The 511,226-nt window shown below is 44.5% G+C and overlaps 6 protein-coding genes, 1 non-coding gene and 2 pseudogenes across 25 annotated transcripts; 4 read left to right on the top strand and 5 right to left on the bottom strand.

Annotated features, from left to right (window-relative positions):
* Positions 1–29,013: 29,013 nt before the first annotated feature.
* On the bottom strand, positions 29,014–294,514 carry TYW1B (tRNA-yW synthesizing protein 1 homolog B). Its single transcript, XM_054687593.2, is given in 16 exon segments — positions 29,014–30,222; positions 72,871–73,038; positions 84,939–85,049; positions 150,665–150,800; positions 169,515–169,692; positions 184,720–184,829; positions 200,348–200,415; positions 200,417–200,466; positions 233,103–233,220; positions 258,148–258,270; positions 268,382–268,672; positions 271,778–271,972; positions 276,690–276,791; positions 292,425–292,525; positions 293,186–293,316; positions 294,404–294,514. Coding segments are annotated over 14 exon segments (1,962 nt in total). The 5' UTR covers positions 292,515–292,525; positions 293,186–293,316; positions 294,404–294,514; the 3' UTR covers positions 29,014–30,000.
* On the top strand, positions 224,517–225,799 carry LOC104007287 (DGAT1/2-independent enzyme synthesizing storage lipids-like; annotated as a pseudogene).
* Positions 294,515–295,816: 1,302 nt separating the features above from the next.
* On the top strand, positions 295,817–303,725 carry LOC741794 (ribosome maturation protein SBDS-like; annotated as a pseudogene).
* Positions 303,726–334,508: 30,783 nt separating this feature from the next.
* On the bottom strand, positions 334,509–344,627 carry LOC100610703 (speedy protein E18). The gene is made up of 8 exons (XM_054687594.1): positions 343,865–344,627; positions 342,701–342,919; positions 341,167–341,397; positions 340,076–340,134; positions 338,767–338,852; positions 336,487–336,730; positions 336,260–336,364; positions 334,509–335,406 (listed from the first exon to the last, which is right to left on the bottom strand). Exons 1-7 carry the CDS (start codon positions 344,022–344,024, stop codon positions 336,305–336,307), a joined length of 1,059 nt encoding a protein of 352 aa, XP_054543569.1. The 5' UTR covers positions 344,025–344,627; the 3' UTR covers positions 334,509–335,406; positions 336,260–336,304.
* Positions 344,628–361,369: 16,742 nt separating this feature from the next.
* Positions 361,370–418,414, top strand: POM121 (POM121 transmembrane nucleoporin). Of its 6 annotated transcripts, none has more exons than XM_063814533.1 (15): positions 361,370–361,496; positions 361,676–361,854; positions 371,379–371,476; positions 396,335–396,550; positions 396,878–397,036; positions 398,463–398,543; positions 400,019–400,190; positions 408,672–408,763; positions 409,417–409,490; positions 409,928–410,049; positions 410,496–410,598; positions 410,899–411,075; positions 411,932–413,626; positions 415,702–415,824; positions 416,253–418,414. In XM_063814533.1, exons 2-15 carry the CDS (start codon positions 361,780–361,782, stop codon positions 416,348–416,350), a joined length of 3,285 nt encoding a protein of 1,094 aa, XP_063670603.1. In that variant the 5' UTR covers positions 361,370–361,496; positions 361,676–361,779; the 3' UTR covers positions 416,351–418,414. The 6 variants fall into 6 exon arrangements, with proteins under 6 accessions (XP_063670603.1, XP_054511785.1, XP_054511783.2 ...); XM_054655810.2 differs by having other exon boundaries at positions 400,019–400,196; XM_054655808.2 differs by lacking the exons at positions 361,370–361,496; positions 361,676–361,854; positions 371,379–371,476 and adding an exon at positions 394,527–395,838 and having other exon boundaries at positions 417,563–418,414.
* NSUN5 (NOP2/Sun RNA methyltransferase 5) lies at positions 411,882–423,902 on the bottom strand. Of its 5 annotated transcripts, none has more exons than XR_010158538.1 (10): positions 423,736–423,900; positions 423,468–423,590; positions 422,616–422,790; positions 422,427–422,535; positions 420,142–420,280; positions 419,930–420,045; positions 419,414–419,588; positions 419,010–419,220; positions 418,784–418,924; positions 411,882–414,494 (listed from the first exon to the last, which is right to left on the bottom strand). XR_010158538.1 is itself a non-coding variant. In XM_016957627.4 (10 exons), exons 1-10 carry the CDS (start codon positions 423,826–423,828, stop codon positions 414,386–414,388), a joined length of 1,395 nt encoding a protein of 464 aa, XP_016813116.1. In that variant the 5' UTR covers positions 423,829–423,900; the 3' UTR covers positions 411,882–414,385. The 5 variants fall into 5 exon arrangements, 3 of the variants coding, with proteins under 3 accessions (XP_016813116.1, XP_009451610.1, XP_063670604.1); XM_016957627.4 differs by having other exon boundaries at positions 419,414–419,592; XR_010158537.1 differs by lacking the exon at positions 411,882–414,494 and adding an exon at positions 418,413–418,713.
* A 3,673-nt stretch (positions 423,903–427,575) lies between these two features.
* Positions 427,576–443,109, bottom strand: TRIM50 (tripartite motif containing 50). 3 transcript variants are annotated; one of them, XM_001144726.4, is made up of 7 exons: positions 442,909–443,109; positions 439,409–439,825; positions 435,179–435,274; positions 433,855–434,085; positions 433,720–433,742; positions 431,598–431,722; positions 427,576–428,550 (listed from the first exon to the last, which is right to left on the bottom strand). In XM_001144726.4, the coding sequence occupies exons 2-7, from the start codon at positions 439,805–439,807 to the stop codon at positions 427,961–427,963; spliced, it is 1,464 nt and encodes a 487-aa protein (XP_001144726.1). In that variant the 5' UTR covers positions 439,808–439,825; positions 442,909–443,109; the 3' UTR covers positions 427,576–427,960. The 3 variants fall into 3 exon arrangements, with proteins under 3 accessions (XP_001144726.1, XP_009451606.1, XP_527777.2); XM_009453331.4 differs by having other exon boundaries at positions 433,720–433,739; positions 442,909–443,083; XM_527777.7 differs by lacking the exon at positions 442,909–443,109 and adding an exon at positions 440,475–440,585.
* FKBP6 (FKBP prolyl isomerase family member 6 (inactive)) lies at positions 443,050–473,675 on the top strand. 8 transcript variants are annotated; one of them, XM_527778.7, is made up of 9 exons: positions 443,132–443,315; positions 443,576–443,693; positions 444,360–444,449; positions 445,151–445,353; positions 446,658–446,777; positions 455,646–455,840; positions 456,285–456,394; positions 457,812–457,904; positions 473,231–473,675. In XM_527778.7, the coding sequence occupies exons 1-8, from the start codon at positions 443,274–443,276 to the stop codon at positions 457,900–457,902; spliced, it is 969 nt and encodes a 322-aa protein (XP_527778.4). In that variant the 5' UTR covers positions 443,132–443,273; the 3' UTR covers positions 457,903–457,904; positions 473,231–473,675. The 8 variants fall into 8 exon arrangements, 6 of the variants coding, with proteins under 6 accessions (XP_054511788.1, XP_527778.4, XP_009451581.2 ...); XR_010158540.1 differs by having other exon boundaries at positions 443,135–443,486; positions 456,268–456,394; XR_010158541.1 differs by lacking the exon at positions 473,231–473,675 and adding an exon at positions 458,385–458,759 and having other exon boundaries at positions 443,135–443,486; positions 456,268–456,394.
* Positions 454,096–454,202, bottom strand: LOC112209864 (U6 spliceosomal RNA). Its single transcript, XR_002944862.1, has one exon. It is a non-coding gene; the product is annotated as a U6 spliceosomal RNA (small nuclear RNA).
* Positions 473,676–511,226: the final 37,551 nt, after the last annotated feature.

Genomic DNA, 511,226 nt, shown 5'->3' with positions numbered 1-511,226 from the left:
CCTGGAATCCCAGCACTTTGGGAGGCCAAGGCAGGTGGATCACCTGAGGTCCAGAGTTCAAGACCAGCCTGGCCAACATGGTGAAACCCCATCTCTACTAAAAATACAAAAATTAACTGGGCATGGTAATCCCAGCGGGTGCCTGTAATCCCAGCTACTCAGGAGGCTGAGGCAGGAGAATTGCTTGAACCTGGGAGGCAGAGGTTGCAGTGAGCCAAGATAGCACCATTGCACTCCAGCCTCGGCAACAGAGCAAGATTCTATCTCAAAAAAAAAAAAAAAACACATGCAAATTTCCCCCAAAAAACAACTTTGCAAGGTCCCCACATCTCCCCCGACAACCTTTTTTAGAGACAGGGTCTTGCTGTGTTGCCCAGGCTCCAGTGCTGTGGCACAACGATCATTCGCTGCAGCCTCAAACTCCCGGGCTCAAGCGACCCTCCCACCTCAGCCTTCCAAGTAGCTGGGACCACAGGCATGTGATTCCACACCCAGCTAATTTTTTAATTTTCTTTTTTAATAGAGATGGGATCTCACTTTTTGTCCAGGCTGATGTTGAACTCCTGGCCTCAAATGATCCTCCCACCTTGGCCTCCCAAAGTGCTGGGATTACAAGTGACAGCCACTGTGCCCAGCCCGAGGCTACTTCTGTTTACTAGCCAAACAGCAGCCATTTCAAAATATGTGAAAAATATATATTTTGGGGTAAAATATGTTCATTTCCTTCACTGTTAAAAGCTCTGAAAAGCCCCAGCTGGGGTTGGCTGCCTGGGGAAGGAAACTCATCAATCCCACAGAAGTGGGAGAGGCGCTGATTTTGCCCGGCCTCGGTGCTCTGGCTCTGAGTCAGCTACTTAATGAGCTCCCTCGAGCTAACCCCGACCACAGCAGGAAGGTGTGAACACTCCCTCCCAAGAGAGTGAAAAGGTGGAGGGAGTTTTGTCACCTGCTGCAGGCTCCAGCTGCTCCCAGGGGTAATGGCCTGGGCGGCATTCACACCCCCACTTAGCTGTGGGCAGGAAACTCACAGCCAGGCTGCTGGGACGAGAAGAGCCATGTGACGGCTTGAAGTGAAAGGGAGTCAGAGGGATGTCTTTGGGGAGATGAGAAGAGACTCACTAAAGCAGAATTCGCAAGGAATTATTTTCTTCCTCCTTCCAGACTCAGCAGGATGGAGGGAAAGTCTCACTGCAGACAGGGACACAGTCAGATGACGTGGCAGCCAGGCAGCAGACAGCTTTTGCTGATGATGAGCTATTACATTAGTCAAGACTTTACTGCAGGTGATAAAACCCACTTCCAATACACCCAAGTGAAAAAGAAAGTGATTTGTGTTTCCCATGACTGGGGTGTATAGGGGCAAAGCTGTGCTCTGGAATGATTGAGACCTGACGGGATATGGGCTCCATCTCCAGATCAGCTTCTGCACACAGTCAGTGTGGACAAAAAGAGTCACACTGTAAAATATTTGAAGAGATTTATTATGAGCCAAATATGAGTGACCATGGCCCATGATACAGCCTCAGGAGATTCTGAGACAAGTGCCCAAGGTGTTAGGCAACAGCTTGGCTTTATACATGTTAGGGAGACACAAGACATCAGTCAATACATGCAAGGTGTACATTGGTTCAACCTGGAAACGTGGGACAGCCTGAAGCCGGGGAGGGGGGTGGGGGGATTTGAGGTCATAGGTGGATTCAAAGATTTTCTGATGGGCAATTGGTTGAAAGAGTTAAGTTATTATCAGGCCGGGCACGGTGGCTCACGCCTGTAATCCCAGCACTTTGGGAGGCCGAGGCGGGCGGATCACAAGGTCAGGAGATCGAGACCATCCTGGCTAACACGGTGAAACCCCGTCTCTACTAAAAATACAAAAAATTAGCGGGGCACCGTGGCGGGCGCCTGTAGTCCCAGCTACTCGGGATGCTGAGGCAGGAGAATGGCGTGAACCCGGGAGGCAGAGCTTGCAATGAGCCGAAATAGCGCCACTGCACTCTGGCCTGGGTGAAAGAGTGAGACTCCATATGTAAAGACCTGGAATCAATAGAAGGGAGATCTTTGATTTTTCCCAATATTGAACCCAGACAAGGGGCTGTAGAGACCAAGGATCTTACTATGTACATGAAGCCTCCCGGTAGCAGGCCTCAGAGAGAATGGATTGTAAATGTTTCTTATCAGACTTAATAAGGTGCCAGAGGCCAGGTGCAGTGGCTTGTGCCTGTAATCCCAGCACTTTGGGAGGAAGAGGCGGGCGGATCATGAGGTCAAGAGATAGAGGCCATCCTGGCCAACATGGTGAAAACTCATCCCTACTAAAAATACAAAACTGAGCTGGGCATGACGGCACGCACCTGTAGTCCCAGCTACTCAGGAGGCTGAGGCAGGAGAATCGCTTGAACCCAGGAGGCGGAGGTTGCAGTGAGCCAAAATCGCACCACTGCACTCTAGCCTGGCGACAGAGCCAGACTCCATCTCAAAAAAAAAAAAAAAAAAAATGGTGCCAGACTCTTAGTTAATTCTCTCCTGGATCAGGGAAAAGACCTGGAAAGGGAAGGGGATTCTGTACAGAATGTAGATTTTCCCCACAAGAGACAGCTTTGCAGGGCCGTTTCAAAATATGTCAAAGAAATATATTTTACAGTAAAATACTTCAATTTCTTTTGGGGCCTGCTATCTGTCATGTGACGCTATACTAGAGTCATGTTGGAATGTGATATCTTACTGCTCCAAAAAGTCTGTTTTGTCAGTCTTAAGATCTGTTTTAATGGTTAATGCAGGTCAGCTGTGTTGGAATTTCAAAGGGCTGAGAGTATAATGAGGTATGCCCACTTCCATCAAGATCTGAACTAGATTTTCAGGTTTACTTTGGAAAGCCTTTTGCCAAGGGCTGGTGGGGGAGGGTGGTCCATCAGTCAGTTGGGGGGCTTAGAATTTTATTTTTGGTTTATACCAGGGATAAGGGAATGGGCAGTTCTGACCTTTCATCCTTACGTTGTGTGTCCAAAGAGGAAATAAAGCCCCTTTTTTCAGCGTGATTTGCAGAAATCCAGGTAGGTCCTCCAGTTGGTGCAGCGTGGGTCCTGCACACATCCAGACCATTGCCATCTCCAGGGGGCAGCTATAGCAGCTGACCCAAGTCACAGTGATGTGGCCAATCTCAGGGCCACGAAGGTTAGGGAGGCTGAGCCCCCCAGCTTCAGTGAGTGAGTGTACCCCACAAAAGGGGATGCCATTGTAGGCTGAACAAAACAAATGCCCCGCACAGCACCCCATCCCTCCCACTGTAATTCTGAAGGACATGACTGCCCTCCAAATGAAGAATCCGCAAGTGGAATGAGCACATCTCCACTACTCTAAGAACAGCCAAAATAGGCAGTGAAGCTCAGCTTTCAGGAAGCGTTGCTTTCATTCAGAGTGGGTGTGCTGATGGAGACGGGAGAAAACTCAAAAGGGGGTGGTGGTTATTGTCAAAAACAAAAGGCATTTTAAAAACTCTGGATATGCTCTTTCTACCCCTAGGCCTTAAATGGCCTTTCCTGTCTTCTTCATCTGGGAATCTCCTATGCGTCTGTTAAAACACTGCTCAAGGCCTGGTGCAGTGGCTCACACCTGTAATCCCAGCACTCTGGGAGGCCAAGGTGGGCAGATCACCTGAGGTCAGGAGTTCAAGACCAGCCTGGCCAACATGGTGAAACCCCACCTCTACTAAAATATACAAAAATTAGCTGGGTGTGGTGGTGGGCACCTGTAATCCCAGCTACTCGGGAGACTGAGGCAGGAGAATCACTTGAGCCTGGAATGTCAAGGTTGCAGTGAGCCAAGATTGCACCACTGCACTCCAGCGTGGGTGATAGAGCAAGACTCCATCTCAAAAAAAAAAAAAAAAAGACATTGCTCAACCATTGCCTCCTCCGTGAAGCCTGCCTTGGTTCTCCAGGACAAAGTTGGTGTCTCATTGCTGCTCCAGATTCCAAGAGTAGTTTGCATTTACTTCACTGGTGTTTGTTTTTTGTTTGTTTGTTTGTTTGTTTGAGACAGGGTCTCACTCTGTAAGTGAGGCTGGAATGCAGTGGCACCATCTCAGCTCACTGCAACCTCCACCTCCTGGATTCAAGCAATCCTCATGCCTCAGCCTCCTAAGTAGTTGGGGTTACAGGCACACACCACCACACCCGACTAATTTTTGTATTTTTAGTAGAGATGGAGTTTCGCCATGTTGGCCAGGCTGGTCTCGAACACCTGACTTCAAGTGATCTGCCCATCTCAGCCTCCCACAGTGCTGGGATTACAGGTAGAGCCGCCACGCCTGGCCTCTTCACTGGTTTTTAATCTCTGGTTCATGGGTACTGCCTCTCTCCTGGGTACTTCACTATGTGAAGTTTTTCTTCTAGCACCCCAAGCAGAAACCTAACCCTCAGCAGATGTTCCTGACCGGTTTGGTGGGTGGTTAAACTACACAGCAAGATGTATATTTCCTGTGACAGATGGTGTTATTTACCACGTGGTTTTCTCCTAATAGAACCCACCTCCCATAATAGAGGCTGTAAATTCCACCAACTTCTGCTCCCAGCCTCCCTTGCAAATGGAGGTTGACAAGGGACTCATTTATGGTGAATAAGACTTAAGAAGTCTCCAAGGGGCTTTTCCCCCTCCTTGATATAAAGAGCACCTCAAAAGAGAGAAACTCTCTTGCCTGTCCTCTTCCTTCCTGTCTCTGAACACAACTGTGAGAGGATGTGATGCCTGGAGCTGCAGCAGTGATCTCGAGATGATGAGGCAACAGCTGTGGTGGCCATCTTGAGACCATGGGGCAACAGCTGTGGTGGCCATCTTGAGACCATGAGGCAACAGCTGTGGTGGCCATCTTGAGACCATGAGGCAACAGCTGTGGTGGCCATCTTGAGACCATGAGGCAACAGCCTGGAGACAAAAGCCAACATGTTCAAAATGATGCAGTAGAAAGGTTGGAAGTGTGTCTTTGATTATTCATCCTTAGATTCAAGGTGGGTAACATACTTCCGTATTGCTTCAAAGAGAAAATAGAAACCTCTATTGTTTAAAGGCATTTTTAGTTAGTGATTCCATTACTGGAACCAGAGAGCATGCTAACTGACATATGCTTTCTTACTCATGGCAGCAGTTAGAGACTCCACAGTACAAACATCTTTTCCCATCTAGCACCAGTTTAGAAAAAGGAGGGCCAAAAACCACCTCAAAAATTAAAATTATGGCCAGGAGCACTGGCTCATGCCTGTAATCCCAGTACTTTGGGAGGCCGAGTCAGGTGGATAACTTCTGATCAGGAGTTCAAGACCAGCCTGGCCAACATGGTGAAACCTTGTCTTTACTAAAAATACAAAAATTAACCGGGCACAGTGGTGTACGTCTGTAATCCCAGCTACTCAGGAGGTTGAGGTAGAAGAATTGCTTGAACCCAGGAGATGGAGATTGCAGTGAGCTGAGATCACACCATTGCACTCCAGCCTGGGCAACAAAGTGAGCTATGATCATGTCTCAAAAAACGTATATATATATATTAAAATTATGGGTCATGTATTATGGCTCATACCTGTAATCCCAATGCTTTTGGAGGTTGAGGCAGGAAGATTGCTTGAGGCTAGGAATTTGAGACCAGCCTGGGCAACATAAGACCCTATCTCTACCAAAAAATATTTAATAATTTAAAAAATTAAAATTATGAAGGTACTGTCCTTGTTTTGTTTCCAACTATCAATTTATTTGAAGTTAAACACTAAGTGAATAATAATGTTCTGTGGCTTGAGCATAAACTCAAAGATCGGACCTCCTGGTTGGTCACCTGAGTACATGTCTAAGTCACCTATCTATTCAGTCTTTCCCCTCATGTTTTTGTTTTGCTTTGTTTTGTTTTGTTTTTGAGATGGGGTCTCGCTCTGTTGCCCAGGCTGGAGTGCAGTGGCATGATCTCAGCTCACTGCAACCTCCACCTCCCAGGTTCAAGTGATTCTCCTGCCTCAGCCTCCCGAGTAGCTGGGATTACAGGTGCCTGCCACCATGCCTAGCTAATTTTTGTATTTTTAGTAGAGATGGGGTTTCGCCATGTTGGCCAGGCTGGTCTCGAACTCCCAAGCTCAAGCGATCTGCCCGCCTCGGCCTCCCAAAGTGCTGGGATTACAGGCATGAGCCACACAACCTCCCCTCATGTTTGTGAAGCATCATGTCCCTCCCCAACCCTCTGACCCTGAAGATGGCACCATGAATAAGGATGCTGTGCCACAAGGGTAATATTTCACTCAGTAATTTACTCAAAGGCTATGAATTATGCAAATATGCTGAAAAGCTATGTGCTGAGTTGCCTTAGGTGAAAAAAAAAATCAGGCAAATATGTACTTTAACCATCAAGCCAATGCAATAATCTGAATGTTAACTGCAAATCACAACTCAAAAGTTTGAGTTCAGAAGCTAAGCAGGAGCTGGTCAGGTGGATGGAGGTAGGGATGGGTATTATAGACTGAAACAGTGAGCGGTGGGGAACAGCCAAATGTCCTCAGGCTGATAAGCTATTCCACAGAACTCAGGAGTGAAATGTGTCAGAGCAAGAGGTCGGAGCATGTGGAGCCAGCCGACATGCTGAGGAGTTTGCACTTGCCCATGGGCTTGAAGGAGACATTGGAGGGTTTAGGTGGAAGAGACATGGTCAAGTACACATTTTAAAAGCCAGGTGCAGTGGTGCACACCTTTAATACTAGCACTGTGGGAGGCCAAGGCAGGAGGACCGCTTGAGGCAGGACTTCAAGACCAGCCTGGACAACACAGAGAGACCCCATTTCTACAAAAAAATTTGGCTCATGTCTGTAATCCCAGCACTCTGGGAGGCCAAGGTGGGCGGATCATGAGGTCAGGAGTTCGAGACCAGCCTGACCAACATGGTGAACCTGTTTCTACTAAAAATACAAAAATTAGCCAGGCCTGGTGGCACATGCCTGTAATTCCAGCTACTCGGGAGGCTGAGGCAGGAGAATCGCTTGAACCTGGGAGGTGGAGGTTGCAGTGAGCTGAGATCACCCCACTGCACTCCACCCTGGGCAACAAAGCAAGACTCCGTCTCAAAACAAACAAAATATTAGTCAAGCGTGGTGGCATGTGCCTGTAGTCCTTGTTATTCTGGAGGCTGAGGTGGGAGGATCACTTGAGGTCACGAGTTTGAGGCTACAGTGAGCTATGATCATGCTTCTGAACTCCAGACTGGGTGGCAGACCCAGTTTCTTAAGAAACAAAACAAAACAAAACAAAAACAACATACACATTTATGCATTCTAGGATCATCACTCTGGAAGCTATCTGGTGACTGGATAGAAAAGAGGGAGATGGAATTTGGGTTTAGTCATAGAGTTATAGTTTGTTTTGGGATTTGTTGTTGTTGTGTGTTTGTTTTTTGAAACAGGATCTTGCTCTGTCACCCAGGCTGGAGTGCAGTGACACAATCACAGCTCACTGTAGCCTCAAATTCCTGGGCTCAAGTGATCCTCCCACCTCTGCCTCCTGAGTGTCTAGGACTACAGGCATGTGCCACCATGCCTTGCTAACTTTTTAACTTTTTGTAGAGACAGGGTTTTGCCATGTTGCCCAGGCTGGTCTCAAACTCCTGGCCTCTAGCAATCCTCCTGCCTTGGCCCCCCAAAGTGCTTGGATTACAGGCATGAGCCACTGCGCCTGGCTAAGTTATAGTTCTCACCAGTGTCTGCCATTTAAACCCTGAATCTAAAGCATGTGGGTCATGCACAGTGCCCGACATATAGGAAGGAGGAAGGGCTCAATAAGTAGCCACCATTATTATTTCTATGATTATGTGTCCACCACCACCATCTGCAGAATGATGGCTAGATAAAACATATCAGCTAGAGGAGTAACTCAGCTGATACTGCAACCTCCACCTCCTGGGTTCAAGTGATTCTCCTGCCTCAGCCTCCTGAGTAGCTGGGATTACAGGCACCTGTCACGATGCCCAGTTAATTTTTTGTATTTTTGTAGAGACAGGGTTTCACCATGTTGGCCAAGTTGGTCTCGAACTCCTGACAAGTAATCCACCCACCTCAGCCTCCCAAAGTACTGGGATTACAGGCGTGAGCCACTGCACCACTGGCTGATACTGTTTCTATCAGCAACACCTAACACCACCAACCCCAGTGACATGCCACACACACTTGCTGACGACCTGCTATGGCAGCCTTTCAACTGCACCTTCATGCTCCATGTAGGCCCCTGTCTTTCACCACTCCACATTCTACCTGATTCACTAGGGCCTCACTTTTCATACTGAACCCCAGCTCTCCCCATCCTAACACTGGCAGTCAGAAGCTGGCTGTGTTATAGAGGAAGTGCTGTCTTCTTGTCCCTTGGGTAGGGTCTAGGTCAGAGATAAGTCACAGTATCCCAAGTCCCTAGGAAGAAATGTTTCAGGGGCCATGGGAGCCTTTCACCAGGAATTACCATTCTGTGTGTGGCAAACAAAAGGTGAGAGTTCCCAGACCATCCTGTGCCCCTGCAGACATCACAAATCGATCACTGCACTCTTTCCTGCTAAACCAGATGTGCCTGAATGTCCTCCTCAACATGGTGCCCAGGCAATCATTAGTAACAGGTCTAAGCGAGCACATGCTTCACTAGGGGCCTTAGTCTGTTTATGCTGCCATAACAGGATACTTGAGACTGAGTGATTTATAATGAACAGAAATTTATTTTCTCATTCTACAGGCTGGGAAGTCCAAGATCAAGGTGCTGGCATTTTGCCAGGGCCTTCTTGCTGTGTCACCACATCCATGGCTGAAGGTAGAAGGGTCAAGAGAGGGTGAGAAGCTGGGCACGGTGGTTCACGCCTGTAATCCCAGCACTTTGGTTCACGCCTGTAATCCCAGCACTTTGGGAGGCCAAGGTGGGTGGATTACTTGAGCTCAGGAGTTCAAGACCAGCCTGGACAATATGGTGAAACCCTGTCTCCACCAAAAATACAAAAAAAAATTAGCCAGGCATGGTGGTGTGCAACTGTAGTCCCAGCTACTCAGGAGGCTGAGGTGGGAGGATTACTTGAGCCCAAGAGGAGGAGGCTGCAGTGAGTCAACATTGCACCACTGCACTCCAGCCTGGGCAACAGAGTGTGACCCCATCTCAAAAAAAAAAAAAAAAAAGAGAGAGAGAAGGAGAGAGGGCGAGAGAGAAAGTAAAAGAGAGCTGAACTTGCCCTTTTATAACAAACCCACTCTAGCGATAACAACATTAATCCATTCACTGCACCCTCATGGCCTAATTGTCACAAGACAGACTCCAAAATTGGGGTTCATCTTGGAAGGCCACACGGATTTTTGGCTTTGTGCAGGAAGGAATTCAAGAGCAAGCCGACAGAGTGAAGTGAAAGCAAGTTTATTAAGAAAATAAAGGAAGAAAAGGGTGGCTACTCCATAGGCAGAGCAGCCCTGAGGGCTTCTGGTTGGCTATTTTTATGGTTATTTCTTGATCATATGCTAAACAAGGGGTGGACTATTCATGAGTTTTCCAGGAAAAGAGGCAGGGAATTCCCAGAACTGAGAGTTCCTCTCACTTTCAGACCATATAAGATAACTTTTGGATGCTCCCATGGCATTTGTAAATTGTCATGGCACTGGTGGGGCTTTCCTTTGGTATGCTAATGTATTATAATCAGGGTGTAAAGAGCAGCGAGGATGACCAGAAGTTGCTATCATCGCCATCTTGGTTTTGGTTGGCTTTTTTTTTTTTTTTTTTTCTGAGACGAGCTCTTGCTTGCTCTGTCGCCCAGGCTGGAGTGTAGTGACGTAACTATAGATCACTGCAGCCTAGACCACCCGGGCTCAAGCAATCCTCCTGCCTCGGCCTCCCAAGTAGCTGGGACTACAGGCACATGCCACCACACCCAGCTATTTTTTTGTATTTTTAATAGAGGTGAGGTCTTGCTATGTTGCCCAGGCTGGGCTTGAACTTCTGAGCTCAAGCAATCCTCCAAGTTTGGCCTCCCAAAGTGCTGGGATTACAGGCATGAGCCACCGTACCTGGTCTTGGCAAGCTTCTTTACTGCACCCTGTTTTATCGGCAGTCTTTGTGATCTGTGTCTTGTGAAACCAGTCCTGGTGAACTCCTATCTCATAATCACGTCTCATTAGGCCCACCTACCAATACTGTTGCATTGGGGATTAAGTTCCCATCACATGCTCTTTGGGGGATACTTTTTTTTTTTTTGAGACGGAGTCTTGCTGTGACATCCAGGCTGGAGTGCAATGGCACAACCTCGGATCACTGCAAACTCTGCCTCCCGTTTTCAAGTGATTCTCCTGCCTCAGCCTCCTGAGTAGCTGGGACTACAGACATGCACCACCAAGCCCAGCTAGTTTTTGTATTTTTAATAGAGACGGGGTTTCACCATGTTGGCCAGGCTGGTCTCGAACTCCTGAGTTCAGGTGATCCGCCTGCTTTGGCCTCCCACAGTGCTTGGATTCCAGGCATGAACTGCCGTGCCCGGCCTAGGGGATGCTTTCAAACCATAGCAGGGCTCTTATCTCCTATGCTCATGTTTTCCCGCTCCACTGCTCTGGAGTGAATTAGATTATGCTGACACTCCTGGGCCCTCCTCTCTATCCCCTCCTTAAGGGAGGAAGATGCTTCGTAGTGGTGAGAATGGCATTTCCTAATCCCCACCTGATATGGTTTGAATATGTGTCTCCACCCAAATCTCATGTTGAAATGTAATCCCTGATGCTGGAGGTGGGTCTTGGTGGGAGGTGATTGGACCATGCGGGTGGTTTCTCATGGTTTAGTACCATCCCCCCTTGGTACTATACAGTAAGTTAGTTCTCATAAAACATGGTTGTTTAAAAGTGTGAGGCACCTCCCCTGTCTCTCTTCCTCCTGCTCCTGCCATGTAAGACGTGCCTCTCCTTTCTCTTCACCTTCTGCCACGATCGTAAGTTTCCCGAGGCCTCCTCAGCCATGCTTCCTATACAGTCTGCAGAACCAGGAGACAATTAAACCTCTTCCCTTTAAAAATTACCCAGTCTCAGGTATTTCTTTATAGCAATGTGAGAACAGACTAATACACTTACCTGAGCAAGGGTTAATGTGTTGGCAGACAGCCCAAGCCCTCTGATTTACTGAGTCACAGCACAAAGGAACTGCAGGCTCCTCCCTGCAGGTGCGTAGAGGGACCCTCTCTCTCCCATCAGCATGCACACAAATCTTGCAGGGGAAGGGAGGCCCCAGTTGATTGAAAAAACTATTTTGACTTTTCAACAGTCCAGGTTATTTCATCCAACTTCTCCTAAGCCAATAATCAGAGTATAAATTTCTAGTAGTCCTCAGTAAGAGACAATTAATTAGCTACCCAGTTAATTAGCTTCCTCAATAAGGGGGGAGGCAAAGACATTAACAGAGGCTTCAGTGTCTTTGATAAGTGTTTGCAAGTAGAAGAAGCCCAGAGAATTGCAGAACGTTTGCCTGCTGCGAATTTTTTTTCTTTTTCTTTTTTTTCAGACAGAGTCTCGCGCTGTCGCCCAGGCTGGAGTGCAGTGGCGCAATCTCAGCTCACTGCAAGCTCCGCCTCCCAAGTTCACGCCATTCTCCTGCCTCAGCCTCCCAAGTAGCTGGGACTACAGGGCCTGCCACCATGCCCGGCTAATTTTTTGTATTTTTAGTAGAGGCGGGGTTTCACTGTGTTAGCCAGGATGGTCTCGATCTCCTGACCTCGTGATCCGCCCACCTCGGCCACCTAAAGTGCTGGGATTACAGGCCTGAGCCACCGCGCCTGGCCTGTGATTTTTTTTTTTTACAAAGATGCGCTGTCTTTGTTCCCCCAGAAATGTGTTGTTGCCCTGACAGTCAGATGCATCCCTGCCTGCCTTAAACAAAGGTCTATGATCACTTTCTTTAACATTCAGAGTTCCTGAAATCAATGAGAAATTCTAAACATACCAGGATGGCTTCCAAACAGGTGGGCTTTTTGTTCTCCAGAAAATGCAATGAATTTAAAACACTGTACCAAACATCTTCAAAACCTAGTCATGAAAGTAACATGCTTTATTACATTAAATGAAATTAAATCAGTAGAGGACAAATGCACTAAGGAGGCTAATGGCCAACATGATTAGTCACTGCTAACTTGCATGAAATCAATAGTAACCAAGAGGAGTTCATCAGTTTGCACTGAAACAAAACGTGAGAGAAGAATCCAGCATACTGGAAGAACAACGAAAAAGATTAAATAATCTTTTAGCTGGGAAAAATATGTTGTTTTGAATATTTTGAGTATATTTTAACTTCAACGATAAGCTTAATTCCAATTTCAGGATATTATTTAAGGAAAAGCTTAGAAGTGTACTCCACAAAGAATTAAGAAACACAAGTCCTCATAACTTTTATTATGTTCTTTTGATTAAAATAATACATATTCATTCCTATATGCTCCTTCATATTACAAATGATTTTTACATCATGAAGATGATGCTATTCTGTGTTCTGTATTCTGTTTCGAACTTAGAATTATACTTCATAAACATCTTCTGTGACTAAAACTTCTCCAAAAACTTTCACTGGCTGCTGGCGTTCCACTAAAAGTGTCATCAATGACCCCATCAAAGGATATTTTTCTGTCATCCTCCCAGAATTCACTTCTCATTGGCATCTGGTCCTGTCAATTCTTCTTTTTTTTTTTTTTTTTTTTGAGATGGAGTCTTGCTCTGTCACCCAGGCTTGGAGTGCAGTGGTGTGATCTCACCTCACTGCAACCTCTGCCTCCCAGGCTTAAGCAATTCTCCTTCCTCAGCCTCCCAAGTAGCTGGGACTAGAGGTGTGTGCCACCACCTCCAGCTAATTTTTTGTATTCTTAGCAGAGACAAGGTTTCACCATGTTAGCTAGGCCAGGCTCAAACTCCTGGCCTCAAGTGATCTGCCTGCCTCGGCCTCTCAATGTGCTGGGATAACAGATATGAGCCACCGTGCCTGGCTGATTAGTCTTTTCTTGATCCACTCTTCCCACTGGATTTCTGTGACTCCACGGCCTGATGTCTCTCCTAAAACTGTCTTTGCAAAAAATTATAACAGTAAGGAAATGACGACAGTGAAAGATTGGGTCTCACCAATCCCCATCTTGCCTTCAACATCCAAACTGCCTTTAATCATATCTGGGCTTGGGCCAAGCAAACTTTGGGAGACATTTATTTTATAGTTTAAATGATAATATCCCTTCTCCAAAACTCAACCGCCTTCGTAAAGCTAATGAGAGACCACCAGGCGAGGAGGATGAGAAGAGCCTGAATTCTGCTGAGATGTAGACATAAACGATTACCAGCCATTATTCCAGAGGTCACAAGATTTGCAACCCCCCAATAACTCCTACAGATTATGTCACTATTACAGAAACTAAGATTGGCCTTTTGAGATAAGGTTTCAGGTTTGTGCATTTCTGACAACCAACGGCTCCACTTGGACCCGCCAAACTCCCTCTGGCCCCACCCAGAAGTGAACTCGGCAGACAAGGACCATTTTTCACACCCCTATGATTGCATCCCCAACCAGTTAGCAGCACCCCTACCCTAGCCCCCTGCCCACCAAATTATCATTACCTCTGAATTTTCAGGGAGATCAAGTTGAGTAATAATAAAACTCCAGTCTCTCATTCAGCTGGCTGTATGTGAAGTAAGCTCTTTCTCTATTGCAATTGCCCTGTCTTGGTAAGTCAGCTCTCTCTGGACAGCCAGCAAAATGAACTCATTGCACACGGTTACAGTCTCATCTCTACCTGCTGTAGACTCATCTCCTCTGTTGGAGCTCATCAAGGCTGGGTCTTTCCTGTTCTCATTTTATTCTCTCTCCTTAGGTGATCTCAGCCCTCCTCCAGGCTTTGATTATAACTTACAGGATTGTGATTCACACATTTCAGTTTCCACCACAGGCCCCTCCAGACATGTCCATCTGCCTGCTATGTTGACTTTTCCCTTGGGAGTCTTGAGGCAGCTACAAGCTTACTGACCAGAAATGAACTCAAGCTCTCCCCGAAGCCTGGTCCTCTTCCAGGATCAGCCAGCCTGGAAGATGGCACTGTCATTCACCCTGTTCTCAGGCCTGCCACCCAGGAGTCAACCTTAGCCCCATCTAATTGTCAGAGGCATCTGAACCAGAGCAAACTCCATCTTGAGTAGGGGATGGGTAAAATGAGGCTGAGACCTGCTGGGCTGCATTCCCAGACAGCCAAGGCATTAGCCACAGGATAAGATAGGAGGTCGGTACAAGACACAGGTCATAAAGACCTTGCTGATAAAACAGTTTGCAGTAAAGAAGCCAGCCAAAACCCACTAAAACCAAGATGGCAACCAGAGTGACCTCTGGTCGTCCTCACTGCTACCCTCCCACCAGCACCATGACAGTTTACAAATGCCATGGCAATGTCAGAAAGTTACCCTATAGGGTCTAAAAAGGGGAGGCATGAATAATCTACCCCTTGTTTAGCATATCATCAAGAAATAACCATAAAAATAGGCAACCAGCAGCCCTCAGGGATGCTCTGTCTATGGAGTAGCCATTCTTTTGTTCCTTTACTCTCTTAATAAACTTGCTTTCACTTTACTCTATGGACTCGCCCTGAATTCTCTCTTGTGCAAGATCCAAGAACCCTCTCTTGGGTTCTGGATCGGGACCCCTTTCCTGTAACATAATCAATTTGGTGCCAAATGCATGAAGTGTTATCTTCTAGGTCTCTCAAATCCATCCACTGTTCTCCATCCAGGAGAGTGTCACCAGGGCTGGCACAGATGGTTGCATACTGCAGAAAGGTCACCACCCAAGCCATTACCTCTCACCTGTTCCATGAAAATACCAACTCATCTCCTTCCCTTTTGGCCTCTCCAAGCCATATTCCAATCCACAGCTAAAATGATTTCATTAAAATGCAAATCTAATCATGTTGTTCCTTTGCATAATTGCTCTGAGGGAGAGGTCTGGCCTCTGTCTCCCTGAGTCATCACCCATTATGTGTCCCTGGTGTCCCCGTGTGGCCTGGCTCTTTCCTTCACTTTCCACATCATCCTTCAGCTCCAGCCACTGTGGCCTTCCTGCAGCTGCCCAGGTGTGTCACGCTCCAGTATTTGTCCATTTTCATGCTGCTGATAAAGACATACCCGAGACTGGGTAATTTATAAAGAAAAAGAGGTTTAATGGACTCACAGTTCCATGTGGCTGGAGAGGCCTCACAATCGTGGTGGAAGGTGAAAGCCATGTCTTACATGGCGGCAGACAAGAGAGAGAGTGAGAGCCAAGCAAAAGGAGAAATCCCTTTTAAAACCATCAGATCTCATGAGACTTATTCACTACCATGAAGACAGTATGGGAGAAAGAGCCCCCATGATTCAATTACCTCCCACCAGGTCCCTCCCTAAACATGTGGGAATTATGGGAGCTATCATTCAAGATGAGATTTGGGTGGGGACACAGCCAAATCATATCCGCCCCAACCCCTACCCCAGGAATTGGAAGAATTCTTCTCTTAGGCACCAGCACAATCAGTGCACGCCTCCTCCCACATCTCTGACTCCATCTCTCCAATGACACAATCACCCAGAGACTGTCCTTCTCTTTTGTGGCTCTTACCATCACTTGTGTTTGATGTATAATATTTATTTCTGTGGATCTTTGTCTTTGATGAATGTCTGGCACATCATAATGATAAGAAATATCCTTTCTTTTTCCTATCCTCCTTTCTTTTACTTATCAATAAATCCCCTGTAACTAGAACAAAATTGGTATTCAGTAAACATCTGTTGAATGACTTGAATTATCTAGACAATAGGGTGTACTGTAATGATTTTGCCATGCTTTCCAGAAATATTAAATGCCTCCTGTATTTTATTTCATTATTTATTTATTTATTTATTTGAGATGGCGTTTCGCTCTTGTTGCCCAGGCTGGAGTGCAGTGGTGTGATCTCGGCTCACTGCAACCTCCAGGTCCCAGGATAAAGTGATTCTCCTGCCTTGGCCTCCCAAGTAGCTGGGATTACAGACATGTGCCACCATATCTGGTTAATTTCATATTTTTAGTAGAGACAGGGTTTCACCATGTTGGCCAAGCTGATCTTGAACTACTGACCTCAGGTGATCCACCCGCCTTGACTTCCCAAAGTGCTGGGATTACAGTCATGGGCCACCATGCCCAGTGGCCTACTGCATTTTACTTTAAGGTTTCCTGGGTTTTGCTATTATTAAATGCTTTAATAATTGTAAGATACAATGAATTTCTCTTCAAAAGTTCAGCCTGTTAACTTCCTTGTTCTTTGTTCTCAAACCTAACTTTCTTGTTCTCCATGCCTCCTTGCCGCTAGTTACTGTAAACAACTTTTCTGTCAGCTCTAATCAATAACTCACATCTGTTCCCTTGGTTACTCCCTCTGCACCCATTCCACCCTTTGAAACCACACCTCCCACACATCCCACCATTGTAACTCACATCCCCCTTCCCCCTTCCTTATTTGGGAAAACTATTCAAAAATACCCAGTTGGGTCACTTTAGATTGTGTGGTCAAACCCCAGCCCATGGGGGAGTAACACAGAGGTAGGGATTGCGTTAAGAACAAAAACCCCCATTTTCCTTTGTTCCCTGTGCTCCTGCAATCATGATTGACACAGACAGCACCCTTCTGCAGAAGTAAATTGCCTTGCTGAGAAAACTTTTGCCTGAGTGAGAGTACTGGTTTCACTTTGTGGCACCAAGCATTTACTTCTAACATAAATATATTTAAATATATATATATATATTTTTTTTTTTGGCCAGGCATGGTGGCTCACACCTGTAATCCCAGCACTTTGGAAGGCCGAGGCAGGCGGATCATGAGGTCAAGAAATCAAGACCATTCTGGCCTACATGGTGAAACCTCATCTCTACTAAAAATACAAAAATTAGCTGGATGTGGTAGCGTGCACCTGTAGTTCCAGCTACTCAGGAGGCTGAGGCAGGAGAACGGCTTGAACCTGGGAGGTGGAGGTTGCAGTGAGCTAAGATCATGCCACTGCACTCCAGCCTGGCAACACAGCAAGACTCCGTCTCAAAAAAAATATATATATATATATATATATATGTGTGTGTGTGTGTATGTGTGTGTGTATACATATATATATATATAATTTTTTTATTTAAATCATTTAACCCAAAGGTAACGATAAAAGTTCTCGGTATGTATTGCCAAACTGCTTTTGAAAAATCTGTATCTGGGCAAGTGCGGTGGCTCATACCTATAATCCCAGCACTTTGGAAGGCCAAGGTGGTTGAATTGCTTGAGCCCAGGAGTTTGAGACCAGCCTGAGCAACAAAGTGAAACCCTGTCTTTACAAAAAAAATACAAAAATTAGCCAGGTGTTGTGGTGTGCACCTGTAATCCCAGCTACTTGAGAGGCTGAGGTGGGAGCATAGCTTGAGCCTGGGAGGTCAGCGTTGCAGTGAGCCATGCTCATGCCACTGTACTGGAGCCTGGGCAACAGAGTGAGACCATGTCTCAAAAAGGAAGTCTATATTTTATTGTAATATAATAATTTTTAAAACTTTTGCTAATTTTGTAACTGCCGGATAGGTTCTTTCTGCCCACTGCACAAACAAAATAGACCATGGCATTGCAATAAAGAAAAACTTTAACTGACACGCCAGCCACACCACGTAGGAGACAAATTTACTACTCAAACCTATCTCCGTGAAGGCTCAGAGGTTAGGGATTTTTCAAGGATGGTTTGGTGGAGGCAGGGCGCAGTGCCTCACGCCTGTAATCCCAGCACTTTGGAAGTCAAGGCAAGCAGATCACTTGAGGCCAGGAGTTTGAGACTAGCCTGGCCAACATGGTGAAACTCTGTCTCTACTGAAAACACAAAGATTAGCTGGGCGTGGTGGTGCAAGCCTGTAATCCCAGCTACTTGGGAGGCTGAGGCAGGAGAATTGCTTAAACCCAGGAGGTGGAGGTTGCAGTGAGCCAAGATCATGCCACTGCACTCCAGCCTGGGCGACAGAGACTGCAACTCAAAAAAAAAAAAAAAAAAATGGTTTGGTGAGCTAGGGATAAGGGTGGCTAGGCAGTGGGTGCTTGCTGCCGATTGGTGGGTGAGAGAGAAAATCCTAGGGAGCTTGGCCAGACATGGTGGCTCACCCCTGTAATCCCAGCACTGTGGGAGGCCGAGGCAGATGGATCATGAGGTCAGGAGATCGAGACCATCCTGGCTAACACGGTGAAACCCTGCCTCTACTAAAACTACAAAAATTAGCTGGGCGTGGTGGCGGGCGCCTGTAGTCCCAGCTACTCGGGAGGCTGAGGCAGGAGAATGGCATGAACCCGGGAGGCAGAGCTTGCAGTGAGTGGAGATCGCACCACTGCACTGTAGCCTGGGCGACAGAGCAAAACTCTGTCTCGAAGAAAAAAAAAAAAAAAAATCCTAGGGAGCTGAAGCTATCTTCTTGTGCTGAGTCAATTCTGGGTGTGGCCACAGGAGCAGCTGGCAGGTCCAGGCAGAGCCAGGTGTGGAAAAGATATCTCAAAAGGTCAATCTTAGGTTCTACGATAATGATGTTACCTGCAGGAGTAATTGGAGAAATTGCATATCTTGTGACCTCCAGAATAATGGCTGGCAATTGTTTATATTTACAGATAGTACAAATCAGGCTTCTCTGTCCTCCTCGCCTGATGGTCTCTCATTAGCTTTACGAAGGCAGTTGAGTTTGGGGAAGAGCTATTACCATTTAAACTATAAACTAAATGTCTCCCAAAGTCGGCCCAGTCTAATCCCAAGAATAATTAAGGCAGCTTGAAGGCTAAAGTCAAGACGGGGGTTGGCTAGATCAGATCTCCCCTGCTGCCATAATTTTCTTACTGATATAATTTTTGCAAAGGTGGTTTCAATTTGATGAATAAAATATTCTTTTAATTTGCATTTCCCTGGAGAAAGTGAACAGTTCATATTTTGTAGCCATCTGTATGTCCTCACTGATAACACTTTATGTCCCATGTCCTTTGTTCATTCAGCCAGCCAAGTCTTAACATTTTTAAAATTCAACTATATGAGGTTTTTGAGGATTCGTCTATCACACTTCATACAAATTATTTCTCCCAATCTTTGCCTTTTGAGTTTATGTGATGTTTGATATATCAGACGCTTAAACATATTCTACAGTCAAGGATTTTTCGACCTTTCCTTTATGAGTTCTTACACTGGCTTTAGACCAACAATGGTTCTGAAAGTGTGGTCTCTGGGCTAGCAGCATTAGCAGCATCTAATGAAACCACCTTTGCAAAATTATGACTGAGACAGTGAAAGAGATCTAACTTCACTGACTCCATCTTGCTGTCCTTATTCATTCCTGGGCATAGGCTGAACTAACTTTGGGAGAAACTTGGTTTATAGCTTAAACAAAGACGGTAACAGCCCTTTCCCAAAGCAAAACCCTTCTTGCCTGGGGACTAGAATGCCTTTGTAGGACTAACATTAACCACAACATTAGATATTATGGTTTAGGAGTCATGCTGCTGGAGGCTACAAGATTCTGACCCTCCCTAAATTGCTCCTAAGATCAGTGCTCCAGATATTTTGCAGATGCTGCACTTGATGGATCAGCTGGTGCCACCCAGATTGATAAACTGGCTCATCTGATCTTGTGGTTCCCACCCAGGAACTGACTGAGCACAAGAAGACAGCTCCGACTCCCTGTGATTTCATCTCTGACCAATCAGCATTCCTGGCTCACTGGCTTCCCCCAACCCATCAAGTTGTCCTTAAAAACTCTGCTCCCCAAATGCTCTGGGAGACTGATTTAATAATAAAACTCCAGTCCCCCCGCACAGCCGGCTCTGTGTGAATTACTCTTTCTCTGTTGCAATTCCCCCATCTTGATGAATTGGCTCTGTCTAGGCAGGGGGCAAAGTGAACCCCTTAGGCGGTTACACTAGGAGCCTTTTAGAAATGCAAATTCTACTCACTGAAGACCTATGATATCAGGATATCAGATACTCTGGGGCTGACCCCAGTAATCTGTATTAACAAATTCTCCAGGAGATTTCTGATGCAAAGGAAAGTTGTGGAAGCCACTAGTCAAGAAACAGCTTCCTTACGTAAGCTTTCTTCTGAGCATTTTGTTTCTCCTGATTCCTTTTGGTATATAATAGCACTAAATGTTTTTCTCCCAAACCCCCACCGATTTAGGATGCTTCCTTTATCTTAAGTTTTATAAACATTCAGATTTGCCTCTGTGCTTTCATTCTTTTTTAACAGCTTTATGAGATAAAATTCGCATACCATAAGATTCACCCATTTAAAGTATACTACAGTAAGGGGAGCCAGGCATGGTGGCTGCCTGTGAATCCCAGCACTTTGGGAAGCTGAGGAGGGTGGATCACTTGAGTTCAGGAGTTCAAGACCAGTCTGGCCAACATGGTGAAACCCTGCCTCTACCAAAAATACAAAAACCAGCCAGGTGTGGTGGCGCACGCCTATAGTCCCAGCTACTCAGGAGGCTGAGTCATGAGAATCGTTTGAACCCGGGAGGTGGAGGTTGTAGTGAGCCAGATCTCACCACTGCACTCCAGCCTGGGTGACAGAGCCAGACTCCATCTCAAAAAAAAAAAAAAAAAAAAAGTGTACACAACAATTTGGGGACTTTCAGTATATTCAGACTCGTGCCAACATCACAGTGTTCCCACATTCTGATTTTAGTCATTTGTATCTTCTCTTTTGTTCCTGGTGAGTCTAACTAAAGGGTTGCCAATTTTGTTGATCTTTTCAAAGAACTACCTTACTATTTCACAGATTTTTCTCCACCGTTTCCTTTTCTGTATTTCATTTATTTCCACTCTAATGTTTATTATTTTCTTCATTCTGTTTGCTTTGAGTTTCATTTGCTCTTCTTTTTCTAGTTTCTTAAGGTAGAATGTTAGATTATTGATTTGAGATATATCTTCTTTTCAATGTAAGCGTTAACTATAAATGTCCCTCTAAGCATTGATTTAGTAGTATTCCATAAATTTTGGTGTTTTTATTTTCATCCATCTCAAAGTTATTTCCTACTTTCCCTGGATGATCTCTTTTTTTGACCTGTCGATTCTTTAGGATTTTTTAAAATGTTTACATATTTGTGAATTTCTTAAATTTTTTTCTGTGGTTGGTTTCTAATTTCCTCCCATTGGTTGCAGAACATAACTTGTATATTTTCAGTCTTTTTTAATTTACTGAGACTTATTTTATGGTCTAACATATAGTCTATCCTGGAATGTTCCATGTGCCCTTGAGAATAATGTATTGCTAAATGGAGTGTTCTGTCATGTCTATTAGGTGGAGTTAGTTTATAGTGTCACCCAAATCTTCCATTTCTTGCTAGTCTTCTGACTAATCCTTCTATCTATTATTGGAAGTGGGGTATGTAAGTCTCTATTATTGTGGTCTTTCTCATATACATTCTGTCAGGTTTCGCTTTATATATTTTGGGGCTCTATTGTTAGGTGCATGTATGTTTATAATCATTATATCTTTCTAGTAAATTGGTCTTCTTATCATTATAAAATGTTCTTTGTTTTTAGTAGCAATTTTATCTTAAAGTCTCTACATATTTTTTTCACGCCTGTAATCCCAGCACTTTGGGAGCCCAAGGCAGGTAGATCACAAGGTCAGGAGTAATGGTGACCAAGATGGTGGTCACCATCTGACCAAGATGGTGAAACCCTGTCTCTACTAAAAATACAAAAATTGGCTGGGTGTGGTGGCGTGCACCTGTAATCCCAGCTACTTGGGAGGCTAAGGCAGGAGAATTGCTTGACCCAGGAGGTGGTGTTTGCAGTGAGCCAAGATCGTGCCACTGCACTCTAGCCTGGGTGACAGAATGAGACTCCATCTCAAAAAAAAAAAAAGTCTCTACATATTTTTAATATTTCTGTAGCCACTCCAGCTCTCTTTTGGTTACTGCTTTCATGGGATATCTTTTTCCTTCCTTTAACTTTCCACCTATTTGCCTTTGAATCTAAAGTATGTCTCTTATAGACAGCATATAGTTGGATTTTTAAATAATTTTATCATCTTTTTAAAATTTTAGATTCAGTGGGTACATGTGCAGGTTTGTTACAGGGATATACAGCATGATGCTCAGGTTTGAGGTATGATTAAACCCATCACCCAAGTAGTGAGCATAGTACTCAACAGGTTTTTCTCAACCCTTGCTTCCCTTCCTCCCTCCCCAATTTTGTAGTCCCCAGGGTCTATTGTCCCCATATTTATGTCCATTTGTACCAGTGAAAACAATGTAGTTATTGGTTTTCTGTCTCTGCATCATTTCACTGAGTAATGGCCTCCAGCTTCATTCATGTTGCTGCAAAGGACATGATTCCATTCTTTTTTTATGGCTATGGGGTATTCCATGGTATATATGTGCCACATTTTATTTTCTTTTTTTTTTTTTTTTTTTGAGACTGACTTTTGCTCTTGTCAGCCAGGCTGCAGTGCAGTGGCATGATCTCAGCCCACTGCAATCTCCCACTCCCGGGTTCAAGCGATTTTCCGCCTTAGCTTCCTGAGTAGCTGGGATTACAGATGCCTACCACCACGCCTGGTGAATTTTTGTATTTTTAGTAGAGATGCGGTTTTACCATGTTGGCCAGGTGGTCTTGAACTCCTGACCTCAGGTGATCCACCTGCCTCAGCCTCCCAAAGTGCTGGGATTACAGACATGAGCTACCATGCGTGGCCACCACATTTTCTTTATCCAATCCACTGTTGATGGGCATCTAGGCTAATTCCATGTGGTTTGCTATGGCAAATAGTGCTGCAATGAACATAGTTAATCCATTCTTCCATCTCTGTCTTTTGATTGGGGTGTTTAATCCATCCACATAGTACAGTTACCTATAAGGTAGAAGTAATGTCTGTAATTTTTGCTACTTCTTTTTTTAATGTCTTATGATTATGCTGTTCTATTCCTCCATTACTGTCATCTTTTGTATTCAAAAGATATTTTCCATTGTATCTTTTAAAATTCCTTTGTTATTTCCTTTACCGTATGTATTTTAAATGTATTCTCTTAGTGGTTAGCCTGGGGATTACAATTAACATCTTGAAACAATCTCTTTTGGATTCATATCCACTTAATTTCAATAGTGGCAGTCAAGAGTCACTCCAATATACCTTTATTCTCTCCTCACTCCCTTGTGCTATTATTATCATACAAATTACATCTCCATATATTATAAGCCCATCAACACAGTTTTGTAATTATTGCTTTAGGCAGCTGTCCTTTAAAACAGAAAAGTTACAAACAAAACTGTTTATATTGTCTTTCACCATACCTACATAGTTACCCTTACCTCTGCTCTTTATTTCTTCATCTGGATGCAAGTTAATGTCTGGCGTTCTGGTCGGGCGCAGTGGCTTATGCCTGTAATCCCAGCACTTGGGGAAGCCGAGTCAGGTGGGTCACCTGAGGTCAGCAGTTTGAGACCAGCCTGGCCAACATGCTGAAACCCTGTCTGTACTAAAAATACAAAAATTAGCCAGGCGTGGTGGTGCGTGCCTGTAATCCCAGCTACTCGGGAGGTTGAGGCAGGAGAATCGCTTGAACCCGGTAGGCAGAGGTTGCAGTGAGCCGAGGTCGCACCATTGCACTGCAGCCTGGGTGACAGAGCGAGACTCTGTAAAAAAAAAAAAAAAAAAAAAAAAAAAAATCTGGTGTCCTTTCATTAAAGCCTGAAAAAACTCCCTTTAGTACTTCTTTTGGGAAGGTTTGCTAATGACAAATTCTTTGTTTATCCGGCAATGTCTTCATTTCTCCATTAATTCTGAAAAAGGGTTTAACTAGATAGAACATTTTTGGCTAACCATCTATTTCATCCTCTCTTCCGGCCTCCATGTTTTCTGCTGAGAAGTCAACTGCTAATTTTACTGAAGTTCATTCGATAGATGATTTTCAGTTTGTGGTGAAATTCCGGTTTATTATCAGAATTCTAAAATTGGTTTATTTTAGTTGTATTGCGCATATTTTCATTGTTTTAGAGGGAGACAGAGTTCACTGAGGCCTCCACTCTGCCATTTTGGAACTGATTTCATTTCATTTTAATTATTTAGGTAGCATATTTTAACATCTTATAAACCAACTTTCACTTAATAGTTATTTTTTCTAAAATTTCTTAACTATTGTCTGCTTGGCTAATTTTTCAGTTAGAATCATTTTCTTAAGCTCCAAAAAGAAATTCTGATAGAACTTGGGATGTTATTTTGCAAACAGATCACCTTCTTAGAACATTCAGGTTTCCCATTCTCTCCCACTTTTATACTGTTCAGCAAACTTAATGAATGTTTTCATGTAGATTGCACTGTATTTTCCTTAGACATTTCAAATGTTCTGTTGTGACTGTGAACTGGGCTTAAAGTGCTGTTATTTTAAATATGAATCAATACATCAATATTTTCTGGGATGAAAGAAAAACACTCATCTATCGATGAGTGTCAGGAGATTGAGATCACGAGGTCAGGAGATTGAGACCATCCTGGCTAACACGGTGAAACCCTGTCTCTACTAAAAATACAAAAAATTAGCCAGGCGTGGTGGCGGGCGCCTGTGGTCCCAGCTACTGGGGAGGCTGAGGCAGGACAATGGCGTGAACCTGGGAGGCAGAGCTTGCAGTGAGCTGAGATCGTGCCACTGCACTCCAGCCTGGGTGACAGAGCGAGACTCTGTCTCAAAAAAAAAAAAAAAAAAAAAAGTTAATGGAATCAGGAGGGTTCATTCTGTAGGTAAGAGGTTTGCTTTTTTTTTCTTTGAAACAATAAAATATCTTTGTTCAATTTAAATCTTGAGGCCATGCATGGTGGCTCACACTTGTAATCATAGCACTTTGGGAGGCTGAGTTGGGCGGATCACTTGAGGTCAGGAGTTCGAGACTAGCCTGGCCAACATGGTGAGACACCCCCCCCCCCCCATCTCTACTAAAAATACAAAAATTCACCAGGCATGGTGACTTGTGCCTGAAATCCCAGCTAATCAGGAGGCTGAGGCAGAGAATCACTTGAACCCGGGATGCAGAGGTTGCAGTGAGCTGAGATCACACCACTGCACTCCAGCCTGGGTGGCAGAGCAAGACTGTCTCAAAAAAAAAATCTTAAGCAGCACACCAATTCATAAAAAAGAAAAGCAGACCTGTGTGGTTGAAAAGAGGTTGAGGAATAGCACAAAGTCCTGCATGCTCTGCCTCCTTCCTCGCTCCTTAGGGCAGCCTCCGAGGTGCTTTCCAACAACTGGATGCTTTGTTAACTCTCCTGTATAAGAGCCCATCTGTGGGCTCCTTAGCATAAGCTCTTACTTTCTAACATTTCATCCTACTTGAAAGACTTTTTCCATCTCTCTTCAATGACCACTAACACATCTGTGTCTCAGTGAGACCCTGCTTCACTGACTTGGACCACCTGGCCCTGTCTGTTGCATTAAATCAGCAGAACAGGGGACTGAACAGAAGCTGAAAGATGTGGCAGGGACCAGGCATGGTGGTTCACACCTATAGTCCCAGTGCTTTGGGAGTCTAAGATGGTAGAATTGTTTGAGGCCAGGAGTTCAAGACCAGATTGGGTAACACAGCAAGACCCCATCTCTACAAAAAATTGAAAATTAGACAGGCGTGGTGGCATGTGCTGGTGGTCCCAGCTACTCAAGAGACTGAGGTGGGAGGATTGCTTGAGCCCAGGAGTTTGAGGCTGTGGTGAGCAGTGATTGCACTGCTGCACTCCAGCCTGGGTGACAGAGTGAGACCCCATCTGTTAAATTTAAATTAAATTTAAAAACAAAAAATGTTCTTAAAGACCTGGTGACTTGGGCCAATCGCAGTGGCTCACACCTGTAATCCCAGCACTCTGGGAGGTTGAGGCGGGTGGATCACTTGAGGTCAGGAGTTCGAGGCCAGCCTGGCCAACATGGTGAAACCCCATCTCTACTAAAAATACAAAAATTAGCCAGGCGTTCGTGGCACATGCCTATAGTCCCAGCTACTCAGGAGGCTGAGGCAGGAGAATCACTTGAACCTGAAGGCAGAGGTTGCAGTGAGCCAAGATCTCACCACTACACTCCAGCCTGGGCAACAGAGTGAATGAAACTCCATCTCAAAAAAAAGACCCAGTGACTTCAAGAAAGATAACACTTCTGTGCTACTTTGTCACTATCCCATCTGTGACATAATTTTATATATTTGATATTTAGTCTCTGTCCTTGGTACCTGGCACAGAGCTCTTGAAACCCTTGTAATCTCCTGAGTGCACCCAGCACGGGTGCAGCTTTTATCCTCATATTTGCTTTTTGACCCAGCTCCTGCCATTGAGCTCCAAATCTCTTGGAATGTCCTGGGTTACAGGAGCATCTTTTGTTCTAATGAAGTGGGCTTGCTTTTGGTGGGCTCCTGGATGGAGGCTGGCCACCAGAAGGACCGACATGATTAGAAGATTGGAACTTTCAGCCCCACCCCCGATCTGCTGGGGTGCCTACATGATGAAGCTTCCGTAACAACCACTAACTATGGCACATAGGGAGCTTCCAGACTGGTAAATACATCAACATGCTGGGAGGGTGGCACAGCTCAACTCCCCAGGGACAGAAGCTTCTCTGCCCAGGATCTTCCCAGACCTTGCCCTCTGTATCTTTTCATCTGCCTGTTCATTTGTATCCTTTGAAATATCCTAATAAGTTGGGCGCGGTGGCTCAAGCCTATAATCCCAGCACTTTGGAAGGCTGAGGCAGGCGGATCACTTGAGGTCAGGAGTTCAAGACCAGCCTGACCAACATGGTGAACTCCTGTCTGTACTAAAAATACAAAAATTAGCCAGGCGTGGTGGTTCCTGCCTGTAATCCCAGCTACTTGGGAGGCTGAGGCACAAGAATCCCTTGAACCCATGAGGCAGAGGTTGTACTGAGCTGAGATTTTACCACTGCACTCCTGCATGGGCAATGGAGCAAGACTGTTTCAAAAAAAAAAAAAAATCCTAATAAATCCGCAATAGTAAGTGAATTGTTTTCTTGGGTTCTGTGGGCTACTCTAGCAAATTATTGAACCTAAGAATGGGGTTCCTCTGATTTACAGACGAAGAACCTCTGATTTATGGCCATGTCAAACAAGCTGTGGGTAACCTGGGGACCTCCTACCTGCAACTAGTGTCTGAAGTGAGGGGCAGTCTTGTGGGACTGAGCTATTTTTTTTTTTTTTTTTTTTTTTTTTTGAGACGGAGTCTTGCTTTGTCACCCAGGCTGGAGTGCAGCGGTGCGATCTCAGTTCACTGCAACCTCCGCCTCTTGGGTTCAAGCCATTCTCCTGCCTCAGCCTCCTGAGTAGCTGGGATTATAGGCGCACACCACAACGTCCGGCTAATTTTGGTAATTTTAGTAGAGATGGGGTTTCACCATGTTGGTCAGGCTGGTCTTGAACTCCTGACCTCAGGTAATCCGCCTGCCTCAGCCTCCCAAAGTGCTGGGATTACAAGCGTGAGCCAGGGTGCCCGGCGTTGGGACTGAGCTCTTAACTCAGGGAGTCTTTGTTAATTCATTAGCATCAGAATTGAACTGAACAGTAGGATGCCCGGCTGGTGTCAGAGAATTGATTGGTATAGCAAAAAGCCCCACAAATTTGGTGTCAGAAGTGAAGGATTGAGTGGTGTGAGTACAGAGAGAAAAACGATTGGTCTTTCCTGTATTCACTGATCCATGTAACAATACAGAAAAGTATTTTGATTCTACCATTTAGAAATAAGTATGGTGGGGGTGGGTGCAGTGGCTCCCGGCTGTAATCCCAGCACTTTGGGAGGCCGAGGCGGGTGAATCACAAGGTCAGGAGTTTGAGACCAGCCTGGCCAATATGGTGAAACCCCGTCTCTACTAAAAATACAAAAATTAGCCAGGCGTGGTGGCGGGCGCCTGTAGTCCCAGCTACTAGGGAGGCTGAGGCAGGAGAATCGCTTGAACCTAGGAGGTGGAGGTTGCAGTGAGCCGCAATCACGCCACTGCACTCCAGCCTGGGCGACAGAGCAAGACTCCATCTCAAAAAAAAAAAAAAAAAAAAAAGAGAAATAAGTACAGTGGCCAGGTGTAGTGGCTCATGCCTGTAATCCTAGTCACTATGGGAGGTTGAGGCAGGAGGATCTCCCAAGTTCAGGAGCTCAAGACCAGCCTGGGCAACATAGTGAGACCCTGTGTCTACAAAAAACATCAAAAAAATTTAGCTGAGCTTGGTGGTGTATGCCTGCAGTCCCAGCTATGCAGGAGGCTGAGGTGGGAGGACTGCTTGGGCCCAGGAGATTGAGGCTGCAGTGAGCCGTGATTGTGCTACTGCACTCCGGCTTCAGCAACACAGCGAGACCCTGTTGCCAAAAAAAAAAAGAAAAAAAAAAGGTGTCCAGTTTTCAACTGGGTAGGTAGATTATATATCTATGAATTTTATTTTGGCACAGAATAGAGGATAGAGTTACAAAAGGTGGGTCTAAGAGGGTTTAGGACTGCAGGATTGGCCGGGCGTGGTGGCTCATGCCTGTAATCCTAGCACTTTGGGAAGTTGAGGCAGGAGGATCACCTGAGGTCAGGAGTTCGAGACCAGCCTGGCCAACATGGTGAAATCCCATCTCTACTAAAAATGCAAAAATTAGCCAGGCGTGGTGGTGCATGCCTGTAATCCCAGCTATTCGGGAGGCTGAGGCAGGAGAATCAGTTGAACCCGAGAGGCAGAGGTGACAGTGAGCCAAGATTACACCACTGCACTCCAGCCTGGGTGACAGTGAGACTCTGTCCCAAAATAAATAAATAAATAAAAATAAAAAATAACTAAAAGAGTATAATTGGATTGGTTTTAGCACAAAGGATAAATGCTTGTGGGGATGGAGACCCCATTCTCCATGATGTGATTATTACGCATTGCATGCTTGTATGAAAACAACCCATGTACCCCATATATACACCTAATATGTACCCACAATAATTAGAATAAAAATTTAAAAAAACTCATGCTGCAAGTCTTTACAAAATATTATTTTATTAATTCAATTTTTGCATAAAAGACTGTTAAAAGAATTTGCTAACTTGAAAACAATTTTCAGTACTTATGATCTTTCCAACTTGAAAACACCTGAACCTTAAAGAGCAGATTGTGTAAAGCAGCCAGGGCCACAGGAGTGAAAGAAGATGGAGACCCGCCATCTGGTCGTGATATGAGAGGCCCGGACAGTGACCTCCTGAACAAAAAGAAATGATCCTCTTCAGTCCAAAGTGTGTTTGTGAGACTAATGACTCCATGCCCTCACATGGCCACTCCTCTTACAGCAGACAGCTTCACTCCGCTCCAGCCCCGGTACTGCGGTCTGTGGTAATTTATATGGGAATGGGATGAGATCTAGTACAGTTTTAGATCCAATGCAATTTTGGGAAGGGTTAGTAATAAACCAAAACTCAATCTATGCAGTATTTAAAAAATAACTGAGAGTTGTGACAACTTCGATTCTTTTCAGGAGGTGCTGTCTTAAGATAGAAGAAAGAGATCAAGCTCTTATCTTAGAAAGCACAGACACGTTTAGCTCAGGGTAGTGCAATTCAATGCTAAGTGGCTGCTCCATGAAATCCAAGGGCCGGGTAAGGGGAAGAGGCCCAGGGATTTCTTCCTTGTCTGACACTCTCAGGACTAGCATTCTGGCAGGTCTTAGAAGTTATAATACAAAACCATCAGTTAAATTCTAATCACGACTGTGTAGTTCCTCCCCAAAATAATTTTCCTCTTAGAAGTAAAATCAGGAAAGGGGCTGAGTTCTGAAAAGAAACATCGGGGCTGTGGCCCAGGCCCTCTGAGTGTGGACGCTGTCCCCCGTGTCTCCATGTTTACTGCCTTATCGTCTCCTTTGTATGAAAGTATAATTTACGTAATTCGTCCTTGGAGAATCACAGTGGTGTTCAAGAACCTTTTGAGGCCATCCAAGTTTTTGTCCTTCAGTACCTTGAAATCAGATAATCTCAACATCCAGAAATAGCCTTTGATTTGTTCTTTCTCTGATGTCTTGTGTCCTTGGGATCAAAGCTTCTTTCATTGGCACCAAATAATGCCCAGTGAGGAGTTCTGGCCATATAATCCTTTGCGCTGAACGTTTTTGATCCACCACTATCTTCATATTCCTGGATGAGCTCCTGGAAGCAGTTATAATCGATCCATGTCCACCATTCACCACCAATTTTAAACTGGAAAGAAAAAAAAGTGTCAAGTCAGAAGTAAAAACATCCCTAGAAAAAAAAATATGAATGTTTTTAAAAATCATGAACAAGTCTGATCTTTTCTCCCTATCACGTCAAGAAAACAAAAACAAAAACAAACACAAAAAAACCTCTTCCATGTTCCAGACATGACTTCCTATCAAAGCAAGATGCGCTACAATCACAGGAGAGCTTCCTTTCCCTTGGGCCTGCAGTTTTGCTGGGCCCGGAAGACAAGTCAAGTTTATCTCAAGTAGTCCCGCTGACACAGGGTTAAATGTTTCCGTGTTACCATGTGACTAATTCAAACTCATTCTAATTCCTGCTGTTGCCGCTTTTGATCGGTTACAAATTTTCAAGGCTGTGTTAACAGCACCTCGTGGAATCCTTTTTAGACTCAACTTGGCTTGAGTTATTAGTGAAGGTTTCATCAATAACTTCTAATTCAAACATGCTAACTAAATGACTCAAACTAGCTTTTCTGGCCTAACATGGATACAATATCTCATTAGTGGAAAGCCTGAACAATTTCAATTCAGTAAGAGGGGATAATCCAATTTGTACTCTCTTAAGAAAATTGCTTCTCAAAAGTCACGGTGGAATAATGACCTGGAATGAGAAAACAGAAAGAAAGTTGAAGAGGCTCAGAAGGAAATACTAATTGAACTGTGAAGGCTTTTAATTCAAAGCATTTGTTTGGCATTCATTTGTGTAAATGTATTAACTAATACGCTGATACCTGACTCATAAACAGACAAGTACTTGTCATGCCACTGTCTTTTTTTTTTTTTTTTTTTGAGACGGAGTCTCGCTCTGTAGCCCAGGCTGGCCTGATCTTGGCTCACTGCAAGTTCCGCCTCCTGCGCTCATACCATTCTCCTGCCTCAGCCTCCTGAGTAGCTGGGACTACTGGCTCCCGCTAGCACACCTGGCTAATTTTTTGTATTTTTAGTAGAGACGGGGTTTCACCGTGTTAGCCAGGATGGTCTCGATCTCCTAACCTCGTGATCCGCCGGCCTCGGCCTCCCAAAGTGCTGGGATTACAGGCGTGAGCCACCACGCCCGGCCCATGCCACTGTCTTTTAAAAAACTTCAACTAATGGCCGGGCATGGTGGCTCACGCCTGTCATCCCAGCACTTTCAAAGGCCGAGGCAGGTGGATCACCTGAGGTCGGGAGTTCAAGACTAGCCTGGCCAACATGGTAAAACCCCATCACTACTAAAAATACAAAAATTAGCCAGGCGTGGTGGTGCGTGCATGTAATCCCAGCTACTTGGGAGGCTGAGGCAGGAGAATCACTTGAACCTGGGAGGTGGAGGTTGCAGTGAGCCAAGACCATGCCACTGCACTCTAGCCTCAGTGATGAGAGTGAAACTCCGTCTCAAAAATAAAAATAAGAAAACTCCGACTAACTAAATGAACTAAGGAAAAATTTCCTGTTCTAGCCACAAAAAAAAAGAAAAGAAAATACATAGGTTCCTGAATTTAGAATATTAAAATATGTTGAATTTAAATGACATCTGATTTTTTACCCACTAGCTAAGAGCTTTCTAGGGGGAAAATGCTGAATATGTGGAAAAGTTTAATTACTCTATGAATTAGAAGAAATTTTCTTGTAATAAGACCATTCTTGGAAATGGTGCCTCAAGGGCCCTGTGAACTCTACAACCCAAGATGTAAAATTTATATCTCACCATCATTCTCTCTCCCAAGACAGACTGTCCCTGAAGTGTTGTCTACTGTTGTGGAGGCAATCACTGTCATTCCCAGGCACTGAGCCTCGAAACTGCAGAGTCAAAGGTGACCTCCTTTTCCCTGGCCCCTCACACCTCCATCGATTCTCCCTGGGCAGCACTTCTGCCGCCGGTGGCGTGACTTGGTCACGCAGGCCCTTCCTCTGGGCCGCAGCCACTGTCTTCCAGCCAATTGACCTTCTGATTCCAGCTGTGGCTTCTCTCAACTTCCCACAGACGGCCTGAGACTGTGCCAACAGCAGAATTGATTCCTACGATCCTGAATGTAAAGTCTGAGTATCAAATCTGCATCTCTTGGTGAGCTGTGGTCCTCTCACGTGACGCCCAAGCTGTTCCTTCTGTCTAACTCACATGTCCTTCATCCTTTGCTCTGGGAAGTCTTCCTAAATCCTGTTAGTTCGGTTGCAGTGAGACAGTTCCCGTGTTAGACAGTTTCTGTCAGTTTTCTGGCCACAGGACCTCACTGTCCTGAACTTCCACAGACACTATAATGGCCCCTGCAGTTTCCTCCTGCATTCCACCCCACCAAGCCTGCTGGCTCTGTGAATATATGAACTTAACAACATATGCCGTCACCCAGGACAGGCGAGGGCCCAGCCTTTCTTCCTCACCATTTTTTTTTTTTTGGGACGGAGTCTCGCTCTGTCACCCAGGCTGGAGTGCAGTGGCGCAATCTCGGCTCACTGCAAGCTCTGCCTCCCGAGTTCTTGCCATTCTCCTGCCTCAGCCTCCCGAGTAGCTGGGACTACAGGCGACCACCACCACGCCTGGCTAATCTTTTTTGTATTTTTAATAGAGACGGGGTTTCACCGTGTTAGCCAGGATGGTCTCGATCTCCTGACCTCGTGATCCGCCTGTCTCGGCCTCCCAAAGTGCTGGGATAACAGGCATGAGCCACTGCACCCAGCCCTTCCTCACCTCTTAACAAAGCTAGAAGACCATACAAAGAATCAAAATTCCACCTGTTCTACTGACATCTTGAGACACGATGGGATTTTGCTGCTACTGGCTCCACAGAATAGAAGGGACTGCCTTCACTGTGTATTCATGACAGAGGCATGACACTCACCCTTGACTGAGTCTGGGGTGACTGACATGACATTAACATGTAATTTAACATGCATGACAGTCAAATGAGGCCAAAAATCATGATCCATCCATCAACATGGGCCAACTATGGACTTGGCCCAGTTACATACATTTAGAAAATAATTATAATACAACATAGCGTGTATAGTGGGTGAGGTTATGTACAAGGCACTTGGGGAGTACAGGGACAGGTGTGATAAATCACAGAAGCTTGGCCCCGTAGAGGAGTCTTTTTCGGGATCCCAGTGTTGCTTGCTGAAAGACAGAGATGACCATACTCTCTTCTTCCCTATTTGTGTCCCTTTGGTGTTTCGATTTCTAGGTCTGAAGTCTGACCCCTCTGGTTCATAATCCTGATGCTCCTTCACCCTCAAACTCTAACATGATCATTTACCATGGGTGTTCTAAGAGAGAGTAAAGGATTGGTTTGAGCAATACAATGGACTTAATTTTTTTTTTTTTTTTTACCATACTTACAGTCAAAAATATACTTTATATCTCAATCTAGTACACGCAAATATACACACACAAGCTGGGAATACAACTTTCACAAAACTGCAGGCAATGCACTTCATAAGAGAACTGCTGGCTGCAACTCACAAAACCAACTTCCTCACTTCTAATGCAGTGTGAAAGCTTCTGCACTAAAAGATCTGGTTTCTTTTGACTCTAAAACTCTGCTCTGGTTTAAAATGGAAGAAATTTCCGTTGCACAGGTAGGACAACTGTAAGCTAAAATCTGATAACTGACTGCTCTGATTCCCAAAGTCTAAAAAAACTAACTGGAAGACCAAGTAAATGCAGGACAAAGTAGGATTATTAGCTCAGGCTGCCGTAACAAAATGCCATAGTGTGGGGGACTGAAACAACAGAAAATTCTTTTCTCACAGTTCTGGAGGCTGGAATTCCAAGGTTCTGGCTCAGTTTCTGGTGAGGGCTCTCTTCCTGTCTTGCAGGCGGCTGCCTTCTTGCTTTGTCCCACATGGCCTTTTCTTGGTACATGTACACGGAAAGTGAGTGAGCAAGTGACTTGGGCCCTCTCATGTCTCTTCTTCTTCCTTTTTTTTAAGAGACAGGTTCTCACTCTGTCACCCAGGCTGGAGTGCAGCGGTGCAACTATTGCACATTGCAGCCTCAATCTTGTGGGCTCAAGCCATCCTCCCACCTCAGCCTCCTGCGTAGCTGAGACTACAGGTACATGTCACCATGCCCAACTAATTTTTAAATTTTCTGTAGAGAAAGGGTCTAGCTATTTTGCCCAGGCTGCTCTTGAACTCCTGGCCTCAAGTGATCCTCCCACCTTGATCTCCCAAAATGCTAAGATCATAGGCATGAGCCACCGCACCCAGCCCTGATGTCTCTTCTTATAAAGACACTGATCCTATTAGATCAGGGCTTACCCTTATAACCTCATTTAATCCCAGTTGCTTCCTTTGAAACCCCATCTCCAAATATAGCCACACTGGGAATTAGGACCTCAACCTATGAACTTGGGAGGGGAGGGGGGCCACAAACATTCAGTCCTTAAGAGTAAGTTATTCTGAAATGAACAGAGCCACTAGACCCAAAAGACAAAACTGAACCACATGTGCCGCCTCTCAGGGCAATCGGAGACGAATCATACCGAATAATCACAGCTCAGAAAAAATCAAAGTGTTCCATGTAAAAGGCAGAAGCTGAAAGAGCAAAATTTGGTATGACTGACACACAAACAGCGCTGAGAGACAGCTGCATAAACAGAGGCATGAAACCCCAAATCGTAAAATCTGAGGTTAAGTATCCTGAGACACGAGGTCACCCTGCTAAAAGAATCCCTCGAATCCAACAGTAAGGGAAGAACGGAATCTATGCAGAATTACAAATAAACTCAAAAGGTCATAAATGATCTTAAAAACACACAAGCGCAATAAGATACAGCCTGACTTAAAAAAGCCAGGCTGCTAAGGGTCTGTGGCCTTGCTGGCTAGATGAGGCAATGCAGGCTCCCACTCTCTGCAAGAATCAAACTGCTGTACAAAGGGCCTTGTTCTCCTTATGTTCTCCTCTTTCACACAGGGAGAATTTCACTAAACAATAATAATGGCATAGGTTCTCTGTTAGTGTAAATGTTTAAAAAGATTCTATTAAAGATGGTAGATTAAACGCATGCATTTACTATTACTTCCTCTTGAAACCCCACTAAAATGACAGTAAGAACATTTAAAAAAGATATATAACATAAAAACAAAGCTACCAGGAGAGGAGAAAACAGTATTGGACTTTTAGAAGCTGAAAAGATGATGGGTGAGCAAACTGGTTTAGCAGACCCAAGAGAGCTGAATCCTAAGCTAGCAAATAGAGAAATCCAAGATTCAGCCCAAATTATGCTTTAGAATTCCTCAAAGGCTCAGAAACTGGCTGCACTAGTTCCCCCGACAGGAAGCATGGATTGAGGAGGTACCAAACCCACTCCCCACCAAAAACCCAAAGGCAGGTTTATATTCTCTTTAAGACATGATTAGAATCTCAAGTTCCTGAGCCCCCTGCATATATTCACAGCTGAGCACCTGCCCACTCCATGCCCTGAGAGATGCTTAGAGGTTTCTTCTCAGAAGACAATTCAGAAAGGATCTATGGTCTGTGGGACAGCAGGTATAGCTGAGAGCAGGGCTGCCATAATAAAACTATTTCCTTTCCTGTTTCTGGACCACCAGGGACCATTGCAAGCTGCAGAAAATGAGAAGACCCTACTGACCAGCCCAAGAAGACAGATGACAAGATACTGAGGTTGGGATTCCCTAAGGAAATGATCCAGCAGATCACTCCAAGATAGAGTCAACCCCATACCATAAGGGTGCTCTTTATTTTTTATTATCATTTTTATTTATTTATTTTTGAGACGGAGTCATGCTCTGTTGCCCAGGCTGGAGTGCAGTGGCGCAATCTCGGCTTCACTGCAACCTCCACCTCTCGGGTTCAAGTGATTCTCCTGCCTCAGCCTCCCGAGTAGCTGGGATTACAGGCGTGCACCACCATACCCAGCTAATTTTTGTATTTTTTGAAGAGATGGGGTTGCACCATGTTGGCCAGGCTGTCTTTAGTCTCCCACTCTCAAATACAAGCATATAACCAATGACCATCAGCCACCTCAGAAAAACTTCTAACATGATAGAGGGATAAAAATAAAAAGAGGCTGGGGGCAGTGGCCGGGCGCAGACACTCTGTCACCCAGGCTGGAGTGCAATGGCATGATCTCAGCTCACTGCAACCTCTACATCCCAGGTATAAGAGATTCTCCTGCCTCAGCCTCCAGGGTAGCTGGGACTACAGGCACACGCCACCACGCCCGGCTAATTTTTTGTATTTTTAGTAGAGATGGGGTTTCACCATGTTAGCCAGGCTGGTCTTGAACTCCTGACCTCAGATGATTCACCCGCCTTGGCCTCCCAAAGTGCTGGGATAACAGGTGTGAGCCACTGCACCTGGCAAAAAAGATTTTTTTTTTTTAAATATTAAAGAACTAGTCAATAAGACCCAATTTAAAACTTTTCTTTTTAGTAGTTCTAGACAGAAAGGAGAAAAAAAAATAGAAGAGAGGATATATTCATTGAAATAATTCTGGAAATGTTAAGAAGTGAAGGACATGAGTTTCCACATTAAAGGTGTCTACAATGGATAAAACCAGACACACCGTCTGAGGCACATTATAGTGAAATTTCAAAACAATGGAGACAAAGAGAAAATCGAATGAGAAAAACATGGTCATACACAGAGGATTAAGAATCTGAATGCCTTTTGAGTTCTCAATTACTGCAAGGAAAGCTGAAAGACAGTAGGTCCAACCTCAAAGGGGGAATAGTTTCCAGCCAAGAATTCTATATCCAAATCAAATGCGTAGGGAGAATGAAAACACGTTTGGACATTAAAGGTCTCAAAAAGTTGTACTTTTTACATGCCAGTTTCTTAGGAATCTCCTAGAAGTTGTGTTTCCTGTGAATGAAGGAGTAATTTTAGGAAACACGGGATCCCAGAGACATGTCACTCAAGACAGAGCTGGTGATCTCAGGATAACAGCTGTGAACTAGGTGGTAGAGAGTGAACTGTCCAAGGTAGGTGGGTAAGTAAGTGTCCTGCAGAGACTTCTTCAAAAAGATGAACCTGACAGCAAATCCAACGCATCTGAAAGTCTGAGAGGCAATATATTTGAGATGGCAGAGAGTTTGAGAGTTGTTAACAAAAGAACACAGAAATCTAGATGAAGAAAATACTAAAAGTTAACCAAAGGTGGCACTGGAAACAAATAGCAATTGCAGGAGATGGCATGGCTTGACTGTGAACAGTGTTCACGTGGTTATAATAATGCAAAAAAAATCATCTAAACAAAAATCTGGTATGTGTATGTTAGGAGGGTGGGGGAATGGGAAAGGATGTTCCAGGAGAAGGTAGAAGCAAGCTCGAGCCTCATCTTCCATGGTACACAATAAAGAGATAATAAGCGGCCAAGCATGGTGGCTCACACCTGTAATCCCAGCACTTTGGGAGGCCAAGGTGGGTGGATCATTTGAGGTCAGGAGTTCAAGACCAGCCTGGCCAACAAGGTGAAACCCCGCCTCTACTAAAAATACAAAAACTGGCAGCCTCCTGCAGTCCCAGCTACTCGGGAGGCTGAAGCAGGAGAACTGGTTGAACCCGGGAGGTGGAGGTTGCAGTGAGCCGAGATCGCGCCACTGCACTCCAGCCTGGGGGACAGAGCAAGACTCCGCCTCAAAATAAGAAAGATAATTAGCAAAATGGCGGGTTGGGGGTGCAGGGGCGAGCAGCAATATAAGTATGCTATTTAGAGATACGGAGATAAATACCAAATGAATCACCTAGAAAATCTGAAAGTGGTTGTTGCTTGAGAGGGGGAAATGGAGGTGTGTTTGTGTTTGAAGAGGGTACAAGGAACTGCTGTTTTTTGTTTTTGTTTTGTTTTTTAATAAACTTGGACTTTTTAACTGTCCATGTAGAATTTTGACAAAACTAAAAATAAGGTTTAAAATAGTGGTGACTGTATCCATCCAAGAAAGGAAAAAGCACATCAACAACCTCAGCCAAAAAATGTAGGGCAGAGGAAAGGAGAGGACTGGCAGGCAAACAGTAGTGACAAATCCTTGTGAAGTGTCCTACTGGGTACTAGGTGCTATGTTTGGTTCTCTATCTTGTGTAATCCACATAATAAACATGTTGTAGTCACATTCCTATCTTTAGAATGAGAGCAAAAGTCCAAAAAAAGCTAAGTGATAGATGTGCTTAGGCCATATCCTCAGGAAGTAGAAGGGCCAAGATTCAAATTGGAGGGTGTTAAAGAGACCGTGGCCATTACATGATCCCATGCTACTGGTAGCTTTCAAACTGGAAAATGACAGAACTAATAGTCATGTCTTTCAAATATTTCTCAAGGAAACTGCAAAGAGAGGCTTTTTGTTTTGTTTTGTTTTAGAGACAGGGTCTTCCTCTGTCGTCCAGACTGGAGTGCAGTTGTGCAATCATAGCTCACTGCAGCCTCAATTTCTTCGGCTCAAGGATCCTCCCTCCTCAGTCTCTGGAAGAGCTGGGACTACAGTGCATGCCACCATATCCAGCTAATGTTTTAATGTTTTGTAGAGAGACAGTCTTGCTATGCAGCCCAGGATGGTCTTGAATTCCAGGGCTCATGCAATTCTCCCATTTCAGCCTCTTAAAATGCTGGGAATATGGGTGTGAGCCACCTCACCTGGCCAGAGCATTGTTTTTTGTTTTTTGTTTGTTTGTTTGTTTTACCCCTTATTTGTGTGCAATATCCCTAAGTTAACTCCCTTTGTTTAACTTATCTAAAACTTACAGAAAACAGTGTATATTCCAATTTTTTTTTTTTTTGAGATGGAGTCTCACTCTGTTGCCCAGGCTAGAGTGCAGTGGCACAATCTTGGCTCACTGAAACCTCTGCCTCCCAGGTTCAAGAGATTCTCCTGTCTCAGCCTCCCGAGTAGCTGGGATTACAGGCATGCCCAACCATGCCCAGCTAATTCTTGCATTTTTAGTAGAGATGGGGTTTCGCCACGTTGGCCTGGCTGGTCTCAAACTCCTGACCTCAGGTGATCTGCCTGCCTCAGCCTCCTGAAGTGCTAGGATTACAGGCATGAGCCACCGCACCCGGCCTATATTCCAAATTCTTAAGGTACTTCAACTTCTCTTGGCATTCAGTCTACACAATGAATGCACTAAAAAGCCTACTGTCTGTTAATTATTTCTCTACTCAAGTACAGCACAAGAGGCCTTAGGCAAACGAGGGGAGCCGAAAGCTTTTTATGCAGACCTCTAAAGTCAGTGTGCTCTGCCTTTGATTTGTTTGATTTTATTTACAAGCTTCCATCCCTTCTCAGAAAATAATAACCAAAAAAATAAAACTGCCACAGTGAAGTATATTCTCCTCCCATTACATGAACTAGTTCCTAACAGTTACAGGCAAGAGGTTGCAGATGAAGAACTGACTTCCCATCAGTTTCCCTTGTAACTTCTCCATAGAGTCATCTATATGGGAGATCCAGTCACCTCAAACTCAAAATGTCACAAAGAAAAAACTTGTATCATTCGGCTGGCCCCCAGCCACTGTCTCAAACCAGGTTCTGCTAAAAGTTGTTCCAGCTTTTGTTACAAATACTGCAGAGTCACTGAAAAAAGTTCTAATCATACAAAGGTCTCATAGTTCTACACATTCAAGAGTTGAAATAAGAAGGAAATCTTATATATGAGCTGAAAAAAGAGTATCCCACAAGCTATTTATTAGCATCAACATTGGAGGTGGTTTGTATGACTATTCCTCCACGTAACACTATACATTCTTTATTTAAAAAGCAAATGGTCAGAACCTTTAGGAAAAAGCCTTTATTAAGAAACTGCTTGATACAGTTTGGCTGTGTCTCCACCCAAATCTCATCTTGAATTATAGTTCCCACAATTCCCATGTGTTGTGGGAGGGACCAGGTGGGAGGTAATTGAATCATGGAGGAGGGCCTTTCCTGTGCTATTCTGGAGATAGTGAATAAATCTCACAAGATCTGATGGTTTTACGAAGGGGGGTTTCCCTGCACAAGTTCTCTTCTCTTGTCTGCCTCCATGTGAGACATGCCTTTCAGCTTCCGCCATGATTGTGATGCCACCCCAGCCACGTGAACTGTGAGTCCATTAAACCTCTTTTTTCTTATAAATTACCCAATCTCAGGTATGTCTTTATCAGCAGTGTGAGAAAAGACTAATACACTGCTATAGGCAAGGCACAATTCTAGATGCTTTTTATACTTCACTTCATTTAGCCATCACAATCACCCCAGAAAACAGAGCTACTCCCATATTGCAGTTAAGAATGAGAAATTGTGAAACGAGGATGGGAAAACACATTCACCAGTGCAAAGTTCAGGGGCCCCCAAGACCACCTCCAGATTTAACAGTTCACTAGAAGGACCCACAGAACTCTCTGAAAGCTGTTATATTCATGTATGTTTTATTATAGCATGAGGACACACATTAACGCTAACCGAGGGAACAGGCCTGTGGGACCGAGTCTAGGAGAATTCCACGCTTGGAGCTTCCAGTTGTCCTATCGCAGAGGGGTTATAGACAGAGCTAACTTCTCCCAGCAGGGATGTGTGATGATATGCACAGAGTGCTGCCAACCTTGGAAATGCACCTGAGTCTTGGTGTCCAAAGATTTTACTGCAGCTCAGTCACCTAGACACAGTTGACTGCTACATGTCTGACCTTAATTTCCAGCCCCTCCAGAGGTTGAGCCAATAACTGCACGGCCCAAAGCCCCAACCATATGAAATCATTTGGTTGGCAGAGAATATCTGGTGTGGGGGCTGGATTTGGTGGCTCACGCCTGTAATCCCAGCACTTTAGGCAGCTGAGGTGGGAGGATCACCTGAGGTCAGGAGTTTGAGACCAGCCTGGCCAACATGGTGAAACCCCGTCTCTACTAAAAATACAAAAATTAGCCAGGTGTGGTGGTGCATGCCCGTAATCCCAGCTACGCAGGAGGCTGAGGCAGGAGAATCACTTGAACCTGGGAGGCGGAGGTTGCTGTGAGCAGAGATCATGCCACTGCATTCCAGCATGGGTGACAGAGTGAGATGCCCATCTCAAAATAATAATAATAATAATAATAATAATAATAGAATAGCTGGTGTGGCCTAAGGCCTACAAATAAAGAAAGGTACTCTATCAGGCAGGACATTCCAAGGGCTTAGAGGTCACCTCCTAGAAGCTGAGGGCAAAGGTCAGCCCTTTGTTTGGGTAAAATTCATCTATCTGCACAATCAGCATTTCAAAGGCCATATATAATAGACAAAACGGAATAAAACAAAAATAAAAAAGAACACTAATGCAAAACGAATCATTCATATTATTTTCATTTCTACACTCAAGGGCTTTTATGTAATCTTAGTGTCAATTATTATTTTCTAAATGGGTCTTCCAAACATACAATCATACTTAAAAGCCACAGAGCAGGGGGAGTACTGATGAAAGAAGAGAGGCTACCGGACCTTCTCACAACTCAAAATTAATGTTAACTGCGTGGGAGTAAAGGAAGTCCAGGGGTCGTCTGAGGGAGAAGTGATTTTGGAATACTGACGGGTGATTTTTAGACTACAAAAAAGAGTGTTACTGAAACCACCCAGTGGGTTCACCTTGCCCACTGCCTAGACAGAGCCAATTAATCAAGACAGGGGAACTGCAATGGAGAAAGAGTAATTCACACAGAGCCAGCTGTGCAGGAGACCGGAGTTTTATGATTACTCAAATCGGTGTCCCTGAGCATTCAGGGAGCAGAGTTTTTAAGGACAACTTGGTGGGTGGGGGGGAAGCCAGTGAGCCAGGAGTGCTGATTGGTCAGAGATGACATCATTGGGAACTGAAGATGTCCTCTTGAGCTGAGTCAGTTCCTGGGTGGTGGCCACAAGATCAGATGAGCCAGTTTATCGAGCTGGGTGGTGCCAGCTGATCCATCAAGTGCAAGGTCTGCAAAATTTCTCAAGCACTCATCCTAGGGGCAGTTTAGGGAGGGTCAGAATCTTGTAGCCTCCAGCTGCATGACTCCTAAACACTAATTTCTAATCGTTTGGCTAATTTCTTAGTCCTACAAAGGCCACCGGGTCCCTAGCAAGAAGGAGGTTTGTTTTAGGGAAGGGCTATTATCATCTTTGTTTTAAATTATAAACTATAAACTAAATTCCTCCCAAAGTTAGTTCAGTCTACACCCAAGAATGAAGAAGGACAGCTTGGAGGTTAGAAGCAAGATGCAGTCGGTTAGGTGAGATCTCTTTCATTGTCTCAGTCATAATTTTGCAATGGTGGTTTCATTACAGTGGTATCTTTTGAACTTCCCAGATTTACCAAAATTTGTTCTTGCCGGTTGTAGCTACAACTGTATAGTTTCTTCTTTGGGTAAGAAGAGGCAGAGATCACAAGGGCAGACTTGTGATTGCCTGCAATAGTGGAATGCTGAGAGCTGTTGCCACCTTCTTCTGAGTTTACTGGTAATAAGTAGGATTCACATGGTAACAGTTGCCCGTGGAACCATTTTCACAGACAAAACTATAACCATAAGATTACATTCTTGACATAGCCAAGTGCAATTCTAAAAGTTTATCTGGAAACTCATTTTCTGAAGTTTCAACTTTAATCTCCAATTTTGTTGGAGTGGAGCTAAATCCTCTGAGCAGCGTTACCAAAATGCCAATTTCCTCTGATACTTCTCTAAAAGCAACTGCTGCTGGGAGCAATCAGGCCTCTGATGAGGGTGAGTTCCACATGTACCACAGTCACTAGGTTTTGCTAAGAGAATACTGTGCAAAACCTAAATGGAGATACACAAGTCCCTTCTTATTCCAACATGGGAGGGTGTGGGGGTGGTGATAGCTCTTCTTCCCCTCCCTTCACAGACTACAAGTTTTATTATCTCCAAGAAGGAGGTCCCTGTGATCAGTGCCTAATTATCTACAGGGTCTTAATTATGGCCAGACTCTCAGAGCTAATGATCATGGAGATCAAGGAGACTGGTGTTGGCTGTGCTGGGACAGGGACTCTGTCTCCTGTTTCCAAAGGACATTTCACCTTCCCTACCTTGTCTGTACAATGTACTTGTTCAAAGTAGACTTTGTATTTGGAAAGACTTGGGATTGAATTCTAGTCGTGTCCTATTTGCCCTTGGACAAGACTTGTACTTTTTTTTTTTTGAGACGGAGTCTTGCTCTGTCATCCAGCCTGGAGTACAGTGGTGCAATCTTGGCTCACTGCAACCTCTGCCTCCTGGGTTCAAGTGATTTTCCTGCCTCAGCCTCCCAAGTAGCTAGGATTACAGGCAAGTGCCACCATGCCCACCTAATTTTTATATTTTCAGTAAAGATGGGGTTTTGCCATGTTGGCCAGGCTGGTCTTGAACCCCTGACCTCAGGTGATCCACCCGCCTCAGCCTCCCAAAGTGCTGGGATTACAGGCATGAGCCACTGCACCCGGCTAGACTTGTACTCGTTTAAGCCTCAGTTTCCTCCTTTGGAGTATGAGAAAAAATAGTATCTATGATCCAATAGACTTTTGTAAGGATTAAATGAGTTATGGCATGTGTAGTGCTCACCATGGTAACCTTAATAAATGTTACTGGTTGCTGAATTTATCAGCAGACTCCAAAACTAAGGAATGACACCAGACATTTTCTTCGTGGTGATGAAAGACACTAGAAGATAATGAAATAATTTTGTGGGAAGGCAATAGAGGAATATCTTCAAAGTGCTAATAGGAAAGACCTCGATTTAGAATTTCTACTCTGGTGATCTATTATTCAAGAAAGTGAAATAAAGATGTTTTGGGGAGAAAAAAGAAGGCTAAGTTTACCACTGAGTTCAGTAAGAAGTAAACTGTGCCAGCAGGAACAGCTGGGAGTGCCAGAAATAAAGGTGAACTGAGAAAGTGGTATGTACGAGGACACATCTAAACAAGTATCGGCCGGGCATGGTGGCTCACGCCTGTAATCCCAGCATGTTGGGAGGCCAAGGCAGGCGGATCACTTGAGGTCAGGAGTTCAAGACCGGCCTGACCAACATGGTGAAACCCCATCTCTACTAAAAATGCAAAATCAGTCAGGTGTGGTGGTGTACACTTGTAATCTCGGCTACTTGGGAAGCTGAGGCAGGAGAATCACTTGAACCCGGGAGGCGGAGGTTGCAGTGAGCTGAGATCGTGCCATTGCACTCCAGCCTGGGCAACCAGAGCGAAACTCTGTCTCAAAAATAAACAAACAAACAAACAAACAAGTATCAACTTGTTTAAAAGGAAACTTGTAGGAAAAAGCACAGGAAAGTCCTTGTGTTGTGCTGAAGGAGAATAGCAAAGTTAATTTACTTCAGAATTCAACTAAGTATAAATTTTAAAAATATCCAGGTAGAGGATTCTGGGAAGATGCTGGAGTAGAAAGCACTAGGAATACTTTACCCCACCCAGACAAAAATTACACTGGCAGAATTTGTCTGATGTAACTATTTTGGAACTCTCGAGTCTATTGAAGGCTTGTAACATTCAGGGGAAGGCTTGACAGTAAATTGCAGTTATTTTCAGTCAATCTCCGCTCTTAGCTCCAAAGCCGCTACCAGTCCCCAACTACTCAGCCCCATGGCAGGCAGCTGTGTACATGTTATGGGAGCAGCTTGCATGTAGCTTCTAAGAGCCAGGATAGGCAATAAGAACACTGTCTTCAAAATATTAAGGATCTGTGTTCTTGTCATGGAAAGGCGGAATAGAGGCAGCCAGTCAGGGTGCCAAGCCCCTCCCCATCTAGCTTAAGTGACTCCCTGGGGACTTCAAGGGCCAGTGCTTCCCCCATCCCTACTCTTTCACTTTTCTCTTTCCCACCTTCGGGAGGTGTACATTAAAGACTAAGACATTAAAAAATAAACATATTTATAGGGAAATTATAGTTACCATGGATGCCCAGGGAAAGGTACAGTCTTCAAAGAGAACTGAAAAGACTAAGTTCATACCTCGGGCTGATCCTTGGCACAGAGACAGCCTTCAATAATCAAACAAAACAAAACAAAGCAAAACAAAACTCCAGAAAACACTGAGAGGCAAAGAATCTGATTCCCACGGTGGCCACATGATAGGATACAAATGTCCAGTTTTCAACAAGAAAATCACAAGGCACACAAAGAAACAGTGAAGTATGGCCCATCCAAAAGAAAACTACAAATCCAACAGAAACTGACCCTGAGAAAGGGTAGATGGCAGATCCACTAGAAACAGACTTTAAAACAGCGATCTTAAAGATGCTCTAAAAACTACAGGAATATGTGGGAAAAGTCAAGAAAAGGATATATGAACAAAACAGAAATATCAATAGGCATAGAAAACCTAAAAAGAAACCAAAAAGAAATTCTGGAACTAAAAAGTATAATAACTGAAATGAAAAATTCATTAGAAGAATTCAAAGGCATATTTCTACAGGCAGAAGGATTAGTGAACCTGAAAACAGGACAATGGAAATGATCACGTCTGAATAGCAAAAGAAAAGAAAAAAAGTGAACAGAGATTAAGGGACCATGAACACCATCAAGTGAACTGACGTTTGCACGTGGCAATCTCAGAAGGAGAGAGACAGAAGACGACAGAGAGAATGCTTGAAGAAATAATGGTCAAAATTTTCCCTAAATTTAATGAAAGACATAAATATAAACATTGAAGAAGTTCAAGGAACTCCAAGGATAATGAACTAAAAAAGACACACACCAAGACACATTATAATCAAACTGTCAAAAGTCAAAGACAGAGAATCTTGAAAGCAGCAAGAGAGCAGTGACTTGTCACACACACAGGGGATACTTAATATGGTCATAGAAGATTTCTAATCAGACATTTTGGAGCTCAGAAGGCTAATAATGTTTAAAGTGCTAAAAGAAAAAAAATGTCAACCAGGAATCCTATACTGGCAAAACACGAGGAAGGAAATAAGACATTTCCAAATAAACAAAAGCTGAGGGAGTTCATCACTCTACTAGATCTTCCCTGTAAGAAATGCTAAATGGAGTCCTGCAGGTTGAAATGAAAGGGCACTAGACAGTAATTTGAAGCTGCATGAAGAAGTAAAGATCATAGTAAAGGTAAATATATGGGCAAATATAAAATTGATTGTTATAGCTTTGTTTCGTAACTCTGTATATTTTTTCTTTTCTTTTTATTTTTTTGAGATGGAGTCTCACTCTGTTGCCCAGACTAGAGTGTAGTGGTGTGATCTCAGCTCACTGCAACTTCCATCTCCCAGGTTCAAGGAATTCTCGTGCCTCAGCCTCCCGAGTAGCTGGGAATACAGGCGCCCACCACAATGCCTGGACAATTTTTGTATTTTTAGTAGAGATGGGGTTTTGCCATTTAGCCAGGCTGGTCTCGAACTCCTGACCTCAGATGATCTGCCCACCTCGGCCTCCCAAAGTGCTGGGATTACAGGCGTCAGCCACCACACCCAGCCTCTATGTTTTGTTTTCTATGTTAACACACTAACGTGTTAATAAAAAAAAAAAAGACAAGTATTAGTTTATGTTTTGGGGCGCACAATGTATCAAAAAGGTGTTATTCTGTGACATCAACAACTGAAATGGGTGGGGACAGAGCTGTAAAGGAACATAGTTTTGTATGCTGTTGAAGTTAAGCTGGTATAAATTAAAATTAGAGTATTAAAACTTTAGAATGTTAAATGCAATGTCCATTGTAAGCACAAGGAGAATAGCTACAGCATCTACAAAAAAGGAAATGAAAAGGTAATTTAAATGTTTCACTGCAAAGAATCAACTCAACACAAAGAAGACAATATTCAGAAAATGAGACAAAAAAGCTGTAAGGCATATGAGAAATAACAAAATGACAGAAGTAAATCCCTCCATATCAGTCATTACTTTCGATGCCTATTAATTAAACCCTCCCATCCAAAGACAGAGATTGGTAGAATAAACAAAAAGATATGATCCCATTCTATGCTATCTACAATAGATTCGCTTTGAACCCAAAGATACAAGTGGATTGAAAGGGAAAGGATGGAAAAAGGTATTCCATGCAAACAGTAACCCAAAGACAGCAGGAGCGGCTCTACTAATATCAAAGAAAATACGACTTTGAATTAAAAAGGTTATGAAACAAAGAAAAATATTACATATTGATAAAAGGTTCAACAGAGCAAGAACATGTAACTATTATAAACATTTAGGCACCTCATAACAGATAATCAACATATACAAAACAGATATTGATATAATTGAAAGGAGAAATGACAATTCTACAACAATACTCAGAGACTTCAATACCTCATTCTTTTTCATAGATACAACAACCAGAGAAAGATAAGCAAGAAAATAAAGCACTTGGATGGGCACGGTGGCTCACACCTGTAATCCCAGCACTTTGGGAGGCCAAGGCAGGTGGATCACCTGAGGTCCCGAGTTCAAGACTGACCAGCCTGACCAACCCCATCTCTACTAAAAATACAAAATTAGCTGGCCATGGTGGCACATGCCTGTAATCCCAGCTACTCGGGGGGCTGAGGCAGGAGAATTGCTTGAACCTGGGAGGTGGAGGTTGTGGCGAGCCGAGATCGCGCCATTGCACTCCAGCCTGGGCAACAAGAGCAAAACTCCGTTTCAAGAAAAAAAAGAAAAAGAAAGAAAGAAAATAAAGCACTTGAAGGGCACGATAAGCCAACTTGATTTAACAGGCACACAGAACACTGTACCTAACAACAACAGAATACACATCCTTCCCAAGTACACATGGGACATTTTCCAGGAAAGGCGGTAAGTTAGGCTACCAATTAGGCCTAGATTCAAAAACATAGATATCATACAAAGCATATTCTCCAAGAACAATGGGATGAAGTTAAAAATCAATAAACGAGGCCAGGCGTGGTGGCTCAGGCCTGTAATCCCAGCACTTTGGGAAGCCAAGGCGGGCGGATCACGAGGTCAGGAGATCGAGACCATCCTGGCTAACACAGTGAAACCCCGTCTTTACTAAAAATACAAAAAATTAGCAGGGCATGGTGGCGGGCGCCTGTAGTCCCAGCTACTCGGGAGGCTGAGGCAGGAGAATGGCGTGAACCCGGGAGGCGGAGCTTGCAGTGAGCTGAGATCGCACCACTGCACTCCAGCCTGGGTGACAGAGCCAGACTCTGTCTCAAAAAAAAAAAAAAAATCAATAGATGAATGAAACTAAAAAATTCACAAATTTGTAGAGATTAAGCAACACACCCCTAAATATTACCAATGGATCACAGAAGAAATCACAAGGGAAATTAGAAAATGCTTACAGACTAATGAAAATGAAACCACCACATATCAAAACGTATGGGACACAGTGAAAGCAATGCTAAGGTAAAAACTTATAGCTATAAACACTGATTTTTAAAAAAGAAGACCTCAAATCAACAACCTAACTTCAAAACTTCAGGAACTAAAAACAGGACAAACTGAACCAAAAGTTAGCAGAAGGAAATAATAAAGATTACAGCAGAGATTAACAAAATAGAGAATAGAAAAAAAACAAAACAAAACCCACAAAACCCAAAGTTGGTTCTTTTAAAAGATCAACAAAATTGACAAACCTTTAGCTGGATGAATTTTTAAAAAGAGAGAAATAAGACTCGAATTACCAAAATCAGAAATGATTTTGCTACCAATTCTGCATTAAAAAAAAAAAAAACTGTAAGAGTGTACTATAAACAATGGTACGCCAACAAATGGATAACCTAGATGAAATAGACAAATTCCTAGAAACATGAAATCTACCAAGACTAACTCACAAAGAAATAGAAAATCTGATTAGACTCATAACTATTACGGAGATTAAATCAGTAATTTAAGATCTCCCTACGAAGAAAAGCCCTGGACCTGATGGCTTCACTTGTGAATTCTACAAAACATTTAAAAGAGAACTAACACCAATCTTTCTCAAACTTTTCCAAAACACTGAAGAGGAGGGAATACTTTCAACTCATTCAGTGAGGTCAGCATTATCCTGATACCAAAGCCAGACAAAGATCGTACTGGAAGAAAACTGTATATGAATATCACTTTTGAATACTGACACAAAAATCCTCAAAACACCAGCAAGCCAAATTCAGCAGCATATTAAAAGAATTATATGCCCTGGACAAGTGGGATTTATCCCTGGAATGCAAGGATGGATCCATGTAATATACCACATTAATAGAATGAAGGACAAAAACCACATGATCATCTCAATTAATGCAGGAAAGGCATCTGATAAAACAACACCCTTTCGCGTTTTTCGTGATAAAAATACTCAACAAAGAAGGAATAGCTGGAAACTATCTTAACGTAATAAAAGCCACATATGAAAAAACCTACAGTGAGTATCATACTCAATAGTAAAACACTGAAAGCTTTTCCTCTAAAATAGAGCAAGGCAAGGATGACCATCTTCACTACTTTCCTTCAAAATAATAATGGAAGTTCTCACCACAGCAATTAGGTAAGAAGAAGAAATACAAGGTATCCAAATTGGAGAGGAAAAAGTAAAATAATTTTTGTTTTTAAATGATATGATGTTATATGTAGAAAATTATAAAGATTCAACCAAAAAACTGTTTAAACTAATAAAGGAATTCAGCAAAGTGGCAGGATACAAAGTTAACATGCAAAAATCAGCTGCATTTCCACATACTAATAATGAACAATCTGAAAAGAAAAAACAAAAACAAAAACAGGTTCATCAACAATAGCCACCATAGTGAGTGGTGGCTCATGCCTGTAATCCCAACACTTTGGAAGGCTGAGGTGGGCAGATTGCTTGAGCTCAGGAGTTTGAGGCAAGTCTGGTCAACATGGTAAAATCCTGTCTCTAAAAAAATACAAAAATTAGCCAGGTGTGATGGCATGCACTTGTAGTCCCAGCTACTCAGGAGGCTGAGGTGGGAGGATCTCTTGAGTCTCAGAGGTGGAAGTAGCACCAAGTTGAGACCGTGCCACTGCACTAGAGCCTGAGCAACAGGGCGAGACTCCATCTCAAAAAAAAAATAAATAAATATAAATAAAACAAAATTAAAAATACAATAGCATCAAAAATAATAAAACACTTCAAATTAAATTTAACCAAAGAGATGAAAGACTTGTACAATGAAAAGTATAAAACATTACTGAAAGTAAAGAACACATAAATAAATAGAAATACATCCCATGTTCATGGATTGAAAGATTTAATATTAAGATGTCAACACTGGCCGGGCACGGTGGCTCACACCCGTAATCCCAGCATTTTGGGAGGCCAAGGCAGGGAGATCACCTAAGGTCAGGAGTTTGAGACCAGCCTGGCCAACATGGTGAAATCCCATCTCTACTAAAAACACAAAAATTAGATGGGCATGGTGGCAGGTGCCTGTAATCCCAGCTACTTGGGAGGCTGAGGAAGGAGAATCACTTGAACCCAGGAGGCAGAGGTTGCAGTGAGCCAAGATCACGTCATTGCACTCCAGCCTGGGCGACAAGAGTGAAAAACTCTGTCTCAAAAAAAAAAAAAAAAAAAGACATCAACACTACCCAAAGTTACCTACATATTCAATACAGTATCTATCAAAATAACAAAAACATTTTTTGTAGAAATAGAAATCTATCCTAAAATTCATATGGATTCTCATGGGACCCTTAATAGCCAAAACAATCTTGAGAAAGAACACAAAACTGGAGGACTCACACTCCCTGATTTCAAAACTTACAGCAAAGCTATAATAATCAAAACAGTGTGATACTGGCATAAAGACAGATATGTAGGACAATAGAATAGAGAGCCCAGAAATAAATCCTAACAAATATAGTCAAATTATCTTTGACAAGGGTGCCAAGACTACTCAATGGGGAAAGGACAGCGTCCTTAACAAATGGTGTTGGAAAAACACTACATGCAAAGCAATGAAGCTGGACCCTTATCTAACACCATATGCAAAAATTAACTCAAAATGGATCAAAGACCTAAACATAAGACTTAAAACTATAAGACTCTTAGAAGGAAACATACGGCAAAGCTTCATGACATTGAACATAGCAGTGATTTCGTGGGTATGGAGAATAGGCAAGAAAAGAAAGAATAGACAAACTGGACCTTATGAAAAATTTTAAAAGGCATGCATCAAAAGGCAGTATCAACAGAGTAAAAAGGCAACTCAGAAAATGGGGAAAAAAATTGCAAATGATGTATCTGGTAAGGAATACTACCCAAAATATATAGAGAATGCCTAAAACTCAACAACAACAACAACAACAAAATCCCAATTCTTTTCCAAAGAAGATATAGAAATGGACAATAAGCACAGAAAAAAAGTGCTCAGCATCACTTATTAGGCAAATATGTCAAAACTACAATAAGAACTCAGAGTATTGATAAAATTATCTGCACACCAAGCCACATAACCAGTCTCAAAAAATACTCCAGATAAATATAAGGCAGACCACTACACATGAATAAAATGCAATAAAATTCAAATCAAAATAATGAAAAATATTCATATGACAGATTTAAAAAAACTACTAAATAATTCATAGATTGAATAAGAAATCATGATGGAAATTGTAACAAACTTAGATCTCAATGACAAGAAAAGTTCTATAGGGCAAAATTTGTGGGATGCAGCTAAAGTAGTACCTAAAGGGAAAGTTATGGCCCCAAATGCCCATGTTAGCTTAGAAAAAAAGAGGTAGAGTAAAATATTATGAGCAACGTAATCAACTCAAGATAGAAAAATAACAGAGTCATTTCAAAGAAAGTAGGAAGGAAAGAAACAATAAAAATAAAAAGCATTCTAGTGAAATAGCAAACAAGAGAAATAAGCAAAAATTCCAAATGCTGGTTCTTTGTAAACACACTGAAATAGACACACCTCGTCTATGGCGGTACCACCCTGAACGCACGCGATCTCGGCTGAACTAGACGCACCTCTGGGCAAGACAATTAAGAAAAGATGAGATGAGACCAATAGTGACAATGATAGGATTATAGATTTGAAATTTTTTATCATAGAGAAAATCATAAGTAACTTTTGCCAAAATTTTGAGAACTTAGATGAAATGCACAATATTCTAGAAAAATACACATTACAAAAAATGATTCAAGGAGAAAAACTTGCATCATATTATATCCATTAAAGAAAAAAATTATCTATAGAAGGCAGCAGCCCTAGATGACTTCAAAGAACAAGCAACTTCAGGGAAAAGAAAGAAAACACTCCCTATCTCCTATTATGAGCTGAATATTACCTTAAGTCCAATGTAGATAAGGACAGTACAGAAAGGAAAAAGAACAGATTAATCTCATGAGGACAGATTCGAACATGATGGTTAATACTGAGTGTCAACTTTGACTGTATTGAAGGACACGAAGTATTAATCCTGGGTGTGTCTGTATGGGTGTTGCCAAAAGAGATTAACATTTGAGTCAGTGGGCTGGGGAAGGCAGACCCACCCTTAATGTGGTGGGCACAATTTAATCAGTTTCCAGTGAATATAAAGCAGGCAGAAAAACATGAAAAGGAGAGACGGGCCTAGCCTCCCAGCCTACATCTCTCTCCCATGCTGGATACTTCCTGCCCTAGAACATCGGACTCCAAGTTCTTCAGGTTTGGGACTCATACTGGCTCTCCTTGCTCCTCAGCCTGCAGACAGCTTATTGTGGTACCTTGTGATCATGTAAGTTAATACTTAATAAACTCCCCTATTAGTTCTATCCCTCTAAGAGAACCCTGACTAATACACATACCAAGTAAAATATTACACAACAAAATCCAAAATATGCAGGAAAAGTTGTACAGAAAAGGGAGAGATGACAGGAAGAGTGGAGGTGTCTTGAGGCCAGAGCTCTCAATGAGGCTGAAAAGCAGGTTTATGTAGAAGAACTTTTAAAAAGTAAATGAACTGGAAGAAACGTGAAGAAAAATTCATTTTGTCCAGTAATGGCTTTAGTAAGTTTAATAGCCTGAGGAGTTATTACAAGTAAGAGTGGGCTACTCAACTGGATCAAAGGGAATGGGTTAATTTTGTCTTGAGAATTTGGGACTTGTGACTGAGTCAAGTCGGGGTGGGTGCTTGAGCTAATCTGGGGCTACAGCAGGTGATTTGAAAAATTAAAATGCAAAAAGAGCCCAGAGAGGAAGGAGGAAGGGATAAACAGGTGGAGGAAGACAGACAGACAGGTGGAGGCGAAGAGTGGCCTGATAGTTTCCCAGTTCCTTGTCCTAGGTGGGTTCACTGGTGAATCCTACCAAACATTTAAGAAAGGAATAACATCCATTCTCTGCAGTATCTTCATGAAAACAGAAGCAGAGGAAACACTTCCTAACCCATTCTATGAGACTGGCATTACCCTGATACCAAAATGAGATAAAGATACTACAAGAAAGGGAAACCACAGAACAATAATTGCCATAAACACAGATGTAAAATCAATAAAATGTTAGCAAATCAAATCCAACAATGTATCAAAAGAATTATATGCCATGACCAAGTGGGACTTATTCCAGGTATGGAAGACTGGTTCAACATTCAAAAATCAATTAATGTAATCCATCATATCAATAGGCTAAAGAAAAAAAAATCACATGATCTTATCAATAGTTGAAGAAAATCAATTTGACAAAATTGTAACTGATTTATGATTAAAAACCCTCAGCAAACTAGAAACAGAAGGGAACTTTCTCAACCTAATAAACAATATATACCAAAAAGCCTTCCGCTAACATCATACTTAATGGTGAGAAGCTAGATATTCCCCCATTAAGATCTTAATAAGGCAAGGATGTCCCCTCTCACCATTCCTATTCAAGATTATACTGGAAGTCCTAGCTAATACAATAAGACAAGAAAAGGAAATAAAAGATATACAGATTAGGAAGGAGGAAATAAAACTCTCTGTGTACAGGTGACGTGATTATACATGTAGAAGATCCCAAAGAATCAATGAAAAACAAAACCCTCTAGGAACTAACAAGTGATTATAGCAAGGTTGTAAGACACAAAGTTAACATATATATAAAATTAATTGCTTTCTTATATACTAGCAAGGAACAACTGGAATTTGAAATTCAAAACAATCATGTTTACATTAGCATCGAAAAATTGAAATATAAATCTAACAAAACATATACACGATATATATATGTAGAAAACAAAGTCTGATTAAAAAAAAATCAGGCATATTTCGGTAAATGGCAGGATATTCCATGTTCACGGATTAGAAGACTCAATACAGTTGTCAGTTTTTCCCAACTGTGTTTGTAGATTCAGGGCAATCCCAATCAAAATCCTAGAGAGCGATTTTGTAGACATTGACAAACTGATTCTGAGGTTTATATGGAAAGGGAAAGGATGTAGAATAGCCAACATAATAGTGAAGAAGAACAAGTTAGAAGAGTGACACTACTCAGCTTCAAAACTTACTATAAAGTTACAGAAATCAAGACTGCATGGTATTGGGGAAAGAACAGACACATAGATCAATGCAGTGGAATAGAAAGGCCAGAAATAGATTCACACAAATACGGTCAACTCATCTTTGACAAAGGAGCAAAGGTAATTTAATGAAGAAATGATAACCTTTTCAACAAATGGTACTTTAACAATTGGATGTCCACATGCAAGAAAGATAAATCTAGATACAGATCTAATTTATCTCTTTCAAAATGGATCACAGACTTAACCATAAAACATAAAACTTCTAGAAAATAGCACGGGAGGAAATCTAGGTGACCTTGAATGTGGCAATGAATTTTTAGATACACCATCAAAAGTGGGATCCATGAAAAAAAATTAGTCAGTTGGACTTTATTAAAATTGAAAACATTTGCTCTGAGAAGGGCATAATTAAGAGAATGAAGAGTCAAACCACAGACTAAGAGAAAATATTTTCAAAATACATATCTGCTAAACAATTTGCATCCAAAATATATAAAGAACTCTTAAACTCGGCCATAAGAAAATAACCAACTACCAGCCTAGGCAACAAAATGAAACCCCGTCTCAACTAAAAATAAGCCAGGCACAGTGGCATGAACCTGTAGTCCCAGCTACTTAAGAGACTGAGGTGGGAGGATCCCCTGAGCCCAGGAATTAGAGGCTGCAGTGAGCCATGACTGTGTCATGGCACTCCAGCCTGGGCGACAGAGAGAGACCTTGTCTCTTAAAAAAAAAAAAGGGCCGGGCGTGGTGGCTCACAACTGTAATCCCAGCACTTTGGAGGCTGAGGAGGGCGAATCACCTGAGGTCAGGAGTTCGAGACCAGCCTGGCTAACATGGCGAAGCCCTGTTTCTACTAAAAATACAAAAAATTAGCTGGGTGTGGTGGCAGGCACCTGTAATCCCAGCTACTTGGGAGGCTGAGGCAGAAGAATCGTTTGAACCTGGGGGGCAGAGGTTGCAGTGAGCTGAGATCTCGCCATTGCACTCCAGCTTGGGCAACAAGAGTGAAACTCTGTCTCAAAATATAAAAAATAAAAATAAAAATAAACCAACCTAATTAAAAAATGGGCACAAGATCTGAGCAGACACATCATAACACAAAATACGCAGATGGCAAATAAGCATATGAAAAGATGCTCATCATTATTTGTCATCAGGAAATTTCAAATTAAAGCAACAGCGATATGCCACTACAAATCTATTAGAATAGCTAAACCTCAAAAAAAAAAAAAAAAAACCTGATATACACCAAATTCTGGCAAGGACGTATAGCAACAGGAACAGCCATTCATCAATGGTGGGAATGCAAAATGGCACAGCTACTTTGGAAGACAGTTTTTTACAACACTTAACATAATCCTACCATATGATCCAGCAATTGCACTTAGATATTTACCCAACTAATTTGAAAACATATTCACACAAAAACCTGTGCATTAATGTTTATAGCAGCTTTGTTCATAATTGTCCCAAATTGGAAGCAACCAAGATGTCCTTCAATAGGTGAATGAATAAACCAACTGTGGTACATCCACACAATGGGAGTTTTATTTGCCAATAAAAAAAAAAATGAGCTATCAAGCCAGGAAAATGTACGAAAGAATCTTAAATGCATATTGCTAAGTTAAAAAAAAAGGTTAAAAAAAAAAAAGAAAGAAGCCAGTTTGATAAAACTACATAGTATATACTTCCCATTATACGGCCTTTGGAAAAGGCACAACTATAAATATAGAACAATAATCAGTGGCTGCCAGTAGTTCCAAGTTTGGCAGGAGGGACAAAAAGAGGAAGTGCAGGGGCATTTTTAGGGCAGAAAATTCTTCTAAGTGATACTGTCATGGTAAATGTATGACATTATGCACTTGTCAAAATCTATAGCATTTTATAGCTGAAATGCTGAATCTTAATGTATGCAAATTTTTTTAAATGCAGAAGTTAGGAGATCCCAGGAAGGAGTGAAGACTGATAAGAGAATGGAATTCTATTACAAATGTATGAAATAATCTCGCTGAAGGGCACAGAGGGGGAAAGACACTGACCTAAGTCATTTTGGAAACGGGTGGAGTCTGCAAGACTAGAGGCAAAAGGAAGTGCACATAGCGCTGTGCTCCAGGGTTAACAACTCCAACGCCGCTATATACACTGCAGTCGAATAGTGAAGTAAATGGATGGCTGAGGGTGGGAGCCAGGTCTCTCACTGTTGGGTTGGGAATTTACAGATGAGCAAGGGGAGGAGGCTAGAATGATCCATGGGGGGATGGATTAGAGACATCGGTGTGTTCACTTGAATATAGGTATAGACAGAAATATAGAAATGTGGATACACACATGTATTTCTCTGCTCTGTCAGCTGAGAGGGCCTAAAAAGACAGCCCAACAATGAGCATACCTTCCCCAGAGCTTGATTTCTAACACCATTCTCCAATAAACCATGGCTGAGGCAGAAAATACAGATGCTCCTCAACTTACAATGGGGTTATGTCCTGATAAACCCATAATAAGTCAAAAACACGTGGCTGACTGAGAGCTGCGGCTTACTGCCAGTGCCCAGCATGGCAGCATACGTATGGTTTCCACTGAATTTGTATCGCTTTCACACTATCATAAAGTCAAAAGACTGTAAGTTGAACCACTGTAAGTTGGGACCATCTGTGTGTGACATAATCCTGGAGAATCTTGTAGTGCCAGAAAGAAAGTGCTCAAAACACACACACACACACACACACACACACACACACACACACACAATGTTGATGGGGGTATGGCAAAGTAACACAGGAGCCAACTGAAAGAGATCCGAATGGCCAAAGCTGGGACAATTTGAGCATCAAAAGAAATAAGGTAGTACTGGATTATAACCCTAGGTAAAAAATAAATATTCATGCATTCACACTGATATAGACACATAAACAGACAGGCAGGCAGGCAGACACAGAAAGACAGACAGACAGATGATGGATGGATGGATGGATGGATGGATGGACAGATGGATAGATGATAGAAGGTGGATGGATGGATGGATAGATGGATGAACAGACAGACAGAGATTAGCTGGACAGATAGACACAGACAGATGATGGACGGACGGATGGATGGATGGATGGATGGACAGACAGACGACAGACAAACAGATGACAGATGATTGATGGATGGACAGATAGATGATGGATGGATGGACGAATGGACGGATAGACAGATGACGGATGGATGGATGCACAGAAGGATGGAAAGACAGAGATGGTGATACAGATATATAACTGAATACATTAATAAATTAGGAGAAGGGACAAACCTTCGGTATGGAAGAATTCCAAATAACTTACATAGATACTCTGCCCTCAAGGACGGGGAGCCTAACACTGCGCCCCTTGGATATGGACCACACACGGTGATTTCCTCCCAAAGAGCACAGTATGAAAAGCAGGAGCAGAGGCAGTAATTTGACAGTGGAGAAACCTGACAAATACTGCCTCAGTTGGCAGATCGAGGTCAGCATTGTTAGTCATAAGCCATGCTGGCAGTAGGTGCGTGCCCTTGACATGATGTGATGAAAACGGCACTTCACGTCAGTGATCTTCCTCCTAAAAATTCATAACCCAAGTCTCATGAGAAAAACATCAGACAAATTTCAATAATAGGGCATTTCACAAAATCCCTCGAGTACCCCTCAAAGCTATCAAGGTCATCAAAAATAAGGAAAGTCTGAGAACTGCCACGCCAAGAGGAGCCTAAAGAGAACTGACAACTAAATGTAATGGGATCCTAGAACAGAAAAAGGACATTAGGTAAAACCTAAGGAAATCTAAATAAACTGTAGACTTCAGTTAACAATCACAAATCAATATTGGCTCACCAATTGTAACACACGTACCACACCAACATAAGATGCTAATAGGACAAATCTAGGGTATATGGGAACTCTCTATAATACAGTCTCAATTTTTCTGTAAGTCAAAAACTTCTGTAAAACATAAAGTCTATTGAAAAAAATAATAATAATTGGCCAGGTGCAGTGCTCATGCCTGTGATCCCAGCAATTTGAGAGGCCAAGGCGGGTGGATCACTTGAGGTCAGGAGTTCAAGGCCAGACTAGCCAACATGGTGAAACCCTGTCTCTATTAAAAATACAAAAGTAGCCGGGCGTGGTGGCGTGCGCTTGTAATCCCAGCTACTCAGGAGGCTGAGGCAGGAGAATTGCTTGAACCTGGGAGATGGAGGTTGCAGCGAGCTGAGATCACGCCACTGCACTCCAATCTGGGCGACAGAGTGAGACTCTGTCTCAAAAAATAAAAAAATTTAAAAAAATTTTACAGGAAGAATGAAGTTTTGAAACACTGCTATGTGGATTCCGCAAGCCATATATATCACTTATCACTCAGCTTCCACTGGCTGTGACCCGCTGTACTAGGATATTGCCAATATGTGGAGGGAATTTCAGTGTTTCTGCACTAAAATTATCAAAGCTTGTTGGATTCTCATGGTCTAATTAATTTCTAGACTGATAGGACCAAGGTTACATTTAAGCTGCTAGGCTGAAAGCCCACAAACAGCTGACTGTACCACCTTGTGCCAGCCACCCCCTCCAAAGCACAGAGGCCCACCCTCCCCTGTAGGCAACTGTGGTCATCTCCTTGTCCCTCTAGCTTAACCCTGAAACTAAAACATGCAGGCTCATTTACCTGAATGTGAGTGGGATTTGTCTTTCCGCTGCTCAAAGCCAAGGTCATTGAGCTTTCTGCACCCTTCTATTACGTTGGTGCAAAAGTAATTGCGGTCTTTGCCACTGAAAGTCATACTTACTATCCTAGCCACTAAGTAGCCTGCCTCTTATCAAATGCAGAAGCTCCACTCTCTAGACTCTGACATTGTATCTACATGACAAAACTCAGAAGGATATTTAAATAAATCATCCATTTTCAAAAACATTTCACTACAATTAAGAAATGATTTGCATGTGGCATAGAATATGACAATGACAGTATCACTGCACTGCCAACGACCACGAAGTATTCCAGGTATGAATAGGGTGATACAGATCATAAGACACTCTCCAGAGGCTCTATCATGTTGTGAAAATCTTACAAATTTAATGCAGGATCTTTAAAGGTCATGTAAATGTAAATATTCAACTGATGTCTGGAATCCCTCTGGAATGTTGTGGGGTTTTTTTTTTTTTTTTTTTTTTTTGAGACAGCGTCTCACTCTGTTGCCCCAGCTAGAGTGCAGTGGCACAATCTCGGCTCACTGCAATCTCTGCCTCCCGGGTTGAAGCGATTCTCCTGCCTCAGCCTTCTGAATAGCTGGGACTACAGGCACGTGCCACCACGCCTGGCTAATTTTTGTATTTATAGTAGAGATGGGGTTTCACCATATTGGCCAGGCTGGTCTCGAACTTCTGACCTCATGATCCGCCCACTTCGGCCTCCCAAAGTGCTGGGATTACAGGTGTGAGCCCCCACGCCCGGTGGCTGTGGGTCTTTTTTTTAAAGAATCACTTTACATTTTGGATTATATGGTATCATGAATCAGATGGTATGTTTTGTTATTTTATTTTATTTAGACAAGGTCTGGCTCTGTTCCCCAGGCTGGGGTGCAGTGGCACAATCTCTGCTCACTGCAACCTCTGCCTCCCAGGCTCAAGCGATCCTCTTGCCTCAGCGTCCCAAGCAGTTGGGACTATATGGGCACATGCCACCACGTCTGGCTAAGTTTTGTAGAGATGGGGTTTCATTACGTTGCCCAGGCTAGTCTCAAACTCCTGGCCTCAAGTGATCCTCCCACCTCCACCTCCCAAAGTGCTGGGGGGAGGCTGAGGCAGGAGAATCACTTGAACCTGGGAGGCAGAGGTTGCAGTGAGCCAAGATTGTGCCATTGTACTCCAGCCTGGGAGACAGAATAAGACTCCATCTCCAAAAAAAAAAAAAAAAAAAAAAAAAGGCAAACAAAATTTGTGAAGTGGATAAAGAAATGTCACAACTGGGGAATTTTCAATGTTCTACTTTGTAACAGTATTCTTATTTCTGCTAGCCAATTTTACTATAATCAAAAAAGTACAGTACAGTAGATAGGGATGACTTTCACCAAGCATGGATGGCATCAGTTTCCTGCTGCAGAAAAAGGAAGGTATGGTGAATGAGAAAAGGTCACTGGATTTAACAATTAGCAGGTCACTGATGACATATAAAATAGCAAACTCAGCCCAGTAAATATTTACTGAATAAATGGAGTGAGTGAATGAATGATAAGGAAGAAGGTCGGTAGGTACCAAAACTAGCAAAGAAGATGGAACAAAGTTTCTGATTCCAGAAGGGAAGACAATGAGAAAGGAAAGCAGATGAAGGAAAGGGGGCTATTGATCCACTAAGCACACTGAGAATCTGATATGTACCAGGTACTCTAGAAAGTACTGGGAATAACAGTCCTGGTGTTGTAGTAACCCACAGCTTCCTAGAGGAGGCATCCTTGTTATATGTGCATATAGATCTGACAGAAGTAGTCTCAGAGGAAGAGAAGTTTGTTTTACAATCTTAAAGAGTGGAACTACACAAGGTGAATTGGGGTGGATAGGGAAAGGAGGGCATTTCTGGCCGAAGAAATACCTTGAGCAAATAAATGCACAGAAGAAAGAAGGAATATGGCAGTACCATTTAAAAGCCCAGGGAGGGAGCATGAAATGAAGTGAAAAAGGACCCGATTGTGAAGGCCATTACAAATCCAATAAAATGATTAGGTGTTTCTCTTGCATGTTATGTGATATGTCACATGTTCCAAAATGTAGAGAAACAGTAAGCTTGGAATTAGCGGCATAAACAAGGAAGATGTTGAATAGTTGATATCTGCTCTCGGTTATGTATGGATTGTATGATTATTTTAGTGGATTCTTCTAGTCTTTAGGGTTTGTTTTGCTCCTTTTCTGCTTCTTTCCTTTGTCTTTTAGTTACATCTCTGCTTCATTTTATTTATTTATTTATTTTATTTATTTATTTTTGAGACAGAGTCTCACTTTGTCGCCTAGTGGCACGATCTTGGCTCACTGCAACCTCCGCCTCCCAGGTTCAAGCAATTCTTCTGCCTCCGCCTCCCAAGTAGTTGTGATTACAGGCGCCAGGCACCACACCCAGCTAAGTTTTGTATTTTTAGTAAAGATGGGGTTTCACCATGTTGGCCAGGCTAGTCTCGAACTCCTGACCTTAGGTGATCCACCTGCCTTGGCCTCCCAAAGTGCTGAGATTACAGGTGTGAGCCACCGTGCCTGGCCACATCTCTGCTTTTCAACACTAGTACCCTTAGAGTAAATTGCTAGCCATTTATTAAATGAGATCTGATTAGGATTAGGAAAAGATGTTTTCATGTAAGTGTCAGGAAATTCTTTCCAGTAACACTGCAACAGCAGCCATACAACCTTAACTGGACGACACCTTTCAATTAAATAAAGAAAATGAGTTCACCTGGAAATAATCTACCAATATCAAATAGTCCCATCTGGATTGGCATTACTGTTCACTAGGAGATGCGAACCCCAACTCTACAGTGGTATAATGTCTGGTTCTGGACAAGATGGAGTAGACGTACCTCTCCCTATTCTGCCTGCTAAGTACAGCTAAAAATAGAGGATATTACATATAAGGCAAGCAAAAAGATTCTCAAAGGTAGAGATAAGAAGGCACACTGGCTAGGGGCCTTGGGATCTGAGGAACAACATGGTGGTGAGTTTCTTGAGTTTTATTTTTGGCTCAGATATCCCGGACTTGGCTGCAAGCCAGAAACACCAATGGCTGCAGACAATTATTGGATAAAAAAAAAAAAAGAGTCCCAAGTAAAGGCTGTTCTCTTAGGACAGCAGGAACAGGGCAGCCTAGCAAGACAGAAAACTTTTAGACAATAACCAACCTAGGCCATGAGAAAAACGGGCCTCATTCCCATCCAGTCAGCAAACACTGAGTGGGGAACCTAGACTCCCACCTTCACCTGGTTATAACGAGGCACCCCTTTTGACTCCTACTACCAGGGAGGTATCAGAGAAGGTGACTGGGGAATCCTGCCCTCCTCCTCCCCTCCAGCTGTAATGTCATACAGACTACACAGAGAGCCTGGACTTTCACTCCACCTAGCAGTAACAAGGCACCTCTCCCCCATACACTCGAGTGGTGTCAGAAGAAGCTTAGTGGAGAACCAGGACTTCTACCACCACCCAGCAGCAATAAGGCCCCCCCCACCGCCTCCATCCTATAATGTCAGTGGAGTCCAAGGGGGGATCAATCACAAGATGGCTCTCCCTTCTTCATCAGAATGGTATCACAGGAGGCTGACGGGAGCCAGAATTTCTGCCCCTACTTGGCAGTAACAAGGCACCCTTCCTACAGTAGGTCAATAGAAGCTGAGAGGGGAACTGGACTTTTACCTCTCCCTGGAAGTAAGGAGGTAACACCCTCTCATGCCCTCCCCACAGTGCAGTGTCAAAGGATGCCGGCTAAGACAGAAGATTTATTAATAAATAAGATCCAGAGTCTCCTAACATAACACCTAAAATGTCTGGGAAACAACTGAAAATCACTTATCACACCTAGAAACAGGAAAATCTCAACTTGAATTAGAAAAGACAATCAAAAGATGCCAACGTGGTATGTGTGTTGGAATCATCTGATTAAGATTTTAAAGTAGCCATCACAAATGTGCTTCAATGGGCTATTAAAAACGGACACAATAAATAGAAAGTTGGCTGGGTGTGGTGGCTCATGCCTGTAATCCCAGGGAGGTGGAGATGGGTGGATCACTGGAAGCCAAGAGTTCAAGACCAGCCTGGCCAACATGGTGAAACCCCATCTCTAATAAAAATGAAAAAATTAGCTGGGTGTGGTGGTACACGCCTGTAATCCCAGCTACTCAGGAGGCTGAGGCAGGAGAATCACTTGAACTCAGAGATGGAGGTTGCAGTGAGCCGAGATTGTGCCACTGGATTCCAGCCTGGATGACAGAGTGAGATACTGTCTCTCAAAAAAAAAAAAAAAAAAAAAAAAAAACGAAAAGAAGAAGAAAGAAGAAAGAGGAAGAAGAAGAAGAAGAGGAAGAGGAAGAAGAAGAACAAGAACAAGAACAAGAAGAAAGAAAAGAGAAGAAGGAAGAGAGGGAGAGAGGGAGGAAGGAAGGAAGGAGAAATAGTTAAATAGAAATAGGAAAATAATCAAATGGAAATTTTAGAACTGAAAAATACAATAACTAAAATAATAAATGGTTCAACAGAATGGAAGAGTAAAAAGACAGAATGAATCAATCTAAAGTTAGGACAAGAGTCTAAAAAACAGAGAGACTAAAAGAGAAACAAACAAAGCCTCAGATACCTGTGGGACCATAACAAAAAAAAAAATCTAACATTTATGTCATCAGAGATCTAAAAAGAGAAGAGAAATAAGATGAGGCTGAAAAAAGTATCTGGAGAACAACTAGAAATTTCCCCAATTTGTAAAGGGCATATACCTGCAGATTCAGGAAGAGCATGCCTCCAAAACAACAGACCCAAAGAAATCCAGGCCAAGGCAACCTGTAATCAAACTTCTGAAAACTCAAGACCTGAATATTTTTAAAAATCTTGAAAGCAGGGAGAGAGAAATGTCTTACCTAAAGGAGAAAAACAATCAAATGACAAAGGATTTTTCATCAGATACCAGAGAAGTCAGAAAGAAAGAAAAGAGCTGTCAATCCAGAATACTTTACCTACCAAAAATATCCTTCAGGAACGGAGAGGAAACCAAGACAGTGGCAGATGAAGGAAAACTAAGAGGACTGGTTGCTATCACACTGGCTCTAAGAGAATTGCTAAAGGAAGTTCTTCAAACAGATGGGGAAGATTCCAAAGGAAACTTGGACCATCTGGAAGAAAGAAAGAACAACAGAAGGAGTAAGAATATGAGTAAATACAATAAACTCTTCTTCTGAGTTTTCTAAGTTACCTTTGATAGTTGAAGCAAAAATTGTAATATGATGCCATGTGATTTTCACTGTGGGTGCAGGAAACACCTAAGACATTCTAAGTAAGGGAGGGAAAAGAGATTTAAGAGGGGTAAAGTTTCCACATTTCACTCAAACTGCTAACATGTTGACACCAGTAGACTGTGATATATTATATATGCATAATGTAATATGTAAATCAACCACTAAAAAGTCTATATGAAGAGACGCACTCAACAACAGTGCAGAAAAATAAAAATGGAATTCTAAAATAGATTGGCAGAGTAGGCTAAAAAAGTATGACAACTGTATGTTGCCTATAAGAAACTCACTTCGAATATAATGATACACGCAGGTTGAAGGGCAAAGGACAGAAAAACATATACCATGCAAACACTGATCAAAAGAAAGCCGAAGTGGCTCTATTATTGTCAGATAGAGTAAACTTCTGTTTATATATCCTTCCTGCAATGAGAAAATTACAGAGATAGAGGAGATTCGCGGTTGCCAGAGGCTAGGGATAGTTGGTATCGGACTACAAAGGAATAGCATGAGAAAGATCTTTGTGGTGATAGAACAGTTTTCTATCTGGGTCGTGGTGATGGCTACATAAATCTACACACAAAACGGCACAGAACTAAACACACACATGTGAGTGCATTTAAAATTGGTGAAATCTGAATAAGGTCTATGGGTTGTACCAACGTCTATTTCCTGATTTTGATAACGTACTATGATCACGTAAGACGTTATCACTGGGGGAAACTACATGAAGGGTACCTGAGACCTTTCTGTACCATTTTGCGGCTTCCTGTGAATCTATAATTGTTTTAAAGTAAAGACTTGGTATTCAGTTTTCTTTTGTGGCTGTCTTGGTATAACAATAGGAAAGTAGTCCTTCATTCAACATGACTGCAGCAGCTTGCACTCTCTGTCAGAAGTCCCAGGATTATTAGTAGAAATTGAGGCTGGGCTTACGGTGGCTCATGTCTGTAATCCCAGCACTTCGGGAGGCCGAGGTGGGAGGGCTGCTTGAGCCCAGGAGTTTGACAGCAGCCTGGCCAACACAGTGGGACCCCATCTCAATAACAAATTTTAAAATTAGCTGGGCATGGTGGCTCATGCCTATAGTCCCAGCTACTCAAGAGGCTTAAGCAGGAGGACTGCTTGAGCCTGGGAGGTTGAGGTTGCAATGAGCCATGTTCACGCCACTGCACTCCAGCCTGGGTGACAGAGTGAGATGAGACCCTGTCTCCAAAATAAAAATAAATAAATAAATAAATTGAGCAATCTCCTGAGAAAGCTGAGAATGATAAACAGGTATTTGATGATTCGGACCTCTCTGGTTTCAGGTCACCTGACCCAGCTCAGGAGCTTGAAGAAAGGGCCAATGGACCAGGCCTGAGAAGTGACTACTTCCTAAGAAATGGTACCATATTTTCATTTCTTTCACTAGACACTAGTATAAGAATAGAGAGGCCATGACTGGAAAATGACAAGATCTGCATACTCCGAGATCAACAACAAAAAGGAAAAGACGCGCCAGAAAACACATAATTGGAAGGAATCTAAATGAGCCTTGTTTCACTTTTTGGATGGGTTTCTGTATTATTTCCTCATGGCTGTGGTTCCCAAGCAGTGGGAACAGAGTACTCACTGGGACACTGCAGGGTATCTTGAATTTTAAAGAGGAACGCAGTGACACTGGACATCTGTTGGGCATTTCAACAACTGCTAGCTTGAGATAGTTCCCAGTTTCAACGTTAGGCTGTGTCACACTTCTTTCAATGATGTCATAACAAATAGAACTGCTAGGTATCTCTTTTGACCTACAGGTCTTGTGAAAAAGCTATTGAGGCACTAGAGCACTATGAATGTGCAAGTTGGAAACCTCCACGTTAGGGTATATCCGGTGTTTAAGTAATTAATTTCAATCATTTTGGATGCTTGACCATCTGTCTCACTCTGGGCATTCTAAGGACAACTTATAATCTGGACTCCATAATTTGATATCTATATCTTTGCTGGAATTTCTTCCTGACGTCACCGAGTCAACCCATTCACTCTCTACCTACATGAAAAATAAATATGCAAGTAACATCATCTCCATGGACGACACCATCACAATCACCCATTTCCCAGGTTAGAGGCCAGGGAGTCATGCCTGAACCTGCACACTCGTTAATAGTCCTCATTTAATACTTTGCCAGGTCTACCACTCACCACTCTCATTCATCACAGCCTTTGTCTCAGACCCCCATTTCACCCTCAGATTGCTAGACCTGAGGGTGAAACAGTTGCTGGACCTGAGGGTTATAACAGGTTTGTTGTTGTTGTTGTTTTAGAAATGGAGGAGGGTCTCACTCTGTTGTCCAGGCTGAGCTAGAATTCCTGGACTCAAGTGAGTCTCCCGCCTCAGCCTCCCGAGTAGCCAAGACTACAGGCACACAACACCACAGCTGGCTATCGCAACAGTGTTTTAACTGGTTTCTCTGTCTTGCAGCTTTTCAATCCATCCCCTGTAATGCTGCCAGACAATTTTTTCTGAAACACAAATCTTCACTGTGGCACTCCCCTACCTAAAGCTCTTCAGTGCCTCCCCATGCCCTTTAGGGAAATAGGGAAAATGACATTTAGGATGCCATTCAATGCTATCTGTGATCTTAACCCTGCCTAATAATCTCCTTTCCCTGCAACCCTTCTCTTGACCTTCAGCCATCCCAAACTACTTGTGGTTCTCAATGTGCCATGTCTCCGTGCTTCTCCTTGGACCTCTGCTTGTACTGTTTCTGCTTAAATGTATTTCCTACTTCAGCCATCATTTAAGATCCAGTTAAATGGCGCCTCCTCTGTGAAGCCTCTCCTGATGGGACCAAGTAGTCCTCAGAATGCACCCATTGAGCTCCATTCCATTCTTCCATCATAGCTCTGATTACACTTCTCAGCACTTTTTTTGTTGAGATATTTGTCTTTTTCTGTTAGCCCATTCTTGAAGGCAGGAACTGATATGGTTTGACTGTGTCCCCACCCAAATCTCACCTTGAATGGCAGTTCCCATAATTCCCATGTATTGTGGGAAGGACCTGGTGGGAGATAACTGAATCATGGGGTGGTTTCCCCCATACTGTTCTTGTGGTAGTGAATAAGGCTCATGAGATCCGATGGTTTTATAAGGAGTTTCCTCTTTCGCTTGGCCCTCTTTTCTCTCATCTAACACCATGTAAGAGGTGCCTTCCACCATGATTGTGAGGCCTCCCCAGCCATGTGGAACTGTGAGTCCATTAAACCTCTTTTCCTTTATAAATTACCCAGTCTCGGGTACGTCTTTATCAGCAGCGTGAAAACGGACAAATACAGGGACCACTGTTTACTCATCTTTGTATTCTCAGAGTACCCAGCCCTCTGTATTCTCAGAATACCCATGTGCCTGACACACATGGGTATTCAACAAACATTATAGAGAATAATGAGGGTCTATCTCAGATTCTCTCCTTTGTCCTGGCGCACACTTGGTGCCATGTCTGGTTTTGCACTGATCACACTGATTTTCAGTCGTTTTCCCCACTAAACCGCGAGCTCCTTGTGGGTGGGGGAAGACCAATAAAAGCAGCAGTAACAACTATTTATTAACTGCCTACTTCACTTCAGGTTCCCTTCTAAGTTCTTTCTTTCTTCTTTTTCCTTCCTTCTTTCCTTCCATCCTCCCTCCCTCTCTTCTCTTCTTCTTTCTCTCTCTCTCTCTTTCTTTCTCGATGGGTTCTCGCTCTGTCGCCCAGGCTGGAATCCTTCTAGGTACTTTAAATATGTTACTTTTAATCTTGATAATGGCCTTGAAAGCAATACTATTAGTATCAATTTTGAATAAGGATAGGAGGGATTTAATTAGAGAGAATGGAGAGACAGAGAGAGAGGAACAGGGAGTCTAGAAGAGTGGTTTAAAATCAGTACAGTAATGAAGAATGACCCACTGGGACAAAGAGTAGAATTCCTGAGTCCATACTGATAAATAAATATATAAATGGGAGGAAAGGGAGGGCTTTTGTTTACAACAGAATGCTGAAGGCAAATGTGGAAGGAGTGGTACACTTACAAAAATCACTATTTTACAATCAATAAAACATTTTATCAGGCAGGAACCATCAATAAGTGCTAAGTCAATGGGGAAACTTTGGTAAGAAGCGAGATACTGCATTGTCTTAAGGTACCTTTTCATAGATAGCTTATCAGGTGCAAAGGAGAGAAACAGAAGAACTGGGTCAAAGTAGTTGGCTGAACAAAATCATCACCACTAACGAGGGAGATGTGGACACCAGGTACCAAGTGTGACACTCTGAAAAGGACACATCGCCAACACAGTATTCCATCTGAGGATATACAACCTCAATCTAGCCACAAGGAAAAATCAGGCAAATATAAAACAAAAACCATTTCTTTTATTTATTTATTTATTTTTTTGAGATGGTCTCACTCTGTTGCCCAGAATAAAGCGCAATGGCATAATCACGGGTCACTGCAGCCTTGACCTCCTGGGCTCAGATGATCCTTCCACCTTAGCCCCCTAAGTAGCTGGGACTACAGGTTCGTGCCATCACGCCCAGGAAATTTTTCTATTTTTAAATAGTGATGGAGTCTCACTATGTTGCCCAGAGTGGTCTTGAACTCCTGGGGTCAAGGGATCCACCTGCCTCGGTCTCCCAAAGTTCTAGGATTACAGGTGTAAGCCACTGCACCTCACCAAGAAACATTTCTATTAAAAGAAAGGGAAGGGGGGAACTGTATTCTTTTAAAATAGCAACATCATAAAAGACAAAGGAAGACTGTGGAAATGTTCCAAATTGAAGGTGACTACAGAGACTTGAGAAGAAAATATAGTATCTGCCTAGATTAGGGGTTGGGTAACTGTGGCTGGTAGGCCCAATCTGGCCACATTTAGCTCACAAACCTGTTTTAAGGACAGTCTTTGCATTTTTAAAAGGTTGTAAAATGAGTAAACAAGCAAAGAAGAATATCTGACAGAGGCTGTATGTGCCTTGCAAACCTCAAATATTTACTTTATATAAAAATTAAAATATTTACTTTATATCTTCTTTTTTTTTTTTTTTTTTTTTGAGATGGAGTCTCACCCTTTCGCCCAGGCTGGAGTGCAGTCGTCCAGGCTCGACTCACTGCAACCTCCACCTCCCGGGTTCAAGAGATTCTCCTGCCTCAGCTTCCTGAGTACCTGAGATTACAGGCCCCCGCCACCACACCCAGCTAATTTTAGTATTTTTATTAGAGATGGAGTTTCACTATGTTGGCCAGGTTGGTCTCGAACTCCTGACCTCAAGTGATCTGCCCACCTCAGCCTTCCTCCCAAAGTGCTGGGATTACAGGCATGAGCCACCGCGCCGGGCCCATATTTTCTTTATAAACAAAGTTGGCTGACTCCTATAGAGTAGATCCTGAACTGGAGGGGGAAATGCTATAAAGGACATTACAAGCTGATCTGACAAAATTTGAATATGGATGGTAGATTAAAGTCATGTATCAGTTTACAATTTTGAAGTTGATAACTGTATCGTGGTTGTAAGAGAAAATATTCCTAGTTTTAAGAAATTCACACTGAAACATTTAGGGCAAAGGACCATGACCAATGCAACATTTCCTCAAATGGTTCAGAAAAGACAATGTGTGCACATGTATGCTGGGGGGCAGGGGGCGGGGGTGGGGAAGGGAGGGAGAGAGAACAAGAGAGAACGGGAGCAAAAGAGAGAGAGCAAGAGAACAAGCAAATGGCAGAAAAATGGTAACAGGTGATTTTGCAAATCTGTGTCCTTTGTTCTATTTTTATCATTGCACTTTTTTGTAAATTTGAAATAATTTCCAAATTTAAAACAAAAGAAAAAGAAAGAAGGAAGGAAAGAAGGGAATACAGGCTCTGGAGTCAGATGCCAGGGCTTAAATCCCATTTCTACTCCTTACTGGCTGTTTCATCTTGAACAAGTTACTGAACCCTTTGATGTGTCAATTTCTCATCCATAAGACAGAGGTCAGACTGGGCATGGTGGCCCATGCCTGTAATCCCAGCACTTTGGGAGACTGAGACAGGCGTATCGCTTGGGGTCAGGAGGTCGAAACCAGCCTGGCTAACGTGGTGAAACCCCGTCTCTACTAAAAACACAAAAATTAGATGGGTGTGGTGGCTCACGCCTGTAGTCCCAGCTACTCAGGAGGCTAAGGCAGGAGAATCGCTTGAAGGGAGGAGGCAGAGGTTGCAGTGAGCCGAGGTTGCGTCACCGCACTCCAGCCTGTGCAACAGAGCAAGACTCCATCTTAAAAAAAAAAAAAAAAAAAAAAAACACAGAGGTCTTGATAGTACCTACCTTGTAGGGATGCTGTGAGGATTTAAAAATACACTTGGCAGTGTCTGTCACATATTAAGCATTCACCAAATCAGGTGGTTTTATAAAAATAAAAATAACTGAAGCAGCAATAACTGAATCATGCTATGAGCCAGGTGCTGTGTTAACAATGTATTAACAAAGCTATGTTAACAAAGTGTTTCATAACAATGGCCTCGGCTAGCAATATACCCATTTTCCAGATGAAAAGCTAGACAGGGGCCAAGATTAAAGCCCTCTAATCAATCTGACTCCACGCATAATCTCTTCTCATTCATTACACTACAGAAAGATGAAAGAACTTGCACAAAGTCACCTAGTCAACAAGTGGCAGTGTAAGATTTGTGCCAAGTCTACTTTTCAATTAACCCTGTGGCTTTCCATTCTTCATGTCTGAGCACTGTGTCCCTTGCTGCACAGCCTGGTGTCCAGAACTCAGCAGGCATTCAATAAACACTTGAAGAACTGAATTGGCTTGAATGAGATGGTTTGCTATCTATTTCCTCTATCCTCATGGGAAAAGAGAAGAAATCTTACAGACTGAAGTAAAGGATTAGACTAAAATTAAATTGTCCTGTTTTAAATGTTCCTTTGAACACTGCCAATGGTTTTGAAAGATGCCTTGTAGTATAAAAAAGATCAATGGACTAGAGGGAGAGAAGGCTGTGATTCCAGTTTGACACAGCCATTTAAGCCAGTTTCTTCACCGTTCAGACCTCAGATTCCATACGGAAAAAGTGAGAGGGTTAAATCACATATCTAAAACACCTCAGAAGAGATCTTCTGATCCTAGGCTTGACTTGATTTCTAGAAATAATCTTCTAAATACAATGTACAGAATGCAATCACAGGTAACAAGGCACTGGAGAAGACAAGGCAACATGAATGAGAACCTGCAGAAATGACAGACAACAGACACACGCCCACAGGAACTTTAGTCATTGGAATTATCAGATACAAACCATAAAACAACTCACTTCCAGTACTCAAGAAGATAAAACCCAAGCTTGAAAACTTCGGCAGGGAAATAGAAATTATACAAAATAGCATTTTTGAAATAAACCAAGCAGAAATTATACAATTAAAAAAACATAAAATACAAAATTAAGAAATTAATGGTTGAATTTAATAGCACAGGAGACACAGCTGAAGCAAGACTTAGTGAACTGGAAGATGAATCAATAGAAACTACCCAAAATGAAATATGGAGAGATGGAGAGACAAAAAGCACAAAAAATACAAATGAGAAGGCAAGAGATATAAAAAAATAAATATAATGACGTCTAACATATGTTTAATTGGAGTCCTAGAGGAGAACATATAATGAGAAAGAATAAGTATTTAAAGAAATAAAGACTAAGAAATTTTCCAGAACTTCTCCAGAAAATTAGCAAATTATTTTAGTGGCCCACCTCTATCAAGAACTGGATTTTTCCTTTGCTAGGAGTTATTTACTTAAGAAAGATACTAGATTCATATACTTGTTCTATGTAATAAAAGGACTAAAGGGGGAAAAATGGAAATAGTGTTATAAACTAAAATCCCAAACAAAATTCTCCAGATGCCAAGATTCAAGCAATCTAAAATTTGATAGATACCTCAATATTGCTTCTGACAGCTAGAAACCTATATGGGGACTATTTACTATTTTAGCTTTTCCCTGTCATTCCAGGAAAGGACTAGAGGTTATTACAAGGGCATTTTGCTTTTGTTTTGTTAGCATGCACCTTCTAAAAATTGCAAACCAGAAAGTACTTCAAGATGTCCAGAGGAGGGCTAAACAAGAAGCAATTTCACATGGAAAAGAGTTTATGAGCCCAGCAGACAGAATTTAGTGCTTTCTTATTTTTGTTTTGGGAAAGGTAGCAAGCAAGCAGATAATCCCTATAACAATGTAAGAGGAAAATAAAGAGAGAAGAGAAGGAAAGAACGGCAGGGTCAGGGAACAGAAGAATCCATGTTTGAGTTATTCTTACCTTTCTGTGTGCTATCAGGAGGCAATTAGAGTGTTCGTGTTCACATGCAATTTCATAGTCGGGGATCAGATCCACCAACTCGCGGACAAACTGTACCACTTCCTCATGCCAGGGCACGTGGGCCATGGTAAGACTGCTTGCTGAACTTTCTCCACAGTAGGTAACACCCTGTGGAAACAGTATAACCATCAGAGATGACTACAGACCTACCTGCATGTCATAGAAGAAGACTTTCAGAGCCGGAAAGCCTTCTTGAGGTCAACCAATGCAATCCAGTCCGTATTTTACAGTGAAGGAAGTGAATATAGAGATGATAAAATCTGCCTAGGAGACCATACAAGTAGCTACTGACAAAGACAGCAGGCTGATGCTCTTGCTACTCTATGACATTGCTGGGGCTTAAGTACCTGCGCTTTCTACCGTTGTCACAATCTAGGCTGTCTGGTAACAATAATGTATTTGAATCAATAGCATGTCTTTTGATTCAGATTCATCTGTGCACTATAATTGAGGAATTATGAAGGGGTTATCACCCCTTAGGACAATAATGGGGGCATAGTGGACACTCATAAAAATTCACTGACCAAGTAATTGATTCACTGGGAAAATAAGCTGAGCTTCCATTTTCTAGTATAATTGAGATTGAAACTGGCAAACTTTTTCCTTAAAGTGACAGATAAGGATCCCTTTAAAATTATTATTATTATCGTTATTTTTGAGACAGAGTCTTGCTCTGTCGCCCAGGCTGGAGTGCAGTGGCACAATCGCGGCTCACCACAACCTCCACTTCCTGGTTCAAGAGAGTCTCGTGCCTCAGCCTTCTGAGTGGCTGGGATTACAGGCGCCTGCCACCACGCCTGGCTAATTTTTGTATTTTTAGTAGAGATGGGGTTTCGCCATGTTGACCAGGCTGGTCTTGAATTCCTGGCCTCAAGCAATCTACCTGCCCCGGCCTCCCAAAGTGCTGGGATCACAGGTGTGAGCCACTACACCTGGCCTAAAATTATTCTTTAAGGAGTTCATTTTGTAATGCACTTTGAATGTGGTTACATAAACAATCATGCCAAAAGGGAAATATATTTGTGCATGTACCTATATACCTTTACACACAACTACATATACACATGTATTTCACCAACACAGAAATTCTTAAGTACAACTGCAGAAAGTTAAATTATCTAACTCTTTTGGACTCTACCTAATAGCCAAGGCACACAAGACCCCAGAATTTCATAACTAAGTTCTTTATTTGGTAAATTACATAATGGTAAAATGATTAATTTTCTAATACTAAAAGATTTATTTCTTGAAATAAATCTTAACTCTGTGGGCTCTTCAAATACCCACAAATCAAACTTTTCTCAACAACTTGTTGAGAAAATCCCAGAAATGATTCCGCTAAGTGGGGAATAACTGGGAGGGAGTGGGGAGAAAGGCATGTGCACCCCTTATACACATTCACTCACACACACACACAAACACACACAAATACATATAAAGACAGGACACACACACACACCACAGACAAATTGGAGAATGCAGAATGACAATTTTTTTTTTTTTTTTTTTTTTTTGTTGCCCAGGCTGGAGTGCAGTGGCCTGATCTCGGCTCACTGCAGCCTCCGCCTCCTGGGTTGAAGCGATTCTCCTGCCTTAGCCTCCCAAGTAGCTGGGAATATAGGCATGTGCCACCATGCCCAGCTAATTTTTGTATTTTTAGTAGAGATGGAGTTTTGCCATGTTGGCCAGGCTGGTCTTGAACTCCTGACCTCAAATGATCTGCCCATCTCGGCCTCCCATGTGCTGGGATTACAGGTGTGAGCCAACACGCCTGGCCAACACTTAATTTTTAAAAACCAACAAATGAGCAGAGTGACCCTGACCCTGATGACAGAGCTGGGACTTGGATGAAGACTCACATGAGCTTTGCCAAACACTCGACTCAAGACAGCTGTTCAAACAGATGACTGGTGCACTAAACTGTGATGGCCTTTGTGGAATATAAACCACAGCCACCCAGCTTAATTACAATAAACAAGAGAATCTTCTCAGTTTGCCCAGTGATTTAGAGAATTCATTAAACGGAGTTGGAGCTGAAACTGTGCCCCACAGAGTTAAAGAAACCAACGACTAACAGAAATCCTTGTGTTTGCAGGATGGCAGTGTAAGAAAATAAACAACTTGCTAAAACTGCTGAAACTCCCTCTGCTTGTGAGATTTAAAAAAAATGGATGAAATTGGTTGGAACCAACATGGCCAATGGAGTCTGAGTAGAAAGAGCTTGCTGACGTCACAGCCCGAATTTCCACCACATTTCATACTAACTCCCCCTAAATTTGCATATGCAAACCACGAGCAAGCATGATCAAACAGACAACTGCGCGTGTCCGAGGACTTTCCAGATCTCCCTTTCCTTCCACCAATCACTTACTAATCTGAGAATCCATCCCCTAATAAAATCACTGCCTTAAAACCTGCACAGGAAGACAAATTTGAGCTGGACTTAGTGTCTCTTTATTAGTCGACTTGCAATAAAAAAGCTTTCTTTTCCCCCCTCAAAAACCCTATGTCAATTAGTATTGGCTTCCAGAGCATCAGGCAGTGAGCCCCTTTTGCTCAGTAACAGAGCTTAAGGTGAATAAAAAAGGAAAATAATGATATGGTTCAAGAAATCATTACGAAAGCATGGCTGAAAAACTGCTAGCCTTACCAAGTGCATAAAAAACATGAAAATTATTTATTGATAAGCATTAGTCATAAAAGTGTACTCTATCTCAATTTAAATACTGCTTATGTGTGGATTACACAAACAACCATGTATGCAGTAGCTACTTCAAAGGACTTTCTTTTTAATATTTAAAAAGTTAGTTCACTGAATCAGAGTTGTTAGATAAGATCTTGTCTTCGTGAGAACAGCTTTTGAAAATATTTTAATATTTTATTACTCAGCAAAAATAGCCATGAAACACTGAGGGGAGATTTAGTTTGGGAATGGAATGAGAGAATGCCTGCTGCGGTTCATTATCATGACTCCACCCATTCCTTACGACTCTATGATGCTTTATGGTATTTTCACATAAAAGTTCTCATTTTTGCCAGATAAAACCCTTTGAGGAGGCTACGCACGGTGACTCATGCCTGTAATCCCAGCTCTTTGGGAGGCTGAGGCGGGCAGATCACTTGAGGTCAGGAATTCGAGACCAGCCTTGCCGACATGGTGAAACCCTGTCTCTATTAAAAATACAAAAGTTGGCTGGGCGTGGTGGTGCCCACCTGTAATCCCAGCTACTTGGGAGGCTGAGGCAGGAGAATCGCTCGAACCCGGTAGGCGGAGATTGCAGCAAGCTGAGATAGTGCCTCTCCACTCCAGCCTGGGCAACAGAGCAAGACTCTGTCTCAAAACAAAACAAAACAAAAACCAAACAACAACAACAAAACCCCCTGAGGGAAGCAGTCCTGGGTAACTTCCTGAGTCAACCGCAAAGCCAGAGGCTGCACCGTGACAGAAATGCTCTGGGCAGAAAATGTTCTTGGTGACTTAGACTGGGGGTCACCTCAGGGACCCCGAGCTCTCACTCAGAGCCCAATGGCTCTGTCTGGTTTTCTCTCTGCTGCGACTGCCCCACTTCATCCTACCCTCTAGTCTACTGATGGCTTGCCCTGACTTTATTCCTGAGCACAGAATTATCTAAAACTTTCCCTTCATATCACAGCTGTCTGCCACCTTCTCACCCACTCTCACCCTCACCCTCACCCTCACCCCCAACTCCATTTATCAGAAGCAGCAAGTTCTTCACCCAAAACTCTGAATAAAGAACAGTCTGAAGAAAATAGATGGGTACAGCGTGGTGATGGAAAAGCCAAGTCACTCACATCAGAATCTGCAGGCTGAGGAGTAACAAGCAGACCCCAAGAATGTTCGTGAAGAACAGGATCATTTATGCATCCTTGAGTTTGCAGTGAAAAGCATAACCCACACTTTTATAACCTGTGGCTTTTGGACCCACCCCACTGCCCTAGGAGATGGGGGCTGCTATACTGTGGCTATCTGAGTGTTCAAACCTCATGCTGAAATGTGATCCCCAGTGTTGGGGGTGGAGCCCAGTGGGAGGTGTTTGGGTCACAAGGGCAGTGTCCATCTGTCTGTCTCTCTGTCCGTCCGTCTGTCTCTCTTTCTCTGTCTTCTGCCATGACTGAAAGCAGCCTGTGGCCCTCACCACAAGCAGCTGTTGGCACCATGCTTCTTGTAGAGCCTGCAGAACCATGAGCCAAACAAACCTCCTTTCTTTACAAATTACACAGCCTCAGGTATTCCTTTATAGTGATGCAAACAGACTAAGAAGGGGCCATAAAGTCTTCCTCACTGGCTGCTTGGAGAGTCTGCCTTGGGATTCATGGTCTGTGGGAAAAGCAGTATTTTGCTGGTTTGACTATTTGATATTCTAATTAAACCAACTGGGTGTCAAAAGACTCCTAATACTGTTTTTGTCACCTATAGTTTGATGAGAAAATAAATAATGACTTTATGATTTTTTTTCCCCCACAATATACCCCAAATACTTCATTCCTTTATCCTAAAAATGCTTCAATAACTCCCCTTTAAACCAGCCTGAGCTTCTCACCACGGCACGAGGCCTTCCTCACCTGCCTCCGTAGCTTGCGCTAACAATGGACCATCAGCCATTCAAGCCCCTGTCTTTGGCCATATGCACAAGTAACTCTAGAGCTGGACTGCCCACTCAGCATCCTGTCTGCACCTGGCTAAACCGACCCATCATTTCTTTAACCTCCATTCAGGAACCTCTGCGCTATCTGACCCTGATCTTATCACATCCTGTGTAGTTATCTGTTACCAGGTAACTGGTATAAAGAAGCGTCAAAACTCTGAGCCCTTTGAGGGCAGGGGCTGTGCCTTGCTCTTCTTGGCACCCCAAATCAATCTATGCTAAATGATCAAAAAATCAAGTCAGACATTCTCCTACGACATTAAACTCCACAACTCTTTTCTAATCCAATACAAAATTTCATTCACATGACTCAGGAGTTTTCTACTCTGTAACAGGTATGAACCAGCTGATAAACGCTGGTTAGGGACTGCTACGTATAAGAAAAACTGACAGTATTCCTCACCTTTGTGGGAGAGAGTGAGGCTATGCTAAGACAATCATTTTGCAGGGTGCATTCTGCAAGGATTGAGCACTAACACACAGCTAGGGTGCCAACAGTAAGTAGTTTTAAATCATTTGACAACAAATAATTACTGAGCACGTCCTATTCTCAAGGTGTAATGCTAGGCAGAGAACACACAGACAGTATTTCATTTACAAATGGATTGTGTTACAAAAGTTTTCAGCAAGACAGATGGTTGTAACATGAAACCTTTTCACAAGCAAGCAAGCAAATAATGACAAGGAAGATTCTCAGGCTAGCAAATAAAGGCCTCTTTAAGCCTAATGAAGCTAAGATACATGCTAATTTACAAGGAATACAGCAGAAAAATATTTTACAAGACTGGTAAGGAAAGAAAAGAGGAAATCGATATGATAAAGCAATAGCCTCTATTGATTTCGTTTAAATAAATGTGCTTAATGGAAAGTGATCTAAAAACTTACTGAATCTGGGCATACATTACCCCATTGAATTCTCAAAACAAACTTATTAAAGAGATATTCTTATGCTAATTTTAATATTGACAGAATTTAGGCTCAAGGAGGATGAATAACCTGTCCTAGGCTACATTGGCACATTTTACGTAGGTATCAAAACTGGGCACTGCCTCTCACCCCACATGAGACTCTAGTAAGTGCAGACTATGGGAGACCCCAGATCTGACACACACACACGGACACACACAAACACAAACACACACACATACATACACATACCACACACACACGCACATACACACAACACATACACATGCACACAACACACACACATGCACACACACAGCACACATACGTGCACACATACAACACACACAAGTGCACACACCACACACATGCACAACACACACAACACACATGCACACACACTACACAAACACACCACACAAACACACCACGCACTCACACATGTCAGGGAGAAAAGATGCCGAGGGCATGCCTGGCCATGACGCCACTCCCGCATTTACAGTCGCCCTTCCTGACCCAAGGGTTGTTCATGCTACCACTTCTATGACCAAAGTTAAGATGATTTTTCCTTTGACTCACAAAAGAGAAACTGCACACAGGGTAGATAGAAAAAGGAAGGAAGAGTTTCCTAAATCCAATTAGGTTAGTGCTACAAGCAAAATGAGAAAAAGAAGTTGAATGGGGTGATACATACATGTTAGAAACCTTCCTCAAACTGGATTTAGAAATTTGTCAACAATTCAGTACAGTACTCTGAATGCACACACATACACATACGTGTGTGTTTCCCTTTTAAAATCAAAGAACTTAATAACAAAAAGATAAGCAACTCAATTGAAATACAAAGGGTATGAACAGCATTGTGTCTGCATCTGCAGGGAGCTCCAGGCATATCTGTGAATCTAGGGCCAATTTGTATTATTGATTTCACATCTTGGGGGCATTTATATGACCTTGAGGTACCATAATACTAAATTTGAATTCCAAGGCCATTTGAGAGTAAGGCCCTGGAGAGACTTTCCCTTTTTACCAAGCGCACGGGTAGGGAACAAGCCTTCCAAGTGTTACCGTGTCCGTGGGTAAGTTTTTCCCTAATCCATCCTTTCATTGAAGGTGAAAGGGCCTAGTCTTCTGTCCTTTAAACCCGAGTCCTGTCTACTAGGACCATGGAGTACTTCCAGAATGGTCTCTTTTCTTCCAGCTCCAAGAGTGTCTCCCTTACAGCCCTGACAGATATGCACCTTCCCAAACGTATGGTTTTCATAACAGATTCACTTCTAAGTGTTAATCCTTAGAGAGGTTTGAGGTTATAGCCTGCCATATTGCTAGTTCTTATCAAATGTTTTATGGAGAGGTCTTATTATTATTGTTGTTGTTGTTATTTATTAATTTTTTTTTGAGATAGAGTCTTGCTCTTTTGACCAGGCTGGAGTACAGTGGCACGATCTCAGCTCACTGCAGCCTCTGCCTCCTGGATTCAAGTGATTCTCATGCCTCAGCCTCCCGAGTAGCTGGGATTATAGGCACCTGCCACCACGCCCAGCTAATTTTTGTATTTTTAGTAGAGACAGGGTTTCACCATGTGGCCAGGCTGGTCTCGAACTCCTGACCTCAAGTGATCTGCCTGACTCGGCCTCCCAAAGTGCTGGGATTACAGGCATGAGCCACCAGGCCCAGCCAATGATTTTTAAAACTCCTCTATTTTAGAAATTTTTAACTTTAATTAATAAGACAACAATGACAAAAAGATGTATTTTCAGACATTCTGTAGTTTAATCCTATTGAACAGGAAAAGCATGCCTTCTCCATTTACTGATTTCATTTGTATTTTGAAATACAAACCAATGCATGCTCGTTGTAATAATCCACACACTACATAATTACAAAAAGTAAAATTAATAAACATTTCCCTCCCCTTCTCCCAAATAGGTCACTGTAAACAATCTGACAGATATCCTTCCATACTTTTCTTACATAAATACATCTGAACATACAACATTGAAAATGTAATCAAGGATGTAAAATGCAAACTAAAATTTAAAAAATGGAACTGCATAATAAATATTATGCTAGAATTTGTTTTGCCTCTTAGTAGCAGTATGCTATATTCTGTAAATATCCCTTTTGCGACTACAGCATCCAAGGAAGAATCTCATTAACTTGCTGGACAAATGACAGGTAAGTTAACAAAGCATGAGACTGACCTCCAGTGACCAGGCATTTGACATTCATTGCAGGACATTTCTCCCTGGGGTCTTTTATCAAAGATATGACATGACTGAATGTGCCTCCCTCTGAAGTAACATGAACTGTTATTTATTACATTATATTTTATCATCAAAATATTTATTTTAAGCCAGGCGTGGTGGCTCACGCCTGTAATCCCAACACTTTGGGAGGCCAAGGCGGGTGGATCACCTGAGCTCAGGAGTTCAAGACCAGCCTGGGCAACATGGCAAGACCCTGTCTCTACAAAAAGTACAAAAATTGGCCAAGCGTGGTGGTGTACACCTGTAATCCCAGCTATTTGGGTGGCGGAGGCATGAGAATTGCTTGAACCCAGGAGGCGGAGGTTGCAGTGAATCGAGATTGTGCCACTGCACTCCAGCCTGGGAGACAGAGTAAGACCCTGTCTCAAAAAAAAAAAAAAATTTAATTGTGGTTATACATTTCTCCAAGAGTTTTCAATTATAAAATCTCTCAGAGTAGGTCATTTTACTTTTATAGATTTTTGCCTATTTTCAATAAAACATTCATTTCCCAAATAGCACATTCACATAAAATGTTTCATCTCCAGAGCTTTAACAAGGCCTATCACATGGAGAGAGCTCAAAAATATTGTTGAATGCAAGGACAAAACAGTAAAATGGAAATTTGGAAAGAAAACTCTGTTGTTAATAGCATCTTAGCTAGGCCAGGTGCAGTGGCTCATGTCTGTAATCCCAGCACTTTGGGAGGCTAACGTAGAAGGACTGCTTGAGGCCAAGAGTTCAAGACCAGCCTGGGCAACATAGTGAGACCCCATTTCTATAAATACAAAAATGTTTTAAATTAGCCAGGTGTGGTGGTGTGCGTCTGTCGTCAAGCTACTTGGGAGGCTGAGGTGGGAGGATCACTTGAGCCCAGGAGCGGGAGGCTGAGGTGGGAGGATCACTTGAGCCCAGGAGCTGGAGGCTGCTGTGAGCCATGATTGCACCACTGCACTCCAGTCTGGGCAACCGAGCAAGACTGTCTCAGAAAAACAAAACAAAACAAAACATCTCAGCTATAGACAGAAGGCTTTATCTATTTCCTAGTGATGTTCATAGTTTGGTGAACCAAATAATACCCATCAGAGAAGTATACTGTTTACCAAGTAGCTGTCTTTCTTTAAAAAATAATGTTGACTGATTTTTTTCAGATTTAAAATACCTGTTCTTTATAGAAAAACATGACTGCGAAAGTAAGAAAGGAGGGGGGAGAGGTGGGGCGGGGGGGAAGAAAGGAAGGAAATGAAAAAAGGGGAGATCCAGCCAAGCTGCTTTATTATAATAGAGGTTTTACTGCAACATAATTTGAGGCAGCATTCTTTAATAGCTAAATCATAAATTAAAACACCACTAATCTCTGATGTTGGCAAGGTTTGCTTAAGCTGATCCATATATTTTCAGCTGCAGTTTGTATCTTTGCATCATTAGAGCTCCTGCCAAGAGTAGCCTTTTGAAATTAAGTGCAATTTCAAGAGTGTCTTCAGCCTGACCAGAGATAAAATGTTACGTACTCAGACAGCAGATTTCATCTGTTCCCACCTCCCCACCCCTCTAGAGTAACACCAAAAGCTAAACTCACCAAAAGACAGCTGTAAAACCTCTGATATGACACAGACAGGGTTCAGTTTCAAAGCCATAAACGGAAATGAGCAGAGTTGGCTTTCCCAGACAGGGTACATTTTCTCAACACTTCTCTTGTCTTGTGGACTCTTAGTTGCCCAAAAAAGCCATTACTTCCAATCATTATTTCTAGCCCTATCTTATCCCTGAAACTTCGAGCTTATAAAACCTATTATCTATTTAAACTTCTACTTGGATATTTAAAAGATATCTCAAATTTAATGTGGCCAAAAGGGAGCTCAACATTTCTCCCCAAATATGTCCCCTTTTCCCTCCTGGTTTCCTGTATCTCAGCAAACAGTTTCGCCATCCACGCAATGGCTTAAGCCAAAAACCCAGGTGCTATTCTTGATTCTTTTTTTGTTCAGCCTGTACCTATAATCTAGCAAAACGTTTTATTGGTTCTACTTCCAAAAGGAATCCTAAATGCACCCACTGCTCTCCAGCCCTAGTCCCACTGACCTTCCCCAAACCATCTCTTGCTTGGACTAACCACTCACTTTGTGACTGTTGTGCCTACTCTACTGCCCTCTATAACCAAGCCATGCTGCAGCAGTGGGGTGATCTTTTAAAATCACAAATCAGACTGCATCTCTCCCCAGCTTCACGCCCTTTCCTAGTGCACCTATATTTACAAAGCTTACCATCAAACTTAGTTTAAAATCCAATCCCCTTATCTTTGCTTGAAAGGCCTCATAAAAGCTGCCCCAGCCCACTGCTCTGATTCATCCTACGCCACTGCCAACCTCAGCCACTCCACTAGGATAGCACAGGACCTCCATGCACTAGCACCACCTGCCTGGAACGCCCTTACCCCAGGTTTCTGCTTACCATTTACGTATCAGTTTTTAAAATGTCATCTCAGGCCCGGCGCGGTAGTTCTAACCCTGTAATCTCAGCACTTTGGGAGGCTGAGGTGGGTGGATCACTCAAGGTCAGGAGTTCGAGACCAGCCTGGCCAACATGGTGAAACCCTGTCTCTACTAAAAATAGAAAAATTAGCCAGGTGCGGTAGTGGGCAGCTATAGCACCAGCTACTTGGGAGGCTGAGGGAGGAGAATCGCTTGAACCCGGGAGGCAGAGGTTTCAGTGAGCCGAGATCACGCCACTGTACTCCAGCCTGGGTGACAGAGTGAGACTTCATCTCAAAAAACAATAACATAACATAACATAACATAACATAACATAACATAACTAAAATAAAATAAAATAAAATGTCATCTCAGAAAAGCTTCCCTAAAATAGTCAACCACCATATCTAGTAAAATAATATATGCATTTACCCTTTGACCCAGCAATACACTCATCGGAATCTATCCCAAAGAAACACTTGCAAAAATGTGAGAGGCAAGCAGACATTATGTGACTCCTGATTGGAGTATACAGGACCACCAGTGAAATATTCCTGAAATACAAACAAACCCATACACACATGCACCCCTGAATTTAATCAATCTTCTCTTGATCTAACTATAGGCACCAATCCACAGGATGCAAAGAAACATGCAATCAACAAAATCTAAAATATAAACATAGGGCATCAGCCAAGATGCATGATCCATTTTCTACAGCAAAGTGATTTCTAAGAGGAAAAACAAAACACATGGAAGACGAAATTAAAATTTTTAGTTGAAAATTTTTAGGTATGAGCCCAGTACTCTGAATAACTGTTTCGAAAGAATACACATCAGCTGGGCACAGTAGCTCACACCTATAATCCCAGCACTCTGAGAGGCCGAGGCAGGACGGTCGCTTGAGGCCAGGAGTTTGAGACCAGCCTGGGCAAAACAGTGAGACCTTCTCTCTACAAAAAATAGCCAGGCATAGTGGTGTGCACCTCTAGTCCCAGCTACTCAGGAGGCTGAGGCAGGAGGACTGCTGGAGCCCAAGAGTTGGAGGCTGCAGTAAGCTACGATCACAGCACTGCACTCCAACCTGGGTGACAAAGTGAGTCTTTGTCTCAAAATAAAATAAAATAAAATATGAAATAAAGTAAATAAAATAAGAGTAGATATCTTTTAGGAATATATGCTGAAATAATTCTGGGTAAATGATATAATTTTGGTGGTTTGCTTTAAAATAATCTGGGCTAAGAGCAGAGAAAATGGGTAAAGGTATAATTGAAACAACTCTGGGTCATGAGTTGATCATTTTTGAAGGTGAGTGATGGGTGGATGGGAGTTCATTAGACCAATCTCTCTATTTCCGTATATGTCTGAAATAAAGGTTTATGTAAAAGTCAACCAATTACTCACCACCACACTATTTTATTTCTCAGCATATTCATGTCACTACATGGTTTTTAATGACTCACTTTGTGTGGACTGTCCATCCTCCCACTAAAGTACTAGCTTTATAAGAGCAAGAGCTTGGTCTTCTTGACTGCTATTATCCCCAAGGCCTAGAACAATTCCAGGTTCTTGATGAATATTGATCATGAAATGAATACATCAATAAAATTCCTGGGACCTCTAGAGTTTTACAAGGTTTTAACTCCACGATGGCCAACGAAGCACCACGATTCTTTGTCACTCCACCACGGCCACCAGAGTCAGCAGGGGCTCACCTTCACTTCAATGAAGTCAGGATTCCCCAGGGACACGAGCTGCACGTAGGCCTGGAGCTCGTCCATGTTCCATGCTTTCACGAGCGTCGGTCTGTAGACAGTTTGTTGTTGCTAAAACAAAGGAAAAGCCAACTTCGTTGTTATCTTGGTGGACGTCACCTCTTAACCTAGAGGGTTTCTCAAGCTTTTTCAACCCAGAGAACCCAGGGCAGGCAAAACTCATCATGAACTTTTGTAAACTGAAGCTATATTTTGAGGAAAGATGAAACAAAAATAAACACTATGATTCTAACGTGCCTTATGGAAGGCACATGAGATACTGACATATTTCTTTTCTCTGCCCCACAACATTTAACACTATGCTAGGCACCCAGAGGTTTCTTGACACAGACACACTGAATTACATTTAGTAAGGAATGATAAACTGACCAAACAGTGTTAGGCTATAAAAAATTAATTGAAATGCCCTCTAGGCTTTCAGGTAATAATCACCCAAGTTGTTAGTGACAAGAATTGTTAGCAAGTCCTGTCTTCTTTCCTACTCCCTCATTATTTAATGATCTCTTGGCATTTCTTGCTGGCAGAAAAGGTACATGGATGGATTATCAATGTTGCCATTTGTGTGCCACATAACCACAAGAGGGACTGGCTTTCTTTCTTTTCTTCTTTATTTTTTTAGAGACAGAGTCTCGCTCTGTTGTCCAGGCTGGAGTGCAGTGGTGCAATCATAACTCACCACAGCCTCTATCTCCTGGACTCAAGTGATCCTCCTGCCTCAGCTTCCCAAGTAGCTGGGACTACAGGCACATATCATCATGTCCGGCTAAGTTTAAAAATTTTTTTAGAGATGGGGTCCTTGCTATGTTATTCAGGCTGGTCTCGAACTCTGGGCCTTAAGTGACCCTCATGCCTGAGGCTTCCAAAGGGCTGGGATTATAGGCGCACACCACTGAGCCAAGCTAGATTTCTGAAAATGTAATTAGACAATAGGCATTAAAGCCTTTAAAAAGCTTACACTCTGACTTTGTAGCTCCCTTTTAGAACCCAAAACAAATGATTAAACATTCAAAAACACTAAAAAATCTCAGGACAACATTATTAATAATGGCTTAAGGCCGGGTGTGGTGGCTCATGCCTGTAATCCCAGCACTTTGGGAGGCCGAGGCGGGGGGATCACCTGAGGTAAGGAGTTTGAGACCAGCCTGGCCAACATGGTGAAACCCCACCTCTACTAAAAATACAAAAATGAGCCAGGCGTGGCGGCGTGCACCTGTAATCCCAGCTACTTGGGAGGCTGAGGCAGGAGAATCATTTGAACCTGGGAGGTGAAGGTTGCAGTGAGCTGAGATCACGCCACTGCACTGAGACAGAGCAAGACTGTCTCAAAATAAATAAATAAATAAAAATAATAAGAAGAATGGCTTAAAATCTAAAGTGAGACCCACCCCTTGAGTAGGTGCAGGACCTGTGACTTGCCTATAACCAACAGACTATGGCAAAGGTGATGGGATGTATGTGGTTCTAGGTACATGATTACATGCATCTGTAGCAAATGCCCAGGTAACACTCAGGCTGCCCACCCTCAAACCACACCTTAAGTAGCAATGCTCAAAATACTCAAGAAAAAAAAAACAGTAAAGTGAAAGGGATGCACAAAATGATACCAATCTTATTACTTTAGTCTATGTTTGAAGACTTCCAACATTAATAAAAAAGAAGAAACACTTGAAATCTTCATTGAAGGAAACTAAGAGGTCGTTAATAAGGAATATTAGGCAGCCACACCAGAAATTAATGTTTTCCAAGCATATTTACTCATGTGTACTCAAAAGTTCCTTCTAAAATGCAGTATATCATGCAAGGAAAGACAGAAATCTTCCAGATTCCCTTTACATACTTATAATTCAGAAATCTTCCAGATTCCCTTTACATACTTATAATTCTTCCAATGCCAAAAGCTAACAAAAATAGTAGAAAACTGCAGACCTATCTCACTCATACTTATATATGTAAAATTCTTATAGAAATTTTGGCAAGTAAAATTCAGCATTTTGTTAAAAATTCCGGGATTGCAAAAACAATTCAATATTAGGCTATACAGTAATACAATTCATTATACTAGTAGTTCAACACAGAAAAACCACAAGATCATCTTCATAGATACCCAAAGGTATCTGATATTGTTTAAAAGCCATCCCTGCTTTTAAAACAAAACAGAATGAGCAAATCAAACGCCATTTGTTAAATTCAGTTAATTAAACACATCCTTAACATTAAAAAAAAAAATCCACATTCTCCAGTCAATAGTCAACACTATTCTTACTGGCTAAAAAAATAGAGGGGCCGGACGCGGTGGCTCATGCCTGTAATCCCAGCACTTTGGGAGGCCGAAGTGGGTCGCTCACTTGAGGTCAGGAGCTCGAGGCCAGCCTGGTCAACGTGGTGAAACCCCGTCTCCACTAAAAAATACAAAAATTAGCCAGGCATGGTGGCAGGCACCTGTAATCCCAGCTACTTGGGAAGCTGAGGCAAGAGAATTGCTTTAACCTGGGAAGCAGAGGTTGCAATGAGCCAAGATTGCACCACTGCACTCCAGCCTGGGCAACAGAGTGAGACTCTGTCTCAAATAAATAAATGAATAAATAAATAAATAAATGCATTTCTATTTAGTTGGACTAACAGAAGAATTCCTACTCTTTCTTAAAAAACACTTTTCTACAAGTTATAATCAAAGCAAGAAGGCCAGGATAAGAATTACTGGAGAATATACGAAAAATAATTAATTGTAAATAATATGACTGGTTTCTTGGAAACCTAAGAGAATCAACTAAAAATGAGATTAGGCCAGTTACCAAAAAATATATATATATAAAAACGAACAGCTTTCCAAGGATACAGTAGTGAGTTAAATGTGGACACTGGGGCCAGAATGAATCCCAACCCATGTACTAGGTATCATTACCTCTCTGTTCTTAGTTTCTACCTGAATGTAGCATTTAGCATGTGGAATCTAGAACCAAGCTTGGCAGCAGCGTATCATACCAAGTATTAGCTATTATATGCCAGCAATCAGCAATTACAAAATTCAAGAGAAAGCATATTCTACTTATAATTATGAAATGCCTAGTGTTTCAGCTGGGTGCACTGGCCCATGCCTGTAATCTTAGCACATTGGAAGGCCAAGATGGGAGGATTACTTGAGGCCAGGAATTCGAGACCAGCCTGGGCAACATAAAGAGACCCCATCACTACAAAAAATACAATAGCCGGGCATGGCTGAAGCAGGAGGATTGCTTGAGCTTGGGAGGTGGAGGCTGCAGTGAGCCATGATCGCACCAACGCACTCCAGCCTGGGTGACAGAGCAAGACCCTGTCTCCAAAAAAAAAATATATATATATATATACGTATATATATAATATATATATACGTATATATATATTATATATATACGTATATATATATTATATATATACGTATATATATATATAATATATATATATTCCTAATGATTAAATTATGAAATAGCATGCAGGACAGTGAGTAAAATAAACTTTTCTAAGAGACCTAAACAAAAACCCATCTACATGGAGAGCCATGATGGATTTATAAATATAATGTAATTCCAATGAGAGTTTACAATTCATCTGAACAAATAAACTGGCAACAGTAACCATAAAAATAATAGCAGGAGTTTGCAATTACTCAGCCCTTACTATGTGGCAGCTGTTGTTATAAAGTGCTTTGTAGCTTGGCAAAGATTCCAATATTTGTCTAATCTTTACAACAAATCTCACAAAATAGATTGGATTATTATCTTCACTTTACAGATATGAAGGTGAGGCTGACAGCTGTTAAGTAAATTGCCTGAAGTTACACAGCTGGAGAGCAGCAAAGCTGGGGTGTGAACCCAAGCAGTAGTGAGGTGGGAGACTCGCAGGACTTGTTTTCTGGTCACAACCCTGCTGACCAAAACAGGTCCAGACAGGATGAAGTGAAGAAACCAGCAGGAACCAGCAGATGGCCACTAAGGTGATCCCAAGATAGCCTTCTTGTTCATTAGCATAAGACACTCCCACCAGGGCCATGACAGTTTACAAATGCCATGCAACAACCCAGAAGTTACTGCCCCTTTCCTAGAAAGTTCTAAATAACACACCCCTTTATTTGCATTGGCCTGCCCCTTAATTTGCATGTAAATATGTGCATAAATACAGTTGCCAGGAGCCCATACAATGCCCATTCTGGGTGCGCTGCCTATGAGTTAGCCCTGCTCTGCAAGGAGCTGTACCCTTCGATAAAAGATTCCCGTCTAACACCACCGGCTTGCCCTTGAATTCTTTACTGGACAAAGCCAAAAACCCTCCCAAGCTAAGCCCCGGTTTTGGGGCTCAACTGTCATGCAACAGTAGGAACCAGAATAGGCTCTCTCTCACTTTGCTAAATCTTCTAAAACTGTGAGATGAAACACAAAGAGAAATGTACACAAAACACGAATGTATAACTCCAGGGATTATCACAAAATGCCCATCACCCAGACACCCTTCTGCTCCTCCCAGTGAATATCCACTCCCTTCACCTGACTAATATCTAATATCCTGACTTTAACATAATGGTCTAGTTTTTGCCTGTGTTTGGAATTTATGTCAGTGGAATCATACATTATTTTGTGTTTGGTGTCTATCACTCAACACTGTGTTTATAAAATTCACCTATGTTGCTCCATGTTTAGGTTTGTTCATTTTCATTATCCAGTATTGGGTTGCATGAATATACAACAAGTTATTCAACCATTCCCTAAACATTTGGATTATGTCCAGGTTTTAGCTATTATAAAACAATGTGGTTATTTCTTTGAACACCAGAGTTTAGTTTTGCCTGTTTAAGGAAATTTTATAAAATGCTACTGGGACATATGTTCTTTTGTGTCTGGCTTCTTTCAGTGAATTTGATGTTTGCAAGATTCATTCATGCTGTTGATGTAACTGGAGCTCCAGTGGCCCAGTAGAGTGCATGGTACTTATGTGTCACCATAAATACATCTTTATGGCCACATTGTATGAACACACTACTAGTGAACGATTTTAACCCCCTACTTTGGGTTTCTTAGAAAATACTGCTGCCATGAGTGCTACTGTACTCATCTCTCTCTCCCTCTCCCCCACCTCCTTTTTTTTTTCTGGCTTGAGATAGGGTCTGGCTCCACCACTCAGGCTGGAGTGCAGTGGCATAAGCACGGCCCACTACAGCCTCAACCTCCCAGTCTCAAGGGATCCTCCTGTCTCAGCTTCCTGAGTAGCTGGGACTACAGGCACATGCTGCCACTCCTAGCTTTTTTATTTTTTCTTTTTTTTTTTTCTGTAGAGACAGGCTCTCACTTTGTTGCCCAGGCTGGTCTCGAACTCTTGGGCTCAAGCAATCCTCTTGCCTTGGCCTCCCAAAGTGCTAGGATTACAGGCATGAGCCAACGTGCCCAGCTGTACTTGTCTCTTGATGCACAAGAACACACATTTTCTAAGATCTACCTAAATATGGACATGCTGGGTCATGGGGGATATGTATACATTCGACCTTAGCAGATATTGGCAATCTGATTGCCAAAGTCATTTTGCCACACTTTCACCCACGTTGTATCAGAGTTTTGGTTGGTTGTTATCTTCAACAACACTTAGTGTTGCTAGTTTTCACCACTTTTGCATTGTTTTGGTTTTGCATCTGCCTGCAGATGTAAGCAAGCTGAGTTCATATGTTTTCTGGCTATCTGTATCTCTGTTTTTGTGAAGTACTGGTTCAAATGTCTTGAATATGTCTCTGTTGGAATATTTGTCTTTTTTCCAACTGATTTTCAATAAATTATCTGCATTTGCTGGAAAGAAAAGCTCTGTTATAAACATATTAGAAATAATTTCATCCACTTTATGGCTTCCTTTTTTTCACAATGTCTTCTGATCAATAAGAATTCCTAACTTTCATACATTTCCACTTTCTTTCCTTATTAGCGTTTCTTTCATATTAGTGTTTCTTATGTCTCTTTAAAGGATCATTCCATGCTATCAAGAGCATGAAGATAAGCTCTTACATTTTTTTCTAAAGTTTTATCATATTGCCACTCACATTTGTGTCAAAAATCCACCAAAACTGACTTTTGCGTGTGGTGTTGAGAAGTTAAACTTATTTAACATATGGATAGTCCACTGTAATAAATATGATAGAATCATTGTCTATGCATGTGAGGGTCTGCTTCTGGTTTTTTCTATTCTGTTCCACTGATCTAATTGTTTCTCATTGTCTCAATATCACACTTTTAATTACTGTTGCTTTACACTAAGACTTGATATCCAATAGAGACGGTTCTCAACCAGGAGCGATTCTGCACCGCAGGGGACAATTAGCAACATCTTGTGAAAATTTTTTGGTTTTCACAAATGGGGGCTGCTACTGACATCTAGTGGGTAAAGGCCAGGGCTGCTGCTGAATATCCTACAATGCACGGGACAGTCTCCCCAACCCTTTTCCTAAAAAGAACTATCCAGTCTAAAATGTCGATGGTGCCAACGTTGAAAAATCCTACAGTGGAGCAAGTTCTCTTATGTCGTCCTTCTGAAAGAGTATGGTGGCTATTCTTGGCCCTTTGCATATCCATGTACATTTTAGAATCAGCTTATTAATTTCCACAAACATATACAACCCTTTATGATTCTGCCTGATATGGCATTGAATCTATAAGCCAGTGTTGCTCAATAGAAATATAAGTTCACAGGTGAAATTTTTTAAAATGTATTTTAACTTAACATATCCTCAAAATTATCAACTCAAGAAGAAATCAATATTTAAATATTGGGATACCTGACATTCTTTTTACCAGACTAAGTCTTTGAATTCCATCGCTTCTTGGCCTTTTGGCTAAGATCAAGTGTAGTCTTTGAATTCCAATGCACAGCACGGCTCAATTCAGGGCAGCCACGTTTCAAGTACTCAGTGGTCACATGTAGCTTGTGGCTACCATAAATAAATATAATCAGTGTATGGAGAAATGATACTTTTACAACCCTGAATCTGCCAAAATAATTACCTTTATTTAGATCCTTTAAAATTTCTCTCAATAATATTTTATAGTTTTCAATATAAAGGTCAAAAACATCTATCCATAGATTTATTCCAAGGTAATATACTTTTGATGCTTTGTTATGGTAATATCTTTTCTATTTTTCCTCTTTTAACTAATATTTAACTGATATTTTAATAGCTGGTATACAGAAATATAACTGATTTTTGTAAGCTGACTGTGTATCTATATAGCAGTCTTGCAAAATACATTTATTAAAGCGAATAATTACAAATTTTGGAAAGGATTGTTTATGTACACATTTGTTTACTAAAAATGACATCTTCCTTTCCAATCATAACTTTTTCCCCTTTTTCTTGTCTTTTAGCACCAGCCAGAACTTTGATTCCATGTTAAATGGAAGTGGTGATAAATATAGTGGGTATGCTTGTCTTATTCTGCACAGTAAGCTTTTAAACATTTACTCAAGAAGTATGACTTTTATGGGTAAATATCTTTATCAGATTAGGAAGTTTCCTTCTAATCCTAATTGGCTACAAGATTTTAATCATAAATAAATATTGATTTCTGTCAAATTCTTTTTATGCATCTATTAACCTTATCCTACCAGCTTTCTTTTTATTATGACATCATAAATAGGTTGATTTTTACACATTAAACAAAACTCGCATTCTTAGAATAAAGCCAGTTTTCCATGGTTTTATAGACTGCTGCATTTAGTTTGTTGACCTTTTCTTTAAAATGGTTGCTTCTATGCTTATGAGTAAAAATCGCTTTTGTCTTATTCTTCTTAGAATTTGGTATAAATATTCTGAACTTGCTGGACGCAGTGGCTTATGCCTGTAATCCCAGCACTTTGGGAGGCTGAGGCAGGTGGATCACCTGAGGTTGGGAGTTCGAGACTAGCCTCACCAACATGGAGAAACCCCATCTCTACTAAAAATACAAAATTAGCTGGGCGTGATTGAGCCCAGGAGGTGGAGGTTGCAGTGAGCTGAGATCACGCCATCGCACTCCAGCCTGGGCAATAAGAGCAAAACTCCATCTCAAAAAAAAATTATTCTGAACTAATGAAGTGAGATGGAAAGTGCTACTATTCCTCTCTGGAATAGTTGTGTAGGGTTGGTGTTAGTTCTGCTGATGACTGGTATCATCAAGAATTGGTATAATTCAACGATGAAATCATCTGGGCCTGGAGTTTCCTTTGGACAAGGTTTTAAATTTAAAAAAGCAATTTATTTAACAATTATAAGTCCATGTAGATCATTTCATCTAGTATTAATTTTCTTAAGCTTCATTTTCTAGGAATTTGTGTATTTCATCTAAATTCCCAAATTAATTGGCATAAAGTAATTCAAAATATCCTCCTCTCTTTTTAATGTCTATAGGATCTATAGTGATGTTTCATTTTCATTTCTAACATTACTTATTTGTACCATCTCTCATTTTATTGATTAAACTTGCCACGTAATCATCAGTTTTGTAAGATTTTTTGAATAACCAACTTTCGCTTTTTTATAATCCTATTTTATGGATGTTTTTTATTTCCTTAATTTCTGCTCTTTTTATATCCTTCCAAGTACTTACTCTATGTTTAATTTACTGCTCTTTTCTTTTTTAAAAAAAAAAAACATTGTGGGTACCAATTAACTTCTTAATATATGCATTTAGCTTATTGATTTTTAACCTATTTCCTTTACTAAGTAGGCATTTTGTCTTCTTCAAAACTTTTTTTTCTCCTTCACTCTTGAAAAATATTTTCATTGGGAACAGACTTCTAGATTGGCAGCTCTTGGCAAATTTCAGCCCTTTGAGGCTCCATGGTTTGTGCTCTCATTTCTGTTGTACAATCAAGTACTGGCCTATTGTTGCTCTTTTGAAAGTAATCTCTCTTTATCTCTGCCTGCTTTTAAAAATTTCATAAAATGTTTTTATTTATCCCGTTTGGGTTTATGTTTTCCTGTATTGCCCCAAATTTCTACAGTAAATGAGTAAAACTTTTGTAATGGGGGAAAAAAGCACATGCAGAAATGTTAATCTGATAAGCAGCATAATGGTAAATTCAGAACATCCCAAGAGCATGGGGGAAGGGGGTCCTAATGTGACAAATGTCCCAAACAGTCTAACTACAGACATCTTGGTTATCAAACAAAAGACCAGCACTATGCAATAGAGCATCTCACAGTTCTCCACTAAAATACTCCCAGGAAAACCATTTGCCATTTGTAGGTAAGCAAACAAAATGGGTTGTTTGTCTGCAACCCATCTGTAGGTAAGGCTGATTCAACATTTGAAAATCAGTTAATGTAATCCATCACATCAACAAGATAAAGAAGGAAAATCACGTGATTATATCAATAGATGCCAAAAAGCATATGACACCATTCACCACCCATTCATAATAAAAACTCTCAGCAAACTAGGAAAATTTTCTCAACTTAATAAGGATATCTACAAAAAACCTACAGCTAACATCATACTTAATGGCAAGAACCTGGAAGCTTTCCCATTAATATCAGGAACAAAGCAAGGATGTCTTCTCTCACCTCTGCTTTTCAACATGGTACTGGAAGTCCTAATCAATGCAGTAAGACAAGACAGGGGAATACAAAGAAAACAGATTTGGAAGAAAGAAATAAAACGGTCTCTGTTTAGAGATAGCATGATTATCTATGTAGAAAATCCACTAATCAATCTTAACAACCAGATGTTGTGTGCCACTTGATTGATGCACCAGGAAACAGTACAGCAACAATTATTAAGTATTCTTGCCAAAAACTGAATATATCGTCAATCGAGCCTTTAGTTGTAACTACCATTTTACAGGAATTACAAAGAAACACAGACTATATTAAAAGATACCAAAAGGACTCAATCAGCCAAATTTGGGATGTTGCAAATTCTAACGACAAATGACCCACCTTCTTCCACAAATAAGTAGCACACAAGTAAGGGAAACAGGATTGGAGCAATCACATTACAAGAAGTATAAACAAAGTACAATGTGAGAATCTTGTTTAGATATTACTCTGAGAAAAAAAGTTATAAAAACACATTCTTTTGGAAACTACCAGAGAAAATGAGATACATTTGAATTTTCAGGAAATGCATTAAAATGCATTGTTAATTGTATTAGGAGTGATAATGGTATTGTGTTTATTTTTTTTTTAATTTTTTTTAATTTTTTGTTTTTTTGAGACAGGGTTTCACTCTGTCACTCAGGCTGGAGTGCACTGGTGCATCACCATATCCAGTTAATTTTTTTACTTTTTGTAGAGACAGGGTCTCATTATGTTGCCCAGGCTGGTCTTGAACCCCTGGACTCAAGTGATCCTCCTACCTTGAACTCCCAAAGTGCTGGGATTACAGGTGTGAGCCACCACATCCAGCTTGTTTGTTTTTTAAAAAGTCCTTCAGCTGGAAGAAGAGACATAGGAAAGACTGAAGAGAAAATTTGTGGTTAAATCATGAATACTGACTGTATGAAACAAGAATGGTAAGGTCTTAGCTGGGCACAGTGGCTCATGCCTGTAACCCCAGCACTCTGGGAGGCCGAGGTGAGCAGATCCCCTGAGGTCAGGAGTTCAAGACCAGCCTGGCCAACATGGTGAAATGCAGTTTCTACTAAAAATACAAAAAAAATAGCCAGACGTGGTGGCACGCACCTGTAATCCCAGCTACTCGGGAGGCTCAGGCAGGAGAATCACTTGAACTCAGGAGGCAGAGGCTGCAGTGAGCTGAGATTGGGCTGCTGCACTCCAGCCTGGGCAACAGAGTGAGACTCCATCTCAAAAAAAAAAAAAAAAGAATGGTAAGGTCATGTGAGGTTCAAACAATATGCAAAAGTAAAATGCACAACAAAAACAGCATAAAAGTTGGGATGGAGTTAATGGAGTTAAGTATTCTAAGTACTATTGCTTATAAAATGATATAAACGTTAATTTACATTGACTTTAATAAGTCAAGCATGCCTGCGTCAATCACGAGGGCAACAACTAAAAGAACAATAATAAAAAAATAAATATTAAAAACCAACAGAATGGAAAACTTATAATAAAATTCCTTAGTTAAAAACAAAAGAAAGCAAAAAATAGAGAAAAAGACAGCTGAAAAGGGGAGGAAAATAATGCAAATAATTAGATGCTAAATTTAAATTCAAATATATCAATTATCGTATTTCATGCAAACAGATAAACACTCCAAAAGATGAAGATTTTCCAAATGTTTAAGAAAACAAACCCAATTACATGTTATTAAAAAGTCCTTCAGATGGAAGCAGAGACACACGAAAGACTAAAGAGAAAATTTTGGGGTAAATCATGAATACTGACTGCATGACACAAAAATGGTAATGTCTTGTGGAGATATAACTTAAATATAAAGATACAAAAAAGGCTGAAAATAAAAACAAAAAGAAAAAAGTTGTACTATGCAAACATTGACCTAAAAAAAAAAAAACTAGTGTTGCTTTACTAGTATTAGACAGACTTTAAGATGAGAAGGTGAGAAGGGCATTATAAAAAGGCCGATTCACCAAAAATATGTAACAATTCTTAACTAGTATAAACAATATACTAGTACCTAACAATATAGCATCAATATGAAGTAACAATTGACATAACTAAAATGAGAAATTAACATAGCCATAGTCACAATGGAACATTTGTACACATCTCTCTCAGTAACCAATAATATAAGACAAAAGAACTTTCTCTGTAACTAACAATTAAAGACAAAGGAGTAAAAGCACAGAACATATGAACGACATATGATTAACTTAACTCTCCTCCAAGACCTAGCAAAAGAAGAGTCAATTAAACCAACAGGGTTAGGAAAGAGAAACAAAGACTAGAACAGAGGTAAAAGAAATAGAGAACAGAAAAACAACTCGGGAGAACAAAGAAACCAAAAGTCTGTTCTATGAAAAAAATCAACTAAACGGACCCTTAGCTAGACTAAGAAAAAGAAGACACAGATAACTAAAATCAGAAATGAAAGTGGAGATACTACTACTAACCTCACACAAATAAAAGGAATTATAAGAAAATACTATGAACAACTATATACCAAAAAAAGTGGATAACCTAAATTAAATGGACAAATTCTTAGAAATATGTAAATTACCAAAAATGACTCAAGGAGAAATGGACAATCGGAACAGACCTACAAGTCAAGAGATTGAACAATCAAAAACTCCCAACAAATAAAAGCTTAAGAGCAGATGGCTTCATTGCCAAACATTTCAAGAAGAATATTCTCAAACTCTTCCAAAAAAAATAGCAGAGGAAACACTTCACACCTCCTTCTCCGAGGCCAGCATTATCTTCATAACAAACCAAAAAAAGACATCACCAGAAAACTATAATCCAATCCCTTATGATGTAGAAATTCTCAGCAGAATACTACCAAACCAAATACAACATCATATTAAAATATTTTACATTATTACCAAATGGGATTTATTCCAGGAATGAAAGCAAGTCACATAATACATGAATCCATTTATATGAAATTTCCAGAACAGCTATATCCATAGTAACAGAAAACAGATTGGTGGTTATAAGGGACTGGTTTACGACGTATGGGGAGTAACTGCTTAATGGGTACAGGATTTATGTTGGAGTAATAAAAATGTTTAGGAACTAGATAAAGGTGATAATTACACAAGACTGTAAATGTATGAAATGCCACTTCGTTGTTCATGTTAAAACAGTTCATTTTATGTTACGTGAATGCTACCTCAATACAAAATTTTAAATCCCTGTTAAAGTTCCAGCTGCCTGTTTTGCAGGCTTTAAAAGCTGATCCCAAAATGCATATGGAAATGCATAGGAACCCAAAGACCCAAAATAATTTGAAAAAGAAGAAAATTCAAACACTGTGATTTCAAAATGTACTCAAAGCTATGTTAATCAAGATTATGTGGTACCACCATAAGGATAAAAGTGAAGATCAAAAGAACAGAACTGGACAGTCCACAAATAAAACCCATACACTTAGCGGCCAATTGATTTTGACAAGGGTACAAAGACAATTCAATGGGGAAAAAATAGTCTTTTCAACACATGGTACTGAGACAACTAGTTATTCACAGGCAAATGAACCTCTCACATTGTCCACCAAAATTAACTCAAAACTGCTCAAAGAGCTAAAACAATAAAACTCTTGGATGAAAACATAAGGTAAATCTCTGTCACCTTGCATTAGGCAATTAGATATGACACCAAAAACAAAAGCAACAGAAGGAGGAAAAAAAGATACAATGCACTTTTCAAAGTTAAAACTTTTTGTGCTTCAAGTTGGCAGCTCCTGAAAAAGTTAAATATAGAATTACTATATGACCCAGCAATTTTACTCATAAGTGTGAACTGAAACATATACTCACACTAAAACCTGTGCATGAATATTCCCAGCAGTATTACTCATAACAGCCAAAAGCTGGAAACAATGCCAACGTCCATCAGCTGAAGAACGGACAAAGAAAATATAGTACATATCCATCCCAAGAGAATAGTATTCAGCAAAAAAGATGAAGTTCTAGGCTGGGCGCAGTGGCTCACGCCTGTCATCCCAGCACTTTGGGAGGCAAAAGGCAGGTGGATCACAAGGTCAGGAGTTCGAGACCAGCCTGGCCAATATGGTGAAACTCCATCTCTACTAAAAATACAAAAATTAGCTCGGTGTGGTGGAGGGTGCCTGTAGTCCCAGCTACTCAGGAGGCTGAGGCAGGAGAATCATTTGGACCCGGGAGACAGAAGTTGCAGTGAGCCAAGATCACACCACTGCACTCCAGCCTGGGGAATAGAGCGAGACTCCACCTCAAAAAAAAAGATGAAGTTCTGATTCATGCTATAACACGCGCTAACTTGGAAAACATTATACTAACTGTAAGAAGACAGACACTATTGGAAGTTCTGAAATTAAATAATCCACATGGTCACACTGTTTTGTAAATAAACTAAAAGCCACTAAATTATATACTTTAAAAAGTCATTTTTATGCAAAGTAAATTATTTCTTAATTTTAAAATGGAAAGGATGAGCATCTACAATTTACTATGTACAAGATGTTAAAAAGTAAACAATAATATAAATATAAGAAAAAAGGAAATAAAAGAACAGGAATTAATAGAAGAAATGCCATAAAATAATGATGGCAAGTATTCCAAAAATTACTTGTAAAAAAATTTAACAAGAGTTACAAATTAATGGAAAGAATAAGAAACAGGCCGGCCACAGTGCTCACGCCTGTAATCCCAGCAGTTTGGGAGGCCGATGTGGGCGGATCACCTAAGGTCAGGAGTTCGAGACCAGCCTGATCAACACTGTGAAACCTCGTCTTTACTAAAAATTCAAAAATTAGTCAGGCATGGTGTTGCATGCCTGTAGTCCCAGCTACTCGGGAGGCTGAGGCAGGAGAACCGCTTGAACCTAGGAGGCGGAGGTGGCAGTCGGCCAAGATCGCAACACTGCACTCCAGCCTGGGCAACAGAGCCAGACTCCATCTTAAAAGAAAAAAAGAAAAAAAAAAGAATAAGAAATAAAAATATGCATACTATTATTAGGAATGAGGTACTATTTGGGCTTATCAAATTGGCATTTGATATTTGATATTTGGCATTTGAATATTACAGGCAGTTACACAAAGTCATTTTGAAAATTTAAATGAAATGTACAAAGTCCTAAAGAAAACACAACTTAATAAAATTGATAAACAGAAAATCTAAATGGTCCTATAATTATTTATGGTGTTTGATTTGAAATACTAAACTCTTCCAGAGAACAGAAAAAGAGGGCCTATTCTCCTTACTCATTTTATGAGGTCACCATAATACTGATATTAAAACTTAAAGTCATTAAAAGAAAGAAAATGACAGTTCAGCATCTCTCATGAACAGAAATGGAAACATCTTTTAAATAATAGTATACAAAAGAATCCCAAGATACACAAAAAAGATAATACATAGTAACCAAGATGAGTTTACTGCATGAATAGAATTTGGTTTGTTATTTGAAAATCAATGCAATTCACCACATTAGCAGAATAAAGGAAATCATATAATCTCAATAGACGCAAAAAAATGATATGATAAAAACCCAATAGCCATTGATAATAGATAGTCACATAAAGCTAGGAATAAAAGGAAATTTCTTCAGTATGGTGGAGTATTTATAAAAAATCAACAGTAGGTAGGGGGCTGGGGCTCACACCTATAATCCCAACACTTTGGGAGGTCGAGGTGGGCGGATCACAAGGTCAGGAGTTCGAGACCAGCCTGGCCAAGATGGTGAAGCCCTGTCTCTACTAAAAATACAAAAATGAGCTGGGCGTGGTGGTGGGCACCTATAATCCCAGCTACTTGGGAGGCTGAGGCAGGAGAATCGCTTGAACTCAGGAGGCAGAGGTTGCAGTAAACTGAGATCGTGCTACTGCACTCCAGCCCGGGCGACAGAGTGAGACTCCGTCTCAATCAATCAATAAATATAAATAAATAAAAACAAATAAAAACAGACCCAAACATGTAAGGATACTTAATTTATGACAAAACTGACACTGCAGAACAGGGCAGGAAAGGATTGTTTTTTAAAAAAATAAACAGCATTGAATCAAATGGATACCCATTGCAGTGGGAAAAAAAATCCCCACTTTAATGACTTTAAAAAAATTATAGACTTCAAAATGCGAAAGGAAGGAAAAACAACACAATGTCTAGAAAATTACATAAGAAACTCTCTTCATGACTTTCCTTTTTTTTTTGAGACAGAGTCTCTCTCTGTTACCCAGGCTGGAGTGCAGTGCCGCGATCTCGGCTCACTGCAACCTCTGCCTCCTGGGTTCAAGCGATTCTCCTGCCTCAGCCTCCCAAGTAGCTGGGACTACAGGCATGTGCCACCAGGCCCGGCTAATTTTTTGTATTTTTAGTAGAGATGTGGTTTCACCGTGTTAGCCAGGATGGTCTTGATCTCCTGACCTCATGATCCACCCACCTCGGCCTCCCAAAGAGCTGGGATTACAGGCGTGAGCGCCCGGCCATGACTTTCTTAAACAGGATAAAATGCACTCACCAGATAAAGACACCTGATAAACTGACTACATTGAAATTGGCTACTTCTTATCAAAAGTCATGAGGCAATGGAGAGAGAAGATATAGAGCAGAAAGGGACATTTACTCCTATCTAGAATACATTTAAAAATCCTATAAACCAATAAGAAAAAGACAATGCAAAAGAAACATTGACCAAAGCCTTGAATGTTCTTATATGGCCTTGCGATTGTCTGGCACTATCTACTAATGATGACTGAATGCAGAACACCCAATGAGGCGGCAATTCCACTTCCAAATACACAGTGAACATCAGTTAGTCCATGTGTATATCAAAAAACATGTACAGAAAGGTTATTAGTGCAATTATTCATCATAGCCCCAACCAGGATGCAATGTGAATATCCCTCAATAGTGGAAGGAATAAATCGTGGCATACTCATATACTGACATATAGCAATGAAAATGGGTGAATTACAGCTGCACACATCATGGATGAATCTAACATACATAAAGAAAAAACACATATATTCACAAAAGAATTTAAATTGTTAGGATTCCACAATGTTCAAAACCAGGCAAATCTACCTTACAGTGTTAGCAATCAAAATAGCAATTATTTTTAGAGAGGGGAGGGGCTGATGACCAGGAAAGAACTCTGAAGGTGCTATTAACATTCTATTTCTTGAGCTATTTGCTGGCTGTGTTCATTTTGTAATAATTCATCCAGCAGTTCATGTAAGATCTGTGCCCTTTTCTGTGTGTATGGTATACTCCAATTAAAAAACTTATTAAAAATCATGTATATATGTATTATATATAATTATATATTATATATATTACATATGTTATATATTATATATATTATATATATTATATATATAAAGTACTGGGAGGAGGCATCCAAATTTTAAAAGTCTTTTCGTTTGTTTTTTGTTGAGAGGTTCACGCTCTGTTACACAGGCTGGAGAGCAGTGGCACAATCATAGCTCACTGTACCTGGAATTCAAACTCCTGGGCTCCTCAAAAGATTCTCCTACCTCAGCCTCCTGAGTAGCTGGGACTACAGGTGCACACCACCATGTCCAGCTTATTTTTTTATTTTTAATTTTTTTGTAGAGATGGGGTGTCGCTATATTGCCAGGCTGGTCTCAAACTCCTGGCCTCAAGTGATCCGCACACCTTGGCCTCCCAAAGTGTTGGGATTACAGGCATAAGCCACTGTGCCTGGCCTAAAAAGTCTTTATTTTATTTTATTTTTGAGACAGGGTCTCATTCTGTTGTGCAGGCTGGAGTGCAGTGGCACGATCTTGGCTCACTGCAGCCTTCACCTCCCTGGCTCAAATGATCCTCCTGCCTCAGCCCCCCAAGCAGCTGGGACTACAGGTGTGTGCCACCGCACCTGGCTAATTTTTGTAATTTTTCTGTAGAGACGAGGTTTTGCTATGTTGCCCAGGCTGGTCTCAAATACCTGAGCTCAAGCGATCTGCCTGCCTCGGCCTCCCAGAGTGCTGGGATTACAGGTGTGAGCCACCACGCCTGGCCCTAAAAAGTCTTTATATGTTGTATACGGAAGTATTCACGGATAAAATGATATTATGTCTGTTATTAGATTTGAAATATTCCAATGCCTTCCCTACTGCAAAAACTGGGAAGATAGACAAAATCAGAACTGTAGAATGCTGATGGTTGTCCAAGCTAAGATGATGGCTACAAGGAATTGGTTATATTATTCTCTCTCCTCTTGAGTATTATAAAAATCCACAATAAAAAGTTTAAAAATATATAGTCATGAGTTAGAGTTCTGTTGCTTCTAATTAGGCAGCTTTCAGTGCTACATAGACTGGATGAGGTTATTATAACCCAGGACTACAGCTTTTAATTTCAATGATTTATCTTGACAGTTGCAATTCAAGACATACTGTAGTTGAGGCTGTGTCAAAACAAGATAAAATGGTCTCCTAAAATATGGTACTGACTTACTGGTAATCAAAGAAATGCAAATTGAAGCAGTAATGAGGTACTATTTGGGCTTATCAAATTGGCAAAGATTTTTTTTTAAACAGCAATATTCAGTGCTGCCTAGAGTTTAGCACGACAGGCATATTTGTTCATTGACGGTGGGAGTGTAATTCAGTACCAACGTTTAGAAAAGTAACATGGCAAGATGATTAAAGAATCTGAAAAATATTCAAATCTGTTGACCTAGTAATTGCATTTCTAAAAATGTAGCCTATGGACATGATGAAAATTATGAACAAAGACTGATGAATAAGCATGTTTATTCTAGCTTTATAATAATGAGACATTACAAACTCAAGATGATGACAAGATGTTCAATCCCAAGGAATGGCTAGATGATTTATGATATCACCCTTTAGCTAACACTAAAGATGTTATTTCAGAAGAATGGTCACGAACCCCAACATATCTGAGGAACATCCTCCTAACAATAGCAGGGTCAATCTAGATGTGACTCTCAGAAAGAGAGGGAGACTTATGTTTTTGTACCTCGTTCCCATTGAGAATAACTGTTTTAGAGGAGTATATGTTGACAAGGGGTAACTTTTTTTTTTTTTTTTTTTTGAGACAGTTTTGCTGTGTCGCCCAGGCTGGAATGTAATGGTGCCATCATAGCTCACTGCAGCCTCGACTTCCCAGGCTCAAACCATCCTCCCACCTCAGCCTCCTGAGTAGCTGGAACTACAGGCACATGCCATCACATCCAGCCAATTTTTTTTTGTATTTTTTAGTAGAGATGTTTCGCTATGTTGCCCAGGCTTGTCTCGAACTCCTGACCTCAAGTGATCCACCCACCTCGGCCTCCCAAAATGCTGGGATTACAGGCCTTAGCTACAACACCTGGCTGCAAGGGGTAATTTTTATGTTACAATGATGAATTTTTTAAAAGCTGAAAACAAACTTATACATGCAGCATGGCATTAATAATATAAATATATCTACACCAAAAAAATTAAGGTTTAGAAAGAAATACAACAAAAGTTTTGGGATCAGAAAACATGTATACATACACACTTTTTAATAGTATTGATACTTAAGATGAGATTGATTGGGTTTAACAGTCTCTTGATATGCCTGATCTCCGCTATCCATTACAGTAGATACTTAAAACTCTCCTGCTCTGCCAGGCGTGGTGGTTTACGCTTGTAATCCCAGCACTCTGGGGGACCAAGGTGGGCGGATCATCTGAGGTCAGGAGTTTGAGACCAGCCTGGCCAACATGGTGAAACCCCATCTCTACTAAAAATACAAAAATTAGCTGGACTTGGTAGCGCACGCCTGTAAACTCAGCTACTCGGAAGGCTGAGGCATGAGAATCACTTGAACCCAGGAGGCGGAGGTTGCAGAGAGCTGAGATCACACCACTGTACTCCAGCCTGAGCGACAGAGCAAGACTCTGTCTCAGGAAAAAAAAAAAAAAAAAAAAAAAAAAATTCTCCTGCTTAAAGATCAGAAATTTGGTAGAGAGTAGACAAGACATGCCTTGAGTTCAGTAGAACCTAAGAAGATCATGCACATCAACTGAATCGTAGGACAGTGTGGCCAGAGTTTGAAGAGTCATGTACTCTACAGGTTACTTACAACAGGAAAGAGAAAAACAGAGCTTGACATCCACCCGGCAACTTGGTTAGTGTGCAGGAAGATATCACCTGTGTGAAGGAGTAAGCGGAGGGTGAAACCACAAGAAGAGATGAGTGCAAGAAAGCTGAGAGGCGCAAGATGCACACAGAAGAGGCTCAGAGCACTGGCAGCAGAATGTGAAAAAGAGGTACTGTAAGCAAAGTAACCATGTAATGGCAGAAATAAAATTCCCACTGGAATTTTAGTGTAAATACTACTGTGGTATTTACACTTTGGGAAAATCAAATGAGTAGTATGGAGCAATGTTTCCTCATCCTTTGGAGGTTGGGAGAAATTAGGTGAGGGTGCTTACTGACATTTTGAACAAGACAGTCCATAGTATGAAAATGACATGTGCCCTGAGAAGCAGAACGCAGAAATTTACAACATGGGAATTGTATGGAAAAGGACAAAGAAATGAGAATACTCAAAGAACGAATGACTAGTAAGGAATACAAAATGTAAACAGCTGAAGACAAAATAGCTGAAAGAGAATAAATAAGTGGTAAGGTTTCTAGAGAAAGAAAGATGCAACTATAAAATCCTAAGGGCTACTCTATATACTTTCCATCTGAGAGAAGAGCTTTCTGAAAAATCTAAAACCACCACCACAAGATGAACAAGAGAGGTGCCCTATCTACAGAATACTAAACAGAAATAAGAGAAACAATGTCATAAAAATCAATCAGCAGAAGATCATGTTATTGCCTAAACCAGGATGTCATCTCAGACTCCCATGACTTCAAGCAACGTACTGACTTGGATGTCCGAGGATACTGACAAAAGTAAAATCTCTGGCAATGTTCCTGCACACAAAATCTATCCATCACTCCTGCATCAAATACAAATGAATAGAAGTAATTGGACTCCATGTGTGCAGAAGACAGGGTATGAGAAGGATATTTAAGACAGCCAAATTATGCTTCACAAAACGACTGAGACAAAGTAAATTTTAAAGGAATATAGGGCAGCCCAAACTATACATCTCTAAAATCAATAAGCTCTAGAGCAGGTCTATTTCTCCAGAAATATTACTTGTACCAATCTACAAGTTCCCAAAGTCCCAAATATTACAGCAAATACTCCCTCCCTGGAAAATTAATCATTCAAATGCAAAAACTCTACAGTCCAGGGATGTTCAGAATTTTTTTTTTTTTTTGAGACAGAGTCTTGCTCTGTTGCCCAGGCTGGAGTGCAGCGGTGCAATCTTGGCTCAGTGCAAGCTCTGCCTGCCGGGTTCATGCCATTCTCCTGCCTCAGCCTCATGAGTAGCTGGGACTACAGGCACCCGCCACCACGCCTGGCCAATTTTTTTTGTTGGGTTTTTTTTTTTTTTTTTTGTATTTTTAATAGAGACGGGGTTTCACCGTGTTAGCCAGGATGGTCTCGATCTCCTGAATTCGTGATCCACCCACCTTGGCCTCCCAAAGTGCTGGGATTACAGGAGTGAGCCACCGCGCCCAGTCCAGAATGTTTTTAACCCATCAATTAACCTCCCTGTGCCGAAGCTTGGTCTTGCAAAACAACAAAAACAAAAACCAGACTCATTAGAAGGTGACTCAGTCCGTGAAGTAAGCCTATAAAGTTTCCTCCCTGGAAAGCTTATTAGTGACAAGATGTGCCTGCGGGTACAGCACTCTACTTTATGTCTGACACATAAGAAAGTGAATCTGGAATGATAGGAAGATGAGCCCAGAAAGAAGAGTAGACCACACTTACACTAACATTAGGATGCCAAAAATTAAGCCTTCCATGCAAAATCCTTCTTTATCTAATGTGCATTATTTACTAAATAATATATATATAATGGACACATGGTCAAATAAGTGCTATAAATTCATCTCCTGAGACATCCCCACTGCAACACAGATAAAATGAAAATCAAATAAAGCTGGTTAAAACATACAATGAAACAAGCTCCTGGCCAGGAATTGGACCTAGCTGCCTGTTACAGCACACATGCATGCAAAAATAACACCTACTCAAGATGAGCCTGCAAACCAAAATTCCAAAAGATACGTGGTAATCTAACATTTCAGAAAGAGAGCCAACCTAATCTACAATTAGAACATAGGCTTTAGTGAAAGAAAATTAAAGTGACAGGACAGGCAATTTTAAAATAAATGGAAGACATGGCTTCATAAAGATGGCAACTTTTCCATATTAACCTACAAATTCAATGCATTCTAATCAATATCTCAAAGTTGTATGTGTGTGAAAACAAAAAACTGATTCTAAAATAAATATGAAAATGTAATTAAAGGCTAAGCACAGGCAAGACCATTTTGGAAAAAAACAATTTTGAAGAACATAACATGTCTTTTATGCTAGAAAACAAGGCTTACTATAAAGCTATGCTAACTTAGTGAGGTAATGTGACAAGAGAGAAAAACTAACCGATATAACACAGTAGAAAGCTCAGAAATAGATTCATGCATATACGGAAACTTAATTATGAGAGGAGGCAACCATTACAAAACATGGAAGTACAGAATGAATTATCCAACAAATGATGCTGGTTCAATCATTTATCCACTTGGGGAGGGTGAAATATCCCTGTGTCTTATCACACCTTAAAAAAGAAATAGAGAGGCCAGGCACAGTGGATCACGCCTGTAATCCCAGCACTCTGGGAGGCCGAGGTGGGCAGATCACTTGAGGTCAGGAGTTCGAAATCAGCCTGGCCAACATGGTGAAACCCCATCTCTACTAAAAGTACAAAAATTAGCTGGGCGTGGTGGCGGGCACCTATAATCCCAGCTACACAGGAGACTGAGGCAGGAGAACTGCTTGAACCCGGGAGGCAGAGGTGGCAGTGAGCCGAAATCGCATGACTGCACTCCAGCCTGGCCAACAGAGTGAGACTCCAACTCAAAAAAGTTAAAAAATTTAAAAATATTTAGATAAATGTGTGTACATGTATACGTATATGTATATACATACCTTAAGTCCTTAAGTCCTTATAACACGTTTGCAAGTCATAAAAAAATCACAAACATCTCAAAAGAAAAAACTGGCAAGGAACCAAAACAGATACTTCAAAAAGAATAGAAATTGTTAACAAAAATATAAATTATTTCAATATCACAAATAATTAAACACATATTACAATAGACACATGTAATAAAAATATTCAGAGTTGCAATGTTCATAATAGACACAAATTGGAAACAATTTTAATTAATTAATTAAGAGATAGGGTCTTGCTCTGTGGCTCAGGCTGGAGTGCAGTGGTGCAATCACAGCTCACTGCAGCCTCAACCTCCTGGGCTCAAGAGATTCGCCCACCTCAGCCTCCCGGTAAGACTACAGGCACCAGCCACCACCTCTGGCACAACTTAAAAATGTTTGGGGCCGGGCGTGGTGGCTCATGCCTGTAATCCCAGCACTTTGGGAGGCTGAGGCGGGCGGATCACAAGGTCAGGAGATCGAGACCATCTGGCTAACACAGTGAAACCCCGTCTCTACTAAAAAAATACAAAACATTAGCTGGGTGTGGTGGCGGGCGCCTGTAGTCCCAGCTACTTGGGAGGCTGAGGCAGGAGAATGGCGTGAACCCGGGAGGCAGAGCTTGCAGTGAGCCGAGATTGCACCACTGCACTCCAGCCTGGGCGACAGAGCGAGACTCTGTCTCAAAAAAAAAAAAAAAAAAAAAAAAAAAAAAAAAAAAAAAAAAAAAAAAAAATTTGTGACATTGTTACAATGGAATTCTTCAAAGCAATGAAAAAAATTAACTATTACTACATACAACATGGCTAAATGATAGACATAATGCTACTAAAGAAGCTAGTCAAAATAAAAGACTATATTGAATGATTGGGAATAGTGGCTACCTTTGGAGGTGGGGGATGACAGGGAAGAAACAGGAAAAATGCTTTTGGAGTGCTAGTTATACTGGTGAATTGAACTTACAGAAAGTCAGCTGTACACTTTTTATACACCTTAGTGAAGTCAGCTGTACACTTTCTATACACCTTAGTGATATAGTATACTGTAAAACATTAACATTAAAAATCAGACTTATATATGTTATTGTTTATAAAGCTGATAATGATGAAATATTAACATGTGGAGTTGTACTTCATCATGTAAGAATGTGCAAAAATGACAAGACCATGAGATATAACCTTACTAAAGGGCAAATTCGGAAATATCTGTTAAACTTTACAACTGTAGCCTCCTATCCCTGGAATTTGCCTTCCAGAATTTAAGTAAATGATCAGAAATATGTGCAAAGGTGTACGTAAATTTTTGCAGTGCTATTTAATAGTAGATGGGTTAAGAAAATCATGACAAACCCAACTAATGAATATGCAGCAATTTAAACTTGAGGTAATATAATACTTAGACAAAGGATCATGATATATTACTAAGTGAAAAAAATCAGTAATCAAAGCCTTCATTTTAGGAAAGTAGAAAAACAAGAGCAATTTAAGCTAAAGCGAGCAGAGGAAAAGAAATTATAAAAGTCAGAGCAGAAATCAATAAAATAGGTAAGAGAAAACCAAAAGAGAATAATCAACAAAACAAAAATTTGGCTCTGGAAAAATAAAATTACATTAAATAACTTCTAGCCGGGCTAATCAAGAAAAATGGAGAGAAGACACAAATTACCAATATCAAAAATGAAAAGAGGGCGGGCGCAGTGGCTCACGCCTGTAATCCCAGCACTTTGGGAGGCCGAGGCGGGCGGATCACGAGGTCAGGAGATCGAGACCATCCTGGCTAACACAGTGAAACCCCCGTCTCTTCTAAAAATACAAAAAATTAGCCAGGCGTGGTGGCGAGCACCTGTAGTCCCAGCTACACGGGAGGCTGAGGCAGGAGAATGGTGTGAACCTGGGAGGCGGAGATTGCAGTGAGCCAAGATCATGCCACTGCACTCCAGCCTGGGCGACAGAGCGAGACTCCGTCTCAAAAAATAATAATAATAATATACCTGCTAACCAGCTGGGATTTATTCCAGGTATGCAAGGCTGGTTCAACATTCAAAATTCATTCAACATCACACATTGGCAGGCTAGTACAGAAAAATAATATGATCATATCAATTGACGATGAAAAGCATTTGACAAAAGCCAACGTCTATTCATGATAAAATCCTTAGCAGGCCAGGCGTGGTGGCTCACACCTGTGATCCCAGCACTTTGGGAGGCCGAAGCGGGTGGATCACAAGGTCAGGAGTTTGAGACCAGCCCGACCAACATAGCTGAACCCTGTCTCTATTAAAAATACAAAAATTAGCCACATGTGGTGGCACACACCTGCAATCTCAGCTACTCAGGAGGCAGGGGCAGGAGAATCACATGAACCCAGGAGGCGGAGGCTGCAGTGAGCTAAGAGCGTGCCACTGCACTCCAGCCTGGGCGACAGAGCAAGGCTCCATCACAAAAAAAAAAAAAAAAAAAAAAAAAAAAAAAAATCCTCAGCAAACAAGGAATTAAAGGGAACTTCCCCAACATAATAAAGAATATCTACAGCAAACCTACAGCTAATAGCAAACTTAACAGTAAGAAACTGCATACTTTCCCCCTAAAACATAAGTCTTTACTAATCAAAATCACAGAACTTTATAGCACAAAGAATGAGCCTTAATATATACAAATTCTATTACAGCTCTCTGGTCTTCTCCCCAAAACACATAAGCACAATTTAATCATAAGAAAAGTATCAGAAAAATCCTAATCAAGGGACATTCTACAAAATACCTGACCAGTCCTGCTCAAAACTGTCAAGGTATCAAAGACAAGGGAAGTCTGAGAAACTGTCCAGCCTAGAGAAGCCTAAGGAAGTAAGTCCGTTAAATGTAAGGTGCTATCCTGAATGGGATCCTGGAATATAAAAGGGGCATCCCTTCAGCCAAACCTAAAGAAATCTAAATAAAAGTATGAATTTTATGTATTAATACTGGTTATAGGCCGGGCACGGTGGCTCACGCCTGTAATCCCAGTACTTTGGGAGGTTGAGGTGAGTGGATCACCTGAGGTCAGGAGTTCAAGACCAGCCTGGCCAATACAGTGGAACCCCATCTCTACTGAAAATACAAACATTAGCCAGGCGTGGTGGTTGACACCTGCAATCCCAGCTACTTGGGAGGCTGAGGCAGGAGAATTGCTTGAACCCAGGAGGCAGAGGTTGCAGTGAGCCGAGATTGTGCCATTGCACTCCAGCCTGGGTGACAGAGAGAGACTCCATCTCAAAAAATAAACAACAAAAAATATTGGTTCATAAATTGTAACAAATGAACCGTAGTAATGTAAGACCTTAACAATAACAGAAACGGTGTGTGCTGGGAAAGGGGGTGTGCATGGGAATTCTGTACTATCTTTGTAATTTTTCTGTAAATCTAAAACTGTCATAGGAGATGTCATCAAGATGGTTGACTAGAGGCGCTTGGTACTCACCTCCTCCACAAAGAAGGACCAGAATAGCAAGTAGATAACCACACCTCGAAAAGAGCATCTAAGAGACAATATGGGATTTTTGGCAGGGAAGTGACTGGGAATGTCTAAGATACAGAAGGAGAGGGGAAAGGTAAGTGAGAGGTCCCCAGTGGCCCACATCCCCACCACTGACACCTGCAACCCTACCCCCAGAAGAGTCCCTCAGCTCTCACAAGCCCTAAGCCTGGTACAGGAGGCTTTCTGGAATCCATATGACTAACCGTTCCAGAGAGAGAATTCACACTGGGTCCCACTCACACCAGGAGCCCCAAGCAACTACATCACAGCACCGTATTGAGCTCAACCCCCACCAGACTGCATCCTGCCCTGGAGCCCAAGAGCCCCTGCATCTCCACATCCCTGGAGCCCTGCTGGCATCCCCCATGTTCTTCCAGAAGGCTGTAGCAGCACAACGCCAGCCAGACCCAGTGATGTGGCCAGGTCCCCAGCACTCTAGTCCACCCCATTTACTATACCTTGGGAAACAGATGGCCAACACACCAAGATGACTACTCCCAGGACAAAAAGAGCCAAAACATGTGTTCTCCAAAGCCTGGGAGCTACCTGCCTAGGGCCATAGTCACCAGTAGCAAACCGTGGCAGGGCTGCCAATGTACCTGCACACACCTTCAGGTGCCCTGAAAATGTGGTTTCTCTGGGCATGAAGATGTGTCTGCCCATCTGCACACACTGTCCAGGAGCCTGGGGATCAACCCACTCCACCTGTCACCGCCCACTGTCACCAACTGCATGTCTCCCAGGGGCCTGAGGATTGGTCCGCTGCCACTACTGCTAGAGCCAGCGCCATGGCACACTGCCTGGGGCCTAAGAACCCACAGGCCCAGCCCATGACTGCCACCACTATTGCATGAGCATGCCACCTGGAGGCCCAAAGACTGGCCCGACCAGGACCCCACAGCCACCACTGGCATCTTTGTCTGCCATCCAGGGCCATGCTGCCACCACCACTGACTGGCGCCTTACAAATGATCGGGCTGATATCCCCTTCCCAGCAAAGCCCTACCACAGCCTCCACTAACAACCACAGCCTATGCCACTGAGAGGAACTCTCACACACCACTGACATTGATTACAATCCAAAAAGTCATAAAAAGACTACACTGCTGCACCCACCCAGAACTACTACCCAACCAACAGTATAAATACATCTACAGGAAAAAGTCTTTGCCTCTGAAAGCTAATCCATAAAATTGGAAGAAGGGACCATTAAACCAGGTGTAAGATATCAATGATAAGGACACAAGAATGATGAGGAAGCAAGAAAGCATGATACCTCTTGTGTTAGTCCATTTGCACCACTATAAAAGAATACTTAGCCGGGCTCAGTGGCTCATGCCTATAATCCCAGCACTTTGGGAAGCTGAGGCATGAGAATCGCTTGAACCTGGGAGGTGGAGTTTGCAGTGAGCTGAGATCGAGATCGCGACACTGCACTCCAGCCTGGGTGACAGAGCAACTCTGTCTCAAAAAAAAAAAAAAAAAAAAAAGAGAATACCTAAAGCTGGGTAATTTATGAAGAAAAGAGGTTTAATTAGCTCACAGTTTTGCAGAGTGTACAGGAAGCATGGTGCTGCGACCTGCTTCTGGTGAGGCCTCAGGAGGCATACACTCATGGTGGAAGGTGAAGGGGGAGCAGGTGCATCACATGGTGAGAGTGGGAGCAAGAGCGAAGGAGGAGAAAGGTGCCACACACTTTTACACAACCAGGTCTTGCAAGAACTCACTCACTATCACAAGGACAGCACCAACTCATTCCTGAGGGATCTGTCTCCATGACCTAAACACCTTCCACCAGGCCCTACCTCCAACATTGGGGATCACATTTCAACGTGAGATTTGGAGGGGACAAACAACCAAACAATATCTCCTCCAAAGGAAAATCGTAATTCTCCAGTAAAAGATCTCAAAGAAAAGGAAATTTATGAAATGCCTGAAAAGAACTCAAAATAATGATCTTGGGGAAACTCAGTGGATTATAACACAGATTAACAATACAAAGATACAGATATCCTAAAATAGAACCAAATCAGAAATCTTGGAACAGAAGAATTCAATGAATGAAATAAAAAATAAAATCAAGAGCTTCAACAAGAGATTAGAGTGGAAGAAAGAACTTCTGAACTTGAAGACAAGGCTTTTGAAACAACTCAGATTTTTTTAAAAAAGATAATTTAAAAGTATATAGAAAGCCTATGTGACATGCAGGACACCATAAAGCAAACATATATTTGAATTTCAGGAGTTCCAGAAAGAGAAGAAATGGACAAAGGTATAAAAAACCTATTTAATAAAATAATAGTTTAAAATTTCTCCAAGTCTTGAAAGAGAGATATAGATAACCAGATACAGTAGGCTCAAAGATCCCCACATATATTCAATCCAAAAAGGTCTTCTCTAAGGCACACTACAGTCAAGCTGTCAAAAGTGAAAGAGAATTCTAAAAACAGCAAGTGTCAAGTCATATATAAGGGAATCTCCATTAGACTAAGAGCAAATTTCTTAGCAGAACCCTTATAGAACAGGAGAGAATGGGATGATACAATCAAAGTACTGAAAGAAAAAAACCGCTTATCAAAAATACTACATCCAGCAAAACTATCCTTCAGAAATGAAGGAGAAATAAAGTCGTTCCCAGACTAGTAAAAACAGATAATTCTTCACCACTAGACTGACTGTACAAGAAATGTTTAAGGGAGTCCTATATCTGGAAGTGAAAGAATATCTACCATCATAAAACTGTTGCAAAATACAAGTTTATTGAAAAATAAAAGTATGCTCAACTGTGTATAATCACAGACAAATGGAAGTAACCATCAGAAAGTCGTTAAATGGGCCAGGCGTGGTGGCTCACAACTGTAATCCCAGCACTTTGGGAGGCCAAGGCAGGTGGATCATGAGGTCAGGAGATCAAGACCATCCTGGCTAACACGGTGAAACCCCGTCTCTACTAAAAAAATACAAAAAAATTAGCCAGGTGTGGTGGCGGGCGCCTGTAGTCCCAGCTACTTGGGAGGCTGAGAATGGTGTGAACCCACGAGGTGGAACTTGCAGTAAGCTGAGATCGCGTCACTGTGCTCCAGCCTGGGTGGCAGAGTGAGACTCCATCTCAATAAAAAAAAAAAAAAAAAGAAAGTCATTAAAATGAATGACATATCCATGGAATAAAATGCAACTAATTAAACACTGAGGTAAAACTGCTTGTATACAAAGAGGTAAAACACATTAAATATATTGTTAAACAAACAAAAAAAGCAACTTGTAGGCAGTATGCAAAGCATGATCCAATTTGTACTTTAAAAATTCAAGTATAGTTAGTATAAACTAAACACGTCAATAAAGATGGTTTCTAAATTATAAATAGATACTCCTTCTAGGAAATGAAACTTAAGTGGGAAGGAAATGGGGGTCCAACCAGGGTGGTTTTCATTTTTATATTTCTGTATATTTTATGAGAGCAAATTTGATAAAGTAATTATTTTCCTTAAAAAGAAACTACATTATACATAGCATGATACATTAAAACAATATGGACATGTATGTACAAATATACATCTACATATATAAACATAAGACTATTTTGTATTGTTTTGTTTTTTGAGACTGTGTCTTGCTTTGTCACCCAGGCTGGAGTGCAGTGGCACAATCTCGGCTCAATGCAACCTCCACCTCCCGTGTTCAAGCGATTCTCCTGTCTCGGCCTCCCAAGCAGCTGGGATTATAAACGTGCACCACAACACCCAGCTAATTTTTGTATTTTTAGTAGAGATGGGGCTTTGCCATGTTGGCCAGGCTGGTCTTGAACTCCTGACCTCAAGTGATCTGCCCACCTTGGCCTCCCAAAGTGCCGGGATTACAGGCATGAGCCACCACACCCACCCATAAACATAAGATTTAAAAAGCATGCATTCAGCATGTATTACCTTAATCATTAGGAAGAAAGCCCAAGAAACCTAATATAAACATCATCTAGCAACTGTGAAGGCTGGGGCTAAATGTTACAAGAATAGAAAAATGACCTCCCCCTGGTGTGGTGTGACTGGAGAACTACACAGCTGGAGCTAGCAAGGAGGAAGGCAGGCTTGAGAACAGAGACAATAAGCTCAGTTGTGTTCCTTTAGATTCCAAGGCGCCAGCAAAAAACTGGGGAATATGGCAGGGCGTGGTGGCTCACGCCTGCAATCCCAGCACTTTGGGAGGCCCAGGCAGGCGGATCACCAGAGGTCAGGAGTTCAACACCAAACTGGCTAACATGGTGAAACCTGTCTCTACTAAAAATACAAAAATGAGCCAGGCGTGGTGGCCCACACCTGTAGTCCCAGCTACTCGGGAGGCTGAGGCAGGAGAATCACTTGAACCCGGGAGGCTGAGAGTACAGTGAGCCGAGATCATGCCACTGCACTCTAGCCTCGGTGACCGAAGGAGACTCTGTCTCAAAGAAAAGAAAAGAAAAAAACAAAAAACTGGTGAATATGTGTAAGAGGCAAGTTGAGTTCAAAATACGGAAACAGAACCTAGGTGTGCAAACAGGGTGGCGGGGTGAGGGAGGATACAATGATAAGCTCAAGCAAGATTGTCAAAAGACGAGGGGAAGATGCCAGCAAAGAAGAAAAAAACAATGAGAGCAAAATCTTCTAAAACCCCCAAAGGAGAGAGTTTCAAGAGGAAACTGATGGTGAGCAAGGTGAAATAGCACTGCATTCAGGAGGATGAACGAGGAAGCCGTTATAGATATGGCAATTCATGAGTAAAGTCTTAGCAGAGCAGTTTCCGAGTATCCTAATGGTGAGTCTAATCCAGGGGTCAGTTAACTTTTTCTATAAATAACATGTGAACATAGTAAATATTTTAGGCTTTGAGAACCAAATGGTCTCTGTGGCAGCTACCCCACTCTGCCAGTGTGGCAGGAAAGCACCACAGACAATATGTAAACAAGAATCATGGCGACCAGGTGTGGCAACTCACACCTACAATCCCAGCACTTTAAGAGGCCAAGGTGAGAAGATCACATGAGCCAGGAGTTTGAGACCTACCTGCACAACATAGCAAGACCTCATCTCTACTAAAATTAAATTTTAAAAATTAGCCAGGTGTGATGGTGCATGCCTGTGGTCCCAGCTACTGGGGAGGCTGAGGTGGGAGGATCGCTTGAGCCCAGGAGATCGAGGCTGCAGTGAGCTGTGATTGGGCCACTGCACTCCAGCCTGGTCAAAAGAGCAAGTCCCTGTCTCCAAACAAACAAACAAACAAACAAAAAAGGAGCAGCAGCATGGCTGTTCCAATAAAACTTTATTTATAAAAACAAGTCACGCCAGATCTGGGCCCTGAGCTGCAGTTTCCCAACCCCTCACACCAGTCTCTACCATTTCTGTTGAGAAAGAACTACTTTCAGATTCTGCCATCCGACACAATGATTCTTGTTTGAACACCAGTTTCCTGTTTGCAAAATCCTGCTACTGCTTATAGATATATTCCTCTATGTATTTTCCTTAACTGTGAAGATTTAAATGAAAATATATAAGAATTCTGAATCACTCCTAAAGGAGACATTAGGAAAAAGAAAGACCTAGGTATTGGTAAGAGAGAAAGGGATATAAAATAAAAGGCAGAGCAGTAGAAGGTTCTGGATTACAGTCACAAGTAAGAATTAAAAGACAAAACAAACCCAGGCCTTAAAAATGCACTTTAGAATTAGGTTCTAATGGTGAGCCAGGCACAGTGGCTCATACCTATAATCCCAACACTTTGGGAGGCTGAGGCGGGTGGATCACCTGAGATCAGGAGTTCAAGACCAGCCTGGCCAACATGAAACCTCATCTCTACTAAAAACACAAAAGATTAGCCAGGCGTGGTGGCACGCACCTTTAATCCCAGCTATTCGGGAGGCTGAGGCAGGAGAATCGCTTGAACCCAGGAGGCGGAGGTTGCAGTGAGCCAAGATCTCGCCACTACACTTCAGTCTGGACATCAGAGTAAGACTCCGTCTCCAAAAAAAAAAAAAAAAAAAAAAAAAGAAGAAGAAGAAGAATATAATGGGAGGAAAAGAATCAGCTGAATAATTGGAGCAGCTCTGCTGAATTCTAGGGAGGTCTGGTGTAAAGTTACCATGGGTGGGCGGGGCTGGGGGGGCACTATAGGTAACTAATGTGTTAGAAACTAAGTTTCAAATAGGATATGTTAAATGGATTAAATAAAATTTACCCACAGGTTTTTAATTTCAAGCATGAAATTCTCTGGGTTTCTTGAGCCCAGTGGACCCTGAAAGTCAACAGCTCAGTCATGGGTCAGACAGGGGGGAAAAAAAGACAAGGCCTGTATTTACTATGCACAAATACAGGACAAAACAAATTTATAATTATCACGTGGATGCTGTAGGAGAATCTGAAATTTTAGTTGCAAGAAAGAAACAGAAAAGTAGAAATTCACTGAATAGTACTCATTACTAATTAAAGGTGTATAAAATGTTACTAATATTCTCTATTCAACATTATTTCCTTGGTCCTTTTACTAAATGAACATAATATTTAGAAGGGTTTTCACTGATTGCTACAATTCCCAACTTTGATTTAAATTTTGCTTTAAAGAGCTTAATTCTTCAAACTTGACTTCTCCTATCACACAGATGTTGTAGGATATAATCTTTGTGTTTGATAATGAAATGACTGTATTCAAACTGCACCTCCACTAAGAGATGGGCAGGTGGTAGCTTTTTTGTTTTGGGTTTTGTTTTGTTTTCCTGATCTGAGAATGACACCAAAGGTGGTAGGTTTGTGTTAGTTGTGGACTCTGCTTCTCTACTTCCCTATTTCCCTTTCAGAGATTATGAGGAAGTTCTAGAAAACTAGGCAGTCTCTAGCTTTCCTCTAATCCCTGTCCTCAGTCCTACCACACCCAGAAAATGGCAACCAGGAGTCCAAAAAGAATCACTGCCTTTACGCTAGGAGGAATGGTGAAGACATGGTCATGTCATAATGGGTTTATAAACAGACAAATGGACCCACAACCTGGGAATTCTCCAGTGTTTTTCAGGGTCTACCAGATATTTTCAAAGAACATAAAGGCAAAAGATGGTAATTTGCTTTCATAAGCCAGGAGAAGAAAAGAAGGGAAATGTGCTTTCTGGTGATATAAATCTTTAAATAGTTACCTTTGAAAGTCAATGGAGTCAACAGATAACAGTGAACAAAAATAAAATGAAGTGTTCCTTCAGCCACTGGACAAGGTCAGGGTCTCCCCACATCTCGTGATGTGGTTCACGTGTTAGGAGAAGAAATGAATGATGATATATCCCTTCAGGTTTTTAACATAGATAGATAGATAGATTAGATAGATAGATAGATAATTTTTTTCCTTTTTTCACAAGCTCCAAAGCTAGAAAAATATCACATCAGAAAGATTCTAAAACTGGTAGAGAAAAAGCTAACAAACTCTAAGAGCTGCTCAAATTTTATTTACATGATTTTTAACATTTCTAACAGGCAAAACACATTTTTTTCCCCCAGTGTGTGGAAGGGAAGGTGCAAATGGCTGAATATAAATGGTATTTATTTCAATCCAATATCTCAGACAATGAAGGAACTAATGGCATAATTTTTTTTATTCCTATGAAAGTGGCAAATGAGTTTTTGCCATGTATATGAGTTTCTTATGGACCCACATCAGAAGAGCAAGCCATCTTCACGCTGCCATAAATCAAATAGAACCCATATAGTTTCTATTATCTTCATTTCCCAAATGCACTAATAAAGGTTTTCAAATGTCAACTTGAGAAAGTGCTTCCTTCTTTCTAGTTTCAATGAGCAAAAGAAATTAGCTTCTGATCATTCTTTTTTATTTCCCTTTCCTGTAAATTCTTTTTTTCATAAATCAAACATGATGATTCTCATAAAAAGGTTCAACTCTAATCTCCAAAATGGCAATAGCCAGGCTAAAAATTTTTAAACAAGTGGTGAGGTGAATGGCCGTGAATGATTCCATTTAGAAGAAATTAAGGAGGATGAAATCTACTTGGTAACGGGGTAAAATGCCACTGGTCTCTTAGTCAAGGCGGGGGGTTGTGGAGGGGAGGCGGCACGATGACTTCTTTGTTATCTGTTTGTGGCAATGGGTCACAATCATTTTAAATCCCAAACCACTTTTGATAAACATGAAAATGTTCCTTCAATGCTATTTGAAATTTCAAAGTAAATATCATTAAAAACAAATTGAAAGCAATGGTTATTTTTTAAAATGTCAGTTAAAACCACCTGGGTGCTCTTGGAGTGCCCCCTCCCCCAGTTCTCTGCTAGGTGAAAATCCATTATCTGTGTGACCTAGAACAAATAAAAATCACTTTCAAAAGCCGGGCACGGTGGCTCCCGCCTGTAATCCCAGCACTTTGGGAGGCCAAAGCAGGCAGATCACGAGGTCAGGAGATCGAGACCATCCTGGCTAACACAGTGAAACCCCATCTCTACTAAAAATATATATATAAAATTAGCCGGGCGTGGTGGCAGGCGCCTGTAGTCCCAGCTACTCGGGAGGCTGAGGCAGGAGAATGGCGTGAACCCGGGGGGCGGAGCTTGCAGTGAGCCGAGATCACGCCACTGCACTCCAGCCTGGGAGACAGCAAGACTCCATCTCAAAAAAAAAAAAAAAAAAAAAAAAAATCACTTTCAAGTAAACCTTGTTAAGTGACCTTAGTTCCAACTTGGAGTCTCGGACTCATGTTAATTTTTTTTTTAATCTTACGACACTCTGTTGAACGAGTACAAACCATTTACACATATATCACAATAACTCAAGAATCCTGAGAAACAGGTGAAACCATTATTCTAGATATTAGAAACAAAACATATCTCTACTGAGATATATAAACATCAACTCTCTTACATCTTCTTCTCTACCTACGTGTCCATGTTCAAGTCTCCCCACTTCAAACCAACAGACCAACAACCCTCCCCTCAAAGCACCCCCACAAACCCCAAAGCCTTCTGTGACCCTTCCTCCCAAGATGACCATCTATTCTCTTTCTTGCCAAACATTATGACAATCTGCTGTCCATCTCCACCAAACCATTGAGATTACTTTGGTAACAGGCATCAATAATCTCCGATTTGTCAAATATTTGGGTTTATTTTTTTTTCCAAATTAATTTATTTTTTCTTTTACCTTGATTCTTTCCTTCTTCCTAATTTCCACAGGCTTATTTTGCTGTTTCTTAGATTTAATGCTTAGCTTACTGAGGTAACTAGTAGATGACTAGTTGCCCACCAATCCCTATTCTCCCCTTTGTCCTTAGAAGCAGAGTACCTTGCAAACATAAAAAAGAACAAGATCATGTCCTCTGCAGGGCCATTATCCTTAGCAAACTAACACAGGAATGGAAAACCAAATACCACATGCTCTCACTTATAAGTGGGAGCTAAATGATGAGAACACATGGACACATAGAGAGGAACAACACACACTGGGGCCTATCACAGAGTGGAGAATGGGAGGAAGGAGAGGATCAGGAAAAAAACAAATGGGTAGCAGGCTTAATACCTGGATGATGAGATAATCTGTACAACGAACTCCCATGACACAAGTTTATCTATGTAACCAATGTGCACATATACCTTTGAACTTAAGAGTTTAAAAAAAAAAAATACAGAGCATGCTTGAGCTACTTGGTCACAGCAATATATGATCTATGGGGGATTGGTTCCAGGAACCTCATGGACGGCAAAATCCATGGATGCTCCAGTTTCTTACATAAAATGATGTCATATTTGCATTTAATCTATGCACATTCTCCAATATACTTTAAATAATCTCTAGATTACTTACAATAGCTAATACAATGTAAACGCTAGGTAGTCTTTACACTGTATTTTTTTATTGTTGTATTGTTATTTTTTTCTGAATATTTTCAATGTGTGGTTGGTTGAATCTGCAAGGACACAGCCTGTGGATACAGAGGGCCGACTCTGCTCTGCTAAAAGAACCTATTTCCCAGTCTCCCTCTAGCAAGGGGTGGCTAAGACACCTAGTTCTGGCTAACAAGATGTAAATGGAAGAGTTATACAAATAATTTTAAAAGAAGACGTGCCCTTCTTGTACACATCTTTGTACTGTCTACTCAAAATGAAGGCTGGAATGCCAACATGATGGCTGGAGCTCTAGCAACCATTATGAACCATGAAGTAAACTGCAGAATGAAAGTCATTTGTTCAATGTCAAAGAAGACAGGAATCTGAGTCTCTGATGACACTGTGAAGCCACTGTATCAACCTCTGGTTCACCTACAATCAGGCTTCTGTGACATTAGGAGAAAAGATATTTCTAATTTGATTAACCCACTCACTATCTGGGGATGTTATATGCAGCTGATCTGAATCCCAAGTGATATAATTCATGTTTGGTCCAATTCTGAATATTGTTATATAATATTCTTACTTTCACTATCTTACAAGTACCTGTAATTGTAGTTTTGAATTCCCTTTCACTTAATGAAAATTAAAAGTGACTCTTCTGAATTACCAAGTGGTTGGGCTTTGTTTACACTTTTGTTGGTCTTGCTCCATTGTGTTCAGTGGCAGTAGCCTATGTTATATTTTTATTTTTTGTCTCTCCTATCAGAAAACAGGGGCCTTATCTGCCTATTTGCTTGTCCTCAGAAGTTAGAAGAATCTTTACCAGATATTAAGCACTCAATAAATATTTGTTGAGTGAATGAATACAGTTTGGACAGTTCAGATCTTCTTTAACATTTGTTTATGGTCTAGTATATTAAATGTTATGCAAACATAAGAAGGCATCATAAAAATAAAAATACAAGGGAAAATGGGTAAGTACTGGAGGAAGGCAATCTATCACTATGAAGAAATAGAGCAAGATTCTATCACAGGATGGAAAACTACTTATGTTACAAAGGAGATAAAGTTATGCACATAGTATGATTATAACTATGAACCCCAAACTTAAACTTATATCTAAATAAGTACCATAAAAATAATAAAAAAGAACAAAGGCCAGGCATGGTGGCTCATGCCTATAATCCCAGTACTTTGAGAGGTCCAGGTGGGCAGATTGCTTGAGCCCAGGAGTTCAAGACCAGCCTGGGCAACGTGGCAAAACTCTGTCTCTAAAAAAAATAAATAAATAAAATAAAAATTTAGCTGAGCATGGTGGCACGCACCTGTAGTCCCAACTATTTGGGAGGCTGAGGTGGGAAGATTGCTTAAGCCCAGGAGGCGGAGGCTGCAGTGAGCTGTGATTGTGCAACTATGCTCCAGCCTGGGCGACAGAGCAAAACCCTGTCTCAAAAAAACCCCAAAGAAACAAAACATAAAAATGATAAGCTAAATACTATAAATTTGAAAAATGCTATTGAAATACAGTGGGCAGCAGGAAGGCATTCAGAAAAAAATGACCATAGGAAATATATACCCAATACATTTAAAGAACCACCATATCACTGGCTGATCTATGATGAAACAATAGTAACACAGGAATCTCCTAGTTGAGAGCACCAACCTGTTCCTGAAAATGCTAAATGAAGCATATTTCACACTATTTTAATTGGGAAAAATTAAAATGTGTTATACATCAACTCAAAATCTCCAGTTTTTAAAAATGAAACCAGTCGGGCGCGGTGGCTCACACCTGTAACCCCAGCACTTTGGGAGACCGAGGTGGGTGGATCATGAGGTCAGGAGATCAAGACCATCCTGGCTAACACAGTGAAACCCCATCTCTACTAAAAATACAAAAAAATTAGCCAGGCGTGGTGGCAGGCGCCTGTAGTCCCAGCTACTCGGGAGGCTGAGGCAGGAGAATGGCATGAACCTGGGAGGCGGAGCTTGCAGTGAGCCGAGACCACGCCACTGCACTCCAGACTGGGAGAGAGAGCGAGACTCCGTCTCAAAAAAAAAAAAAGAAACTAAAACAGGGTAAAATGCCCATATGTACAATAACCATTGTATTGGTCTGTAAAATATGTAGAAGACTGCTAACAACTGAAAACAAAAAAACAAGATTCACATCAACTGCTCAGGATGGGAAAGTGGCCTCTCTCAGTGCCAGCACCAGCAAGAAGCAAATTAGTAGGCCTTTCAAATCACCCACATCTGACTCTCATCATTGACTGATTATATTTGGAGCTGGCATTCTGGATTTTTCCTGCATATGTTTTTGTTTAAAATGCTGTATTAGTTTTTGGAAATAAATATAAATGTTGCCTTTGTAAGTATCAATTAAAAGCGTTGTATTGAAAGACTGCTGTGCTGTAGGAAGTTTGGATATTAAAAACAAAGAGGAGGCCAGGCGCGGTGGCTCATGCCTGCAATCTCAGCACTTTGGGAGGCCAACCCGGGCAGATACCTTCAGCTCAGAGTTCTAGAAGAGGCTGAGCAACACGGCAAAACCCTGTCTCTATAAAAAATACAAAAATTATCCAGGTGTGGTGACACAGGCCTGTAGTCCCAGCTACTCGGAAGGCTGAGGCAGGAGGATCGCTTGAGCCGGGAGGTGGAGGCTGCAGTGAGCTGAGATCATGCCACTGCACTCCAGCCTGGGTGACAGAGCAAGACTCCAGCTCAAAAAAACAAAACAAAACAAAGAGATGTTGTAGTGGAAAACCAGCAACACAAAGAGGTGACCTGTAGGGTATGCCTGTATTTGGAAGAGATGTCTGTTCCTATACTCTTCAGGCAATCTGATGATATATGAAGCAAAAGTCAAAGGGTAGAGAAAATTCTATTCCCTTGTGGCTAGCCAGATCTTTAAAACCATTTTTCTTATTTTTTAGGTAGTTGTGTGTCACTACTATTCAAGCCATAATTTACTCAAGGTTGACCTTAATACACAGCTAGCGTCACATAAAAGATACTTTCTCAAATGAAAAAAGTCTTTAAGTCACCCTCCCATGACACACACTACCCATGTATTTGGTCATCTAGGCCTTGGAGTCCTAGAAATGTCTACTGAATTAATGATCCACTGCTACATTAATGACCTATATAAAATTTCATTAAACTTTTAAAGATAAAATACAAACTTTTTCTGTAATGTTATCATAGATTTTGTTTGTTTTCAGTGGAAACTGGAAAACAGGAGAAAATGTCATCCGTGACTCAATACTTATACACTATTATAGATGTTTTTGTTCAACCGTTTTTAAGTCAAAAAATTAGCTAATTAGCATATATATCAAAAACGCTTTCTCAGCTTCTGTCAAATGATTACTTGAATGTTTTTAGAATCACAGAATTATTTAAACAGCCTTTTAAAAGCTCTCTCAGTGTGCTAGCCACTATCAGCTTGTGGACAGCTAGATCGTTAAGACCATTTCCCATTTTTGGAGTAGTGTAGATTTGTTTTTTAACATGAAGGCTGAGAAAACTCCTTCTCAACACCCCAGCTTATCCACTGTCATTCCACTCCCCATCCGACCCCATGCTCTTGGACTCTGGTGGAACTGAACTGCTCCACAAGCCACACGTGCTTTCCCAAATCGCCAAACTCTGCCTGCTTCCGCAAACAGGAAGGCTCTTTAGTAATCAGTGGTGGCTCTTAAGGAACACAGAGCAGCTGGAGGTCAGAGTGGAGGGAAAGCTTACTTCTAACTCCCTATCAGTCTGTGACATTTTAAGTTTATGCCAGATGAATAAAGTGTGCATTAAATAACACTAGGTTTTAAGTCTCAGTTCCGCTATCACTTCTTGCAGAATGCCTTTTCTGATGTCAATGTCAGCATCTCTCCTCATGCTCCTTGTAGCCCAGCACTTGTCACCAAGTCCTGAAACTATCTGTCTCCCACACAAACAATTCCTCTAAGGCAAAGACCACATCCCAGTTGTAACCATATCCCCCTGCCTAGCACAGAACTTGAAATATACTACACACAAAGCAAGAGTTGGTGGAAATGATTATAGTATAAACAAAGTCTCCAAAATATTGACAGTCATTTACACACAAAAATTATTCTAAGAGGCAAACAACCACTATTTAATTTTAAACTTTTTTTTTTTTTTTTTGAGATGGAGTTTTGCTCCTGTTGTTCCAGGCTGGAATGCAATGGCGCTATCTCGGCTCATTCCAACTTCCGCCTCCCGGGTTCAAGAGATTCTCCTGCCTCAGCCTCCCAAGTAGCTCAGATTACAGGCGCCTGCCACCACGCCCGGCTAATTTTTTGTGTTTTTAGTAGAGATGGGGTTTCACCATGTTGGCCAGGCTGCTCTTGAATTCCTGACCTCAGGTGATCCACCCACCTCAGCCTCCCAAAAATGTTGGGATTACAGGCATAAGCCACTGCACCTGGCCTAATTCTGAACTAATTTTATTAATAATATCACTGGCTGGCCAGGCGCAGTGGCTCATGCCTATAATCCCAGCACTTTGGGAGGCCTAGGTGGGCAGATCATTTGAGGCCAGTTGTTCAAGACTAGCCTGGCCAACATGGCGAAACCCTGCCTCTTAAAAAAAAAAAAATCAGCCAGGCATGGTGGCATGGTGGCTTGTGCCTGTAGTCCCAGCTACTTGGGAAGCTGAGGCAGGAGAATTTCTTGAACCCGGGAGGCAGAGACTTCAGTGAGCTGAGATCACGCCACTGCACTCCAGACTGGGTGATAAAGCGAGGCTCTGTCTCAGAAAAAAAAAATAATAATAAATAAATAACAATAATAATAGCACTGGCTGATGTGGTGATTCACATCTATAATCCCAGTGCCTTGGGAGGCCAAGGTAGGAAAACCACTTGAGGCCAGGAGCTGAAGACCAGCCTATGCAACACAATGAGACCCCATTTCTACAAAATAAATAAATAAATAAATAAATAAATAAATAAATAAAGATTAGCTGGCTGTGGTGGCACATGCCTGTAGTCTCAGCTGCTCCGGCAGCTGAGGTGGGAGGATTGTTTGAGCCCAGGGGTTCAAGGCTGCTGCGAACCATGATTGTGCCACTGCACTCCAGCCTGGGTGACAGAATGAATCCCTGTCTCTAAATAGTAATAGCACTGACATTATTGAGCCCAGGTGCCAAGCAATGTATTCAGAGTTTTCATGTGTTATCTTTTTCTGAGACTGAGTTTCACTCTTGTTGCCCAGGCTGGAATGCAATGGCATGATCTTGGCTCACTGCAACCTCCGCCTCCAAGGTTCAAGCGATTCTCCTGCCTCAGCCTCCCGAGTAGCTGGGATTACAGGCGCCTACCACCACGCCCAACTAATTCTGTATTTTTAGTAGAGAGGGGGTTTCCCCATGTTGGTCAGGCTGGTCTCGAACTCTTGAACTCAAGTGATCCACCCGCCTTGGCCTCCCAAAGTGCCAGGATTACAGGTGTGAGCCACCACGTCTGGCCTCATGTGTTATCATTTAATTCCAATTAGGAAGTACTCTTAACCCCACTTTACAGTGAGGAAGCAAAGACTTCACAGAGGTTCAGTGGTTTGGCCAAGGTTGCAGAGCTATTATAGTATGGTGCCCTGGGAGTCAAACACTCGCATTCTGCTCGCTTTCTGAGGAGTAGAAAGACCCCCATGGGCTTCCAGTGAAATATTTTGGCTAGACAAACACGAACTCTAAAAATGTCTGAACACTTCCAAAAGGCAAGGGAATAAATGGAGTATGAAAGGAAACACTCAGTGCTTTTCAGTAGCCACTATACCAAATGGTGCTCAAACAACATATTCAAGTTGAGCAATTACTAGTCTAAGACTTGGAAAATTATTTTGCGTGTTGGTTAGAATATTTAGGGAAAATAAATATACATGATGTATTTTTATTTTTATGATGGCCTCTTAGGTTTGCATAAAGCTTAATATTCTGGTCTGTAAATAAATGTTAAAAAGAACTAAACTGCACAAACTGTATTGATTCACTCAGCAAATATTTATTGAACGTTTAATATCTGGTAAAAATTCTTCTAGTTTCTGGGGACCAGTGACTAAGGCTGACAAGGGCCCTGTTCTCTGGTCAGAGAGACAGAAAATAAATGAACAAAGATAAACACTTACAGGCTATTTTTCCCCAGAAAAATAACCTACAAAATAGAAAATACTAGCTTTCTAGGTTATTATTCCTTAGAAAAATGATCTTCTTAGGGGTGGCTTCTGACAGTTGTCCTTTTTAAAAATAAGTAACACTCAGAAAAGGTACAAGGAAGAATACAGCCAAAGGTCTCCCTCCACCCCCAGACACTTGGGTCAAAACCAATTCAATGTGTGGTTGAACCGTAACTTATTTTAACTGGCTCCTGACTGATAGATAGTTTGCTTCTAATTTTCTGCTATTATAAATAATGTCACAATGAATAATCTTGTATATATTTTTCTTCACATGAATGTATGTCTCAGGGGAAATTACTAGATATGAACTGTTGACTCAAAGTGCACATTTTTATTTTAACAGCTACCATAAAAGTGACCTTCAAAGATGAAGCGGAAGCAATTTATAGTCTCACCAGGTGTATGAGAGTACTTACTTCCTCACTAATATTTTTATCTATATTTAAGGGCTGTGTGGATTTCATTAAAGGATTTCTTTTCCTTATTTTTCTATTTTCTTATTTTCTATTGGCTTATAGGTCTTTATTTAATGATTGGCAGTAGTATTTTCAGTATGTTTAGGACATTTTAGTACCAACTTTAAACTTTTTTTAAAAGTGTACCAACTTTATTCACTTTATTAACTTTAATTTCTTTTAAAATTGTATTTAAAAAGTCTTTTTTTTTTCAGAACTATTCAATCTCAAAACACACCATTATGTAAGTAAGAAAAATTCAAGGAAAGAATAGGAGGCTGGATAAATATTTTATAAAGTCTAAAGGCAAAGAACAAGGTGATATGGTTTGGCTGGGTCCCCACCCAAATCTCATCTTGAATTCCCACATGTTGTGGGGGGACCTGGTAGGAGGTAACTGAATCATGGGGCAAGTGTTTCCCATGCTGTTCTCGTGATAGTGAATAAGTCTCACGAGAGCTGATGGTTTGAAAAAGTGGGGTTCCCCTGCACAAGTTCTCTCATTTTTTTGCCTGCCACCATCCACGTAATAAGACGTGACTTGCTCCTCCTTGCCTTCCATCATGATTGGGAGGCTTCTCCAGCCGTGTGGAACTGTAAGTCCCATTAAACCTCTTTGTTTTGTGAATTGCTCAGTCTCGGGTGTGTCTTTATCAGCAGCATGAAAATGGACTAATACCCAAGGGATTCTGTTCCTCTTACATTAACAGAGCATGAAGCAAAATGATGATTCACAAAAAAAGATAATTTTAAGAGGGAAATCTTTTTTAAATATGGTGATCATTACAGTTTGAGGACCTGAATTTATTTGGGCATACACACACAAACACACACACACACACACACACACACCTGTATACACAGGTATGTAATATGCAGTTAGCCTTCTGTATTTCTGGGTTCCTTCAGCATCTGCAGATTCAACCAACTGCAAATAGAAAGGGCAGTACTCGAGGGATGTAGGAACCTCGAATAGAGAAGGCCAACTTTTCATATCTGTGGGTTCTGCAGGGTGAACTGCAGGACGGTAACTGTAGATTTTGGTATCCACGGGGGTCCTGGAACCAATCCTCTGCAGATACTGAGAGACAACAGTATATATGTACATATATACACATATGTGTGCATGCATATGTATGTGTGCATACACGTGTGTACATTTTGTTTCAAAGATTACAAATACTTGCTCTATTTTAGAAACTCAAGATTTCAAAAGATCCACAAATAGGCCGGGCATGGTGGCTCATGCCTGTAATCCCAGCACTTTGGGAGGCCAAGGCGGGTGGATCACTTGAGGTCAGGAGTTGGAGACCAGCCTGGTCAACATAGTGAAACCCCATCTCTACTAAAAATACAAAAATTAGCCGGGTGTGGCGGCGTGCACCTGTAGTCCCAGTTACTTGGAGGCTGAGGCAGGAGAATTGCTTGAACCCAGGAGGTGGAGGCTGCAGTGAGCCGAGATTGGCCACTGCACTCCAGCCTGGGCGACACAGCAAGACTCCGTCTCAATAAAATAAAAAGATCCACAAATAACTACAGGTTTTGAAGTAAGGCATTAGAGAAGTTTATATACTACATATATTTGTATCAAAACTCTTTTCAGATCAGTATATCGAACATGGAAGAGACATCTGCACTCCCATGTTTATTGCAACACTAGTCACAATGGCCAAGATTTGGAAGCAACCTAAGTATCCAATGGCAGATGAATGGATAAAGAAAATGTGGTATTTATATACAATGGAGTACTATTCACCCATAAAAAAAGAATGAGGTCCTGTCATCTCCAACATGGATGGAACTGGAGGTCATTATGCTAAGTGATATTAGCCAGGCACAGAAAGGCAAACATCACGTGTTCTCACTTAATTGTGGGATCGAAAAATCAAAACAATTCAACTCATGGAGACAGACAGTAGAAGGATGGTTACCAGAGGCTGGGAAGGGTAGTGGGGGTGTTGGGAGGAAGGTGGGATGGTTAATGGGTACAAAAAATAGAAAAAGTGAATAAGACCTAGTCTTTGATAGCACAACAGGTTGACTATATAGTCAAACTTAATTTAATTGTACATTTAAAAGTGACTAAAGGAGTATAATCGGATTGTTTGTAACACAAAGGATAAATGCTGGAGAGGATAGATACCACATTTCCTATCACGTAATGATTACATATTATATGCCTGTATCAAAGTATCTCAGGTACCTTATAAATATATACACCTACTACGTACCCACAAAACTTAAATTTAAAAACAAAACTCTTTTTAGAACCCTCCTCCTTCATAGAGTTATTATTATTTTTTTTTTAAAAGGTAATTTCTGGTCTAGAGAATAAACACCTGAAGCAGAGAAACCAGGAGGACTACCAGTTCAATACCCACCATTCCCTGTGGGCATCACACAGATGGCTTGCTAGGACACTGCCTAGGCTTCATAGGGGATGATACAACCCCACTCCTCTCCGTGAAGTGTGGAGTGTCAGCAAAGCAAGCCCTTAGCCACAAGGAGGTAGCTGGCCAGCCCATTCTCAGAAAGTCACTTTAAGCATTAACAAGAGCACAAGGCCTAGTCCAGATTGGCAGCAACCTCCCAGGTTTCTTAGTCCAAAAGTCTTTTTCGGTACCCTAGGATCAAGAGGAAGAAGTGCATGGTGTGAGAGTGTGGGCCTCTCTCTGCTGCTAAGATGAGGTTGTTTTCGGCAGTGGCTGTGATGTCTCCTTAGAGAAACACTTACTAAGCACCACAGAGATGAGAAAACCAGGCCCTTCGGACAGGATGTCTGATGCAGGGTGTCTTCATAGATTCCTCCTATAGGTTCCATTCCAACTCAAAGATTTTTTTTTTAATTAGGTCTTAATCCACACCTCCATACACACCAATCTTTCCATATAGAGAAGCTGTAATGCTCAGCCACGCAGACCAAGTCACCCAACCACGCCTCCCAGAGCCTTGTTTAAACTGGCCACATAGTGTTGAATCATTCCACTCCAACTAAGGTTGATTCCTGTGCTTAAAAGCATTTTACCCCATGGAATTGTTTCCTGTTAGGTAGGCTATCAAATATAATCTTTCAAAAAGCACGGTTTCAAATTTTCCTTTTCTCTCTTTTTTTTTTTTTTTTTTTAAAGAGATGGGGTCTTGCCATGTTGCCCAGGCTAGTCTCAAACTCCTGGGCTCAAGAGTTCCTTCTACCTCGGCCTCCCAAAGTGCTGAGATTATAGGTGTGAGCCACCATGGCTGGCTTAAAATTTTCTATACTTGTCCTTAGAAACGGATTTCTAGCCTTAGAATAAAAAGAGTACCAAAAAATAAGGGATGACTTGCAAATAAGTGGGAATTCCAAGGACCTGCTTAGAATAACTTTTAGTTCTAGCATCTTTCTTTCTAGAAAGTGCTGGAGGAAGGAGTTTGCTTGAAACAACCGATTCCCAATGAAAAACCTGTAGGAAAATGACAAAACAAAGGCCAGGTGCGGTGGCTCACACCTGTAATCCCAGAACTTTGGGAGGCCGGGGTGGGTGGATCACCTGAGATCAGGAGTTTGAGACCAGCCTGGCCAACATGGTGAAACCCCGTCTCTACTAAAAACACAAAAATTAGCCGGGTGTGGTGGCAGGCACCTGTAATCCCAGCTACTCAGGAGGCTGAGGCAGGAGAATTGCTTGAACCCAGGAGGTGAAGGTTGCAGTGAGCCGAGACTGTGCCACTGTACTCCAGCCTGGGCGACAGAGTGAAATTCTGTCTCAAAAAAATTAAAAAAAGAAAATGGGAAAATTTGCAATTTTTTCCAATCACTAAGTCAACTGGAAAAGGACAACTACACATTATTAGTTTTGACAGTCAATAGTTTTAGTATTTTTATGTTGCCCTAATACAGTGATGTCAGTATATATATATATATATACACACACATATATATACACACATATATATATACACACACACGCACGCACTGTATATACACACACACATACTAATATATGGTATGTGGATCTACGCTTCATCAAATTACAAACACTACTCCACAGTCATCATAGTTCATCAGCTAACACTTTAAATGTCACATTATTAATTACAATGATTAAATACAAAACAATTTTCTTCTCATGTAAAAAAAAGCCAATTTATAATAGAAGAGATTATTCAGATCAGATGAAATCTTCCTCTAGTACTAATAATACCTTGGCAACAGATCATTACAGAATAATGTAATAGTTTCATAACTATTACATAATATTTCATAACTGTAATAGTTTCATATGCTAACCCATGAAAATCTTAACATCACACTACATAACATGGAAACAAACTATGCTGTTCTGGTTCAAAGAATAAATAAGAGAAGGAAAAATGATAACTTTAGGTAGCAGGACTAACTTCTGTGTTCTGGAAACGGTTATGGTTAACAAACTGAAGCTCTTTGGGGCTAAACAGGGATTCAAATACCAGTTTGATTTTAGTGGCTGGTATTCAGGTTCCCAGAAACGATCACCTCCACTTTGGGCTATGTCAAATAAACAAGTGCTAAAAGATAATAAAAGTATACCATGAAGCCAAACAGCTCTGTGACCTTCAATTTCCTCATCTGTAAAACAAGGTGAACAATATCTACAACTCATATAAAAGGTATGAAGATAAGATGATACGTACTCAGGATTAGCAGTACCAGAATTTAGTAAGAGGTTGTTTAACAGATGTTAGCTATTAGAGCTATGATTATTAAATAAAAGAACTTATGATAAGAATGTTCTCTGCAGGACCCAATGTCTGCTGTACACTATATTTAGTTCAATAATGAAACACAACAGAGTCTCAACAGCAAACCCTGAGTGGTACAGTGACTGGCTTCCCAGGGCAGACACCAGGAACTGGTGGGGCTGCCATACCTGGGCAGGGTGGATTTGCTGGCCAGGTGCTGGAAGAGCAGCAGCCCTGGGAGTGAGCACATGCTTTATTTACAGAGAAACCCAGTTAGTTGGATGCTTCAGCATAAACCATAAAGGCTTTAAAAAAAAAAACTTTTGGCTGGACGTGGTGGCTCATGCCTATAATCTCAGCACTTTGGGAGGCCGAGGCGGTGGATTGCTTGAGGCCAGGAGTTCAAGACCAGCCTGGCCAATATGGGGAAACTCCATCTCTACTAAAATACAAAAAAATAGCCAGTGTGGTGGCATGTGCCTGTAATCTCAGATACTTGGGAAGCTGAGGTGGGAGGATCGCTTGAACCCAGGAGGCGGAGGTTGCAGTGTGCTAAGATCACGCCACTGTACTCCAGCCTGGGTGACAGAGCGAGAGACTGTCTCAAAAAAAAAACCAAACAAACCAAAAAACTGTTTTAACATCATATTCAAAAAGAAACTTGGTTGGGGTGATGACAATGTTCTCGAGTTAGGTAGTGATGATTTCACAAGCTTGTGAATATAATAAAAATCATACTTTAGAAGGGTGAACTTCTTCTTTCTCTCTCTCTGTATGTATGTATGCATGTATTCATTGATTCATTCATTCATTCGAGACAGGGTGTCACTCTGTCACCTAGGCTGGAGGGCAGTGACACAATCATAGCTCACTGCAGCCTCGGCCTCTTGAGCTCAACTGATCCTCCACCTCAGCCTCCTGAGTAGGTGGGACTACAAGAATGCCTTAGCACACCTGGTTGATTTTTTTTTTTTTTTTGGTAGAGAAAGAGTCTTGCTATGTTGCTCAGGCTGGTCTCAAACTCCTGGGCTGAAGCAATCCTCCCACCTTGGCCTCCCAAAGTGCTGGGATTACAGGCGTGAGCCACCACATCCTGAACTTTATGATATGTAAATTATACCTCAATTATAAAAAAACACATGGGCATGGAACATTTGTCTCCTGATTTTCAGGATTCTGAGTTTTTATACAGTTGAGGGAGGTTGGGAGCCCTTGGCGGAATGAAAAATGGCTACCTGTATCTTTGACAGCTTCCGCTTCCTGGCCTAGCAGAAACTTTTTCTGCTTTTCCCTGGGTTCTCCGACATGCACCCTGCTAAGGTTCACAGAGTTGTTTGGATATATGGTATCCTTTTATTTATCTTTTTTTTTTGAGATGAAGTCTTGCTCTATCACCAGGCTGGAGTGCAGTAGCGTGATCTTGGCTCACTGCAACCTCCATCTCCCGGGTTCAAGTGATTCTCCTGCCTCAGCCTCCCGAGTAGCTGGAATTACAGGCGCCTGCCACCATGCCCGGCTAATTTTTGTATTTTTAGTACTGACAGGGTTTCACCATGTTGTCCAGGCTGGTCTTGAACTCCTGACCTCGAGTGATCCACCCACCTCAGTCTCCAAAAGTGCTGAGATTACAGGCGTGAGCCACCGCACCCAGCCCCTTTTATTTATCTATTAGCACTTGTTTACTCCACCTAGCCCAAGGTGAAGGTAATCATTTCTGGGAACCTGAATACTAGGATGCATGAATTATTATATTAATTCTATTTTTATTAAATGCATACTACAGGCAAAGCACTATCCGGGGCACTGAGGATACTGCAGGGAATAAGAGAATGTCTCTGCTTTCACAGTTGAAAGGAAATAAAAACCAATAACATGCAAGTCTGGTGCTGATGCTGCTATGGAAAAAACAATCAAAGAGGGATGGGCAGTGCTGCTGAGGAGGGATATTATTTTCCACAGGATGAGGAGGGGCTAACTCTCTGATAAGGTGATATTTGAGTGGAGTCCTGAAGGAAATGAGAAAACAAACCATATCAACATAGAGAAGCCCATTACAGGCAGAAAGAATGAATTCTAAGAGTCTAGACAAAGGCAAACAGCCAATGGAGAAATGGGCAAGGTATGGAAAGGCTATTAAAGACATGGCCAAACACAACAAAATGCTCACCCACTCCTGGGAGGATTATAAAATAAAACCTCAAATCAGACTGGCAAAACCTAAAACCTTGACAATGGCCAGGCATGGTGGCTCACACCTGTAATTCCAGCAATTTTTTTTTTCTTTTTTTTTTGAGATGGAAACTTGCTCAGCCGCCAAGTAGCTGGGACAACAGGCGCGCATCATCACGCCCAGCTAATTTTTGTATTTTTAGTAGAGACGGGGTTTCACCATGTTGGTCAGGATGGTCTCGATCTCTTGACTTCATGATCCGCCTGCCTCAGCCTCCCAAAGTGCTGGGGATTACAGGTATAAGCCAACGTGCCCGGACAATCCCAGCACTTTTGAAAGCCAAGGTAGGAGGATCACTTGAGGCCAGGAGTTTAAGACAAGCTGGGCAACATAGTGAGACTCCATCTGTACAAGTTAAAGAATCAAAAAAATTAGCCAGGCATGGTGGTGCATGGCTGTAGTCCGAGCTTCTTGGGGGACTGAGGTGGGAACATCACTTGAGCCCAGGAGGTTGAGACTGCAGTGAGCCATGATGGCACCACTGCATCCAGTCTGCCAATAGAGCAAGATCCTGTCTCAAAAAATAAATAAAATAGAATCAACAACTAACAAGACCAAGTATTCGTGAGGATAGAAAATAGAAATTTAATGCAGTAGTCTCCTAAGTATAATCATGTAGGACAGGGTACGGCGACAAAAATCTAATCAAGTTCAAGTTTAAGATGTACATATCCTATGATCCAGCAACTTCCAACCACAGGTTAGTTCCGAAAGAAATTATTGCACATGTGCACAAAGAGACACTCTCAATAATGTTCACTGCAGAGTTAGAAACTGTGAAACAATCCAAATGCCCATCTGTAGGAGGATGAATTTCTCCTACATCAGGGAATATTTACAGGATAGAAGGCTACATAGCAGTTACAAAGTCTCAAAGGCTAAATATAACAATATGAATACGTCACGAGCATAATATCAAACAAAAGAAAAACAGGTTGCAGGGAGGAAGAAATGAGGGAGGCTACTATTTAATGGGTATGAAGTTTCATAGTTTGGGGGAAAGAATGGGGAGATGAAACAGCTCTGGAGATGGATGGTGGTAATAGTTGCATATAATATGAATGTACATGATACCACTGAACTGAATACTTTAAAATGGTAAAAATGTAATTTTTTATTTTTAAAAAAATGGTCAAAAATTAAATCAAGTTGCATAAGGATACATACAGGGTTACATTATTATATAAAGTTTTAAAATATGGAAAACACTATGCTCTGTTACTTATGGAGTTATACATAAGAGTGAAGTATAAATATGGAATGATAGGCCAGGAGCAGTAGATCACGTCTGTAATCCCAGCACTTTGGGAGGCCAAAGCGAGAGGATCACTTGACGCCAGGAGTTCGAGACCAACCTGAGCAACACAGTGAGACCGTATCTCTACAAAATGCAAAAATTAGCCGGGCGCAGTGGCGGACACCTATTGTCTCTAGCTACTTGGGAGGCTGAAGTGGGAGGACTGCTTGAGTCCAGGAGTTCAAGGCTGTGGTGACCCATGATCATACTGTGGCACTCCAGCCTGGGCAACAGAGCAAGACCCTGTGTGATGGTTAACACTGAGTGTCAACTTGATTGTATTAAAGGATGCAAAGTATTGCTTCTAGGTGTGTCTGTGAGGGTGTTGCCAAAGGAGATTAACATTTGAGTCAGTGGACTGGGAAAGGCAGATCCACCCCTCAATCTGGGTGGGCACCATCTAATCCACCCCTCAATCTGGGTGGGCACCATCTAATCAGCTGCCAGTGCAGCCGGAATAAAAGCAGGCAGAAGAACGTGGAAAAACTAGACTGGCTGAGTCTTCTGGCCTTCATCTTTCTCCCGTGCTGGATGCTTCCTGCCCTCAAACATCAAACTCCAAGTTCTTCAGCTTTGGGACTCTTGGACTTACACCAGTGGTTTGCCAGGGGCTCTCAGGCCTTTTGGCCACAGACTGAAGGCTGCACTGTCAGCTTCCCTACTTCTGAGGTTTTGGGACTTGGAACGGCTTCCTGGCACCTCAGCTTGCAGATGACCTATTTGGGACTTCACCTTGTGATAGTGCGAGTCAATTCTCCAGTAAACTCCCCTTCATATGTACATCTATCCTATTAGTTCTGTCCCTCTAGAGAACCCTCATTAATACAATATGGAATGATAAACACCAAACATGAAATACTGAAGACAATATGGAACGATAAACACCAATTACAGGATACTGATTCCCTCTGAAAGAAAGAGAAGGAAAAAGAAGTATGATAGAAATGAGGTCCACAGAGACTGCAAATGAATTTGTAATATTTATTTCTTAAGCTAGACTATAGTTATAGTGGTACTGACTATCTTATTCACTGTATCTTTTCATATGTATAAAATATTTAATCATATACACAAAAATGATAGTAGAGGGCATCATTTTGTAAAATTCAAACAAAATTACCCTCTGTAATGTTTCTAGGTGTTTTTGTCTAGACCCTATAAGGTAGGCACTGTTATTTACCCCATTTCACAGGTGAGAAAAGTGAGTCCCTTGCCCAAAATTACACACACAATAGGTGGCAGAGCCAGTATCCAAACCTTGGTAGCCTTGTTTCAGAGACCCAAGCTTTCAATTACTAAACCAAGCAGGTTGTTGGGAAATAACAGAATATACACCAAGAGGAGATCGGATAAATGCAATTTGCTCATTCACCAAATACTTACGTGGCAATCATGTGTCAGTCACCGTGTTAAGGGCTTTGAATACCACAGTGAACAAAAAGGCATAACACACATCTTGCCTTCCCTAGGGGACCTTACAATTCAGAGCAAGGACAATTAAATAAGCAGTCACACCAACCCCTGCTGTCCTGGGTGGTAAAAGAAAGCACAAGTACCCTTCACCCAGAAGTGCCAAATGCAGACTCTGGGAGGAGGGAAGGAGTTAGGGAAGGCTGCCAAAGATAAGACTTGTGAGGCTATTTGTTAAATCCATATTAAAAAATATTATCCAGACAGTAAGAAGAGTGTTGGAGTGTTATATTTACTTTTTTTTTTTTTTTTTTTAGTTAGAGTCTCGCTCTGTCGCCCAGGCTGGAGTGCAGGGGCACGATCCCCACTCACTGCAAGCTCCACCTCCCAGGTTCACATCATTCTCCTGCCTCAGCCTCCCGAGTAGCTGGGACCCACCACTATGCTCAGCTAATTTTTTGTATTTTTAGTAGAGACAGGGTTTCACCGTGTTAGCCAGGATGGTCTCGACCTCCTGAACTCGTGATCCACCCACCTCAGTCTCCCAAAGTGCCGGGATTCCAGAAGTGAGCCACCGCACCCGGCCGTCTGTTTTTTTAGATGGAGTCTCTCTCTGTCTCCCAAGCTGAAGTGCAGTGACGCAATCTCGGCTCACTGCAACCTCCGCCTCCCGGGTTCAGGTGATTCTCCTGCCTCAGCCTCCCGAGTAGCTGGGATTACAGGTACCCACCACCACACCCACCTGATTTTTGTATTTGTAGTAGAGATGGGGTTTCACTGTGTTGGCCAGGCTGGTCTCAAACTCCTGACCTCAGGTGATCCACCCGCCTCAGCCTCCCAAAGTGCTGGAGTTAAAGGCATGAGCCACCACGCATGGCCTATAATTACTTATATAGAAAGATATGACACTCTGTTAACAAAAAAAAAAAGTAGAAATCAACACACAGGGCATCTTCTGGGAATGGAACAGCACATATATCAAGTTTCAATACGTAGTAATGGTAGCTTATCAAATCTGTACTTTAAAGATGGTTCATCAATAAATGGTACTTGGGAACGACATAAAAATGAATGCTAAGTTATATCCCAACTGGATTAAAGAGTTGAGATTTAAACAACCGGGCTAGGAAAGAACCAGAAAATATACATAAGTATTTTTATATCCTAAGGGTCTAAGCATGACACTAAAAGGAGAATTCACAAAGACAAAAATTACTAGGTCTTAAAGAAAAAGGCTGTGAGCCTTATACTATCAGATTTTAAAACTTAAAATTAACCCCTACGAGCCTTCTAGTTTCCAATGCAGCAAGAAAGTTGCTTGGAAGTCATCACTGTGTCTTAACAAGTAAAAAGCTGAACAAATTGAAAAATCAACAACTGTTCTTAGATCCATCAGAGAAGTGAGGTCACAGGGCAAACCTGCTGTCCCCATAATTGGAGGGAAAAACAGGCAGGCACAGAGAATCACAACTTAACAGGAGCAGAAACCTCCACAGAGACCAGCGCCAACACAGGGAAACTGAACTGTAATTGACGAAGTGCTGGAGGCTCAGTGTGGACAAGTCTGACACATAAAAATTCCAGACAGACCCAGCCATTAGGGGCCCTACACTTTTGTGAGTTTTACCTACTGGAGCTCTGCCAGATTCTCACAGTGAATACACAGGGGGAAATCCCTTGTGCTTCTGGTAAGGGGAGGGAAACAGGAACCATTTGACATGTGTCAGAGCATTGTGTTGATAACAAGGTCTGCTCTCAGGAGAACCGATTTAACCAGAACCTAACTTGCTTGGTTTTATCAGAGCCTAACTAACCAAGTGGAAGAGAAATATCCAACTCCAGCCAGCACCGGCCTTCCATGTAAGAAAAGGGAAATAGCCAACTGCAGCACACTCTAGCCAACCTGTCCCAAGGGGGAAGAAAAAACTGAGAAGTATTTGTGAAGTTCACAGTCCAGGGGTACAGCCTCACTAAAAGACTGAGACCTAGACTGGGCGCAGTGGCTCACACCTGTAATCCCAGCACTTTGGGAGGCCAAGGATCATTTGAGGTTAGGAGTTCAAGACTAGCCTGCCCAACATGGTAAAACCCCGTCTCTAGTAAAAATACAAAAATTAGTGGAGCATGGTGGCAGGTGCCTATAATCCTAGCTACTTGGAAGGCTGAGGCAGGAGAATTGCTTGAACCTGGGAGGCAGAAGTTGCAGTGAGCCGAGATCTTGCCACTGCACTCCAGCCTGAGTGACAGAGCAAGACTCCGACTCAAAACAAAACCAAACAAAACAAAACACTGAGACCTAATCATAAGACTACAGAATGCTTCCCTTCCCCATATACCATACCATCACATTATTAAAGGTCTAGTGAGAGCAGTTCCTTTTACCCAGGATATCACATTCAGTAACAAGAAGTTACAAGGCACACTAAAAGGCAAAAAGCAAAGTTTAAAGAGATAGCACAAGCATCCAAACCAGGCTCTGACACGGCAGGGATGTTGGGATAACCCGACCAGATGCAAAGGGCTCCAGTGGATAAAGTACACAGCACACAAGAACAGATGGACAATGTAAACAGAGATCGAAATCCTAAGAAAGAACAAAACCGAAATGCTGGAGCTCTAAAACACTCTAACTTTGGAAATGAAGAATGGCCTTGAGACTAGACATGGCTGAGGACGAAATCTCTGAGTTTAAGGATTCTCAACAGAAACCTCTAAAACTGAAAAGCAAAATGAAAAAAGACTGAAATAAACCAGAATGGAATATTCAGGAGCTGTGGGATAACTACAAAGGGTGTAATGTATGTGTAACAGGAATGCCAAGAGGAAAACAAAGAGAGAAAAAAACAAAAGTAGTATTTGAACAAATAATGACTCAGGATTTCCCCATGTTAATGTCAGGCCCCAAACCACAGTCAGGAGGCTCCCACAACACCAAGTAGGATAAATGCCAGAAAAACTATAGATAAGCATGTAAGTTTCAAACCACAGAAAATCAAATATTTAACAAAATCCAGAAAGAAGACAGAGGGAAAAAAGCCTTATCTATAGAAGAGGAAAGAATGATTTCAACTTCTACCCAGAAACCATGCAAGCAAGGAGACGGCAGGGTGAAATAATTAAGTACTGAAAGAAAAAATCACCACCTAGAATCTGCACCCTATGAAAATGTCCTTCAACACTGAGGGAGAAATACTTTTTCAGACAACCGGAAACTGGGGGAATTTGTTGCCAGTAGATCTTCCTTGAAAGAAATGTTAAAAGAAGCTCTTCAGAGAAAAGGAAAATGATATAGGTCAGAAACTCAGATCTAAGAAAAGAAAGGAAGAACATCAGAGAAGGAGTAAAATAAAAATGTTTATTTTTCTTATTCTTAATTCATCTAACAGATAGCAATTTGGCCAAAATAATAAGTTAGCAACAATATATTGATTATGCATGCCTATGTATAAGTAAAATGAGTGATGGCAATGATACAAGGACAGGAGGGAAGAATCAGGATTATTTTGTTATTGTAAGGAGGCCGGGCACAGTGGGTCAAGCCTATAATCCCAGCACTTTGGGAGGCCGAGGAAGGCGGATCACTTGAGATCAGGAGTTCAATACCAGCCTGGCCAACATGGTAAAACCCTGTCTCTAATAAAAATTTAAAAAATTAGCCAAGTGTAATGGCGAGCGCCTGTAATCCCTGCTACTTGGGAGGCTGAGATAGGCAAATTGCTTGAACCTGGGAGGCAGAGGTTGCAGTGCGCCAAGATCAGGCCACTGAACTCCAGCCTGGATGACAGAGTGAGACTTGATCTCGAAAAAAAAAAAAAAGAAAAAAGATTATTTTGTTATCATAAAGTACTTGTCCTACTCAGGAAGAAATATAGTGTTCTTTGAAAATGGACTTCAATTACTGGTAGACCCATATTACAAACTCTAGGGAAAACACTAAAAAAATAACAAGTGAAGTATGATTAATATGCTAAGAAAAGAGAGAAAATGGAATCATATTTAACATACTCAAAACCACAAAAGAAAAAATGTGGAATACAAAAATAGAAACAAAGAACAAGACCAACAAATAGAAAACATTAACAAATACAGTAGATGTTAATCCAACTATATCAGATCCCCTGAAATGTATGTGATATTGTTGCAAGAACAGACAAATAGACCAAAGCAACAGAATACAGTCCAGGAAAAGAGTCACACAAATGTAGTCAACTGATCTTTAGCAAAAGAGAAAAAAGTAATACAATGCGGAGAAGATAATTTTTTTCAACAAATAGTGCTGGAACTAGAAATCCACATGCAAAAAAAAGAATCTAGACGAACACCTTATACCTCTCCCAAAAATTAACTCTAACTGGATTACAAAATTAAATGTAAAAGGCAAAACTGTAAGAGTTCTAGAAGATAACACAGGAGAAAGTCTAGATGACCCTGGATTTGGAAATAACTTTTTAGATAGCAAACCAAAGGCATGACCCATGAGAGAAAAAATTAGTAAGTATTAAACATTTTTGCTCTGCAGAAGACACTGCCAAGAGATGAAAAGACAAGCTACAGACTGGGAGAAAATATTTGCAAAAGACGTATCTCATAAAGAACTCCAAAATATACAAAGAACTCTTAAATCTCAACAATAAGAAAATGAACAACCCAATTAAAAATGGGCCAAAGACCATAACAGACATCTCATCAAAGATATATGAATGGCAAATAAGCATATGAAAAAATGTTCCACATCACCTGTCATCAGGGGAATGCAAAATAAAGCAACAGTGACAGAACTCTCATCCATTGCTCATGGGAATACAAAATGGTACAGCCACTTTGGAAGACAGTTTGGCAGTTTCTTAAAAAACTAAACAATACTCTTATGAAACTACCCAGCAACTACACTCTTTGGTGTTTACTCCAAGGAGTTGAAAATTTATATTCAAACACAAACTTGCACACAGATGTTTATAGCAGCTGTGTTCAAAAATTGCCAAAACTTGGAAGAAACCAGGATGTCCTTCAGTAGGTGAATAAACTGTGGTACATCCAGACAATGGAATATTGTTTAGCTCTAAAAAAATATGAGCTATCCATGTGAAAACACATGGAAGGAACCTTAAATGCATATTGCTAAGTGAAAGAAGCAAATCTGAAAAGGCTACATATGGTATGATTCCAACTATATGACATTCTGGAAAAGGCAAAGCTACGCAGACAGTAAAAGATCCATCCATGGTTGCCAGGGATGAGGGAGGGAGAGATAAACAGGCAGAGTACAGGAGATTCTTAGGGCAGTGAAACTACCCCATATGACACTGTAATGGTGGATACATGTCACTATACATTTGTCCACACCCACAGAATGTACAACCACAACAATGAACCCTAATGTAAAATACAGACTGTGACTGATAATGATGGATCCATGTAGGTTCATCAGTTATAATAAATGTGCCACTCTTGTGGGTGATGTTGATAAGGAGGTAATGTATGCATGCATGGAATAGGGGGGATATGGAAAATCTCTGGACCCTCTGCTCAATTTTGTTTTGAGTCTAAAACTGCTCTAAAATATAAAGTCCATTAAAAAAATATCCAGACCCCCTACCTTATGCAATACCCCCAAATTAATCTCAGATGATTCACAGACCAAATTGAAAAATAATAATAACAACATTTCTGAAAGAGGAAAACATAAGAAACTATCTTCATGACCTTGGGGTGGGCAAAGATTTCACAAATAGGACAGGAAAAGCACTAAACATATACTTTTTTAAAAGTGATAAACTAGACTTTGTTAAAATGAGGAGCTCTGTTTATCAAGCAATATTAAGAGTTTAAACTGGCAAAGACAGGCCAGGCACAGTGGCTCACGCCTGTAATCCCAGAACTTTGGGAGGGTAAGGTGGGTGGATTACTTGAAATCACGAGTTCGAGATCAGCCTGACCAAACTGGTGAAACCCCATCTCTACTAAAAATACAAAATTAGCTGGGCATGGTGGTGCATGCCTGTAATTCCAGCTACTTGGGAGCTGAGGCAGGAGAATCACTTGAAGCCAGGAGGCAGAGGGTGCAGTGAGCAAAGATCACACCATTGCACTCCAGCCTGGGCAACAAGAGTGAAACTCCACCTCAAAAAAATAAAATAAAATAAAATAAATAAATAAACTGGTAAAGACAGACTGGGAGAAGATATATTCAGTACCTGTATCTGGACTTGTATTCAGAACCACTATTACTTGCAAAATCATGGAGGAATCTCTGAACACTATGTTGAATGTTATTATAATATTATAATTGAGTTATTATATTATAATGTTGAGAAATCAGACACAAAGGCATAAACAATCATTTCATTTATATAAAGTTCAAAAACAAGCAAAACAAAAATAAATTCAAAAGTTCAATAATAGGCAAAATTAATCTACGATAAAAGTTGGCATAATTGTTCATAATATATAAACTATATAAAAATATAGTTGAAGGCCAGGCACAGTGGCTCATGCCTGTAATCCCAGCATTTTGGGAGGCCAAGGTAGGAGGATCACTTGAAACCAGGAATTCAAGACCAGCCTGGGCAACAAACAAGACCCCATCTCTCAAAAAAAAAATTTTTAGCCAGGTGTGGTGGAGCACATCTCTATCCCAATTACTAGGGAGGCTGAGGCAGGAGGATTGCTTGAGTCCAGGAGTTCAAGACCAGCTTGGGCAACAAAATGAAACCACCATCTCCACAAAAATAATAATAATAACATATATATAGTTGCAAAAATATGTACAACATGATTTCAATTTTATAAGTGAAATATAGACACATATGTATGAACATGCATAAAAACTGTAGAAGATGTAATACAATATAGTAACTGTTTACCTTTGAATTCTGGTAAAGTATGAGTCATTTTCTTCAATATTTATTTTCTAAATGTAAAGTTTTTAGCAGATATGCTATGCAATTCTTTAAGCTGATGAAAGGAAATGCCTTTGACTTCTTTATTATTGGTACTCTTGGTTCAAAAGGTCAGTATTCATTACATTCAGATCTATTATTTGCTCTCCCCATTTCCATCTTTCCCATTCATCCCTCCATACAATGGCTTCCACACAAAACACTGCACCATACTTTCTTTTTGACATAGTAATTAAAGACCAACTGGTAAAGCTGTTTTCTTTTTTGTCGTACCTTTACTTGGTAATCTTTCTGGAAACTCACTGTTTCCTTGAGTTGCATGGAATTGAACCAATATCTTTATCAAATTCTTCCCAGACTCACTCTCTATGTGCTTCACGTTGAAAGCTTCAACACTTTTGTTCCCGCAGGCTCCCTCTTTGCCTTCTTTAGGCACTTCTTGGGTCATCCCATCTGCTTACTTGCCTTTAACTACAATCCGTTGCTAAAGAGATGACTTTCCGATCTACCCCGGTATTCCTTCCCCAATGTTCTCCTGAGTCTCCAAACCCATAGAAGCTATTATCCACTAGACATTACCTGATGCCTCAACACGAACTTAAGATGCAATACACTTACATTTCTCTAAAACGATATTAGGTAAAAGGTCTGGAGGGAACCAGTTTACTAAGGAGTTAGCCAGCTTGCAGACACTGACTTTAGACAACACATTTGCACAAATCAAGCACAGCAGTCTTGTCTGATTTCAGAAGTGGCTGAAAGCAGGGTAACATTTTAGCTAAGCAGAGCAGGGTAAAATGGCATTAAATCCAAGCTGAATGGAATCAGCCCTGGGGGATCTATGCCTGTGGATAGGGGTCCCACGGTTTACATGAAAGTTAAAGCCTTCAAAAAAGTGGTAGGAAACAGATATCCAGATTAGCCAGATGGGTTAAGGCTCAAGAATAGACTTTGGCACCGATGATGAGAGGTGGAAATAAACCAAATAGGTCAATAAGAAGGGAAACTTGTCAGAACCATGAAACGGAGACGAGCTCATCCTAAAGCAAAGGAAAGAAGAAGATATATTTCATCGACTACAAGAAACTCTAGGATAAAGGCCATGCCATGATTTAATGTGTCATTATCTTATTTTTCTCCTTTGTGAAAGTCTCAATGCCACCAATTAAATGTAACATGTCATTTCTGGCTGCATTCAATTTTCAAAATGTTCAAAAGTGACAAAATGTGCATGCTGCAACTTGGGAGTAGCTGAGACTTTGTCCTCAGTGTGCTAAGGACAGAAAATGTGACTGTCAGGCCTCTAGGATGGGAAGAAGGATGCTGGGACATCACACACTCCTGCTGCTCCCTACTACTGGCCAACAAGCAGGAAACTGAGCAGGATGAATGACTACACTGTCTTTAACATGACCATCACAGAGAAGTGTAATGACAAGGAAAAATACTTATGACACGATGTTAAACAAAAACGAAAGTAACATATAAGATGGAATTAAATTTGCAAAAAAGCATGCCCTCCCCCAGTGGATTAAGTAGAAGTACTTCAAATGTTAATTACTGTGTTAAGGTCCTGGAATTATAGGTAATTTCTTTCCTTGCTCCTTTGTATTTCTCTTTACTTCCCCCAAATTTCCATAAGCAGCACATAATATTTTTATAATCTGATATAAGGTCAAATGTGAAATGTTTGTTTTTTAATTTGCAAATTGTGGGCCACACACATAAATTGGTTTATTTAAATATTAGATAGAGGGCTATCTCATTAATGTACAATAAGCCCCTCGTAGCAATGGAACAACCATTATTTAGATAATGATGTCAGGTCAGAGTATCCTAACATCTGTAGAGAGAGGGCCAATGGTCATTGTTAACGTGCAATGCAAGAAATTATGTTGGTCATTTTTCTTTTTTAAATATGAGGTTTCAAGAATGTTAATGCTATTACTTAAACAGAGAAAAGAATTAAATAGTTCAGTTTACTACTGGATCTTGACCTTGGCATAATCATAGTTCAGCAGAAACACATCTGGTCACATTGCTGATAAAAGTTTACTGCTAAAAGCTGGCAGCGTTTTCTTGTATAAGATATATTTCTCTTTTTTTAAAAAAAGGACTGTTTGACAAGTAGCTATCGTGGACGGAAATTGAAGCTAACACATTTTTTACTCTGGTATCTTGATGGAATTGGTTTTTAGCCCACATACTCAAGTACCAATATATTTCTCTCCTCATATTGAAAAGGAACATTTTGACAAAGGATAAAGATCTGGAAATGTAAACACTGTACTTGCCAAGAGTTAAAAACAAAATATGCTACCTTCTTTGGGTAGTACTAGATCAGAAATAGGCTGAAAATCTTGGGACAAATCAAAATTTTTTGTTTATAAAGTTTAAGAAATTCTCTTCAAATGCCTTTCCTTGCTCAGGCATAGTAAAAGTCTAATCAAATAACAGAAGATAACAGTATGGATGTTCTAATTAAAATATCTGAAATAACACTCTTATTTATAGTAATCTGGTATCATTTGAGTTTTTATTTTTTATTGTAATATATTTATTTTGAGACAGTCTCACTCTTGTTGACCAGACTGGAGTTCAATGGTGTGATCTCGGCTCGCTACAACCTCCGCCTCCCGGGTTGAAGCAATTCTCCTGCCTCAGCCTCCCGAGTAGCTGGGATTACAGGTACCTGCCACCACTCCTGGCTAATTGTTTTTTTGTATCTGTAGTAGAGACGGGGTTTCACCATATTGGCCAGGCTGGTCTTCAACTCCTGACCTCAAGTGATCTGCCCGCCTCAGCCTCCCAAAGTGCTGGGAATACCGGCGTGAGCCACTGCGCCCAGCCAGCATTTGAGTTTTTATATGTTTGACCCTAGCTAACACATATAACTACAAAATATATGTTTTAAGTGCTAAACAACAGTAAAACAAATCTTTCTTAATAGCATCTACTATGTCTTATAAGATCAGACATTCAGAAGGAAGTAACAGCTTGAGTCAATTTAAAGGAAAATTTTTAAGAGCAGCATCCTGCCACAGATCTTCTCTTACAAGGCAACAAAAACAATGCCAAGAACAAGAAACAACAACTCTAATTGCTACAAAATGCTCAGAAAGTCATTGCCCTAATGTGTGGGCAGTTTAAATTGCCCAAAGAAACATTCCAACAAGAATTACATAGAGACAATAATGACTTCTATTTAAGATGCTCCTGGGTTGAAATTATTTTCTAACTTTAAGTTACTGCATTACTGTCATGAGCAAACCCAAAGTAATTACAATTGAATTCATCACCCAAAGGCCAGTGACTTCAAGGTAAGAATTCAGTTTTTGGAACATTTTGACCAAAGACAGGAAGTAAACTATTAAGCTATTGTGTTAATGTTTCCTTGTCATCTTCCATACTCAAAGAACACAGCCTAGATAACAATGTCAGATGGGCCTGACTTTGCCAGCTCCTGCTGTTTACTCCCATTTAAATCCATTCTAATTTTTATGCTATGTAAATCCAAGACCGCTTAGAAACTAAAGTAAAGAGGCCTTTTTGCATTTCTTAAATAACATCAGTATTAATAACCAAAGAAGGCATGGATTTAACTTCCCGGGCATAAAACAGCAAAAGAAACCCACAAAGATTTAATCAGCTGGACAACTGGTAAAACACATATAGTACTTTACAAATCTCTGTTGAGTTTCCACCCATTCATTCTTTTAAGAAACAGGCTGGGTGCAGTGGCTCACACCTGTAATCCCAGCACTTTGGGAGGTTGAGGCAGGCGGATCACTTGAGGTCAGGAGTTTGAGACCAGCCTGGCCAACATGGTGAAACCCCATCTCTACTAAAAATACAAAAACTAGCCGGGCATGGTGGTACGCACCTGTAATCCTAGCTACTGGGGAGTGTGAGGCATGAGAATCACTTGAACCCGGGAGGCGGACGTTGCAGTGAGCCAAGATCACGCCACCACACACCAGCCTAGGCAACAGAAAGAGACTCCATCTCAAAAAAAAAAAAAAAAAAAAAAAAGAAGAAAGAAATAAAAAAAGAAACATTTATCAGGACTGGAGCAGCGGCTCATGCCTATAATCCCAACACTTCCAAGGCAGGAAGATTGCCTGAGGCCAGGAGTTTGAGACTGTCTCTACAAAAAAAAAAAATCAAAAAATTAATTAGGCATGGCAGTATGTGCCTGTGGTCCCAGTACTTGGAAGGCTGAGGCAGGAGGACTGTTTGGGCCCAGGAGTTGGAGGCTCCAGTGAGCTATGGTGGTGCCACTGTGTTCTAGCTTTGGTGACAGAGCAAGACCCAGTCTCCGAGAAAAAAATGGAAGCATTTATCAAATACCTTCAAGTGTACTATGCTAGACATTGTGCAGAATTCAGACATAAGGAAGGAATCCAGCTCCGGAGAGAGCAGCTAAGACAAAATAGAAGAAAAACAGTGTTTTTTAATAGATATAAAACTTAGGAAGGGAAAAAGGGGCAGCTAATTGTAATCAGAAAAGACTTTGCAGTAGTGGTAATCACAAAACTGGGTCTAGGAGGTGCATAGAATTTCTACAAGTCAAAGAATGGAAAGAAAGAACATTCCTTCCAAAATCTGGGGAGACAGTAACCGAAGACTCAGAAGGGAGAAGGTGGTGGGCACATGTGCAGAAATGGCATCGTAAGCAAGGAAGCATGGCCCTCCTGGGGAATAAGGTGAAAAATGAGCCAGGAAATGTACATCGAGGCCAGACAGTGATGGGTTAGGAATGTCAAAGTAAGCGCTGGGCACAGGAGAGAAAGGCAAGTTTTCTGGGACAGTGACTCCCATATCTGGCTGCATACCAAATGACGCCTGGGATGTCTAACAAGCAGATCTCAGATGCCATGAGGACCAGGAAACTGTCATTTTTTTAAGCTCCTGGGGTGATTCTCATTATCAGTCAGATGTCAAGAAGGCACAAAGAACGCTTAGAAAAGTGACAGAAAGGAAGCAAGGAAGGAAGGAAGGAGGATTAATGGAAAAGCAGAACCAGATGGTTACTTTAGGTGAAAAAGAAAAGGAAGGTAAGTATGCCATATGAAAACACACAAGAAAGGCCAAATGTTTGCAGAAAATGACATTCAATGTGAACATTCTGAGGCTATTGATGGCTTAGGATATGTGGTTCTAGAAATTCAGGAAAATTAACTTTATATTTAAATGTATACTATTTGCAGACACCTTTTTTTTTTTTTTTTTTAAGATAGGGGTCTCACTGTCACCCACGCTGGAGTGCAGTGGCGCAATCTCGGCTCACTACAACCTCTGCCTCCCAGGCTCAAGTGATTCTCCCACCTTAGCCTCCTGAGTAGCTAGGACCACAGGTAATTTTTGTATTTTGTTTTTTGGTAGAGACGGGGTTTTGCCATGTTGCCCAGGCTGGTCTTGAACTCCTGACCTCAAGCGATCTGCCCACCTTGGCCTCTCAAAGTGCTAGGATTACAGGTGTGAGCTACCACACCTGGCCTGCAGACACCTCTTTTAAGGTGGTTACGTACAGTCGGTCCTCCATATCTGTGGGCTCCATTTCCACACATTCAACCAACCATGGATGAAAAATATTTGGAAAAAATAAAACAATTAAAAATCACACAAATATTTAAAATGCAGTATAACAACCACTTACATGGCATTTACGTTGTACTACATATTATAAGTAATGTAGAGATGATTTAAAGTATACAGGAAGATAAGTGTAGATTATGTGCAAATACTATGCCATTTTATTTTTATTATTTATTTATTGTTTTTGAGACAGAGTCTCACTCTGTCACCCAGGCTGCAGTGCAGTGGCAGGATCTTGGCTTACTGTGGCCTCCACCTCCCAGGTTCAAGTGATTCTCCTGCCTTAGCCTCCCAAATAGCTGGGATAACAGGTGCATGCCATCACAACTGGCTAATTTTTTGGTATTTCTAGTAGAGATGGGGTCTGACCATGTTGGCCAGGCTGGTCTTGAACTCCTGACCTCAAGTGATCCGCCTGCCTCGCCCTCCCAAAGTCCTGGGTTTGCAGGCAGGCGTGAACCACCATGCTTGGCCTATGCCATTTTATATAAACTTGAGCATCTGTGGATTTTGGTACCCATGGGGAGTCCTACAACCAATCTTCCATAGATTCCGGGTTGGGTATCTATGGGGAATTGGTTCCAGGACCAATTGTTATTAATTAACTTTGGGAGTATATATACCTCTCTCCTTAAATGAATGAAAGGCAAATGATACATACAAAGCATTGTGCTACAAACTTAAGAGGAACTCAATAATTATTTAACAAATAGTAAATGTTCAAAATTCCTTGAAGAAGGAAGTCTCTAAAAAGTTGAACGCTATATTTCATCTTTTTTTATTTTAAAGAGAAAAGAGGAAAAAGTACCTCTGTTCTTTTCTTCCATCTTTCTTTCTTCTTAACTTCAGTACACACCTGAGGGTTGTTTATTTATTTTTAAGATGTCATAATTCTTACCTTGACTGCCAAGGCTTTTAAACTGTCAAGGAATCGCTGCCAGAAATCCTTGAAGAGTGGGCGGTCGATTTTCTTCAGGCTGTCTTTGGTACTGGCATCCACACTGACATACAGCTGAGTAACCGGCTCGAGGTTCCTTAGTAATTTTTTTTTTTTAAAGGAAGAAAGAAAAATTATTCCTCTATCAGGCTTTCCATGATATAAAACCTGTAATAGACATGGGGATTAAACACTTCACTGGGTCTAGAGACTTCCACTTCCCCCAAAAGACTGAACTAATGATTTTAATCATGTGACAAAATGGGACGGCCTCTGGTTATTTTTTAAATGACTGGAAACCATCCCTAATACATTGAAAATATTGAATTACTTAAAATTGGTCCTTCTTCAAATACTAAGTTTGAATGGAAAATAAACAAAATGTGATCTAACTTCAGGTATGACAGCATCAGCCCAGCACAATTAGAGGGGCTCTCTGATCTAACTTCCCCCCACCCACACACTCTGCCAACCACATGGGGTCTGTGCTGCTGGGCCACCTCCCTCCATCAATCACTGACGGAAGTCTTCTAAGGAACAAGAAACAATCCCAAAAGCTCAGGCCTTATTCAAAGAACGCAGAGTCACACCTATGCTTCCAAAAGCGGGACTGGGTTTCATGTCAAGCCTTGGGTGGGCAAACAATGATCCATTTGGGGAACTTTAAGTAGTGCAGACCTAAAACAGTAGAAACCTCATACTTACACAGGAGCACAGCCCAGAAGAAAAAAATGAATTCTTATTTTCCTTGCCTTTACAATCAGTTTCCATGAATACCACTCATTCTCCGCTTCTCTCAAATTCACTTCCTCATTTCATAATTTCATTCCTACCTACTAGATTTCTAGTAGGTCCTTCTCCTAGTAGGTCTTTTCCCCCGGCCCAGTCCCCAGACAGGATCTCATTCTCATCCAGGCTGGAGTGCAGTGGCGCAATCACAGCTCACCGCAGTCTCAACCTCCCAGGTTCAAGTGACCCTCTTATCTCAGTGTCTCAAGTAGCTGGGACCACATGCATGTGCCACCACGCCCGGCTAATTTTTAAAATTTTTTTGTAGAGACAGGGGTCCCACTACATTACCTAGGCTGGTCTGGAACTCCTGGGCTCAAGCGATCCACCCACCTCAGCCTCCCAAACTGTTAGAATTAGAGGCGTGAGCCACTGCACCCGACCCTACTAGATTTCTTGCAAGTTATACATTAAACGTAGACTATACTTTTTCTTTTCTTTTCTTTTCTTTTTTTGAGATGGAGTCTCCCTCTGCCACCCAGGCTAGAGTACAGTGGTGCAATCTCAGCTCACTGCAACCTCTGCCTCCGGGTTCAACTGACTCTCCTGCCTCAGTCTCCTAAGTAGCTGGGATTACAGGTGTACCCTGCCACATCCGGCTAATTTTTGTATTTTTAGTAGAGAAGGGGTTTCACTATGTTGGTCAGGCTGGTCTTGAACTCCTGACCTCAGGTGATCCACGCACCTTGGCCTCCCAAAGTGCTGGGATTACAGGCATGAGCCACTGTGCCTGGCCTAGACTGTACTTTTTCTAAAGCCTCTCCCCTTCTCTCTTCAAATAGGTCTCATAATTCAATCTCTTCAGTAAATTTAGAACTAGAAAAAACAAATTCCCCCTTAATCATCTTCTGATCAAATTTTCCCAATATTCTTTTTCTATAAGGATTCCACAATTTATTCCACATTTCCACCTAGAAGTTTTATGCATTTTTTGTTTCAAAGTCCATGCATTTTTAAAAAATGAAAATATCATTCACATTCCATACAATTCACCACTTTAAAATGGTTTATGTGCTTTATATACATATCAGTAGCAGCCTTATCAATCTTTGAGTGCAAGATCTTGAAGAGCAAGAATCCTGTTTTTCTTTTTATCCAGCCACACAGGCAGATATTAAAGCTACTTTTTAGGAGATATTGTTGATTTCAGCAGACAGAATTTTTAAGGGAATATAGGCCAAACAGATGCTTGCAATGATGTGGCTTAGTGATATATAGAAAAATCACAAGTGTCTAGACTTCTGTTCACTTCTGTTAAAAGTGGAGAGGCTCTGACCAAATGTAGGACAGAGGTGATTAAGATCCTGGCAGGCTCTCATTGCTTTAATGCCTCTGCAATACTGATGTACTAAGGGGATCCTTCAAAGTTCAGGTAATGTGTCACTACTGAGCAAAGCACGTTAATTACTGAAAATGTAAAACAAAAGCATCAGTAATAACAGCATTCTGTCTCATCACCCCTTTGCTGAGTGCCTCTTTAATAAAAGACAAGCTATGCTTCCTTAACTGGACTTCTATTTAAAAAAAAAAAAAAAAAAAAAGGACTGTCTTAATGGTTACTGCTGGCTATCATCATCTGATAACTAACAGGACTTTGTCAAAAGCTTCCTGATGCAAAATGAGAACTGCCCTGACCTTTTCACTATGCTTCCATAACTACTTAAGATTATGAACAGTACATTCCAAAGGCCATACTCCTTTTACAAACCTCTATCATTTACAAAATAGGAAGCCCTGGACACTGACACTACTACTAAGGAATTCTAGCCAATACTAGATGTCTGAGATGCTACACCCAAGGAAGTCCAATAAGGAATTCTAGTCAATACCAGATGTCTGAGATGCTGCACTCAAGGAAGTCTACAGATCTCTCGTCAAGGAGCAGAGGAAGAATGGAGAAGAGGAAAAGGTCCCCAGGAATTACAGAGCTCATTTCTAAGGGGCTCAAAATTAGTAAAGAGACTTTTGGAGATATTTTCTGAGCTTTAGGGATCTTATTTCTGCCTCACACTGGTCTCTATTCACCCAGAAGAGATAATGAGGCTCCCAGTAGAGTCACTTATCTGTCTCTATTCTATACAGGATAACAAATGTTCCCAAATAGCAAAAAAGTCTTACATCATCAAAATCACCATAATAATTCCTGTATCTGAGAATCTCACAGCACTGCTGGGAGTAATTAAAAAGGATATCCTCTGCTCTCCCAAAAAAAAGACAATATTTAAGATAGACAACCTTAAGCCCAATCCTCTGTACAAATGCCCCAGGATTCTTGATGTGAGTACTGTAAGGACCCTTCATCTTAATTTTAAATCTCTGAGTGCAGAATTATCATATATAAAAATGTGCTGATGAACATAAAAATCCCTCTCCCATGTTGCCTTTCTGTAGAGATTATCAGGCCTCTTTCTACCTTCCAAGGCTCAGAAGGTAGAATGAGGCCTGACATATCTGCAGGAAAAAAAAGGAGAGAGATTTATGTTTGTAAGAAATTCAAGTAAACAGTGACTTTGAAGCTCCTCCTTGGGATAAAAAAAATAAGCAGAGGGACCCAAACAAGCAATGATATTAAAACCTAAATCTCTAAGACCATCTGGGGCTGTCAGAACAAGCCAAATAGCTCAGGAGGAAGAGAGGAGGAGGGTGAAAGAGAAGGAGAGAATTATTTACCACTCACCGAGCTGGCACACTCTGCCGTGTGCTTTACCCTTCTTGATCAGTTCACTGAATCCTCACAATAAAACGACCACGTAGTTGCTACTTATGCCCATTTTAGAGACGATGAAGCTGAGGTTCAAAAGGTTAAGTAACATGTGCAAGGATCTATAAAGAATAAGCATCAGGCCGGGCACAGTGGCTCATGCCTGTAATCCCAACACTTTGGGAGGCTGAGGCAGGAGGATCACCTGAGGTCAGGAGTTCGAGACCAGCCTGGCCAACATGGTGAAACCCCATCTCTACTAAAAAATACAAAAATTAGCCAGGCATGGTGGCGCACGCCTGTAATCCCAGCTACTCAGGAGGCTGAGGCACAAAAATCACTTAAACTCAGGAGGCGGAGGCTGCAGTGAGCCGAGATCACACCACTGTACTCCAGCCTGGGCAACAGAGCAAGACTCCATCTCAAAAAAAAAAAAAAGAAAGAAAGAAAAGAAAAACAGTAAGTGTCAAGGAGATTCAAGTCCAGAGATGAACCCAGAGCCTTTCTCCTAACCCTGCACCATGATGGCAAAATCCACAGTGTGGCTCAGTGTTCAAGTCACAGCGGTTACATGTAACAAACAGTATTCCATAAATGAAAAATCCAAGAGAATACGGATGATCTGTGAAATGCAGATTCTGACTGCAAAGTCCTAAGAGAAGCCAAAACAACAAGTCCTCAGGAAGAAATTCTGAACTTAATTCTCTTCAGGGGCTTATGCACTTCATTCAACATTTATTCAGGGATTACTACAAACTGGACACTGAGGCCAAGAGGCTCAGCCCTCAATATTTACATTCTGGAGGGAACAGAAGATGGATGAGAGTCCCACCACGCAGCACCATGACTAAGGTGGGGAAAATGTAATGGGTATAAATGGAGGAGTGAGTTGATTTTGCTTGGCAAAATCATACAAAAGACGTAACAAGGTCAAAGTCAAAGCTGATCTCTGAAGGACACAGAGTTCATCAGGAAGAGAATGAGATCATTTCCAGGGATGTCCAAAGAAGAAATGCAAAGGCCCACAGCTGTGAGATGCAGCAGGATAAAGGAAACACAAACTATCCCCCATGGCTCTAACATGGCAAATGGAATTGGGGGATGCCTGCAGCCAGGTCTCATGTCCTGCCAGGGTTAGGTTTGTCTTACTGAAGTTTTATGTAGCCAGTGACACAGTCAGATAAGTGCTGATGAAAGTCACGTGGCTCCAGTGTGATGGACGGATTAAAAAGCCAGCACAGTGCACCGTTCTGCATCTGGCTCCCCTGTGCCTCCCACTTATCACCAATCCAACAACCTCTTAACCACAATTTAAAAATCCAAAAAGCTCTAATAACCGAAAGGTTGCTTTTCTAAGTTTGGAGACATATTTACCTTGAAGTAGAATCTGACTTACAAAGCTGTTTGTATTCTTAATTTTTCTTTTCTTTTCTTTTTTTTAAAGACAGAGTCTTGCTCTGTCACCCAGGCTGGAGTGCAGGGGCGTGATCTCGGCTCACCACAACCTCCACCTCCCGGGTTCAAGCAACTCTCCTACCTCAGCCTCCCAAGAAGCTGGTTCTACAGGCACGCACCACCACACCTGCCTAATTTTTGTATTTTTAGTGGAGATGGGGTTTCGCCATGTTGGCCAGGCTGGTCTTAAACTCTTGGCCTCAGGTGATCTGCCTGCCTCGGCCTCCCAAAGTACTGGGATTACAGGCATGAGCCACTGTGCCTGGCCAAATTTTTCCATTTCTGTGACTAAGCATACTTTATTGTAGAACTAATTACATGTGTGTGGCTCTAGGGTGGTGGAGATATTCCATAAAATACAGTGGATAAACTGTATTGTCTTTCTAAAATTCTGAAATACTTTTGGGCACATGGGATAAGAGATTGTTAACTTGTAGAAATCATTTCATATCAATACATAAAGAGCTTTTACACTTTTTTTTTTTTTTTTTTTGTGAGACAGAGTCTCGCTCTGTCACCCAGGCTGGAGTGCAATGGCACAATCTTGGCCCACTGCAACCTCTGCCTCCCAGGTTCAACCGATTCTCCTGCCTCAGCCTCTGGAGTAGCTGGGATTATAGGCACCCACCACCATGCCCAGCTAATTTTTTGTATTTTTAGTAAAGACAGCGTTTCGCCACGTTGGCCAGGCTGTTCTTGAACTGACTGTAGGTGATCCACCTGCCTCAGCCTCCCAAAGTGCTGGGATTACGGGTGTAAGCCACCACGCCTGGACCTTTCTTTGATTTTCTAACAACTACAAAGAATGCACTTTGTGATTTCTCTTTGATATCCTGGTTATTTAACAGTGTGTTGTTTAATTTCCACATATTTGTGAGTTTCCCAAATTCTAGTTTGTGAAGTTCTTGGTTAGGATTTGTTCAAATATTCTTTCTTCTCATTTCTCTCTCTCCTGTCCTTCTGGAATTCCCTTTATAAATATGTTGGCACGCCTGAAGGTGCCCCATGGGTCTCTGAGAGACTTCAGTGATAGTCTATTTGATGAGTCATCATTTTCATACTTTTGTTTCTTTGAAAATGTTTTTCTGGCCAGGTGTGGTGGCTCATGCCTGTAATCCCACCACTTTGGGAGGGCGAGGGGGGCAGATCACTTGAGGTCAGGAGTTCAAGACCATCCTGGCCAACAAGATGAAATCCTGTCTTTTCTAAAAATACAAAAATTAGCCAGGTGTGCCACATGCCTGTAATCCCAGCTGCTCAGGAGGCTGAGGCAGGAGAATTGCTTGAACCGGGGAGGCGGAGGTTGCAGTTAGCTGAGATTGTGCCACTGCACTCTAGCCTGGGTGACAGAGCAAGATTCCGTCTCGGAAAAAAAAAAAAAGAAAAGAAAATGCTTTCCTGTAGTTCTTTGAACACATTTAAAATAGCCAATGTCAAATCTTTGTCTAGTAAGTCCAACATCTAGGCTTCCTTGTAGATGGATTCTATTCTGTTTCCTTTCAACTGTATAGGCCACATTCTTATTTCTTTGTATATCTTGTCGGTTTCTTTAAACACTAGACATTTTCTTTTTATTTATTTTTTGCGACAAGGTCTCACTCTGTCCCCCAGGCTGGAGTGCAGTGGCATGATCATGGCTCACTGCAATCTTGAACTCCTGAGCTCAAGCAACCCTCCCAACTCAGCATCCTCAGTAGCTGGGACTACAGGCATGCACCAAAACACTTGGCTAATGTTTTAATTTTTTGTAGAGACAGGGTCTCACTATGTTGCCCAGGCCAGTCTCAAACTCCTGGCCTCAAACAACCCTCCCGTCCCAGCCTCCCGAAGTGCTGGGATGACAGACATGAGCCACCATGCCTGGCTATTGTTTTAAATATCATTAGTGGCAACTCCAGAAATCAGATACCTCTCAACCCAGGTTTGTTTGGTTTGGTTGGTTACTTTGGTTTTGGGCATATTGTTTCATTCATTTCTTGGTTTTCTTTTTTGCTGTTTGTTGTGTTTATTTTTGCTGAAATAATCTGGTAAATTCGATATTCATTGTTGTGTTTAGCCACTGAAGTCTCTGTTTGGTTAGCTTAGTGGTCAGCTCATTAATGGACAGAGATATCCTTAAATGCTTCCAACTGGTAAGCCTCCCAGCGTTTGTCAAGGGGCTCTTGTTTTTGTTAGGGGATGCCTTCATCACCCAGACAGGCAGTTTGCAACTCTGCCTTGGTTTTCGCTGCCTGCTTACTCAGTAAGAACCAAGAGCACAGGGCCTTCTCAAGTCTTCTCTGGCATGCCCACAGCCCTGATCGTGTGAGTGGGGTTGGAGATTCCCAGGAATACGATGGAGCTTTTCAAAGTCCCCTATGACATCTCATGGCCCAGCTTTTCCTTTTCCATTTATTGGTGAGCTTCTTGTTTGCCCTAGCTGTTAATGCCACTTGAGGCAGCTTTGTGAAGCTAAACAATCGTCTATAATTGTTTAGGAGAAATATCCAAAGGCTTTTTGCACCAGACAAACTTGAGTCACTTCAAATAAACACAACCCCTGTGAGAGAAAGTTTCCAGGTTTGCCATACAAGTCATATATAATGACAATTTCCCAGGAATGAGACTTTGAAGGAGTTCCCACTCTGTTTTGCCCCCTCCCACAGCTGCCGGGCTGCTGGTTTTTACCGTGGTTGTGAGCTACTCGTTTTCTTTTTTATTTTCTTTTGAAAGGGAATCTTGCTCTATCCCCCAGGCTGGGGTGGAATGGTGTGATTACAGCTCACTGTAACCTCTGCCTCCTGGGTTCAAGCGATTCTCTTGCCTCAGCCTCCTGAGTAGCTGGGATTACAGGTGCCCGCCACCACACCTGGCTAATTTTTATATTTCAGTTGAGATGGGGTTTCACTATGTAGGTCAAGCTGGTCTTGAACTCCTGACCTCAAATGATCCGCCCGCCTCAGCCTCCCAAAGTGCTGGGATTACAGGCATGAGCCACTGCTCCCAGCCGAGATACTGGTTTTCAAGGCTAGGGAAAGTGAGAAAGGAATAGAACAAGTTAACATCACAAAGCTCTTTTTTCTTACTGAGATGCAACCATTTTTTCGTGAATATATGCTCCTCACATTGTTGCATGCCTTTGGTTAATTTCCACAGGTAAAAAAAAGTCGCTTGTGATCATTTTTGCCAGTATTCTCATTGTTTTCACAGAGAAACAAGATTTTTAAGGTCTGTGCTCTGCTATTTCTGCTGACATCCAACCCACATATTTTGTTTTCTTATCTATCATCATTCATCTATATATATATATATATATATATATTTTTTTTTTTTTTTTTTTTTTTTTGAGATGGAGTCTCGCTCTTTCTCCCAGGCCAGAGTGCAGTGGCACTATCTCGGCTCACTGCAAGCTCTGCCTCCCGGGTTCACGCCATACTCCTGCCTCAGCCTCCCGTGTAGCTGGGACTACAGGCGCCCACCACTGCACCTGGCTAATTTTTTGTATTTTTAGTAGAGACAGGGTATCACCGTGTTAGCCAGGATAGTCTCGATCTCCTGACCTCGTGATCCGCCCACCTCGGCCTCCCAAAGTGCTGGGATTACAGGCGTGAGCCACCGCACCTGGCTTATCAGTATATTTTCTATTTCCACTGTAACTTCTTTTTGACCCACAAGTAAATAAGAAGTGTGTTGCTTAAATTCCAGAATATTCTAATTATCTCTTGGTATTGGTTTCCAGTTTAATTCCATTGTGTTCAGATATCATGCTCTATACAATTTCGACCCTGTTTTGAAATGTCTATAATGTTCAGCAAATGGCCATTTGGTAATTTTTCTGTGAACAAGTTCTGTGCTCTTGAAAAGAATTTGTATTCAGACCAGACGCGGTGGCTCATGCCTGTAATCCCAGCACTTTGGGAGGCCAAGGCGGGCATATCAGCTGAGGTCAGGAGTTCGAGACCAGCCTGGCCAACATGGTGAAACCATGTTTCTCTCAGAAAATAAAAAAATTAGCTGGTGTGGTGGCGCGCACCGGTAGTCCTAGCTACTGGGGATGGTGAGGTGGGAGAATCACTTGAATTCGAAAGGCAGAGGCTGCAGTGAGCCAAGATCTCACCACTGCACTCCAGGCTGGGTGACAGGGTGAGACCCTGTCTCAAAAAAAAAAAAAAAGAAAAGAAAAAGAAAAAATCTGTATTCCAAAGTTTCTGGTTGGAATGCTCTATTTCTGTGATATAGGTTAAATTTGTTAATTCCATTGTTCAAATCTTCAATACTCCTACTAATTTTATCAGTTTGAGAGAAATCAGTTAAAAATCTACTACTGTTCCTCCCCCTTTGTAGTCTGTCATTCTTGAGACTGTATTATTCAGTGTTAAAAATTTTGAGTTGTTATATGATTTTATGTTTCTGGTGGGCTTAACGTTTTATTATTAAGAAATGTCCATCTTGTCTGGGCGCAGTAGCTCATTCCTGTAATCCCAGCACTCTGGGAGGCCAAGGCAGGCAAATCACTTGAAGTCAGGCATTTGAGACCAGCCTGGCCAACATGGTGAAACCCTGTCTCTACTATAAATACAAAAATTATCTGGGCATGGTGGTGCATGCCTGTAATCCCAGATACTCGGGAGGCTGAGGCACGAGAATTGCTTGAACCTGGGAGGTGGAGGTTGTAGTGAGCCCAGATCGCACCACTGCACTCCAGCATATGAGACAGAATGAGATTCTATCTTAAAAAAAAAAAAAAAAAAAAAAAAAAAGTCCATCTTGGCCAGGCATGGTGGCTCCCACCTGTAATCCCAGCACTTTGGGAGGCCAGGGTGGGAGGATCACTTGAGCACAGGAGTTCAAGACCAGCCTGGCCAATATAATGGGACCCTGTCTCTGAAGAAAAAAAAAAAAAAAGTCAATCTTATCTCAAGTAATGGGTTTTGCCTTAAAGTATATTTTGACCAACATTACTTAGCCTGCCTTGCCAAAGGTGAAACTTCCGTGTTTCATGTCTTATCTCACATACTCGCAATGCCACCATAAGGTAGTCATTATTATTATTATGATTTTACAAATGAGGAAAGTGGGCACTGAAAAGTTATCCTCCAACGTCAGAAAGACACCAGGAGATCCAGTCAAGATTCAAACCTAGATCTTTTCTAGCCCAGAGCCCAAGCTTTTTGCCACCTCTCTGCACTTTCTCTCTCTCTCTTTAGCCCAACCAGACATGCATGTTTCAGAAAAATATTCCATGAATTCAAAGACAGGAGAGAAAATTAGATTTTAAACTTCATATGTTTAGTGCAAACAAGATAGGCCGGGGGGCGGGGAACTTCTATTGAAAGAATCAGGCCGTATTTACTTCTATTGAAAGAAACTTCTATTGAAAGGCTCAGGCAGTATTTACTTCTATTGAAAGAAACTTCTATTGAAAGAATCAGGCAGTATTCAATCTTCGTTTCATTGTAGCTGTTTTCTGGAACCATTTTGAGCTAACTCATACAAGAAAACTGCATGTTTATTAAACTTCACTCATCTCTTCAAACATATACTATGCACCTAATACGTAAAGAGACATCCAGTTTATAGAGGTTCTCTAAAAGATGGGGTGAATGTCTCAGCAAAAACTAGAGAAAAAACACAAAGCAAACAAAACAGAAATACAGAAGTAGCAGAGGAAAGAGAATAAAGTTCCTACATAGTTTCAATGAAAAGGTGTTCGAAAGTAAATGTACACAGGGATGAAATTTGGGAGCAGGAGGTGAGTCTGAGAAGTTAATCATGTCATAGTTAAATGCTGAACACAGCTCTGTCTTCTTATGATAAACCTGCTGGCAGCTAAAAAGCTTTAGATTTATAGTACTCACCAAAAAAGAGCTATGAGATTCTAAATGTAAATTTTAAAATAATGTAAAATAGATGATTATGATACATAACAGTTAACGTGGACTAAATATGAAGATAAGAGTTTGTGAGTCTACAAATGACTACAAATTTGACTCTGAACTCTGGCACACTCATGAAGTGGGAGATGCTGTTACAGGATTCAAATGTCCACAAGATCAGAACAAACCAGTTCTCTGAGGTTCCTCAGAGGGAAGAAGCTATTCAGTGTTGGGAAACATCCTCCTCAACAACTTCCTTGCCTTACAACACGATGCCATACAGAGATCTGCTTTTACAAGGTGTCGTCAGCATTACAGCGTGGAGCTATGTATAAGAAATGACTCCATGGAGTCTTCCATCGCAGCAATAACATCAGCTATGATGCACCTCTCTAGGACTGCAAAGCTGAATGCACAGATGGTACAGTGTTCTGGAACAAAGTTCTAAACTCACATGTCTACAGGGACCAGGAAATAATGTGAGTCAAGTAAGCCACTTTTAAGAGGGAAAAGAATTCTTTGTGTATCAAAATGCGGATTGCATATGAAACACACATGAATATTCTCTCCGGCCAGGCACAGTGGCTCACGCCTGTAATCCCAGCACTTTAGGAGGCCGAGGTGGGGAGATCACCTGAGGTCAGGAGTTTGATACCAGTCTGACCAACATGGAGAAACCCGTCTCTACTAAAAATACAAAATTAGCCAGGCGTGGTGGCAAATGCCTGTAATCCCAGCTACCTGGGAGACTGAGGCAGGAGAATCACTTGAACCCAGGAAGTGGAGGTTGTGGTGAGCCGAGATCGCACCATTGTACTCCAGCCTGGGTAACAAGAGCGAAACTCCTCCATCTCCAAAAAAAAAAAAAAGAATATTCTCTCCTCTCTCAAAAGTTCTTTGGGCACCAAAATGGAGACTGCATATGAAACACACAAGAATATTCTCTCCTTACTCAAAGTGATATGCTTTCTTCCATTTTTCTGGGACTATGTGGCTTCTCAGTCTACCTTTCATTATTTCACTTTTTTAGAAATGGTGACAGGAATTTCTCTGCTATAAGAAAATCAACCGTGCAATTCCTCTGACAAGTGGCAGATGACACTCAGCCTCAGGGCTGAAGAAACAGCAAGACGGGAGGAGTGTGGGAAACTGAAAACCACAGGGCTTCCTGGAAAAAATAACTACTCCTTGGCTCTTGACAACTTTTGCCAGATCATCTTTTCAAAGTCAAAAGTCCAGATTTTATGTAAAACCTCTTGGTTTTTCAATGTTGGCTCCAAAAAAAAGTGATAAACAGGCTGTAGGAAAAGCAAAACCTACTTCTTACCAACTGAGGGTTTGAGACCTCTGGGCTTAAGGAGAAAATGGATTGCATATCATCTGGGCTATTCACATAATTATAATCATCAACTGAGTTTCTGAAGAATACTGAGCCCCAGTAGGTTCAAGGTTATACTCCTTGACAAGTGTGGTCTGTTGTGCTGTATGTAGACTGTAAATGTGGCCATCGACTCCTCCTGTCCCAGTACCCAAGTGTCCCTGCCCTGTAGATCTGAGTGCCTTCTCATTGACTTGAAGCTCCACTGTGTGACTTGCTTTGGTCCATGGGAAGTGAGCAAAGGTGATACAAGCAAAGGCTTGAAAGATGCTCGTGCATTGGGGCTTGCCCCCATCGCTGCTCTTTGAAACCCTGCCACCCTGTGATAAAGTGCAGCATAGCTGCTGGGGGATGAGAGGTCATGTGAATAGAGGCCCCTGGGCCCCAGCCCAGCCCATCATCAACCAGCAAAGTCGCCCAAGACCAAAAGACTTCCAGGCTGATCTGAAGAATTATGAGCTAAATAAATGATTGCTAGTTAGTTTGAGGTGGGTGGTTGCAGCAAAAGAGAACTGACACATATTAAAATATATCAGTACCTTCCTTTCAAGAAATGGTTTTTTTCTTGTCTAATCACCACCAGGCCTATTAACATGAAGTGTGTTACACATTCTTGTCACTTTTATTAACCTCTGTTTTGACAAAAGCATACAGCTACTCAGAGAGCAAAAGCTTTCTCATTTGCCTAAGGTGTTTGCTTCTACACAGCATCCACAACAAATACCTGGCTCTCCCAAAAGTCCTGGTGGACCACTCACTGTGAAAACTCCTCTAAGGGGCAGAACTGTCAGTAAAGAGTCTGATATAATTTGGCTCTGTCCCCACCCAAATCTCATGTTGAATTCGTAATCCTCAATGTTGGAGGAGGGGCCTGGTGGGAGATGGCTGGGTGATGGGGACTTCCCCCTTGCTGTTCTCGTGACAATGAGTAAGTTCTCACGAGATCTGGTTGTTTAAAAGTGTGCAACATTTCCCTTCCCCCTTCATTCTCTTCCTCCTGCTGTGTGAAGATGTGCCTGCTTTCCCCTTTGCCTTCCGCCATGATTTTAAGTTTCCTGAGGCCTCCCCTGCCGTGCTTCCTCTACAACCTGCAGAACTGTGAGCCAATTAAACCTCTTTTCTTCACAAATTACCCAGTCTCAGTTAGTTCTTTATGGCAATGCGAGAACAGACTAATACACAGTTACATGCTTTGGAGCTGGAGGGAAGACTGAAACCCTTTTAGGGAAAGGTTTAGTACCCTGAAAAAGCCACTAGCCTGAATATAATACAGACTATTGACAAAGTCTAGATTCCCCTGAAAAGATACCAGAGTACAGGTGGTATTGCAGTTACTTAGAAAAAAAATTCTAATTAAAAAACTAAAAAATAAATAAGCCACCCAACCACAAGAGAACATTATTACTTCCTAGTGTATGTGTAAGGTCAAAAGCCCCTCCCAGGTTTAAAATAAACCTATTGACTGTCAAGCTGCCCTTCTTGTTTCTCTCTTCTTTAATTCTTACAGTGTGCTCAAAGATGAAATGGCTGCAAGAGGCTCAGCAAATAGCTGAACTTGCTGACTTGCTGTATGAGCTGACTTGCTGTATAGAATTAGCATTATCAACATTAAAGGAAACTTCCAAAATACATGGCCTCTGTGTTCTATTAGTTAATCTACAGCCTTATTTTTCTGAAAGAAACTGAGACACCAGAGACAGCTGGTATTTTGATTCCTCCTATCCACAGAAATAAGTAAGATTATCTCCTCTTAGAAAACTTTTTCTTTCTGTTTTCTCTTGGGATATCAGGGTTGGCAGGGAGCGTCCTTAGTTTAATTCGGAGAGGCCTCAAGTCCTGAAAGAATTAGTTTAAAAGTAAAGGCTGTCTGAAGACCATCTTGTTTCACTACTCTATAGCCCAGAGTGTTTGAAACTTGTGGTTTTATGACACGTCATAATATCTAGCATGGCAATCCTAATCATTTTGTTTTTGAAATTTTTTCTAGATAATTCACATCTTTCATTGGAAAAATGTGGGGCTAGGAGGGTTGTCTTATACTTAGGACTTCCTAACATTTGGACACACATTATTCCCAAGCCAGGAGGACTGCTCTGTTTCAGAAAAAGGTAAGCTGAAAGACTATGTCCTCAACCCATGTCTACCAGACTTCCATTATCAGAAATTCTTCCCATATCCTAGCAGTAATCTGCAGATCTCAGACTTGCTTTTGTTCTTCTCTTTCTAGATAGGTATTTCAATGGATAACAAAGACGTGCCCACTTTTTGAGATCTAAATCTAGAATGGCTACTTTCTACATATTCTGTCTTGTTCCAGGGAAGGACATACCCTAAAAAAATGCAACACAATTTGCCTGCTTATTCCCTGAAGCACAGCACCCTTCATATTAGGAGCTTCAAGGATGCTTTAAAAATCCAAAAGCGTGGCCGAGCGTGGTGGCTCACTCCTGTAATCCCAGCACTTTGGGAGGCCAAGGCGGGCGGATCACGAGGTCAGGAGATCAAGACCATCCTGGCTAACACGGTGAAACCCCGTCTCTACTAAAAATACAAAACATTAGCTGGGGGTGGTGGTGGGTGCCTGTAGTCCCAGCTACTTGGGAGGCTGAGGCAGGAGAATCACTTGAACCCTGGAGGTGGAGCTTGTAGTGAGCCGAGATGGCGCCATTGCACTCTAGCCTGGGTGACAGAGCGAGACTCCGTCTCAAAAAAAAAAAAAAAAATTCCAAAAGTGTAACCTCTATTTCCTAAGCATTCCTTCTTTCTTGATGATTCCTGATAAAGTAAACCCATCCACTTTTTAAACTCTCATTTTCAGGATCGGAGAAATTTGCTAATCTTCCTAATAGCCCAATCCTGCCACCTTACTTCTTCCTTTTTGTCTCCCTCCTCATTTCCCAGTCAGGTTTAGTAAATGAAGAATTATTTCTTTGGAATCATATGCCATCCTATCTCATTTGTTTGTTGACGATGGCAATCAAGGCTAGTACGAACATCTTGTCGTATTCCACGATCCCTCTGCAGGCCTGAGAAGACTCACCAGCAAGAGAGGGAAAGAGAGACTCGATAACATCTAACAAATGTGCCTGGCATTTTGCTGGACGTTTTCGGGTAAATATCTTATATCATACTCTATAATTTTCCTCAATCCATGATGGCATTCCCAGACAATTCCATTCATGATCAAACAATGAATCATCTTCTCTGGTTATCATTTTGCAAAAAATTACTATATCCTACTACTAACAGATTCCATTCTTTTTGGGGATATATGCCTTTAATTTAAAACAGACTCCCTTTCTTTATGCATATACCCCAAACACCACTCTATCCCAATGTCCCCCACATCAGCCATGTGAAAATTCAGGAATTTAAAACCCAACTAAAGTTTAAAAACAGAAATGGCAATCCTATGTAAAATAGACACATTGACTTTTAAAAAACATTTTAACTTCACCTTTTTATACAACTTCAAAAAGTAATAGCTTAGTTATCTTTATGACAATACACTGATTTTCATATTATTGCCTGGTAGCTAATAATTTTAATCAACTCTTCGACTTCCTATGACATTAAATTTCAGGCTGGGCTCGGTGGTTCACGCCTGTAATCCCAGCACTTTGGGAGGCCGAGGCGGGTGTATCACTTGAGGTCAGGAGTTTGAAACCAGCCTAACCAACATGGTGAAACCCTGTCTTTTAGCTGGTGTGGTGGCGTGCGCCTGTAGTCCCAGCTACTGGGGAGACTGAGGCAGGAGAATCGCTTGAATCTGGGAGGCAGAGGTTGCAGTGAGCCAAGATTGTGCCACTGCACTCCAGCCTGGGCGACAAAGCTAGACTTTGTCTCAAAAATAAATAAATAAATATTTCAAGCTGACTCTGTGTGTGTGAATGTATGTGATCAATCTTTCTAGAAATAACCGTGGTCTTAATTTTTTGCAAATATTTTCACCTTTTTTCACATCTTTGACAGAGCAGGAGCACTGTCATCTCGGACAAACCCCACCACTTTAAGTTCCACCTCCCTTTCTAGCTTCATGCATTTCAAGGAAATCACTTCCAACTACAAGCAGCCAGAAACAGCAGACAGTAAAACACAGATAAGACCCCTGGGGCACAGAGGGAGGTGAGGGAAAAGTCTCTTGGGTAACTGCCAAACTTCACCCTCATACACTGGGCCCCAGTAAAACAGTGGGCCTTAATAAGCACATTCCTTTCCGTTCAGGTGCACTAAGATAGGGAGGCTAAAAGCAGACTCGGGGCTATGCCTGCCGCGCAGAAAGATGTATGGGAACAGACACACACCTCTCCCTCCCAGATAAGCACAACAAAGAGACACAGAAGCAGTACAGGCTTCTGATAAACTCTCCCGCCCTGAATCCTTGAAAACTCTTAGTCTGTAACAGAGTGTGGCTTCTGACCTAACTCAGTCAGAAGTCCCTCCCAGGTTCAGAATAAACCTGTTAACTGTTAAGCAGCGCTTCGTGTTTCTCTCCTCTTTCTTTAATTCTTTTTTTTTTTTTCTCTGTAGCCCAGGCTGGAGTGCAGTGGCGTGATCTTGGCTCACTCCAAGCTCCGCCTCCCAGGTTCTCGCCATTCTCCTGCCTCAGCCTCCCGACTAGCTGGGACTACAGACAACTGCCACCATGCCTGGCTTATTATTATTATTATTATTTGTTTTTGTATTTTTAGTAGAGACGGGGTTTCACCATGTTAGCCAGGATGGTCTCAATCTCGTGACCTGGTGATCCGCCTGTCTTGGCCTCCCAAAGTGCTGGGATTACAGGCGTGAGTCACTGCGCCCTGCCCCTTTAATTCTTACAATCTTATACTTTCTTGGCCAGTGTTTATGAAAGAAACTTGAATTCAAAAAGATCTTTTTTTTTTTCCTATTTCCCCAATATTTCACTACCCATGTACTGAGCACCTTTAGTGCACCAGGCAAAAAATGCACCGAGATAAATAAGCAGAGGTCTTGACCTCAAGGAACTTGCAGTCTAATCAGGGAAAACACCAATACATAACAGATGAGTAAATGTAATAATACTTTTGGTGTTACAGCATGTGCCTAGTCCCAGTATGACACAAAAACAGATCATTTCCCCAGAGGCCCCAGGAGATGCCTTTGATCATCCCTATAAGGAGAGCCCTCCCTTAAGTCATCCAACCCAACCTCATCATCCTACCACCTAAACCTGACCCTTCCTTACAAGAGCCCTCTGCTGTTATGGGGCCCCATAATCCTAGCAATCAACATGGCTGGAACCCTCAGTGTAATTACCTAGTCCTCTTCTCCGCTAGCCTCTCAGAGCCATACAAGCAGTTTGACAATCATACCTAGCAATCCTTCAATAGCATCTTTTTTTTTGAGTCAGAGTTTCACTCTTGTTGCCCAGGCTGGAGTGCAATGGTGCGATCTCGGCTCACTGAAACCTCCACCTCCCAGGTTCAAGCGATTCTCCTGCCTCAGCCTCCCGAGTAGCTGGGATTACAGGCATGCACCATCATGCCCAGCTAATTTTGTATTTTTAGTAGAGATGGGGTTTCCCCATGTTGGTCAGGCTGGTCTGGAACTCTCAACCTCAGGTGATCCACCGGCTTCAGTCTCCCAAAGTGCTGGGATGACAGGCATGAGCCACCGCGCCTGGCTTAACAGCATCTTTTTTAAGACTCCCTCATTCACATTGACTTGCTTCCACCCTTATAACTCTGACCTAAGCAAACATCATAATCTCCTATCTAGGTTCCTGCTGCTTCTTGTCTCCCCAATTGCATACCATGCCAGCAGACTGCTCTGCAGGAAGCAAGATCTTTCCACAGGACCGCATTTGAAGTCCTAGACCATCTAATCCCAACCTTTCTAACTTGACTTCCACCTGCCACTCTCACACATTCTGTGGTCTAAATAAACTACACTTACATAATGGTTATCACAAATACCCCAACTCCACGTCTTTCTCAGGAAGTTCCTTATTAACAACAATATAGTTTCCAACCTTCTCAAGTACCAATCCCAGACATAAAGATAAAAATTAGGCCAGGCGCAGTGGCTCACACCTGTAATGCCAGCACTTTCAGAGGCTGAGGCGGGAGGATCTCTTGAGGCCAGGAGTTCAAGACCAGTTTGGCCAACATGGTGAAAGCCCATCTCTATTAAAAAAAAAAAAAAAAATTAGCTGGGCATGGTGCCAGGCGCCTGTAGACCCAGCTACTCAGGAGGCTGAGACAGGAGAATCACTTGAACCTAGGAGGCGGAGGTAGCAGTGAGCCATGATCACGCCACTGCACTCAAGCCGGGGAGACAGAGTGAGACTCCGACTCAAAAAAAAAAAAAAAAAATTAAATGACAGCTTCTCTGGTAAGTTTTACCCTGCCTCTCCCATTTGGAAAAAAAAAATTCATTCTCTTTTGAACTCCCCTAGCGACGTATCTGTGCCTCTAGTCTTTTTACTAATGCTGTTGTGCCTAATAGAACAGATTTTGAAGAGCAGGACCATCTTCACCTCCCAAAGCCCAACATTTGTATGTAGTAAGTAATCAATAAATCCTATTTGATTGCATTAATGCCTATTAGTTTTACTTTGCAGTGAAACATAGATTCAAGCAGCATCTCTCCATAGGCTGGAGAACTCACCTTATTTCCGCAGGAAATTGTGCGTTTGTGACCAGGAAACTGGAGATTTTACACTAGTGGAGTAGCTTCAAAAACCTGTTGATCTCTGGGTACATTATTGGTTCTCCCACGAGAGACAATGCACAGTGCTTTACCATCATTCCTTCTTCAAAGCGTTCTGCTTTGACGCCCGGTACTCCTGGAGAATACAGTGAGAAGGACCCAGCTACATAAGGCACAGATAGAGGATGTCACGTTTTTCTTAATGATGCTTTGATTTTATAGAGCAAATTCATTTTTGATACCAAAGAATACAAAACAAAGGCTAAAGGGCAGGGCAGGACTAGAATTATTAAATCAGAAAAATCAGTCAGTAACCTCATTCTTAGTTTTGGTACCAGTTAAACTACATCAATACAAGCAGGCAAAACTAGCTTTGTTAGCTAATTATTTGGAATGCAGAATAAGTCCGTTTGCATAATTTGCTTAGCTTTGCATTCTTTCATGTTGATCTAAGAAAATGAAGTCAGTATATCTGCATAAGAACAAGCTTCTTCTAGACCAATCATTCCTCAAGTATCCTGAACTGGGAAAGTAAATGTAGTTGGTCCAAAGCTGTATAGGAGAGAAAAAGAAGAGACCTAATCGTTCTTATCTTTGGCTTCATACTGGAATACTTCATAATTCATACTTCATACTGGAATCACCTGAGGAGCTGCAAAAAATACTTCTACAGGCCAGGTGCAGTAGCTCACACCTGTAATCCCAGCACTTTGGGAGGCCAAGGCAGGAGGATTGCTTGAGCCAAGGAGTTCAAAACTAGCCTGGGCAATATAGTGAGACCTTGCCACTACTAAAAATTAAAAAAAAAAAAATAGCTGGGCATGGTGGCACATGTCTGTGGTCCCAACTACTTGGGAGGCTGAGGTGGGAAGATCACTTGAGTCTGGGAGATTGAGGCTGCAGTGAACCACTATCATGCCACTGCACTCCAGCCTGGATGACAGAGCAAGGCCTGTCTCAAAAAAAAAAAAATAGGCTGGGCGCAGTGGCTCACACCTGTAATCCCAGCACTTTGGGAGGCCAAGGTGGGCAGATCACTTGAGGTCAGGAGTTCAACACCAGCCTGGCAACATGGTGAAACCCTGTCTCTACTAAAAATGCAAAAATTAGCTGGGCGTGGTGGCGGATGCCAGTAATCCCAGCTACTCGGGAGGCTGAGGCAGGAGAAATCGCTTGAACCCAGGAGGCACAGATTGCAGTGAGAGGAGACGGTGCCACCGCACTCCAGCCTGGGCAACAGAGTGAGACTCCGTCTCCAAAAAAAAAAAATACTGCCACCTAGGTCCACCTCTAAAGAGTCTGTTTCATCAGAGTGGGTGCAAGGCTGGGCAATAAGTTTTGTTAAAGCTTCTCAGATGGTTGTTACATATAGCCAAGGCTAAAAGCCACTGCATGAAACCAGAGGGGCCCAACCTGTCTGCACATTGGAATCACCTTGGAATCTTAAAATTCCCACAATCCAGGCCACAGCTCAGATCAACTAAACGCCAATCTCTGGCGGAGGGGTGCAGGCAATTCGCGGTTTCTGAAGCCCTCCAGGTGATTCCAATGTGTAGACAAGTTTAGTAGCCACTAGCACACACCACTCGTTCTGAATCCTAGCTGGACACTGGAATTACCCAAAAAACATTTAAGAATCCCAATGTCCAGCCCATATCCCAAACATATTAAATCACGGTCTCTGGGGAGGGGCCTCGTGCATCAGGATTTCTAAAGGGCTCTCCGTGTGATTCCAGCATGCAGCTTGGTTTGTCAGGTACTCCTCTTGACTCAATGTAGAAGGCATTAAGAGATATGCTGTCCTAAAAGTCCTTCAGTCTAACAGAGAATGTGAAAGACTCGGAAAGAGTGTAAACAGGCAAAAATATGTATCCTAAGAACACATGAACACATAGAGGGGAATGACACACACTGGGGCCTATCAGAGGGTGGAGGGTGGGAGAAGGGAGAGGATCAGGAAAAACAACTAATGGGTACTGGGCTTAATACCTGGGTGATGAAATAATCTGTACAACAAACCCCCATGACACAAGTTTACCTATGTAACAAACCTGCACTTGTACCCCTGAACTTGAGTTAAAAAAAAAAACAAAGAAAAAGTATATATCACCTTGACTCCTGATAGTTCTAAATCAATGATTTCTAGGTTCCTTTTGAAGAATATATTCTCTCTGCAGGACAGGGGTTCCTCATGGAGCTTGGGCCTAGGGGAGAAGCGTGTTCATGTGTCTTCTCCGACTCCTATTGGACATCTTTGTTTTGTTTGTTTGTTTGTTTGTTTTTGAGATGGAGTTGTGCTCCATCACCCAGGCTGGATTGCAGTGGCACAATCTCAGCTCACTGCAAGCTCCACCTCCTCAGTTCAAGCCATTCTCCTGCCTCAGCCTCCCGAGTAGCTGGGACTACACCGGGCTGGTGCCCACCACCATGCCCGGCTAATTTTTTGTATTTTTAGTAGAGATGGGGTTTCACCATGTTGGCCAGGATGGTCTCGATCTCCTGACCTCGTGATCTGCCCGCCTCGGCCTCCCAAAGTGCTGGGATTACAGGCGTGAGCCACCATGCCCAGCCATTATTGGCCATCTTTGAAACATAACTTTCTTAGCTGTGAATGGTAAGTACCTTGAAGAATTTTTGTTGGAATTAAATGAGATAATGCATGTAAAGGCCTTAGCGGAGTGTCTGGCACACAAGAAATGTTCATTAACGATTTGCTATTACCACCTTTATCCTAGTTTATGAAACTGATTCGATCCCAGTCACTGTCACCTTAACAACAGTAACAAAGAACGTGGGCGAAATAAAGTTAAATTTCACTGCTCAGTTGTGCCTCAGTTTTCAGAAAGTGATTTTATTTTAGACACACTGTTCCGCCAGACCCTCATTGACTTCAGTAGGGATAGCACCATGTGTGAGGGGCTGGCAAAGAGATTCAGAGCCAGTGAACGAGACTTAGGGGCTGTGGCTGTTGTTGTTGCTGTTGTTGTTGTTGTTGTTGTTGTTGTTGTTGAGACAGAGTCTCGCCCCGTTACCCAGGCAGGAGTGCAATGGCGTGATCTCAGCTCACTGCAACCTCTGCCTCCCGGGTTCAAGCAATTCTCCTGCCTCAGCCTCCTCAGTATCTGGGATTACAGGCGCACACCACCACGTCTGGCTAATTTTTTTTTTTTTTTTGTATTTTTAGTAGAGATGGGGTTTCACTATGTTGGCCTGTCTCAGCCTCCCAAAGTGCTGGGATTACAGGCGTGAGCCACCATGCCCAGCCAAGACATAGGGTTTATTGAAGGGACTCACAAACTCACAAACAGGGCAGTCCAGTGGCAGTGGGCTGGGCAGGAGAACCACAGTTGCTTGTAAAAAGCATGCAGTTCGGCTGGGCACGGCAGCTCATGCCTGTAATCCCAGCACTTAGTGAGGCCGAGATGGGTGCATCAATTGAGGTCAGGAGTTCAAGACCAGCTCGGCCAACAAGGCAAAACCTCATCTCTACTAAAAATACAAAAATTAGCCAGGCGTGGTGGTGCATGCTTGTAGGCCCAGCTACTCAGGAGGCTGAGGCAGAAGAATCACTTGAACCCGGGAGGCGGAGGTTGCAGTGAGCTGAGACTGCGCCACTGCACTCTAGCCTGGGCAACAGGGCAAGAACCTGTCTGGGAAAAAAAAAAAATCATGCAGTTTATACAGCATTTTCACTTAGTACCCCCCCACCAGCAATCTCCACCAGGCAACACTTTATTTAACCCAAAACAACGGGCCTTGATCCCCTGTACAACCTGCATTCCACAGGAAGCGCTAGGGATTCAGATGTTCCTCATAGATAGAGAATGATCTGTCCAAAATAAAGCCTTCACAGAAAAAAACAAAGAGAATGAATCCCCGGGTTGGCCACTCCTGGATCTCCTAGTTCAGAGCTCAGAACACACATTCTTCTTAGAACATACAGTCATTCTCCGGGTATGTTTAAGTTAAGGTATTGGTGTCAGCTGTGCTTGACACACACACACACACACACACACACACACACACACACTCTAATTCTCTCTCTCTCTTCCTCCCACACCTTAGAAATACGAAAGTGTAAGTTACGTGAAAAAAACACTCAGCATTACTAATAATCATTTGCAGAGAAATGCAAATTAAAATTACAATGGGATATCATCTTATACTAGTCAGAATGGCTATTATTAAAGCAAAACAACAGAATTGGCGTGGATTACACACTGTTGGTGGGGATGTAAATTAGTTCAACCTCTATAGAGAGATTTCTCAAAGAACTAAAAATAGAACTACCATCCAACCTAGCAATCCCATTACCGGGTATCTAACCAAAGGAAAAGAAATCATTATATTAAAAAAAACCTGTACCCACTCATATGTTCATCGCAGCACTATTCACAATAGCTAAAAGTCATGAAACCATGACCTAAGTGTCCATCAACGGTTGACTGGATAAAGAAAATATGGTACATATGCACCATGGAATACTATGCAGCCATAAAAATGAACAAAATCATGTCCTTTACAGGAACATGGATGAAGCTGGAGGCCATCATCCTAGGTGAACTAAAAAACAGAACATCAAATATCACACGTTCTCACTTTTAAGTGGGAACTAACCAATGGGTACACATGGACCTAAAGATGGAAATAATAGAGACTAGAGACTCCAAAAGAGGATGGGACGGGGTGAGAGTTGAAAAATTGCCTATCAGGTACAATGTTCACTATTTGAGTAATGGGTATGCAAGAAGCCTAATTCCCATGGTACACAATATACCGATGTAAATAACATGCACATGTACCCCTAATACAAAATAATAAATAAAATAAAACACAAAGTGCAAGTAAATCCCCAAGAGATCAAAGCAACAGAGTACAGACCAAAATGAGAACAATCTAAGCATGACAGGTGATGTCTTCTTTTATGACTATGTAACTGCAATTGTAAGAATGTATTTCGTGTCAGTATTTTTGGATGGATGAATAATTTTTTAGGTTACTGAAATCTAAGATCTTAACTCAAGTAAAACAAGGTTTTTAAATAAAATTTGATCCTTAAGCTCATTCTATGTTGCCAAGACAACTCAGCATTAAGCATAACATTTGCTTTTCAAAAAGCATATCACTAACTATAATCCCCACCATGAGCAGCTGAGTAGAAAGGCAGGTTGAACCTGAACTCCAAAACCAACCTAAAACTCAGGAAGTGGAAGGAGCATCGGCTAGGCCCTGGCCACTGGGATTCAGATGCACCAGGTTCACACTCTAGCTCCACCGCGAAGGTAGTTTTATATCCTTGGTCAAGCCTCTCTCACCCTCTCCAAGCCCATTCCCCGATCTTTAAAATGGATTTTACACACACACATACAGCTATTATAACAATTAAATGAAATAAGCTACATGAAATACTTAATGGGGTGCCAGGCCCAGCACATACACATTCAAAACGTGCTAGCTGCAAATGTTTTTATTCTGTGAACTGAAAAATAAATTCAATTATTATTATTTATTTTTTTTAGACAAGGTCTGCCTCTGTCACCCAGGCTGGAGTGCAGTGATGTGATCAAGCTGACTGCAGCCTCAATCTCCTGGGCTCAGGTGACCCTCCCACCTCTGCCTCCTCAGGTGCTAGGACCACAGGCATATGCCACCACACTTGGCTAATTTTTTTTAAATTTTTGGTAAAGACGAAGTTTTGGGCTGGGCGTGGTGGCTCACGCCTGTAATCTCAGCATTTTGGGAGGCTGAGGCGGGTGGATCATGAGGTTAGGGGTTCGAGACCAGCCTGACCAACATGGTGAAACCCCATCTCTACCAAAAATATAAAAACATTAGCCGGGCATGGTGGCAGGTGCCTGTAATCCCAGCTATTCGGGAGGCTGAGCCAGGAGAATTGCTTGAACCCAGGAGGCGGAGGTTGCAGTGAGCCGAGATCTCACCACTGCACTCCAGCCTTGGCAGCAGGGTGAGATTCCGTCTCAAAAAAAAAAAAAAAAAAAAAGAAGAAGGTGATAGGCACGTGGAGAAGAAAAGAAAGAGCAGGGCAATGAAGATGTGGGGTGCCAAGAGGAAAAAGAGGCAGGCTGACCTGTCAATCAGGCTGGTCAGGATAAGTCTTGCTGAAAAGGGGAGTGTAGCTGGAGGAGGTGAGGGAGTAGGCCAAGAGGGCAAAGACGGAAGAGCATTCCAGTCGGAGGAAAGACCCCAAGGTGGGAGCCTGCCTGATTATGTCTAGGGAACCTGAGTCACATGGGTAGCCAATGCAGGATTTTGAGAAGAGGGTGGCATAAACTAATTTTTGTTTTAAGTAGATCACATCGGGTTCTCCGTTGAGAACAGAGGGGCAAGGAGAGAGGGTAATCTGCCGACAGACTATAATATAATACAAAAAGGAAATGGTGGCTTGGACCAAGGTGGTGACACTGGAGGTGGCACGATACTGGAGGTGGCAAAGTCAATCAGCTGGCTCTACTTTCAAGGTATCATCAAGAGGGATTTTCAAATGGATTGGATGTAGGCTATGAGAGAGCGAGAGGGCTCAATGATTTCTACAAAGTGTTTGGCTCCAGCAGCATGGCTGCCATCAACTCAGACAAAGCAAGCATTGGGGCTAACAGGACAGGGAGGAGGACCACGGACTGACTCCTACAGCACTCACAGTTCTGGGGAGAGGAAGAGGGATCAACAAAGGGTACCACCACGGAGCAGCCAGGGAGGACAGGAGGAAACCTAGAAGCAAAGACACCAAAGCCATCCTTTCCAGAAAGCTACAAATAAAAATATCATAATCATATTCCCCCATTTAGACAATCACAAAAACAAACAAAATACAAGACAAAAAAAATTCTTGATGATCAACTTTTTAAAGTAATGGATTCTTAGATTTTAAAGTTATCCTGATTCTCTCACAAGTAAGATATTGAGAAGCTTATGTAAAACCTTGGTTCTCTCCTTCATAAGAGCATGTTTCTATTTCTTGCTCTCTGCCAGAGTCTGTTACACTGGTCCTCCCAAAAACAAAGCCTCAAGGACTCCACTTCATGTCTTCTTGCACTGGCCTCAAGGAAATATGACAGAAATTGAAACAGCCTCTAAATTTCTTTTTTATTATTATTATACTTTAAGTTCTAGGGTACATGTGAGCAATGTGCAGGTTTGTTACATATGTAAACATGTGCCATGTTGGCGTGCTGCACCCGTTAACTCGTCATTTACATTAGGTGTATCTCCTAATGCTATCCCTCCCCCCTCCCCCCAACCCATGACAGGCCCCGATGTGTGATGTTCCCCTTCCTATGTCTAAGTGTTCTCATTGTTCAAATTCTCACCTATGAGTGAGAACATGCGGTGTTTGGTTTTCTGTCCTTGCGATAGTTTGCTCAGAATGATGGTTTCCAGCTTCATCCATGTCCCTTAAAAAAACATGAATTCATCCTTTTTTATGGCTGCATAGTATTCCATGGTGTATATGTGCCACATTTTCTTAATCCAGTCTATCATTGATGGACATTTGGGTTGGTTCCAAGTCTTTGCTATTGTGAATAGTGCTGCAATAAACATACGTGTACATGTGTCTTTATAACAGCATGATTTATAATCCTTTGGGTATACACCCAGTAATGGGATGGCTGGGTCAAATGGTATTTCTAGTTCTAGATCCTTGAGGAATCGCCACACTGTCTTCCACAATGGTTGAACTAGTTTACAGTCCCATCAACAGTGTAAAAGTGTTCCTATTTCTCCACATCCTCTCCAGCACCTGTTGTTTCCTGACTTTTTAATGATCACCATTCCAACTGGTGTGAGATGGTATCTTATTGTGGTTTTGATTTGCATTTCTCTGGTAATAGCCTCTAAATTTCTAATGGAAAGGATTCCTGGAGAAGAAAGAAAGAGTCCACATGAGACACAGGACATTTCAACAGCAAATCGATAGTGCTGTTTCCCATTATCTCACACTCACACACACACACACATGCACACACACACACGCACACACACACAGGCACACATACACGCACATGCACACACACGATCTGTTCTCTTCATGGTGCCCAAATCTTAACCCTTTCACAACTAAACTCTGCTTTGTTATTCTAATTCTTTGGGTTTTTTGGTTAAGCAAGTTTTCTGACATTTTTCTTATTCTGAACACCTTTCTGATCTTGGATAATCACAATTACAGTCAGCAGAGTAACTAACAAGCGGACTTCATCTCATTGAAAGATGACAAAGCCAGAACTTAAGATCGTAAAATTTTCATTCTAATGTCATAGCGATAAACCAAATAACACACAAATAAACATGATGTAATGCTCAGTATATTCCTATTTCTAAAGTTTGGGCTGATCAGAAATAAAACATTCTCTTCTTTCTTCTCATAACAATGCAGTTCCGGGCCAAAAATCTTCCCAACAACCTGTCCTGACTAAAAGTCATAAATAATACCTGTTTGATATAGATACTCCACTTGAGGTTTTTCATAAATTAGTTTCTGAAAACAATTAACAGGTGGTGTTCTCTTCCCCACCTTCACATTTTCTTTATGATGTATATGTTAGCATACCTAGCTTGTGAAAACCATCTGTTGGAGATCTTTTATTTCTTGCAGTACTTTGCTTCTAGCCTAAAGCATAGGTAAAAACACCTAGCAATAAATGATGTCTTTTTCATCTTTGCAGCTTTAGTACCGAGGACGTTCCTGACAAAGACGGTGCAATCACTTGATGTTTGCTGAACGGGTGGAAAACTGAGCTAAAGAAACCTCAGCCCCATTTTCTGGGAACTATTTCTCCCTGCCATGGTAGTACTTAGAAGGAGGCAGGCAGCATTTTGAATAGACGCTGAGTGGCACTGAAATTCTGACCCACTTTTAATCAATGCAAAGTTAATTTTGTATGTATATAAGAGGAAAGCTAATAAAGGTCAGGAAAAGAAAGATTTTTTATAACTCAGTGAAATAACTGAAAAGACAATGATTACCCTCAGAATTAAGAACACAAAAGACAAGCATTGAAAACATCAGGAATTATCTTCCAAAGCTACTCAAGACTGGCCACTTAGCTCCAGTTGGGGAACTCAGACAATAAGCAACAATCCCCACGGCCAGTTCCACCTTTCACACAACTGAACCAGACCCAGGACAGACGGCAGGCATTCTTTGTCATGGGGTGGGAACTCACACTAGAAAGCAAAGGACTCTCCAAGCCAGAGTGAGGTAAATAATTAATGAGCATTCCTGTCTCAAGGCCACGCCTTCCACCTGCAGTGGAGTCTTCCGCACCCAGCGCTTCGACCTTTACCAGCAGGCCTCCCCACCAGATGCCCTGCACTGGATACCTAAGCCTTGGGAATGGACACGGCCGCCACCTCGAGAAGGGCCCTCCCAAAAGGCAGAGGAGCCTGGGTCCCGAGGGGACAAGGAGCCTGGTTTGCCCCCACCCCACTGAGGGAGTTCCTCTTGCCCCCTACCCCCAGGGCTTGTATATAGATTATAAATATATAAGGGGGAAAGGGGTGGCGAGGGAGGGGTTGTGGGGCTGGGGCCTCACTTCCCCTCCTTCCCTTTCCCCTGGTCCCCTGTCCCTGGGGCTATTTGTTAAAAAAAGAGTAATAAAAGGATTTAAAAAAAATAATAATTAATGAGCTAAGAGTGGACCTCCAAAAAGAGGCCAAAGTGGAGATACCAGGAATATCACAAACTACGAAGGAAATGCCTTCAAGCCTTTGAAATTGACTATAATTGCCATTTATACAAGAAATCTGTTCGTAAGCATTTCTGTTTAAGCCTGAAATTTGTATTCCCATAGATACAATATTATTAAAATGAAAATTAAGGCCAGGTGCAGTGGTTCACACCTATAATCCCAGCACTTTGGGAGACTGAGGCTGAAGGATTGCTTGAGCCCAGGAGTTCGAGATCAGACTGGGCAACGTAGTGAGACACCCCATATCTACAAAAATGTTTTTTAAAATATTAGCTGAGTTTGGTAGCATGTGCCTGTAATCCCAGATATTTGAGAGGCTGAGACAGGAGGACCGCTTGAGCCCAGGAGGTTGAGGCTGCAGTGAGCTATGATCATGCCATTGCATTCCAGCCTGGGCAACAGAACAAGACCCTATCCCTTTATGGTCTTTTTCAGTTGAAATTACTTGCTGCCAAGAGAACAGAAAATATAATCAATATTCTGAAGTACTAAAATTCTATAATGCTGTCAAAGTTATCATTTTAAAAGAAATCACATAACATTTTTTTCTTTGAAGTGTTACAGACTACCACCAGTTTTCCAGAAGGGCTCTGGATTCTTACAAATTATGCACTTTACCCTTTACTAATTAGGGTTTTTTTTTTTCTTTTCTATTATCATAATTTTACAGCAAGATTTACTATGACTATTATAGCAATAAGATGGATTTTCAAAAATAATGGCTTGTTTAACCTAACTTAGAACACAGAAAAAAGCATTAAACAAATAGTCACCAGGGCTCCAAAATTACAAATTAAGGGATCTCTCATTCATTGTGAAAATGTAAAACAAATGAGAGCCAGGCACGGTGGCTCATGCCTGTAATCCCAGTACTTTGAGAGGCCCAGGCAGAAGGATCATTTGAGCCCAGGAGTTCAAGACCAGCCTGGGCAATATAGGGAGAACCCATCTCTATTAAAAATTTTTAAATTAGCTGAAGCGCGGTAGCATGCATCTGTAGTTCCGGCTACTTGGAAGGCTGAGGTGGGAGGATCACTTGAGCCCAGGAGGCAGAGGTTGCAGTGAGCCAAGATCGTGCCACTGCACTCCAGCCTGGGCAACAGAGTGAGACCCTGTCTCCAAGCAAATAAATAAAGTAAAATAAAATAAAAATAAAACAAATGAGGCTCCCTTATGCCTACGTGCTGACCCGTCTACACCCTCCACACCTTCAAACATGCACCTGTTTTCTACTAGCTTCAAGAAAAACTGCTTTGCTAACCTGAAGAGCATCAATGCACAAATATCAACCAGTTCCACTCTGAAAACCCTTCCAACAAATTTGTTGCTGATTAAATACACTGATGTTTTCCTGACATGGTAACATGTTATCAAGTCAATCCATTCAGATATGAAAAAAAAATCCATTGTAGGAATTACCAGGGTAAAACAGATACTGTATAAATACCATTTTTAAGAATGAAATTGGTGGCAGTTGCTGAATTTCTGGGGATCATTCCTTCTGTCTTACGCATTCTAATGCCTACTCAGGATTCATGCATCCATAGACGTGCTCTATTCTTTCTCTCTGCTATCCTGCATCCTATCATCACTCAAGAGAATCTAAATTTTAAAACTCTTTTGTTTTCCTCACATCGTAAGAACCCATAGACAAACCATTTGAGATGCCTGCTGATTAACGTTAAGCCTAAGGTCACTACTGGACACCCCTTTCTGCACAGGACAGGACCCTCAACAGGCCCAGCAGACAATGAAAAACACGTGCTCACGGAACTCACCTAACACATTTTATTAACATCAACAAAGTCTACCTCATGGTTTATTCATTACATATTTCCATCTAAAGTGCATTTGCAAAAACGCTCCTGTCAGAAAAATTACTATCCAAACTCAGATCATCATTCTGTAGGAAGGACATTTCAGCATAAAGAAATGAAGGTGCCTATTCTTCAGGGCAGAGCTGATTCCTCCTCACACAAACTGCCCGAGACACAGTTCATTCAGGGAGACTCCAGGATGTCCAGGAAACACACATCCTCAGTCATCGTCCCATTAGCTCCTTAAGCACTAACTCAAAAATCAACTTCACATAAAAATAAAAGTACTGGCATTTCCTGCTTCTGATATTACTATCTGTGATGGTTAATTTTATGTGTCAACCTGTCTGGGTCACGGCGTCCAGATATTTGTTCAGCCATTATTCTGGATGTTTCTGTGGAGGTGTTTTGGATGAGATTAACATTTAAATTGCTGGGCTTTCAGTAATGTAGATTGCCCGTCATAATGTGGATGGACCTCATCCAATCATTTGAAGGCTTTAATATAAAAAGATTGACCTGTTCCAAGCAAGAAGGAATTCTGCCAGGAGAATGCCTTTGAACTTGAACTCCCACTCTTCCCTGAGTCTCCAACCTGCCAGTCAACTCAAGAGATGTTGAACTCACCAAGCCTCCACAAATACATGAGCCAACTCCTAAAAATGAACAAATGAATCTCAATCTCAGTCTCTCTGTCTCTCTCTCTCTCCCCTCACACACGCACACACATACACATACACATCACACGTACATACACACATACCCATTGGTTCTGTTTTTCTGGAGAACCCTAACACACTCTCCAAAGGAAAATACGACTTTGCCTTGAAATTAAAAAGACACATAGCTTACTTGAAGATCAACAATCAATTATTAACTAAACCAACAATGAGTCTAGGAAAAGCCAGTCAAATTCCAGATGTGGAGCTTACTAGTTCTTTACCAACAGTTTCATTTAATTTTCCAAAACACTGGTAAGAGACACTGCTTTATCCAAGTATAAGAATGTAATTTGTACCCCTACCTCCCACCATCGAAAAATGCTTGAAACTAAAAATCAAGAAGAGAAATTAAAATAATCATTAGCATCTTTGTAAATGTACAAAAAAAAGTCAGCCTACCTACAGATATACACAAATATGTACAGGTCAACTTTCCCTAGAAAATTCATAAAGAATGAAAGTATAATTATTGACTAATTTTTTTTTTTTTGAGATGGAGTCTCACTTTGTCACCCAGGTTGGAGTCCAGTGGCGTGTGAACTCAGCTCACTGCAACCTCTGCCTCCCGGGTTCAAGCGATTCTCCTGCCTCAGCCCCCCGAGTAGCTGGGATTAAAAGGCACACACCACCATGCCTGGCTAATTTTTGTATTTTTAGTAGAGATGGGGTTTCACCATGTTGGCCAGGCTGGTCTCAAACTCCTGACCTCAGGTGATCCGCCTACCTCAGCCTCTCAAAGTCCTGGGATTACAAGCGTGAGGCACCGTGCCGAGCCTACTGAATAATTATCTTTTATAAATTACTACTGATCTTGAACCATTATTTGCATGACTTTTCTCCATTTCTCATAAGAATGAGAAATAAGTATGAGCCCATTTTCATACTGCTATAAAGAACTGCCGGAGACGGGGTAATTTATAAAGGAAAAGAGGTTTGATTGACTCGCAGTTCAGCATGGCTGGGGAGGCCACAGGAAATTTACTATCACAGCGGAATGCAAAGGGGAAGCAAGGCACCTCCTTCACAAGGCAGCAGGAAGGAGAAGTGCAGAGCAAAGGGGGAAGAGCCCCTCATAAAACCATCAGATCTCGTGAGAACTCACTCACTATCACGAGAACACCATGGGGGAAATGGCCCCCACGTTTCAATTACCTCCACCGGTCTCTCTCGACGCATAGGAATTATGGGGATTATGGAGATAACAATTCAAGATGAGATTTGGGTGAGGGGGACAAAGCCTAACCATATCAAGTGGTAAGGAGTATTATAATATTATGAATGAGTGGCCAGAACAGAACAAATTTCCTTACGTGAAAGAATCACCTGATCTTCAGAATGCTAATTACTGAGGTTTCTAAAGACTCCCATATGTGCTATTAATACCTTAAGAGTGTCTATATTAAAACAGTCTTGGCTGGGACTATTTTTTAATGGTTGCATATGACGGAAAAGAAGAATACAGGAGAGAAGGAGTCACCAGTGGTAGGTAGAGACCAGAGCATACAGATTCAACAGGGAACCTAACAAATTCCAATTCATCACCTACAGCTGTTGCTTTATGAAGCCATCACATGTACAGTAGTGGTTCTCAAAGCGTGGTCCCCAGTTGAATAACATCAACACCAACCAGAAACCTGTTAGAAATGCACATTCTCAGGTGGCTCACACCTGTAATCCCAGCACTTTGGGAGGCCAAAGCGGGCAGATGGCTTGAGTCTAAGAGTTTGAGACCAGCCTGAGCAACATGGCTAGACCCCATCTTCACAAAAAATTAGCCAGGCGTGGTGGCCAGCGCCTGTAGCCCCAGCTACTCAGGAGGTAAGGCTGAGGTGGGAGGATCATCTGAGCCTGGGAAGTGAAGGTTGCAGTGAGCCAAGATAGCACCACATACTCCAGCCTGGGTGACAGAGTCAGATCCGGTCCAAAAAAAAAGAAAGACAAAAAAGCATACTCTTGGGCTTACTGACCCAATCTCTGGGAAAGGAAACCAACAATCTGTGTTTTAACAAGCTCTCCAGATGATTCCGATGCATGATAAAGTTTGAGAACCAGTAACCTCCAGTGAAGTCAATATTTGTTAATATGAGACAGAATTAAATCAGGAAATTCAAAAAAATGGAGTGGCTGAATTTTTACCACATTACTGTGCATTAGATGGAAGAAACTGTTATTTATATTATCCCTCCTTTTTTTTAAATAAGGAATTCATTCAAAACCGTTTTCCCATCACTAACTAACATTATTTAAGACTTTCCACTAACCTAAAACTTCCAATCCATTCAAAAGGCTGCTCAGCTCAACGAGACAGAACAATAGCAAATGTTTCTAGGAAGATTGATGGTACATTCCCAGGTAAATCTTTCAAGTTGAATGCAGCATATTATAAGTTGCTAAACTTTTTATTTATTTATTTATTTCTGAGATGGAGTTTCGCTCTTTTTGCCCAGGTTGGAGTGGAGTGGAGAGATCTCGGCTCACTGCAACCTCTGCCTCCCAGGTTCAAGCAATTCTCCTGCCTCAGCCTCCCAAGTAGCTGGGATTACAGGCAACCACCATCATGCCCAGTTAATTTTTGCATATTTAGTAGAGACGGGGTTTCACCATGTTAGCCAGGCTCATCTCGAACTCCTGACCTCAGGTGATCCGCCTGCCTCGGCCTCCCAAAGTGCTGGGATTAGACAGGCGTGAGCCATCACACCTGGCCAAGTTGCTACATTTTAAATTTTTAGTTCTTCCATCATATGGGAAGTAAAAGCTAAAAAGGCAAAATATATATAATATTCCTACAAAGTTTTCACTTCCTCAGAGGAAAATTTGCCAGTGGGGACAAAATCCTACCAAAGAGGCAATTCTTCTGCCAGTCTGATTCAGACTATTAACAGGTATTAGCATTCCTCTGTAGAGGGAAGATAAATACCTTTAAACTGCTTAATCATGTTCTGATGGTTTTCAATGGCTTCCTTCAAGATCATTTCAGGCTGGTCCATCTTCCACCGCCATTCAGTGCCCACGGGGTTGTTGTGGTGCCTAGGAACAAGACGCAAAGTTCTAAAAGACCCTTCTGTAATAAGATCTGGGCTAGTCATTTATGATGAAGTCGTCCATTTTTAAAAATCACAAAATCAGGACTGGTTTCCTCCTAAGAGTTCAACCACGTATAGTGGTATTTTCCAACTTATTTTAAATCGTGACACCCAACAGAGAGGGGTGAATAGAGAAATCATTCAACTCTTCCCAGAGATGTTGGGCACCTAATTCACTCAATTCCAGTTACAGGTTGACAGAACACTCTCTGCTGCTTTAACCATGTTAACTATGAATGTACACAAACAAGGCAAACTGTCATCACCATGTTACTGTCATCTACGTCGACACTTCATAAAGTGAGTGAGGACAGCTGGAACACTTGCTTGGAAATCACACTGACAGGGCCTGAGAATGAGTTTCTCCTGATGCAGGCCTGGGGAAAGGACAAGAACCTCCACCTGGGACCCAAGCAGCTACAACACAATGTCATTTTGAGAGCAAAACCACTGCTAGAGTGTATCCTGCCCTGGGAGCCAAAGCCCCTGTATCTCCATATTCCTGAGGTTCTACTGCCATCACTCCATGGCCATATAAAAGATTACAATGCCATAACCCAAGCTATACCTAGCAGTACAACCATATCCAAGCACCTGAGCCCATGCAGAACCTTGTAATCCAAAAAAACAGGCAGCACAGTACAGCAAGGAGACCACCCCCAAGACAGACACAATGCCAGAGCCCAAGGACCAGCTCCCCAGTGTCCACCACTGCCAACCATCTCACCCTCCCGACAGGCAGAACTACCGTGTGCCCTACAGGCCCCTCAAGGCCCAAGGATCATTCTGCCCAGAAACCAGCACCACTGAAGACACTACCCCCATAAGCAGCAGAGCTGCCAGAAATAGTACAAGCTCCCCTAGGGTCTAAGAACCAGCAAGCCCAGCAACACCGACCCTAGCAAAGCCATGCCACTGCCTCCACAAACACCCACAGTCCAGGCCAGTGAGGCACTCACAGGAACCACAGGCACCGATTATGGCCAAAGAAATCACATGTACACTACTATACTACTACACTACTGTACCCGTCTAGAGGACAAGTCAAAGCACCCCATTCAACCAACACTATAAAATACTTCTCCAGGAAAGTCTTTCCCTATGAAAACTACTCCATAAAAATGGAAAGGGTGACTGTTATACCAGATGTGCAGATACCAATGTAGTAAAAAACAAAAACATGAACTAGCAAGAAAACATGACACTCCCAAAGAAACATGATAATTCTCCAGTAACAGACCTGAAAGAAAGGAAAATCAAGGCCTATAACAGAATTTAAAATAATGATCTTAAGGAAACTCAAGAGAGATACAAGAGAATACACATAGACAATTCAATGAAATCAGGAAAAGAATTCATGATCTAAATGAGAAATTCAACAGAGATAGATATCACAAAAAAGAGCCAAACAGAAAACTTGAAGGTGAAGAATTCGATGAATGAAATAAATACAACTGAGAGTTTCAACAACATATTAGATCAAGGAGAACAAACAATGTCTGAATTTGAAGATAGGACTTTTGAAATGACCCAGTCAGACCAAAAAAAAAGGAAGGAAGAAGAAAGAAGAAAAGGCAAAAAGAAAAAGAAAAGGAAAAGAAGGAGGAGGAGGAAGAGGAGAAGAAGAGGAGAAAAAGAAAGAAGAAAAGAAGAAGAAGGGAGAAGGGAGAAGGGAGAAAGGATAGAGGAGAGAGGAGGAGGAAGAGCAGGAGGAGGAGCAGCAGCAGGAGGCGTAGGAAAAAAAGCCTGCAGGAATGATGGGACACCATTACATGAACAAATGTTTGCATTTAGGAATTCCAGAAGGAGAACAGGTGGGAAAAGGCATGGAAAAGTTAACAGGTTTTAATGAAATAAAAGCTGAAAACTTCCCACATTTTGGAAGAGATATGGACATTCAGATCAAGCAAGCTAAAAATTCCTAAAATGGATTAAATGCCAAAAAAAAAAAAAAAAAAGCCTCCTTGAGACACATTATAGTCAAACTGTCAAAAGACAATGACAAAGCGAATTCTAAAAACAGCAATTGAAAAGCATCACGTCACATGTAAGGAAACCTCCATAAGAATAACAGCAGATTTCTCAGCAGAAACCTCACAGGCCAGGAGAGAATGGGATGATATATTCTAAGGGCTGGAAAAAAAAAAAAAAAAGACCACCAAGCAAAACTGTCCTCTGGAAATGAAGGAGAAATAAAGCCTGTCCCAGACAAGTAAAAATTGAGGGAATTCATCACACTAGACTGGCCTTAAAAGAAAAGCTTAGGGAATCCTACATCAGGAAGTGATTATTACCATCATGAAAATACGCAAAAGTATAAACTCACTGGTAGGGCGGATATACAAATGAGATTTTAAAAAGTATTCAAATGTTACCACTATGGAAGACCACCAAACTGCAAAAAAAAAAAAACAAGAGAGTAAGAAAGCAAAAACAATATACAAAACAACATGAGTAAGTTATCATCTACCATGAATAACCTTGAATGTAAATGGATTAAAGTCCCTTGTTAAAAGATATAAACTGGCTGAATGAATTTTTAAAAAACACCCAACTATTTGTTGCCTACAAGAAACTCACTTCACCTGTAAAGATATACACAGACTGAAAGTGAATGGGATGGAAAAATACATACCACACAAACCAAAACCAAAAGCAGCTGGGTGTGGTGGCTCACACCTGTAATCCCATCACTTTGGGAGGCTGAGGCGGGGAGAATCACGAGGTCAGGAGTTCGAGACCAGCCTGGCCAACATGGTGAAACCGCATCTCTACTAAAAATACAAAAATTAGCCAGGCGTGGTGGTGGGCACCTGTAATCCCAGCTACTTAGGAGGATGAGGCAGGAGAATTGCTTGAACCTGAGGCGGAAGTTGCAGTGAACCGGGATTATGCCACTGCACTCCAGCCTGGGCAACAGAGCAGGACTCCATCTCAAATAAAAAAATTAAAAAATTTAAAAAAACCAAGCACGAGTAGCTATCCTTGTATAAGATAAAATAGACTTTAAGTCAGAAACTGTAAAATGACACCAAGGAAAAGGTCATTGTGTAACGATAAAGGAATCACTGCAGCAAGAGGATCTAACAACTGTAAATATTTATGTACCTAACACTGGAGCACTGAGATATAAAGCAAACATTATGAGATCTAATGGGAAACATAGACTCTACTACCATAATAGTCGGGGGCATCAACATCACACTCTCTCAGAATTGGACAGATCACCTAGACAGAAAATCAGTAAAGAAACACCAGATTTAAACCATAGGCCAAACTGACCTAATAGACACTGACAAAATATTTCATACTACACCTGCAGAATACACAATCTTCTTATCCATACATAAAATATTCTCCAGGGCAGACCATATTTTAGTCTCAAAAAATGTTAAAAAATCAAAATCCTATCAAGTATGTTTTTGGACAATGGAATAAAACAAGAAATCAGTCATAAAAGGAACTTTGGAACCTATACAAAGTAATGGAAACCAAATAGCACACTCTTGAACAGCCTATGAGTCAATGAAGAAAGCAAGAAGAAAATTTAAATATGTACTAAAACAAATGAAAGTAGAAGCAAATGTCAAAACTTAAGGGACAGAGCAAAAGCAGTACTAACAGGGAAGTTTATAATAATAAACAACTATATCAAAAATGTAGAATGATTTCAAATATCAATCTAACAATGCACTTCAGGGAACTAGAAAAGCAAAAACAAACCAAACCCAAAATTACTACAACAGAAAAAAATAATAATCAGAGCAAAAATAAATGAAGTTGAGACTAAAAGAACACAAAAATCAACAAAACAGAAAGTTCATTTTTTAAAAAGATAAACATCGACAAACCATTAAACTAACCAAGAAAAAAAAAGATCCAAATAAATATATCAGAAACAAAAAAGAGACATTACTACTGATACGATAGAAATACAAAGAATCATTAAAGACTGTTATAACCAACTGTACACCAACAAATTGGAAAACCTAGAGGAAATGTAGAAATTCCTGTACACACACAACCTACCAAGAATAAACCAGGAAGAAAGAGAAAACCTGAACAGATCATCAACAAGATTAAATCAATTATAAACTCTTCCAACAAAGAAAAGTACACGGCCAGATGGCTTCCCTGGTAAATTCCACCAAACCTAAAACACACACACACACCTCTCACACTAATACTTTTCAAACTATTTCAAAAAATTAAGGGGGAAGAAATTCTTAGAAACTCAGTATTATATGAGGCCAGTATTACCCTGAAAACAAAACAGGACAAAAACACAACAAAAAAGAAAAGGAAAATAGCATGCCAATATCCCCGATGAACAAAGGTATAAAAATCCTCGGCCGGGCCCGGTGGCTCACGCCTGTAATCCCAGCACTTTGGGAGGCCAAGGCGGGCGGATCATGAATTCAGGAGATCAAGACCATCCTGGCTAATACGGTGAAACCCTGTCTCTACTAAAAAAATACAAAAAATTAGCCTGGCGTGGTGGCAGGCACCTGTAATCCCAGCTACTCAGAAGGCTGAGGCAGGGAAATCGCTTGAACCCAGGAGGTGGAGGTTGCAGTGAACTGAGATTGTGCCATTGCACTCCAGCCTGGGGGACAGAGCGAGACTCCGTCTCAAAGAAATAAGAAAGAAAAAAAAGAAAATTGCATATCACTGAGGAAAGAAATTGAAGAGAGCACACACACAAAAATGGAAAGACATCCCATGTCCATGGGTTGGAAAAATAAATATAGTTAAAGTTATCATACCACCCAAAGCAATTTACAGATTTGATGCAATCCCTACCAAACCACCAAAGACATTTTTCACAGAAATAGAAAACAATTCTAAAAATCACATGGAACCACTAAAATCCCCAAATAGCCAAAGAAATCCTATGCAGAATGAACACAGCTCAAGGCATCACAGTACATGACTTCAAAATATACTATAGCCAGATGCGGTGGCTCACACCTGTAATCCCAGCACTTTGGGAGGCCGAGGCAGGCAGATCACAAAGTCAGGAGTTCAAGACCAGCCTGGCCAACATAGTGAAACCCCATCTCTAATAAAAATACAAAAACTTGGCCAGGAGTGGTGGCAGGCGCCTGTAATCCCTGCTACTCGGGAGGCTGAGGCAGGAGAATCCCTTGAACCAGGCAGGTGGAGGTTGCAGTGAGCTGAGATCACATCATTGCGCTCCAGCCCAAGCAACAGTTTAAAACTCCATCTCAAAAAAAAAAAAAAAAACACAACAAAAAAAACTATAAACCTATTGTAACCAAAGCAGCATGGTATTGATATAAGAACAGACACATAGACTCACAGAACAAAATAGAGAACCCAGAAATAAATCCAAATATTTATAGGAAACCAATTTTCGACAAAGGTGCCAAGGTCATGCAGTGGGGAAAGACAATATACAAAAATCAACTCAAAACAGATTAATGACATACACGTAAAACCTGAAACTGTGAAATTACATATCGTGAAAACACAGAGGAAACACTTTAGGACATTGGTCTGGGCAATGATTTTATGAATAAAACTTCAAAATTACAGGCAACAAAAGTAAAAACAAATAAATAGGATGATATCAAACTAAAAAGCTGCTGCACTGCAAAGGAAACAATCAACAGGGTGAAGAGACAACCTGCAGAATGACAGAAAATATTTCCAAACCATTCATCAAACAAGGGATTAATATCCAGAATATACAAAAAATTCAAACAACCCAACAGCAAAAAAACCCACAAATAATCTGATTTTTAAAAGGTCGAATGATGTAAATAGACATTTCTCAAAAGAACGTATACAAGTAGCAAACAAATACATTTTTAAATGCTCAACATCACTAATCATCAGAGAAATGCAAATCAAAACCGCAATGAGATTCCATCTTACCCAAGTTAAAATGACTATTATCAAATAATAACAAATGCTGACAAGGACGTGGAGAAAGGGAACTCTTATACACTGTTGCTGGCAATGTAAACTACCACAGTCATTATGGAAAACAATATGCAGATTCCTCAAAAAACTAAAGCTAGAACTACCATATGATCCAGCAACCCCACTACTGAATATACATCCAAAGGAAAGGAAATCAGTATGTTGAAGAGACAGCTGCATTCTCATGCTTATTGCAGCACTATTCACAATCACCAAGATACAGAACCAACCTAAGTGTCCATCAGCAGATAAATGGATAAAGGAAATGTGATATATATTCACAATGGAATATTATTTAGCCCTATAAAAAAGAATGAGGCTGGGCATAGTGGGTCACGCCTGTAATCCCAGCACTTTGGGAGGCTGAGGCCAGTGGATCACTTGAGGTCAGGAGTTTGAAGCCAGCCTGGCCAACTTGGTGAAATCCCGTCTCTACTAAAAATATAAAAAATTAAGCCAGGCGTGGTGGCACGAGCCTGTAATCCCACTTATTCAGGAGGCTGAGGCAAGAGAATCACTTGAACCTGGGAGGTGGAGGTTGCAGTGGGCCAAGATTGTGTCACTGCACTCCAGCCTGGGCAACAGCAAGACTCTGCCTTAAAAAAAAAAAAAAAAAAAAAAAAAGGCCAAGTGCAGTGGCTCAAGCCTGTAATCCCAGGACTTTGGAAGGCCAAGGGAGGCAGATCACCTGAGGTCAGGAGTTCAAGATCAGTCTGGCCAACTTGGCAAAACTCCACCTCTACTAAAAATACAAAAATTATCTGGGCTTGGTGGCATGTGCCTGTAATCCCAGCTACTTGGGAGGCTGAGGGACAAGAATCGCTTGAACCTGGGAGGCAGAGATTGCAGTGAGCTGAGATCAGGCCACTGCACTCCAGCCTGGGCAAAAGAGCGAGACTCTGTCTAAAAAAAAAAAAAAAAAATTCACATACCATAACATTATCCTATTTAAGGTTTATAAATCATTGGCTTTTGCTATACTCACAGAGTTGTGCATTGTTAGAAATGCTTGCTCCCCAGTGCTACAAAGAAATAGCAACTGAACATAAATTTAATTTTCTCAGCAAGGCCATTTTTTTACTTTCTGCAGAAAGGGTACACTCGCCAGCACTTCTGCCACGAGAATACACTGAACAAAGGAGACAGGGACATTTATAACCTGACACATTCACCCTACTGCTGTTACCAGTTTCCATTGGCTGGAATGGGACCTCACATTCTGTATTTGTCCCAATTGGCTAGCAACTTAGAACTTTTCAAAAGAGGCAAAGGCAGAGAACAAAGGAAGGAGGAAGTAACTTGTGGAATGCTCAGAAAGGTAAAAACACCTCCAAAAAAGAAAGAGGAATAGGCTACGACCTAATGCTTGCTTGGACCAGTATAAGCATGCCAGGGCAAATATTTAGGCTAAATTGTGGGAGCTAAGAATACAAAGTACATTGATTTCTTTATTACGGCTAGCAGATATCTAAGAATGTTAGCACAGGTCTTTGAATAAATTTTGCTTCTAAGAGAAGTGACTATTTATTCTTAATTAGATGGGGAGGAAAATCTCTTTGAAGAGGAGCCTCTACTTCACTTTTTACATGCATCCATGACCAAAATCCATTTTAAACGTTTTGTCATTCCCAAAAAGAAACCCCATCCCCTCGGGTATTGCTCCTCAACTCCCATATTCCCTCCGGCCCTAGGCAACCACTAATCTACTTTCTGTCTCTACAGATTTGTCTATTCTAGGCAATGCACAGAAATGCAATCTTACTATAGATGCAGCCTGTTGTGATCGGCTTCTTTCACTTAGTATAATATTTTCAACATTAATCCATGCTGTAGCATGTATCAGTACTTAATTTCTTTTTATTGACAGATGACATTCCTTGGAATGGATACACCACATGTTGTTTCTCTGTTCATCAGTTAACGGACATCTGGAGTATATCTACTTTTTGGATATTATGAATATCTTTTTGAGGCACAAGAATCGCTTGAACCCAGGAAACAGAGGTTACAGTGAGCCAAGATCACACCACTGCGCTCCAGCCTGGGTGACAGCGAGACTCCGTCTCAAAAGAATAAAAAAAAACCCACTGTCATATACAGAACCTCACTCAAGCAATTAAGCCTTACAGCAACCCTGTAAGGAAGGTATGTTGTTTTATTCTACAGTTGAGAAACTGAGGCTCAGAGGCTATTTTAAGAATCCACTGCAAGAAAAGGACAATAATAAAAGCATTTATGTAACATTTAAATCAATTTTCAATGAACCTTTTCTGAAATTCTTGTTATATATTTCATGGAAACAGATGGCAAATTCTAATTTTAAAAGCTCATATATTAGTCCTTCTTTACCAGAAGCCATGGTAAATGAAATATCTCCATTTAATTCGACCTTTCTAAAAATCGCATTAAGGAATGTGTTAATCATACTGTTTGTTTTCCAAAACTCTGGGTAAATGTACTGCTCAAGAAACTGAAAGACTGCATTGTTGGCTATGAACAGGAAATTAAGATTGAGGAGCACTACCCATTAGATCCTGTTATTTCTTTTGAATTTTGACCTGTAAAAAAACCAACTACTTATGCCAACAATCTTAAGAAGAGATTAGGATTTATACTTAGTGTAAACTGTGAAACAAGAAAAACTAGAACACAAAATACTTGATTATTTGTCCTACAACCTCAGTATGATGTGATCCCAATACTTCAGTCTACATAATCATATGGCTAACATACTTTTGTCTTGCAAGCGCTCACCTTATAATATCTCAAACTCTGTAAGCACATACTCTATTCCTAAAAAGTGGTTTTTTGGTCACATTTTACTTCTCTTTTTTTTTTTTTTGAGATGGAGTAGCCCAGGTTGGAATGCAGTGGCGTGATCTCGGCTCACTGCAAGCTCCACCTCCTGGGTTCACACCATTCTCCTGCCTCAGCCTCCTGAGTAGGTGGGACTACAGGCGCCCGCCACCACGCCCAGCTAATTTTTTCTATTTTTAGTGGAGACGGAGTTTCACCCTGTTAGCCAGGATGGTCTCGATCTCCTGACCTTGTGATCTGCCTGCCTCAGCCTCCCAAAGTGCTGGGATTACAGGCGTGAGCCACCGCACCTGGCCATATTTCTTTCTTTTTTTTTTTTTTGAGGAGTCTCGCACAGTCACCCAGCCTGGAGTGCAGTGGCGTGATCTCAGCTCACTGCAACCTCCACCTCCTGGGTTCAAGCAGTTCTCCTGCCTCAGCCTCCCAAGTAGCTGGGATTATAGGCGCCTGCCACCAAGCCCAGCTAATTTTTTGTATTTTTTTAAGTAGAGACGGGGTTTCCCTCTGTTGGCCAGGCTGGTCTTGAACTCCTGACCTCGTGATCCGCCTGCCTCAGCCTCCCAAAGTGCTGGGATTACAGGCATGAGCCACTGCGCCCGGCCTCGTCACATTCTGTTTCAATGCTGCCATGTTCCAGCAATACCATTCACTGAAATAGTGACTGTAGACCATGGCGCACAGGTTATTTCAACCTCAGCACAATTGCCATTTTGGACTAGATAATCCTTTGTTGCGGAGCACTGTCCTATGCATTAGGGAATGCTTAGCAACATCCCCAGCCTCTACCCACCAGATACCAGCAGCACTCTCCTTGGTTCTAACAATAAAAAATATCTCGAGACATTGTCAAATGTTCCAAATCTCTGTGTGGGACAAGAAATAGCAATTTTGCCCCCAGTTGAGAACCACCGATTTAACAGGATGACCTAAGAGATACTTTTAGTGTTTTGTTTTTTGTTTGTTTTTACCACATCTCTAGATAACTAAAAGAGGAAATACATGTAAAAGAATATGGTATAGTAGCCCACGCCTATAATCTCAGCACTTTGGGGGGCTAAGAGGGGAGGATTGCTTCAGGCCAAGAGTTCGAGACCAGCTTGAGAAACATAGCGAGACCCTGTCTCTATCAAAAAATAATAATAATAGTAATAAACTGGATAGGCATTGTGGCACAAGCCTGTAGCTGGAGTTACTCAAGTGGCTGAGGCAGGAGGATCACGTGAGCCCATGGGTTCAAGGTACCAGTGAGCTATGATTGCACCACTGTACTCTAGCCTAGGTGACAGGGCTTAATATGGGATGATAGTATTGTGGCTACATTATTTTTTAACAGATCTTATTATTTACATTTTACATGATCTGTCAATTGAAGTATGTACAGATAAAACAATATGATGGCAAGGATTTGTATTAAAATAGGTAAATGGAATATGATTATCCATATGATGATAAACGTTCACCAAGGTTTAATATACTATTCTCTCTCTGCTTACGTTAAAAAAACTCTATAATAAGAATTTTTTTAAAGTGGGTAGAGAGGGGTCAGGCGCAGTGGCTCACTCCTGTAATCTCAGCACTTTGGGAGGCCAAGGAGGGCAGATCACGAGGTGAGGAGTTCAAGACCAGCCTGGCCAACATGGTGAAACCCTGTCTCTGGTAAAAGATACAAAAAATTAGCAGGGCATGGTGGCATGCACCTGTAATCCCAGCTATTCAGGAGGCTGAGGCAGGAGAATGGCGTGAACCCGGGAGGCAGAGGTTGCAGTGAGCCAAGATCGTGCCATTGCACTCCAGCCTAGGTGACAGAGTGAGACTCCATCTCAAAAAACAAAAAAAAAGTGGGTAGAGGGGTTAACAAAGGTCTCAGTAGGTACATGAACAATTTGCTGTTAAGAAAAAAATTATAGTTGAGGTAAACAATACATAGCTGAATGCCTGGGAAGAAGAGCTAGGCACCAAGGCTAATGTGGTGAACTGGAGCACTGAAAAGCACCTGCATGCTCCTGGGATTTAGAAAGGCACACTGGACAGGAGACATGCTAAGAAGCGGCCTAGGAAGAGTCTAAACTTTCACCTCTGCCCGATCTTTAGGCTCAGCACAAGCAGGAAGCAAAGGCTAAGGCAGAGTTGTAAATCGCCTGGCTAAACATTAAAAGAGTGTTCCAGGCCGGGTATGGTGGCTCAAGTCTGTAATCCCGGCACTTTGGAAGGCCAGGGCAGGTGGATCACTTGAGGCCAGGAGTTCGAGACCAGTCTGGCTAACACAGTGAAACCCCGTCTCTACTAAAAATACAAAAAATTAGCCGGGTGTGGTGGCGGGCGCCTGCAATCCCAGCTACTCAGGAGGCTGAGGCAGGAGAATGGCATGAACCTGGGAGGTGGAGCTTGCAGTGAGCCGAGATTGCGCCACTGCACTCCAGCCTGGGTGACAGAGCGAGACTCTGTCTCAAAAAAAAGAAAAAAAAATTAGCCAGGTATAGTAGCACACACCTGTAATCCTAGCTACTCAGGAGGCTGAGGCATGAGAATTGCTTGAACCCAGGAAGTGGAGGTTGCAGTGGGCCAAGATTCCACCACTGTACTACAGCCTGGGTGACAGAGCAAGACCCTGTCTCAAAAGGAAAAAAAAAAAAGCGAAAGAAATGTTCCAAGACAGAGTCAATCTGCAAAGACTGGGAGAAGCTTTTTTTTTTTTTTTTCCCCAATTTTTTTCCTTTGGCTCCATGAGCTCAAGGAAATCTCTGTCAAATCATTAGCTGACCCCTGAGCTTAAGATACAGACTTCAGAGATAATATAAAACAAAGAATAAAATCTTTACAAGTATAGTTTAGAAAACTCACTAAACAAACAAAACCCAGAGCAAGCAATAAAAAACAAACCCTGAAGAGTGAGAAAAATCTGACTTCCAGAGTTAACACATTCTAATAATTAAAATATGCAGTTTTCTTTTTTTTTTTTTTGAGACAGAGTCTTGCTGTGTTGCCCAGGCTGGAGTGCAGTGGCGTGATCTCGGCTCACTGCAAGCTCCACCTCCCGAGCTCACGCCATTCTCCTGCCTCAGCCTCCCGAGTAGCTGGGACTACAGGTGCCCACCACCACGCCCAGCTAATTTTTTGTATTTTTAGTAGAGACAGGGTTTCACTGTGTTAGCCAGGATGGTCTCAATCTCCTGATCTCGTGAGCTGCCCACCTCGGCCTCCCAAAGTGCTGGAATTACAGGCATGAATCACCATGCCAGGCCAAAATATGCAGTTTTCAACAAAACATTTCTTTGCATACAAACCATGCAAAGAAACAAGTGTGGCCCATTCCCAGCATGTATTAGCAAAAACTCTCCCTGAGGAAGCATAGACATTAGACCAACTAAAAAAATACTTTAAGCCAACTATCTTAAACATGCTCAAAGAGCTAATGGAAACCATGTACAAAGAGATGAAGGAAACCAAGAAAACAATGTCTAAACAAATCCAGAATATCAATGAAGAGATACAAATGATAAGAAGGAACCAAACAGAAGATGTGAAAGAATAATAACTGAAATGAAGACTTCACTAGAGGGTTTCAACAGAAGATTTGAACAGGCCAAAGAAAAACCTCAGTGAAGTGGAAGACAAATCCATTTGGAATTATCTTGCCTAAGTAGAAAAAAAAAGTGTGAAGAAAATTGAACAGAGCCTTAGCACACCATCAAATTGAAAAGAGCTGGGGGACACCATCAAGCATACCAACATATGCATAATAAAAGTTCCAGAAGGAGATAAGAAGGAACAGAAAGAATATGTGAAGAAATAATTATTGAAAAAATCCCCAAATTTGGTAGAAGACTTGAATTCACAGAACTAAGAAGCTCAACAAACTCTAAGTAGTACAAACACAAAGAGATCCATACCAAGATATGTTATAATCAAACTGCTGGAAGAATAAGACAAAGAAAGTAACTTGAAAGAAGCGAGAGAGAAAGCACTCATCACGTATAAGGGATCCTTAGTAAAATTAAAAGCCAATTGCTCAGCAGAAACCATGGAGGCCAGAAGGCAGTGGGAGAGTATATTTAAAATGTTACAAGAAAAAAACTGTCAGTCTAGATTTCTATATCTAGCAAAACAATTCTTCAGAACTGAAGGAGACATTAAGACACTGACAAATAAAGGCTGAGGGAGTTCACTGCTAACAGACCTGCCCTACGATAAATGCTAAAGGGAGTCCTTCAGACAAAAATGAAAGGACACTAAACAGACCCATATCATACAAATATACAAAGAACAACATAAAGGTAAAATACATAGGTAAATACAAAAGTCACCACGGTTGTATTTTTGGATTTTTATTTGTTTGTGTTTGTTTTTCATTTGTTTGTTTTGAGACAGGGTCTTGCTCTGCCACCCAGGCTGGAGTGCAGTGGCACAATCAAGGCTCATTGCAACCTCCACCTCCCAGGCTTATGATCACCCCCACCTCAGCCTTCTGGAGTAGCTGGGACCTCAGACATGCACCACCATGCCCAGCTAATTTTTGCATGTTTCGTAGAGACAAGGTTTCATCATGTTACCCAGACAGATCTTGAACCCCTGGGCTCAAGTGCTCCACCCACCTTGGCGTCCCAAGGTGCTAGTATTACAGGCATAAGCCACTGCACCCGGCCAGTATTTTTGGATTGTAACTCCTCTATTTTTTCTCTTGATGACGTAAAAGACAAATGTATAAAACAGCAATTATAAATCTATGTTAATGGGCATACAGTATATAAAGTTGTAATTTGTGACAATGACATAAAGGAGGCGGGACAGAGCTGTTTATGGGCAAAGTTTTTGACTATTATTGAGTCAAATAATATCAATTCAAAATAGTGTTACTAATTCAAAATAGTCAATCCCATTAATAACTGATTTCATATTTGTAACATTGTCTACTTGCTAAAATTTATTTGTAATCCCCAATAATCATAACAAAATAACCCCCAAATCAAGTTATTATAAGCATTTATAATAATCAAAACAATATTTTTAATAACTGGAAAAAAAAGAATTATAACTCTTGTGCCAATATGGAGATAAATTAAGAGATGACATTGACTAGAAAGTATTAAATCATTTTGGTTGCTAAAGGGAGAAATAATGAGAATCTGAAACATAATCAATAGAATTAGATAAGCAAATGGATATAGTGGGTTTGAGAAAAAGAGAAGAAATGTCTAGTCTGGGCCATCAGATGGCTAATAGTGCCATTACCCAAAACAGAACAAGTTAACACAAGCCTAATAAATTCCATGATAAATACATTAAGCTTGAAATGACTGTGGATGATCCAAGAGAAGACATGCAACAGGAAATTGGAAATGGAGAAGGAAAACTCAGAAAAGAGACTGAGACTGGAGATAAAGTATTTAAAGGTGTCAAACTACAGGTAAATGAAGCCACGGAAATGGTTTACTTCTCCTACCATCATAACACAGAGTCATAAAAGACAGCTGAAGGACAGAAGCAGAAAGAAGAGCTAACAGGGGAAACTGAAAAGAAACTGACAAGGGTGGGTGGGGTACTAGAAGAGACTGGTATCTCTGAATCCAACAGAAGGAGTGGTATCCCCCTTCTTTCCTAGCATGCCTCACTGGAGTTCAACTAAGATAAGAATTAAGTAGCTTCTATTAGATCTGATAGTAAGGAAGTCATTAGTGACCACAACAAAATGAGCTGCTATGAAGACATGAGTTGGCATAGAGAACTAGGAGTTGAAGAGTAAGCAGTTGTAAGTGAAGGAAAGAAATGGGTTAGTAGGCTGGGTGCAGTGGCTCATACCTGTAATCCCAGCACTTTGGGAGGCCGAGGTGGGCGGATCACCTGAGGTCAGGAGTTCAAAACCAGCCTGGCCAACATGGTGAAACCCCATCTCTACTAAAAATACAAAAATTAGCTGGGCATGGTGATGCGCACCTGTAGTCCCAGCTACTTGGGAGGCTGAGGCAGGAGAATCACTTGAACCTGGGAGGCAGAGGTTGCAGTGAGCCGAGATGACGCCACTGCCCTCCACCCTGGGCAACAAGAGCGAAACTCCATCTCAAAAAAAAAAGAAAGAAAAGAAAAGAAAAAGAAATGGGTTAGTAGCAAGCACCACCACCCCCAAAAAGAGAGAGGCAGAATTGTGCAATTTAGCCATTTTCTTTCACTTAAACTATTCCCAATTGCTGTAAAGACTCAATTCTGCATACAATGGGCTGTAACCAGCTGAAACACAACATTCACTGTTTGTATTTCCAGCAAGATAAACTGAAAAGCCTCCAATAACAAGACACCCAAGCTGATACCTTAGCATAAAACTAGTCGTAGATAGAAAAAAAAGAAAACAATGTAGGAGAGCAAGATAAACAGAAAGCACAAAAGGATAGAATAAAAATAAATTTTTATCACTAATGTATCACTATTTATCGATAATCACTATAAATAAGACAAACTAAACTCACCAGTTAAAAAAGACAAACTGTCCAAATGGATGTTTACAAATCCAGCAATTCCTCACAGTGTTTGTCCAAGAGAAACAAAAATATTTGTCTACAAAATTTTTATACACTAACATTCACAGTGAAAAAGATTAATCACCAAGACAGCAGAGCTCTTGGGTAAGTCTGAGTGTGAGCTGGGCAGATTGATTACCACAGCTCATTACATATTCGATCACCATGACCTTTCATTTTTACTTACCGCCAACAGAAGACACATTTATTAGCACACGCCAAGCTCGGGGTGGTTTCCATGCAGTGATGGCTCTCAATTCCATAGAATGTGTGTTTGTAACAAGCTCCTCTCCCTCGGAGCATCGACTATGACAAGTAAACAAATCACAATTTGAATAAAATCGTCAAAGAACAGAAACAAACCACCAAGGCATCATTTTTAAGAGAAACCATGTGTTTCGTAACCATGAACACTCCTACTAGTATCTGCATGACGCAGGAAATTCGCATCAGAGCATTTTAGTGTTTTGGCAGTGCTTTGGGTTTTTACTAAAGCCCAATGAAATAAACCTATGATTCATTAACTCTGAAAACTCTACAGGGAGAACCACTAATGCTTTCATTTTCAAATCCATCAGACTCCTTCAAATAATATTAGTACAATAGTATATAATGCTAGGAAACAGATAAAACAGACTCCTAAAAAATGGGGGCTGTCTGGCTATGCAAGCATATCCCTGCTCTGAATAAAGAAGGATGGATAAGGGAATGCATCCTGGAGTGTCATTCTTTTGTTTGTTTTGTTTTGAGACAGGGTCTTGCTCTGTTCCTCAGGCTGCAGTGCAGTGGTGCAATCATAGCTCACTGCAACCTCCAACTCCTGGGTTCAAGCAATCCTCCTGCCTCAGACTCTCAAGTAGCTGGGACTATGGGTGTGAGCCACCATGCCTGGTTATTTTTTAATTTTTTGTAGAGATGAGGTCTCACTATGTTGCCCAGGCTGGTCTTGAACTCCTGGTCTCAAGCGATCCTCCCACCTCAGCCTCTCCAAATGCTAAGATTACAGCTGTGAGCAAGCCACTGTGCCCAGCCCTGGAGCATACATATTTGAGACATTGTGGAAGCAAGCAGCAGGTATACAAGAAATACATTATTCCCATTTCCAAAAAGATCACTATTTGATGATGCAAGGGATAAAAACAAATATCACGAGTCATATAAGTTGGTACATGTAGTAAGTAGGTAATCTAAAGAAATATCTAGATCAACTAGGGATGGAATCAAGATAATATCAAGCTTTAAAAGGTAAAACCAGATCTGTCCAGAGCTCTGGGTAAGATGAGCTTGATTTCAGTACAAGTGAAAGCAGTGAAGCCTGGGAGGAGGTTATGTCAGACAGGTAATGATGACTTTCTCCTAAGATCAGTGGAACGGGTAGGTTACTAAAGAAGTGAAATCAATGTCATTCCCCACTGAGGGGCAAAACAGAGGAAGTCATCCAAAATAACTGATTTTGAGGCCAAGTGACTGAAATAATATGGAATTAACAATACCAACAACGAACAAGCAGAAGGAAAGCGGAGACACGAATGAGTAGCCTTTACACATGTATGGGGGGGGGGGTGTTGTGTGTGTATGTGTGTACTACTTTTTTTTTTTTTTTTTGAGACAGAGTCTCACTCTGTCACCTAGGCTGGAGTGCAGTAGTGTGATCTTGACTCACTGCACCCTCTGCCTCACAGTTCAAGTGATTCTCCTGCCTCAGCCTACCAAGTAGCTGGGATTATAGGCATGTGGCACCACGCCTGGCTAGTATTTGTATTTTTTGTAGATACAGGGTTTTGCCATATTGGTCAGGCTGGTCTTGAACTCCTGACCTCAAGTGATCTGCCCGCCTCGACCTCCCAAGGTACTGTTATTAATATAAGCCTGTCCACAGTGAAAGAACATTACATAAAAGTCTACTAGCTTATTTACTGTCAGTTGACCATGATGCCTTTTAACTATTTTTTGTTCTAATTTTAAAAAAAAAAAGTTTCCCTGTCTATCTTAGTACTGCATTTGAAAAAAAGGAGTGAAGGGAAAACCTGTGCCTACAAACCTCTTCCAAGTTCCTAATAAAATGTACAAGGCAGCAAACAAAACATTCAAATCTTGTAAATAGCACTGAAAACCGAAATGTCCAACAAATGCTAGTCACAGAGTAATTTCCACAAAATCTCATGCCACTAGAGAAACAAAGTTGAAGAAATGTCCACTTCAATCACTATTGATTAAGAAGTTAATACGCTTTGTTCTGAACTGCCCTATGCTCCCCTGTCCCATTCAGGTTGAAGTCCTAAACCTCAATGCAATGCAATGGCATGTGGATACAGGCTCTTTAATGAGGTATTTAAGGTTAAGTGAGGTCAGGTGAGTAGGACCCGAATCTAACAGAACTACTGTCCTTATAAGAACAGGAAGAGAGACCAGAGATCTCTCTGCACGTGCACAGAGGACAGATCATGTAAGAACTAGAGCCCATAAGATGGAAGAGCAACTAAGGTAGCTTCGCGAAAGGACCAGTGAGAGCTTCCCAGAGGTGTGCGGTCCAAATCCAATACTGAAGGACTAAAAGGATTTTTCAAAAGGACTCTCTAACACACAGGCATAGAAGCATGTGAGAAGAGGACAGAATGTTTTTCGTTTTAAAAAATGATGTCTCCAAATGTTTAAGTCTGTGATCCATTTTGAATTAATTTTTATATAAGGTGTGAGGTTTAAGACACTCTTTTTTGTAATTTGTTGGGAGGAGCAGTATTTGGGTCTTTTATTTTTTTCTGTTGGTTTTGGCCTATGGATATCTAATTGCTCCACCAGCATTTGTTGAAAATTTCAACATGGAACTTGATATGGTTTGGCTGTGTCCCCACTCAAATCTCAACTTGAATTGTAGCTCCCAGAATTCCCACGTGTTGTGGGAGAGACCTGGGGAGGAACTGAATCACAGGTGCCGGTCTTTCCTGTACTATTCTTGTGATAGTGAGTAAGTCTCACAAGATCCGATGGGTTTATCAGGGGTTTCCACTTTTGCTTCTTCATTTTCTCTTGCCACCACCATGTAAAAAGTACCTTTTGCCTCCTGCCATGATTCTGAGGCCTCCCCAGCCATGTGAAACTGTAAGTCCAACTGAACCTCTTTTTCTTCCCAGTCTTGGGTATGTCTTTATCAGCAGCATGAAAACGGACTAATACAGAATTGCTTTTGCATTTTTGTAAAAAAAACAGTTAAACATATTTTGTGAGTCTATTTCTGGGATCTCTAGTCTCTCCCTTGATTTATGTCTATCTCTCTACCAGTAGTACCACACTGTCTTGAAAACTGTGACAGCATAGTAAGCTACAAGATCAGAGTGAACTATTCCTCCCAGTTCTTTCTTCTTTGTCAACATTGTTTAAGCTATTCTAGGGCCTGTGTCTTTCAAGTCTTGAGTAAGTTTGCCTATTTCTACAAAAGTCTTATTGGTATTTTTGTAAGAACTGCATTCAACCTACAGAATCAATTTGGGGAGAAATGACAGTTTATTATACTGAGTTTTCTAATCCATGAACATGCTATGTCTATTTGTTTAGATTTTCATTTATTTTTTTATCAGCATTTTTAAAATTTTCAGCATCCAGTCCTGTGTATGTTTTGTTAAATGTAAATCGAAGCATATTACTTTCGTTGGAGTCACTGTAAATGAAATTTTTAATTTTGGTTTTCACATGTTCATTGTTAATATGTAGAATACAGCCGGGCACAGTGGCTCACGCCTGTAATCCCAGCACTTTGGGAGGCCGAGGCGGGTGGATCACAAGGTCAGGAGATCGAGACCGTCCTGGCTAACATGGTGAAACCCCGTCTCTACTAAAAATACAAAAATTAGCCGGGCTTGGTGGCGGGCGCCTGTAGTCCCAGCTGCTCGGGAGGCTCAGGCAGGAGAATGGCGGGAACCTGGAAGGCAGAGCTTGCAGTGAGCCGAGATCGCGCCACTGCACTCCAGCCTGGGTGACAGAGCGAGACTCTGCCTCAAAAAAAAAAAATACAGAATACAATTGATTTTTGTGCTTTGCTATGGTATCCTGTGACCTTGCTGAACTCAGGTTCTAGGAAATTTGTCATTTCCTTGAGATTTTCTACATAACAATCACGTCACCTGCAAAACAAGACAGCTTTATTTCTGCCTTTGCAACCTGTATGCATTTTCTTTTTCTTGACTTATTCCAGTGGCTAGAATTTACAATACTATGTAAAACAGGAGTGGTGAACACAGACATACTTGTCTTGTTCCCAATCTAATGGGAAAAGCATTTACTCTTTCAAATTAGGTATGATGTTAGCTGTAGGAATTTTGTAGATACTCTTTATTAAGTTAATATTCGTCTATTTCTAACTTGCTAAGAGTTTTTAATGATGAAGGGTTAGACTCTGCCAAATGCTTTTTCAGAATCAATTGATATGACTGACTGATATTTTTCTTCTTAGCATGTTTGATATGGTGGATTGCTTTGGTTTTTAAATGTTGAAGCTGCCTTGCATACCTGGGAAAAATTCCACTTGGTTATGGCATATAATTCTTCCTATACTTGGCTGAATTCTATTTGCTCATATCTTGTTGAGGATTTCTACATCTAAATTCCTGAGAGATTAGTCTTTAGTCCTCTTTTAGTGCATTGTCTTTGTCAGGTTTTATCGGGTTAATATTGGCCTCATAAAATGAGTTCAGAAATGTTCCCCACCTCTTGTATTTTGGGGAAGATATTAAGTAAAACTGGCATTAATTCTTCATTAAATATTTGGTAGAATTCTTCAGGAAAACCACTGAAAACTAAGATTTCACTTTGGGGAGGCTTTTAATTACAAAATCAGTTTCTTCAATGATTACAGGATTATTCCTATTATATATTTTGGTTGAGTTTTGATAAGTTACAGTTTTTGAGGAATAGATGTATTTCACCTAAGTTGCCAAATTTATCAACATAAAATTGTTTGCAGCACTCCCTTATCATCTTTTCAATGGCTGCAGGACCTGTAATAATATTGTTTCATTCCTGATATTGATGACTTGAGTTTTCTTTTTTTCGAGATGGTGTCTCGCTCTGTCACCCAGGCTGGAGTGCAGTGGCACGATCTCGGCTCACTGCAAGCTCTGCCTCTTGGGTTCACGCCATTCTCCTGCCTCAGCCTCCTGAGTAGCTGGGACTACAGGCACCCACCACCAAGCCCGGCTAATTTTTTGTATTTTTAGTAGAGACGGGGTTCACTGTATTAGCCAGGATGGTCTCTATCTCCCAACCTCGTGATCTGCCCACCCCGGCCTCCCAAAGTGCTGGGATTACAGGCGTGAGCTGCCGCACCCATCCTCTTTCAAGTCTTAACTAAAGATTTATCAATTTTATTGATATTTTCAAAGAACTAGCTTTTTGTTTTATAGTGATTTTTTATTACACTATTTTCAGTTTCATTGATTTCTATTCTTCACTTCCTTCCATTTTCGTTTTTTTTTTACTTGGCTCTTCTTTTCTGTTTCTTGAGGTAGGAACTTAGATTGCTGATTTGAGACCTTTCCTCATTTCTAATGTAAGAATTTAATGTTGTAAATTTTCTTCTGAGAACTGCTTGAGCTGCATCCTACAGATACGTTTAATTTTCATTTTCATTAATTCTATGTTGGTTTTTTTTTTTTTTTTGAGACAAGGTCTCACTTTGTCACCCATCATAGCTCACTGTAGCCTCAAACTCCTGGACTCAAATGATCCTCCCACCACAGCCTCCCAAGTAGCTGGGACTACAAGACACGTGTCTGAACACCTGGTGGGGGGGTGGGTATGTGTATAATTTTTTTTTGAGATGGGGTCTTGCTATATTGCCCAGGCTGGTCTCAAACTCCTGACCTCAAGTAATTGGCCCACCTCAGCCTCCCAAAGTGCTGGGATTACAGGCGTGAGCCACTGCACCCAGCCCTGAATTCAGCTTGAAGAACTTTCTTTAGCCAATATTTAAGGGCATGTCTGCTAGCAACAAATTCTTTCCATTTTCCTTCATCTGATAATGCCATTATTCATCCTTCATCCTTAAACAATATTTTGCTGCATATGAAACTCAAAGTTCATCGTTCTTTTCTTTCAACACTTGAAATCCTATTGTGCTACTCCCTTCTTGCTTCCATGGTTTCAGATGAGAAACGTGCTGTCATTCAAATTGGTGCTACCTTATAGGTAATAGATTGTTTCTCTCAAGGTGCTTTACATATTTTTTCCTTTTTCAGTTTTTAGATGATTAGTTATATAAAGTATTGGTATGGATTCTTTTGGTTTTATCCTGTTTGGGGTTCCCTCAAATTCATGAAGCTGTAGGTTGATGTCTTTCATCAAATTTGGGCCACTTTCAACCAATTATTTCTTCAAATACTCTTTCAGCACCACTCATGAAATTTCACTCTCCTTCTGCAACTCTGATGACATAAATATTGGATCTCTTACCACAAATTAAGCATCCCTTATCCAAAATGCTTGGGACCAGTAGTGTTTCAGATTTCAAATTTTTTCAGATATTCGAATATTTGCAATATACTTACTGGTTGTGCATCTTTAATCCAAAAATCCGACATCCAAAACATTCCAATGAGTATTTCCTTTGATCATCATGTCAGTGCTCAAAACATTTTGAATTTTGAAGCATTTCTAACTTCAGATGTTTAAATTAGGGATACTCAGCCTAAACTGCCACGCAATCTCTAAGGCTGTACTTAATGTTCTTTTCAAGTCTACTTTTGTCTATGTTGTTCAGATTGGGTAAATTCCCTTTTTTTTTTTTTTTTTGAAACAGAGTCTAGCTCTGTCACCCAGGCTGAAGTGCGGTGGTATGATCTTGGCTCACTGCAACCTCCACCTCCTGGTTCAAGCAATTCTCCTACCTCAGCCTCCCAAGTAGCTGGGATCACAGGCGTGCGTCAGCACACCCAGCTGATTTTTGTATTTTTAGTGGAGATGGGGTTTCACCATGTTGGCCAGGCTCGTCTTGAACTCCTCACCTCAGGTGATCCACCCACCTCGGCCTCCTAAAGTGTTAGGACTACATGCGTGAGCCATCACACTCGGCACAGATTGGGTAAATTCTCTTGTTCTGTCCTATTCACCAATCGTGCTATTGATCTGTTAAGGTCACTGATTCTATCTTGTCATCTCCACTTGACTACTGAGCCAATCAATCAGAGATACCTTTATTTCTCTTACTGTACATCTCAATTTTAAAATTCCCTCGTTTCTTTTATAACTTCTTTGTCTTTGCTGATATTTCTTTTTCATTTGTTTCAAGACAATTTGTAACTGATGGCTGAAGCATTTTTATGACAGCTACTTTAAAATCCTTGTCAGTTAATTCCATCATTTGATTTATCTGGTGTTGCTGTCAGTTGATTATTCTTATTCAAGGTATGATTTTCTTGTTCCTTGGTATGGCAAGAGATGTTTTCTTGTGTCCTAGACATTCTGTCTATTATGTTGGAAATTCTAGACCCTGGTTCATTCATTCTTTTATTTTAGTACATTATTTCAATTTAGCATGCAGGTCCTGGCCTACTTCTATGTGCTATGGTTCCAATGGCAGTTTAATTTTCAGAACCTTTGCAGTGTAATTTTTCTTAGATTCCCACTGGTCCCTGCTGGAGCTATCTGAGGGGGAGGGAGGGGCTCCTCCAGACTGGCCCACTGGGAGTCTCTCAGTGGAGAAGGAGAATGTCAGGCCAGCTGACTTCCAAGGCCAGGCTGCTTTTGTGGCAGCTTGTCTGGCCTATGCCCTCTGGCAGCCCCAGTATCTCTGGGTAGAGAGGGAAGTCTCAGACCCACAAGGACAAAGAGGGTCCCCCAGCTGGGCCACTTGTGGTGGTGGGGTCCCTCTTGCTAGTGCCACCCAGCCAACATCGTAACTCTTGGTGGGGAAGAGAGTCTCAGGCCCAGCAGGGATCGACAGCATTTCACAGGCCAGGCCACTTGAGGGGGCTGCAGGCTGGGGAGAAGGATCGTGTCTCTCTAATTAATATACAGTGACAGAAAGCAAATCAGTGGTTTCCAGGAAGTAAAGAGAAATTTGGATTATAAACTAAGAACAAGGAAATTTTTGTATTTTGGAAATACAAAACATTCTGTATTAAGGAAATATTATCTTAACTATGGTGATAGTTTCACAGGCATATACCTGTATAAAAACTTATCAGGCAGAGCAGGGTGGCTCAAGCCTGTAATCCCAACACTTTGGGAGCCCGAGGCAGGTGGATCACTTGAGGTGAAGAGTTCGAGACCACTCTGGCCAACATGGTGAAACCCTGTCTCTAATAAAAATTAAAAAATTAGCCGGGCATGGTGGCAGGAGCGTGCAATCCCAGCTACTCGGGAGGCTGAGGCAGGAGAATCTCTTGAACCTAGGAGACAAAGGTAGCAGTGAGCCAAGATTGCACCACCGCACTCCAGCCTGGGGGACAGAATGAGACTCCGTCTCAAAAAAAAAAAAAAAAAAAAAAACTCATCAACTTGTACACTTTAAATATGTTCAATTTCTCATATGTCAATTATACAGCAATAAAACTGAAAACATTTTAAAATTTAAAAATAAGACACAGGAATCCGCTGAAAAATGTCCCACCAGCCAAAGTGTGAAAATTTGATGATCAAAACAGAAAATAACTGTAATGGATGGAGTTGATGAAAATGCATCATTACATTCAAAAACAAGGGAAAAAGTCACCATTTGAAGCTTCAAGTAAAACAACTCCTACTTTGAAAATTGGTAATTTAAGAGAAAACAAATCAGGCATTTATCATGCCATATCAATAGGAACTGTATTTCAGAGTAACTAAATATTCTTGGTTGATTAAAAAAAAAAAAGAAAGAAGAGCTCACCTTTACAGAATAATGCTAGCTAGTAAATGCAGAATAAATGACAGAATTAAAAATATGATTTTACAAACTCTAATTAGATATTATTTCAGGGAAGTATTAGTATTATCAACTGGTGGGATTTTTTTTAAGACAAACATTCGCTTAATGGTTGACAGAAAACTAGATGTTATAATAATTCCATAATAAAGTTCTAAAGACATAGAAGAAAGCATAACTGAACAAAGGAAGCAGTAGAGTATCATTACCGTGTTTCAACTGTCAATATTAGCATCGCAAATGGTGGGCTGACCAGCAAAAAGACTATGACTCGCTGAAGGGTCAGATGATCATTAGCAATTTTTTTTTTTTTTTGAGACAGAGTCTTGCTCTGTTGCCCAGCCTGGAGTGCAGTGGCACAATCTTGGCTCACTGCAACCTCTGCCACCCGGGTTCAAGCGATTCTCCTGCCTCAGCCTCCAGAGTAGCTGGGATTACAGGTGTGTGCCACCACGCCTGGCTAATTTTTGTATTTTTAGTAGAGACGGGGTTTCAGCACTTTGGCCAGGCTGGTCTTGAACTCCTGACCTCGTGATCCACCCATCTCAGCCTCCCAAAGTGCTGAGATTACAGGCGTGAGCCACTGCATCCGGCCCAATCATTAGCAATTTTAGAAATAAAGTATATTTTAATTAATTATGATTTTTTAAATTACTTTTTTTTTTAGACATAATGCTATTGCATACTTAACAGACATGGTATAGTGTAAACATGACTTTTATAGGCAATGGGAAACCAAAACATTTGTGTGGCTCACTTTACTGTGATATTTGCTTCATTGCAGTGGTCTGGAACGAAACCTGAAATATCTCCAAGGTACGCCTGTCATTTGTTGGCATGCTAGCCCTACTTCAACAAGGGTTATTTCCCTCTCTTATCACATATAAACAAGCCTGTCTTGATATTCTTGTAAAAAAATAATAACAATAACCACTAGTCCCTCTACTTCTGTTGTTTGTTTTTTTGTTTGTTTTTTGTTTTGGTTTTGAGATGGAGTCTTGCTCTGTTGCCCAGGCTGGAGTGTGGTGGCACGATCTCGGCTCACTGCAACCTCCGCCTCCCGGGTTCAAGCAATTCTTCTGCCTCAGCCTCCTGAGTGGCTGGGACTACAGGTGCCCGCTGCCACCACGTCTGGCTAATTCTTCTATTTTTAATAGAGACGGGGTTTTACCATATTGGCCAGGCTGGTCTCCAACTCCTGACTTCGGGATCTGCCCACCTCGGCCTCCCACAGTGCTGGGATTACAGGCGTGAGCCACTGCACTAGGCCTGTTTTTTTTGTTTGAGACAGAATCTTGCTCTGTCGCCCAGGCTGGAATGCAGTGATGCAATCTTAGCTCACTGCTACCTCCGTCTCCCAGGTTCAAGCAATTCTCATGCCTCAGCCCCAACAAGTAGCCGAGACTACAAGCACATCCCACCATGTCTGGCTAATTTTTATATTTTTTGAAGAGATGGGGTTTCATCATGTTTGCCAGGCTGGTCTCCAACTCCTGACCTCATGTAATCCACTTGCCTCGGCCTCCCCAAGTGCTGGGACTACAGGTGTGAGCCACTGCAGTCAGCCACTTTACCTCTGTTAAAGCTAAACTTACCCATTATAAGATGGTGCAAATAGCTAACTGCTTCTTGACACCTTCTAATGTAGTAATGCCAGACTATGTTTGTACAGAAATATATAATATTTAATATAAAGGACTTCCCTTTTTCTCTCATTATCTTATAGTTTGGGCAAAACACAAATTTTGTAAAATTATGTATGTGATATTATATTATCCGTAAATTTACTTTAACAATAGTATAGAGTATGGTATAAACAAAAGGCACTGAGTCTGATATTACTGAAAATCACTATATTGGAAAGAAGAAACTTGGGATATGCGAAGTATTAAAAATAAATAAAATAAAGTGACAGGGTTTAGCACATTGCTATCAAGAGTAGATGGAATAACAGAAGTGTCATCTGGCGGGGCACGGTGGCTCACACCTGTAATCTCAGCATTTAGAGAGGCCAAGGCAGGTGGATCACTTCAGTGGAGGAGTTCAAGACCAGCCTGGGCAACATAAGGAGACCCTGTCTCTACAGAAAAATTTAAAAATTAGCCAAGCATCGTGGTGCACACCTATAGTCCCAGCTACTCAGGAGGCTGAGTTGGGAGGATCACTTGAGCCAGGGAAGTCAAGGCTGCAGTGAGCCATGACTGCATTACTGCACTCCAGCCTGGCCGGGCATGATGGCTCATGCCTGTAATCCCAGCACTTTGGGAGGCGAAGGTGGGCAGATCATGAGAGTCCAGGAGTTCAAGACCAGCCTGGGAGACATGGTGAAACCCCATCTCTATAAAAAATACAAATGTTAGCCAGGCGTGGTGGTGCATGCCTATAATCGCAGCTACTCCAGGTGGATCACTTAAGCCTGGGAGGCTGAGGCTGCAGTGAGCCGAGATCGTGCCACTGCACTCCGGCCTGGGCGACACAGTGAGCCTGTCTCAAACTGAAAAAGAAGGGAAGTGTCGTCTGTCAGAATATTCCTGCCCCATAGGATAAAGCCAGAGGAAAAGGAGTGAAAAACCGGAAGAAGAGTTTCTCAAATATCCACAAATAATAGCAACAGGCCTGTGGAGCAGATTGTACTAAAAAGATTCAACAGAGAAATCTGGAGAATGTTATTTTGACAATGGCAGAGGCTAAGAATCGGGTTCTTTATTAGGAAGGACCACCAAGGTAAATGAAGTATCAAGCAAAGATCAGGTGTGGATTGTGAAAACGGGCAGGGGCAGTCCCAGAGAAAAATAAAGACAAAGGGATGTTTCCTGCAAAGCCCAAGACGGCACAATGGAAAAGGCTGGCACAGGGAGAGACAGGGCTCACACTGGAAGGAGCATGTAGAAATGGAGAGTGAAACATAGTCAGCAGAAGGGAACATAAGTATGAACCCAGGATAGAAATGTTTAAGAACAGTAATAAAGAATGTAAAAAGTCAAGCATGGTTGGAGAAGAAAAGTTGGCTTAATTAGAACTGCCACTTTATTATTTTTTTATTTTATTTTATTTTACTTTATTTTATTTTTTGAGAAGGATCCTGGCTCTGTCACCCAGTCTGGAATGCAGTGGCACAATCTCAGCTCACTGCAACCTCCGCCTCCCGGGTTCAAGCGATTCTCCTGCCTCAGCCTCCCAAGTAGCTGGGATTACAGGCATGCGCCACCATGCCCAGTTAATTTTTTTTTTTTAGTAGAGACGGGATTTCACCACATTGGTCAGGCTGGTCTCGAACTCCTGACCTCAGGTGATCTGCCTGCCTCGGCCTCCCAAAGTGCTGGAATTACAGGTGTGAGCCACGACACCCGGCCTAGTACCGTCAGATTTGAGCTAACCAGTAACAGTAAAGAGACTGAGTTTTGTATGGGGAATCTTGCTAGGGCAGAACAGGCTGAGAAAAGGTCTGGCAGACAGGACTGGAGGTGCTTCGTCACCAGGAACTGAGTTACTGGTAGCCTGCGGTCACTCAGCTCCTGGAGATACAGCCACAAACAGTGACAAGAGATGCAAATCAGGTACCTGATAAAGAGCCCTTAGCCAGAATATATAAAGAACTTTTACAATCCAACAACAGACACATAATCCAATGTAAAAATGGGCCAAGGATTTGAAGAGACGTTTCTCTAAGGAAGATATACAAACATCCAATTTGCAAGTGAAAAGATGCTCAACATCACTGGTTGTTAGGAAGATGCAAACCTCTAAGAGATACCATCTGACATGCCCTAGGATGGCAATAATCAAAAAAATGAACAATAACAAATGCTGACAAGGCGGAGGAGAAATCGGAACCCTCATACACACAGGTAGGAAATGAATGAAAACGTATCTCCATGCGAAAATATGTACATATAACAATGTCGGCCACGCATGGTGGCTCATGCCTGTAATCCTAGCACTTTGGGAGGTTCAGGTGGGCAGATCACCTGAGGTCAGGAGTTCGAGACCAGCCTGACCAACATGGTGAAACCCTGTCTCTACTAAAAATACAAAAATTAGCCAGGCATGGTAGCGCGCGCCTGTAATCCTAGCTACTCAGGAGGCTGAGGCAGGAGAATCGCTTGAACCTGGGAGGCGGAGGTTGCAGTGAGCCGAGATCGCACCACTGCACTACAGCCTGGGTGACACAGCGAGACTCCGTCTATGGAAAAAAAAAAAAAAAAAACAGAAATGCAAAGAATTAAGAAGAGTGGAAGTAATCTTGGCTATAAAAAAAAACAACGGAGAACTTATACTACATAATTTCAGACTGACTACAAAAGCTCACATAATCAAGACAATGTGGTATTGGCACAGGATAGACAAATACATCAGTGGCACAGAATTTGGAGAGACCAGAAATAGGCCTGCCCATATGATGGACTGACTGTCTACAATGGCCTAGAAAGCAATTCGATGGAGAAAGGAAAGTATGAAGTTATCAGAATCAATATGGAGTTACTGATGTTAAGAAAGCCCTGACAAACAGAGCTGGGGAAGGGCATGAAGAGAGGGCTATCATGCTTGTATGCCTGATAACAAAAAAAGATTCTACAAAAGCCACAACCTTGAACAAAGGCCATCACAACCTTACACAGAAATACTTCTGTAAGGACATCAGCCCAGCAACTGCCTGTCCAACCTTCAACAGCATCACCCTTGTTATTGATCTTTGTAGCTAAGAATAATGACTTCAAAACAATTCTGTAACACTCCTCATTTTTTCCTTTATAGCTGGGTGTAGGCCGGGCGTGGTGGCTCATGCCAGCACTTTGGGCAGCCGAGGTGGGCAGATCAGTTGAGGTCAGGAGTTCAAGACCAGCCTGGCCAACATGGCGAAACCACATCTCTACTAAAAATACAAAAAAATTAGCCAGTCGTGGTGGCGTGCGCCTGTAATCGCAGCTACTAGGGAGGCCGAGGCAGGAGAATCCCTTAAACCCGGGAGGCAGAGGTTGCAGTGAGCCAAGATTGCGCCACTGCACTCCAGCCTGGGTGACAGAGGAAGACTCTCTAACAACAACAACAAAAAAGCTGGGTGTAGTAGGTACAATAGTTCCAGCTATTTGAGGGGACAAGGCAGGAGGATCACTTGAACTCAGGAGTTCAAGTGCAGCGTAACAAGACCTGTCTCTTAAAAAACAAACAAACAAACAAAACCCATTGTCTTCCTGAAAGTGGACCTAATTTATTATGTTCCCATTGCTATGTTCTATTCCCAAATAAACATTTTTTTCTCTCTCTGTTTGTTATCTGGTTCACATAATTGGTGTCAGAAATGGGACCTGAAAGAGAGCACTAAGAATTGCTGATTCTTGGCACCACTGCAGTACTCACTTGAGCCCTTGAGCTCTCCACCACCATGATTCACCTTTCCTGCCCTGGTATGTCTTCTCTCAGTCTGAACCTCCTTCCTTTTAGTAGAGGCTTTTTTACTTTATTTGGAATGTGGTTTGGATAAGGCCACCTTAATAATGAATCACACATCCCTCTTGGGATGATAGACTTTTTACCTTTTCTGGAAAGTATTTTCTAGTATACAGAAAAGTGTCTTTCTGGATTAAGTACTCTTGGTTTCTACAAAATCGACATTCTGTCTGGGAGGCATGACTTCTCTGGTTTGTGTGCCTCATTTAATATCTCATTTGATCTGCATGCCTAGGTTAAAATGTTTTTGAACACTCTTATCTTGGGTTATTTTCATTTGGTTTGACTCTTTTCCCATGCTTCTTTCGGAAAACTTTCTGAGACCAAAATAAATGTTCTGGATAATGGGCACAGAATGGCTAATTAAAAGCCACTAGGTGGCCAGGTGCGGTAGCTCATGCCTGTAATCCCAGCACCGTGCGAGGCCGAGGCAGGCAGATGACTTGAGCTCAGGAGTTCGAGACCAGCCTGAGCAACATGGCGAAACCTCGTATCTACCAAAAAATACAAACAATTAGCCAGGCGTGGTGGCACACACACCTGTAGTCCCAACTACTCAGGAGGCTCAGGTGGGAAGATCACTTGAGCCCGGGAGGTGGAGGCTGCAGTGAGGTGAGATTGCACCACCGTAATCCAGCCTGGGTGACAGAATGAGACTCCATCTCAAAATTTTAAAAAAGCTACTAGGGTGGTTGCCACCATCTAAAACAACAGTCTGAATTCCTCATGGAATTTACAGAATTTTCTTTGCTCTCGAGAGATTAATAAGAAATGGAATAAGATTCTCAAACATTTAGGCATGCCAGGTTTCCCGGGACTATAGAAGGCTATATATTATGGCCCATTCTTCTGCACATTTTTCAATTGATGGGCAAATTACAAGGAAAATTCAGAGCACTAAGGATCATTATTCAAAAAGACCTGCAACTATGGAGTTAACATGTTGAGTCTTCTAACTCACTATCTCTCTATTTGTTTTTCTGCCTACTTTAAATCTGCTGACTTTTCTATTGGTGTTGAGATGAAACTCACTGCTTATGGCATTCCAGCCAAGATATTTTTAAAAAGAGAGAGAGAAGTCTTTTAAAGGGCTTTCAAATTAATGCCTTTACGAATTACAACAGCTCCATGGTAACCAACAACTTTGACACCTTTTAGAAATATAAATTTAGGTTTGCCTAACTAGCAACTGTGTATGGTGATGAAACACTTAATTGAAAAATTAATCTCTAAAAGAAAAAGAACTAGATAGATGTTTATAATGCTAGACACTCAAGTCAAACAGGTCAAAATCTTGAGCTCAGAGCAATAATAAAAGGTATGTCTGTCCAGCATATACACACACAAAAAATCTTGCTTTTTCCGGCACACAGAGGCAAAAAGAAAAAGCCAAAACAAAAAAACCCTGCTAAAGTTCTTCCCTGCCTATATTTGCTAATTAAGCAAACCAGACAGGCAAACAAAAGATAGATCTGTTACTAATCCAAGGCTACCTGGAGATTTTATTTTACTTATACAATTCAACCAGTCCTAGCTATTATGTAAATGTTGAAAATTTAAGCCTAAATTCATCTGAAACTACAAAAAAGTGGCAGGGGTTGGGGGATGGTATAAAAGATGTTTTAAAAATCAAAGTGCATGAAAACTGCTGTACCCAAAATTTTGGCCCATGGCCTTCATTAGATTAGCTATTGAGGCAAATAAAGTTTAGCCATATGAACAGGTTCCAGTTTTGCCAGAAATATAATTTGGATCCAACCGTCTTATAAACCAGTGAGTTTGTATTATAATCTCATGATGAAAATTCAAAAATGAAAACTATAAGATCTTTATTTGTGTGCATATTTATGTGTTTATACATATGCACATGTATTGTATGTTGTGTCTACATTGTATAACTTGGCATAGTTAGTTGGCAAGAAGTCCCTTAAAGAGAAAGGAGTGCTCACATAAAATATATACTAATTAACCCAAATGCCTTTCAGTTCACATGACTTATGTAAACCTTTAATCAATAAGCTGGTTTTAAAGTTATTGGTAAAATAAAAATTAAAATATCTTCAAATTTGTCAGCAGGCATCTTTGCCTAGGTTTACTGCTCAGACAGTTTATATTTGTCTCTACTAGACATTTTAAGACATCAGGGTTTCACAACAAGGTTATAAAACTATAAACCCAGCCTACAACAGAATGATCTTCGTTTGTGTAATGTTTTGATACATAGGACTAATTTATCACTGTTGGTTGAAAAAAAAAAAAAAACAGGTGTATATCCTGAGTTATTGGACACCGGATATTCACAGGCTATAAAAATGATTAATAGAGAAATAACTTGAAATGACAACTAGCTTTGTCTAATATCTCAATTCTCATAAGAAATCTAGGTAAATTGTTAAAAAATAAATTACACCAATGTAAATGGGATAAATGCTTATAAATAAAATTTTCAAGTAATTTGAAATCTTAAAGTTATGTTCAATTAAATAATAAATACTCATTAAATGTATGGGTTATTTCCAACTAAGCTTTTTAAAATTATGTTACAGGGAAAGAAACTTCTAAAAATTATAAAATGGTTCTCATCTATAAAACAGTTATAAGTGAAAAACAATTCAAGATCTTGCTTTCTAGGTTTTCACTAAAAGTAAAGGTTACGAACAGTTAAAAATTCTAATGAATATGTATAATTCTATATATAAAATGTGCCTAAAATATATAAGGTATGTTTTTAATAGGAAAAAAGTATAAGATGGGCATAAAAATGTGTTCCTTATTGAGAAAAGAATGATTTTGAGTCAGACACAGTGGCTCATACGAGGGAGGCTGAGGTAGAAGGATCACTTGAGGCCAGGAGTTTGAGGCTGCAGTGAGCTATGATTGTGCCACTGCACTCCAGTCTGGCTGACAGAGTGAGACCCTGTCTCAAAAAAAAAAAAATTAAAGTTTTTTTTAATTTAAAAATTTTTTAAAGAATAATTTTGTCTAACGTAGAGGTTATTTAAAGGCTATTTCAAAATATGGATATGGAAAGAAATAGAATACCGAAAGGGAGAGAGAGAGATGTGAAAAAAGTTATGGATATGAAGATATATTTTTTAAGAAAGGTTACAAAGAAAAGAATAACTTTGTATGAGAAAGAATCTCGTATGATACATTTTTGTTCTAAACTAAAATGACTGCTTATTTAAGTTAAGGAAGTGTAGGATAAAGCAGAAAGTCCCAGCACATCAACAATGATCTGAGAAAAGTCATGATAAGGTTCATGAAAACACAATTCATAAAAGGAATTTTGCACGTGATTAAGTTGGCTATAATTAAAAGAGATTGTTTATATTTAGTCTTTCTAAAAACTGATCTATTATGCTAAAAATACACTAATACAAAAATTTTAAAATTTGGTTACCTATATTAAAACAACATGGTTTACCTAAAGTATTTGCTTTTAATAAAATTGCAAGAGGTTTTGATTTTTAATTCTGAAATCTGTTTCTTTAACACTCATCTTCTAAACTATTTCTATTTCTTCCTGAGATGTAATTAATTTTCCTACTCTCAGGTTGGAGATGTAGTGTTTTTCATTTCACTTTGTGAGGAAAAGTTCTTTCTTTTTGAAATTTCTCAAATTTATATCAGAAGTTCAACCTTTGCTGTACCCTCACTGCAAATGATTTGCAGGTCACACATCATTGCCTTCTGTTCTTTCTCCTCTTAAAAAGGTATATACCTTTTTGCTTGGCTGGGGTGATAACTCTCTCCTTCAACCTTTTTGTCAACTCCTGTAACTTCTGTTTTTCCTAGTTCTAACTCTGCTGTTAGGGCCTGAAACTAACATGTTTATCTTAAAAGCCTAGAAAGCAATGTTTTCCTTCAGTATAATTTGATTCTGTACTCTTGGCTTTTCTTGATATGTCTGAATTGTTCCCTGTAATGAGGAAACTTCCCATGTTGTTACTAAGAGTCATGTATTCCTCTACTCAAGGTACTAGGGTGTTTTATGTTTTGTTTTTCTTTTTAGACAGTGTCTCACTCTGTCACCCAGGCTGGAGTGCAGTGGCATGATCTTGGCTCACTGCAACCTCCGCCTCCCTGGTTCAAGCAATTCTCCTGCCTCAGCCTCCTGAGTAGCTGGGACTACAGGCGCACCCCACCATGCCCGGCTAATTTTTGTATTTTTAGTAGAGATGGCATTTCACCATGTCGGCCAGGCTGGTCTTGAACTCTTGACCTCAAGTGATCCAGCTGCCATGGCCTCCCAAAGTGCTGAGATTACAGGCGTGAGCCACCACACCCAGCCACAAGGTACTAGTTTTCTTTTACATTTCTCTATAATATAGTATACACTCATGACCCTCGATATGCTCTTTCTGTTTCTGATTAAATTCAAGTACACTTTTAATCAGGTTTGTCTTCCAGGTTACCTAAATGGGTTTCCCATAAAGAGAGGCAAACACACCACAAAAAGTTTTCTTTGCATTTTTGGTAACTGGCCTTTAAAAAAAAAACCAAAAGATTTTATGTTTTATCAAGATAATTTCCTATGCTATCTTTATTAGATTTTCGATTACTTGGGAAAACTGAGCTTTAGAGGGTTAAGGTTTTGTTTTTTCTTTTTTTTTTTTTTTTTTTTTTTGAGATGGAGTCTTGCTCTTGTCGCCTAGGCTGGAGTGCAGTGGCGTAATCTCGGCTCACTGCAACCTCCGCCTCCTGGGTTCAAGCGATTCTCCTGCCTCAGCCTCCTGAGTAGCTGGGATTACAGGCGCCCACCACCACACTCGGCTAATTTTTTGTATTTTTAGTAGAGATGAGGTTTCACCATGTTGGCCAGGCTGGTCTCAAATTCCTGACCTTGTGATCCACCTGCCTCGGCCTCCCAAAGCGCTGGGATTACAGGCGTAAGCCACCGCACCCTGCCAGATTAAGGTTTTTCTATCTATGTAAATTTCCATATTGCTTTTGACGTATTTTAATTATCACTCTGATTAAATGAGTAACTACTATTTATGAGTGACCTATGATTCTGTTTTGATCAAGTGTTTTGAACCTTTTGGCATCTCTGGCAGGTTTCCACAGAATCAAAATCCAAAATTGTTTCTGACCTAAAATTAACTTTGGCATTGTCCAGTTAGGCCCCTGAAAAGCTTCAAAGAATGTATGTCACATCTTATAGAGATATTAAATTATTTGTCTTACTTGGAAAATTATATGGAATGCATTGACAAATGGTAAGTGATATTAGATCTTCTTTCAGTTATTTTTGTGGGTATGTTATTGATATAAATATTCTAAAAAGTATATAAATTCATTAAAATATGTTATCAGTCATAATTGATTCTTTTTTAAAGTTATATTTGTATGGGGATATGTTATTAATGTGAATATTCAAAAGATTATATGAAATTTATAGAAGTCTGATGGCCCTATGATCCTGGTTGTTATCTTAAAATACTGCATGTAAGAAATAACTAAATTCCTTGTCATCTGGGAAATTTCATCGGATCTTAACCATGGCTTTCCTAAGTTGTTGTTGTGAACCACTGTTACTGTTCTGAATTATTCTCTGAAAACAACTGCAATCAGCTACATTCCAAAACTGCTTTTTATGGAAATGACTTCAACAAGCACTTTTTTTTCTTTTAAGACAGAGTCTCTGTCGCCCAGACTGGAGTGCAGTGGGGCGATCTCGGCTCACTGCAACCTCTGCCTCCCGGGTTTGAGCGATTCTTCTGCCTCAGCCTCCTGAGTAGCTGGGACTACAGGCGCCCGCCACCATGCCCAGCTAATTTTTGTATTTTTAGTACAGACAGGGTTTCACCATATTGGCCGGGCTGGTCTCAAACTCCTAACCTCGTCATCCGCCCACCTCGGCCTCCCAAAGTGCTGGAATTACAGGAGTGAGCCACCGCACCCGGCCCAACAAGTACTCTTGAACACATTTCTGATAATTTTAAGATCAATGGACTAAATGACAACTTCCAGGACTCTAATATGTTAAAAAAACTGATTGGTGCATAAAACTGTTAATGGCCAACCTCACAGTACAACGGTACTGCGTCTGACTCCATAAAACTGCTAATCAAGATCAAGCAAAACTAAAATTTAATGACTTCAAATTAAGTAATTAATGACGATGATGTGTTTGTGACTTTTCATTTTTGGTTCTTTACTTAAATATTTTGTCTTACAGATTTAAGACACTTTTCTCACATAAGCTATCTATAGTATACAACAATTTGGTAAAGTATACTTTTGTGAACAAAGATGGAACCATTTGCTTTTCCTTCCTATTGGATTCCTCCCAAAATTCACAAACATTACTATTCTTATTTTTATTTATATAAATTCAATAAAAATCTGCTCTCAAGTAGGATACAATTGGAAATATAAACATCGGTTATATACCACCAAGGCTTTGGCTGAAATGTCTTATTTGAAAATGTGCATTGAATGCCTGGCTTCCAGAGTTCCCAGACCTCCAGTGAGTCAGTAAAAATGGTCACTTCCTGGAAGGCTCACGATCCTTAAGATTGTACGTGAGATCTAAAATCTGCCCTGGTTTGGCTTCCTAGCTCAGGAGGTTTTTAAATGTGAGATTCCTGTGTGATCAATGTGGGAAGAAAAAGTTATGTCTCTATAGAAAAACTATAATATACCTATTCTTATTATAGATTGTAGCCCCATGCACTGTTTTAAAGTTCTTGTTATCTACGTGTAGACTGGACTAGATTCTGAATTCTTCTAATTTCCTCCAATACTTGGTCACGGTTCTCCAGCTGGCTTAAAAAGCTTTATTAGCTGAAACTAGATAATTTTTTTTGAGATGGAGTCTCACTCTGTCGACCAGGCTGGAGTGCAGTGGTGCGATCATGATTCACTGCAACCTCTACCTCCTAGGTTCAAATGATTCTCGTGCCTCAGCCTCTCGAGTAGCTGAGACTACAGGCACACACCACCACACCCATCTAACTTTTTTCTTTTTAGTAGAGACGGGGTTTCACAATGTTGGCCAGGCTAGTCTTGAACTCCTGACCTCAAGTGATCTGCCAGCCTTGGCAGATTGGTACCAGTGTGACCAACTGGTACCTGGCTGAAACTGGATAAATTTTAAGAAACAAGCCTCATGTCTGATTTATGAACCACAAAAAAGGTTCACTCAACTGCCCAATGTCATGACCAAAGATATTCAAACTACAAACCGGAAGAAAAAGTTGCTATTTTCACACTGTAAACAACTTTCTCCAAGAGGCTGGAATAAGACTTCATATCATAATGAGACTTTTACTCCTCTTAATGCTACTTTTCTCACTTGGCAGACTTGTAATTGAAATTTTACAATCAACAGCCTCTGCTGGTAACTTAACAAAACCTAACTTAAGAAATACTTTTGTATGGATTAATTAAATAAGAAAATGTCTGTGCTATTTCTAATATTACAAGCTGTACCTGGATAAATTCCTCTGGGAAAGCTGAAACCCATATACACAAAACAAAACAGCTCATAACGTTACAGCAGGTCTCACGTAATTCCCTGTGGTGATTTAACTTATTCAATTGGTTCTTTAAGCCTAGATTCACGACTCAAAGCCATTATGCAAACTGACATTGTCATATTAAGTTTACCTTTTATTTTCCCTTTTTAAACTTTGAATCTGGGCCAGGCGCGGTGGCTCACGCCTATAATCCCACCTTTGGGAGGCCAAGGCGGGCGGATCACTTGAGGTCAGGAGTTCGAGACCAGCCTGGCCAACGTGGCAAAACCCTGTCTCTACTGAAAATATAAAAATTAGTTGGGAGTGGTGGCACTTGCCTGTAATCCCAGCTACTCCGGAGGCTGAGGCAGGAGAATCACTTGAACGCAGAAGGCAGAGGTTGCCGTGAGCCAAGATCACGCCACTGTACACCAGCCTGGGCAACAGAGTGAGATTCAGTCTCAAAAAAAAAAAAAAAAAAAAACATAACTACAGGGCCGGGCGCAGTGGCTCACACCTGTAATCCCAGAACTTTGGGAGGTCAAGGCAGGTGGATCACTTGAGATCAAGAGTTCAAGACCAGCCTGGCCAACAAGGTGAAACCCTGTCTCTACTAAAAATACAAAAATTACCCAGGCGTGGTGGTGCATACCTGTAATCCCAGCTACTCAGGAGGCTGAGGCAGGAGAATTCCTTGAACCCAGGAGGTGGAGGTTGCAGAGAGCTGAGATCACACTGCTGCACTCCAGCCTGGGTGACAGAACAAGACTTTGTCTCAAAAAAATAAATAAATAAAAATAACTACAGGATGAATGATCAGTCATGCTTTCTGAAAAAGATCTTGATCAAAAGGAAGAAATGTAAAAGTTGTCAAAATCAAAATGGAGTCACTAATGTTAAGAAAAACAGAAGCAGGGAAGACCATGAGGAGAGTTATCTTGTGTGCCTGAAGACTCTACAAAATGAAAAAGACTCTACAAAAACCACAACCTTGCACAAAGGCTACCACAACCTTACACAAAAAAATGCTTCTCTGCCAACGTCATCTGCCCAGCAACTGCCAGCCTACCCTCAGACTGCCGTCACCCCTGTTATTGATCTTTGCAGCCAAGGATAATTATTTCAAAACAATTACATAATCCTCCTCAATTTTTCCTTTAAAAATCTTTGTCTTTGGCCAGGCACGATGGCTCACATCTGTAATCCCAGCACTTTGGGAGACCAAGGTAGGTGGATCACGAGGTCAGGAGATCGAGACCATCCTGGCTAACATGGTGAAACCCATCTCTACTAAAAATACAAAAAAAAAAATTAGCCGGGTGTGGTGGCGGGCGCCTGTAGTCCCAGCTACTCAGGAGGCTGAGGCAGGAGAATGGTGTGAACCTGGGAGGCGGAGCCTGCAGTAAGCTGAGATCACACCACTGCACTCCAGCCTGGGTGACAGAGCAAGACCCCGTCTCAAAAATAAAAAATAAAAAAATAAAAAAATAAAAAAATTTAAAAAATCTTTGTCTTCACTGACTTATAGTAACTCATAAAAAATTAAAAAGTAAACTTTGTCTTCCTGTACCTCCCCAAAAACACAGTTTACTGTGGCTATCCATATTGGCAGAGGTGGGATAAATCTTAACCTTTACCTCACACCATTCATAAAAATTAATTCAAGATGAATCACAGGCCCAAACATAAAAGTTAAAACTACATATGGGGCCAGGCACAGTGGCTCATGCCTATAATCCCAGCACTTTCAGAGGCCAAGGCAGGCAGATCACTTGAGTCCAAGAGTTCAAAACCAGCATGGGCAACATGATGAAACCCTGTCTCTACAAAAAACACAAAAAAAACTTTTGCCAGGCATGGTGGCACACTACTTGGGAGGCTGAGGAGAGAGGATCGCTTCAGCCCAGGAGGTGGGAGGCTGCAGTGAGCCGAAATTGCACCACTACACTATAGCCTGGATGACAGGGCAAGACCCTACCTCAAAAAAATAAACAATTTTTAAAAATGGCTTCTTCCACACAGGTTGCTTAGGAGGAATCCGCCCAAGCAACTCTGTCCGCCCCCTCGGCCACTGACCCCCTGAAGAGCTCCTGCCACCGCTCTAGGAATACAGACATTGAAGTTTGGGGACAATATGTTTATCTAATTTCTGTATCAAAACTAAAGACCTGCTATGGCAGTGAAAAAAGAAACTGAATTTGTCATTTTCACCTAAAGAAAAACGACAGACAAAAATCAAACCTGTAGGCCAGGCGCAGTGGCTCACGCCTGTAATCCCAGCACTTTGGGAGGCCGAGGCGGGTGGATCACGAGGTCAGGAGATCGAGACCATCCTGGCTAATATGGTGAAACCCCATCTCTACTAAAAATACAAAAAATTAGCCAGGCATGGTGGCCTGTAGTCCCAGCTACTTGGGAGGCTGAGGCAGAAGAATGGCGTGAACCCAGGAGGCGGAGATTGCAGTGAGCCGAGATTGCGCCACTGCATTCCAGCCTGGGCAACAGAGCGAGACTCCATCTCAAAAAAAAAAAAAAAAAAAAAAAATCAAACCTGTGGTGCAGGACAGGATCCTGTGCCCTATATGATTTCTCTGATTCACAAACTCTAAGAATGGTTTACTGTGGAGCAGTTGGAAGACTATTTGAATTTTGCAAACTATCTCTTGTGGGTTTTTACACCATTAACATTTCTAATACTTCCTTACTTTACTATCTTTCTTCTCTACCTTACTATTATTTTCCTACACATTTATAAGAGAAAGAATGTATTAAAAGAAGCCTACTCTCATAATTTATGGGATGGTGCAAGGAACACGGAGGCAAGTCTGTGGGATGGGCATGCAGCAGTTTGGCATGGTAAGCGAGGATGCTTTCATCTCTGTGTTGCCGTTCATGTGTGCTGCATTGGAACTGTGTTACCATGCCATTTTATTGACTGAGAAGATACTGAAAAATATAACAGAAGTGATATTTACTATTCCCTGTTATCTGTTTGCATGCATCGTGCATATGTATGTGTCTTCCTTAAAATGAGTTTTCCCACAGAGATTAGTTTCCATTAAACAGAGAACCACGCAGCACTGTAGACTATAAGCTGACATGTGAAAATGTATATTTAGCACATCTAAAAGAGTAAGAGACTGATTAATTAAAACTATAGAAAACTGCTTTAAAAAATTAAAACTACATACAAAGCTTCTAGAAGAAAATCTAGAATATCTTTGTGACCTTGTGGTTGGCAGAATTCCTGTCCTGCACCACAGAAATACAAAAAACACTAACCATAAAAGAAAAATATGATATAGTGAACTGTATCCAAATTAAAATTTTCAAAAGATACCTTTATGGAAATAGAAAAGCCACAGTCTAGAGAAATATTCACAATGCACATTCAACAAAAGATTCACATCCACAACATATAAAGAACTTCTAGAAATCAATAATATAGAGTCAAACAACTGAGTCTGAACAAAGATGTGAACAGACATTTCACAAGTATAAACAGCCAATACGCACAACACAAGATGTTCTTGGCTGGGCATGGTGGCTCACGCCTATAATCCCAGCACTTTGGGAGGCTGAGGCGCGTGGATCACTTGAGGTCAGGAGTTTGAGACCAGCCTGGCCAACATAGTGAAACCCTGTCTCTACTAAAAATACACTAATTCAAAACTTAGCTGGGCGTGTTGGCACATGCTTGTAATCCCACTTACTCAGGAGACTGAGACATGATAATCACTTGAACCCAGGAGGTGCAGTGATCTAAGACTGCACCACTGCACTCCAGCCTGGGTGACAGAGCAAGACTCTGTCTCAAAAAAAAAAAAAAAAAAAAGTTCCCAATCATCAACCATCACCAGCAAAATGTAAATTAAAACCACCATGAGGGCCAGGCACGGTGGCTCAAACCTGTAATCCCAGCACTTTGGGAGGCCGAGGTGGGCAGATCACGAGGTCAAGAGATCAAGACCATCCTGGCTAACATGGTGAAACCCCATCTCTACTAAAAATAGAAAAATTAGCTGGGCGTGGTGGTGCACACCTGTAGTCCCAGCTACTCGGGAGGCTGAGGCAGGAGAATCACTTGAACCCAGGAGGCAGAGGTTGCAGTGAGCCAAGATTATGCCACTGCACTCCAGACTGGGTGAAAGAGACTCTGTCTCAAAAAAAAAAAAAAAGAAAAAAGAAAAAACACAATGAGGTACCACTTCACAACCATTTCACAACCATAAAAATGCCTAAAAGACAATACCACATGATGGTGAGAATGTGTAACAAATGAAACTTTCATAAATTGCTGAGCAAGTATAAAGTAGTACAACCACACTGACAACAGTTTGGGAGTTTCTTCTAAAGTTAAATATATACCTACTCTATGACTTAACAATTGCACTTCTAGGCATTTACCCAAGGAAAACTGAAATGTACATTCACAAAGTCTTGTGAAGAATGCACATAGTACTTTTTTTCATAATAGCCAAAAATTAAAAGCAGACCAAATGTCTATTTACAGCTCTTTAAAAACTGGTATATTCATACAATGGCATACTACTGAGCAATAAAAGTGAATGAACTACTATGAACTACTGATGCATGTTACATGATACGACACGGATGCATCTCAAAAATATGTTGAGTTTAAGAAGCCAGTTGCAAAAGACTGCACATTACATGATTCCACTCATATGAAATTCTTTTTTTTTTTTTTTTTTTTTTTTGAGATGGAGTCTCACTCTTATCACCCAGGCTGGAGTGCAGTGGCACGATCTGGGCTCATTGAAACCTCTGCCTCCTGGGTTCAAGTGATTCTCCTGCCTCAGCCTCTCGAATAGCTGGGATTACAGACGCCCACCACCACACCTGGCTAATTTTGATATTTTTAGTAGAAACGGGGTTTCACCATTTTGGCCAGGCTGGTCTCGAACTCCTGACCTCAAATGATCCGCCCACCTGGCCTCCCAAAGTGCTAGGATTACAGGCGTGAGCCACTGCATCTGGCCACTCATATAAAATTCTAAAAAGGCAAAACTAAGTAACAGTAATAGCAATTAGAACAAGAATTCCCTAGGGAAAAGGAGCTATTGACTAGAAATGGGCACAATAAATTCATTGGGGTGGGGATAATAACTTACATCTTAATTGGAGTTGGTGAATATAGGTTCTACATCTATCAAAATTTGCTGAACTCATTTTAAAGAATCATTTAAAATTCTGTGCATATTAAATGTAAATTATACCTCTAAATAGTAAATTTATTGACAGTGTATAATAATAGCTATTTAAAAGTTGCATGTAATAGACATACTGAATAAAAAAAAAAAAAAACCTGCAAAGCTTCACCCCTGAGTGGCTCCCAATCAACTGATAACCTGAGTGGAAAAGCAGGGAACACAAAGTTGGACTGATCCAAAGCGTCATATCAAAAAGTAACATTAAAATTTAGCAAAATTTTTTTTTTTTTTGCTAAATTATTGCAGTCAACCAACCCATGGCTGGAAACATTAAAGATTTAATTCAGCAAGATGAGAAAACAATTTAAAATCTACATGTATCTAATAATATAGACTCAAAATACATAAAGAAATGATTTTTTGTTTGTTTGTTTTTAAAGACAGTCCCGCTCTGTCACCTAGGCTGGAGTGCAGTGTCTTGATCTCAGCTCACTGCAACCTCTGCCTCCCGGGTTTAATCGATTCTCATGCCTCAGACTCCCGCGTAATTGGGACTACAGTTGTGCTTCACCCTGCCAGGCTGATTTTTTTGTATTTTCAGTAGGAATGGGGTTTCACCATGTTGGCCAGGCTGGTCTCGAACTCCTGTCCTCAAGTGATCCATCTACCTCCACCTCCCAAAGTGCTGGGATTACAAGCGTGAGCCACCACACCCAATCATGAAACAATAAATTAATCCAAAAATTATACGAGGAGATTTTAACCTGTCTCTAACAGATCTCATAGGTAAAAACTCGGTAAAGCTCTAAAAGATGTAAGCAACACAACACATAAACTTGACCAAAAACACACAGAGCCCTGCACTCATCAACTACAGAATTTACATTCTTTTCATGGACCAGTGAAACATTTATAAAAATGAACGGTATGCTGGACCATAAAACAAAAGTAATGATATATTTCAAATGAATGAATGGGGAGCTATCATCAGTAATCTTTGAAAGAAGATGAAGAACCAGATGTCAGTGGGAGATTAAAACAAAGTAATGTTGACCCAAAGAGAGAAAAATCAAATTCTAGGAACTACATCTTAAACGTGAATTCTCAGTAGCACTATAACCTGTCATTTCAAATTTTTGAGCTACATAGGACATGAAAAGCATGGAAAAAGCCAGGCCAAAGTAATCTCATTTCCTTTTTAAACAAACTAGTAGTACAAACAAGTAGTACATTCTGATTTCAGAAAGCATTCAATACCATTTCTCATGAGGCTTCAGGTAATAAGCCACAATTATCATGAGTCACTCTCACAAAAAGACTCTTGCAGGCAAATAAGGCAAATGGAGAAATACAGTCTGGATGACGGCATAAGTGGATCAGTGGCTGGTTAAACATCCATATTCACACTGTGATGATTATTGGAGCAATGTCAATTTGGATTACAAGTCTCCAGAGGTAACATTTACAGGGCTTTGTCTTGTATCCTCTTCTGTATTTATGTAAACATCTTGCATATAAATAAACAAAGGACTGCTTATGTATTCGAAGGTGGAACTGAGTCCAACTGAATAACTCATCTCTGATACCAAATATGCATTTAAAAGATCCCCAGAGGAAATTCTAGTTCCTCTCTTGGAATTCCATATTATACTGTTCATACTATCATAGAAATCATCCTCTATTAACTCTTTATATTTTTCTCTCCCAAGATACACAGGTTTCTATAAATTTTGCATTTAGGTAAAGAAAAAAACTGTACATTACAGAATGGAGAGATCTGTAGTTGACCACAGCACAAATATAAGCCAACAGTGTACAGTTGCTGAAAATCATAGTGTGGAATTCTACTTCTAGCCAAGATGGAGTAACAGAGAGGATTTACAATCCTACTTGAAATACCAAAAAATGGACAAAATATATGAAACAACAGATTTCAGAACATGAGACATCAGGCAACAAAAGATGGTGATCCCATAGAGATAGGAAACACTTAAGGTGAGCCCTCCCATTACCTCGGCTTACTGTCTTGAAACCTTCCAGGCCATGTAGCAAAGAGAGACTACCCAAGTGAAGCCCAGTGGACTCTTGAGTTTGGAAAATGCAACAGAGCCTGGGGAGACAAAGGTGGCTACAGTTTGCAGGATTGAAAGCTAGAGAGATGAAACCTACAAAGAGACTCCAAGAGTCTACAGGGGATTTCTCTCAAGTATTTGCCCAAGTACTGTTCAGCACATTCACAAGAGAAACACTACCCAAGGATGGGAAAGAACCATTTTTGGAAGACTAGACATTTAGAGAAGAAACAATTACTGAACTTGAAGACACAGTGATAGAAACTATCCCAAATGGGACGGGCATGGTGGCTCACACCTGTAAATCCCAGCACTTTGGGAGGCCAAGGCGGGTGGATCACCTGAGGTCAGGAGTTCGAGAACAGTCTGACCAACATGGTGAAACCCTGTCTGTACTAAAAATACAAAAATTAGCCAGGCGTGGTGGCGCATGCGTGTAATCCCAGCTACTCGGGAGGCTGAGGCAGGAGAATCGCTTGAACTCAGGAGGAGGAGGTGGTGAGCCAAGACCACACCACTGCACCCCAGACTGGGCAACAAGAGTGAAACTCCATCTCAAAAAAAAAAAAAAAAAGAAAGAAACAAAGAAACTATCCCAAATGAAAAGAGGGAGAGAGGAAGGGAAGGACTGGGGGTAATGCCTGATGCTTACAGCAGGCTGAGAATTGTACCTGTTTCTGCCAGTCAGACTAGAAATCTAAAGATGCACAAGGCATTAGGTAGACTACATAGAAGTGTTTTGCCTCAACAGTGAAGAATAATTAGCCCTATACTGAGCCGGCTCTTGTCTCATCTAAGAAGCCATAAAAGTGAGATATAAAGCTCATATTATTTCAAAGTAACTTAACCTTGTCCCAGGGGAAAAAAAAAAAAAAAGCTTAAAACTGTTTATAAGAGTGTTTATATAAAAATATTCAGGCCAGGCACCGTGGCTCAAGCCTGTAATCCCAGCACTTTGGGAGGCCAAGGTGGGCAGATCAGGAGGTCAGGAGATAGAGACCATTCTGGCTAACACGGTAAAACCCTGTCTCTACTAAAAATACAAAAAATTAGCCAGGCGTGGTAGTGGCACCCAGTTACTCAGGAGGCTGAGGCAGGTGAATCACTTGAGGCAGGAGAATCGCTTGAACCCGGGAGGCAGAGGTTGCAGTGAGCCAAGATCACGCCACTGCGCTCCGGCCTGGGCAACAGAGTGAGACTCCGTCTCAAAATAAATAAATAAATAATAAAAATAAAAATACCCAGTACCTAATAAGGTAAAATTAGGTCTGACATCCAATCAAAGATATGAAGCATGCAAACAGACAGGAAAACATGATGAATGAGGGAAAAAATCCATCAATCCAAGCTGATCCAAAAATGACAAAGACATTAGCAGATTAGGACATTAAAACAGTTATAACTGTATTCTATAGGCTCAAAAAGGTAATAGATGTGGAAAATATAAAAAGACCCAAACTGAACTTCTAGAAATGAAAACTACAATGTCTAAGTTGAAAAACATATTATATAGGATTAATGGAAGATGAGACATTACAGAAGAAAAGATAACTGAACTTGAAAACATAGCAATAGAAACTATCCAAAATGAAAAGTGAGACAGAAGAAAGAACTTTTTTTAAATGAATAGAACATGAGTGAGTTGTGGGTCAAATTCAAGCAGATTATTACATATATAACTGTAGTCTTCTAGGAAGCAAGTGGGTGGGTGGGGAGGAGAATATTTGAAGAAATAATGGCCAAAATTTGTCCGAATTTCATGAAGACCATAAATCCACAAAACCAAGACACTCGACAAAACCCAAATAAAAGAAACATGAAGAAAACTAAACTGAGGCACATTATAATTAAATTGCTCAAAATCAGCATTAAGAGAAAATCTTCCAAGTAGCAGGAAGGTTGGGAAAAGGAGGATCCTATTTAAAGGAACAAACAAAAGGATAACTGATTGCTGAACTCTAATCAGAAGCAATGTGAGCAAGAGGACAGTGCAGTAACATCTGTAAAGTACTGAAAGAAAAAACAGTTGTCAACCTACAATTCTATATCCAGCAAAAAATTACTGAACTTGAAGACACAGTGATAGAAAATGAAGGCAAAGTAAAGCCATTTTCAGATATATGAAAGCTGAAAGAATTCATCACCAACAAACCTGCACTATGAGAGATCTTCAAAAAGTCCTTGGAGTCGCCACAGGTAAGTTTAAATTAGAAAAAAAAAACACAAAAAACAAGTAGTCCTTCAGGCAGATGCAAAAGGATACCAGACGAACGCAGACCTACATGAATAGAACATGGTAACTACATGAGTACTGAAAATGGTAACTACATAAGTAAATATGTGAGATTCTAAGATTCTAAGTATATAAATCTTTAGTACATAATTAAATAGATGTTTTGATTGAGTTAGATATAAAAATAGATATTTTTGTTGAAGAAAAAATAATAAAGTGTAGGCTTTAGAGCATACGTAAAACACTCAGTGTGGTGGCTTACACCTGTAGTCTCAGCTATTCAGGGGGCTGAGGCAGGAGGATTCCTTGAGCCCAGGAGTTCAAGGCTACAGTGAGCCATGATCATACCACTGCACTCCAGCCTAGGCAAAAGAGCAAGACCCGACTCAACCAAAAAACAAAAGTAAAAGTAAAATGTGTGATAAAAATTACATACAGGTTAAGAAAGAAATAATGGAAGTATCGTACTGTACGGTTCTTCTACACATTAAGTGAGATAACATCACTCAAAGATATACTATGAAATGATAAAGTAGTATGGTGTAGGCCAGGTGCAGTGGCTCACACCTGTAATCCCAGCACTTTGGGAGGCTGAGGTGGCAGATCACTTGAGGCCAGGAGTTCAAGACCAGCATGGCCAACATGGCAAAAAAATTAGCTGAGCATGGTGACATATGTCTCTAGTCCCAGCTGCTCAGGAGGCTGAGGCAGGAGAATCACTTGAACCCAGGAGGCAGAGGTTACAGTGAGCCAAGATTATGCCACTGCACTCCAGACTGGGTGAGAGAGACTCTGTCTCAAAAAAAAAAAAAAAAAAAAAAGGAGGTATAGTGTAAAACCTTGGGCAACTATTAACAAAAATGTTATTGCTAGTAAGCAAACAAAATATAAAATAGAGTCATTTTTAAAAAATGAATTAATTCGAAAGAACACAGAAAAACAGGAAAAGGGAAATCAAAAAGCAGATGAAATAGAAAATAGCAAGATAAATTTAAATCTATAATGAAATCACATTAATATAATCTACCCTAATTAAAATATAGACATAGATATTAAAATACAAATATATATATATTTCTCTAGCGTACCAGACCGACAGTTTCTTGAAGCAGATATAGTTTCCTGTGTTTCTCTGCATTGCCAGAACTGTCACATAAAAGGCCTCTCATAAATATAGAGGGGAAGTGGGGAGGGGGAAGAAGGAAAGGAGGTCGGTCTACTGATTCCCATTTTACTACTCTTTCCTCCACAGGAAACTAATATTATTAATCATTCATGCAACTATAACCTCCTTAATAAGGTAAGACCACAAAAATCCAGATATGATACCTCTACATAAACACTTCTAATTAACCCAGTCTCATATCATATAAGCTTTTCTATGCATTTTTAATAGCTTTCCCAATGACAGCACTTTTGATCTGTGAACTTGACCCACACTGATAGTAATATCCCAATAAACCAAGAAAAAAGGTAACTCATTGGTGCAGGCAGCCAACAGAAGCGATCCACAGAAGTAAGAAGGTAAATCTTTAGACTGTTATATCTGCCACTATGAACAGCTGCTGAGCTAATTAGAGAGAGACTTCATTCTAGGTATCAAATGAGAATGCCTAAGACTATAGTCATATAACAACAATTCTTGAAGATTTTCACCTTGTTTAGTAAGGGCTTCTCGGAGAGCAGGAGTTATCATAGCTCTTCTTTCACCATCTTCATTCCTCCCCATGTTCCTGAACAAACCAGACTTCTCTTCCTGCTGTTCCTTTTCTCTCTGCATTAAAATAAAAGAATGAAATCCAGAATTGGCAATGTGCAATGTAAATAACAGCACAATCATGAACACCTAGCATCAATAAAAAGGTCCATTATGAGGCCGGGCATGGTGGCTCACGCCTGTAATCCCAGCATTTTAGAAGGCCAGGGTAGGCGGATCACCTGAGGTCAGGAGATCGAGACCAGCCCGGCCAACATGGCGAAACCTCATCTCTACTAAAAATACAAAAATTAGCCGGGGATGGTGGCTCACACCTGTAATCCCAGCTACTCAGGAGGCTGAGGCAGGAGAATCACTTGAACCCGGAAGGCGAAAGTTGCAGTGAGCCAAGATCACACCACCATACTCCAGCCTGGGCAACAGAGAAAGACTCTGTCTCAAAAAATAAATAATCATAAATAATTTTTAAAAATTGTTTTAAAAAAGGGCTGTTATGAACCATGGCCCACAAAACCCATCCTCTCCAAAGTGAACACAATCCCAATGAGACAACAATCTAAAGACATGCCAGGATGCTCTTTTGTTAAGTAACTATATACTCAAACATACACATCCAAAAACCATAAATCTACAATTCACTTAACTAAGTGTCAAACATTTTCAGCAATCTGAGTACAGATAGCTGCCTAACTTTAGCAAGTTGTTTATTTTCTCTGAATTTCAATTTCCTCACCTGAAAAGGGGGAAAAATAATAATAGCAATAGAGAAGAAATATGTTGAAGGTTAAATGAAATAAAATCACAGCACAACCCCTGATGTACAATAGGCGTTCAACAAATTATAGCTGCTGCTGGTATTACATCTCTAAACCCCAAAAACAAATAAAAAAAGTAATCTAAGCCACGCTGAGAGCCATCAGCTCAGAGACCAAGTTACCCCACTACCACCAACAGCCATTCCAATGGTTCCCTGTCCCTTATTTTATTTTTTGAAACAGAGTCTTGCTTTGTCGCCCAGGCCAGAGTGCAGTGGCACGATCTTGGCTCACTGCAAACACCACCTCCCGGGTTCAAGCAATTCTCATGCCTCAGCCTCCCAAGTAGCTGGGACTACAGGCGTGCACCACCATGCCTGGCTAATTTTTTTTGTATTTTTAGTAGAGACAGGGTTTCTCCATGTTGGCCAGGCTGGTCTGAAACTCCTGGCCAATGTCTACTTCTAGAAGATCCTATGCAGGATATTTTTCTTCAGTGATAGAAAAAGAAACACTTAAGAAATCCAAAGGATAATATAAAAATAATTGTGTTTTCTGTTGACTTTGGCCACCAGGAAATTTCACCAGCACACCTTTAATTACTGTTACAAAACCTTGCAGCATGCTGGTCTTCTATTCATTGTAACTGGCTTGATATGACAAGATGACCCTCATTCACTCTTTCCACTGATTTCTTCTTCTCTTTTTAAAAGTTTATTTGTGTATATTTTTAAGGATATCTCCCTATCTTTTTGGGAATGGCAGAGTGCTGAGTAATAATTTCAGAGACAACACACAAGATCTGTGTTACACTTTAGGGGAGATACTCATCAAATCTTACTGACAGCTGCAGAAATTCACAATAACTCATCTTGGCAGTGGCCCTACCACCAAGCCCCAGACCACCCTTGGTCCCTGTCTATTTTAAATGTCCAGCCATCCAGCCCCCAGGTGAATAAGTGAATGGACTCACTGTAACACCATTTCTACTTTAACATGAGAATATCTCACAGATGAGGTCTGACATTTGCTTCAAACTAAAACAGAAAGGGGTATACAAAGGGTACCTAGGGGAGGATGGCCCATAAGTTGCTGGTTGATGAGGCCAGGCAATAGGTAATAAGAATTCACTATATCACTCTGTGTACTTTTGAGAACATTCGATGTCCCCCATATATAAAACAGATTAAAAATTTTAACACATGGCCGGGCACGTTGGCTCATGCCTGCAATCCGAGCACTATGGGAGGCCGAGGCAACTGGATCACCTGAGGTCAGGAGTTTGAGACCAGCCTGGCTAACATGGTGAAACCCTGTCTCTACTAAAAATACAAAAATTAGCCAGGCATGGTGGCAGGCACCTATAATCCCAGCTACCAGGGAGGCTGAGGCAGGAAAATCGCTTGAACCCGGGAGGCAGAGGTTACGGTGAGCCAAGATTGTGCCACTGCACTCCAGCCTGGGTGACAGAGACTCTGCCTCAAAAAAAAAAAAAAAAAAAAAAATTAACACTCACAGAAACTAAGTGAAATTTGGAGTCAATATCTCTACATTCTCTGTTACTTCAGGGACTTGCTCTGAAATAGGAGATCAGTGAAAAAAGTACTTTAGAGAATCAAATGTACCAAATGAGAAAAAAAAAAAAGCCGCATTAAGTCCTATCTGTCCTAAAAGTCAGCATTCCAAATTACTAAATATAATCAAAATGCAAGGCAAATGAACATTTTTGCTTCCAGTAATAGGGTTCTTAATTACACATTACTGGATGGAGCTGAAAAAATTCATAAACAAACATCAATCATGTGTTCTTATAATAAATGTAATTAGCTTAATGCTAGGCCTTTTATACAAATAAAAAGGCTCCAGTTATTATTTTGTTAAGATAGTTTAAAATAGAAGGAATCCTTTGCCTTTTGTTTTCTGAGATGAGGTCTCGCTATGTTGCCCACGCTGGTCTCAAACTCCTGGGCTCAAGCAATCCTCCCGCCTCAGCTACCCAAGTAGTTTGCTTTGTTTTTTTTAATCTAAAAGCAAAGGTGTGAGCTTGATAAAGAAGTCTTGTGGTGAAGCAAAATGAACAAATCTCAACCTTGAAAGCATTTGAATTCTCTGAAGCAATTCTATAGCGAGTCTCTATAATTCCTCTACAAATCATGTAAAAAATTGATAAGACATGGCAGTATTTGCCCTCAAAAGCCTTGTCACCACAAAACATCACAAGCTTATTTGCTTAACCCAAAGGCCAGATAAATCCAAAACTGGACCGAGGTCCATGACACTGGCCTCTGACCACTATGCCCAAAGCTCCACAGACACCCTCTTGGGGTTTTAAACAGAGACTTCTGGCCCCTACAAAATGAACAGACTCCAAAGGACGGCCATGGAATACTGTCTCTGTCCCTTCACTAGAGAAAGTATAAAATGTGAGTGTTGCAACCCCAGAGTCAGTCATAAGGGCTATGATTAAAGGTCTTGAGCACTCAGGACAAACAAAATTCATCACTCCTTCCCACTAAGGCAGCTCACTCCTAACCTCCATATGCAGTAGTAATTTCGTTTCTGAAAAGAAATGTAATGGTTTATAACACTCCGCAAGGGAGTTTAATGCACCATTCAAATTCTAACTCTAATCTGCTAGGTGCAGACATTGTTTACTCTCTGCCCAGAATGTAACAATATAACAACCATGTAAGATCCATATATTTTTGTGTATTTATTCATTTATAGCTGTTACATGGCCTAAACAGAAATAAATAAGATCCCAGAATCAGCCAACCTTGATTTCTTCCTCTCCTGTACCATCCCATTTAAAGATGAGTGGCCAAGTTCTGTAACCACATAACTAGCCCAATCTGGTTCAATTATGTGCAGTAAACTAGTAAGTTGTATTTCAGTTGCCATGAACCCCCAGGTTGTAGGTCAGGTAACTCGAGCACAGATGAACCCAGTGTGCCCAACGCGTGATACCAGAGGCAATCAGAACTAAAAAGTCAACCACAAGCAGAACCAAAGGGCTCCGATCAGGGAAAAGAAAGAATTAAGAAGCAAGCCTCGGCATCACCTCAGGGCATGAGCCAATCAGATCATGTCTTGGCATCACCCCACGGCATGCTCCAATCAAATCACACCTCCTGGCGTCACTTTGTTGCAAGATCCAATCAGATCACGCTTCACTAATTATATTGCCTCATGGTAATCCCTCTGCCTATAAAACCTGCCCCAGCCTCCAGCTCAGGGAGACAGATTTGAGTGTTTCTTCCTATCTCCTTGCCAGTCGACTCCCAATAAAGCCTTTCTTTTTTCAAAAGCCAGTGCCACAGTATTGGCTTCTATATACATCCAGCAGTGAGCCCATTGCCCAGTAAAACAGTTCTAGGGTTTCATTTCCCAACATAACTGTTCTCTCCACCTACAATGCCACCGTTCTTGTCCACGGTCTTGCTTTCTCCTAAGGGACGACGGCAAAAGCCAAACTAAATGGCCTCCCTGTCTCCAACCTCTACTTCCACTCCTCCCATCTCCCATACCCATCACACTTGCCTTGAAAGAAAACTCATGTCCTCGCCAAGCTGCAGTGGTCTGACATGCAAACAGGAAAGTCAATTATGAGCTAACTTCCTAAGCACTTATGAAAATGGCAATGAATACACAAAACATTCTTTATAAACTGACAGGACTACATGAGTCTTATACAATAACAGGTATAAAGCAGTGTTACTAATGTTTTTTATTTGTTTTTGTTTTAAATATCATATATTACTGGTTGGGTGCAGTGGCTCATGCCTGTAAACCCAGGACTTTGGGAGGCCAAGGCAGGAAGACTGGTTGAGCTGAGGAGTTGGAAACCAGCCTGGGCAACATAGTGAGATCCCAGCTCTACAAAAAAAAATTTTTTTTAATTAGCCAGGTGTGGTGGCACGTGCCTGTCATCCGAGCCACTTGGGAGGCTGAGGTGGCAGAATCACTTGAGCCCAGGAATTCAAGGCTGTGGTGAGCTATGATCACACCACTGCACTCTAGCCTGGGTTACAAAGCAAGACCCTGTCTCTAAAAATAAAAAAATTTTTAAAAATCATACAATACCACTTAATTCATTTTGATACCATCATCCCAGAAACCACAGTACCATCCAATTTTGCCTAGGATAAAAACAAGGCCGAAAACTGATTTGCTGAAGACTTTAAGGTAAAATGCTATACAGTCGGAAACTGATAAACAGGAGTTTTACAACCAACAAGCTTTTTCTTACCAAAACATACATTTCTCCTGGGAAAGAGTCTTTCTGATTGTTTGATCCTTTTTTACCATCAGGTGATTCCTTTTCTTATCAATTCCTATAGAAAAGGTTGGCTTGGCCGGGTGTGGTGGCTCACGTCTGTAATCCTAGCACTTTGGGAGGTGGAGGTGGGTGGATCACCTGAGGTCAGGAGTTTGAGACCAGTCTGGCCAACATGGCGAAACCCCATTTCTACTAAAAATACAAAAATTAGCCAGGCATGGTGGCAAAGGCCTATAATTTCAGCTACTGGGGAGGCTGAGGCACGAGAATCACTTGAATCCAGGAGGCAGAGGTTGCAGTGAGCCGACATGGTGCCACTGCACTCCAGCCTGGGCAACAGACTCTGTCTCAAAGAAAAGAAAAAGAGAAGATTGGCTATAGAATGCCCAAATTCTCTAGAGGTCATTTTTCTAGACAGTTAACCTGGCTAGACCTGGAGCCATGCCAGCACAGGATGGGCATTCAGTAAATGTTGGCTGAATAAATGAAGAAATGCCTCAAAACTATCAGACAGCTATTTCTAGACCCAGACATTTAGACCACATTTCTTTCAGTAACTAATTCTAAACCTGGTAACTTTCAATATTAAAAACTCAGGTCGGACGTGGTGGCTCACGCCTGTAATCCCAGCACTTTGGGAGGCTGAGGCGGGCAGATCACTTGAGGTCAGGAGTTCGAGAACAGCCTGGCCAACATGATGAAACCCATCTCTTCTGAAAATACAAAAATTAGCTGGGCGTGGTGGCATGCGCTTGTGGTCCCAGCTATTCAGGAGGCTGAGGCAGAAGAATCACTTGAACCTAGCAGGCGGAGGTTGCAATGAGCCAAGATCACACCTGGGCAACAAAGCAAGACTTCATCTCAAAAAAAAAAAAGAAAAAGAAAGAAACTTTTATTCATGTTTAATTATACATGAAGTAGAGTTTTAATATTAATCTAAACTAACAAAAATTATATCACTGAAAAGGAGTCACGGTAAAAAAGTTAAGTAAATTATTAATATTTAATAACTTTTGCTGCAATTTAACCCCACATTTAGATTCCTATTTCTTTAATAAATGAATCTCTAAGATATCACTCACTGGTCACGGTTCAGTTTTAAAATGACCAATTTTCACCATTACTCAAAGCTTTTGTATATACTGAGTTCTAAAAATGCCTTTTGAACTGGTGGAAAAGCAGCGTGCCCAAGCACGTCAAGAGCTTTACTCTGACACCGTAATTCTATTTTGGATAACCTACCTTAACAAGACAACATGGGGACTCATTGTTAAGTGCTCCTAGCTACAGAGACCATGGTGAGTCAAGATGGTTTAAGGGCAGCGTATTGGGGTTGAAAGGATATCACCTCTTGTTTCTAGGTGAAGTAAACACTCCAAAGCCTTAAAAATAATTCTGAAACTAGCTTCCTGTTATTCCACTGCAATACCAACAGAACTTTATAATCAGAACTGGACATACTGAGATCCTTCTGCAATTTAAATAGCTGGCAAATGGAAATGTTTCTCCAGTGAGTAACTGTCAAGCATTTGCCATTTATTTCCAAAATTAATGATGCTGATGTTAGTGTTTGTCTGCTTAGCCAGAACATTGCTGTGGGGAGTATTTAGCAACATTTATTTACTGCAGAAAAAAAAAAAAAAAAGTAGCAATAGGCTTTACATTTACAAATCACAACATAAGAGAAAGAGAAAATAAACAATATAAAAATTATCAGGCTCCTCCTGACTCATGGTTCTCTAAACACTACAGCTTCTCTTCTGAGAACCACTCCTCCCTGGGGAAGCAGCCAAGAGGAGTGACACAGACAGATGGAGTCCAGGCTTGAGGCTGTCAACTTACCAGCCATCTGATGATGGACAAATTGCTTAAACTAAGCCTCAGTTGCTATCTGTTAAATGGTAAATAGCAGATGATTATAGTTTGATCATCTCAAGGTCACTGTGAGGATTGAGTGAGATAATCTAGTTATGTATTTTGATTTCTCCTTTTTTCCTTTATTCTTTGAGACAGGGTTGTCTCAGGCTGTTGCCTAGGCTGGAGTACAGAGGCGCAATCTCGGCTCACTGAAACCTCCATCTCTCAGGCTCAAGCGATTCTCCTGCCTCAGTCTCCCGAGTAGCTGGGATTACAGGCATGTGCCACCACATCCCGCTAACTTCTGTATTTTTAGTAGAAATAAGGTTTCACCATGTTTGCCAGGCTGATCTTTAACTCCAGACCTCAGGTGATCCACCAGCCTCAGCCTCCCAAAGCACTGGGATTACAGGCATAAGCCACTGCGCCCGGCCTCCTAATATTTTAAACCTACACTGGAACTCTCCTCTCTCCCCACACCCCCTAACCCATTCTCCAATTCAATCAAATCACATTGCCTCCCACTGCCTTCAGGAGAAAGCTCAGCCCCCTCCACTGCAGGACTTGAGAAGCCTCTAGGATCCTACCCCATCTTCCTTCTCTATGTCACAGCTCCAAATATCCCTACCCCCCAGTCAACTCTAGGCACACCAAACTGTTTACGGTTCCCCAAACATGCCACCCCTAACACCCCATTCCCCCCATATCTCCATCTGTCTCCCTAACATTCCAGTGTTTCAAACTTTAGTGCTCTAGTTCTTAGAAACCACTCTCATACTTCAAATTATCTTCAGTCCTAGAAGAAGTCTTAGATAGTACTACAGAGAGAGGGAGGTAGAATACCAAGGTGGTGTTTTGGTAGGACCAAATCTATCCTATTTGAAGACATATTCTTATATAAGTTAATTATTAATTATTATAGTTAATATATTCTAATTCTAATTATATTGGAATAGTTAATATATATTCTAATTCTAATTATATATATATTAATATATAATTATATTAATTAAAGTTATATTCTAATTCTAATTATATAATTCTAATATAATAATTATATAATTAATCCTAATATAATTATATATTAATTCTAATATAATTAGAATTAGAATATACTATTATTATATTAAAAATATATTAACTACTATACAAGAAAATACAGTGTGGCTGGATTAACTTCTTTAATCTACATAAGAACTTTATAAGGCAGATACTGTTATCTCTCACATTCCAAATGAGAAAACAGAAGCACAGAGGGGTAAAATAATTTGTCCAGATACACAAGCTGAGATGTATGACTCCATGAAAGTTAGTGAATATTACTCAAAAACCAGTCTTACAATGACAGTGCTTCGGCCCAACTCTTAAGCACTGGCACATACTACTTCCCTCGACAGTAACAACTAAGGCAATTTCATGTGGTGTGTCATGGATGATCATTCGGAAAGCACTCAGGGAATGTGTGAGCCAGCCCCAAAGAAAATGCCAGAAAAAGCCAGGCTTAGTGGCTCGCACCTGTAATCCCAGCACTTCGGGAGGCTGAGGCAGGTGGATCACCTGAGGTCAGGAGTTCAAGACCAGCCTGGCCAACATGGCGAGGCGCTGTCTCTACTAAAAATACAAAAATTAGCCGGGCGTGGTGGCGGGCGCTATAATCCCACCTACTGGGGAGGCTGAGGCAGAACTGCATGAACCCGGGAGGCAGGGGCTGCCATGAGATGATATTGTGCCACTGCACTCCAGCCTGGGCGACACAGCAAGACTGTCTAAAAAAAAAGAAAAGAAAAAACAAAATGCCAGAAAAAGAAAAAGAAAAGCCAAGCAGTAAAAACCTTCATTGCCAAGTTTAGTATCCCATATCCCCTAGAAATTGAAAACAAGATCTATTTGAACACTCTGCTGTAACCTAACAATCATGAAAAACGAAAACTGGTAGCTTATTTTTGTGTCATACTAAAATTGGGAAAAAAATAGGTATCTTTCCCAAAGATCTGATGATTTTATGAGAGATTTTTATGAGAAAGCTGAAATATCATAAACCAGCTGCTTAAAGCTCATAAAGCCCAAAATCATTTCATTTCAAAAAAATAATGTACATGGATGTCTGAAATCTTCATTAGTGTTTTCTCCAGTGCCCTCTAATGGCCATAAGATGAAAAAGCAAAGAAAAATACATACCCACAAATTATCGCAAACTCTTCACCCACTATAAACAAAGTTTTTAAATTCTTTTTTTTTTTTTTTTTTTTTTTTTTGAGATAGGGTCTCGCTCTGTCACCCAGGCTGGAGTACAGTGGCGTGATCTCGGCTCACTACAACCTCCGTCTCCCGGGGTCAAGCAATCCTCCCACCTCAGCCTCCTAGCAGCTGGGATTATAGGCACGCACCATCACGCCCAGCTAATTTTTGTATTTTTTGTAGAGACAGGGTTTCGTCATGTTGCCCAGGCTGGTCTCGAACTCCTGAGCTCAAGCGATCCACCTGCCTAGGCTTCCCAAAGTGCTGGGATTACAGGCATGAGCCACTGCGCCCTGCCAAACAAAGCTTTTAAATAAAGCTTAACCTGGTAGAAAATACAAAAATCTCTCAATCAGCTATCACATGCATCATTTTCAGACAATTTCACCAAAGAAAATTACTCAGATTTTTAATTAAGAGTCATAACATTACACATTCACGTTGACCCAGTATATCAATATGGGGAATGTGTAAATGTAGGAAAACATTCATACATTTTTCAAAAGTAAGAAAGGTCTCAGACCAGTGTTAATTATAAGAGCAGAAAACTTGAAAGCACATCAAATGACCAACTCTAAGAAAATGTATAAGCAAATTTAAAATGTCTAAGCAAGACCAGGCCCGGTGGCTATCCTAGCACTTTGGGAGGCCAAGGTGGGTGGATCACTTGAGATCAGGAGTTCAAAATCACCCTGGCCAACATGGTAAAAACCCCGTCTCTACAAAAAATACAAAAATTAGGCAGGCATGGTAGCACATGCCTGTAATCCTAACTACTCGGGAGGCTGGGATGGGAGAACTGCTTGAACCCAGGAGGCAGAGGTTGCAGTGAGCCAAGATTGCACCACTGCTCTCCAGCCTGGGCGACAGAGTGAGACTCCATCTCAAAAAAAAAAATAGGCCAGGCATGGTGGCTCACGTTTGTAATCCCAGGACTTTGGGAGGCCAAGGCAGGTGGATCACAAGGTCGGTGGATCACAAGGTCAATGGATCAAGACCATCCTGGCCAACACGGTGAAACCCTGTCTATACTAAAAATACAAAACTTAGCTGGTCATGGTGGCGCATACCTGCAGTCCCAGCTACTCGGGAGGCTGAGGCAGAACAATCACTTGAAAGAGGGAGGTAGAGGCTTCAGTGAGCCAAGATCGTGCCACTGCACCCCAGCCTGATGACAGAGTGAGACTCCATCTCAAAAAAAAAAAAAAAGTAATTAAAAAATAATAAAATGCTCATTTCAATGTCTGTCGGGCTTTTCAAGATTATAAAGCACTTTCATATACAACAACTCTATGTTCCTCAGGAAAGGAGATTAAAGCTAGGGAAGGTTAAACTGTACCTTTAGATCACCAAGTTATAATCTCGCTGGACCAGACCTTGTACCCATATTCCATCTACTTGTCATTCTTTTTTTTTTTTGAGATGGAGTCTCACACTGTCGCCCAGGCTGGAGTGCAGTGGCACGATCTCGGCTCACTGCAAGCTCCACCTCCTGGGTTCACGCCATTCTTCTGCCTCAGCCTCCCGAGTAGCTGGGACTATAGGCGCCTGCCACCACACCTGGCTAATATTTTTGTATTTTTTAGTAGAGATGGGGTTTCATTGTGTTAGCCAGGATGGTCTCGATCTCCTGACCTCATGATCTGCCCATCTCAGCCTCCCAAAGGATTGGGATTACAGGAGTGAGCCACTGCGCCTGGCCTCCTTGTCATTCTTAATAGCTCCTCTTCCCGGGCTTCAAAATACAAAAGCTACTGAAAATGACAAAGACCACATGGCCACATGGAAGTACAAGTTGCGTAGCTTTAGCTGAAATGCTTAGGGGATCAGAAGTTTTTCAGATTTCAGAATTTTTTTTTAGATTTTCAAATACTTGCATTATGCTTACCAGTTGAGCATCCCAAATCTTCGAAGCCAAAATCTGAACTGCTCCAATGAGTATTTCCTTTGTTTTGTTTGTTTTGTTTTGTTTTTGAGATGGAGTCTTGCTGTGTTGCCCAGGCTGGAGTGCAGTGGCACAATCTTGGCTCACTGCAACCTCCGCTTCCGGGGTTCAAGCGATTCTCCTGTCTCAACCTCCCAAGTGACTGCGACTACAGGCATGCGCCACCATACCCGGCTAATTTTTGTATTTTTAGTAGAGACGGGGTTTCGCCATGTTGGCCAGGTTGGTTTCGAACTCCTGACCTCAGGTGATCTGCCTGCCTCAGCCTCCCAAAGTGCTGGGATTACAGGCGTGAGCCATCATGCCCGGCCACATGTTTGTATTTTTGAGACAAGGTTTTACTCTGTTGCCCAGGCTGGAGTGCAGTGGTGTGATCATAGCTCACTGCAGCCTTGACCTCCCAGGCTCAAACAATCCTCCCACCTCAGCCTCCCAAGTAGCTGGGACCACAGGTACCAGCCACCACGCCCAGCTAACTTTTTATGTTTTGTAGAGACAAGGGTCTCACTATGTTGCCCAGGCTGGTCTCAAACTCCAGGGGTCAAGAGATCCACCCACCTCAGCCTCCCAAAGTGCTGGGATTACAGGAATGAGCCACCAAGCCCGGCCTGGTGCGGACGTGAATTTATTTTGAGACAGTCTCACTCTGTCACCCAGGCTGGAGTGCAGTGGCGTAATCTAGGCTCACTGCAACCTCCGCCTCCCAAGTTCAAGCAATTCTCCTGTCTCAGCCTCCTGAGTAGTTGGGACTACATGCATGTGCCACCACGCCAGGCTAATTTTTATATTTTTTTAGTAGAGACAGGGTTTCACCATGTTAGCCAGGCTGGTCTCGAACTCCTGACCTCAGGTGATCTGCCCCCCTCGGCCTCCCAAAGTACTGGGATGATAGGCATGAGCCACCAAGCCCGGCCCAAGTATTTCCTTTGAATGTCATATCAGGACTCAAAAAGTTTCATATTTTGAAGCATTTTGGATTTCAGACTTTTGGATTAAGGACACATGACATGTATTAGGAAGTAAGTAACAAAATGCTAAAACAAGAGAAAGATGCTAATTTTAAATTTAGAAAATAACTATAATGTTATAGTTAGAGTATTATATTCATCACAGTATTTTTTAAATTTTTTTTATTAATAGAGACAGAGTGTTGCTATGTTGCCGAGGCTGGTCTCAAATTCCCGGGCTCAAGCAGTCCTCCCACCTCAGGCTCCCAAAGTGCTGGGATTACAGGCAGAGCCACCACACCCAGCCTGGAATATTTTTTTATGATAAGCTTTACAAAAGAAACCAAATAATCCAATATAAAAATAGATGAAACACAGTGTACAATAAAGAATAAGATGTCTAGCCTTTGTCCCCAGCTCCTGGAAAATTAACCTCTAAATCCTTGAACATTCTCAAGTGATAGGATTATCTTTTTTTTTTTTTTTTTTTTTGAGACAGAGTTTCACTCTTGTTGGCCAGGCTGGAGTGCAATGGTGCAATCTTGGCTCACTGCAACCTCCACCTTCTGGGTTCAAGGGATTCTCCTGCCTTAGTCTCCCAAGTAGCTGGGATTACAGGCATGCACCACCACGCCTGGCTAATTTTTTTTTTTTTAATTTAGTAGAAACGGGGTTTCACCATGGTGGTCAGGCTGGTCTCCTGACCTCAGGTGATCCACCTGCCTCGGCCTCCCAAAATGCTGGGATGACAGGTGTGAGCCACTGTGCCCGGCCAGGAGTATCTTTGTTACTCATGGTGAGCCCTTCAGACTACATCTGATATTTTATGTTAATTAGGTGTCTCATGGCGGACCCCTAGGGCAATGTGGTATCAGCCCAAAATTCAGGAGGAAGAGGGGGTGCTCAAGACTGAGCCCTACCACAGAGGCAATCAATTAATCAATCATGCCTAGCTAATGATAGCTCAATAAAAACTGGGCCAGGCACAGTGGCTGACGTCTGTCACCAGCTGCTGGTCTGCCCCACTGGGTCTGGCAGCCCTCCCAGGATGGGCCCACACCCTCCTCCTCCAGTCCCTGCCCAGCAGCTGCACTTGATCCCTCTGTAGTCTCTTTGCTTCTGGCTGGTAAATGATGTCAACCTGCTGCCTTGGCTGCCAGACCCTGTACACAACTCAACTTCTGTTGTGTGACCAGTTCATGGTTTATTCTCTATTTGTCTCTCATGTCTTCCTTTTCCCCTGAAGAATCCTGTCTTCTCTTTGGCCATCTCAAATTGAAATCCTAAACTATTCCTGCAGAACTGCCTGGCTGGCACCCACAAGCAATACCTCTTGTTCCAGCACGACCAAGGGAGCCAGCCTCCAGTGAGTGACTCCAGCAAGTGCGGTCACCTCTCCCTTGAGGGTCTGGGAGCCTGGCCCCAGCAAGGGGCCCTCCTGACATCTGGCTCTAGTGAAGCTGAATGTCCTCACTTTATGGGTCACACTCTTTCCATTTCTGTAAAGAATCTTGGCACACCTGGGGCTTACCAGTGGCCCAGGTAATTTTTGTTTCATGGACTATGGACTGTTTCAAAGGGATCTGATCCTTTTGAATTTTGCACAGCCCTAGATATAATCTCTTTTGATAAAAGGGTCTTTGCTTCTGATTAGAGGAGCGCTATGGAACGTCTGTAAACATGTTTTTTATAATCCCATGTATAATTGGTATGCACTCACATAATACCAGTCCCCAGCAGCCGCTCTTCTCTGTATAGGGCCATAATAGGATTCCAAAGAAACCTTGGGGAGGGAGGGGGAGTTGGAACAAATGTCTATTCCCTGGAGCCCAGTCTGGTGCTCAGACCTTTAGACTTATTATAAGTTGCCACTGCCAACATGACACCAAAGTGTGTGAGTTGTCAATGCAGCGCGACAGCATTAAAGACTGATGCTAAACCTCAAAAAAAAAAAAAAGGAAATATCAAAACTATTCTGAACTGAGGACAATGGGAGCCTTGGACTTAAGAACAATAGAACAGGACGGGCACAGTGGCTCACGCCTGTAATCCCAGTACTTTGGGAGGCCAAGGTGGGCGGATCATAAGATCAGGAAATCGGGACCATCCTGGCTAACACGGTGAAACCTCGTCTCTACTAAAAACACAAAAAATTAGCTGGGCATGGTGGCATGCACCTGTAGTCCCAGCTACTCGGGAGGCTAAAGCAGGAGAATCGCTTGAACCTGGAAGGTGGAGGTTGCAGTGAGCGAGATGGCGCCACTGCACTCTGGCCTGGGCAACAGAGAAAGACTCCGTCTCAAACAAACAAACAAAAAGAACAATGGAACTTCCCAGGCATTGCCTTGTGCATGTCTTCCCTTAGCTGATTTTCTGTATCCTTTCCTCACAATGAACTATACCCTTGAGTATAAAAGCTTTCAGGGAGCTCTGTGTGTTTCTCTAGCAAATTATCAACCTGAGGATGGTCTAAGGACCGCAACAAATCTGTAGCTGGTGTCAAAAATGGGAGCAGTCTTGGAGACTGTGGTCTCAGACCTTGCAGTTTGTCTAATTTCAGGCAGACAGAAAGAAATGATTCAGGCCAGGCGCAGTGGCTCACGCTTGTAATCCCAACACTTTGGGAGACCGAGGCGGGTGATCATTTGAGGCCAGGAGTTTGAGATCAACCTGGCCAACATGGTGAAACCCCATCTCTATAAAAAATACAAATTAGTTGCGCATGGTGGCATGCATCTGTAATCCCAGCTACTCGGGAGGATGAGGCAGGAGAATCACTTGAAACTGGGAGGCGGAAGTTGCAGTGAGCCGAGATCACACTACTACACTCCAGCCTGGGCAACAGAGCAAGACTCCATCTCAAAAAAAAAAAGAAAGAAATGTTTCACAGGAAAAGAAAAAAGAAAGAAAAAATGCAAATGAACAATAAACACAAAATGCATCCAATCTCACTCAAAATTTTAAAAATGCAAATTAACACAAAGCTACTATTTTTCAGATTGACAAGATTTGAAAGATTGATAACATCTCAGATGTAGAGAACAGGTACTCTCATTTCTCTTCTACAATGGAAACAGAAGAGAAACTTTTTGCAACTTTTACAAGGCGATTTGGAAATATCAAAACTACAAACTCCCTTTGATGCCGGAATTTCAATTTTAGGAATTTATTCTTCAGATAAGTTTATATCAGCCACAAAAAATATGAGCAAGAGTATCCATTACAAAAATGAGAAAACACCTGAATGTTAATGAACAAGAGCCAAATAAATTGTGGGCCATCATTACGAACTACCTTAAAATGAACCTTACATTGAATTCATCTAATATGACAGGACCAGAAAGCTGTCATGTTAAAGCGAAAGAAAAGCAGTCTGTAGACCAGGAGTACAAAATGATCCCATTTGTGTAGCCAAAAAACAAAATTATACCAAAACAAATGTGTTTATAAAAGGCAATAAAATACCTGCAAGAATATTGTCAAACTGAAAACTGTGGTTACTATGAAAAGCGGATCCAGGAAAAACAGGAACAGAGGACTGCTGTCTGTGAAATTTTAAAACACATGTCAACAGGGTTTTAAATTAAAGGAGGCCGGGCACGGTGGCTCTCAACTGTAATCCCAGCACTTTGGGAAGCCAAGGCAGGTGGATATCTTGAGGCCAGGAATTTGACATCAGCCCAGCCAACATGGCAAAACCCCGTCTATAGTAAAAAAATACAAAAAATAGCCAGGTGTGGTGGCACACGTCTGTAATCCCAGCTACTCGGGAGGCTGAGGCAGGAGAATTGCTTGAACCCAGAAGGAGGAGGCTGCAGTGAGCTGAGATCGCATCACTGCACTCCAGCCTGGGCAACAGAGCAAGACTCCATCTCAAAAAAAAATAAAAAATAAAAAAAAATAAATTAATTAAATGAAACTACAAAGAGAAGATCAGATCAAGTTAAAAATTTTCGAAGAAATATCTGAGAAACAGTTTTACAACATTAAAAATGGCTCCCCTGGCCAGGAACGGTGGCTCACGCCTGTAATCCCAGCACTTTGGGAGGCCGAGGTGGGCAGATCACAAGGTCAGGAGTTCAAGACCAGCCTGGCCAAGATGGTGAAACCCCGTCTCTACTAAATCTCTACTAAACATACAAAAATTAGCCAGGCATGGTTGCAGGCGCCTGTAATCCCAGCTACTCGGGAGGCTGAGGCAGAGAATTGCTTGAATCCCAGAGACGGAGGTCGTATTGAGCCAAGATCACACCACTGCACTCCAGCCTTGGCGACAGAACGAGACTCCGTCTCAAAAAAAAAAAAAAAAAATGCTCCCGCAGATCACAGAGATGAAAGAGTAGAGAGCATGGAGGTAATGAGAGAGGGTTTTTGAAGATTTCTCTAGAGAATGTTGGTAAGGTACTTTAAGTTCTCTCCACTCCCTCAAAAAGAGAGAGGCTAGAGGGAGCTGTCAGCCTCTTACCTCTAGCCCCACAAAACTGCCAATCCAGCCTCTCAAAGAAGTTGCGCTGTATCCCCCGCCCTCAGAGGATTACAGATTGACGTACGGCTGCTGCCTAGGAAATTCAGAAGCAAACGGATCAGCTACTTGCATTAGCAAGTGAGCACTGCTGCTGGGTAGGAATTGGCCTGTCCCCTCCAAATAAAGAACTCAGGAGTGTTCCCCTGACAGCAGGATGGGGGCAAGGGAGATCTCAGATCTTGACCCATTGGTCAAGTAGAGCAGAGAGCAGGTGACAGACTTCAAAAGAGAAGCCAGAGGGACAGGGCACAGAGGAGGAACTAAGCAGCCATCAGTATACTTCTTGGCCAGGTGCAGTGGCTCACGCCTGGAATCCCAACACTTTGGGAGGCTCAGGCAGGAGGATCGCCTGAGGTAAGGAGTTCAAGACCAGCCTGGCCAACATGGTGAAACCCCATCTCTACTAAAATTACAAAAATTAGCCGGGCGTGGTGGTACGCACCTGTAATCGCAGCTACTCAGGAGGCTTACACAGGAGAATCGCTTGAACCTGGGAGGCAGAGGTTGCAATGAGCTGAGATTGTGCCACTGCACCCCAGCCTGGATGAGACAGCGAGATTCTGTCTCAAAAAAAAAAAAGGTATACTTCTCTGCTGCCGGAAAATGGGCTCAAAAAAGAAGGAAAAAGAAAGACAAAGTACACTTCTCAGCTTCTCAGAGTACATTTTGCTCAGCGCAAGGGACTTGCCAGGGAGATGGTCATGGAAGATATCTCCAAAGAAGCCATGAAAACATTCCCTGGAAAGAGAGTCAACTCAAAACACATGACTAGGAGAGTGAGCACAAAGACCTCTATGACAGCAGTGATCAAGTAAGAACTTCCCCACTTTTCTTTTTCTTTTTTTTTTTTTTTTTTTGAGACAGGGTCTAACTCCCGTCGCCCAGACTAGAGTGCAGTGACACGATCTCGGCTCACTGCAACCTCTGAATCCCAGGCTCAAGCGATTCTCCTACCTCAGCCTCCCGAGTAGCTGGGATTACAGGCGCCATCACACCTGGCTAATTTTTGTTTTTGTATTTTTGGTAGAGACAGGGTTTTGCCATGTTGCCCAGGCTGGTCTCAAACTCCTGGGCTTAAGTGATCCATCCGTCTCGGCCTCCCAAAGTGCTGGGATTACATGTGCAATTCAGCACGCCCGGCCTCCTACTTCTGTTTATCTGTCCTGCCTCCCCCCAGCTGCTCCCAAACCCTACGGAGATCCAAAACAGCAGCTAACAAATAGGCTGGGTGACAGAGTGAGACCCTGTCTCCAAAAAAAATAAAATAAAAATAAAACAAAAAAATCCACTGCAAATTTCCCAAAATGTCCAGACAATGGTCTTTTCTCTTTGATCCAAGACTAAAATTTACAAAATGCTTTTGGGGTTTTTTTCATTGTCTCTTTTAATCCTAGAACGGTTATCGCCTCGCCATGTTTTTTTGTTATTGTTTATGATATTGACATTTACAAAGTCTAAAAGGCTTGTGGCAAATACTGGATTTGTCTCATTGTTTCCCCATGATGAGATTCAAGCTAAACATTTTTTGACGCGAAACTACAGAGATGATCATGTGTGTGTATCTTGCTACACATCATATCGGGAGGAACATGGGTGAAATTTTACTAGAAATGATGATGCTAAATTTAGTTGCTTGGTATAGGTGGGAATCACCTGATCTCTCCATTTGTAAAGGCACATTGTTCCCTCTGTAATTAGAAACTAGTATGTGGGGGGTTTTCCCCACTCATTCCTCATTTCTAGTTGGTTTCGTTTGTGGGATGATATTTTGAGACACTGAATATCTATTCCCCAAAGACATTTCACACAATCCTTGCTTAAATCAATTTGTTCTGTTTTGTTTTGTTTTTGAGAAGGAATCTTGCTCTGTTGCCTACGGTGGAGTGCAATGGTGCAATCTCAGCTCACTGCACCCTCCGCCTTCCAGGTTCAAGTGACTCTCCTGCCTCAGCCTCCCCAGTAGCTGGGACTACAGGTGTGTGCCAACACGCCTGGCTAATTTTTGTATTTTTAGTAGAGACGGGGTTTCACTATGTTGGCCAGACTGGTCTCAAACTCCTGACCACAGGTGATCCGCCCACCTCAGCCTCCCAAGGTACTGGGATTACAGGCGTGAGCCACCACACCCGGCTGAATCCTTGCTTAAATCAATTATTACACTAGGAATTGCAAACAGCTGATTTTCTAATTCTCTCATGCCTTACATAGTTAGTATCTAGAAGCCTTCTCCTACACAACACGCCTCCTGTTTGAGCAGCACACAGACTGATTTTTTTTTTTTTTTTTTTGAGATGGAGTCTAGCTCTGTCGCCTAGGCTGGAGTGCAATGGCGCAATCTCAGCTCACTGCAAGCTCCGCCTCCCGGGTTCAAGTGATTCTCCTGCCTCAGCCTCCCGAGTAGCTGGGATTACAGGTATGCACCACCACGCCCAGCTAATTTTTAGTCAAGACAGGGTTTCACCATGTTGGCCAGGTTGGTCTTGAACTCCTGACCTCAGGTGATCCACCCACCTCAGTCTCCCAAAGTGCTGGGATTACAGGCATGAGCCACTGCGCCCGGCCAACTAATTTTTTTTTTTAATTTGATGTAATATAATCTATTACATTCATTAATCTTTTTGAAGCTCAAATTGTTCCAAGTTTGGCCTGTAAGAAACCCTTCGAGTTGGTTCCTATGTCTTTTTGGCAGGTCTCCATAAGTCTCTGAGGCCCCACTTGTTCAATAAGATGTCCCAGGGCTCATCTGTTAACCCTTCTTTCACCAGTCCTGAAACCAGCCATTTATCATAAGGAATGCTATTCAGAAAAACAAGATCTGAGTGCTTAGTACATTGATTATTTCTGGGTCTGCGGCACAATAAAGAATATATCTGGGCCAGTCATGGTACAATGGTGCAATCTCAGCTCACTGCAACCTCCACCTCCCAGGGGTCAAGCGATTCTCCTGCCTCAGCCTCCTGAGTAGCTGGGATTACAGGCACGTACCACTATGCCCAGCTAATTTTTGTATTTTTTTAATAGAGATGGGGTTTCATCATGTTGGTTAGGCTGGTCTCGAACTCCTGACTTCAGGTGATCCGCCTGCCTCAGCCTCCCAAAGTGCTGGGATTACAGGCATGAGCCACCACACCCAGCCATATATATCTGGTCTTTGACCCTGGTTCTTGGTACACAGCTTCAAAAAACCTTGGCATTTCATAAGTAATAGATTCAGGATGAAAGCTGATCACCAGAAAGAAACCATGTGATTAGAGGATTAGAATTTAGGGCCAGCCTGACCTTTGAGGAAAAGAAGTATACTGGAGATTGAGCTTAATCAACTGCCCAATGATTTAACCAATCATGCTTGCATGATGGGATACCAATAAAAACCCTGGACACTGAAGCTCAGTGGGGCTTCCTGGTTGAGGAACACACTGATGTGCCTGGATTCCAAGAGGACAGGACACAGAAGTTCTGTGTCTCTCCCTCATGCCCACTCCCCAGAGTATCTCTTCCTTGCCCGAGAGTATCTCTTCCATTTGACCGTTGCTGATCTGTGGCCTTTATAATAAAACTGCAACCTAGATCGGCCTGGGCAACATGGTGAGACCTTGTCTCTAGAAAGAAATTTAAAATGACCTTTGCATGGTGGTGTATGTCCATAGTCCCAGCTACTCAGGAGGCCAAGATGGGAGGATCCCTTGAGCCCAGGAGTTCAAGGTTGCAGTGAGCCGTGATCACACCACTGCACTTCAGTCTGGATGAAGGAGTGAGACCCTGTCTCAAAAACATCAAAAAACAAAAAACAAACCTGCAATCTTAACTATAGTGCTTTCAGGGAGTTCTGTGAGTCATTCCGGCAGAAAAGTAGGTAGCCGTGAGACTTCCAGCAGGTATCTGAAGTCAGGGCAGTCTTCTATAGGACTCTGCCCTAAACCTGTCCAGTCAGACACTAACTCTGGGTAGGACATATCAGAATTGAATTGAACTACAGGATACCCATTTGGTGCCACAGATCGATGTCAGAACATGCAAAGTCTTTCAGTGAACCCAGCTAGAAAATACTATTTATATATATACACACACACACACACGCACACACACATATATACATGCATATTTAAACTAAGTTTGCAAATATAAATGCACATTTTTTTAAATCTTAAGTCCGTCTCAGCCGGCCAGGTGCGGTGGCTCATGCCTGTAATCCCAGTACTTTGGGAGGCCGAGGCGGGCAGATCACGAGGTCAGGAGATCGAGACCACGGTGAAACCCCGTCTCTACCAAAAATACAAAAAATTAGCTGGGCGCAGTGGCAGGCGCCTGTAGTCCCAGCTACTCGGGAGGCTGAGGCAGGAGAACAGCGTGAACCCAGGAGGCAGAGCTTGCAGTGAGCCGAGATCGCGCCACTGCACTCCAGCCTGGGCGACAGAGCAAGACTCCGTCTCAAAAAAAAAAAAAAAAGTTGATATCAGCCTCCAAATAAAATCCAACACCACTTGGAAATCACATTAATGCATATCAATCCACCATAGTATTATTCAGAGCCACACAACAATATTCCATTGTGTGGATATACCATGCTTTTTACAACCAGTATTCGACAGAGTTGTTTGCTATGTATGCTGCAATGCATAAGCCTGTGGAAATGCTGTTTTGCATTAATGAAGCCGTATCTTTAAGGCAAATTCATACAACTGGGCCTGCTGGATCATGGATAAATGCATATGTGATTTTGGTAAAAACTGTCAAAAGCCCTTCCACACAGGCTAGACCATCCTGGACTCCCACCTGCAAGGTATGAGTGCCTGTTTACTCACAGCCTCGCCTAACTGAGTATGTCATCCAGCTTTGGAGTTTAGTTATTATATTCTGAAAGGTGAGAAATGTTTATCAGTGTAGTTTTCATTTGTATTTCTCTTATTATGAGTAAAGTTAAGCATCTTTTCATGTTTAAATCTCTCTGTAGAGCCATTTCTGAGAAATTCTTATTCATGTGTTTTGCCAACTTTTTCTACTAGGTTTTTGGTCAGCTGGAATTACAGGCACGCACCACCACACCCAGCTAATTTTGCATTTTCAGAAAAGACAGGGTTTCACCATGTTGGTCAGGCTGGTCTCGAACTCCTGACCTCAAGTGATCCACCTGCCTTGGCCTCTCAAAGGGTTGGGATTACAGGCATGAGCCACGGCACCTGGCCGGGTCTGCCTTTTTTTTTTTTTTTTTTTTTTTTTGAGACAGAGTCTTGCTCTGTTGCCCAGGCTTGAATGCAGCGGCATGATCTTGGCTGACTGCAACCTCTGCCGCCAGGGTTCAAAAGATTCTCGTGCCTCAGCCTCCCAAGTAGCTGGGACTACAGGTTTGCGCCACTATGCCCGGCTAATTTTTTTTGTATTTTTTAGTAGAGATGGGGTTTCACCATGTTGGCCAGGCTGGTCTCGAGCTCCTGACCTCAAGCGATCCACCCACCTCGGCCTCCCAAAGTGCTGGGATTACAAGCATGAGCCACCACACCCAGTCAGGTCTGCCTTTTTTTTTTTTTTTGAGACGGAGTCTCGCTCTGTCACCCAGGCTGGAGTGCAGTCGCGCGATCTCGGCTCACTACAAGCTCTGCCTCCCAGGTTCACGCCATTCTCTTGCCTCAGCCTCCCAAGTAGCTGGGACTACAGACGCCCACCACCACACCTGGCTAATTTTTTGTATTTTTAGTAGAGACGGGGTTTCACCGTGTTAGCCAGGATGATCTTGATCACCTGACCTCGTGATCTGCCTGCCTCGACCTCCCAAAGTGCTGGGATTACAGGCATGAGCCACCACACCTGCAGGTCTGCCTTTTTTTAAAAGAGTTCATTGTATAGTAAAAAGATTAACACCTTGTCTGAGATATAAGGGGCAAATAGTTCCTCCTGTTTTGCCTTTTGATTTTCCTTATGGCCATGTAAAACACTTTAAAGTCATTCATAAATTTAATTTTTTTTATTGCTTCTAGATTTTGAATCATACAGAAAAGCTTTCTCCAGGTTATACAATAATCCATCTGATTCTACTATGGCCACGTAAAACACTTTAAAATCATTCATAAATTTAATATTTTTTATTGCTTCTAGATTTTGAATCATATAGAAAAGCTTTCTCCAGGTTATACAATAATCCATCTGATTCTACTATCTATATAATTTTTTCAACATTCAGCATTTAGCTCGCTCATCCATTTGGAAATTATTCTGACATATATACAAGCTAACAGATGTTTCACATCTTTTTTTTTTTTTTTTTGAAACAAGGTCTCCCAATGTCATGCAGGCCGGGGTGCCGTGACATAATCACAGCTCACTGCAGCCTCAAACTCCCAGGTCCAAGCAATCCTTCCACCTCAGCCTCCCAAGCAGTTGTGACTACGGGCACATGCCACTACATCTAGCTAATTTTTTTTATTTCTTGTAGAGATGGGGTTTCACTATGTTGCTGAGCCTGGTCCCAAACTTCTGGCCTCAAGAAATCCTCCCATCACGTCAGCCTCCCAAAGTGCTGGGATTACAGGGTGAGCCACCGCACTCAGCCAACATAATTTATTTTTAGAGTCCCTTTTAAACTCCAGGTCTTCAGAGTCCACCTTTAATATATATGAAATTCCTACATATTCTTAGAATTTTATTCTGTTGCAAGGGTCTTTGTCTCATCATGAGCCAGTACTACAGTTTTAATTAGAGATACCTTGTGGTATGTTTCAATATGTGGGAGTCTTGACAGAGCAAGACTCGAAAAGTCTCAAAAAAAAAAAAGGCAGACCTGGCTGGGTGTGGTGGCTTATCCTTCTCATCACTACTTCCACCAGGGTTTTCATAACTATTATTCCATGTTTATTTTTTCCACATGACTAGATCAATCTAGATCTAGGAGGCTAGAGGACCTACTAGAATTTTTATTGGGATTCCATCAAACTTATATATTAAGAGAACTGACATGTTTACCATTGAGTCACTCTACCTAAAACAAGGAATGTCTTTCCATTTGTTCGAGTCCACTTTGATATCATTCAGGAATGTTTTAAAGTTTTCCAACGTAGGTTTAAGACATTTCTTTTTAAATTAATCTGTAGGTAGGCCAGGTGTGGTAACTCATGTGTGTAATCCCAGCACCACAGGAGGCCAAGGCGGGCAGATCACCTGAGGTCAGGAGTTCGAGACCAGCCTGGCCAACATGGTGAAATCCCGTCTCTACTAAAAATACAAAAATTAGCTCAGCGTGGTGGTGTGCACCTGTAGTCCCGGCTACTCGGGAGGCTGAGGCAGGAGAATCACTTGAACCCAGGAGGCAGAGGTTGCAGTGAGCCGAGATCCCACCACTGCACTCCAGCCTGGGTGACAGAATGAGACTCCATTTCAAAAAAATAAAAAATAAATTAATCGGTAGGTAATTATTGATCCTTTATGTAGCTAGTCCAAATGAGGTATTCTCTTTTACTATAGCTTCTAACTGGTTATTGTTTGGAAATATAAAGTCTATTGACTTTCTACATTGTGATATCCTGCTAACCTTACTGAGTTCATTTGAATTTGTATAGGTTTTAGCATTGATTTTCTTGGATTTTCTAGTAGCTTTTTTTTTTTTAAGGCTTATGGACTACATATAATTTTAATTTAGGGGAGTCTCATTTTCCAAAACTCACAGTTAAATTGAGGCTGTTATTTTTATAGTATAGTATGTACAATACTACTTCAATTTTAGATCACTGGAATCTGCATGAAATCCTACTGCATCGTACAGTCTCACATTCATCTAGTCACTGAAACAGTCACATCCCAGATTGGTATTTCCTGGATTCCTAGGGGCCCCACTCATGCTGATCTCCACACCCACAGACCAGGCTGCCATCCTTAAGCCCCAACACCACTTAGTCTATACAGCAGAGAAGCAAATTTACACTGGAGTTTCACTTGGAATCTCAACCATAAGTCCTATCATGCTGTTCATCTTCAAATAGCCCTGAATAAAATCTTTCTAACCATCTACAACAAGCTTGTCCAACCCACAGCCCACTGGCCCAACACAAATTTGTAAGCTTTCTTAAAACATTATGAGATTTATTGTGCAATTTTTTTTTTTTTTTAGCTCATCAGCTATCATTAGTGTATTTTATGTGCGGCCCAAGACATTTTTTCTACCAATGTGGCCCACGAAAGCCAAAAGATTGGACACCCCCGATCTACAATGTCCTCAGTCCTTGTTCTCAAATCTCCTGCTTATCCTCTGATGAGCTGACTTTCACAGGCCTGAGAGGGGAGATGCTCACCACGCTCATGAAAAATGGCAAAAAAATTATAAAACTCTCAAGACAGAAGCTAGAGAAATGAAACTCCTCTTGTGAGCTCAGATGGACTACACAGTAATAAAGAAATACTAAATGTTAACCAACTGCGGGAGCCAAGTGCAACATTTCCCAAAGTAATGGTACCTTTTCTTTCTTCACATGATCCATAATTTTGCCCAAATCTTCAACATCAACAATGGAATTTAGGCTCTGACGGTCCTCACCACCAAACTCTTCTTCACTGGAGCTCTCGAAGGGTTCTTCCTCCTGGCAGAGAAATGCTTCAGAAATACATTGTTCAAAGGGGCAAAGGCAAAGTTCTCTTACCCTCCCTCCCACACTGAGAATTCACTATGTCTCTAAATTCTTTTTTTTTTTCTTTGAGACAGGGTCTCGCTCTGTCGCCCAGGCTGGAGCGCAGTGGCGTCATCTCGGCTCACTGCAACCTCCACCTCTCAGGTTCAAGCGATTCTCCTGCCTCAGCCTCCCAAGTAGCTAGGATCACAGGCGCCTACCACCACGCCTGGCTAATTTTTGTAGTTTTAGTAGAGACAGGGTTTCACCATGTTGGCCAGTCTGGTCTCGAACCCCTGACCTCAGGTAATCCACCCACCTCAGCCTCCCAAAGTGATGAGATTACAGGCGTGAACAACAGCGCTCGGCTGTCTATAAATTCTTACTTTAAAAATAAAATCTAGGCTGGGCATGGTGGCTCACACCCATAATCCCAGCACTTTGTGAAGCCAAGATGGGAGGACTTTGAAACCTCAGGAGTTTGAAACCAGCCTGGGGAACATAGCAAGACCACATTGCTACAAAAAATGTATACAATTAGCCAGATGTGGTAGCACATGCCTATAATCCCAACTACTTAGGAGGCTGACGCAGGAGTGTCACTTGAAGCCAGGAGTTCAAGACCAGCCTGGGCAACATAGTGAAACTCTCATCTCTACAAAAACAACAACAACAATGAAGAAATAAATCTTAAGTCTTTAGCATCAGAGTAACAACTGTGAAAGTGCATGACGGAGTGGGAACAACTAACACTTCACCTGCCCTCTCACGTCACAGTGACATGAGCTGGGCTCAGGGGAACGAGACACATGCCAAGCAGAAGTAGAGGAAATGTGACATCACTGGGAAGACACATTTGCTGAGTATCTACTACGTACCCCAACACAATGTTCATATACCCATTCATTTCATCCTTAACTACTTATGATGTAGACAGGTTCAACATCATCTCATAGATGAGGAAATTAAAGGTAGAGAAGTTAAGAAATCACGGCTAATACGTGGCAGCCTTCATCCCTTTCTCCAATGAAGGATAAGGCAGAATCAAACGTTAGAGAGATTTTTTTGTTTGTTCTTTGTTGTTGTTGAGTCTCGTTCTGTCACCCAGGCTGGAGTGCAGTGGTGTGATCTTGGCTCACTGCAACCTCCACCTCCTTGGTTCAAGCAATTCTCATGCCTCAGCCTCCAGAGTAGCTGGGACTACAGGCATGCACCATCACACTCGGCTAATTTTTGTACTTTTAGTAGAGACAGGGTTTCACCATGTCAGCCAGGCTGGTCTCAGACTCCTGACCTCAGGTGATCCGCCTGCCTCAGCCTCCCAAATTGCTGGGGTTACAAATGTGAGCCACCGTGCCCAGCTGATAAAGAGATTTTTAAGAGGTGAAGTAGTTGTTTGTTTTCAACAGCAGGTACTTTCTCAGTAACTCAAGGGTCACTTTAAAAGAAACAGGCTGGACACAGTGGCTCACTCCTGTAATCCCAGCACTTTGGGAGGCCGAGGCAGATGGATCACCTGAGGTCAAGAGTTCGAGACCAGCCTGACCAACATGGTGAAACTCTGTCTCTACTAAAAATACAAAAATTAACTGGGTGTGGTGGCGTGCGCCTGTAGTCCCAGCTACTCCAAAGGCTGAGACAGGAGAATTGCTTGAACCCAGGAGGTGGAGGTTGCAGTGAGCTGAGATCGTGACCCTGCACTCCAGCCTTGGCAACAGAGCAAGACTCCATCTCAAAAAAAAAAAAAAGAAAAAAATTAAATTAAAACAAACAAAGTGTCAATAACCATATGCTGGCCAATATGCCCCACAGTATAGCAGAGAGATGTCATATAATCAGATGCTGCTGATCAAGTGTTCAATACAAAATAAAACAGCCCCTCTTAGGCGAGGTCACGCCTGTCCTGCGCCAGATGATAGGATTATCACGGACAGCTATGACAATACATAAATGAATGAGCATGGCTATGCTCCCAAAACTTTTATTTTAAAAAATTAAAAAACAAGCTGGGTGCAGTGGCTCACATTTATAATCCCAACACTTTGGGAGGCCAAGGCAGGAGGATCGCTTGAGCTCAGGAGTTTGAGACCAGCCTGGGCAACACAGTGGGACCTCATCTCTACAAAAAATTAAAAAAACTTAGCTGGGCATGATGGTGCATGCCTGTAGGCCCAGCTACTCAGGAGGCTGAGATAGGAGGATCACTTGAGCCCAGGAGTTAGAGGCTGCAGTGAGCTATGCACTACTGCACTCCAGCCTGGGGGACAGACTAGCCCGTCTCAAAAAAAACAGGCAATAAGCTGGATCTGGCCAGTGAGCCTGTTTGCTGATCCCTGTCCTAGACTCTCCTTGATAACTTCTCCTTAGACTCAAGTTTCTAATGGAAAGACTCATGTCGAGAATTTACTTTTTCCAAAAGGAACCTATTTCGTCTTCACATCAAATCAAATCAAAACTGCTAACTTGGTTCTGCGACCTTGGGAAACTTCAAAAGTTATCTTGAACACTGCATATACTCATGGTAGCCAGTAGTGCTTGAAAATTAATTCGACACATTCCCCTGGTCCTCACAAAGATTCCAATCCAGTAAGAGACACACAGATACTACATCAAAAGGGGCAATGCTTTAATGAAAGGGTTTAGGAATATGAAAAGGAGCCATGCAGTGGGCTCCAAATCCACGGGTGGCTGCCTGAATGAGACGATACCTGAGTCAAATGTGAAGGGTAAGTAAACAGGCCTGGCCAGGGAAAGACATGTGGGAACGCTGTTGGAAGGGGATGGGCAAAGTCACTTAGGCAAGCACCAGGAGGCATGCAGCTACTATCAGTCACTCAGAAAGTTCCAGCAGATGGAGAATAAAGCACACGACATGGGGAGAAAATGTAGCAGAGAAAGATGTGGGCCGGACTGCAAAGGATCTTGCCTGTCCTGGAAAGAGAGAAGGAGAAGTGTCTAACATGGTCTGAACAGAGAAATAACACAGACCTGCATTTCAATAGCTCACTCAACTGGGAAGACAGAAGGTAATTTAAGGGAAACAAGACTATAGACAAGGATAAATCTGAACAACGTACGACAATCCCCTAGGGAAGAAAAGATGTTGGCCTGAACTAAAGAGTAACAGGTGAGCAGAAGGTTGGATATTCAAACTCATTTGACAAATTTGTTTTTTATTTTTTTTGGAGACAGCGTCTCGCTCTGTCACCCAGGCTGGAGTGCAGTGGCGCAATCTCGGCTCACTGCAACCTCCACCTCCCAGGTTCAAGCGATTCTCCTGCTTCAGCCTCCTGAGTAGCTGGGATTACAGGTGCCTGCCACCATGCCCAGCTAATTTTTGTATTTTTAATAGAGACAGGGTTTCACCATGTTGGTCAGGCTGGTCTCGAACTCCCGACCTCATGATCCGCCCGCCTTGGACTCCCAAAGTGCTGGGATTACAGGCATGAGCCACCGCGCCCAGCCTTGACAAATATTTTTAGAACCAAGGAGACCACATGGCTAGAGGCTGGAGAGGAAGAGAGAGAATAATAGGATGACGATGGAGAAATTCAAGAGTCAGATTAGGTGCTAAGGTCACACTAAGCAATGAAGTTTTTATGAAAGCAGCAATGAAAAATCACTTTTAAACAGGAGGGTAACATGGTCTGATTTGTACTTTTAAGATTACTTGGCCGGACACAATGGCTCACGTCTGTAATCCCAGCACTTTGGGAGGCCGAGGCGGGTGGATCACGAGGTCAGGAGATCGAGACCATCCTGGCTAATGTGGTGAAAGCCGGTATCTACTAAAAATATAAAAAATTAGCTGGGCATGGTGGTGGGCGTCTGTAGTCTCAGCTACTCGGGAGGCTGAGGCAGGAGAATGGTGTGAACCTGGAAGGCGGAGCTTGCAGTGAGCCGAGATCGCGCAACTGCACTCCAGCCTGGGAGACAGAGCGAGACTGTCTCAAAAAAAAAAAAAAAAAAGATTGCTCTGAGGCCGGGTGTGGCGGGTCACCACTGTAATCCCAGCACTTTGGAAAGCCAAGGCAGGTAGATTGCTTAAGCCCAGGAGTTTGAGATCAGCCTGGGCAACAGAGTGAAACCCAGTCTCTACAAAATATACAAAAATTAGCCAGGCACAGTGGTGCACACCTGTAGTCCCAGCTACTCAGAAGGCTGATGCAGGAGGATCGCTTGAGCCCAGGAGGCTGCTGCAGTGAGCCAACAGTGTGCCACTATATTCTAGCCTGGGAAAGACTCTGTTCCCCACCCCTCGCCCCCAAAAAAGACTACTCTGAATGATAGATGGAGAAGAGATAGAAGGACAAGATAGGTGGCTGCTGCAGTAGTCTGGTCAAGCAATATGGCTTGAACTTGCAGGTTAGCAGTAGAGATGGAGGGAATTGGACAGATGTGAAATATTTTAAGCCAGAGGTCTGCAAACTATGGCCAAATCCAAGCAGCCTCAGGCCAGATCTCAACATGACAATTCATTTACATGTCGCCTATGGCTGTTGTCTTGACACAATGGCAGACTTGATAGTTTCAACAAAAACCATGTGGCCCACAATGCTGAAAATATTGACTAACTGGCCCTTCATAGAAAGTTTGTTTACCTCTGTTTTAGACAAAGAAGGAACCAGACTTACTTAGGAATTCAATGCAGGAATGAGGAAAAGGAAAGAATCAAGTACAGGTCTTAGGTTTCTTTTTAAGCCACTGAGATGGTGGGAGTGTTTCTTGAGATGGGAAACACGACAGCGGAACAGAACAGAAGGGTGGAGATAAAGAGCTCCATTTTGGATTTGTGAAGCATCAGATATACAAGAATAAATTATAAAAAGGCAGCTGCATATATGAGAAGAGAATTCAGGGTTGACCCTGCATCTGGAAATACAAATGTGGGAATAACTGGCACATGGACAATGTTTAAAGTCGTGAAACTGGATGAGATCACCCAGGAAGAAAGTGTCAATGCATAATCCAGCACCAAACCTGAATCACTCCAACATGCAGAGGCTAAACAAAGAAAAGGAAAAGACCCCAAGTAAAAAAGGAGAAACTCCATGACAATGACGTCATGAAAGTCAGGAGGATAGATTCAAAGAAGGAATCAACTATGACAAATGCTGTTGAGAAGTCAAGTAAAATAAAAACAAATATCCATGAGACTTGTAGATCTAAAAGGAAGAAGGTGAGACACAAAACATTATTTTCTTTTTAATTTTTTTTTTTTTTGAGATGCGGTTTTTGCTCTTGTTACCCAGGCTATAGTGCAGTGCCACAATCTCGGCTCACTGCAATCTCCACCTTCCAGGTTCAAGCAATTATCCTGCCTCAGCCTCCCCAGTAGCTGGGATTACAGGCACCCGCCACCACACCCAGCTAATTTTTTTTGTATTTTCAGTAGAGACAGGGTTTCACCATGTTGGCCAGGCTGGTCTCGAACTCCTGACCTCAGGTGACCTGCCCGCCTCGGCCTCCCAAAGTGCTGGGATTACAGGCATGAGCCACCATGCCCAAACCCTTTTTTAAATTAGAGACAGTGTCTCACTATGTTGCCCAGGCTAGTCTCTAACTCCTGGCCTCGAGCAATCCTCCCATCTTGGCCGCGGACAGCACTGGGATTGGGATCACAGGGGTGAGCCACTGCACCTAGCGAAAATATGATTTAAAGGGTTTATTTGAGCCAAAATGAGGGCAGCTGCCTCAGACACACTTTGCAGCTGAAGGGACTGCTCCATTAGCTTTTCTTACAAGCAGGTTTTTAAAAGCAAAGGGAACAAGGAGAGGTCGATACCAAGTTGTTGGACAGAAATTCTCATTGCTTTATAGCGATAATATTGATTAGTGATTAGCTATGCACTGTTGAATGACAGGATATGAGGTATGGTGTGCAATGCAAATAGCATTTTATGGCTACCTGGAGTCAGTCAGTCTGAGTCAAGCCCACAGAGCAGATGGCTTCAAGAGATAATTATTTAGCTCAACGGGAAGTGATATGACAGATGTTTCATTCCAATTTCATTTCAGTCCAAGCTATGACTGCAATGAAATTGGAATGAAACATCAATTTCAATTCAGATTATGGGTCCCATAACTTAAAGAGCTTGCAGCCAGTGTGGAGGCTCATGCCTCTAATCCCAACACTTTGGGAGGCCAAGGTGGGTGGGAGGATCGCTGGAGGCTAGGAGTTCAAGATCAGCCTGGGCAAAATAGTGAGACCCTGTCTCTACAAAAACAAAAATTAAAAGTAGACAGGATGGTGGCTCAGGCCTGTAAATCCCTGCTACTCAGGAGGCCAAGGCAGGAGGATCACTTGAGCTCAGGAGTTCAAAGCTGCAGTGAGCTATGATCACTCCATGACACTCTGGCCTGGGCAACAAAGTAAGACCCTGTATAAAATAACATAATAAAATACAAATAAGAAGCTTTCATCTCTTAAATAAAATCTATTTTCCTTTGTAAATCCCCCTCAGGCTTGATGACATGAAGTCCCGTGGGTGTAGAAAAGAGCAGTTCAGGGGGAGAGAAAGCCAAACTGGAGTAGCTGAGAGTTGACAGAGACTTCTGTTCCCAGCCATATAATAGACTGCACACTTTCAACAACTCTCCTGCAGAAAACAACACAAACTAAATAAGGGTTGTTTGTTTGTTTTTTTCCTGAGACAGAGTCTCGCTCTGTTGCCCAGGCTGGAGTGCAGTGATGCAATCTTGGCTCACTGCAACCTCTGCCTCCCCGGTTCAAGGATTCTCCTGTCTCAGCCTCTGGAGTAGCTGGGACTACAGGCGCGTGCCACCACACCTGGGTAATTTTTGTACTTTTAGTAGAGACAGGGTTTCACCATATTGGCCAGGTTAGTGTCGAACTCCTGACCTCAAGCGATCCGCCCACCTCGGCCTCCCAAAGTGCTGGGATTACAGGCGTGAGCCACTGCACCCAGTCTGATTTTTTTTTTTTTTTTTTTTTGGATACAGAATCTCACTGTCACCCAGGCTTGCAGTGCAGTGGTGAGATCATTGCTCACTGCAACCTTGACCACCTGGGCTCAAGCAATCCTCTCACTTCAGCCTCCCAAAGTGCCGGGATTACAGCTGTGAGCGACTGCACCCAACTTGTTTTTTGTTTTTTTTTTAAGTTTGTTTAAACACATATAATTCCAGGGCGTGTTTATAAATTTATGGAAACAATCTAGTAGAGAGAAGAAATGAATGATACAGGAGAAGAGAAGCAATCAATGAAGGAACCCAGTCCTTGATTCCACAGCATAGACAGATGTAGTCTGGGACAGGAACCAAATACTTGGTCTTCTGAGCCAGGAGAGGTAGTAAAGATCTGGAGATGGGCTGGGGAGACACTGAGAGAGCTCCCCTCTGATGGCTTCAGATGGGAGCTGGGGGAAGGGGTGGGGAGGAAATGAGTATGAAACAGTCAACTTGGAGAGTAAGAAGGGGAATCTGCAAGGGAAGTTGTGAGCCTGTAGAGCACTTCTGCCTGTGGTCATGAATCTGTAATCAAACAATCAGCAGCAGACACAGGGAAGGCTGATGTGAAGGGGATGGTTTCAGCCTGGCTTGGGGTTTGGCCAATCGGGTTACAAGAGTGAGTGAGAGGTAAAGCAACTGAAAAGGTTAAGGCTGGGCACGGTGGCTCACGCCTGTAATCCCAGTACTTTGGGAGGCCGAGGTAGGTGGATCACCTGAGGTCAGGAGTTTGAGACCAGCCTGGCCAACGTGGCAAAACCCCATCTCTACTAAAAATACAAAAATTAGCCGGGCATGGTGGCACACACCTGTAATCCCAGTTATTCAGGAGGCTGAAGCAGGAGAATCCTTGAACCCAGAAAGCAGAGGTTGCAGTAAGCCAAGATTGCGCCACTTGACTCCAGCCTGGGCAACAAAGCAAGACTCCATCTCAAACAAAAGAAAAAAAAATTGAAGAGATTTATAACAGAGTGCGGATAAAACTCAAAATGGAGTTTAAGGAGGGAAATAAAGTAAGTAGTTTCTACTACTCAATAAAAAAGGTATAGGTTCAGATGGGATCAAAAGCTTTTTTTTTTTTTTTTGAGATGGAGTCTTGCTCTGTCGCCCAGGCTAGAGTGCAGTGGCGCAATCTGGGCTTACTGCAGACTCCACCTCTTGGGTTCAAGAGATTCTCCTGCCTCAGCCTCCCGAGTAGCTAGGATTACAGGTGCCCGCCACCACGCCCAGCTAATTTTTGTATTTTCAGTAGAGACGGGGTTTACCATTGTTGGCCAGGCTGGTCTAGAATTCCTGACCTGGTGATCTACCCGCCTCAGCCTCCCAAAGTGCTGGGATTACAGGCGTGAGCCACCACGCCCGGCCAGATCAAAAGAATTTTAAAGGCCAGGCACAGTTGCTCATGCCTATGATCCCAGCATTTTGGGAGGCCGGGCCAGGTGGATCGCTTGAGCCCAAGTGTTCAAAACCAGCCTGGGCAACATGGTGAAACTCCATCTCTGCAAAAAATAGACAAATTAGCTAGGCATGGTGGCACATGCCTATAATCCCAGCTACTTGGGAGGCTGAAGTGGGAGGATCACCACTGCCTGGGGAGGTTGAGGCTGCAGTGAGCCATGATCATACCGTTGTACTCCGACTGGGGGTGACAGAATGAGACCCTTTCTCAAAAAAAAAAAAGGAATGTTGTTAAAGTAGAGGCCACAGAATGAGGTCATAGTAAGCATGAGAGGAACTTGAATTTCAGATGTGCCTATGTAAGGGAGAGACCAAGGTCAGTGGAGAAATGGTTGCTGGAGGTGTGAAGGCCAAGAAACTGCAGGCCAGGGTGCTAGACAGATCATCCGCAAGGATGCCACAGCCTCAAAGAATAATGATAGGAACAGGGATGGAGAGAGAAACAATGAGTCAGAATGTAAAGTTGCTGCTGAATTATGCAACTGACCAGGTGGCCAAAAGATAACAGCTGTGAAGATGACAGGAGTGTTACAGCCTGAAGACAGGAGCTTCAAAGGAATTGGGGTATTTAAAGAAGGAAGCAAGAGAAATGCTCAGAATGTGAGGGAAAAAGCGGAATCTAGGATGACTTGCAGCCTTCAGTTTCAGTGACTAATGGAGTCACTGAAGTCAGGAGGTATGTGTGATCTCAGGATAATGAGACGTGAGCTCAGGCTGGGACAAATTTAACTTCTCTGTGGCTCCGTTTCGCAACTTGCAAAATGTGGTAAAAATCTACTTGACTCTAACAATGCAAGGATTAAAGAAGAGATTTTGGTTGTGTGTGGTTTTTTTTTTTTTTTTTTGAGACTGAGTCTCACTCTGTCACCCAGGCTGGAGTGCAGTCGCGTGATCTCAGATCACTGTAACCTCCACCTCCCAGGTTCAAGCGATTCTCATGCCTCAGCCTCCCGAGTAGCTGGGATTACAGGTGCCCGCCACCACACCTGGCTAATTTTTGTATTTTTAGTAGAGGTGGGGTTTCGCCATGTTGGCCAGAATGGTCTCGAACTCTTGACTTCAAGTGATCCACCCACCTTGGCCTCCCAAAAGTGCTGGGATTACAAGTGTGAGCCACCATGCCCGGCCTAAAGAAGAGATTCTGGAAAGCATCTAGCACGATATGGCTTAATTTCTAAGGCCTCTCTCTCTCTCTGAAACACCACCACATGAGTTTCACATCTTCCTTCTTTTTTTGTTATTTTTTCTGTCTTTGTTTTTGGGGCAGGGTCTCACTCTGTTGCCCAGGCTGGAGGGCAGTGGCATGATCACAGCTCACTGCAGTCTCAAATTCCTGGGCTCAAGCAATCCTCCCAACTCCACCTCCTACGTAGCTGAGACAACAGGCATGCACCACCATGCCTTGCTAAATTTAAAATTATTGTGGTAAAGATAGGGTATTGCTATGTTGCCCAGGCTGGTCTTGAACTCCTGGACTCAAGCAATACCCCCACCTTGGCCTCCCTAAGTGTGGGGATTACAAGTGCGAGCCACTGCACTCAGCCAGATCTTCCTTCTAACCAGAAGCCAACGAGATGGTTTATTAAGGAAGAGCTCAAGCTCGAGATCTCCAAGCAGAGGGGGAAAGCCTCAAGAGATGAACACACAGGCGGTATACCTTGGTGTCCCTGTGATGCAATTCGTCCTGCTCTTGAGATCCTTCCTCCCTCTCCTCTGAGCCATGTTGGTGAGATTCACATTTGCCTTTCTTGCAGTGGCCGCCACAGGACTTCTTTCTCTCCCCTTTCTGAAGTGCCTGCAGCTGGGAGATGAACTTGGTCTTCCATGCTCTGAAGTTGGCCTCAATGCTGCCGTGCTTGCTTTTAACCACGTCGCAGTCGCCCTCCCCTCGACTCATCACACGATGCGCACCAAGCATCCAGAGCCACTTGTCAACATTTTTGCCAACCTGCGAGGAAAAGATAGATAGGCTAAAAGCACGGTTCTCTAAATCAGGGTTTTCCAGACTGCTCTGCAAAAGCCCAAAGTCTTTCTGGGGCCCCTGGTCATGGGCTGCCACTAAGAAAGAGGAAATTGCTTGGCAAAATGACCTTCAAGCCTTCAAGCTCCAGCCTTGACCCAGAAGAGCTGCATTTAACGTATTCTACTTTTCTGCCTTAGATTTATTTTTTTAAACAAAAGGACAAACAAACCCCCTTTATCAAATGAAGGGTTAATGACTAAAAAAAAATTTGAAACTTACCATTCTATATCATGATAAGAACAAAACACGAGTTAACAAAATAAATGAGTTCCAAAAATGTAACAAAGCCTATGGGGCCTAAGCCTATTCCGTTATAAAATGAAAATGTAATCAATTTGGCAAGATTCGTAATTTCCTAAACTCAGTAATTTATTTCACTGTGATATGAAGCAATTAAGCTGAGGAACAGGGGTTATCAGAGGCATAGTTAAGAGTTCAAAAACTTAATAAGCTTCCTGAGCGGCAAGGCATTAAACAAAATATTTACATATCTACGCCAGGCGAAGTGTCTCACGTCTGTAATCCCAGCACTTTGGGAGGCTGAGGCAGGCAGATTGTTTGACGCCAGGAGTTCAAGAGAATTCCTTGAACCCTGGAGGCAGAAGTTGCAATGAGCCGAGATTGTGCCATTGCACTCCAGCCTAGGCAAGAGAGTGACTCTGTCTCAAAAAAAAAAAAAAAAAAAAATTTACATATCTGAATTTTCCCAATCATAGTCTAATTTATTTGAAAATATGGGGAGAGGCCAGATGCAGTGGCTCACGCCTATAATTCCAGCACCTTGGGAGACCGGAGTGAGAAGAATGCTCAAGCCCAAGTTCAACACCAGCCTGGGCACCAAAGTAAAACCCCATCTCTACAAAAAATACAAAAACTAGCTGGATGTGTGGTGGGCGCCTGTGGTCCCAGCTACTCAGTAGGCTAAGGTGGGAGGATCACCTGAGCCCAGGGAGGTCGAGGCTGCAGCAAGCCACTGAACTCCAACCTAGGCAACATGGTGAGACCCTGTCTCAAAAAACACATAATCAAAAATGTTTTTAATGAAAATATGGAGCAAAATCTACATAACAATAGAATGAAAACAGCTTTTATTTTACTTTTTTTTTTTTTTTGAGACGGAGTTTCACTCTTGTTACCCAGGCTGGAGTGCAATGGCACGACCTCGGCTCACTGCAACCTCTACCTCCCGGGTTCAAGTGATTCTCCTGCCTCAGCCTCCCAAGTAGTTCGGACTACAGGCATGCGCCACCATGCCCGGCTAATTTTGTATTTTTAGTACAGACAGGGTTTCTCCATGTTGGTCAGGCTGGGGTCGAACTCCCGACCTCAGGTGATCCGCCCGCCTCTGCCTCCCAAAGTGCTGGCATTACAGGCGTGTGCCACTGCGCCCGGCCGTAAACAGCTTTTAAAGAAAACTCCCCACCTCCACCGTCACTCACACTCCACCAGAGACAGACAGCTAGGCAGGGCCCATCCCTAGGAAGAGGTACACAATGCAAATGACCAAGAAACTGAGAGGCTCCATCGTTTCATTTTTTCAAGTGTAGAGAACAGGATGAAAAAGGAGCCAAGTTAATTTTTTCCTCCATTTCCCTTGAAAAATTCATGATTTTTTTTTTTTTTTTGAGATGGAGTCTCACTCTGTCGCCCAGGCTAGAGTGCAGTGGTGAGATCTCGGCTCACTGCAATCTCCGCCTCCCAAGTTCACGCCATTCTCCTGCCTCAGCCTCCCGAGTAGCTGGGACTACAGGCGCCCGTCACCACAGCTGGCTAATTTTTTTGTATTTTTAGTAGAGACAGGGTTTCACCATGTTAGCCACGATGGTCTCGATCTCCTGACCTCGTGATCTGCCTGCCTCGGCCTCCCAAAGTGCTGGGATTACAGGCGTGAGCCACCAGGCCCAGCCGAAAAATTCATTTTTTAAAACTGAGCTCAGGCTGGACACATTCATGCCTGTAATCCCAGAAATTTGGGAGGCTGAGGTGGGTAGGACTGCTTGAGGCCAGGAGTTTGAACCAAGCCTGGGCAACACAGTGAGACCCTCATCTCTAAAAAAATTGAAAGATTAGCCAGGGGTAGTGGTGCACGCCTATAGTTCCAGCTACTAGGGAGGCTGACTTGGGAGGATCCCTTCAGCCTAGGACTTCAAGGTTCAGAGAATGCTGATCAGGTCACTGCATTCCAGCCTGGATGACAAAGCAAGACCCTGTCCTGAAAAAAATAAACATAATTTTAAAAAAAAATTTTTTTAAGAGTTCACCTGCATAAAGAGCTTGGGCAGGCTGGGCATGGTGGCTCACACCTGTAATCCCAGCACTCTGGGAGGCCAAGGTGGGTGGATCACCTGAGGTCAGGAGTTCAAACAGCTTGGCCAACATGGTGAAACCCTGTCTCTACTAAAAATACAAAAAAATTAGCCAGGCATGGTGGTGGGTGCCTGTAATCCCAGCTACTCAGGAGGCTGATAAATGAGAATCACTTGAACGCGGGAGGCGGAGGTTGCAGTCAGCTGAGATCACGCCACTGCACTCCAGCTGGGGGATAGAGCAAGACTCTGTTTCCAAAAAAAAAAAAAAACACAGAAGAGGCCGGGCACAGTGGCTCACTTTGGGCAGATCACATGAGGCCAGGAGTTCACAACTAGCCTGGCCGGCATGGTGAAACCCCGTCTCTAGTAAAAATACGAAAATTGGCCAAGCGTGGTGGCACATGCCTGTAATCCCAGCTACTCGGGAGGTTGAGGCAGGAGAATCACTTGAACCCGGGAGCTAGAAGTTGCAGTGAGCTGAGATGGTGCCACTGCACTCCAGCCTGGGCGACAGAGCAAAACTCTATCTCAATCAATCAATAAATAAAATAATAGAAGAAATGTATTTATTACTAGCTACCAAAGTTTGTGGATTATTTCACATACATGTGTTTATGTGTGTGTACGTGTGTGCACGTGTGTGTGTTTGTGTGTACGTGTGTGTGCGTGTGTGTGTGTGTTTATGGGGAGAATTTATTCCTATAATTCAATATAGACCTACCTTGTGGAAGTGGCTAGCATAGGCAGAATTTCCCAGGCCAAATACCGCATCTCTCATACCCTTCAGGTAAGTTTTGCCAAATCGAAAATCAATGGATGCTTCCTCTAACCATTTGCAGAACCACTCTGCACTTTCGGTTGGTAGGCCGTCAGTGTATGTCACAACCAGGAAGACACAGACATTTTTACTAGTCACCTAACCAAGAAAGTAATTGTTTCAGTGGAACATACAAGGCATAAATTATCTCAATGAAGAAAATCCTTTGAAAAAAAGCATACTCATCTCAAAGAACAAAGGGCACCTTCATAAACATGGCTCATTTTCGAAAGTGAAGGGCATGACTAAGAAACACAGCAAGAACAGCTTGCACAGGGGAGAAAACCCAGTCCCTTGCTCCTGCCAATATACCTCCTGGTATATTTCATCATATACGCCATTCCATTATCCAGACTATACATTCTCATCATTGCTGATTTGCCACAGTGGAAACAAAATCCAAATCAATCAAGAAAAAATACAGGCCGGGTGCGGTGGCTCAAGCCTGCAATCCCAGCACTTTGGGAGGCCGAGGCGGGCGGATCACAAGGTCAGGAGATCGAGACCATCCTGGCTAACACGGTGAAACCCGGTCTTTACTAAAAATACAAAAAATTAGACAGGCGTGGTGGTGGGCGCCTGTAGTCCCAGCTACTCAGGAGGCTGAGGCAAGAGAATGGCGTGAACCCAGGAGGCAGAGCTTGTAGTGAGCCGAGATCGCGCCACTGCACTCCAGACTGGGCGACAGAGCAAGACTCCATCTCAAAAAAAAAAAAAAAAAAGAAAAAAGAGAAGAAAAAATGCAGAGAGATGGCCAGGCACGGTGGCTACTAATGGAAGAACACACCTGGGGAAAATAAGGCACCTGAGTTTCAAACCTGAACAGAAAACAACAGCTCATGTTCCTGCTTCCTTAGAGTGGAAGCTGCTCTGTGGTGTCAGAAAGACGAGGAATGTGGTGACCTTGCTTATCCAATAAGAGTTGTATTTGGTGTTTGAGATTGTTTTAAATCTCTGAAATCTCCAAAGAATAGGGGAACCATGTTCTCGGTTCATTACCATCTCCTCAGGCAGGAAGCTGTGAATATCCATATCAAGGCAGTGGATGTTGGCTGGGCCCAGTGGCTCATACCTGTAATCCCAGGACTTTGGGAGGCTGAGGCGGGTGGATCGCTTGAGGTCAGGAGTTCAAGACCAGCCTAAGCAACAGAGTGAAACCCCGTCTCTACTAAAAATACAAAAACTAGGCAGGCGTGGTAGTGGGTGCCTGTAGTTCCAGCTACTCGGGAGGCTGAGGCAGGAAAACTGCTTTAGCCCATGAGGCAGAGGCTGCAGTGGGCCACCATCACACCACTGCACACTGCACTCCAGCCTGGGCAACGAAGCGAAGACTCCATCTCAAAAAAAAAAAAAAAAAGGAAAAGAAAAGAAAAAATACAGAGAGATCTCTAAAAAATTATCTAATAAATTAAAGCAATAAAAATTTTTAAACATTAAGTAATTTAACACTTGGCACCATTATATAAACAGAACTGTTGCAAATTCCAGGGAAACAAAATACAGGCTGGGTATCCGTTATCCAGAATGTTTGGGATGGGAAGTGTTTTGGATTTTAGAGGTGTTTTTTTTTTTTTTTTAAATCTGCATATACATAATGATGTACCTTGGGGATGTATCAAGTCTAAACACAGAATTCCTTTGTTTCATATACACCTTACACACATAGCCTGTAGATAACTTTATACAATATTTTTGACAATTTCATATATGAAACAAAGTTTCGACTGCGTTTTGACCTTGACCCATCACAGGAGGTCAGGTGCGAAATTTTCCACTTGTGGCCTCCTGTCAGTGTTCCAGAAGTCTAGATTTTAAAGCATTTCCAATTTGCAGTTCAGGGATTCTCAACCTGTGTATCCTTAGTCTTGATAGCCTGGTGTTTGAATTCATCTTAAGAGTTCCAAGTCATGAGGTAAGTTACAAGTAATCTCTTAGTTACAAGTATCAAAGTTTGCTAATAATTTTTCACAAATAATTTAGAGCACATTCAAGCTCACTCATGTGCACACCAATACGTTTTCTTGGGGGACAAAGAAATGCACAGAGTTAAAGCTAGATATTTAACCACTAAGACGGGGCCGGTAAACTACAATCCACGAGCCACATCTTGCTTGCTGCCTTTTTGGGTTTTTTTTTTTTTTTTGAGACAGAGTCTCACTCTGTCACCCAGGCTGGAGTGCAGTGGCATGATCTCAGCTCACTGCAACCTCCACCTCCCGAGTTTAAGCAATTCTCATGCCTCAGCCTCCCAAGTAGCTGGGACTACAGGCGTGCACCACCATGGCTAATTTTTCTATTTTTAATAGAGACAGGGTTTCACCACATTGCCCAGGCTGCTCTCATATGCCTGAGCTCAAGCGATCCACCAGCCTTGACCTCTCAACTTGCTGGGATTATATAGGCAAGAGCCACCCCGCCTGGCCTCTGTTTTTTTAAAGAAAGTTTTAGTGGAACACAGCCATATTCATTCATTTACATATTATCTATGGCTGTTTTGTGCCTCAGTGGCAAAACTGAGTAGCTGCCCAGCCCACAAAGGTGAAGATACTACCTGGCCCTTTACGTGAAAGTTTGTCAACCCCAGCTCTACATACTTCTTCTTTTTTTTTTTTTTTTTTTTTTTGAGACAGAGATTTGCTTTTGTCGCCCAGGCTAGAGGGCAATGGCGCAATCTCGGCTCACTGCGACCTCCACCTCCCAGGTTCAAGCAATTCTCCTGCCTCAGCCTCCCGAGTAGTTGGGATTACAGGCACCCACCACCAAGCCCAGCTAATTTTTGTATTTTTAGTAAAGACGTGGTTTCACCATGTTGGCCAGGCTGGTCTCGAACTCCTGACCACAGGTGATCCACCTACCTTGGACTCCCAAAGTGCTGGGATTACAGGCGTGAGCCACCACGCCCAGCCTCTAACTGCTTCTCTAACTCTACCTGCGTCAGCATCACCAGGAGCATTGTTTAAGCTCTACAGTGCAGCTAGGCTAAGACCTGAGATTCTGCATTTCTAGCAAGTTCACAGGAGATGCTGATGCTGCTGGCTCAGGGGCCACACTTTGAGAACCACTGCTGTAGGGTGAAATCCCCTAACTGGGCATGACTGGAGAAAAAAGGGGAGGAATATTTTTCAGATGAAGAAATTAAATCTTCATAGACATTAAGTAATGCGCCCAGGCACAGTGGCTCATGCCTGTAATCCCAGCACTATGGGAGGCCGAGGCAAATAAATCACCTGATGTCAGGAGTTCGACACAAGCCTGGCCAACATAATGAAACCCCATGTCTATTAAAAATACAAAAATTAGCCAGGTGTGGTGGTGGGCACCTGTAATCCCAGCTACTCAGGAGGCTGAGGCAGGAGAATCACTTAAACCCTGGAGCTGGAGGTTGCAGTGAGCCAAGATCACACCATTGCACTCCAGCCTGGGCAACAAGAGCAAAACTCCATTAAAAAAAAAAAAAAAGATATTAACCAATGCACTGAGGTCACACAGCTAATAAGAGATTTCTCTGATTCCGAAACCCATACTCTCTGCTCTTGACCTTTTGGTTGGATCGCCCATCGTCTACCAGCATAGCACACTGCCATCAATAACAACCCTTCCTTGATTAAGAGATTCGAAATACGGGGGAAGGCTGGGCATATCTGTAATCCTAGTACTTTGGGAGACTGAGGCCAGGAGTTCCAGACCCGCCTGGGCAACACAGTGAGACCATATCTCTATAAAAAATCTTTTGGCCGGGCGCGGTGGCTCATGCCTATAATCCTAGCACTTTGGGAGGCCGAGGCGGGCGGATCACGAGGTCAAGAGATCGAGACCATCCTGGCTAACACGGTGAAACCCCATCTCTACTAAAACTACAAAAAATTAGCCGGGCGTGGTGGCGTGTGCCTGTAGTCCCAGCTACTCAGGAGACTGAAGCAGGAGAATGGTGTGAACCCGGGAGGCGGAGCTTGCAGTGAGCCGAGATCGCGCCACTGCACTCCAGCCTGGGTGACAGAGCGAGACTCCGTCTCAAAAAAAAAAAAAAAAAAAATCTTTTAAAATTAGCAGGGCATGGCAGCACATGCCTATAGTCTCAGCTACTTTAGGAGGCTGAGGAAAGAGGATCACTTGAGCCCGGGAGGTTGAAATTGCACCACTGCACTCCAGAGCCTGGGTGAGAGAATGAGAGCCTGTCTCAATAAAATAAATTTAAAAAAAATAAAAATAGTAGGGATCAGGCACAGTCGCTCACGCCTATAATCCCAGCACTTTGGGAGGCCAAGGCAGGTGGATCACTTGAGGCCAGGAATTTGAGACCAGCCTGGCCAACGTGGTGAAACCTCAACTCTAGCAAAAAAAAAAAAAAAAAAAAAAAAATTAGCTGGGCATGGTGGCGCATGCCTGTAAATCCCAGCTACTTGGGAGGCTGAGGCAGGAGAATCACTTGAACCTGGAGACAGACACTGCACTGAACTGAGATTGCACGACTACACTCCAGCCTGGGTGACACAGTGAGACTCCATCTCAAAAAAAAAAAAAAGAAAAGAAAATTGTGGGAAGGAGTGAACTTCCAACCACCCAAGCTTTCTCACCTCTAGCCCTGCCCCAGGAGAATTTAACACACCTGAAGAACAAGCCCCACACCACGTGAGAATCAGTGAACCTCACCCCACATTCAGTTCTCTGATTCACACTGGAATTCAACTAACTGAAATCCCTTAGCACGAAAATTAAATTTATTCTGAAGATTCTAGTTATCTAATTAAATTTACTGTGAAGATTGCAGATCAGTTAAATTTGAGAGTTTTGATTGAAGAAAAAGACAATTACCAACCTCTTCTATCAGATGATCATCTGGATCATATTCTTTTAGATTAATAATGGCCACAGGCAGATCCAGGGACGTAACTGCTTCAGCAAGAACTGTTGCAAATCCCTAATAGGACAAAAAAAAAACATCAAATAAAGTCTTCAATGAGCCAAATATAGCCCTCATTTACCCCTGTTGGCACAAGAATGTGGCATTCCTCATGAAAAATGTTTTCAGTGACTGATATGAACCCAAATTCTATCCGCACTCTTACCATTTTCTTGGGCACCATTACCGAGATCATTCAATTGTGTTGTTCTCACCCGATCAGGGTTTACATAGGACTGAATCTAATTTGGCTTTGGATGATCAATCTGCCTTGCCCTACTAGAATAAACATATCAGCCAGGCAAGATGGCTCATGCCTGTAATCCCAGCACTTTGGGAGGCTGAAGTGGGAGGATCACTTGAGGCCAAGCCTGGGCAACAAAGTGAGACCTCATCTTTATAAAAAAATTTAAAAATTAGCCAGGTGTGATGGTACACACCTGTAGTCCCAGCTACTCAAGAGGCTGAGACGGAAGGATCCCCTGAGCCCAGGGGTTAGAGGATACAGTGAGCTATGATCACACCAATGCACTCCAGCCTGGGCCACAGACTGAGATCCTGTCTCATAAAGAAAATAACATATTAAAAAACAATAAACACAAAGAAGTGCAAAAAGAAATAGTGAAGAATGGGCTGGGCACAGTGGCTCACACCTGTAATCCCAGTACCTTGGGAGGCCGATGCGGTTGGATCACTTGAGGTCAGGAATTCGAGACCAGCCTGACCAACATGGTAAAACCCCATCTCTACTAAAAATACAAAATTAGCCAAGCGTGGTGGCACACACCTATAATCCCAGCCACTCGGGAGGCTGAGGCAGGAGAATCACTTGAATCCAGGAGGCAGAGGTTGCAGTGAGCCAAGATTGCACCATTGCACTCCAGCCTGGGCAACAAAACTCCATCTCCAAAATAAATAAATAAAGAAAAGAAAAGAAAGAGTGAAGAGTGAAAAGAATGGGAAACATGAAAAGAAGCCAGTTGACAGACAGGAAAAAGCCCTAGGGAAGAGTTCACAGGGCTGTCAGAACCCCAGAGAAGCTCTGGGTTGGGAGCAGCCACTACAACAAAAGATGGAATGAATATCTTTTGTACGCTAATGAGATGACTTACTGGGGCGAGGCCTCAGGTAGCTTCAGGACAGAGGCTCATTGCCAGAGAAACTGATGAGAGGTTAAACTCAGCACCTCCTACCCCAGCCCCAACAGGGAACACTAAGGAAAGAAGAGGGGCTGGAGATTGAGCTTAATCACCAGGGCCAATAATTTAATCAATCGTGCCTATGTAATGGAGCCTCCAAGAAAAACCCCTGAACAATGGAGACTGTTGACTTGGTGAACATACCAACGTGCTGGGGAGAAGACACGGCCAGAAACGGCCTGGAAGCCCTGCTCAACCCCCACCCCTCCATAGCTGGCCCTGTGCAGCTCTTCCATTCGGCCGTTCCTGAGTTGCATCCTTTATAATAAACCAGTAAACATAAGTCAAGCAACTTCCTGAGGTCTGTGAGTCATCCTATAGAACCTGAGGAGGCAGTGGTGTGGAACCCTAAATTTAAAGCTGGGACTTGTGACTGGTGTCTGAAGTGGGGGCAGTCTTGTGGGCTAATGATAACTCCCAATAGTAAGCATGAGAACTGGTATAGAAAAAGGACAGGTTGGCCGGGCGTGGTGGCTCACACCTGTAATCCCAACACTTTGGGAAGCCGAGGCGGACAGATCACCTGAGGTCAGGAGTTCGAGACCGGCCTGACCAACATGGTGAAACCCCATCTCTACTAAAAATACAAAAATTAGCCGGGAGTGGTGGTGGGCACCTGTAATCCCAGCTACCTACCTGGGAGGCTGAGGGAGGAGAACTGCTCGAACCCAGGAGGCGGAGGTTGCAGTGAGCCGAGATCGTGCCACTGCACTCCAGCCTAGACAACAGAGCGAGACTCCATTTCAAAAAAAAAGAAAAAAGGTATTTGGGGGTCAGAAAACAGTACTGCAGCAGGCCTCAAGGACTGATATGGTTTGGATATTCGTCCCCTCCAAATATCATTAACACGTAATCTCCAGTGTTGGAAGTGAGCTCGAATAGGAGGTGTTTGGGTCATGGGGGTGGGTCCCTCATGAGTGGCTTTGTTACCAGTGGAGGGTCTTGACTAGGAGCTGTCCAGGTTCTTCACATGTTGAACAAAGAATTGAAAAAAATGCACAAGTGAAGCAACAAAAACACAGATTTATTGATGGGAAGGTACACTCTACAGAGAGGAGGCAGGCTTGAGCAAGTGGCTCAAGAGCTCCAGTTGTAATGTTCCTTGGGTTTTTATTAAGCTAGAAGTATTTGGTAACACCCCCAGGTACCCTTTGGAGGCTTCCAATTGGTTACACCCTATGCAAATGAAGAATTGGCTCATGGCCAATCACAGGCTGCAGTGGAGTTACACCCTCTGCAAATAAAGAATTAGCCCACAGCCAATCAGAGGCTAAAGCTTTCCTTTCAGTTTAATTCAAGGAAGTCAGCCACAGGTTGGCCTTAGGCTCTGTCTCCAGACTCTACTTTCCTACCTCAGCTTGCCGCCCTCCCCTTGGTGTTGAGTTCTTGCCCTATTAGTTCATAGCTGGCTGTTTAAAAAAAAAAAAAGCCTCACATCTCTCCCTACTCCTTTGCTCCCTCTCTCACCATGTGGTACCTATTCCTCCATGGGTGGAAGCTTCCTGAAGCTTCGCCAGAAGCCAAGTGGATGTTGGCACCATGCTTGTACAGTCTGCAGAACCATGAACCAAATAAACCTCTTTTCTTTATAAATCACAGTATTAGTCCATTCTTGCATTGCTATAAAAAAATACCCGGCCGGGCATGGTGGCTCATGCCTGTAATCCCAGCACTTTGGGAGGCTGAGGCGGGTGGATCACTTGAGGTCAGGAGTTCGAGACCAGCCTGGGCAACATGGTGAAACCCCATCTCTACCCAAAATACAAAAAATTAGCTGGGCGTGGTGGCATATACCTGTGGTCCAGCTACTTGGGAGGCTGAGGTGGAAGGATCGCTTGAGCCTGGGAGGCAGAGGCTGCAGTGAGCCGAGACCACACCACTGCACTCCAGCCTGGGCAACTGAGCGAGACTCCATCTCAAAAAAAAAAAGGAAAAAAGAAATACTTGAGACTGGGCAATTTATTAAAAAAAGACGTTTAATTGGCTCACAGTTCTGCAGACTATACAGGAAGTGTAACGACATCTGCTTCTGAGGAGGCCTCAGGGAGCTTCCAATCTTGGTGGAAGGCAAAGGAGGAGCAGGCACATGACATGGCAGGAACAAGAGAGAGAAGGAGGAGGTGCCACACACTTTTCAACAGCCAGATCTCATGAGAACTCACTCACTGTCACGAGGACGGTACAAGGGAGATGGTGCTAAAACACTCATGCGAAATCTGCCCTCAAGATCTAAGCACCTCCCGCCAAGCCCCACCTCCAACACTGGGGACTACGATTCGACATCAGATTTGGTGGGGACACAGATCCAAACCATATCAATTACCCAGCTGCAGGTATTCCTTTATGGCAATGCAAAAGAGACTAACACAAGGATAAAGTGAGATTTGAGCCAAAGCTGAAGGAACTGGGAGAACCATGAGGTTATCCCAGGTGGCAGGAACAGTGAACTGCAAAGGCCCAGTGGAGGTTATTAAGACTGAAAAAAAGGGAACCAAGGAGATGGGGTAAGAGAGTTAACAAAGAGCCACACGTGTAGGATCTCTGGGCCACTGTGAGGACTCAAGCATTGACTCTTGAATGAAGGGGTCAGCGCAGGGTTTTAAGCAGAGGGATGACATGATTTCACCTAAGTTTTCAAACAGTCATGGAGGTTGCTGAGTTGAGAGTATACTAGAGTCAGAAGAGGGCCGAGTGGTACTGAATCAGAAAGACTGTCTTAGTCCATTTTGCTATAAAGGAGTACCTGAGACTGGGTAATCTATGTCTTTTATTTTTTTGAGAGAAGGTCTCATTCTGTCGCCCAGGCTGAAGTGCAGTGGCACAGTCACGGCTTACTGCAGCCTTGACCTCCTGGGCTCAAGCAATCCTCCCACTTCAGCCGCCCGAGTAGCTAGGACTACAGGCACACGCCACCATGCCTGACTAAATTTTGAATTTTTTGTAGAGATAGAGTTTTGCCATGTTGCACAGGTTGGTCTCGAACTCCTGGGCTCAAGTGATCCACCTGCCTTGGCCTCCCAAAGTGCTGGGATTATAGGCGTGAGCCACTGTGCCTAGCCCAATCTATGTTTTAAAAAGGTTTATTTAATGCAGAGAACCCCAGTGAGATATTACATAAGATGGCCATCCCCAAGACACAAAATCATCAGATTCTCCAAAGTCGAAATGAAAGACAAAATGTTAAAGGCAGCTAGAGAGAAGGGGCAGGTCAGCTACATAGGGAATCCCATCAGGGTAACAGTGGACCTGTCAGCAGAAACCCTACAATCCAGAAGAGATTGGGGCCTATATTGAGCATTCTTAAAGAAAAGAAATTTCAAGCAGGGCATGGTGGCTCACATCTGTAATCCCAGCACTTCGGGAGGCCAAGATGGGTGGATTACCTGAGGTCAGGAGTTAGAGACCAGCCTGACCAACATGGTGAAACCCCATCTCTACTAAAAATGCAAAAATTAGCCAGATGTGGTGGCGCACACCTGTAGTCCCAGCTACTCGGGAGGCTGAGGCAGGAGAATCACTTGAACCCGGGAGGCAAAGGTTGCAGTGAGCTGAGATCGCACCACTGCACTCCAGCCTGGGTGACAGAGAAAGACTCTGTCTCAAAAAAGAAAACAAGAAATTTCAACCAAGAATTTCATATCCAGCCAAATTAAGCTTCATAAGCGAAGGAGAAACAAGATCCTTTCAGGCAAACAAATGCTAAGGGAATTTATTACAACCAGACCTGCCTTACAAGAGGTCCTTAAGGAAGTGCTAACTATGTAAAGGAAAAACTGTTATGGGCCACCATAAAAAGGTTTATTTGGTTCACAATTCTGATATCTGAAAAAGTTCAAGATTGGACATCTACATCTGGTGAGGGCTCCAGGCTGCTTCTACTCCTGGCAGAGTAGAAGTGAAAGGGAGCTGGCAAGCACAAAGATCACACAGCAAGAGAAGAAACAAGAGTGCAGGAGAGGTTCCAGGCTCTTCTTATCAACAAGCTCTCTTGGGAACTAAGACAGCAAGAACTCACTCACCCCTCCCCCAGGGATTCATCTATTCAGGAGGGATCTGCCCCCAGGACCCAAACACCTCCCATTAGGCCCATCACCAATGCGAGGGATCAAATTTCAACATCAGTTTTGGGGGAACAAACAACAAATTATAGCAGAAGTCAATGGTGAGATGACTGTCCGAATCCAGACAAAATATCATGGCAGTGTCAAAGCTGTGAGAATCAACAACATGGAGTTACTTATGCGAAAATATCCCTGACAGTAAGAGCTACGGAAGACAAAGAATTAGCACACTTAGATTGTTTTTTTTTTTTTTTTTTGAGACAAGGTTTCACTCTGTCCCCCAGGCTGGAGTGCAGTGGCGCCATCTTGGCTCACTGCAACCTCTGCCTCCCGGGTTCAAGTGATTCTCGCGCCTTAGCCTCCCATGTAGCTGGGATTACAGGCATGTGCCAGCACACCAGGCTAATTTTTGTATTTTTTAGTACAAATGGGGTTTTGCCATGTTGGCCAGGCTAATCTCAAACTCCTGACCTCAAGTGACCCACCTGCCTCAGCCTCCTAAACTGCTGGGATTACAGGCGTGAGCCATCACACCTGGCCTCACACTCAAATTCCTGATAATGAGAAAGATTCTACAAAAAATACAACCTTGCACAAAGACCACTGCAACCTTACACAAAAAATACTACTGCAAGGACATCTGCCCAGCAACTTCATGTCCAACCTTGGATTGTGTCACCTTTGTTATTAACCTTTGTAGGCAAGAATAATTATTTCAAAACAATTCTGTAATCCTCATTTTTTCCCTTAAAAATCTTTGCCTTCCTTTACTTCCCTGAATACATGCAGTTTACTATGGCAATTGTATCCCCATTGCAATGTACGTGCTATTCCCAAACAAACATCTTTTCTTTTGGAGAGCCTCTCTATGGTATTTAGGTTGACAATGGCATGGACCAGGGGAGTAGCAGTGAAGGTGGTAAGAAGTGATTGGAAACTGAATCTATTCTTAAAGTAGAACAAACAGAATCTGCTGACAAACTGGACATGGGTTGTATAAAAAGAAGTCAAAAGGTGTTTTGGACCAAGCAATTGGAAGGATAAAGTTGTCATTTACTGAAATTGTAAGGATTACAAGTAGAGCAGGCTTGGGCAGAAAATTGGGAGTTCAGTTTTGAGCAAACTGATGTTAAGATGCTTACTAGACATTCATATGATGCTCTAAGAAAGGTAACTCGATATGAAAGTCTGGAGTTGAGAGAAACAGTTAAGATTAGAAACAGAAATTTAGGGCCAGGCACGTGGCTCAAGCCTGTAATCCTAACACTTTCAGTGGCCGAGGCGGGTGAATCACTTGAGGCTAGGAGTTTGAGACCAGCCTGGCCAACATGCAGAAACCCCGTCTCCCCTAAAAATACAAAAATCCCAGCACTTTGGGAGGCCAACACCACTGCACTCCAGCCTGGGTGACAGAGTAAGACCCTGTCTCAAAAAAAAAGAAAAAAAAAAAGAAGAAGAAGAAAAAAGAAGAAGAAAAAGAAAAAGTTACAAAAATATAAGAGAAAAGATCTGAGACACAGAAGACGATCCAAAAGGTAGAACATCCCACAGGAATCCCAGAAAAAAAGAAAAGGGAAAAAAAATTCATCCAAGAAATATTAACAGAACTAATGCACACAAATCGTCAAAATGCATACAAATTGTCAAAACAAAAAAAATCAAGTATACAGAACAATAGCTGAAAAAGATCCAAATAGTCACCTTCCCATAAAATTTCCAGAAATCAAGGACAAAGAAATGATCCGAAAATCTTCCAGAAACAAAATAATCAAGTCATCTACAAATTTGCCTTCTCATTAGCAATACTAACATGCTGGAAGACAATGAAGTTATGCCTTCTGAGGCAAAAGTTTTTAATAGTCTTCTATACACGACCAAATCCGAATCAATCAAATCCAACAGCAGAATGAAGAAATATTGAGATGGGCTGGGCACAGTGGCTCACACCTGTAATCCTATCCTGTAATCCTAGCCCAATATTGAGATGGGCTGGGCATGGTGATTCATGCCTCTAACCCTAGACAGAAGGATCGCTTGAGGCCAGGAGTCAAGACCAGCCTGGGCAACATAAGGAGACCCCATCTCTACAAAAAAAAAATTTTTAATTAGCCCAGCATGGTGGCACAAGCCCATATTCTCATCTACCCAGGAGGGTGAGGCAGGAGAATTGCTGAAGCCCAAGAGGTCGAGGCTGCAGTGAACTAAAATCATGCCACTGCACTCCAGCTTGGGTGACAGAGCAAGACCCTATCTCTTTTTTTCTTCTTTCCTTTTTTTTTTTGTTTGAGACAGGTTCTCACTCTGCCACCCAGGCTGGAGTGCAGTGGTGCAATCTAGGCTCACTGCAACCTCCACCTCCCAGATTCAAGCAATTCTCCTGCCTCAGCCTCCCAAGTAGCTGGAATTACAGGCGTGCACCACCACGCCCAGCTAATTTTTTGTATTTTTAGTAGAAATGGCGTTTTGCTTTGTTGCCGAGGCTGGTCTTGAACTCCTGGCCTCAAGTGGTCTGCCTACCTCGGCCTCCCAAAGTGCTGAGATTACAGGCGTGAGCCACCACGCCGGGCCAAGACCTCGTCTCTTAAAAAATAAAAATAAAGGCCGGGCACGGTGGCTCACGCCTGTAATCCCAACACTTTGGGAGGCCAAGGCAGGCAGATCACGAGGTCAGGAGTTCGAGACCAGTCAGACCACCATGGTGAAACCCCACCTCTACTAAAAATACAAAAACTAGCTGGGCGTAGTGGTGGGCGCCTATAGTCCCAGCTACTCAGGAGGCTGAGGCAGAAGAATCGCTTGAACCCGGGAAGCAGAGGTTGCAGTGAGCCGAGATCGCGCCACTGCACTCCAGCCTGGCGACACAGCGAGACTCCATCTCAAAAAAATAAATAAATAAAAAATAAATGAAATAAAATAAATAAAAATAAATTCAGATGGCGCAGCTTTAAGATGGAAGATGGCTATCTACCCCAAAATCAACTATGATATGGACAGCAACATTAAGCCACTGAGACTTGAGGGCTGTTTGTATAAACTAATTAATATAGTCAATAACTTTTGTGTAATGTTGATAAATCTAGAAACGCAGCATAAGCATCAGAGGAACTAAAAATAGAAATAGTTAAAAGGTTTCTGGAGAGTACATTTCATTATTAACTTTCTGTACACCTGGATTTGTTACCATCTGCAAGTATTCGTTTGATCTTTTTGATCATTTTTTTAAAAAACGTAAAAACATGCATAAAGAGGCTCTGAAAAAGGTTTTTTATGAGTAACATTAAAAGGACTTTGCTTTGGCTGCTCAGACACCTTTTTGCTTTTTTTCAGGTTTCCCACCTCCATTGCTTAAGGTTTAACTTAACAAGTGACCTTCGACTGTAAAATGAAGCAAAGTATCTGCACTCAAGTAGTGAAAACCTAAGAAGTACTATTCTGCGCAATTTCCACAAGAGGGCAGTAGAACCCTCTGAAGTAGTCCACAAAAATAACAGACCTTGATTTTTCCCCTAATTTATTTTCATGCTAGCCTTCCTTAAAATCTTTTCCTAGAAAGCACTAACTACCTGTGACCTGGCTAGGCCTGGTGGCTCATGCCTATCATCTCAGCACTTTGAGGGCCAAGGTGGGTGAATATCTTGAAGCCAGGAATTCAAGACCAGCCTGGACAAGATTGCAAGATCTTGTCTCTACAAAAAAATAAAATAAATTTTTTGGCTGGGAGCGGTGCCTCACGCCTGTAATCCCAGCACTTTAGGAGGCTGAGGCGGGTGACTCATCTGAGGTCAGGAGTTCGAGAGCAGCCTGGCCAATATGGTGAAACCTCGTCTCTACTAAAAATACAAAAATTAACCAGATGTGATGGCAGGCACCTGTAATCCCAGCTACTAGGGAGGCTGAGGCAGGAGAATTGCTCGAACCCAGGAGGCGGAGGTTGTGGTGAGCCGAGATCACACCACTGCACTCCAGGCTGGGGGACAGAGTGAGATACCATCTCAAAAATAAAATAATTTTTTTTAAATAGCTGTGACCTTGTAACACAGAAACAGGTAGCATCTAGATATAATTAGAGAATGGGACTGGGCACGGTGGCTCACGACTGTAATCCCAACACTTTAGGAGGCCAGGTGGGCAGATTGCTTGAGCCCAAGAGTTTAAGACCAGCCTGGGCAACATGGCAAAACCCCATCTCTACAAAAAATACAAAAATTAGCTGGGTATGGTGGCATGCACCTATAGTCCCAGATAGGAGGCTGAGGTGGGAGGATGCCTTGAGCCCGAGAGGCAGAGGTTGCAGTGAGTGAAGATGGCACAACTGCACTCCAGCCTGGGCAACAGAGAGAGACCCTGTCTCCAAAAAAAAAAAAAAAAAAAAAAGCAAAAAGGAGAAATCAAAGTACATACCAGATAATCTCACTAAATCCTCACTAAGACCTACTTGCGCTGCATGTGCCATTAAGATATACGGGGTTTAACCTGTAATTTAACTTTGACAAAGTTATGAAATGGTTTTTCTAATATCTTTTTGAAAAAGTCATGGAGGCCATGGGGTTGGCTTGAAACCAGCTTTAGGGGGTTCGATTCCTTCCTTTTATGTCTAGATTTTATGTATACGGGTTCTTCAAATGTATGGTAGGGTGGGGGGCATCCATACAGTCATTCCAGGTTTGTGGAGGGTTCTTCTACTATTAGGACTTTTCGTTTTGAAGCGAAGGCTTCTCAAATCATGAAAATTATTAATATTACTGCTGTTAGGGAAATGAATGAGCCTAAGGATGATAGGACATTTCATGTGGTGTATGCATCGGGGTAGTCCGAGTAACGTCGGGGCATTCCAGATAGGCCAAGGAAGTGTTGTGGGAAGAAGGTTAGGTTTACGCCAATGAACATGATAGCAAATTGGATTTTGGCATAGGTTTGGTCTAGGGTGTAGCCTGAGAATAGGGGAAATCAGTGAATGAAACCTCCTATGATGGCGAATACAGCTCCTATTGATAGGACGTAATGGAAGTGGGCTACGACGTAGTATGTGTCGTGTAGTACGATGTCTAATGATGAGTTTGCTAGCACAATGCCGGTTAGGCCACCTACGGTGAAGAGAAAAATGAACCCTAGGGCTCAGAGTACTGCAGCAGATCACTTCATATTGCTTCCGTGGAGTGCAGCGAGTCAGCTAAATACTTTGACGCCAGTGGGAATAGCGATGATTATGGTAGCGGAGGTGAAATAGGCTCGTGTGTCTACGTCTATTCCTATTGTAAATATATGGTGTGCTCACACAATAAACCCTAGGAAACCAATTGATATTATAGCTCAAACCATGCCTATATATCCGAATGGTTCTTTTTTTCCGGAGTAGTAAGTTACAATATGGGAAATTATTCCGAAGCCTGGCAGGATAAGAATATAAACTTCGGGGTGGCCAAAAAATCAGAATAAGTGTTGATATAGAATAGGGTCCCCTCCCCCGGCTGGGTCGAAGAAGGTGGTGTTGAGGTTACGGTCTGTTAATAGTATGGTGATGCCAGCAGCTAGGACTGGGAGGGATAGAAGTAAGACTGCTGTGATTAGGACGGATCAGACGAAAAGGGGTGTTTGGTATTGGGTTATGGCAGGGGGTTTTATATTAATGATTATTGTAATGAAGTTAATGGCTCCTAGGATAGAGGAAATGCCTGCCAGATGCAAGGAGAAGATGGTTAGATCTACGGAAGCTCCAGGGTGGGAGTAGTTTCCTGCTAAGGGAGGGTAGACTGTCCAACCTGTTCCGGCGCCGGCTTCTACTATGGCAGATGCAAGCAGAAGTAGGAGAGAAGGGGGTAGGAGTCAGAAGCTTATGTTGTTTATGCGGGGGAATGCCATATCGGGGGCACCGATTATCAAGGGAACTAGCCAGTTGCCAAAGCCTCCGATTATGATAGGCATTACTATGAAGAAGATTATTACAAACGCATGGGCTGTGACGATGACATTGTAGATGTGGTCATTACCTAGAAGGTTGCCTGGTTGGCCTAGTTCAGCCCGAATAAGGAGACTTAGAGCTGTGCCCAGGACTCCAGCTCATGCGCCGAATAGTAGATATAGTGTTCCAATATCTTTGTGGTTTGTAGAGAATAATCAGCGGTCGGCGAACATCAGTAGGATAGGGTAAAATGGCTGAGTGAAGCATTGGACTGTAAATCTAAAGACAGGGGCTAAGCCCCTTTTTACCAGCTCTGAGGTGATTTTCATATTGAATTGCAAATTCGAAGAAGCAGCTTCAAACCTGCCGGGGCTTCTCCCGCCTTTTTTTCCTGCGGCAGGAGAAGTAGATTGAAGCCAGTTGATTAGGGTGTTTAGCTGTTAACTAAGTGTTTGTGGGTTTAAGTCCCATTAATCTAGTAAGGGCTTAGCTTAATTAAAGTGGCTGATTTGCATTCAGTTGATGCAGAGTGGGGTTTTGCAGTCCTTAGCTGTTGCAGAAATTAAGTATTGTAACTTACTGAGGGCTTTGAAGGCTCTTGGTCTGTGTTTAACCTAAATTTCTATAAAATCATTAGTATGAAAGGGGAGATGGGTAGAAGCAGTGTGGTAAGGGTAATGAGTGTAGGGAGGAAGGGGGTAGGTTTTGTATGTTCAAATTGTCATTTTATTTTTACGTTGTTGGATATAGGAAGTAGTGTAATTGAGGTGGAATAGATTAGGCGTAGGTAGAAATAGAGGTTGAGGAGAGTGATGATGGCCATGATGGTGGGGATAATGAGGCTATTGTTTTTTGTGAATTCTTCGATGATAACTCATTTGGGCAAGAAGCCGGTTAGTGGGGGTAGGCCTCCTAGGGAGAGGAGGGTGGATGGAATTAGAGGAGTTAATCATGTTAGCTTGTTTCAGGTGCGAGATAGTAGTAAGGTTGTGGTGCTGGAGTTTAAGTTGAGTAACAGAAATGCGGTAGTAGTTAGGATGACGTAAATAGTTAAATTAAGAATGGTTATGTTGGGGTTGTATGGTAGAACTGCTATTATTCAGCCTATGTGGGTGATTGAGGAGTATGCTAGGATTTTGCGCAGCTGGGTTTGGTTTAGTCCACCTCAGCTGCCTGCTATAATGGATAAGATTGAAAGAGTGAGGAGGTGGTTTACGTTCAGTGATGAAGAAATTTGGTATATAATTGAGATGGGGGCTAATTTTTGTCATGTGAGGAGGAGTAGGCCGGATATTAGGGGGGTGCCTTGGGTAACTTCTGGAACTCAGAAGTGAAAGGGGGCTATTCCTAGTTTTATTGCCATGGCTATTATAATTATTAATGATGAGCACTGATTAGTAGTATTGGTCATGGTTCATTGTCCGGAGAATATGTTGTTGGAGAGGATAGCTATCAGGAGAATTATGGACGTGGTTGCTTGTGTGAGAAAATACTTGATGGCAGCTTCTGTGGAGCGAGGGCTTATTTTTTTGGTTAGAACTGGGATAAAAGCTAGCATGTTTATTTCTAGGCCTACTCAGGTAAAAAATCAGTGTGAGCTTAGCGCTGTAATGAGTGTGCCTGCAAAGATGGTAGAGTAGATGATGGGTTGGGCTAGGGGATTAATTAGTACGGGAAGGGTGTAACCAACATTTTCGGGGTATGGGCCCGATAGCTTATTTAGCTGACCTTACTTTAGGATGAGGTGTGATAGGTGGCACGGAGAATTGTGGATTCTCAGGGATGGGTTCGATTCTCATAGTCCTAGAAATAAGGGGATTTGAACTCCTATTATTTACTCTATCAAAGTAATTCTTTTATCAGACATATTTCTTAGGTTTGAGGGGGAATGCTGGAGATTGTAGTGGGTATGGAGACATATCACATGAGTGATGCTAGGGTGAGTGGTAGGAAGTTTTTTCATAGGAGGTGTATGAGTTGGTCGTAGCGAAATCGGGGATATGCTGTTTGAATTCATAGGAACAGGGAGGTTAGAAGTAGAGCTTTGGTGACAAAATATGTCGTGTAGAGTTCAGGGGAGTGTGCATTGTATGTTGTTCCTAGGAAGATTGTAGTGGTGAGGGTATTTATTATAATAATGTTTATGTATTCGGCTATGAAAAATAGGGCAAAGGGGCCTGCGGCATATTCGATGTTAAAGCCTGAGACTAATTCAGATTCTCCTTCAGTAAGGTCGAAGGGGGTTCGGTTGGTTTCTGCTAGTGTAGAGATAAATCATATTATGGCCAAGGGTCATGATGGCAGGATTAGTCAGAGGTGCTCTTGTGTTGTGATAAGGGTAGAGAGGTTGAAGGAACCACTTATTAGTAGTGTTGATAATAGAATAATGGCTAGAGTGACTTCGTATGAGATTGTTTGGGCTACTGCTCGTAATGCGCCGATCAAGGCGTAGTTCGAGTTTGATGCTCACCCTGATCAGAGGATTGAGTAAACGGCTAGGCTAGAGGTGGCTAGGATAAATAGGAGGCCTAAGTTAAGGTTGACTAGGGGGTTGGGCATGGGAAGGGGGGTTCATAATAGGAGGGCGATGGTGAGGGCTAAGGTTGGGGCGGTGATGTAGAGGGTGATGGTTGAAGTGGAGGGTTTTAGGGGTTCTTTAGTGAAGAGTTTTATGGCGTCAGCAAAAGGCTGTAGTAGTCCGTAGGGACCTACAATGTTGGGGCCTTTGCGTAGTTGTATGTAGCCTAGAATTTTTCGTTCGGTTAGCATTAGGAATGCTATTGCGATTAGGATAGGTACAATGAGGAGTAGGAGGTTGGTCATGGGTATATTGTTAAGAAGAGGAATTGAACCTCTGATTATAAAGTTTTAAGTTTTATGCGATTACCGGGCTCTGCCATCTTAACAAACCCTGTTCTTGGGTGGGTATTGGTGTGGTATTAAATTGAGATGATATCATTTATGGGGGAAGGCGCTTTGTGAAGTAGGCCTTATTTCTCTTGTCCTTTCGTACAGGGAGAAATCTAGAACAGATAGAAACCGACCTGGATTACTCCGGTCTGAACTCAGATCATGTAGGACTTTAATCGTTGAACAAACGAACCTTTAATAGCGGCTGCACCATCGGGATGTCCTGATCCAACATCGAGGTCGTAAACCCTATTGTTGATATGGACTCTGGAATAGAATTGCGCTGTTATCCCTAGGGTAACTTGTTCCGTTGGTCAAGTTATTGGATCAATTGAATGTGGTAATTCGCTTTAACTGGTGAGGTCTTAGCATGTATTGCTCGGAGGTTGGGTTATGCTCGGAGGTCGCCACAACCGAAATTTTTAATGCAGGTTTAATAGTTTAGGACCTGTGGGTTTGTTAAGTATTGTTTGCATTAATGAATTAAAGCTCCATAGGGTCTTCTCATCTTGCTATGTTATGCCCGCCTCTTCACGGGTAGGTCAATTTCACTGGTTGAAAGTAAGAGACAGCTGAACCCTCGTGGAGCCATTCATACAAGTCCCTATTTAAGGAACAAGTGATTATGCTACCTTTGCACGGTTAACCATGCTATTACCATCTGAGATAACCATACTATTACCATCTGCAATTTACCATTTCACAGATAAGCAACTGAAGCTTAGATGGCACTACAGCCAGACACTGTTCCCCCCCAAAAAAGAGAGAGAATGGGAAGCATCTTTCAACTAGATATCAGCTGTATTTACTTTAGTGTCTACCTTTAACACTTTTAGCACTATTAGAAATCAAAACAAGTTTCATTACATAGATGTGTGACGTGAGGCCAGGTGCAGTGGCTCACGCCTGTAATCCCAGCACTTTGGGAGGCCGAGGCAGGCGGATCACCTGAGCCCAGGAGTTTGAGAGCAGCCTAGCCAACGTGGCAAAAAACCATCTCTACTAAAAATACAAAAATTAGCCAGGCGTGGTAGCAGGTACCTATAATCCCAGCTACTCGGGAGGCTGAGGCAGGAGAATCGCTTGAGGTGGAGGTGGAGGTTGCAGTGAGCCGAGATCGTGCCACTGCACTCCAGCCTGGGTGACAGAGTGAGACTCTGTCTCAAAAAACAAAATAAAAAATAAACATAGATGTGTGATGTGAAAGTCAGGCCCATATTGGAACTATTGGTGCCATCCTTTTTTCCCTATTCCCTACTTCCATACCCATGGGCATCGATAATGGACTCACAACTTTCTCTAGCCTGCTGAGGCAGAAGCAAGCTTCAGAACAAAGGCCCCCTCAAGACAGTGACCACCAGACACCACCAGTCAGCTCTAACTGGGCACGGGAGATGAAACCCGCCTACCATCGCAGAAAGGAAAAATATTTGAGAGGAAAAGGCTGGGAGAAAGAATAAAGAAGGTTAGATGACCAATTCAGTTCACTGCTAAAGGACAGTTCACTGCTAAAGTTCACTGCTAAAGGGATTTTCTTAAAGTGTCAGGAAACCAAAGGAAAAGCATCATATAAAGTTCTTACCTTTGCTGTTCCAGTCTGAGAATCATAAAAAATCTTCACTCCAGACACAAAAATGTCTTTCTCTCGAAGGGAGACATAACCATTTGTCATCAAATCCTGAGCTGCTTTTGGAACAGATTTTTCCTGTTAAGTTCCTGCCCTTGAAGACAAATAATTACACAAAATCCATCAAGTCTAAATCGTTTCCCAACTTCAGCAGGGATGAAAGTTAGCACAGATACTGACACACTTTATTTTTCTCTTAATCTGACACACCTGTATTTTTCTCTTAAATCTTTCTGGTTGTATTCCTCAAATATTAGCCCCTTGGTATAATAAGGTCCTTTAATAGGCAGGACCCACATTTTTAAGGCTCATGATTTCCTTTCCCTCCAAGAAAAAACTTTACATACTTTTATCCTATAAGGTATTTTAGTAGAATAATAGTAGGAACTTATTTTCTGATCCTTAATGGAAAGGAAAGAGAGGACTACTGACCCTTAAAGGTATAAAACAAATTTGTTTTTCATATAAAAGGTTCACTTTTCATTACAAAAATCTTCCTGTATCTTAAAAATGAGACACACCTATCAAAGAAAAAGTAAATAACTTAATCCAAGATAACTTAGTCTCCAAAAACTTAGAGAAGAAATTTATTTTAGGCATTTCATTAAAATGTCTAAAGACCAAACACAAAAGTAATTAAAGGTTCCTTTTAGTGTTTAAATCCTCTATAAAATCTGATGCCTAAATACTCTATTAAAAAAAATAACTCCACTTACCTGCATCTTGATGACAATCTGGACACAAATCCAAAGGCTAATGCTAACAGCAAAGCCCAAATAAATGTAAAACCTGTTTATCCACAATGATATTAAAGGTGAGGAGAGGTCCCATGTATCCGCAGAAGGATCTAAATTTAAAATGACACACACAGATAATTTCATTTAAAGCTACATATACAAAGATATCCTTCCCGATTTTAAGAAGAAAATAAAACCAACCTTACATTCAACAACCCAGCTAAGAAATCTAATTTAAAAATCAACTGTTGGCCGGGCACAGTGGCTCATGCCTGTAATCCCAGCACTTTGGGTGGCTGAGGCGGGCAGATCACCTGAGGTCAGGAGTTCGAGACCAGTCTGGCCAACATGGTGAAACCCTGCCTCTACTAAAAATACAAAAATTAGCCGGGCATGGTGGCGCGCGCCTGTAATCCCAGCTACTCGGGAGGCTGAGGCAGGAGAACTGCTTGCACCTGGGAGGCAGAGGTTGCAGTGAGCCAAGATTGCGCCACCGCACTCCAGCCTGGGCGACAGAGCAAGGCTCCATCTCGGGGGGGGGGGGGGGGGAATCAACTGTAATAAAAATAACACACTATGTAGTAACGTAATAAAATTATCATACTGTTAACACTAACTCAAAGAAAAAACAGAATATAAAATTGTATCTTCACTTCGAAATGAGCATTTAGAAGCAAGAGAAGGAACATAAAGTAAAAATACTTAATGTGAAATTAAGTTAATTGTTTTGTTGTGCTTGCTCCTTAAAAAAAGCTTAAATAGTAAAAGTACTCTTTTTACTAACTGTACTTTCAAAGGCTCACGGTTAAACTTGTAAAAGATTCTCAAGTAACTGACCTTACGCCTCATTTTTTTTTTAAGAGAGATATGGAAGGACCTGGCTTCAAACGTTCAACCTGGGAGCAATTTCAAAAGTCGAAGCCTGAAATTTAGGCTTTACAGGTGCAAAAGTCCTAATACACGTGGGTAAAGTGGGAGGGGTAGTTTTCTGTCTAACCCCCTAGCCTCAAAAGGCAAAAAGCCAGGTCAAAAGTAGGGATCAGTCCTCCTTGCTCTCAGCGGCGGCTAGCCGGTGCTGTCAAGTGCAACAGTCTCCGAAGGAAGGGGACCGAGGACGCCACTCCGCCCGGAGAGGGTCTCAGTAAAACGTTTACCTCCCCTGCCGCCCCAGGGTCCTTGCCCGCCGAGTGCCCTTACCCATCCTCCTCAGAGCCGACAGGAGACTACGATCTCGGACCTGGAGAGCCCGAAGGTTCGCATTGGTACTGCGAGACGCACCGAGCTACCTCGCCGCGTTAGCGGCGTACCGAGTGCCTGCAGAACTGTGGGCAGCTATGACGCTGCCAGGCCGGTCCTGATTGGTTCAGAGGACGAAGAGGTGGGCCCAGAGGAAAGCCCGGAGCTCCGGGAAAGGAAGCCAGTGCACGGTGCGCTCTCGACCCTGCTCCGATTGGCTCAGAGGGGAAAGGGGGCGTGTCCAGAAATAAGCACCGCCCGGAGTTCCGGGCGATGAAGGCGGAGCGCTTCCGCCTCCGTTTGGATTGGCTCAGACTGGGAAAAGGCGGGTCCAGAGAGAAATGATTGGCATGGGAAAATTAAAAGAGGAAAGGAGTGGGGAGCGGGGGAAATGCTATGTGGGCCTGTTTGGATCTTAATTGAAATAAACAGACTGTAGAAAGGCATTATTTTTGGGAAACCCGAGGATGGACTTGCTATTAGATGATATTAAGGAATTGTAGTTAATCTCGTCGCGTGTATCTGTTAAGGGCTATAGGCTGAAGTATTTAATGCTGAAACCATATGATGCTTTCTTTAAAATACCCCCAACCGGCCGGGCGCTGTGACTCAAACCTGTAATCCCAGCACTTTGGGAAGCCGAAGCGGGAGGATCGCTTGAGCCCAGGAGTTCGAGACCAGCCTGAGCAACATAGTGAGACCTCGTCTGTACAAAAAAATTTTTTTAATTATTTATTTAATTAAATTAGCTTGGCGTGGCCGCTCACACCTGTAGTCCCAGCTACTTGGGAAGCTAACGCTGGAAGATCGCTCGAACCCAGGAGGTCGAAGCTGCAGTGGGGCCATGACCCTGCCACTGCACTCCAGCCTGGGTGACAGAGTGAGACTGACTTTAAAAAAAAAAAAGTAAATAAAAAAGCAACAAAAAAATGAAAAAAGAATAAAACAAGGATGGCAAAATGTTGATAGCGCGGTGATGGGTACATGGAAGGTTCATTACACTTTTTTGTCTACATTTTATGTTAAAATATTTCTATTATAAAAGGGTGAGTAAATAAAAATATTTATCATAAAATAATTCTATTATTAAAAAATTTCTATTATAAAGTGGGTCTGGCCCTTGAATTCCGCGGAACGAGGTGGTGCCAACGCTGTGTTTCAACCCGGTCACTAAACATCCGCGAGCATCCTGTCAGAGCTCTCAGCTCATTGGCGAAAGTAAAACGCCAAGGAAAAGCACCTCCCTTTTTGGGCGTGGAAAGATGGCATAAAAAGCCACAATGCGCAGGCGTCATCGCTCACTTTTCCCCTCCCGGCTTCTGCTCCACCTGACGCCTGCGCAGTAAGTAAGCCTGCCAGACACGCTGTGGCGGCTGCCTGAAGCTAGTGAGTCGCGGCACCGCGCACTTGTGGTTGGGTCAGTGCCGCGCGCCGCTCGGTCGTTACCGCGAGGCGCTGGTGGCCTTCAGGCTGGGCAGCGCGGGTCAGCCCTGGTTCGCCGGCTTCTGGGTCTTTGAACAGCCGCGATGTCGATCTTCACCCCCACCAACCAGATCCGCCTAACCAACGTGGCCGTGGTACGGATGAAGCGCGCCGGGAAGCGCTTCGAAATCGCCTGCTACAAAAACAAGGTCGTCGGCTGGCGGAGCGGCGTGTGAGTAGCCCCCTCCCTCGGGCCTGGGCCTGGGCCTGAGCCGTCACCTCCGAGGCGGCCTGTCTCTGCCCAAGTCGAGTGAATGGGCCAGGCTGGGGTGTTTGTTGGCCGGGGAGGAAATGGAACATTCCGGCTGTGAGCATGAGACGTCGCTGTCCGAGCTTGGCGCCTAAGCCAAGGGTTTCTTTATTTGGTTGGTTCCGATTGGGTTGTTGGTTTGGGGTTTTGTTTTGTTGGTGTCATAAAAGCTGCAGCCAAGAAATCTCATAATTGTGGTCCTTTTCCTAGAATAATGATGGCTGAGAACCTAGTGTTCCGAATACTGTCATAGATCTCAGTAGCCCTAGCAGTTTAAAGTGCGTAGTGTCTTCACTGCTGCCATCTAGGGACTGGCATTCCGTGGCAGCAGCTGTCTGCACCCCACCCTTGTGTTTCTTACGTCCTCCCATGACATTTTTCTCCAGTGAGCAAATGGTAGGGCAAATACAGTTCTGAGTTTTGAAAATGTTCCCTCAGGCCGATGCGGGCAGATCACTTGAGGCCAGGAGTTCGAGGCCAGCCTGGCCAACATGAAACACCATCTCTACTAAAAATACAAAATTAGCCGGGTGTGGTGGCGCATGCCTGTAATCCCAGCTACTCAGGAGGCTGAGGCAGGAGAATCACTTGAACCCGGGAGGCGGACGTTGCAGTGAGCCGAGATCGCGCCATTGCACTCCAGCCTAGGCAAAAACAGTGAAATTCCATCTAGGGGCGGGGGTTGGGGGGGAAGAAAAAGAAAACTGCCCTCTACACTAAAGGTCATCAGGGGGATTTGTTGTGTCTTGCCGTTCATGTTGTTGCCATCTCGTATTTAAATGTAAATGCATGTCCAAGTTTCAAGTATATTCACATAGGACTTTCTCTCCTGCCCTCACAAGGGAAAAAGACCTTGATGAAGTTCTGCAGACCCACTCAGTGTTTGTAAATGTTTCCTAAGGTCAGGTTGCCAAGAAGGAAGATCTCATCAGCGCGTTTGGAACAGATGACCAAACTGAAATCTGTAAGCAGGCGGGTAACAGCTGCAGCATAGCTAACCCTAATAACCATTTATAACGTATTTGTAGATATATTAAACATTAAAGGCTGTTTTTCTGGAGGAAAGACTAACCAAGCAATAATGTGAACTGCACAATATCACTTCTAATAATAAAGAACTTGGTGGTTTTGTTTTTTTGTGTTTTTTTTTTTTTTTTTTTTGCCAAAACCTCCTGAAATCAGATTTTCTACTAAATTACCTCATTTTTCTATAAATTACCTCATTTATAGAATGTGGTATACCTGAAAACTGAATTTGTTTTCAAGTATTTCATCTTTCAGACCCTTTTATTTTTTTGGCGGGGGACAGAGTCTTGCTCTGTTGCCCTTGGCTGGAGTGCAGTGCACTTCACTGCACTCAGCTCACTGCAACCTCTGCCTCCTGGGTTCAAGCGATTCTCTTGCCTCAGCTTCCAGGGTAGCTGGGATTACAGGTGCCCACCACCCTGCCCGGCTAATTTTTGGATTTTTAGTAGAGATGGGGTTTCACCATGTTGGCCAGGTTGGTCTCAAACTCCTGACCTTGGGTGATATGCCCACCTTAGCCACCCAAAGTGCTGGGATTACAGATGTGAGCCACTGCGCCCAGCCAAAAGATTCTTGCATCTTTTGGGCAAAGCTCAAACCATTACTTACATATTAATAGCTGGAGAGGATGAAATTTAATTTTCTCCCCAGTTACTCATTTTTTGTCGTCAGTTAATAAATAGTGTGTGATAAAGAAAGATAGTGATTTCTTAACTGTGTTGGCATTTTTTTAGATTTTGACTAAAGGAGAAGTTCAAGTATCAGATAAAGACACACACAACTGGAGCAGATGTTTAGGGACATTGCAACTATTGTGGCAGACAAATGTGTGACTCCTGAAACAAAGAGACCATACACCGTGATCCTTATTGAGAGAGCCATGAAGGACATCCACTATTCGGTGAAAACCAACAGGAGTACAAAACAGCAGGTGAGTGGTCTCTCATGTCATCAAAATATAGCCATGGAAATCAGTTTTCTCTGAAGAAATCATTAAAATAGTGGGTCTGGGGCCAGGCACAATGGTTCATACCCGTAATCCTAGCACTTTGGGAGCCAAGATGGGAGGATTGCTTGAGGCCTGGAAACAGCCTGGGAAACATAGGGACGCCCCATCTCTAAATTTTTTTATTTATTTATTGTTTTTTTTTTTTTTTGAGACAGAGTCTCACTGTGTTGCCCAGGCTGGAGTGCAGTGGCACGATCTCGGCTCACTACAATCTCCACCTCCCGCATTCAAGCAAGTCTCCTGCCTCAGCCTCCCAAGTAGCTGGGATTATAGGCACGTGCCACCACACCCAGCTAATTTTGTTATTTTTAGTAGAGTTGAGGTTTCACCATGTTGGCCAGGCTGGTCTTGAACTCCTGACCTCAGGTGATCCGTCCACCTTGGCCTCCCAAAGTGCTGGGATTACAGGCGTCAGCTACCGTACCCTACCTCTAATTTTTTTAATATAAAAAATTAAATTTAAAAAAATGGGTTTGCATGGAAGCAAGTGGGTAGAAGTTTTGTGGAAGAGATGGAGGAAAAGGATGGGGTTGTAAAGATAAGTAGTTTTTTTTTTCAAGTAAACACAAATATGTATATAGGACTTTCTTCTTCCTATCCAAATCAAACTTTTAAAGACAAAACTTGAGTTTTTAAAGGGTCATTTTAACACCTCTTTTTGAATTTTTTAATTTACATATAATTCACATACAATAAATTTCACACTCATAAAGTGTGTACACTTTAAGTGGTATATTAACAAAGTTTGGGAACCTTCCCTGCTACCTGGTTTGAGAACATTTTCATCACCACAAAAAGAAAGTCAGTGTCCATTAGTAGCCATCCCCCATTTTCCCCCCACAGGCCCCTCCCAACCACTAATCTCCTGTCGTTATGGACTTGTCAATTCTGGACATTTCATATAAATGGAATCATACAATATATGGCCTTTTCAGGGTTCATACATGTTGTAACCTGCATCAGCATGTCATTTCTTTTTTATGCCGGAATAATAGCCCACTGTATGGAAAAAAACATATTTTGTTCATTCATTTATCAGTTGATAGACATTGGGTTGCTTTCACTTTTGAGCTATGATGAGCAATGCTGCTATAAAATTTCTTGTATGTTTTTGTGTAGACATATGTTTTCATTTCTGTATACCTGGGGACTACCAAACCTATTTCTAAAACAGCTGCACCATTTTACATTACCACCAACAGCGTTTAAGAGTTCAGTTTCTCCGCATCCTCAGTAATACTTGTCATTGTCTGCCTTTTTGATGATGGCCATCCTGGTGGTATCTTGTCGTCGTTTTGATTTGCATTTCCTTAATAATGATTTGAGCATATTTCCATGTGCTTATTGGTGCCTCGTCTGTCTGCTTTTGAGAAATCTCTGTTCAGGTTCTTTGCTCCCTTTTTTTTCTTGCTCTGTCACCCAGACTAGAGTGCAGTGGCGCGATCTTGGCTCATTGCAAACTCTGCCTCCCGGATTCAAGCAATTCTCCTGCCTCAGCCTCTTGAGTAGCTGGTACTACAGGCGTGTGCTACCACACCCGGCTAATTTTTCTTTTTTTGTATTTTTAGTAGAGACGGGGTTTCACCATGTTGGCCAGGCTGGTCTCGAATTCCTGACCTTGTGATGCACCCACCTCGGCCTCCCAAAGTGCTGGGATTACAGGCATGAGCCACCACACCTGGCCTTCACTTTCTTCATAATTTTTTTCTTCTTGATAAGTCCAATTTTTCTATTTTTTTTTAACGGTCACTTATGTTCTTAATGTTATACCTAAGAAACCATTACCTAATCCAACTACATGGAAACTACTTTGTTTTTGAAAACCTTATGAAATAATATAGTAGAAGAAATTGCATTCTCGATTTTGTCTTGGTAGGCTTTGGAAGTGATAAAGCAGTTAAAAGAGAAAATGAAGATAGAACGTGCTCACATGAGGCTTCGGTTCATCCTTCCAGTGAATGAAGGCAAGAAGCTGAAAGAAAAGCTCAAGCCGCTGATCAAGGTCATAGAAAGTAAAGATTATGGCCAACAGTTAGAAATCGTAAGAGTCAAATATTTTCTTTGCTTCATGTTACCTAAATATTGTATTCTCTAGTAATAAATTTGTAGCAAACATTCAGACGTTGTAAACAGTCAGATATTTTCTTTTTTTTTTCTTTTTTTTTTTTTTTTTTTTTTTTTGAGATGGAGTCTTGCTCTGTTGCCCAGGCTGGAGTGCAGTGGCGCAATCTCGGCTCACTGCAAGCTTCGCTTCCCGGGTTCATGCCATTCTCCTGCCTCAGCCTCCCGTGTAGCTGGGACTACAGGCGCCCGCCACCACGCCTGGCTAATTTTTCGTACTTTTTAGTAGAGATGGGGTTTCACCGTGTTAGCCAGGATGGTCTTGATCTCCTGACCTCATGATCCACCTGCCTCGGCCTCCCAAAGTGCAGGGATTACGGGCGTGAGCCACTGTGCCCAGCCAGATATTCTCTTAAGACTAAAGGTTGGTCAGCCTTGTTTACCACAAATCCTTTTATTTTTTTCCCAGCATTTATTTTTGTCATATATTATGCATAGTGTTTTAGATACATGATTTTAGCAAATTTAGCAACTATTTTAAAATAAGCCACTTAAAAATTGCTATTTTAGTGGAAGATTGATAATTCCAATTACCTGAAAAATTTTGCAAAAATTAGTACAAAGCACACTATGGGAATTTATATTGAGTTTTCAGAGATAGCTCAATTGCGTGCTTTACTCCAGTGCTGATCATAATCCTAAAAGGCAATCCCAAATACCACAATCCCAATGTTGAAATCATAAAAAAATCAAAATCTCTAAAGTCCAAAGCCTGAACTTCTAATATCTTGAAAATCACAGTTCCAAAAGATTGAATCCTGGCTCGGCGCAGTGGCTCACGCCTGTAATCCCAGCACTTTGGGAGGCTGAGGCAGGCGGATCACCTGAGTTCGGGAATTCGAGACCAGCCTGACCAACATGGAGAAACCCTGTCTCTACTAAAAATACAAAATGGTCAGGCGTGGTGGCACATCCCTGTAATCCCAGCTACTTGGGAGGCTGAGTCAGAAGAATCACTTGAACATGGGAGGCAGAGGTTGCGGTGAGCCAAGATTGCACCATTGCACTCCAGCCTGGGCAACAAGAGCGAAACTCCATCTCAAAAAAAAAAAAAAAAAAGATTGAATCCTGAATGATGAAATTCTGAAAGCTGAATTCTGGCAAAAGGATTAGCACTCTTTGAGTTGTATGCAGGATAGTCGCGTCTGGTTAATTGCATCATGTGAGGAAAAGCTAGGACCTTGTTATTGTCTTCATTTGAAAATTAAAAATGGTTTAAAGAGATGAGTCTGGGTGCCAAGTTGATAAGGGGTGGAATTGTGGATGTAATTTTAGGTGTCAACTTGACTGGAAAGGAATCCCTAGAAGCCTGATAAAGCATTATTTGGGGTATGTCTGTGAGGGTGTTTCCAGAGGATATTAGTGTGTGAACCTGGTGACACTAAACACAGAACATTTTAAAGAAGCAGCGAAACCATTATGTCCTTATGACCTCACCCCACAGCTTCAAACACAGTGTAAATTCAGCTGTCTACAAATTCATGTTTTCAAGGCTTTGCAGCTTATTCATTTATTTATTTATTTATTTATTTATTTATTTATTTTTGAGACAGAGTTTCACTCTCATTGCCCAGGCTAGAGTGCAATGGTGTGATCTCAGCTCACTGCAACCTCTGCCTCCTGGGTTCAAGCGATTCTCCTGCCTCAGCCTCCCGAGTAGCTGGGATTACAGGCATGTGCCACCTCGCCCAGCTAATTTTGTATTTTTGGTAGAGACAGGGTTTCTCAATGTTGGTCAGGCTGGTCTCGAACTCTTGACCTCAGGTGATCCACCAGCCTCGGCCTCCCAAAGTGCTGGGATTACAAGCGTGAGCCACCGCGCCCTATCTGCAGCTTCTTTTTAAAAGTAAATGACCTGTAGAGAAGTGTTGAGTATGTGAGTATCCACTGTAGATGTGAACTAACCCATCTGACACTACTTGAAGTTCTAAAATCTTTGCAAAACTGTACACGTGGGCCAGGCACAGTGGCTCATACCTGTAATCCCAGCACTTTGGGAGGCCGAGGCGAGCAGATAACACGGTGAAACCCTGTCTCTACTAAAAATACAAAAAATAAGCCAGGTGTGGTGGTGGGCGTCTGTAATCCCAGTGTCTTGGGAGGCCGAGGCAGGAGAATCACTTGAACCTGGGAGGCGGAGGCTGCAGTGAGCCGAGATCACACCACTGCACTCTATCTCAAAAAAAATTTTAAAAAAACATACACATGGTGTCTACATAAGTCTTCACATTGCTTTTTCTCCTTCATACGTGGAGGTGACTTTACTGAGCTATAAAATGTAATGTTAAATTTTAGTATGAGAAGAATCAGAGTTTTCTAGTTTGTCCCTTCCATTTACAGCTGAAGAATCAGAATAAGTGTTTAAACATAGGGATTAATGCCTTGTCACAGGGGGCTACATGGATACTTGAGGGCAGAGGCTGAACTGGAACCCAGTGTGCTGCCCTACCCATTGTCTTATCTATTGCACCATAGAACTGTGGTATTATTAGAGATCTGGACAGCATTGTGCTTGCCTCAAAGGAAGTTAAGGCTGAGTTTATTCTGTGTCTTGCTCATCCTCATGTGGTGAACTGCTACGTTAAATGTTTCAGGTATGTCTGATTGACCTGGGCTGCTTCCGAGAAATTGATGAGCTAATAAAAAAGGAAACCAAAGGCAAAGGTTCTTTGGAAGTACTCAATCTGAAAGATTTGGAAGAAGGAGATGAGAAATTTGAATGACACCCATCAGTCTCTTCACCTCTAAAACACTAAAGTGTTTTCGTTTCCGACGGCACTGTTTCATGTCTGTGGTCTGCCAAATACTTGCTCAAACTATTTGACATTTTCTATCTTTGTGTTAACAGTGGACACAGCAAGGCCTACCTACATAAGTATAATAATGTGGGAATGAGTTGGTTTTCATTATAAACTGGGGTCTAAATCCTAAAGCAAAATTGAAACTCCAGGATGCAAAGTCCAGAGTGGCATTTTGCTACTCTGTCTCATGCCTTGATAGCTTTCCAAAATGAAAGTTACTTGAGGCAGCTCTTGTGGGTGAAAAGTTATTTGTACAGTAGAGTAAGATTATTAGGGGTATGTCTATATGACAAAAGGGGGGTCTTTCCTAAAAAGGAAAACATGATGCTTCATCTCTACTTAATGGAACTTGTGTTCTGAGGGTCATTATGGTATCGCAATATAAAGCTTGGATGATGTTCCTGATTATCTGAGAAACAGATATAGAAAAATTGTGCCGGACTTAAATAATTTTCGTTGAACATGCTGCCATAACTTAGATTATTCTTGGTTAAAAAATAAAAGTCACTTATTTCTAATTCTTAAAGTTTATAATATATATTAATATAGCTAAAATTGTATGTAATCAATAAAACCACTCTTATGTTTATTAAACTATGGCTTGTGTTTCTAGACAACTTCCTAACTCCCTTTCTTTTCTCTGCCTGTGTCTGTGGTAGGGTTAGGGAGTTGTTAGGAGAACTAAATAAGTCCATATGAAGAGTGCTTAGAACAGGGCCTGTACTTGTAAACGCCTGAAAAATTTTTGCTAACACTTGGGATGTAACTGAAGTATTATTTTAGTATTTAAACACGTAAATGGACAAGGTGCAAGCTTTTAAAAATCTACTTCAAGGCCAGGGAGGTGACTCACACCTGTAATCCCAGCACTTTGGGAGGCTGAGGCAGGCGGATCACCTGAGGTCAGAAGTTCGAGACCAGCCTAGGCAACACAGTGAAACCCCGTCTCTACTAAAAATACAAAAATTAGCCAGGCATAGTGGTGCATGCCTGTAGTCCCAGCTACTCGGGAGGCTGAAGCAGGAGAATCGCTTGAACCCAGGAGGCAGAGGTTGCAATGAGCTGAGAACGTGCCGCTGCACTCCAGCCTGGGTGACAGAGTGAAATTTGGCTCCAAAAAAAAAAAAAAAAATCTATTTCAAAAGAGATACATTCTAGAATATAAATCAAATTCACTCAAAATAAATATACAGATGTATTTCTGGACAGCAGTTTTTATTTTAACTGAAAACAGGCTTCTGGACTTGAAAAGGTACTGATTGGTTTATAAGTCAAGAAGCCTGTTGACTTATAAGCACACAGAACTCCCTGCTAATACAAGCTCTCAGAAATGTTCCCTTAGTTTAAAATAATTGAGATTATAAAGTCAAAATTTTTTCTTACAGTGTTAAAATATATTCTTGTTTGATAACATGGGAATGAACTCTTTTTCTGTTAATGCTAAAGCTAGGCTGCTGTTTTGATACAGCTATTTGTTTAATATATCAATAGCTCTATCTATCTTAGTAAGAAAATATAAACATTTAATGAAACATTTCCTTAAGATTTTCTGGGGCCAGGCGCAGTGGCTCACACTGGTAATCCCAGCACTTAGGGAGGCCAAGGCGGGTGAATCACTTGAGCTCAGGAGTTCAAGACCAGCCTGGGCAACACAGTGAAACCCCATCTCTACCAAAAATACAAAAAATTAGGCACGGTGGTGTGCACCTATGGTCCCAACTACTTGGGAGGCTGAGGCAGGAGGACCACTTGAGCCCGGGAGGCGGAGGTTGCAGTGAGCTAAAATCACCCCACTGCACTCCAACCTGGGCAACAGAGCCAGACCCCATCTCAAAACAAAGATTTTCTGATTCTGAATATTCATTTTTTTCTAAAAAGCTGGAACTTCAAGAAATGTCAAATGTAGATCACATCTGAGGCATCATCTAAACTTATTTTTTTAATTTTATACTAATTTCATTATCAAAGAACTTAACATTTTTGGTTCATGATCATCTTCCCAGTACCACAGCCATAATGGATTATTTTAACGATTGATTGATTTGACTTTTTCAGTGCAAGCTGATGGTGTGTGCATTTGGTCACAATGACATTTCAGACTTAGGCCTCTTCTTTTACCACAGTTCTTTTCTCTGAAGCTTCCCTTGTACCCCATACAGAAGTATTTGCTCCAGTTGCTGGAACCCAGTACTCTACTTAAATTCCTTCATGGGTCTAGATTTATTCAAACTTGTATTAGAGCTGCTTAATTATCTGCCTTCAGGCTAGACTGTGAGCTCCTTAAGGGAAAGGGAGTTAGCAATGTGTGTGTATATCCCACCATGCTTTGGACCTAGTAGATGTGGAGTAAATGTCTGAAATAATAAACATGTGGGCCAGGCACAGTGGCTTATGCCTGTAATCCCAGCACTTTGGGAGGCCAAAGCTGGTGGATCACTTTAAGTCAGGAGTTCAATACCAGCCTGGGCAACATGGTAAAACCCTGTCTTTACTAAAAATACAAAAAAAAAAAAAAATTATCTGAGCATGGTGGTACGCGCCTGTAATCCCAGCTACTCGGGAAGCTGAGGCAGGAGAATCTCTTGAGCCCAGGAAGCGGAGGATGCAGTGAGCTGAGATTGTGCCATTGCACTCCAGCCTATGCAACAGAGAATAGACTGTCTCAAAAAAAAAAAAAAAAAAAAAAAAATGGCTAGGAGAAAATATGTGCGACAGGTAAGACAGGTAAAATGCCAATAACTTATGACCAACCAAGAAAAAGGTCTAATATTCACCCCTGAGCATGGGGAAAATTGGTACATTAATTTAAAATTAAATGCAAAATAGGATATTCAACTTCCCTTAGAAATGCTAAACAATGAGAAATCATTTTCTACCCATCATATTGAAGAAAAGGCAAAAGATTAATTGTGATATTGGCAAGTAAGTGAAGGAACAGGCACTTTCATGCATTTACTGATAGAAGTATAACTGGCTCTAACCTTTCAGGAAAGTAATTTGGTGGTATCTTTTTTTTTTTTTTTTTTTTTTGTGATGGAGTTTCCCTTTGTTGCCTAAGCTGGAGTACAGTGGCACGTTCTTGGCTCACTGCAAACTCTGCCTCCTGGGTTCAAGCGATTCTCCTGCCTCAGCCTCCCCAAGTAGCTGGGATTACAGGCGGGTGCCACCACGCCCAGATAATTTTTTTTTTTTTTTTTTTTTTTTTTGTATTTTTAGTAGAGACGAGGTTTCACCATATTGGCCAGGCTGGTCTCAAACTCTGTTTTTTTTTGTGGTTTTTTTTTTTTTTTTTGAAATGGAGTCTAGCTCTGTCACCCAGGCTGGAGTGCAATGGTGTGATCTCGGCTCATTGCAACCTCCACACAGTGGCACGTTCTTGGCTCACTGCAAACTCTGCCTCCTGGGTTCAAGCAATTCTCATGCCTCAGCCTCCCCAGTAGCTGGGATTACAGGCACTCGCCTCCATGCCCAGCTAATTTTTGTATTTTTAGTAGAGACGGGGTTTCACTGTGTTGACCAGGCTGGTCTCAAACTCCTGACCTCATGATCCGCCTGCCTCAGCCTCCCAAAGTGCTGGGATTACAAGCATGAGCCACCATGCCCGGCCAGGTCTCAAACTCTTGACCTCAGGAGATCCACCTGCCTCAGCCTCCCAAAGTGCTGGGGTTAAGGCATGAGCCACTGCACCTGGCCTGGTGGTATCTTAAAATTTTTAAATATGTGCACTTTTTTTTTTTTTTTTTTTTTTTTGAGGAGGAGGGTCTTGCTCTGCCGCCCAGGCTGGAGTGCAGTAGCAAGATCACTGCTCACTACAAGCCTCAACCTCCTGGGCTCAAGTGATCCTCCCACCTCAGCCTCCTGAGTACCTGGGACTACAGGCAGTCACCACCATGCCCGGCTAATTTTTTTTTTTCGTACATGCAGAGCCTTGCTATGTTGCTCAGGCTGGTCTGGAACTCCTGGCCTCAAACAATCCTACCACACCGACCTCCCAAAGCACTGAGATTACAGGCATGAACCACTGTACCTGGCCATGTGCACTATTTGATACAGCAATTGATTGCTCTTTAGGCATCTGTCTGCCAGAAATAAAATTACCTAAATTCTAAGGATATGTGTACAATGTTATTTTCTGCTTGTATTAGTAAAAACTGAAAATGGCCATCAACAGCAAATACAGGCTGAGTATCACTTCATTCCAAATGCTTGGGAAAGAAGTATTTAAAATTTCAGATATTTTTTCAGATTTTGGCATATTTTCATGCCTAATTCAAAAACTCAAAAATCGGCCGGGCGCGGTGGCTCACACCTGTAATCCCAGCACTTTGAGAGGCCGAGGCGGGTGGATCACGAGGTCAGGAGATCGAGACCATCCTGGCTAACACGGTGAAACCCCGTCTCCACTAAAAATACAAAAAATTAGCTAGCCTGGTGGCGGGTGCCTGTAGTCCCAGCTACTCCGGAGGCTGAGGCAGGAGAATGGCGTGAGCCCGGGAGGCGGAGCTTGCAGTGAGCGGAGATGGCGCCACTGCACTCCAGCCTGGGCGACAGAGCGAGACTCCGTCTCAAAAAAAAAAAAAAAAATTCAAAAATCAAAATGCTCAGGGACCATTTCCTTTGAGCATTATGTTTCTAATTTGGGGGTTTTTCGGATTAAGGATACTCAACCTGTAGTTAAATGAATTGTAACATCTCCTTATTGTGGATTTTTCTTTTTTTTGAGATGGAGTCTTGCCCTGTTGCCCAGGTTGGAGTGCAGTGGTGCAATCTTAGCTCACTGCAACCTCCAACTCCCGAATTCAAGCGATTTTCGTGCCTCAGCCTCCTGAATAGTAGGGACTACAGGTGCGCACCACCATGCCTGGCTAATTTTTGTATTTTTAGTAAAGACAGGGTTTCCCTATTTGGGCCAGGCCAGTTTTGAACTCCTGACCTCAGGTGATCCGCCTGTCTCAGCCTCCCAAAAGTGCTGGGATTACAGGTGTGGGCAACTGCACCCAGCCTATTGTGGAATATTAAGTATATTTTAACAAATGAGACATCTTCCCGTATGTCCTATAGGGATGTCCATGGTAATAAGTGGAGGAGGGGTAGAGATGGAAGAGGGAATAAAACTACGGAGGAACGTATTATGGTGTGATCCCATTTTTGTCACTTTTTTGGAGGAAAAACCCTAAATATGTGTGTACAGGTTTATATACGGTTGAAAGAGCATAGAAAAATCTGTGGAAAAATACACATGTAACCTACACAAGCATATTACAACCAGCATGATTAGTTTTGAAATAAAGTTTTCAGCCAGTCACGGTGGCTCACACCTGCAATCCCAGCACTTTGGGAGGCAGAGGTAGGCAGATCACCTGAGGTCAGGAGTTCGAGACCAGCCTGGCCAAAGTGGTGAAACCCCATCTCTACTGAAAATATAAAAATTAGGCCAGGCGCAGTGCCTCATGCCTATAATCCCATCCTTCTGGGATGCCAAGGCTGGTGGATCACTTGAGGACAGGAGTTCAAGACCAGCCTGGCCAACATGATGAAGCCCCACATCCACTAAAACACAAAAAATCAGCTGGATGTGGTGGCGGGCACCTATAATCCCAGGTACTTGGGAGGCTGAGGCAGGAGAATCACTTGAACCAGGGAGGTGGAGGTTGCAGTGAGCCAAGATTGCGCCATCGCACTCCAGCCTGGGCAACAAGAGCGAAACTAGCGAAATCTGTCTCAAAAAAAAAAAAATACAAAAATTAGCTGGGCATGGTGGTGGTGCCACCTGTAATCCCAGCTACTCAGGAGGCTGAGGCAGGAGAATCGCTTGAGCCTGAAAGGCAGAGGTTGCAGTGAGTCGAGAGCACGCCACTGCACTCCAACCTGGGTGACAGAGTGAGACTCTGTCTCTAAATAAATAAATAAATAAAGTTTTCAAAAGCATATGAAAATACTAATTTAATAAGCTTTTTGGAAAATTCAAAGTGAAACTGCACTTTTATTCTCATTCAGATTCACTTTCAAAGATCTCTTCTGCCCTGCCCTTTAAAAATTGTGAGAGGCTTCCCTGGGTCTTGGAAGTTGAGATCTTGAACTTTTTCCCTAGCATGACCAGTGCTGTTGCCAAAATGCCGGGGGTTTGGTGTAGGTCCTGCCGCTTGCTGCACAGAAAGCCAATCAGTAGTGCCAGGGAAGAAGGCTTTAATTGGGTGCTCCAGCCAAGGAGATGGGAGATCAGTTTCAAATTCGTCTCCCTGACCAACTAAAATTAGAGGTTTATACAGGAAGGAAGAAATGTAACTACATGCAGTAAAACAGGAATTAGGGAGGGGTAAGGAAGAGGAGTTGATCAACAGGCAGCAGGTGGTCTGTTAGGCCATTATGACAGATGAGGGGTCCCGCATCTCCTTGTCCAAATGCAGTGATCTGGTAAGTTTCAGTTCCTTGATACCATCTGGGAGGCCTGATGGTTGATTTCCTGAGAAAGGAACTCAAATAAGGCAAATGTCACTTTCTCAAATTTCAAGACTGGAAAGGTCAATTTGTTTCTCTTTTTGCTTTTGCTTTTGCTTTTGTTTTGTTTTGAGACAGGGTCTCACTATGTTGCCCAGGCTGAAGTGCAGTGGCTGTTCACAGGCGTGATGCCACTGCTCATGAGCATGGGAGTTTTGACCTGCTCAGTCTCTGACCTGAACTGGTTAACCCCTCCTTAAGCAACCTGGTGGTCCCCCACTCCCAGGAAGTGGATGCTAAACTTAGTGCAGACACCTGATTGGCATAGCGCACTACAGCCCAGAACTCCTGGGCTCAAGGGATCCTCCCACCTCAGCCTCCCAAGTAGCTGGGAATACAGGCACACTCCACCACACCAGGCTAGAAGGATCAATTTCTATGTTTATTCAAAAGAAACCATAAACATCTGCTCTATGAAAGAACTGAGTCAGTTTCAGTACCTTAGCAGGTGACACAGACTCTGTTGTGAGAACGGAAAGCCCAGGAAAGAATTGCAGATTACTGGTTTCAAGCTGTCTTATACCTACCTCAGGCACTAGGAGGCATGGAGAGTTTGCAAGGAAGTGATGAGGAGATTTAAAAAGAAAAGGCAGAAGAGATGGAGAGTGGATGGAAAGCTCCCAATAAAGAGAGGCTGGCCGGGCATGGTGGCTCATGCCTGTAATCCCAGCATTTTCGAAGGCTGAGGCAGGCGGATCACCCAAGGTCAGGAGTTCGAGGCCAGCCTGGCCAAAACGGTGAAATCCCTTCTCTACTAAAAATACAAAAAATTAGCTGGGAGTGGTGGTAGGTACCTGTAATCCCAACTACTAGGGAGACTGAGGCAGGAGAATCACATGAACCCAGGAGGCACAGGTTGCAGGGAGCCGAGATCGCACCACTGCACTGCAGCCTGAGCGACAGAGTGAGATGAGAGAGAGAGAGAGAGAATAGGAATGTTTTGAGCAGAGCAGTTACTTCTTGCTGCAGTTCCTTTTCCCCAGAACAGTCAAAATGTGCTGGCCCTTACTTTTCTTCATGTCCCTCTCCTCCTAGGCTGGGATCCAGCAGCCCCAGGACTTCGTGCCACTAAAATAACTGCCACATTTTTTTTTTGTCCTTGAGTTTCATGGCATGGATCGCAGATTTCAGCTTTGAATCTTTGAATGTTTTGAATGTTTCAGCTTTCAAATGTTTTGCTTTTCTCCAATAGCCTAGGCTATAGTGAACCATAGAAGGGCAAATGAGCAAGCCATCATCCCCAAACATTTCTAAATCAATCCATTTTCCATCATGACTCAGTACATGTATACATCTGTAACAGAGTGCAGTGGCGCAATCATAGCTCTCTGCAGCCTAGAACTCTTAGGTTCAATCAATCCTCCTGCCTCAGCCTCCAGAGTTGCTGGAACTACAGGCTTGTGCCACCACGCCTAGCTAATTATTTTAATTTTTTGTAGGGACAGGGTCTTGCTATGTTGCCCAAACTTAATCTACTATTTTCTTTGTTTGTTTGTTTGTTTGAGACAGAGTCTCACTCTGTTGCCCAGGCTGGAGTGCAGTGGGGCGATCTCTCCTCACTGCAATCTCCGCCTCCTGGGTTCAAGCGATTCTCCTGCCTCAGCCTCCCAAGGTAACTGAGATTACAGGCGACCCCTGCCATGCCCGGCTAATTTTTTTTTTTTTTTTTTTTTTTTTTTTTTTTTTTTTTTTTTTTAGTAGAGACGGGGTTTCACCACAGTGGCCACGCTGGTCTCGAACCCTTGAACCCAGGTGATCCACCCCCCTCAGCCTCCCAAAGTGCTAGGATTACAGGCGTGAGCCACTGTGCACGGCCTTAATCTACTATTTTTTGTGGCAATAATTAGATGCTTAATTCTCTAAGTAAAAATTAAATTCAATTCCAAGGTTTGCAAAGCATGCTAAGTATACCCAAACATCTTCAGAGAAACTATGCTGAGCAATTTCTTTACCGTATTTTGCCCAAACACAGTAATGAATACAGCTGAATATTCCCTGCATGTTTTGCTAATTTCATACTTTCCGTCAGTACACAGAACATGGCAACTGTGTGTCTCAAGTGTTTTTCAGACATCATCTGACTTACCGTAACTGTCTGCAAAGTAGACCTGGTATTATGCATCTTACACAGATGGAGAATTTGAAGTTAAATACAGGCCCAGGTGCACAATTACATTTCAGGGCCCAGAATTTAGGTATAAATGTTGGACTTAAAGAGTGCTGTTTTATTTTTAGAACACTAATTCAGTAAATAAAGCAGCAGACATGGGCTTATGATTCATTCACCTTATTTGTGAAAAGAAAAACCTAATAACCTCAGCTTCTTTGTCAAGTGGTTTAGCAAGTCACATAAAGAGAAAAGGAAAGCACTGGGTGCGGTGGCTCATGCCTGTAATCTCAGCACTTGGGAGGCTGAGGCAGGCATATCACTTGAGGTCAGGAGTTCGAGACCAGCCTTGCCAACATGGTGAAATGTCGTCTTACTAAAAATTCAAAAATTAGCCAGGCGTGCTGACAGGCGCCTGTAATCCCAGCTACTTGGGAGGCTGAGGCAAGAGAATCGCTTGAACCTGAGAGGTGGAGGTTGGAGTGAGCCAAGATTTTATCACTGCACTCCAGCCTCGGTAACAAAGCAAGACTCGGTCTCAATTTAAAAAAAAAAATTTAAAAATAATTTTTTTTAAAAAAAGAAAAGAAGCAGGGAAAAAATTAAATGAGACCGTAAAAGTTACTAAAAATTAGCCCAAACCTTTTAACAAAAGAAGCTTTGAGGCCAGGCGGTGGCTCAGGCCTGTAATCCCAGCAAGTTGGGAGGCCAAGGCAGGCGGATCACCTGAGGTCAGGAGTTCGAGACCAGCCTGACCAACATGGAGAAACCCTGTCTCTACCAAAAATACAAAATTAGCTGGGCATGGTGGCGCATGCCTGTAATTCCAGCTATTCGGGAGGCTGAGGCAGGAGAATTGCTTGAACCCGGGAGACGGAGGTTGCGGTGAGCTGAGATCATGCCATTGCACTCCAGCCTGGGCCACAAGAGTGAAACTCCATCTCAAAAGAAAAAAAAAAGCTTTGAAAAGCAGGGAGGGAGAGAAATATTTCATTACTATTTATTGCAGAGAAGCTCTCCAACAGGCTGCCACATGTGGTTGCACAGGCTGAGCACTGCACAACTTCCACGGCTGCCATACAACAGCTACTCCTGAAGTGCAATGGCCCAGCTATCAAGATAGCTCTTTATGGCAATAACAGGCATTTTCTGCATTGAAATCATTTTTAAAAATAAAGATGGGGTCTCGCAATGTTTCCCAGGTTAGTCTCAACCTCCTGGGCTCGAGCGATCCTCCTGACTTAGCCTCCCAAAGTGCTGGGATTACAGGCGTGAGGACCACATCCACCCGATTGAAACACTTAATTTTTTTAAATTAAGTGTTAAAGTACTTTGCATTAGAAAGAAAGAAGAACTAAAATAAATCTTATTTATAAAGGCAAACGTGGGGCCAGGTGCAGTGGCTCATGCCTGTAATTCCAGCACTTTGGGAGGCCAAGGTGGATGGATCACCTGAGGTCAGGAGTTCGAGACCAGCCTGGCTAACACGGTGATGAGAGAAGAGAGAGATCCTCTCATATTGTTTTATATTGTTTTATACTCAGTACCTGTTTTAAGAAAAAACAACAAGGAAGTAAAACCAAAGACAGGCAGCCCAGCGCCATGCCCAAAACCACGCCTGGGCCTGCCTGGTCTAAACCCAGTAGTTAAAAATCAAATCATAACTTAGAAACCGATGTTATTCATAGATTCCAGACATTGTATAGAAGAACATTGTGACACTCCCTGCCCTGTTCTGTTTCTCTCTGACCACCGGTGCATGCAGCCCCATCACGTACCACTGCTTGCTCAAATCAATCACGACCCTTTCATTGAAATCTTTAGTGATGTGAGCCCTTAAAAGGGACAGAAACTGTGCATTCGGGGAGCTCGGATTTTAAGGCAGTAGCTTGCCAATGCTCCCAGCTGAATAAAGCCCTTCCTTCTACAACTCGGTGTCTGAGAGGTTTTGTCTGTGGCTCGTCCTGTTACAGTGAAACCCTGTCTCTACTAAAAATACAAAAATTAGCTAGGCATGGTGGAACATGCATGTAATCCCCGCTACTCAGGAGGCTGAGGCAGAAGAATCGCTTGAACCCCTGAGGCGAAGGTTGCAGTGAGCCAGGATCAGGCCACTGCACTCCAGCCTGGGTGACAGAGAGAGACTCCGTCCTGAAAATAAATAAATACATAAATAATAAAGGCAAACAGAACTTTTTATTACAATTATTCCCCCCCCCCCCCGCCCCAATTCTAAAATGTTTTGGACAAAGACCCCAATCTTTTTTTTTTTTTTTTTGAGACGGAGTTTCGCTCTTGTTGCCCAGGCTGGAGTGCAATGGTGTGATCTCAGCTCACCGCAACCTCCGCCTCCCAGGTTCAAGCGATTCTCCTGCCTCGGCCTCCGGAGTAGCTGGAATTACAGGCATGTACCACCATGCCCGGCAAATTTTGTATTTTTAATAGAGATGGGGGTTTCTCCATGTTGGTCAGGCTGGTCTCGAACTCCTGACCTCAGGTGATCCCCCTGCCTCAGCCCCCCGATGTGCTGGGATTACAGGCGTGAGCCACCGTGCCCGGCTGACAAAGACTCCAATCTAAGTAATTAAATCAACGTGAAGAAATAGAGAAAAATTGGACTCTCTGCTTTAGGAAGTTTATACAATAAGCATGTATTGATCACCTGCTAGTTGTGAGGCTTTGCGTTAGGGGATGTATTCGTGACTTTGGCTTCTTCTAGTTAAGTAGTTCTCAAAGTGGGGATACACCATTAGGATCGCCTGCCTCCGCCTCCCAAAGTGCTGGGATTACAGGCGTGAGCCACCGCGCCTGTAGCTGCACTAGACCAATCTGGTTCAACTTTTTTTTTTCTTTTTTTTTTTTTTGAGACAGAATCTCGCTCTGTTGCCCAGGCTGGAGTGCAGTGGCTCAATCTCCGCTCACTGCAAGCTTCGCCTCCTGGGTTCACGCCATTCTCCTGCCTCAGCCTTCTGAGTAGCTGGGACTACAGGCGCCCGCCACCAGGCCGGCTAATTTTTTGTATTTTTAGTAGAGACGGGGTTTCACCGTGTTAGCCAGGATGGTCTCGATCTCCTGACCTCGTGATCCGCCCGTCTCGGCCTCCCAAAGTGCTGGGATTACAGGCATGAGCCACCGCGCCCTGCCTGGTTCAACTTTTATGTAACAAAGTTGTTAGTTTATCAGTTGCCTGGAACCCTCAGATTATGTAACCTGAGCATGCCCAGACGAACCAAGCCTGCACCCACAGGGGGAACCTAAGTGCTAGGATCAGGGCATGCGGACTAAATTAAGAAGCAGACACAGCCCACCAGGATCCAGGATCCAATCAGATTGAGCCCTGGCATCACCCCATTGCAGCATCCAGTCAGATCACACCTCCTGGCCATCACCTGACTACAAGATCCAATCATATCATGACTCATTAGCCTAGGCTTATAAAAGCCAACCCAGCCCCCACTCTCCAAGTGGCAATGTTTTGGGAGCTGTCTGTAATCCACCAAGCGACTGAACTCATCCACTGCGTAGGTAACAAGAACTTGTTACAAATGCAAAGTCTTGGCCAGGCGTGCTGGCTCACGCCTGTAATCCCAGCACTTTGGGAGGCCGAGGCAGGCAGATAACCTGAAGTCAGGAGTTCGAGACCAGCCTGGCCAAAATGGCGAAACCCCATCTCTACTATAAATACAAAAATTAGCTGGGTGTGGTGGCTCACGCCAGCAATCACAGCTACTCATGAGGCTGAGGCAGGAGAATTGGTTGAACCTGGGAGGCGGGGGTTGCAGTGAGCCGAGATCGCACCATTGCACTCCAGCCTGGGTGACAGAGCGGGACTCCGTCTCAAAAAAAAAAAAAAAAAAAAGAAAAATCTTAAACCTCATTCTAAACCTAATCAATCAGAGACAGGGCCCAGCAATTTTTAAACTCAATAAACTGTAAATCTATAAGTCAGTAAACTCTCCAAATGACTCTGATGCGTGCTAAAGTTTCAGAACCACTATTCTAGTTTGTAGATCAATATTTTAAGGTAAGAACAGGCATTTAGACAGTTCAGAGCTGGGGGCGTAGGGAGGAACACAACAGAAATGCCGAGAGATCAAACGTACGTAAGACTTCAGCCCAGCAAGATCTGCCGCAGATTTTCTCAAACCCTGGTGGTCCTTTTGGTGAGATGGGATGTTTCAGAGGGATATGGCTATAGATGTGATGGCCCTCTTGAGAGGCTGACAGAGACTTAAAGTATCAGGCCAGGCGCGATGGCTCACGCCTGTAATCCCAGCACTTTGGGAGGCCGAGGCGAGTGGATCACGAGGTCAGGAGATCAAGACCATCCTGGCTAACATGGTGAAACCACGTCTCTACCAAAAATACAAAAATTAGCTGGGCGTGGTGGCGGGCGCCTGTAGTCCCAGCTACTCGGGAGGCTGAGGCAGGAGAATGGCGTGAACCTGGGAGGAAGAGCTCGCAGTGAGCCGAGATTGCCCCACTGCCCTCCAGCCTGGGTGACAGAGCGAGATTCCATCTGGGGAAGAAAAAAAAGTATCAGATTTGTTTTAAAATATTATGGAAGTGGGAATAGCCCAGCCAGAGGTGTTTGTTCGTTCATTTGTTTGTTTCTTTGTTTGTTTTTGAGACAGAGTTTCACTCTTGTTGCCCAGGCTAGAGTGCAATGGGGCGATCTCAGCTCAATACAACCTCCGCCTCCCAGGTTCAAATGATTCTCCTGCCTCAGCCTCCCGAGTAGCTGGGATTACAGGCATGCACCACAATGCCTGGCTAATTTTCTGTTTTCAGTAGAGATGGGGTTTCTCCATTTTAGTCAGGCTAGTCTCAAACTCCTGACCTCAGGTGATCCGCCCCCTTCAGCCTCCCAAAGTGCTGGGATTACAGGCGGGAGCCACCTCGCTTGGCCTGTTATAGTGGTTTTTTTTGTTTTTTTTTTTTTTGAGACGGAGTCTTGCCCTATTGCCCAGGCTGGGGTAGTCTCGCTCTGTCACCCAGGCTGGAATGCAGTGATGTGACCTCTGCCCACTGCAACCTCTGCCTCCCGGGTTCAAGTGATTCTCCCTCCTTAGCCTCCTGAGTAGCTGGGATTACAGGCGCCTGCCACCACGCCCGGCTAATTTTTGTGTGTTTAGTAGAGACCGTGTTTCGCCCTGTTGCACAGGCTGGTCTTGAACTCCTGACCTCAAGTGATCTGCCTGCCTCAGCCTCCCAAAGTGCTACAATTGCAGGTGTGAGCCACTGCGGCTGACCAGTCCAGAGTCTATTTGAAACAGAGTTGGAAAGACAGGAATTTAAACCTTACTAGTTGTGTAAAGTTGGTATGCAGCAGGCACATTTTAGGGTATCTGCCCAGCCCACGATTCTTCCATTTCTTCTCTAGAATCTCTGTCTCTCAACACAAGGGGGAAGAAAGAGAGAGAGAGAGAGAGACAGACACTTATGCAACCACATAAAATGAATAACCTTTGCTAAGAAGATACAATTGTCTAAGGAGTTTAGCATATGGACAGAACAATAATCATGGATTTTCGCAGATGGCTGAACCTGTCTTCTGTGACTCCAGGAGTTGTGGGGCAGCCATGCTTCGCTACAAGGATACAGATGCCAAAAGAACCCATTCTGCACGTGGAGAAAAAGAGGACTCTGGGGTCTGTCACCTGAGTTTCCAGCTCTCTCCTGAGCCAGGTTCAGCACCTTCCTCTGTCTCATAGCAAATCAGCCCCTGGATTCAGCGAGATATCCTGAGAGCCTACAACTACCTTTGGCTGCCCACCTGTATTCTTTTTCTTATTTGTTATTATTATTTTAATTTATTTTGAGACAGAGTCTTGCTCTGTCGCCCAGGCTGGGGTGCAATGGCGTGATCTCGGCTCACTGCAGTCTCCACGTACCCGGTTCAAGCAATTCTCCTGCCTCAGCTTCCTGAGTAGCTGGGACTACAGGGGCCCGTCACCACGCCTGGCTAATTTTTGTATTTTTAGTAGAGACAGGGTTTCACCATGTTGGCCTGGTTGGTCTCAAACTCCTGACTTCAGGTGACCCACCTGCCTTAGCCTTCCAAAGTGCTGGGATTACAGGCGTGAGCCACTGCGTCCAGCCTAATTTTAGTATTTTTAGTAGAGATGGGGTTTTGCCATGTTTCCCAGGCTGGTCTCAAACTCCTGACCTCAAGCAATCCACCCACCTTGGCCTCCCAAAGTACTAGGATTACAGGTGTGAGCCACTGTGTCCAGCCCCACCTAACAAATCATAAAAGCAAGGATCAAAATGTTTCCAAGTTACTTAGCTGTATTCCACAAGAAATGTCATGAATATAGGATTACAAAAAATCTGGCATTTAGGCCGGGCGCGGTGGCTCACGCTTGTAATCCCAGCACTTTGGGAGGCCCAGGCGAGTGGATCACGAGGTCAGGAGATCGAGACCATCCTGGCTAACACGGTGAAACCCCGTCTCTACTAAAAATACAAGAAATTAGCCGGGCGTGGTGGTGGGCACCTGTAGTCCCAGCTACTCGGGAGGCTGAGGCAGGAGAATGGTGTGAACCTGGGAGGCGGAGCTTACAGTGAGCCGAGATCGTGCCATTGCACTCCAGCCTGGGCAACAGAGCAAGACACCGTCTCGAAAAAAACAAACCCGGCATTCAATAAGATAAAATGTACAATGTCTTGCAGCCAATCAAAGAATAGAAAGCTTGCAAAGAAGCAGGAAAACAGAACCCATCATGAGAAGAAAAGCCAGTCAATTGAAAATGACCCAGAACTGACAAATATATTCAAATTAGCAGATGGGGACATTAAAATATTTATTATAATTATATTCTTTTTATTGTTGTTGTTGTTGTTGTTGCCCTTTCTGAGACAGACTCTTGCTCTGTCTCCTAGGCTGGAGTGCAGTGGCACGATCTCAGCTCCCTGCAGCCTTCACTTCTCAGATTCAAGCAATTCTCCTGCCTCAGCCTCCTAAATAGCTGGGACTACAGGCGCCCCACCACACCCAGTTAATTTTTTCTATTTTCAGAAGAGAAGGGGTTTTGCCATGTTGGCCAGGCTGCTCTCAAACTCCTGGTCCCAAGTGATCCACCTACTTCGGTCTCCCAAAGTGCTGAGATTACAGACGAGAGCCACCACGCCTGGCATTTTTTCCTTTTCTCCTTTTTTTGAGACAGGGTCTCACTCTGTTACCCAGGCTGGAGTGCAGTGGCATGATCATGGCTCACTGCAACCTCCACTTCCCTGGGCTCAAGCAATCCTCCCACCTCAGCCCCACAAGGGACTACAGTGGGACTACAGGTACATGCCACCATGCCTGGTTATTTTTTGTATTATTTTGTAGACACGCAGTCTTGCCCCGTTACCCAGGCTGGTCTTGAACTCCTGGCCTCAAGTGATCCACCTGCCTGAGCCTCCCAAACTGCTGGGATTACAGACATGAGCCACCATGCCCGACCTATATTCTTTAAGTTCAAAATGTTAAGTAGAGACATGGGAGATATTTTTTTAAGACTCTAGAGATGAAAACTACAATGTTTAAGATGAAAAATACAATGGATGAGATTAATGGCAGATTAAACATGGCAGAAGAAAAGAGCAATACATACACTTGAAGATTTAGCAAGAGAAATTATCCAAAATAAAACACACAGATTAAAAAAAAGAATTTTAAAAAGCTAAGAGGCCGGGCATGGTGGCTCACGCTTGTAATCCCAGTACTTTGGGTGGCCAAGGCAGGTGGATCACCTGAGGTCAGGAGATTGAGATCAGCCTGGCCAACATGGTGAAACCCCATCTCTACTAAAAGTACAAAAATTAGCCGGGTGTGGTGGTGTGTGCCTGTAATCCCAGCTACCTGGGAGGCTGAGGCAGGAGAATTGCTCGAACCCGGGAGGCAGAGGTTGCAGTGAGCCGAGATTGCACCATTGCACTCCAGCCTGGGTGACAGAGCGAAACTCCATCTCAAAAAAACAAACACGAGGCCGGGCGCGGTGGCTCACGCCTGTAATCCCAGCACTTTGGGAGCCCGAGGTGGGCAGATCACGAGGTCAGGAGATTGAGACCATCCTGGCTAACACGGTGAAACCCCATCTCTACTAAAAATACAAAAAAAATTAGCCAGGCATGGTGGCAGGTGCCTGTAGTCCCAGCTACTTGGGAGGCTGAGGCAGGAGAATTGCTTGAACCCGGGAGGCAGAGCTTGCAATGAACCGAGATCTTATCACTGCACTCCAGCCTGGGCGACAGAGTGAAACTCTGTCTCAAAAAAACAAAACCAAAAACAAAAAAACACCTGAAAACAATGTATTGTGAAGTTTATAGCATATGTAAAAGTAAAATATAGGGCAGCAATCACATCAAAGTTGAGGGAGGAGAAATGAAAGTACACTATTGAAAGGTTCTTATCCTCTATGTGAAGTTGTATAATGTCGCTTGATGTATTCAATAAACCCTGAAGCAACCACTAGAACTTTTTTAAAGTTTTAGAGCTAATGAGTCAATGAAGGAGGCTGAAATAGGATTATTCAAAAATACTCATTAGGCCAAAAGAAGGCAGAAAAAATGAAAAAAAAAAATAAAGGAACAAAGAGTGGATAAGACAGCTAGACAACACATAGCAATAGTACAGATATAAACCTAACTAAATTATCACATTAAATGTAAATTGCTCTAAGCCAGGTTTGGTGGCTCAGGCCTGTAATTCCAGCATTTTGGGAGGCCAAGGCGGGCAGATCACTTGAGGTCAGGAGTCCAAGACCAGCCTGGGAAACATGGTGAAACCCTGTCTTTACTAAAAATACAAAAATTAGCTGGGTGTGGTTGTGCACGCCTGTAATCCCAGCTACTCAGGTGGCTGAGGTGGGAGAATAGCTTGAACCAGGAAGGCAAAGTTTGCAGTGAGCCAAGATTGCACCACTGTACTCTAGCCTGAGCCACAGAGCAAGACTACATCTCAAAAAAAAAAAGTGAATTGCTCTAAATATCTCAAAAGGCAGAAGTAGTTAGAATGGTTAAAAAGAAATCAAAACCTAAAAAAAAAAAAAAAGACCTAATGATATGCTGCTATTAAATTGTACTTAAATATGAATAAATGAAGACATATACATTTTTTAAATAAGCAATTTGAAAATGTTGTATCATATAACAGTAGCAAAAAAAAATCTAAAATGGCTCTATTAATATTGGCAAAGTAGATTTCAGAGTGAAGATTACCAAGAAGGTCTCATTATGATACAAAGATCAATTAAGCAAGAGGACATAGCAATTCTTTTTTTTTTTTTTTTTTTTTTTTTTTTGAGACAGAGTCTCACTCTGGAGTGCAGTGGCGCAATCTCGGCTCACTGCAACCTCCACCTCCTGGGTTCAAGTGATTCTTCTGCCTCAGCCTTCCAAGTAGCTGAGACTACAGGCGCATGTTACCATGCCCAGCTTATTTTTGTATTTTTAGTAGAGACGGAGTTTCACCACATTGGCCAGACTGGTCTCAAACTCCTGACCCTGTGATCCACCTGCCTCAGCCTCCCAAAATGCTACGATTACAGTTGTGAGCCACTGTGCCCCGTCAACATAGAAATTCTTAAATGAGAATATACCTAATCATAGAGCTTTAAAATACATGAGCAAAAACTGAGAGATCACTAAGAGAAATCAGCAAATCCACAATTACAGTCAGAAAATTCCATGCCCTTTCTCTTAGTAACTGATAGAATAAGTAGACAGAAAATCAACAAAGACATAGTAGAGTTGAACAATATTAATTTAATCTGATTGGCATTTGTAGACCACATCATCCAACAATAGCAGACTGCATATTATTTTCAGGGGCACAGAGAACATTTATTGAGATAGATCATATTATGGGCCATAAAAACACATCACAATAAATTAAAGGGACTGAAGTCATGAGGAGAAGATATCAGAAATAAGTGAGGTTATATTACTACATATTCAACAGATATTACAAAGATAAAAAAGAAATATTAACAACTTCATGCTTATAAATGCAATTGCCTAGATCAAATGGACAAATTCCTTGAAAATCACAAAGCTTACTCAGGAAAAATTGAGAACCTGAACTGTTTATATCAAAAAAATTAAATTTGTAGTTCAAAAACTTTACACAAAGAAACTGCTAGGCCCAGGTGGCTTTTCTGTTGAATTCTACAGAAATTTAATGAAGAAATAAAACCAATTCTACTCAATCTCAACCAGAAAATTTAACAAGAGGGAATAATTGTCAACTCATTCTATGAATTCAGCATTACTTTAATATCAAAACTAGACAAAGACACTAAAAGAAAATAAAATACAGCTCAGTATTTCTCATGAATATAGATGCAAAATTTTTTAACAAAGTTTAGAAAATTGTGTGACATAAAAAGGATATATCATGACCAAGTGAAGTTTAGCCCAGGAATGCAGGGTTGGTTTAACATTTGAAAGCCAATCATGGAAATCACCATATTTACAGACTAAAAAAGAAAAAACATACCATCATCCCAACAGATGCAGAAAAGCATGTGAACAATTCTAACTTGATAAAAAGTCACAGCAAATTAGGACTAGAGGGAAACTTCCTCAACCTGACCAAGAGTATCTACAAAATACATGTAGTATTTTGCCTCTAGTATTGTATTTAAGAAATCTTTGTCTAACTCAAGGTCACAGAGGTTTTTCTCCTTGTTTTCTCTTAGAGGTTTTGTAGTTTTGGGTTTTATATTTAGGTCTCTGATCCATTTTGAATTAATTTTTACATATAGAGCTAGGTATGGATCAAACTCCACTTTCCTTTCTCTTTCTCTCTTTCCCTCATCACCTCTGCATATAAATATCCAATTGTTCCAGCATCATTTGTTGAAGAAGCCAGGCCCCTGCCCCCTGGCAAAACAAACAAACAAAAAACAAGAGTACATACTGTATGATTGATTCCATTTATGTAAAACTCCAGAAGATGCAAACTAATCTTTAGTGAAAGAAAGCAGATCACTGGATAGGGCAGGGGAGGGGGAATGAAAGGAGGAATTATAAAGGAACACAAAGAAATTTCACTGGTGGGGGTGATGCACCTGTCCACTATCTTGATTAGGGTGATAGTTTCATGAGTGTATACATATGTCAAATGTATCACTTTGTATTTTAAATATGTGCAATTTATTATAGGCCAGTTATATCTCAATAAATTCATTGGTAACAACAACAAAGTTCTCACTCCAAAGTCTGGGGTCCTCTCCTGGAGTCTGAAGTACTCAGCAAGCCACTTGGCTATTAGCAAGTGGCTTCTTTCTGCCTTGAGACATGAGAGAAGTTGTTGCTTGATTGGTGCAGAGTTCTGTGGCTTCCAAATAGGTTGCCCATCATGTTCTCAAAGTGGAGGGAGTGACAGACCTGTTCAGAAAACCTAGGCTCCTGGTTTTGCCTTAGACCTGATAAGCAGAATGTGCCAGAAATCCGAGGGATTTGAGCCTTTGTCACACAGATAATGATGGAAGTAACTGGTATATGGGTTTGGAGAAGAGGGAACAGAAGCTCAGTAAGCAGTTTTAACTGACTCTATGCTCCCCATACCAGGACCAGGACATGCCGTAACCACCAAAACAGCCCAATTCAATTCAACTTTGTGTAATAAAATGGAGAGTTTTCAGTTGCCATGTACCTCCAGGTTAAAGGTCACATAATCTGAGCATGCCCAGACGAACCAACTGTGCAACCATGAGCAGAACCTAAGTGTCTGGCCCAAGTAATGAGGACTGAATTAAGAAATGGACATCACATGTCAGGATCCAATCAGATGAATCCCTGGCATCACCCCATGGCAGGATCCAGTCAGATCACGCCTCCCGGTATCACCTTATCACCTCATTTCAAGATCCAATCTGATCACACCTCATTACCCTATGCTTATAAAACCTATCCCAGCTCTCAGCTCAGGGAGGCAGATCTGAACGTTTCTTCCTATGTCCTTACCAGTCCTTACTTGCTTTCCTTTCCTCAAAAGCTTGTCCCGTGGCATTGGCCACTCTGCACATCGAGAAACAAACCCATTCATTGCCTAGTAATGATGGAAACTACTGGAAAAGATTTATTTCAAATCTTCAGTGATTTCATCTCTGTAAAGGTGTGCTCCCCTGAGTGTGGTAAGGTCCTCATCACTAGAAGTATTCAGTTATGAACTGGACAACCATCCGGTTAGGATTCTTTAGAAATAATTGAAACACTGGTTGGGTATTTCTGGGATTTTGAAAATCTTTTCAACCCATTGAAGTCTTTACTTTTCTACTTAAAACCTCTACATGTTTGTGTGCGTGTGGCTACTCACATGGAGGAAGGAGAATTTGCCTCTGAATTAATCCTCCCTTGAGCCTGATCCATATCAGATTTTTTTTTTTTTTTTTTTTTTTTTTTGAGTTGGAGTCTTGCTCTGTCACCCAGGCTGGAGTGCAGTGGTACAATCTCAGCTCACTGCAACCTCTGCCTTCCGGGTTCAAGTGATTCTCCTGCCTCATCCTCCTGAGTAGCTGGGATTACAGGTGTGCACCACCACACCTGGCTAATTTTTGTATTTTTAGTAGAGACGGGGTTTTACCATGTTGGCCAGGCTGGTCTCGATCCCCTAACCTTAGGTGATCCACTTGCCTCGGCCTCCCAGAGTGCTGGGATTACAGGCATGAGCCACCTCACCCGGCCCCATATCTGATTTAGAGGAGAGATGAGATTTTAGACTTCAGACATTTGAGTTGATGCTAGAATGAGTTATTAGGTTGGTGCAAAAGTAATTGAGGTTTTTGCCATTGAAAATAATAGCAAAATCTGCAATTATTTTTGCATCAACCTATAAGACTTTTGGGGCTATTAGGACGGAAGGAATGTATCTTGTAAACCTATTCCCTAATATGATAGTGGGCCTTTGGGAGACAATCACTGATTCACCAGAGAAACTTCCAGTCCTGCAAGCTCCATTCATGACAAGTGCCCTAGACAGGTGTACCATTTTAATCTTTTTTTCTTTCTTTCTTTTTTGAGAGCAGGTCTCACTCTGTCACCCAGGCTGAGTACAGTGGCATAATCATGGCTCACTGCAGCCTCAGCCTCCCAGGTTCAAGTGATCCTCCCACCTCGGCCTCCTCAGTAGCTGGGACTACAGGTATGCACAAACACGACCAGCTAATTTTTTTTGATTTTTTTTGTAGAAACAAGGTCTCACTGTGTTGCCTAGGCTGGTCTCAAACTCCTGGGTATCTCAAAGTGCTGGGATTACAAGCGTGAGCCACCATGCCCGGCCCATTTTAATCTTTTATACCAAATTTTTACTGGACATTTTCTACGTTTTGTTTTTTGTTTTGTTTGTTTTGTTTTGGTTTGGTTTGGTTTTTGTTTTTTGAGACAGTTTTGCTCTTATTGCCCAGGCTGGTGTGCAATGGTGTGATCTCAGCTCACTGCAACCTCCGCCTCCCCAGTCCAAGTGATTCTCCTGCCTCAGCCTCCTGAGTAGCTGAGACTAGAGGCGTGCACCACCACATCCGGCTAATTTTGTATTTTTAATAGAGACGGGGTTTCACCATGTTGGTCAGGCTGGTCTCAAATTCCTGACCTCAAGTGATCCACCCACCTTGCCTCCCAAAGTGTTGGGATTACAGGCGTGAGCCACCACGCCTGGACAACATTTTCTATGTTTAGATATGTTTAAATACACAAATATTTACCATTGTGTACAATTGCTTCCAGTGTTTAGTACAGTAACATGCTGTACAGGTTTGTAGCCTAGGAGCAGGAGGCTGTACCAAGCAGCCTGGGTGTGTAGTGTGCCATACATATGATCTAGGTTTGTGTAAGTACACCCTGTGATGTTTGCACAATGATGAAATTACCTAACGACCCATTTCTCAGAACATAATCCGGTTGTTAAGTGATGCATGACCCTACTCAATGTGCTGAATACCTCACTCCAAACCATTTCAGAAAATTCAGATATTATCAACCCTCATTGCACTGCCTTCCATTAGAAACATGGGAAGTTGTTTTGGAAAAGATGTACCTGCCCCTCAACCAGGCCCAGGCACCTGCTGAGCCTACGACAGAAGTTGCTACCCCTACCCCAGGTGAAAGTACAGCAGGACACTCTTTCCAAGTTTATCATGAGAAACTAAGCAAACCACCATCCGATACCCAACCCAGGCCCCTGTTCTACATAGAAGACAGATAGGAATATTCACTCAGATTGATAAGAAAAGCATCCTGCACATCTCAGGATGGTCAAACCTCCATGATTGCTATAACTCTTGAATGACACCTTCCCCCGGAGAAACAGACAAGAGGAAATGGATTGAAATTGATGATAGGCCGGGCATGGTGGCTCACGCCTGTAATCCCAGCACTTTGGGAGGCAGAGGCAGGAGGAGGATCACTTGAGGTCAGGAGTTCAAGATCACCCTGGCCAACATTGCAAAACCCCATCTCTACTAAAAATACAAAAATTAGCTGGGCGTGGTGGTGGGCACCTGTAATCCCAGCTACTCAGGAGGCTGAGGCAGGAGAACCGATTGAACCCAGGAGGTGGAGGTTGCAGTGAGCCCAGATGGAGTCACTGCACCCCAGCCTGGATGACAGAGCGAGACTGTCTCCAAAAAAAAAAAAGAAAAGAAAAGTTGATCATAAAAAGGAACACAATTCTCTTGGTTTTCCTTTAGAAATAACTCAATGCCTTTCAATGAATTTATAGAATCCATCTATTTATGACAAAATAGAGGAGACTCTCTCTCAAGGATGTGCTTCGGTTTCTGTGCAGAAAGGAAAGAGACCAAATCCCTCATTAATGTTTTCACATTTTGTTCTGTGGCAATGATGAGACGATGAGATTGAGAGGCTGTCGGGACTCAAATCAGAAAAACATGAACTAATTCTAGGGCATGTTATTCCATCTAATTTCCATTTGTACCTGAACAAACATGGAACATTTTATCAGCCTGAGAGAGTGAAACCATCAGAGGAAGTTTCCAGAATCAGAGAGAGAAGTGAGTGGCTGCCCAAATCTAAGGGTGGCCTTGGAAGGGCCCTCCTAGGCTGAGGGCTTCTCCTCCCACGGTCCACAAGGACCTCATGACAGCTGGGGCAGCGAGCTGGCTGGCCACTGGCGAGGCTGGAATAGGCATGTTGTACCAACAGCTCTGTGCATGGACTTCTCGGGTGCCCCCTAAAGCTCAGTCAAAGGACTCTCCCCTCAGCATTGCCTAGCATGACAGTTCAGTGCAAATCTGCCATGCAAGTTTGACTTGTATGTGTTTTGAAGGTTTTTTGTTTGTTTGTTTTTTGTTTCTTTTTGAGATGGAATCTTGCTCTGTCACCCAGGCTGGAGTGCAGCAGCACGATCATGGCTCACTGAAGCCTCAGCCTCCCAAACACAAGTGACCCTCCCACTGCATCCTCCCTAGTAGCTTGGACCACAAGAAAGTGCCACCATGCCTGGCTTATTATTTCTTTCTTTTAGGAGATGGGGTCTCACTATGTTTCCCAATATGGTCTCAAATTCCTGAGCTCAAGTAATCCTTCCTCCTTGGCCTTCCACTGAGATTACAGATGTGAGCCACTGCACCAGGCTGAGAATTCTGCCTTGCAGAAGAGTACTCCAGGCAGGTGCGATGGAAGTTCAGCCCTGCCTGCTAGAATGGGACCTCCCCTGCCTACCTCCTGGCACCCATTTCCCCTTTTTTTTCTTTCTTTCTTTCTTTTTTTTTTTTTTTGAGGCAGAGTCTCCCTCTGTTTCCCAGGCTGGAGTGCAGTTGTGTGATCTTGGCTCACTGCAACCTCCGCCTCCCAGGTTCAAGCAATTATTCCTGCCTCAGCCTCCCAAGTAGTTGGGATTACAGGCACCTGCCATCACCCCCAGCTAATTTTTGTATTCTTAGTAGAGATGGGGTTTCACCGTGTTGGCCAAGCTGGTCTCAAACTCCTGACCTCTGATGATCTGCCTGCCTCAGCCTCCCAAAGTGCTGGGATTACAGGCGTAAGCCACCGTGCCTGGCCTAGGCACCCACTTTCTTTGGGATTTGTTTTCCAACCCTCTCCTCCTGCTCCAGCTGCTGGTGAGAGTCTGGCTGAAAATGCATGACCCTCAGTGCACAACATCCAGTCCTCTGTCCTCTGAGGCTTCCGTCCTCAGCTGTGTGTGCCCCTGCCTCATGGGGCCTGCTCCGATGCTAGGGAGTGGCCCAGCTCTGGCACTGCCATGCCTGCAGACTCCTGGGGGCCAGCCTTGGGTCTGCTTCTGGCTTCTCTCCCCAGCTGCAGGCCCATGTCACGGAGTCCCTCCTGTGGTGCCTCAAAGCCAAGCTTGCAAGAATAGGGTACGTGTGCAATGGCACAGGCACAAGTCACTTCAACCATCAGAATCAGGTGCAAGCATGGAAAGTTATAAGGCCGTTGATTTCCACAGCCCAGGATTGAAACTTCTTTCTTATTTATTTGTTTTTGAGAGGAAGTCTCACTCTGTTGCCCAGGCTGAAGTGCAGTGACACGATCTCAGCTCACAGCAACCTGCACCTCCCGGGTTCAAGCGACTCTCCTGCCTCAGCCTCCTGAGTAGCTGGGATTACAGGTGCCCACCACCACGCCCAGCTAATTTTTGTATTTTTAGTAGAGATGGGGTTTCACCATGTTGGCCAGGCTGGTCTCAAACTCCCGACCTCAGGTGATCCACCTGCCTCGGACTCCCAAAGCGCTGGGATTACAGACGTGAGCCACCACACCCGGCCTGAATCTTCTCTTTTAAAATATCCAGGTATATCTCTTTAGTGAAACAAAAGCAATAACCAAAACCAAGTCTTCCACGTAAGAAGGGAAGAATGATTGATGCCAGCCCCTGGCAGAGACGTGGACTGTTTGCACTGGTTTTAATTTAACAACCTCAGAGCACACATGATTCATCAGAATGCTGGGGGCTGGCCAGGTGCCGTGGCTGATACCTGTAATCCCAACACTTTGGGAGGCCCAGGTGGGAGGACCATTTGAGGCCAGGAGTTCAAGGCCAGCCTGGGTTAACAAAAAAAGACCCCATGTCTACAAAAAATATATAAAATAAAACATAAATTAGCCAGAGGTAGTGGCGTGCATCTGTAGTCCCAGCTTCTTGGAAGGCTGGAGGCAGGAGGATTGCTTGAGCCCAGGAGTTGGAGGTTGCAGTTAACCATGATTGTGCCATGGCACTCCAGCCTGGGTGACAGAGTGAGACCTTGTCTTTAAAAAATTTTAAAAATAGACGGGCACAGTGGCTCACGCCTGTAGTCCCAGCACTTTGGGAGGCCGAGGCAGGTGGATCACCAGGTCAGGAGATCGAGACCATCCTGGCTAACACAGTGAAACCCCATCTCTACTAAAAATACAAAAAATTAGCCGGGTGTGGTGGTGGGCGCCTGTAGTCCCAGCTACTCAGGAGGCTGAGGCAGGAGAATAGCATGAACCCGGAAGGCCGGAGCTTGCAGTGATCCGAGATTGCACCACTGCACTCCAGCCTGGGCGACAGAGTGAGACTCCATCTCAAAAAAAAAATTTTTTTTTAAATAACTTTTGCTGGGTTATGATGTCTGTCATGTCGCCTCACGTGCCATTGGCCATTGGCAAGTCAAAAAGCCATCCCTTACACCAATGGGATGAGAAGAAAGTACACCACATTCTAGGGGAGGCAGCAGGGATGGCACAAGTGATTAGTCCAGAGAGGGGCAGTGAATATTTGGGACAAATTATCTAAACTACACTACTGCAGGCCAGGCACAGTGGCTCACACCTGTAATCCCAGCCCTTTGGGAGGCCGAGGCAGGAGGCTCACCTGAGGTCAGGAGTTCGAGACCAGCCTGGCCAACATGGCAAAACCTCGTCTCTACTACAAATACAAAAATTAGCTGGGTGTGGTGGTGAGTGCCTATAAACCCAGCTACCCGGGAGGCTGAGGCAGGAGAATTGCTGCAACCTGGGAGGCAAAGGCTGCAATGAGCCAAGATTGCACCACTCCACTCCAGCTTGGGCAACAGAGCGAGACTCCATCTCAAAAAATAAATAAATAAATAGCCAGATACGGTGGTGCACCCCTGTAATCCCAGCTACTCAGGAGGCTGAGGCAAGAAAATCACTTGAATCAGGAGGCGGAGGTTGCAATGAGGTGAGATCACACCACTGCACTCCGGCCTGGGTGACAGAGTGAGACCCTGTCTCAAAAAAATAAAAATAAAAATAAAAATAAGCTACACTACTGCAGATCCTGGGGAACCTTAGACATCTGAAAGGGGGGCCCTGGTCTGCTGACATCACATCACAGACAAAAATATCAAAGATACAAAAATAATTTGAATCCGCTGGAAGAAAGCTGTGATATAGATATTATGACTCATTCCAAAATGTTCTCGTGGCAGATTAGTATACCTTAAAAGGATAAATCAATCCTGCTCAAACTCAGAAAACCATTTAGGGCCTTTCAAAACCAAAGGAGGTGCCAAGGCATTTTGAAAGGGACCATTAGTGAGAGACATGGCAAGTTACCTCTGACTTATTAAAAAAGCAAATGATTTTATAAATGAGCCCATTACAAAGTATTCATGAGATATTAGAGCTCTGAGAACTGGCTGAATAGGAGGGAATGGAGGACAATTAGGGCAGTTAGAAATCTGTTATTTTGGGAGTTTGCCAAAGGAAATAATTCCTACATTTGTTCTTGGGCAGATAGTTATGATGGCTTTGCAGAGGGCCTGAGTGACAAATCTGGCACTGAAAGAAAAAAAAAGTGGTGATGACACTGTCCCTGACTCAGGGACTCACATCTGGGTTGGGGAGGGGAAGCAAATATTTACAGCAGTAAACCGCAATACCATGTGCTATGGTAATACTAGAAATATGGGCCAGGTGCAGTGGCTCATGCCTGGAATCTCAGCTCTTTTGGGAGGCCAAGACCAGCCTGGGCAACATAACAAGGCCCCCATCTCTACAAAAGCCTACAAAAGTTAGCTGGGCGTGGTGGTGTTCACCTGCAGTCCCAGTTACTGAGGAGGCTGAGGTGGGAGGATTGCTTGAGCCCAGGAATTGGAGGCCTCAGTGAGCTATGATCGCGCCACTGCACTCCAGCCTGGGTGACAGAGTGACACCCTTTCTCTATTAAAAAAAAAAAAAAAAAACGGCCAGGCGTGGTGGCTCATGCCTGTAACACCTGTAATCCCAGCACTTTGGGAGGCCAAGGCAGGCGGATCAAGAGGTCGGGAGATCGAGACCATCCTGGCCAACATGGTGAAACCCTGTCTCTACTAAAAATACAAAAAATTAGCCGGGCATAGTGGTATGCACCTATAATCTCAGCTACTCGAGAGGCTGAGGCACGATAATCGCTTGAACCTGGGAGGAGGAGGTGGCAGTGAGCTGAGATCGTGCCATTGCACTCCACCGTGGGTAACAAGAGCGAAACATCATCTTGAAAAATAAAGAAGTCCGGGCGTGATGGCTCACACCTGTAATCCCAGCACTCTGGGAGGCCAAGATGAGTGGATCACGAGGTCAGGAGTTCAAGACCAGCCTGGCCTAGATGGTGAAACCCTGTCTCTACTAAAAATACAAATATTAGCTGGGCATGGTGGCACGCACCTGTAATCTCAGCTACTCAGAAGTCTGATGCAGGAGAATTGCTAAAACCCAGGAGGGAGAGGTTGCAGTGAGGTGAGATCACGCCACTGCACTCTAGCCTGGGTGACAGAGCAAGACTCCGTCTCAAAAGAAAGAAAGAGAAAGTAAATTCCCCAGGGAAGTACCTTGGCTTATTTCATGAAGAGGTACTGAAGGAAGCAGAGGCATGTAGAGGACTTCCCCACCTTGTGCAGCTATTTGGGCCATGGCATCTGAAATTTATTATTTCAGAGTCACCTCTTTGATGACCTTGGCAGTGGACTGCAGTCATCTGTTTAGGCCTTTCCATGGCCCACGTCAATGCCAGTATTTCTGTCTGTTGCACATTTGATTTCCTTGTTGTTGGCATTTAGAAGGCCCCCTGTTTCCCAGATCACACCACAGGCATGGACCGCAGAGATTGCATCTTGGGAGTCTGTAGAAACGGTCAAGTCCTTGTCCTGTCTTAGGTCCAGAGCTCAGGTTAATGCAGATTTTCCCGGCCTTCTGTGCTGAAGTCCCTGCAGGGAGGCTCTTGGCTGGTTTCCCATAGGTAGACAGCTACACATCCTTGCCCTTCATTGGCGTCTTTTCATGAAGCTCCTGCCGTCTACAAAACATGTCTCCCTTTTCTTCTTGAATCACATCTCTGTTATTGAAACTCTAGAAGTCGACTGGGCATGGTGGCTATGCCTATAATCCCAGCACTTTGGGATGCCAAGGCAGGCGGATCACCTGAGGTCAGGAGTTCTAGACCAGCCTGGCCAACATGGCGAAAACCCGTCTCTTATACAAATACAAAAATGAGCCAAGCATGGTGGCCACTGTACTCCAGCCTGGGCAACAGAGCAAGACTCCGTCTCAGAAAAAAAAGAAAGAAAGAAAGAAAGAAAGAAAGAAAGAAAGAAAGAAAGAATCATGCTTTTATGAGTTCTGTGAGTTGTTTTAGTGAATTATCAAACTTGAGGGCACGGTGGGAACCTCCAAATTTGCAGCCAGTTGGTGAGAAGTACTTGTGGTCTGAGGACACCCAAGCCTGCAGCTGTGTCTAAAGCGAGGGCAGCCTAGTGGGGGCTGGTGGCCTTGACCTGTGGCATTTGAGGTAACATCAGGGAGTTGACATCAGAATTGCATCACACAGGCTGGGCGTGGTGGCTCACGCCTGTAATCCTAGCACTTTGGGAGGCCGAGGCGGGCAGATCACGAGGTCAGTAGATCGAGACCATCCTGGCTAACACAGTGAAACCCCGTCTCTACTAAAAATACAAAAAATTAGCTGGGCATGGTGACGGGCGCCTGTAGTCCCACTCGGGAGTCTGAGGCAGGAGAATGGCGTGAACCCAGGAGGCGGAGCTTGCAGTGAGCCAAGATCGCGCCACCGCACTCCAGCCTGGGTGACAGAGCGAGACTCCATCCCCCCCCCCCAAAAAAAAGACAAAAAACAGAATTGTGTCACACAGGCCAGATGCAGTGGCTCATGCTTGTAATCCCAGCAATTTGAAAGGCAAGGTAAGAGGATCGCTTGAGCTTGAGTCTGAGGCCGCAGTGAGCTATGACCACACCACTGCACCCCAGTCTGGGTGACAGCACAAGACCCCAACTCCAAAAATAAAAAAGAAAAATCACAAAGAATTGCATGGCAGAGTGCCTGTCTTTCACAGCTTTAACTGCTGCAGGAACTTTCTTTTTTTTTTTGAGAGGGGGTGAGGAGACACAATCTCTGCTAGTGATTCTCCTGCCTCAGCCTCCCAAATAGCTGGGATTATAGGCGTGCACCACCACGCCTGCCTAATTTTTGTATTTTTAGTAGAGACAGGGTTTCACCATGTTGGCCAGGCTGGTCTCAAACTCCTGCTGGGATCATAGGCGTGAGCTACCACACCCGGCCACCTTTAGAGTTTTCTTACCGCCTGGTTTTCCTCTCTCAATATCTTTCTGTCATTTCCTGGCTTAAAACTCTAGCTTGGCATCTGGGCGCGGTAGCTCATGCCTGTAATCCCAGCACTTTGGGAGGCCGAGGTGGGTGGATCACTTGAAGTCAGGAGTTCGAGACCAGCCTGGCCAACATGGTGAAACCTTGTCTCTACTATTTTTACAAGTTAGTCGGACATACAGACTGGTGCCTGTAGTCCCAGCTACTTGGGAGGCTGAGGCAGGAGAATTTGTTTGAACCCAGAGGTGAAAGTTGCAGGGAGCCGAGGTTGTGCCACTGCACTCCAGCCTGGGAGACAGAGGAAGACTCTATCTCCAAAACAAACAAACAAACAAAAAAACCCTGTAGCTTGGGATCAGCCTTCTCTTCTATTGTTTTTCTTTAAAAAATAAAAATTAAAAATAGATGTAGATGCTATGTTGCTGAGGCTGGCCTCAAACTCCTGGCCTCAGGTGATCCTCCTGCCATGACCTCCAAAACTGCAGGGATTGTAGGTGTGAGCACTGCACCCAGCCTTATGTTTTTTTCTACATAAAAAACAGCACAGGATTATCTTCCAGAGCTAATAAATATGTTCAAATAACCACAACCCGATTAAGGAAAAATATCACTGGGCAGAAAATAATCAATCCAGACCAATATGATCACAATTGCTGTGAAGGTGAGAAAAGTTCATTTTTATTACGTTTCCCCAAGAGACGCACTCTATTGTTCTCTTGAAAACACACAGCTCATGTCCTCCTTTAGAACACACATCCTCTTTAAAGTAACATACAAACATGCCAAAACAAGGTAAAAAATTACATCTAAATTATCACATTTCAAATATACACGAAATATCAAATAAAAATTTATTTTTACAAGAATTTAGGGGAACTACTACATAGCTATAAATGTAATATATATGTTAACTAAGTATCATAGATAAAAACCATGCTCTCTTCAGCAGCACGTGTAATAATAGATACAAAGATTGAAAGGTAAAAGATTTAGGATGAAAATAATCCTCTCTTAAAAAGGAAAACAAAATTATATGTATGTGTATACAACAGTTATAACACCCATCACACAGCTTTATAGAAACAGCATCTATTCAAAAATACCAGTATTTCCAAAATATTTAAAATAATATTTAAAGTAATAATATTTAAATAAAGAAATATATTTAATAAATATTTAAATAAATAAAATAATATTTAAATAATTCTATGCCCATGTTTTTCAAAATAAACCAATAAAATAGATAGTATATATTAGACATGTTAGTGTATATATCTGAGACATGTTAAAAATCACAACTGAATTCTCACAATTCAGTCACAAACCTAAACAGCAAATAAAAATTTCTATGAGCAGAATTTGGGGGAACTACCAATAGCTATAAATAGAAGAGATTATTATGGAAGTATCATAGATAAAAAGAGTGCTTGCTTCAGGAGCACATATAATAATACAGAAACAAATTTAAAGATAATAAAATATTTAGGATAAAAACAATCGTCTCTTAAAAATGAAAAGAAAATTATGTATATATAACAGCTATAACTCTCATCAAAAAACTACAGGAACAGCATGTTTTCAAAAGTACAACAATTTCCAAACTATTTGAAATAAATCTATGAATAATTCAATGGCCAACATTTTCCAAACAAACCAATAAAATGCAGAGTGTGCATGAAACTATCTGTTACAATCTGTGGCACTGATATTTCGCAAAGAATTCTGTGCCAATCTGAGCCCCTGCCCTGTGCCTTCAAATGCTCCTGGACTGTGGCAACCAAGTCCGTAAGAAAGAGGACCTCCAGGTTCTGCCCCAAGGAGGTGGGCATTCAGCAATATAAAAAGGGTGGTGGTGCTGCCGCAGGAAAGGGTGGAACTGGAAATACTCCTGGTTTCTTGCTTTTCTCCAAGGACTCCTAGAAGGACCCCACCCCCTTCCCCCTACCCCTGCTCCTAGGAGGACAACATGATCACTGTATTCAGCTCCATCAAGAATGGTCCAGGTTCTTCTAGATGATCTGCACAAATGGTTCCTCTCCTCCTTCCTGGTGTCTGCCATTAGCATTGGAATAAAGTTCCTGCTGAAAATCCACATCTCCCCTGGGTCCGGTGTTCTGCAAGTGAGAGAGACGATGTCACACTTCAAGGAGGCAGCTCTCTAGACAGGAAGGTTATTCACATCCCATGTCAAGTCTAGAGTTCAGAGCAATTGAGAAATGCAATTTTATCTCCTGCCTTTCATTCTATACCCTGCTTCTGAACCATCGTGTTCAACTGTGAAACTCACACTTTGGTGACCATGACTCCAAAACTCACTTAATACACCCAAGGTCAGCCCCAGTGATCTGCTTCATAGCAAGGACTTTGGGTGGGTCTGCCCAGGGAGTAGGGCACCCTCAGAGAATGTGGCTTTGGACTTCATCACAGCTGGGGCCTTTTGTGTCACTTAAGATCTAAACTTGTAACCATGCTAGATGTGTTTCTAATGTGATAACATCACAAACCACAAGTCCAGAAGCCTAATCCTTAATCCTACCTCCTCATGATGAAGTCTCATGCTCTGTGCTCACCGTGGTTAGCCACACAAGATGTAAACCAAAGCTTCACTGAACCCTCGACCCAAATCGGTAACTCAAGTGCATCAATCATAATGAACCTCCCCAATCTCAGTATTTATGATTATTTTTGAGGCAGGGTCTCACTCTGTCACCCAGACTGGAGTGCAGTGGCAGGATCAGGGCTCCGTGCAGCCCTGACCTTCCAGGCTCCAGCGATCCTCCCGCCTCAGCCTCCTGAGTAGTTGGGAGTAGAGATGCGTCCCACATCGCCTGGCTAATTTTTGTATTTTTGTGGAGAGGGGATCTCGCCATGTTGCCCAGGCTTGAAGCCGGATCAAGCAATTGGGTTCCTCGGATTTCCAAAATAGACCCCAATATTCTGCCTTTACCCCGGAGGATGCAGATGTACCTTCTCTCAGGCCGATGACCTCAGGCCTCCACGGTCCCTGGAGCTCTAGGAAAGGTGAGCGCGATCTCGCGCCCACACCCAGTGCTCTGGGTCATAAGCCTGGATCTGGAAAAACAAACGCCCTTTGAGAAGACGGGGACTCGCCAGGATACCCCTGTCTCCCCTCATCCAGCCTCCAGCCCACCCAATTCCTCCCCACCTCCTCCACCTCCCCAGGCCCCACTCACCTCCTCCAACTCCTCCGGGGAAACCCAAGCCCTGCCGCTCATGGAACAGAAGAACTGGAACCGAAGTTTCTGGAACAGGGCTATCTGAGAGCGGTTCTTCCTGGCCCTCGGGTTCATGCAACGGCATAACTGGAACCGACGCTTACGGAGCAAGGGTATGCGAGAGCGGGTCTTCCCATACAGGAAGTAGAAGATGTTTTGTTTGGGGTCCTCGTCGTCTTCCTCCATGTCATTGGCCAGGTAGCTGAGGACAGAAATCAGGTTGCTGCTCAGAGGCACCACCAGGAGAGACCTCCGGCTGAGGTCAGCTTCCCAGAGAGGAAGGTAAGGGACCGTCCCTAGCTCAGGACTGGCACCCACCATGCAGAGAGCCACGCCTTCCTCAGGAGGGCTCTGCTGGACAGAGACCTGATCAAGGGCGTCTCCCACTCCTTCAGGATGGAGACAAAAACCCAACTGGTGGCCGAGAGTGGTGGCTTACGCCTGGAATCCCAGCACATTGGGAGGCCAAAGCAGGAGGATCACTTGAGGCCAGGAGTTTGAGACAGGCCTGGGCAACATAGCAAGACCCTCGTCTCCATTAAAAATATAAGAAATATGCCAGACGCGGTGGCTCATGCCTGTAATCCCAGCACTTTAGAAGGCTGAAGCAGGTGGATCGCTTGAGACCAGGAGTTGGAGACCAGCCTGGTCAACACAGAGAAACCCCATCTCTACTAAAAATACAAAAATCAGCCTGGTGCAGTGGCACACCCGTTAGGCCTAGCTACTCAGGAGGCTGAAGCATAAGAATTGTGTGAACCCAGGAGGCGGAGGTTGCAGTGAGTCGAGATTGGGCCACTCCATTCCAGCCTGAGAGGCAGAGCAAGACTCTGTCTCAATAAACAGACAAACAAACAAACTGTCCAGGTGTGGTGGCACAGCCCTGTAGTCGGAGCTAATAAAGAAGCTGAGGTGGGAGGATCGCTTGAGCCCAGGATATGGAGGCTGCGGTGAGCTATGATCTCACCACTGCACTCCAGCTTGGGGGACAGGGCAAGTCTGTCTCAAAAAAATAAAAGAAATTGAATACATTGATATTTTGCCAGGACCCTGCCTTCTACAGGCATCTAGTCTAATGGGACTGGGAGTAATCAAGGCAGATGACCTAATCCCAGTGTCCAGGATGTAACTAGAGAGCTACGGGCATGCAGAAGTTGGAAGATGAGGGAAGGCATCACAGAGGCTGTGGGGTGAACTGACTTCAAGGAATGGGTCCTTCCCTTCAGAGCCACATGTGTGCGGGACACCCAGACAGAAAACACAAACACAAAGTCGAGTGGAGGGCATTTGGAAGGAGCAGTGAAGCCGAGCCAGGAAATACCAAGATGGTGAGCCAATGTGCTTGTAGACATTGTAGAGAGGGTAGAATTGACACTGTGGACCCTGGCCTCGATAGAGAAAGGCATCAGCTAAGGAAGTTGTTCAGGTGGGCAGTGAGGTTGTCGTGCTTTGGAAAGATGTTCAGGCTGCACTAGGAAGCCCCCTGGCTTGGGGAGAGACTCCAGGAGACCCCAGCAGGGAGCATTTGACAGTGGATTCGAGTGATGCGAGGGGGACCTGAACTGTGGCCTCTGTCATGGGAACCCAGAGGAGGTCGATGGCGTTTGTGGTTGATGTGGGAAGGAGAGAGAGAGAAGAACCAGAAATGTCTGCTTGCTGGAGGATGCGGCATGTCCGCTCCTCCACTCCTTTTCTTTTCCCCTTAGGAGCGGTTTATGGTTCCTTTTGTTTTATTCTTTTATTTGTACACTGGCATTGGAGTTTGTTTTTTGGCTTTTTTTTTTTTTTGAGAAAAAGTCTCACTCTGTCACCAAGGCTGGAGTGCAGTGGCTCGACCTTAGCTTACTGCAACCTCCACCTCCTGGGTTCAAAGGGTTCTCTTGCCTCAGCCTCCCGAGTAGCTGGGATTACAGGTGCACACCACCACGCCCAGCTAATTTTTCTAGTTTTAGTAGAGACGGGGTTTGGCCATGTTGGCCAGGCTGGTCTCGAACTGCTGACCTCAGGTGATCCGCCTGCCTCAGCCTCCCAAAGTGCTGGGATTACAGGCATATGCCACTGTGCCCAGCCTGAGTTTCTTTTTAGAAACACCAGTCTATGATAGTATAATCCTCTCTTTTTTGTACACAGAGTAAAGAGGACAAATAGGTGAAAGAATAAATGAAAGGCTGGAATCCCACTTCCTCCGCTGTCCCAGGGCATTGGATATTGATGGATAGGAGGCAGCAAACCACTCACAGAGCCAGGAAGAAATGAATGCGTTGGTATTGCCAGGAGGGGAGGCCGGCCCAGCTGAAATACGCTATGACCATAGCCAGGAGATACTGATGGAGAGAAAGGAACACAGAGAGGGAGAGGTCACATCTTGGAAGAGGAAGATTGTGGAGAGGGGGAATGAGGGTCTGGGGAGGGGCTGCCCATCAGAGAAGGGACCTCAGTGTTGGGGTGACTGTACTCATTTGGAAATTGCGGGATGGAGGGGTATTCGAAGGTCAGATGCAAATCCGAGAAGCCAGAGGAAGGGTTTTGGGTGATGCTCCCAGGATGGTGGGCTCCGATGGGATCTTTGGAGGGGGTGTGTCTAGGTCGGCTGGTGTCAGGAGGGTCTTTTGTGTGCCAGGCAGAGAACTGTCCGAAGAGCTGAGAGTAGAGGGGCCAGGAGCTTCAAGGCTGCGGCCAGACTGTGGCCCAGAGCTCAGATCCCAAAGGACCCATAGGAGAGGCAGGGGCCACTCATTCACTCTGCAAGAGACCAGCAGAATCCTGAGGGAGATGCTGGCAAATCATAAAAAGACCAAGAATAGCTCGGAGTGGTGGCTCAAGCCTGTGATCCCATTACTTTGAGAGGTGGAGACAGGAGGATCACGTGAGCCCAACAGTTTGAGAACAACCTGGGCAACTAGTGAGACCCTGTTTCTACAAACATTTCAAAAATTAGTTGAGCATGGTGGCATGTGCCTAGTCCCAGCTCCTCAGGAGGCTGAGGAAAGAAGATTGCTTGAGCCCAGGAATTAGAGGCTGCAATGAGCTATGATCATTCCACTGCAGGCCATCCTGGGGAACAGAGCTAGACTCTGTCTCAGAAAAAAAATTTGTGGGTGCCAAGACTCAAGACCATGGGAGCTGGTCGGGCACAGTGGCTGACGTCTATAATCTCAGCATTCTGGGAGGCCAAGGCGGGTGGATCGTCTGAGGTCAGGTGTTCAGGACCAACCTGGCCAGCATGGCAAAACCCCGTTTCTACTAAAAACACAAAAATTAGCCAGGCGTGGTTGTTCATGTCTGTAATCCCAGCTGCTTGGAGGCTGAGGCAGGAGAATCACTTGAACCCGGGAGGCATCGGCTGCAGTGAGTCAAGATCGAGACACTGCCCTCCAGCCTGGGCAACAGAGCAAGACTCTGTCTCACAAAAAAAAAAAAAAAAAAAAAAAAAGACTGTAGGAGCATCTGGTGGGAGGTGGTGGAGGGAGAACTGTGGGTTTGGAAGCTGCGCCCTCCCCCCAGCCATGCGTTGGAACAGGAACAGTTACATGGAGAACAACCTTACCTTGTCCGACACCCTCAGATCTTTGTCCCAGGCCAGGAATCTTTTAATGACAGGATCCTCTGTGATTAGAGAGCAGATGTCAGTGTGAGAAGGACAGGGTTTCCATGGGAGCAGCAGGGCAGCGAGGAGAAGTGTGCCTCCCGGGGGGAAGTCTCAGGATTGTGGCCGAGGTTAAGGTGGATGGGAGAGGGGAGAATGACTTTCACTGGGCAAGGGAGAGAGGCTCCTGCTCTGAGACTCCCCTGAGAAGAGGCCGAAGGAGGCCCTGGGTGTGAGAATCTACAGGATGTAGAGCTGGGAATCAGCCAGGACCCCCTCCAGCAGACACGGAGGGACCGCTGCAGAGTCATAAAGGAATTCCCATCATTTCCTCATGAGACAGTCACACATCAGGGTGTGACCATGGCCTTGGGATCCCCCACTATGGATGGAGACACTTAGGTTTAGAAAAGTCGGTAAGAGACATTAAGTTCCAGAGGGCACAGCTGAAACCACTTTCTTTGTTTATTGGTTTTGTTTTTCTTTATTTGATTTTTATTTTTATTTATTTATTAATTTATTTTGAGACAGAGTCTTGCTCTGTGGGCCAGGCTGGAATGCAGTGGCCTGATCTTGGCTCACTGCAACCTCTGCCTCCCGGGTTTAAGCGATTCTCCTGTCTCAGCCTCCCGAGTAGCTGGGATTACATGCATGAGCTACTGTGCCCAGCCTTGGTTTTTCTTTTGAGATAGGGTTTTGCTCTGTCACCCAGGCTGGAGTGCAGTGATGTAGTCATAGCTCACTGCAGCCTCAAAGTCCTGAGTTCAAGCAATCGTCTTGCCTCAGCCTCCCAATGTGCTGGGATCTCAGGCGGGAGCCACCGCGCCTGGCCCGAAACCAAGCTTTCTTATCCCAAGCGCTGACCTTTATCAAGTTGACCTAATCCTTTATCATCTCCTAAGTGTCCCTCATGAGTGATCACTTCACATTCCTCCCACATGGAGAGCTCACCCACTGGGGCATATTTTTCCCATTGGAAAAGTGTGGTTATTGGAAGTTTCCTGTTTTTGGAAAGAACAGGATTGGAGGTGCTCTCTGGGGTGTCCTCCTACCAAGCAGCCTGTTGAAGGCCTCGTGGTGCTCAGGGAGCACGAGCGACACTCGCCGTCGCTTCAGCTTCATCTTGAGGCCACACAGCATCTCCGCCACCCAGATCTCCTCAGGCTCAGGGGCGAGCACCTTCTGTGGCTCCTCCTCCAACGACTCCTCAGATTCGTCCCACCACTCCATCTTCCTTTTCCAGCAAAAGGACCTATGCGGGGGGCTGGGATCTACCCCAGGGGCTGAGTAAAGAAACCAGGCCACGGTGTAATGCTTCTGCAGTTGATCACACTAGAGCCCGACCCAAAACCCCAAACCACTCTCCATCCTCCCCAGCCTCGCAGACTGCTGGCTTCTCCAAGCCATCTTTCCTTCTGTCTGTCTCCTCTGCTGAGCTCCATGTGCCGCTCCTTCTCCCCATTCTCCCGTTTCTCTGTCCTCAGAACACTTCCTCATACCCTTCCCTGGTCCCTGGCTCTCTGAGTCCCTTTTTTTTGTTGTTGTTGTTGTTGTTGTTGTTGAGAAACAGTCTTGCTTTGTGGCCTAGGCTGGAGTGTAGTGGTGCGATCTTGGCTCACTGCAACCTCTGCCTCCTGGGTTCCAGTGATTCTCCTGCCTAAGCCTCCCAAGTAGCTGGGATTACAGGTGCCCACCAGAACGCCCAGCTCATTTTTGTGCTTCTAGAAGAGACAGGGTTTCACCATGTTGGCCAGGCTGGTCTCCAACTCCTGGCCTCAAGTGATCTGCCTGCCTGGCCTCCCAAAGTGCTGGGATTACAGGTGTGAGCCACTGCACCCTGCCTCAGTACCTCCATTCTTCCCACACACCCTCCTCACGTGCTCCTTCCTGACTTCTGGGCCCTTCCTTCCTTCTTTTTTTTTTTTTTTTTTGAGACAGCGTCTCACTCTCTCACCCAGAATGGAATGCAGTGGCGCTATCTTGGCTCAAAGCAGCCTCTTCCACCTGGGTTCAAGCGATTATCCTGTCTCAGCCTCCCGAGTAGCTGGGATAACAGGCATGCCTGGCTAATTTTTGTATTGTTAGTATAAATGAGGTTTCGCTATATTGGTCTGGTTGGTCTCAAACAACTGACCTCAAGTGATCCACCCATCTCAGCCTCCCAAAGTAACGGGATTACAGGCATGAGCTACCACACCCGGCCTTCGTTTTTCTTTTGACACAGGGTTTTGCTCTGTCACCCAGGCTGGAGTGCAGTGGTGCAGTCATAGCTCACTGCAGCCTCAAAGTCCTGAGTTCAAGCAATCCTCTTGCCTCAGCCTCCCAACGTGCTAGGATCTCAGGCGTGAGCCACTGCACCTGGCCCGAAACCAAGCTTTCTCATCCCAAGCGCCAACCTTTATCAAGTCTAGCCTAGTCCTCTATCGTCTCCTAAGTGTCTCTCATGAGTGATCACTTCTGAGTCCTCCTGCGTGGAGAGCTCACCCACTGGGGGCGTATCTTTCCCATTGGAAAAGTGTGGTTATTGGAAGTTTCCTCTTTTTAGAAAGAACAGGATTGGAGGTGCTCTCTGGGGTGTCCTCCTACCAAGCTGACTGTTGAAGTCCTTGTGGTGCTCAGGGAGGATGGGTGACACTCGCTGTTGCTTCAGCTTCATCTTGAGCCCACACAGCGTCTCCAGTACCCAGGTCTCCTCAGGCTCAGGGGCGAGCTCCTTCTCCGGCTCCTCCGCAGATTCATCTGACCACTCTCTCTTCCTTTTCCAGCCAAGGGACCTACATGGGGGGCTGGGATCTACCCCAGGGGCTGAGTAAAGAAACCAGGCCACCGTGTAATGCTTCTGCATCTGATCACCTTAGACCCCGACCCAAAACCCCAAACCACTCTCCACCCTCCCCAGACTCGCAGACTGCTGGCTTCTCTAAGCCATCTTTCTGATTTTCTCCTCTGCTCAACCCCATGTGCCACTCCTTCCCCTCCCCATTCTTCTCTCTCTCTGTCCTCTGAACACTGCTTCATGTCCTTCCCTGGTCCCTGGCTCTCTGAGTCCCTCCTTTTTTGTTTTGTTTTGACACAGAATCTTGCTTTGTCACCCAGGCTGGAGTGTAGTGGTGCAATCTCAGCTCACTGCAACATCCATCTCCAGGATTCCATTTATTCTTCTGCCTCAGCCTCTCAGGTAGCTGGGATTACAGGTGCCTGCCATAATGCCCAGCTCAATTTTGTACTTTTAGTAGAGACAGGGTTTCACCATGTTGGCCAGGCTGGTCTCAAACTCCTGACCTCAAGTGATCCACCTGCCTTGGCTTCCCAAAGTTCTGGGATTACAGGTGTGAGCCACTGCACCCAGCCTGAATTTCTCCATTCTTCCCACACACCCTCCTCAGGTTCTCCTTCCTGACCGCTGACCCTTCTTTTCTTTTCTTTTTTCTTTTTTTTTTTGGAGTGCAGTAGCGTGATCTCAGCTCACTGCAACCTCTTCCTCCCAGTCTCAAGTGATTCTCCTGTCTCAGCCTCCTGAGTAGCTGGGATTACAGGTGTGCACCACTACCACTTGGCTAATTTTTATACTTTTAGTAGAGATGGGGTTTCACTATATTGGCCAGGCTGGCCTTGAACTCCTGACCTCAGGTGATCCGCCCGCCTCGGCCTCCCAAAGTGCTGGGGTTACAGGCGTGAGCCACCGCACCCGGCCCCCTTCCTTCGTCTTAGTCAATCCTATCCCACCTCTTCTTCCACCAGTCCCCTCACCTGATGGTCCCAACACTTCATCATCCACCACCTCCTGGAGGGGGTACCCCGAGGTGCTCCGCTGGGGACTCTGCTCATTCTGGGGGTGCGGTTGACGGCTGGTCGTGATCTTTCCCGTAATCTGTCCCCTCTTACGGAACCTAGTCTCCGTTCTGTCCATGGCCTTCTTCTGGACACTGCTAGGATCCAGAAGACTATGTTATCAATTCTCAAGCCTAGGAGAAGTCAGGAGTGGAGAATAGCTCTGAGAAGATACTGTTGTCCAACTGATCTCCAGGCACCACGGAGTCCGGTCCCTCCAATCAGGAAGGTCGGAATCTCTGATGTCATGGCTCATGCCAACCTGGCAACCAGTTTGAAAAAAAACACATGTAACTGCCAGGCTGATCTCTTGTCCTGGAGATCCTGGGTGAATGGTATCTCCTGCCACTGTCCCAACCTCAGACCATTGTCCAAAAGCATCTTCAGGGACTCCACATCCCTCTGTTCCCTGTCCCAGCAGAGGCTGTGTCCTCTCCACTCAAAGCCTGAAGCATGTTGGGGTCTCTTCGTCTCTGTACATGCCCATTTCAGAGTCCAGTCTGGTGGGAGAGGGAACAGAGTGGGAAAGAAAACTAGGGTAAGCAGAAACGATGAAACCTTATAAGAGTGAGATTATCATGTACAAGAGTGAGATTATCATGTACAAGAGTGAGATTATCATGTACAAGAGATCCCAGGAATACTGACTTGATGAAAAAGTCACATCAGAGCACTCAGTTTGGCAGAGGTTTTCTGCCGAATGTTTACTCACATTCACTGTCCGAGATTCTATACTGGGGGTACACACGTCCTCTGCCCTAAGGCAATTTTGAGTCCAAGAGACATTTTGAGGCCTAAAAATCATAGGAAACTGCCCCTGAGCTCACACATATTTCCAATGGTGTCCCCAATTTCAGGGAATCCATGGATTACCTAAGCCAGCCCCTCCAGTTCGGCTAAGAAACTCTAGTCTATATATCAAGTTTTGTATCATATGTATTGCTCTGAACTCAGAAATTTCCCTTCCATTTATGGATTCTATGAATAAAATATCACATGTACAAAAAGACTAAGTCAAAAAATTTCAGCTGTGCACAGTGGCTCATGCTTGTAACCCCAGCACTTTGGGTGGCCAAGGGAGGAAGATTGCCTGAGGCCAGCAGTTCAAGACCAGTATAGGCAACATAGCAAGAGCCCATCTCTAAAAAAACAAAACCAAACCAAATTAGCCAGGTGTGGTGGCTGGCACCTGTGTTCCAACTACTTGGGAGACTCATGTGACAGGAAGATCACTTGAGCCCAGGAGTTAGAAGCTGCAGTGAGCCATGATCTTGCCACTGCACTCCAGTCTGGGCAACACAGCAAGATATTGTGTCAAAAAAATTTTTTTTGATAAAAAATGAAAGAGTTACATGACATTCAGAGACCATCCAAAAAACCTGTGGGTTCCCGGCTGGGCTCAGTGGCTCATGCCTGTAATCCCAGCACTTTGGGAGGCCAAAGTGGGTGGATCACTTGAGGTCAGGAGTTTGAGACCAGCCTGGACAACATGGTGAAACTCCATCTCTACTAAAAATACAAAAAATTAGCCAGGCATGGTGGTGGATGCCTGTAATCGCAGCTACTCAGGAGAGGGCGCTGGAGAATCATTTGAACTCATGGTGCGCAGGTTGCAGGGAGCCAAGATCGCACCATTGTGCTCCAGCCTGGGCAACAAGAGCAAAACTCCATCTCAAAAAAAATAAAGAACCTGCGAGTGAGTTCCCACACATTTTCCTAATGGGCTGCTGCTTTCCTAGGAGTCTCTCGCTCATAGAAAAGGCACACACTGAAAGAGGAAGCCGATCCCATTGCTGTGGAAGTCCCATTGTTAGGAAGCTCTGCTTTTCTGGAGTTCAAATTCGCATTCATGATGCTTTAAACCGTCAGAGCTGGGTGGGTCCTCCTACAACAAAATAGTTTGCTCTCTCTCTCCTAGTTAACAGGCTTTCAAATATTAGAAGATCAACGTTCTGACCCCATTAAAATTTCTCTTTTGTGGAATGAAAAGCTCTGATTTAACCCATCTTCAAGCCTGGTTTGCATATTCCTCTCTCTTCCGGCCACCTTGTCTAGACACACTACACTGAGGCTGTGCCCATCGTAAATGATGTTGATACGTTGTCAAAAAATTGGCAAACCAGGCGCGGTGGCTCATGCCTGTAATCCTACCACTTTAAGAAGCAGAGGCAGACAGATCACCAGAGGTCAGAAGTTCGAGACCAGCCTGTCCAACATGTTTAAATCCGTCTCTACTAAAAATACAGAAAAAATGAGCTGGGCGTGGGGGTGCACATCTGTAATCCCAGCTACTTGGGAGGCTGAGGCAGGAGAATTGCTTGAACCTGGAAGGCAGAGGTTGCAGTGAGCCGAGATTGCACCACTGTACTCCAGCCTGGGTGACAGAGTGAGACAGCATCGCAAAAAAAAAAAAAAAAAAAAAAGGCTAAACAGCCCAGATTTGGTCTGATATGTTCAGAAAAAAGCAAAACAGTCACCTCTCACCTTTTCTTTTCCCGCAGTGATGCAGTTGAATACAACAATGGCTGTAGGTATGCTGCAGAAATGTCATTCAAGTGAAACAGAAGGGTTTCCTGGCCAGACACAGTGGTCACTCCTGCAATCTCAACACTTTGGTTGGCTAAGGTGGGAGGATTTCTTGCGGCCAGGGGTTCAAGGCTGCAGTGAGCTGTGATCCACCACTGCATTCCAGGCTGGGCATCAGAGTGAGGCCTCTCTCTAAAAAAAAACCCTTCACTCCCCAAAAAAAGGGATTTGCAAATACCAGCCTTTCAGCATGAGGATCACATGGAGGAACGTTAAGATACAGATGCTGGGACCCAGCCCTATTGATTGTAATTCAAAAACTGAGGTGGGGCCTGATTTAGCTCCCTCATTGGAATCCATTCAGATTTGAAACTCTCTGGGTTGGACAGTGCAAGAGAGATCCTAAAGAAAGCAAAATCACTATGGACTGAAATGAGCAGACAAGGTTTTCTGAGCATGGTGAAATATAATCTGGGCCTCACTTGGGAGGGCTGTGGCCAGGCCTTGAGTGCTTGGCTCAGTGGGACCTTCTGAAACAGCCTCGAAGCCACACCCCCTCTTCATTTTTTAGTGGATGACCCCCTCCAGTGGCTTTGGTGCTGATGAGAATCAGTCGACCTGCAGCGGAAGTTCAGTCCAAGTCTCAGCCCAGCAGCCTCCCCACACCTGTCCAAGGTCTGGTCATGCTGCCATCTCTGCGGTTCTCTGTGGAGTCGTGGTTTCTGTACCTTGAAGAGAACTTCCCCTTGTGGGACCCAGAAACCCAGTGAACCCTCAGGAAAAAAGGGAATGAAATTACCGAAGACAACTCTCTGGCAGGGAGAGGGAAAAGAGGCTCTTTGTTTTTGTTTTTTATTTTTCATTTTTTTATTTTTTGAGACAGAGCTTCACTCTTGTTGCCCAGACTGGTTTGTAATGGCTCAATCTCAGCTCACTGCAACCTCTGCCTCCCATGTTCAAGCACTTCTCGTGCCTCAGCCTCCAGAGTAGCTGGGACAATAGGCACACACCACCACACCCAGCTAATTTTTGTATTTGTGGTAGAGATGGGGTTTCACCATGTTGCCCAGGCTAGTCTCGAACTCCTGCCTCAAGCAATCCACCTGCCTTGGCCTCCCAAAGTGCTGGGACTACAGATGTGAGCCACCATGCCCAGCCCTCACTGTATGGATTTTCTAAAAAAAAAACAAGATTACATTTGTCTTACTTGCCAAAAGGGAAATTAACCTTATCTCCTCTCCTTTTTAAAGAGTATTTCCTTGATAAACCTTGTAATATAAATAACTTCTTTTGTGCCTTTGATATGTATTTAAATCTTTTAAAAAGGTAAATGAACTTCTTGCCAACATTACAACCCAGGAATTTTTTTTTTTTTTTTTTTTGGAGACAGAATCTCGCTCTGTCACCCAGGCTGGAGTGCAGGGGTACAATCTTGGCTCACTGCAACCTCCACTTCCCGGATTCAAGCAATTCGCCTGTCTCAACCTCCTGAGTAGCTGAGACTACAGGCACCTGCCACCACACCTGGCTAATTTTTGTATTTTTAGTAGAGACAGGGTTTCACCTTGTTGGTCTGGCTGGTCTTGAACTCCTGACCTCAAGTGATCCACCAGCCTCGGCCTCCCAAAGTGCTGAGATTATGGGCGTGAGCCACTGTGCCTGGTCACAAACCAGGAATTTTTTTCTTAAGAGCCTAAGACTCTTGTCTTTGAGATGTAAACCTCGAGGAAGGTAGTGTCCCTATCTTCCTGTTGCCTAGGGAGTTTAGCCCAGGCACCTTGAGCTGTTACTACCTGCTTGTCAAGGAGATGTGAGAAGTTTTATTTTTTCATTGGATACAGGTAATTAACTAGCATGGATGGCCACGTTGATTTCCAGGTGAATTTAGGATGAATGTTTAAGAATGCATAGCAGGCCAGGGGCGGTGGCTCACACCTGTAATCCCAGCACTCTGGGGGACTCCGAGACGGGCGGATCACTTGAAGCCACACAGAAATTGAAAGAAGGAGTTTGAGTCCAGCCTGGCCAGTATGGCGAAACTCTGTCTCTACTAAAATACAAATATTAGCTGGGCATGATGGCACATGTCTGTAATTCCAGCTACTCGGGAGGCTTAGGCATGAGAATAACTTGAACCCAGGAGGTGGAGGTTACAGTGAGCCAAGAAGATCACACCACTACACTTCAGCCTGGATGACAGAATGAGACCCTGTCTCAAAAAAAAAAAACCACAAGAAACAAACAAAAAAAACTGCATAGCAAGTCCTTTTGCATGAGGATGAGTTACTATTTATCTTGAGAGCGTGTATGTAATGGATTGTATCTGCCAGGCTATATAAAAAGGATGCTTTGGCCGGGCGCCATAGCTCACACCTATAATCCCAGCACTTTGGGAGGCCTAGGCGGGCGAATTACGAGGTCAGGATTTCGAGACCATCCTAGCTAACATGACGAAACCCCATCTCTACTAAAAGTACAAAAAATTAGCCAGGTGTGGTGGCACGTGCCTATAGTCCCAGTTACTTGGGAGGCTGAGGCAGGAGAATCGCTTAAACCGGGGAGGCAGAGGTTGCAGTGAGCCGAGATCGCACCACTGCACTCCAGCCTGGGCGACAGAGCAAGATTTTGTCTCAGAAAAAAAAAAAAAAAAAAAAGGAGGGTTTATTTCTCTTTGCATCTCATTAATGGATCACCTGTGATGGGCATCACAGTCTGGTTTAATGCTTATTCAATAAACAATAAAATTGTTTTCTTTATTCTCTGAATTTGTGGAGAGAATATTCTGGGTTAACAGAATAATCTATTTATCTATTTATAAATAATCTATTTATTTATTTATTTATTTTGAGATGGAGTCTTGTTCTGTTTCCCAGGCTGGAGTGCAGTGACCTGATCTCGGCTCACTGCAATCTCCACCTCCCAGGTTCAAGTGATTCTCCTGCCTTAGCCTCCCGAGTAGCTGGGATTACAGGCACGCGCTACCACACCCAGCTAATTTTTGTATTTTTAGTAGAGACAGGGTTTCATCATGTTGGCCAGGATGATCTCTATCTCTTGACCTCGCGATCTGCCCGCCTCGGCCTCCCAAAGTGCTGGGATTACAGGCGTGATCCACCACGCCCGGCTACAAATTCTATTTTCTTTTTCTTCCTTGGAAAGCATCGCTGGGCATTTATCCTGTCCTAGTATTTGAGTGAAACTTCTCAGCATTTCAGAGCAGTGACCATGATACACCCTTTCCTTTCCTTCTCCTTATGGGAAACTCGGTTCTGACCCAGAGGACTTGGGCTCCAGGACCCAGTAACGCAGCCCTGGACTTGACCCTAAAAGGGAGTAAAGACAAAGGTGAAGTTCAGTCCGGGGTTCAGGGCTGCCAAAGCCCATAGCCTGGAGCTCCTTAACCTTTAAGCGGGGTAGAGACATTTAAAACGGCCCCTAAACTTGGAGTGCGCGTAAAGCTCGTAGGCTGGAGCTTCTTAACCTTTAGGCAGGGTAGAGACATTTAAGACGGCCCCTAAACATGGGGGGCGCGTAGCCTCATGGGAAATAGAATCCATTACTTGTCCCGGGACCAGCGGTGGGTGTCCTGGGAGGCGGACTTCCGGTGCACTCCTGCGCGTGTGCACCTCTCCCTGCGTGCGTGTTCGCGCGTGCGTGCTCGTACATGCGCGCCACCTCCGCACTGCCCTCACTTCCTGCGCGTCTTCAGGTCATCGCTTGCTCTCGTTCCCAGGCTTTGGCCTCTAGTGGACGAGAATCACCGAGTCTGCGGGGCTGGACGCTGACCGCCCGAGCCAGCACCTAGGCGGGCGGGAGCTGTGCGGCCCAGGGTTCGCGCGGGCCGGGTAGAAGCTCGAGCCGGGACCCCCGAGCGTGAACCCCGGAGCCGGCGGCGCTCGGGCCAGAGGGGCTGGGCGGGAGGTGGCGAAGGTGGCGGCGGAGGCGAGGGGGTGGCGGGACCTGGGCCTGGCCCGTGTGTGTGTCTTCGGCGGCCTGGCCCCGGCCGTCGCTGTACGGTGAGCCCCAGGGAGGCGGATCTGGGCCCCGAGAAGGACACCCGCCTGGATTTGCCCCGTAGGCCCGGCCCGGGCCCTTCGGGAGCAGAACAGCCTTGGTGAGGTGGACAGGAGGGGACCTCGCGAGCAGACGCGCGCGCCAGCGACAGCAGCCCGCCCCGGCCTCTCGGGAGCCGTGGGGCAGAGGCTGCGGAGCCCCAGGAGGGTAAGTCTTGGGTTTTCGGGCTGGAGCGAGAAAGGCCTGGGTGAAGTCACCGTGTGTTGGGGACCTTAGAGTGTGGGGCAGAGGGAGGGTCCCGATTGCTCGCCGGAGAGACGTGTGTTGGGTTTGAGGGCAGGGTCGGGCTGCACCGAACAGGCGCTGCATGGGAAGATCTGGGAGGACGAGGCTTACGGGGGCGTGGAGGGTGTCACCAGCCTCAGCTGCGGACGTCGTCTCCACTCCCCCTAACCCCTAACAGTCCTTCCTCCTCCTCTCCGTGCTCCAGATTTCGACCGCCTCTAAACGTCCGTCAGCACTTCTATTCTCTCACTTAAGTGTCTGCTGATTCCCCCCTTAGATCTGCCCTAGGAGAATCTTAGTAATGCAGGAACAGTCTGCAGGGATTCTCTCCTGCTGCCTCAGTTGCTAGGGGAAGAGACTGGGCCTTAGCAGGTGGGTGACTTGACCAGGTCACCAGCTTTGTGGGTAGAGCTGCTCACAGTAGAACTCAGGAGTCTTATCTCCCAGGCCAGTGTTCTATCTCTCGTATCCTAGTTTTCTTAATAGAAGATTATTAGGTGCAGCAATAACCAAGTTCAGTTAGATAATTTAGAAACAAAACCATATTTTATACACATTCATTTCATTTCATTTCTGAGAGCTCACATACTCAATTCCTATGGCTTATTTTATTTTAAGCAGTTTAAAGAGACAATAAGAAAATGTGGGCGGGATGCAGTGGCTCACACCTGTAATCCCAGCACTTTGCGGGGCTAGGGCAAGAGTATCCCTTGAGACCAGGAGTTAGAGACCAGCCTAGACAACATAGGGAGACCCTGACTACAAAAAATACAAAAGTCGCCAGGCATGCTGGGATGCATCTGTGGTCCCAGCTACTCAGGAGGCTGAAGTGGGAGGATGGATGGAGCCCAGGAGGTCGAGGCTGCAGAGAGCCGTGAATGCACCACCGCACTCCAGCCTGGGTGGCAGATTGAGACCTTGTCTCAACCAACAAACCACAAAAAACATGAGCCGTATAATGGGAATCTTTTTTCTTTTTGCACCTTGTATTTGATGATGATGGCAGACTATTTGTAAAAGGAGTCGTGTTACCCATGAGAGTCTAACTCATCTAATTACTACCTGATAATCTTAGAGTTACAGGCCCATGCTTCCCCTATCAATCTTTTTTTTTTTTTTTTTTTTGAGACAGTGTCTCTCACCCAGTCTGGAGTGCAACAGCGTGGTCTCGGCTTACTGCAACTTCCACCTCCCAGGTTCAAAGGGTTCTCGTGCCTCAGCCTCCTGAGTAGCTGGGACTACAGGCATGTGACACTATGCCTGGCTAATTTTTTTGTTATTTTTAAGTAGAGACGGGGTTTTGCCATGTCGGCCCAGGCAGGTGGATCACTTGAGGCCAGAATATAAGACCAGCCTGGCCAACATGGCGAAACCCTGTATCACTCTTTTAGACCCTTCTGAGTGTTTGCAGGTTGAGTGTTCACAGGGTGTTAGCCTATTGAGCTTTCTTTTGTGGTTCTTATGCAGGTGATTTCTGCCTTTGCAGGCCGGAGCCCTCATGACTTCAGTGACCTGCTTCTGCTCCTCTAGGTCTATCAGCCACAGTCTCTGCAAGTTTTCAAGAGCAGCAGAAAATGAACACATTGCAGGTGAGTTTTCCTACTTGTGTATATGTTCCTCAACTTTATTTTATGATGCATTTTAAGAGGTTTGTACGGATTCATACTTTTTTTTTTTTTTTTTTTCGAGATGGAGTCTTGCTCTGTTGCCCAGGCTGCAGTGCAGTGGCATGATCTCGCTTCACTGCAACCTCCACCTCCTGGGTTCAAGTGATTCTCCTGCCTCAGCCTCCCGAGTAGCTGGGATTACAGGCGTGCGCCACCATGCCCAGCTACTTTTTTGTATTTTTAGAAGAGATGGGGTTTCACTATGTTGGCCAGGCTGTTCTCAAACTCCTGACCTCAGGTGATCCTCCCGCCTCAGCCTCCCAAAGTGCTGGGATTACAGGCATGAGCTGCCGAGCCCAGCCAGGATTCATACTTTAAAATGGGAATGTGGAAATAGACATTATCCTGTAAAATGTAGTTAGTGTGGCAGATCAGCACCAAAAATGATTTGTGAAGCTTGTATGTATGGGTAGTATATTTTAAGGCTGTTGAAATTGAGCTGCACCCAGGACTGATATTCTTGGCAGTCATCACAAAAGGAAAATGCCATCTGTATTAGTCCATTCTCACACTGCTATAGAGAAATAACCAAGACTGGGTAATTTATAAAGAAAAGAGGTTTAATTGGCTCACGTCTGCAGGCTCTATCATAGGAAGCGTGGCTGAGGAGGCCTCAGGAAACTTACAGTCAGGTGGAAGGTGAAGGGAAAGCGGGTGCATCTTCCATCACCAGAGCAGGAGGAAGAGGGAACATTGGGGATTACAGTTGAACGTGAGATTTGGGCGGCGACACACACCGAAACCATATCACCATCCATGACATCGTTTGCATTGATTATAAGGAGAAACCAGTTTTGTTACTTGTGGATTTAAAAGATTTTCTAGGACTTGGAAAAATTTCTTCATTCAAGTTGATATAATTGTGGATAGCTTTCCTAATAACAACCATTAAATTACTGTAACTTATGGCTTATTCTTGGTGCTTATGTAAGCAGAGGGCCTGCTGCCCAAGGAGAACTTGGTGCATATAATTTTTCCAGGGACGGAAATACCGTGATCCAAGTAAACAATTCTGTTTTTACTGTTGAGTCCTAGATCATGGGGGGAATGAATGACGTGATCATCCGTCAAATATTTGTTCGTCTTTTTGTTCGGGTTGCACAGCAAACAATACAAACAGTTACTCTCTTGTGAAGATTTCCTCATTTCTGTTTCTCATTTCAGTTCTCAGTGTTTTCGTTTTGTCCTTTTCACTTTGCTAAGTCAGTCAGTAAAGATGACCAGTGATTTAATTGCAGTCAAATCCAGCGGGCATTTCCTAGCCCCTTCCTCACAGGACCCTTTGTCTGCCTTTGACATCCGTTACTTTCAAACTGATAGTTGCTCCATGGAGTCTCTCTTTTCTTGGCTTTTAAAAAGATTCATCTGTAAGTATTTGTTTGTCTTTAAATGGTGAAGTCTGTTTTGTTTTGTTTCTTTTTTTCTTTTTTTGAGATAGGGTCATGCTCTGTCACCCAGGCTGGAGTGTAGAGACGTGAACACAACTCACTGCAACCTCAATCTCCCGGGCTCACACGATCCTCTTGCCTCAGCCTCCCGCATAGCTGGGACTACGGGTGCACGCTGCCACGCCTCGCTAATTTTTTTTGTATTTTAGTAGAGACTGGCTTTCACCGTGTCATGCATGTTGAACTCCTGAGCTCAGGCAGTCTGCCCGCCTCAGCCTCCCACAGTGCTAGGATTACAGGCGTGAGCCACTGCTCCCGGCCTAGAAATGCATTCTCACTGTATTGCTCAGGCTGGTCTCAAACTCCTGGCCTCAAGCAGTCCTTTCACTTTAGCCTCCCAAAGTGGTAGGATTACAGGTGTAAGCCACCACACCTGGCCAGTAAGGAATCTTTTTAAAAGGGGCTAGGAATAACCCATAATACTGTCTTCCTTAATACACGTGGCAGTTGCGTTAAATCTTTTAATAGTTCCCATAGTATGTCTCCTGCGTGCTCATTGTTTTGAAGAAACTGGGTTGGTTATCCTCAGTTTGGATTGTGTTACCCTTGTTTCACCTTTAGCACATTTTTAAAAAATATCTTGTATGCCTTGGTAAAATTGGTAGTTTGATCTGGAAGTCTAATAAGGTTTATGTTCAGTTCTTTTCACACAACTATACCATACGTGGCATTTGTCTACTTCTGGAGGCACGTGTTACCTTCTTTGTTTTTGTGAAGTTAAGAACTATTGACTGTTGATGATTGCTGTGATTTACTATTGCTGTGATTTGCCTTCATTAGGAGAGGCAAAATGGTGATCTGCTAATTCTACCATTTCTTCTTTATTTACTAGCCAAAATACCTTTCTTTTCTTTTTTTGGAGACAGAGTCTCACTCTGTCGCCCAGGCTGGCACGTTTATGGCTCACTGCAGCCTCAAACTCCTGTGCTCAAGTGATCCTCCCACTTCAGCCTCCCAAGTAGCTGGGAGTATAGTCATATGCCACAATGCCCAGCGGATTTTTTAATTTTTAGTAGAGACAGGTTTCTCTATGTTGCCCAGGCTGGTCTTGAACTGGGCTCAAGTGATCCTCTTCTTTGACCTCCCAGTGTTGGGATTATAGGCATGAGCCACCACGGCTGGCCTAGAATACTTTTCTAAAGATAAATTTCTATTCTCTATTTGTTTATGTAATTCATGCAGGAAAGACAGTTTCTAAAATATTGAGTAGGCTTTTAAGCAGGAGGGTATTTTGTTTTGTTACCATCATGAGCTCATGGTTTAAACAGATAGTAAATATTTCAGTACATAGAAGTTGTGATTCTTTTTGAAAATTAAGTGGTTCCATCTTTGGCCAGACGGAATCCCTTTAAGTTGGTTTCTGAGTCCTTTTGAAATATATTTGATATATATGATAGCAAATATATACATATAATATATATTTGATAGCAAATGTATACATATATTTAATAGCAAATGTATACATATATTTGATAGCATTATTTTCTATTTAGCATTTTATTTTGAAATCATTTCAGATTTTCAGAAAAATTGCAAGGATTTTACAAAGAAATCCCAGATACTTCCTTTTGTTCAGATACTTCATTCTTAACATTTTCCCACATTAATAATTTATATGCCTATATACATATGTGTATATATATATATTTATATATATATTTTCTGAACTATTTGAGAGTGGGTATAATATGTCATGCCTCTTTACCCTATAAAGTTTTAGATTATAGCTCATAAAATCAAGAACATTCTATTAAATATCCATAGCACAGTAATTGAATTCAGGAAATTTATCGTTGATTTAATACTTTTATCTAAACTATAGTTCATTTTCCAGTTTTGCCAATTTCCCAATAATTTCCTTTATAGCAATTTTTAATTTTTGGTAGAAGATTCAGTCTAGGACTGTTAATTGCCTTTAGTTTTCATGCTTTTTAAGTCTGTTTAATATGGATTTGTTCCTCAGTGCCATTAAAATATTTGAAGAATACAGGCCAGTGATTTTATAGAAGTCTTTAAATTTAGGCTTCCCTGATCTTTCTTCATGATTAGATTTAGATTGTGAATTTTTGTCTGGAATGCTACATGGAACCTCTTAAATTTATGGCTCAGAATAGGATCTGTCTTGGGAAAATTCTGCGCATGCTTGAGAAGATGGCTTGTTCTGCTCTGGTTGGGTGGAGTGTTTGATAAATGTTAATGAGATCAAGTGGGTTGGTTCTGTTGTTCAGGTGTACTATATCCTTGTTGATTGTGTGCCGACTTGTATCAATTGTGGGGGAGAGGGGATTGAAATCTGCTGCAGTTGTGGTTCTGTTTCTCTTTGCAATTTTACCACTTTTTGCTTTATGTGTTATATTAGATACATAAATGTTCAAGGTTATTACGTCCTGTTGATTAATTAACCACTTTGTAAAATGGCCTTCCTTATCCCTGCTAATATTCCAGGCTGTGAAATGTACTTTGTTATTTATGTAGCATTCTTTTGAGTAATGCATGCATGGTATATCTTATTCCATCCTTTTACTTTTAACCTATTTGCATCTTTATATCTAAAGTATTATTTCTTATAGGAAGCAAAATTTGGATCTTGCTTGTTTTCATCAGTCTATTTCTGTCTCATAATTGGGGATGTATAGACCGTTTACATGTAATGTGATTATTGATGAAACAAGTTAGGTTATAGTCCATTGGCTTTGCTTTCTTTTAGTCTCATCTTCGTTTCTTTTTAAAATGTCTCTGTTTGTCTTCCTTCCTTTTGATTAGTTGAGAATTTTTTATGATTCTACTTTATATCTTTTGTTGGGTTTTTAGCTATCACACTGTTTTGTTATTTTAGTGAGTTAGAATTTGTAGTATGCAACTTTAATTATCATAGTTTATTCTTAAGTAATATCCATTTTTCTTAGAGTAAGAGAAGCTTACAATAGGATACTTCCATTTCTCTCCTCTTGGTCTTTACACCGTTGTTCATTTTATTTTTACAGGTGGTATCAGTGCCACACACTATCTATTACGTTGTTAATTAAACAGTTATTATTTATTTATTTATTTATTTTGAGACAGAGTCTCACTCTGTCCCCCAGGCTGGAGTGCAGGGGTGCTATCTTGGCCCACTGCAACCTCTGCCTCCCGGGTTCAAGTGATTCTCCTGCCTCAGCCTCCTGGGTAGCTGGGATTACAGACACCCACCATCACGCCCAGCTAATATTTGTATTTTTAGTAGAGATGAGGTTTCGCCATGTTGGTCAGGCTGGTCTCGAACTCCTGACCTCAGGTCACCCATCTGCCTCAGCCTCCCAAAGTGCTGGGATTACAAGTGTGAGCCACCACACCTGGCCCAGGTATCTTTTAAAGAGATATAAGTAATGAGAGAAAATACACAGTTACCATTTCTGGTACTCTTCATTCCTTTGTGTAAATCTAAATTTTTATTTGCTGTCATTTTACTTCTGCCTGAAGGACTTTCTTTAACATTTCTTCTAGTTGATGATTAATTATTATATGTCTGCAAATGTCTTCATTGTGTCTTTGCTTTTAAAGGTGTTTTTGCTGGATTTTTCTCCACAGTGCTTTAAATATGTTTCTCTGTTGTCTTCCTGCTTGCATTTTTTTCTAAGAGAAATCTGATCTCATACTCATGTTTGTTCCCCTATATATAACATATCTTTTTTTCTTCACCCCTTACTGTTTTAAACTTTTTGTCACTAGTTTTGGACAGTTTGATTGCAATATGTCATGGTATCATTTTTTTCATGTTTCTGTTTTGGGGATCATTGAACTTCTTGGATCTTGGGTTTATGGTGTCATCACTTGGGGAACATTTTTATCATTATCTCTTCAAGTACCCACCACCTCCCCTCCATTGATTCTTGTTGCCTGTATATTAGGCCACTTGAAATTTTCCCACAACACACTGTTGCTCTTTATTTGCTTTTAATTCTTTTTTCTCTGTTTCATTTTATGTAACTTCTGTTGCTGTCTTTATATTCTCTAATCTCTTTTTTCCACGATGCTGTTCATCTTTTCCAGTATAATTTTCATCTCAGATATTGTACTATCTGTAGAAGGTTAGCGTGGGTCTTTTTTACATCTTGCCTGTCTTGATTTTTTTGAACATTTGGAATAGAACGATGAACTCTCTCAGTGCTCTGTGCCGGTTGTGAACTCTGTGTCAATTCTGGGCCAGTTGTGATGGACTGATTCTTTTCTTCCTTATGGGTTGTAATTTCCTGCCCATTTTCCCATCTCACAACTCTTTCTCCTCACATCTGCCTCTGTTCTTCTTCCCTGCTCCATGGCCTGGAAACGCTCAAGGCAGAAGTTGATTGGTTCACCTTGTTTATTTCCCATCACTCATAGATAACTCTACTGCCTGATAATCAGTGCCTTGAAAACCATTGCTTCAGCCCAGGCGTGGTGGCTCATACCTGTAATCACAGCAACAACAACAACAAGGCTAAGGTGGGCGGATCACGAGGTCAGGAGTTCAAGACCAGCCTGGCCAACATGGTGAAACCCCATCTCTACTAAAAATATAAAAATTAGCCGGGTGTGTTGGTGCACGCCTGTAATCCCAGCTATTCGGGAGGCTGAGGCAGAAGAATTGCTAGAACCCAGGAGACAGAGGTTGCAGTGAGCCGAGATTGTGCCATTGCACTCCAGCCTGGAAGACAAGAGCAAGATTTCATCTCAAAAAACAAAAAACAAAAAAAAATCATTGCTTCATATATGTTCTCCGTTTTATTTTTCTTTCTGTTTTTGATTTTGTTGTTCTTTGGTGTGTGCTGTTTCAGGTTGGAGGGTATATCCAGTACCTGTTAATTTGTCACACCTGAGGGCAGAAGTCCTCATGTCTCTCTATATATGTTTTTTCTAATATATATATTTTTTTCTTTGTAGAGATAGGGTCTTGCTATGTTGCCAAGGCTGGTCTCAAGCTCCTGGCCTCAAGCAATCCTTCTGGCTCAGCTTTCCAGAGTGCTGGGATTACAGGCATGAGCCACCACACCTGGCCTGGATCCAGTTTTATCCATGTCCAAATGTTTTTTTTCCCTGAGCTGTTTTTGGTTTTCTTCCACCTCATATGAACTGTAGTGTCAGCTTATCTAGTTCCAGGAAAAAGCTTTTTGGTATTTTTATTGGGATTGCATATTTATAAAGTAATTTAGGGAAACTGATATCTCTGTATTATTAAGTTGACCTTAATAATACAACTAATGTTGTTGTTGTTGTTGTTTTTGGATTTTTAGTAGATATGGAGTTTCACCATGTTGACCAGGCTGGTCTTGAACTCCTGACCTCAGGTGATCTGCCCGTCTCGGCCTTCCAAAGTGTTGGGATTACAGGCGTGAGCCACTGTGCCCAAGCACTTTTACTTTTTCTTAGTTATATTCCTCTAATTGTTTTCTCTTCTCTAATTGTAGATAATGAGCATTTTATTAATACCTTGTTCTTGATCTTAGTGGGAAGATACGTAGTTTTTCCCTGTTAAGTAAAATCCTGACTTTCGGACCGAGAAGACTGAGGCATAAGAGTGTATGTGTGTGCGTGTGTGTGTGTGTGTGTATACACGCAAACTGTATATATGTGCTTGTGTGTAATTGAAATACATACGTCACATATCATACGTACTATTGCATATTAGGGTGTAATATTTATATTTGTGTATATAATAATATTGATGTTAATGAAGTATCCATCAGTTTCTATTTTCTTTAGTTTGTTTTTTTAAATCAGCTTTTTCTGTCAAGCTTTTTCAAGTATCTTCATGGATACAAGATTTTTCTTTTTTGCTGTGTTACAGTGGCTTATCATATTAATAGATTTCCAAATATTAAACTAGTCTATATTATTGGAATAAGTCCTATTTGTCTGTTGTATATTATGTTTTTAATCTGGTACTGGATTTTGTTTGGTTATGTTTCATTTTGGGTATTTGTATTGATGTAAGTGGTATTGACATGTAATTTTATGTTATTTATTGGCTGATCAGTGTTCTAACCCCTACCACCTCCTTGCCTTCTGGACTAACTTAAACCAGAAAGTTATTACTCTCTCTCGGTGATTTTATCAGCTCCTGTGGCCTGCCTGTGGATAAGCTTGGATGTTCTGCTTTAGTTTCTCAGCCCACCAGCCTAGCAGCTCTGCCTCTGCTATCTCTTGGGATCTACATGGTCCTAGCTGTATCACTGGGTTTGAACCCCTTGTTGATATGTTCTTTATAAATAATAGGATAATGCAACGTGCTTACTGGGCACTTCCTTTTTCTAAACTACAAGTTTGGGCGGGGCATGCTGGCTCAAGCCTGTAATCCCAATACTTTGGGAGGCCAAGGCAGGTGGATTGCTGGAGCCCAGGAGCTTTGCATTTTTCTTTTTTTTTTGAGACAAGGTCTTGCTCTGTTGCCTAGGCTGGAGTGCAGTGTTGCATTCACAGCTCACTGTAGCCTTGACCTCCCAGGCTAAAGCCATCCTCCTGCCTTAGCCTCCCAAGTAGCTGGAAGTACAGGCATGTGCCATGATGCCCAGCCAATTTTTTAAAAAAATTTTATTTTTAGCAGAGATGAAGTTCTTACTATGTTGCCCAAGCTGGTCTCGAACTCCTGAGCTCAAACGATCTTCCCTTCTCGGCATCCCAAAGTGCTAGGATTATAGGCATGAGCCACCATGCCCAGCCCCAACCTCTTAAAAATTGAAGCTGCTTCATGTTTGCCATTGGTACTTTTACACCTCATCATATTCTTCCTCCCCTTCATCCCATAGAATACACAATTCATCTTTAAGGACTTCAAGTTAACTGAGTCTGTGAAGCCTAATCTGATGGCATAAAGTTAAAATAATTTGATCCTCTTTTGTTAAATCATTCTTCACCTTGTCTGCATTACTCTAATAACAGCTTTGGGCATTCATTCATTTAACGAATATTTATTGCTGTGAGATTGAGATGTTTGAGATAAAATCAGTCATGCAGATAGCCAGAGGCCACTGGCTATGAGAATAAACGAGCCAAAAGAACAAGGAGCTGAAACTAGGTGAGAGCCCCAGAGCAGTGAGTTAGGAAGAAGAAGACCAGGAACTGAGTGGTGGGCACTCCAACATGAAGAGGTCCCGGAGAAGGGGAGGGCCTGGCAGCGAAGAAGACTAAAAGAAGTGACAAGGAGTAAAATGCTTGTGTTTGTTTACATGTTTATCTCCTTATTAGGTTGTCTGCTTTCTAAGAGCAGGCATGGTGTTTCACTCATCTCATATCCCCAAAACGCAGTTGAGTTGCAAAATAGGAGCTCAGTTGTGTTTTGGGTTTTTATTTTTGTATATATATAAAGGACCCCAAAGGATATGTGTTTCCAATATGATTTCCCTTCCATAATCTGTAACATAAAATAAGGTATACAATGTTCATGGTTAACTTCACCGGTGAGCTTTGTAAAATGTTATCCCCCTATCCCTTTTCCATATCTCCCAATTCTGATCATGTTGCCATTACAGGGGCCAGTGTCATTCAAAGATGTGGCTGTGGATTTCACCCAGGAGGAGTGGCGGCAACTGGACCCTGATGAGAAGATAACATACAGGGATGTGATGTTGGAGAACTACAGCCATCTAGTTTCCTTGGGTGAGGATAGCTTGCTTTCTGAATGCTCTCAGTTGAATGGGGTTTTATGCTCGAGTTTGAAGAAATAAGCGACGACACCATTTAATTCCTTGTGGGCACTAGCTGCAGTGTTTATATTATTCTTCATTCTAAGGTTCTAACTTTGATTAGGTAAAAAATGGAGCATTTCTGTTTTGCAGCTTATGAGGTGGCAACATCTTGTACTTCGGAGATTCTGAAGCCGAGCAACTTGCCCAAGTCCTTCTTCTTTTCCCATTAACAAGATATAATATCACCAAGCCAAATGTCATCATTAAGTTGGAGCAGGGAGAGGAGCCATGGATCACGGGAGGTGAATTTCCATGTCAGCATAGTCCAGGTAAGTTAGTAGAGTATCAAATGTTAAAAAATGCTCATCCCAGACCTTTGGGAGTGACTAAGGAGTTGTTTATATGTATTTGGTACCCTCAGTAACACCTCCCAACCCCCAAATATCACTTTCCTTCCCGCACACATACATGAACTCTTTTGTTTATTTTATATTTGATTTACATTGGTAGGGATTTTTTCATTCTAACCTATACTGGGGACCCATTCACTTCCTCTTCCTCCAGCATTATTGGTCACTTATTTACTCCCTCGCCATTACAGAATTGTTGTGGGCTGTTTGTTTGTTTTTTGGAGACGTAGTCTTGTTCTGTCACCCAGGCTGGTGTGCACTGGTATGATCTCAGTTCACTGCAACCATCGCCTCCCAGGTTCAAGCAATTCTCCTTCCTCAGCCTCCTGAGTAGCTGGGATTTCAGGCACATGCCACCAAGCCTGGCTAATTTTTGTATTTTTAGTAGAGACAGGGTTTCACCATGTTGGCCATGCTGTTCTTGAACTCCTGGCCTCAAGTGATCCGCCCACCTCAGCCTCCCCAGGTGCTGAGATTACAGTCCTGAGCCACTGCTCCCGGCCTTACAGAATTGTTTCGTTTTGGGGCATTCAGAAGTCTGACATAAAAATTAACTTGAGACTTTTATGTTCATTCTTTTTATCTTCCATTTTCTTTCCTTCCTTGCTTTAAAAATACCTTGGACTTATTTTCTGCCCTCGATTTTATTTATTTCTTTAGGCATTCAGATACCAAAACCTCGTCCTCCACCTGTGCTTGTGAATTGAGTCACAGCTTGTGGTGTACCTTATTTCCCCAAGTCCATGCTCAGTTGATGTGATGATATAGTGCTCCCTCAGCTTTCCCCTCTTTCCCCAGTGATCATTTATGACCTGTCTGTGTGTTCATTTCCCCTTCCCCATAACTGGAATCATGCTCTGTCCATAGTAGACATTCAGGAAGTGTGAATTTCATAAGTGAATGTCGGTTCCTTTTCTTGCCTTTTCAGGAGTGTCCTCCTAGAACCCATTTTCCACTTTTTTGGTTTTATTTGTATCCCGTAAAAGAGTTTATCTAATCTCAACTTCTAAGACCTTTTTTCCTGTGTATTTTTGCAGCTTGCCTCCAAATTGATATGTCTGACAGTTTTAACCTAGTTGAATATTTTACTTGACAATATAGCAGTACCAGTGAGATAGTTCACTTCCTTCTTTCTCAGAATGTCTGATGATAAACTGTGCACATTCCAAAATCATGAATTCTGTCTACCTTCCTCACCTCCCACTATTTGATTGTGCTAGTCTTCTCTCCATGGTTTGTGTTCTTTGTCTTCTGTGAAATGCCTTGCAGATCGTCAGCACATTCTGTTTCTTTTGACATTAGTGTTCAGTATTCTCCCATACCTGGATTACAGTGGATCCATCTTCCATTCAAATGATCATTGTCCTTTTCCTTCATCTGCATTTTACTTGCCCAGATAATACATATTTTCCCTTCCTTTCTTCCTCTCTTCCCTCTCTTCCTTCCTCTCTCCCTCCCTCCCTTCCTTCCTTGCTTCCATTTTGAGATGGTGTCTCGCTCTTGTCACCCAGGCTGGAGTGCAATGGCATGATCTCGGCTCACTGCAGCCTCCCCCTCCCAGGTTCAAGCGATTCTCCTGCCTCAGCCTCCCAAAGTAGCTGGGATTACAGGTGCACACCACCATGCCTGGCTAATTTTTATATTTTTAGTAGAGGCGGGGTTTCAGTCTGTTGGCCAGGAGTTCACTCTGTTGAACTCTTGGCCTTGTGATCTGCCCACCTCAGCTTCCCAAAGTGCTGGGATTACAGGCGTGAGCCACTGCACCTGGCCCCCTTCATTTAATTTTAAATTGTGGTTAAAAAAACATGTAACATGGCCAGGCATGGTGGCTCATGCCTGTAATCCCAGCACTTTGGGAGGCTGAGGCGGGCGGATCACGAGGTCAGGAGATCGAGACCATCCTGGCAAACACGGTGAAACCCCGTCTCTGCTAAAAATACAAAAAAATTAGCCGGGCGTGGTGGTGGGCGCCTGCAGTCCCAGCTACTTGGGAGGCGGACCTTACAGTGAGCGGAGATTGCACCGCTGCACTCCAGCCTGGGCAACAGAGCCAGACTCCATCTCAAAAAACAAAAACATAACATACAATTTACCGTCTTAACCATTTTTAAGCGTACAGTAATGTTAACTGTATTTGCATTGTTGAGCAATAAACTTTAGCGTTGTGCGTTGTGTGTCGGTTTTGTCAAGCACGTGACAGCACGTAGTAGGTGTGGAGTGTGGCTCGTCAGCAAGTGCTCTGGCAGGTCGTGCTTTCGCCATCTTCATCCCTACTTACTGTGCTCCCGCTCCCTTGGGTCCCAGGATCCCACTCCTTCGATGAAACTCAGTCTTCCATCTCTGCCTGGTGCTCCTGCCCTGGTTTCTGCTCAACTCGGCGCCGTGTCTCTGTTCCCCAGAGTTCTGTTTCTGTTCTGTGCTGCCCCCTCCCCGTACCCCCGTTTTGTCTTTTTTAAGAGACAAGGTCTCGGTCGGGCTTGGTGGCTCACACCTGTAATCCCAGCACTTGGGGAGGCTGAGGCGGGCGGATCACCGGAGGTCAGGAGTTCCAGACCAACCTGGCCAACAGAGTGAGACTACTAAAAATACAAAAATTACCTGGGCGTGGTGACACACGCCTGTAGTCCCAGATACTTGGAGGCTGAGGCATGAGAATTGCTTGAACCCGGGAGGCGGCAGTTGTGGTGAGGAGAGAACGCACCACTGCACTCTGGTGCAGAGCCTGGGCGACAGAGCGAGACTCTGTCTTAAATAAATAAATAAATAAAGACTCTTTCTAGGCCAGGGATGGTGGCTCACGCCTGTAATCCCAGCACTTTGGGAGACCGAGGTGGGTGGATCACCTGAGGTCAGAAGTTCAAGACCAGCCTGGTCAACATGGTGAAACCCCGTCTCTACTAAATATACAAAAATTAGCTGGGCATGGTGGCAGGCGCCTGTAATCCCAGCTAGTCAGGAGGCTGAGGCAGGAGAATCGCTTGAACCTGGGAGGCGGAGGTTGCAGTGAGCTGAGATCGTGCCATTGCACTCCAGCCTGGGCAACAAGAGTGAAACTTCATTAAAAAAAAAAAAAAAAAAAACTTTCTAGAGAGAGAGAGAGAGAGAGATCTCCATCCCTGTCGCCCAGGCTGGGAGTGCGGAGGTGCTATCATGGCTTACTGCAGCCTCCAACTCCTGGACTCAAGAGATCCTCCACCCCACCTTCCAAGTAGCTGGCACTACAGGTGCACACAGCTGACCATGCCTGGCTAATTTTAAAAGTTTTTGGTAAAAATGGGATGTCCCTATGTTGCCCAGGCTGGAGTGCTGTGGCGTGATCATAGCTCATGGCAGTTTTGAACTCCTGGGCTCGAGCAACCCTCCCACCTCAGCTTCCACATAGCTGGGACTACAGGCCTGCCCACCACGCCCAGCTAATTTTTAAAAATTTTCTATAGAAGTGGAGTCTTGCTGTGTTGCTCAGGCTGGTCTCCAACTCCAGACCTCAAGCCGTCCTCCCACCTCCACCTTCCAAAGTGTTGGGATGACAGGCATGAGCCACAGCACCCGGCCTGTCTGTTCTGGACACTCTTGGAGCACTTCTTGCTCTTCCACACCATCTCAATGACCAGGGTTGTCCAGATGGCTCCTAAAGGCTCCCAACAGGGCATAACATGTGAGGACTGCATTTCATCTGTTTGTAGGACAGTTGTATGTACCTTTTTCATACCTCAGACCCTGTCTAAATCTGAAGTGGTGGTATTTGCTTCCTCTCCCAGCCTTTCACCTCCTGTGCGTTCACTAAATTCACCAGTCACTAAGGCATGAAACTGACAGATTTTACTCTGAACGTCCTTTTCCTTCTGGGAGGTGCCGGGTCCTAGACAGCTGTCTCCATTTTTCTGTTCTTTGCATTCTCACTGCTCTCCCCTGGCCCCTCCTTCTGTACTTTTAAGTATTAGCTTGCCTATTGCAGCAGTCTTCTCTTTGATATTCCTGATTGCCATCTTCTTCTGTCATTGTTCAGTCTACCCATTCTCTTGAGACTAATCTTCCTAAAGCATGGATCTAAATATATCATTTAGGCCGGGCGCAATGGCTCACACCTGTAATCCCAGCACTGTGGGAGGTGGAGGCAGGTGGATTATCTGAGGTCAGGAGTTCGAGACCACCCTGGCCAACCCGTCTCTACTAAATATAGAAAAATTAGCCAGGCGTGGTGGTGCACCCCTGTAATCCCAGCTACTCCAGAGGCTGAGGCAGGAGAATCACTTGAACCCAGGAGGCAGAGGCTGCAGTGAGCTGAGATCGCGCCACTATACTCCAGCCTGGGTGACAGAGCAAGACTGTCTCAAAATGAATAAATCAATCAATCTATCATTTACCTGCTCAAAAACTTTCAGTGGCTCCCAACTATGGTCGGTTTAGATGCTTAGCTCATTAGAATGCCATCCAAGCTCTAGATCTGTGGCTTTCAAGCTGGGCTTTGAGATGCATCATGAGTTCAAACGGGAGAGTAAGGGGAAGAAGCTGAATTGCGGATTTCTGGTTTTCTAGCCCATTGTCAATCTTTGGGTTTTATTCCTTTTTCAGATTGTGCTTCCATTTAAAAAAATGAGTTCCAGTTTAAAAAAATATATATATGCTGGACTGGGCATGGTGGCTTATGCCTGTAATCCCAGCACTTTGGGTGGTCGAGGTGGGCAGATCACTTGAGCCCAGGAGTTCGAGGTCAGCCTGGGCAACATAGGGAGACCCCATTTCTACAAAAAAATTTAAAAATTAGCCAGAAGTGGTGGCATGCACTTGTAGTCCCAGCTATTCAGGAGGCTGAGGTGGGAGGATTGCTTGAGCCCAGGAGGTCAAGGCTGCAGTGGGCTGTGATAGTGCCACTGCACTCCAGCCTGGGTGACAGGGTGAGACCCTTTCTCAAAAAAAAGAAAAAAAGTTAAATTAGCTGGGCATGGTGGCACGCACCTGTAGTCCCAGCTACTTGGGAATGTTGAGGTAAAAGAGGATTGCTTGAGCTCAGAGTTCTCAGGTTGCAGTGAGCTATGATTGTACCACTGCACTCCAGCCTGGGCAAGAGTGATACCCTGATTCTGTAAAAAAAGAAAGAAAAGTGCTTGAAAACCATTGCAGTAAATGATCCATTCTAAACTATTTTTGGCCATGACTCCCACTGTTTACCCATCCCACGAAGTGTTTATTTCCTACTTCTATTAGAACATGTCACATTCATTCACAAAATATGTACTGATCATTAACTGTTTGCCTGCCACTGTTAAGCACTGGGAATAAGATAGTGAACTGAACACATTACCCTAATAATTTTACACTTTATTGCAGGAAAAGATGGACACTAAAATATATGTGTCAAGGCTGGGCGTGGTGGCTCATGCCTGTAACCCTAGCACTTTGGGAGGCCGAGGTCAGGAGTTCGAGACCAGCCTGGGTAACATGGCAAAACCCCATCTCTACTAAAAATACAAAAATTAGCCAGAAATCGCTTGAACCTGGGAGGCTAAGGTTGCAGTGAGCCGAGATCGTGCCACTGTACTCCATCCTGGGCAACAGAGCAAGACTCTGTCTCAAAAAATAATAATAATAAACAAAATAAAATATATGTGTCAAATGGTGACAATTACTGTGACGGGAAAAAAGTTCCTTGGGAGTGGAAGTGATTACTTTTTATAAGATGGTTGAGAAAGGCCTCACTGATAAGATACTTAGAGAGCTGAAAGAGGTGGAGAGAGAGCCATGCTTACCTCCAAAGGAACAGCATTCCAGAGAGGAATATGCATGGCATGTTTAGAACAGCAGAAAAAGCCAATGAGGCTGGAGTGAAGTTCAGCAAAGGCAAAGGTGGAGAGAGTTGAGATCCAAGAGGGAGCAGGGAGTCATGTCACGCCTTGGTGAGGATCATAAGGATTGTCTTTTACTCTGAATAAAATGGGAATCTTTGCAGGTTGAACAGAGGACTAATGAGATTCAACTTAGTGTTTTTAAAAAGATCTCTCTGGCCTCTCTGTTGAGAACAGTTCATAGGAGAACTCTGGTCAAAACAGGGGTCCTGGTTATAAGGCAGCACTCCAGGCAAAACAAGCCAGAGGTATGGATGAGAGAGGCGGCTGCAGATAGAAGTGGTCATATGCAGGATGTATTTTGAAAGTAGACCTGGCCAGGTGTGGTGGCTCAGGCCTGTAATTCCAGCACTTTGGGAGGCCAAGGCAGGAGGATCACTTGAGCCCAGGAGTTCAAGGCTAGCCTGGGAAACATAGCAAGACCCTGTCTCTAAAAAAATAAAAAATTAGCTGGGTTTGGTGGTGCGTGCCTGTAGTCCCAGGGACTTGGGAGGCTGAGGTGAGAGAATCGCTTTAGCCTGGGAAGTCACGGCTGCAGTGAGCTGTGATCACGCCACTGCACTCCAGCCTGGGCAACAGAGCAAGACCCTGTCTAGGAAAGAAAAAAAAGAAAGTAGACCCAAAAGATTTGCAGATGCTTTGCATGCAGTGTGTAAGAGAAAGAGAGGAGTCAAGGATGACTCCAGGATTTTTGTTAGGTGAACTTTAAGAATGGAGTTGTCATTTATTGAGTTGGCAAAGACTGCGGGAGAAACCAGTTTGGTGGGAGAGTGCGAAATTGGGAATTTGGTCTTGCACGTGTTAGGTTTATTTTTTTCTTTAAAAACAATTTTTAATGTTTTAAAAATAAATAGACAGATGGGGTCTCACTAAGTTGCCCAGGCTGGTCTCAAACTCCTGGGCTCAAGCGATCCTCCCGTCTTGACCTCCCAAAGTGTTGGGATTATAGGCATGACCCACTGCACCTGGCTTTGCACATGTTTAGTTTGAGGTGTTAGTTAGATATCCAAATGGAAACATCAAGTAGGCAGTTGCATATGTTGGTTTTGAGTTTAGGGATGAGATTGAGATGAAGATAAAAATGCTGGAGTCAGTCAGGCGTGTTGGCTCACGCCTGTAATCCCAACACTTTGGGAGGCCAAGGTGGGTGGATCACCTGAGGTCGGGAGTGTGAGCCCAGCCTGGCCAACATGGCGAAATCCTGTCTCTACTAAAATTACAAAAAATTAGCCAGGTGTGGTGGTGGGCGCCTGTAATCCCAGGTACTCGGGAGGCTGAGGCAGGAGAATCACTTGAACCTGGGAGGTAGAGGTTGCAGTGAGCCGAGATTGCACCACTGCACTCCAGCCTGGGCGACAGAGTGAGACTGTCTCAAAAAAAAAAAAAAAAAAAAAAAATGCTGGAGTCTTCAATGTGGAAACAGAATTTGGACTTAAGAAACGGGATGAGATACCTGGGAAGGCGTTGTATAGTTTGTCTCCGACTGGCGAGGGTGAATTCTTTGAGAGGAGAGGCTCTGTTTTATTTTGTGTTTCTGTGTTTCTTTTTCTTTTCTTTTCTTTTTTTTTTTTTTTTTTTTAGACAGAGTCTCTGTTGCCCAGGTTGGGGTGGAGTTGTGCCATCTCAGCTCACTGCAACTTCTGCCTCCTCAGTTCAAGCAATTCTCCGGCCTCAGCCCCTGAGTAGCTGGGGATTATAGGCACCGACCACTACACCTGGCTAATTTTTTTGTATTTTTAGTAGAGATGGGGTTTCATCATGTTGGTCAGGCTGGTCTCAAACTCCTGACCGCAGGTGTTCTGCCCACCTTGGCCTTCCAAAGTGCTGGGAGTACAGGCATGAGCCACAGTGCCCGGCCTATTTTGTGTGTTTCTGATACCCCCTAGCACAGTTCCTCACACATAGGTAGGTGCTCAATGAGTGCTTATTACACTGAGCAGGGACTTTGTGATGCAAATGACTGTATCCCCAATACCTAGCACAGAGTGATTGGTACCCAGCAAATATTTGACAAATAAATGTGTATTTGAATAAAGTGGAAAAATGTTAACTGCCATGGGAAATGTCGGAGACGGGTGTTCCAGATCATGATTTCTCTCAAGAGCATTCACCCGGTCACCATCACAGGATTTATTCTGCCTGCTTTATATTACTTTTTTTTTTTTTTTTTGAGACAGAATCTCACTCTGTCGCCCAGGCTGGAGTGCAGTGGCGCACTCTCGGCTCACTGCAAGCTCCGCCTCCAGGATTCACACCATTCTCCTGCCTCAGCCTCCCAAGTAGCTGGGACTACAGGCATGTGCCACCACGCCTGGCTAATTTTTTTCTATTTTTAGTAGAGATGGGGTTTCACTGTGTTAGCCAGGATGGTCTCAATCTCCTGAACTCGTGATCCACCCACCTCGGCTTCCCAAAGTGCTGGGATTACAGGCGTGAGCCACCACGCCCGGTGCTTTATATTAAATTTAAACATATTTGAGCACCAGATTTTTATGCTTTTCTCTACAGTCGTCATATGAGTGAAGGTGGTAATGTGGGACACAGCATTTTCTAAACCTGGCCAAGCAAGAGAACCATCTGTTGAGCTTTTGGCATTTTCAGAATATTAGGCATCACTCCAAAACGTACTGAATCAGAATCTCAGGGGTTGTGCCCTGGAGAATTATTTTTTAAAAGCTCACTAGGTGCTTCTGATTTAGCTCGTTCTCTGATGGCATTTGGATAATCAGTCCTAAGGCCCCAGGCCCTGCTTTGTCATTGACTGTCATTTTGAGTGAGTCATTTGATCTCTGGGTCTTTTTCCCACTTATAAAAAATGAGGGTGGGAGCTGGGTGCCTAGATTTGTTTGTAATATTTGATCTCATTTTGATGCATGCAGGGTCTGTGCTAATAGCCTCCCTTTTATTCCTGATGCTGGTCATTTGCATCCTCTCTCTTTGCTTTTTTTTTTTCTTTGATTAGTCTGGCTAGGGATTTCTTATTTTTAATTGATCTTTTTGAAGAGCCAACATTTGGTTTAATTGATTTTTTAAATGTTTCTATTTTAACTTCACTGATTTCTACTCTTACATTTTTTTTTTATTTTTATTTTTTGAGATGGAGTCTTGCTCTGTCACCCAGGCTGGAGTGCAGTGGCGCAATCTTGGCTCACTGCAACCTCCACCTCCTGGGTTCAAGCGATTCTCCTACCTCAGCTTGGGAGTAGCTAGGATTACAGGCACATGCAATCACGCCTGGCTAATTTTTGTATTTTTAGTAGAGATGGAGTTTTACCATGTTGGCCAGGCTGGTGTTGAACTCCTGGCCTTAAGAGATCTGCCCACCTCAGCCTCCCAAAGTGTTGGGACTAGAGGTGTGAGCCACCCCCCCCCCAGCCTGCTCTTATATTAATTCTATTTCCTTCTTTCTGTTTGTTTTGTGGTTATTTTGCTCTTTTTCTAGTTTCTTAAAATGGAAGCTCAGATTCTTAAGTTTTTTTTTTTATTATTGCTTCTTCTGTAAGCATTTAGGGCTATGAATTTACCTAAAGTTTACTTTGGCTGCATCTCACAGAATTTGGCATTGTTTTTTAAGAGATGGCATCTCCCTTTGTTGCCCAGGTCAGACTGCAGTGGTGCAATCATAGCTCATTGAAGCCTCAAACTCCTGAGCTCCAGGAATCCTCCCACCACAGTCTCTCAAATACTTGGGCCTACAGGTATGCGCCACCATGCCCTGCTGACAGGTTTTTATATGTTTTATTTTTTTTAATTGAGGTGAAAGTCACGCACCTTTTTTTTTTTTTTTTTTTTTGAGACAGGGTCTCACTCTGTTGCCTGTGCTGGAGTGCAGTGGTGTGATTATAGCTCTCTGCAGCCTTTAATTCCTGGGCTGAAGCAATCCTCCCACCTCATCCTGAGTAGCTAGGACTCAGGCTAATTTTTTTTTTTTTTTTTTTTGAGACAGAGTCTTGCTCTGTGGCCCAGGCTGGAGTGCAGTGGTGTGATCTCGGCTCACTGCAACCTCCACCTCCTGGGTTCAAGCGATTCTCCTGCCTCAGCCTCCAGAGTAGCTGGGATTACAGGCGCCTACCACCGTGCCCGGCTAATTTTTGTCTTTTCAGTAGAGACGGGGTTTCACCATTTTGGCCAGGCTGGTCTCGAACTCCTGACCTCATGATCCACCTGCCTCGGCCTCCCAAAGTGCTGGGATTACAGGCATGAGCCACTGTGCCCGGCCCGACTCAGGCTAATTTTTTATTTTTATTTTTTGTAGAGATGGGATCTCACTGTGTTGCCAGGCTGATCTTGAACTCCTGGTCTCAAGCGATCCTCCTACCTCAGCCTTCCAAGGTGCTGGGATTACAGGCAGGCATGAGCCACCACACCCAGTCCACATACCATTTTAAAGCATACAATTCAGGCTGGGCACGGTGGCTCACATCTATAATCCCAGCACTTTGGGAGGCCCAGGCGAGCAGATCACCTGAGGTCAGGAGTTCAAGACCAGCCTGGCCAACATGATGAAACCCCATCTCTACTAAAAATACAAAATTAGCCAGGCATGGTGGCGCATGCCTGTAATCCCAGCTATTTGAGAGTCTGAGGCAGGAGAATCACTTGAACCCAGTAGGCAGAGGTTTCAGTGAGCCGAGATCGCGCCATTGCACTCAAGCTTAGGCAACAAGAGTGAAACTCATGAAAAAAAAAAAAAAACCATGGACAGGATAGTTTCATCTACCTGTCTTCGTGTGTTCAGTGATTTCCATCTGCTCAAATGAATTCAAAATAGTCTGGTGAATTTTTCATTTCCATTTTTATACTTTTCTTTTTCTTTTCTTTTTTTTTTTTTTTTTTTGAGATGGAGTTTCGTTCTTGTCACCCAGGCTGGAGTGCAATGGTGTGATCTTGGCTCACTGCAACCTCTGCCTCCTGGGTTCAAGCAATACTCCTGTCTCAGCCTCCTGAGTAACTGGGATTATAGGCACCCACCACCATGCCTGGCTAATTTTTGTATACTTTTCAGCTTCAGACTTTGATTCCTTTCAATAATTTCTATTTTTTTCCTTTTTTATTTTTTTCTGTAAGCTTTAGTTTGTCTATAATACATTCTTTTCTATTTTTTTGAGACAGGGTCTCACTCTGTCACCCAGGCTGGAGTGCAGTGGTGCAATCTTGGCTCACTGCAGGCTTGACTTCTCACACTCAGGCAATTCTCCCACCTCAACCTCCCAAGTAGCTGGGACTACTTGCTACCACACTTGGCTAATTGTTTGTATTTTTTGTAGAGGGGGGGTTTCACCATGTTGCTGAGGCTGGTCTTGAAATTCTGGCCTCAGGTGATCTGCCCGCCTCAGCCTCCCAAAGTGCTGGAATTACAGGCATGAGCCACTGCCCCTTACCTGTCTATAATATTTTCTATTTCTTTATCGATGTTCTGCATTTTGTTGAGACATTGTTCTCCTTGTATCCTTTAACTCTTTATTCATCGTTTCTTTTAGCTTTTTGAGCAGATTTCAGACAGCTGATTTAAAGTCTTTGTCTAGTACTTTCAATGTCTGTGCTTCCTTAAAGACAATTTGTTTCTTTTGTGAATGGGCTGTACTCTTTTATGTCACTGCATGGTTTGTAATTTTTTTTTGAAAATTGGAGTCAGGCACAGTGATTCACACCTATAATCCCTTTTCCCCAAAAAAAGAGAAAAGTAAAATTAAAAAGAAAAAAAGGGGCCAGGCATAGTGCCTCATGCCTGTAATCTCAGCACTTTGGGAGGCCGAGGTGGGCAGATTGCCTGAGGTCTGGAGTTCAAGACCAGTCTGGCCAACATGGTGAAATCCCATCTCTACTAAAAATCCCAAAACTTAGCCGGACATGGTGGTATGCGCCTATAATCCCAGCTATTTGGGAGGTTAAGGAAGGGGAACTGCTTGAACCAGGGAGGTAGAGGTTGCAGTGAGTGGGATCACACCACTGCACTCCAGTCTGGACGACAGAGCGAAGACTCCGTCTCAAAAAAGAAAATCAGATATTTTGAGTATTATAATGGGGTAACTGGAAATTATTTTATCCTCCCCACCATCCCTGGGTTTGCTTTTGCTGTGGGCTGTAGCTGTTTGTTCAGTGACTTTCTAAACCATTTTTGCAAAGTGTGTCTTCTTTTACATGTGCAATCTCTGAAAGTCTCTCTGCCATTAGCTTGTGTTCAACTAGTGTTTTAACAGAGATTTCCTTGAATGCCAGGAGCCAAAAACGAGAAAAAAAAAGAAAAACCCAGCTCTTTCCCTCTTTGTGGATTGCCACTGTGCTGGGGCACTGGAGCAGTCCTTCAGGGCTTAGCCAGTCTGTGTACAACTTTTTATTTATTTATTTTTTAAGATAGAGTCTTGCCCTGTTGCCTAGGCTTGAGTGCAGTGGCACGATCTCAGCTCACTGCAGCCTCTGCCTCCCAGGTTCAAGTGATTCTCTGCCTGAGCATCCTGAGTAGCAGGGATTACAGGCTTGTGCCGCCACACCTGGCTAATTTTCCACCACACCCGGCTAATTGTTGTATTTTTTAGTAGAGACAGGGGTTCCACCATGTTGGCCAGGCCGGTCTCGAACTCCTGGCCTCAAGTGATCTGCCCGCCTCGGCTTCCCAAAGTGCTGGGATTACAGGCATGAGCCACTGCACCCGGCCCAGTCTGTGTACAGCTTTGCCCTAGGCTTTACTCCCTCCCTGCAGGGAGGATGGAGAGGAGCCACAGATGAAAGCTCAGCATCCTTTCTCAGGTCTATTCTGAGAATGTGCTCTGCACTCAGCATGTGCATGGCTACTGAAATTCCATAGTACACATGGGCAGGTCCAAATTTCAGTACCCGAATTTCCCATAGAAACTCCACAACTTCTTCTCCCATGCTGTTAGCACACCTCTAGTTTGCCTCAACTGTAATCTTTTGCCTAGGCATCAGTGAGGTATGCATTTGATTTACAGTGTTTTCAAGGAATACCCTCTGTGTGGCCACTTTTCTGCCCTGCGTGAGTTCTGGGTTAGGTGAAACAAAGGCAGATCAGTCCTTTTGGCAGCCCTCGGGCAGCTGAGAACAGGAAAACACAATGCTTTGAGAATAAGGTCTGCTCTGCTGCCTTCAATACCAGAAACCATGCTGGGAATGTGGGCTGCCATCTTCAAGGCTCCCACTGAACCATGGAAGGTTGTGGGGCAAGGGCAAGTAAAAAAACCCAGTTTTCCTACCATTTTGAAGTTGCTTTTTTCTTGATTCAGTGTTCATTTGGAGTATTAGTCAGTTTTCACACTGCTGGAAAGAATTGCCTGAGCCTGGGTAATTTATAAAGAAAGGAGTTTTAATTGATTCACATTTCCACTTGGCTGGGGAGGTCTCAGGACACTTAAAACCATGGTGGAAAGCTAACAAGAAGCAAGTACCCTCTTCACTGGCTGGCAGGAGAGAGGGGAGAGTGCAGGGGAAGTTTAACTGCCACTTAAAAACCATCAGATCTCGTGAGAACTCCCTCACTATCACGAGAACAGCATAGGGCGAACCGCACCCGTGATCCAGTCACCTTCCACCAGGTCCCTCCTTGACCCCTGGGGATTACAATTCAGGATGAGATGTGCTTGGGGACAAAGAGCCACATCAGATGATCTGGTTATTGTAAACCTTTGATTATTTTTCTACAGTTCTCATGAAGTTGATTCAGACAGTTTTGCTTGGTTTATCAATGTTTCTGTGGGGGGATGGGGACTTGGAGCTACCTACTCTGCCATTTTTGCTGAGACCAGTCAACATGTTATATTTTCACTTTTAAATAATTCAATATGTTTTCCAGTTTCCCTTGCGACTTACTCTTTGACCCATGAATTATTTAAAAGTGTATTTAATTTCCATGTGTTTAGAGATTTTCTGGTTTCTTTTTTAAATTGATTTAGTTTAATTCTTTTACGGTCACAGAACATATTTTGTATGATTTCACTTATTTTACATTTCTTAAGATTTGTTTTGGCTGGGCATGGTGGCTTACACCTGTAATCCCATCACTTTGGGAGGCTGAGGTGGGCAGATCACCTGAGGTCAGGAGTTTGAGACCAGCCTGGCCAACATGGCAAAACCCCGTCTCAAAAATAAAAAAATTCACCAGGCGTGGTGGTGCATGCCTGTAATCCCAGCTACTCGGGAAGCTGAGGCAGGAAAATTTCTTGAACCCAGGAGGCGGAGGTTGCAGTAAGCCAAGATTGCACCTCTGCACTCCAGCCTGGGCGACAGAGCGAGATTCCATCTCAAAAAATTTATTTTATGACACAGGTTCTGGTAAATCTTGCTGAATCTTCTATGGGCGAAGAATGTGTACCCTGCTGTTGCTGTGTGAAGTCTCCTGTAAATGTCAGTTAGGTTCCATTGGTCGATGATGGTGTTCAGTTACTGTATTGTTTGCTGATTTTCTTTGCTGTTTTTTTCCTGTAATGGTCTAAGCTTCCGTATATCCTGTTTCTTTGTATATTTTATAGTTTTTTGTTGAGAACGTTGCATTTTAAGTGTTACAATGTAATGACCCTCAAAATGTGATTCTCTCAGTCACCTGGGATTGCTGGGTTTTCTTGTTGAGGTCTGGAGCTCTCCGTTTGTTACTTTTCCAAACTATTTTTGCAAAGCGTTTCTTCCTTGTGTTTGTGTGGTCACTGAAATTTCTGTGTCATTATCTTTGCAGTCAGCCAGCCACCTAACATGGATTTCCTTAAATAGGTGGCTTTAAATGGGGTGGGGCAGAGGAGGATTTTGTCTCTTTAATAAAATCTTCTGAAGGGTGTCCCTGGGGAAGCCACTGTTGCTGAGAGGGCCAAATAAACCAAGGCAAGCATCCAGGCTGGTCCTCAGAGACCCATTGGACCCACCAAGGTGCAGAACCCACGGTTTTGGAGGACAGAGTTCCGCTGCTCACCCTGGCATCAGCCAGCTGCTTCGGGAACTCAGGCTCAGGAATGGGGGAGTGTTGGCTGGTTGGCACATGCCACTCACTGGTGAAGATCAGCAGCCTCTCTCTTCATTGTTTAAGTATGTCTCTGGTTGTTAGGAGTTTCTGGTCATGTTTCAGAGTTCCAAAAGAGCTGATTCCAATCACTCTTTCTAGCTCAGTGGTTGCTTCAGTGAAGGGACTGATCTCTACACTACAGCTTCCTACTCTGCCATCTTATGTGACTATTGATATTTATTTATTTATTTATTGAGACAGAGTCTTACTCTGTTGGCTGGAGTGCAGTGGTGCAGTCACGGCTTACTGCAGCCTTGACCTCCTGGGCTTCAGTGATTCTCTCACCTCAGCCTCCCGAGTAGCTGGGACTATAGGTATGTGCCACCATGCCTGGCTAATCTTTTTTTTTTTTTTCTTTTTGTAGAGATGGGGTCTCACTATCATGCCCAGGCTGGTCTCAAACTCCTGAGCTCAAGTGATTCCCCCCGCCTCGGCCCCCTAATGTGCTGGGATTACAGGCATAAGCTACCACACTTGGCCATGAGTCATTTTTAAAAAAACAGATTCCAACAACCTTTTTGATTGCTGTGTTTAGAAGATTTATACTTAATTTTAGATGGGTTTTTATTATCTCTTTTCTAAGTTGTTCCCTCAGGGTTTTTTTATACCTGTTTGCCTTTTCTTGCCTTTTTATGGGGTATTTAGACATTTCTTAGTATGCCATTTAACTTCATATGCCATGCTAAATCAATTCAGTATGCCATTTAGTATATATTTTTGTATAGGATTTTATAGGTGGCTGTAGAGATTATATTATACATACTTATGATCGTTGGCTAGTATCAACCTTTTACCAGTTCAAGTGGAATGTAGAAACTCTACTGCTTTCTAGGCCCCTCTGCCCTTTTTTATGGTGTTGTTGTCTTGAATATCACCTCTACATACGTTGAGAACCACGTGAGATAATGTTATGATTTTGCTTTCGCCCATCAAATATAATTTCTAAACTCAAGAAATTATATTCACCCAGATATTTACCCTCTTATTGCTTTTTTAAATTTCTTTTTTAAAATTTAATTTGTATACTTTTCCTTCTGAAAAAAATCTTTCTGGATTTTTCTTCATTGCTTTTTTTTTTTTGAGACAGAGTCTCACTCTGTCGCCCAGGCTGGAGTGCACTGGTGTGATCTCAGCTCACTGCAACCTCCACCTCCCTGGTTCAAGTGATTCTCCTGCCTCAGCCTGTTGAGTAGCTGGGATTGCAGGCATGCACCTCCACGCCTGGCTAATTTTTATATTTTTAGTAGAGATGGGGTTTCACCATGTTGGCCAGGCTGGTCTTGAGCTCCTGACCTCAAGTGATCCTCCTGCCTTAGCCTCCCAAAGTGCTGATATTACAGGCGTGAGCCACTGCGCCCAGCCTCTTCAGATGTTTTTTGGGCACTGCACTCTTTCCTCTCCTTCTGGGAATTCAGTGACATGAATGTGAGAGCTTTTGCTGTTGTCCCATTGTTCTTTTTTTGTGTGTGTGTTTGTTTTCTCTCTGTTGGTCAAATGGGATTATTTCTATGTAATTTTTTTTCTTATGGCAAGATTGTCACGATACAGATTGAATCATTTCTGCTGCTCTATCATCAAGGTCACTAATTTTTTTCTCTGTTGTAGCTCCATTCTGCTATTGAGTTCACCCATTGAGTTTTTTACTTAGTTATTGTAATTTCTAGTTCTGAAATTACAATGTAGTTCTTCTACATATCTTCAATGATGTCGGGGGAACCCGCCCCCGATAATTCAACATGAGTCCTTTTCTATTTTCCCTAAGTGTCAGCCAGTCTGAGAAATAAAGGGAAAGAGTACAAAGAGAGAAATTTTTAAAGCTGGGTATCCGGGGGAGACATCACATGTCGGCAGGTTCCGTGATGCCCCCAAAGCTGCAAAACCAGCAAGGTTTTATTAGTAATTTTCAAAAGGGGAGGGAGTCTATGATGAGGGTGTGGGTCACAGAAATCACATGCTTCACAAGGTAATAAAATATTACAAGGCAAATGGAGGCAGGGCGAGATCACAGGACCGGGGCAAAATTAAAATTGCTAATGAAGTTTTGGGCATGCATTGTCATTGATAACATCAGGAGACAGGTTTGAGAGCAGACAACCGGTCTGACCAAAATTTATTAGGCGGGAATTTCCTCGTCCTAATATGCCTGGGAGCGCTATGGGAAACAGGAGCTTATTTCCTCCCTTATCTGCAACCGTAAAAGACAGAGGTTCCCAGAGCGGCCATTTTAGAGCCCTCCCCCTAGGAACGCATTCTCTTTCTCAGGGCTGTTCCTTGCTGAGAAAAAGAATTCAGCGTTATTTCTCCTGTTTGCTTTTGAAAGAAGAGAAATATGGCTCTGTTCCACCCAGCTCTCAGGCAGCCAGACCTAATGGTTATCTCCCTTGTTCCCTGAACATCACTGTTATCCTGTTCTTTTTTCAAGGTGCCCAGATTTCATATTGTTTAAACAATTTGTGCTGTTAACGTAATCATCACAGGGTCCTGAGGCGACATACATCCTCAGCTTATGAAGATGACAGGATTAAGAGATTAAAGACAGGCATAGGAAATCACAAAAATATTGATTGGGGAAGTGATAAATGTCCATGAAATCTTCACAATTTATGTTCAGAGATTGCAGTAAAGACAGGTGTAAGAAATTATAAAAGTATTAATTTAGGGAACTAATAAATGTCTATGAAATCTTCACAGTTTATGTTCTTCTGCCATGGCTTTAGCTGTTCCCTCTGTTCGGGGTCCCTGACTTCCTGCAACACAGTGAGACTTTATATTTTTCAGTGTGTTTCGAGAGTGTTCATAATTACTTCTTGGGCCATTTATAAGATAGCTCATCTAAAATCCCTATGCAATAATTCCAACATCTTTGTCATCTTAGTGTTACCATCTGTTAATTGTCTTTCCTCATTCAGATTTTTTCTGGTTTTTAGTATGAGGAGTAATTTTTCTGGGTTCAGATTTTTCTGGTTCTTGTATGAGGAATAAGTTTTAATTTTATCCTGGACACTTTGAGTGTTATGTTATGAGGCTGTATGTAGTTCCTGTATAAATATTCTATATTAGCAGGCACTCAACCTGTTTAGATTCGGGTTGCACTTTCTGTGGCCAGCAGGGCTCTGGTTCTAAGATCAATTTAGTTTTCTAAGTTTTTGCAGAGCTCTTCTGGCCTCCCACACCTGTGTGCAACCCAGAGGCCAATTTGTTTTTTTGTTGTTGTTTGGAGACAGTGTCTTGCTCTGTTGCCCTGGCTGGAGTGCAATGGCCCAGTCATAGCTCACTGCAGCTGTAACCTCCCAGACTCAGTCACTCCTTCTTCTCAACCTCCTGAGTAGCTGGGACCAGAGGTACACACTACCACGCCCAGCTAATTTTTTATATTTAGTAGAGACAAGGTCTCACTCTGTTGCCCAGGCTGATCTTGAACTCCTGGGCTCAAGTGTTCCTCCCATCTCCGCCTCCCACAGTGTTGGGATTACAGGCATGAGCCACCGCACCCAGCCCTGGAGGCCAGTTTGAAACCTCAGAGTATTCCACATTGCCGTTGAGCTCTCAAAGCTTTTGCTGTGTTGATCCTGGTTGTTTTCACACATGGGCACTTGGAGGGCATGGCCAGGACTTCTACACATATTTAACCCATTTCCCATTTAGGAAAAAAAAAGTGCAGCTTGCTGCTAGCGTTCATTTAATTTTGCATAAACACACTTTTGAGCCTGAAGTAAATCTGACTGATTTTCAATGCGAAAATAAAATATGAAAACTGGGTTTGGCCTTCTTCCAAGTGTACTTTCCTTCCCTTCCTTCCTTTCTTTACTGCTTTAAAGCTTTTTAATATACTTTCACTCCTGTTCTAAAAGAAAAAAATATATATCAACTGTTCTTGGAGTTATTATTAAACAGAACTTGTCTTTAATCCGAATGTAACAGAAATGTACACGACGTTATATTAGGATTAGAGAGGAATATTCTGCGGCGGGTGGGACGGGGAATGGGAAATGGGTTGGAGAATCCTTGCTTCTAGCTCCTCACTGTCTTTGAGAGAGGATGGGGTGCCACCTTGTTACTGTGGTTCAGTCTTGTGCAGGTTGTGGATGGTCAGCAGGGCCCTTCCACACAGTCTTGCCAGTGCTTGGTGGAGAGGGGAGAGATGCCACCTCTGCTTGTGTTGGCCCAAGGTGGGGAGGGTCAACAGGTCTTTGTTCCACAGTCTCTACAGTATCTGGGGCAGGGGAAGGTGCAGCTTTTTTCAGGCTGTTTTCCTAGAGTAGGGTGTGTGTAGTCAAAAGGGCACTGTCCCACAGGGCCGCCCTCTTTGCTGTCATTTGGCTCGAAAGATGAGGCTCCTTTTGCGGGGGTTGGGGGATGAAGGGGGCACTGGGATTTCCTGGTTGTAGACTCTGCTCTAACAGATAAGACAGGGTATATAGGAGGCCAAAGAACAAACCATCAAACCACCCTGGGAACTCACCACTGGGTCAGCCCTTCTCTTCTCTACCTTTCCAGAATTTGTTGGTTTGATTGATTGGATCGTTGCTTCATGTATGTATTTATTTGTTTTTAATTGAGATAGTCTGTCTATGTCCCCCAGGTTGGAGTACAATAGCGCAATCTTAGCTCACTGCATTCTCCACCTCCTGGGTTGAAGCAGTTCTGCCTCAGCCTCCCGAGTAGCTGGGATTACTGGCGCTCGCCACCACACCCAGCTCATGTTTGTATTATTAGTAGAGATGGAGTTTCACCATTTTGGCCAGGCTGGTCTCAAACTCCTGACCTCAGGTGATCTGCCTGCCTCGGCCTCCCAGAGTGCTGGGATTACAGGCATGAGCCACCGTGCCCAGCTGCTTCATGTATTTTGAACAGGGTTTTTAGTTGTAATTAGAAGAGAATGTAATGGGTGTGCTTATTCCATCTCCTATGGAACTGGAAACAACATTTGGCATTGAAAATTGTTGTCTTGATAACCTTCAGGGTGTTACTTCTCATTTTAGCGGCAATACATTTTGCTTCCGTGTGATGAAACATCCTACCCATTTGCATGTTGATTGTGTCTCATGTCCCATCTCGCAACAGGCAGTAAAACCCCATCTCCAGCCCAAAGCACCTTGCTAAAGAGCCTGCACCGCAGCCACTGTGCCTTTGCGCTCTGGCTCGTGCGACCTCTCCAGATCTTCTTCCTCATTTCGTCTGTTCACTGGGGCCCTCTTCTCCCTGTGACTCGCCTCAGCCTTTTCACTCCTTGCTGGACATGGAGTAGGACTATTGGGAGGATGAAATAGACAAATGTGTGGCAAGCATGTAGGAGAGCCTGCGGCACAGAAGCAGCACTCGGTACATGGTGCTTGTTGTTATATCCCTAGTTTTGACATAGCCTCAGCCTCAAGTAAAAGATAACCCCAACTCCCACCAAAGTACAAGAGTCAGATTCCTGTTCACTTCTGTTTATAAATGAACCTTCTATTTTTTTAAGAGCAGGGTTGCACTCTGTCACTCAGGCTGGAGTGCAGTGGAGCGATCATACCTCACTGCAGCGTTGACTTCCTGGGTTCAAGGGATCCTCCTGCCTCAGCCTCCTGAGTAGCTGGGACTACAGGTTCACGCCACCATGCCCAGCTAGTTGTTGTTGTTGTTTTGGTACAGACGAGATCTCTGCTATGTTGCCCAGGCTAGTCTTGAACTCTTGGGCTCAAGCAGTCCTCCCTCTTTGGCCTCCCAAAGTGCTGGGAGTACAGGCATGAGCCACTGCGCCTGGCCTGGATGAAGTTTTTCCTCATGCAGTACTCTGCACACCTTTAGTGAGTGCTCGCCATGCACCATATCCTACGTGAGGGATCAAAAGATAGGCGAGATACAGCCCATGTCTTCAAAGAGCCCACAGGCCAGAGTGGGAGAAATAAGACACGCAGCACAGTGCAGTAAACTGATAGGAATGTAATGAAAAGAGACACGGGAGAGAGGGGACCCCAAAGGGAGGGTGGCCATATGTTTGGGACTGAGGACAGGTTCCCAGAGGTGGTGACAGTTGGGCTGAATCTTAAAAGATAAGTGGGTTTTCCGGCCTGGCGTGGTGGCTCACACCTGTAATCCTAGCACTTTGGGAGGCTGAAGCAGGTGGATCATGAAGTCAGGAGATCGAGACCATCCTGGCCAACATGGTGAAACCCCGTCTCTACTAAAACGCGCACACAAAATTAGCCGGGCATGGTGGTGCATGCCTGTAGTCCCAGCTACTTGGGAGGCTGAGGCAGGGGAATCGCTTGAACCCGGGAGGCAGAGGTTGCAGTGAGCCGAGATCGCGCCACTGTACTCCAGCCTGGCAACAGAGCAAGACTCCGTTTCAAAACAAGATCTAAGTGGGTTTTCCCAAGTTGAGTCAGGGCATTTCCCGCAGAAGCAGAATGAGCAAAACTTGACAGCCACAGACCAGCACGGCGGGTAATTCAGTGTCCGCGTCATCAGTGGTACATGCCTACGGCCATGTCGAAATTGTGTCTGGAGAAGCACATGACCCAGACTCTCCCTGATTTACAAGGCTCTTCATCATCAGGTCCCTACTTAACTCTAATTTCATCTCTTGTCTTATCTATTATTTAGTCTGATATCATGCATTAATTATATATACTGTACATTGATACATAGCATTTATTTGAAAGATAAACCTCTTGGATGTGACTCTGGAGACAAGACCAGAAGCTCGAGACCATTCAATCCAAGGTATAAAATGGGAGAAAATCAGCTCCATCATGGTCTGAATTGAGGATGAGGCAGAAGAGCAGAGAATAGCGGATGCCCAGGTGGCAGCAACTTAACTCTTTTCCTGTGGACTTGTGGGGTCTCCCCACCGCCACTGCGTCGGGACATGCTGTGTGCCGTCTCTTTATCCATAGCTGCCTCCGGCATCAGCAGAGAAAGTCATGGGCAGATGGAGCCATGGATTAGTTCTTTTTTCCAGTCTTCCTTTACTTTACCTGGATAAGATTGGGCAGATTGAATTTGATCTTCTATACTGGGGCCAGGGAGCAGGGTGGATCTAGACCATGCAGCTTTTCCCCACTGTCACCAGTTTGGGAGCAGGGATTGGCTGCCATTGTCCTGTCCAGCCTCCGTGTTCCTGGGACACCGCTGACTGGAGGCTGCTCCTCTTCTAAGGGAGTCTGGCATAGAAGACACGACCCAGAGCACATGGCACCTTCTCTCTTCTCCTGCACCAGTCTCCTTGCCCCTCTGTATTGTCATCATACTGAAGCAAACCATCCAACTCACCAGCCTCTCTGGACTCGTCTCATTGATTCCTCTCCCTGAAACTCTTCCTCATTCTCCTTTTAGCCCCTCACATCCTCAGCCGAAGATCTCACTTCCTCCCAGAGGCCTTTGCTGACTGACCCCTCAGGTAGGCTAAATCCCCATCCTGTGCTACCATGACAGCCTGTAGCAGATGCTGTTTTCTGCAGGTGGCCACAGCCCTATCTCCCATCCCACACACTCCTCTCATAACATGACCTTGTCACTTCTTCCATCGCATGGTCGGGGTTATGTCTCTTTTCTTTGAGCCTATGCACATCTTTGTGATTGCCCTGACCAATAAATAAAGTAGGACAGAAGCGACGCTATGAGATTGCCAAACTGCACTGTAAAACTGCCATGCCCTTCTGCTGTGTTGTCGTGGAATGCTTGCCCTTAGAAGTAAGCTGCCGGACTGTGATGAAGCCCAAACCAGCCGAAATGGGGAGACTGCAAGGAGGGGCCACATGGACAGGTTCCACATAGGTCAGTTGAAGTCCTGGCTGACAGCCAGTATCAGCTCCTGGTTTTGTGAATGAAGATGCCTCTAAATGATTCCAGCCCCCTCCCATTGATCACACTTAAGACTCCATGTCTTCCCAGCTGAGGCCCCACATGTCGTGGACCAGAGACAAGCCAGGCCTGTTGGAATCACAGAATCCCTGATGATGATAATTGTTTTTTGCCACTATGTTTTGGATTGGTTTCTGGTGCAATTAGTAACTGAAACAGACTTTACTTCTTTATACTCATTAAGGAATGAGACTGTGTCTTTTTTTTTTTTTTTTTAACTTTTTGTGGAGATAGGGTCTCGCTGTAGAGATAGGGTCTCGCCGTATTGCTGAGGATGGTCTTGAACTTCTGGCCTCAAGCGATCCTCCTACCTCAGCCTCCCAAAGTGCTGGGAGCACAGGCGTGAGCCACCATGCCTGGCCTGACACTGTCTCCAGTGTTTATTGGTGTTTCCTGTGTTGCACAAAGCAGGTGGTGGTAGTAGGTGCACTGTCAATAGTGAGTTTGCGAGTAGAAGGTGTGTGTTTCTCCTTTTCCTGTGGGTGTCACACAGTTGGTGTCTGCACGCCTGGAAGCACACACCTGTTTCTGCTTCCAGAGTTGTCTCTGGCCTGCAGTTCTGTGCTTCCCAGCTTGATCCGTTCCTCTCCAGGAATCTCCTCTCCCTCCCCACCCTGACCCACCTGTTGGTGAGATGCAACTGACTGTTTCTGCCACATTTTTTACTTACAGGTGGTACCTGTATTATTCCCTCCACCTCTACAGGGAAGAGGGTGAAGAAATGAGAGGCTTAGGGGCTCCAAACACAAACTTGACCAGTTTTACAATTTTGTTAGCAACAATCTTGAGAGAATCAATACAAACTTTAGGTAGCTTGGTACTTTGCCCTTCAGGACAGTTCTTCCCTGGTAATGTTAGATTGTTGGGGTTAACCATTACTGTACCATTACAGATGAGCTTCGGCTGCCCTCTAGTGGCAGCAGCAACCTGGATCTCAGGAACAAAGATCATTCTAGCATTGGGACCAGCTCTGCGTCATGAGTATGTCATCAGTGCCTAGCATATTACCTGGCATCTATTCAGAGCTAATAACTAACTAATATTGATTAACAAACTAGCCAACATGCACTGCTTTTTGTTTGTTTTTGAGACTAGTCTCACTCACCTAGGCTGGAGTACAGTGGCACAATCTCGGCTCCTCCTCCGCCTCGCACCTCCCAGGTTCAAGCGATTCTTCTGCTTCATCCTCCCTAGTAGCTGGGATTACAGGTGTGCACTACTACACCCGGCTAAATTTTTTGTATTTTTAATAGAGACAGGGTTTCCCCATGTTGGCCAGGCTGGTCTTGAACTCCTGACCTCAGGTGATCCACTTGCCTTGGCCTCCCAAAGCACTGGGATTACAAGTATGAGCCACTGCGCCCAAGCTTTTTGTTTGTGTTTTGAGACAGAGTCTCACTGTGTTGCCCAGGCTGGAGTGCAGTGGCGTGATCCAGGCTCACTGCAACCTCCGCCTCCTGGGTTCAAGAGATTCTCCTGCCTCAGCCTCCCAAGTAGCTGAGATTATAGGCGCCCACCACCATGCCAGGCTAATTTTTGTGTTTTTAGTAGAGTAATTTAGTAATTTTTGTATTTTTAGTCTTGAACTCTTGAGCTCAGGTGATCCACCCACCTTGGCCTCCCAAAGTGTTGGGATTACAGGCATGAGCCACTGTGCCTGGCCCTTTGCCCACTTTTTGATGAGGTTGTTTGTTTTTTCCTTGTAAATTTGTTTAAGTTCCTTGTAGTTTCTGGATCTACAAGAATCTACAAGATCTGGACCTGACCTTTGTCAGATGGGTAGATTGCAAAAATTTTCTCCCGTTCTGTAGGTTGCCTATTCACTCTGATGCTAGTTTCTTTTGCTATACAGAAGCTCTTTAGTTTAATTAGATCCCATTTGTCAATTTTGGCTTTTGTTGCAATTGCTTTTGGTGTTTTAGTCATGAAGTCTTTGCCCATGCCTATGTCCTGAATGGTATTGCCTAGGTTTTCTTCTAGGATTTTTATGGTTTTGGATTTTACATTTAAGTCTTTAATCCATCTTGAGTTAGTTTTTTATAAGGTGTAAGGACAGGGTCCAGTTTCAGCTTTCTGTATATGGCTAGCCAGTCTTCCCAGCACCATTAAATAGAGAATCCTTACCCCATTGCTTGTTTTTGTCAGGTTTGTCAAAGATCAGATGGTTGTAGATGTGTGGTGTTATTTCTGAGGTCTCTATTCTGTTCCATTGGTCTATGTATCTGTTTTGGTACCAGTACCATGCTGTTTTGGTTACTGTAGCCTTGTAGTATAGTTTGAAGTCAGGTAGCGTGATGCCTACAGCTTTGTTCTTTTTGCTTAGTATTGTCTTGGCTATACAGGCTCGTTTTTGGTTCCATATGAAATTTAAAGTAGTTTTTCTAGTTTTGCGAAGAAAGTCAGTGGTAGCTTGTTGGAAATAGCATTGACTCTGTAAATTATTTTGGGTAGTATAGCCATTTTCACAATATTGATTCTTCCTATCTGTGAGCATGGAATGTGTTTCCATTTGTTTGTGTTCTCTCTTATTTCCTTGAGCAGTGGTTTGTAGTTCTCCTTGAAGAGGTACTTCATGATTTGTGAGAGTTTTTAAAAAGTTTTTGTCTGCTAAGTCCAACGTCTGGGCTTCCTAAGGGCTGATTTCCATCAATTTATTTTGTTATTTTGGATACGTTCCTTCGTCTTGGCATGATTTGTGACTGTCATTGAAACATGGACATTTGAATATTGCAAGGTAGTAACTCTGGCATTTAGATGATACTTCTCATTGTTTGCTATGTGTCTGTGAGTGAGTGTGTTTTTAATCATTGAAGGCTGTAGTAGTACATACATTTAGTGACTTCCAAACTATTTTTGCAAAGATTTATCATTTTCATGTGTGGTCACTGAAGTCTCTGATTCTTTTAGCTTGTGTTCAGCTCACATTTTGATAGAGATTTTCTTGAATACTAGGAGCTAAAAATGGAAGAAAACACCTCTCCCAGTCTTTGAAGTTTGCCTTTGCACAACAGCTTTTCTTCAGCACTTAGCTAGGCCTGCACTGACCCTCGTAATCAGGCCAAGGTGAAAGCTTAGGTCTTTCTGAGCGAGCATCCTGCCCTGGACAAAGCCCGTGTAACACCTGAGTGCTTGTGACTGCCCTGCTTTCCCAGAGGAATTCTCCCCAGCTTTTCTGCTTTCCCAGAGGAATTCTCCCCAGCTTTCCTTCTCGGATTTAGGAAGTCTGTATTAGTTTGCTCGGGCTACCATCACGAAATGCCACAGACCATGTGGCTTCAACAGCTGGAAGTTATTTTCTCACAGTTCTAGAGGCCAGAAGTCAAAGATCAAGGTGCCAGCTGCAGGGACCAGCCCCACAGGGTCGGTGGGCTTCTCCCTGTGTGCAGCGACGAGAGAGTGTAGAAAGAAAGACACAAGACAAAGAGATAAAAGAAAAGACATCTGGGCCCGGGGGACCACTACCACCAATGCGCAGAGACCGGTAGTGGCCCCGAATGTCTGGCTGCGCTGTTATTTATTGGATACAAAGCAAAAGGGGCAGGGTAAAGAGTGTGAGTCATCTCCAATGATAGGTAAGGTCACATGTCCACTGGACAGGGGGCCCTTCCCTGCCTGGCAGCCGAGGCAGAGAGAGAGAGAGAGAGGAGACAAAGAGAAAGACAGCTTACGCCATTATTTCTGCATATCAGAGACTTTTAGTACTTTCACTAATTTACTACTGCTATCTAGAAGGCAGAGCCAGGTGTACAGGATGGAACATGAAGGCGGCCTAGGAGTGTGACCACTGAAGTACAGCATCACAGGGAGACAATTAGGCCTTCAGATAACTGCGGGCAAGCCTGACTGATGTCAGGCCCTCCACAAGAGGTGGAGGAGCAGAGTCTTCTCTAAACTCCCCTGGGGAAAGGGAGACTCCCTTTCCCGGTCTGCTAAGTAGCCGGTGTTTTTCCTTGACACTTTTTGGTACCGCTAGACCACGGTCTGCCTGGCAACAGGCGTCTTCCCAGATGCTGGCGTCACTGCTAGACCAAGGAGCCCTTCTGGTGGCCGTGTCTGGGCATAACAGAAGGCTCGCACTCTTGTCTTCTGGTCACTTCTCACTGTGTCTCCTCAGCTCCTATCTCTGTATGGCCTGGTTTTTCCTAGGTTATGATTGTAGAGCGAGGATTATTATAATATTGGAATAAAGAGTAATTGCTACAAACTAATGATTAATGATATTCATATATAATCATGTCTATGCTCAAGATCTAGTATAACTCTTGTTGTTTTATATATTTTATTATACTGGAACAGCTCGTGCCCTCGGTCTCTTGCCTCGGCACCTGGATGGCTTGCTGCCCACACCAGCAGGGCTGACTTCTTCAGAGTCTTCTCTCGTTGGCTTGCAGATAGCTGCCTTCTTGCTGTGTCCTCATGTGACCTTTTCTCTGCACGTCTCTGGCATTTCTGCTTGTTTCTTCTGTGTTTTTTTGAGATGGAGTCGTTGCTCTGTCTCCAGGCTGGAGTGCAGTGGCGCGATCTCGGCTCACTGCAACCTCCACCTTCCGGGTTCAAGCGATTCTCCTGCCTCAGCCTCCCTAGTAGCTGGGATGACAGGCACCCGCCACCACACCTGGCTAATTTTTTGTATTTTTTTGGTAGAGACAGGGTTTCACCGTGTTAACCAGGATGGTCTCTCTCTCCTGACCTTGTGATCTGCCCGCCTCGGCCTCCCAAAGTGCTAGGCTAATTTTTTATTTTTAGTAGAGGTGGGGTTTCACCATGTTGGTCAGTCTGATCTCGAACTCCTGACCTCAGGTGATTCACCCGCCTCAGCCTCCCAAAGTGCTGGAATTACAGGTGTAAGCCACCATGCCCAGCCTTTTTTTTTTTTTAAATGTTTCTGTTGGGTGATGGGAGCTTGGAGCTGTCTTACTCTGCCCTTTTGCTGATATCATTCCTCAATTATATTTTAAAGAGATTTAAAAAGGAAAAACAGGCATATATATTTACCCAGGTAGTTACCATTTTCAATGCCTGTCATTCCTTTCATTCCTTTGTGTAGATCCAGATTTCCATCTGGTATTTTTCTTCTGCCTGAAAGACATCCCTTAACATTTCTTATAGTGTTTGTTGGTGATGAATTCTTTCAGCTTTTTATTTATTGTTTGAGACAGAGTCTTGCTCTGTCACCCAGGCTGGAGTGCAATGACACAATTATGGCTCACTGGAGCCTTGACCTTCCAGGCTCAAGCAAACCTCCCAGGCTCAGCCTCCCAAGTAACTGAGACTCCAGGCGTGTGCCACTATGCTTGGCTAATTTTTGTATTTTTTTTAGAGACAGGGTCTTACTATGTTGCCCGGGCTGGTCTCGAACTCTGAGGCTCAAGCGATCTGCCCACCTCAGCCTTAAAGTGTCTTCCAGCTTTTATGTGTCTGAAAATATCTTTATTTCACTTTGCTAAAATATATTTTCATCACACATAAAATTCTAGGTTTGCAGTTTTTGCCTTCAGCCCTTTAAAGATCAAGTTGCACTGCTGTCTTCTCACTTGCACTATTTCTGACAAGAAATTTGGTATCATTCTTATCTTTGTTCCTGTGTAAATAACATGTACTGTTTTCCCAGCTGCCTTCAGGATTTGATCTATATCATTGGTTTTGAGCAATTCGATTATGTGACTTGTTACAGTTTTCTTTGTATTTCTTGTACTTGATGTTGAGCTTTGGGTCTGTGGGTTTATATTTTTCATTATGTTTGGAAAATGTTTGGCCATTATTTCTTCTAATATTTTTCTATGTCTCAACTTTGTAAACATGTGGGATATAGTTAAAATTAATGTCTTTCTCTGCTTATTTTAATATGTGTCAGTTTGGGGTTAGTTTGGATCAAAATAAGGATTGATTGGTTGTTCTTATTATGGGCTGTGTTTTCTTGCTTATTTATATGCCTAGTAATAGGATGTCAGGATGCCACACATTGGAAATTTTACCTTGTTTGAGTAATGGTCTTTTTTTTTTTTTTTGAGTTGGAGTCTGGCTCTGTCACCCAGGCTGGAGTGGAGTGGCGCAATCTCGGCTCACTGCAAGCTCCACCTCCTGGGTTCACGCCATTCTCCTGCCTCAGCCTCCCGAGTAGCTGGTACTACAGGCACCAGTCACCATCACCACGCCCAGCTGATTTTTTGTATTTTTAGTAGAGACGGGGTTTCACCATGTTAGCCAGGATGGTCTCGATCTCCTGACCTCATGATCTGCCCGCCTTGGCCTCCCAAAGTGCTGGGATTACAGGCGTGAGCCACCGTGCCCAGCCAATTTTTTATTCCTATATACATTTTCTTGAGCTTTGTTTTGGGATGTATTTAAGATCATTGGAAAGTTGGATCCTTTCAGGTCTTGTTTTTATGATTCATTAGGTGGGTCCAGAGCAATGCTCAATCTAAGACTGATTCTTTCCCATTCCTGCGGTGCTTGAGTACTCCACACAGAGCCCTATAAATTGTGAGTTTTTCCAGTCTGACTTGTGGTGGCCCCTATCTCTACAAAAATTCAAGAGGCTGGGCACAGTGGCTCATGCCTGTAATCCTAGCAGTTCTTTGAGAGGCCGAGGTGGGCAGATCACCTGAGGTCAGCAGTTTGAGACCAGCCTGGCCAACATGGTGAAACCCAGTCTCTACTAAAAATACAAAAAAGTAGCCGAGTGTGGTGGCGGGTGCCTGTAATACCAGCTACTCTGCTGAGGCTCAGGCAGGAGAATCGCTTGAACCTGGGAGGCGGAGGTTGCAGTGAGCCCAGATCGCGCCACTGCACTCCAACCTGGGCAACAAGAGCAACACGCCATCTCAAAAAATAAAAATCAGTAAATAAATAAAGAAAAGACTACCTCATCCAGAAATGCCTTTATAGACACACCCATAAATAAATGTTCAACCAAGTATCTGTGCACCCCGTGGTCCCTTCAAGTTGACACATGAAATTACCCATCACTCCAGCCTTCAGCCGTGGGTTTGTTTCATATATAGATTTCTAGAACTCCCTCTTTGCATAGTGCCCTCCTTTCTTTTTTCTGCCCCATTTCTCTGCCATTTCAGCCATCTCAGCCTGATCTCTGCCTCCTCAGCCCAGTGAGATCTCCCTACTCTGCTCAGACTCCAGCTCTCTGCACTGCAGTTGGGAAATTATCCCCAGGTAGAGGAACTAGGTGACTTTGGGGCTCATCTCACAAGTTTCCTTACACTTAGGGATCAGTCTTTTGCTTCCTGTTGTCCTCTGCCTGAAAGTACTTGCCAAGTTGTACCGTTTTATATATCCACCACAGCATGCGTTAAACCAAAGTCTGGTTCAGCAGACTACCAGATTTTTTTAACAGCTTTATTAATCAATACATTTTGTCCATGTCTACAGTTGTTTATGGTGGGAGGACTAACCTATAGCTGGAAAGATTAATTTTCAGCTGCTCTGTAGTATTTTATTATATGAATTATACCAGTTTGCCCATCCTTGTGTTGATAAACATTACCCATGAAGTGTGTTCGAATTGTCTGTGATACAAATAATGCTTCAGTGACTATCTACCCAGAATGGGATTGTGGGTTTATAGGATACATACTTCTTCACCCTTATTTTTTACTAGATATTGCCAAATTGCTTTCCAAATTGTGCTGTTTCATATATCCACAACGGCATGAGTTCTGTTTGTTCCACATCCATACCAAGACTTGATCTTGTTAAATTAATTTTTCTAGTGTGTAAATGAGTGCAAAATCCTGTTACTTTAGTCTTTACTAGATTACTAGTGAGGTTAAATGTATATGTGTATGTATATATATGCACATATGTGTATATTAGGTATTTGTGTTTCCCATTCAATAGCTTTTTTGTATCAATTGTCCTTTTTAAAAATTGGGTTATCTTTTTGTTATTGATTCTTTGGAGTTCTTTTTAAATTCTACTTACTAATCGCTTTTTGGTTATATGTATTAGAGTTGTTTTTCCCAGTCTTGGCTTGTCTTTTAGATGCATATCTTGTCTTTTCCCATATAGAAGTATTAACTTTTTTTGGGGGGACGGAGTCTCACTCTGTTGCCCAGGCTGGAGTGCAGTGGTGCGATCTCGGCTCACTGCAACCTCTGCCTTCTGGGTTCAAGCGATTCTCCAGCCTCAGCCTCCTGAGTAGTTGGTACTACAGGCACGTGGCACCAGGCAAATTTTTTTTTTTTTTTTATCAGAGACTGGGTTCCACCATGTTGCCTAGGCTGGTCTCGAACTCCTGAGCTCAAAGCGATCCGCCCACCTTGGCCTCCAAATGTGCTAGATTATGTGTAAGCCACCATTCCCGGCCCAGAAGTGCTAACTTTTAATGTAGTCATATTTATCTATATTTTCCTAAATGATTTGTGCCCTTTGTGTGTTCATCTCTTTAACTCTAAACACAAGAGTGCCCCGAGGGCTCAGGCTATGGCTCTCTCTATTTACATTAATTCTCAATCATCTTGCTTGGTTTCAGGAGATCTGTACCCTGACGGCTTTCACGTGTAGCTCCTCCACTTAACTCCAGCCATATACAATAATTTAAAGAGCCCCTACTGACCTAGATACTATGTTTCTTCTTCCCCTGTTACCCAAGTTTCTTGAGTAGGGAGTCTGCAGTCACTGCCTCCATTTCTTCACCTTCCAGTCACTGTTCAACCCACAGCAGCCTGGCTTTTGTCCCACTAGTCTACTGATAGTGAGATTTTTTTCTTAAGCAACACAGCTCCCCCCAACCCCCCCCCCCGCCTTTTTTTTTTTTTTTTCAAGTTAAGTCTTATGTGAAATCGCAGTATATTAAATAGAAGCAGAATTGCTTTGGGACTGGGTTGGGGAGGATCTGGAACCCAAACTGCGCTTTCTTCTCATCTCTCTGTGTTGCCCCAGAGGCATCTATACCTTTCCAACTTTTCTATCCCCCTAAACACCCTAATCTCCAGCGATACTGAACAATTCCATCTCTGGACTTCTGCACAGTGCTCCTTCATCTGCCTTGAACCTGCCAGACCTCTCAGCTCCAGGAGCACTTCCCTGTCTACCTTCCCCTTTATCATAACTTTTTTTTTTGAGACGGAGTCTTGCTCTGTCGACAGCCCAGGCTGGAGTGTGCAGAGGCACGATCTCGGCTCACTGCAACCTCCACCTCCCAGGTTCAAGCAATTCTCCTGCCTCAGCCTCCCGAGTAGCTGGGACTACAGGCAGGCGCCACCATGCCCAGCTAATTTTTGTATTTTTAGTAGAGACGGAGTTTCACCATATTGGTCAGGCTGGTCTCAAACTCCTGACCTCAGATGATCCGCCCACCTCGGCCTTCCAAAGTGCTGGAATTCAGGCACGAGCCACCGCGCCTGGCCTTCTTATTTTTTTCCCGTTATCACACTGATAACACTGAATTGCAATTTTTTTTTTCTTTTTTTGAGACGGAGTCTCGGTCTGTCGCCCAGGTTGGAGTGCAGTGGGGCAATCTCGGCTCACTGCAACCTCCGCCTCCCGGGTTCACGCCATTCTCCTGCCTCAGCCTCCCAAGTTGCTGGGACTACAGGCGCACGCCGCCACGCCCGGCTAATTTTTTTTTTTTTTTTTGGTATTTTTATTAGAGATGGGGTTTCACCATGTTAGCCAGGATGGTCTCGGTCTCCTGACCTTGTGATCCGCCCACCCCGGCCTCCCAAAGTGCTGGGATTACAGGCGTGAGCCACCGCGCCCGGCCTGAATTGCAATCTTCTACTTACACATCTTCCTAACTAAACAGTTTCTAAAGATCAGAGATCCTATATTTTCCCCCTTAATCTCTTTAATGTACATAAACAATGGAATGAATAAATCAATGAATGAATGGCTGAGGAAACTGAACTACACCAAAGTGTATTGGCAGACTACCAGACTTTTTAAACAGCTTTATTAAGATATAATTCACATACCATGCAAATCATAGGGTGGTGCAATCACCACCACAATCTAATTTTAAACTATCTTTATGGTGCTACAAAAAAGCCTATAACCATGAGCAGTCACTTTCTATTCCCCACCCCCAAACCCACTCCCTAGCCCTAGGCAACCACTAATCTACCTTCTCAGACCGTTAACTTTAGCATAGGTATAAGTCGATCACAGAGCCACGAAATCCACCCGATATCTGGGCCATGATGTGAAATTTGGTAGGTAATCGTCCCACGTTTTCAATTTGTAACATAGAAATGGAGGGGGTAGGGACTCACAACCGCTAGTAGCGTTTGTGAAAAGTACCTGGTAACAGGCTGTGCTGGAGGGGAATTCAGCCCCCATAAAAGATCACGGATTAGGAATTACGTAAGCATAGGTCTCGGGCCCTTTTATCTTGGACGCGATCCTTCCACGGGATCGCTTCCGGATGGATGTGGCGCTGGGAGCCACGCGGAAAACCTCAAGAGTCAGAAACAGGCGTTAAAGGCAGGCGGCATTTTCCAAACCAGTTGGGTCTCGGGCGCTGCCGGGCGGTAGCGTCTCCCGGAGTCGCGCGCGCATGACGTAGAGGGCGCGCGATGACGCGACGCGCGGCGCGGTGCACGCTGGGATATTTAAGTCTCCTCCGCGGCGCGGAGCCGCGATGTCTCCGGCGGCTGCGGCGGCTGGAGCAGGCGAGCGGCGGTGGCCCATAGCGAGTGTCAGGGACGGCCGGGGCCGGGGCTGCGGCGGGCCGGCCGGGACGGCGCTCCTGGGCCTGTCGCTGGTTGGCCTCCTACTGTACCTCGTGCCGGCTGCGGCTGCACTGGCCTGGCTGGCCGTGGGGGCTACCGCGGCCTGGTGGGGACTGAGCCGCGAGCCCCGAGGTTCGCGCCCCTTGTCCTCCTTCGTTCGGAAGGCGCGTCATCGGCGCCCCTTGTCCTCATTCGTTCGGAAGGCGCGTCATAGTCGAACACTGTTCGCTTCGCCTCCGGCCAAGTCGACAGCCAACGGAAACCTCCTAGAGCCGCGGACCCTGCTCGAAGGACCTGACCCTGCGGAACTGCTACTCATGGGCAGTTACATGGGCAAGCCCGGGCCGCCGCAGCCCGCCCCCGCTCCGGAGGGCCAGGACCTGCGGAATAGGCCTGGCCGCCGCCCACCCGCCCGCCCGGCGCCGCGCTCCCCACCGCCCTTCCCGCCGGCCCATCGCGTTCACCACGTTTACCCCTCTCTCCCTACTCCTCTTCTCCGACTCTCCAGGAGGCCTTCCCCACGGTGAGATGCGCTGATTTTGTCAGATCATCCTCTGGCTCGGCTGGCTTGAAATCGAGGACTTGACTTTTAAATCCGATTTGCTTTTTCATCAAGTCCCAAGGGGATTGTGTGTGGTTTTGCCCTCCTTAACACCTTGGTGTGTGCCAGCTGTCTCATGGCCTCTAACTCTTGGAATGAGATGTTGTGTTGCCAAAACGATTCTCTTCTTTCCAGTTCTAAAAACTCCTCGAATTTTAGTGCAGCCTAGATGTAGTCTAGATTTAGATTTTCCCTCTCAAACTGTTGAAATCCATTGTTGAGATAGCTGTTAAGCAGCTGTCACTCTCTGGCCTTAGATGGAATAAGGGAAAGTTGCCATAAAAACACCGTGTTCTGTGTTGCTTAGAAAGAGACTTAAGTTCTTTGGAAAATGTCTGAACTGGTGGGTTTTTAACCGTTTAAAAATTTGACATTCTTTTATGCTTTGGTTCCGTGATTTGTCTCGCATTCTCTGCAGGGATCGTGGGACTTTACCAAATCGGTTTGTAATAACACCTCGAAGACGCTATCCGATCCATCAGGCCCAGTATTCCTGTCTGGGGGTACTTCCCACAGTGTGCTGGAATGGTTATCACAAGAAGGCTGTGCTGTCCCCTCGCAACTCCAGGATGGTGTGTAGCCCAGTGACTGTGAGGATCGCCCCTCCTGACAGAAGATTTTCGCGTTCTGCGATGTGAGTATTATCGTTGGAAGAATACTCTCCCTTTTCGTGTCCACTTTATTCTTCTCCAGTTGTTCCTATGACAACATGACTACAACGCAGCAAAGAAAGGACGAAGCTGCTTATTTTATGAGAAATACCAAATTCTAGTAAACCCTTTTGTTTTTCACTTTTTGCCCTTAACGAAAAAGTAGCTTTACTTGCTAACGGGAACTGCTGTGAGTGTATAAATTATACTTTGGCCTGTTGGTTAGCTTCTGATTTCTTGTTTCTGAAGTCTGTGCTATATGGCATGGGAATTAAAATATCTTACAGCTAGAATCTTGTCTTTCATTGTAGACCAGAGCAGATAATCAGCTCAACACTGTCCTCACCATCAAGTAACGCCCCAGACCCATGTGCAAAGGAGACTGTACTGAGTGCCCTCAAAGAGGAGAAGAAAAGGACAGTGGAGGAAGAAGACCAAATATTCCTTGATGGCCAGGGAAATAAAAGAAGGTAACAGGCTCAGGAGAGTACTAAGCCGGTTTCGCGCTTGGACTCCTATGGGATGAGATGTAGACATTCCCATATAGATACAGAGGCCATCTCCAGTTTATGAGCCTTCGTAGGCCCCCTTCTTTGGCTTTCATGGAGGAATCTAATAACAAGGGTTTTAATGCTGCTCTTTTCAAGGCACAGGTTAGATCGCTGTTGTAATTTACCTTTTCCATGAGTAGTAGAGATAAGCTGACTGCTATTAGCCACGCTACCCTCATACTTTTGTAGAAATGTGTTAAAGTGTATTTTCAAGAAAGAAGGCTCTAAGTCTTCCCGTCGGAATTTTGTGGTGTTCAGTTACTTGGGTAACCACCAGTTCCATGTTCCAGTGTCTTAATTGTGCTGAAGGAAATGCTTGTGAAAGAAAAATGAAAACTAGAGTTTGGTAGATTTATCAGTAATGAGGTTAAAACCAATTTCCTGGCAGGGCAAGGTGGCTCAGGCCTGTAATCTCAGCACTTTGAGAGGCCGACGCGGGTGGATCACCTGAGGTCAGGAGTTCGAGACCAGCCTGGCCAACATGGTGAAACCCCATCTCTACTAAAAATTCAAAAATTAGCTGGATGTGGTGGTGGGCGCCTGTGATCCCAGCTACTCGGAAGGCTGAGACAGGAGAATTGCTTGAACCCAGGAGGCGGAGGTTGCAGTGAGCCGAGACTGCCACCACACTCCAGCCTGGGTGACAAAGCGAGACTGTCTCCAAAAAAAAAAAAAAAATCCTTATGTGGTTTATAGAATAAGCTAATGAAAATGGAATAAATAAATAGTTTTCTAAGTATAGAAAGAAAGGAAGTTGAAGTGGCTGAGCATTTATTGAGCACCCACTGTGTATGGGACCCTACTCCAAGTGCTATGGATAGAGTGGTGGACAAGAGAAAATCCCTGCTCTCATGGGACTCTTGAGGGAAACACCATTTTATAAGGCTGGGTGTGGTGCTGCACGCTTGTACTCCTAACACTTTGACAGGCCAAGATGGGAGGATCGCTGGAGCCCAGTTGCTCAAGACCAGCCTGGGCAACATAGTGAGACCTCGCCTCTACAAAAAGTTAAGAAATTAGCCAGGTGTGGTGGTACATACCTGTAGTCCCAGCTACTCTGGAGGCTGAGGCAGGAGAATCGCTTGAACCCAGGAGGCAGAGGTTTGTTGCAGTGAGCCAAGATCGTGCTATTGCACTCCAGCCTGGGCAACAAGAGCGAAACTCTGTCTGAAAAAAAAAAAAATTTACCTTTCAGAAGCTTAGGGATTTTAAACAACCATTTTCTGGTCTAGCATGGAATCTGTGCTCCATAGAGATAGTATAAGGTCCCAGAAATATGAGAATACACTTTAAAGGGACAAAAAAAGTCATGTCATTTCATTGAGACTTTTTTGATTTGTCGCAGGTGCCATGATAGCAGTGGCAGTGGACATTCAGCATTTGAGCCCCTGGTGGCCAATGGAGTCCCCGCTTCTTTTGTGCCTAAGTAAGTGCGAGTCCATCCGGATGAAATACCAACTGTTTGGAAAAAGGCCTGATCAGAGCTGTTGCCCTATAGATTTTCCTCTTTGTTTTTTGCATTGCTTAATTAGTTCAGGTTCACGTCTTTGAAATTAGGAACGTTTTGAGTAACTTGCCACAGTTAACTGCCTTCTGTCTAATTCCTTTTAATGTTCTTACATTAATATGGATGAAATATGCTGAGACTTAAGAGGTTTTATAAATATATTTAATAACCAAGCACATACACAGAAGGATTGCAAAGTTTGTGCAGTGGATAAAACAGTATGAAACTTAAATGTTAAATTTCTACATATCAGTTTAAAAACAAATTGGAGGAAGAATTGGGTGGAAAGGAAAGTGGCTCAAAAGTATGTGTGGAAAGACTTAGGATACCTTAGGTACCTCATCTGAGTCAGCAGTGTGATGTGGCCGCCAGGAAAGCTAAAGTGCTCCTGGTCTGTGCTGTTAGAAGAAAGACTAGAATGAGGCAGGTGGATGGTATTCCTGCCTTCCGTAGTTCTGCTCACTGTCCGTGGAGCACTGTGGTCAGATAAGTGTACTGCACTGCTAGGGAGGATGTACACAAACGGAAATTCATTCCCAGTGAAGCAACGAAGATGTTAAGGAGATTTGCAACAGCCCAAAGGGGTGGTGGTGGATGATGGGGTTTTGGAGGTATGGAAGTATTAGCCCAGAGGAGAAAAGTCTCAGGGGGAATAAAGAAATAAGTGAGGGAAGGACAATGGTCTCCAAAAAACCAAAGGACTGTCCCTTGAAAGAAGCAAAATAACTTGCTCTGTTTGACTTCAAATAGGATCCGTGGGTGAAAGAGGAAATACACTGTAATCCACTGTAAGAATAAACTGGTTCATGGTTGACGTGGGTCACTCTAGGAGAGAGTTGTCTATATTGTAACAGGTTGGATGACTGTCCTACAGAAAAGATGCGTAGGAGATTTCTGTTTCCATTGGAGGTTTAGTAAAATGATGGGTTCCTCTTAACTCTGATTTTTTTTTTAACAGCTTTGTTGAGGTATAATTGACATAAAATAGACCGTACTTGTTTAAAGCATGTGACATTTTGACACACATACACCTGTGGAACCATCCCACCACTAAGATAATGAACATCCATCACCTCCAAAAGTTCCCACATGCCTGTAATCCCTCTCTTTACTTCCACCCCTGTTCCCAGGCATCCACTGATCTGTCTTCTGTCACTGTAGATAGGTATGCATTTTCCAGAATATTCTATAAATGGAAATCATACATTTAAGTTTTAAATATTTGGCTTTTTTTACTGACTTTGTCAGATAGATTTGGCCAGATTGTTAGCAGTAAAAATTAAAAGCATTATTCTCTTCCCTTCATGTTATTAAGAAAGATGTCATGACCGTGGATGAAATCGTAAAAGAATTTTGCCTTCAATAAAGCATCTAACTGTCTTCTCTTTTATTAGGCCTGGGTCTCTGAAGAGAGGCCTCAATTCTCAGAGCTCAGATGACCACTTGAATAAGAGATCCCGAAGCTCTTCCATGAGCTTCTTGACAGGCGCTTACACAAGTGGCATCCCTAGCTCCAGCCGCAATGCCATTACCAGTTCCTACAGCTCCACTCGAGGCATCTCGCAGGTAGAGGTACAGCTCTTGTAATGTGGGGGACATGAATTCCCAGCGTTCATTCATTGATTAGGGCCAGACATGGTAGCTTAGCCATGTAATCCCAGCACTTTGGAAGGCCAAAGCGGGAGGATTGCTTGAGCCCAGGAGTTCAAAACCAGCCTGGGCAATATAGTGAAACCTTGTCTGTACAAAAGAATTTTTAAAGAAAATTTTTTAAATAAAGTAATTGATTAGCAAAGGTTTACTAATCACCTTCTATCTGTCAGACATTAGAATTGTCTTTAAGCTAATAGAAAATACAGATCATTGAGTGATCAATATAGGCCAGCGGAAGGGAGTAGAAAGCCCAGAATGTAAAGCAGTGCATGTGTGCGAGCTGATTCGAGACAGAGCTGTGTTGTAGATAAACGGACAGAGGGTGATTCGAAAGGTAGACTGAGTCCAGCTTGTATTGGGTCGTAAAAGAGATTTATCTTATAGGCGTTTAGAATTGAGCGCAGGGTTTTTAAACAAGTGGTCATGATTTTTTGGAAAAGGGATTATCGCATAGTATAGGGAACAGGGCGGGCTTTGCTGCTGGACAGACTTAGATTCAAATCTTGGCTCTGAGGCTGGGCGGGATGGCTCATGTCTGTAATCCCATCACTTTGGGAGGTCAAGGTGGGAGAACCTCTTGAGTCCAGGAGTTCAAGACTAGCCTGTGCAACAGAGCGAGACTGTGTCTCAAAGAAAAGGAAAAAAATGCTTGGCTCTGACATCTAGTAGCTATAAGGTCTTGGGCAGACAATCACATAACATCTGTTTTTCTTATCTCTGAAGTGCTGTTGCAGTGATTGAGGGTAATATTTAAAAAGCACCTATTACAGTGGCTGTCAGTAAGTGGGTACCCAGTATACAGCAGCCAGACAAAAAGATGTAAAGCATGTATGGAGAAATGTTTTTGAGAGGAGGAAGATTTTGAGACGAGTTCATCAGCCCAGAAGGCTCTGACAGTCATATAAATGAACATTAATGACCGTAATATCATTATCCCTCTTAATAATTTAAGAGGGATAATTAATATTATTTAATATCTAGTTATTATTTTTGATATGCAAACTTTTCCAGCTTTGGACTATGGGTTCCAAACTGGCTCCTGTATCCTTTATTTTGATCCCAGCAGTCTTTGACAGACAGCTTCATTGCTTTTTGCCCACCTTCCCAAAGTCCATTTTTAGCCTATACCGAAGTTGGGTGTTTCTTCAAAAAGCTTTGGTTTCTTCCAGTTAGAACTGTAGAGACTACAGTCTAAGTTTTAGGAGAGATAAGATAGACAGATCCTCTAGAAAGGGGAATGTAAATAATTCATAATATTCCAAATTCAAATTTATGATAGTAGGATTTTTTATGTAATTTATTTGATTTTATATTTTTATGTATTACACCAAAAATGTCGGTTTATAATTACTTTGATCCTAGTAACACGCAATTTCTTTTTTTTTTTTTTTTGACAGAGTCTTACTCTGTCGCCCAGGCTGGAGCACAGTGGTGCGACCTTGACCCACTGCAATCTCCGCTTCCTGAGTTCAAGCGATTCTCCTGCCTCAGCCTCCCAAGTAGCTGAGACTATAGGTGCCCGCCACCATGCCCAGCTAATTTTTGTATTTTTAGTAGAGACGAGATTTCACCATGTTGGCCAGGCTGGCGAACTCGTGACCTCAGGTGATCCACCGACCTTGGCCTCCCAAAGTGCTGGGATTACAGGCATGAGCCACCATGCCTGGCCCATGCAATTTCAAAATAGCAGTATCAGTGTCATTGTTAACACTGTCATTATTAAGATGGCTGAAGTCAGTTTAAGAATTGTGATTCATTTGTCTTTATATCCCTGTGTGAATCCTAGGGACATGTAATCAATATATCGTGTTTTAAAGTAATGTTAATTGTCCTTTGGGTACACCAACTTTATATACAGTGAGGTTCGTTTGTTCAGTATGTTTGAAAGTTACAGGGATTTCCATGTTTTCCTTTTTGAAATAGTTCTGTTTTAAATTATGTAAAATCTTTGAAACAATAAGTTGTTTCAAAAAAAATACACTAAAACAAGATACACTCAAAAATTCAGTTTCCATCCCTTTCCACTCTACATTTTTCCTTCCTCTCCATTTTTATTTTTTGATTATCCTTTATTGTTTTTTAAACGATATGCATATCAGTGTATCTGAAAACCACCACCTTCTAACATTTAAGGTAGTAGACAGTATATACAGATTTGAACCTTGCTTTTTCACATAATAGATAGTTGAGGTCATTCCATAGCAGTACACAGAAACTCATCTTTGGTCTTACAACTGCATAGGTACTTTAGTCCTCTGTTGACAAATGTTGGGTTGTTTCAGTCTTCTGCTATCACAAATAATGCTGCAAAGAATACATTTGTTCATATATCATTTCACCCTTGGCAATTTTGCCTCTGGAAAGTTCCTAGAAGTCAGATTTCCCAGGTCAAAGGTTAAATGCGCATGTAATTTTGCTGGATATTGTTAAATCCCCCTACAGAGCATGCACCACTCAGCATTCCCCTCAGCGTTGTATGAGAGGGACCATTTCTCCATGGCCTCACCAGCAGATTTGGTTATTGTAGCTCTGGGCTTTTACCAATTTCACAGGTAAAAAATAGTATCTAAGACAGGCGTGGCAGCTCATGCCTGTAATCCCAGCACTTTGAGAGGCCGAGGAAGGCAGATCACTGGAGGTCAGGAGTTCGAGATCATCCTAGCCAACATGGTGAAATCCTGTCTCTACTAAAAACATAAAAATTAGCTGGGCATGGTGGCACATGCCTGTAATCCCAGCTACTCAGGAGGCTGAGGAAGGAGAATATCAGGAACCTGGGAGGCAGGGGTTGCAGTGAGCAGAGATAGTGCCACTGCACTGCAGCCTGGGCGACAGAGTGAGACTCCGTCTCAAAAAAAAAAAAAGCCAGCCGAGCTTGGTGGCTTACACCTGTAATCCCAGCACTTTGGGAGGCCGAGGCAGGTGGATCACCTGAAATCAGGAGTTTGAGACCAGCCTGGCCAACGTGGCAAAAACCCGTCGCTACTAAAAATACAAAAAATTTAGCCAGGCGTGGTGGTGTGTGCCTGTAATCCCAGTTACTTGGGAGGCTGAGGCAGGAGAACTGCTTGACCCTGAAAGGCAGAGGTCAAGTGAGCCGAGCTCACGCCACTGCCCTCCAGCCTGGACGACAGAGTGAGATTCTGTCTCAAAGAAAAAAAGGTATCTAATTTTTGTCTCTTATGAGTAGTTTGATCACCTGTTCATATGTTGAATGATTATTTTCAGTTCTGTTTCCGTGAGTCTTAGTTCATATCCTTTACCCATTTTTCTGAAGGGCTACCAGCCAAATCTCATGTTCAAGAGTTTTTCCTATAGTAGAGAAACCTATTCCAAATGAAGCAAAGTTTTGAACGTAAAATAGAAACCATAGAAGTGCAGTGTTAGAAGAAACAGGCTCCTCACGCGTTGCTGGTGGGAGTGTCAGTTGGTACAGCTCTCTAGAGGGCTTTGTGACAGGAATTGTCCACATAAGAGATACATGCACCCTTTGATCAAGCAGCTTTACCTTTAGGAAGTTATCCTACACACATACTGGGAAATGGATATAAGGATTTAATGTAACATTGTTTTAATAATAGCAGCTTGGAAACAATGTACATGTTATCTTTTCAGGGAGCTGATTGAATAACTTACAGTATTGGTGTAAGTTGGAATATACTATGTAACTATGAAAAAGAATAAGGCAACTGAAGAAGTACTCATGAGAATGATCTCAAAAAGCAATTACATAAAAACAAGGCTCAGAACTGTATAGTATCCTCTATTATTCGGGCTTTTAAAAATCTTTTAATATGCATAAAATAATTCTTACAGGATATATTAAAAACTGGCAATCGTTACTGAGATAAAAAGGAAATTTACTTTTTGCTGTACAGTCTTTTTTTTTTCTTTCTTTCTTTTGAGACAGAGTCTCGCACTGTCGCGCGGGCTGGAGTGCAGTGCTGTGATCTTGGCTCACTGCAACCTCCACCTCCTGGGTTCAAGCAATTCCCCAGTCTCAGCCTCCCAAGTAGCTGGGATTACAGGCACCCACCACCACGCCCGGCTACTTTTTGTATTTTTAGTAGAGATGGGTTTTCACCATGTTGGCTAGGATGGTCTCGAACTCATGACCTCAGGTGATCCATCCGCCTTGGCCTCCCGAAGTGCTGGGATTACAGGCGTGAGCCACCACACCTGGCCCCAAGTTGTTGTCTTTTTCTTAGAGATTTGAATACGCTCTTTATATATTCTAGATACAAGCTGTCTGTCATGTATGTGTTGCAACAAAAAAGTGTCCTGCTCTTGCCATTCTACTTCCTTGTGGTTAGCATACTTTGTGTAGTATTCAGGAAATCTTTGCCTACCTAACCTAAGGTCATGATAATTTTCTTCTGTGCTACCTTCTAGAAGCTTTATTATTTTATTATTACTTTTATATGTAAATCCATAAACCACCTGAAATTAATTTTTGTATATGGTGTGAGGTTGGGATCAAAATTAGTTTTTTTTGTGTTTGGTGGTGTTGGTGGTTTTTGTTGTTGTTGTTGTTTTTTACTGTAGAAATACCCATTTCTCTTAGCAACATTTATTGAAAGGACCATCCTTATTTCTCTGCAGCACCGTCTTTGTCTAATTTAAGTGTCTGTATATATGTGGGTCCATTTCTAGACTCTGTTTTGTTCCATTGGTCTATTTTTCTACCTACCCTTGTGCCAGTCTTTGTTTTACCCCTAGCCTTATACTTTAAGTCTTGATAGAGTCAGTCATCCCACTTTCTCATTTCTCTTCAGGACTGTCTTGTATCTTGGCCTTTTGCATTTTCATATAATTTTTAGATCAACTTGTCAGTTTCCACACACACAAAAAAAGTTCTGAGATACTGATTGGGATTGCCTTTCATCTACTGATTACTTTGGATGGAATTAACATTGTTATAATATTGACCTTGTTTACTTCTAATCTATGAACATGGAATGTCGTTCATTTATTTATTTAACTTTTGAGACAAGGGGTCTTGCTCTGTGGCCCAGGCTGCAGTGCAGTGACATGATCATAGCTCACTACTGCCTTGAACTCCCAGGCTCAAGTGATTCTCCTGCCTCAGCCTCTTGAGTAGCTGGGACCACAGGCATGCATCACCACACCTAGCTAATTTTTAAAAACTTATAATAGAGACACAGTCTCACTATGTTGCCTAGGCTGGTCTCAAACTCCTGAGCTCAAGCAATCTTCCCACCTTGGCCTCCCTGAGTGCTGGGATTGTAGGCGTGAGCCACCATGTCCTGCCTCCTTCATTTATTTACATCATCTCTAATTCTTCTCTGTAGAGGTTTTACTTCTCTTTTATTAGATTTACAATCTCAGCTCACTGCAACCTCCACCTGCTGGGTTCAAGTGATTCTCCAGCCTCAGATTTGCGAGTAGCTGAGATTACAGGCACATGCCACCACACCTGGCTAATTTTTGTTTTAGTAGAGACAGGGTTTCACCTTGTTGGCCAGGCTGATCTCAAACTCCTGACCTCAGGTGATCCACCTGCCTCTGCCTCCCAAAGTGCTGAGATTACAGGCGTGAGCCACGGCGCCTGGCCCTAGGTATATGCTATTCTAAATAGTGCCTTCATATATGCTATTCTAAATAGTGCCTTCAAAATGTGATTGACTGTGCTGGTGTATAGAAATAGAACTGATTTTGTATTCAGACAGTTTGCTAAATCTGTATGTTCTTTAGGATTTTAGTACATACACTCATGTCTATGATAATGAGTTTTTCCTTTCCTTTGCAATCTTACTCTGTTTATGTCTTGCTGCACTTGGCTAGGACTTTAAGTTGAATAGACATGATAATAAACATCCTTGTCTTGTTAGATCTGAAATGAGTGTGTATGTACAGTCAATGAAGTAGAGGAGTAATACTTTTTTCCCCTAATTGTTAAACGAGTTGTTCAGTTGTCTTCCAGTCCTAGCTAATCATTACAGTCTCCTTTGGCATTTCTTTTTTTTCTTTATTTTTTCTTGGTAGAGATGAGACTTCACTATGTTACCTAGGCTGGTCTCAAAACTCTTGGGCTCAAGTGATCCTCCGACCTTGGCCTCCCAAAGTGTTGGGATTACAGGCGTGCACCACCACACCTGGCTAATGTTTGTATGCCTTTTTTTTTTTTTTTTTTTTTGAGACGGAGTCTTGCTCTGTCTCCCAGCCATTCTCCTGCCTCAGACTCCCAAGTAGCTGGGACTACAGGCACCTGCCACCACACCCGGCTAATTTTTTGTATTTTTAGTAGAGACGGGGTTTCACCATGTTAGCCAGGATGGTCTCAATCTCCTGACCTCGTGATCCGCCCACCTTGGCCTCCCAAAGTGGTGGGATTACAGGCGTCAGCCACCGCGCCCAGCTTGTTTTTGTATTTCTAGAAGAAATGAGGTTTCACCATGTTGGCCATGCTGGTCTGGAATTCCTGACCTCAGGTGATCCTCCTGCCTCAGCCTCCTGAAGTGCTAGGATTACAGGCGTGAGCCACCTCGTCCGGCCCCTTTGGCATTTCTGACCCTTGCTTGCTCAGTGATGTGTATCCCTCAGTGTCTGGAGCACATTGTGAAGAAAAACGTAAGGTTTATGGTTTTTATTATTTTAATTTTATTACTTTAACTACAGGTAAGGTCTTGCTATGTTGCCCAGGCTGGTCTGAAACTCCTGGGCTCAAGCAGTTCTCCTGCCTCAGTCTCCCAAAGTGCTAGGATTACAGGTGTGAGCCACCGCACTAGGCCATCTATGTGCTTTTAAAGTTCCACAGGTGGCTAGGTGTGGTGGCTCACGCCTGTAATCCCAGCGCTTTTGGAGGCCAAGGCAGGCAGATCACGAGGTCAAGAGATCAAGACCATCCTGGCCAACATGGTGAAACCCTGTCTCTACTAAAGATACAAAAATTAGCTGGGTGTGGTGGCATGTTCCTGTAGTCCCAGCTACTCGGGAAGCTGAGGCAGCAGAATCACTTGAACCAGGGAGGCGGAGGTTGCAGTGAGCTGAGATCGCGCCACTGCACTCCAGCCTGGTAACAGAGCAAGGCTCCGTTTCAAAAAAAAAGAAGTTCCACAGGTGACTGAGCCGTCCTTTGAGAACCAGTGAGGTAGTGTCAGGGATCTGAAGTGATTGAAAATGCCGCTTATATATTCAATCCTTGGATCCTTTGATGAATTTTTGTATTCTGCTCTTTTATATGCCTGTAATCCCATGTTTTTTAAACCATTGTGCTCTGGCCTTTCTTGCTGTTTGAGCGTAACTTCAACTGTTATTGCCGTGAGCAGTCTTCTCAAGCTCCTCCTGGGCCCGGCTTCCTGATGGTGGCCTCACTGAACTGTTCTGCTGCTTACCACTTGTCTGAAGCTTCCTCTTTTCCCTTTTTGAACTCTTATTAAGCATTGTTGGCTTCTTGTTTGTACTTATATGATGTAGCTGGTACTGGGTAAGAAATCACTAGCAGCTTTTCAAGTAGGAAAGACGGTCTGAGGTGACAGTTTAGTGGCTTTGTAATTAGGCTCAGCACTTACGAGACTATTTGCAGTGTCCGCTCTGTGCCATCTACTTTGCTGCTGGTCTGTGGAGGAAGCAGAGATGAAAACACCGTCTTTGCTGTCAAGAACTCACCTGGTGGAAGAGGCAGATGTATGGATAATCATCACATATGATAAATGCCATCGTTGTTGCAAAAGTCATAAACATTACGACAGCATATTTTTAAAATGAAGTTAGTAAATTAAAATAGAAAATTTAATAGAAGCAAGACTAAATTAGTTTACTGGGTTATCTTCTTTAATTTACTTCTATCCTTTCCGTAGACAGTCTGGCACAGGTTTGAATGTGTCCTGGCTCTTCATTACTGAGGCTAACGTTCCACCTAATATATGCAAAAGTGTGTCCATCCCTTCTACCTTTATTCACATTCCATTACTTTTATAGACTTTTCTTCTTTTGCTTTCATAATTAATACTGGCAGTTGACTTTCTTTTCAGGGGTCTTTCTTCACAAACAAATTTTTTTCATTTTCTTTTCTTTTCTTTTTTTTTTGAGACAGGGTCTCACTCTGTCACCCAGGCTGGAGTGCAGTGGGGCAATCTCAGCTCACTGCAGCATCCTGAGTAGTTGGGACCACAGATGCAAACCACCACACCCAACTGATTTTTCAGTTTTTTTGTAGAGACAGGGGTCTCGCTATGTTACCCAGGCTGGGCTCAAATTCCTGGGCTCAAGCGATCCTCCCACCTTGGCCTCCCAGCATGCTAGGATTACAGGCATGACTAACCATTTAACCATAAAGAATGTTTTTTTAGTCACTTGAAAAGAGACTTTGTCGTGTTGAGGGTCAGATGCTAAGTTATCAGCAGGCTCAGTCATGTCCCTCTTGATTTTTAGCTCTGGAAGAGAAATGGCCCCAGTTCATCACCCTTCTCTAGCCCAGCCTCCTCCCGCTCCCAGACACCGGAGAGGCCAGCAAAGAAAATAAGGTACTTGGCATTCTCCTGCAGTTTTCATTTGCTGCGTGGACAGACGGGGGTGAGGAAAGGTGGGAAACGAACCTGGCTCTTAGGCTTTGTGCTGCTGTGACTTGGAGAATCAAAGAAACTAAGTCCCTGAGAGGGACAATGCAGTACCCACCCGAAGTGCTGTCATCCCTACAGTCTTGGATACTGACTCCAGTGGCCTCTGGCTGTCGCCTCCCACTCCAGCATGAGGGATCGGGTGCAAGCACAGAGGCCATGCAGAGTGGAGAGCAGAGAGAGTCAAGTCAGCGGGCAGTCGCCTTCAGGTTCTTGACTCGAGCTGACCCCCTAGGTGCTTGCAGTTGGCTGGAATGCCACTCCCTCAGGGATCACGTCTGTGTCTAGAACTCCCAGGGACTTGGTAGGTTGTAAGTAAGGTCTGAAGATTATTGTTTTGTGCTTGTTTTAAGACAAAAGCTGTCTTCATGGCCTCTGTGAACAGCCTCCCTTCATTCTGTTGGAATTTCCTGTTGACTTTTTTTATCCTGGCATACTGAGATCTTAAATGATGGTTGTTTTAGACATTGGCCACTTGGTAGTTAGGAGGGTGTGAGAAATTATTTAATACTTCAGCCAAGAAGTCTTTCTAGACTAAATTGTTCCTTTTTTCCTGACAGAGAAGAGGAGCTGTGTCATCATTCCAGTTCTTCAACTCCATTGGCAGCAGACAAGGAGTCCCAGGGAGAAAAGGGTAGGTTGCTGAGCCAGGAGGAGGGGCTGCTGTTGGTGGTGGAGGTGTTTGTGGAGGATGTAGAGATTAATACCTATTGAAAAAAGGTCTTGAGCATTGCTATGTCTAAGGCATGTTAGATACAAAGAGAGAGATTTCCTCTCCTTCAGAAGTTTATAGTCTGATGAGGGAGAAAGGCTATAGACGGGGGCTAACGATTGGATAGAGGTAAGCTCAGTTTGAGTCACCTGTGGGTGATCCCAGTAATTACTGCACAGTAAGCGGTTTGTGTGCGCGCCTTAATCTTGCAAACACCATCCAAGCAACCAAACCATAGAAGATTGAATCTTTTCAGAGATACCCATTGAAAACTCAGTGTGAAATGCCAAGTGGGTAGACACAACCATCCATTTCCGGAAGAGGGAAGGAAGCAAACGAGTCTTGATTTCTTTCTTTAGCTGCAGATACAACCCCAAGGAAGAAACAAAACTCGAATTCTCAGTCTACACCTGGCAGCTCTGGGCAGCGTAAGCGGAAAGTTCAGCTGCTGCCTTCTCGGCGAGGGGAACAGCTGACCTTGGTATGGTCTTGTCCATCTACTCCTGCCCTCCCCGGCTTAGCTCTCCTAAGTATTAGGAACGCTAAGGACAAGTTTCTTCTGTTTTTTTTTTCTAATTTATTTTTGTTTTTGTGTTTTGAGACAACATCCCTCTGTCACCCAGGCTGGAGTGCAGTGGCTCGATTTTGGCTAACCGTAACCTCTGCCTCCTGAGTTCAAGCAATTCTCCTGCCTCAGCCTCCCAAGTAGCTGGGATTACAGGCGCTTGCTACCACGCCTGGCTAATTTTTTGTGTTTTTAGTAGAGATGGGGTTTCACCATGTTGGCCAGGCCGGCCTCAAACTCCTGACCTCAAGTGATCCAGCTGGCTTGGCCTCCCAAAGTGCTGAGATTACCGGTGTGAGCCACCATGCCCAGCCTTCCCGTTTTTTCTGATTGGCCTGACTTCTTCTTTTTCTCTTTGGTAGCCTCCACCTCCCCAGCTTGGCTATTCGATCACTGCCGAGGACCTAGACTTAGAGAAGAAGGCTGCATTACAGTGGTTCAACCAGGCCTTGGAGGACAAGAGCGGTAAGGAGCACAGATCGTTGCACACTCGAGAGGTTTCAGGTGTCTGTTTTCTTTGGTTTTATTTTGGTGTTTGGAAAAATGGGTTTCTCTGGGAAAATCCCAAGTAGGGTTCCATGTTTTCTTGTGGTCTTTCTCACCTGAGATATCCGTGTTGGTCTTCACGGGAACTGGACAGCAGGGACCACTGCAATTGAGGGCAGGCATTCCTCCATGAGCTGTGCTGAGAGTCTGCTGTCCGACAGGCATGTGGAAAGAAGTCCCAGACAAGCCAGGACTGCTTCACCTTTCTTTCTTTCTTAGATGCTGCCTCGAACTCTGTCACTGAGACCCCACCTATCACTCAGCCTTCATTTACCTTTACCCTGCCTGCTGCTGCAACTGCCTCCCCACCCACCTCCCTCCTGGCCCCAAGCACCAACCCACTGTTAGAGAGCTTGAAGAAGATGCAGACTCCCCCGAGCCTGCCACCCTGCCCAGGTGAGCTGGAGTGGGGCCGTGGATCCAGCCTTCTGAGCAGCATCCCCGGCTTGGGGTGGAATAAGGGCGTCGTGCCTGTCAGTCGCTGGAGATTGCTCTGCAGGCCGAACGCACCCTGGCTCAGCACACTGGAGCGGGCTCACGTTTAACAGCGCCGGAGCCCGCATCAGGAAGTGTTAGAGAAGGGGTGCTGCGGCGCTCAGGATCTGAAGCCTGGCTCGTAGCTGCCCTGAGCCTCGCCTTCCTCATCTGTCAGATGAGAATGATCTTCCCGGTGCAGCACCTCTGAAGTGTGAATGTGGTGGCGTGGTCAGGATATCCTTGACTGTCAGAACCACCGGTCCAGAACAGCACTGCTTCCTTTCCCTCCAGCACTTCGAGGGCTGCTGGTGTTCCCGGCCCAGGCCTTCACGGCACTGCGCGCGCACACCTCTTTATCAGACAGATCAGACAGTAACCTGGGGTTCGTACTCACCCTTCCTGCTCAAGGGCAGAGACTCCCCCATTCATAGTTGCGTGCTCTTAGCGCCTGGCAGGTGAGCTTAGTAGGCAAATAAAGTGTATCTAGATTCATACATGAACTTCAGAGTTCAGACAATTGGACTGTCTTAGTCTCTACACATTAGGCCCCCATTTAGGCCCCATTTTATCCCCTTCTGTCTGATGATCTGTGAGGTAGAAATAATGAACACTTCCTTGATTTACTGTACAGGCCTGTAGTGTAGACTTAGCTGAGTTTATTGACTGACTCTTGGATCCCAGGCTCTGTGGTAGGCATGGGGAGGACACTGAAATACTGAATACCATCATCTTTGAAGTGTTTATTCCAATTTCACATTTTCTATTCTTCTTCCAGAATCTGCTGGAGCAGCAACCACTGAGGCCCTCTCACCTCCAAAGACACCCAGCCTCCTACCCCCGCTGGGTTTATCACAGTCAGGGCCGCCAGGGCCACTCCCCAGCCCCTCCTTAGACTCCAAACCCCTGACCACTTTGCTGGGGCTGATCCCTGCTCCATCCACGGTACCAGCCACTGACACCAAGGCACCTCCAACCCTTCAGGCAGAGACGGCTACCAAACCCCTTCAGGCAGAGACGGCTACCAAACCCCAAGCCACATCTGCCCCGTCCCCCGCCCCCAAGCAAAGCTTCCTGTTTGGAACACAGAACACCTCACCTTCCAGCCCTGCCGCCCCTGCTGCATCTTCAGCATCTCCCATGTTCAAGCCCATTTTCACGGCCCCACCCAAGAGTGAGAAGGAAGGCCTCACACCGCCTGGCCCTTCAGTCACAGCCACAGCGCCCTCCAGCTCCTCCCTCCCCACGACCACCAGCACCACAGCCCCGACCTTCCAGCCTGTCTTTAGCAGCATGGGGCCACCTGCATCTGTGCCCTTGCCTGCTCCCTTCTTCAAGCAGACAACTACTCCCACCACTGCTCCCACCACAACTGCCCCGCTCTTCACTGGCCTGGCCAGCGCCACCTCTGCTGTGGCTCCCATCACCTCTGCCAGTCCATCCACAGACTCTGCTTCAAAGCCTGCGTTTGGCTTTGGCATAAACAGTGTGAGCAGCAGCAGTGTGAGTACCACGACCAGCACCGCCACTGCCGCCTCACAGCCTTTCCTCTTTGGGGCGCCCCAGGCCTCTGCTGCCAGCTTCATCCCGGCCATGGGCTCCATATTCCAATTTGGCAAACCTCCTGCCCTGCCCACAACCACCACAGTCACCACCTTCAGCCAGTCCCTGCCCACTGCCGTGCCAACGGCCACCAGCAGCGGCGCTGCCGGCTTTAGCGGTTTTGGCAGCACCCTCACCACCTCCGCCCCGGCCACCAGCAGTAACACGAGCACCCCCACGTTCAACATTCCCTTTGGCTCAAGCGCCAAGTCCCTGCTCCCATCATATCCGGGAGCCAACCCCCAGCCCACATTTGGGGCTGCTGAGGGGCAGCCACCAGGGGCCGCCAAGCCGGCCCTTGCCCCCAGCTTTGGCAGCTCTTTCACTTTTGGAAACTCTGCAGCCCCGGCTGCTGCACCCACACCTGCACTTGTGTCCATGATCAAGGTCGTGCCTGCGTACGTGCCTACGCCCATCCACCCTATCTTTGGTGGTGCCACGCACTCGGCGTTTGGGTTGAAAGCCACGGCTTCGGCCTTCGGCGCTCCCGCCAGCTCACAGCCCGCCTTTGGTGGCTCCACTGCTGTCTTCCCCTTCGGTGCAGCCACCAGCTCCGGCTTTGGAGCCACCACCCAGACCGCCAGCAGCGGGAGCAGCAGCTCAGTGTTTGGCAGCACAACACCATCACCCTTCACGTTTGGGGGTTCGGCAGCCCCCGCTGGCAGTGGGAGCTTTGGGATCAATGTGGCCACCCCAGGCTCCAGCACCACCGCCGGAGCTTTCAGCTTTGGAGCAGGACAGAGTGGGAGCACAGCCACCTCCACCCCCTTCGCAGGGGGCTTAGGTCAGAACGCCCTGGGCACCACCGGCCAGAGCACACCGTTTGCCTTCAACGTGGGCAGCACACCTGAGAGCAAACCTGTGTTTGGAGGTAAGGAGGGGCGTGGACTTGGGCTACCGGGCCGGACACTGAAAAGCTGTGCCTGCGAAGCCTGTGTTCTCGGGGAGCTTATGCTGTGGCAGTGAAGAGACAGGCACTGAATATAGAACTCAGTGAGATGCCAGGGCACGATACATGTTTTGCTAATGTAGTAATGACTGGAGGAGCCATTGTGGATTTAACTGGTCAAAGGCCTTCTGAGTAGGTAACAATTGTAAGCTGAAGGTTGGGCGTAGTGGCTCACGCTTGTAATCCCAATATTTTGGGAGGCCAAGGAGGGTGGATCACTTGAGGCCAGGAGTTCAAGACCAGCCTGGACAACTTGGCGAAACCCTGTTTCTACTAAAAATACCAAAAAATTAGCCGGGCATGGTGGTACCCACCTGTAATCCCAGCTACTCGGGAGGCTGAGGCACAAGAATTGTTTGAACCCAGGAGTTGGAGGTTGCAGTGAGCCAAGATCATGCCACTGTACTCTGGCCTGGGTGACAGAGCAAGACTCTGTCTCAAAAAAACAAACCGTAAGCTGAATATGGGGGTGGGGTGGGGGTGGGCACAGCACAAGTGGACATGCCTTTCAGGCCCAGGATGGCGCATGCAAAGGCCTAGAGGCAGAAACATGTTTGGTATGTTGAAGAGCAGAACAAAGACAAGCATGGCAGGAGGGCAGGAGCTAAAGCAGTGGTGTGGAAGGAGGCCAAGAGGCAAGGATTGTTTGTGGCCAGGGTTGGGTGTTTGGGTCTTAAGTGTTCAGGAAAACCATTGCAGAATCAGGCAGAAGGATGCAGTGATGGTTCCTCCCGTGTGGAAGATGAGTGTAGATCCATGGCTTCTGTTTGCTTCGTGAAGTAGAGAAAATCTGGGAGAGAGAGGATCAGGATAAAGTGTATTAAAAAAGGGGTCTTTTGAAATAGTCATTTTGGACAGTGGGGGAAAGGAACATCATATTAAAAAGTGTGATCAGTTTCCAGGCAGTTTGTGGGCTGGAAAATTGTGATTGTGAAGTTAAAGTGAGGCCAGTTAGCATGGCGTGTGTTTCCCAGCGACACTGTGGGTGTAGACCTAAGGTCAGCAGACAGCTGGTGCCACCCGGCTGTGGAGACCCCAGCAAGCACAGCAGGAGGGGCAGCGGGTCAGTGCCCTGATGCAGCTCAGGGGGTGCAGGAGCGGAGAGTGGGTGAAGTCAGCTGCAGGAGGGGTGGTGCCTGCAGGAGATTCGGGAGCCGGAGCAGTTGTGGTGACAGTGTGGCTGCAGGAGTGGTGGCAGGGGTCGGGGAGCGGAGGTCATGGGGGTGGCAGGGTCGAGGGGCTGAGAGGACCATCAGTCAGCCCCACAGGGCGAAGTCACCGTGAGTGGTGATGGGGAGGAAGCCAGTGAGCCAAGGGTCCTCTGTGAATCAGGGAGTGACCTGGCAGTTGACAGGTGACATGAGAACATGGCAGATTAAAGTGATCTGAACTTGAGTTACAGTATTTAGGAAAGGAAGAGAAACAGTGTGGAAGCAGCGTGGGAGCACAGGGAGCTTCCCCTTGTCCGGGCCGGAGGCCAAGCCCTGAGAGCAGCCAACCCTGCAGAGGGGCTGCCAGAGAGGGCCTCGGGCAGGCAGCCAGAGCCAGTCAGTGCAAGGCCGGGGAAGGGAGGGGACCACGGGGCATCACAAAAGACGCGGGACGGACAAACCAGGCTTCAGAGGGGAGGGGACGGTGGCTAGGGGGAAAAGGCCTGAACAGAGGAGGTGGCCAACCCAGGTACGCTAGGAGGCGGGGGCCCCAGAGTACTCCCCTCTGCAGCAATGGTCAGGAGGCCCACGAGGTGGCTGCGGGGCAGGGGGGCTTTTTCTCTGCCCTGGCGTGGCCATTAGCGGGTGGGAGAAGCAGGCTGAGCTGGGGCACCAGGCATGAAGACTCGGTTGTCTGGCTCAGCTGCTGATGGAGGAGTGCCCCAGAAGCAGAAGTGGGGCTGAGGGTCCCGTGGGAAGTGCCCTGCGGAGCACAGGCTCCTGCCCGGCTCCTCGCCTGCCTCCGCCCTCTGCTCACTGGCCAGCTCTCTGTTCTCTTCATTCTAGGCACCGCCACCCCCACCTTTGGTCTGAACACCCCTGCGCCTGGAGTGGGCACATCGGGCAGCAGCCTCTCCTTTGGGGCATCCTCAGCACCCGCCCAAGGCTTTGTTGGTGTTGCACCTTTCGGTAAGCAGCAAGCCACCCTGTGGCCCTGCTCGTCTGTCTGAGTAGGGGTTGGGCGGGGTGGCAGGCTCCTGGTCCTCTGAGGCCCCGTGAAGATGAGGTTCAGCACAGGAAAGACATTTTGGGTTAGGAGTCCAGCACAGCCCAGGCATGGGAGTTGGATGGCAGAGATCAGAGAGGAGCTGTCCGGGGTGGAAGTTTGCCTCCCATGGGAAGCCAGGTAAAAATGGATTCGTGGGCCTCGCTCTGAGACTCTCTGGGAGTTTGCATTTCAGGAGGCTCCTCTCGTACAGTGTTTCTGATGCAGCGGGGAAAGCCCTATTGAGGCACCCTGTGTTTTATTACTGGCCTGGCCTTCCAGAGATTTGGGCACCCAGAGTCAGAGTCTCAGGTAGCAGCTGCCCTGATGAGGTCTTGTTGAATCTTTCCAGGATCGGCAGCCCTTTCATTTTCCATTGGTGTGGGATCCAAGACCCTAGGGGCTCGACAGCGACTGCAGGCCCGAAGGCAGCACACCCGCAAAAAGTAGCCTTTGTCCCCTGTCCCTGTTCCCCCCACCCCTTCCCTAAATCTGGACCTTGGCACCTGCTAGGAAGAGCCTTGGACCCTTCCAGTTGCGTAAAGCAAACCTACCCCGGATCTCTGGCTTCAGCTGCCAGGGGGTAGTGGCAGCCCTGGGGCCCTTTCCCTTCTCCTGGAGGAAGCACAAGCCTCAGGGATGGGGAAGCAGGATGCGGAGGGCCGAAGCCCGGGACCTCTACTTGAACAGTTCCACTGGGGAGGCTGGAGAACTAAGGAAACACCTGTACATAGTGTCCGCTGCCCTGACTCCGGCTTAGCACACCCTTAGGCAGGCGCCCCTTCCACCTTTCCCCGAGAGCCGTCGTCGCTGGAGGGTGCAGGGTCCAGCCCGCCTGGATCGGTGGTGTGCACCTGATGGGATTTGGGAAATGGGTTATCCCTAAAGCTTTATCTTGCTTGGCTTAGCTGTGAGAAGTGGTTCTTTTCCTCTGGTCCCTTCTGGGGACTCTGTTTCCCCATTTCTTGCTGCTGTGTCCCTCACCGGTTCCTTGCAGGATTCCTTCGTTTTTAAATGCCCTTGAATCTAGCTTTGCCTTGGAGACCCCAGTGGGTGCTGCTCCTGCCGTTTTCTTCCTGCCAAGCCTGAATCAATGTTTCATCTCCAACCCTCTGCCAGTTTGGCCCCTCAAAGCTTGGTGGCTCAAGACTGTTAGCCTGGCAGAGCCGGGGGTGAAGGGAGAAGCTCTTGGAGCAGGCAGGATGCCCACCGCTGCTTTAGCTGCCTCCTTGCCCAGCTACCCTTTGGCCCCATGTCTGCCTCTCCAGGATTGTATGTTTCAAGCCTTGTCCTGTGTTCCTTTGTCTGATGCTCAGTGTATTGCTTTTTGAATCGAGTTTGGAGGAAGAGTTGAGTTGTATGAGTGGCGGCATGTTGGTAGTGCCGGACTTCCTGTTTCAAGTTTTCTGGGGCCTCGCTAATTGAATGTGGAAAGTAGCACCACTTGACGGCTACAAGTGCCGACTCCTGAATTTTCCCATGGTGTTCTGACTTCAAGGGCTGGCAGCCAGGGAGAATGGGCCCAGGGGAAGCAAAGACCTCTTCCCTCTGCTGTTTCTGTCCCACTTAACTGACCTCACTGGAGGCTACATCACCCAAAGTAGATGTTAGAAAACCTAAATTAATGAACCATATTTTTAAAATCCTATTTTTCCCAAACAGGGCCCTCTGCAGCTCATCCTTTCCTTCCGTCCTTCTGAAACCACATACCCCAGGCCCAAGCGCCTTGCTGCCACGCCCAACCTCTTTGGGAGAAGTATGAATGCGTGTGTCTAAATTAAAATAAAAAAATATTTATTTAAACATTTTTTAACAAAAATTTATTTTTGTATTTAAGCTAAATTGCCTTTTAAACTCCTTCAAGCTTGGTTCATTGAGGTGGTTAAGTATAAATGCTATTAACTAGGAATTAGCTGTATAGTTAAGTTATGCCTGTGCAAAGAAGAGGCTCAAATGCTGTCCCCGGCAGCTTTCCTGGGGGACTAGAGCTCCTTCTGGCCATGTTATATGAAATGTAATTCTTATTTTATAAATAATGTGATGTAAATGTAACTGGTGCCCCCTCCCCGATGTGACTGAGGGTGAGTGAGTGGTGGCGGGGCTGCTCCTTCCCACCCCTCAGAACAGCTCTGATCCTCGTTAATACCTGGCTGCGTGTGCAGCTGAGGAAGGAGTGAACCTTAAGCCTAAATACCTGTTAGGATTGGAGGGTCAGGGTGGGCCTGGGCCTAGCAATCAAGCTTCTACCTGTACCTTACGTAAGGTAGACCCTCCTAGTGTCAGTACCTGAGCTAGTTTACCTCAGTTCCGCAGGCAGGACAGCCAGTCCGGGAACCCTGAGTGAGTGTGAGTGTGGATGTGTACAGTACACGCACTGGACGGCAGCGGGAGGCTGGGACTTTCCATTACAAATAGAGACTTCATTCCTGTTGAGTCTAGTTGGAATTTTTAGTATGAATGTGAGATTTTTCTCCTGCTTGTGACATTAAGAATAAAAAACTGTGATCTATCGTAGAGTACGTTCTGCATTTTATTTTTGCAGGCAACACTTTGCTCACCAGCAAGAACACAGCCCGAGGAAGGGACCCAATAACCTTTCAAAACCCAAACTGCTGCCTGCGGTGAGGGCCCAGGGTCCTCCACGGAGAAGACAGGCATCTTCCTTTCCCACCAGGAAGGAGTCAGCCTGGAGCCTCTGCTATGTGCAAGGCGGTGTGCAAGCACCGGCTGCGGCTCTTTGCTGTCTCTTCTTTCTCTTTGGGGCTGGGCTGGGTGTGCGTTCTGGTGCTGATGCTTTGGCCTGTGAGGCTGAGCTAGAGAAGTGTAGATGTTAGATGTGCCGGTGCCATCCTGCGCCTCCCAAGCACGCCCCCACTCACTCACCTCGGCACCTCGACCCGTTCAATTACAGCAACGAAGAAGCCACCGCTGAGCGTGGTCTCAGGGGAGGCCCGGAGGCAGTGCTCGGCACCCGGGAACGTGCTCAGGCCTCGGTGGGGCCAGGCAGGCAGGGCAGGAGCTAGCCTGCAAGAGAAACAGCCCCAATGCTGGGTAAGAGAGCAGCTCACCCCGTCCCCCACTCCCCACGACCCTGGCGCACGCCCTGTACCTGAAGGCGCCCGGGTTCTGCTGCAGCGCATCTCGCACCACGTCTTCATTCTCCTCCTGGCAGAGGGAGCACGTGGAGTAGACGAGCCGCTGCAGGGAAGGGAAAGTGAGCGCGTGGCACAGGGCTCGCTGCTGGAACCCTGCCAGGGCATGCAGACGCACCGGGCTAGGTGTGCCTGCCCCGGGCTCCTCCAGCTGTCTGCTCGGCATACCTAAGGAAAAGCGTGTCTCGGTTACACAGCTTCACAGGCTGCCTCAGTCCTGAAATCCTCGCTTCACAGAGGAGAACTTTTGTCCCAGGGTCCCAAGCCCATTAGTGTCAGAACTAAGACCAAAACAAATGACTCCAGGTCTAAGCTGCTGTGGACCTGCGAGTCCCTCGGCCACGCTTTCTCGCCATCTCACCCGAGCCACTGCAGGAAGGATCCAGCAGGATGTAGTGGACCTCACGGTAGCGCGGATCCGAGGGGGAGACCGCCAGGAAGTCCTCCTCAGCCAGCTCACAGCAAGAGACGCCAGCCCGGGCCAGCAGCGTGGCCATGGATGCCAGCCGCTTGGCATCCAGGTCAAAGGCAAAGATCTTCCTAGGGCAAAGCAGGGGTGAGCTGAGCATGCATGGAGCAGCTAAGGGCCTGTCACAGCCAACCAGAACATGCAGGTTAAGCCAGGACACACAATATTGAAATGGCCTATGTTTAAAGGGCTCACAGTCAGAGGTAACTGGCCTGGGGTCTCTGCCCCAAGGGCTAAGGGATCCACATCTCACACCTACAGTGGGGAAAGCAGCTTGGGGCAAATACCGTGAACTGCTTTGGTGCAGCAGGAAAGACTTAAGCGAAAGTCATCCTTTCAGCCTTTACCCACTGAAAGGCACAGAATCAAACCCCATGTCCTCCTCCTGCTCCTGACTGTGGCACTCACCCTTGGTTCTTCAGAAGAGCAGCCAAGTGACTGGTCTTATTGCCTGGGGCGGCACAGGCATCGATGACATGGGAGCCTGGCGGGGGGTCCAGCAGCATGGCTGGGAGACAGCTGGCCTGGCAGGCAGAGCACAGGGGCCAGGTAAACAGAGACCCCAGGCTAGGCCCTTCCCGTGCCTACACATTCTTCCCTTTTCTATTCCTCTTGCCTACCCTGTCCTGCAGAATGAGGTGTCCGGCCCGGTACAGTGGGTGTTCATGCAGATCTGTCTGGGCGGGAAACACCAGCAGCTCCGGCATCAAGGAGTCCAGGAGAAAATGCTTCCCCTTGAGGGCTCGTAAGTCATCGAGGCTGCCAGGGAAGAACCATTCATTCATTTCCTGAATTTCTCCCTGCCAGGCCCCATTTCAACGGTCCATTCATGCAACAAATGTTACCACAGCTACGGAGAAATCAACAGGGTGATAAGCTAGAGACGGCAGAATCCGCAGTTGAGGGAATGGGTTGTCAAGCCAGACTGATGGGTCAGGAGCCCCCTCTACTGTTTACCAGCAGTGGGAGCCTGGGCAAGTGATTCAATCTCAAGCCCCACTAGCATCTCTGTAAAATAGTAGGTGTGGGGATTCAATGAGCCAATATATTCAAGATACTTATTTGGCACAAATTAATAAATGTTAGCTATTCCTGTTGAAGCATAACCTTGGAGAAAGGTTACTTTACAGGGGGGTGAGGGGATGCGGGGAAGTGAGAGCTGAGCTCATTCTTGATGGATGAGGAGTTAGTCATGTGAGGCGCTTAGGTTAAAACTACATTCACTATAACTCAGTAAAGGAGTCCCGCCCACTCTCCCCGACCCATGCAGAAATGGGCCTAGAGAGTCACATCTCTCAGTTAAGAAATCTATCAAAGCGGCAGAGCTGGAATTCAAACGCAAGCAGCCGTTCTCTGCTATTCCACCCTGGTGTCCAAGCAACATGGTAGAGGCAGAAGGAAGAGGATCTTACTAAGAGTGGGAGAAAGGGAGAGGGGCAGAGGCTGCTTCTCAGAGCCAACAAAGGACAAAACGAGACAGGTGTGAGCCCAGTGGAGGAGGCACGGGGCAGGGACCAGCCACTGTTGCTGGCATGCTGGTGCACGTAGCACCGTGGCAGATGGACCTGGAGAGGAAGCAGGAGGGACAGCACAATGGAGCCAAGAAAGGACTTAGCATGGCCGGGCGCGGTGACTCACACCTGTAATCCCAGCACTTTGGGAGGCCGAGGCGGGCAGATCACCTGAAGTCAGGAGCCTCGAGACCAGCCTGACCAACATGGAGAAACCCCGTCTCTACTAAAAATACAAAATTAGCCGGGCGTGGTGCTGCATCCCTGTAATCCCAGCTACTCAGGAGGCTGAGGCAGGAGAATTGCTTGAACCCAGGAGGCAGAGGTTGCAGTGAGCCGAGATCGCGCCATTGCACTCCAGCCTGGTCAACGAGAGCAAAACCCTTGTCTCAAAAAAAACAAAAACAAAAACAAAAACAAACGCTTAGCAGAGGAGTAACAGCATCAGATCTGGCTTTAGAGCTTCCTACAGTCAACCTCAAGGAAAATGCAGTGAGACAGTCTGGAAGCAGAGAAACCAGTCTGGGAAGTTCTTGTGGTCATCCCAATAAGAAATGAGTGCTTAACCTAGGCAGTGTCCGAGGGGCTGAAGAGAAAGGAGTGGAGGCCAGATGTGGTGGCTCACGCCTGTAATCCGAGCACTTTGGGAGACCAAGGCAGGCAGATCACCTGAGTTCAGGAGTTTCAGACCAGCATGGCCAACATGGTGAAACCTCATCTCTACTGAAAATACAAAAATTAGCTGGACATGGTGGTGGGAGCCTCTAATCCCAGCTACTCAGGAGGCTGAGGCAGGAGCATCGCTTGAACCCGGGAGGCAGTGAGCCAAGATCATGCCACTGCACTCCAGCCTGGATGACAGAGTGAGACTCAGTCTAAAAAAAAGAGAGGAGTGGAGCTGAGAAAGATGCTCAAGGTAGGGGAGTAAATGATTGGAGGGAGGAGAAGGAAGCACCTAGGATGACTCAGTTTCTGGCTTGACCAAATGGGTGGAAGATGGTGACATCTGTTAGATTTAACTGGGGATGTACTAGGTGTAAAGTCTGAGAGGAAAGATGACAAATGCATCGACTGTTAGCATCTGTGGTGCGTTCGTATGAACCTGAGGAGGGAAGAATGCAAGAGGGAAGTCTACACTGGGTGGTGAGAATCACCAGGTGGGAGGCAGGAGTTAAAGCTAGAGAAAAAACAGAGAGATCAAGAAGAATGTAGGATGAGGCTCCTAGGAGTTCGATGTTTAAGGGATGGCAGGAAGACAAACCTTGGAGATGGAGAAACTGCTGGAAAGGTAGGAAGAAAGCCCAGAGAGCAAAGTCACAACTGTCCAGCCACTTCTCTTCCCAGTACCCCAGACACCTCCCTAAATGAGGACAGCCAGGGCTCTAAGCTCTCACCTGGAAGCCCGACCCTGATAGGAGAAACCTTGTCTCTTGAAATAATCAACTACATCATCGGAGCAGGTCTTGAGAGTGTTCACACGCACAAATCGAGGCAGCTGGGAGGCTAGGTAGGACGCAATGAGCAGTGAGTAGGCAGGAGCAAAGTTCCCCACCTCCCCCACCCCCCAGCTCCTTCCAGCTCACCTGGACCAGGCCTGGATCCCACTTCCAACAGGTCCTCATTCCGGCTCACACCCCGATGAACCTTGAGCCGAGCCAACTCAGCCTTGAGCCTCGCCTGGTGCCGGCCCAACAGAGCCTTCCATCGGCCCCCACCCCCTCGAAAGCCCTTTCCCAACAACAACTCATACACTAGCACCTGGGAATGAGGGAACAAAAACAAAAACCCCCTAAGCATGAAGCATGAATGCCTTAGAACTAACTCTAATGGAGCCCCGGCAATGGAATGGCTAAACAGATCACCTGACAAGATACAGGTGGGATACCTTATCCAAGATCACACCAGAAATTAACTACAGAACAGGATCGGAACCTGGCGTCTCGCTTCCCAGCCTTAGACCCTTTCTCCACCGATGTTCACCAGTAGACCTCTGCACCCAACTTCTTGCCAACATTACCCTTTCGTGCGTGTGGGTTTGGGGTTTTTGTTTTTTTTTAGAATGGGGTCTAGCTCTGTCGCCCAGGCTGAAGTGCAGTGGCCAGATCATAGCTCACTGCAGCTTCGACCTCCTGGGCTCAAGTGGTCCTCCCCCCTCAGCCTCCCGAGTAGCTGGGACCACAGGTGCGCGCCGCCACGCCCGACTTCCTTACAGTCTCCGCCACTACCACTTTGTACTTCGGTTATTTAATCCTTCAGAACACTCAAAGTTAAAGCATTTTCATCCCATCTTAATTCGTAAACCAGGGAAGGTCGGCTCATACTCATTTCAGATGAGCGACTTGCTCCAGTCCCGCCGTGCACGGCAGCAGAGCTGAGACCAGATGACAAAGCGCTGACCGTCGGGGTTCACTTCCCCGTCCCTCCCCTCCGCTCACCTTGGCCAGGTGCGGCCGCAGCTTCTTCTCCGCACGGAGGAGGCCGGCGCTGGCGATCACAGCATCCAGCACGGCGGAGTAGCGCTGCGTTTCGCACACCAGCGCGTACAGCTGCTTCACGTTCTGTGTGGCCGAGGAAGACAAGCTGGGTCGGGGGCTCCCCCGGCCCTCCTCGCCGGGCCCCACCTCCCGACCCCACCCGGGCCCGTCCCACCCCAACCCGGGTTCCTCACTCCCCACCCCTACTACTCGCGCCCGGGCCCGCTACCTGGAAGTTGCTGGAGTACACCAGCCCCTTGATAGAGCCCTGGCGGCTCTCCACGCCGGCCAGCACGCCTGCAGCTGCAGCGTACAGCCCCATGTTCCCGCGCGCCTTTACGGCTCTGTGGCAAAACGCACCCGGCTCGGCGCCCGCCCGGACTTCCGGGGTCAAAAAGCACGACCTTCCGGGACCGGAAGTGCCGGTCGAAGTCACCCTGCCAGGCGTGTGTGTGATCGCGCACCTGCCGGGGTAGGGAGTGCGACGCTGCAAGCCCGTTTCGCCACTTCTTCTCTAGTTCTTAAGTTTTTGCCAATCTGATGGGCAAATAATGGGATTTTACTGCTGTTTAACTGAAGTTACTGAGGTTAAATATCTTCACGTGTATTAGCCATTATATATATATATATATATATATATATATATAATTTTTTTTTGACACAGAGTCTCACTTTGTCGCGCAGTGTCGCAATCGCGGCACACTGCAACCTCCGCCTCCCGGGTTCAAGCAATTCTCCTGCCTCAGCCTCCCGAGTAGCTGGGACTACAGGCCCACGCCACCACACCTGGCTAATTTTTGTATTTTTAGTAGAGATGGGGTTTCACTATGTTTGCCAGGTTGGCCTCGAACTCCTGACCTTAGGTGATCTGCCCACCCTGGCCTCCCAAAGTTCTGGGATTACAGGCATGAGCCCCCGCGCTGGCCATAATTTTGTGTCTCCGTTTATTGTCTTATCTTCCTCTGCCATGTGTCATCCAATGGCTGTGTTCTCAGGGAGGCTTCTGTGTAATGGCAAAAAAGGTCCTAGCAACTCTAGGTCCACAATGTGGTTTACAATACCTGCCATTCACCCTGCACCAGTAACCACATTAGTCCCAGAGCCAAGCAAGAAAGCACGTGGGGTATTTGGGTACCTGAAATGGGCTGGTTTGGCCAAATTAAGTGATGTAGGTATGATCCAGGCCTCAAAGCCACAATAACGGTTTTGTTTTTGTTTTTGTTTTTGATGAGGTCCCACTCCGTTACCCAGGCTGGAGTGCAGTGGCACCGTCATAGCTCACTGCAGCCTCAAACTCCAGGGCTCAGGCGATCCTCCCACTTCACTCTCCAAGTAGCTGGGACTACAGGCATGCACCACCACTCCTAGCTAATTTTATCTTTTGTAGAGATGTGGTCTCACCATGTTGCCCATGGATGGTCTCGAACTCCTGGCCTAAAGTGATCTTCCCACCTCGGCTTCCCAAAGCAGTGATTACAGGCATGAACCACTGTGCCCAGCGAGGATTTTATTCTTTTATCTTGAAAGAAATGGTAGTCCTCTTAAGGTTTTTAAGTCATGGAGTGCTGTGCTCACATATACTTCTTTAAAAGATCAGTCTGGCCAGGTGCGGTGGCTCACACCTGTAATCCTAGCACTTTGGGAGGCCAATGCAGGCAGATCACTTGAGGTCAGGAGTTCAAGACCAGCCTGGCCAACATGACAAAACCCCGTCTCTACTAAAAATACAAAGATTAGCCAGGCATGGTGGCAGACACCTGTAATCTCAGCTACTTGGGAGGCTGAAGCAGGAGAACCATTTGAACCTGGGAGGCTGGGGTTGTAGTAAGCTGAGATTGTGCCACTGCACTCCAGCCAGGGGGATAGAGCAAGATTCTTTCCCCAAAAAATAAATAAATAATCAGTCTGGTTACAGTGTGGGGATATAGGATGGAGGGGGCAGAGTTGAGGCAGGGAGAGACCAATGGGGGTCATGGGAGTCACCTAAACAAGAACTGGTGGCCTGGACTGAGTTGGTGGCAGTGGAGTTAGGTTGAAGTTGGCAGTGTGACCGCTAAGTTAAATCCACACAACTTGCTCAGGAAAAAGGACAGGTTGAGAATAACTCGTAGGTTCTCAGTTTGGGCAGTTGACACAATGCTGCTGTGTCTTTTGGTAGGATGGGGAAACCTGGGGTGGTGGAGTGAACAACCGCCACCCAGAGAGAGCAGGTCCTAATTCCTAGAGCCTGGAAATGTCACCTTCTATGGAAGAGATCTGTAGGAGTGATCAGGGGAAGGATTTGGAGAGAAGGTTATCCTGGATTATCTGGGCAGGTCCTGCATGGCATCACAAGTATCCCTATAAGAGAGAGGCAGAGGAAGGCCTCTCTTATAGGGAGAAGCGCAGTGGGTCACACCTGTAATCCCAGCACTTTGGGAGGCTGAGGCTGGTGGATCCCTTGAGCCCAGGAGTTCACAACCAGCCTAGCCAACATGGTGAAACCACGTCTCTACTAAAAATACAAAAATTTGCCGAGTGCACGCCTGTAATCCCAGCTACTCAGGGGGCTAAGGTAAGGGAATTGCTTGAACCTGGGAAGCGGTGGTTGCAGTGAGCCGAGATCACACCACTGTACTCCAGCCTGGGCAACAGAGTGAGACTCTGTCTCAAAAAACAAAAAATAAGAGAGAAGCAGAGGAAGATTAGACCGGCACATATAGAAAAGGCCACGTGAAGACGGAGGCAGAGATTGGAATGATGCAGCCACAGGCCAGGAAACACCAGGGCATGGCAGCCACCACCTGAAGCTGAAGAGGAAAGGGGCAGGTTTTCCCCGACAGTCTCCAGAGGGAGCGCGGCCTTGCCGTCATCGTGATCTTGGACATCTGGCCTTCAGAACCATGAGAGATTAAATTTGTTTGAAGCCACCAAGTTTGTGGTCATTTGTTACAGTAGCCACAGGACACCACAGCCACAGGATAAATCTCAGGGATGGGGGAGTAGGAAGATCATGAGTGCGGTTTTGGACATGCCCTTGATGTCCAGGCGGAGCTACTGAATGGCTGGAGCGCTACTGGATGTGGCATGTAAGGGACGGGTCTCCTGGAGAAGGAACTTCTGAGTCATCCCTGTGGAAGTGATGACTGGAGCTGTGGGTGTGGAGGGGTAGACAGCCAGAAGAGGAGCCTGGAGGTCCTCGGGCCATGAGTGGCCAGGAGGAGAGGCTGAATCCTCGAAGGAGACTGAGGAGAGGAGGGAGGAAAGTCAGGATTGTGGGGAGGCTGAGGGTTGCTGTTTGCCCCAGCTAGTCTCCCTCAGGCCCTCTTATTGGTCTGTGCACCCAGTTTGACTTCCAGTGGCCAGAGCCAGCATCTTGGTTAGAGGACTACCCCGGAGCTTCCAGGACCCACTTAGCCTGTGGGTATGGTGAGTCAAAGGGGTATGAGAGCCTAGGCACAGTGGCTCACACCTGTAATCCCAGCGCTTTGGCAGGCCAAGGTGGGAGGATTGCTTGAGGCCCAGACCAGCCTGGGTAACATAGCAAGATCCTGTCTCTACTAAAAATTTAAATATTAGCTGGGTATGGTGGCAGACACTTGTTGTCTCAGCTACTCAGGAGGCTGAGGCAGGAGGATCACTTGAGCCTGAGAGGTCAAGGCTGCAGTGAGCTACAGTTGTGCCACTGCTCTCCAGCCTGGGTGACAGAGCAAGATCCTGTCTCTAAAAGTAAAGACTCGAGGCTGGGCACGGTGGCTCACGCCTGTAATCCCAGCACTTTGGGAGGCTGAGGCAAGTAAATCATTTGAGGTCAGGAGTTCAAGACCAGCCTGGCCAACACAGCGAAACCCCATCTCTACTAAAAATACAAAAATTAGCTGGGTATGGGGCACACGCCTGTAATCCCAGCTACTCGGGAGGCTGAGGCAGGAGAATCACTTGAATCCGGGAGGTGTAGGTTTCAGTGAGCCTACATCGTGCCACTGCACTCCAGCCTAGGTGACAGAGAGAGACTCCATCTCAGGAAAAAAAAAAAAAAAAAAGACTGGAGCATAAAGCAGTATGTATAGCAACTAATATTTGCAAATCATTTAAAGAGAAAGAAATAATGTCAAATTTATTATCCTTGATAGTAGTTGAAAGTTCACAGTAATATGGAAAAGGTATACATGGGACTATTTCTGCCCTCGGAAGCGTCTGCGCAGATAGCATGGTTAGCAAGTGGCAGGAACCATGGGGAGCTCAGTGTGTCCCTGGCTGCCAAGGCCTGGGGGCCGAAGTTTACAAATACACCCTTGGCTGAGGGGAAAGGGACTGGGGTCCTGTTCCCTATCATTACATGTTCCAGGGACACACAGGCCTGAAGACCTTCCTAAACAGTGACGATATCACCTCAGGCGGGACCCAGCAGAAGCCCGTGAGTCCCCGGTGCCCCGCCGGGATGGGCCTGTGGGCCGGCAGGACTCCGGGCGGCCCTACAGCTTGGTGGGCTGCTCGGGGCTGAGGGGGCCAGGCCCGCTGGGCGGGGGCAGCACCATGGGCAGCGAGTTGCTGCCCCTCTCGTGCCAGCAGGTGTCCAGGATGGGGTAGAGCTTGCCCTGGAAGTCGGCCTGGAAGGTGTAGAGCGGCCGCAGGTCATCGGGGCGGTCGGCGTCGAAGAAGGTGAGTTCGCCCTGCTCATAGTGCAGGTAGAGCCCGATGCGGTGGGGGTGGCCGGCCACAGGCAGGGGTACCCGGGGGCAGGCAAAGGCTTCGTACACCCGGCCCTCCTTCAGGCCGATCAGCCACACGCCGTGCTCGGGGGACCTGTTCAGCTTGCCCTTACGGCTGGCTGTGCCCTTGATGACCCCCAGGCGCCAGTCGCTCTTGCTGCCCACCACCACCTCCCAGTAGTGGCGGCCGCAGGAGAAGCCGCAGCTGGCCAGGACGCAGGTGCTGTAGTCAAAGCGCTCAGGCTGGCTGGCTCGCCGCTGGGCCAGGAGCCCGCACTGCACCACCGTGTTGCCCTTGGAGAGCTCCAGGAGTGGGTGGGCAGTGGCAGGGTCCAACTTGAGAGGCTCCGGGGCTGGGAGGGAGATCACAGAGGGTCTGTGAGGCCACGTGGAGGGCAGCAGACCCGGCCCACAGAAGCTGATGGAGGCCCTGAACTCCCCAAGGAGAGGGGCTGTGTCTTCCTCATCTCTCTAGCCCCAGGGTCTAGAAGGGGCCAGTACAGGGCTGCTCCCTGAATGAATGAATGAATGAATGAAGTTTTACATAAGGAAGATCAATCACAGACTGATTGCATCCACCCAAGGCAAAAACAGTGTTTATATAAAAGGGAGCGGCTTGATGGGCTGTGGGGGGCTGAGGTGGCTGGAGAAAGAAATGGACACTGGGCTCGGGGTTCTGGCCTGCCTGCCTGACGCAGAGGTGTTGTGGAAAGGACCCGGAAGACACCTGTCCCGTGAGCCTATAGCTCAGCCCTCAGGGATTTCTGGAGAACCCATAACAACTGCAGCTGTTGGATTTGCTAGCCTAGTCAGCCTATTCAAGGATGAACTAGCCCACCTGAGCTTTTTGCTAGTTACCAGCTGATCCGTTTACCCCAGAAATGTGAGATGTGCTCCCCCCTGCCCGCCTCCCACCCCTTCCCGCCACCCAAGTTGCCGCAAGGAAAGAAGGCCAAGGGGAAGAAGGTGGCTCCGGCCCCTGCTGGCGTGAAGAAGCAGGAGGCCAAGAAAGTGGTTTATCCCGTTTGAGAAAAGGCCTAAGACTTTTGGCACTGGACAGGACTTCCAGGCCAAAAGGGACCTCACCCACTTTGTGCAATGGTCCTGCTCGGTCAGGGTGCAGCGGTGGACAGCCATCCTGTATAAGTAGCAGAAACTGTCTCCTGCTATTAACCAGTTCACCCAGGCCCTGGACCGCCAAACAGCTATTCAGCTGCTTAAGCTGGCCCAGAAATACAGACCAGGGGCAAAGCAAGAGAAGAAGCAGAGACTGTTGGCCCTGACTGAGAAGAAAGCTGCTGGCAAAGGGGACGTCCCCACTAAGAGGCCACCTGTCCTTGGAGCAGGAATTAACACCGTCACCACCTTGATGAAGAACAAGAAGGCTCAGCTGGGCCAGGCACAGTGGCTCATGCCTGTCATCTCAGCACTTTGGGAGGCTGAGGCGGGTGGATCACTTGAGGCCAGGAGTTTGCAAGCAGCCTGGCCAACATAATGAAAAACTCCGTCTCTACTAAAATACAAAAATTAGCCGGGCATGGTGGCACACGCCTATAGTCCCAACTACTCAGGAGGCTGAGGCAGGAGAATCACTTGTACCCGGGAGCCGGAGGTTGCAGTGAGCTGAGATCACACCACTGCACTCCAGCCTGGGTGACAGAGACTCTGTCTCAAAAAAAAAAAAAAAAAAAGGAAGGCTCAGCTGGTGGTGACTCCACGCAACATGGGTCCCATCAAGCTGGCTGTCTTCCTGCCTGTGCCTGTGTTGTAAACTGGGGTCCCTGACTGCATCATCAAGGGGAAGGCAAGACTGGGATGTCTAGTCCCCAGGAAGACCTGCACCACTGTCGCCTTCACACAGGTTAACTTGGAAGACAAAGGAGCTTGGGCTAAGCTGGTGGAAGCTACCAGGACCGATTACAACAACAAATGTGATGAGATCCGCCATCACTGGGGAGGCAGTGTCCTGGGTCCCAAATCTGTGGCTCACATTGCCAAGCTCAAAAAGGCAAAGACTAAAGAAACTACCACTAAACTGGGTAAAATGTACACTGTTGAGTTTTCTGTACATGAAAATAATACAAATTTTCCTTCAAAAAAAAAAAAAAAGAAATGTGAGATGTACAAACAGGATTCACAGTTCACAAACTGCAATTTTTTTCCTTCTTTCCTTTCCTTTTTTTTTTTTCATTCTTTTCTTTTTTACTGATGAGGTCTCCTCTGTCACCCAGGCTGGAGTGCAGTGGTGCAATCATAGCTCACTGCAGCCTCCCAACTCCTGGGCTCAAGCAATCCTCCTGCCTCAGCCTCCTCAGTAGCTGGGCCCACAGGCACATAACACCACACCCCACTAATTATTTTTTGTAGAGATGGCGTCTCACTATGTTACCCAGGCTGGTTTCGAACTCCTGGCCTCAAGCAGTCCTCCCACCTTGGCCTCCCAAGGTGCTGGGATTGCAGGCGTGAGCCGCCGTGCCCAGCCCCTTCTTTTATATAAACCCTATTTTTGCTTCTGGTGGATGAAATCGCTCTGTTAGCAGTCTCCCTTATGTACAAGACAGCATGCTAGTAATAAAGGAATGAAATGTGTTTGAGTTGTTTTTGACAGAGAACAAGAACTAATAGGTTGGTTCAAAAGTAATTGTGGTTTTTGCCATTACTTTGAAGACCACTTGTCCTTTGAGTAGGAAGGACATTTTTAAAAGGATATTACTTTTTTTTTTTTTTTTTTTTTGAGACGGAGTTTTGCTCTTGTTGCCCAGGCTGGAGTGCAATGGTGCGATCTCAACTCACTGCAACCTCCACTTCCCTGGTTCAAGTGATTCTCCTGCTTCAGGCTCCTGAGTAGCTGGGATTACAGGCGCACACCACCACGCCTGGCTAATTCTTGTATTATTAGTAGAGACGGGGTTTCACCATGTTGGCCAAGCTGGACTTGAACTCCTGACCTCAGAAGATCCGCCCTCCTCAGCCTCCCAAAATGCTGGGATTACAGGCATGAGCCACTGTGCCCAGCCAAAAAGTACATTACTTTTAAAAGTAATGGCAAAAACTGCAATTACTTTTGCACCAACCTAATACCATTTATGAAGCACTAAGCTGCAACACACATATGTCTATATACAAGCTCTGCAGCCTGGCCGGGTGGGTGCTAATAGCCCTACTTTACAGATGAGGAACCTGGGCTCAGAAATGACACAACTTGCCCAGCCAGCAGCTAGGAAAGGAAAGAGTAAGCAGGAACCCAAGCTGTTCGGAAACTCAGTCCCATGCTCTCACTAGACCCTCCACAAACCTCCATCTGAGTTCTCTGTAGCTTATTATCTCTCTGATACAATCGATGAACTGCCACCTGCCCTGGGCGGCAGCCCTCAGGAAGGAGGACGGGTCAGGGCCTCACCTGGCAAAACTTTCCGGAAGAGCCTTTTCCACACGGTCAGCTTGATGTCAGCCTGGTGGAGGCCTGGCTTGAAGGAGATGGGGCTGAATGCGCCTTCTAAGGGCCGGGCCTGCGGCATCTCTGCTCTGCAGGTGACAGTTCACAGTACAAGAGAGTGAGGTATCACGTAGCCCACCCCACCCCTCCATCCTATCTATGTCTGCCCAGCCAGATCCACAGTGCAGGACTGCAGTCACAATGCCCATCAATGCCCATCATCCCCTCCCCTGCACAGCCCCTTCAGGGAGGACCCATCTCCTTCCTAGAAGGGGAAACGCTCTATAGCAGTGCTTCTAGAGTGCAGGTTTGGGGACCAGCAGTGTTGGCTGGAAAATGGTCCAACCCCTTCCCAGTAGAAAGTCAATGGTCCACCTGGGAAATGGTCAGAAATGCAGGTTCTTAGACCCCACACCAGACCTGCCAATCAGAAACCAATTATGGGGGCCAAGTAATGTGTCTTTTTTTTTTGAGTCAGAGTTTCACTCTGTCACCCAGGCTGGAGTGCAGTGGCATGATTTCGACTCAGTGCAGCCTCAACCCCCTGGGCTCAAGTGATCCTCCCACCTCAGCCTATCTAGCAGCTGGGACTATAAGCATGTGCCACCATGCCCAGCTAATTTTTTTCTATTTTTGGTAGAGACAGTTTCACCATGTTGCCCAGGCTGGTCTTGAGCTCCTGAGCTCAAGCAATCCACCCACCTCGGCCTCCCAAAGTGCTGGGATTACAGGTATGAGCCACCATGCCAAGACTTTTTTTTTTTTTTTTTTTTTTTGAGATGGAGTCTTGCTCTGTCGCCCAGGCTGGAGTGCAGTGGGGTGATCTCAGCTCAGTGAAACCTCTACCTCCCAGGTTCAAGTGATTCTCATGCTTCAGCCTCCCCAGCAGCTGTGATTACAGGTGCCCGCCACCACACCCAGCTAATTTTTGTATTTTTCATAGAGATGGGGTTTCACCATGTTGGCTGGGCTGGTCTCGAACTCCTGACCTGAAGGCATCCTTCTGCCTCAGCCTTCCAAAATGCTGGGATTACAGGTGTAAGCCGCATGCCCAGCCTCTGTCCCTTCATTTAAACCCATGTCTTCTGACCAAATTGTCTCTAAGACTAAAAGAAATGTGAGAAACACGGAGTCTCCCATAAACAGGGAGTGAGGAAGGCTTGGGAACTGCACGTGTTCGTTTGTTGGGTCTAGAACATGGATCCGCTCTCTTCCCACAATCTGCAGAGCAAGTTTCAGGCAGGGCTGATACTGCCTGCTGCGCAAGGGTGAGGACGGTAAGCAAGGGATGCCCGGTGCTCCTGGATGTTGCTTCTGGCCATTTCCCACCTCTCCCAGCTCTGACTCCTGGTGATATCCTGCCTTACACCCAGCCACCCTGAACTCATAACCAGAGTCCACATGCCTCTCCCCCTTTTACAGGACCGTTTCCTCGGCTTGCCTGGCAAACTCAGGTCCTGGGTCCTTCTCAGCCATCAGGCCTGTGCCCCTCTGCCAGGTCCCCCAGACACCTGCTCCTCCTCTAGCGTTCTGTTTTGTTTTCTGAGACAGGGTCTCGCTCCGTCACCCAGGCTGGATCATGCAGTAGCATGATCACGACTCACTGCAGCATCAAACTTCTGGGCTCAAGCAATCCTCCCGCCTCAGCCTCATGAGTAGCGGGGACTACAGGCACATGCCACCATGCCCAACTAATTTTTTTATTTTTGTATTTTTTGTAGAGATGGGGTCTTACTACATTGGCCAGGCTGGTCTCGAACTCCTGGCCTCAAGCAATCCTCCTGCCTTGGCTTCCCAAAGTACTGGGATTGCAGGCATGAGCTACCCTCCTCTAGTATTTCTGTAGCTTGAGTGAACTTCTGCTGTTCTAGGTACCCACAGTTCACCATCTGCCTCCCCACCTGTCTACGAGACCCTTGAAGGCAGGGACGTGACTTTCCTCTGTCTTCCCCAGGCTCAGTTATAGAGCCAGCTGTGGGCAGCTGCTTGGGAGGCGCTGGTTAAACCGAATGGAGGAACCAGTGGAGCTGAGATGCCCGTGCCCGCAGCCACCAGACCCTGGCTGAGCTCTCTCCAAGGTTATTACCTGGAGGCCATGGAGTGGAACTTCTGGAAGGCAAGAGAGAGGGAGGTTAAGGCTAGAAGGTGGGAAGCCAGGGCACTGTTGGGAAGGGGAAGGCCCTGGCGGGTACGGGGATGGGACACCTCCCTGTCCACTCACCCGGATGAACTCGTGGTGGTCCTCATTGCCGAACTGTTCCAGCACACACTCGGCTTGGGCCAGCCGCTCCCGGGTTCCCTGGGCCTGCTCCAGCTGCATGTCCAGGGAGGCCACCAGGCCACGGGTGTGACCCCCTATCCCCTCCAGGCAGCGGGCCTTCTCCTCATCCACCAGGTGGTGCAGCTCCTGGAACTCGCGGCGGATCACCCAGCTGAAGACATCCGACTCATTCTGGGACAGGGAGGGCTGGTCACTGCAGAGTCACAGCCTAGCTGCCAGGCTCTGTCTGGCTGGCCTCGGTGTCCCCAGGGCCTTCCTGACTGGGCTGGTCCTGGGATCTGAGTCTCAGGGGAGGCTGCATGGCCTGGCGCCGGGCAAGGAGTTCACCCCATGCATGGGGAGCCCTGGCGGTGGCCGTGGGGAGGGTGACCCCAGCTCCCGTTTCAAATGGAGAGGCTCTGTTTTGGCCTGTTTTAATTTTTTTTTTTAAGAGACAGGGTCTCACTCTGTTGCCCAGGCTGGAGCACAGTGGCATGATCATAGCTAACTGTAGCCTTGACCTCCCAGCCTCAAGCAATCCTCCCGCCTCAGCCTCCCGAGTTGCTGGGATTACAGATGCACACCACCACACCCCACTTTGCCTATTTCAGCTATTAAATGTGCATATCCCAGAGTTCCACAACTGAAGGAAAGCAGGAAGGCCCTGGGCGAGCAGGCTTTGCTGTGAGGGAGCCAGAACTCCCTGCAGAACCCTGAGCTCCGCCTCCACCAGGCAGGGCTGGTACCGCCTGCAGCGCAAGGGTGAGGAGGGTAAATGAGGGAGGCCGAGTGCTTCTGGATCTTGCTCGGCTCCTGTTTCTGTTTCACAGCCACCTCCAGGGCCGGGGCACTATGCCTCCCAGCCCCATGTGCCTCTCATTTCGGGAGATCAGCCAGGGCCCAGGGCTGCCAGCCTCTCCAAGCCTGCGCACCCAGGTACTGGGAGGGCACCATGACAGGCTGGCAAGGTCAAGCAGACACAGGTGGCAAAGGGGCGGAGGAGTCACGCCCATGCTTTGAGCTGTTTACCCCCTGAGACTCAAGTCCTGGGTTATCTCAGTCTCAAGGACACAGAGGGCAAAAGCCAACTTGGAGCCAGTCCTAACGACAACTGGGTTGAATTCCCCTGAGAGGATTTGCGCTTTCCCCACCCCGCCCCGGAATGCTTTGAGTTCTGGCTTTATATGGAAGGCATGGTTTTCTGTAAAGGACCAATGAGAACTGAGCTCTACAGGAAAGTGAAGGTGGCCGGTCCCAGGCAGGGGCAGAGGAAAGGGGCACTCACGACGATTCGGGTCCGGTTGTTCACCAGTTTGGCGATGAGCTCATCCACCTTTTTCTGCTCCTGCTTCAGCTCAGCGATGAGGGCTGCGAGCTCCTCCTGGAGGCAACAGGCCATGGCCCCATGAGCCTCTGATCCCTCCCCTTCTCAGCTCCTTGGATCACCTTCTTGGGAGTATCCCAATGGCCACAAGCACTCCCAGGGAAACCAGGGCGGGAACCAGAGCCACCCAGGTACCCTTGAGTCCAAAACAGGTTAAATTGTTCAAGAATAGTCCAGGCGCAGTAGCTCACGCCTGTAATTCCAGCACTTTGGGAGACTGAGGTGGGACTTCACTTGAGGTCAGGAGTTCGAGACTAGCCTGGCCAACATAGTGAAACCCCATTATCTATTAAAAATACAAAAATTAGCCAGGCGTGGTGGCACACACCTGTAGTCCCAGCTACTTGGGAGGCTAAGGCACGAGAATCGCTTGAATCTGGGAGGTGGAGGTTGCAGTGAGCCAAGATCATGCCACTGCACTCCAGCCTGGGTGACACAGTGAGACTCTGTCTCAAAAAAATAAAAATAAAAAATAAGATAAATTAATTCAAGAATATTCTAGGCTGGGCGCAGTGGCTCACGCCTGTACTCCCAGCACTTTGGGAGGCCGAGGCGAGTGGATCACCTGAGGTCAGGAATTCGAGACCAGCCTCAACATGGAGAAACCCTGTCTCTACTAAAAATACAAAATTAGCCAGGCGTGGTGGTGCATGCCTGTAATCCCAGCTACTCAGGAGGCTGAGGCAGGAGAATTGCTTGAACCTGGGAGGCGGAGGTTGTAGTGAGCCGAGATCGCGCCATTGCACTCCAGCCTGGGCAACAAGAGCGAAACTCCATCTCAAAAAAAAAAAAAGGAATATTCTAGGCTGGGCACAAGGGCTCGTGCCTGTAATCCCAGCATTTTAGGAGGCCAAGGTGGGAGAATCACTTGAGGATAGGAGTTTGAGACCAGCCTGGGCAACACAGTGAGATCCCATCTCTAATTTTTTTTTAAAGAATATTCTGCATTGACAGCAGGAACTTCCCAGGCATAAGAGGGTCTCAATGTCACCGCTCTGCATGACATGGAGAGAGTCACTAAACGTTACAGCTACCAGAAGTCACCATGTGATGCTGGCACTTCCTGGATTGAATGCTGCCTGTAGGGGACCCATCAGGTGAACTCTGTGGTCACCAACAGATCCAGAATTAGTGGGTACTTAATCAGGAGCCATCACAAAAAGGCCGGCGCCAGGTGAGACTAATTCTAGGGCCAGTGGTGCTCACACGGGCCTGGGTTAAACCTGGTGAATCCCCACACCTGTGAACACCTGAATCCATTCCTGGTGGGCTTGGACACAGCACGGATTTGCGACCTCCCCAAGCTGACATAAATGCACTTCTCCTGGACTGCCCGGGCCCCAAATCTGACCTAGCCTTGGGGATGCCAACCGGGACCCCTGGACCACCATCTACTGCACGATTTGACCAGAGCCCCCATCGGTTTGTACCCATGCAATATACAGAATTTTTGGCTTGGATCGTGCCCAAGCACCAGAGAGCTGCAAGGGGCCTTCAGGAAGGGAGTTGGGTAAAGAATCAAGCACTTGGTGGCATAAACGGACAGAGTCCTTGCTCTGGAGAACGAGGCATGAGAATATTTCACAGCGGCCCAAGAACGACATTCCAATGTCACTCTCCCCAGGCAGACAGACGTGACTCATTCCTTCCCCGTGAGAGGAACTAAGTTATGCAAATCAATGCACCCATCAATCGAGCATCTCAAAATCTCAATAAACAGGGGGCAACGGGAACACCTAAAAGAGGGCAATAAAGGAGTGCAATTTAGTTGTATTCTGTGTTGCAACAGAGAAGAGCCTCGGGATCATCAAACCCCAAATCTGGCCGGGTACAGTGGCTCACACCTGGAATCCCAACACTTTGGGAGGCTGACGCGGGTGGATCACGAGGTCAGGAGATCGAGACCATCCTGGCTAACACGGTGAAACCCCGTCTCTACTAAAAATACAAAAAATTAGCCGGGCATGGTGGTGGGCGCCTGTAGTCCCAGCTACTTGGGAGGCTGAGGCAGGAGAATGGCGTGAACCCGGGAGGCGGAGCTTGCAGTGAGCCGAGATCGCACCACTGCGCTCCAGCCTGGGCGACAGAGCGAGACTCTGTCTCAACAACAACAACAACAAAATTAAGCCCAAATCTAAAACAGGGACCCAAGCTGGGCTGCTGGATCCTAACCACAAAGGACAGATAAGCTCCCAGCCTGTTTCCCTCCCTCCTTCCCATTAACTAATAAAACATAAACTCGGCTTCCTCACCTGCAGTCAGCTTCCACCTTCCATACTCCCCTAAACCTGCTCTTGCCAAGATAATCAGTTCTTACTGCTACATCTAACACTTTTCAGTCCTCAGAGACATTTCACACACGTGATCTCCTCCTTCAGTCTCTGTCTCTCTGATTTCCGGGAGGCCACACTCAGCTGGTGTTCCCGCTCTGAGGATTCTTTCTATCCCTTTTTTCAGGGCTCTCTCTCAATCCAGATTTTAAGTCTGGTACCCCTTGGGGTCATCATCAGTGTCTTCCCTTATCACTATGTAGACTCTCCTGGGTTGGTCTTCTCCACCAAAGGGGACTTCAGTGACCACCAGGAGGAAGGACCCTCCACACCTCTTGCCCTGAGCCCCACCGCTGTCCTGGTCTGCACACCCCTCGACCCGACTGCACATATCCAGGCACCTCCGGCTCCACCTGCCCACGCTGGATCCTCCCCTGCGATCACTTCCTCTGTGCAAGGGGGAATTACAGAGCTGGAGTCAACCTTCCCGTCCCTCACCCTCCTTGCCACACACAGTTGTCAGGGTTTTTTTCTGTTTGAAATTTGTCTTTGGTCTGCCCCAGGCCTTTGTCCTAGTTCCCATCGACTTAGGTCCTGGCACCCTCATCTCTCACTGTCCTTTTGCCTCACCCTCAAAGCTCCCCTCTGCCAGAGAGATCTGAGCATGTCATCACTGGCTTAAAACCCTCCAGCCTCCGCCTTGCTCCCTCATCCTGTGAATAAACTCCAAATCCATTCCCGGGTCACACTGGCCTCTCCATGCCCCGGCCGCAGCTTACCTCGCTGGCCCTATCTCACCCCCACCGATGTTCCCTCCAGCCTTATGCTGGGATTACAGGAGTGGCCACTGTGCCTGGCCAACAAGGCTAATTTTGAAACTTTTGTAGAGGCAGGGTCTCACTATGTTGCCCAGACTGGTCTCAAACTCCTGGACTCAAGTGATCCACCCACCTCGGCCTCCCAAAGTGCTGTTATTATAGGCATAAGCCACCCAGTCACGTGTTTTATAACAGGTGTTTTATATATATAACACCCAGTCAGGTATTATTATTACTCGTCTTAAAGAATGATCTGCTAGGTTTGGTGATGGCCTATAAAGGCAGGAATTCACTGATTCAGCATTTTGGACATTTACAATGTGCCAGGCATGGCTCCAGGCACTGAAATACACCAGGGGACAAAATGAAGTCCCCACCCTCATGCACCATAGAGTGCAAACGGGAGTGTCCAGACACAAACAAGGGGCCTAGGGCAGTGGTGCATGCCTATAATTCCAGCACTTTGGGAGGCCCAGGCAGGAGGATCATTGGAGGCCAAGGAGTTCAACACCAGCCTGGGCAACATAACAAGACCCCATTTCTACAAAATATGAAAAATGAGCTGGGCATGGTGGTGTGCACCTGTAGTCCCAGCTGCTCGGGAGGCTGAGGTGGGAGGATTGCTTGAGCCTAGGAGTTGGAGGCTGCAGTGAGCCATGATCACACCACTGCACTCCAGCCTGGGCAACAGAGTGAGATGCTGTCTCCAAAAAGAAAGAAAAAAAAGAAAGGAGAGAGGGAGAGGAAGAGGGAAGAGGGAAGGAGAGGGAAGAAAAGAAAAAGGAACAAACCAGAACTGCAAATAAAAAAACAGGAAGGGGTGAGCACGTGACACCAGGGAGCTCCCATCCTGTGCGTGTGGCTTCAATCCCCGGCACCTGGGTTGAGCTGCAGCTCAAACGCTAAGGAATGAATGCGCCAGGGCACAGCTGCAGGGAAATTGAGGATAGCTGGATCCTTTTGGTGCCAGGTGATGGCACCAGAGAGCACAGGATCTGGTCCCCGCGGGCCTCTCCAGCCCCCCCTGCACCCTCACTCCCCACCTTCATGCGGCTGTAGACGGTGGAGACGGGCGTGACCGGGTGGTGTTGGTGGGAGCCCAGCAGACCGCAGAGGCCACAGATGAGCTCCTGGTCCTTCTCGCAGAAAAGGCTGAGCGGGTTCCGGTGGTGCACGCAGACCTTGGGCTCCGGGTCCCCAGGTAGCCTCAGGGCTTCAATCACCCGGGCCAGGGAGACGTTGGGCGGGGAGCTGCTGCCGTCCACCGCCTGCCGGCACACGGGGCAGCGCAGCTCGGCATCCAGGTGGCAGGACAGGGAAACCAGGCAGCCCTTGCAGTAGGAGTGGCCGCACTGTAGCATCAGGGGTTCCTTGAAGACCTCCAGGCAGATGGGACACTGAAGCCGGTCCTCCAGCTCTGGCAGGCTCACCTGCCAAGCCATCCACACTCACTGCCCGGGCTGAAACACAGGCATCCGACCTCAGTCCTGTCCCCTCCCCTCCCCCTGTCCAGCACTCATCCACCACCCTCAACCCTAAGGAGCACCAGAATTTTAGAGGAAACACTTTGAGTCCTGGATCCCAGTCCTAACCCACATGACCTTGGGCCCCAGTTTCCGCAGCTGTAAAACAAAAGACTGCAGTGAAAAAAACTGGTCCCTTGAAGATACGTGTGTGTGTGTGTGTGTGTGTGTGTGTCTACATTTTTTACTCAAATTTGGAGACAAGCATGAAAGGGGCCATCTGCAGGGTCATTTGCAGTGACACTAATAATGCAAGGTCCAGCCCCAGCATGCATCCGGACCTAGAACTGGACAGCAAAACCCAGGCAAGCTCCCCACCTTCTAGATCAGTTCCCAAACTTTCGGGAAACTGTTGAAAGCATAGGTGTAATAGAGATTCTAGAGGCCCACCTTCAAAGGATCTTCTTCAGGGGGTCTCCAGTGAGACCCAGAACTCTACACTTATAGGTGACACTCCCAGGTAATTCTAGAGAGCCTGGAACCTACAAGGCCTCTACCCTGATCTCCCATCTGCTCCCCTATGAAAGCTTGTCAATGAGACAGAAGCAGCACCAGCAGCCCCCGGGGGAGCCCGACATTGGAGTACCTGGCTTCTCACAATCCGCTGGGCCTCCCACTACAGCCTCAAGCCAGCATCACTGGCTTTCCTTCTTCCCAGCAGGGAACAGCAGGCACAGAGTCAGAAGTGGGAAATGCAGCTGGATGCCTGCACCACTGCCTGGTCTCTGCCCCTTCTCTCCTCCCCTTTCCCAGCAACACCCCTGTGTCCCCAAGGTCACCAGAATCAGGTGGAAACTGGGTTACATCACGGGACTGGGGAGGCAGCCTTTGTTGGGCCTGCTCTGATAACATTCAGGTGCTGGCCTTGGCCACTGTGGAGGAGGGGCAGAAACAGAGGGACTGGGTACACCGTCCACACCTCATGACCCCAACAGGAGCAGATAGGTGCTGGGAAACAGTTCTTTCTGAATCTCAAACTCTTGCTCTTACTCTCCTTTTTTTGGGCAGGGGGGCTGGGGGGTGGGGAAAGACAGCTTCTTGCTCTGTTGCCCAGGCTGGAGTGCAGTGGCGTGGTCATAGCTCACTGTAGCCTCCAACTCCTAGGCTCAAGCCATCCTCCTACCTCAGCTGCCTGAGTAGCTGGGACTACAGGTGCATGCCACCATGCCAAGCTAATATTTAAAAAATTTTTTTAGATACCGGGTCTTGCTTTGTTGCCCAGGCTGGTCTTCAACTTCTGGGCTCAAGCAATCCTCCCACCTTGGCCTCCCAAAGTGCTGGGATTACAGGCGTGAGCCTTACTGCACCCAGCCTTCCCTCTCTCTCTCTTTTTTTCTAATACAAACTGGCAGATGATGATTCAATCTCTCTATTTTTTTTCATTTTATTGTTTTATTTATTTTAGTAGAGACAGGGGTCTCGCTTTGTTGCCTGGGCTGGTTTTGAACTCCCGGCCTCAAGCAATCCTCCTACCTCAGCCTCCCAAAGTGCTGGGATTATAGGTGTGAGCCACCAAGCCTGGCCTCTTTTTTTTTTTTTTTAAGATATTCAAAGGTATCCTTATTTACTTAGATTTTTTAAATCAAGGTATAACATATACAAGTGTGCAAATCTTAACCACACAGCTTGATAAACACTTGATGTATATACACCCACTCTCAAGAACAAGATGTAGAGTGTTTCCAGAAAGCTCCCTCCTGCCTCCTCCCAGTCATAACTCCTAACAAGGACAGCCACTGTCCTTATTACCATGTTGTCATGTGGACTGTTTTTGAATTTCACATAAACAGCATCATATAGAATGTACTCTTTTGTGTCTGGTTACTTTCACTCAATAATATTGAATTGTGAGTTTTTTTTTTAATGTGAAGTCTTTCAACGTTTAGAAATTCAATGATACTCTGTTATACAGGTTTTGTTTGTTTGTTTTTTGAGACAGAGTTTTGCTCTTGTTACCCAGGCTGGAGTGCAGTGGTGCAATCTGGCTCATTGCAACCTCCGCCTCCCGGGTTCAAGTGATTCTCCTGCCTCAGCCTCCCAAGTAGCTGGGGTTACAGGCGCCTGCCACCATGCCCGGCTAATTCTTTGTATTTTTAGTAGAGATGGGGTTTCATCATGTGGGGCAGGCTGGTCTCAAACTCCTGACCTGGAGCAATCCACCGGCTTTGGCCTCCCAAAGTGCTGGGATTACAGGTGTGAGCCACCGCGCCTGGCCTATTATACAGTTAATGAATATTATGGTCATAATATACTGCTGTGGTTTGAATGTATCCTCCTAATTTCATGTGTTGGAAACTTAACCCCCAATGGGGCAGTATTGAAAGTTGGCTGTAGCCTACGCCTATAATCCCAGCACTTTGGGAGGCCAAGACTGGAGGATCACTTGAAGCCAGGAGTTCAAGACCAGCCTAGCAACAAAGCTACAAACCATCTTTCCAGCAAATTAAAAACTAAAAAATAAATTAGCTGGGCCTGGTGGTGCAGTTCTGTCATCCCAGCTACTCGGGAGGCTGAGGCAAGAGGATCTCTTGAGCCCAGGGAGTGGCGGCTGCAGTGAGCTGAGATCCATCACTGAACTCCAGCCTGGGCTCAGAACGAGCCTCTGTCAATCAATCAATCAATCAATCAGTGTCTTGTCTGGGCCTAAATTCTCTAGAACACAATGGAAGAGAGAAAGTGAAAGAAGGTGGAAGTAACCCACAGCTGGGAGCCCTGAACCCTGCTGGTGGCAGGTGGCTCTCGTGTCCTCACCAGGTTGCCCTGCAATCACATGCTGCATCCTTTTTCCTGAACCTGCCCCACGTGCCCCACCAAGCAGCCACTCCGAGGGCTCCTTCAAGGGCGGCAGCCCTGTCACTCACGTATTCCAAAAGTGCTTCCCCTATGCCCTGATGGCCTCGCCATGTGTCTCATCATGCCCCACGCGCTCCCACTGTGCGCCCCACCTCGCACCCGTGCCCCATCATGCTCTGCGTGCTCATTAGGTGCCCCATCATTTCCCGCTTGCTCTCGTTACGTACCCAGCCTCCGGCACCTGTAAGTGCCCCATCGTGCTCTCTGTCGCTCCAGTTAGATGCCCCATCCTGCCCCGCGAGCTCCGATTACGTGCCCCCCCCACGTCCGTGCCTCATCATGACCGGCACGCTATGGTTACATGCCCCGCCTCGCGCTACCGCGCGTGCCCCATCATGCTCTGCGCGCTCCCATTACGTGCCGCCACCTCGCGCCCCTGCACGTACCCAACGTGCCCTGCGTGGTCCCGTTACGTGTGCCATCATGTTTCGTGCGCTCCCATTACTGGTCATACCTCGCACCTCACCGCGTGGCCTCTGTAGTTCCAGAGCTCGCGAGGGCCAGGGCCGTTGGCGGCGGTTGGAACGAAACGATGAGTGCCTCCTCGTGGCCCCAGAATGGAATGCCGCCGTCGGTAGGGGTCTGCCGGGCATAAAGGGGCCTTCGGAACCCCACCAGAGTCACAGCCAAGGAGGGCAGCGGGGCGCACCAGGCCGAAGGCTCACGCCACAGGGAGGGCAGCTAGGACATGGGGGGAAGCGCGTTAAACCAGGGAGTCCTGGAAAGGGACGACGCCCCCGGCCAGGTGAGGGCCCGGACGTTTCGGGGGCGTAGACGCTGAGGGGTGGCCGGGTGGGTCTGCGGCTCTGAGGCCTGGCTTTCATTCTCCATCAGTCCCTGTACGAGCGGTTAAGTCAGAGGATGCTGGACATCTCGGGGGACCGGGGCGTGCTGAAGGACGTCATCCGAGAAGGAGCTGGAGACCTAGTGGCGCCTGATGCTTCGGTGCTAGGTACGCCCTGGGGCGGTTTGTCCGCAGGATCCATGTCATCGCACTCTGTTGGGAAGAGAGAGGCCTCATTTTCAAAAAGCACTTAATGGGGTTGGAAATGCTTTGTTTGAAGTGGATTTTTGTTTTTTGTTTTTGAAACGGGGTCTTGCTCAGTTGCCCAGGCTGGAGTGCAGTGGTGCGATCATAGCTCACTGCAGCCTCCACCTCCTGGGCTCAAGTGATTCTCCTGCCTCAGCCTCCCAAATAAAGGATTTACAGGCGCGATCCACCATGCCTGGCTGATTTTTAATATTTTTGTAGATATGGGGGACTCTATGTTGCCCAGGCTGGTCTCAGACTCCTGGACCCAAGTGAGCCTCCCACCTCAGCCTCCCCAGTAGCTGGGATTACAAGCATGAGCCGCTGCTTCCGGCCTGAATTAGTTTTTTTAAGACGAAAGCTAGGGACCCCTATGTCCCCTTTGTGTGATGCTTCCGCAAAGCTCTTGAACCTCTGAGCCAAAGGGCCGGCACCCAAAATGCAGAGAGATTTATTCCTGTACCTCGGGGTGTCGGGCAGCTTAAGCTCATCTGTTCACATTGTTTCTGTGTGATCATGAGAGACTCGATATTATGGAGGCGTGGGTGTTTTTGGTCCATTTTCCTTACATTCTTTCTTCTATCCTAGTGAAATACTCGGGATACCTGGAACACATGGACAGACCCTTCGATTCTAATTACTTTAGGAAAACTCCTCGGCTAATGAAACTTGGAGAGGGTAGGTTCAGAGTGGGAGCTGGAGAAGAAGGAATTGTTTAGGGGCTAGATGAGGCACGATGCCTCAGGCTGGGAAGACTGCTCAGAGCGCAGGTTCTTTGAGTTGGCTTTGCTGAGGCTGGGTTTTGGTAACACAGCCATGTTCTCTCCCCTTGAGACCTAGGCATTTGGGAGATGGCTTAACGGGCAAGGTATAATCTTTGCACTCTGACTTAACTAACCACTGGGAATGTTTCTTTGTTCATTTATTAAGTAAAACTCAATCGAATACTTACTTCCCACAATACATGGTGAAAAGAGAGGTTGTACTCAGAAGATTAGAACATCTCCACCCTTAAGGACCTCACAATGTAGTGGAGGAGACTGACCTGCACTCAGCTCACTTGGTAGAATCGGATGAGTGCCTGGGAGGTGAAAGCAGTGTTGTGGGTGTGCTTAATGAAGGCATGATTAATTCTAGCTGGGAGGTTCAGGAAAGGCTTCCTGGAAGTGGGGGCATTTGAACTGAGCCCGGAAGTTTGAATAAAATTTCTATCAGTAGAAGCTGGGCACAGGCTCAGGAGGAAGACATTGCAGGAAGAGGGAACTGTGTGAGGGAGACATGGAGGCCAGAGTACTGCTGACTTAAGAGGGGGAAGAAACTGATAGCACTGAGCAGGATACTGAGCAAGCTTCACCCACCTTCTTTGTCCGTTCTTACAGATATTACACTGTGGGGCATGGAGCTGGGCCTTCTGAGCATGCGGAGAGGAGAGCTGGCCAGGTTTCTGTTCAAACCGAACTACGCCTATGGAACGCTGGGCTGCCCTCCCTTGATCCCCCCAAACACCACTGTCCTGTTTGAGATTGAGCTGCTTGACTTCCTAGACTGTGCTGAGTCAGACAAGTTTTGTGCTCTCTCAGCTGTAAGTTCCAGAGCACAGATGTCAGCACTTTATAGAGAGACGAATGGGTTGGTGTTATTGGTAATTCTTCTAGATGGCCTGCCCTGAGGCTGATCGTCCGCTCCAGGGTACCCCCGCGGCTCCTGTGCGGTGGCGGCGGAGTTCCTCTGCTTCCTAGTCTGTGTTTGTCTTAGTAATGGCTCTCATGTGTAGATAAATGTGCTGGGCAAGGTAAGGCTGTGAGTTTAAGGATTAGTGGTTTGAACTGATTTTCCAGTCACCCTTTGCCTAGTTCTCCCTGTGAGACAGTGAACACTTGCTTTTCATCGTTTGGTTTCCAGCAAGGCAGGCATTGGTAGCTCATAACTAGGGTGACTGAATAATTGATTGTCCAGCCCAGCACAGGTGAGAGTAAAAGGGGCTGTTCACTGGAGGGGTTACCCATGACATCGGGTTTAAACTGAGACAGTCCCAGGCAAACTGGGATGTATGGCCACTGTCCTCACCACTTAAGTCTTGCCTCCTCTTCGTAGCCTTTCACTTAACCCTGTCCCGTAGATGCAGGGCTTCTGACCCTGTCAGCGGTCACAGGCACTGTCTTTATCATGCTGTCTCACACTGACTCCATCTGTGGCCTTAGAGGTCCATGCCAGGGTTTATATCTTCACATGGAGTCTCCCCAGCTAAACTGTCAGCACTCCAAGTGAGGGAGCTCACCCTTTTTCATCATTCTGAGATTCGAGTTTCTTGCAAATGCCTCGTCCCACCTGTGGTGAACTCATTTAGGATCTGGGGGGTGGGGCCGGGACCAGAGAGGCTCTATGGGTGACTCTGAAGATGGCCAGGGCAGAGCATCATGACCATAAAGACCGCCAGGGCCCTGAGCGAACCAAGACCTGTTCAGTGTTTGGTGGCCAAATAGTGGTTTTGAGCACTGACTTCTGTGCTTGGCAAGTTCCGTCAGTTTTTGATTCCATGGGACACTGCTTCCTCAGAGAACATCAGGGGAAGACTGAAGACGTAGACTTCCTTCTGGCTCTAGGGTGTAAAATGGGACAGGTTATAACACTGGTGTGGCTTCTGTCAGATTCAGAGGTGACTCCAACACAGAAGGCTGTAAACAGAAGTGCATGATCTGAAAAAGAAGAGCTCACAGCTGTAGTAACACTTCCTTTCTTTCAATTACTATTTTTTTAAATGGAGACATGTTCTCACTATGTTGCCCAGGCTGGTCTCGAACTCCTGGGCTCACGTGTACTAACACTTCCATTGTGGCATTACTGCTTTTGGTTTCCTTGCTGAATATTCCTGTCTCTGGTCCTCAGGAGCAGCAAGACCAATTTCCACTTCAGAAGGTCCTGAAAGTGGCAGCTACGGAACGGGAGTTTGGCAACTACCTTTTCCGCCAGAATCGTTTCTATGATGCCAAAGTGAGATATAAAAGGGTGAGAATGCTTTGAAAGTTAAGTGTAAGTTTAGATCCTGAAAACTTCCTTGTTTAAAAAACACAGGTTTTGTTTTGTTGTGATTTTTGTTTTGTTTTGTTTTTGAGACAAGAGTGTCGCTCTGTCGCCCAGGCTGGAGTGCAGTGGCGCAATCTCGGCTCACTGCAAGCTCCGCCTCCTGGGTTCATGCCATTCTCCTGCCTCAGCCTTCCAAGTAGCTGGGACTACAGGCACCCGCCACTTCACCCGGCTAATTTTTTTGTATTTTTAGTAGAGACAGAGTTTCACCGTGTTAGCCAGGATGGTCTCAATGTCCTGACCTCGTGATCTGCCCACCTCGGCCTCCCAAAGTGCGGGGATTACAGGTGTGAGCTACCGCGCCCGGCAAAAAACACAGATTTTTGTCTTTCTCCCTACTTTCCATGAGCAGCCATTAAGAAAAATCTCATTTAAAAAAACCCTCATGCCAGGCCAAGGCAGGTGGATCACCTGAGGTCAGGAGTTTGAGACCAGCCTGGCCAACATGGTGAAACCCCGTCTCTACTAAAAATACAAAATTAGCCGGGCGTGGTGGTGGGTGCCCGTAATCCCAGCTACTTGGGAGGCTGAGGCAAGAGAATCACTTGAACCCAGGAGGTGGAGGTTGAGGTTGCAGTGAGCCGAGATTGTGCCGTTGCATTCCAGCCTGGGCAAGAAAGGCGAAAAAACTCCCATCTCAAAAAAAAAAAAAAATCCTCATGCCAAAGGGATAAGTACTGGAGAGGGGACTAACGGGGGGATAAGGGCTGAAGAGGGGACTCTCGGGGGGATAAGGGCTGGAGAGAGGACTCACGGGATTGGGAGGCACCTGGGAATGTTCTGTGTTTTGATGTGGTTCTTGGGTACATGGGTGTGTTCAGGTTGTGAAAAACATTTGCCTCTGTATATGTATTTGAACTAGAAGTGTTTAGAATTTCCATCTCACTGCTCTAAAACAATTCAGTTTATTAACTTTTAAAAATTCTCATCCCAGTGCTTATTAGGTCCTCCACCAACCGATTTCTCCACCCCTTTGCCATCATCATTTCATGTCTCTGACAGTGGAGGCTCGTTTGGCAATTCTAGCCTGAGGCAATTGCAGCCTCATCAAGCCTCCTGTTGTGATTTTGCTTCTTGTGTAGGTTATGCTGAGGGGTTTTCTGTTTCCTTTTTAATTTTATTCATTCAACAAACATGGCTGGACGCAGTGGCTCATGCCTGTAATCCCAGCACTTTGGGAGGCTGAGGCGAGTGGATAGCTTGAGGTCAGGAGTTTGAGACCAGCCTGGGTAACGTGGCGAAACCCCGTCTCTACTAAAAATACAAAAATGTGCTGGCATGGTGGTGGGTGCCTATAATCCCAGCTACTTGGGAGGCTGAAGCAGGAGAATCACTTGAACCCAGGAGGCGGAGGTTGCAATGAGCCAAGATCGCGCCACTGCACTCCAGCCTGGGCAACAGGGCAAGATTCTGTCTCCAAAAAAAAAAACAAAACAAAACACCACACATGCGTGCGCTGTCTCTGGAACATACTCACATAGGCCAAATGTTGCCGACCCTGTCACCCAATATCTATTCCCCCTTCTCCTAACAGAACCTCCCATTTCACTCAAAGCATCAGTGTACTAATTAAAAAACTACATCTTCCCAGCTTCCCATGAGCTTAGGGTGTCCCTGTAACAAGGGTCTAGCCAAGGAGACATAAAGGGAAACCTCTGGAGGGTCTTCCAGAAAGCTCTTAACATAACACAAGCACCAGACTCTTCTCCCCTCCCTCCTTCCCACCCAGGTGACCCCGCAATGCGTGGCCAGGGGAGAATCTCCCTGGGGCCCGCCACACAGCTCTTGTCCTGGGGCTGCCCTATAATGCTAGTTTGTGGATTTCCTGTTTTTTTCTCAACTTACTCCTTTGTTTTAACAGAGTATGTTGATGTATGTCTAAAATATTCTTGGTTTTTAAATACATATTTGTCTAGAGTTGTTATTAAAAAGTCTTTTGGCTGGGCGCGGTGGCTCATGCCTGTAATCCCAGCACTTTGGGAGGCCGAGGCGGGTGGATCACCTGAGGTCAGGAGTTCAAGACCAGCCTGGCGAACATGGTGAAACCCCGTCTCTACTAAAAATACAAAAATTAGCTGGGCGTGTTGGTGGGTGCCCATAGTCCCAGCTACTTGGGAGGCTGAGGCAGGATAATTGCTTGAACCCGGGAGGTGGAGGTTGCAGTGAGCCAAGATGGCATAATTGCACTGCAGCCAGGGGAATAAGAGTGAAACTCCATCTCAAAAAAAAAGGTCTTGTTAGTTCTGAGCTCAAAGCTAACAACAACAACAAAAAAATCTTACTACTACTTAGGTTCTTTATTCCTTTCTATGTGACCTGTTTTTTCTTCTGTAGAGACGAAGATCATTTTTCCCCGGCATTCCTAAATTTTACGGTGATGTGCCTCTGCGTGTGTGTATCTTTTCATTCAGGAAACTTTTCCTCCACTCTGGGAAACTTTCTTGAGTTATTTCTTTGATAATTTACTCTTGTTCCCTCTGCCCTCTTTGTCTGGAACTCCTATTATCAGACCTCCTGCACTGAGCTTCTGGCTGCTGTCCCTCCCCCCTCCCCACCTAGTTTCCATCTTTTCTCCTGTTTGTGTCATGTATGGAAGCTTTCCTTGACTTTTTGCCACCTCTTCTGATGAATTTTTCATTTAAAATTGGGGGGCCAGGCACAGTGACTCACACCTATAATCCCAGCACTTCAGGAGTCCAAGGTGGGAGGATTGCTTGAAGCCAGGAGTTAAAGATCAGTCTGGGCACCATAGCAAGATCCCATCTCTACAAAAAATAAATTTTAGAAAATTGAAGGGCTATTTGTTCTTCCCCTCCCTAGCATTCTGTTCTTGTTTCATATGTATATTATTTTATATATTTAGACTGTCGATTATAATTTAATCTCATTCTTTTTCTGTTTGGTTCTTCTGCATATTGGGGACTGTGTCCTTTTGCACTAAGTTTGTCAATGACCTAAAGATGGTTTATTTCTCACTCATGTAAAAGGCTAGAGTAGAGGCATGCAAGCTAGGGCCAGTTGGTGACTCTGCTCCAGATATTTTCAGATACCCAGTTCTCATTTCTGGGGTGAGACTCTGGCCTTGTAGTCCAAGATGAGGGTCTCTGAGTTCTAGCAGCAGAAGGGAAGAAAGGCTGGAGGCATGTACAGCTCTGTTAAGGAAGGTCCTTTTCATATGATGCTTCTACTGAATTATGTTTTCCAGAACCTGTTCTCCAGGCCTTGCCTAGCTGCAAAGAAGCCTAGCAAATATCTAAATTCTGGTTGTACGTGTTCCTGGCCAAAAAAAAAAAAAAAAAAGTCCTATTACTATGAAGGGAGGGCAGCTGCTGGGAGGCAGGAGGCCACCTCTTTCACAGAGGCTTTCCTCAAATGGCTGGTGATCTTTGACCACTAAGATTTAAAAGAGACATCACAAAGCTGATTGGGAGCTCCAGGTGCTTGGTGGGGCAGGTTGCAGTGTGGTCAAAGACAGCCTGCACACATTAGAGTATGTAGGTGTTTCCTCAGGGTCCACTGAGTCCTCCTCTTTCTGCCCCGTGTGTGTGCCAAGGGACCGGCATTCTGGGAGCCAAGCTGGGCAGCAGGACAGAGGTTCTCACTGTCTGTTATTGAGATTCCTTTTCATAGCCGCGTTACCAGTATACCACCTTCCTGCTGTCTGCTCCAGCCTGCCCCCAAGTCAAGGGCCTCTTTGGTTCCATTTTCCCAGAAAGGAGACCTCGTGATTGCTGAGGCCATCTGGACACATAGGGGCAGTGGACGGGGTGGGGAACATTTGACCTGACCTCCTTTATTCAGCCCCACCAGATAGCTCTAATTCCTGGTTCCATCAGTTCCTAGGTCTCTCCAGGCTCTGAGGGGCAGACCGGTCCCTTTTACATTGGCACCACTCTGCCAAATCAGTCATCACACTGCCACCCACCCTGACCCTTTGGGTTTATTGGTCCTTTTCCTGTCCTTTGCTTGTGTTGGAGTACTACCTGTCTTAGTCCCTTAGGGTTGGAGAAAGTAGGGATGTGTGTGGAGCCTGCCTTGCTGAGCCAGAGGTTTTGCACGTCTTTTCCTAGTGGAAAGTTTCTCAGTCTTTGGAGCAGCGGACTGACATTGTCAGCACCACTGTGTCTCCACCTTTTGCTCAGCATTGTCTGGGTCACACAAGTATGGGGTTTCCTGCTTTCAAGGGATTTGAATCTAGTTAGGGAGTTAAATGCAGCTCCAACAGCTAACCAATACCTATGGTCTGAATGTTTGTGTCTCCCCAAAATGTGTATGTTGAAACCTAATCATCCATGTGATATTAAGAGGTGAGGCCTCTGGCAGATGATGAGGTCATGAAGATGAAACCCTCTTGCATGGAGTTAGTGGCCTTATAAAAGAGGTCCCTGAGAGCTGTCTTGTCCTTTCCACCATAAATTTTCGGCAGGAAAAAAGATGAACAAAGTGATCAGAACCTATTCAGGCCACAGTTGGTAGATTCCTAGTCAGAAACATAGGTTACATCTAAGGAATCATAGGTGATAGGAGGCGGCCAGATTCAGGAAGACATTCAAATATGTGTGGATGGATTTGGACTTGATGAAGTGGATGGCAGGGAACCACTGAGGAAGAGTGTGTTGATAAAAGTCATATTCGGGGAAGAGGCAGTAGTTGTGCTGGAGCTCGTGAAAACTCAAAATTTCAATTGTAAAATTTTCAGGAGTTTTGTGCCCTCGTTAATGTCACTTTGGTAGTTTGAAATCAGCTCTGGGAGGAATATTTACAGCATAGGAATAGGCAAATGCTACAAACAGGGGTCCACCTCCCCCGAGAGCTGGCTATTAAACATGTACCAGCACACCACTGTGTGCAGGACATGTCAAATGACAAACTTCATTTTAATGAGGCTCTGTTTCATGTTAGGCACCGTGCTGGGTGTGCTGCGGCTGAATCTGTTAACAGGGTCCGGGAATGTGTTAAAGCAGCTGTGAGTTGTGCAAATAGAAGAAAAAGCTCTGGAAGTACTCCCACAAAATGGATGGTTAGACTTGATGACGTTGTATATGATGAAGTTGTATATATAAGAGATCAAGGAAACAGAAGAAGGGAATGACTTGAAACTTCCTGGTCTGAGAAAAAAATTTAAACCAAGGAATAACTGGGAAAGAAATGTGTTACTTTCAATTTTGATTACTCATGGGAATGAGCAGGTAAGCAGGGCCTGTAGAAAACTGTTTCCAGCTGACAACTTGCTTCACGATTTCATTTGGGTATGAGAGCAGGGTTCAGGCGTGAGGTTCCAGCTGGTGATGTGAATGGGAGCTGAATCCATTCAGAAGGTGTGGAGACAGTTGATGGGAACTTGCCTGGTGAATTCCCAGAGTTTAGAGATGGAAGGGAGGACCAAGGAAGGCTCATGACTTTCTGCCTGTGCTGCCATCTCCTGACACATTTTCTCCAGTTCTTCCATGTTCTTTTTTTTTTTTTTTTTTTTTTTTTTTTTTGAGACAGTCTCACTCTATCACCCAGGCTGGAGTGTACTGGCGCCATCTCGGCCTCACTACAACCTCCGCCTCCCGGGTTCAAGGGATTCTCCTGCCTCAGCCTCCCAAGTAGCTGAGATTACAAGCGCCTGCTACCACATCCAGCTCATTTTTTGTATTTTTAGTAGAGGTGGGGTTTCCATGTTGGCCAGGCTGATCTTGAACTCCTGACCTCAGGTGATCCACCCGCCTCGGTCTCCCAAAGTGCTGGGATTCCAGGTGTGAGCCATCGTGTCCGGCCTTCCAGTTCTTCCATTCTACTTGCACCTTCCAAATGGAGTTCCAGGGAGTGCAGGCTCTGCCTTCATCCATTTTTTTTGTTTTACTATTTTTTTCTTGTTATTGAGATATGATTCACATACCATAAAATGTGTGCTTTTAAAGTGTCCAATTCAGTGGTTTTTAGTATATTCACAAAGTTGTGCAGCCATTGCCACTATCTAATTCCAGAACATTTTCCTCACCCCGAAATGAAACTCACAATTCTTTGGCCTCAGATAGCCTCTGTTCTCCTTTGTTTCTATGGATTTGCCTATTCAGGACATTTTGTGTAACTAGAATTGCCAAATATGTGTCATTTTGTGGCTGGCTTATTTCACTTAGCATGTTTTTGAGGTTTATCCGTGTTGTAGCTTGTACAAACCTCATTCTTTTTTTGTTTTTTGTTTTTTATGAGACAGAGTCTCTGTTGCCCAGGCTGGAGTGCAGTGGCACGATCTCGGCTCACTGCAACCTCTGCCTCCCAGGTTCAAGCGATTCTCCTGCCTCAGCCTCCCAAGTAGCTGGGATTATAGGCACCTGCCACCACACCTGGCTAATTTTTGTATTTTTAGTAGAGACAGGGTGTCACCATGTTGGCCAGGCTGGTCTTGAACTTCTGACCTCAGATGATCCGCCCACCTCAGCCTCCCAAAGTGCTGGGATTACAGGCATGAGCCACCGCACCCGGACCCTCGTTCTTTTGTAAGGCTACTTTTCCGTTGGATGGCTCTGCTGCTTTTTGTCCATTCATCAGTTGGACATGTGGGTTGTTTCCACTTCGTGATTATTATGACTGATGCAGTGAGCGTTTATGTACAAGTTCTCGTGTGAACACGTTTTCAGTTTTCTTGGGTATGTGCCTAGGAGTGCAATTGCTGGATTGTGTGGGAACTGTCAAAATTTTTGAGGAACTGCCAAACTGCTTCCTACAGCAGCTGTACCATCTTACATTCCCACAAGTAATGTGCGAAGCTTCCAATTTCTCCACATCTTCACCAACACTTATTTTATATTTTTAAAGTTAGGCATCTTAGCGGATGTGAAGTGGTATCTCACTGTGGTTTTGATTTGCATTTCCCTGATGACTGATGACATTGGACATATTTTCATGCATTTAATGACTATTTGTCTGTCTTCTTTGGAAAAATGTCTATTCGGAGTCTATGCATATCTGAAAGTTGGGTCATCTGTCTTTGTACTGAGGAGTAAATGTTGCTGCTGTGCTCTGGATACTACACCCTCAACAAACACAGGATGCGCAAATGCTCTATGCTGTTCTGTGGGCTGTCTGCACTTTCTTTGCAGTGTCCATTGAAACACAAAAGTTTTACATTTTGATGAAGTCTAACTCTTTGCTTATTTGTGCTTTTGGTGTTATATCTAAGAAACCATTTTCTAATCCAGGGTCACAAAATTTACACCTATGTGTACTTCTAAAGTCTGATAGTTTTTAAAAAATATATATGAAATGCTTTATGAATTTGCATGTCATCTTTGCACAGGGGCCATGCGATCTTCTCCCTGTCTTTCCAATTTTTAGTATATGTGCTGCCGAAGCCAGCGCAGAATCTTAGAGTTTTAACTCCTACTTTTAGGGCTATGCTCCACTTTAGTTAATTTTTGCATCTAGTGTAAGGTAAACATTCTTTTGCATGTTGATAGTCTCTCGTCCCAGCATTATTTGTTGAAAAGACAGTTCTCTCCCATTGAATGGTCTGGACACCCTTATTGAAAATCAGTTGACTGTAGATATATAAGTCTATTTCTGGACTCTGTGTTCAATTTCATTGATCTACATGTCTGTCCTTATGCTGGTGCTACACTGGCGTAATTACTGTAGCTTTAGGAAGTTTTGTGTTTTTTGTTTATTTTTTGTCTTTTAGTAAGTTTTGAAATGGGAAATATGAGTTCTCCAGCTTTGTCCTTTCTCAAGAGTATTTTGGCTATTCAGGGTCCTTTGAATTTCCATGTGACTCTTCTTTTTTTTTTTTTTTTTTTTTGAGGTGGGGTCTTGCACTGTCACCTAGGCTGGAGTGCAGTGGTGTGGTCTCGGTTCACCACAACCTCCGCCTCCCATGTTCAAGTGATTCTCCTGCCTCAGCCTCCCATGTAGCTGGAATTACAGGCACCTGCCACCACACCCAGCTGATTTCGTATTTTTAGTAGAGATGGGGTTTCACCATGTTGGCCAGACGGGTCTCAAACTCCCGACCTCAGGTGATCTGCCCGCCTCAGCCTCCCAAAGTGCTGGGATTACAGGCATGAGCCACTGTGCCTGGCCACCATATGAATTATCTAATCAACTTGTCTGTGTCTACAAAAAAGGCTGTTGAAATTTTGGTAGGGTTGCATGAATATGTTGACCAGTTAGGAAAATATTACCATCTTAATATTAAGTCTTCCAATTAATGAACATGAGATATTTTTCCATTTTATTTGAATCATCTTTAATTTCTTTCAACAACATTTTGTAGTTTTCAGTGTGCAAGTCTTTCCGTTGTTTTAAGTTTATTGCTACTTACTGTATTCTTTTTGATGCTATTGTAAATGGAGTTGTTTTCTTAATTTCATTTTTGGGTAGTTCATTGCTAGAGCATAGAAATATACCTGACTTTTGGCCGGGCATGGTGGCTCACGCCTGTAATCCCAACACTTTGGGAGGCTGAGGCAGGTGGATCACGAGGTCAGGAGATCGAGACCATCCTGGCCAAAATGGTCATACTAAAATATGAAAAAATTAGCCAGGCATGGTGGTGCACACCTGTAGTCCCAGCTACTCAGAAGGCGGAGGTTGCAGTGAGCTGAGATCACTCCAGCCTGGCAACAGAACAAGACTCCATCTGAAAAAAGAAGAAAAAAGAAATATACCTGACTTTTTATGTTGATCTTGTGTCTTGCAACCTGTAACAGCCGATTTTTAGCTCTGATAGTTTTTGTGTGTGGATTCTTTAGGGTTTTGTACATAAGACTGTTACTCCTCTTGACCATCTGCCTTCCCTCTCCACAGGCCCTGTTGCTTCTGCGCCGGCGATCAGCACCCCCTGAAGAGCAGCACCTGGTGGAGGCCGCCAAGCTTCCTGTTCTCCTGAACCTGTCCTTTACATACCTGAAGCTAGACCGACCCACCATAGCCCTGTGCTATGGAGAGCAGGCTTTGATCATTGACCAAAAGAATGCCAAGGCCCTCTTCAGGTGTGGACAGGTGAGTTGGAAGCCAGTGACTTGGGAATAAACACCCAGGAAAAGGTAGTAGCAGTGCTCAACTCAGCTACTGCAAAAATGCTGTCTTTTTTTTTTTTTTTTTTTTTTTTTTAAAGACAGAGTTTTGCTCTTGTTGCCCAGGCTGGAGTGCAGTGGCGCAAATTCGGCTCGCTGCAACCTCCGCTTCCTGGCTTCAAGCAATTTTCCTGCCTCAGCCTCTCAAGTAGCTGGGATTACAGGCATGCGCCATCACACCCAGCTAATTTTTGTAGTTTTAGTAGAGATAGGGTTTTGCTGTGTTGGCCAGGCTGGTCTGGAATCCCTGACCTCAGTTGATCCGCCCGCCTTGGCCTCCCAAAGTGCTGGGATTACAGGCATGAGCCACCGTGCCCAGCCAAATGATATCTTTTCTAACTGTGCTTTTAAAGTTCTCTCCTTGGGACAGGCTTGTCTTCTCCTGACTGAGTATCAAAAGGCCCGGGATTTTCTAGTTCGAGCCCAGAAGGAGCAACCCTTCAATCATGACATCAATAATGAGCTGAAGAAACTGGCTAGGTGAGCTGTGTTTGCAGGAGCATGAAGAGAGATGGGTGGGGTTGTGACTCTGGTCTGTCCCCCAACCCCCCCCAACAAAGGACAGTCTGGCGGTGTTGCCCAGAGTGTTAGGAGGCAGCCTACAGCTGGGTTTCTGAAGTGCTCGGCCGTGCGCTGCACCAGCAGTTCCCAGCAAGCAGGTGAGACAGACTGCCAGACTATACATCTCCATCATTGCCCACCTTTCTGTTTCCCCTACCGCAAATAAACAACCCCTAGAGAGGCGGGAGGGTGTCACTTTTTTTTTTTTTTTTGAGATGGAGTCCCTCTCTGTCACCTAGGCTATAGGGCAATGGCATGATCTCGGCTCACTGCAACCTCCACGTCCCAAGTTCAGGCGATTCTCCTGTCTCAGCCTCCAAGGTAGCTGGGATTACAGGCGTGTACCACCACATCTGGCTAATTGTTTTTGTATTTTAGTTGAGACAGGGTTTCACCGTGTTGACCAGGCTGGTCTCAAACTCCTGACCTCAGGTGATCCCCCCACCTCGTCCTTCCAAAGTGCTGGGATTACAGGCACAAGCCACCACAACTGGCCCCGGTGTCACTTAAAAAGAGTCTTCTGGTGCGCTCTTCCCTGCGTGCTCCACCGAGAACCACTGCTCCTAACCAAGTGCAGAAAGGCCCCTCGTAGGTCCTCATGTGACCAGAAACAGGTGTTTCGGGTCTGACTCATACCCATGGATTGACCTCCTTGTTACCATGTGACTAAGCACACCAGTCTTTTAGTGATGTAATTTTTTCTCATTATAGAAGTTTTGTGTCCATTGTAGAAAACCTTGAAAATGTCTACCTATAAATAGGAGTCCCCCATAACTCCATCACTTGGTAATAGGTCCATGGCTTTTAAGGTATATCTTCTTCTGTAATGGTGAAATTCTCTACTTGTCTTAATATTAAACATTCAGTCCAGATTGCTAGTTAAAGCTTGCTTGGCATTAGTGTCTGAGATGTGAGTATCTCTTAGGTTACATTTCAAGCCTTTTAGGACTTGCCAGCAATTTCCTTTCTGGTATTTAAAAGTATCCTGTCAGATCTGGTCATTCTTTAGTGAGAAAATCAGGAGAGATTAGAGGCTGCTGAGGGTGAGGGGTCGTTTGGCGAGACTCAGCCCGGAGCCTGGTGGCCAGAGGCACCTGCCCTTCAAGGCAGCTGTCCTTTCCAGTTAGGGGGTTTTGTCCAGGGGCTTGGCTCCTTGGCCAGCTGTGGGAGCCTTCCCTGCCTCCCCACCTCTCCAGCTTACTTCCATCCCTCCCAACTCAGTTTGAGTCCTGATAAATTTTCAGTGTTTCTGGATGTGAGTGGAGAATTCCAGCCACCAGATGTCACCTCCTCCAAACACAGACCTCCTCTAATGAGTGTGTATTTCCCTCTCCAGCTGTTACAGGGACTATGTGGATAAAGAGAAAGAAATGTGGCACCGCATGTTCGCGCCCTGTGGTGATGGTTCTACAGCAGGAGAAAGTTGAAGGTAATCAAAGGGCCAGGGTGGCACACAGGCTTCCGGATGGAGAAGCGTGCTGCTCTCCTCCGCCCCCAAGTGAATGGTGGCTGTCTGCAGCTGAGGGTGGACGAGGGGTAGACAAGTTCCTTGCTGTAAAGAACAACACAACGGTAGTGCAGGATGCACGTGCTGCACGCCTACCTTTCCCGTGAGAAGAAAGTTCGCCCAGACCTGTGGGTTAAATGTATAGGTTCAGGGGGGCCTTGAGCTATTTATTTGTTTGTTTGTTTGTTTGTTTGAGGCAGAGTCTCACTCTGTTGCCCAGGCTGGAGTGCAGTGGTGCGATCTCAGCTCACTGCAAGCTCCGCCTCCCAGGTTCAAGCGATTCTTCTGCCTCAGCCTCCTGAGTAGCTGAGATTACAGCTGTGAGCTGTGGCGCTCAGCCTAAATTTATTTTTTAAAAAACCTTTTTTTTTTTTCATGTTTTATGTGAAACTCTCCTTGCAGTTGCTTGGAACATGAGACTGAATAGAGTCATGAATGTGATGGTTGATAGAGCTGGGCTTTGACGTGTCAAGCTTCTGTTCATCTTCTTTCTCCTGAGAACTCGAAAGCCTCCAACTTGACTGTGTCTCTAACACATTACTAAAGCAGACAAGATCGCAGGGTGGGGATGGGCTGTGGCTCTTAAATTCTGCTTCCTATTAGACTTAGAGATTTGAAGATGCTGAAAGCAACAGGGAGCGGAATATAGCATTCCTCCCAAGATCACACCTAGTAATTTTGCAGGCACAGGGCGGGAGTTCCCAAGCACATGAGATAACCCTCCAGTCTGAACCCTCCAGTCTGGTCTACTATTTAATAAAATTAATGGAAACAAAATCACCTGCCTGAAACACCTGCTTAGCTGCACAGATAACTCTGCTCTCTCAGAGAAGTTAAACAAGGAACAACAAGAAAACAGCTGCTGAACGGGCTCATGGTGATAAATCTCTCCTTTGTTGCTTCCTCCATCTCCCTACAAAAGGGGCTTGAGAGGAGGAGGCAGTGAAAAGGCCTATTCATCCCCAACATTTTCACAGCGGTCCATAAACTGCTGCTATCTGCACTTTCAGATGCGCCCACCAGCATCACAGGTAAATGTTGCCTTCGTCACTGATGCTGGCCATGTGAACCCTGGCCTTCAGGTCTTTCAGTGGCCTTTGGAGTACATATTTGCAGGTCTTCAGAACTGAGATGTGAGCCAGAGGACTTCCCTTGTTTGGTCACTTCTAGTATCCAGTAAAAATGAAGGGCAGTGACTGTTTGCCAAACATTTTGGACTGTGACCCCACAAGTCCTGTCATGAATGAAGACCCAGGTCTGCCAGGGTCCATCCCAGACAAGGGCTTGGGCAGCCCAGCTGGGCAGCAGTTTTCCTCGCCATCATGTTTGCTTCCCAGCCTTTTCAGTCTGTAGGACTGGAGGCTGCTGATCTTCAGGTGCTTTCCCCCAGATTTCCAACTCCAGCATTTATCTTACCATCAGCAATGACTGTATTTGTGTTCTAAAGTAGCCACCACTGTCATATTGCCACTGCTGTCACAGCTGTGATAAGTTTTAGCTTTTGTGTCTTTGCTCTCCCTGCTCCCCTTTTTTTCTGTAGTATTTGAGGCCTAGTCATTTAAAATAAGCTAAAAATCCGGTCATCTTGACAACCTAGTTGTCACTAACCAGGACAATTTTTTTTTTTAAGGGTCTCCCTCTGTCACCCAGGCTGGAGTGCAATGGCACAATCTTGGCTCACTGCAGCCTCTGCCTCCCAGATTCAAGTGATCCTCCTGCCTCAGCCTCCCGAGTAGCTGGGACTGCAGGTGTGAGCCACCACGCCTGGCTAATTTTTGTATTTTTAGTAGAGACAGGGTTTCACCATATTGGTCAGGCTGGTCTCAAACTCCTGACCTCAGGTGGTCCTCCCGCCTTGGCCTCCCAAAGTGCTGGGATTACAGGCCTGAGCCACTGCACCTGGCTTAGGACAATTTTAACTTTTGTTCTTTTCATCTTAGATGTTAGATACCACTGATTTGTAAGATTACTTCTGGTGGAATGAGTGTTCTCTTAAGTATTAGTTATGTGCTCTAAGCCTCTGACTATAGTAGACAGTATGCCTTTTCCATCTTTGCATTTTCTAGCTTCTGGAGCCATGCCAGGTGCACGATTGGTGCTCAGGAAATGTTGGTTGGACTAAGTGTGAAATAGCCGAAGCAATAGACCAGCCTCTAATAAAACATCCTCCAGGCTGGCTCTGGGATTGGCTGTTGGACCGTTGGTATTGCCAGGGACAGAAACCTATCTTTAGCATCAGCCAGAAAAAAAAAAAAAAAAAGATTTGCAGAAGGGGTCCTGGGAGTGGCTCACAGAGTTGAGGAGGAGTTTGGCAGTCCTTGGGCAAACAGTGACCAGGCAGCTCTGAGGGCCTTAGGGACTCAGTCTCCCCTCGGCTTTGTTTTCTCCCCCTGTAGGGAGTGCCCATACATCCCTTTCTGCAACCTCCTCCCTAATGGAGTGAGAGTTCTGTACCCTAAAAGTCCCTCCTCTTCCTGCCCCAAACATAACTCTTCAGTTTGAAAGATCCTGGGCAGGACTCCGGCCTGGTTGGGGTTATGTAGAACCCCATGAATGGGAGTTTGTGTTTTGTCCTTCCTATCCTGACATGCTGGTATCTGAGGCCCTTGTGATCATTTTACTGTGTCTGGAAAGGAGCTGTGAAGGGAGCTCTATAGCTATTTTCAGGCATTTAAATGGTTAACATACAACAGGTGAAATTTGTTCTGTGGTTTCCAAAGGTCAGCACCAGTAAGCTGACACAATAGGAAGACAGAATCTGACCTGATAGGAGATTTACCAGTCAAATGTCCTGCCATGAGTTCTCCCACCATGGAGTACACAGTGGAAGGGGCCACTTTTGACTGCTTTTGGGGAAACATCTGTTCCCGGGCCACTCCACTCTGTTCCACGGGGCTGTGGGGCATCTCGGGAGCTGGTGCAGTCCCTGTTAGGGTCTATCCGAGCAGAGCTGGAGGGCCTGAGAGGTGGGTGAAGGGAGAAATTAGATCACCTTCCTGGTCGTTTTTACCATCAGGTAATTGCAGACCTTCAAGGCAGAGGTAGCAGCTCCCATCCCCAAGGCACACAGCAGAGATGAAATATGACATCCTATACTTAGCATCAAAAAACACCACCCGAGGAAAGGAAGTAGCAGGCGGGGCCTCGTTCAAGAGCAGACAGATTTTGTTGCCTGCTGTTCCCAAACATACCAAATGCAAGGAATGGCTGCCAGAGGAAAGTGTTCCGAACGGGGGAAAGCCATGCCTGCCCTGCCCCGCGTGGCCCGCCTTCACACTGTCTCCTGCCATCCCTGTGGGGAGCCGACTGTTGGTGGGCACTCTAGATGCTATGTGGCATATAGAGAGAGTTCCAGTACCACTTCTGCAGCCCTGACCTGCAGGGATTGGGGGTCTAAACAGGGACAACAAGATAAGTCCATTAAATCACAGTGTTCAAGAGTGGGCTGTGAGGGAGCACCCCTGATCAGAAAGAAGCTTTGCTGAGCTAGGCCTGGGGGATGGGCCCAAGGGGCCCCAGGAGGGAGTTGTGAGAGGTCCTGATATTGTCCTTTCATTTGGGGCCTCCTTGGAATGTGGGTGGCATTCTGTAGGGCATTATAGAGGAGAAGACCTGGCCAGAGCTGAGCTGCTCTGAGGGGCTAAAGGGGCAGCGTGGGGACACATTTAAAGTGGCAGGTCCATCAGGTGGCAGGTGTCTGAGTAAGAGGTGATGGCAGCCTGGACGTGAACCTACTGGCAAGAGCGGAAAGGTGGCAGGAGTATGCGGCCTCCCATCTGGAACTGACAGGAGGGTATTCTCTGTGAAGAGTTCTCCTGACAAACCAGACCTTACCTGAGGGAGCATGACCATAGTGCCTGAGGGGCTGAAGATGCCCTAACCGAAGTTACTGATTGTGGAGGAGGGCAGCTTTAGTGACATGTCAGCCATCTGCTAACAGAGGTGGGTGGGCAGAGGCCAGAACCAGGAGTCCAGGGCTGGTCCCCATGTACCAGGAGTGACTGGGAAAACTCCATGAGGGGCGGCCAGAACTTGAGGGAGTCTTGGGTTACCTGGCAGGACCAGGGGTGCAGGGCGAGGTGACCACCCACACGGTCAGCTTACCTACGCGTGGCTTTCATTCTTTTGCTCTTGGTTTATCATAACATTTTTCTTCTAGGTTGTTTTGCTAGTATTGCCTAGCATTTATACTTTTTTCTTAGTGTATTTTTATTAATTTTGGTCAAAATTTTTATTAATCATATTTTAAATGCCAGGTATTCTTCTACATGTTTCACATGTGTTAATATTTTTAATGTAAGATCTGCATAATGTAGATATGATCCCCATTTTACAGTTGATGAATTAGATGTGAAGAAGCTATGTAATTGCCAAGGTTGCAGAGCTCCTAAGTGATAGAGCCGGAGTCAAACACTGCATATACACAGGGAACCCGAATTGAATTTCAGTTTCTTCTGGAGAGTCTTCCACAGGGCTCAATACTATGTTTCTATTACCATTTCTTGATTTATGTTTTGGATATTTATCTGTTGACTTCCTGCTATAATATAACTCTTTCTTCTCTTACATTACAACTTGTAGATCCTCTGTTAGATTATTATAACAAAAATAATTCAATACTGATGTTCTTGGCTTCATACAGCTAAAGACAGTATTTCTTGTGCTCCACTTTGTTTTTAGAGACAGAGTCTCGCTCTGTCACCCAGGCTGGGGTGCAGTGGCATGATCATAGCTCACTGCAGCCTCAACTTCCCAGGCTCTAGCAATTCTCCCTCCCCAGCCTCCTGAGCAGCTGGGACCACAGGCATGTGCCACCATGTCCAGCTAATTTTTTTATTTTTTGTTGCGACAGGGTCTCACCATGTTGCCCAGGCTGGTCTGGAACTCCTGGGCTCAAGTGATCCTCCCTCCTTGGCCTTCCAGAGTGCTGAAATTATGAGCGTGAGCACAGCACCCAGCCATATCTGTTTATTCTTGATTCATCTAAAATTACACAGTAGCATGTCCAGGTACTCCCTGTTGCTCAAGTCCTTTAGATAGGTCCCTTACTTCTAGAGGCTTAAGCTTTTAAGAGCCGAGAAATTCCTCTATACTATTTCTTAAATCACGTCTTCCTCGTTATTCCCTGTCATCTTGTTATGGGACACCTATTGATTGGAAGTTGGACCTCCTTCAGGGATCTCCTATTCTGTCTCCTTAAAATCTTTTTTTTTCTCCCTTGTGAAATGTTCTTAATTTTCCAACTCTTCCATCTTCATTTCATCAATCAAATATTTGAATCTAAGAGCTCTTCTCAGATTTGTCTTTTTCATAATGCCACGCCTTTCCCCCCCTTCTTTGAAAAATCTCAAAGTTACGTAACGAATAATACTAAGATTCCCCCATGTGCTCAACCTCTGGCTTTAACAGTTACCAAGGTAAAGCCAAGGTTTCCTTCTAGGCTTCTGCCCACATCCTCCCTGTATAGCAGGGAAGCCTATTTCCTTCTATACTCTCGTTCACAACACTCAGGACTTCCAGAACATTTCACTTCTGACACCAGACATGTAGGGATTTTCCCCACACCAACCAATTCTGAAAGCAGCTCAGTGTCCTCCATTTCAGCTACATTACACTGAGAGCAGCTCAGTGTCCTACATTACAGCTCTGACACTTGACCTGGACTTAGTGCATACTCCACAGGTTAAGGGCTCATTTCCACAAGACTGACCCCATTTCAGACTCCAGTCACAATTCCAGGTTGTCCCTGTGCTTCTTACTAACTGGTTATACATCAGAGGTTCCCATACCTGTTCCTTTGGGTTGAGTCATCTGGAATGGTGCTCAGAACTCAGAAACACCTACTTATAGTCACTAGTTTATTACAGAGGTTTTTAAAAGGATACAAATGGGCCAGACGTGGTGGCTGAGGCCTGTAATCCCAGCATTTCGGGAGGCCAAGGTGGGCAGATCGCTTGAGGTCAGGAGTTAAAGACCAGCCTGGGCAACATGGTGAAACTCCTTCTCTACCAAAAATACCAAAATTACCTGGATGTGGTGGTGTGTGCCTGTGGTCCCAGCTACTTGGGAGGCTAAGGCAGGAGGATTGCTGGAGCCTGAAAAGTCAAGGCTGCAGTGAACCCAGATCACGCCACTGCACTCCAGTCTGGGTGACAGAGTGAGACCCTGTCCCAAAAAAAAATTTAAAAAGGGTGGCCAGGTAGGGTGGCTCACGCCTGTAATCCCAGCACTTTGGGAGGCTGAGTCAGGTAGATCACCTGAGGTCAGGAGTTCGAGACCAGCCTGACCAATGTGGAGAAACCCCGTCTCTACTAAAAATACAAAATTAGCCAGGCGTGGTGGCGCATGCCTGTAATCCCAGCTACTCGGGAGGCTGAGGTAGGAGAATCGCTTGAACCCAGGAGGTGGAGGTTGCGGTAAGCTGCACACCACTGCGCTCCAGCCTGGGCAACAAGAACGAAACTCCATCTCAAAAAATAAATAAAAAGGCCAGGTGCAGTGGCTCACGCCTGTAATCCCAGCACTTTGGGAGGCCGAGGCAGGCGGATCACGAGGTCAGAAGATCGAGACCATCCTGGCCAACATGGTGAAACCCCGTCTCTACTAAAATACAAAAAAAAAAAAAAAAATCCAGGCGTGGTGGCGCACATCTGTAGTCCCAGCTACTTGGGAGGCTGAGGCAGGAGAATCTCTTGAACCCAGGAGGCAGAAGTTGCAGTGAGGTCAGATTGCACCACTGCACTCCAGCCTGGCAACAGAGCAAGACTCCGTCTCAAAAAAAAAAAAAAAAAAAAAAGATGAAGAGCCACATGGGGTGGCGCACAGGGCATGGTGTGAGGGAAGGGATGCGCCAGCACCCACACGTGTTCAGCAGCCTGGAAGCTCTCCAAACCCTGTTCTTTCTGGCACAATTGGTTGAATGGTTGGCCATTGGTGATTGCCAGTTGAAGGTTGCTTCAGCCCTTCCCTTGTCCCATGGTTGGTTCCCTGGCAACCAGCCCCCATTCTGAGGCTGTCCGAGAATCCCCAGCCACCAGTCATGTCATTAGCATACAAAGAAACACCCATCATTTCAGAGATTCTGGGGGTTTTAGGAACTGTGTGTCAGGAAATGGATAGAGACCAAATATATATTTCTGACTATGTCACAGTCCACCCCCTGCTGTCCGGCCACAGACCCCTTAATAGCAAAACGATGTGCAGCTTAAGAGGTACTGGCATATTACTAGAATCCCATGTAGCCATGAATAAAGAGTCCAGTCCATCGTCATGTGGGCCCAGAGTGGAAGTGTCATCCCCTGTCTTTAGTGCTTTATCATGTCTGTAAACCCACTTAACTTTCCTGACATTCTTGTGAGGAAGAATGATTGTTTCTGCCTCAGATTGGGGAAGGAGTAAAGCTTAGAGAACCAGGACCCTTTCCCTGAGGAGGCCTCTGTGTGTATAAACAACTGAGTGTTTTCATTGGATTTGAAATGTTAAGCCCCAGATGATGCCTGAAGCCTCAAACATATTCAGCTGCTGTATTCAGGTGGTGCGTGACCCCGAAGCGGCCATGCACTTTTATCCTTCTCTCAGATGTTGAGGAAATTCCCCCCTCCTTTGCTTTTTCCGTTGAAGAGAAGCTGAAGCCTTTGGGCTGTAGAGTATTGAGCCCTGCTACTTGGCCAGCCTTGGGGAAAGAGGATCTTAACAGACTAAAAACAATGTTTTCTGGAAAGTCAGGAGGCCCAAGTGGAAGTAAAGGCGAGGTTGTGGAGAGTACTCTCTGGTCGGTTGAGATTCTGGGGTTTGGTCCTGGCTCAGAGCTGGCCTGAGGTGAGCCCCGGAGCAGCGGGCCCTCAGCCCAGTGCCAACGCCGAGGCCACAGGAGGCCTCTGGGGCCAGGGGTTCCCTGGTTCCAAAATAGCCTTCCTGTGACCCGGCTGTCCTGCTCAGTTGCCAGGAAACCCCGGGAGCAGATCATCATCTCTCTCGGTATGTGACTGGATCTAGGCAGGGAATCTGTTTGATCCCCTTCTTCCCAAAGAGATTAAGAAATATCTAGTGTTGAGTCTCTCAAAGTTACTTCGTGCATCCAGTGAGACACTTCTGAGTCCTGAATAAAGACTTGTTTAAATATATTTTTGTAATTTTTTTTTTCCTTTATTTTTTTAGACGGAGTCTTGCACTGTCACCCAGGCTGGAGTACAGTGGCGCGATCTCAGCTCACTGCAACCTTCGCCACAGACATGCGCCACCACTCCCAGCTAAATTTTGTAGTTTTGGTAGAGACGGGGTTTCACCATGTTGGCCAGGCTGGTCTCGAACTCCTAACCTCAGGTGATTCATCCGCCTCAGCCTCCCAACGTGCTGGGATTACAGGCGTGAGCCACCGCACCTGGCAATTTTTGTAATTAATTTTTCTGACTTTCCTTCCCTATGCCTCTACTTTTTTTTTTCCCTTCCTCTAAATGGCGTTGCATCTTCTGCCGGGCATCTGGGCCAGGAAGGCATTCTCTTATTGTCAGATGAAGGCCATGCCCTGTTCCAGGCAAACTGTGTGACCTGGGCTCTTAATCTTCCACGTACCTGTGAAGTGCCTTTTCTCCCAGCTCTGGAGGTGTCCCTGAAGTCATCCCTTTGTTGTGTGGCTATAAATACCTCAACTTCGGTGGCTGCCTTTTCATCATACCCCTTCCTGGGAAGGCATTTCCTCTGGAAGGGTTGCTTTGGCCCTTCATTCCCTCTCCACATCCTCTCTTGGCAGCCGTAATAGGCCTCAACCCTGCTTCCTGCTAAGATTTACTGTTGTGGATTCTGTGTTCTTTGCGGATGAGGTACGAATGACAGCTACTAAGTTCAATCCTGGAGATAACTGGGTTCCTTTTGCTGATCGTCCACAATCATGGAAGTGCCCTTTATGATTCATGATGGGGTTGAAAGACAGAACGTTTGGATCCTCAGTTTCATCTCTTGCTATGACATTAGCCAAGTCATTTCACCTCTCTGGGCCTTGGTTGCATTGTCTGCAGGGTGAAGCTGAATCACTTTTTTATTTTAAGAGAGAAACAAGGTCTCCTATGTTACTCAGGCTAGAGTGCAGTGGTGCAGTTATAGCTCACTGCAGCCTCCTGGGCTCAGGCAGTCCTCCTGCCTCAGCTTCTGGAGTAGCTGGGACTACAAGTGTGTGCCAGCATGCCCTGCTGATTTTTTTTATTTTGTAAGATGGGGTCTCATTATATTTCCTAGGCTGATCTCGATCTCCTGGCCTCACGTGATCCTCCTGCCTCGGCCTCCCAGAGTGCTGGGATTCGGGCCCAGCCATGGAGCAGTCACATCTTTAAGATCACTGTGGAGTTGTTTATGCTTCATGAAGACTGTCAGATATCGGCTTAGTCTGTTTTTAATTTCTTGGGTTCATTAGGTGCATAAGCCCTGCCTCCAAGCATACATAATCCCAAACACCAACCTGGATAATTAAGTGTACAGGTAGTGAGTGAAAGAAGTGAGCCTAAGCAATAAGGAATTGACATCAAGCCAGTGCCTTGTACCTTCTAGGGAAAGCATGAGTCCCCGCCAGCTTTGCTGGCTGACCCCCATTCTGCAGGTGCTGATCCTGTTCTCAAGACCTTTGGTTGTAGCTGTTATTGACTGTCATACTTTTGATGCTCCCCTACGCTCCCAAGCAGCCACCGACCCAGGGTGAAGCTGAGATGAACTGGGGTGAGCCTCAGAGGTTCAAGAATCCAGAGAAGGGTTTTCAAATCTAATAGATAAAAGAAGTGAAGAGCTATGAGCAAAAGTTCTCTCTAGCTCAGAGGTCACTCAGACATTCACAAGGTGAGAAGAATGTGGTCTGCCGTCACTGTGAGTGCACCCACAGCAGTCATTGTCAGCATCAGTCCAAACAGAAAAGGCAGCAAGAGGCAGACAGAGGGGCATCTCCAGGATGTTTGGCATCCTGAGGTCATACAGCTTCATTTTTTTGGTGAGCTGAATATCATGGCCATGAATGCGAGCAAATCTGCACTAACTTCCTTTTGCTTCTCCAAGAAATGGCCTAGAGAGGCTGCCTGCATTTCTTGGCTAGTGGCCCCTTCCTCTTCTTCAAAGACAGCAGCATGATATCTTCCAATATTTCTCCCTCTCTCCCTTTCTGTCTCTCCCTCTCTCTCACCCTCTCTGTGAATCTCTCATTCAGCCCCTCTCTCCCCTCTGCTTCTGTCATTTTGTCTCCTCCTTTTTCTGACCCTCCTGCCTCCCTTTTACGAGGATCTGATTACATTGGGCTGACCAAGATAATCGCCCAGCTCAAGATCCTTCATTTAACCACAGAATCCCTTCTGCCATGTATGGTAATGTATTCGTGGGTTCCGGGAATTGGAACAAGGATATCTTGGGGGGCATTTTCCCATCTCTCATACTCTGTTACAGATCAGCATCTGCGAGGGACTACACATCTTGCCAATGCAGAGATAACTCAGCACTCTGCATCCTCAGCATTCTCGGCTTAATCCTTTCCATCCCAGATGAGATCATCCTGACAGCCGTCTTTCAGAACATTTCCTTTCTCGTGCTCCCTTCTGGTGGCTGGGGCCTGATGGACACAGCTCACCTCATCTTTCTGCTGTTTGTTTACTGCACTTGAGGGTTGCTGTACTGTTTACATTGTTAACAAATGCTAGGTTTGCTACAACCCCACATCAAGCAAGTCCGTTGGTGCCATATTTCCAACAGCATGTGCTGAATTTATTTCTCTGATTTACATTTTGGTAATTATCACAGTATTTCTTTTTTTCTTCTTTTTTTTTTTTTTGAGACAAAGTCTCGCTCTATTGCCCAGCCTGGAGCACAGTAGCACGACCTCAGCTCACTGCAACCTCTGCTTCCCAGGTTCAAGCAATTCTTCTGCCTCAGCCTCCCCAGTAGCTGGGATTACAGGCGTGCGCCACCACGCCTGGCTTATTTTTGTTATTTTTAGTAGAGACGAGGTTTTACCATGTAGGCCAGGCTGGTCTCAGACTCCTGGCCTAAAGTGATCCTCCTGCCTTGGCCTCCCTAAACCTTGTTTTTAAACAAGCGTGGCAGTTTGGATGGCACTTTGACCCTTCTTTGACCATGTATCACAGCACAGTGGCAGCTGGTGGTGGTGAGCTGCAGTTGTTGGAGGAAGTGCAGCAGAGCCATGCTGTGAGGCCTGGCCCCACCCCCAAAACCGGGAGGTACCTGCAGGCGCTCTCATTCCATGTCAGCCTGGAAAGGGTGGGCTCCAGACCACTCAGCTCCATGCGCATTCTCATGGGACTAGGTGGCCAGTTGTGACAGTGGGGAAGTAATCGCACTCCCTGCAGAGGGATGTGGCCAAGGGAGGAGCAGAGAGCTGGGCTGGTGGAGCACGAGGGTGGCTGCGGGAAGCTCAGCAGTCAGCATGGAGTGGCCGCCAGAGAGCCAGGGCCACACGGTGGGTGGGGAGAAGCAGGTCAGGGAGTCCCTGCAATGAGGGTTGGCTCTGAGAAGCCGCCTGGCAGGAGTGGAAGGGGCAGGTGGAGGACCCAGCAGGCCGGAGGACTGCCGCCTTGCAGGCTGGCCAGAGTGTCACAGCAGAGTCCCAAGGGGTGAGGACTCCTCAAAAAATTTTCCCCCTCAGTTGATATTTTTGGAGATATCCAGATTAGGTTCTTAAGATTGGCTGAGTAATGCATTTTGGGAAGGGGAACCAGTTGAATGGTTTCAGGAAGGTCTTTCAATCTCCACGTTTACTATGTACAGCCTTGGTTCATCTGCTGGGATTTTGAAGAGGCAGCCATAACTTTGATCAGTGTTTTTGAAGGGCTGAGTGACCCATGCAGGGTTCCAGGGTCTTCTCACCAGATGATGTTCATGGCTGAGTTTACTCTAGTTCCCCGTTGCAGGGTACAGGGAAGTGCTTGAGGCTGGGGCTGCGAGGCAGGGCTGGCACACGACACCCACCGCCACCGTGGGAACGGCACCTGCTGAGCCTTGATCCTCAGCTCTTTGTCCTCAGATTTCCGACAGAAACATCCTGGGCTCTACAGCCTCCAGCCCGTGGCTCCGCGATTACATCACTCCTCTGTCTTCTCTGTTACATTTCACACCCTTCTTTGATTACTGCTTATTATGTTGTGCGATTATGGTGGACACCACTGGCATTGCTGCTTGGGTTTCTAGTTCACAGTCCCTGTGCCTTTTCCGAGGCCTGGGGCCCGCCCGCTGTGGAAGCAGCCTGGTTCGTAGGAATGGATTCAGCTGGAGTCGGCTGTGGACCTTTGTCTGTGTTCGCTGCCTCAGCCTGACTGCCATTGTCTTTGTCGATCTCCGGACTTATTTCTCCTTGAGCCACGGATACAGCTTTTTTCTGACTTTGCACCTCTGTGCGCTACATGTATTGGGTTTTCAAAATGAAATGTGAGCTGAGCTTTCCTATGTTGGCGCATTCTCGTTTATGCTAAAGTGTTACTTTTTATTGGCTCCGATTTGAAAATTCAACTACCTGAACCTCGTGGGATCCCTTCGTCTGTAGGGAGCTTGAAGTTGATCTCCCCCCATCTGCATTCATGCCTGGAGAATATTGATTTTAGGGCTTATTCCTAAAGTCATTTCATGGGACACACCCTAGATCAAAACTTTCTTTTTTCACTTGATTATTATTAAACTTGTCATTATGGACATTTTCAAACGTCTCCAAAGGTTAAAAAAAAAATGATAACATGATCACTACCCATGTATCATTACCCAGGCCTGACAGTGAACATCTTTCTGCTGTTCCTGTACCCACTCTCCAATTTTTTGGTAGTACTTAATTTTGAATTATAAAAATGCCACATGCCAGCCGGGTGCAGTGGCTCACACCTGTAATCCCAGTACTTTGGGAGGCCGAAGCAGGCAGATCACGAGGTCAGGAGATTGAGACCATCCTGGCTAACACAGTGAAACTCCGTCTCTACTAAAAATACAAAAAATTAGCTGGGTGTGGTAGCGGGCGCCTGTGGTCCCAGCTTCTCGGGAGGCTGAGGCAAGGAAGTGGCTTGAACCCGGGAGGCGGAGCTTGCAGAAAGCAGAGATCGTGCCACTGCACTCCAGCCTGGGCGACAGAGCAAGACTCTGTCTCAAAAAAAAAAAAAAAAAAAAAAAAAAAAAAATGTGAGTGTATATGTAACTTGTCCACAAAAAGAATTATACATTTTGTACTAGAATATATTTTTATTGCATTTTGAGTGTTTTCTAAGTTAACACAAAGAGAACTATGTCGTTTTTAAGAAGTGGCTGGATAGCATTCCACCCTGTCAGAATATGGAAATGGTTTTCACAGTGATTAGTAGGCAGGTAGGTAGGTAGAGATTAGATAGACACACAGAAACATGGTCATGGAGCTATCCTCACGCCTGACTTTCCTGTGACAGTCAAAGTCCTATCACTGGTTGTGATGGGTGTGTCTTTGCCTGAACTAGGTCATGCTAAACTGACCTCTCCAGTGGCTGTACCAGTTTGCTCTTGGTAGTGTCTGAGAGATTCCATTCCGTCGCTTTGCCATCATTTGGATTGCTAGACTTTTTAATATTTGCCAGGTTGGTGTATCTCAAATAGGATCTCATTACTAGCATTAGCAGTTCCCTGACCAGGTCTCTGTTCACATGTTTCCAGACTGAGGTGGCCTCTCTGTAAATTGCCTAATTGTTTCTCTATAACCAAACACCTTTCTGATGTTTTTAAGTTATTTTTGATAACTCTGTCATTAATTCTGTGAGTTCTATCAGCAGTTTCACTGCATGCATCAGGTATGTGATACCATATGCCGGTAATGGTCATTTTGTCTTCTCCTCTTGTATCTTTTTTGTTTCCCCTCACAAGACAGAGTTTCACTCTTGTCACCCAGGCTGGAGTACGGTGGCGTGATCTCGGCTCACTGCAACCTCTGCCTCCTGGGTTCAAGCGATTCTCCTGCCTCAGCCTCCCGAGTAGCTGGGATTACAGGTGCCTGCCACCACGCCCAGCTAATTTTTGTATTTTTAGTAGAAACGAGGTTTCACCATGTTGGCCAGGCTGATTTTGAACTCCTGACCTCAGGTGATCCCCCCAGCTTGGCCTCCCAAAGTGCTGGGATTACAGGCATGAGCCACTGTGCCTGGCCCTCCTCTCATGTCTTATTCAGAGCCTGATGGTGGGGTGCATGCTTCCAGAACAGTAGCGATGGGTGTGCCTCATGACCGTAATGGAGCTGCTGCTCGCTCCACCATTAAACACCATGCTGGCTTTGGCTGAGCTGTATTTTTTTCTTATCATGTTATGGAAATGTTTGTTTTTGTTTGGTTTGGTTTTTTTTTTTTTTTTTTTTTTGAAACGGAGTCTCACTCTGTCACTCAGGCAGGAGTGCAGTGGTGCGATCTTGGCTCACTGCAACCTCTGCCTCCCGGGTATAAGCAATTCTCCCTGCCTTAGTCTCCCAAGTAGCTGGGATTACAGGCACCAGCCACCATGCCTGGCTAATTTTTGTATTTTTAGTAGAGATGGGGTTTAATCATGTTGGCTAGGCTGGTCTCGAACTACTGATGTCAAGTGATCCGCCCGCCTCAGACTCCCAAACTGCTTTGATTACAGGTGTGAGCCAATGCGCCTGGCCACCACCTCAGTCTTTACTTACTTCTGTCGCGTTGCCTGTGGTTCTGGAAGTCTGACTGGAAAGGGGTCTGTTCCTGACACCCCACCTCCTTTTCCCTCTCTCAGATGCTGGCTCCTTTGGTTGTATTGGGGTAGGGAGGAAAGAGAAGGGAAAGGGTAGCTCATGCCTGTAATCCCAGCACTTTGAGAGGCCGAGGCAGGCAGATCACTTGAGGTCAGGAATTCAAGACCAGCCTGGCCAACATGACGAAATCCTGTCTCTACTAAAAATGCAAAAAAAAGTATCCAGGCGTGGTGGTGCGTGCCTGTAATCCCAGCTACTCAGGAGGCTGAAGCAGGAGAATCACTTGAACCCGGGAGGCAGAGGTTGCAGTGAGCAGAGCCTGTGCTACTGCACTCCAGCTGGGTGACAGAGTAAGGCTCTGTCTCAAAAAAAAAAAAAAAGAAAAAAGTTTCCCAGAGCCCATCTAGTAGGGCCACACAGTGATGGCATCTGTCTCTTGGCTCCTGTGTGGTCACCGGCCATGCCCTTCCCTGACCTCAGTTGCTAGCCCTCAGCACATGTGACTGTGACGTCGTGTGGCAGCTGCTGAGTCCTGAGATGTTTTTAATGGCTGTTTGATTCCCAGGTTCTTCACCTACCAACGAGGGGAGAGAGCTGTGGTTCTCCATCGTTGGGGGAGTGGAAGGGAGCTCCCAGCGCAGCCGTGGCAGCCACCTTCCAGGAGCAGGGGCTGGAATGTCCTGTGGCCGCATCTCTCATGGACGCGGCTGAAACGTGTTTTCACAGGTGCTGTTTTCTGTTTTCCGTGTTCGTAACAGAAGGGAGGGGAAAGCGCAGCTACTGACAAGTAGAACACTGCTACTTTTTTTAAGGCAGTTTCTTGTTTTTTTAGACGGAATTAGTCCTTGGCTTCCCTCCCAGTCCCAGCCCTGCTTCCGGCTGCGAATGTCCCTGAGTCAACACCAATAGAGATTGCTTTGTGTATTTTGTAGGGTTCTCTGTTTTGAAGACAGAATTATGTTACAAATGTTTTTGTTGTAAATAAATAAAACACTTCCTTGTCCTTGCAAGATCCAGTATAAGTAAATTGCGTGGACTCAGCTAAGCTTCCAGAGTCCCCAGGTGGGCAGGCGGAGGCCATTTGCCAGTGGGGCTGGGGCTCAAGCTCTGGAGCCAGCGGTTCTGATTCGCCTGATAACGAAAGGCTGCACACCAGGCTTGGGGTTCCCTAAGCCCGCTCCCAGTGTGGGGAGCTGATGCCAGCAGCTTAATGGAAAGTTGAAGCTACTTCACCCTCCCGTACCCCGACACCCCGGGATCCCTGCCACACACAGCCCTGAGGCCACCTCACCCTCCTGCACCCCAACACCCCGGGATCCCTGCCCCACACAGCCCTGAGGCCACCTCACCCTCCTGTACCCCGACACCCCGGGATCCCTGCCCCACACAGCCCTGAGACCACCTCACCCTCCTGCGCCCCGACACCCCGGGCTCCCTGCCCCACACAGCCCTGAGGCCACCTCACCCTCCCGTACCCCGACACCCCAGGCTCCCTGCCGCACACAGGCCTGAGGCCACCTCACCCTCCTGCACCCCAACACCCCGGGGCTCCCTGCCCCACACAGCCCTAAGGCCACCTCACCCTCCTGCGCCCCGACATCCCGGGCTCCCTGCCCCACACAGGCCTGAGGCCATCTCACCCTCCTGCACCCCAACACCCCGGGCTCCCTGCCCCACACAGGCCTGACGCCACCTCACCCTCCTGCACCCCAACACCCCGGGCTCCCTGCCCCACACAGCCCTGAGGCCACCTCACCCTCCCGTACCCCAACACCCCGGGCTTCCTGCCCCACACAGGCGTCTCTGAGCCTTTCCCAGGGTCCCACGCTCCCTCATGGGGCTGAGGCAGGAGGCTCCCCTCCCCTGTTCTGCCCCACCTCTCAGCCTCCACGAGTACCCACAGCTGTGCCTCCAGGTCTCCCCCACAGTGCCCACACTGCCCCGAAGCCTTTCTCGACCCCGTGTCCCCTCTCATTATCCTCCCTGACCTTGGTCACCCTCCTTCCTCAAGGGTGCCGTCTACACTGGCTTCTCCACTCTCAGCCAGTGACTCCTTGCCCCGCTGCCGTCCCATCTCGCTGCTGATCTGCTCGGGCCATGGGATCCAGCAGGCATTTCTTTGTCCCGATCGGACCTGACTTTACTACTCTGAAACTTCCTCCTCCCCAAGACACTGTCTTCCTTGAATTTCCAAGCTTCCAGCTCCGGGATTTCCTGGCTCCTCTTTTGGGAAGGCTGCCCATTGGTTGTACTCTCTTCACTGCCTGCCTCCCGCCACCCCAAAAACACTTCAGAGCATTTCAGATGTAACCCAGCGGCGAAGGGCTGGGAAAGGGACCCATCCAGGCCATGGGTCCTTCTCGAGGGCTGGGCGTGCTGCCTGGCCTAGGAGGCCCCTGGCCTGTGCCCCCACCTTCCAGGGCCTCACCTTCTGACAGAATCGGCTTAGAGAGCAGAAACCAAGTCCTGGGGGAGCAGGCTGCACTGCCCCTCTTTGTGGAGGAGGAGGGTGGGTAATGCCACCAGGGGACCAGGGTATCATCAAGAGGCCTCCCCTGGAAGTGCCTGCCCTCCCCCAGTGCTCCCTTCAACCCGCGTTGCTGGAGTGGTGGCTCTAGAAGAGTGGCTTTCTCAGAGGTCACCAGGAACTTGGCAATGTTTGCCACATCTACACCTCCAGACCTCATGACCACGGTCTGGCTTCATCTGGCATGAGACGTCCCTTAGTCCCTCCTGATTCAGGAAGGCCCAGACCCCACACCACACTCTGCCTGCTGCTGAGCCCTGCATCAGCCACCAGCACTGTCACCTGCCCAGCTGTCTCTTTTCAGCCTTCTCTAACATGCCCATACAGCCAGAACAGTCTTTTTAAAAGTTTGTCAACCCCGTCAAAAAGTGGGTGAAGGACATGAACAGACACTTCTCAGAAGAAGACATTTATGCAGCCAACAGACACACGAAAAAATGCTCATCATCACTGGCCATCAGAGAGATGCAAATCAAAACCACAATGAGATACCCTCTCACACCAGTTAGAATGGCGATCATTAAAAAGTCAGGAAACAACAGGTGCTGGAGAGGATGTGGAGAAATAGGAACACTTTTACACTGCTGGTGGGACTGTAAACTAGTTCAACCATTGTGGAAGACAGTGTGGCAATTCCTCAAGGATCGAAAACTAGAAATAACATTTGACCCAGCCATCCCATTACTGGGTATATACCCAAAGGAATATAAATAATGCTGCTATAAAGGCACATGCACACGTATGTTTATTACAGCACTATTCACAATAGCAAAGACTTGGAACCAACCCAAATGTCCATCAGTGATAGACTGGATTAAGAAAATGTGGCACATATACACCATGGAATACTATGCAACCATAAAAAAGGATGAGTTCATGTCCTTTGTAAGGACATAGATGAAGCTGGAAACCATCATTCTCAGCAAACTATTGCAAGAACAAAAAACCAAACACTGCATGTTCTCACTCATAGGTGGGAATTGAACAATGAGAACACTTGGACACAGGGAGGGGAATACCACACACTGGGGCCTGTTGTGGGGTGGGGGGAGGGGGGAGGGAAAGCATTAGGAGATATACCTAATGTAAATGATGAGTTAATGGGTGCAGCACACCAACATGGCACATGTATACATGTGTAACAAACCTGCACATAGTGCACATGTACCCTAGAACTTAAAATATAATTTAAAAAAGGAAAGAAAAAAACATAAAAAACATCACAATTGTAAATAAGGACCAAAAAAAAAAAAAGTTTTGTTTGTTTTTGATGGAGTCTCATTCTGTTGCCCAGGCTGGAGTGCAGTGCTGCAATCTCAGCTCACTGCAACCTCCACCTCCCGGGTTCAAGTGATTCTCCTGCCTCAGCCTCCTGAGTAGCTGGAATACAGGTGCACACCACTGTGCCCAACTAATTTTTTAAAATATTTTTAGTAGAGATGTGGTTTCACCATGTTGCCCAGGCTGGTCTCGAACTCCTGTACTCAAGCGATCCTCCCACCTTGGCCTCCCAAAGTGTGCTGGGATTATCAGCATGAGTCACCACACCTGGCCCCCGGAATGGTCTTTCTAAAGTTCGGCCCCGTCATCTCTAAATGGTGCTGTGGTTACCTTCCTGGGCCTCCTCTGCCTCATTTCTTGTGGCCTGGCTCCCTGTCCCCAGCCCAGCCTCCTGCCCCACAGCACAGGCATGCCCCCTGCAGCCTGCAGTGGTGGGAGCTGACTGATCACTGCCTGCCCCCTGTCCAGCCTCCTTTCTAGGCTTTTCCTTGGAAGAGGGTTTTTGGAAGGACTTCAGCACAGAAGTGCCGTGAAGAGATGGGTGTTTCAGGAAGTCGCTCTTCTGACTTAAGAATATTAAAAATGGAAGAAAACACTGCACGCAGCACTTCTGCTCGTAGGACTCTGCCTTCAAAGACATGCACACTTGTGGACTAAGAGGATGTTCATTCATTGCACCATTGCTGATGAGGTCATAAAATTGGAGGCCGCTGTGAGGCCTTCAGAGGGACTGGTGAAAGAGACCCCAGCACAGCTGCCTGGGGAGGACTCTATGGCTTTTTTTTTTTTTTTTTTTTTTGGTGAGACAGAGTCTCGCTCTGTCGCCCAGGCTGGAGTGCAGTGGCGCAATCTCAGCTCACTACAACCTCCACCTCCCAGGTTCAAGCAATTCTCCCACCTCGGCCTCCCAACTAGCTGGGATTACAGGTGTGCGCCACCACGCCCAGCTAATTTTTGTATTTTTTGTAGAGACGGGGTTTTGCCACATTGGCCAGGTTGGTCTCAAACTCCTGACCTCAGGTGATCCACCCACCTTGGCCTCCCAAAGTGCTGGGATTGTATACAGGTGTGAGCCACCGTGCCTGGCCCCCATTACATCTTTTTCAAATTTAACACACGTGTATGTAAGGGGGGTATTCAGTGAGCACTTGAGGAAGGTACAGACCCCCTAGCCCTGCGCTGCACTGAGCTTTTGACAGCCCCAGTGCCTGGCGAGATGAAGCTGCATGGTGTTCCAAACATTTCTTCCAGTCAGTTCTTCTCTCATGATAAGTGCTTTACCTGTTACTCTGTTACCTTTGTTAAATAAAGTTAGTATGTTGCATTTTAAAAATAATAAGGGGCTGTAATCCAGCACTTTGGGAGGCTGAGGTGGGCGGATCACCAGGTCAGGAGTTCGAGACCAGCCTGGCCAACATGGCGAAAACTTATCTCTACTAAAAATACAAAAAGTTAGCCAGGCATGGTGGCTGGCATCTGTAATCCCAGCTACTCAGGAGGCTGAGGCAGGAGAATCGCTTGAGCCTGGGAAATGGAGGCTGCAGTGAGCTGAGATTGCGCCACTGCACTCCAGCCTGGGCAACAGAGTGAGACTCTGTCTCAAAAAAAAAAAAAAGAGGCTGATGCAGGAGGATCCCTTGAGGCCAGGAGTTTGAGACCAGCCTGGGCAATATAAAGACACCCTGTCTATACAGAAAATATTTTAGAAAATAAGCCAGGCATGGTGGTGCGTGCCTGTGGTCCCACTACTCGCGGGGTTGAGGTGGGAGGATCACTTGAGCCCAAGAGTTGGAGGCTGTGTGAGCTGTGACTGCACCACTGCACTCCAGCCTGGGTGACAGAGCAAGACCCTGTCTCAAAAAAAAAAAAAAAAAAAAACACGGAGACTCGTGTGTGTACACAGCACCAGAGGACACAGGCTCAAATGTACTGTCATTACGGCGAGCACAGCACCAGGAGGGGAAAGAGGTCCCGTGTTTTCTCCTGGGTGCTTCTATACAATTTGAGATGCATCCATGTATTGTTAGTGCACTTTAGAAATGAGAAGGAATGTGACTTGCCTGCCTCGTGGACTGTGGGGTTGGAGCTGGGGAGCGCAGGAGTGCGGTGGGGTCCTTCTGCCGCAGCTCGCCCGGGCCTTGTGCTGGAGGCACATGCAGGGAGCACCAAGGAGGAAGGCAAGCTGGGTGCCCCTAACCCATCGCGCAGGAGGTCAGTGGGATGGTGGTGTGCCCTGTGTCTGCCAAGGAGACGCGTGGTCCCTGAAGCACATGAAACCAAATTCCACGCTGGAGGTCCATAGACCAGCTGCCGAAGAGGCCCCCACGCAGGTCCCCAGGTGGCACTGACCTTGTCTAGGGCATCACAGTTCTCAGTCAACCTTTCCCCTGAGGTGGATTTCGGGGTTGAGTGCCCCCTTTTTAAGCTCAGATGCAGAGCATGGAGTTGATGACGCCCCACAGTCATGCACAGCACCGCATCCGTCCACGACACCCTCATTATTCTAGTCCTGTACACTCTCCCACAGGCAGCCGTGCCCACGTGCTTCGTGTATATCTTTGAGAGTGTTCTTGCAAAACGTGTCCACCGTGGATGTCCTGAAGCCAGCCAGCCTCCCGGTGGCCTGTGGGACAGTATGGTGCAGGAGTGACAGCGCCTCTGCCGGGGCTTCCCTTCATTCCCCCAGCAACACTGGAGACCACTGAAGTCTCTGCACTTTGCAAGGATGGAGGAGGCTGGCTCAGAGGGGCCCAGAGGCTTCCCAGAGACCCCCTACTTGTCAGATCCCGGCATCGGGGGCTGCCTTTCTGGCCTCACCCGGGGCATAGTGGGCTGGGTCCGCCCTGGGGGCCTGCCTTGTGGCGCCCCACCTCTCCCCGCGGTGGAATCTCCACGGTCATTTCAGAGGGAAGGTCATGAGACCCTGGGCAGGAAGGACTTGCCCCGGGGGACAGAGGCAGCGCTGAGGGAGACCCCGGTTGCAGCCTGGAGCCGCAGGCTTTTCCCACTGGGCCCTCGAGTCCTCTCCTCCCCGAACCTGGGTCCTTCTCTTGAAGAGAGGATTCGGGCTCAGGGTAGGCTGACCTTTGCTGAGCAGATCCGGCAATAGGTGGTGACATAACCCACTCCTTGCTTTCTGGGCAAGCCTGGTGGCCCCAGGCAACTTCATCACCCACCTCGGCCCCCTGCCTATGGCCTGAGCCTGGGTGCCAGGGCGCTGCTGAGAAGGGCACTTGGCCTCTCTCTGCCACCCAAATGCTAGACACAGTCCCCAGGAAAGGGCACTGGGGGCTGACACAAAGACCACCCTTGCCCTCCAAGAGTAGGAAAGGCGGCGGGCACGGTCACGGGCAGTCCTCCAGGCACAGTGGCAGGAGCCCGGAAATGTTGGCAGCCAGCCCCTCTTGTCTGCAGAGGGGAGCCCTAGGGGGCCCTGAGCCTCCGGGGAAAATCAGTGCTAGAGGCCCCTTCTTTTACGGGCTCAGGAACCGGGCTGGTGCGGAGAAGAGGTGGAGCTGCTTTCCTGGCACCTGCTCTCTCCTGGCAGGTGAAGAAGCTTCCCTTAAGCACTCTGACTGCTGTGACCACCGCAGTCGTGATAAGGTCGCAGTAATGCTCAGCAGAGGGACTTCACCCACGGCGACCGCTAAGCCAGTGTGTGTGTGTGTGTGTGTGTGTGTCCAGGAGGCAAACACTGTAGAAAGAGACAGAAATGTCAAATGTCAGCAGATAAATAACAATATATAATATATATAATATAAATATTGTAATAAACCAAAAAGTGTTTCATCTTATATGTGTGATATTCTTTAATTCCCAACCATTCAAACTGAAAGTGCAGCTGAGGCTGGGCACAGTGGCTAACGCCTGCAATCCCAGCACTTTGGGCGGCGAAGACGGGAGGATTGCTTGAGCCCGGGAGTTTGAGACCAGCCTGGGCCACAGAGTGAGACCTCACCTCTATATATTTTTTTAAATAACAAAATTTTTTTTGTTTTTTGTTTTGTTTTGAAACAAGGTCTCACTCTGTGGCCCAGGCTGGAGTGCAGTGATGCGATGTCAGCTCACTGTAATCTCCACCTCCTGGGTTCAAGCAATTCTCCCACCTCAGCCTCCCGCGTAGCTGGAACTACAGGCATGCGCCACCACACCCAGCTAATTTGTGTGTGTGTATTTTTTGGTAGAGATGGGGGGTTTCACCTTGTTGGCCTGGCTGGTCTCGAACTCGTGACCTCAAGTGATCCGCCCACCTCGGGCTCCCAAAGTGCTGGGATTACAAGTGTGAGCCACGGCGCCCGGCCAGAAAATATTGTTAAAAATAAAAATGAAAGCCAGGCACATTGGCTCACACCTGTAATCCCAGCACTTTGGGAGGCTGAGGTGGGTGGATCACGAGGTCAGGAGTTCGAGACCAGCCTGGCCAACATGGTGAAAACCCGTCTCTACTAAAAATACTAAATATACTAATTCTACTAAAAATACTAAAAAATAGCTGGGTGTGGTGGCGGGTGCCTGTAATTTCAGCTACTCAGGAGGCTGAGGCAGGGGAATTGCTTGAACCCAGGAGGCGGAGGTTGCAATGAGCCAAGATCACACCACTGCACTCCAGCCTGGGTGACAGAGCAAAACTCCATCTTGGGGGGAAAAAATGGAATTAATAAAAATATAAATGTGCTGCGGAGGGGCATTGGTGTGGGGGGGCTTGAGTCAAATCTCCATTGTCCCATCCTGCCCCTCTTCCCGCTCCCTCCTGCTGAGCTTACCCCACTGCTCAGGTCAAGGCAGAACGGCCCCTCTAGTTAGGAGAACCATTCAGACCCAGACAGTCGCCTCCCAAAAAGGGAAAGAGCTTGGGGGTGCTGGAGGTTTAGTAGCTGCTTTTGGAGAAATCCCAAAGACAGGAGCAGCACCAGGAGGCCAGTCTCTGGAAAACAAGTACAGTGGAAAAGGTAGATTCTGGAAAAGGGGCCATATGGCATTCCAGAAAGAGCCCTGAACTTTCTCCTGCCAGGTGACAGCCCCAGCATCACTGCAGTGGCGCCCATGAGGGCTGTCCCAAGGGAGCTTCTGTCACTCTGTGCTGGGCGCGCTGTGGGTGCTCGAGCAGTGCCAGTGGAGTGTGAAGTCGCTGACGCTGACCATGTGGGCTCTCACATTGAGGTAGGCGATGAGATGGAGAAGTCTCAGAGGTGGCTGGAGTCGCGGTCTGTTCCTGAACAGGCTCGCCAAACTTGGGTTGGTTGGTTTTTTTCAAAACGCCTCCTACACAGGTCAAGAGACCGCCACACACACAGTGTGGACCTCAGTACCCTCCACACAAGGTACAGGAAAGTCACTTATCAGCCAGGCATGGTGGTTCACGCCTGTAATCCCAGAGCTTTGGGAGGCCAAGGCGGGAGGATCGCTTGAGCCCAGGAGTTTGAGACCAGCCTGGGCAATATAGGAAGACCTTGTCTCTATAAAAAAAAATTGTTTTAATTAGCCAGGGGTCGTGGCGTGTGCCTGTGGCCTGGGTACTCGGGAGGCTGAGACAGGAGGGTCACTTGAGCCCAGGTGGTTGAGGCTGCAGTGAGCTATGATTGTGCCACTGCACTCCAGCCTGGGCGACAGACCGAGACCCTGGCTCAAAAAAAAAAATGGTCGTTTATCTCCACCTGCTGCCCAGCCCCTGAGCCAGACTCTGTCCTGCTGCCCCTCCTCCCCACAGCCCCATCCGACTGGTCTCTGAGGCCTTGGGCTTTGTGGCTTTAGGTACCCACTCCTCCTTTCCATCTCTCTGCCCTGCCTGGATGGGATGCTAACACTTCTCACCTAGATTGATTACTGCCAAACTGTCCCCACGGCCTCCCCTCTCCACCTGCCAGCCCTGCCTCCCGCCAGCTGGAAGTCCTTGAGTCGCCTCAGTAGCCTTTGAGACCAAGACCAAACTCTCTATTTAGCACAGAAGCCCACCCGCTACCCCCCACAACAGCTGCTCTCTGCCTTCCAGCCGCACTGAACCACTGCGGGTCCTGAATGTCCACAGCGGCCACCCCCACCCCATGCCTTCCCGCCAGCGGCTCGATCCTCCTGGACTGCATCTCCGCCTCTTTCCAAAACAGCAGAGGTCCCACAGTTCACAAGCCTCAGGGGGCAGGACCCAGGAGTCCAGGCACCATTGCCCCAGCAGCCATGGAAAAGGGGCCCCTCAGCACAGGAGTGAACTCTTACCCAGTCCAAACAAAACTACAGGAACTCTCCTCTTTGCCTGGTATTAAAATATTCCTTTCTCATGTTTTCAAAGAAATATTTTCATTTCCTTATACAAGAACCATGCATAGAAGGTAGTTAAAAATAAATGCATAGGCCCGGCACGGTGGCTCACACCTGTAATCCCAGCACTCTGGGAGGCCGAGGCAGGCAGATCACCTGAGGTCAGAAGTTCGAGACAAGCTTGACCAATATGATGAAACCCCATCTCTACTAAAAATACAAAAATTAGCCAGCGTGGTGGCATGGGCCTGTAATCCTAGCTAGTCAGGAGGCTGAGACAGGAGAATCGCTTGAACCCAGGAGGTGGAAGTTGCAGTGAGCCGAGATTGCGCCACTGCACTCCAGCCTGGGCAACAAGAGCAAAACTCTGACTCAAACATACACACACACACACACACACACACACACAAACCTGGACAGAAAAAAACAGCTGAAGCTCCACCTCCTCCTCCGGGCAGCCTTCTTTGACCACCATCCAGGTTGGTGGTGGCCCCTGGAGTGTGCCAGGTCACACTCCTGCCACGGGACCCCAGGCAGGCCTGCAGGCTGCCGTTCTGAAGACAGTCACCAACCCAGGGAAGTGCCGGGGGGCACATGGAGTGAACAAAGTCATGCTCTGTGGCTTTTCTCCACCGGGGGCAACGGGGCTCCCTCCTTTGATGCTGTTTGTGGCCCTCAGATCCGATGACACCCTCAGGTGCACCTGCGCATTGCCAGACACACAGAGGGGGTGTCGGGAGAGCCCCAGGGCCTCCGAAAGCAACCCGTTGGCTAGAAATGCAGGGAGGTTTTGAAACATAGTTGTGAATAATTGTCAGAAAAACCACAGTTGAGGCCAGGCACGATGGCTCGCGCCTGTAATCCCAGCACTTTGAGAGGCCAAGGCAGGTGGATCACTTGAGGTCAGGAGTTCAAAACCAGCCTGGCCAACATAGTGAAACCCTGTCTCTACTAAAAATACAAAAATTAGCCAGGCTTGGTGGTGCGCACCTGTAGTCCCAGCTACTCGGGAGGCTGAGGCAGGAGAATTGCTTGAACCTGAGAGGTGGAGGTTGCAGTGAGCGGAGATCACACCATTGCACTCCAGCCTGGGTGACAGAACCAGACCCTGTCTAAAAAAAAAAGAAAAATCACAGTTGACTGGAAGAATTGAAACCCTAAGCCATGTCACCTACCTCTTCTACGTCCCCTAACCAATTTGGGTCCCTAACCCAGGTTGGTTTTTGTTTTGTTTTGCTTTGTTTTTGAGACAGGGCCTCGCTCTGTCGCCCAGGCTGGAGTGCAGTGGCAGGATCTCTGCTCACTGCAACCTCTGCCTCCCAGGTTCAAGCGATTCTCATGCCTCAGCCTCCTGAGTAGCTGGGATTACAGGTGTCCGCCACCACGCCCAGCCAATTTTTATATTTTTAGTAAAGACGCGGTTTCACCAAGTTGCCCAGGCTGATCTCGAACTTCTGACCTCAGGTGATCCACCTGCCATGGCCTCCCAAAGTGCTGGGATTACAGGCATCAGCCACCGCGCCCAGCCCCCAACCCAGTTTAGAGGAGGAGCCATCACAGGGGGCACCCCTGACCCTCATGGACACTGTGCACCTCTGCCTGGGCCAGGCACCTCCATCCCCTCTTCACACACACACGTGGCCCTGCCTCCTGGCAGCAGCTCCTCAAAGGGCACTGGAAGGTCCACTTGCCCCACCCCACCTGGCATTTGGACTATAAAGCAGGCGCCTAGATGGGCGACCCTGTGTGGACACAGCCCATAGCTCACAGCCATCAATAGCACAGTGTTCCACGGTGCGTACAGAGAGCCTCACTCCGGCTCCATGGAATAGACGTGAAAGTCACCGAGGTGTGTTTCCAACCTCAGAATTACTCAGCAGCCCTTTCCTGTGTCTCTGGCTCCTTTTTGATTCTGCAAGGAGGCCCTTCCCAGCTTCCCTCTTGACGCCCACATCCCCCTTCCCTTCCAGGCAGCCCCACGCCTCTCCAGGCCCAGAGAAAATAAAAGCCACCAGGCGGGAAATAAGCCCTCCCATGGGCCAAAGACCCCTTCCCTCACACCTCCTCCTACTCCTGAATCTTCACCCACCCTCACTGCCTCCTCTGGGTCCTTGAGGAGCAGACATGCCTCTTCGTCTGTGCCAGTGACACTGGCCCCACCGGCTCCATTGCCATCCTCTACCTGCAAGCACAGCCCCGTGCCTCCTTCCAAATGTGACAGTCCTCCAAGCCTGCCTCTTCCTCTCACCCAGAGCCAGATCCGTTCATTTTATTCCACTTATTTATGTCTTGAAAATGTAATCCATTCACACAATTCAAAACTGAGGTTCAACAAGTGCCCTCCCACTCATCCTTGTGTCTCACCCATTCTAGGCCCTTCTCACTGTTAGCATTTTCTTAGTCATGCCTCAAGGAGAGTGAGTGACTTTTTTTTTTTTGGATACGGAGTTTCATTCTTGTTGCCCAGGCTGGAGTGCAATGGCGTGATCTCGGCTCACTGCAACCTCCGCCTCCTGGGTTTAAGCGATTCTCCTGCCTCGGCCTCCTGAGTAGCTGGGATTACAGGCATGCATCACCACACCCGGCTAATTTTTTGTATTTTTAGTAGAGAGCAGGTTTCTCCATGTTGGTCAAGCTGGTCTCGAACTCCCGACCTCAGGTGATCCACCCGCCTCGGCCTCCCAAAGTGCTGAGATTACAGGCGTGAGCCACTGTGCCCAACCCAATTTATATTTTTTTAATGGAGTCTAGCTCTGCTGCCCAGGCCGAAGCGCAGTGACGCAATAATAGCTCACTGCAGCCTCAAACTCCCAGGCTCAAGTGATCCTCCCACCTCAGCCTTCCAAGAAGCTGGGACTAGAACTGTGCACCACCACACCAGGCTAATTTATTTTATTTTAGTTTTTGGAGAGATGAGGTCTTGCTATGTTGTCCAGGCCGGTCTCAAACTTTTGGCCTCAAGCAGTCCTCCTGCCTCAGCCTCCCAAAGTGCCAGGACTACAGGCGTGAGCCACTGCACCCAGCTGAGAGTGAGCAATTTTTACGTGACAATATCTTTATATATTCTTCCCTATTTAAAAAAAAATTGAGGGCTGGGCGCGGTGGCTCACGCCTGTTATCCCAGCACTTTGGGAGGCCGAGGCAGGCGGATCATGAGGTCAGGAGATCGAGACCATCCTGGCTAACACAGCGAAACCCCATCTCTACTAAAAATACAAAAAATTAGCCGGGCATGGTGGCGGGCATGTGTAGTCTCACCTACTCAGGAGGCTGAGGCAGGATAATGCCGTGAACCCGGAAGGCAGAGCTTGCAGTGAGCCAAGATCACGCCACTGCACTCCAGCCTGGGCGAGACAGCGAGACTCCAGCTCAAAAAAAAAAAAAATTGAGATACTGGCTGGGCACAGTGGCTCACACCTATCATCCTGACACTTTGGGAGGCCAAGGCAGGAGGATCATTTGAGGCCAGGAGTTCGAGGCTGCAGTGAGCCATGATTGCACCACTGCATTCCAGCCTGGGCAACAGAGCAAGATTCTGTTTCAAATAAATAAATAAAATGAGATATTCACATACCCTGAATTTTACTCTTTTAAGGTATACAATACAGGGAGTGTGTTTTTTAAGTACAGTGCAACTATCACCCTATCTAATTCCAGAATATTTTCATCACCTCAAAAAGAAACCCTCGAGAGCTCCCTCTCCCCTCTCCCCGTCCCCTCCCCCCTCCCCCCTCCCCCCTCTCCCCTCTCCCCTCTTTCCACGGTCTCCCTCTGATGCCGAGCCGAAGCTGGACGGTACTGCTGCCATCTCAGCTCACTGCAACCTCCCTGCCCGATTCTCCTGCCTCAGCCTGCCGAGTGACTGCGATTGCAGGCGTGCGCCGCCACGCCTGACTGGTTTTCGTATTTTTTTGGTGGAGACGGGGTTTCGATGTGTCGGCTGGGCTGGTCTCCAGCTCCTAACCGCGAGTGATCCGCCAGCCTCGGCCTCCCGAGGTGCCGGGATTGCAGACGGAGTCTCGTTAACTCAGTGCTCAATGGCGCCCAGGCTGGAGTGCAGTGGCGTGATCTCGGCTCGCTACAACCACCTCCCAGCCGCCTGCCTTGGCCTCCCTAAGTGCCGAGATTGCAGCCTCTGCCTGGCAGCCACCCCGTCTGGGAAGTGAGGAGCGTCTCCGCCTGACCGCCCATCGTCTGGGATGTGAGGAGCCCCTCTGCCTGGCTGCCCAGTCTGGAAAGTGAGGAGCGTCTCTGCCCGGCCGCCATCCCATCTAGGAAGTGAGGAGCGCCTCTTCCCGGCCGCCATCACATCTGGGAAGTGAGGAGCGTCTCTGCCCGGCCGCCCATCGTCTGAGATGTGGGGAGCACCTCTGCCCTGCCGCCCCGTCCGGGATGTGAGGAGTGTCTCTGCCCGGCCGCCCTGTCTGAGAAGTGAGGAGACCCTCTGCCTGGCAACCGCCCCGTCTGAGAAGTAAGGAGCCCCTCCGCCCGGCAGCCACCCCGTCTGAGAAGTGAGGAGCGTCCTCCCTCCTCGTCTGGGAGGGAGGTGGGGGGGTCAGCCCCCCGCCCGGCCAGCCGCCCCGTCCGGGAGGTGAGGGGCACCTCTGCCCGGCCGCCCCTACCGGGAAGTGAGGAGCCCCTCTGCCCGGCCAGCCGCCTCGTCCGGGAGGGAGGTGGGGGGGTCAGCCCCCCGCCTGGCCAGCCGCCCCGTATGGGAGGCGAGGGGTGCCTCTGCCCGGCCGCCCCTACTGGGAAGTGAGGAGCCCCTCTGCCCGGCCAGCCGCCCCATCCGGGAGGGAGGTGGGGGGGTCAGCCCCCCTCCCGGCCAGCCGCCCCATCCGGGAGGGAGGTGGGGGGGTCAGCCCCCCGCCCGGCCAGCCGCCCCGTCCGGGAGGGAGGTGGGGGGATCAGCCCCCCGCCTGGCCAGCCGCCCCGTCCGGGAGGGAGGTGGGGGGATCAGCCCCCTGCCCGGCCAGCCGCCCTGTCCAGGAGGTGGGGGGGGCGCCTCTGCCCGGCCGCCCCTACTGGGAAGTGAGGAGCCCCTCTGCCCGGCCAGCCGCTCTGTCTGGGAGGGAGGTGGGGGGGTCAGCCCCCGGCCCGGCCAGCCGCCCCGTCCGGGAGGGAGGTGGGGGGGTCAGCCCCCCGCCCGGCCAGCCGCCCCGTCCGGGAGGGAGGTGGGGGGGTCAGCCCCCCGCCCGGCCAGCCGCCCCGTCCGGGAGGGAGGTGGGGGGGTTAGCCCCCCGCCTGGCCAGCCGCCCCATCTGGGAGGTGAGGGGCGCCTCTGCCCGGCCGCCCCTTCTGGGAAGTGAGGAGCCCCTCTGCCCGGCCAGCCGCCCCGTCCGGGAGGGAGGTGGGGGGGTCAGCCCCCCGCCCGGCCAGCCGCCCCGTCCGGGAGGGAGGTGGGGGGGTCAGCCCCCCGCCCGGCCAGCCGCCCTGTCCGGGAGGGAGGTGGGGGGTCAGCCCCCCGCCCGGCCAGCCGCCCCGTCCGGGAGGGAGGTGGGGGGGTCAGCCCCCCGCCCGGCCAGCCGCCCCGTCCGGGAGGGAGGTGGGGGGTCAGCCCCCCGCCCGGCCAGCCGCCCCGTCCGGGAGGGAGGTGGGGGGGTCAGCCCCCCGCCCGGCCAGCCGCCCCGTCCGGGAGGGAGGTGGGGGGATCAGCCCCCCGCCCGGCCAGCCACCCTGTCCGGGAGGTGAGGGGCACCTCTGCCCGGCCGCCCCTACCGGGAAGTGAGGAGCCCCTCTGCCCGGCCAGCCGCCCCCTCCGGGAGGGAGATGGGGGGGTCAGCCCCCCGCCGGGCCAGCCGCCCCGTCAGGGAAGTGAGGGGCGCCTCTGCCCGGCCGCCCCTACTGGGAAGTGAGGAGCCCCTCTGCCCGGCCAGCCGCCCTGTCCGGGAGGGAGGTGGGGGGTCAGCCCCCCGCCCGGCCAGCCGCCCCGTCCGGGAGGGAGGTGGGGGGGTCAGCCCCCCGCCCGGCCAGCCGCCCCGTCCGGGAGGTGAGGGGCGCTTCTGCCCGGCCGCCCCTACTGGGAAGTGAGGAGCTTCTCTGCCCGGCCACCACCCCATCTGGGAGGTGTACTCAACAGCTCATTGAGAACGGGCCATGAAGACAATGGCGGTTTTGTGGAATAGAAAGGGGGGAAAGGTGGGGAAAAGATTGAGAAATCGGATGGTTGCTGTGTCTGTGTAGAAAGAGGTAGACATGGGAGACTTTTCATTTTGTTCTGTACTAAGAAAAATTCTTCTGCCTTGGGATCCTGTTGATCTGTGACCTTACCCCCAACCCTGTGCTCTTTGAAACATGTGCTGTATCCACTCAGGGTTGAATGGATTAAGGGCGGTGCAAGATGTGCTTTGTTAAACAGATGCTTGAAGGCAGCATGTTCGTTAAGAGTCATCACCACTCCTTAATCTCAAGTACCCAGGGACACAAACACTGCGGAAGGCCGCAGGGTCCTCTGCCTAGGAAAACCAGAGAACTTTGTTCACTTGTTTATCTGCTGACCTTCCCTCCACTATTGTCCTGTGACCCTGCCAAATCCCCCTCTGCGAGAAACACCCAAGAATGATCAATAAAAAAGAAAAAAAAAAAAAAAAGAAACCCTCACCCCACAACAGTCACTCCCCAACTCTGACTCCAGATATACTTTTTTTTTTTTTTTTTTTTTTTTTTTTTTGATACAGAGTCTCCCTCTGTCGCCCAGGCTGGAGTGCAGTGGCGCAATCTCAGCTCACTGCAGCCTCTGCCTCCTGAGTTCCAGTGATTCTCCTGCCTCACTCTCCCGAGTAGCTGGGATTACAGGCACACGCCACCACGCCCGGCTAATTTTTTATTAGTAGTAGAGACGGGTTTTTATCATGTTGACCAGGGTGGTCTCGAACTCCAGACCTCAAATGATCCGCCCGCCTCTGCCTCCCAAAATGTTGGGATTACAGTCATGAGCCACCGCGCCCGGCCCAGATTTGCCTTTTCTATGGTTCATAGAAATGGAATCATATTTGGCCAGACGCAGTGGCTTATGCCTGTAATCCCACCACTTTGGAAGGCCGAAGCAGGTGGATCACCTGAGGTCAGGAGTTTGAGACCAGCATGACCAACATGGTGAGACCTCATCTGTACTAAAAATACAAAAATTAGCTGGGTGTGGTGTTGGGCGCCCGTAATCCCAGCTACCTTGAGGCAGGGCGCGGGGGGTTGAGGCATGTGAATCACTTGAACCCAGAGGACAGAGCTTTCAGTGAGCCAAGATTGCACTACTGCACTCTAGCCTGGGTGACAGAGCCAGACTGTTTCAAAAAAAAAAAAAAAAAAAAAATTGAATCATTAAATACGTAGACTTTTGTGTCTGGCTTCTTTCACTTAGCACAATACTGTCCAGGTTCATCCATGTCCATATGTCATTCCGTCATTCCTTTTTTTTTTTTTTTCTGAGATGGAGTCTCACTCCGTCGCCCAGACTGGAGTGCAGTGGCACGATCTCAGCTCACTGCAACCTCTGCCTGCCAGGTTCAAGCAATTCTCTTGCCTCAGCCTCCAGAGTAGCTGGGACTACAGGCGCCCACCACCACACCCGGCTAATTTTTTGTATTTTTATTAGAGACAGGGTTTCATCATGCTGGCCAGGCTGGTCTCGAACTCCTGGCCTTGTGATCCACCCACCTTGGCCTCCCAAAGTGCTGGGATTACAGGCATAAGCCACTGCACCTGGCACCCCCCCAGCTTTTTTTTTTTTCTAAGAGGGTCTCACTGTGTCACCCCGGCTGGAGTGCAATGATGCAATCATAGCAGACTCCAGCCTCGACTTCCCCGGCTCAAGCCATCTTCCTGCCTCAGCCTCCCAAGTTGCTGGGACCACAGCCACGTGCCACCACGCCCGGCTAATTTTTGTATTTTTCGTAGAGGCAGGTTCTCCCGATGTTGCCCAGGCTCGTCTCGAACTCCTGGGCTCAAGCAATCTGCTTGCCTCAGCCTCCCAAAGTGTTAGGATTACAGGTGTGAGCCACCACGCCCAGCCTGTCATTCTTTTGTATGGCTGAATAATATTGCATTATATGGCGCTACTCAACATCTTTTATCTGTTCATTCGTTGGTGAACATTTGGCATGTTTGCACTTTTTGCCTTTTATAAAGCTCCTATGAACATTTGTGTATGTTTTTATTTAAACACTTATTTTCAGGCTGGGCGTGGTGGTTCACACCTTTAATTCCAGTACTTTGGGAGGCTGAGGCGGGTGGACTACCTGAGGTCAGGAGTTCGAGACCAGCCTGGCCAACATGGTGAAAACCCCATCTCTACTAAAAATACAAAATTTAGCTGGGAGCGTTGGTGGGCGCCTGTAGTCCCAAGCTACTTGGAAGGCTGAGGCCAGAGAATCGTTTGAATCTGGAAGGTGGAGGTTGCAGTGAGCCGAGATCTCGCTACTACACTCCAGCCTGGGTGACAGAGCGAGACTCCATCTCAAAAAAAAAAAAAAAAAAAAAGGCAGCTGGGATGTTTTTTTGGGACACGACCTTGCACTGTTGCCCAGGCCGGAGAGCAGTGACGTGATTATAGCCCACTGCAGCCTCGAACTCCTGGGCTCAAGCGATCCTCCTTCCTCAGCCTCCTGGGTAGCTGGGACTACAGGCTGACACCACCACCCCTGGCTAATTTCTATATTTTTTGTAGAGATCATGTTGCCAGGCTGGTCTCAAATTTCTTGGCTCAAACAATCCTCCCACCTTGGCTCTCAAAGTGCCAGGATTACAGGCATGAGCCGCCACACCCGGCCACAGCTGGGATTTTGATAGGGATTGTGTTGAATCTGTAGATCACTTCTGAAGTAATGAAATTTTAATAATATTAAGTCTTTTAATCCATGAACATGATTTCCTTCCATTTATTTAGGTCTTCTTTAGTTTCTTTCAATGATGTTTGTAGTTTCTTTTTCTTTTGGAGAGGGAGTCTTGCTCTGTCACCCAGGCTGGAGTGCAGTGGCATGATCTCGGCTCACTGTAACCTCCGCCTCCCGGGTTCAAGCGATTCTCGTGCCTCAGCCTCCCGAGTAGCTGGGATTACAGGTGCGCACCACTGTACCCGGCTAATATTTGTATTTTTAGTAGAGAAGGGGTTTCACCATATTGAACAGGCTGGTCTCGAACTCTTGACCTCAGATGATCCGCCCACCTCGGCCTCCCAAAGTACTGGGTTTACAGGCGCGAGCCACTGCGCCTAGCCTCATCTTTTCTTCCACACAGATGCTTCGTCTTGGGTAAACTCCTCGACTCCCAAGGCCCCAGCCTCCATCTTTACCTCAGAGCCTCCTGAACCTGCTCCTCCAGCCTCACCTTCCTCCAGCCTCACCGCTCTTCCCTGGACTCTCAGCTCCGCACCCCTGGGGCCTCAGAACTACCTCTGCCGGGGCCTCAGAACTACCCCTTCCGGTTTCTCCGGCGTAACCTTCCGCCTACCTTCCTGAGAGTGGTTGGTGACAGCAGCCGGGGCTAGAAACCTCGAGCCTACTGTGCTTGAGTCCTCTCTTGCTCTTTACATCCCAAATCCCATCAGTTGTCACGCCTTGTGCCTTCTGCCTCTCAAATATTCAGAAAGCAGATCTATGCTGGGCACAGTGGTGACTCAAGCCTATAATCCCAGCACTTCGGAAGGCGGAGGCAGGAGAATTGGTTGAAGCCAGGAATTTTAGACCAGCCGGGGCAACATAGTGAAACCCCGTCTCTACAAAAAAATAAAATAAAAATTAGCTGGGCGTGGTGGTGTGTGCCTGTAGTTTCAGCTGCTGGAGAGGCTGAAGCGGGAGGATCACTTGAGCCCGGAGTTCAAGGCTGCAGTGAGCTACAGTCATGCCACTTCACTCCGGTCTGGGCAACAGAGCAAGATCCTGTTTGAAAAAAAAAAAATTGGCCAGGTGCGGTGGCTCACCCCTGTGATCCCAGCACTTTGGGAGGCCGAGGCGGGTGGATCACGAGGTCAGGAGATCAAAACCATCCTGGCTAACACGGTGGAACCCCGTCTCTAGTACAAATACACACACACACACACACACACACACACACACACACACACACACAAAGAAAGAAAGAAAATTAGCCAGGCGTGGTGGCTGGGGCCTGTAGTCCCAGCTACTCGGGAGGCTGAGGCAAGAGAATGGCCTGAACCCGGGAGGCGGAGTTTGCAGTGAGCCGAGATCGCGCCACTGCACTCCAGCCTGAGTGACAGAGCGAGATTCCGTCTCAAAAAAAAATAAATAAATAAAAATAAATTTAAACCAGATCTAAAGAGAGGCCTGGCGTGGTGGCTCACGCCTGTAATTCCAGCACTTTGGGAGGACAAGGCGGGCAAATCACCTGAGGTCAGGAGTTCAAGACCAACGTGGCCAACATGGCAAAACCCCGTCTCTACTAAAAAATACAAAAATTAGCCGAGCGTGGTGGCGGGTTCCTGTAATCCCAGCTACTCGGGAGGCTGAGGCAGAGAGAATTGCTTGAACCCAGGACGCGGAGGTTGCAGTGAGCCGAGATTGTGCCACTGCATTCCAGCCTGGGCAACAGACCGAGACTCCGTCTCAAAAAATAAGAATAATTGGCCAGGCGCAGTGGCTCACGCCTGTAATCCCAGCACTTTGGGAGGCCAAGGCGGGCAGATCACCTGAGGTCAGGAGTTCAAGGGCAGCCTGATCAACATGGAGAAACCCCGTCTCTACTAAAACTACAAAATTAGCCAGGCGTGGTGGCACATGCCTGTATTCCAAGTTACTCGGTAGGCTGAGGCAGGAGAATCGCTTAAATCTGGGAGGCGGAGGTTGCGGTGAGCCGAGATCGTGCCATTGCACTCCAGCCTGGGCAACAAGAACAAAACTCCGTCTCAAATAATAATAATAATAATAATAATTTTTAAAAATTGTAAAAAGATGTATAGAGCAGACTCTATTTGGTGCCTCCAGCACCCAATTCTGCACACTGGGTAACAAGATGGCTGGCAGCCACCCAGCCCTAAGCATCGGGAGCTCAGGTGTCAACACCTGAGGCAGGTGCAAGACCAGGGCAGGAGAAGGGGCTTCTGCAGAAAGCGCCTAAGGGAGGTGGCACACACTGAGCTGGTCTGAATCAGCAGAGAGGAGAAGGAAGCGTTTGAGTCACGATGCATGGTGAAGACGCCCAAGTGCGGGGGGTCAGGAACAGTCAGTCCTCAGGGGAGGCGGGAGAGCAGGGGAGTGAAGGTGAGAGCGGGGGGTGGAGTCAGATGAGGGGCTCAAGTTCATTCATATCCCCCCCACTGCCTGCGTGACGTGGGCTACAGTACTTCCTACTGAAGCCTCGGTTTCCTTATCCGAAACCTGAGGTGTGGTGGGGATCACCTCTATTCATTCTTTGTAAATGAAATGTGCAGGACAAGCTTAAGGGGGGCCCAAGGAGGGGAACGCATCTTACACCTTGCAAAGGCCACCAATACCAAGTCCAAGTGCCCAGGCTTTATTTTTCAGATGGGGTGACCTTCACGCAGTGAAGGTATTCGGTGGGACTTCTTTTTTATTTATTTATTTATTTTTGAGACAGGGTCTTGCTCTGTCATCCAGGCTGGAGTACAGTGGTGCCATCATAGCTCACTGCAGCCTCCACCTCCTGGGCTCAAGCGATCCTCCCACCTCAGCCTCCCCCGTAGCTGGGACCACAGGCACGCACCACCACACCTAGCCAGTTTTTTTTCTTTTTGTAAAGACAGCGTCTTGATAGGTTGCCCAGGCTGCTCTGGGACTCTTGGCCTCAAGCAATCTTCCTACCTCCACCTCCCCAGTTGTTGCTCCATGGTGCCTAGCCAAGATGGGACTCTCATTCAAACAGTCAAAAACCCGACTTAAAGTAGCTCAGACAGGCACAGAATGGATTGGCTGCTGTTGTGGACTGTCCGAGGCTGGCTCCATCTGCAGGCACTGTTGGATCCAGTACCCAAGGATGATGTCCCAGCATCTGTCTCTCTGGGATCTCGCCTTTGTCCCCTGCCCTCACTGGCTGCGTCTCATTTCTGCTTCCCTCTGTGTGGCTTCCTGTTGGTGGCAGGGTGAGGCCCCCAGGACAGCAGGCAGCCTCAGCCTCACCCTTTCCCAGTACTGAGACCCAGAAAATCCCAGGGAAGGCTTTGATTGGCTTAGCTTGACTCATCACTGCTCATCCCTGGACCAATCAGAAGCTCGGTGGTGCTCCCTGATTGACCACCTGGTTTAGTGCTGCTTCTGCGCTGGAGGTAGGAGCCACGTGAGGAGGTCCTGGAATTGGGGAGGCAGGGTCTTGGGAGGCCAGGCTGTGACCTCCTCCCCCAGGGAGTCCTGGGGATTCTGAACAGAGTGATGAACCCTCTGTGAGGGGCAGGGAGCCACAGATGGAGAGGGATGATGGCGGCGGATCTGGGCTGTGCCCGGAGAGGGGACCCTGCCAGGAGTGAGTGTCTTATGGAGGCAGGACGGGCTTCTGCAGTTCCCAAGGTGCCCTTAGGCCCCCACAGCCCCTGTCCCCAGCCTTACACAGAGTCCTGAGACTTCGGGGAAATGACTTCACTGTGCCCGTTTCACCGGTGAGGTTCAACGACTTTCCCAACATGATGGGAGTCAGAGGCCCCAGGTCGCACATCACTAGAGCACCCAGCCGCCACTCAGTCCAGGGGGACTTCTACGGGAAACCAGCACTGGGTGTCCAGGGCCAGTGGCAGAACCAGGGGCGCTTCCTTCATCACACCAATACTTTTGGGTGGGGGCGAGCTCCTCTCGCCCTAGTTGCTAGCGGGGCTGCAGGAGAGGCACAGACCTTGCAGGGGGTGGGGGAATTGGGGCCAACAGGGGCGGCGAGGAAGGCCCAGGGGTATTGCCTGTGGGAGTCCAGCGGAACCTGGGCGGGCTCCCCGGAGGCGGCGGCCTCCGAGCCCCTGGGCACCCATGATCCGCCAAGGCCTGGAAGAAAACGGATGGCACAGGAGCAGAGGGAGGGGAGACGGGCAGGGGTGCGGCCCCCACCCGGGGACTCGGGGCGCACCCGGGTCCCCGCCGCCCTCCCGGCCGCCCCGCGATTCCTGCGCGTCAGCAGAGCGGAAACGCGGAGCAGCGCCAGCCGGGGCGGGCTGGATGGGGCCTGGCAGCGCGGCCGGCGCTCCGCGGGTTCGGTTCCGCCCGCGTTTGTGTTGGCAGCGGCCCGCGGCTCGCGGCCGGGCGCATGAAAGGGGCCTCTGTCTGCGCCCCAGCCGCCCCGCTTGCCTTTCACTCTTAATATAATCTTCACTTCATTTTTAACCCAGCGGAGGTTCTCTTGGAATTTTTCCCCTTCTTCCAAAAATACATGTGCGTGCGTGTGTGTTTGCAAAAGGCCTTGACGGTGAAGGTCGGGATTGTCCCCGGGAAGGGAAGGGCGAAACCCGAGGCGGAGAGGGAGGGAGACAGAAATGTCTTTCTTTCTTCCTGTGCCCGGGCCTCCTCGGGGTCGCCACCGCCGCTGAGGGTCCCCCATCCTGCGCCCCCCCCTCCGGGGACTGGGGGTGCAGGACAGGATGGGGGTCCTCCTCCGACCACCCCCACATCCCCAACCCCGAGGTGAATGAACGGGCTTTTTGGAAATTGGGGTCAGCAGGGAGGGGTGGGCGCCTCCTCCAGGGGTCGCTCCCCGGAGCTGGTCAGAGAATGGTGTCACCAGGTGTGGCCAGCTGGGGCTGTCCTCCCAGAGCGGGTAGGAAGGGAGACAGGACATCAGTCCTGCTAGGAAAGACCCTACTCTTTTTTATTTTTATTTTTTTCTCTGAGACAGGGTCTTGGTCTGTCACCCACACTGGAGTGCAGTGGTGCAATCATAGCTCACTGCAGCCTCTACCTCCTAGGCTCAGATGATCCTCCTGCCTCAGCCTCCCGAGTAACTAGGACTTCAGGCAGTGCCACCATGCCCAGCTAATGTTTTGATTTTTTTTTTTTTTTAGAGATGGGGTCTCACTATGTTGCCCAGGCTGGTCTTGAACTCCCGGCCTTAAGCAATCCTCCTGCCTTGGCCTCCCAAATTGCTGGGATTACAGGTGTGAGCCACCGTGCCCAGCCCTATACCCTACTCTGTGCTGATGCTTGCTTGTGGGCTTAAATAGCCTGCCACAGTGTCCGGAAACTGTCACCAGTCAGCCCTTTGTTCACTTGCTGGGCAGAGGGGCGTTACACCTGAGGGAATTTTCCAGATTATACCCACGGTGGCTGTTTGGAGAGTTCTCACTTCAAACATCTCAGGGCTCATCACAGAGCTTTCCATGCATGTTCCCAGGCAAGTCTCTTGTGGTCAGGGAAGTCAAGTAAGATTATCCCCGCAGAAGGGAAAAAGAAGGCTCAGAGAAGACAACTAGCTTGTCCCCAAGTTGTGGAGCATGAGGGTGCTAGGGTAGGGATGAAAAAGCGGGTGATGGGAAGCCCAGGTTCTCCCTGCTGGATGCCTGGTTTTCAAACTGTTTTCTGCAGAGCTTCTGTTCATATTGGGGGTCCTGGAAAGTATGATTCTAACTATCTAAATATATATATTTAGGCCAGGCACAGTGGCTCATGCTGGTAATCCCAGCACTTTGGGAGGTCCAGGTGGGAGGACTGCTCGAGCCCAGGAGTTTGAGACCAGCCTGGCAACATAGTGAGACCCCATCTACAAAAGTAACCTTCTGCCGGGTGCGGTGGCTCACACCTGTAATGCCAGCACTTTGGGAGGCTGAGGCAGGCAGATCACCTGAGGTCAGGAGTTTGAGACCAGCCTGGCCAACATGGTGAAACCCCATCTCTACTAAAAATACAAAAATTAGCCTGGCGTGGTGGCACACCTGTAATCACAACTACTCGGGAGTGTGAGGCAGGAGAATCGCTTGAACCTGGGAAGAGGAGGTTGCAGTAGCTGAGATCGGCACAGCAGTCTGGGTAACAGAGTGAGACTTGGTCTCAGAAAAAAAAAAAAAAAATCTTCTTTAATTAAAAAAAAAAAAATAGCTGGGCATGGCCATGGTGGCACATGCCTGTAGTCCCAGCTACCCAGGAGACTGAGGCAAGAGGATCCCTTGAGCCCAGAAATTGGAGGAGACAGTGAGCTATGATTGTGCCACTGCACTCCATCCTGGGTGACAAAGCAAGACTCCATCTCAAAAAAATATATTTAATTTGTGTGTATATTTGGACTTCTGGTGTGAGCAATATAGTAGTAAATTCGATAGCCTGAAAACCATCCTACTCTAAACGTCTTGGTTACAAAACACCAACCACATCCTGTTTTTTGTTTTAATTCCAGAGTCGGGGTCTTGGTCTGTTACCCAGGCTGGTCTCCAACTTTTTTTTTTTTTTTGAGACGGAGTCTCGCTCTGTTGCCCAGGCTGGAGTGCAGTGGCGTGAACTCGGCTCACTGCAAGCTCTGCCTCCCGGGTTCACGCCATTCTCCTGCCTCAGCCTCCAGAGTAGCTGGGATTACAGGCGCCTGCCACCACGCCCGGCTAATTTTTGTATTTTTAGTGGAGACGGGGTTTCACCATGTTGGCCAGGCTGGTCTCAAACTCCTGACCTTGTGATCCACCCGCCTCAGCCTCCCAAAGTGTTGGGATCACAAGCATGAGCCACTGTGCCCCGCCGGTCTCAAACTTCTAATTTCAAACAGTCCTCCCACCTCAGCTTCCCAAAGTGCTGAGATAACAAGCACGTGCCACTTATTTCTTAATTTAAAATAATGCAGCTGGGAGTAGAGGCTCAGGGCTATAATCCCAGCTCTCCTGGAGGCTGAGGTAGGAGGATTGCTTGAGCCCAGGAATTCTAGGCTCCAGTGAGCCATGATCGAACCACTGCACTCCAGCCTGGGCAATAGAATGAGACCTCCATCTCAAAAAAATTAAGAGGCTGGGCATGGTGGCTCACGCTCATAATCCCAATACTTTGGGAGGCCAAGGCGAGCAGATCATTAGAGGTCAGCGTTTGAGACCAGCCTGGCCAACATGGTGAAACCCTGTCTCTACTAAAAATACAAAAATTAGCTAGGCGTGGTGGTGCACACCTGTAGTCCCAGCTACTTGGGAGGCTGAGGCAGGAGAATCACTTGAATATGGGAGGCGAAGGTTGCAGTGAGCCAAGATCGCACCACTGTACTACAGCCTGGGCAACGGAGCGAGACTCTGTCTCAAAAAAAAAACACAAACAAAAAACAAACAAAAAAAACTAAAGTAGGGATTGAAATGGTGACATCAACTAAAATGAGGCTATCCAAGCTATCCCCTCAGTGAAACAAATGCTTGAGAAAGAAGATTTTTAGGCATAGAAAGATAAGAAAGAAATTTGCCTGTCTCAACCTGAGCTGGTGGAGTTTGTTTTTTAAAAAAATCCCTCCCATAAAAGGCTGGGCACGGTGGCTCATGCCTGTAATCCCAGCACTTTGGGAGGCCGAGGCAGGTGGATCACTTGAGGTCAGGAGTTCGAGACCAGCCTGGCCAACATGGTGAAACCCCATCTCTACTAAAAATACAAAAATGAGCCAGGCATGGTGGTAGGAGCCTGTAATCCCAGCTACTCAAGAGGCTGAGACAGGAGAATCGTTTGAACCCGGGAGGCGGAGGCTGCAGTGAACTGAGATCACACCACTGTACTCCAGCCTGAGCGACAGGGTGAGACACCATTTAAAAAAAAAAACTCTCCCATATTAAAAAAGAAAAAAATTTATCCTGCGGATTTGTTACCGTGGGCCAGTGCTCACATGTTTCAGATTCAAATGAACTCCACCCTTTTCATCCTAAAACTCAGAAATCGACATAAATATTGATCCTGGACTAATGATATCTGTGTGGGGCTCCCACTGATAAAGCCCTGTTGATGTGGACAGAAGGAAGCAGGCATGACGAAAACTCGGGAGGTACACTAACAGCAGAATAAAGACCCAAGAACAATCTCATAGAGACAATGAACTGATCAAAGAAGTCAAAAACACAAGAGCGAGAACTAACACTAGGAAAGAAGAATGGGTTTGGCCGATTCTTCTTTACAGAAGAAGGCTCATGCCTGTAATGTCAGCATTTTGGGATGCCAAGGCAGGAGGATTGCTTGAGTTCAGGAGTTCAACATCAACCTGGGCAACATGGTGAAACCCCGTCTCTACAAAAAATACAGAAATTAGCTGGGCATAATGGCACATGCCTGTAGTCTCAGCTACTTGGGTGGCTGAGGCAGGAGAATCGCTTGAACCTGGGAGGCAGAGGTTGCAGTGAGCTGAGATGGCACCACTGCACTCCAGCCTGGGCAACAGAGTGAGACCCCATCCCAAGGAAGAAAAAAAGAAAAGAAAAAAGAATAGATTTGAGAAAAATCAAATGGAACTTCTAGAAATGAATAATATAGTAATTGAAATTAAACATTTGAGTGCATGGTTAAACACCACATTGACCATAGCCGAAGAGAGATTTAGTATACTAGAAGACAGATATGAGATGATTTCCCTACAAGGAAGTACAGAATTTAAAAAAAAAAGTACCCATGACAGAGAGTATGGTAGATTGCATGCAAAAATGGCCAAAATTCCACTCTGATCCCAGAGTTTGTTTGTTTATTTATTTATTTGAGATGGAGTCTTGCTCTGTTACTTAGGCTGGAGTGCAGTGGTGCAATCTTGGCTCACTGCAACCTCCAACTCTCAGGTTCAAGCAATTCTCCTGCCTCAGCCTCCTGAGTAGCTGGGATTACAGGCGCCCGCCACCACACCTGGCTAATTTTTGTATATTTAGTAGACATGGTATTTCGCCATGTTGGCCAGGTTGGTCTCAAACTCCTGACCTCAGGTGATCCACCCACCTTGGCCTCCCAAAGTGCTGGGATTATAGTCTTGAGCCACCGTGCCCAGCCTGATCCCAGAGTTTATGATCTAAGCCACTGTCACATATAGGCCACCAATACAAAGGTGTAATAAATGTCACTTTCTTATTTTATAAAATTCAGTTTTCCACCATGTGATTTTAATGCTTCTAACATCTAGAAATAGAGTCTTCTCCTCCACCACTTTGCAACTTGTTTGACCAATAAAAGTGACAGAAGTAAAGCTGAGCATGACGACTCACGTCTGTAATCCCAGCACTTTGGGAGGCTGAGGCAGGAGGATCACTTGAGGCCAGGAGTTTGAGACCAGCCTGGGCAACATGGCAAAACCTCTCTTTACAAAAAATACAAAAATTAGCTGGGCATGCTGGTGTGTGCCTGTAGTCCCAGCTACTCAAGAGGCTGAGGTGGGAGAATCACCTGAGCCCAGGGGTTCGATGCTGCAGTGAGCCGTGATCACACCAGTGCACTCCAGCCTGAGCAATAGAGCAAGACCTTGTCTAAAAAAATAATTAATTAATTAATTAATTTAAATAAAAAGATTAGCTAGATGTGGCAACACATACCTGTGGTCCCAGCAGCAGGGGATGCTGAGGCAGGAGGACCTCTTGAACCCAGGAGGTTTAGGCTGCAGTGAGCTGTGTTCAATTTACTATACTCCAGCCTGGGTGACAGAGTGAGATCCTGTCTCAAGAAAAGGAAAAAAAGAACAAAGAACAACAACAACAAAAAAAACAGAAGTGATGGTTTCTGAGCCTTGGCTGCAAGAGGCTTTGCACAACTCTGCTCATTCTCTTGAAACCCTTAGTGAGTACGTTCAGACAAGCCCGCTGGAGGATGAGAGACTATGTGAAGCAAAGAAAATTCCAACTGAGGCCAACCTAGACCAGCCAGCTCCCAGCTGACCTGGAAACTGCCTGTGTATGCATGAGTGACCCCAGCCAACCAGCCAAGAACAGAAGAACCGCCCCACTGAGTCTAGCCCAAACCAATGATCCACAGAATCATGAGATAAATAAACAGTTGTTATTTTAAGCTTGTAAATGTTGGATGATTTGTTACAGAGCAAAAGCTTGCTGATACAGAGAGAATAAAAGACATGAATAGAATGAGAAATTCCAACATACATCTACAAGGAGTTCTATAGAAGGGAGAAGAGGCAAATGGTGGAGAGGACATATCCAAAGAGATGATGTCTATGAAGTCGCAGCTTCTGTGAAAAATATCAGTCCTCAGTTTCAAAAAGTACTGGTTCTAGGTGAGATAAATATAAATAAATCCACACCTAGACACATCACTATGAAACTGTCAAACATCATAAAGATCTAAAAGGCAATCAGAAAGAAAAGACAGACTAGGCACAGTGGCTCACACCTGTAATGACAGCACTTTGAGAGGCCAAGGTTGGCAGATCACCAGAGGTTGGGAGTTCAAGATCAGCCTGACCAACATGGAGAAACCCCGTCTCTACTAAAAATACAAAATTAGCTGGGTGTGGTGGTGCATGCCTGTAATCCCAGCTACTCAGGAGGCTGAGGCAGGAGAATCACTTGAACCCAGGAAGTGGAGGTTGCAGTGAGCCAAGATCGTGTCACTGCACTCCAACCTGGAGACAGAGCAAGACTCCCTCTCAAAAAAAAAAAAAAAAAAAAAAAAGAAAGAAAGAAAAGAAAAGAAAAAGAAAAGACTGGCCAGGTACAGTGGCTCATGCCTGTAATTCCAGCACTTTGGGAGGCTAAGGTGGAAGGATCACTTGAGGTCAGGCATTTGAGACCAACCTGGCCAACATAGCAAGACCCCGTCTCTATTTTTAAAAAGAAAAGAAAGATTGCCTTCAAAGAAATGACAGTTATTCTGCCAGTAGATTCATCAATAGCAACATTAGAAGTCAAAAGACTGTCGGCCAGGTGTGGTGGCTCATGCCTGGAATCCCAGCACTTTGGGAGGCCGAGGCGGGCAGATCACCTGAGGTCGGGAGTTCGAGACCAGCCTGACCAACATGGAGAAAGCCCATCTCTACTAAAAATGCAAAATTAGCCAGGCATGGTGGCGCATGCCTGTAATCCCAGCTACTCGGGAGACTGAGGCAGGAGAATCGCTTGAACCCAGGAGGCAGAGGTTGTGGTGAGCTGAGATCTCGCCATTGCACTCTAGCCTGGGCAACAAGAGTGAAACTCTGTCTTAAAAAAAAAAAAGGAGTCAGAGACTGTCTTATAAATAAAATGTGGAATACTATTCAGCCTTTAAAAATAAGGAAATCTGGCAGGGTGCAGTGGCTCATGCCTGTAATCCCAGCACTCTGGGAGGCCGAGGCAGGTGGATCACCTGAGGTCAGGAGTTCGAGACCAGTCTGGCCAATATGGTGAAACCCTGTCTCCACTAAAAATACAAAAATTAGCTGGGTGTAGTGGTGCATGCCTGTAATTCCAGCTACTCAGAAAGCTGAGTCAGGAGAATCACTTGAAGCCAGGAGGCAGAGGTTACAGTGAACCAAGATTGGGCCATTGCACTCCAGCCTGGGTGACAAGAGCAAGACTCGTCTCAAAAAAATAAATAAATAAAAATAAAGTAAATAAAAGGAAACCCTATCATTTGTGACTACCTGGAGGATATTATATTAAGTGAAATAACGAAGCACAGAAAAGTAAATACCACATGATCTCCCTTATATGTGAAATTTTAAAAAGCAGAACTCATAGAAACAGAGTAGAATGGTAGTTACCACAGGCTGTGGGAAAGGACTGGGGAGATGTTGGTCAAAGGATACAAAATTTCAACTAGACAGAAGGAATAAGTGCAATAAATCTATTGTTCAACATAATGACTATTTTATTTTATTTTGAGACAGAGTCTCGCTCTACTGCCCAGGCTGGAGTGCAGTGGCAGAATCATAGCTCATGGCAGCCTCCACCTCCCAGGCTCAAGCAATCCTCCTGCCTCAGCCTCCCAAGCAGCTGGGACTACAGTCACACTCTACCACACCCAACTTTCTTTCTTTTTTTTTTTTTTACTTTTTGTAGAGATGAGAGTCTCACTATGTTGCCCAGGCTGGTCTCGAACTCCTGGGCTCAAGCATTCCTCCCTACTCAGTCTTCCAAAGTGCCAGGATTACAGATATGAGCCACAACACTCAGCTGTGACTTTAGTTAATAACAATGTATTGGATACTTGAAACTTGCTAAGAGCGTACGTTTTAAGTATTACCACAAGAAAATGATATGCGAGGCAAAGGATTTGTTATTAACTTCATTTAGATAGTCCACAATGTATGTATATTTCAAATCATGTTGTACACTATAAATATAGACAATTTTATTTGTCAATTACAAATAAATGAATAGCCAGTGGCATGCACCTACAGTCCCAGCTACATGGGAGGCTGAGGCAAAAAGATTCCTTGGCCCCAGGAGTTTGAGGCTGGAGGGCACAGTGGATGCACCTGTAAATGGCCACAGTAGTCTAGCCTGGGCAACATAGCAAGACCCTGTCTCAAAAGACAAAACCCAGGGCAAGGGTTGGACAGGGCACTTGAATCTCTCAAGTCACCCACTTGGCCCTCTTCCAAGTGTACTTCCTTTCATTCCTTCTCTAAAACTTTAAAAAAACTTGGCCAGGCGCGGTGGCTCACGCCTGTAATCCCAGCTCTTTGGGAGGCCGAGGCGGATGGATCACCTGAGGTCGAGAGTTCAAGACCAGCCTGGCCAAGATTGTGAAACCCCATCTCTACTAAAAATACAAAAAATTAGCCGGGTGTGGTGGCAGCTGCCTGTAATTCCAGCTACTCGGGAGGCTGAGGCAGAGAACTGCTTGAACCCGGGAGGCAGAGGTTGCAGTGAGCCAAGATTGTGCCACTGGACTCCAGCCTGGGAACCAGAGCAAGACTTGTCTCAAAAAAAAAAAAAAATTCTTTTTTAAAAATAAAGACTATCTTGAAGAATTATCTTTAAAGTGCTAAGAGAAAATAAGAATGAACTTAGAATTATTTATTTAACTAAATTATTACTGAACAGCAAAGGTAAAAATTAGATTAAGGCCAGGCATGGTAGCTCACACCTGTAATCCCAGCACTTTGGGAGGCCGAGGTGGGCAGATCACTAGAGGCCAGGAATTCGAGACCAGCCTGGCAAACAAGGCGAAACCCCATCTCTACTAAAAATACGAAAATTAGCCAGGCATGGTGGTGGGTGCCTGTAGTCCCAGCTACTTGGGAGGCTGAGGCAGGAGAATTGCTTGAACCTGGGAGGTAGAGGTTGCAGTGACCTAAGATCATGCCACTGCACTCCAGCCTGGGCGACAGAGTGGGACTCTGTCTCAAATAATAGTGATAATAATAATAAAGTTACTATCTTGAGTCATTTTCTTCACTCAATACAGCTTTCCTCCCGCTCATCTCCTTTGCACTGTTATTGGCAAATATATTACATTTCCATATGTCATAGGCCCAACAATACATACTATACAGATGTATACTTTTGCTTTTTAAAACAGTTAAGAGAAGAAAGAAGAAGGAATATGACTTTATTTTTATTTTTTTCATTTTTTTTGAGACGGACTTTTGTTTTGTTTCCCAGGCTGGAGTGCAATGGCATGGTCTTGGCTTACCGCAACCTCTGCCTCCCAGGTGCAAGTGAATCTCCTGCCTCAGCCTCCCAAATAGCTGGGATTACAGGCACATGCCACCACACCCAGCTAATTTTTTTGTATTTTTAGTAGACACAGGGTTTCACCATGTTGGCCAGGCTGATCTCGAACTCCTGACCTCAAGTGATCTGCCTGCCTTGGCCTCCCAAAATGCTGGGATTACAGGCATGAGCCACTGCACCCAGCCAAATATGACTTTATACTGTCTTTTATAGTTATATAATTGTCTTTATTGATTTTGTTTGTTTGTTTTTTATGTGATTTACTGTCTGGGGTCACTTGCTTTCAGCCTGAAGAACTTTCTTTAGTATTTCTTATAAGGAAGGCCAGCAAACAACTAATTATCCCAGTTTTTTGTTTATTTGGGAATGTCTTTATTTTGCTTTCATTTTCCAACAATAGCTTTGCTGGATATAGGATTCTTGATTGACAGATTTTTTTTTTTTTCCCTAGAGCATTTTGAATATTTTTTATCTATCTCAGTGCCTTTTGGCCTTCATTCTTTTTGTTTATTTGTTTGTTTGTTTGTGACAGAGTCTCACTCTGTCACCCAGGCCTGAGTACAGTGGCATAATCATGGCTCACTGCAGCCTAGAACTTCTGGGTTCAAGCAATCCTCCGCCTCAGCCTCTTGAGTAGCTAGAACTACAGACATGTGCTACCAGCCAATTTTTTTATTTTTCTTTTGTAGATATACAATCTTGCTATGTTGACCAAGCTGATTTTGAACTTCTGGCCTCAAGCAATCCTCCCACCTCAGCCTCCCAAAGTGCTGAGATTATAGGCATGAGCCACGATACCTGGCCTAGCTGTCATTCCTGAGGTTCCCTTATAAGTGATGAGTTGTTTTCCTCTTCCTGTTTTCAAGATTTTCTCTTTGGCTTTGGCTTTCAATATTTTCACTACGACATGCCTATTTGTGGATCTCTTTATCCTATTTGGAGTTTGTTGAGCTTCCTAAAGACGTAAATTAATGTTTTTCAATAGATTTTGGTGGTTTTCAGCCATTCTTGCTTTAAATATTTTGTTTTGTTCCTTCCTCCCTCTCCTCTCTTTCTGGTACTGCCATTGTGTTCAATGATGTCCCACATTTCTCTGAGGCTTTGTTCATTTCTCTTCACACTTTTAAAAAATCTCTGTTCTTCAGACTGCACAATCTTTATTAAGCTATCTTCAAGTTTACTAATTGTTTCTTCTGCCAGTTTAAATCTACTGCTGTACTTCTAGTGTATTTTTCAGTTTAGTTGTTGTATTTCCAATTCTAGTATTTCCATTTTTTTTTTATAATTTCTATCTCATTATTGATATTCTGTACTTGATGCAACTTTGTCATCATACGTTCCCTTAATTCTTTAATCATGGTTTTCTTTAGTTCTTGTTATAAATAAAGTTTCGGTGCTGCAAAAGAAACAGCACTCAAATATAAAATTTTCTTTTTAATTCTTAGCAAGGCAATGTACTTCTATAGAAGGGTGCACCCTTACAGATGGAGCAATGGTAAGTGCACACTTGGACAAGGGAGGGGAAGGGGTTCTTACCCCTTACGCACGTGGCCCCTGCTGCTGTGTCATTCCCCTATTGGCTAGGGTTAGACCACACAGACTAAACTAATTCCGATTGGCTAATTTAAAGAGAGTGACGGCGTGAGTGGTTTGGCGGGAAAAATTGTTATGGCAGAGCAGGAAATCGGAATGAGTCAGGGTGGAGAATGAGCAGGTAATCGGAATGATTCAGGGTGGAGCAGGTAATCAGAATGAGTCAGGGTGGAGCAGGTAATCGGAAAAGGTTGCTTTACAAGGAATTTAAGTTTAAAAGTAGAAAGCAAAGAATTGAACATACTGACATATTGATTCTTTTTTTTTTTTTTTTTTGAGACGGAGTCTCCGTCTGTCCCCCAGGCTGGAGTGCAGTGGCGCAATCTCTGCTCACTGCAAGCTCCGCCTCCCAGGTTCACGCCATTCTCCTGCCTCAGCCTCCCGAGTAGCTGGGACTACAGGCGCCTGCCACAGCGCCCTGCTAATTTTTTGTATTTTTAGTAGAGACGGGGTTTCACTGTGTTAGCCAGGATGGGTCATATTGATTCTTTGAAGAGAAATTTAGAACTCACATCTGACAGTTCTTTTAACACATTTTTAACAGCTTTTTTGAGGTCTTTGTTAAATCTGACATCTGGTCACTCTCACAGGCAGTTTCTGTTACCTGCTTTTTTCCTGGTGTATGGGTCATACTCATCTGTTTTTTTGCATGTCTCATATATTTTTGTTGGAAACTAAACACTTTAGATAATATAGTGTAGCAACACAGTACTGATCATCCACTTCCAGGGGTTATTTTTGTTACTTGCTTATTTGTTTAATGACTGGATGGATTTTTTTTCCTTTTGAGACAGGGTCTCACTCTGTTACCCAGGCTTGAGTGCAGTGGTGCAATCATAGCTCACGTCAGCCTCAACCTCCCTGGCTCAAGTGATCCTCCCAAGTCAGCCTCCCAAGTAGCTGGAACCATAGGCATGCACCACCACACCCGGATAACCTTTTTTCTTTCCTTTTTTTTTTTTTTTCTATAGAGACAGGGTCTCTCTGTGTTGCCCAGGTGAGTTTAAGCAGATCCTCCGCCTCAGCCTCCCAAAGTGCTGGGATTACAGGCATGAACAACCACAGCTGGTCTGGATGGATTATTTTAGCATAGTCTATTCCACCCTCTTCCTCTCCTAAGCGTGTGGCCTCTGATGTTGCTTCTTAGGGGATGCAGCCTTGGATATGCCCCAGTCGCCCTGAGATGACAGTGGTCTGGGAAGGTCTCTATTTGACCATCTTTTCCCCTGACCACACCCAGTTGTTAAGCTCTACTAATTGTTAGTTGATTGCTCTATTGTTCTCTCTGTCTCTCTCTCTTTCTCTCTCTCTTTTTTTTAAATAAAACCTATACCTGATAGAGCTCTATTGTTCTCAACATTCCCCTGGGACATAAATTGTCCCAATCAGACTAATCCAATAAAATTCAGGCTCATTTTTAAAGAAATAGGTCCCAAGGTCAGTGTTTGAGATTTGTTCTGACCCCAGAAGGACACCTCTCAGTGGTCTCCTTCCCTGGCTCTTTCCAGAAAACTAGCCAGCCTAAAGTTTAGCCTACCTCTCCAATGAATCTACCAATCTCTTTCCAATTATCTTTCACCACAACCTCTACTGTTTTTGAGAGCACCCTTAGGCTTCAACCTTTCTACATTCAGTTGCCAATGAAGTCAGTTCCTTTGGGAAGAGACTTGGAAATCTCTGTGCTACAGCCCACCTCACTTTCTGGGCAAAATCTCTGTGCCATTGCTGTATAGCTGGGGGATGGGACAATCTATGCTTCTCTCTGAATGACACTCCTGCTTTAGGGGCTGAGCACTCAGTGGAGGAGAAGTAGCCTCAGGTCTTTTTGGCTTGCTTCTCCCACCATAGAAACTCTGTCTTTTTTTTTTTTTTTTTTTTTTTGAGACGGAGTCTTGCTCTGTCGCCTAGGCTGGAGTGCAGTGGCATGATCTTGGCTCACTGCAACCTCCGTTTCCTGGTTTCAAGCGATTCTCCTGCCTCAGCCTCCCAAGTAGCTGGGACTACAGGCGTCCGCCACCACACCTGGCTAATTTTTGTATTTTTAGTACAGAGAGGTTTCACCACATTGACTAGGCTGGTCTCGAACTCCCGACCTCAGGTGATCCGCCCGCCTCAGCCTCCCAAAGTGATGAGATTACAGGCGTGAGCCACCGCACCCAGCCAAGTGAATTCTTACAAGCCAGAACAAAGAGGCTGAGGACCCCAATAGCCTCAGTGGTGCCATGCCCACAGCAGAGTAGGGGCTGCGTGGAAGGTGGGAGACCTCACCTCTTGGGCATGAAACTGCCTTTGCAAAATTATGACTGAGACAGTGAAAGAGATCTAACTTAATTGACTCCATCTTGCTTCTAACCTCCAAGCTGTCCTTGTTCATTCCTGGGCATAGGCTGAACTAACTTTGGGAGAAACTTAGTTTATAGTTTATAGTTTAAAACAAAGACAGTAACAGCCCTTTCCCAAGGCAGACCTCCTTCTTGTCTGAGGACTAGATTGCCTTTATAGGACTAACATTAGCTATAAGATGAGAAATTATGGTTTAGGAGTCATGCAGCTGGAGGCTACAAGATTCTGACCCCTCTCTAAACTGCTTCTAAGATCAGTGCTTGAGATATTCTGCAGACCCTGCACTTGATGGAGCAGCTGGTACCATCCAGTTCGATAAACTGGCTCATCTAATCTTGTGGCCTCCACTCAGGAACACACTCAGTGCAAGAAGACAGCTCCAACTCTCCATGATTTCATCCCTGACCAATCAGCACTCCTGGCTCACTGGCTTCCCCCTACCCACCAGGTTGTCCTTAAAAACTCTGCTCCCTGAATGCTTGGGGAGACAGATTTGAGTAATTAATACAACTCCAGTCTCCCACACAGCTGGCTCTGCATGAATTACTCTTTCTCCATTGCAATTCCCCTGTCTCAGTAAATTGGCTCTGTCTGCAGTGGGCAAGGTGAACCCCTTGGGCGGTTACAGGCATACTTGCCCAGAACAATGTTTCACCAACCAGTAGCTGGGGACAAGGTGAGAAATTCTGATTTCCTGCCCCTCCTGGGAGGAAATCTTTCCTACTGGGAGCAGGAGGGAGGGGACCTTTAGTCTGGAATGGAATTTCCATCTATTTGAGCTCAGGGGGTGGGGAGTGGGTCTTAATTTCAATACCACAGACTCTCACTGTTCTCATTAAATTTGAGTAGATTTGTTCAATAAATGTTTATTCATCTTTTGAAATGCCTTTAGGACCATTTCCAAAGGGTGTTTGAGTGCTGTGGTGAGCTTTCCACCCCCGGTGGACAAGAAGCATGAGGAAGAACTATTTCTTTGCTGTGTTAAGCTCCTTAGAGAGTTTTCGATACGACAGCAAATCTAGCTCAGTGCTTCTCAAACTTGAGCATTCATTAGAAACATCGAGAAGCCTTGTGAAAATTGGGCCCTACTCCCAGAGTTTTTGATTTGGCAGATCTGGGTTGGTGTCTAAGAATTCACATTTCTGGTCTTATTCTTTTTTGGTGGGAGGGACAGAGTCTTGCTTTGTTGCCCAGGCTGGAGTGCAATGGCATGATCTCAGCTCACTGCAACCTCCGCCTCCCAGGTTCAAGCGAGTCTCCTGCCTCAGCCTCCCAAGTAGCTGGGATTACAGGCACCCACCACCATGCCCAGCTAATTTTTGTATTTTTAGTAGAGATGGGGTTTTGCCATGTTGGCCAGGCTGGTCTCAAACTCGTGACCTCAAGTGATCTGCCCGCCTCGGCCTGCCAAAGTGCTGGAATTACAGGCATGAGCCACTGTGCCCGGCCAGAATTCACATTTCTAACAAGTTCCCAAGGGAAGTCCATGCTGGGGGTCAAGGGATCACACTTTGAGAACCACTGCTCCAGCCCATCCTCTCTGATACTGGGGGATAAATAATAGTACAATAGTGTTTATTTCATAAAACAGTTACAAGTTATTGCATTAAGATCTGAAAAGCATTTAGAATAGTGTCTGGCACACAGGCAGTCTTAGTATTGTTAATATGTCCCAAGATTTTCTTAATGTAAAGATTCGCTCTGGTTTTTCAGATTTAATACTATTTGCCCTTTTACTGGAAGAGCCCAGATGACTAGATTTTCCAGCATTTTCAGCTGTCTCTTATAAATTTTTTTTTCTTCTTTTTCTTTTTAAGAGACCGGGTCTCCTTCTATTACCCAGGCTGGAGTGCAGTGGTGCACTCAAAGCTCACTGCAGCCTCAACCTCCTGGGCTCAAGCGGTCCTCCTGCCTCAGCCTCCCAAGTAGCTGGGACCACAAGCATGCACCACCACACCTGGCTAATTTTGTGGGGGGTGGGGGCCTGTGTCTGTGTGTGTGTGTGTAGAGACAGGGTCTCACTATGATGCCCAAATTGGTCTCAAACTCCTGGACTCAAGTGATCCTCCCACCTTAGTCTCCCAAAGTGCTGGGATTACAGAT

This window comes from Pan troglodytes, chromosome 6 (assembly GCF_028858775.2).
Source record: "Pan troglodytes isolate AG18354 chromosome 6, NHGRI_mPanTro3-v2.0_pri, whole genome shotgun sequence".
In the NCBI taxonomy this organism is placed as follows: domain Eukaryota; kingdom Metazoa; phylum Chordata; class Mammalia; order Primates; family Hominidae; genus Pan; species Pan troglodytes.
The sequence above is the reverse complement of the archived record's forward strand: the minus strand, read 5'-3'. Positions and strand labels throughout refer to the sequence as shown.

What these genes read in the sequence shown, in the direction of transcription:
- TRIM50 (XM_001144726.4), bottom strand. Translation starts at nt 439,807, where the DNA reads ATGGCTTGGCAGGTGAGCCTGCCAGAGCTGGAGGACCGGCTTCAGTGT. An exon ending in ACAACCGGACCCGAATCGTC is followed by an intron (nt 434,086 to 435,178) that starts GTGAGTGCCCCT and finishes TCCCTGTCCCAG; the next exon opens with AATGAGTCGGATGTCTTCAG. An exon ending in ACCACCACGAGTTCATCCGG is followed by an intron (nt 433,743 to 433,854) that starts GTGAGTGGACAG and finishes CTTGCCTTCCAG; the next exon opens with AAGTTCCACTCCATGGCCTC.
- POM121 (XM_009453332.5), top strand. Translation starts at nt 395,225, where the DNA reads ATGTCTCCGGCGGCTGCGGCGGCTGGAGCAGGCGAGCGGCGGTGGCCC. An exon ending in GGCCAGGGAAATAAAAGAAG is followed by an intron (nt 397,037 to 398,462) that starts GTAACAGGCTCA and finishes GATTTGTCGCAG; the next exon opens with GTGCCATGATAGCAGTGGCA. An exon ending in GAGCCTGCCACCCTGCCCAG is followed by an intron (nt 411,076 to 411,931) that starts GTGAGCTGGAGT and finishes TTCTTCTTCCAG; the next exon opens with AATCTGCTGGAGCAGCAACC.
- LOC100610703 (XM_054687594.1), bottom strand. Translation starts at nt 344,024, where the DNA reads ATGGACAGAACGGAGACTAGGTTCCGTAAGAGGGGACAGATTACGGGA. An exon ending in ATCTGAGGGTGTCGGACAAG is followed by an intron (nt 338,853 to 340,075) that starts GTAAGGTTGTTC and finishes TCTCTCCATCAG; the next exon opens with TATCTCCTGGCTATGGTCAT. An exon ending in ATTCATTTCTTCCTGGCTCT is followed by an intron (nt 336,731 to 338,766) that starts GTGAGTGGTTTG and finishes TTCTGTCCTCAG; the next exon opens with CTACCTGGCCAATGACATGG.
- NSUN5 (XM_063814534.1), bottom strand. Translation starts at nt 423,828, where the DNA reads ATGGGGCTGTACGCTGCAGCTGCAGGCGTGCTGGCCGGCGTGGAGAGC. An exon ending in TGTACTCCAGCAACTTCCAG is followed by an intron (nt 423,591 to 423,735) that starts GTAGCGGGCCCG and finishes TCGGCCACACAG; the next exon opens with AACGTGAAGCAGCTGTACGC. An exon ending in TATCAGGGTCGGGCTTCCAG is followed by an intron (nt 420,281 to 422,426) that starts GTGAGAGCTTAG and finishes CTTCCCTGGCAG; the next exon opens with CCTCGATGACTTACGAGCCC.
- FKBP6 (XM_003318681.7), top strand. Translation starts at nt 443,430, where the DNA reads ATGGGGGGAAGCGCGTTAAACCAGGGAGTCCTGGAAAGGGACGACGCC. An exon ending in GCTAATGAAACTTGGAGAGG is followed by an intron (nt 444,450 to 445,150) that starts GTAGGTTCAGAG and finishes CCGTTCTTACAG; the next exon opens with ATATTACACTGTGGGGCATG. An exon ending in AGTTTTGTGCTCTCTCAGCT is followed by an intron (nt 445,354 to 446,657) that starts GTAAGTTCCAGA and finishes TCTGGTCCTCAG; the next exon opens with GAGCAGCAAGACCAATTTCC.